The sequence below is a fragment of the Miniopterus natalensis genome, chromosome 1, assembly GCF_054644295.1.
Source record: "Miniopterus natalensis isolate mMinNat1 chromosome 1, mMinNat1.hap1, whole genome shotgun sequence".
Classification (NCBI taxonomy): Eukaryota; Metazoa; Chordata; class Mammalia; order Chiroptera; family Miniopteridae; genus Miniopterus; species Miniopterus natalensis.
Genome location: NC_142081.1, coordinates 177,354,721 through 177,931,436, shown reverse-complemented (window position 1 = coordinate 177,931,436; position 576,716 = coordinate 177,354,721). Strand labels below are relative to the sequence as shown.

Sequence of the window (576,716 nt, the reverse complement as noted above, 5' to 3'; positions counted from 1 at the left end):
GCCTGACCAGGTGTGAGGATGGCTGAGAAGGATGGTTCCGATTTAGTTCAAGGTTACTTTTATTCTGATTTATAACTAAAGCTATTAAAAAGTAGTCTCTAAGATTAATTCTTCGTCAGGGTATGAGTAGGAGAAATGGCTTCTTGTTTTTCTCATAGAGACCCACTTCAGTTGGTGACCTGTGTGGAGGAAGGTGACCCCAGGTCACTCAGATGACAAAGAACTGTGGGCCTGTTGTCTTTTATGTTTAGAAAGAACTTATGCTACTTACTAAGGCTGTAATTTTGCCCCTCAGCAAGCCTTGTCTCCCAGAACTGATGTCTGGGTTCTGGGGCCTCTGCCACCAGGACTGGGAATTTTCCATTTACGTCCACTACCTGCGGGCAGGCCTGACTGTGGCTCACTCCAGCGCACCTCACGGTGTCTGTGTCACAGAGTGGTTTCCAGAGTGATGCCTAGGAAATCAAAGAGCCTCCTTTGAATGATGAGCTGCTTCTTGGAGTCTTATTGTTTATTGTGAAGAGGTTTATAGTTCAAACAATTTTGTTTCTAGAAACTTAAAATTCTCTAATTTCCATTTGGTTTAGAAAAATGGGAATTGCCTCAACATTGTTTTATCAGTAGAGGAAGGAGTAGGTGGAGCAGGTGGCTATTAGGGATCATTTGTTCAATAACCTGTATAATAATAGTGATAACTAACATTTGCCGAGTACTATAATGAAGCATTGCTCTAAATGTGTGCTTTCATTGCCTCACTTAATCCTCCTAACAGCGGGGTGATGGTCCATTTTGCAGACAAGGGTGCTGAGGCTTAGACTTCCTCAGGGCTGCACAAGTGGAGAGTTAGGGTTGGAGTTGAACCCAGGTCAGTTGAAGTGTGACTCACCACAGTGCACTCTTCCCTTTGTGCTGACCTAATCATTGTAGCAGGTAAAGCCAACTCCTTTTGACCTCTCCTCATGGTTTACTAAACAGTCTCTAGTTTAGAGAACTAAACTAGAATATTTTGTTTATCTGTTCTCTTAATTTTAAAACTTTAATCTGATGTGTAACCTTCAGGTAATGTGACCAACACAGATGTCACATTTACAGCTCGTCCAAAAGGACTTTGGCTTAAAACTGTGATAACGTTTCCCTTTATTTTTCAGTATTTGGTTTAGAGAAAATTCATAACAAGAAAAAAGATATCGGTTACATCTAACACCAATGAACTTATTTGATGCCATATGTTTCTCTTAAGTTAATATATAGAAGCAACATAGATGTTAATTCGCTTCCTTCTTTGGGTGATATATTGTCTTTTAAACCAGCGTATAGTTCAGTATCTTCTCTTATTAGCATCTTAGATTCTTGTCAACCAACTTTACTTTGTTGCTTCAGTGCACAGACTCTATTTTGGGGTTTTATAGCTAGAAAGCACTGAGCACTTTTGTAGCTTTACTATGCATTCTTTTCAAGGCAAAACTGTTATGTTTACTGATATGCACTGAGTATGGGACATGCCATTAAAAATCAACTTGTCTTTAATGCTCTCAAGTCTGAGAATAGCGTTGTTAATTTAAAGTTCTGGTGGATCATGAAATCGCCATTAGTGATTTTGAATGTGGGTTATGGATGCCTTTAGTTGTGTGAGGTTATAGTGGCTGAAATTTGATAGTGTAAAAGTCATTGGTTTACTGAAAAATTGGCCTTTACCAGGATTCCCTCAGTTTCCCTTGGGCCAGTTCCACTAGAAAGTATTAGCAAGTTTGCATCAATAATTGCTAACTGCTAGCAGGTAAATTGGACATCTTAACCCAGTTTGGGTTTTTTTAAACTGAAACTAAAATATATTTCTACATTCCTTTTTTCCCATCCTCAATGCCTGCCCCATTTGTCTCCACCAGACAGACAGCAAGAAGACTAACAAAGGCAGAGGAGGAGGAAAGGAGCTGGAGTGGTCTTGAAAACCTTACCCAACTACAAAGAAGCCGCAGTTTATAATGCAGAGAATAGAGTGGGCAAAGCTCTTTGACTTAACTATTGTTACTGAAATCTGTGGAGCATCAAATAATTAGAGCAGGAAGTGATCTTAGAACCCTGGGAAGATTCAAGGTGATTCGACAGTTGGAGGGTGTGTCCAGAACTGGACCACTCACTTCAGATCAGGTTTGGGGAGAGACTTAAGTACTGGTCGAGCTGTAACAGTTTCCTGTAGGCTCCTTGGAGATAGGGACCAGGTCCTAGTCCTTTCTGCACCTATGGTGAATTGTGTACTACAGTGGGTGCTTCATACATATCTGTCGGATGACTGAACTGTTGGCTCCTAGTGTCACAGAAGGCTGAGCCTGTCGGTTCCCACGCAGCTGTGGTGACCGTGGATTCAGTTGTTTGGTCCCTCTAGGTTCTTACTAAACCTGGCTTATTGGATGTTCTCTACTATGCATTTGGAACTCTCCCATAAGAACTTCTTGGGCAGATTCCGTAACTTCTCAGCCACTCTTACTTACTAGAATAGTTCCTGTTCTATCAGCCAAGACTCAGCCTCTTCATTTAAAAAATTCAGTTTTTTATGTGATTCAGATCTTGTCCTCTCCCCCCACTCCGGCACAGGGTAGAGCTGTGACTAGTGACATGGAGTATAAGTGTGTACGTGGCTGTGCATAAGTATCTGTGTGTGTAAGTGTGTATATGTGAGCATTTGAGTGTGTGAATGTGTGTGATAAGTGTGCGACTGGGTGGAAAGGGGGGTGCATTTATGGAGGGGAGTTGGTCTTGCTCTCACACATCTCCTCCTCCTAAGAACTCACTGGGGGAAAGCAGGGGAAAAGGCAAATGTCCCCACCCTATGGGCGAGTTTGCATCACCCTTTCCATGGTTGCTGTGAGCACCCTTCTTGCTCAGTGTTCATGTAGAAGTATAGAAGTGATATGGAAGGTGCTCACTGTCATTGTCCACTGACCGGGCTCTCATTCCCTAGCAGTTTCCTAAGCATTAGCAGATCCTTTCTGGGGACAGCTGCACCTTACAGCAGCCCCCTGCTGGTGGCATCCCACTGCGTTTCTCTGACACATGCACCCTGTGGTCCTTCATGCTGCAGTGGTCCCCAGTCTCTGCTACCATTGGGAGCTAACTTCAGCAGTTCAGTCTTGCATGTGATTCTGATCTTGTACCCTCTCCTCCCTCCCTTCCTTCCCCAAGCTCAAGGGGATGGCTCTGGCTCCCTCTCCTCTGACCGTCTCATGCCTGCCTCTCCTGCCCTGCCATGTCACATTTCCATAATTCCCTTTCACCTGGTCACAAGCACTAGGGACAGACACCAAGTCTCCTAGCTAAGCAGCCATCTAATAGGGGAATGAAAGACTGGTCTCCTCTTCCTTTTCAGTCCCCCTGTCTTGCCCAGTGAGAATCCTGAGACCCTGTTAGGATGAGCAGAGGAAACAGTCTCGAGCACTTTACTCCCCCTAATGCCACCTCCTCACACCCAATCCCCCCTTTATGTTGACTGGGGTGATGTGAAGGGAGGTAGTTGCTGGTAGGACTGTCTAAAGACACTTCTTGGCAGTTCTTACATGCCCTAGAGGAAGGAGACATCCCTAAATAATGGCATACTTACAGTGTGGAGTATTGGGCCTTAACTGCAATTCTAGAACAACAAGAAAAGTTCTAGTATGTTTTTGCATAGACTTCAGATGAGCATTCTAACTCTATTTACAGCCAAACTACCCTTAGCTTTCAACTAATCAAAGGCGACATGACAAGAACTAAAATGAGGAAAAAGGTAAATAAAGAACAAAATCAAACAAATACAGGAGTGGGGGACTGGGTGAAGAAGGTGAAGGGATTGAGAAGTACAGATTGGCAGTTACAAAGTAGTCATGGGGATGTAAAGTACAGTATAGGTAATATACTCAATATTGTAATTACTGCGTATGGTGCCAGGTGGGTACGGAAATACCCAGGGGAACACTTTATAAAGTATATGATGGTTTGACCACTATGCTGTGCACCTGAAACTGATACAAAATAATACTGAATGTAAACTGTAATTGAAAAAAAAATCTAGGGCTGATTAAAAAAACAAGTACAAAGCAAAATATTTAGTACAAATATCATAAACTGCCTTTAACAACAACAACAATAATAGCTTACTATGTGGCAAGCATTGTTCTAGATTGACATGTATCATCTTATTTAATCCTTGCAACAATGCTGTGAAATGAGTTCTTTTATTATTAGTATTTTGTGAATGAGGAAATGGAGGCCCAGAGATCATCTGTACTTGGGCACAAAAGAGTGCATCAGCAGAAAATATATTGAGCTAATTTTTATAATTATCATTCTTTGTGTTCCAATTGCAAAACAGTTTTTAGGTCACCGTAGCAAAATCCAGAAATTTTAGGTGTTTAGCATCATATCCTTCCAAGAGGCAGTGCAAGTGTAATGGTAGATTCTAGAACCAGATTGCATGAGTTCAAATCTTAGCTCTCCTTTTTTAAGCTGGGTGGCCATTTACAACTGAGGCTACTGTGCCTCAGTTTCCAGTACGTGGTATTTAGCCTAAAGGGTTGTTGGCAGATTTAAGATATTTGGTAATATCTAAAGATGCACTGTCAAATGGTAGTGGCATGTGCATCATATATGTAATTTTATTTTATTTATTTTCATCTTTTATTTATTTTTTATATCACTGATATATTTTGTCCATCACCTCTGGATTAAAATGTCACCTATTATAAGAATTCCTTGCAAAGCATAAAGAAAAACATGAGTACATAAACCATCACCAACTGAAAATTTAGAATAAAAATTAAGGTTGACAGAATGTCATTATCACACAAATTAGACTGAACATGGAAATTAATCTTTGGAATTTACAAAAAGATAAAATTATCATTTCTTTGTATTTTCATCCATTTCTTTTTTATTGAATTTATTGGGGTGACATTGGTTAATAAAATTATATAGGATTCAGATGTACAATTCTATAATACACCATCTGTATACTGTAGCATGTGTTCGCCACCCCAAGTCAAGTCTCCTTCCATCACCATTTAAAGCCCCTGTACCCTCTGCTACGTCCTGACACACCCCTTCCCCTCTGGTAAGCACCACACTGTTGTCTGTGTCCATGAATTTTTTGTTTGTTTAGTCCTTTTACCTTTTTTACCTGGCCCCCAAACGCCCCTCCCCTCTCACAACTGTAGTCTGTTCTCTATATCTAGGAGTCTGTTTCTATTTTATTTGTAAGTTTAATTTGTTCATTAGATTCTACCTATGAGTGAGATCATATGGTACTTGTCCTTCTCTGACTGGCTTATTTCACTCAGCATAACACTCTCCAGGGTCATCCATGCTGTCGCAAAAGGTAAGATTGCCTTTTTTATGGCGGAGTAATATTCCATTGTGTAAATGGACCACAGCTTTCTGAGTCACTCATCTGCTGATGGGCACTTGCGCTGCTTCCATGCCTTGGCTGTTGTAAATAACACTGCAGTGAACACAGGGGTGCATGGATTCTTTTGACTTAGTGTTTAGGGCTCCTTTGGATATATTCCCAGAAGTGGAATCATTGGGTCATAAGGCAGTTTCACTTTTAATTTTTTGAGGAAACTCCACACTGCTTTCCACAGTGGCTGCACCAGTCTGCATTCCCACCAAGAGTGCATGAGGGGTCCCTTTTCTCCACACCCTCGCCAGGACTTGTTTGTTGATTTATTGAAAATAGTCATTCTGACAGGTGTGAGGTGATGCTATATATAATTTTAAATTTTCTAGTAGGCATTTAAGAGAAAGAAAGAGGTGAAGTTAATTGTAATAATATATTTTACTTAACCCAATGTATCCAAAATATTGTCATATACATGTAATAAATATAAAATTATTAATGAGATATTATCCTTTCTTTATTTTAGTTCTGAGTCTTTGGAATCTGGTTTGAATTTTGCACTCACAGCACATCTCAGTCTGGACTAGTATCATTTGTGTGCGTGATCACCCTGTGTGGCTGGTGGCCACCATTTTGCACAATGCAACTGTAGGGTGCTTAGAATAGGACCAGGTACATGGCACGGTTTATACAAGGGTTATTGATTATTTTACTTTCCAGATATTTTTCAAATTGATGCCTTTTTTTCCTCCACAGACATGCTTTAAAACAATTTATCATCTTTGCCAGGAAAGATGCATGAGCCTGCTAACTTGGCCTCCCCAAATTCACTACCACAGCCCTTTGGGACCTCTTCCTACTCAGGTCCAAGAAATTCTTTCACAGTATGTGTCTGATCATATCCTTTCTGTATTACCCCCGAGCCTTCTCTGAACCACATTTCTGCGTCTCTGGGCTTCAACCACTAACCTTTGTTCAGTTCTTTGGACTGTCCAGTTACCTGCTGAGTCCTTGGACATACTGTCCTTTCCTCTGGTACCTCTTTTTATACATCCTTTGTACTTTAATCTTCCAAGGGAAACCTTCTCTGGTGGTTTCCCGACTCTGTCAGATGACTTTGTTAAAATGCTGTCATAGAATCATGTTCTTTTTCCAAAGCTCTCATCTCTGTGTGTAATTTTGCTTTCCTTAGTGTGATAAATTAATTAACCTGTCCACTGCCCAACTAGACTATAAATTCTTACAGGGCAGGCACTGCATTTGTTTCATTCACCATTTCCCCTCCTACACCTACCGCAATGACTGGCACCTTATTGGCCCCCATGACATATTTTTAAATAAATAATTGTAATAAGTAATTATGCAACTATTATTCTCTAAGACCCTACAAAACCAGAATGAAGAGAATTTAAAACAAGGGAAAAATGCCACAAGGTCAGTTTTTAGTTGAATTTGAATTCTTAAAAGATAGGAACAGAGGGATTCTAGAATAAAATGTCAAGAATAAAATTCAGAAAACTTCACAAACATGGAAATAGTTAACATTTAGACTGACGTAAGACAAAGACATGAGCAGACTGTGTGCTTAACCAGCCCAAGCATATAAAACCATCCTATAAAAAAGAGAAAAAAGGAGATGGAGTAGAAGAAGGAATATTGTGAGCCATGTTCTACTGCTCTTGGACCTGAAAAATTAAGTATGAGTTGGGCATGGAGACATATTGGTGGTAAAGCAAGCATGGGGCCTATATGACTCAGATTTTATATGCTAATCCTATATTATTTTCTTGGTAAACTGTTGAATGATCATGGAAATGCCAGTATCTCAGCAAATAGCAATTAAATGAAGTTGGTCAATGAATCAACAAATATTTATGTCTCCAATATGCTGCATGCTGGGGATACAGTGGAAAACAAGACAGTTGTGTCTCTGTCTCTTTTGGTTTTGGGATCCATCAATCTCTTCCCTCTCAGTTTTGTGAGTCAGCTGAGCTCAGAACTAGATGATTTAAGTAATGTCAGGACATGTAAAATAAGTGACAGTAAAGGTGAGTCAGTGAATCCTACTAATAAGGAAAGTAACTCATTCTGCCCATCCTCCCACTAGGGGATGGTGGAGAAACTGAGTCGAAGAGTTCTCCAGTATTTCTCCCTTCCGCAGTGTAGAGTGGATGACTGCTTCTCTCTAAGAAAACATGAGAAAGAGAAGAGTATATCTGCTCACTGCTGACACTGAGTTTCTAGCCTCATCAGTTGAGTGGAGAGTGCACTAGAAGGGGGGACAAGCTGGAAATGGGAGGAGGCAGAGAGGTCAGATGACTTCCATTTGGATGAGCTAAATTATGCTTTTATAATAAATCACAAAATCTCAGGGACTTAACCCAACAAAGGTTTAATTCTTGATCATTCAATGTCTGTTGTGTGTTTGGCAGCTCTCCAGGGCAGCTCCATTCCAAGCAGTGGAAGAAATCGAGTCCCTTTCACCTTGTGGCTCTGTTGTCTCACCATGACTTCCCGATTCCCAGGGGCCGGAAGAAAGATCCACATCCACTGCCTCCGCCTGGAAGTGACATCACTTCTGTTCACAGTCCATTGTGTGGAACTAGCCACGTGGCTGTGCTTCCAGGTGGACAGGGAGTAGGACGACAGCCGAACGTTAGTCGGCGTTGAGAGTGCCCATCCCACAGATGACACATTTAAGGTACCTGTAAAATACCCAGGTAGAAATATCCTATGCAGGTAGTTGGACACATGGGTCTGCAGCTATGAGTCTCTAATTTGTGCATAAGAATCTGAGGGAGATTGTTAAAAATTCCGATTCCACACTCAGAGGTTCTATTTCAGTAGATCTGGAGTAAGCCTCTGGAATCTGAACTTTTAGTCTCTGCAGAGACCATAATTTGATAAACACTAATCTAGAACTTTAAAAATTCAGCAGTATAGGGGTAGTACTTGCTGCCACTGGGGGAGATGAGATCACCTATGGAAAGAATAGGGGAGGGGAGGGTGAGAAAAAAAGCTCCAGCCTAAAACCCCAGGAAATTCCCAGGGGAGAGACTGTTCCCAGGAGGTGGGGAGTGGAGGGACCCGTGATGGCCAGTGCTGCTGAGAGACTGTGTGGGATGAGGAACGAAAGCTTGATTGCTTAGTGACAGGTTGTTACTGATAATCGCAGCAAGCGCTGGAGGCCGACACCCGACCTGTGTTCACTGAAGAGGGAGCGGGAGCAGAGAAACAGGGTAGGCCACTTGTTGAGGAAGTTTGGCCGCAAAGTGGAGGAGACAGGGTGGCAGCTGAAGGGGATTGTGTGGGATCCTGGGGATTTACAAAATATGAGACGTGAACATGACTAAATGCTCATAGGAAGGAGCCAATATGAGGGTTAAGGTGATGGAAGAAGAGATGAGAGATCATCACTGGATTTCCTGAGAAGGTGGGACGGACGGAATATGGAAGAACGGTGAGGAAAGATTTGCCTCAGCTTGGCAGAGGGAACACCCCTTTCCTGTCACAGGAGAAAGAGGAAAAGGTGAGTATAGACTGGTTGCCACGTTTGGGTGTTTAGTGGAATCACCTAGGAAGCTTGAAATTGTGTACCATTGCCCTGCCCCAGCTTTGAGATTCTGCTTTCATTGGTCTGCTGTACAGCCTGGGCGTCAGGATTTTAAACCAGCTCTCCAAGACGATTCTAAGGCACAGCCAGGGCTGCCAAGGTTTTCACGGGGTTGGAAACAGGTGTGCTCAGGTTATGGTTCGTGCAGATTCTTTGGCCACAGCCTAGATAGCACTTCCTTAGCCAAGACTTCCAGACACCCATTAAATTAGGACCCTAATGGATGTTTCTATAGCACCGCACTTATTTACTCAACTTCTCTCAGTTTGAATTCCCTACTTAAACCAAGTTTTCCTCTCTTGATCATACACATGTATCAGTGGCCACATTGGTCCTCGTCACTACTCAATTTCCAGCTGGCAGAGTTGACATTCCATAATGTTTTCTGAACAGATGCATTGATCAGTCCTTGATGTGGCGGGAGAGGGCACAGGCTGAAGGACACTGTGGTGACTCAGGACACTGTGCCCACGCTGGCTGCAGTGGTGTCCGGCTAGCTGCACAGGAGCTGCGTGCGTGCCCTGTGTCTCTAGATGTAGAACTCACCCAAACAGCATTAATGTAAAAGCCCATGTAATTGGAGCTGCCAAGGAAAGCTGATTGCAATATAAGGTGATAACAACATTGAGCATTTCTTGTATAATCAAGTATAGTTTATTTTGTCTGTAGTTTAAAGATGTTTGAAGTTTAAAATTACTTAATTATAAAATTCTGGTTTGTTTCCAAATGAGTTCAGGGACTAGAAAAGAAAGGGGCTTTTTCATGAGATAATTCAAAAGAATATATCTCTCTAAGGAAGCATCATAATCCATGTGTAAGTTTTTGTGCCTAAATGGGTAAGATAAACTATTACAGCAAGACCTATCTGCTGTTTCTTCAGCCTTCAGCTGTGTACAACCACAGATTGATCCTTGTCATAGTTGCAGTGTGGTTGGTGTGTGTAATGTAGCTGGGCTGTAATTATAGAACCCAGGAGTTTGCCAACTTCTTCTGTAAATATTTTATGTTTTGTGAGCTTGTGCAGTCTAGTAGGTTTCACTTGCTCACCTCCACTGTTGTAGACCTCAAACAGCATGGACAATACTTAAACAAATGAGCATATCTATTGTATTGCTTTTATTGCTGTGTGATAAGTTACCACAAACTTATTGTCTTAAAGCAACATACATTTATGGTTTCCATGGGTTAGGAATCAGCTCAACTGGGTCCTCTTCTCAAGGTCTCACAAGGTCACAATCAAGGTGCCAGTGATCATGGGCTACAGTCTCATCAGAGGCTTGGGATACTATTCCAAGTTCAAGTGTTTGTTGGCAGAATGAATTTCCTGCAGCTATCTAATGCATGGAAACTTGCTTCTTCAAGGCCTTTAAGGGCCTACCTGATTAGGGCAAGCCCACCCAAGGTACTTTTCCTTTGGTTACCTCAAACACAACTGATGAAAGACCTTAATCGCTTTTGCAAAAATCCCTTCACCTGCTTTCTAAGGTAACATACTCATGGGAGTGATACCTCATCATATTCTAGGTCCCACCCACACTGAGGGGAGGAGGAATTGTACAAGGTATGTTTACCTGGGGCGGGGATACTGGGGGCCGTCTTAGAAGTCTGCCTGCCACATCTGTGTTCAAATAAAACAACAAATGGACACTGAAATATGAATAGCAGATAATTTTTCACCTGCCAGAAAAAAATAATATTTTTTTTGTTTTCCTAACCCTTTAAAAGTGTAAAAACCCATTCTTCTGGGCTACAAAAAACAAAAACCAGACAGTTGGCTGGATTTGGCCTGTGGGCTTTAGTTTTCCATCCCCTGATATAATTTGAGAAATGAGATAAGATAACCCTGTTAGCTTAGTAAGAAAATGGTTCCCAGAATTAGATGCTAGGTCTAGGTGATACGACTTTGCGACATCTGTGGGAACAATGCTGAAGTTTAAGGGTGATCTGTTGGGGTGTAAGACACTAGAGTCCTACTTCCAGAGGTTGCTTCCTGTGGCCTGGCAGGATCCAACCATGGACAGACTGAAGACCAGAGCCTCTGCCCTGGGTGCACCTTCCAATCTGAGGACACGGGGAAATCTCAGAAGCTGTGCTCACTGAACACTCCCCAGCCGATATCTCTCAGTTGCTTTGTGGAGTTTTCTTTTTTTGTGCTTATTGATGCAAACTGTAGCTTCTTTGCTTTTATTTGTTCAGGTGCTTATTTTCTTCAAGCCTCCAATCGAATCCTCGATGGGGCTACTGCGACTCAAAGATCAGCATGCTCTTTAGTTTCACTGAAAAGATAATTCTGCTGAAATGGAATTTATGGCAAAGCAAACAATCACTCCTTTTCATATCACAAGGCACAATCATGGTTTCAGATACTTGGATTGCACATCTAGGCTGATTTTCATATTGTTTAAAAACAAATTTCATCTGCACAAACAAAAAGATTAACGACTGAGAAAAACATCCTTGTTCCAGAAACTTACAAAAACAGTAATAGTTTGTGTGAATCATTAGATCCTAGAATCAAGATCTAGTCTTCTCACCACAAGTGTGCTTAAATGTTTTCATGGTGCTTACTATGTGCCATTCTAAACACTCTACAAATATTAATTTATTTCATTCTCACAGTACTTTTTGAAGACAGTATTCTTACTATCATCATGGACAAGGAAACTGAGGCACAGAGCACAGTTAAGTGACTTGACTAATTTCAATTGACTAACAAGTGGCTGAACTGGATTTGAACCGAGAATTTCCTTCCAGAGTTTGGTCCCTCAACCACTATCCATGCTACTTCTCCAACATATAATAATAATTTTTAAATGTTTCCTGAATATGCTGGTGCTATTCATAGGGTATAAATAATAAGACATTTTAATGAAAACACTGAAATTAGTGGGAAAGTTCTTGAAGGTGATATCCTGCCAAGTGACCAAAGTGGCCAAATTAAATCACCATCTTTGCTCCAGCCTGAGCCTCAGCAGGCTTCTTGATTAGTTTGTCAGTGTGTCATCCAATATTCCTAATGCCAGCTTTGAGATTTTTTTCCAGAATGGCGATATCAGAATCTTGAGTAAGGATCAGTTGCATGGCACACATTCGCAAGAATCGTATTAATAATTCATCAGAGTTTTCAATTGACATAGAAGTTGTTATTGTAAAGTTATTCAGAATTTGTTACATTTCTATAATACGAGTGAAGACACTGAAATAATCATGTGATTTTATCAGGCAGATTTGGTCCTATTCAAACAAGATTTCTGGTACAGATGCCTGTTCTCGGAAGAATACTAATAATGTTTCGGTCTTCACATGCTTAGTTTTTATCAGCTGAAAAAGTCCCAGTGTCAAGACATTTTCCAAAGACCCTAAATCAAAACAATGCCATTGCCATTTTCCATGACATTTTGTTTTTCCAAAATGAAGGGGCAGAATGGTTCTCCATGTGAATCTTTGCACTTTAATCAGAATTGAAGAGAAGGATAAAAATATGAATAGTTTCATTTTAGAAATAAAATAATTTAAGAGCAAAATTGCTGATAATGTTAAATAGTCATTATGATGTGGATTTAGTGAAGCACGGGAATGGGAATCGAATTACCTACTTTAGAAGGCAAATATGGAAAAGCCCTTAACAGAAAACAACAAGAACTTGTTAAAAAGCCCAGAAAAGAATGATCTGAAGAAAGCATGGCATAATGTCTAGAATATTTTATTTTGTTACTATGAAGACTATTCAAAATGAGATCATTATCTTAAATTACAACTTGAATACTTGTTTGTTGAGTAGAAACAGAAGAAAACAAAATTCTCCAGAAAGATTTCCGTGGAAAAACATATTACTATTCCGAGGTTTCATACCACCTGGTATGACTCCAGTTCATTAGATCATTTTTACTAACAACTTTTGGAAATTACTCAAGTAATTGATACAAAATCTCTCTTGAGAATCCAACTGAATTACTCAGACTTCCTAAGAGATATTTGAAAAAAAATTGTAGAACGAATTTTAATTTCACAAGTCGAATCCTACAAATAAGCACAAAAGTGAAAAACCTGCCATCAGCTTCAACAGAGACGGCTGAAAATGACAAAACTGTTTTAACCCATCTGTAACTTTTTCCAGAATTTTGTATTCATTCTCATGTACATTTACTCTTGTCAATAAAACGTGATTGATTCAATGTATAACTCATAAAATATAATTTTTCTAATTTTTTTAGGGTTTCTAAAAATCAGTTCACAAATAAAAAGCATCACTTGTCAAAACATGGATTCAGATTTGGGGTTGTAAATATGGTCACTATATGAGTGTTCTGGACCAGAAAGAATGTTCTGAGCCAGAAAGAATGAAGCAAAGGAGTCACAGCAGATGAAAATGAAAGAAATATGAAGTGTGGTGACTTGAGGACTAATGGGGCCTTTTTCTGTCCAGAAGAAAAACACTGCAGACATAAGATGATTCTTGATAAGGTAATAATCGCTTACTATAATCAAACTCTAAGTACTTCAGCCAGAAACTACTGAGCACCAGGCAAGAGCTATTAGGCATTGTTAAAGCAATTGATCACTTCCAGCGTCGTTTGTATGGCTGGAATTTCACAGTCAGAACTTATACCGCATTATGAAGCCTGCTGAACGTCACAGATTTGGAGGGACAAATTGGCTGGATGATTACAGAACTGTGAGGCCATCACTTCTGAATTGAACATCGACAGAGAGTAAAAAAACACATTGTAATGCACCTCCATTATCTAGGCACCCATGTTGGGATAATGCTTGTAAATCTGACATTAGGCATGAAGAAAAGAAACAAATAGTCTAAAATATCTGATAGGTAGTGTTTTGGAACAACCAGAGGTTTCTGCCTGGGAGAGTGGAAAACACTCTTATTTCCTAATAGAAAGTTAAGAAATGGTTCATTCATTATTCCAACAAATACTTATTGAGTGTGTACTGTGTGCCAGGCACCGTTCCAGGCGTGAGGGATACACTAATGAACAGGAGGACTCCCAGGGCCGAGGGTCCAGCAAAGCCACAGAGAAAGATATTAGTGTGTGAAAGCTGGATGGACTCTAGTGAAAAAGGAACATCAGTTTTATGAAGAACTGGTTTCTAACTGTATTGCTACCATACAACACTACTGGATGTCATGTAAATACAGTAAACTTCTAGTTAAAATTTCTTTTTCATGGGAGTTATATTTGACTAATATAGGTTATGCCAGGGAATTGCATGTATTTCTTTTTTTTAAATGTAATATTTAACTTTTGCCCAATCCCAGAATTCTGTTCACCTAGCTTTTCAAGAAAATGTAGGCCTTTATACATGATTATCCAAATTAAAACTAATTTTTAAAAAAAAATATATCTTTATTGATTTCAGAGAGAGGAAAGGAGAGGGAGGGAGAGAGCTAGAAACATCAATGATGAGAGAGTCATTGATCGAGCCCGCAACCCGGGCATGTGCCCTGACCGGGAATCGAACGCTGATCGCCTGGATCCTAGGTCGACGCTCAACTGCTGAGCCACGCCCGGCCGGGCAAAACTAATTTTCAAAAAAGTGAGTTTAGCTAGCATATATAACCTAGAAAAATTCCAACTTTGAAGAAAATACAAACTGCACTTTATACCTTCTTATAGTTAAAAGTGTTCCCAAGGAATCCACAAATGGTAAAAATGTTTGCAAAGTACTGAATTCTGGATGTTTGCATTATTTCTTGGGTGAACCAGGAAAATATTCTGATAGTTGTCTATAAAAGACTAGCCCTGAAAAGCAAATAAAAATTTACAAGCACTTTACACAGTGCTTGGCACATACTTATGAAATAGTTACAGATAAGAGCAAGTAAATTGGATATGATAAGTTCACATCATAATAATTAGGTAGTAGGGGAAGACCCACTTTTATGGAACCTAAAATTTATGCTATTTTGGAGTCCCTCTCTAAAAAAGAATACAAAATTAAATATATAAAATTAGGCATAAGAGTGAAATTCTTTTTAGAATGAGAAAATAAATCACTGCAAATTGTAACATTTACAAGGATAGAAGGGGTGGGAGGATGTAGAAGAGGGAAAGGGGGGCTAAATGGTGAGGGGAGACTTGGCTTGGGGTGAACACACAGTACAATACACAGATGTGTTGTAAAATTATACACCTGAAACCTATATAATTTTATTAACCAATGACACCCCAGTAAATTCAATTAAAAAAGAATGGACAACTATGAACTTTGTTTTCATATTAGGTTTTTTCCCTTTTTGTTGAATTTACTGGGGTGACACTGGTTAACAAAATTGTACAGGTTTCAGGTGCACAATTCCACAACAGTCATCTGTACACTGCATTGTGTGTTCACCACCCCAAGTCAAGTCTCTGTTCTCACTGTTTATACCCCTATGCCCGCCTCCTTCCCCCCTCCTCTGGGCAGTCACCACACTGCTCTCTGTGTCCGTGACTTAGTTTCTCCCTCTCTCTCCCACCCCCCACCCCCTTGCTCAATCTGTTTTCATATTATGTTTTTGGCTTTGACCAGACTGTTTCATTTAGTAATATTAATCAATAGTCTGCAAAGATATACAAAATGAATCTGAAATTAAGGCATATGAAAGAGGAATACAAATGTGTTTTTAGAAGGCTGCTATGTTGAATTGAGCTACATAATTGTGTAATCAAATTACTCATATTACATGCAGTGACTTACAAGTTTTGTCATTGGAATACTTGTTTTTCAGGTTCTTTTGCTGTGTTGGTGGCAAATTTGCATGTCATTTCATCTGGCACTGCCAGACTTCATTGGGAAAAAATATATCAGATAAGGTAAGTGTGACCCAGTGTACACGGGGATGCATAAGGCGTGTGACTTCACACATAGATATGCGCACTGTGACCACTGTAGGTGTACCTACCACTATAGGTTTGTCTCCTACAAACTCAGGAATTCTATAAATCCTATTTCATGAGATTCCCATAAACAATAGTGCAGCATATACAATTATAAATATAGATACGTTACCTATATTTATAATTGTATATGCTGCATTATTGAGCATATGTGTAATGGAATGGAACTCCTGTTTTGACTAGGTGCTGTTGAAAACTGAACCCTCCACTTAAATTGTGCATGTTTGATAATTGGAAGAATTTGGTTTTCTCACACTAGCCACAATCTATCAGTGCTGGGTGCCACAGGACGTGTTCACATTGCAGCTCTACCCCTGGCGCTGGACTTTCACATCCTGACACTAGGTGAGGCAGCACAGTGTGGGGGGCAGGGTGGAAAGGGGTTGCAGGGCCTTCTAATTTTACGCAGACCACTTTATTCAGTATGTTTCCAGACTTAGGGCCAAGCACAATAAGTCCTTACTTAAGGTCGTTGATAGGTTCTGTGACTTTAAGCGAAACAACATATAATGAAACCAGTTTTACTGAAGGCGAATTGATATAAACAAGTTAGGTTTCTTCAGCATCTCATCAATGTTATAATGAAATGACATTATTTGAGGACCTGCTGTACTAATGTTTGGGGTCCGTAGCATAGGGATAGCTGCCTGTGAATAGTCCCATCTGCTGTGAGGCCAGCTTCCTTCCTCAGACCTGCTCTCTGGCCAAAAGAACTTGACCAATGGGTTGGTACCTAATGTGGACACTGGTTTGCACAAATGGTGCAATAAAAGGTGTCCTTCAAGTCCTTATTTTTTTAAATATATCTATATATTTTTATTGTCACCCGAGGATATGTTTTTATTGACTTTAGAGAGAGAGGAAGGGAGAGAGAGAGAGAAACATCAATCTGTTGCCTCCCATATGCACCCCAACTGGGGATCAAACCAGCAACCGTTTGGTGTATGGGATGACACTCCAACCAACTGAGCCACCTGGCCAGGGCAAGTCCTTTTTATTTGTCACTTATCAATAAAGGGAAATCAGAGCTTACATGGCAAATTGGAGAGGAGGCAGTGGGTCCAGGGATGATGTTTATGACCTTGAGGCAAACTCATCCAAGAGAAGGAAGCTGTCAGGAGAGCTCTCCTGAAATATCACCTCTTGGGCACTACTGTGTGCCCTGTACCCTTTGGCTCAGATCTGCTGATTCTTTTCCTGGCAGGGCTGGGCCCTACTACCTGCTCCTTTAGTCCCTGACGGGCCCTGTTCCATCCTGAACACACATCTGGACTCAAGAAAGCTGCCACCTCCTGTCCAGGGACTTGGCCAGCTCACCTGACCTCTAGGTCCATCCAGCACAGAGGGATCCTGAGTTCTCTGTTCTTGTGGACACTGAGATCAAACAATGTCTTTTTCTTTCCTCATAGAAAGCAAACTTGGGCACTGCCCCTCTTTTCCTCGCTGGGCACTATGAGGCTTTGGGATCCCTGGTGGTCAAGACTGGGTGGGTTGTCGTGGGCTTCCTGATCAACCCCGTAACTTCTCTCCTCCCACCTATCCCTGAGGCGGTGACACCAGACCGCCTGGACCCAGGCTTTACCTTGCTGAGGGCTCTATGGACAAGTATGGCACATGCGTGGGCTTGGGAGGGCCCAGACCAGGAGGAACTGCCTCCCAGGGCACTGAGGGTAGGCCCAGGGCTCTGGGTGACGCCACCTGGGAACTAGTGACCTTGTGATGGCAGTGGTGGCACTTAGCCAGGTCCCCATGCTGGTTCTGTTGGGAGCGGCAGAGGCAGAAAACTCTGGGACACCCAACACTCCTGTGTGTGTGGCTTCTGTGATTACACACGGTCTGTGCACCTGTCTTACAATTTAAAATGCATATTATAGATACACACTGTTAAAAAAAGTGCCAGGAATACAGTTTGAGTCCCTCAGATCCTGACTTCTACTCCTGATAATAAGCAGTATATGCCGCTTGCTTGGCACTCTCCCCACTGCTCCCCTGGATTGCAGGGGGAAGCTCTTCACCACACTGCGAACCTGTCTGCTCTCATGCGCCCTCCTCCGGCCATGGTACACGCTCTCCCCTTCATCTGGCTAATACGTCATCCTTCAAAACTCTCCTCATCCATCATGTCTTCAAGGAAGCCTTTCCTGACACCCTGAATCTGGCTGAGTCCCCCCAACGCGTGCTTCTGTGACAGCTATGCTGGCCCCCACCCTGACCTTGAACCCCTGCATTGAAACGCTGCGCACTCATCTGAGCTCCCAGTGACCCTGCCATGTCTCGAAGAGAGAAACTATGTCTTTTATCTTTATATTCTTATGTCTAGTGCCCAGTAAATATGCAGTAGATGTTTGTTGAGTGAATGAATGAGATTTATTGACCTCTTTGGCATCAAACTATTTCAGACCCGACTGATCTCAAATCCATCATCATATTCTGCACAAACTGATTGAATATTGATCGCTTGCCATTGCTTCAAGTTTTTTGTTTTTTCTTAAAAAAAGACCTTTTGAAAATATGATGTGCAGCTGTAAAACAACAAACCCGATTCTACCAGCCACACATAAATATCAGTTTCATTATTTTATAATCATCCTCCACAAGTGACTAAGAACATTGCGAATGATTGAGTTGCAGTCAGACTCGAGCACATGCTTTGAGAATCGTAACTTTGTTTGCTAGGATAAAACTAATAGCTCCAATCAAGAGTGCTGGAAAGGAACAGCCAGCCTGGAGAAGATCTGCAAATAGTATTTGATTTCATTTCCATGGAAACTTTACCTGGTTTGTTCCTATGTCCTGATCGTCAAATTCTATTTCTCAGTGAAATCATACCTGTGTCCTTGGAGACTCTCATTGCTGACATATACCTGCTGCCCTCAGAGGACTCCCTGCAATTCACTCAGCTCCACAGAAGCTTATTGAATGCCCACTACTCGCATAGTGCCGTCATTGAGGGAAGGGCCTGGAGTCAGCGCATTTGTTTACAGTGTCCTTCATTTCTTCAACAATGTTGAAAAGCTTTCACCTGAGTTTGTAAGACACTGTCTAAGTGCCATGGGGGGACAGAAGACCAATATGTTCCCAATTTCAGAGAACTTGTCGTTGGGTTAGTGAGATCAGACACACAGGCGTAACCTGTCCAACATCAGCACTGAAGTTTGAAAGCAGCATGAGCTGATAATATAAGAGTCATCCTGTGATGAGGCCCCACCCTCTCCAGCCTCCCTGCCTCGGTTCACCCTCACTGCAGGCCTGGCTCTCCCCCACTGCAGGCCTGGCTCGCCCCACTGCAGGCCAGGCTCTCCCCCACTGCAGGCCTGGCTCCCCCTCACTGCGGGCCTGGCTCGCCCCCACTGCAGGCCGGGCTCCCCCTCACTGCGGGCCTGGCTCTCCCCCACTGCAGGCCTGGCTCGCCCCACTGCAGGCCGGGCTCTCCCCCACTGCAGGCCTGGCTCGCCCCCACTGCAGGCCGGGCTCCCCCTCACTGCAGGCCTGGCTCGCCCCACTGCAGGCCGGGCTCCCCCTCACTGCGGGCCTGGCTCACCCCACTGCAGGCCGGGCTCGCCCCACTGCAGGCCGGGCTCTCCCCCACTGCAGGCCTGGCTCCCCCTCACTGCGGGCCTGGCTCGCCCCCACTGCGGGCCTGGCTCGCCCTCACTGCAGGCCTGGCTCGCCCCACTGCAGGCCTGGCTCGCCCTCACTGCAGGCCGGGCTCTCCCCCACTGCAGGCCGGGCTCTCCCCCACTGCAGGCCTGGCTCCCCCTCACTGCAGGCCTGGCTCGCCCCCACTGCAGGCCTGGCTCTCCCCCACTGCAGGCCTGGCTCGCCTCACTGCAGGCCGGGCTCCCCCTCACTGCAGGCCTGGCTCTCCCCCACTGCAGGCCGGGCTCTCCCCCACTGCAGGCCGGGCTCTCCCCCACTGCAGGCCTGGCTCCCCCTCACTGCAGGCCTGGCTCACCCCCACTGCAGGCCGGGCTCTCCCCCACTGCAGGCCGGGCTCTCCCCCACTGCAGGCCTGGCTCCCCCTCACTGCAGGCCGGGCTCTCCCTCACTGCAGGCCTGGCTCTCCCTCACTGCAGGCCTGGCTCACCCCACTGCAGGCCTGGCTCCCCCTCACTGCAGGCCGGGCTCGCCCCCACTGCAGGCCGGGCTCGCCCCCACTGCAGGCCGGGCTCTCCCCCGCTGCAGGCCTGGCTCTCCCCCGCTGCAGGCCGGGCTCTCCCTCGCTGCAGGCCGGGCTCTCCCCCACTGCAGGCCTGGCTCGCCCCTACTGCAGGCCTGGCTCGCCCCCACTGCAGGCCGGGCTTGCCCCCATTGCAGGCCAGGCTGTGCTCGAAAGGTCTCAGACAGGGGCTGCTGTTTGAAAGCCGGCAAGTTACTATCTTCCGTTGCCTCATCTGCATCTGCTGGCACAGAATTGCCGGGAAGAGAAGTGGGAAAGCGCGGGAAAGTGCTACAAAGCTCTCGATTCCCTTTCTCCCTCTCCACCTCTAGCCTTGTAGAGGAAGAACATTCTGTGTGCTTCCCTCTCTCCCCCTCCGTCTGGGGAGGACTTGCCCACAGTGGACTTAGGGGAACAGTGTCGCAGGCAAGCAGGAGAACCACAGCGCGTCCCTTACAAAGCAGGCGGAGAGGCAGCCCCGCTGCTGGGCTCTCTGGGGAGGTCCCGAGGGGGTTTCCCTTCTGTTCTGCACTTGGGACCGAGAGCTGAAAATGAGGAACCGAGCAGCGCGTGCTAAAGAAAGTCCACAGTAACCCAGCTGCCAGCCACCCCTCAGGCTTCTGAGGCAGCCACAGCAACGACTGCAACACAGCCACCAGCCGCCCTCCAGGGGAGGGCACAGCGGGTGAGAGGACCGCCAGCGCCTTCAGCCTGTAGTGTGGCTGGTGACAGAGGGTTCCCACTCTTCCCTGAGGGAGAGGGAAAGGCGGGACAGTCACCCAGCCCCAAGCCTAACTGGGAGGGAGACTTTGGGTGGGGGATGTCTGTCACGAGAGGAGGAAGGCATCTTGCCGCCCAGCCCGGCTGTCATGGTCCACCCCGGAGCTGCTACTGAAGCAGGTGGGGTGTGGGAAGGAATATTGGGGGGATCCCAAGATGACGGCTGTGCTCAGCCATGGGAATGGGTGTCACTGCTCTTCGAGAGGGAGGGAGCGTAGTGAGTACACCCGGGAAGGAAAGGTCGAAGGCAGACCCACTCGCGTTCCCACAGGCCCCCGGAGCGGAGCGGGGGAGCAGCAGCAGGCTCCCCGCGGTCCCAGGAAGGGGCAGGGAGTTAGGGGAGGGGTCGGAGGCACAGAGTGGCCCCGCAAAGCCTTACTCAGAGAAGGCGCTGAAGGCGTGGATTCCGGGGGGCCAGGAGTCCTGGAGACGGGAGCTGGGGTGAAAGAACAGCACCCCAAAGAAACCACTTCCATTGTCTATCCAGGAAACTACAGTGTAAAACCAGAGCAGATCGGAGTGAAGTCAGACCCCCCCTACCAGGGCCCTCTCCCATGGGAGAAGCCGTCCTCGACGGGGAGGGACATCAGACCAGCACCCCGATGCTCTTCCAGGCCTGCACTGGAAGAAAGGGCAAGAAATGAGATTTAAAGTGCCTTTGAGCTAAGCCTGAAATTGGACTGGACCTTTAATTATCAAAGTGATTGCAAGTTATAAAATACGTCCAAGATGTCACTGAGGAAGAGGGAAGGGAATTGGATGCAGCGCAGTGGGAAGCAGTGATGGAGAAATAGGAAATGCTTCATATTCATACCACTGCTGACCCAGCCCCAGCCACGGACACCCAGGAACCGAGCTGCTTGTCCTCAGGGAGTGAGCAGACACGGACAGGGAGCTCATCTGCTGGCACAGTGCTGGCCGATGACTAGGGTGCCCTCCCAGCCCACCCCCATGCCACGGTCCTCTGAGTATGACTCCTACAACCCAAGCAGGAGTAAGAACCTCCAGTTTAGGAGGATGGCGGCTTAGATCAAGTGAAATTAAGTTGCATTTAAGAAGGCTGCCTGCTTAGTGTAGGGGCCCAGAATCCTGTGTTCTTTTGGTTAATTTTCTCAGCCTCAGTTTTTCCACCTATAAAACGGGGATGATGGGGAAAAAAGCTGCCTTTGAAGGTTCTTTGGGGTTGTTTTGAGAAGAAAATGAGCTTATGTTTATAAAGCACTTACAGTAGCGCCTTGCATATGTATATAAATATATATATTTACATACATATATATTTAAATAAATATAAAGTAATAGGATATGTCTTGCCTGTCTTAATTTATAAAATAAAAGTTATACCTGCAACTTTCAGTTTCCAGTTTCACATGTAAAGAAACTTAGAAATCACCACTCCACCCTAACAATAAGTAAAAAGCTAAACAAACTGGAAATTAACTCTTAGACTTGGCAGAGAAGTGAGGTCACAGGGCAAATGGCTGTCCTCTAGTTAGACAGACAGATGCAGAGAATCACAACTTACCAGAACAAAAGCCCACAAGCAGCGCCTTCTGCAGGAAGTCAGCTAACATGCATTGAGTAATTAGCAGAGGTTCATTTTGAACCCAGACTCTCTCCACATAGCATGCTTTATTCATGCCATGGACACTTATGTACATAGATACCAAGATCTCTGATACAAAATAGGTTAAGACGGTTGTGCTTTTACCTTACCTGTGTGGTCAGTGACCTTGATGTCTCTCTGGGGAGAGGCTGTGTATAGGAAGATCATTCCCTGGATAAACAAGAAAAGCAAGTGAAGTTCCCACAACTCTTACTGGTGAGGTCGGCCTGGTTCCGAGGGTTGCAGATCCACAAGCTGATGTCCTTGCAGGAGAGTCTTCCTTCCCCTTCTCTCACCTAACTTAATGGGCATGGCTGAAATGGGGAAGATGAGCGTCTGCTTTGAAGGAGCCAAGATAACCTTGAGAGAACAAGTGAATGTGCATATTGATGGAGCAATTTGAGTATATATTGATTTCTGGTAGCTGGTGCCCAGATTCTTAGCTCACACAATAGGTGGTAAGGGTTACTTATAAATAAAGCTACAGAATCCCTTTTTTTTTTTACTCAATAAACCCTTGGGGGATTTTGTTGTTTCTGTATATAAATACTCAACTGATGGAGAATGCAGTGTGGCCCAACTTAGTGGCTATTGACTTACAGGCATGATTAACAGAGCTTAAAATCTATAGGTGGCTACGGAGACCATCCTGAGCAGAGAGCAAACATGCTTCCCTGTTGGGAAATTGATAATGAAAAGAGGAAATCTCCAAATGAGGGTGCCTGTTGGAAGGAACTGTGTTGATTTTTCTCCTGGGAGGAGGATGCCTTTCTGGACATTTTTCCCTCATTCTAAACTGGATCAAATGCAAAACTGAAGGGCAAGATTGAATATGATGGGCTCTGCAATTCTGCTTCTATTTCTAGTCAATCATCCACAATGGTTAAGTCACTTGCATTTATTTAATGTCTGGCACTCTCAAAATAGCCTTCCAAGATCTTCCTTCTTTTTTCCCATCACTGTCATATCATGAGGGAGACAGAAAAGTCATATTCTTGGTTGCGCATGAGAACTGAATGAGGCTGAGAGTACACTGGTGGGTTCCAGGGGAAAGGAGACCTGGTAATATTGCAGTTGGAACAGCCATTCATCCATCCATCCATCCATCCATCCATCCATCCATCCATCCATCCATCCATCCATCCGTCTCTTCATCCAGCATACATTTGCTGAATGCGGAGCATTGTGTTTATGTCTGGAGATACATAGATAAACAGAACACAAGTCCCTGGCTCAGGAGCTCACAGTTTTGTCGGAAAGACAGTTATGGAAGGAAATGTAAACATCCTCATTATCCAAATGTAACCTTTAAAAAAAAGGTGTGATTGCATATTTTCAATAAAGGAATTTATACTCTGTTGTTTTAATGTAGAAAATTAACAGTGTCCCCATTTAATCAAAAAACCCCAACATGTTTCTCCAAGAATCTCTCAGAACACTTGTAAACACCTATCAGTCTATACCTATCTATTAAAGTCCTCTGACTTAATATAAATCATCTTAAACTCCAGTGATTTAACTTTTTAGGACTTAATGAACTCCTTATGGTTTTGTGCAAGGTATAATACTGAAGAGCACTGCATATGAATCATGTCTTACTTCAATATGTAGAACATACTCTCAGTGCATCCCATTCTGGTTGTGGCTGTTGGTCTACTGAACATAGTATTTCTCTAGATTTAAAAAATACCATGCTAGTCCAGTGTAGCTTTCCCAAACCAGCAACACTTGCAAGTTTTTTTCTGCATTTTCTCATGCATAGAAAAATAGTATGCACAGTAGATGGGAATGTGTGCATGGCCCACCTTGGGTCCTTTGTGTGTTTACCTTTCTCGATACACTTTGTCACTTCTAATGTGTGGACTTTCTCCAATACGTCTCTGATGACATTTTCACGTAACTTTGTGGGATATGTGAGAGCAATTAAGTCCTTTGGGGAGAACAGCCGACACATGACTGCAGGGCACTCTGTTCCCTCTTGCCTGCATTTGCACGCAACCTAAACATGCAGGTTTATTATGATGGCTTTCTGATTTGGATAGACTACTGGGTGAAAATTTTGGCAAGACATTACAGCCTGTGTTTACATGATGATTCCTCAAGATAACAAGGGAAGCAGTGATTTCAAGAGCGAGGGGTGAAAGGTCATGGTCATACCAAGGAAAGTGATGAACTCTGCCTGGGAAGGGCAGGGAAGCCTGTGCAGAAGTAAAGAAGGACCAGGGAGGGAGAGATGCAGGATGACAGTTCAGCAGACAGGCCAGGTGGAGAGGTTGCATGGCGGGCATTTTAGGCAGAGAAAAAACATGCAAAGTCAGAGAGGCAAACAACAAACAAACAAAAAACCCCATCATGTTGTATTCCGGGAACAAAGTATTTCCATATTGCTCAAGTGAAAGGTGCAAGGAGGCCTGGAAAAAGGCCTCAGCCTGAGTGGGAAGCCTTGTTTGGAGTTTATCCTGAAAGGCCTGGCCCATACCTGAAGGCCTTTAAGCAAGAGAGTGTTTGCATCACATCTGAACTTTAGAAAAGTCCTCTAGAAACAAAACAGAGGCAGGATCTGAGGACAGAGACCTGTAGCCAGAGATGATGGGGAACAGAGCGAGGGCAAATGCCGTGATGTAAATACAGAGGATGGACGGACTGCAGAGGGGCTGGAGAGGCAGGATTGAGAGTCAGCAATCTCTGCGCAAGACAGGGCAGCCCTTTTGATTGCAATGACACAGATTAGGAAATTAAGGTCAGCGGTTGTGTCTTTTTCATTTAATGTCTCCCAAATCCCACACAGTTCCTGGCACACCCCCAGTGCCTGGTAAATGGATGAATTCCATTGTTCAGCCAACACATCTGCAGCTGAGCGAATGGGTCAATGAAGGAATCAGTGAACAAGTTAATACATTAGATGACTCCTTCCTTGGGAGGGCTGATGCTCCCCCATAGCATTCTGACTTCTCTTTTTAATTCCTACCACTGTCCCCATCCCATGAGGAGCAGAAATCTTACTTGGAACATTGCAAAATCCTTGTAACTGATCCGGCAGCCTCTGATCTCTTGCCTGCATCCCCGAAGGCTGACCTGAAGCAGGTTCCCCTGACTTCCAGCCAGGATTTTCCTGACCTCAGCTGAGCCTCAGCCACTCAACTCTCCCCATCATTTCTCTCCCCACTGGAAACGATGATCGTTATTCATCCACCTCACACAGACGTTGGACAGATTGATTAGTTAATGTGCAAAAATTGCTTCGAGGATGAAAAGTGCCGATTATTACTATTATTATTATGCTGTCTGAGAAATTCTCCGCCGTTTAAAGGGAGCCACAGAGTGGTCACTGGCATTTCACTGGAAGGCTCTGCATCTCACAGGTGGAAGATCTATGTGCCGACAAAGAAAAATATCTCCATAGAGAAAAGCTCCTTGAAGCTTGTTTATCTCGTTTAATTTAAAAGATGTGACCAAATTACCACCGTGGAATGTAACTGGGCAGCGGGGTTAAGGTCAGCGTCCAGGCCCATGTCAGCAAAGGGTTTGCCATCTTACCCAGAGTACTGATGATAAAGCAAGGCTTTGCCTTTTGCCAGCCACATGTCACCTCAAATGCTACTGACATCACCCTAAATCATATACAGGGTATGAGAGATGTCTGTATAAATCTGTCTCTGCCCTGGCTGGCACGATCAGTGGTTAGAGATCAGCCTAGGCACCGGAGGGTCTCTGGTTCGATTCTTGGTCAAAGGCAAGCACGTAGTTTGCAGGTCCCATCCCCGCCCCTGGCCGGGGAACATTCGGGAGGCAACCAGTCGATGTGTCTCTGTCGCATCGATGTTTCTCTTTCTCTCTCTCCCCCTCCTGCCTCCCTTTCACTCTCAAATCCAATGGAAAAAATATCCTCACTCCTCTGGTGAGGATTTTTAAAAAAAGCAAATTTGTTTCCTTCCAGAATACTTTGAACTTAAAAAACTTCACCTTGGCCAGGAGTGAATAACAGCTTCTCAGAGGCATTTTCCCCCATTTGTTTATTTCTATACAGAGGTGATTTTTTTATTGATACACCTCAGAAATTTCAGTATTAAATAACAACAAAAACAAAAGGAAACAAATAAGTAAGCATTTTGATTTTTTTGGAAATTTGGGGCTTGATGTAAAGCCAGGGAAAGTTGTAAGAAAAGTTTGCATGGCATTTAAATAACGGGGGGACGCTCTTGATTTGAAACGTGTGACTGTGGAATTGATGCTGGTGGCTGACGATCCTGGTTTGATTTGCTGCTAGATTTCCTTCCGCCACTTGGGCTTTTAACGTGATGTGTGCCCAGACTTTTAGAGTGAAATTTATAAACTGCATTAAGTGCTAAGAAAGAAACGTAAAAATCAGTAAGTTGAGAGTCTGGAGCAGTAGAGTGCTGTGTACACAGAGGCTCAATGGAAATAATAGGCTAATGGAAGCGTCAGAGGAAAGAAAATGGCTTTCCGACGTCGAGGCAGCAAAACTTCGGGAAATCTTAATTATCATCTAATTGGCTCGGTGAGATAGAGTTGCTAAAGCTGTATGAAATGAAAGAAGTATCATTTTAAAATAAGTTTGGGTAGGGAAACGGAGAAATGTGTGGCAGTGTCATGAAGGTGGTCGATTGGACCAGGGAAGCCGCATCCGAGGACGTTGCCCAGCAGGTGGCAGAAGTGAGACGTCAGGACGAGGCGTTCGGGGCGGTGGAGCCGTCAGTTTTCCATACCTGCCCCTGTGGCTTCATGTGCATTATTACAATGGATGGGCCCGGCTCAACAGGCCGCTGAAGCCATTTCCTGAGATGATGAATGTCATGTGTGGCTGCTTATTCTGCACCTTTGCTCTGACCTTTTCCCAAGCGTGTGCCAGGGTCTTGACCACTCTGACTTCCACTCTCATTGCTGTCCAGATGTGCTAACAGACCGAGCAGAGGGTGGGTGAGTTGATGTGCAGGGCACTGAGCTAGGATTTAACGTGTATCCTTCTTAAGACCCTATGTGATAGGTATAGATACCATTTTCCCTTTTGATCGATGAAGAAACTGAGGCTCAGAGAGAGTAAGGAGCTTGCCTAGGGTCCACGGTAAGTCTTGGAGCACGTACTTCCCCCCCGCCAAAGTATTTTTTGTTACTCCTGATCCTGCCACCAATTCCTGCAGCATTTAGATTTCCTGGCATCGTGGGCATCCATAACCTCAGGAAAGGTTGTTACAGGAACTGCCCAGGGGTCTCAGAGCATAGAAAAACCAGGGAGCCAACGGTAAGTCCCAGTCTGAGTCTGAAGGCCCAGGAAGCAGGAGCTCTGATGTCCAAGGGCAGGAGCAGATATGGATGTCTCAGCTCAAGCACAAAAAGCAAAATTGCCTTCCCCCCACCTTTTTCTTCTCGGGTTCTCAGTGGTAAGGGCGATCATCCTACCCGGTCTCCTGATTCCTTCAAGTGCTCATCTCCAAAGACACTCTCACAGGCGCACCCAGCTGCAGTGTGTCCAGGTACCTGGGCATCCCTTGGCGTAGTGACGTGGACACTAAGTTAACCATCTCGGCTGTGATGGGGAGACTCGGAAAAGGAGTGAAAGTGAGGAGATGCTGTAGTTGCCTGAGAAAGGAAGAACCTTATGCCTCATCCTCCCTGCAGGCTGGGGGTGAGCACCCGGGGAAAACAAGAGCCCAGCTAGTTTGGGGGCACTGGGTCCAAGCGCAAAGCTCTCTGACCCCCTTTCCAGGTGGGGGTGAGACCCTGAGGAGGGTGGCTGTGCTGTGCCTGGGCAGCTGGGCCTGGGCAGCCTCAGCCGGTTCCCCAGCAGCAGAGTGGCCTCCCCTGCTCAGGAGGGCACAGGCCCCGCAGGCAGCACCAGGCCAGAAGGCGCCTTGGGGAGTTTGGAGGAGCATCTGTGGTGGTTCTGTTGAGTGAGTGACAACTGAAACCAGGATGGGAAGGGGAGGGCTCAGTGGATGTGACAGAGGGTGGCGATAATTGTCAACACCAACCGCCAGCCTGCCATACTGTGACTTCACACAGTCCGCTCTTTCTGCAGATGAGGCTGAGAAACAGGAGGAACTGTAATTGATTCAGATCCCGGTTTTGCGCCCTGGTGGGCCGGGGGCTCATTGCAGAAATCGAGCTAAGTTAGACTCACAAGTCCCTGTTGCATGTTTGAGGGTCCTCTGCACCCTCAAACAGCGTCGTGCCCGTGGTTTTTCAGGCAATAGTTGTTCTTGCCAGCACGGAAGCCAGGATGGTGCACCTGGTGGTTTTGCGGGGACTCGTCCTGGTTGAATTCGTCTGGGGGAGCTGAGCTGTCCTCTCCTCTGGGGGTCGCCCCTGCAGAGAGAGAACCTCCCTAAACTTCAGCCTGCCCGGCTCTTACTCTGATCACAGCCCTGGCTTTGGCTCTGAGTTACAAACCACATGCATAAAAAGAGAATCCAAACACGGACGACATTTTGCATAACATATCCTGGGAAATAAATGCCCTCCAGAATTCAGCCCGAAAAAGAAGAGCAGCTCTGCTGTGCCGGGCTCCTCGGCCGAGCTGCAATAGAGACAAAATTCCTCTAGAGGGCACTCACGCAGCTTGCAGAGGGGCGCAGACTCTGCAAAGTGGCCTTTGGATTAATAGATGGCTGTGTATGTGCAGGTTTTTTTCATTAGCAAATAATACCTCTTTGTCTTTTCGGATCGGCATCGGTGGAAATCATGCACATGTGGAAAAGTAAAATACGGAGGATTTCTTTTTGTTTCCTTTGCGGATGAGTACTGAACCCTCACCTCTGGGGGAGTGTGCTGTAGTTCACTGCTATGTCATATTTATAATTATCAGGAGAGGGAGAGAAATTAAAAGATTTAACTGCTTAACTCTTCAGCAGTTGAGCTGTGGCCCTGGGGACACACCGGGAACTTCATGTTCTGGCCGAGCTCTGTGGAAAAATCCTCAGGAATGGCCATTTGACCCCTTCCTCAGCCACCTGAGGAAATCAGCTTTGGACAGATTACATGGACCGTAATTGGCTTTTGAGTTGTAGAAGCACATTCTGGGTGCACATTTCTCCGTGTTTTGAAAGGCGTGTGTTTACCTTGGATCAGATCAGTGCAGAGGGAAGTTAATCACCGCTTGGGTGGGTGGATGGACCCGCACGTTGTTTCCCAAGCTCTGCCTCTCAGCATCCCCAGGGACAGGGTCCTGCCCAGCCCCCCTTACACTGCCTCCCCTTCAGGCCCAGGGTTAGGGAGAGGGTGGGGTCATTGCTGGTCTATGTTAGAATTCGCACAAGAAGTACTGGTCTGGATGATTTGAAGGGTCCTTTTCAACCCTCGGGGTCTATGGGTCCATGAATTTGTGGATTCTGAAGTGCGGAGAACATACACGTATGTGAGTGTGACTTCAGCATTGTAAGGGGTGGAACTGTTTTCCCTGCCCCTCTAGTCATGTCCCTCCCAAAACCAATCACCAAGAACCAGAATGAGCCTTTAAAAATGCGTGTGGGATCAGTTTCCTTTTCGGCTTAAAATTCTTCAGCGCTCCACACTGCCTTCATGAACAAGCCCGAGCTGGCTCACACAATGGACGAGGCTCTTTACGATCTGTCCCACGACCCAGCCCTTCCTTCCGAGTGACAGGCAGTTCTCGCTCCCACCCGCGGGCCAGGCGGCCCTGCCGCCCGGAGCGTGCGGCCAATGCCCACGTGCAGGCTCTGCTGCCCTGCTGGCGGCTGTCAGGCTTCGGGCCTCCGCTTGGGCGCTTCGTCATCCGAGAGGCCTCTTCCGACGGCAGCGACCGGGCGAGGTGCCCGTTCGTAAGCTGTCTTAGCCTCCTGTTCCAGCCGTCACCTTCCACGTGGGGTTAAGGAGGCTGAAGGAGTTTCCTTAAGAAGGCCCAGGGTTTCCCCAGGGCCCCTGGAAGTGTGTCTAAATGCCCGAGTTTCCTGTCCCGGCAAATGGATTGACTGTTCATCACTGAACTCCCCGGACAGCGCTCTTCCCAACTCTTCAGTGGGAAGCACCGACAGGCTGGGCGCCGAGTCTTTGAATTCCTTGCCTCTGAATTCTCACCTGGCCATTTCCACCAGTCCTGGACTGTTGCATCACGACCCTTTCCCAATCCTAGCAGGCTCCCCGCTTGGGCCTCCCCGCCTCAAATCAACCTCCAGCTCTCAATAAATTCTCACCGTAGCGTATCCCTCGGAAGCACCGGCCAGCCTTGCAGGGTGGTGTTCTCCCTCCATGTGTGGGTGGTCGGCGTTGTCGTATCAACAGGTGGTGTTAGTACCGTCCGGGGAGCTGGTTTTTGGTATCAGGAGGGTGGGTGCTTACCTCTTAAGAAAGCAGAAGGAGCTTCACTGAGCTTCCGAAAGGCAGGTGCCTGGATTTGGGTGTTTAAGTTCTCAGCCTAGGGCTCCCTGGGGGTGACTCGGGAAATAAGAATTTGGTAAAGCAAAGGGTTCCATGGTCTCTGTCACCTTCAGAAGCTTGTCTTCCACTCGTTCACTCATTCACTCACTTCCTCTCTCACTCGCCAGACTCCTGTCTCTGTCACTGACGCCATCACCACGCCCCTCGGGGCCAGTGTGACATTCTTCCTCCGCCTTTTCTAGTTCTGGTGCAACAGCTGCCTGCAGCTTTGTCTCGCCCTGATGCTGACTTTGACCCTGACTCTGCCTGACTTCGGGGACCAATGTCTACTGTCGTCTGGCTCCCACTTCCACGTCTTTGGTTCGTGCCCGTGAGAACCTCTGGTTAGTCACTGACCGGCCAGCAGAAGCTGCCTTAAGAGGAACTTGGTCCAATCATGTCTGAACAGTGGTTTGGGGTCACCTGACCTGTTACCCTCTCAGCAAGGGTTTCAGGAGCAGATTGTGAAGGTTTTATGGTTTGCAGTCAGATTTGCTGATGTGACTGGGACTCTGCTTGTTGGAATATCTGAATGTATGTGTCCCCTCCTCATCGCCTTGAACCAGGCCTTCCCCACATTCAGCCGAAAGCATCCCAGCAAGAATCCAAAAATAAAGCATCCGTGTTCAGCTTTGACTTTCAAACGGGGTCTAGAGTTCTATAATAAAACAACAGACTTGATAGGCTTTGTTGAGAGAAAAAAAAGGGATTTGTCAACTACAAAAGCTTCTTTACATATCAAGAGTAGAAGAGGAATGCATTGGAATTGCTGATCTGAACAGAGTTTTATTTTAAGCCAAAGACAGAGACAAACTCAGGATATTCTGTAAGGAAAATCTCTACTGGCCTTCCAGGGACAGGGGGCAAACAAGGGGTGTGAGAGAGAGAAAGAGTCCTGGCTACCCTCCCTGGGGCTGGGGGGTAGCGGGGAGGGGCAAGGGGTCACGAAACACAGGCCGGGGAGGTGTGCCGGCTCCTAGTGTAGCTGGGCCTTTCCTTGTTCTCAGGGATAACATGGAAAATCATCGGTCCCTTAGGGAGGCCCTATGTTTAGCTTTGGAGTTGGAGCCCCATGGAACCCCGCAGGGTGCAATTTGGGAACGCCTGAGTGAGGCGTGGAGGTGACGGCCCTGAGAAGCTGGGGAACATGTGCAGGTTGCCTGTAAGTCCTTGGAAGCCGGGTGAGGGATGAAAGAGATAGAACCTGGGGTCTGAATGAGTCTGCAGCAGTTGGGGATCACACCACAACTCAGTGTCAACTCAAGATAACCAGGTGGGACGTGCTGTGCCTCAGTGAGGACCCATAGGGACCGAGTAGGTCGGCCACACCACAGCTGCAGCCAGGAGGGACTGTGGGGACAGCCCTTGGCCATCGTGAGGGTACGGAAGCTTCCCCTGGCACTGCAGAGGGCATGGAGAGGGAAAATAGTCCTGGAGGAATAACTGAATCGAGTATTTACTCAGAGGAGACTGGGTTACATTAAAAGGGTCTGCTTTAAATTAGAAGAGACTGGGCTATCTTTAATCTGCAAGTTTAAGTTTCTTTTCTACAATCCACAGGAACAGGGCTCAAGATCATGATGTGAACATTAATGACAAATTAGCTTTTTTTTGCATATCCAAGTCATTGTGTAAACGTTTCTTTTATCAGTGTTGGGTCTATGAAACCCAGATCCTCCACCCCTCCTGATTTAAATATATGTAATGAGATAGGCCAGGAGTGTGTACCTAACTTATTTGTTCAATCAATATTTGTTGAACAAATACTATGTGCTGGCTCTAGGGGTGTAGCATGGAGTGAGGCGGGCATGGTCCCTGCCCTGAGCAGCTGGTTAACCTTTGGACTAGCAGGAAGGGCTGGTCATTTTTCTGTGCAGGTAAAGATTTGTCACTGTGTTCATTGCACTCGGTGGCCACTTGGAGGTACTTTCTGCCCACTCTATGAGGAGTCAGCACAATGTATGTACCGGGCAATGTGGGAAGGTGCAGAGTTAAAGCTCCAATTTCAAATTTGTTTCCTTTGCCCAAAGTTTCCCAACACCTACTGCTTCTGAATAATTCCAACTTGTATTTGTTGGGTATTATTTGCCCAGCAAATATTTATTCTGCACTTTATAGGCGCTCTCCTAGTTGCCAGAAATACAGAGGTGGATGAGGCCCTTTCCCCTTCAGTTAACCATCTGATGGGGGGCATGCATAAATCAATCAACACGGGGATGGGCTCGCAGCTAACTCTGCCTGAGCTGTGTGGTGGGGAGAAGGGGGTCTGCGTCCTGGTGCGCACTGCACAGGGGTGCCAGGCCAGGGGCGGACGTCCCGCCCTCAGGCCCTGCTGCAGGGCTTCAGACACCTGGGGAAGGGCTGCATTTTCATCCCTACCAGGTGCCATTTGCCCACCCAGAGGCATCAACTCCTTCCTTGCACAAGGGCGCCGAGAAACCTGCTAGGCGGTCATGAAAGAAGAGCTGATGACGTGTGAACTGAGTTTAAAAGACTGGATAGGAATGGGGCTGAGGCACAAGTGGAGAGTTTCCTAAGCAGAGGGACAGTGGGTGCGGCTGCCCTGGGGGGAGAGATGGCGAGTTCAGGAGCAGCGAGCAGCCGCACGAGAGACTGCGGAGGGGACCCTGGGCAGTCACGCCACGAGGATGGACAGAGGCCCGCGGGAGGGCGGCTGTGCTGAGAGGCCCGCGGGCCCTGGAGCTCTGGGGACCTTGCAGGGTTTTAAATATCGCCTCCAAATCCACATACTCCGCATGCACTCGTCCTTCCTCGCCAGCCTTCTCCCCACCGGCTTCTCTGTTTCTCTGACTCTCATTTTCTTGCCGGCCCTGGCCGCACGCTTTGGGATTTAATTATAGTCTGCCTTGGTCACCATCCATCCATTTCCTGTGAAATCTCTCCCTTTATCTCTCACCAGATGTAGAGCTTTGTGACAACAAGGACTGTGCTTCATACTCATGAAAAAAATCTCTTTTAGCAGCATTGCCCAACGTATGGTCCATGTGCAGTGGTAAATGAGGTGATTTTTAATAGCATGCTAACAAATACTTGTCTTATAATACTCTAAAAATAAATATATTAAGTTTTAGAAATTAATAATTTTAATGTGTAATTAAGAAAAAAGTGCCCCCTGCACACCATACCTGTGATTTCACTGTGTCTGGGTAGGATGAAGCTAAAACAAGGCTTAAGTTAAATAATTAGTTGATGTAAAGAAAAGAAAAATCCTGGTGGCTCACAGGTATGGGAAAAGTTGCAAAGGTGGTGTGTAAATACTGGTATCGGAGATCTAGCCCAGCCTTGTCTTTGCCAGGAAGGGCTCCACAAAGCTCTGCTGGAAAATGGACTTGATTTGAATTAGCTTCGTAGCACGTATTCGGGGTAGTTTCCCTAAAAGCGTCGGTCAGGGTAAGAACTCCCAAGGCAGGAAGGGAGGGGAAGGGAGAGAGAAGGGCTGGGAGGGCACAAGCGCCTGAAGACCTTTCAGGGGTCCCTCCTGCTCGGTTGGGGGACAGTGAGGTGGGCTCAGAGTCTGGTGTTTTAAGGGGTGGCCACAGGTGGCCCTGAAGAGGTTGGTGTTTCCTTCCTAACAGATGGGAAGTGTACCCTGCATACGAGGCAGAATTGTCTCCTCATCTGCTTGTCCTCCCCGCCTGTAACTCGCTGTGATACCTGTTTTCATCCTCAGTGGTGACTCTGCCCCACTCTCCCCCTCCCAACACACACGCACACACGCACACACACACACACACGCACACCCACGCACACACATGTGCACACACACGCACACACATGCACACACGCACACGCAATACTAGGCTGTGATGTCAAATGCATTTCTTCCTGAGGGGTCTGCTCCAAAACGTCTGAAGCCTCCGCACTGCATCGTCACACCACTCTTTCTCCTTTGTGATAAGTTCGTTCTTTCATTCATCCGTTCATTCACTCCCACTAATTAAACACCTTTCATGCGCCAGATTCTGAAGTCAGTGTCCTCGGATCTGAACTCAACACCCCAGGTTCCGAACTCAACATCGCCACCTGGCGTGCACCCCTTCCAGCGCCAGTACCGCCCTCCCCGAATAAGCAGCTGTCTTTCATCCCGGGGGCCTTGGCAGAGCCCCACTCCTCTCTCTGTCCGCTCTCTTTGAACTACTCGCCCCTCAGCTGAAGAGTCCTCCCCTCTCCTCAAAGACTGGCTTTGGTTCTTGAAGGGGTTTTACAACAAGGCTGCATTAAGGCTTTCTGTTGTTGGTGTTGTTTCGGGAGGGGGCTCAGGGAGGAGGGAGGGGTAGCTCCAGTAGGTGCCGGCGAGTGGGAGAAGGGAGGAAGAATGAAGGGGATGGCGTGGTGTGACCGCAGCCTCCCATTCAGGCCACAGGCTCAGGTTTCCACTGCAGAGGGCCAGGCTGGGGGCCAGGGGGGTGAACATGCAGGCCTGGCCACAGGGCTGAGACGGCTTCAGGGGAGGGGCGGGTGTCTTGTCTAATTCATGCAGAGGGACCCTGGGAGCTACTCAGAGGAGCCATATAGAGAGGGCATTGCGCCCGCCGCTTTGAGACACAGTAGAGAGAGGGAGGGAGGGAGAGAGAGAGCAGGTGAACTGCCTGTGTGTGTGTGTATGTGTGTGTAAGACTTTGTGCAACTCTAGGCACAAGAAGGCTGTTTTAGGGCCCAGGAAGATACTCCCACCCCACCGACCCACCATGCTGAGCATTGCGCCCCGGATCCCAGGGTGCCAGGTGCCCCCTGGAAGAGGGCTGTGTCTGGCATATGAGCATCCTCACGAAGTCAGCGACATTGGTGTGTATGTGTTGGAGGGAGGGGACATGGAGCCAGTGTGTGCCCAGTGGGGGGCGGGGGGCGCCCTTTCCTTGCGGTGATGGCGAGAATCACAGGCTCCAGGTACTTGCCAACACTACACACGCGATCACTTTTACTGGTCACAGCAACCCTGGGCCAACAGCCACTAGTACTTTTATCATCCCCACTTCACAGAGGGGAAACAGAGGCCAAGAGGCAACTTCCCCCAGCGTTACAAAGTAACTGGCAGAGCCAGGATTTGAATCAGGCTGTCGGGTCGCAGCGCCCCTGCTCTTAGCCTTCACCCCACGTTGCTCCTCATCGGGGAAGTGGGCGGGTTCCTGAGCACAGAGCATCCTCCCACCCCTACCCAAGGGAGCCCTGGAGTGGGGAGCAGCTGAACTCCTGGAGGAGCCTGTGACCTGAAAGCTCGCCGCAGCTGACATCTGTGTCAACGCGACTTCATCTCTTCCCTCAGTTTGGGGATGCTGTGTTTTCGGATTTACAGTTGCTCAGGACGTGGCCCGAGCTTAGAGCTCCGCCCAGGGGCCCTATTCTGTGTCGTGGGTGAGTGGCCCGCAGTGCTTTTCTTCCGTCTTGTTTTGAGAGCTGAGAACATGGAAACCCTCTGAGCCAAACTAGTGCCCCCTGTGGCCTCCTGGGGAGCCTGTCCTCTTCTGTGACCAGGCCTCAGGTCCACAGGGTACCGGAAGGAGACCTAGGAATGGGTAATGGTCCCCTGGCAATGGGCCATCAGTTGGGGTCACTGACCACTTTCCAGAAGATCCCAAGGCCCTGGGAAAGTACAAAGCAGTGACCAGCCCCAGCCTGTGGGCACGGAGCAGCAGAGTGGCCACCTGATGCTTACAGGACACTTTTACAGAATCGCATATGAAGAGCCACAAATCAGCGGCACCGTCTCTTCCATCACAGAAAACCAGTTTGCCCATGGCCTTGACCCTGAAACGTCACCTTTCTTCTCTGTCTTTCTGTTTTACCCTTTCTGAAAATATATAGCATTATTTTCATGTTTGGGATTTTCAAAATTAAAATGCTACCTCTCTCCTTTACATATGATGTTAAAAACCTTTTGTCATGCATGGATTTGAAAAAAAGAACCTTGGCGGAAATGTACTAAAATGCTAACAAGTCTGTGGGTGATGCAATTATGGGTTATTTTAATTTTCTTCTTGGTAAGCATGTTCTGCTTTTATAACATGAGAGGAAGTGGATTTTGTTTGTATGTGTGGGTTTTTTAAAGTTTGATATTGGTCATCTCTTTCCTTGCAGTTACATCCTATCTAGTGCAGACAACTTTTATTTCGAGTTGTCACGATATTTTTTTGTTTGTACTTCATTTCACTCCCTGAAATTCCACCAGGACGGCTCTGTCCAGCTGAGAGGGAGGTAGATCAATGGCCAAAAGCAGAGCCCCAGCCGACTTCTCATCTGAGAGTTGAATGGAGAGACTTTGTACGGGGAGGCTGAGGGTGAGTTCTGGTTCTGCCACCGGAACGGGGGGCACCTCAGCCTCCTGGTGCAGCAGTCCAGCACCCCTTCCAGGACCAAGCTGCAGGGGCTCGCTGGGGCCTTGTGGAAGTCAGTGGGGAAATGGGCCACGATGAGCCTATTGCTGACTTTGTTGGACGATACTGATTTACTTACCTGAAGACCCTGGTAGTTCAAAGGAAGTCTGAGAATAGCAGAGTGAAGGCAGAAAACTCCAGTAGTGGCGCTCTGGCCAGGTGCCCTGGCATTGGTATTTGGAGCGATGTTTTTAAGGTAATGAAGGGCAAAGATGGAATATGGAGGAAGGAGGACCGTCTGCAGGTTACGGGCAAAGGTATAGGAGCAGACACAAGCCCGCCACGGGTGGATGATGTGTGAGACAAAAAGAAAGATCACGAATGAAGCCTGCAACGTCCCCAGCTGTGGAAAGCACACAGTCGTGGGTGTCTGTCTTCTCATTCGTGGTGCCCGGCGGTAGCCACCCAATAGCCGTCTTTCTATATTCTGTGACAGTTCACTAATAAATTCTGTTTTTCTTTCATTTAGCTGTAAGTTTAAAGTAAATATTGATATTTTCCGAGATATAAAACCAGTCACTCATCACAAGGCATTTCAACAAAACCAAACAGTTTGGTGCCCTAGACTTACAGAGGTTTCTCCTAATTGGATAAAAAGATGAGGTCTGTGCTTTTTCATTTGCCTGATTAATTACTGCTCTGAAACCCTTGAAAACAGACACGGTCTGTAAGTGGTATCTGTTGTTTAATCGAGCACAGATGTTTTCAGAAACCTTTTAAATAGGCCTGGAGAGTGACTCTGAAGTAGAGTGAATCATGGAACTGTATGTTTTAAAAATGACTGCAGCAGCAGAAAAGCAATTTTTACTGATGTTCAAGCATGGTCACTATAATTGTAGTTTGTCCTAAGTCTACCAGCATCAAGCAGCAGCACCCAGACGATGGCAGCGAATGGCGTAACCATCTACCCAGGACTCTAGGCTAAATAGCCAGGCACCCACACCTTTTCCTGGACCTGTGCTTCCCTCCCTGGTCCATGCCGGGTCCAAGTTGTGTCCTCAAGTTCATCTCTTAAATATCTCTCCACTTGTTTCCTTTGCCTATTTCTACCACCACTACCTTGGTGAAGGCAACTGTATCGCTTGGGCTTGGTATGTGTGTACATGCCATTGAGTGGCTCTGCCTCCCGGTGACCCTATAAATGAGCGATGTCCACAATGCCCTGTCCTCAGCAGCCCTGTAGACTCAGCTCCTGTAGACTCAGGCCCATGGCTTCTTTCATGGAGTCAATCCATCTCCTGGTTGGTCTTCCTCTTTTCCTGCTGCCTTTTATTTTTCCAGCATTATTGCTTTTTCCAAAGATCCCTGCCTTCTTATGATGTGTCCGAAGTAGGCCAGCTTCAGCTTTGTCATTTTTACCTCCAGTGATGTTTCAGGCTTTGTTTGCTCTAGAACCCACTTGTTCATCTTTCTGGTGGCCCAGGGCATCCGTAGAGCTCTCCTCCAACACCACGCTTCAGATGAATTGATGTTTTTCCTATCAGCCTTCTTCAACGCTCCAACTTTTGCATCTGTACCATACTAAATTCACCGCAGATGGTTTGAAAAGAGACCTTAAGATAGACTATTTGGGGGGTGTAGTCAGGACTAAGGAAACAAATGAGGAGAGAGAGGCTCCCAGAGAGCAGGAACACTGGCCCGCCATTCCCACTCGTCAGCTGAGTGGGACACTGTGTTCCCAGAGCCCGGCGAGAGGGAGGGAGAGGCCTGCTGGGCCCAGGAAGGGGGATGGAAGGGACCTGCAGCCGGCTAGCTTCCCGGCCTCCAGAACTGTGAGGAATGCTTTTCTCTTGTCTCTAAGTCACCCAGAACCTTCAACCTCACCTTTGTGTCATGAGTTCCATGGCTTTGACAGCTGTATGTCATGTATCCACCATCGCAGTATCATGCAGAATAGTTTCACTGCTCCAGCCATCCCCCAAGCTCCACCTTCCATCCCCCCGCCTCTGCCCCTGAACCCCTGGTCACCACTGATCCTTTTACTGTCTCCATCATTCTGCCTTTTCCAGAATGTCATAGAGTTGGAATTATTCAGTATGTAGCCTTTCCAGATTGGCTTCTTTCACTTAGTCATTGCATTTTAAGGTTCTTCTGTGTCTTTTCATGGCCTAATAGCTCATTTCTTGTTATTGTTGATAATATACCATTGTATAGATGTAGCACACTTTGTTTATCTATTCACATATGTTGAAGGACATCTTGGCTGCTTCCCAGCTTGGGAAATTATGGGGGGGAAATCTTCTGTAAAAATAAACTTAATAAAATAATTTATAACAAATATTATCTTGGCAGTAGTGTATTGAAATTTATATTTTAATTTCCCCAAATCTTTCCAGATTAAATCTTGTCAGATTAAACAAGGTGTCCTTCAGTGAAAGCATTTGTATAATTAGTATAATTTGTGCAGTTAGTGGTTGACATATAAGTCTTAAGAAAGTCTTTTTAGAAGATGTCACAACCACTGAGAAAGTGAATGACTAATATCTGGGCACAATCTTTATGCAAGTCTGATGGTTTCTAATTCGTTGCATTTAAGAAAATTGCAACAGGATTTAATTGGGTTTTCAATTGACAGAACTTTTAAATTTAGCTTTGATAAATGCTTACTCTGTGATTTTAGCATTTACCTCAGAAGAAGTTCAAAGAATTGAATGACATGGCTCTAATCAAATTCTTTCCATCCCATTAACTTACATTTAAGGGCACAGTTTCTCAGCACATATCTGTTATAAACAAGCAAGAAAATAAAAGGGGAAAAAATTGGGGGGAGAAACCTTTTGAGTTTTTTTAAAAAGTGTATTTTATTCTAGTCCACCCATGTGCCACACTAATTTGGGACATGCCTCTCTATCTCTCTGTCTCTCTGTATCTCCTGATATGCTTGCTGTCAATTTGAGCATATCAGGTGACTAAGCGACCATGCCCTTAAGTTTTCTAGGAACCTGGTTGTCTGCCCAAAAAGATCTCCTCCTAGACCAGGGCTACTCAGAGACGTAGCATCACCATCACCCAGGAGCCTGTTCAAAATACAGGCTCTTGGCCCCTCCCCAGATCTTGACTCAGAATCTGGAGGGGGTGCCAGGCATCCGTGTTGGCAAACCCTCCAGGTGATTCGGAAGCATGCTAGAGTTGGAGAACACTGTGCTAGATGCCACCTGTTTCTTTAGAGTTTGGCCATTACCCCAAGGACTTGGCTTAACTGGCAGTGCCAGGGGTTGGTCTTTGTTTTCAAGCCTATTTTGATGGCTATACCCTTGACTTGATCTTGTCTCGGGTCAGTATTGTATTTGAGACCCTTTCACTGGCTGGGGAGTCCGGGAACAAGTCTTACCTTCCAGCCCAGCTAGTTCTGGGCTCTCTGTTGTCCTCTAAATCCTGCCTGCAATCTGACCAGAGCTTCTCTGAGCGGAATTATAGTGTATGCAGCTGAGAGCAACCAGCTCCCAGCTATGAGCTTCTGCCTCCCAATCTTCTTGCCCAAGTCTCAGGTTCATTAGGTACATTTGCTATCTTCCAAGTTAACTCAGGTGACAGTTGCACCAGATGTTTTATCATTGTATGACAGAGGTCACAATTTTCCAGCCTCTTTAACAGTCTCCTTGCTATTAAAAATTTTTTTTTCCTATTGGTTTTTAGAGAGGAAGGGAGAGGGAGAGAGAGAAACACTGATGAGAGCAAAACATCAACTGGCTACCTCCCACACGCCCCCTGCTGGGGGTCGAGCCTGAAACCCAGGCAAGTGCCCCAACCGGGAATCGAACTGGCAATTTCTCCATGCACCAGACAACACCCGAACAACTGAGCCATGCCGGCCAGGGTTCCTTGCTATTTTTTCAGCCTCCACCTGCCATCTAGGCCCAATATCTTTTATTTTGGGGTTTTATTGCAGTACCAATCTCTGCAAAAGTCTGACGCTGGTGTATAATAAACTGCTCCAAAATTTAGGGATACTTATTACTGCTCACGTGTCCACAGGTTGACTAGGGTTTGGCTGATAGCCTGGGTTGGTGGCTCTGCTTGTCGCTGCAGGCCAGTGTGTCTGCTAGGCTGGTTCTGCTCCACACGACTCACAGCTAGCACCCTTGGGCTAGTGGAAGAGCCAGGGCATGTTTTTCTCATAGAGATGGGAGAGGTGCAAGATGACAAATGGAAATATGTGACACTTCTTAAGTCCTAAGCTCAGAACTGGCATGCTCTCACCCTGCTCACATGCCACTGGCCAAAGTTAGTCACACAGGTAAGCCCAAAGCCAAAGGACACTCATGATGAAGCCATGACAAGGGTAGGGATTCAGGGGGCAGTAAAAAATGACAGTAATTCAACCTGACGTCCAGAATAAAAATAGGAATTTCTCCTATGTGTCGATATACCTTTAAAATTTTATCGTCCCAGAGCATTTGTGTCATTGGTTTTTGTTTCTTTCTATCACCAATTAGATTAAGTTCCAGAAGAGCAGGGGTCATATCACCATTTCGTCTCCAGAGCCCAGACAGTGCCCGGCACAAAGTAGATGCTTAATAAATACTCGCAGAACAAACAAATGACTAGGTGAATGAGTGAGTATTTTTCCAACAGGCAGTTTGTCCATTTATATCTGTAGAGACCAGGAATGAAGTGCTGATTTGGAACCTCGCCTGGACATTGCATTTGAACCTTCAAGATTTTCATCAGTATGTCTTCTTAGGAAGATAAATGCTCGCCTTTGCATTTGAAGTTCGTAGGAGCAAACTGACGCTCAGTATGTGGAAGATACCATACACCGAAAAAGAGTAATAAAAGAAAAAATGGAACCGAAGGGAGGTTGTTGAGAGGGAAGAGCTGATGAAATACCTGTGTGGGTTTTCATGCTACTTTTTCTCAAATTCTTTCCGCAAAAAAGGATGAGTGAGGGAGTTCAAGTAGCTGTCTCAGGGGCGCCCAGCCTATTACTGCCTGTTTTGTAATCAGAGCCAAGAGTCAACCGGGGAAGGGGGATAGCGGTGTAGTGAGACCTCCCCGTGAAATCTGGTTGGCAGGCTGTGTGACAGCCTCGGGGAGCCGCGGGGGACAGTCTGACAGCTGCCGAACCTGCTCACACCACCACCCTTCCATCTGCGCCGCAGAGAGCAGCGCTGGGATTTCTCCCCTTCGTAACCCGCTCTCCCCTGCTCTGCTCTTCAGGAATTTTATTGTTCAAACATGTTGCAGAGCGTGGGACTGAAAGGAGAGAGAAACGTTTAAATTCCACCTGACTTAAAATCGTTGAACATCAGAGGGCTCCCTCTATCGGGACGGCCTAAGCCTTCTGTACTTTTCAGTGCGAGCCCTTTACTTTGCTTGTCTCATGGTTTTGGCCATGCTGTGCCCTCACCAGCCTGCCCTTCCTTCCCACGGTCCGCAGGCCTCTCCCCGTCCAGCCTTCACATGGGAAAACCTCAGCAGGAACATGGGCCAGGGGTGGTCCTCACATGGGATCAGGTTCCAGTTCTGTACTTAGGAGCTGGGTCCCTTTGGGGGAGTTACTCCACCTCCATGAGCTCTGTTTTCCTCATTTGTAAGCTGGGAAGAGCAGAATCTTGCTGGGGAGTTAGTTCGACATAGCATATATAGTGCAGAAAGTGCTCAGGACACAACTTTTTAAAGAGGAGGCCCATTCGAAGGCTTTGCCTTTTTCTTCCTCTAACTTCTCAGGCAGAATTTGCCGTCTTGTGTGGTCTTGAGTTATGCGGATTTATTCTTGCCTATCCCACCAGATTACATTTCCTGCGAGTAGGAATCACTGATTGCACTTCTTTTGTGCCCCTTATAGTACCTGGAGTATGGCAGGTGTTGATTGATTATATTATGTGATGGGATTAAATCTCTGTTTTAAAAACCAACCTTTTAAAAATGTTGTGCGACACATTCTGTTCTGTGTGAAGCTCCCAGGTGTTTGAGGAGACAGGATAGAACCCCAGAGGTCTCTTTCAGGACGCTTTACATTGATGTGTGACATCAGGGTTAAGAAAAACATTTAAGGAGCCTGGGGTTCTGACACTTAGAATTTGTTTATTTGACACATTTTTAGTTTACTTAGTGCCTACTGTATGGTTTTGGGCTCTGGAAGATAGCATAACATTTCTTGGCCTTTTACTGAGGAAGAAGCACAGAGAGCTTGAGTGTCCTAAAGGAAAAGACCTCAAATCTAGATTTATTTCATCAAAAAGACTGTTTGCTCTTTGCACTGTATGGCGCTGTCCTTCCAAGGCAGTAACGGAGAAGTTGGTTTGGGGCAGGATGATAGTGGAGGGGGTGGCACAGGAGGCACCGCTTTAGGTTTCTCCGGGCAGAGAGGGTCCACAGGATTCATGAAGCTCCATGACCTGCCTTCCCCACAAAGATTCAGAAACCCTGCTCCAAGAGAAGATGGATGCACAAATGCTGCTCCCCTGGGGACCTAAACACAGGTTACTTCTGCGAATGGATGGGCGGCTCATTTCTTTGGAACTTTTCCCACTTCCCTGAACACAGAAGTTGTAGCAGTAAAAAAAGATCTAAATCTTTTGTGCAGTTTCTTTCCCCCAAGTATTTATTTTTGCTCTCAGGGGAGGAAGTCCTGTGTTTGGGGCCCAGTGGACCCCATCTCTGGACCTGCCCACAGAGCAGGTAAACTGCCTTTTCCAGAAGACCTTTGTCCTTAAAACCCTTGATGATGAATGTCGTCATTAAACATCCACAGCTGAGCAGAAACCCTCCTGGACTCTGAGTTATTGAGTCTCCGCCTCTGTGAGGTGGCTACTGGTCAGGTGGCTCTGGTGACCCTCTGAACTCCCCTTACTGCCGCAGACAGCCTTGCCCAACACGCACCAACTCCAGAGGCCAGAAAAGTAGTTGCACCATTGAAGGAGATTACTTCTTATTAATCTATAGGGTCCTAATTTGTGACTTTTAAGGTAATTTGGCCCCAAATAAGCACCATAGACTGATTGGCTCTCCTTGGAATTCGTTTCCCATAAATCCAGCTCAGCTCAGGTGAACCTCAACTTGGACTGCAAGGAGAATGTGTTTAGCTATGCTGGGCTGTAGGCACTAAATTGGGCCATAGTGTCACTTTCTTTGGTAATATAAACAAGCCCACAGACTGCTCAGCTCTTGTCAGTGACTGTAATCGGTCAAGTCCGCTTGCTGAGCTATAACTCAGAGGGAAAAAGTCCGATAACTTAGTCTGAGCTTCACCTTTCATGAGCAATCAGTTCATACATTACCCATGACATGAAAGGGGCCTCCTTCCCACAGAGTTAGCCCCAGAAGGTTTCTCCTGGTGTTAAGTTCTTAAAAATAGCATCTGTGCTGAGGACATTTGTCTCCAAAATTTCACCCAAGTGCCAATGATCCTACTAAATCAGCCTTGCAGGACAATTCCTCGGGGCTCCTTCTGTTTATTTAGGCCAGAGTGACTGTTGAGGAAGGTACTATTTTGCAGGTCAGTATTTTATCACTTGATCCAACCTACAGTGTGTCCTACACCTTGAACACTGGTCAACAGGGCCTCTGAGGGTATAGGTTCAGCTGCTTGTCGTTCAGAACATTAATCATTCAGCAGGTATTAGTTGAACATCTACTCTGTGCCAGGCACAGCGTTGTGCTGAGCTAAGGCAGAGAGGACCATGGCAAGGCTCTTGGTCTGATGCTCATATCATATGGAGAAGAAAGATCATGGAAACCAGTAAAATAATAAGAGACTGGGAAGCAGCGCTGTGCGGGAACCAGCGAGATGACCTAAAGAAGAGCAAGGAAGTGGGGGGTGGTCGTGGAACATGTCTCAACCGAGACATTGCAGCTGGGCAGAGGGGAGAGGGGGGCCTGCCAAGGCCGGCTCCCCATCTTTGTGTGGCTGGACAGCCGCTGCTGTGGCGTCTTTATCAACCGGATTATTCCAGGCCTGAACTTTTTTCTCAAACTATTGCTTGAAACGAGCTAGTTGCGATGTTCTTAGAGGCAAAGCATTATCCTGAGTAACTGAGCAGTTTTAGAAAAGAATCGCCTTCCACAGACCCCCCGCTGGAGCCTGGGTGGGGGTGGGGTGGGGGCTGTTCTGTCTGCAGGAAGAGTGAACCCCGATCACCCCCTGCCCCAGCCGCAGCAGCCCCGGGAGGACACCAAGAAGGAGCTTTGTTGATCCACAGGCTCCTAGTGGAGAAATGACTTCCTGGTTGTAAATTAGTCACCAGGGGGAGTTGGTTTTCCTTGCAGGGGTCAGGCATGCTGTTCGGCACCGCGGTTCCCAACGTGGGGAGGACTGGGCCGCCCTAATGTCATTTGTTAGAGTTCACCATGACCTCATCCTCTGAAAGTGCTAGGAGGCTTGTGCTTGTTTTAAACATTTAACTGGATATAAAATTCATTTCACTTTGAGGAATTTGGAGAAATTGATGAAATCCCAGGTGTTGCAAAACTGTTGCTAGGGATTGAATAATACAGTGATTTGTTCCGGACCCTGATGGCCAGAAAGAATAACTACTCTCCTAAGATGCGTATTAGCTCAGGAAGGGGGGCCTCTAATTGTCTGAAACAAGGCAAACCCTGAAGAAAAGAAGAGTGTGGGGCTTACATTGGGTATCTATTGGGATAAAACGGTGGGTGACCTGCCATGCCTTTGAGAAGTATAGACGGTTCTTGGGTTTAGCTTTGCTGCGCATGAGAACTCCCCAGACTGCTGCTCCCTTGTGACGGCGACGGTTACACTAGAGCCCCCATTCCTCCACCAATGAACCTAGAGATGCTGAGGCTTCCTCTCCCACTTCTTTGTGAAGCCTGCCACACTTCTGGGGAGATGCTCGGTGAAACATCCACTGTTACAGGTTGAATCGTGTTCCCTAAAAAAGATGTTGAAGTCCTAACTTCCAGTCCCCGTGAATGTGACCTCATTTGGAAATAGGGTCATTGCAAAGATCAAGTTAAGATAAAGTCATTAGCTTAGGCCTTAATTTAATATGGCTGTGTCCTTATAAAAAGGAGCGATTTGGACAGAGAGACAGGCATGTGTAGAGGGAAGACAATGTGAAGACACAGGGAGAATGCCATCTACAAGCCAAGAAATGCCTGAGGCCATCTGGTGCTGGGAGAAAGTCGTGGAGCAGATTCTCCTCACAGCCCTCAGAAGGAACCAGCCTTGCTGACACCTTCATTCTGGACTTGCGGTTTCTAGAACGCCAATAAATTGCTGTTGTTTTAAGCCCCCCAGTCCTGCGCTACAGGAGCCCTGGGAAACTAATACACTCACCATGCATTTTCTCAATCAATATAATATAATTACATACTTGATACAAGAAACTGCCTAGACCTGCCTTGACCTTGGCTTCAGAGGGGCCTAAAACTCAAAAGTCTTTGTCATCATTGCCATCATAGTCATTGCCACCATTTATTCTGTGCCAAGCCCTGTACTAGGTGCTTCACTTCCATTATTTCCTTTATTCCTTAAAAAGGGAAGTGTCAATATATCCATTTTACAGCAGCGTAAACTGTGATCACCCATCTAGTTAATGATGGGACTTGGGTTTTAACTATTATGGTAGGGGGTCCAGGAACCTGGCATACAGGCCTTTGAAGGACTGGGAACGATCAGTCAGACTACAACACACCTCCTTATGGGTAACACAGCCTTACAGGGTTGGCCTAGGTATCCATCTGCCAAAACCAAGTCATGTCTTCGGGAAAATATGTCCTGAGTTTCATATAACTGACTTGCTAATGAATCTTTGAAACATGTTCGTTAGTGAGTTTGTTTATAGGTTGCCTGAGTCATTAAGTTGAAATGTTGCATTACTTACAACAATCATTCAGGATTTTTATTAAAAAGTGCAGATGAGTGCCATATTTTTTGCTAAATAATGCCAAAATATTTAAAATATATCTTTCCCCCTGCTGGATGAGGTGATCTGTTAATGCAGTTGATTACAGGTTAGCACAATGGGAACTAAATTGGGGGGAGCGAGAAAAGCTTTATGTTTTGCTATAGGCACTGACTTTTACAGATTAAAAATTGGGGTGACAAGCGAGACAGGTCCCAAGAAATCAAATCACCATACTTCTTGGATTGATGAAGATGGTGCTCTTTACTCCCTTTCTCCCCATAAACATTTTATTCAGAATAAGGAAGATAATCATCATAAATAAATGTACAGAATAAGTTTTTTAAAAGAAACTTAAAAAGCCCAATAACTAGAATTACTTGAGAAAATTGTAATCATAAAGTTGGCATATACAGTGATTAGTTATGAAGTTAGTTAATAGATAATTGAGAGACTGATTTTCTCATTTCCTTGGTCAGCACATTTTCTGAGATACTGTATTAGTCAGATCTCAATGGCATCCAAGTTCAGAAGCTTAATCAAACTGGCTTAAAAAGTGGGGGTGCAAGGGAATGGGATTAATTAAGTCACCTGATTGAAAAGTCTAATGCAATATCTATTACTCAGTAAAGACAGATGTGTGAACCTAGACTATGACCAGTCTCACCTGTTGCTGATAAAAATATGGTGTGAATGCAAATCTAAATTTCATAGTTTTCTGTATGTTATCTTCGGTTTATAAGAGTTTGAAGTCACCGAATGGCATCTTGAAAATAGACTGTCAATTTTGTGTTGTTGGTTTTTTTATCAGAAATGTGTTGGTTGCTTTCGAATGTCTGAAGAGTAAATTTAAATTTAAAAAAAAATTTAATTTGCCTATAAAAGTTATTTTATCTTTACATGTTAGGAAGAATGGGAAATGGATACAAAGTTAACTGAATAACTCTAACACTTCCAAATAAAAAATCCATTATATCCCCAGAGAGTGATCATAAAATATAATCTCATAATGAGAGGCATATGCAAAGACCGAGAATGTGACTGCTCATTGAAAAGATCACACAAATCTCTCTTATTTTTTCTCTCCAGACCATTGAGTAAGACGGTGACCAGGGTTGTGCCTCACGTTTGGGTGTGTGTGTATTTTGTTGTTGTTCTTTTTCTATTTTTGCTTCGTGATCCTGTTACAATTCTAAAGGGCAGTCAGTAAACACAGTACCAGCAGGGCAGAAGGCTAGAGTTGGAAACACACTTACAGGAGAGTCCAGGAGTTTGAGCACCAACCACCACATATTAGCTGTGTGACTTTGAGCAAGTCTTTTACCACCTCTGCAAAATGAGGGTGATAGTATCAAACTCCGCGTTTGGTTGTTGTATCAAATGAGATTATGTCTGAGAAAGTGCTTTGTAAGGTGGGAAATACTGAACCAATACTACTTGCTACTACTGGCCAACTTGCGATGGAAAATGCTCCAGTGCTCTTCACTCCCACTGGGTTTCTTAGTGCCTCCTTTGGGATCACTAACTTCTGGTAGCTAGTGCAAGGTGTGCCCAAGCATGGAAATAATCTCATCCTCGCCTACCATAGAAGCTGCAGGAAAGCACTCAGGCATTCAGGCACGCATTTGTAGTAACATTTCTGGGCTTCGTATCAAGTTGAAAACTCATGTCAGAAGGCCTATGCTTGACTATATTGCTGTTTTTCTCTCACTCTTCCCAGTACCTAAAAAGGATCATGTAGTTCTAATGAGGCCTAGAGAGGCCAACAAAAGAAATGTGTTTCCAAGAGGTTTGGACTTATGAACTGCAAACTGCAGGCTACTGTGTATTTTAATATATTCAGAGAGACGATTAAGATTACTTTAGTTATGGTTTTGGAAAACAGTCTGGGCAGCACTGGACTGAGCATATAGCCTTTCTCTGTCAAAAACCAAACCGAAATGACATTTTTGGACTCACTCACTCTTTTAAAAGCAACCAACCATCTGAAAGCACTCAATGAATTGGAATAAAGTTGTACAAGTTTTGTGGCCCTCAGGAGAGGAACAAAAGTTTGGAAGAAAGTTTAGCTGCTAAGCTGCAAGAACAGACAATTCACAAAGACGGGAGTTGAATGGCCTACAGTGTGTGGAAAACTGTTCACTGTCACTAGACAAAGATCTGTCCATTCAAACAATAACAAAATGCCATTGACAGAGATAGAAATAAATCCCAACACTCAGTGTCGGCCACCGCATGTAAAATGGGCAGTTTGTACTCTGCAGGTGGGGATATAAATGGGTACAATTTTTTACATTGCAATTTGGCGAGGTCCAGAGTAAAATTTTAAATTTGGGACTGCTTCAAGAAATTTGTTCTAAGAAATTTATCGCCAATTTAGAAAAATTATGAATGAAGGTGTTCACTGCAATCTTATTCCTAATAAAGGAAATTAGAAAAACCTGAATGTTTGATAATAGGGGAGTGATCAAATACATTGGGGTATAGCCATCTGTTAGACACTGCATGTTGGTGTGCCCCCTGATTCATATGTTGGAATTCTAACCCCCAATAGAAGGGTGTCAGTAGGTGGAGCCTTTGGGAGGTAATTAGGCCATGAAGTGGAGCTCCATGATGGGATTATGCAATAATAATAATAACAACAACAGCAGTCTGTAAAACAGGAAGAAGGGCTTCACTGGAACCCTACCATGCTGGTATCCTGAGCTTGGAGCTTCAGTGTCCAGATTTGTGAGAGAGAAATATTTGTTGTTTAAGTCACCCTGTCCCGGGTGTTCTGTTGTAGCAGCCCGCACAGACTAAGACACCATTCACACAGAAAATGTTACACAGTCTTTAAATCTGATTATTTTGAAATTTACTTAATAACATCAGGAATTTGGTTCTATAATGTTAATTATAATGGAGGAAGAAGCAAAACTGCACGCAGTCTGCAAACGCCTATCTGGGAAATCTGTGCATAGTAGGAGAGTGAAAAAATATATAACCTTTAATAATAGTTACCACTGTTATAGTTAAATGAGGAGTTTCTGTTTTTGCTTTATGCGTGTTTGTACTTTTAAAATTATACTTAATTAAAATATAAAACTATATATAATTAATATGTATGCATTATTATTTTAATGATCAATAAAATACATTAAAAAGAGTAAATACTTGTTGTCTTTTCAAGAATTTCAACTGAGCCAGCTTGAACTGAAATCGAGGCCCCACCTGCCCAGCAAGGAGGGTCGGCGTGACCTCTGCTCGCTTCTCTGTAAAGGACCCCAGCTCCAGCGGGAGCTGTGTCATCACAGTGAACACACGGGACTTTTAGTTCTGTCAGCTGTCAACATCTTATTGAGTAAGTATGGCAAGAATTAAAAAGGCAGAGGGTGAAAAAAATAGACCCTTATAATATTTCTGTTCTTTTTCAGGTTTTTGTTCCTTCCCCTTCAGTGTGAATCTGTGAAGTTTTATCTTTACATTCTGTACAGTTGATAATATGAAAATGAAGATTAAGAGAGTGAGACCTTTAGAACTTTCCCAACAAAATTCATTAAAATGGCCTAGGAGAGGGATGGCTGAGATTTCCTTTTATTTAGGTTTGAGACGAAGCCGTGTATTTCCAGGGTTTAGTTGGACACTTATGAGTCTAGCTCTTTCTAGTTTTGCTGATAAAAAAAACACCAAAAAAAGACAAAACACAAAAAATTTACTCCTTTAGACCAAGTTGAAAAAGACTCAAACTGCCCAGGACCTCTAAAAATAGGCTAGAAATCATAATGCAGAGCCAAGAAGGAAAGAGCTGGTTGACAGTGTTGCAGGGTGTTCCCGTTGGTCCTCCAGATATGCTCTGCTCCCCTGGCTCCCGGCTGCTGGGCCGGGGCCTGGGGGGCTCCCGGCTGCTGGGCCGGGGCCTGGGGGGCTCCCGGCTGCTGGGCCGGGGCCTGGGGGCCCCTGACAGGGAGCCTGTCCCGACAGCTGCAGCTCCCTCGGGGCTCCGGCGGCTGGCTCCTTGCTCCCCGGGGAAGCGGGAGTGGGTGGGAGCTTCCTGCGGCTGCCAGCCCCTGGCTACTTGTAACCTGCCCAAGCCTTTGTAACCGGCACCTTCGCCAAACTCGCTTTAACCTCTCCTTTTCAATTTGCCACCTCTTTCTCGGCAGGACCCGGAGCTTGGAGACATCTTTCAGGACAGGGCACCTGCATTCGGTGTCGTGACTATCCCTGACAATATTCAGGGAGTGCACTTAACACTTTTCATAATTATTACGGTTAGAAGAAGAGTTTGTGAACATCTCATGGGGTGGGACGACAGGCAGCTATAAGCCCTCGGGATCTATAATAACGGATTTAGCAACTGGGTTTCACAAAGCACTGGTGTGTCAAAATGGAGGTGTGCCAGAGTAATTTATTAGTAATAATGAAGAACTGAGTTTTGTGCATTAAAAATAAAGTCCTGGCTGGGTAGCTCAGTTGGAGTGTTGTCCGGATATGCTGGGCCGTGGGTTTGATCCCCGTCAGGGTGCATGCAGGAATCCACCCATGAATGCATCGATGGGGGGAGCAGCCAATCGATTGTTTTCTCTCTCTCTCCCTCTCTCTCTCTCCCTCTCCCCCTCTCTCTTTTTCCTTAAATCAATCAATCCATTTTCTTTAAATTAATAAGAGTAGACGTGTTGTTTTTATAACTATGCTATTTTTACTCACAGACATTCCAGCATGCTTTCTTGAGTCACAGGGAAAGGACATAGAGAGCTCCAGCTAATGCACCTGAAATTGCCGGTAACCTGCCTGTACCCTTGTCTATGTGCCAGTCCAGAGTCAGGACCCTGGGAACGTGCCCCACGCCTATCTTATCCGTAGTGGTAGAGAAAAGCAGGGAACTATTGTTGGGTCACATAGCAATTCATTAAGAAAATTCTACTATTTGTCATTCAGTTTTTCTCATCAGTCTGTGTAGTATAAAATTACTAGTATTTTAACTACTTTTTCACTAACAAGTGCCCTAGATGCATTATCTTATTTAATCCTCACATTTTTATCAATTAAGAGTTTATCAGTGGGCTGAAGGGCCACAGGCCTTGGAGCACACTGCCTATTGTCACCAAGGAGGTCTGTCTTGGGTCTCTTGGTGTAAATGTGATCAGGGTAATAATACTCATAGCACTGCTTTCTGCCCAGGCTATGACTCATAGATCTAAAACAGTGAACAGAAAAAAAAGTTCAAATCTCTTCCTCTGGTCAATTTCCGTTCACGAAACTCCTAGATCTTGAGGATACTGAGGCCAATGAAACACATTTCTGCCCTCCAGGAATCTGAAGTCTTGTTGGTAAAGAGAGATATAAACAAATAATGAAAGAATTGTAATAAAATGTGATTAAGGTGATAATAGAAGCATGCATACAATTTAATGAGGAAACAGATGAGGGAGCAATTAGATCATTGAGAGGTAAGAGGGATGTCATGAAAAATTATGTACCAAAGGTGGCAGTTGAGCCTGACCTTGAAGGGTGTGTAGGAGTTCGCCAGTGAAACTGGTGGAGAAAGTAGTGTTCTAGGCAAAGGGCCCAGCAGGGGTCTTGCTTGTCATTCTTGCCCAAGGCTGAGAGCCTCCATCCTCTTTTTCAACACTGTGTTTTCTGCGACCCGTCTAGCTTTCTCACTCAGTCCCCTTCGGGTCTAAGGGATTAAAATACCATTGGAACAGAGGCACTGGGAGAGAAGAGAACTGGCTGGCCTAGAGTAAAAGCAACTTCTGACCTTGGTCTCAGCAGAACCATGTGCCAACTACCCTAGGAAACCAGGTAGGGACCCCTGAGCCTGAGACGGGACAGAAATGTCCAGTCCGAGATGCATCCTGCACTGCAATTCTCAGGGCCTGCCTCCAGCCTGGTTTTACAGATAGCCTTGGAGGCAACTGTCTATCAGAGATCCCGGTGGAACTGGATCATGAAAGCATGAGGGAGATATTAAGAAAGGAGAATTTATAGAAGGAATTTATCGGCCCAGTGCTATTGCTCATAAGTATACTGCATTTTGTCAGACTGTGAAGGGGAAAGAGAGTTTAGAAGATTGTCCGAGATGTCACAACGATTGATAGAGTTTACTTGACTGAGAAAAGCAGGCCGGTTAAATCCAATGTCAGATTTTTAAATATGTGAGAGTCCAGCAACTTCTTATCTTTGCCCCCAGGCAGACGTGAATTCTTTCTTGCTAGGACCTGAAGACCACTGTCTTATGTCATTTTATCTTAAATCTTAGACCTACTGCGGTTTCTTGTTCTCCCAACATGGTCAATAGAGATACCCTCAGATCTTGCCAAAGAAATTAATTTTTTTCCTTGCAAAGGGAAATCTAAATAGGGGTGGAAAAGAATGTCACTTTGAATTTAGAACCCAAGATAAAGTGCCTAGATCAGCTTGGGTTCAAAAAGTAACAAGATGTAGCAACAAAGATACTACACTTAGGAGTAAACTTAAATGTGCAGATTTTATATGGGAAAAGAACCTTTAAAACACTCTCAAAAGACATAAAAGTCGACTTGACCAAATGGAAAGAAATCCCTGTTCTCCGACATGATGACCCAGTATCTTAAATATCATGGAGATATCAGTTCTTTCCAAGTTAACGTGATCCTAACACAAATACTAATAAGTCTTTTTCTGGAGCAAGGCAAGTTGATAGTAAAGTTCATACAGAAAAACAAAACATGCAAGAACAGTCAGGAAAATACTGGGGAAAAGAGCTACCTACAGGATATTATAATGCACTGTAATGCCTTGATAATTAAAACTGTGAGACTGGCACACAGACAGATCAGTGGAACAGGATGGAACATTGAGGAACAGACCCAAATATATGTGGAAATTTAGTGCATGATAAAGGCATCTCCAATTATTGGGGCAAAAATGGACTTTTTAATAAATGTGGTGAGGCATAGCCATATACAAGAATAAACTCCAGATGGAGCAAGAATGAAACCCACCAAAGTTAGGAGAAAGTGTGGGTGACTTTCTCCAACATAGGTGTGAGGACGTGCTTTCTAAATACAACTCAAAATGCAGATGCAACAAAAGACTGATCATTCGAACTACCTAAAAATAAAATGTTTGCATAGGAAATTAAAAAAATCATGAGAAAGTCATAATGCAACTGGTGGGGGTGGTATTTGAAATATACAGTACTGTGAAAGGGCCGGTCCTTCTAATATATGAAAAGTAACCAGATGTGGGAGGTGAGCGTGCTTCGCCAGCTTTCTCCTAGGTTATCATTCAGTCTTCACCTTGGGTTTTCTATGGAGGCCACACTAATTAGCTTGCTGTTGGGTTGGTCAGATTAAACATTTCATGGCCACTTTGTTGTTATTTTTTGCTAACTTGTACTTTCACTCCCTGGGACCTGCTTGATTTATAAGTGTTTTGCCAGATCACATTCTGTGCTGGGCTCTGCACCTGGTGTTTTCCCTGGGCCGGCGGAGAGGACTGGTTTGCTGGGCTCTCATTTTGCTGAGGGTTCCTAGTGAGATCTGCTCCTGTGTGGGCGGTAGGAGGCTCAGGGAAGGGGGATTGGATTGAAGGGCTCCTTTAACAGAATAATACACTCCAAAATGTACTTAGTTACAGTCTTAGGGATTTCCAGGTGCTATTAGACACAGAGGGCCCTTTATGGTGTCCCAACAGGAGTGGATAAGTTTTCAAAGGAGGGGATAAAATAAATAAGTTTTAGGTCATAGACATCTAAACCAAATCTTCATTTTCATCTTTGTTACTTGAGGAATCATAGTTGAATGCACACAGGCTAAATTTCATTGTCCTCAAATTCATTAAAATGTCATGAATGGACAGCCAGAAGATAATGATGTACTGGAATGAGAGAATGTTCTGGAAGATTAAAGGAGTAGTGCCAACACTGCCCACCCATGCCCCCTTCTGATAATTGGGTCCAGCTTTAGCCAGTGACTCATGTTCACATCTGGACAGATGAATGCATTTCCTCCAAGTGCATTCTTGTGGATCTTTGGTCTGGATCCTGAGCTAGACTGACCCACCATTGACCCGCTAATACTACTACAACAGCACTTAGCATTAGGAGAGGGCTTTTTGCTCTTTGAAAGAATTTCCATGTCATTGGTCTCATTTGATATTCACATGGCCCCATGGAACAGGCAGGGGTGGATATTATAGTCCCCCTCTGCAGGTGAGCTTACTGGGTCTGAGAGAGGCTAAGAGACAAGGAGAGACAGCCGGATGAAGGATTCTGGACTGGGAATCAGGGCACCTGGGAAAGAGCCCAACCTGGCCACTGTGTCTTGAGTAAGTTAGTCCATAAAGGTTCCTGAGTTTTCACTCCAGCCTCAGTGAAATCACAAGATAGTGCTTGGGGGCCCTCCCAGGGTTACTGTTCCAGGATTTTATCACTTGTCAGACTTCAACAGGAATCAGTCAGTGGATGAGAAACAGTATACGAGGCCCTTGAGCTGCAAAATTCTTCCCCTTCCTCCACCCCTAACAGTGCTGAGCTAAGGACTCACTTGGGGTGGGGGCAGATGTGTCCCTCCTACAGAAGGAAAGAATAAGCTTTCCTGGCTGATTACAGGAAAGTTCTTAAGTTTATTCCATTTTCTTGTATTTTTAAAAAATCCTTCCTATGTATTTCTTAATTTTCCAGCTTTATTAAAGTATAATTTACAGACCGTAAAATTCACCCATTGTAAGTGTATAATTCAATGATTTTTAAAGATTATCTATAAAGTTGTCAACCATCAGCACATTCCAGGGTTAGAACTTATTCACCTTAAAAAGTTCTTTGTGCCCACCTATATCAGTCTCCACTCCCTTCTCCAGCCCTAGCCAACCACTGATATGCTTTCTGTCTCTATAAATTTGCCTTTTCTGGACATTTCATATAAATAAAATCATACAATATGCAGTCTTTTCCATCTGGCTTATTTAACTTAGCATAATGTTTTCAACATTTATCCATGTACTATGTATCAGGACTTCGTTCCTTTTAATTGCCAAATAATATTCCATTGTATGGATATACCACATTTTGTTTATATAGTCATCTGTTGATGGATATTTGGGTCATTTCTACATTTTAACTATTATGAGTAATGCTACTATGAACACAATGCAAGTCTTTGTGTAGACATGTTTTTAATTTCTTTTGGGTAAATTCCTAAGAGTCAAAATGCAGAGTTATTTTCTTAAGTTTTTCTGCAGTATTTGAATCTACTTTTAGCCTTTATACTTGAATAAAAGATTCATAGAAAATATATGAGAGAGTAAATGTGTAACCTGTTTTAATAGCTTTTTATTAAAGGCCTGGAAGCTTTTATAAAAGTATAATCTGTCTTGAAGTAATATATTCATACAGAGTAGTGGTTATTATGGACTGAAGGGTGTCCTCCCAAAATATGTACATTGAAATCCTAATCCCCCACTACTTCAGAAACTGGCTGTATTTGGTGATAGGGCCTTTAAAGAGGTAGTTAGGTTAAATGAGGTCATAGGGTGGGGCCCTAGTCCAGTAGGACTGGTGTCTTCATAAGAAGAGGAAGAGACACAAGGGTGCATGCACACAGGGGAGAGACCATCTGAGGACCCGGCGAGAAGGTGGCCATCTGCAAGCCAAGAAGAGAGGCCTCAGGAGAAACCAGACCTGCCCACACCCTGATCTCAGAATTCTAGCCTCCAGAACTGTGAGAAAACTCATTTCTGTTATTTAAGCCCCCTTGTCTGTGGTGTTTTGTTATGGCAGCCTTAGCAAAGTAATACATGCTCCCACATTTTAAGAAAATTACTTTTCAGGGCCATTGAAAGGGTGTTTCTAGCGTACTAATCCCCTTCGCACATCGTATTCTCTGGTGAAACTGAACAGGCTGTTGTCCCTCATGTCCCCGTTCACAGCTGGCCTTTCCCTCTTCCTTTCACGTGGGCGGCTCCTCCCTGCATCTCTCTAGTTCACGGTCGCATCTCCAGTTGCTCCTCACGGTGGCCCCAAAGCCGCTTCCATGAACACCTTCTCCCATTTGGAAGCGATTCTCCTCGAAACTCGCCTGTCCACTTCCCTGCATTTTTATGGCTCTGCCTACCCTGTATGGCAGCCCCTGGGTGCGTCTTATCCCTCGAGCTGGACGGGGCTCCTGTGGACAGGGAAAGGTGGTGTTGGTGCCTATTGTCCTTCTTACCTAACCTCTGGCCCCGTGTCTGACACAAAGTCAGAGTCGTTTGAATTAATTAAAACCGACAACTCCAGCTACCAAAATATTGATGAAGTTTCCGAACTTTGTGAAGACATAAAATACTGTTTAGTGAAGTATGAGAAGAAAGAGTACAGATGTGAGACCAGTGGAGTGCATAGATTGGGAAGCCACTACTAGTGACTTTCCGCCAAGTCGCCTCCCTGCTCCAAGCCTCAGCTTCCTAATCCTCGAGGTGCAGGACAGGTCTGTTCTATGGTGAACATTTTGCACCCCTGTAGCTCTCAGGGAGTTCTGCAGGATTCCTTTCTCTGAAGTGCCTCCCCAGTTGTGTGGCTGGCTGATGAAGTTCAAGGTCTAAATTATGCTACGACTCAGTGAAAATGAGCTTAAGATGAATTTCAAGTTTCTGTTTTCCATGTAGAACTTTTCCAAATACATAGAAGTTAGAAGGGATGGTCATTGCTTTCTGGGGGCCCAAACCTTAAAGAGGGAAAGAAAGTATAAGGACCTACATCACCCTCCTTTTGATGAAGAGCAATTTTAAAGAAATGTAAACACACACACACACACACACAACCATCTCGGAACAATAGAGCATCATTTTCAAATCAGGAGAATGGTTTGTGTGGGAATTGCACTATAAAATAAAATAGAAAAATTCCCCAAATGACAAGAAAAAAAGAGCCTGTGTGATAAACAGCCCAGAAGGGGCAAGTACTTCTGTACAACTGGCCTCTGGCTTCCTTGGCCTGAATCTTCACTTCTCCCCTGGGCTTCTTTAGCTGTTTCCTTTATTCTCGCTACCATGGTCTCTAAGAATTTGTTGAGCTTTTTTTTTTTTTTAGGCTGAGGCACAGACAAAAATTTTGTTTCCCTCTGTTCACTCAAGAAATTTTTTAAAACAACAACTGAGAGAAAATGAAGGGTGGAGGAAAGAACTGAGCTTAGAATTCAGTGTATGGGTCTCTGATCCCAAGGTGATTAAATCCCTCACCAGAGTCCTGAGGAGGTGATGTATGGGGCAATTGGGCGTATGTTTAGAGAGGAGTTTTCAAATTAATTACAATGGTATAGAATAAAAGAGAAGCCATTAGGAAAAGGGAATCCCTACACTCTGATCAGAACAAGAAGTCAATCAGGGGATTTGTTGAATCTGTAAACAAACTGCGCAGGTCTTCATCGCAGATGGTAATGGGCTGTGCTCAGATTGCCAGAGCCAGATGAGAGGCCCAAGTAGGGGAGGGGAGAATTCTACCAGTGGTCAGGAGGAAAAGGAGAGTCTAACCTTCTCCAGCTGCTCACCAACCAGATGCATGTATAAGAGGGAACTGCATCCTGACTCTCTTCCACAGCCAGTCTCCACTGTGGTTGCAGGCATTAGGTAGTTGGGCTCAGGAAGGAGCAGCGTGAGCCAGGTGAGAATCAGGGCTTCCCCAAGTCCTGTCTTTATGTTCCTCCTCACCAGCAGCAAGCTGGAGTCTGGCTGGCCATCAGAGTTCAGTCACCTAATATATTTCAACACCACCTTGGTGTAATTTCCAAATGCCTTTGAATCAAGCCATTCTCAAAAAGCTGGCAACTTAGACTGTCTTGTCTTCTACTGTTTTAATTAAATTTAATTAAACTCTTCTAATTAAATTTCTCACCACCTTAGAGCATGTGGTCTGGGACTCAGATTTAATTTGATTTATTAAAGTAATGTGCTGCTGAGTGAAATTTATATCTGTTCCATTAGGTTTGCTGGCCTGTAGATGGTCCACTCTGAAGCCTCATCAGGCCTTTTCCCCTTCATTCTTTCTTCATAGCACCAACTATGTAGCTCCCTGTTCCAGCTCCTCCCTATGTAGCTCCAGGTCCAGCTCCAGCTCTCTCAGGGGACACTCAAATGGAAGCCAAAGTAAGAAGAGAAGAAGAGCAGCAGCAAGGCCAGGGATGGAGGAAGGGAGCCAAAAATACGAAAGGGACTATGGAGGGAGGAAGAGCGGGAGGGAAACCAGAGAGGAAAGACAAGGTCAAACTCAAGAGGAAGAGCTGAGAATTCTTCCACCATCTTCTGGATTTATTGTTTAGCCTGAGTATCTCATAGCAAGATCTGTCTGCTAATGGACTAGGCCTTCCCCAGCCTTATAGCTATTAGGGTGACACAGAGTTACATGCCAACCCCTACAGCCAGGAGGGTGGGGTCTATTGTCAGGCCAACCCATTACTTCCTCTATGTGTTGGTCTTCTTCTTTCCACCTTCATTTGGCTGTTTTACCTCAGCACCTCCTTGGGAGGAAACTTCACTCTTTCAATATCCATTTTACTACCTCTGGTAAGCAATTTGATTGATGTTCCTTGAGTAACCGAGAAACAACAATCCCCACAGTCTGCTGACCACAATAAAGACAATGGTATGGTTAGTATGGGAGATTGTGGAGAACAAAGTGGGCAGAATAGCTTAATACCACATGATAAATGGAGGCTGAGTGTTAGCTCTTTATAGTGCACAACAGGGAATCATGGTCAATTCTAATCAGAGGGAGGCTGTGATAAAGTGATGCTACGGGATGTATTTAGGTTTCATTAGAGGGAGAAATAATTGTAGGTGCATATGTAAAAAATGAACCTTGACTCAAACTTCTCACTTTATACAAAAATTAAAATGCATCATAGACCTAAATGTAAAATTTAAAATTATAAAATTTCTAGAAGAAAACATACAGAATAACCTTTGTGACCTGTGTTATACAAAAATTTCTTAGCTATGACCCTGAAAACAAGATCCATAAAAGAAAAAATTGACAAAGGGGACTTTATGAAAATAAAAAAATTCTGCTCTGCAAAACACACTGCTTAGAGAATAAAAAGACAAGCCAGACTATGAGAAAATATTTGCAAAACACGTATCTGATAAAAGACATGTATCCATAGTATATACAAAACTTTCAAAACTCAATAATAAGAAACAAGAGATTCCAAGATGGCAGCAGATTGAATGGAAGCTACACTGATACTCTCCCCGGACCAAACTGGAATTACAACTAAGACACAGAAAAACCACCTTGAATAACCAACTGAAGACTACCTGGAGAGCACCGTCATAACCAAGAATGTAAAGCGGAGACCACATAGAGACTGGTAGGAAGTGAGGAGACACGAGAGGGCTGGCCGGGCTCCCACAAGCAACAGCTGAAGGCCTGGAAGGAGACCTCAGCTATAGAGATTTCCCGCTGAGAACTCTCAGAGCACCAGGACTGAGAAAGATACCCACATAACATCTGGCTGTGAAAAGCATCAGGGTTTCTGTCTGCCAGGGAGAGACAGCTGGAAATGCACGCACCCTCTTAAAGGACCAACTCACAAAGTTTCAGGTACAGCCACTTACCTTGGGCTCCGGCAGAGGGAGGGCAGAGTGGACTAGAGCTGTGTGAAGAGAATCCAGGGGTGCTGGCATGGGAGACAGAGCTCACAGGGCTGCTATCTGGATTCCTTTGCTGAGTCATTCCCCCATACCGCAGAGGACATCTTTCTCAAGCAGACATTAACCATCCAAGCAGCTTTTGCCTGAGGTGGAAGCAATTGCCCCACCCATTGAAAACTTGTGGAGTTTCTACAGCCTGGGGCTCATTAAGAGACTGAATAACAATCAGCTGGCCCACCCTGTGGAGTTTCTACAGCTTGAGGCTCATTAAGAGACTGAATAACAACCTCTGGGTGCTTTGAGCCATTGCCTGATTTGCTCCTGGACCCAGGGCTTGGAAAAGCAGACGCTGGTGCACATCTTGGTCCTGTTCAAACACACCCAGCCCCAGCAGAGGAAACCACAAACTGTGGAGTGCGAAAAACCTCAAACAGGTACTCAAGGCCAGTCACAAACAGTGTCTGACTTTGGCCTGCACCAGAGACCATCCAAAAGACTGGGAGTCCTAGCAGATCTACTTAATACATAGAAACAAATCCAAAGAGGCAGCCAAAATGGGGAGACAAAGAAATAAGCCCCAAGTAAAAGAACAAAAGAGTTCTCCAGAAGAAGAGCTAAATGAAATGGAGATAAGCAATCTATCAGAAATAGAGTTCAGAATACTGATCATAAGGATGCTCAGCAGCATGAGAAAAGATATGGAAACTATGAAGGAATTTAAGAATGACATAGTAGAAATAATAAATACATTGGAAGAAATAAACAGCAGGTTAGGGGAAGCTAAGGATCAGATAAGTGAATTAGAAGACAAGGTAGAAAAAAATCACTCAATTAGACAACCAAAAAGAAAAGACAATTAAAAAACAGGAGGGCAGTTTAAGGGAGCTGTGGGACAACATGAAACATAACAACATTTGCATCATAGAAGTTCCAGAAGAGGTCAAAAGTAAGCAAGGGTTAGAGAACCTGCTTGAAGAAATAATGGGAGAAAACTTCCCTAACCTGGTGAAGGGAAAAGTCATACAAGTTCAGAAGGCACAGAGAGTCTCAAGCAAGAACAACCCAAAGAGGCCCACACCCAGACACATCATAATTAAAATGCCAAAAATTCAAGACAAAGAGAGAATCTTAAAGGCAGCAAGAGAAAAGCAACCTGTTACTTACAAAGGAGCTCCCATAAGGCTGTCAGCTGATTTCTCATCAGAAGCTCTACAGGCCAGAAGGGAATGGCATGAAGTATTCAAGGTAATGAAAAGCAAGGATCTGAAACCAAGATTACTCTATCCAGCAAGCTGTCATTCAAAATAGATGGTGAAATAAAGAGCTTCCCAGACAAAACAAGGCTAAAGGAGTTTATCACCACCAAACCAGCATTGCAAGAAATGTTAAAGGGACTGCTGTAATAAGAAGTTGAAATAAAGAGAATGACAAACATAAGCGTAAAAAAATAAAATGGCAATAGATAAGTACTTATAAATAATAACAAATATAAATGGATTAAATGCTCCAATCAAAACACAGGTTAGTTGAATGGATAAGAAAACATGAACCAAGTATATACTGTCCACAAGAGACACACCTCAGAACAAAAGACTCACACAGGCTGAAAAAACAAAACCAAAAAGTTTCTAGAGGACTTTAAAGGAGAGATCAACAGCAATACAGTCATACTAGGGTATTTTAACACTCCACTGACTTTACTGGGTAGATCTTCCAGACAAAAAATCAACAAGGAAACAGTGACTCTATGTGACACGCTAGATCAGGTGGATTTAATTGACATTTACAGAACATTTCTCCTCAAAGCTGCAGAATATACATTCTTCTCAAGTGCACATTGGACATTCTCAGAGACAGACCACATGTTAGGACACAAAACAAGCCTCTACAAGTTCAAGAAGGTTGAAATCATATCAAGCATATTCTCGGACATTTACACCATGGAATACTATGCAGCTGTAAAAAGGAAGGATCCCTTATCCTTTGAGACAGCGTGGTGGGACCTGGAGAGTGTTATGCTAAGTGTAATAAGCTAGTCAGAGAAAGACAAGTATCACAGGATCTTACTCACATATGGAGTCTAATGAACAAAATAAACTGATGAACAAAATAGATCCAGAGACATAGAAACATGAAACAGACTGATGAATCTCAGCGGGAAGGCAGGGGTGGGTGGGGAGAGAATAACTTAGGAAATTATATGCATGTATGCATGATCCATGGACACAGACAATAAAGTGGTGAAGGCCTGGTGGGGGTTCAGGGTGGAGGGGATCAATGGGGGAAAAAAGGAGACATTTGTAATACTTTCAACAATAAAGATAAATTAATTTAAAATATAAACAAAACAAAACAAAAAAACAAGCAACTCAATTAAAAAATTGGGTAAAAGATTTGAGTAGACACTTCACCAAAGGAGCTATAAATGGGCAATACATAAGCATACGTGAAAGGATGGTCACTATCATTAGCCACTAGGGAAATGCAAATTAAAACCAAAGTGGGAAACTACTACATATCTATTAGAATAGCTAAAATATAAAAATGAAATATAAGTGGTAGTGAAGATATGGAACAACTGGAGCTCTTACACAGTTCTGGTGGGAATGGAAAATGGTCCAGTCACTTGGGAGAACAGTCTGGCAGTTTCTGTTTTATAAGGAGAAAGATGTGAAACATTGAGGTCCATTCTACAACCTCAGGGATAATGCCTGAGAAGCGATAAACATAGGTGATACACTGAAGCAAACTTAATGAGACTTGTTGGCTAGTTGATTGTTATTGATGGTAAAAGAAAGGAATATTGGTTAGTTAAATGATTTCTCAGCAAATATTCACTCCCTTCTCCTCTACTTTACTGGTGGAAAGAGGGACTGGACTCTCTTGTCTTGTTGACACTGGGCTTGGACTCATGACTGGTTCCAAACAGAGGCTTTAATTGGTTTGGCAAATCTATAGAGTCAATGCCATGCCTATCAAAATTCCAACGGAGATTTTTCATGAAAATAGAAAAACAGTGCTAAAATTTTTATGGAACCATAAAAGACTCCAAATAGCCAAAGATAATAAATATTTTTTGAGTATTTATTCTATTTTACCAATATTGGTAAAAATGATTATGTGAAATGTGGGATATCTAAGAGAGAATTCTCTAAACAGAGAAGCGAATCAGAATTCAGGTGACCTTAGTGATAACAGAACCAATTCTTACGGAGGTTAAAGCTGTCAGAGGCTGTGCATTAAGCAGAAGGTGTCTAAAGAGGGAGAAGTGTAGAAACAGTAGCAAAAGGGTAAGGACAGGCCCTTGGGGTGTCCAGTGCTGGAGGGTGGGAGGACTGAGGGGGAGTCTGGGGAGGACTCCGGGCAAGAATGATTGAGGAGGGAGGAGAGCTGGGCCTTGCGGGGTCACCCAGTCCGGGGGGGCGGGGTTCAAGGAGTTGAGGGCTCAACGGCGTCAACTGCAGGACAGAGGTCAAAAAAGAATTTCTCTCAAAACGAAGTCATTAGTGAACTTAGAGACCCTTTCTATCATGTGTAAAATTTTGATTAACATCAAACAGAAAATATCCAGAGATAACTGAAACAATATAGAAATTGGCACCAAACATAACTGAGAGCAAACTTCGGCTTCTGGGGTCACTGTCAAGAAAATGTCATATGAAGCTGGATGCACAATAATCATTTTAGGAACAGGAACAAATAAAAACCATTACCTCCCTCAAATACTTTTTTTTTTTTTTTTCTTTCATTCTTTCCCCTTTGGAAACAAGGAAAGCAGCTACAGAGAATTCTAGCAGAGAAAACATATTTCCATCTAATCCAAGTATTTAGAAAGCAGAGGCCATCGAGACGAGGTTAACAGTGTACTAATTCACAGCAGCAGAAGCCTTCAAAATAACGGCTGGGCGTCAAGAAGAGCCTTTGACGTGAATGGAACTCAGGTGACACGTTGATGGTGCAGAATAAAACTTGTTAGTAAAATTGAACTTGGGGTCCCACTTTACTGGGCCAAATGTGATAATTAACCAAAGAGTGATTACGGAGTCTGAGGGATTCATTTATCTGAGAGAGTAAGAAGCCAAGGTTCACTGAGCTTTGTGACAGACGCTGAAGAAGTGACAAGAACACCCTGTGTTTGCAAGCAAACTGTCTTAGTGAGCGGCTCACTCCAGATATACAACCAGAAAACCCTGAGAAAGAACTTGGTTAAAACAACAGTAACAAATTCTACAGCCTAATAAATACTGTAGGGAGAAAGGAGTTAGAAATAGGGATAGTTTAAAGTTCAATTATAATGAAATTATTAGTAACTTAATAGGAATAGAGAAGGAAACAAAACAGTAACTCCTTAAAAAGGATTGACCAAAATATCCCAGAAGAGCGATATAACATGCCCATTTGTTTTTTTTCCCCTTTGGTTTCTTATCGTTGTAAGTGATGGACTATCAAAGCAACAGCAAACCCATTAATCAAGACTGTAAACAATTAAAATCTTTTTCCAGATCCGGGAAAGCATCAGAATCATCAAGACGGTGCCAAAAAAGTGGAACATAAATTTCAGCCAGCTCTTTGGATCTGGGAAGTGTTTAGGCTCCCCAGCCAAAAAGTCAGGGAGCAACATGTCTAAACTAAGCTGATAACAACTGATCATTAATTAGAACTGAAGCTAACTATCAGTCTAGAGAAATGCCTTGGCTACTCAGCTAAGAGCCAGAAAGCCAAAGGTCCAAGTTGGGTTCATGATAATTAATCACAGGCAAAGCCACTGCCCAGGAAAAACCCCTGTTAATGAAGGGGTGCCTTTGAGAAGAAGCAGCCCCAAGAGAAGCTGGCAGGGACATTCCTGGGGAAAGAGGAGAGAAGATAGGGGACTCCGGCCACTCTGCCTAGAGGCTCAAACTAAGCTGGAAGCCATGGAATTAATAATCACGTGTAACAAATTCTAGCATTAAGAGACAAACTTAGCATCTAATACCTGGTCTTTCCTGCAAGGAATTTTTTACAGTGAGATTCTGGTTTTTAAGTACCATTGAAAGAAGAGGAAGGTACAAGTAGGAGAGCAAGGGAGCAGTAATGGAGATGAGTTAAAGAAAAGCTGTCCAAAGGAAAATGAAACATTAATAGCACCGAAAATCAGTCACCAAATCAAATATGTAAAAGTGACAGTATGCAACTGTGGGAAGGGATTATGTAGAGAGAGTTTAAGGGAGATTTAAGAATTGGATGTCATTTATAAATTAATGCATACTGATATTTAAATTCATCTCTGCATCTAGAAGAAGGCATTTTCCCTATCTAATCAGAAAAGGCACAAGTGCTTTTTCATGCACACATCCATTTTCCTTATAATAACATTGTATTTCAGGGATTCTAGGCTGCACATTATTTCACGTTTTAATATCTCTGAAGTCAGAATGTATCTTACAATCCCATGTCACAATCGAATTGAAAGGGCTTTTACTTTCTTATTGGCGCCAAACAATGACATTTCTTATAATTGATGCCATTTAGATGATAATAGCCACTTGCAATGCTTGATCTGCATGCAGCAGAAGGGTGATGTGGCCGCACAAACCCGACTTTCTCTACAGAGGGGACCTCACCCCTTGCCCTGTGGGGTCTGAAACATGGAAAGCTTGGGTGTGCCTGGGGGCCAGCAATGCATGCAGAGCTAAGCAGTTCCAAGAAAGGTCTGCACGTGTCTAATACATAGGGAACAGGGCCATTCTGGCTGTGCTCTGAGATCTTTGCATGCAGGACCATCTGGGACCTTGCCAGCTAATCCTGTAGGGAGCACAGGTTCTTCTTGGGGACAGAGGGGAGGCGTCAGGCTGCACTTGGATCCTTTCCTTACACTCTGTATTGTGCAAAGGACTCATTAAGGCTCATGACAACACAGTGAAGTTGGCACGAGACTATCCTCTCCATTTCACAGATGAGGAATTGAGACTCCAAAGGGGTGAGTAACCTGTCAAAGGCCACCCTGCTAATAAGTGTGAAGGCCAGTACCTGAATGCGGGCCCATGACATCACCCTGACTCTCCTAAGTCTTTGATCAAGAACTAGTTGGTGACTTACAAGGACTGGGGAGGAGAGGAGGAGATGGAAGAGAATGGAGCAGCTTGATCTTAAGCAAGAGGAATCAGTACAGGTAAGGAAGACGCTCAGCCGTGAGCTTTGAAACCATATAACTGAGGGCTTTCATTCCATGGGTGCGAACGGTGGGACCCGTGGCTCTGAGCACCCCGCTTCTATGGGCTTGTACACAGGCCTGGGGAACCTGGATGAGCAAGCTGTGTAATCCCTGCGATTCAGATGGCATGAAATAAAACCTGCACCACTTTTCCATCACTAAAAGATGCAAGTTTCATTCCGGGAAAAGTTGATTAAAATTCTCAGTGTTTTAATTATCTAAAGAAGGAATCATGTGAGTGTTACATTCAAATCAGAAATCTGTATGTGTGTGTACGTGGTGTGTGTTCAGAGACGCAAACCATTTTAAAAGCTGTAAAACATAATTACTTGGGTGAGCTTTGAACATGTGTGATATTTCACAAATACTACTCTGATATGTTTAGGACATGTTTACAGATTTTAAGATGCATTAGGGTAATTTCCATTGGGGGAAAATGTGTATTTCCCCCCAAATTCTATGTAAATGGTAATTTGGAGTGCATAAGTACATTTTTGGTTGAGGAGAACATCATTGTCACTTAATATATTATTGGAGATATACACAGATGTTGTTTATGTTTGTGTTTTATGTAAATTGCCTTTCAATGTAGAAGAAATATATACATAAGATTTAAACTTGCTATATTTTACATATTTAGTTTGTGTAGCTTGTTTATATCTCACAGAAAGCAAATACAGGAAAGCATATTGCATCACATTTTCTGATAGCTTTAAATAAAATGCCCTGAATTTGTTAATCTTTATAAACGCTGAAGGATTTAAGAGATAATTCAGAAAGAGTGTATCTTCTGCGGCACTCCATGTACACCAGGTTCTGCAGTTAGCTGGCCTTTCACTGCCCCCCGGTGATGTCATTCCCACCATCACTTCTTTGCTTTTTTAAAAATGTGGCTGTGAGAAGACTAAAAACTACATATGTGGCTTGTCTTACATTTCTACTGGATAACACTTAGCTAGGCTAAAGGGACAGTGTAGTAAAAAAGAAATGTCTGGGATTGAACCCTTGAGCTACTCTAAGATTTAGAGGTTTGGGAGGTAAGGCTGATCCTATGAAGAGGCTCAAAAGAAGCAGCCTCAGAGGGAGACCGACCAGAAGAGTGTTCTAGAAAGCACGTGAAAACACAGTGTGAGGAAAGAGGGAGCACGTGGCTGTGTTAGAGGCTGCTGAGAGGGTAGGTATAAGGTTGCCTGAGAATTGGATGTTACAATTAGCAACATGGAGATTGTTAGTGAACTTGATGGTTTCAGTGTGTGTGTGTGTGTGTGTGTGTGTGTGTGTGTGTGTACATGGAGAAGGCACAAAAGGCTGATTGGAGTAGATTATAAAAAAATCAAGCAACTTACTTCAAGAAACCTCACCCTGCAGAAGAGCAGAATAAGGGGCTGTCGGGGAAGGAGAGTTCCAGGGAAGGATTTTTTTAAATTCAATGGGAAATACATTTTTATAGTAGCTACTAGCTTTTTATTCTCTATTAAGCTTTTGATGTAAATCAATCATTTTGCCAATATCTGTTGGCTAGCAGAATGATTTTAATTTTATTTAATCAGAGTTGAGGAATGCCAAGAATTGCAAATGAGTACCTATGTTTTGTTTGGCCCATGAAACCGCTGTGAACAAGGAGGTCTAGGATGACCAAATCTGTTTTTAGGATGACTAAGGTGACTAACGCGATGGGTTGTATACGGTTCCCTACAATATAGAACTGTGCCACCTTCTGTGTTGCAGTACAAGTGGGTGGAATTCCAGACTTAGGTACATAATACAAGGGCCAAGATTATAAGTACTTATAGTAAAACTGAATGAGTGACTGAAATAACCTCACCATCCTGCAACTAAGGGACCGGCAATAACCAGGAATTCACCAACAGATGGCACCATGCTGTTTCCTACCTGGGTTTATAGAGAAGCAATGTTAAAATGACACTCAATCCTTAAATCCAAGTGCCGGTGAAGGGGGAAAATGGAATCCCTGAGAATATATTTTGTTACTTCAAATATTGTAATTGAATAGTTAAAGCGTGTTTGTATGTATTTATTTATTATAAGTGTCTGTGTTCCTACTCTAAATGAGACCCTTGCCTTAGGTCAGATCTTCAAAGAAAGGGGAATGAGGCTGATTTTAGACAAGGGAAAGAGAAAATATCCACAGGTTATTATCATTAAAATGTTTGTGAACACACTAAGAAGTCAAGTTGCTAATCCATTCCCCTTAAGAGATTAACATCATTCAGTGGCTGTAACGCCAGGGAAGCCTTGCAAACATTTGGAGCAGGATCATGATGCTTTAGAGCAGTGATTTCCAACCCTTTTCAGCCCGTGGCACGCAGAAACTAATTACTAAAGTTCTGCAGCACACCAAAAAATACATTTTTTGCCGATCTGACAAAAAAAGGTATAATTGTGATTCATTCACACCAGACGGCTATTGTTGTGCTGGCTATTGACTTTTTTTATTTCACAAGATAAGGGAAAAGAGGTCAGTGCTCCTGACTAAAAGCCGGGTATTGCATGCTTTACAAATTCTTGCAGCACACGGGGTGAAAATCGCTGCTTCAGAGAGCAGATGTTCCCTTCTGCAGTTCCAGTGTGCTCAGACCGAAAGTGACAAGGAACACAGTGTCCTTTTTAGGAAACAAAACAAACCCCTAACCCCAAGGGGTCTGCATATCCAAAGTGTGAAAGATTCTTCTGAGCGCCGTATGTAAACAGTGCGCCCCCCAACCTCCAATTACTTCTCTTTTCTGTAGCATTGGTTGCAATCGCCATAATTTCCTATGCCCATTATTTCACCTGCGGGCGTGAGACGTGAATGGCTGTGTTCCGAGACAGTGCTGTGACAGGCCAAGCCTGACAGCTCCTGTGAGCACGGAGTCCTGGTCACACATGGGACAGACGGGACAACGGCAGCAATGCAGCCACACAGCAACGCAAACGACCCCGCAGTGTGATGTACCTAAAATCTGAGAAGGGGGCTGCTGCCACAATCATTTTGTTGGTGTCACAAAGAAGTCTCTGTCTTGGATGTGGACAGATCCTTGCAGAGAAATGCAACTGGTCTAAGGTAAGTAAGTGGGTGCTTTCAAACGGACTGGGCCCTGCTCTCGTGGAGCAAGACGGCAGATGCCCAGAGTGCCCGGTACCCCGTCCCCCTCTGTCCCTGTGGGCCTGGGGGCTCCAGTTTCGGGAGGAGCCCAGCAGGGCTAGCCCGGGCCTCCTGGAAGATCAGTAAGATCCCCCAGGGCCTGGTATATCTGATATGGCCAACACCTCGCCGGGAGAGTTATCACTGAGCTTCCTGAGAATAACAGCACTCTGAACTTAAAAATGCATTGTACATTCCTTGCTAAATATTTAAATGACACGGCAATGGTTCTCTGCGTGGCCTCTCCCACCGGAGCACACTCTTCAGTTGCCTTTGTGGGTTTCTTCCACCCTCCATTAACTGACACCGCAGGGCTTGGTAATCACCCAGCCAGGCAGTCCTGAGTTCCCGACTCCTCCCTCTCCCTCTGCCTTCTGAGCCTCTCTTCTAGAATGTTCCATCAGTATCGTAAATGCACTACGTGAGGGAAGAAAGCACCTCCTCACTCTTCCCAAACCTGCTGCCCTTTGCATTCACCGTGTGTGTGTGTGTGTAAGTTTTTCAGCGTATTCGATACTTTAAAAAAACAACATGACTTACATAAGTTATGAAGCATAATTGTAAAAGAGGTTTTCATGCAGCCTTCACTTAACTTAGGGATTAGCCCATTAACCAGTATTATTGCATCTGTGCAGAACCTCACTGCTCCAACCTCCTGGCTCCTTCTCACAGCGTATTCATTTCCTATCGCTGCTGTAACAATGACACGAATTGAGCAGCTAAAACAACATACACTTATTATCTTACCACTGCGGAGATCAGAAGTTCGGCTGGGTGAGCGGGGCTGCATTCCTTCTGGGGCTCCAGGGGAACGCTGTCCCCTTGCATTTGAGCTCTTAGAGGCTGCCTGCATTCCCTGCTCACTGCCCCTTCCTCCGCCGTTTCTCACTGCGACTCACCAACGCAGGACCTGAGTGCGCATTTTGCATGTGGTGACTGCTAAAGTTTTCTTTTCTTCCCCTTGAAAAATTTCCCATAATGCATGGAAAACGGTTTCATGGGTGACCTACCTGTTTTCTGTTGGAGGGCCCTGAAGAGTATTTGACACACCATATAGGACATGGACTTGTATCTGGATGTGGCTTTTTCCATGGCCTGGCTGCTGCCCTAGATATACTTTCAAATATCTCCCTTGGCTGCACCTAAGTAATTTCTCTTACTCAGAACTTCCCATCCGTTTCTCCGACTCCATACCTCCTAATGTTTCCTCTACTGTATCACTAGGCTTAGTGACTATAGTGACCTTTGAAAAATATAAATCTCATCGTGTCGTTTCCCTGATAAACATCATTTAATAGCTTCCCATCACATTCTGAATAAAATTCCTTAGCATGGTACACAGGTCTCCATCTCTCTCTCTAGCTTCTCAGGTGCCCCACGCACCCACCCCCTTGCTCGAGTATTTACAACCTCATGGCCTTTTCACAGAATGTTCTCTGCCCTCTTTTGGGACAGAACGATTTCTGACCAGAGATGTGATCAGATCGCTTTGTTTAAAAGTGTATTAGTTCTTCCTCCTGAGTGATGACTCTGCTCCAGAGACAATTTTTAAACCCATAATATTTAGTGAGAACTGAATGTTACACAAGTGTGAATGAAAGAAGCCTACAAAGTCAGTTTTAACATACTATGCAACCAGTTTATTACTAAAAAATTTTTAATTGCAGGAAGAAATATCCATGGATGAAAGCTTAATTCATTTGTGATCTTTGAAACCTGAGCTTTTTCATTAAAAAAAAAAAAAAAAAAAAGAAAGAAAGAAACTATAGAAGGACACTCCCTCCAGCACTAACACATTTAGACTGTCCGCCAGGCTACAGTGTGTGTCATGTGCACTGTGAAGGGGCCGTTTGAGATGCCCAATTCTTTAGCTTACTGCAGATCTGCCAGGTGGCTCAAGAGCTGTGTGAGGGCCTGGGCTCCCCACGTAGAAGCTAATCAATATATTAAATCTCAAACTGTATTGGGTGAATTGAATAAAAACAAAAAAGATTATTTATTGAGAAAGAAATCAACTTGGCTTTTTGTATCATATAACAAAACCAACTGATTAATCGAACCTTACGCTATTACTCTCACTGTGCAGCCGTCTCATAATGAATGAGTGGACCACCCAGGGATGGATTTACACTCTGGCGTCAGTGAGAACGTGAGTGCAGAGTTGGTAGTTTTGGCTGCATGGTCTTGGGCATGTTGCTTATACTCCAAGTCTTCTCATAGGATCAGTGTGGCCATTAAACAAGGTAACGCGTGGCAAACACCTACCATAGTACCTAAAAATGATTCAAAAAGACCTTTCACACCCGCGAGTGTAATAGAAAAATAACTGTCATTCTGTGATCTTTATATTCAGGGGATTTTTTTTCCCAACCTATAAGAATAACTTAACTCAATGAAAACAAGTCAATGTTTCATTTATGAAAACGTGATCACAAAGTTACCTTTAATGAATCAAAAATCCCAATTTCACCAATTATCACCATTTTATATGAAGTTCTCTTACACAGCGTTTCCTGTGTGAATAACTTATTTTTCCTTCTTATAATGAAACCTCTGAGGTCCAGCTATACCGTCAAGATGTTAGACTATTTTCATTCAGTTAACTTAAATTATGTAATGTGAAAATGAATGCCAGCCAGGAGGCTGATGGCCAGTGCAGTTCTGGTGGGAAATTATATTTCACACGTTGGTTTGTTTAGTTAGAATTTTCTTGGGGTAATAAAAATAGTGTTATAGAGAAATTAGTTGTATCTAACCTCACGCAAACGGCCATAAATGAGTCTTGCGAATCCTACACTGGCTGGCAGTGCAGAGCTCCCAGAAGGCACTTGACTGCGAAGTAGGGCTATCCCAGCCCTGCTCCGAATGAGTGCGGAGAGCTGAAATGTTCCAGATAACTGATTTAAAATAACAGCACAGTGAGCGTTCCGACTATTTGGGTTGGAACATTTTCTGATTGTATAGCGCACTTATTTTTTCCTTAAACAGATTTTATGAGGCTTAGGGTGCAAACTTTTCTTAATGACTCATGATAAAGAATCGGATCCTGCTCTTCGTATTTGAATTCTCCCCTCCGGGTCACTCCTGGCTTCACCTTCCTCCTTATAAACTTGCCAACAGCACGAGACATAATGCTTCCAAAGGCCTACCACAGGACATTGTTTTAGCAGGAATACCGTCCAGGTCAGCGAAGATGGAGGCATCAGCAGAGACCTCAGCACCACCTTCTCCTCTTGCCACTCATGCAGAGTCCGCCCCGGTCTGGCCTCTGTCATCCCATGTGCAAGCAGGAAAGGAACTCAGAGGACTGGTGAGGGGACATCAAGAATCATGGCCCTCGTCTTCAACAGTTTTCGTGGGTCAGTTGACTCCATTTTGAAGATCTGGAAGGATGTCGCTCAAAATGCCCAGGTCACAGACTGATTGTTCAGTGCAGGTGTGCAACGGCTTCTCTCCTCTAAGTGTCAACAAGTAGGGAGGGGCAGTGATAAAGTCAGTAACTGAAAACTGGCCTTGCTTGCTGCCATTGCTACATTAACTTGCATCACAAATGGGAGGAGAGAGGAAATTAAAATATCTAAATTTAAAACAGGGGTCTAGGGCAAGGATTGGCAAACTATGGCTTGTGAGCCAAATCTAGCCCACTCTCTGTTTTACATAGCCCATAATTATAAATGGTGGTCGTGTTTTTAAATAATTAAAAACATCATAAGAATATTTTGTGACCAGCAAAAATTGCATGAAATTCAAATTCCAGTGTCCATAAATAAAGTTTTATTGGAACACAGCCATGTCCATTCATTTGTGTTCATCTATGGCTGCTTTTGTGCAATATCAGTTGAGTAGTTAGGATAGAGACCATATGGCCCACAGAGCCTAAAGAATTTACTATCTGGTTTTCTTACAGGAAAAGTTTGCTGACCACTGGTCTAGAAGAATAAATTTTCTGTGTCTTCTGCCTTGAAATTACTTTTTTGGACTGAGCATGAGAAAGTAAGGCTATTTATATGCTTATAAAAGCCCACCCACTCTTATAAATAATGATGAGGAATTATTCCCAAATCTCATGATGGAAATACCGTCAATGTGTGTGTATGTGTGTTTATGTCCACAGACACCAAGTATTTAAAATACTTAAGTGTGTTTCAAGCTGACCACCACATGTGATGATAATTATGAACATAAACTATTCTTGTAAAAGGATAATATTTATTAAATTATGTCAATAACTTAAACAACGTATCTCAATTTTTGTAACCTTTCCCTTAGCCAACCAACGGCGTCCATTTACATCAGGGTGTTGAGAATTTGCTAAAATGGAAAGAAAGAGAAAGAGAAGGTCAATGTCAGGTATAGATTACCAATATGGAAAATTTTTAACTCCAAAGGGACACAGTGGTCTTGAGAATCTGAGGATTCTCTAAATTCCTTAAGTTCTTCTTTACTTAAGAGCTTATGATAAGCCATTGGTAGAAAGAACCAGTAAATGATGTTAGGAAAGTCCCTGTCCCTGGGGGAAAAGGGAAAGTATTCCCCCTTTGGCCCCTGTGGAGTATGGGAACAGAGGGGTACACATCTAAGAAGCAATTAGTGAGACAAGTGTGTTCTGGTTACTCCTTACCAAGCACATGTCCCAGAGGGAGCAGGGAGATGGGAGTGTCAGAAAATTCAGGATAAACACAAAAGCAGAGTGGGCCCTGGCCAGTGTGGCTCGGTTGGTTAGAGCATCCTCCCATACACCGGAGGGTCCTGGGTTCAATTCCTGGCAGGGCACACACCTAGGTTGCTGGTTTGATCCCCTGTTGGGCGTGTGCGTGGGAGGCAACCAACTGATGTTTTATCCTCACATCGATGTTTCTCTCTCCCTCCCTCTCCCCTCCTCTTTCTCTAATATCAATAAAAAAGCATGTCCTTGGGTGAGATTTTAAAAAGTAAAGCAGGTGATGAGGAGGAAACAAGATGGCGGGTAGGTAGAGCTGCACCCGCCGCCTCCCGCAACCACATCAAAATTACAACTAAAATACAGAACCACCGTCACTCAGAGCCTCCTGAGACCTGGCTGCACAGAAGCCCCACAACCAGGGAACTGAGGAAGCACCGAGACCGGGAGGAGGGGCGGAGACGCGGGGGAATCAGGGCTGAATCCCGGAGACACAGTTTAAACCCGGGAGGGAATCTCGGCGGTGGGGGTTTCCCAGAGGAGTGAGGGGTCCCAGCCCCACAGCAGGCCCCCAGCCCAGGGCTCCAGGGCCGGGAAGAGACGTCCCCACAGCTTCGGGCTGTGAAATCAGCAGTGACTGTGGCTGAGGGTGGCGGAGGCTGCGGGAGCCCCAGCAGCTCCTCTAAAGGGCCCGGCACGGACTCACTCGGACGCTCCCTCTGAGCCCAGCGCCGGGCAGCAGCTGGAAAGGAAACTGGGACACTTGGGGGGGAACTAACCTGCCTGAGATCCGGGCGAGAGCTGGAGGGGCGGCTTCCTCCCAGGCAGAAGGGCTGGCGGAGGCCATGGCTCCTTTGGCGAGTCCTCCCCGCACAGCCGGCAGGCAGGCGCCATGTTTGAATCGCCAGCACCTGACTCCCACCTTTGGCCCCGCCCCGTGATTCCCGGAGGCCCCGCCTCCCCACCTGCAGCTCATCCAGGCCATTTCCAGGGGCTTTTCTGTGCAAGTGGCCCCTTGAGACTTACGCTTAGGACTTTCCTAAAATCTCTCAAGCAGCAGTGGGCCCCATACGGCTTGATAAGCGGCCCCAGGCCTGGCACTAGCGGCAGCTGCACTGGCTCATAGCTTGGCCTCTCCTGGACACCGCCAAGCCCAGCACAAGGAGCAGCCAACTACGGTTTGCGTGTAGCTCATGCTGGGGGGCCCTGGGCAAGGCAAAGGCAGAGACCAACTTTGCACCTCCCGGGAGGCCCCAGAGACAGTGCACCTGGTGGTCAGACTCGACCACGCTGGATTACAACCCTACCACATCCACCAGTGACACACTCGAGGGGTGGATTTGGTAAACACCAAAGCTCCACTGAAGTAAATCCTGCTCCCTAGGGGTGTCTCCAGCACAGCAGCTCTTTGGCTGTAGTTGCAGTGGGTCCTCACAGCCGATTGGCCTGGGGGTCAGTTCCTCCCAGGGATGCCAACAGCAACCAAGGCTCAACTACAACAGGACAGTGCACACAGCCCACACAGGGGAGCACCTAGAAGGCCCAGCTCAGGGGACTGGGGAGGCTGAGCCACTGGGCCCTACAGGACACCTGCTACACAAAGCCACTCTACAAATTCCAGGAGACAGAGCAGCTCTACGTAATACATAGAAACAAACACCTGGAAGCAGCCAAAATGTGGAGGCAAAGAAACATGTCACAAAGGAAAGAACAGAAGAAATCTCTAGAAAAGGAACTAAATGAAATAGAACCAAGGAAGATACTAGATACAGAGTTCAGAATTTTGGTTATAAAGATGCTGAAGGATATAAGCAAGAATATTATGAAAACAACTGAGACCACTGATGACATAAGAAAGTACCAATTTGAAATGAAAGCTACAGGAACTGAAATGAAGAATAATTTACAGGGAATCAACAGTAGAGTAGAGGATGCTGAGAATCAAATCAGCAATTTGGAACATGAGGAAACAAAAAACACCCAACCAGAAGAGCAAAAAGAAAAAAGAATCCAGAAATATGAAGATAGTATAAGGAGCCTCTGGGACAACTTCAAGAGACCCAACATTTGTATTATTGGGGTGCCAGAAGGGGAAGAAAGAGAGCAGGAAATTGAAAACCTATTTGAAAAAATAATGACAGAAAATTTCCCTACCTGGGGAAAGAAATAGACTTACAAGTCCAGGAAGCACAGAAAGTCCCAAACAAGAGGAACCCAAAGAGGCCCACAGCAAGACACATCATCATTAAAATGCCAAAGGTTAAAGACAAAGAGAGAATCTTAAAAGCAGCAAGAGAAAAGCAGTTAGTTACCTACAAGGGAGCCCCCATACGACTGTCAGCTGATTTCTCAACAGAAACTTTGCAGGCTAGAAGGGAGTGGCAAGAAATATTCAAAGTGATGACAAGCAAGAACCTACAACCAAGATTGCTCTACCCAGCAAAGCTATCATTTAGAATTGAAGGTCAGATAAAGAGCTTCACTGATAAGAAAAAGCTAAAGGAGTCCATCACCACCAGACCAGCACTACAGGAAATGTTGAAGGGTCTTCTTTAAGAATAAACTAATGAACAAAAGAATCGGATGAACTAAATAGATCCAGAGATGTTGAAGCATACAACAGACGGTCCTATCTCAGAGGGAAGAGGGAAGGGGAGTGGAGGGTGGGAAGAGATTAACCAAAGAACTTATATGCATATACGAATAACCCATGGACACAGTCAATAATGGGGTGAAGGCCTGGGGAGGGGGTGAATTGAGGAGGAAAATGGGATACCTGTAATACTTTCAACAATAAAGGTAAGTTAAAAAAAAAAAAAAAGTAAAGCAGAGTGGGGTTTGCTCCTTTCTTTACTTGGGACTCTTGGTGGGAGACAGCCATGGCGTGTAACCTTGTTCCAATGAGAGGAAGCCGGTTAAAATGACAGTGAGGGTGGATGGATGAGGGAGAGATTAGGTGAGCACTCTGGAACTTCTCTTGGCTTCTGTGTATTGTGGAGGAATCTAAAAGGTTCCTCATGCTATACGGGCATCAAGGACAATAGCTGATGGTGCTGGCTGGTGGGGTTGCCATATTGAGGACAATTTACCTTGTAGCCAAGGACTTTGGATAGACTGCTCATGACAAGCTAGATCTGAGGAGGGGAGGGGACGGGCAGAGAGATCCACAGCACCCAGGAGAGTCAAGGTGGAGCTGGGAAAGGGAGGGTCACAGGCCTTTTCCAAGCTTGGAGAATAAACCATGTGCTTGCCAGCCACAGACTTCTGCTCAGGCCAAGAGAAAAATCAAGACGGACAGAGAGAATAGATTGATATAGAAAAACAGGTCCTGTGTGAGGTGTAAATCACTCCCTTATCAAAAAAGTAAACTAAATCTGGTGCCAGACTTTGTGACTTTTTATGCTTTCTTAAGAAGCCAGGGTGGGCAGTTGAAGATTTCCTGGATTTTCCCCAGTCTTCATGAGAGCCGAGGTTGCAAAGTAAGTTCTAGATGGAAGAGGCAGAATGGCATGTAAACCGGAGGATTACTGCATCCTGGTTTTGAGTGTACTAAGTTGGAATAGCCCTGAAGACAGCTACAAATGTGATCTCTATGTCAAGCCCAATTCAAGTGGAGAAGCCAAAAAAAAAAGAAAAAAAAAGATTTTAAGGATGAGTTTTCTTGTCCTTGATTACAAAAACTACGCAAAATTGGCGTGACTGTATAGAATGAATGGTTGGATGAAATCAGATGACAGAGGGGATAAAGCAGAAGGAATTCCACCGCACAGTTCTGAGGAAAAGACAAGTGGCACATGAGTGCTAGACACAAAGTGCTGATATTTAGGAAGGTGGCACTGTTGACCCATTTGCTGTAGGCGTGGATAACTCTGAGTTCATTTTCTGTGCTGCAGATTTGATTGTGTCTCTTACACCAAGTTCTCTGGGTCTGGCCCTCACATAACTCACAGCAGGTGTTTGCAAGCCAAGGTCAAGTGCTCTTTCTGCATTCCTGAGACAGAGGAAACGTTGTTGACACACAGGTGGTGGCAGTTAGGATCTATGCCTCAGTGGCCCCTAATGCTACCAGCATATAACCAAATACAAGCCATCTGAACAGGAGAAAATTTAAAATAAAAGATACCTCTGACAGCAATTATATAGGAGCTTCCAAAAGAGTTCCTTATGATTTACAAACGTTAAGGCTGATTTAAAACTTTTCAAAAAACCCTGTGGCTGGTAAAGTTGAGGAGGGGAGTGGGAAGACAGATACAAGACAGGAACCCTCTTGTGTTTTCTTTCCTCTCCAAAAACCTTTCCCCCACTGAAAGAGCACACGGCCTCCGAGCGGCAACTCGCCACGTTTCCAGGGTCAGTTCACTTTCTGTGCTGCTCTAAACCTGCCGAAAGCCAGCTCCTGGGGGGGAAGCCCAGGAACTGGGGCTGGCCTCTCTTCATTCTGCAAGCACTCAGAAGGAAATGCCCCTTGCTGAGTAAGGGGCGGTGTTGGGGGAGAATCCATCTACTGTCAAGGAAGTTTCAATTAAATATGGATGCCAATTAATGTAATTTATATTTCTGCATGAAAAATGTCATTCTATTATACATGCACTGGAAAAATGCCAGGAGCTCAGGTTAATAAATTACATCTCTACTGACATAATATGGAATCACAGACTAACTGGATGCTTATTAAATGCCCACCTGTTCTTGGGGGCTAACCTTGTAGAAGCCCAGCTGAAATAAGGTCTGTCCAGCAGGGTCTGTCCTTACTCTGATCATCTGACACTATTCTTACCCCTCCTCTGTGCCTAGCTCCGGGGCATATCTCAGGACAACAATTCTAAAATCTAATAATCAGTGCTCAATCGCCGGTGGTTATGAATGGGCACATTGACTGAGTAAGGGAATGAATGATGGGGAACTGTAAATAATCCACTCAAATTAATCAGGGCATGGGCCTGTTCTGGTCAGCAGGAAACTCGCCATGATTATTTCACTGTAGATTCAAACCAGCTGGTGGTGGGTAATACCTACTGGTTCTGAAGCCCCTACTCTGAGTCAGACTTGCTACACATTGTTTTGAATCCTACACCATCCTTCAGGGAAGGGGCCATTCCCTCGATCGTGTGATCAGAAAGAGGCACACTCCAACCCAGACTTGTCTGTACTCAAAAGCGGACTATTCTCTGTCACGGCCCCCAGAGACTCACTTGCTGCAGCTCTAGACAGTAGTGAGACGGATGTCATTTGTCATGTGAACTCAACCCATCATCTCTTGTTTCTAGTCAGTTATTTATTCAACATTTACTGAGCACTCACTATGTACCAGGTGCTCTGCTAGGTTCCAGGATATAATAAGAAAGGAGGTCAAATTAACGTGGAAGACAGAAGATGACCCATCACAAAATTACAATGTGTGGCAAATGCTTTGCTTACTAAGGGAGAGTATGGATTTTGTGATTTATTCAGTCATTCACTGCTTCCCTCTATGACTATTTACTGAGTCCTTATGATGTGCTAGACAACAGGCCCACCTTACCACGTGCAAGCCAGGACAGGAACAGATGAGAGGCCACCAACCTGTGTCTGCCCTGCCCCCCCATTCCCATCCTGGACTCCATCTCGCACTGTAGTGGGCCTCTAAGACCAGGAAGAGACTTCTTCAAACCCTAGAAGCAAGCTTGGGTCTGTTCGAGCGGGAGTGCTGGGATCCCAAGGGCCAGAGACTCTTATGGAAAGGGAGGAAGTGAGCTTTGGGTGGGCATGTCCCTTTGGCTCAATTCCTTCCTTCCCCTGTGGTTGGAGGCAAGGGCAGAGGGAACCCACAGGGGCTCAGAGGATGGTCCTCAGACCAGCAGCCTCCCCATCACCTGGGAGCTTGCTCGGAATACCCCTCAGGCCCCTCCACAGACCCTGGGGATCAAATTCTGCATTTTAACAAGGTCTCCAGGTGATTCATATGCACATTTGGTTTGAAAAACAGCGCTTTAGGAGCCCTGTGTCTAATCCTCTCTTTATAGACCAAGAGTCTGAGGCTGGCTCAAGCACAGGCGGGGAGGGGTCCAGCTTGGGGCTGGGAATACACTTCCGGGCACCTTGCTATTTCTCTAGTGCTGAATACGGTCCAAAGCGAATTCGAGAAAAAACACCTTTCCAATAACTCAGAGTGACTTGTCCCTGGAATAAGAGATTTACAGTGAGTGATCCAAGGAAGAGAAGTCCATTAAGTCATGGGCTAAGTACTCGAAGGAAGGTTGGTGATAACTCCTCTCTACAGGAAGGAAGTTGAGGGACGGCTGAAAACCTTCTTGTTTTCTACTTTGTTTCTGGGCCCAGTGCAAATCAGCTAGAGGAGAGTTAATTTGGCCAATCCATGGCCAGAGTTAATTGTCATTTAATTTATTTTTCCACTTCTGTGTTCCTCTGGCCTTTTCTCCCCCTTCCTGAGTATGTTTTAGTTCCCACCCCTTCTGATGTACCCCTTTTGCCCTATTTTTCTTCACGTCTCTGCTTTTGCTTTTCTCAGGCTTTCACTTTGCTCCAAAGAAAATCAAACAAAGAGAAGTGACCAGGGCAAAGTTTAAAACCACCGGCCAGTGCTAGTTTCATGCTGCTGCGAATTCCTGTCGATTAACAACAAGAAACATTTTTAACATGTAACTTTCATTCATAAGTAAAAGGTAGAATTGCACTTTGATTTTTATAAGTACCTTACGCCCAGCTACAATTATTACCTTATTGCCAATTCTGTTTGTTTCATCTATTCCATCTTCACATCCCCTCCCTCCCTCCCTCCTTCCTTCCTTCCTTCCTTCCTTCCTTCCTTCCTTCCTTCCTTCCTTCCTTCCTTCCTTCCTTCCTCCCTTCCTCCCTTCCTCCCTTCCTCCCTTCCTCCCTTCCTCCCTCCCTTCCTTCTTCCCTTCCCTTTCCCTCCCCTCCTCCTCCTCTTCTTTTCTCTTTTTCTCCCCACTGCCCCCTCTCTCGTGTTTATTAAGACAAATCCCAGACATCCTATCATCGAACTCATTTCCTACACAATTTCCTGGAGGCAGGGCCACAGGAGAATGCAGGCTGAGGAAACGACCTCTTACGATTGTGTTCATCAAAATATGGAATTTGTGTTACCGAGATAAGGAGAACTTCTAAAACGGCTCCATACTGCCCCAGAGGCTGTAGGTTTTCTCCGCCATCTCCGTGCTCCGCGTCCTCCCTCTGGAGTCCTCGAGGGGTCTGCGAGAGCTTGCTCCTATTCCTTTACTGTGGAAGTAGTGACAGAGTAACAGGAACTTTGGGTGCTTATGAACCTAAGAGGATGTGTGTGCCCTCTCACCGTGCCCCAAGAGCATTCTGAGAACACCCCTTTTGCAGTTAAAAGTTGTCAGTGTAACATTTGAGGAGATGCTCTGGGTCAAGGAGCCAAACACATTTCCGTGCGTAGCCCCAAGAACGGATTGTTACAATGGTTTAAAGGCACCTTGGGTCAGGATCGAGGTCCCCGAGCATGGTGCACGTCACATCCATGGATGTGCAAGTAATTTTAAGGTTTGGTTATTTTCCGTTAGTAAATATCCAGCTAAACTTGAGTTAAATACCCTCTAAATAAGTCAAATAGACAGAGGCTTTGAATGGGGGAATTAATTACAGCTGGTGTCCTAAGGAAACGAATCCCACTGTGGCACGGAGAATGTAATTAATGGGAGGTGAGTGCCAACAAATCACTCCTTAAAATATTAATGCTATCAAAGAACAGCTGGGTAATGAGAGAAACTTGACCCTTGGGGGACTAGCCAGGGTTGTTGTAGCTGCTACAGAGCTTTATGCAGTTGTGATGTAATGGAATTCCTCTCAATTTAACAAAAATAATATTAAGAGGTGTGGTTCTGGGAAAGTTATTAGCCGTAAACATGTCTTTGTAGTTTTATCATCTTATTATAATCGCTATGTCTCACTTTTGCTGTGGTTCTAAATGACTTGCCCTCTTAATTGCTCAGGATATATATAATCCAAACAACACTCCTAAAAGGCAACTTTAAAAAAGCCCTTTGAGTCTGGCAAGAACTTTTTTTTTTTTTGTAAATAAAAACACAGTATCTAAGTAATTTCTGCAAAACAATTTCCATATGCTTAATTTTAATTTTTAAGTCAAGAAAAGCTGTCCCATTGTTTGTGGATAAAAGCCTGAACTTAATTTGGTTTTACTTTACAGCTTATTATTGTCCCCAGAAATATCTAAGTGAGCAACGGAGTTGAAATCTGTATTTACACAGTCTACTGAACATCTGAAACGTTGGGCATTATTTTTACATTTGCATAACTAAATGCTCATCCTGACGCCCCAAATCAGAAGCCAGAAGTAATTCTCTGCTTGGGGTACACTTTAACCTAGATTTTAAAAGAGAAACCGTTTCCTTCAGATACATTCAGCTTCTCTGAACCGACTGGGACCATCGGGAAGCCGCAGGCTGGCGAAAGCTTTTGACCGCACAGTTTTATTTCTGGTCACAGCAAACTTTGTGTCTTTTGTTTCACTTAACTTGCCAACATCGAAATCAGGGACGCGGGCACTCAGCGCGTTTGGCGATCAGGCTGAGATGCGGGACACGTTCACGGAGGCGAGGCTGGGGAGGCGCGGGGCGCGGGCGCGGGCGCGGGGCGCGGGGCAGGGAGGGCCCGGCTCAGCCCCGCTGCGCGCAACGCGCTTCACAGGCGCTCGCGCCGCGCAAGGAGCGGTGCCCCTGAAACGGCACCCAGGGGACACATCATTTAAATAAATGTGTTTCTTTGCCCCAACAGAAGTTCAGATCTGCTCAATTATCATTAATTTTGTTCTTTGATTTCCTCCGCGGGCGTGAACGGAGAAGTCGTGCTCTTTGAGGTTTTGCGAGCTGCCCTCGGCGGGGGAGGTGACCCGCGGTTCTTCCCCCAGCGGGCGCTGGGTGAGGGCGGGGGGGGGGGGGCGCAAGTGTGTGTGTGTGTGTGTGTGTGTGTGTGTGTGTTGGTGAAAACGTGGTCAGGGGGCTGGGGGGAAGAGCGCAAGTGTGTGTGTGTGTGGGTGGAAACGTGGCGGCTCGCCTAAGGGGAAAAAAGTAGAAACTTAGGTGGAAAGCTCAGTGCACGTGCTGGCGGCCCCTAAAAGTCATGTTCTCCGCCCAGAATCCTTGGAACAGGTGCCCTAGGACCGAGTCCCGAGGCGCGCACCAGGCGGCGGAGCTCCGACGGACCTCGGCCGCGCGGCCGCTGCTGCTATAGCCATAAAAAGCGAAACCCCGCGTCTCCGCCCGCGCGCCCACGCGCGTGCATGGGCGCGGAAACGCGGCAGCCCCCGTCTTCATTCTGCGCAATTTTCTGAGCTGAGGGAGAGTTGGGGTGCGTGGGGGCGAGGGTCTGGTTTAGAGTCGAGTCGTGGGGAGCGCAGTGGGTGGGGGTCGCCCCGGGAAGGCGGGGGATGGAGCGCGAACCATAAAGCGCGAAGGACGGGGCCCACGCAGCGCCCGCGGTGATTAGCTCCCGCTGCGCAGTCCGGGGGGGGGGGGGGGGGGCGGACTCTTTCCTCACGCTCCCCTCCCCTCCCCTCCCCTCCCCTCCCCTCCCCTCCCCTCCCCTCCCCTCCCCTCCCCTCCCCTCCCCTCCCCTCCCCCTTCCCTTTTAAAGGACGCCTCGCGGGCAGAGCTGTCAGCAGCCCGGAGGCCGTTTGTTCTTGGCCGCGGCCAGGCTGCCTCCGGCTCCCGTGACAGGCAGGGGTCCCGCACGTGGGCACCTCAAATTCTCTTTCCTTTGGGCTCCGTTCTGGCCCCTGCGAAGACCACAAGTGCGGGCGCCGTGCGGCCCCGGCGTCGCCAGCCCCGGGCGCGATGGCCCCGGTGAGGAGCGGAGAGGGAGGTGGCCCAGGGGTCGTCGCGCTCCTCGCGGCGGGAGCACTATGAGCCGGGCAAAGGGCGGCAGCAGCCCCAGCAGCACCTTCTGCCGGCGCCTCCCGCGGGCCGCAGCCCCCTTGCCCCCGCGCACCATGCGGAGCCCGGGCCCGCGGAAGCCGCAGCGCAGCCCCCGCCGCCCCCGCGGCCCCCGCTAACCCGCGCGGGAGGGGCCTCGGCCACCGAGGTAGCCGCCCGCGCCGCGCCCCGGGGAGGCGGCCGCGCGGTGCGCCCCGAGCCCCGGCTCAGCCCTTCGCTCTCCAGCCGCGTCCCCCTCCGGCCGCCCAGGGCGCGCGCGGCGATGGGGGCGCTGCTGGCGCTGTGCCTCCTGCTGGGCTGGCCGCGCTGGGGCCCGGCGGGCGCCCAGCAGCCCGGGGAGTATTGCCACGGTTGGGTGGACGTGCAGGGCAACTACCACGAGGGCTTCCAGTGCCCGGAGGACTTCGACACGCTGGACGCCACCATCTGCTGCGGCTCCTGCGCGCTGCGCTACTGCTGCGCCGCGGCCGACGCCAGGCTGGAGCAGGGCGGCTGCACCAACGACCGCGGCGAGCTGGAGCTCCCGGGCATCACGGCGCGTGAGTGCGGGCCCTGGGCGCCCGCCGCGGGGCTGTGCGCGCGGGCGGGTGTGCGCGCGGGAAGGCGCCCCGGGCTTCCCGGGTCTGCGCAAAGTGGACGCAGCGCGGTGGCGGCATCGGGAGGGGGTGGGTGCTCGCGCTTCAGGCGTGGGGCCCGATTCCTTTGCAGCCCCGATTCCCGCTACTCGGGGTCTTCGCGGGTCGGGCCAAGGGAGAGCTTGCAGGGGGCCGGGAGGACCGCGCGGCTGGCACCGCGGGACTGGAGAAGACAGCTGGCACCCCCCCGGCGCTCGGGAGGTCGCAGAGACGCGCTGTGGGGGCAGCCACTAGGTTGGACTGGGGTTTCGGGGTGATGAGGGCCCCTCATTGCGCGCCCTTATCACCCCGGGAGCTCCTGGAGGTGCCGAAGGCGCAGGGAATGCAGCTCTCGGGGCGCGCTCGGCCGCAGCACCGCAGGGCTGGGGAACTTAAGCCACTTTTTTTCTTTTGTGGTCTTTCGGTAGCGTTTCTAAACCGCTGTTCCATTCTTCCGACTTCCTTTCATTTCTCTGCATCGAATTACCCTCTGCAGCCCACCCCCTATTGTCACGCCTTTCAGAAATGCCCGAGTCCTCGAGGTGGAGATTTAGAAACCAGGGTCGCAGGGGCTGCCCGCCCCCTATTCTCACGTCGGAAAACACGGGTCAAATTTCCGCTCACTTCAGAGCCGAATAAATCACGACCCAGCGGAGGAACTTTACGCGTTAGGAAAAAAAAAAAAGAAAGAGCTTTTCACCTGAGTCAGAACATCAGGGAAACCCTTTAGAGCTCTAGGCAACGGTTTTACAGCCGGGAAACCGGAGGAGCGGGCGGAGCCGAGAGCCCGACACCCCAGAACCCCAGAGCCCCAGCGCGCAGGGCGGAAGCCCGGAGAGGTCACGGGCGTGGCGGGAGAGGCGGGAGAGAGAATTCATGGTGCTGGAGCCCCCCCCCCATCCCGCCAACGGACGGGTGGGTAACCCAGAGGAAAGGGGAGCCTGCCCTTCCTCAGAATTTTATGAGACTTTCAACAAGTTTAACTTTGGAGGTCAGAATAGCCAACCTAGAGGATTTGGGAAGCGGCTACTGGAGAAAAGATGAACAGCGGAAAGTGGGAAACTCTAGGCAGTCGTGGCCCGTTAGAGAAATAAAGACTCCTCTCACCTTGGAGGACCCCGTTGCTCTCCAAAGAGTGAGTGTAAGTGACCCGCCTACAGTGGGGTCTCCTCCCCAGCCCGCTGGGGGGGCACAGACAGGGCGCAGTGTCCGCACTCCCTGAGGCTGGGACCTGGCAAATCTCCCCGCCCAGCTGTGTGACCTTGGGCCAGTTACTTAACTGCTCTGGCCTCTCCTCAGCTCTGCACGGGCATGTGACTCAGTTAGGCTGTGGACTACAGGGGCGTGTGTGAGGCTTGGCACAGTGCTCAGGGCCTGGTGTCAGTCATTCCCCGGCCTCCCGCAGGGTGTCGCTCAGCTTGGGGAATGGGTGGTCCACTGAAGAGCCTGCAGGTAGGAGCCCACAGAACTCTGGGGTTGATGTTCCCTGTCTCTCGCCGTCTTTGAGAAAGTAAAAGCCTCTCTGATACGTTTCTATATCTGGAAAATAGACCTTATCATGCCCACCTCACGGGGTCTCCAGATGACGGATGAAAAAGGTAGGGCCTTTGACAACGCAGGTTTTCTTTCTTCTAAGTCGGAGGTTGCGCACAGTGTGCGGCTCCGTCAGTCAGGGGAGACAGGGAGAGCTGCCCAGGGGGTGCCTCTGGGTGGGAAATTTCAAGTCTGCCTTATGGACAGACAAGGAAACTGGGGTGTGCTCTGTCCAAGGGATGTTGTCACACAAATAATTGCATCAGGATCTAAGGTCCAGCCTAACCTCTGCAGAGTTGGAGTGGGAATCGAGAGACAGGCGTGTGGCAGCTGGAGTAGGCATCCCAAATTGTTTCTGGAAGCATCTAGAGATGACCATTTGTGATGCATTAGGAGACAGTTAATTGGGGCCCGCTATGGATTTCTTCATACTGTTCTTTCCATGGTCTGGTAAATTCCTGAGAGTCTCATTTAACAGGCCTACTTCTCTTTGCTTAGACTGGAGATTCTGGGGTGGGAGATGGATTTTCAGCCTCAGATATGGGTCAAAGCCCTAATGCCCCACCGTGATAAAACTCCTAAAACCCGGATTTAAACCCAGAGTTACAGTAACCAAGAAAAACTCACCATTTCCTTTCCTCGGTGTGTGAACAGGATAGAGTGTGTTCCTTCTGACTTCCAGATGTGCAACATGCTGGCTAATTGTTAACAGAGGCTACAGTATCAGTTTCCTTCCTCCCCACGAGGAGCAAGAATATTCCCTTATCACGGTTTGCACAGTAGAAGTTACCAGTAACAAGCTCTGAGAAGTTGGGCTGACCAGTGGTAGGACTGAGCCCCAGAACCCCCACCCCTGAGCTGCCCAGAGTTTGGGAGACCCCTATCCCAGCATCTGTCTAATATCTTTTTTTGCCTTTTAGAGCCTGTCTACGTTCCCTTCCTGATTGTCGGCTCCATCTTCATCGCCTTCATCATCCTGGGCTCTTTAGTGGCTATTTATTGCTGCACCTGCTTGAGACCCAAGGAGCCCTCCCAGCAGCCAATCCGCTTCTCACTCCGCAGCTATCAGACAGAGACCCTGCCCATGATCTTGACCTCCACGAACCTCAGAGCACCTTCTAGGCAGTCCAGCACAGCCACCAGCTCCAGCTCCACAGGGGGCTCCATCCGAAGGTTCTCCTTCGCCAGGGCAGAGCCAGGCTGCCTGGTGCCCTCGCCGCCCCCGCCTTATACCACAGGCCACCCAATCCACCTGACCCAGCCGTCCGGTTTCCTGGTGTCACCCCAATACTTTGCTTACCCACTCCAGCAGGAGCCCCCACTGCCTGGTAAGACCTGTCCAGACTTCAGTTCCAGTTGACAGGCCCCAGCCGCAGACCTGCCACGTAGCACCAGGGCAGACAGGTGCGGCACTGCCACCATTGCCACAAATATTTCCAAGGAAACTTCCCTGGAGCCCAGCAATGTCGTGATGAGAGTGCTGGGAAAACACGACACTTTCTAGTCTTAAGGTTCCTGGCTCCAATCACAGAATGACTGTGTTAGATAGTTGCTTTCTGGCTTTGAAAACATGGTGACCGTTACATTTCAATTTATGCTTTTATTCAAAATATACAGCAGTTCAACTTTAAAGTTGCAAATGGGTTGGAGATATTTTATTGGACAACTTGGCTGTACTGTTCAGGAAAGGTCTACATGTTCTTTTTTCATTATAAGTTGTTTAGTGAGTTATAATACAAATATATTCATAAATAAGCAAAGGGAAATACCTGGTTGTACTTACTGAAGGTTCACTTAAAAGAATTAACTAATAAGTAAACGGAAGGGACGGTGAACAACCTATTTATGATTTTGGGAGCAACCTAACCATGAATAATATTAGCATAGTCAGAAACAGTTACTTTTTAAATTAATAACTAAATTGTGTTTAAGATATAAGAGCTTTTTCAGACTACAAGATTTCAATAACCACAGAAGGTGTTTAGAGTTTTAAATATTTACTCAGATATCATTGTAACACAGATCGTATGTTAAAGCATTCCCCTCACCCACCCGAGGGAATATTTATTGCAGACTTTTTGTTCAGCAATATTTTGTGTTTAAATGAAAGTTGGACAGTTGGGTCTTAAAACATTTATATGTAAAATGAGTTATGTACAAATGTAAAGATTTCTAATTTAATGGATTTACCACATTGACGGTACTAATTATTTAGTAGTCACACTGTAATTTTTTATGTTAATGTTAACTGTGGAGCTTCAAGTCCAGCTACTGGTTATAATCATCTAATATTACATATCGTAAATGTCACTGAATTCCGTGTCTGATGACTACATATTTGGGCATATATCCTGCTGGGTTAGAATAAATAAAATACTTGTTTTTGGGAAATCTAGTTGAAATTTTAGATCAAAGCACTTCATTTTATCTCTTTGCTATTCAATAAAAGGAAATATCTTTACTTTGAAATGCAAAGGAAAAAAAAAACATTAGCTCTGGCCAGTTTGCTCAGTGGTTAGAGCATCAGCCCGTGGACTAAAGGATCCTGGGTGTGATTCCGGCCAAGGGCACCTACCTCGGTTGCAGGCTCGATCCCCAGCCCTGGTTGGGGTACGTGTGGGAGGCAACCAATTGATGTGTCTCTCACATCGATCTCTCTCTCTCCCTCCCCCTTCCACTGTCTCTGAAAAGCAATGGAAAAAATATCCTCTGGTGAGGATTTAAAAAAAAAAACTTACATGGATTTTGTATTACATTAAAAAGCTATTTCCTGCATTGGGCCCTGGAAAGCAGTGAAGGAAATGCATTTTTCTAGAGTGCCAGCCTTTGGGCTCCATGCACCCTCAGATGTGTTGGGCTATTTCTGGATTTCTGGCTTCTCGTGACCCCCAGGAGACGTGGCACAGAGGGCCCTGTGCTGCCCGGGGTCGGGCCGGCCCTTTTCCGCCTTGGTGTTTGCTTGCCAGCCTCCTGCCTGGCCCGTCTCCCTCAGCTGTTACCTGCCTGGCCCCTGGGGGTACTGATGGGGAACCCAGGTTTATATGAGCTCATACTATCATAGGTCACCCTTAGCGACTCTTTTTAGATACCGCTAGTTAGAGGCAAACCCTGACCTAAGAGTGTGGTTTGGGCCCCTCTGAACGAAGTTTAGATCTTGGGCCTCTGCCCAGTCTAATGGCCAAGGGGCTCTGGTTTCCAGTCTCCTGCTTTCTCCTGCATCTCAAAGGGGCCTGCCTTCCAACAGCCCAAATTAGCCACATAATGGGGAACAAAAGAAAGGAAGAAGGAAAAGCAGGAAGGGAGAGGGGCGGAGGGAAGGAGGGACAGCGGAGAGGCGGGACAGAAAAGGGGGGACATTGAGAAGAGGCTCTGGGACATGCCTGTGCCCTCAGACCGGCTTTGTCTATGTTTGTTAGGTGTCGCTCCTTCCGGATTTTTAAGTTAATCTACCCGGGCTCTTGTGAGCCACACGCTACTGTAAATATTCGCCGGCACTAACACATTTTATCCTATTTAACAGATTCGGAAACAGGCACAGAGAAGCGAAGTAACTTGCCCAGGGCCCCACAGGGAGTCAGCACAGGGGTTTGTGCAAAACCGGATTCAAACATCCAGGGAAGCCCTGCCCCGAGGTTTGGATGCCTGTGTGCACAGAAGCCTCGGAGAGAGAGCACCAGGCCCAGCCCCGCTCTCCAGGGCAGTGAGCGTCCACTCTGCTGGACCCAGTGAGCTCTCTCAGAACAATTACCCTGTGACAACCGGTGAACTGTCCTAATGTGAAATTCGTAGATACTATTACTCATCCTACGTACATAATTAAAAAAATCAGTGCAATGCCCCTAATGGCAAATAGAAAGGAGAAGTAATTGACTTCAAAATGTAATGGCTTGAGCAGACCAAGCAAAGGACTCAGGTGCAAACCCCTCACACAGCCGCAGACGTGCCAGTTCCAGATCCACACCGATGCAGGTTTGCCAGACGGGCACCTCAACACCACAGCTGCGCTGCCGCCTTGAATGCGGTTTTTCCAAACAAAAAAGTTTGATCCTCGTGGATGTGCACAGTCGCTAGCTAGCTGGAAAACGAAGTGTTTATCAAGGCCGTGCAAATATTACCTTATAGGGAAAGGGAATGAGGTGGTTCCACCGAAAGGAAGAGTGGGACACTCCAAAGTCAAGTAGAGGGACATCGGGTCTTTGATGGGTGGACTGTCCTTTGTATTGAAGCATCTCTCCAATGAACGCCCACAGCACACCTGCCCCAGCCCCAAACGCTGAGGCCAAAGATGCACCCACGTAACTTCGCGATGTCCTCTAGAGGGCAGAACTGCCCCCACTGAGAACCACCTAGTTTGGCAGGTTTCTCTAGCAGCTGCACCTTTATTTCCCATCCCTCTTGGGGCGCAGTTCGTATCTGTTGGGCAGAATGCCGCTGGAGAGTTCCGAACGCGCCCAGCTGCGGCCTCCCCGCCTCAGCAGCGTGCTCCCGTCACCCAGCTCACTGGCCAGGCACTGTTTAGAAAGAGGCAGGCGCTGTGGACCTCCCTGAGGTGGCATTCAGTGACACTGAGTCAAATCATATCCTCGTGCACTTGTTCACATATAGTACATATCTTTGAACTTCTCTCTGGACGCCAGGTAGCTGATAATATTATTCACAATCCCAGGGTAAACAGGCCATCCTGTGGCAGATTTGCAGGTATTGTCCCATTCAACAAGCATGTGTGGGACACCACTGATGGGCCAGGCACCGTGCCAGGGGTGGGAGTAACAAGATGAATGTCATGCAGTTCTCATTCAAGGAGCCACTTTTCCCACGGACTCAGGCATGTCGGCAAATACCTGTCAAGCACCTTATCTTGCCCACTTTCCGGGAGCTCGCAGGCATGTGGGGGGGGGGTGAGCCCAGAAACCAACACTTGGAATTGCAGTGAGAGGGCGAGTACATACAGAGTGTGCTGGCGGCCCAGGCCAAGGACACCTCCCTCATCCTGGAGGCGATGAGGCTGGACCTGAGCCACGAGGATGAGTGGGTCTGAGTGACGGAGCCCGGCTGGTGGGAGGAGAGCAGGTGCTGGAAATGAGGGGCACCCTGCATGTTACGCAAAACACGGAATTCACGAGGCAGAGAAAGCACCCACAAGGGTGAAATGACAAGGGACGTTGTGGAAACTACACCAAGAATTCAAAGGAGAGAGAATGGAGAGAGAAGCAGGATCAGATCAGAGATCTTGACCACCACGGTGGTCGGATATATCCCAAATGCAAGGAGGGGCCGTGACAGGTTTTATGAGGGAGAGTGACTCGATGACATCTTCATTTTAGAAAGATGAGACAGCCGAGGTCACATCAAGTCACTTCAGATTTCCCGAGAGATGCTCACCACAACCAGCCACGCTACCAGAACATAGAAGAAACTTGTCTGATCGATGCTTTGTTACTTTCACAAAGAATTTGAGTGAAAATTCTTTGAGTGAAAATCATCCAAAACCATGATTATTTTGAAAAACATTTCTGTATTTTGAAAGGAAGTCACTCAAATCATTGGCAACCCTTATGAAACACCATGTGTGTCTAAAGTGCTTTATGAATTGTATCATTTAATCTTCACAACCCTGAGATAGGGACTGTCTCACGCCTGTTTCACCGATGAAGAAATCAGAGCAGAAAACACTGCGCCCAAGGCCAGACAATAATAGCAGAGCCAAGATCTGAACCCAGGAGGTCTGCTTTGAAACTCTTTATGACACCTACTTAGAAGGCCTAATTTTCTCAGGAAAAAATACTTAACCTACTTTTCAGAAAATTGATTGGGGGAAAGTGATTAATTGTGTAGTATTATACATGTCCTATAGATAGAAGGCATTGTAATGGACAGTAGAGTTTGTGCTACTTTATAAGAACCTAGAATAATATAAAGCACAGATAGAAATACTAGATGACAAACCTCTCTCTCTTTACACATGAGATCAGAAGGCGATTTAGCACGGATTTTAGAGCCACAGTGTCTGGGTTCGTTTTCTGGCTGTCACTTAACAAGCTGATTGACTTTGGGCCACTTACTGAGCTTCACTGTGTCTGTTTTTTCATTTGTAAGATGGAAATATTCATAGTACCTTATCGTTTAGGACTGTCATGAGAAATAGGAAGTTAGAGTCACTGTCTCAGATCACTTGCATTCTAGAAGGGAGGGAGCTGTGTCGTAAGTTAATAATAAATGATAGAAAGCAGATGAAATACTTTAAAATAAAAATGAACGGTTAAGTGCTGTGGGAGGGCAGATCCAACTGTTGATGGGAGTGCAGGGAACAGAGAAAATGGTCCAAAGGTTCAGTAGAGTTAGCCCGTGATAATCCATGGCCTCGTCTGATACATGGCTAATTCACCATTATTGCCTGGGACAGAGCACCTTCCCACCCTGTTGGGTATTCATGGCCTGTGAATTTATTGCATCATCTGAATAGAAAAAAACCACATTGGGTCAGTTTACGTTCACATAACCTAAAAAGTTTACTGAGTATGTGTTCAGGAAAAATTAGAATTTACGGGCATATTAAACTATCAGGAAACAAACTGTTAACATAGTTTTATATGTATATGGCTATTTTAGAATTGCAATTAAATACCAGTTATTAAATTATTCTGACAGAGACTTCTTATTTGAATTGCTAGTTACATAGTTTAAACTTGAAATAAAAACTGAATGCACCACAGTCAACATCATACTCAATGGGCAAAACTAATTTTCCCTTAATATCAGGAACAAGACAGGGGTGTCCGCTTTCAACATAGTGCTGGAAGTTCTAGCCACAGCAATCAGACAAGAACAAGAAATAAAAGGCATCCAAATTGGAAAGGAAGAAGTAAAATTGTCATTATTTGCAGATGACACGATGCTGTATATAGAAAGCTCTAATGACTCCACCAAAAACCTACTAGAACTGATAAATGAATTCAGTAACGTAGCAGGATACAAAATTAATATTTAGAAATGGGTGGTATTTTTATACACCAATAATGAACTATCAGAAAGAGAAACTAAGAAAACAATCCCATTTATTATTGCAACAAAAAGATAAGGTGCCTAAGAATAAGTTTAACCAAGGTGGTAAAAGACCTATACTTAGAAAATTATAGGATACTGAAGACAGAATTGAGGAAGATACAAATAAGTGGAAGCATACACTGTGTTCATGGATAGGAAGAATGAACATCATTAAAATGACCATACTACCCAAAGCAATCCACAGATTCAACACAATTCCTATTGAGATACCCGTAAAATAGCTCACTGAACCAGAACAAATATTCCAAAAATTTATATGGAGCCACAAGACCCCAAATAGCTTCAGCAATTTTAAAAAAGAACAAAGTTGGAGGAATCATGTTAGCAAACTAAACTACAAAGCCATAATAATCAAAATAGCATGGTACTGGCATAAACACAGGCATACAGATCAATGGGACAGAATAGAGAGCCCAGAAATAAACCCACACCTTTATGGTCAATTAATATTTGACAGAGGAGGCAAGACCACACAATGGACTAAAGACAGTCTATTCAATAAATGGTGCTGGGAAAATTGGACAGATACATGCAAAAAACTGAAATCAGACCACCTCTTTAACTCATACAGAAAAATAAACTCAAAATGGATTAAGACTTAAAGGTAAGTTGCAAAACCATAAAAATCCTAGAAGAAAACATTGGCAGTAAAATCTCAGGCATTTCTCTTAGCAATACGTTTTCTGATAAATAACCTTGGGCAACAGAAACAAAAGAAAAAAAAATAAATGGGACTACATCAAACTAAAAAGTTTTTGCACAGCAAAGCAAACCATCCACCAAATGAAAAGACAACCCACTGAATGGGAACATAGTCACCAACGATATATCTGATAAGGAGTTAATATGCAGAATTTATAAAGAACTTAAAAACTCAACACCATGAAAACAATCCAATTAAAAAATGGGCAATGGACCTGAATAGAGACTTCTCTAAATAGGACATACAGATGGCCAATAGACGTATGAAAAGATGCTCAACATCACTAATCATCATAGAAGTGCAAATGAAAATCCTAAGGAGCTATCACCTCACTCCTGTCATAATGGTTATCATCAGCAAATCTACAAACAAGTGCTGGTGAGGGTGTGGGGAAGAGGGAACCTTATGCATGGCTGGTGGGAATGCAGGCTGGCAGAACCACTGTGGAAAAAAGTTTGGAGTTTCCTCAAACAAATTAAAAATGGAGCTGCCTTATGACCCAGCGATTCCACTTCTGGGAAGATACCCCAAGAAACCTAAAAGATGAATTTGAAAGAATATACACACCCCTATGTTCACTGTAGTGTTATTTACAACAGCCACGATCTGGAAGCAGCCCAGGTGCCCCTCAGTGATGAGTGGGTAAGAAAGCTGGGGGACATTCACATCATGGAAAACTACTTGGCTGTAAAGAAGGAAATCTTACCTTTTGCGACAGCAGGGATGGACCTGGAGAGTGTTATGCTAAGTGAAATAAGCCAGTCAGAGAGACACAAACACCATAAGATCTCACTTACACGTGGAATAATGAACAAAAGAAACTAACAGACAAAATAGAATCTTAGACGCATAGAGCAGACTGACAGGTGTCAGGGGGCTGGGGGGTTAAGGCGCTGGATGAGAAGGTGAAGAGATTAAGGAAACCCCCCAAAGCCTCATAGATACAGATGACAGTTTGCTGACTTCCAGAGGGACAGGGGCGGGGGAGGGGGAAGGAGGCAAGGGGGCGACGTGGGGCAGAGAGACTCGACTTCGGGTGGTGAGCCACGTGCAGCGTGCAGGCCATGTTACAGAGCTGTGCACTTGAAACCAGTATGGTTTTATTAACTACTGTCACCCTGCTACTGTGCAAAACGGTATGGAGGCTCCTCAAAAAATGGAGCTGCCATTTGACCCAGTGACCCCACTCCTAGGAATGTATCTTCAGAATCCTGCAGCACTAATCAGAAAGACCTTATGCAGCCCGATGTTCATAGCAGCGCAGTTTACAATAGCTAAGATCTGGAAACAGCCCAGGTGCCCGTCAGTAGATGAGGGGATAAAAAAGCTGTGGCACATTTACACCATGGAATACTATGCAGCCATGAAGAAGGATCTCATACCCTTTGGGACAGCATGGAGGGAACTGGAGAGTATTATGCTAAGTGAAATATCACATGATCTCACTTATATGTGGAATCTAAGGAACAAAATAAATTGATGAACAAGATAGGAACACAGACATGGAAGCATGAAACAGACTGAGAGATCTCAGAGGGAAGGCAGGAAGGGGGGGGGGGGAAGAGATTGACCAAAGAACTTATAAGCACATATGCACAGCCATGGACACAGGCAATAGGCAGGGGAAGGCCTGGGGTGGAGCAGGAAGTGGGGGGAAAATGGGGGACATCTGTAATGCTCTCAACAATAAAATTATAAAACAAAACCAAACCTGAATTGTCAAATGTTTCATATTTTCCAACAATTTTTATTAGCCCACTAGTGAAATGATCCAGGTTAGGAAGATCTTTCTTTCACTAAAATGAGTGGCTCTGCGCCACTGAAATGGAAGCTTTTTCAGGTGAGTGATGCAGCAAGCAAACGAAAACTTCTAAATGGGGACGGCGTGCTGACTTCACGGGAATGTGTTTCAAGCTGCCGTTTCCGTACGGTTTTAGACGGCACCTTCCACTCCAGGGTCAGCATGAACAGTGCTTGCTTTAAGGGGAGTAAAGTTGAATGTGAAAATCATCTGGTACAGTTCGCAGGTAACTGTTCTGTGTGGACATTGCTTCGCTGTGGTTTTGCCTGGGGCACCCAACCCAATCGTCCTGGGAAGACTGTGGGAAAGGACTCGGGGCCTCGCTCGAATAAAACCAGGGCCTCTGGGAACTCATCTCATCCTGGCAGGTCACCCGCGTGCAGCTCTGGTTACCTTTTACCCAACGATGCTTATTTTTGATCAAGCTTTGTCCCCATTTCTGACGTTTCCCCCTACTTTTGTATCACGTGACAATTTTATTATTTCCTGGTTACTTCCTTCAAATGTTAATGGTAACTGCGACCACTTTCTCATGAACTGAAAAAGCAGCTGTGGACTTGCAGGCTCATTTACATATGTAAGGGGGGCAATCCTGGAAGGCTTTCCTGGCTGTAGCATCAAAATACCGTGATTTCCTTTAAAATATTTTTTTGATACTTAATTATCAAAACCATCCTTCTTACTAGAGTTAGTGTACTCATGTTTCATTTAGCCAGGTAAAAATGAAGGGATGTTTTATATACCACTGGGGTTATAAACAAAACATGTTAATAATGCTATTAAGTGGATGCACCTCAGACTATATAGTTATGCGAATTTAGAGGTTTTGTAAAGCAACATAGTTTCTAAAACTAGCAATTAAAACTTTGACAATATTCTTAATGTAGTGGTAAAGTTTATTTCGTTTTTAATAATTAGTGGACAAAAATGTTTAAAATTTGCAGTTTAAAACATGCACATTCACAAAAGGCCAATGACACATAACACTGCATAGAACTGGATATTACTCAACTTTAATAGCTATTTATAAAACACAGTGCATTGAACATTGACATAAACAAACCTGAGAAAACTACTATAATCACAGATTCAACACTCTCCACTCATGCAGCATCACAATTTCTACAGCAGTTTCAGCAGGAATGGTTTTTCATGGAGCTGAAAATACTATTTTATCTCTAATGCAAACCGCAATTTTCCATAGTAGCTGCCTTGCAAGGCTGCCTTTTTTTTTTTTAAACCTAATAAACCTGAAAATGTGAAAAATGAAGCTTCAAGTAGTAAAACAAAGAACAAACAGTATTTACTGCATTTATGGCTTCTAGTCTAGAACCATGAAACATAAAAATATTTATTATTTTTTTTAATATTCTGCTCACATCTTTGCAAGAGCAGATTTACCCATGGAAAGTTGCTGTTAATTCAAAGGAAGCAAGTATGAAATCTAGCTTTTTTCCTACTTAAGGGAGATTTATTTGCTGAGTTTTGTGAGCTTTATTAAGAAAAATTCTCAGAGGCCAGCTAAACAAAAGTTTCAATTAAATTTGTTCAAATTTGTTTGTAAAATAATTTACTTATTAAAAAAAAGTTGTGCAGTGAACCAATTAATTTGCCCACTGAATATTAAATTCCAGGTAGGCCATGATAGAATTTTTAAAAAGGCAAAAATAAACATCAAGATTTACAGCAATAGCCATGCATTGGCCTAGACCACTTTAATATTAATTCATGCAAACCATAAACCTATCAAAAACACAGCTGCTCTCATACAGAAAATAAATCAAGATGGAAAATGGAAAACATTTATTTCCTTTCCTTTAACATTTAACTTACATTCCATTTTAATAGCTGTTGAAGGTTAATTAAAATGCAGCAAAGTAGAACTAAGTTTCACAAGTGACTTCAGTTATTTTAATGTGAGAAAAATCAGACTATGGTCTCTTTAAGAGGTTATAGAAAAATGTTCACCATTAAAAAGCATTACTTAGGTAACAAACCGCATGGTGTTACATTAAGGAATTGACAAAAAGAATTCATAGGCCTGGCCCATATGATTGAATGGGGTGGGCGTTTTCTTGATACATTTTGTAGATGATTATGAGATTATAGACTTATTTGATGATATAAGTTTTAAAACCAGGAACTGTCCAAGGGCCACTGCACAGAAATAAACATGGATGATTACTTAGCTTTGTAATAAATGATGACGCTGTTATAAATATTTTAAAAACTACAAATATACAATCGATTGCTTTCAGACTAGCATGTTTCCTGAAAGAACATTTTAAATGACAGATTATCGGTGATATACAGTGCACGCAATGCTCAACAAATTATCATGTGGCTTTCCTATCGGATATTTAAAATGCTGAGTTGCGAAGTTAAAACATAAAATGTAACGGTCAGAATAAATGCTGATTTCTTGAACTCATTTCCTCCCGACCCCCGGAAATTAAGAGGAATCACTGATTCCCTTGAATGACCATACAGTTCATGTAAATGGCTAATATGACTGAGCTGACTACACATTCACCTGACGTGATCAGAAGCAGCTCTCCATGAACTTCCTGACACTGCGGAAGGCTTGCATCAGCCAGGTTGGGGCGTGGGAGGGTGGGTGGCATTTTAAATTTACTACATTCCTGAGAAACACCATTTTCCTGCTAATAATTCCTACCATATAGCATCTTTCTGGGTGTGAGACACCAATATATTTTTATATGCTATATAAAACATTCAGAAAGTTCATGTGCGGTGTCCCTGTTCACGATTCAACATCAGAGCAGCAACTCCCAGCTTTTCAATGTGAAATGAATGAGGGTTTTCTGCTGTAAGGAGTATTTTCTGAATTGTAAACACTGTCAAGCAATGGTGTTAGCATTTTCTAGAGTCCCAATAGGGGACTTTTTAATGGAAGAGTACATGTCCTTTATTTTAGAAAACACACATTAAAAGTCACTTCAACTGTTTATCGTAATCCTGGTAAAACTGTTACGTTTCTCTTCCGTGGGAAGGTTGAAAATCAGGGTTTTCTCTAATTTAACACTTTGAAGTCACTGTCATTGCAACATTATATTTTAAATTTCACCAAGCAGATCACTCCCTGCTACCTCCTGCCCCCACTCCCACCCAAGAAGCAAAGAAACCGACTTAATATTAATGATTCAAATAAAGGGCCATGGGACAAAGAAAAGCATAAATTAGTTATATTCTGATCATGATTAACCATGAGTATTCTACTCACGTTGAAGAGCTCCACAGAAACAATCCATGTTTTGAGGTAAAATAAAACTTCTAGTTTTCTTAAGTCATAGAATTCAGTTTTATTATAGTCGTCATATTAATTTTTGGGGAATGCCACTGGTGAGGGGAGGGGAGGGCAAGTGGAAGCAACTGGTGTCTGTAGCTGCTATTAGGTTTTCTCTGGAGGGATGTCTGTCATTCTCATTTTTAAATTTTTGTGGTTTGACTTCAACTATCGGGAGGCCAGGAAAAGGCTCTAAAGATCCGCTCGGTAGACAGTTCAAGTCTGTGACTTCGGGATTCTGAAGACGCCTTCACCTGTGGCCTTGCTAGATGCTCTGATTCACGATTCTCTTCATCTGAACCCCAAGTGGGAAGGGTCTGGGAAGTGAAGTTTGTCAGCTCCTGGCCCCTTTCGATTAGAATTATGCATGTGTTACAACCTCTCTTATTTGTAGAAAATGTGGGAGGCATGCTTGTAACCAAACAGCTAAAAATACCGAGAAGGAAGTGATGTACAGCCTAATTTTAAATCTAGATTGAGAAAAAGGGTGACAAGAATATGAAATTACTAAACTCAAGGAGTGATCTGGAAAAATCACCTCTCTTCTCAATTCCAGTCGATTTTTTTTTTTTTTTTTCCAAGAGGAAGTTCTACCTATTTTGCTGGTAAGTCCACTTAAAGGCAAACAGGCTTTTGAATAAAGGCAGAAAGTTTGCTTCAATCTCTGAAGTGTATCTGAAAACTAGAATTCCTTTCTTATTTTTTCCTAAACGAAAGCATTATTTTAAAAATAGTGTAGAAAACTGGTTGTGGTTTTAAAACAGCCCCTTCACCATTTATTGTTGGTAGCAAAACAGGCATTTTCAGATGTCTTGAAAACGCTGAAAATAATGAACTGGAACATACAATTTAAAGCATATTAACAAAAAAAAACCCCAACTCATGATGAAAAGTGTTCTTTGACTGTAAAGCTACAGGCTTGAGTAAAAGAAGTATTTTTTGAGCGGGGAAAATGTACTACTTATTTGTCCTGATTAGCAGCATGTGCCTAGTTTTGGGAGCTGCTTGACAAGCGGCCTGTGAAGCACTTGTCAGGCCGCAGTGCTGGGCGTCCGCACAGCGCCGGGGTGTGCTGCGTGACCACAGGCGTCTCCGGCGGGCACGGCCGGGGAACCAGATCACAGCACAGACGCCGCGCATTTGTCTGACACGGTATTTCAAACATCTCCACAGAAGCATTAGAAATCCCACTTGAGTACAGAAGCATATTTTTCTTAACAGAGACAACTTTAAGACAAAAGGACATCACTCAATCTACAGCAGAAGCCAGACTTTTAGAAAAATCTAAATGATGATGCAACCTCGTTAGAAATGACTGAGACATAAACAGTTTTAAAAATCAGTAATGACAGAGTCACATGGCCACGCGTGCCCTCTAACCTGAACAAATAAACAAGACAGACAAGAAAGAAGCGTCTGTAAGGCCGAAGGTGCAACATCACAGATTTTAGTAGCAAATGCCTCGAAATACTCAGTTTTGCAAATCACTCTTAGATTTGAAAAGTCAAGCATGCAGATCTGACAGCAGGACTGGAGGTAAGCTCGCTCTCAAATTTCTGGGCAAATGACTACTGAATGAAAAATAATTTATTGAACTTCTTTGGCAAACACTTATCAAGACAATTTTTGACACAAACACTTATTAATGTCTTGTCTAGAAATTTTGCTCAGTAAGATGAGTCAGTTCCTTAAGAATGCTGGTTTTTTTTCGTTTTTTTTTTTTTTTCTCAGCATATCCTGAAATCTAAGTCTGGATAGTAAGAGCCCCTTTCGCTTGTTACCATTTTGGAGTTTTTAATGGTTGGTCGCCTTGTGGTATATCCAATAAACTGACAGTTACAGCCCCACAGTTACGGATTCAGAATCCTGGCCTATTCTCAGCGTAAGAAAGCAGTCCGGCAAGATACGAGTCAGTTTCAAGTTCTGTTTACAAAGACTCAGCACATACTTAAAAAAATCTGAAAGAGATGGTGTTACAGTAGATCGCACAGTGCTTATGTCTATAATATACATGAATCTGAATGTCAATCAATGACATGAGCTCAGATCCACCTTTCACCTCCTTGGACCAGGCTGGAATTGGTCTGCAGCTTTCGGTGAAGACCGGGAGCCCTCCTCAGAGACGCAGCAGAGCCTGCCTGGTGGCCCTCCCCATCACCATTCATCAGGTCTCTGCTTTGTGGTATCATAGGCCCTAATCACTTCTGACTGTGAGACGATGCCGTTTTCATCTTGAGAGAAAGCATACCCGTCTGGAAGTTAAAGATAAAATAGAAATGATCATCATGAAGTCACTGGAAATCTCTGTTATTCTGAGTGTTCATTTTCTAACTTGGCGAACTAATGCATCCCTCCCACCCTCAAAAGCATGAAGACACTAATTTTTAATGTCTGGAAAAGACAGAGACTCAAGTGCAAAATGAGGAGCGGGACGGATGACTGGCTTAGACCCTGAACGTCCTCTCCCTCGATGAACGTGCAGGCACTCTCAAGCCCTCCATTCTCACTCAGCGTCTCAGTCCAGCCCATCTCATGCCTGCCTCCCGACTGCCAGAGGGGAAGGAGAGTCCAGCCAAGCGGGCACATGTATGTGCACATGTACCAGGCGAGTGAGAGGGAAGGAAGCATAAAAGTGCAGGGGAGACAAGCACACGTAACTGCGAGTGGTGGAAAATAGCCTCTCCCAGACAATACTCTGCTTGGCTTTGGGCAACTGCAAATAAACTCACAGAAGCCCCAGCATGGCCGGAGGGGGCATACGGATAAGAAATAGCCCCCGAGGGGATCACATCTTTAAAAGGCCTCTTGAAGTATAAAGAGCAAAAGCATTAAACATGAGTATATATAAATAAAAATAAATCATATGTGGAAACAACATGAAACAAAAGATATATTACTAACACAACTACATTTACTACAGGGCTTTATATATTATATTCCTTTTTAGATCCTTGAAATGTTAAGCGGGCATGATACCTAGTCATTTCTTACAGCCCTAAATGTTCATAAATATTTTTGAAGGGGGAAATATATGTTTCATTGTTCTGCATGAAAGCTGAAAAGGCTATTGCAAAGTTATTCAAGTAGAAAAGATAACAATACAGAGGGAGCTTTTAAGAGTTAAGATTTATTTTACTGGTTCTTTTTAAGATTTAAGGAAGCAAGGGGCATGTGGAAATATTATTTTTCTTTAAATGAAAGCAGCAAGGTTTTAAAGTGCTCTGTCTCTTCTGCTAAGAGTGAGATGGTCGAGGTCAAAGGATTCTCTAAACATTTGTTATTTATATAACATGTTGCAAAATATGCAAAAGTTGTTTTAGGGGCTGGTTTTAAATAGTTAATTATCCCCAAAGTCAAAATACTGTTCTCATGAATGCTATGAAGTAACGGCAGAATTTTTTAAAAAAAAATTAGAGCTCAAATACTTACGGAGCAGGTTTTGTTGCAATGATTCCGAGCGGTACAAGTTTACGTGGTTCTTCTTAAAGACGTTCTTGAGCAGTTGTGCCCTCTCTGTGAGGCTGCAGAGCAGGTGCAAACGTGTGAAATGAATTATCAGCTCAGCCGAGACCCCGGCGCCCACAGGACCGCCGGAGAGACTTAAACAAAAGATCGCTTGAGAAATCCGTAGGCCAGTGATTTCTTTTTTACCCTCATTTTCTCAGCTAATGAGATTTCAAGAGTTTAGATAGAAGACTATTTTGTCCCCTATAATCCAGTCAAAAGATTTCCCCACCCCCTTGGTTATAGTTATGTTAAATGGAGATATACAACCTGTAGAATACAATTAGTAAAAAAATCTTCTAGTAGTTTATTAGCTTCTAAATTCTTGGTTGACTTACTATGTGTATTTTAAGCATGGCAGTTTTAGAATTAAAATAATTAATTATCATTATACCTTTTTTCCTACTTTGAATATATTTTGGTATGCAATGTTTTTTTTAGTTATGTAAAGAAATCCTAGAAATTACACAAAGAAGAAATTTCTTAGACTTTTTAATTAGAAAAATTCCATTACCACTGATATGGTGTACAATGTGTCCCTTAGTTTCATTTTTAAGTAAAAGAATTATTTTCAGAAAATAATTATAGTAGGTAAAATGACAGGAAAAATATTTATTTTTCAATAAATGTTTAGAATAATATTTTCCACAGGAACAAATTCATGTGATTGATTATGTAATTTCTAAATGCATACAGCAAGAAATAATGCATCTGATTTTCTCCCACTGCATGCAGTAGGGAACTCAAATATCGGTTGAATACATGAATTTGAGTGATAATTCTGAAATGCCCTTCGAAACATCATCAATCCTCCCACTCAGGCCATTTCTCCCTGGGTTGATTTATAAAACCTTGCCTTGATAGCAAAGAACATAAGAAGCATGGAGAGCTAATAAGTAATCTATATGCGCTGCAGCAAATGTTTATACAATTTTGTTTTAATCACTGGAACTGACTCAGTTGAAAATTTTCCGTCTTGTATTTTCCCCACTATGAAAACTTCAGTAAAATTGCTGTAAGTTATGTTAGTTCAGTATTTTGCCAATTATTCTGAGACCCTGAAATGGAACAATTTTTATCATATGTAAAAGAAAAAAAGGATCTTCTACAAAATGAACTTGTAATTACACAAATATTTAGGCTTTTGCAGAAGCAAAATATTTAGAAATGTTGACATTTGTAATAATCTTCCACACATATTTTTTAAAGTCTAGGGATGTGAACTGGTACTTATTAGACATACTTTATTGTCACTGGGAATTAGCTACATTAAGGAAAGAGAGCTAATTCATCTAAAACTCCAGTGGTTTTGCAAATATTTGTAAAACTTGCTTCTGCCAGCGAAATAAACAGATAAGGGGAAGGAAAAGGGGCCATTTGTACAGTCACTTTTCTTACTCTTAAAATGATCTAACATTACAGACCCAGGGACCCCCGAGGGACATTAAAATATGTAACTGCTTTGGGGAAGTGGGCAGCTTTAGCAGCAGGTGGTCTGATTTTGTTAGCAGAGCCTCGCAGGACGGGGTGCTGGGAAGTCAAATGGAAATGACTACAGAAGACTAGGGGATGGTAATGTATCATTATATAGCTGCTTTTCCCCAAATACATTTTCCAGGTTTCAGACTGGCCTTCCTAAATGCATAATACTTTAATATTACAACATCAAAGTGTTAAGAAGGCAGACATGAGAATTTTGTCTTTCATATTATGGTAACTTGCATATATAAGATAATGTAATTTTGTTTACTAACATTTCATAGAAAGCTACACTCAATTTCACTCAGCTGTTATATAAAGCTAATGTCTAGTGTCCCCCCCAACCCCCCCAAAGGAGCACTAAGAAAGTCTTTCCTGGGAAAGGAGCACATCACTGTGGAAAGGCAGTCCTACTTTGGTTTAACTCTGAGTCTGTTATGATTAGCTGGGCACCTTAGGCAAACGTATGTAGAAGCGGACAAGCCCTAGCCCTCAGGCCGGCTGTGAGGGTTCAGGGAATGGTATAGCTTCTAGCACAGTGCCTGGAAAACACTCAACAAGTGCCACTTCCCTCACCACTCGCCAGGTCCCCAAAAATTGATTATAGAAAATCAACTGGAACAGAGACCATCACAAAAAACAAACAAAAGATGCTCTGTGGGGATCATTTCTGATGCCCTGGTTTCTGTTCAACGCTAGCTCAACACCAGATGTCTGCTGCTACACTCGGTTAATTTATAATGCCCCACTCCACTCCTTAGGAGCAAAGTATGAGTTTTGTTTTTTCTTTGTTTTTTGCCTTAGCTGCCTACTATTACTTCTTATAGAGCAGATTCCATCCTAGAGAGTAGAAATGCCATTCACCGGGGGTGGGGGTGGTGGTGGGGGTGGTGCTTAATAGGTAGTAAGTGATGATAAATTGTATTTCTCTGGCCTTCTCCTACCTTAATTAGGGAACTACTCATCAGGTGAAGAAAATTATGCAATTCTGTGCCACTGATGTTTATGGGCCCTGATATTACTATAAAGTCATATTATAAAAATACACTGGTAACATGTTAATCATTAATAAATGTGTTAAAAGTTCAGTTTTTGTTGAATAGCTGAACATAATGTGAGAAAGAAAAAAGTCTCTAGTTCCTTCTCATTAAAAACCTTAGTCAGTAGTTTTACTGTCTTGTATGGTCTTTCATTTACATACCAAGCTATGCAAGCTCTGAATTTGTATAATGTGGTTACATACACAACAACTACACTGAAATAGTTACCTTATTTTCAAGCCCACCAAAATTTTGCAACTTAGATATATGGTGGAGGTGAGGTGGAATGAGACCAAATTTTAAAATAGTACTTCATCTAGAAACATTAAAAAAGTATAGGTAAAAATCCATGTACTGTCCCAGAACAGGCTGTCATAAAGTATTTTCAGTAATCTTTTGAGAGAGGTAAATTTGCATTTGTCTTTATGTTGGGTGGCCACGCTGTTTTGGTTGGCTCATTAAAATGGATCTCCTCCGGAAAGTAAAAACCCTCCATCCACTGAGTGTCTCGGTGTGCGGCACGGGACAGCTGTCCTGTACGAGGCGGTGGTGCCGGCGGGGAGGTGAACAGTGACTCTAACAGGCCTAGCCTCGGCTCCGGAGGAGAGAATATTTCCTTGTCTGCCACTTTTCTTTACCAGTGCTGGGTCGTCACAGTGATGAGTGGGCTGGGGGAAACCATCTGATATGTCTGCCTATCCTAAATCCCGATATAAAATCTAGTGTGACAACTGAGAAATAGTTTGTTTTCTATTAGATCTCGAGTAGTGTTATCATTGCTTTTTGTCAAGATAAATAACCCAGGGAAAGGCCGGGAGAGATCCCCGTTACCCTCCGTATGACCAAACGATCTGACACCCAGACTTCCTTACTCTCTTCTTTAAAGCTAAGGCCCTCTGCCCACTTTTTGATTGGGTTGTTTGTTTGGTGTTGAGTTTTATGAATTCTTTATATATTTTTAAAATTAAACCTCTGTCAGAGCTACTGTTTGCAAATATCTGCCATGTGGTTGGCTGCCTCTGTTTTGTGGTCAGTTTCTTTTGCTGTGCAGAAGCTTTTTAGTTTGATATAGTTCCATTCATTTGTTTTTGCCTTTACTTCCCTTGCCTTTGGGGTGAAGTTCATGAAATGTTCTCTAAGACCAAGGTCCATAAGTTTGGTACTGATGTTTTCTTCTATGTAAGTTATTGTTTTGGGTCTCACATTTAGGTCTTTGATCCATTTTGAGTTAATTTTTGTACACGGAGACAAACTGTAACCTAGTTTCATTCTTTTGCATGTGGCTTTCCAGTTTTCCCAGCACCATTTACTGAAGAGACTATCTTTACTCCATTGTATATTTCTGGCTCCTCTGTCAAAAATTATCTGCCCATATACATGTGGTTTTATATCTGGGCTCTCTATTCTGTTCCACTGATCTGTGTGTCTGTTTCTGTGCCAATACCATGCTGTTTTGATGATCACAGCTCTGTAGTATAATTTGAAGTCAGGTAGTGTGATACCTCCGTATACCACCTCACACCTGGTGTGTTATCAACAAGACGAGCAATAACAAGTGTTGGAGAGGCTGTGGAGAAAAGGGAACCCTCATTCACTGCTGGTGGGAATGTAGACTGGCACAACCACTATGGAAAGCAGTCTGGCGATTCCTCAAAACATTAAGAATGGAGCTACCATATGACCCAGCAACCCCTCTCCTGAGTATACACCCAAAAAACTCAAAAACATGTATTTGCAAAGATATATGTACCCCTATGTTCACTGCAGCACTATTCATGGTGGCCAAGGCATAGAAACAACCTGTGCCCCGCGATAGAGGACTGGATAAAGAAGGTGTGGTGCATGCATACAATGGAACACTACTCAGCCATGAGAAAGGATGACACTGCCATTTGTGACATGGATGGACCTTGAGAATACTATGCTAAGTGAAACAAGTCAGCCAGAAAAAGCTAAGAACCATATGATTTCACTCATATGTGGGATATAAAACAAACTCATGGACACAACAGGAGTGTGGTGACTGCCAGAGGGAAGGGGGTGGGGGTGAAAGGGGTCTTAATATATGGGAGAAGATATGACTTTGGGTGGTGGACACACAGAGCAATATACAGATCTTGTAACAAAAAAACCCATACCTGAAACCTCTATGTTCATATTAACCATTGTAACCCCAATAAATTTAAAAAATAAAGCTAAGGCTATGGATTAAACAAAGGTAATGGGCAAATTAATGAGAACTGACCTGAGGATCCTGGGCTAAATGCTGAGGATGGCATGCTGATTAATGTTTACAGTTAGATATAAAAAATTATGAGCCTTATTATCACATTTGCCTGTCTATAGGATGCACTGCTTCGCATGCACATAAAAGATATCCCAAAATAACTGTCTTGTCTCCAATGAGTCCAGCGGACTCAATTCCTTATTTTAATCCTTTGGGTTTTGAATTTACATTTTTTTTCTTTAAAGAAAGTAAGATGTTACAACTTGTAGATATAATACCCTCGAGTGGGATCTGAGAGGCCCCCAAAATTAATATTTCTGCTTAAAATGTATAAACATTTACATTACAGAAAAAAATAAACACTATTAATGTCCTTATATTTATAGAACAAATGGTTTAGGTTTTTCCAAGAAATATTTGCTATAAACTATGGAAAAAAATGGATTTTTGAAGTGGTTTCTTTTTATTTTATTTTGGAACTGTAGATGCTTCTGCTCTGTCGTGTTGGAGCGTGTCCGCATAAAAGTGACAGCAAAGAACAGGGTCTCACAGCATTTAAGTCATTTCCTTAACCAAAAACAACTAGCCACGGCTACACAGTGATCGCGAGTGCGGTTTGCATTGATTCTCCCAACACTTTAGGCTTAAGTCAATTTCTACCATGCCCCATGGCTTAAAAGCAACATACTTCAGATGATGAAATATACCCCCCAATTTTTATGTAAAATCGGAATATACCTAATTCGCTGGATAATATGGTAAGTGGCATAATATTTCCTCAAAAAAGACTCATTATTTTAATTAAGATATTTTAATTTTTGAAAATGAGTGAAGATGAGAAATAAATTATTGCAAATACTGATCTGGATACAGTGCTTACAAGTTATAGCTTTTCTAGCAGAGTTTCATTTTATGCATAGCTTGACTTCATAGCATCCCTTAGTGAAGATTAAAATAAATTAGGGATGATCAACTGGCAAGATCTTCCTTAAGAACTGAATCATTCTATGATGAAAAAGTAAACCATCATTACTTCGGATATTACTACTTTGGGAAGTGTAATCCATGTAATTCTATGTTCTTATGTAGCCTATTTTTAATTAACTACCCACAGGTCAACCATCTGTTTACTACCCACCACTCTATCCTTTTACCCCTCCCTCCCTCCCTCCTTCCCTCCCAGGAGTTCAATCTAGTAGGTAAAACAAACATAGGTAAACAAATACATTATAATACAGGCAATAAATAAATGTCAAAACAGAAGAGTAAACAAAGTGCAGAGATAGGAGAGTAGGAATTAATTGTATTTGTGAAAAGTTGAGGTAACTGCATCTGAACTGGGTTTCGGAAGCCAGGAATTGGACTGCCCAGTTGGTAAGAGGCTATGTATCAGCCAATAGACAAGGGAACAGCACTGTGTGAAGACTGGGAGGCATAAAATAACACGGTGTTTGGAACTAAAGGAAGTCTGGTATTGCTAAAATACATGGAAATCACAATTTCTCCCTTTCTGAAAATATAGATAAAATTAGCAGACTTTTAAAAATTTGACTTTGATGTCATTGTCCAAGATTCCTAAAATAATCCTGGCAGTAAAATCAATCTGACAGCTCCTTACTGCCTTAGAATGCAATTCGTTCAGCATGAAGGATTTTCCAACTAGTTAAGATTTTTCTCCTTTCACCGACTGTTTTCTTCCCCCTCCTCCAGCTATCGCCTAGTGAGACACTATGGTCATGCTGCTCACTCACTGATGGGCGGCAGCAACATGGGGTATGTGTTGTACCAGGGGTTGTGTCTGATATTCAGGTAACAGCTAACTCATTTCTGAGTTCTTGAGAAAAGCTGAAGAGTTATTTCAGGCAAATGAGCTGGGCAGCAGCAGGAAACTTATCTGATGCACTTTCTCTGGAGAGGCTGGTGGTCACGTACAGTGGGATTCGCTTCTTTCCTTTGAGGCGCTCTTACTGTATTTTGTTTAGTTTAATGCAAGGGGCTACCTACATCACAGGCCCATCAAATCTGTAGGATCCAGAGGTCATCACATCAAACCCTCAGCCTGCTCTACGCATTGTCACTGATATACTACAACCCACGAACACTAAATATCACGTGGAGGGGCTTAATGTAGGTTTTATCAGCATACAAATATGAGAAATTTACTTCTGAGGGTACTGACAAGTATCATCAGTGGCCTTTCCCTAATAATTGTTCCTAAATGGTTTTATTCACAATTTTGTGAACTAGCACTCTTACCACATCCTTTTTATAGCTAGAACGAGAGAGAGAGAAGACAGTTATTGAGGGACTGTTTATGCGAGGCGATGGGACGGATGTCATTTTAGGTGAAGGGACCGGGATGGAGGGGAAGGTGGAGGGAGGAGAAGACTATCTCTACCCTTGAAAACAGGTATTATCACCCCCATCCCATGCCCAGGGGCACTGATGTAGGGAGGGCAAGGACTTTGCCAGGCCAGTGGTAGGCTGCTTTTGCTGCTCTGTCACGTTCTTGAGAAGGCTGCACCAGGAGGCAGAACAGTGCGTGGCTAGGAGCAGCGCTTGAGAATCAGTCGGTAAGGCCCAAGGCCCAGCTCTGCCACTTCTGACCTTGAGAACTTAGTCTCTCTCAGCCCCCGTTTCCCCATCTGGGAAAATGAGGAGGCTGGATTTGTATGTGGCGGTTATAGGGATTCAATGAGATAGAAAACACGAAGAGGTAAGCGCAGCACCTTGCATGCAGTAAGTGCTCAACAAAAGCCAGTGCTAGTAATTTGAGAGAGGCACAGACCGGTGTGTGACGTGCCCCTTGGGCCTCATGAAGGCAAGTGAGGGCTGGAAGCCAAGGTCTCAGCTTATGTTCCCAGCCTGACACATACTCCACTGTGTCAAACAGAATAAGAGCAGTGAATCATGACGAAGGTGACATATACCAGGGCAAAAGATTTCTTATGGTTTGGACAAAACTTTAGCTTATTTTAGTGTGATGAAAGAGAGAAAAAGAAATACCTGGCATTATCTTCATAATTGTTGTTTATTACAGACTGCTTTTAAGTAATTTTAATTTCCTTTTTATAATGCTTTGTGAATTTAGTAAATTTGATTAGCTTTCTAACTTTGCTTTTTGTGAGGTGGTGGTGCTGAGGAGATGACTTGGGAGACATAACGCCCTTCATTTATGATAAATACCTGTCAGTTCCTAATCATATGCTGAGCCACATATGCAACTGCAGGGCACTTTGTCCTAAGTCAGGCTTTGATTTTCAGGACATAATAATTTATTATGGATACTGTTTGAAGCTAAAAGTCCCCCCCCCCTTTCAGTTCAATAACACAATACTGTATGTAACTACCATTTATTTAATACTCATTAAGCACTGGACATTGAGCTATCTGCTTTATTGGTAGTATTTTATTCAATTCTTACAACTAGCCATGAGGTAGGTATTATCACTCCTATTTTAAAGATGAGGAAACTGAGGCTCAGAATCATTACGCAGCTTAGCTAAGGTGACACACAGCTTAGCGAAATGACAGATTTGATCTGAACCCACATCTCTGATTCCAAAATCTGGCAACGACACTGCTAGCTCCTTGTTAACTGATAAAATATGCTTTACCACTTATTTCCAATCACTAGTAGAAGAAAAATTTAAAAGCTCACTTGGAAAAGAACATATTCAGTGCATTTTACCTTTTTCCAAGCACGACTGCTCCTGGATCTTGAGATTTTGCCTCCAGCTCCTGAACTTCATCTACTAATGTTTTAAAAGCAGTCCTCTTGATACTGCAAAAAAAAGTTTGCATGGGAATATCTGTGTGAAGACTAAAGATTTCACAAACTGGTTTAGATCATGTTTCTAAGTACACTAGTGATCAGACTATAAGCAACAGTTTTTCAATAGAATATAAAAACATTACTATAATTTTGAGCATTAAATAATTAGAGAAACAACAATCTTAAACGGCTTAGGTTTATAACATTAAAACTCATGGTTATTAAGGAAGCAGCATGTAACTAACTTCCACAGTACCGTTTTTTGTGGGGAGAGATGACATTTTAAAACTTATAATCCATGAGATAAATTAGTAAAGTTCTAGTTTCTTTCATTCTATAGTTTATATATGAGAGCAGGCAAGCAAAAAACTTAATTTCACAACTACTGTTCACTAATAAAATATATGTGTGTTTGGAGATAATATAATTTTTTCTTCTACCTTCACTAGGTTTTTAGATTGATTTCTAAAAACATCCTCTCTAATATAACTGCAACTATCTGGTTTACTTCTTATTGTCTTTTAAACTAGTTTTCCAGTTTCTAAATCACTCTTTATTTATTTATGTACAATAAGTAAATAGTACTAATTCCTATTCTGCAAATGCCACATTCTTGAGTTGATGTCAGAAGTAGAGAAATGTGTGGATTGACACGCATCTGTATTTTTATGTCCGTGACTGGGCACTGCACTTACACCTTGCAGGCCACATCCAGAAGCAGCGAGGCCACGGGGATGAAGAACAGGCCCGTCCAAAAGACTCCGGAGCTGAAGAGCATGGCTGCCTGCGGAACCACCAGAAACAGAGCTACTTTCACAACCAAGACACACGCCGTTCACGTTCAGGTTTGACAGGATTTTAAGTAGAATAATTTTAAGAATCTCATTCTGTAAGAGGGTATACTATAACTCTAAATTTAAACTTGTGAAATATTTGAAATTAAAAGCCGAATGTGTTAAAACATGTACTTACTACATCTACTTTTTCCCCCTTGAGTGTCTAATATAGCAAAGTCTTATCACCTGCCAAGTCTTTTCATATTTCTATGTGAGATTTTTATTATTGTGGTCAATACATGGAGTAATAAATGTTGACCTTCTTTTATAACTTAGAATAGCTCTGACCTTCATTTATATCTTTATAATATAAAAATCAATCTTTTTGAGCAAATTCAAATATGTTCTGGATTAAATTCTCTTATAATACAACATGTAAAATAAATCCTAGTTAGAAACTAAATTTACTATTTTGCAAATAAAAATTCATGATTTTTATAAAATATGACATGATAGTAAAAAATCATCCAGATAAATCATGAATACAGTATAATCAAATGAAGATATCTATAAAAATAATTTTACTTATTTTAGCTGATATTATGCAAAATAATCTTAATTTTTGTTCAAAGATTTACATAACTTGTATTGGTACATTCTGTTATTGCTAAAGTCACACCAAATACCTAGTATGTAAAACTCAAACAAAGGTATATTAGAAATAATTTTAATCATTCTTTTGTGTCAAATCCCAAATTGCTATATCAGAGCCATTTGGGTTGCAAAACAACGATTCTATAAGTATAAAATTAATAAATTCTATTGGTTATTTGCAATTATAATAAAAATTTCTTTGCAATATAATTAGATTACACAGAGCTTGAAAGAGATATGATACAATAAAACCAAAAGAAATATTTTGCTTGACTTCAAGTCTATTTGTTCATCAAGAGTAAATCTGCAGTAAACATACTGTTATAACCCCATTAAAATATGCACGCACATTTACACTCTATAAAAATCACAGAGAATTTTTTAATTTTTAACCAGGTGTGGTTCTGGAATAAAAAATGATCTAGCATTTAATTCTTATAGGCAGTTTTACAATTACACACAAACAATCCCAATCAACCAATCCGTATCAAATAGCAAGATTACTAATTTCAAATTATGTTTTAAATTACCTATTCATTTTGACTCTCAACTGAAGACCAGGAACTGCTGTTTAAATTTTTTCTACATGAACACCGGCTTATCAATACAGACTGTGGGGTCAAGAATGCTAAGATTTCTCCCTTTATAGGATCAAATAGCTCTGAATACAGTTAAAATAAAAACGTGCTATTACCAAAAATTTCAGAAAATAAACGTTGCCACGTGGAGTCACTGAAATAGGCCCCATATTCTAGACACCAACGACATGAAAAATATTCACATAAAAGTCACTTTATTTTATAAGCAAAACATGATCTTCGACGTGTTTGCTGACATCCTCAATGGTGAAAACCAACATCACTGTGTAACAGGACATGTCCACCCAGCCGGCGGGCTTTGTCCTGGGCGAGGGCAGCTTTTCAGCAAGGTAACGACTGTAGAAAAACCACATTTCTTTTCCCTTTTGGGGGGGAAAAGGTAAGATTCAAGATTCTAAGGCACGTCGCTGAAAATACCTTGTTCACTTGGCTTAATTTTAATCTATTTAAGTGGAGGGGGCAAGAGGAGAAAGATTTATTCTTGCCTTTGCCACCTGGGATAAAACGGCGGCTGATGCAAAAGGCGAAGTGCCGGGAGCCCGCGGCTCTGCCCATTGTGATGTTAACCGGCGCCCGCCATTCAGCCCGCCTTTGGCTCCACAAACCAACCACGTGAATTGAGGGGAGAAAAGTTTTTTTCTGCGTCATATCTGAAAGCCTGTCAGATTTTTTTTCTTTTGCAGAGTTAATCCAAACCTAAAAGATTTAAAGCCGGCCTCCGCTTTAAAGACAGAGAGGCTCTGTATTTTTTGGATGAAGGGGGGGACCCCACAGAGGTATTTCCTTCCTTTCTGCAAAGACGCGCCCCGCCCCCTGCAGAACCGTTTCTGTCTCGCACTTTTCACTTGTCCCCCCGCAGGCGGCGGGGAAGGCGCACAATGGGCGGGGGCGCCCTCCGGGCAGCCTGCAAACCGCCCTAACGTGGGAGACGCGGCCCTGGGAAAGGCCCGGCGGGGGCGCGGAGCCGCACCCCGAGCCCCGGCCCCGCGGGGCACCAGCCGCCGCGAGTCTCCGCAGCGATGCGGGACCCCCGGGGGCCACGCGCGCCCCGAGAGGGAGACGCAGCGCGGGCGCCGCTGGAACCGCCCGCGTCCCGCACAGGAGGCGGCTCTGCAAACACGCGCGCTCGGGCGCAGCTGGCCAGGCCCCGGCCTCGCCCCCGAGCCCCGCCGCTCCCACCCCCGAGCAGCACCTACACTTCCCCCAGGTCCCCAAGAACTTCAGCGGCCCCCTGCCCGCCAACCTTCGGCCCAGGGGTTAACGCCGCCCGCCTCTTACGCTGCAGGGGTCAGGGCGCCGCGCCGGGCGCATGGCTGGGCCGGGGGCGCACAGCAGGCCCCCGGGAGGCCGGGGCTGTGTCCCGCACCCCGCCAGCAGGGCCGTGCCGGGCCCCCCAAGCCGCCTGCCCGCCGGCCGGCTCCCAGTCTCTGCTTTTTCTCAGCGGCCCAGCGGTTGGGGAGAATTAAAGCTGAAAGTGCCTGTCAAGTGGCTGCTTCTATTAGTCACCGATTAATACCAAACTTTTCCTTTCTTCATTGTCATTTTCAAGTTTCTTTAGACACGCTGGTCTTCTCGTCTTCCTAGTGGCCTCTCCCATGAGTTCAAGGGAGGACATTTTTATCACAGCAGCAAATTAAGTGTAAGTCAGTTTATAAGTGTCACGGTTTTATCACATTAATATCACAAAATAAGCTTAAGGCGGACACTGGCCGAAGTGACTGACCACTAACAAATTCTCACTCAGCTCAATTTGCTAATTTAGGAAGTGGAGATAAATTATTATTTCATAAAAATTACTGAAGACTGCACAGGCATAATATATTAATTTTGAAAGGGAAAATTATTCAGAAAACAGTGCTGTAAAACTTAAGTGGTTTTTTTTTTGGGGGGGTGTTGGTGTGGAGGGCAGCGAGATAAATATAAATTCCAGAGGGGTTAAGAGTTAATGTGAGTAACAATAAAAAAACCAACAAGTTATTATTAAGTGGTTCAAATTTTATCTATGGACTTTCTTAGCTTAAAAACAGTGAAAAAACTACAAAAAGAAACGCTTTAGAGAACTGATTCATAAAAATGTAGAAGTTTCACACTTTCAAAAAGAACATCACCAAAAAGCAAATGAAAACCAAGAATGGCTGCCATAAATATATGAAATTCTGCAATAGTATCCGATTATGAACATAGACCACTTATCTTCATAAGAATAGCCGCAAATCCCAACAGATAGAAAAAGACCTGAGAAGGTGCTCACAAAAGCAGCAGCAAGTAATCAATAACTTGGACAGAGCTGAGTCTCTCTCCATAGTCATAGAAACACAACCACATCAGATCAGATTTAAATTCACTACCACCGTTGAGGGGTGTATGGTGGAACAGGTCTCTAACAATTTATATTCCCATCAGCAATGTACTTGCCTTTGGGAAACGTATTTGGTAACGTGCAGCAAGGACACAACATAATTCCTGATAAAACGATAATGCGATTTCTGGAACTACGTGTTGCACTCTGGGACAGCTTTTACGTTTAGGTTAGTATCGCATGAAAATGTTCTGGGGTCACTAGTCCTCAAAGCAGTATCCCTAAAAAGCTAGACATGGCCCAAGGTTTAGTAAAGGTATAAACAAACCACAGGAACACCCTCTTGGAGAGTCCCAGGACAGAATAGCAAATTTAAGGCTTTGACAAATCACAGTAAAGAACCCTACTGAATATTTTCTAAACCTAAGATTTCCAAATGTATCTATCAACCTTGGAACACTTTCTCCTCACATTGCCTACTAACATCCCACAGAACTAATTTGCGGGAATGGAAATATTCTTTGTGAGTTTTGTCAACAGTCAAACATTGGTGAAAACTAACAGGACACTATGTGGCTGGTAATAGAAATGTTCGTGCATTAAGAGAATATTATCCAAGCTGTTAATGACCTGTTCACAGAATGTAATTAGAAAACTGATTGTTTGGAAGAGTCCTGAATCGAGGGAAAGATAAAATATCCTGCTGTTCTCTCAGGAGCCTTCTGTTATTACATAACACTCCCTAGGAAGGTTGGTGGTTTCTATTATCTATCCAGGGATCAGTCACAACCTTTCCCTGTAGCTTAAATCTCTTCCCTGTAGCTTAACTACCCAGCTGTGAACTTGACCATCACACAGGTCCTTCCAAACTGAACGAGCACAGACTGTCTTCCCCCCGGACGGGCTTTTCCTTGGTCCAGGGAATGGCTTCAGCGCCCACTCAGCGACTAAGACAGAAACTGGGTTCTGTTCTTGAATTGTCCCCTCACACCGCACCCAGTACATCGCCAGGTCCTGCTGCGCGTTAGCATCTTTGAAATCTACTTGCCAACCCGCTCCATTGCCCCCGTGCAAACGCTTGTCCTCCAAACAGCCTCCTTGCTGCACCTAATCACTTTGCACTGCAGCCAGCGCACAGGGCACTCCCGCGTGTAAATGAGGTGTGAGCAGTTCCTCCAATAAACCCTTTCAATGGCTTCCTGCCGCCCTAGGATAGAGTGCAAAGGCCTTGCCTTAACATGACCTCAGGACCTTTCCTACCTGACCTCTGCCTACTTCCCCCACGTCACCTCTCAAGACAGTCCCATCCCTAACTACACAGGGCCCTTCAGTTCCTGGAACTCGCCCCTGCTTCCTCTCAACCCTGGGCCGTCACATCTGGGACTCTTGTTTGCTCCTCAAGTTTTACATCGGATGTCACTTCCTTCCTTAGACTTGGGTTAGCTGACTCCCCCTACTTCGGGCTTTCATTTTGAGGGCACCTATCACCCATTTGCTAGTTGCTCCTTTGTCTTCCTGTAATACTATAATCTCTGTTAAGAGGAAGAAATAAATCTTAATAACTTCTTACAACCCAAGTGCTCAACCGCCGAGCAGGTGTTCAATAAATAATGATTGAATAAATAAGTTCTTACAACCCAGTGTTTGGAGAGATTAAAAGTCAAAATACCACAGCCTTGGGACTGTGTTCCTGAGATGTGGTGGTTACAGTTTGATGGGTTTTCCTGTGGTCAGGCATGGAGTCACCCTGGGAGCAGTTACAACTAGATACGTATGTGATTTGGGGAGAGGGGAGAAGAGGTGGATTCGGCTCCCTAACCATCCTTTTCTAATGTAGGTTGTTTTTTAAAAAAGCTGAGGGACACATATTAAAAGCTTAAGTATGTTAAACTACCCTCCATTCCATATGAATCAAAAGAAATATTTCGGGGAACCACGTAAAGTATGATAACTGGAAGTAACATAATTTTTGTGTGGGGGGTGGGTGGGGAGAGGAGACGTAGAATGGCCAGGAAGAAAAAAGGGTCTTGTTCTAGTTTATCACTAGCGTTTATTTCTCACGTCCTCTGATCCAAATCTTTATTCTACGGCTTCAGGTATTTTCTGGAATGCTGTGTATTCCATAATGAAAAGCCATCTGCTGTGGCTTCAAGGAGTTATGTTAATGACATCTGGGTAACTTTCTGTGACCTGGTCTTTGTGTAACTTTTCAGTTCTAGGTCCAAACATGCCCTACCTTGGAAATCCCAAATTTCCTCTGCCGGGGCTGTTCTCTTCTGGGAAAGCTGTCCTCACAGTTCTTCCCTGGGCAGCCCAGGGAACAGCAGTATCAAGAAACCTTTCCAAGCCATCCAAACCAAAGCCTGGGGATCGAGAGCCCTCTCCTCCCCTTCCCCTGTGCATCCTGATTAGCATCTTACATTATTACCTGTTAATCTGCTGGTCAACTCCGTGAGACTCAAGCTCCTCAGGACTCTAGGTCCTGACACACAGGCACTCCATAAATCTCAGGTGAACTGCACTGAACTGGGCTCTTATAAAGGATGAATTATTACATTCTCCATAAAAACAGACAGGGCAGAACACCCAGAAAATAACTAAGAAGAAGGGTGTTTCAGATAAACCCCAATATGTTTGCAATTATACCCAGAAGCTCTTGATTACTTAGAGACAAAGAAAACCCTTGGCTTGAATTATCCCAAACAAACAAACAAAAATCTTAGAAAATATGCAAATTGTTTCAAACAAAGACAATCTGAGAAAATATGCAAATTAGATGCCAGGTCACAGCATTTATGTGCTTTCTCCCCTTAGATATTTCTACTGTTGAGGGACTGACGGAGGGGCGGTCACCCTTGGGACTCCGAACCAGTATTCAATCTGGCTGTATGATGCAAGAAATAATCTTTGAACCTCCACCCTCTGGCAGGGAGTAATGGGAAAACAAATGATTAAAAGAGATGTCAGAGAAAGAGGAGGAAGGGCTTGTTGGGATCTGGATCAATCAGAAGTTAACTTTTTCACAAAAAAGTAAAAATTGACTATATATCAATATATACTGAGAACTGAATATGCAAAAGAAACAGGCTAAAAAGGAGTCAAGAGCACCAGGAAGAGCGTGGCTCTGAAACTTTATTTTCTGGGGATAAAGTTTCCAGAAGAGTAAAAATAATTAAGAACAGAATTTGTTTTTTGTTTGTTTTATTTTAATCTTCTTTACTGTGCTATTTAAAAAACTTAAAAGTACCAGAAAAATATGTAGAGAATTATAAAATATTATGATGATACTGGATAAGTTGTATAACATAGGGTAAGTTGCCTCAATGCTCAATATGTTTACTTGTTTTATCATTCTTGCAAGTTTTTCTAATTTTGTGATGGCTCTGTATTCTAGCTTTTTTTTTTTCAGTGGGGGGAGAAAGGAGGGGGGGGAGAGAGAGAAACATCGATATGCGAGCGATATTGATCAGTTGCTTCCTGTATGCACCCTGACTGAGGATTGAACCCGTGACCTAGGTATGTGCCCTGGCTGGGAATCGAACCCATGACTTTCTGGGAAGATGCTCCAGCCAACTGAGCCACACTGGCCATGACTCTATTCTATCTTCTTAAAAACCATCTCATAAAGCATCAATTGTTTGATTACTAATGAGTCAATGTGTAAAACATGATTCATATTTCAGACTATAGGAAATTTTCTTTTAAAAATTATTTACTGCCCAGCTGGGTGTGGCTCAGTGGTTAAGCGTCGACCTAGGATCCAGGCGACCAGGGTTCGATTCCCGGTCAGGGCACATGCCCGGGTTGTGGGCTCGATCAATGACTCTCTCATCATTGATGTTTCTGTCTCTCTCTCTCCCTCTCCTTTCCTCTCTGAAATCAATAAAGATATATTTAAAAAATAAAATAAAATAAAAATTATTTACTTATTTTCTAGCTTTATTGAGATATCACTGACATGTAACATGATGTAGGGTTAAGGTGTACAATGTGTTGATTTGATACATTTATATACTGCAAAATGATTACTGCTGTAGCATTAGCTAACACCTCCATCCCGTCACATAATTACCATCTCTTTTAGTAAATTCTTTCTTAAAAACTCAAAACTTCAAAAAGCACTTAGCTGTAGAAAAACATATAAAAGCTGATACAGCTTATGCAAAAAAATCACTGACTTTTATGACGGAGACTTCTAGTTGCAGTGAGATAGAAGAAGCCTGGTCCTTGATGATTATTTAGATGCCACACCAGTCCTGGACTGCCCGCCTCCGCCAGACTTCTTTTACATGAGAGAGAAATAAATTCCTATCTTGTTTAATGTAGTTACTTTTTTTTTTTTTTTTAACATTAAAAGACATGCCATAAACTTGCTTTGGATGATACAAGCTAGGGAGGGTAAGTGATGACTTGAAACAGAGCAGCTTTTGACTATTCCTTGCAAACATTGTGTCCAATTATGAGCTTTATGGAAGCAGATGGTGGTGACATTCATGGTTTCTTTCATGAGCATTTCTCACAGAATCCCTGGCATACAACTCAAAAAACAAGCTGTACTGGTCTTAGGAGCTAGAATGCTGAACTTGGGAGAGTGATGTGTCCTCTGCCCATCTCACAGAGCTTTCCCACTCTGCTCCAGCCAACTGGCCTTTTATTCTTTGAACTTGACCCATTTCAGGCTCATTTCTGCCTCAGAGCAGGGGTCCCTGATGTTCCTTCAACCCGAAATGCTCCTTTACACAACAGGTACCCATCCCCACACTGTTTTGAGTTTCAGCTTACTTGTCCCTCCTTCAAAAAGACCTTTCTGGAGCCCCATTATAGGCCCTGTAATTATCATATCATCCTGTGCTTTTTTTTTGCCCTTTGTGAAATTATCTTTAGTAATTCATCTTTTAGTCATTTAACTGATTTAGTGGCCATTTCTCCTTCCCAACCCCTGGTTCCCTCCACCTGAATGCTAATGGGATCCTGCCCAATTAACCCATTACCTTGACACAGAGCCTAGCACCCATTAAGCACTCAACACACATTTATGGAATGAATTAGTACAAGAACGAATTGATTCTACAGAACAGCCAGAATTCTGCTATACTATGAGCAGGCTTTGCTCAGCTTTCCATGCCCTGGCACTATGGGTACCCCACAACATCCCTCACATGACGACACCAACATCCCATCATTAGCAATGAGATCCTTACGGGCAAGGACCAAGTCTGTCACCGTTGCATCCCCTGGTGCCTAATGCAGAGCCCGGCGTACATTAGGCACTCCACGACCATTGCTCTGCACTGTCGGAAAAGATGCTGTGCCTACAAATGCAATGCCAGCTCTCAGACTGACTCTAAAGAGAGCTCTAGTTTTAAAATGTGTGCAAGTGTCCCGATCCGCCATTCCATTTGTCCTATCCATGCCTTTCTTTCCTCCGCCTCGTTTCCACGCAGACTTCGCTTTACAAAATGGGCTTGGGAGTGGCTGCCCAGCCGGCTGCCCTAAGAACCGTGATGGCATGCCTGTCTTCCTTACTGTCAGGGGCATGAGGACCCTCACCATGCTTTACTGGATGGGCTCACAACTGTTAGTTCATTGAAGAACACTGGAGAGTTTAGGGTAGTTGCTCCCTCCAGGCAGCTGGGCTACACACAGTAATCTTGGCTGAAAATCCATCATATCAGAACAGTGCCCCACCCATCTGCAAGGGCTGGCCTTGGGACCAATAAATTATCACATGCTATCTAGGTAATTAAAGGCTGAGAGATGAATAAGGTCTATTTAAACCAGGAAATTCCTCATATGTAAAATAATTTATTGTGTTGGTAAAATGGGCAACAGCGCCATTTAGGAAAATCATATCACTAATGTGGTTTATTAATACCTTTCCTACAGGGGTGACACCAAAGGGTTCAACAAAGATTTTTATTGTTTTTCAGAAAGACTTTTACAAACCTCAATCAGGAGATCTGAAATTCTGTAAAACACATGCTCGTTCCTTAACTTCAATTTCCTTCAGTAGTTTTATAGATCCCCTAGGCCAGGGAGAGCAGAACCAGATGGCGCTCTGGGGAGGACCCTGTGCTGCGTGTCTGCAATGCCGCGATCAATTTAAAAGTTCTGCCAATACCCAGCTTCTGGTACTAATCGTGATACGAAATGATCCTTGATGGAGCTGGCTTTTATTTTTTAATCTGGCATAGTCATCACAGTAGATAAGATGTTTTCTTCTGGATATTCAAAAAAATACCCAGTAACATTATCTAGACAAGGCGGGAAAGCAGGCCAGCATATGTTTATATAACACAGCCCTTCTCCCCAGGGCCTACCTTGCCCCATAAATTGTTGTACTGGTGTGAAAAAATATAAGTCGGGTCTGAAAAAAAGTCCCCATCTTAAATCACAACCATATTTGTGAGAGGAACGGAAGACAGCGACATATTTAAAGTCACAGCCAAGCTTGTTACACTCTTTTTATTTTTCCACCTTAATTTCTTATCATTGTCATTCCTCCCTCTGTATAACCTACTCCCCGCCCCACCCCCATGTCAGAATTCCTTTTTTATAGATAAATATTTCAATAATCTGGGGTGCTAGGATACTTGTTAATCATTACCATTCGCATCATTATTATGGGATGCAGAATTACTGTAATGGAAACAAAGTGCAAAACTATAGGAAGGAATGTTTCCCAAACGGGAACACCCTGCCCACCAACTGAGACCAGCCGCTCGGCGGCGGCCGCAGAAGCTGAAGTCTGCACTGCACTCAGATATTTGGGGATGCATTTCCGGTAACTGCAGGCACGCAGAATGTGCTGGAGTCCGGGGGAAAGAAACTATGTGACTGTGAAAAAGCCCCGCTCGGTGATAATAGCAGCTGAACACATCTGAAGACGGCAATATTACACGCAGAGAGCGACTGCTTAGCTCCCCGGTAAAAACCCTCTACGCCTGCACAGGTGAGAAGGCCGGGAGAAAAGCCTTCGTGCGGAAGAATGAAGAGGTGAGAGAAGAAATATAAAAGGAACAGACAACTGCCTTGGCCAGTGTGGCTCACTGGCTGGAGCGCTGGCCCTCAGACCGAAGGGCTGTGGGTTCAATTCCTGGCCCAGGGCATGTACTGGGTTGTAGTACCTGGGTTCCAGGTTCAATCCCTAGTCCCTGTTGGAAACCATGTAGGAGGCAACCGATCAATGTGTCTCTCTCACATTGATGTTTCTTTCTCTCTCCCCCCCCTCCTTTGTTCTCTCTCTCTCTAAAAATCAATGGAAAAAATATCCTCAGGTGGGGATTAACAACACCAAAACAAACAAAGAAACAAACAAAGAAACAAACAAACGGGAACAGCCAACAGGGTGTATGGTGGTTGGGCTCCAATTGCAGCTCAGATACTTACAAGCTGTGTAACCTTGAGAAAATCAGTTAACCATTCTGTGTCTGTGACCTTACTGTGTTGCTATTAAATGCTCAGTGTTAAATGAGTGGCAACATGAAAGGTGCTATAACAGTGACTGACCCTCAGGAATGAGGCCCTGTTATTACCTGAGTGGCAACTGTATATTCTCTGAGGATGTGGGATGACTGGGTTTTCAATGCCATGTGTATATTTTTAACGAGATGGGTAATATTTATGCCAATATTGCTGTTAAGAAGCAGCAAGAGGGCAAGGTATGCAATAAGCTGGAACTTCTGTAAGTGCACTGAGGGCATTAGGTGGGTGTTAAAAAGGGAGAATTAAAAATTGGGGCACTTTTAAAAAAAGATGGGAACACTTTGATACCTGGCTAACTTAGAGCAGTGATCAGGGCCCTGGGTATCCTGGGACGTAGCAGATAAATCCGGGAAATCAATGCAAGGAAGATCAAGGAAGATGGCTGCAAGAAGAAAGAAAGAGTTCCCACCTGGGAGTAAGGAATAGCAATGTTCCCCCACCCCAAAGTATTTATAGTTCCTCAGGATGTTAGAGAAAACCAACGGGATTTAGGAAAAAACACACAAAAAACCTGGGAGGAATTCTCTGGTTTTGTAACCTAGACTGAAATAAAACAAGGATCAGACGCAGGGCCTGGGGAACACGGTGGGTGCACAATGAATGCCGATTCTCTTCCCCCCTCCCGGCCGGCTAGGATTTTCTTTCAATACACGGAGAGAAAGCATCTGTCTGCAGATGGGGCTGCAAAGATGAACCAAGAATGTAAACTGGAAACGACTACAAAACCCAGGTCTACGCGTGAATGTGCATCCAGCTGAATATAGAAGCATGAGACCTGTACCTGTAAGATGCCTAATTTGTGTATAATTCGCACCGTGAGATCTTGTTAACTAGAGTGTGATAGTCGGTGCCCTTTCATTATTTAAGAAGTGCCTCTGGGGAGAACACAGCGAAGAGAAGCACACAGAGAATCTGAATCTCAGGAGTTGGCAGGCAACCTTGGGGTGCAGGCCAGCGATTTTCAACTGGTGTGCTGCAAGAATCTTTAAAACATGCAATGCCTGACTATTCAGTCGGGGGCACTGACCTCTTTTCCCTTAGATTGTCAAAAAAATGACAACAGCCAACACAACAATAGCCATTCAGTGAATGCCCGGTCTTGAACCATAAATACATAGGCTATATAATAGGGTTGCATCTTATTGGTCAAGTTGCATAACAAGGTTGCGTCTGACTGGCTAATTCTTGGTACCAGACATCCTTATATACACGTACAGGCACCTGACACACTTTATCATTGCACGCTGTGTCCTTGGGTGATGTGCGTGATTTTCATCATAATCAATCAGCACTACTTCTATTTTTTTTTTTTGGTCAGGTCGGCAAAAATACGTATTTTTGTGTGCCGCAGAATTTTAGTAATTAGTTTCTGTATGCCATGAGATGAAAGAGGTTGAAAATTGCCGGTGTAGATGTATAAGGCTCTTTCTAAGAATCACTGGTAGCCAACCAGCACAGAAAGGGTTGGTTAAATGAGGCCAGCATCCTGCTCTGCTGCTGGAAACTGCTACATGTGGATTGCTGTATGTTAGAAAGATGTTCAATTAGAGCTGAAATGTGGCTCTCTGTCACCTCCACCCTGCTGTTTCTCATTTGTTCAAAACAAGCAAGCAAAAAAAATTTATTTAGTGATCATTTACTTAATACTTATTTATGGGGCACTAGGAGCCCAACACTGTCAGGTTGGAGTGAGTGAGGGACGAATGAAAGGGCAGTGGACACTGGGGAGGAGTGTACGATTCTGGAATGGTCACTGCGGCCCGGATGTGGAGGGTGGACTAAACAAGAGCAAGACCACCGAAATGTCTAGAGAGAGAAGCAATGTGGAGGAGGTAGTGCCATCAGGAAGACAGAAAAGAGAGATTTCCCCTTCTACACAAGTCCTTGAAATACCTGCAGGGAGTGGCAGGCCGTCAGACTTCTAATCTGCAGGTTACATGACTCCGAGTGACCATGACCAGAGAGCGGCATGGCACAGTGTTTGAGGAGCAGGCCCTGGCACCAGAGAGCTATGTCAAAATCTCACCTGTCACTTTGTATTAGTGGGATGTCATTGAGGTATTTAACGCCTCTGTTTAGGTTCTCTCATCTGTAAAATGGTTATAATAACAAGTTTGCTGGGAGGATCCACTGAGTTGAGAACAAGCAAATCCTACTGATGTTCCTGGCTAACACGATGGAGTTGCCTTGACTTCTCTCACTCCTCACAGCCAGTCTGGCAACAAGTCCTATTGGCTTTACTACCTTCAAAATACGTTCAGAATATGACCACTTCCACCACTGCCACCCTCCTGTCCCAAGCCACCATTATTTGTCACCAAGGTTATTGCAATAACCTCCTAAGTGCAATAACACAGCATAGTCCTGCTATGAAAACAAGTCAGACCGTGACACCTCTCTCTCAGACTCCTCCAATGGCTCTTGATCTGACCATGAAAAAAAGCCACAAGGCTCTATGGGGAACGTGCCAAGTCAAGGAATGCTAATATTTATACTTATCCTGGTAAGATTGACAACAATACAGGGGTGGGCAAAAGTAGGCCTACTGTTCATAGAAAAAGACATGCAGGTTATGATTATTACAATAGCTTTATTAATTCAAAAGAATGCCACAATGCAACTGTAAGCCTACTTTTTCCCCACCCCTGTATATACTATATTCCATATAGTATATATAACTATACTATTGTATATGCAATACATTACATATGCAATATTACAATAGTAATATATATAATATGTAATATATAACAGTATTTTGCTATGAAATTTAACAGATGAATTAGTAAATTTTATTCAAGATAGTTGGTCAAATATATACACACACACACACATATATGTATATACACACACATACACAAACATAAATATTGGCACATAAATTTTTCAAATATATGCATATATATGTATGTGACTATACTTTTGGTTTAAATATAGTTTTAAGATTAGAAAAATGTAAACCTACGGGTAGTTACTTCTTTATGGAATTAACCAGTTTGTAAAAGAACTAATGATTCTGTACATACAAATAAAAATGTTCAAAAAAAGAACATTTTTTAGTTGACCAAAAGCTAAAACGTTTTTTGGGATCTCTACCCTGTGCCCAGGAAGCAGTAAATGTAGACTATCTATCCTTGAGAATCTCAGTGGCATCCCTGTCATCCTCTTTTTCTGGAGTTGCTGTGAGGCTCATTCACATATATACACATATATATCAAAATGCTTTTTATAAAAAAATGTTTCTTTATTGATTTCAGAGAGAGGAAGGGAGCATGAGAGAGAGAGAAATAGAAACATCAATGATGAGAGAGAGTCACCGATCGGCCGCCTCCTGTACACCCCTTACTAGGGATCGAGCCCACAACCCGGGCACGTGCCAACTGGGAATCGAACGGCGATCTCTTGGATCACAGGTCAATGCTCAACCACTGAGCACGCCGGCCGGCTCAAAATGCTTTTAAGCACTAAAGTACTATATAAATTTCAAGTATTCTTTTCTTTGAATAAGTTAAACAGACTTACATTTTCGACAAGCTAGTCAAGCCTAATGAGGAATTAATACGTTTTCATAGTTTCAATGGAGCGCAAGTTATTTAAACATATTCAAAGTATCAGTAGTAATAAAACAACAAGAAAAAGAGCCCCCGTTAGCACTGCCCACTGTCTGTGAAGTGAACAGAAACATGATTGAGGACTGACTTCACTCTGAATTAAACACAGCATCACCGCAAGCCTCGAGAGATGGTATTAGGTTTTGTGCTTGGTTAATACTGGAAATTCTACAGGCAAGGGTAACATTATGTTTGGTTGGCAAAACGCCAATCAAAGTTCACACTTGTCATAAAAGTAGGTGGTCAAAAACCCTATTCTTGTCATTGAAGTTGTTGGCTACAGTTGCTTAAACTATCTAAATCTCAAAATCTTTTGTGCTAACTCATTTTGAAGATAAAACATTAAGAAATGAGATAAAATGATACTGTTTAATAAAAAAGATACTGTATTAAGTTGGAAATGATCTTGGGGAAAAAGCAGGTCCAGTGAGACTGAGTACACTGAATAAAAACAAAAACTAGAATTGGATTTTTCAAGTGGCATCATCAGATATTTACAGTCTTTGAATTTATTTCTTCACGAGAAATGGACTCAGAAACCAAGGTAAGAGGGAGGTGCACTCACAGCCTTTTCTCTGTTCTCAAAATACATGCTGCAAATTTTCTAGAGTTCATAATACATGTCTCAAAAGAAGCCTTCACTTTTGTTGGGAGTACGTGCTCTTTGATATGTCTGGTTTTGCTGTAATAGTATATAATGCCTCTCTAATAAATTTAACCACTAAAATTTTTTTTAATGTGTCTGCATTCTGCTAATTTATAAAAAAACAGGATGCTGTCAGATAAAATTTCATGAAAATGATCTATAAACCAGACTGTCAAAAGTGAAAGGTGCTCAGGCAGTACTTAGGGGCAGCGAGTACATGGAAACCGCTGGACAGGTTTCCTGTGACCATGGGAAAACAATGTACTGGAACGGAGCTCACGTTACTTTCATTTGCAAGTTACTGTGAGGTCACAGGAAATCCTGAAATGTTTTCCACATTTTCTTTTATACATTTTATGTCAAATTTCCTGCAATTGAAATCATAAACCCTCCTACTGCTGGAATCTCCTCTGAAGGAAAGGAGATCTTGTGACATTCCCCCATGAACACCTAATAACTCAATTCCTACTAGGGTAACAAGAAACTGAAAGACAGAATTGGAAATGGACTATGATAAGGCTGAAATGTCAGATGTCCTAACTCTTTCGAAACGAAAACCAATCTGATGTCGTTAAGACAACCCTAAAAGTGCATTTAATCTAGTGACAGTGGGCTTTTCTCTAGAATAAGAGATAACAGAAGAAATGATAGACTGTCTCCAAGATATCAGCCCACCATTTCCCCAAATCTCTCATCCAAAATGTATTTGTGGATTTATGTTCTAATTTTAAAGTGGTATTTTCTATATGGATATTCTTAACATGATTCACGCTCCTGACAACCATATTTTACCGTCCCCGCTATGTTTATGAAAGGATAAGTCAGATTTAAGTTAAACGTCTGAGTTTAAAATAGTCTCTCAAGATTTATTACAACTGTGGAATTTAAAAATAGCTTTTAAATGGTGAAATGCTCTATTTGAATATAAATCCAAGCCAAACAACTCAGGTTCATTAATGAAGAGAATACCAACTTTTAGGGTTTGTTGGACCATGAGTTACGAGGACACATTACCTCTCCTGACATGTCCGGGGCCATCGGAACAGCAGGCCACAGAGATGAGTAGATCCCGAAGAACACCACCCAGAGCGCAATGCTGCCCCAGATCGCGATGTGGCTGAACTGCAAAGGACGGGGACCGGAGTCAGAAGACTTTTGGGTAGATGGGGAACACAGACACTAATAAAGCTCTCACAAATTCCCTTATTAATGTTTTATGACAGCCATAAAATATTATCTATGGACATTTCTAAATAACTGTCTGTGGGTTTTAACTGGATCTTTCATTAAGCGCTAATCTCTTTCCACAACAGTTATGATGTTTGTGGCACTGGCATTTGGAACTGTTCTTGCTCTACCTCCTTTAGTGAGTCTCACCTCTCTTATTTTTTTTTTTAGTTTACTTTTTATTTTTAGAGAGAGAGGGAGAGGGAGAGAGAGAGAAATATCGATGTGAGAGCGAAACATGGATGGGCTGCCTCCTGCACGCCCCCTACCAGGATCGAGCCCGCAACTCAGCCGTGTGCCCTGACTGGGAATCGAACCGGCAACCTTTTGGTGCACGGGACAACACTCAACCAAGTGAGCCACACCGGCCAAGGCACTCTTGTTTTTTTAAAAATCTCCTGCCATATTTAAGCCTCCTTGATTTTTTTCTCTGCATGCTCTCGCTGAAAGGTGTTAGACACTTATGCGAATACTATTTGTATGCCCATGACAGTCAAATCCGAATTTCTTGTGTCGCTCTTTCCCCTGAGCATCAAACTTGCATTTTCTTTTTCTTTTTTTGTTTACTAGGTCTGTCTACCTGGATGCGAATATACTTCAAAACTAAGGCATCTAAAATGGAACGTGTTTTATCCATAATGGATATTTATAAATGTCTGAGGGCAAATCTTCCACTAATATTAGTCTTCAGAATCATTTTCCAGTGGCTTTTCTGCAGAACGCTAGTCTTGTAACACACTCCACTAAGAAAAGATTCCTTGTTATTAAGGTTAAAAGCTTCCCCGGTTTCTGGGATATTTACAATATACAATAATATATTGAAGGCTCTGAGAAGTCTTGTAAATAAACTTGTTTTACTCAGTGTTTCCAAACAAGAGTCCCTAGTTCTCCCTCTTCCATCCCTGACCCCTCAAAATTAACAACCTGTAGCAGGAACTAGGGTTAAAGGATACATAAAGTTAGAATGACAAACTATAAAAAAAATGACAATAACACATAAGTAAATGTGACATTTCTAGGTTGAGATTAGAGATACTCTTACCCATGTCCAATACGATGTCTCTAATCCAGCTTTCAAACACACAGTTATCACCACAAACTAAAAAAGAAGGGAAATGTTACTTTTAAAATAAATATGACTGTTCATAGAATGACTAAAAGTGAGATTTAGAAAGAACGGGTATCTCTGAATTAGACGATCAAACTAGATTATTCACAGTTGGCCTTGTACGTCTAACAAGCAAAGAATCAAGTAAATTAGCTGGGTGGCTGAGCATTACCACCGTGACCAGCCAGGACTGTCTGCCAGTAGCTTCGCTCTCCTGCCTCCCCCACGGCCTTACAGTCCATCCAGGAGGCCCGAGCGTGCGTCTGCCTGCTTCTTGCACAATTCATGAGTAGTTATGGAGGCTACGCCTGCAGTACTTGGGTTTTAAAGCTTGCTTTATTTTATTTTATTTTATTTTATTTTATTTTATTTTATTTTATTTATTTTATTTTATTTATTTTATTTTATTATTTTATATCATCTTTAATATATAGGTTCCCTACTTTCTGAATTTTAAAGATAAATTCTAAAATTAATATAACTGGGTATTTAGAAATCTAAGCACTTCGTAACCCTTCTTACTGTAAACTCTGCAGAGCAGGACAGAAGAGCTTGTTATATGATGCGAACACCATCCATCGTCGTCGGTGACTATGCTACTAATTCTGAAGTAAGGGAGCCAGGTTTAATGAACTGCCCTGGATTTTCCATAGGATCACATAATGGTTAAGTGGACTTGCCCTGGAGTCGGACCATGTGTGCTCAAGACTCCATCGTTTATTATTTACTGTTTTGGTTAAGGAACGAGGCAAATTTCTTGACATCTCTGTGTGTCAGCTCCTTCATCTGTGAACTGGGGCTGATAAAACTCATCTACCTTATCACGTCTGAGCATAAAACACCAAGAACAGTGCTTAGCACTGTACTTCATCTATTATTATTAATTTGTAATTAATAAAATTTTAAACATTGTCAGTAGTCAAGAGAACTCTGGACACGTTCAGTAGTTTGCAGTGAGGGAAGTCATGTTGCTGAAATGTCCCCAAGGAGTGGAGATTTCTCTCCCATCATGGTTATCATAAGACTCTAGAATAATCACTGGTTAAACACCCAAGAATAGTAAAAGCAAAAAAAGTATTAACAAGGACAGTAAAATAAAACAGGAAAAAGGGAACAGGAAGAGAACAAGGGGAAATAGGGGGCAATCAGAGTGAAGAGGGAACACAAACATAAGAGCAACCGAAGTCCTATGAAGTCAGTGAACCTAATGATATTTTAATAACCTAATACATAACACTATCTTACTAATCCAAACATCTCATTTCATTCTTAAAGGGAAGTGCAACCAACCCTTAAATCCAGAAATGCACACATTTAAATTAGAAAATGAAATGAGCACCTATGAAAGGATACCCTTTTACGTGCAAACCAGGCAAATGTCGGGCACTCACTGTGTAAACAAAGTTTCCCAACAGCAGATAATCGGAGGTTTTCCCGTTTCCAAACACAGTACCTGCATGAAAAGAAGAGAGGATTGTTAGAAAATAAAATAAATGAGGTCCCTTCAGAATCCTTTCAGAGGTAAGTCAACTCAGGAGTGGTGAGCAAAAGAACTGGAACTACGTGCCACACAACGGAGCTAGAAATAAGGCTAAAAAATGTACTGCAGGGAGTCTCACAAAGTTGCTATAAATATGAGTCACAGGTTGAAAACAAAGAAGGAAACCTGACTTGTTAACCAATTCTCAGGGTCCATGAAATTAAAAAAAACCCCACAGAAAACTAATTGCTCAAGCAAAGCTCAATGCTGTGAGCACTGAGACAGGAGGACCTCTGAACCTTAATAGAGAAATTTGATAACAATACAGATGAGGGGTCAGGGAGCCTTCTCACTGTCTCTCAGTGAAGTTGTTGGCAATGGACCAAAGAGATTCATAAGAGGAACTCAGGTGGATGAGGGGCACCAAGGGATTCAGGCATATGGTTCTTTGCAAATTTGGCTGAATTTAGGGGTATAGCTTAAGGTATTTTGTTATTCCAGTAATAACTAATGAACATGGCTTCAGATGAAGGGAGTGGTAGCTAACATATTAAAAGCACTATTATTGACTTTAAAAAATCAAGTGAAAATTTAAGAAATAATTGAAAAATTCATTGGTGTCATGGAAAATTTAAAACCCATGGTATGTGTAACACAATATTTTATTTATATCTACATTCAACAATAATATTCAAAGCTGGATATGTAAGAACAAATGTTAGAATAAAGCATGGGAAGAGTCCGAGAGAGTGGTGCTGGTATTGAAGAGAAAAGGGAGTCGGCTGAGCTTCGGAGACATAGACAAGGTTTCTGCTACTACTTGTGTCTTCTTGGGTAATTTATATTCAATCTCTATGGAACTGTTTCTTCACTTAAAAGATGGGGTGAAACTCCTACCCTGTAGGGGCTTTTCAGTTAAAATGAGGTGACACACATAAAGTACCAAGCAGGGTGCCTGGCACACAGCAGATGTTCCAGAAAGCGACTCTTCCCGCTCTAAAGCCTCACAGCCGCCTAGGAGACCCCTGCCTCGGGGCCTGCCGTGGTATGGGCCTCGCACCTGATGGGCTATGTCTTGTGGGTAGCAGGCTTGCAAACTTCTAAATGTTTGCAATTAATCTGCAAATTTCCATACAACAAAATTAACAAATTCAGAAATGTATAAAATCACTGAAAATATCTCAATTACATCTTTAAGTATGTGCTTCTGCTATGTGCCATACTGATTAGTTCCCATGGCCAATGTAAGCAAGTTATCAAAAATAATCACAGTTGCCCGGCCGGGCGTGGCTCAGCAGTGGAGCATCGACCTAGCATCCAGGCGATCGGGGTTCGATTCCCGGTCAGGGCACATGCCTGGGCTGTGGGCTCGATCAGTGACTCTCTCATCATTGATATTTCTATCTCTCTCCCTCTCCTTTCCTCTCTCTGAAATCAATAAAGATACATTTAAAAAAACAACAACACAGCTGTTCCAACTAAGCCATCTAATCACCGTTGGTTTGTCAGAAAGAAGACAGAACTTCATTTCAAGATCCCATCGAGTATAAAAAACACAAGCCAGTTAGGTTTGCCAGGTTTAGCACTTGGATGATTCCAATGAATCATTTGTTCTTGTACTTTCTGGTCTCTGGACCCTTAACAGTCTTAAAACTTATTGAGGATCCCCAAAAGCTTTATTTATGTGATTTCTAGTTATATTTACCAAATTAGAAATTAAGACAGCAAATTTAAAAAGAGGTACTGATTTATTTAAAAATAATAACAAACCCAATAAATGGTAATACAACCAATTTTATAACAAATAACTATTTTCCAAAACAAAAACAAAAAAGAGAGAGAAAATAGGCACTGTTTTACATTTAAAAAAATCTCTTTAATATCTGGTTTAACAGAACGCAGCCAGATTCCCTCTCCCACCCTACCTCCCCTTTGTCTTTGGTGAAATATATGAGGGAAACCTGACTTTACAGTGGGATGGAGTTACAAAGGGGAGGAGTCTTGTAACAATCTTTTCCAATAACTCAACAAGTAGTTTCTTAGAGAGGGAGAGTTTCTGAAGGCGAGGTGCAGAGTGGAGCTGTGGCAGTCTGTTACGCTAACACGCGTGGTCCGCCCGGCACTCGGGCGGGATCTGCTACCCACGCGTGACGCTGCAGACTGCTTTCCTGCTACCCATTTCGTCACACAGAGTATTAGTGGATCTGTACCAGGTGTAGAGACTTAATAAAGGTATCAGTTTAACAGTCTCTTCAAGGGTATTCTTAAAGTGAAACGGGCTCTTCCGGCTGCTTTTTAAATGTGGGAGCATGGCAATGAGGAATATTACTAGCACCTCCGTTGTGCCAAGTACCAGCAGCCTACCCATCACTGCCCTTGCACAGCAGTGGAGAAGGCAGTGTCTTGATAATATTATAAAAAACGTGAAACTATGGAGTTCTGACCTCACGGCCCTAACGGACCACCAGAAGGTCTTAGGTATCCCCAGGTGTCTACAGACCACACTTTGAGAACTGCTGAAGTAAGTGGATAAGTAAGTTTATTTGAAAAAATAAACTTTAACTGGAGAACTTGTCTAAGGTCAAGGAATCCTAAACTGCGCTCTGGATTCCAATACCCCACGGCCCCAGAAAGTGGAAGTAATCCAAATGTCCATCAGCTGATCCGTGGATGCCAAACGAGGTACAGCCATACAATGGCATCGTTTTCAGCCAAAAAGAGGAATGGGATACTGAGTCATGCTGCGGCATGGAGAGGCCAAGGTTCCACTTCTGTGAGAGGTGCAGAGCAGGCGAATCCACAGGGACAAAAACCAGTGGTTCCCAGGGGCTTGGCGGAAGGTGGGGAGAAGTGGGAAGAGGCTGCGAATGGGTATGGGGCGTCCTTCATGGAGTGAGGAGATGCTCTGGCATTAGATAGTGGTGACATTTGCATTATTTTGTGAATATACTAAAAACCACTGAATCATGTAATTTAAAAAGGTGAATTTTATGATATGTGAATTATATGTCTAAAAAAAAAAATTTCCCATTGTGGTTCTCCTAGCTTATGAGCTCAATATTCTATACTTTAATTAGATCTCTTACCACACTCACTTCCGTGGCCTAAAAAAATGAGAGGTATTTACTGCTCCACTGGCAAAGCAATTCGTAAAGACGCGAGATAAAAACCTCCGCCTAGGACATGAAACCGCCGCCTTCTCATAACCCCCCATTCATGCCGCGCGCCCGTGTTAACTCAACAATTTACCGAGTGCCTACGGTGAGCCGGGCTCCCTTCCAACACTGTGCATACACCAGTGAACTAATCGCACAATTCCCCGGCCGTCCGGAACTTTGATTCCAACAGAGGAGAGGCAATACAAAACAAGTGGAGATATCACACCCTGATGGACAAGACGAGAGGGTAAGGGGAGAGAGCGACGGGGGCGGCGGGAACGGCCTCTCTGAGCGGCAGGAACGCCTGGGTGAGGAAAGGGGCAGTGCCCGGCCAGCAGGGGGCATGGGGAGGGGGAAGTGGGCACAACTCAGACGAAGGCTGGGGCTGTGGGTTCAGTTCTCAATGGGACAGGAGCCCGTGACTTTCTGAGGAGAGAGGCGCCTGGTCCGACGCACGTGTTGCAGGGGCCGCTCTGGCTGCCGGGGATGGGCCTGGCCTGCGGGGCCGGAAGCCGGACAGCTCTCTCCTGCTGGCAGCTACCAGCTCTGCTTCCCAGGGGCTGACAGCCCTCGGGGGAGTTTTAATTACTATAGTTTGGGGGCAGAGGCACTGAGTGGTCGGCCGTCTTCCTCAGGATCGCAAGGCAGCACCCGCTTCAGCATCGCAGTGAGATTTTTTCCCCTAAAGTGGCTACTTCATCATTTTTATGCGTATAGGAAATTCACCATGATCCTATCTCTCAAAACTGACAAGAGTAACATCACTTCCTCAAAACAAGCGGAGAAAAAGCTTACGCTCCAAGATGAACATAAAAACAGATTAAAACTCTCATTCAAGACATCGGCTCAAGGACGCTTGAAAATACCAGCATGTCTGATCAGGCTCAGGATAAAGAGCTTGATACAAGCCCCATAGGTATAATAAATGGACTACATAAAATATCAGCACTATTGTCTTCAAACAATACATCAGCAGAGGACAAAAAGAGCCCTAAAATTTAATTCTCTGCAAGTTGGGAAAACATGAGAAGTAGAGAAGAAAGGCTTTGCATATATTAAATCACTTTCTCCCCAAGGAATAATAAAAACCTTTAAAGTGCGCACGACTTTTGGATGCATGCATTTTAGGTTAAGGAACACCACATAATGAAACACTGCTATACTTTTTAACATATATTGACAATGAATTATTTTTCTAAAAAAGTAAGAAGTCATTTCTTAGCATTCATATCCTTTCTACTTACCATACTGAAGGGCTTTTAGTGGAAACCAAAACAGAATAACTGAGTGGAACAGGCCATTTAAACAATGAACCCAGAAAACCTGAGGGAAAACAAAAATCCATGAGAACCATTTGCGATAAACTAGCCCTGTGAACTCTGACCCTTCTTTTTATCTGTGAGCTAGATTCACAAAATGTGCCTCTGTCGGGCCACCACTGTGAATTAATAGAACTGACAGACACTTTCTGCCTCTTAGACCTTCATGGGTCATTTATTTATTTTTATGTTTCTCAAAATGTTTTTTCAGCTTCACTAAAATTTTTTTCTACCTTTTAAAACCGAGTATTAAAAGCTTAAATTTCTGCCTGAGAAAAGAAAATTAAAAATAATGCAGATCCTGAAATTCTTTTAAGGGGGACTATATCCTTAATTCCAGAAGAAGAGAGTTTTGAAAAGACCGTAATTTGGTGCAATCCTTACTTTCTCTTTCCCACGTGCAATTAAAGTGTGAACTTCTCAATGGGAGAAATATAATGCATTCACATTCTCTCCCTCCCCATATATAGGTATTTACATACACATACACATATATTATATACTAAAACCTGCAGGTATTACATTTACATTGTATAATTCCTTAGAGTAAAGCATTGTTAATATAACTGAGTTTATAAAAGGCTTTCACAATTTTTAATGCCTGTCAGCATGAAACTTTATACAGTTATAGTATCACTGCATAGTTATTACTTTGTACATCAATTGCATTTTAAGAACAGAGCAAGTATCACTAGTACGTGCTTTGTTACATGGATATGAAAGATTAAGTTATAGAAAAACTGTTTAGAATTCTTACAACCCTTGGAACAATTGCAGTTTGTCACTTAAAAGTGATTCTTGCAAACAAAACTTATGCTAAATAAAATTGTCATGTATTAATAGTTTTAAGCTGTTCAAACAACAGAAATTAAGTTGCCTGCCTCCCAAAATTTTCCACTGTGCTTTCAGTCTCCTTTGTTAGTTCACGCAGCCACACTGGATTGTATGATCCAATTTACGCTCCAATACATTACACATTTGAACTTGTGTTACTCATTAACCTTTGTCTCTTCTCCTCACTATGTCATTACCACAAGTTTTTATTTGACAGAAAGCACAGGTGGGTGCAAGAAAAATTAGTTCTACTTTTCCATTTTCCTGACCGCTACTTATTGTCACATGCTAATCCTTTAACCCCTGTCATGACCTCAGAACCTCTGAGACCCTTTTTACCATAACAAACACAATCGTCGTCATTCAGGGCAACAATGCTGCTCCACTGGGGACCCAAGCGACTGCTGTGTACGCAACTATGCATTTTGTAGCCACTTGTCTCTGAATTTTAAAACACTCATATGGGATTTAATCAAAGACTTTTCACTGAAATCGTAAGAAAAAAATCCATAAATCCTACAAAAAATGGTGGGTAACGCAAGGTATGTATAAATACTCAAATGGATACAGAAGTACAGGGGTGGGCAAAAGTAGGTGTATAATTGTTCATATGGAAGACGACAAATAAAAAAGTAATACAAGAATAAACTGTGTTTTGTGTTCTCCCAACTGTAAACCTACTTTTGCCCACCCCTGTATAATCTGTTTGGGTTGATCTGATGACTTTATTTTTGATCGGATGACTTTTTAAAATGCATGGTTTCTGCAGATAACAAAATACTTTGTAAACAACCCAAAACAGTAAAGTTTGCAAGGAAGGATGCGTCCACATTAACACTATACTACCTGCTACACCTTTTCCCTGGCCACAAGGCCGTGTCCAAGCTGCATCGCGCAGAGGACACGCGAGGACGCGGCTCTCCAGGAATGGCTCTGGGTAGCCCTGTGGGAGTCTGTGTCTATGGGCGAGAGCTCCACGGCCGAGTGTGTAGAGAGCACCGGGTGCCTGAGCCACGGTCGTTCGGGGACCTGTGGCTGAGGTGATAGCATGGTCTAGGCTGCTGAGAATCACTGTTAGCATCCCAGGACGTCTGCACATTCCTAGCTCTCAGATCACTTTTCCAGGGAAATAAGAGCTCCCAGACCACGGGGGCTTCCCATTTGAAAATACCCACCACAGGTAATGAAAAAAATTACAGCAAGGTGGTGGAAATGAACGCAAGCTGGGGATCATAAATAAGTTTTTAAAAATCCAAAAATAAAACCTTCAAAAATGAAAGCATACACATTTCATATCACAAATAGTAACAGTTTTAAGAGACAACTAAAAATACTTTTCAGAACCAATGGTGTAAGTCTAAGAACACTTCAGTTTTCTTTTTTAATTAACCAAATTCAGTTATCTAAAATAATGTCATCAAGGTGCATGTATGTGCACACCTGGACGTGCGTGCACACCTGGATGTGCGTGCACAGGGCATTTATGAAGACCTAGTTTCAGAAGGTGAACACCATCCTGGACTAAACGCAACACTGACGTTTATGGGGTAAGGTTAGAGGCACTGAAACACCTATTCCATTTTATTCTCTTGGAATGCTATTTGAGAGCTTTAAAAATTAATAAATATTTAAAATACCCTACACTAACTGTCCTGAATTCAAAATACTGAACCCAGGTAACATCTAATTACAAGTAACATGCTAATAAACATGTGCTGTATTAAATGGGAAACATTCTGTTACTTTCATTATAGTTTCAAAATGCCATCTATCTTGACTGTTAGGAAATTAAAAAAAATTTTTTTTCCTCTCTCACACTAAACAAAAACTAGAATTATTAGAAAATACCACTGGAAACACTTTAGAACATGTATTTGCAGGGGAGTAAACTATGCAGAAAATGAGCCATTTTTGCTGTTGGGATGAATAATACCATGGATCACCAGAGACGACAACAGTCATGCCATGTCACGCAGGATATAAACCCCGAGTATGATTGTAGATAAAATGTTGGATATTTCATCTTGCATTTTAAATGTCATGGCTTGGAAATACTGAGGATTATAACTGAGTTATTTTCTAGAGATTATACTTTTTAATGCTCGATACAAACAATCTAATATTCTAATGGAGACAAAGCTCACAAAACAAAAAATCAGTAGAGAAATTTCCATTACCCCTCACCACCCCACACATGTAAAGTCCTTGTCAGTCTTTGATGACCGGTGACCACCACTTCCCTGCAGAGACGGAAAGTCAAGGGGTGAAAGGACACTCGGGTCTGTCTGCCAGACCCAGTTTCCTGCTGCCTGGCAAGTCCTGGTGAATCGTGGTTACATTTTAATTTTATAATAAAACAAACACCTTCTCAGTCGGTAGCAGCGCCTTAGGCAAGCCTGACTCACCATGGTCCACAGCCTGGAGCTGTTTCCCTGGCTCTGGAAGGCCAGGCGCCCCAAGTAGTTACAGCAGCAAAGCAAGGCCCCGGGACATCACGTCCTACCTTGGTGTTGAAGTCCAGGGCGTTCTGAGACGTTTTGTATAATTCAGGATACTTCAACATATTCTCTTTTCTGCATGATCTCTCAAAGATTCCGAGAGTTAAGGGAGGCATTGCTGTAAACATCTGAAATGCACAAACCGATCATTACACCAACCAGCCAAAGGCAGGGTGAACCTTTATCTCAAAGTATGCAAGGAAACGGGCAAAACCGAGTGTCCCAAACTTACCACATTATAAAGACCTATACACCATCTCTCAAAGAGGATCTGTCCAGAAAAGCCATTAACAAAGGCAAACCAGATCTAGAAAGAAAACAAATCCCCCAAAATTAGGACACGCAAAATAAGTGCATTGTGCAGAATCTGTTGTATACTCAACCACTGCATAACAGCATAATATTTCCACGACTCTCTTGAAAATGGTGTCTCTTTGCTTTAGTTTATAATTTGAAGGGATGCTTTCACAAGGGATTTGTTATTCAAGTCAAAATTGGTTCCACTTGGATAAAAAACAACTGTATCAATAGGCAATCACAGATTTAAAAAAAAAATTAAAAATAATCTTGTTTTCTAAAAGCCACTTCAAGGAATATATTTTATGACATTAAATTTTTAGAACTTCATTTCCCTTTTAAAATAGCTCCTGATAGCCTGGCTGACGTGGCTCAGTGGTTGAGCATCGACCTATGAACCAGGTCACGGTTTGATTCTGGGTCAAGGCACATGACCGAGTTTCGAGCATGACCCCCAGTAGGGAAGCGTGCAGGAGCCAGCTGATCAATGACTCTCATCATTGATGTTCCTCTCTCTCTCCCTCTCCCTCTCTTTCTCTGAAATCATTAAAAACATATTTTAAAAAATATATTTCCTGATAGTTATTTAAATATTGTTGCTTTTATTATAAAAGAACATGTTTATTTACATGAAATAATTTCCTGTAATAATACCACCACCATTTATTTTCTTCTGTGTTAACTGCATTCATATAGTTCATTTATATACATTCATAAATTTACCTTACAGAAAACCTACTGATGGAGTGCTCCTCTCCCTCTAAACATCATGTAATATACATTTTCTTAAGTTGTTACATATCCTTTAAAATGATGTTAATGGATGTATAACCTTTATAGGGTGGCTATAACTATTTCTGGATATTTAGCTTGCTTCCAGTTTTTGCTATTATATATAATTCTGAACTGAATATTCTTACACGGAAGTCCCACACGTTTCTATTTCTTTAGAATGAATTCTTTTTCTTTGTAAAAGGAAGCTTCATTGAAATATAATTGATATACAATAAACTGCAGACATCTAATGTATACAATTGGGTGAGTGTGAACAAATGTGTATACCTGTGAAGCCATCACCATAATCAAGACAACAGACATAACACCACCTCCAAAAATTTCCTGTGCCCCTTTGTTTTTGTTTCCTTTATTTTTTTTAGGATGAATTCTTAGAAGCTGAATTAGTGGGTCAAAGTATATGAACTTTAAAAAAAGTTCTTGATAATTACTGCCATCAGAATATAAAATCTGAATTTATATATTAAAATATTTTATAACTGAAATTTATGCTTTGATAAAAATAAATCTTTACCTTTCAGAGCATAATGTTTTTATATAGTTGCAATTTTCTAGAAATCTTAATGTTGGATACAAAATTAAGGGACAATATAGAGAAACGTTATCCAACCTGTTTAAGACAAATGGTAACTCAGAGTGATACTACTAAATCAATAATTCCTACATTATTTGAAATGTAATTAAAATCATGTTGACCTGGAAGAGTAAAAAGTCTGGGCCGGCAATGAGGTTACATAAACACAAACACAAAACCAAAACACAACACCAACAAAAAACCTGTTTGAGGAACTCAGGCGTGACAAGCCGCGCAAGGGAATGTTTGAATCGGAGTTGCAGGGACTTTGCTACACTTCACGTTTCATTGAACCTCATTAGGGAAGCATGAATTGCTACAAATTCACCATTTATCAATATGTACCCAGGCCGGCCCCCCTAGGAACAGTTTCTGTACCCACACTGGTCTTTTTCCTTTTTACAGTGGAAAGGAACTGTTGAGTGCAGATAAAAAAACAAACGTTTGCTTCAGGAGATGAAAAAGAAAACAAAGTAGCGATAGCAGGTGAAAAACAAGTCCAGATTGTGTTAGGGTTGTAACACACATTAACAACAACAACAGAAGCATCGGCAAAGGAGTCAAATCTGAAATTGTTGCTTGCTTTGCAGAAAAAATGTATTTTTCTTTTTTGACAAGACAGACTTCAACACTTGTTACTGTGTTTTCACACTTGGCCTTTGTGAGATGTGGATTATGTAGATACGTATTTGTGATGCTTTGGGTGATGGAAATGTCCTCTCTGAAGGTGACTGTGATCTATTATATTACATACAAAGAAGCTCTTTCCCATTTCCTAGGGTATGATGGAAATATAGGGAATTATTAAACCCAAACTTTCAATTATGGTCTCACTCGTCTAGGAAGATGCAGCCTAATCTTTGTTGGTCTGAAGAGAGGCAAAGCTACTTGCATACCAAATTCATCTAATGGATATGAATCAGCTCAAAGGTTATAGTTATAAATGCACCTGCAATCATCATTACTGAAAATACGAGAAATTTATGTTAATAAATATATTGTGAGTAAACATTTGTAAATGTGAAGTTTCCTAGCTTCTTCGTACACAACATGAGGTGCTGATTCAAACGTTCTGCTATGAGCTTGAAATTTAAGACCCTCCCTTAATCTATGAATATGTACAAAGTTTCAAACTCCAAATAATTTGCAAATAAGCCAACATGTCTGCATTCAAAGTTTATTTTAAAAATGCATGCATCTACTGCTTTCTGACAGAAATGCAGAAATTTTTAAGTGGATAGCTATAAATACATTTTTACTTTTATTTTTCCTACTGAAAGATGTGCAGAAGTTTTTAGATACTCTCTTCCTTTTGAAAAAGTTAGGAATTCCTCTTTAAAAAAGGAGAAATGACTAGATGAGAGCAGAACCTTCCAATATGGTGCCCTATGCCTTCACACAAATATTCTGGCATTCGCCGAGAAAGAGAAGTAGTCCACCAGAAGGCTGATTTCAAGTTAGTGTGAGATCTGTACTTAAAAGATACATTAGAAACATATCTCACACTAAAACACCACCTACATCACTACAGATACATTAAAGTCTCTCCTTTGACTCAACCAAAACCACAGATGCAGAAAGAAACCCTCAGTTCTTCTGCAGAGGTTTAGAAATTATTTAAATTCACAGGAAAGCCACATCCCAGCACAATGTGCTGGGAAAAGATCACCTCATTGACTAATCAATGATTCTGGAAACTAGAAACACTACATTGTTTGGGGATCTTACCAGAAAACTTGGATGCAACCAATCGTTAGAAAAGAAAAGGTCTTATTTTGGTAGGAAGGAGTCAGATGTCTCAAAGAAATTTTACAAAAATCTCTTGAGAAAGAGCCAGTAATTTCAATGCACATCTAGAGCAGCTGCTGGCGGCCACCTGCTGAATCTGCAGGATTTGTTGGGCTGCAGTGTGTGGCAATGGAGTAGCCAGAGAGCGACATTCCCGGCACCAGTTTCTGCAGCTAATCCGAGACCACAGCGTTCCCGCCTCTCCTGCAGGCTGCCCCTCCCGCATTCTTCCAGGCCCGTCCCGCAGAGGCCTGGCAGTTACGCCGCAGGCCTTTCCCCGGGAGCCTCTGTGCGTGTCCAGCCGCGCACACAGCCAGGCCACCCTCCGCTCCCACGCCCGGTCGCACAAACGCCGACAGGAGACTCAGGACCGGCAGGTGTCCTCACCAGAGACATTCAATGGTGTGTTTTCTGTCTGTCCACTCACAGTACTGACATGAGCCGTTAACATCTGCAGGACTTGTTTTAGCTGGCAAAAGTTGGGTATCTGGGGCTTGATTGAAAAGGTCAATTTGTTTCCGAGATAGTTGAATTCTATTCAAAATACATCTCCATAAAGTGCCAAAAGAGAAATAATGTAAAATGAGATTTCCAGTAAAGTTTAGGACTTACTTCCTTTCCTTTCTATTTTTGTGAAATTGAATTTATTGGGGTGATATTGGTTCATAAAGTCATATAGATTTTAGGTGTATAATTCTATAATACATCATCTGCATGCTCTATTGTGCTCTCACCGCCCCAAGTCAGGACGTCCTTCCTTTTCAACACTTAAAGAATTTGGTCAATGTTAAATATCTCATGAAAGGGCTTTAAATTCAAAGCCAAGTGAAATTTAGGGTTAATCAAACACAAATCATATAACTCTGGATGAAACAAATTACAAATTTAGTTTTCCATTTGAGTTTAATTATTTTATTTCCCCCATTAGTACGTAAGTTTTACCCAGTTCACTGCTGGTTGTCAAATGATCTAGGTTTAAAAGAAATAAAACCAGTGAGTTGAGTACTCATTTCATTTTATAAAATTAAATTTTTGTAAGCAGATTTATTGCTACCAATGGCTTTAAGCTCCTAGATCTTCAAAAATATATGTAAATGAACTATATAAACTGCCATTATTTTGAGTGAGAAAAAAAATTAGAAAAGCTAATATAGAAAAGCTAATATAATTAGAAAAGCTAGTAACTATAGAGGAGACTGGTAATCAAAAATAGTTATTGTAGAAAAAAGTCACAAATTTATATATACAATAAAGAACACATAGTTTTTGGATCTCATAAGCTATTTTGGAGGTGTGCTTCGCTTCAAAACACAGACCATTATAGACCAAATCAGCAGTAATAAACAATAAGGAAGTTCACCGATTATCCTAGTTATGTTTCCAAGTATTTGATTATATTACCCAGTGGGTTTTAACCTAATTATAGATTTTTAGTGGACAATAAATAAAATTGCCTGCACCCATGAACACTAAGTTTCCATTTTACCAGCTGACTCCTAATAAGAACTATGCTCCGTCAACATTTTAATGAGATGACGCTCCCAGGGAGGCATAAAGAGCTGAACCAATCACACGGCAGTTCCCACGAACCTGTCAATAAGGTAAGTGAGAAATCTAGATTTTTTTTGTTTACGTTGTTACTTCTCTGGTGTAAAGTGCGTGATCTTATTTTCACACAGCAATGGTTAGGTGCAGGGACAGTCCGCAGGTGAGGGGCAAGGTGGAGTACACCAGCACCGTAAGGGAGCCCTGGGCACATTGATGAGGGGCCTCTGACAGGAGAGGCAGGCGGAGGGTTTTCTTAACGAGCTAAGGAGAGCTCACCTTCATGCCGAAGAGCTGCAAGAGGAGCAAGAAACTGCTAACATCTAGAGTTTAAGCAGTACAGGCAGAGCTTCCAAAGAGAATGGCCATGTGTGAAAAAAAGGTAAGTGGCTTCTGCCTCACTTCCTGACGGACCGTTCAGGCCGCTTACTTACGTGCTAGTGCTTCGCTGTGCACTACGGCAGCCACCAATAGCACCTGATTTTGAACACTTAGTACAAAGAAAAGAATGTAAAATATCACATTACAATTTTTTTATGGTGATTATATGTTGAAATGGTACTACTGAATATATTGAGTTCAATAAAGTATCATTTAAAAATTAATTTGGGCTTTAATTTTGACTTGTTGCTCATGTGGCTTCTAGGAAATTTAAAATCACACACGCGGCCTGCATTGCATTTCTACGGGCAAGCTCCCGGAGGGCAGGAAGCATGCTTGATTTACTCTGTAGCTGCTGAGCAAAGCCTGGGGCCTGGCACCCAGTAGATGCCGTAAAATTGTTTGTAGGACAGAATATATCCCTTCAGAAGTGATATTCCTGACCCAGGTTAAGTTTTCATTTAAAAAATGATGTTATGTTTGATACATAAAAAGGAATTTGGAATTTCTTGCTATCAAGACACAGGAATTAAATATTCTGATAATTTTAAGGCTAATTCCTCATTACCTAAGCTCTTGCTACCAACCAAACTCAGAAACCAAAACGGATCTGGATAGCAAGGGATAATTGTGTACGTGTGTATAAGTATCTAAGTTTGAAACATAGTAAGAACTACAAGATGACCAATACTAGCAAAACTACCTACGTCTCCTTCCTGATTCTGCGTCTTTAACCACTGCCCCAAGTAGAATGGCCTTCTTCAGTTTTATGTCCATCATTCCCTTCATCTTCTTTTAAAGGACTTTTCCATGTGTGTATCCCTAAACAGCGTATTGTTTTCTCTTGTATGCTTTTGAGCTTCATAAAAAATTCTATATAGTTTGTAGTCTTTTAAAAACTGAAAACATTTCATTAGTAATTTTAATTCAATATTTCTTACCAAAGCCATGCAACTTTTTTAGCTAGACTTTAACCATGAATTATTCTCCATGGCGACAAACTTTTTGTTTTAACATGGTTAGAAGTTATAAAACCTAGGCAAATGGATTCATTGCAAATGAGAATCTATCTTCCTAAAGAAAATTTCTTTACATATCCCTGCGAGCGACAAGGATTTGAAGCGGAACCTGGGATTACCTCGATAATATAGAGGACAATGTTCTTGTAGAAGCAGTACAAAATGCACTTGGAGACCCTGTTATAGTTCCAGGCACCGTGAACCATCAACAAGTTCTTCAAATACTTGAACTGAAACAAGAGTGAGAAAAATTAGTATTTTCCTTTTCCCAGTGTCAGTGGACCGAGATGAGTGGTGTGTTTTGCAGAACTGATGCTTTACCTGAGCTATGGAGTAATCAGAAGAATTAGCTGCCTGGAGGCCTTCATTACCGCTTATTCCAACGCCGACATGTGCCGTCTGAATCATGCTGACATCGTTGGCCCCATCGCCGATGGCGAGCGTTATGGCTTTGACTTGTTTCTTAACCATGTCAACGACTTCGGATTTTTGAAGAGGAGAGACCCTTAAATTAGAACAAATGATCAATTAGCTCTGTTTTCTGAAAAAAAAGAAAAGAAATTTTGAAATGTCAATTGTCTTGAAGGACAGGAAGGATTAAAGCAGCAGAGGTCCAAGTGAATATGTAAGTTCTATGAAGGACCATTACAGAAAAGTCTTAGGCTTGCAAATGTTTGGTTTTCTGTTAACCTGGCTGCCACTTCAAGGGGAAAAAGAAAAATTTAAAGTCTTGAAAACAAACCTCTGGGAGTCAAACAGAAGCTCTAACACCTTGTCAAGCACCAGTTCACCAGTTCACCAGTACTAGTTTATTTCTTTAACAAGTTTGCATACACTTGTTAAAGAGTAACATCTGAGTTCACAAATTCCATTACTTCCTAAGAAATAACATCAGCATTTCCAATTTTCACTTTTGAGTGAAAAAGGCCAGAAAGGCTGTTGAAGTGTCGTCCAAATACTTACCGGAGTCTATACCCATTTCTAGAGAACAAAAGTTTTGAGCCACCGAAAGCCGATCTTGGACAATGTAATATACATTTAAAACAACTTAAAACTCTTACTTAAGTGAACAGTAGGGAACCGGCTAACCTCTCGACCTGTTCTTGGATACGATGGTCAATCCACCGAAGTGAACGCCAAGTGCTTGGCTACATAGCTCACGTGCCTCTATTTTCTTCCAAAGCCACTATGGCCGCGTAGAACCAAGCAACCTTCCCTATAAACGCTGGATCAGGGACAGAGAACAGCAGCACCCAAACTAAAACCATTTTTGGTATTAACTTTGGATCAACGTATCACAGGCTTTTAAAAGTCACTTAAGAAATAAACCCCACAACAGTGCCAGCAGGGTTCAAAGACAGAATGTGTCATCGTAGGTTACTTAATGTGCGATGCACACTGTCTTGGCGATTGAGAAGAAAGGAAAACTACACAGTGAACTGGTTCAATAAATGGTGAAGACGGTGATTAAATACTGAGAAGCAATGGTCACACAATTTAGTGAGCAAGGAAAGCAACTCAGCTCAATTCTTTACCAAGATTAGGTGGAGTAGGTGTCTCATAATATCTGCCGGGGCATCTGGTAAACCATTTATTAGTCTATTTAAAAATGAAGATCATTATTCTGAAAGATTCAACATCTTGCACGCCTTCCCGGTTATTTCTTTAGGAAACATTCCTAGCAGTGGACACTAGGCGCAAATATGTACTTTCAGGAGGCCCTGCTGCCCTTCAGAAAGGCGTCATCTGGCCAGAGCTGCTCTGGGTTTTATTTCAAGAGTGAGAATCACTGCACTAGGCTCTGAGTTGCCTGCAGGGTGAACCGGTCTCCTTGTTCTGTTCCTGGTGCTGATCCAAAACAGGCACTCGGTGAAACGCTGTACCTGGAAGACTTATTTTTAACCCTTTCTGTGAGTTTCCTTTCCGAGGCCAGCAACCGTACAAACCGACAGCTGTGAGTACAAGGGGATGGGATGAGTCTCTGGCTGTTAAGGGGCCTTTTCGCTATCAGCCCCCACTGCTCTTTGAAGCAATTTTCACGTCATTTCCGAATTTTATTTAATTTCTCTTAACAGGCGAATCGGAACTGGTATGCCCACTAGCTAAGGCCCGTGTTTTAGACATGGACGACAGCTGACATTTAGTCAATGTCAAAAACAACGCTTACCAAGAAATGGACTATAAAAAAAGCAAAGGGGAAATGGGCACGAAAAGAGAGAAACATTTGAAAACATTTACCAAATTCTCTTCACAGTCTGACGGCCTTACAATGTGAACGCAGGTGAAGTCACATCATGGCGTATCAACACAGCCAGAAAACAGGGGTATTTTTTTCCTAAGTGGGTGTATCATAAAGGATACATCTCTGCACCATAGCTAATATTAGTGATGCAAAGAAGGATCAGAAAAGAGCTGGATTAAATGTTTCCTTTTTTTTTTTTAATTCTCACTTGAGGATATTTTCCCCATTGCTTTTCAGAGAGAGAAGGTGGGGAGACACATCGATTGGTTGCCTCTCACACAACCACGACCAGGGCTGGGGATCGAGCCTGCAACCGAGGTACGTGCCCTTGGCCAGAACCGAACCCAGGACCCTTCACCCACAGGCTGGTGCTCTAACCACTGAACCAAATCAGCTAGGACTGATTTATTTTTTTAACCCTCACTGGAGGACATGCTGAGAGAGAGGAAGAGAGGGAGAAGGGGGAGAGAGGGGGGGAGAGAGAGAGAGAGGAACATTGACTGGTTGCCTTCCCTACAGGCCCTGTCCAGAGATCCAACCAGCAACCGAGGTATATGCCCCGACGGGGAATGGAACCAGCAACCTTTCGTGCACAGGACCACGCTCAAACCACTGAGTCTCTCTGGCTGGCCTGAACTCTGTTTTCTTTCTGCACGGCTGCTACAACCAGCCACCGCTTTCTCTGCTTGACACTGCAGTTTTCAAAACCCCAAAGGAGAACTGGCTGCGAATTTTCACCAAATCTGTGGGTGTGGTTAACTCAGGTGTTAAAAACAGAATACGAATCCCCTTGGCAAGAACAATATCTACTTTTTTTTAAAGTTGTGGTCTCTCTCTTTTTTTTTAAATATGTCTTTATTGATTTCAGAGAGAGGAAAGGAGAGGGGGAGAGAGAGAGAAACATCAATGATGAGAGAGTCATTGATCAAGCCCACAACCGGGGCATGTGCCCTGACCGGGAATTGAACCCTGATCGCCTGGATCCCAGGTCAACGCTCAACCGCTGAGCCACGCCGGGCCAGGTAACAATACCTACTTTTAAAAAACCTGATGATGTAGCCACAGACATTCCCAAAATCACACTGTTACTGCCACTAGCTAAGGCAGCTGCTTCTATTATCCAGCTAAATGTAGATACCTGGCTTGGGGGAAGCCCTTGTATCTGAAGGGTCTGAAACAACAGTTGGTTGGTAAAGAAAGATGTCAGGGTTAAGTGGGGGTTCATCCACACCGGGTGGCTACTGTTGTGTTGGCTGCTGTCATTTTTTTATTTGACAACCTAGGGGAAAAGAGGTCAGTGCCCCTGATTAAAGTCAGGTACTGCGTGGTTCAAAAATTCTTGTGGCTCACAGGTTGAAAATCACTGGTTTATAACAACATTACTACACAATTTAACTCTTCCAAATGTCTATCAAAAACCGCACATCCACGGTTGAGAGTATCTAAAACCTTACTTTTACAAATACCAATCGTGACCCACGGTATAATCCAGAAACATCACGAAAGCACTGTGTTCTACCCTAGATAGGTTTTGCCACCCATGGGCCTGCATCAGGATTTAAATTATTCAGTTCTCTTCTCTTCTCCTGTTGCTCTTTATCTTTCAGGAGAAATAAGAGCCTCTACAGAAAAAGACCACGGATCCGGCATGTGCAGTAAGGGTCCGATTTTCCTCCCTGTGGCTCCACAAACAGAGGGTGGTCCTTGGCGATCCAGCCTAGCAGAGCACTGAGCGCAATATGCTTTTCAGATATTATTTTGGCTGTAGTTTCTGCAGATGTTACTCATTACTTTCCTTATTTGCTACGTAGTAACTCTCACGGCCCTGCGAACATTAGGTCGTAGGACTGGAAATTTTTTTACCATTTAAGCTAGAAAGTATACAGAGTGGCCCAAATTACATGAGCCTCGTTTTGCACTCTTTTCACGGGATTAGCTAAATGAGCCACCGTTTTGAATGAAATATGCATAAAGGTTCTATGTGCAGGTATATACACAGACACATAATGAAGAATATTTTAAGGGACTTTCTACAGGTAGACAAAAGGGGTACAACAATGTGTCTTACGGTATTGTGCTTTAGGTTAATAAACTTAAAATATCTTATGTAGTAAAAATTATACTGGTAACACGATATTATCTCAAAAACTTATACTGTAAACTTAAAAGTTACTATGAAGTTGCCTTTAGAAGGTGAGTCTAGAAAAAAAAAATCACGAACGTGGAGGAAGATAGTAATTGTGTATTATCCTGAAGTGTTCTGTATAGTAACCGGTATTGACAGAGCCCTTACTTACTAAGCCTGAGGCTGCTCCTGGGGACTATTTAAAGATCAGCATCATTAGTGTGGGAGCTGCTGTACGTTCCTCTGCAACAAACTTCCTAAGATTTCTCCTTGGGAATATCAATCTATCCCCCGCTGAGTCATGTTCTGCTGACTCATAAAGAAATTATAAGAAGAGAGAAAAGCCTAAGAGAAAAACATCTGAGATCTTACTTGATTCTTTTTTGAACTAAAATTAGTTAGGCTCTTAAAAAGTTTCAAACTGAGGAGGAATTAAAATCTGGCACAAAAAATAAATAGCTGTGTTACATGTACCAAAATTACACAAGTGTCATAACACTTCTAGAAACTCGCCACCGATTTGTTAGTGGAAGTAAAACAGCCACTGATCTAGCGAATCCTAAAAACGAGACTCAGCATACGGCACATAATGAAACATTCAACCACTTCTGGGCAAGAGAACTGCGTTACTCAAAGGACTGAAGAGTGGGCGCTTTCCTTGCCTCCAAAAGCAGTGTCTGCTGATATATCGAGGGGACCTTATCATATGGAGATCGAGTCTACAGAAATAAAATACAGATAGTCTTCCCACAGGGCAAAAAGGGAAGTAACTTTGAAAAAGACTTCCCTTTTCCATGCATTTTAGATGCAAAACTTCTCTCTTATGAAATATAGGTTGTTATAGGAAAACAACTACTCTTTTCAGTTCCAGTGGTTCAGAGAATATTTTAAATAGTGACTGATCATATTGGCAGTGTATGTTTGAATGTGTGTGTGGGGGCAAGCGCGTGCGTGCACAGGTACTCCAATTACTAATTGGCAAATATACCTTATAAAATGTACTAAAAAGAAAACTCCTCCTAGTAGAAAAAATTTTTAAAATTTATCTTTATTGTTGAAAGTATTACAGATGTCCCCTTTTTTCCCCCATTGATCCCCTCCACCCCACATCCACCCCAGCCCCAGGCCTTCTCCAAACCAATGTCTGTGTCCATGGGTTATGCTTATAAGCATATAAGTTCTCTGGTTACTCTCTCCCCGCCCTCTCCCCTACCCCCACCTTCCCTCTGAGATTCCTCAGTCTGTTTCATACTTCTATGTTTCTGGATCTATTTTGTTCATCAATTTATTTTGTTCACTATATCCCACATATGAGTGAGATCACGTGGTACTTGTCTTTCTCTGACTGGCTTATTTCACTTAACATAATACTTTCTAGTTCCCTCCATGCTGTCCCAAAGGATCAAAGATACTTCTTTTTTATAGCTGCATAGTATTCCATGGTGTAAATGTCCCACAGCTTTTTATCCACTCATCTACTGATGGGCACTCAGGCTGTTTCCAGATCTTAGCTATTGTAAATTGTGCTGCTATGAATGCAAAATGAATTCATCAAGGTAGCAGGATACAAAATTAACACCCAGAAATCGATGACATTTTTATACACCAATAATGTATTCTCAAAAAGAGAAACTAAAAAAACAATCCCATTTACCACTGCAACAAAAAAATTAAGATACTTAGGAATAAACTCAACTAAGGAGGTAAAAGACTCAGAAAACTAGAGGATGTTGCAAAAAGAGATAGAAGAAGATATAAACAAGTGGAAGAATATACCGTGTTCATGGACTGGAAGAATCAAAATCATTAAAATGTCCATACTACCCAAAGCAACCTATAAATTCAAGAAATTTTTATTATAGTATTCATACCATAGAACAGTTTGTCCATAGTGCTATTTATTTTTTTAAAAATTGTCAATCATCTAGTTATCTGGAACCTAGCGTTGTATGCAGCACACAGCAGATGTAAAAATGGGAATGGAACGGAATGAAGTGAAATTTTGCAAGAAATAGAAATTCATCTCATTATCCCATGATACTAACTTTACGACTCATTCACCCGCCCCCCCCCCCTCATTCATTTTTGACTGTTTGCCATTAGGAGGCAGTCTATTTAATCTGTATTTAGAGTACAGAGGAAATTTATTTTGGGACTTGGATTCTCTAGGCTTTCTCATGTAAATGGGAAAGATAGGTGAAAAGCTATCAGGTGCATAAACACATGCTACTACTTCAGATGAAAGTGGGTCTGTGAAGAATGGACAGAGCCAGGTGACGGGGCCGCTGCAGGTCACAGTAAGAAAGCGTGAATGTCACAGCTAGCTCTAAGCAACAGATGTCAGAGGAAACAGGAAGTGGAGGATACCTGTCAGAAAGTAAATGCATAGAGGGAAAGTGGAATTCCAGGGGCCATAGATAAACACACAGGTGGGGAAAGCTTTTCCGCTGTATTGTCCACTCCCCATGTGCCCTGTGCAAGCCCAGACTAACCAGTGTGAGTGGGGTGAGACTGGGCTGGATGCAGCTAAAGGGCTCCTCTGTCATTACAACTGTAAACTTTGGCTTAGACTTGGAGCTGTGGGTATGCAAAATCCCCAAAATAACATGCTTGAAAAAAAAATCCCAATTCCAGGAGTATCCCAGTATCCCCAATGCCCTAAAGCTAAGACCCCAGGAAAATCCCCGCCATATGCCTTGGAACAGAAAAGTCAGAGATTTCTGGTCAACCTCAGGACTTGGAACCAGGCAGGGATAGATGCCAATGACATGCGTGTGCTGACAGACACTGGAATGTTACCTCAGGTATATCAGAACGTGGCTACCTTTAATAAGAGCTGTGGCTGGGTAAAGAAACTAGGGGAAAACAGGGATTCACTAAGACCAGATTCAGCCCTGTCTTCCACTTCACCTCAACTTCACCTCGCTTCTACCTTTCTCCCAAGGGAACATTACTGCCATTTGGGCAAACGGGGAAACGTGATCTCACAGGGAAAACTTCCGAGTCAGGAGAGGATCATAAGCACAAAAGCAATAAACAACACACAAGATAGTAGAACTAGTAAAAACATATATAACAAGAATTTAAAAGAGTATGATAAAAAAAACCTTGGAAAGATGTGGGAAGTTAGAACCAACTGGAAAATAAGTCATACAAAAATGTAACTGCTGAAAGAAAGAAGCCAATAGTGAACTGAGTAGTAAATATGACAAAGCTTGAAAGTGCAAATGAACAAACTGTCCTAAAAGATAGCAGGAAATTAAAGACTGTAAGAAAATTGAAAAGAAATGGAGGAATAGAGGTGACTACATATATATAATGAAACTCCAAGAAAAGAATAAGAAGGCACAGAATGAAAAAGAATGATTAATAATTTTCCAAAAGTAAAGAAAGACATGTGTCCTTAGACTGAAAGGACTCGCAGAGTGCCAAAAAGAAATATAAGGAAAAGGTACCTAACCCTAGACACATTATGGTTAAATTAAGAAAATTTTCTAAAAGGTTCTAGAGAGGAAAGCAGATTATTACTTACAAAGAAACAAGATCTGACACTGGATGCACACACAAAATTACTTCAATATCGTGGGGGTGGGCAGGGAAAGGAAGACATATCAACATAGATAATAAGCACAAATATGGTTATCAAAACTTTAGAAATAACCAGACAAAGATTAGATACAGGTTGTAAAGCTTTCAAACCAGCAGCAGAAAATCTGATTCAGACAGTGGAAAGGAGGCGAGGAAAACAACAAAAAGCATAATAAATGGGAAACACAAAATAAGATAGGAGAAATAAGGCCAAATAGAGCAATAATTACAATAAATATACATGGGTTAAATTCATTGATTGAAAGACAGATTCTTAGGTTGAATTAAAACAAAAAGATCCAGCAAAATGGTGTCTACAAGAGACACACTTTATAATAGCAGCGAGTATAACACTTATTTGATCACTGTGTTCTAAGCTCTTTACTTGTTTTAACTCATTCAATTCTCAGAAGAACTCTATGTGAGATAGGTTACTATTATTGCCACTTTATAAATGAGGGCGCTGAGGAACAGAAAGATTATATCGCTTCATGTAAAACAGCAGGTAAGTGGTAAAGTCAGGATTCAACCCTAAACAGCATGGTTTTAGAGACAGCACTCTCAGTTCCTATATAGTATACAGAAGGATTGAATGTAGGGATTTAGGGGAAAAAAGACAAGGCATATATGAAACAAAGGAATGCCAAGTTAGTCATTTTAATACCAGACAAACTAGAATTTAGGACACAGAAAGGCCATAATGCTCAGAGAAAAATCTTTATGTATGACAGCATTCCTCTTACCAGAACTATTCAAGCAGGCCACCTGAAAGAAAATGTGACAGCATTTCTAAGAGTAACATAATTTTTAATAATAGCTGCCAATGTGCCGAATACATATACTGACTCATTTATTCCTCACAACCCCATGATAACAATTATTTTTATTTCTATTTCAAAGATGAAGTTAAGTAACATGTCACTCAGCTAATAGGAGGTGAAGCCTGCACTTAGATTCTGGAAGGTCGGGTCTCAGTGCTGAGAGCTAGAGCACAAGCAGGGGAATGGGGGGGTTGCTCAGTAAGAGGCACTGGGAGAGCTTGCTCATTACGTAGAAATGAAAAACACTGGATCTCTTCTTTATAAAATACACAAAAATAAACTTCGTATGAATTGGAGACCTATACGCAAAACAGAAAGCTGTGACGTTAATGGAAGAAAGTCAGATAATAACTGTGAGTGGGCCCGCAGCATCTAAAACACACAAACCATACAGGAAAAAAATTAAAGAAATTTGACTATCTTTAGGTGGATGACTTTTGTTCAAGGAAGACCACCACAGGCACAATTAAGAAGGGAGCCAGACCAGAAGATTTTTGCCATGTCTATAATCAACAAAGAATCAATATCTAGAACAAAGAAGGAATTCTTGAACATAAGCAGAAAAATAAGACAGGAAACTCAACATAAAGCTCAATATACTTCTCTCTCTTCAGTGGCAACTGTTACCACTGACTTCATGTAAGTCTCTCTGATACATAATAAATCAATTGTTAACACACAGCAATGACTGCCTTTTGAATGTGTATGGATTTATTTTGTTGAACAGTAGTCACAAGGTGAAGGCAGAAACTATTTCTTTCCTGTTGTTCATTGCCTGGCACATAGTGGGTGCTTGAAAAACGTGTTGACTGACTGACTGAACTTTCAAAGTAGAAATCTAGAGAGGTGAACAGTTCTATGAGGAGGTGCTCAATCTCCACAGTCATCAGAGAAATGAAAATAAAACAGCAAGGCGCCACTTTTCAACCATCAATCTGGCAAAATTATAAGCTCAGGAATGCTGTTTGAGGGTAAGGCAGGGAGAAGCCATCATCCGACATGGATCTGGAACACGAGTGCAGCTGTTTGGAAACAATGCAGCAATTCTGATTGAAATGAAATATGCATACAGCTCACAGCCAAGCACGCCCGCTCCTAAGTGTACATGCTAGAGAAACACTTGCACCGGTGCAGGGAGAGGACACTCATTTCAGCACTTTCTGTGGTGGAAAAGATTTAGAGCAACCTACGTGGCCATCACTACGGTAATAGATAAATAAAATGCTGTATATGCATTGTTATAATAGTAAGTAGCAGTGAAAGTAAATAAATTTATTCTATATCTAGTAACATGGATAGCTCTTAAAATTATAGGAAAATAAAAAAGGTAAAACATCTATGTTAAAATATTATAAACATGTGTCTCTCCCTTAATTCAACACACACATAACAATATTATATGTTTTTCATAACTACACATATCTACAAATAAAGTATGGTAGATGGCAGGGAACATATTAAATACCCGAGACAGTTTTCCTAAGGTGGAGTGAAGAGAAAGTGACTGGGAATGAAGGGCAAAAATTAAGTGATATAGAAAATGCCAAGAAGAACTTGTTTTGGCTGAGGACTCCAGGATGCCTGCAGCTTCAGGAGAAGGCTGGTATGAGCGTCTTCTCACCCATTACCTCTCGCACCTTCTGGCCCTTCCAGAACACGGGGGAGACATCCTGGTGACAAAGCAAGATCTGATGCCTGTGGTCCTGGGTTCTTTACATTTCTCTTGTTCAGATATATACATATTTATTGACCCCCTCATTTAAAAACAAGCTGACTTCTGGAAATACCCACATTTCAAGGGGTAATCTTGAATCTAGGGCACAGAGAAATTGGATGGCACCTCCGGATGGCACCACTGTCACCGCAGAGAGGGCCAGTCATTTCCGAGGAATCCCGGAGAAAGGGAAACGTGCCGGCTGAGATGGGAAAATGTCTCCATTTTCGAGAAAAGAAAAAGAGTCTGGAAACGACAGACTAGGGAGCCTGGAGGGAACTCCATCAATATTCTAGGAAAGTCCTGTCAGAACCAACTCCCTCTACTGTTCATTCATTAGCCACAGACGCTCCGTAGCAGGCGCTGGCCGGCGGACGATGGCCCCAGGGCCAGACCCAGGCAGTGGCCTGTTTTTCACATCAGCTCTCGCTACAAGGGCAGAGCTGAGAAGCTGTAATACTGCATTGCCTAGAAAGCCTAAACTATTTATTACCTACCCTTTACAGAAAAAGCCTGCCCACCTTCGCTCTATAAAATACTGCCTTGCTCTTAGAGAGGCCCCCGGAACCACCCCCTTTCACGCCTGAACTTGAAGCTTGTCATCTTACGTCCACTTCTTGTCTCTCTGTCTGATCCCTTGGTGATATACCTTCTACTTTCCAAGGCCATCGTCCCCCAGGAAGCTGCCTCTCCCTTCCTTCCCTCCACCCTACAGCCGTTCGTCGTGGCCTTCATTCTCCCGGGCCAGGCTCCTGGAGCTCCAGCCTGGCCCGACCTGCCCTAAATGGGGAGAGCTCAGACGGGTTTATGACAGAGATGGTAATCCCTAGAAGCCATCGTGGGTTTAAGGAGAACCAGAAACGCCAAACTAGCTCTGCTTCCCTTTCCCTCACAATTGGGTCCACAGACTGGCCGATCAGAGAAATGGGCACGTTCCACAGATCACGTCCTTAGGAAACCGCGGGACTGAGGGAGAGCTATAAGCGCCCTCGCGGTGGCTCTGCATCTGACTGAAGCCCATCTTAGTGCTGATCTACTGATTTATGGGAAGCTTCGGGGGGCCTTTCCTGGAAGGCTGCAGAGATCTGTGTTTAAAATGGTTGAAGAGAAATGAATCATCAAGAATCTGAGCGCAGTGACAGAAGATACGTACACTTATTCCAAGGTAGCAAGACCCAGCATAGAAAAAGACTAGAATGAGTAACACATCGTTTAAGAGGGATGGTGATGTAAATAAAGACAGCAGTTATCCTCGGGAGAATCACAGAACTGAAGGGAGCATAAGGGGGTTCCTGAGGTGGTGTCCTGTTTGGATGCTTGATACAAGAGTGTGTTCACTTTGTGAACATTCGCTGAGCTGTACACTATATTTTATATACTGTCCAGTACAGGTTAGCTCTTTGTTATCAGAATATTTATATAACCTGCAGTTCTTATTTGTGTGTGTGTGTGTGTAGGCCATGGTAGTTTATCTTAATTGAGTCACATCAAAGACCACATAATATCGAATTACAGTGAGATTCAACAGCATTTAGATTTCTCATCTAGTTTAGAGATTTTACTGTCACACACGAACTTCCCTGGTGGGGTACATCGTGACTGGCCACCAGGCTGCAATATGGACGTGCAGTTCCTTTAACATTACTCAGTAGAGGCAGAACAGCAAATGAGACAGGGCTGGGCAACGTATCGTTATATTATGTTAAAGCAAAATATGGGCATTTAATGAAATTATAATATTTATTCACTATGGTCCTCTTTTAGCCATACATGTACAAAAGAAATGTTCTCTCAACATTTCCAACATTTATTCATATTATCTTGGAAGCAATAGAGGGTTGACATTCATTAACAGTCTCTAAGCTTCCTCAAAGCCAAACATCTGCTCTGGCGTCCAACGATGCTCACAAACTTTTTTCTTTAAAGGAATGTCTGCTGAGCCCTTATTAGCTTCATTTGTGCTTTATGACTACCCTTTAAGTAGAACACTTATTTAGAGAAATCCTTAAAGTTTAAGACAATCCTAAAAGATTCGAGAAGTAGACTCAGAAAGTAAATAAATCCTTTATTTAATGTACTCAAGTTATGACAGAAAGTATGTGAAGTGTCCCTCTAGACCTCTCCTTGGAGGGTCCCCTGATGGACTAAGGTGAAAGGTCCCGCCTGGATGCCACTCCCGAGTGACGACACTCACTGGGGTCAAGTGTTTTTTTTTTATACGCGGCAGGGAAATTGCCTAAAAGGGGGTTAAAACTTTGATTAGAGATGTTGCAAGGAGGGAAACATGCTGACTTCAGTTTAACTTCTGCTTTTCTGAAGACATGAGCACATAAATTATGTAGAAGACGGTGATTACTAGACAGTCTAAAAGCTGGAGGCTCTAGGCCAATTTTCAACCAACTGTCACAGAATGTAAGTTTCAATATATGTTTAAACTAAACTGACAACTACAGAAAAAATGTAAAATTCTTTGAAAGGCTGGGTTATGGGAACTGACGAGGAACTCAGAAACCACATGCTATTTAACACACGGCAATACTTCACTGCATGCTCCAACCACTCTCTTCTGCAGGGAATATTAACAGAGGTGGAACAGATGCTTCCCCAAATTAAGTTAATCCAAGCACTAGACAGAGTCTTCCCAGAACACTGTGGCCAACACAAATACAGTTCATCCAAAAAAAAAAAAAAAAGAGGCTCAGAGCAATCTTCTGGCCCAGAAGCTCTCCGGCTGGAAGGAGGTGACCCCGGAAGCGTGTGTGTGCGTACAGGTTTCCCACCTTTCCAAGCCAGAGGAGCTCCGCTCTTAGCGGCTCTAGACATCAGGCTCCCTGGAGCACTGGAATGACCGCTGCATGCCAAGCTCCACATTTTACAGGTCACAAAACCATGGCCAGAGAGGCAGCGTTAGGTATCCACAGGGCCAGAGAGGTAGCATGATTGTGTGAATTCCCAGCTCACATGCCATTATACTGTGATAATACAGCTGTAAGATCTTAGGGCATGAAATACTGGTAACTAAGATGAGGAATTATTCTCTGATAGTTACTTTGCAGAATAGCTCCTGATGTTACCTGTATACACGACTCTTGGAATGAGCCCTTTCACTTCTCTACCTGTCCAAGGAGTTTCAGGGAGTCTGTGCAACCCCTAAAAGAGTGCATTGAATTTTACACGTTTGTGTGTATGTGTATATTTTAGAGGAGACGGTCTATAGCTTTCATTTGTTCTGCAAAAGTATCTGTGATCGCGCCTAATGATAAGAACCGAGGTACCTGGGCCAGGGAACAGAAGGGAAGCCGGCCACAAAGGCACAGTTTATGTTTAGGGCCAGGAAAACTGATCGGAAACCGCCCTAACACGAGAGGCATGTTTCCCATTAAACTACTCGGGTTACACAGGTAAACGCGCAGAGGTGAAAACAAAGCTGCACGGCATTCATGAGAATACAGTGCTTCATAGACTGATAAAAACAGATTTCATTTTACTCCTTGGATTTTACACACTCAAAAAAATACCGGAATGACATGCAACCTTCCCTTTGTAAGCCAAAACCAGGACTCCAAAGCCCTGAATAATTTGGGGGCGAGGGGATTATTTCTGTCTCTGAATATCCCCCTCAGAAAACGGCGGCGAGGAAGAGGCCCGATGACCGCCGACAGGGAACAGCTGCTCCTTTCGGTCCCACTGCGGGCCCTCGGGGAGGGCGCTCATCTTCCATAACGGCCACCAGGCGAACCCTGACGCCCGCCTCCTGCCCTTGTGCGGTAACGGCAGGGAAGCGGGAGGCTGGTGCGGCCTGAAGATGCGGCTCATTACGTTCCTGGCCGGAGGCCTTCCCTCCCATCCCCGGTCCCGGTCTGGGCCCCCGGTCCCCGCCGGGACTCGAGCTGAAAGCCGCTGTAGGGGACGGGGGCAGGCTGAACTCTCCTGCGCGGGCAGGAAACAGATGGGAAAGCAGCTGAGGGAAACCCAAGAGCGAGCGGGAACCGGAACCTGGGAAACAGTCCTGGACTGCATTTTGAAATAATGGTCGGTATTTATCGGGAGCATCTCCTATAATGAAGTAAAACAGAATTTCCCGAGGCCGGGAGAGTGTAATGGTCTAAAACCCAGGAGTGACACTTGCATTCCAGGGTAAAGACGGAGCCACCGAGCTTCTCACCTAAGCCTCCCCGTGAGGGGCATTGGCATGGACACTGTCCTCCGGGGCCAGTAAACTAAATGACATGAAGATGGTCTGCGCCGAGAGGCACCCGGCCCAGAGGGTGCAGAGCCATAGATGGGCAGTGGCACTGATGTAATTACGGGCTTAGATGGATCTCCAAGCCAGACCGGAAGTCGAACCACAGTCCTTATGGGAAAAGAGAGACTATGAAGATAATTAGAAAAAAAAAGCCGAGGAAAGATACTCTACTTAAAAAAACCCCAACAAAAATCAAACCTAAGACTCTGAATAAAACCCTGTGTCTGCACAGGGACCTTCGTGGTCCTCCGACACGCATAAAGCAGGACGGGGCCACACACGTCTTTATGAGCTCGGCTGCAGAGCTGCGTGCACGTGCAGGGCAGGGTGTGACTCCCTCCCCGGGCCTGCCGGGGCCCCGAGGTCCATGTGACTCCGTGAGCGTCCAGAACAAGGGTCTCGGGAGGGAATTTCACAAGCACGGAACATATTTTTCCTCCCTTGACGCTGCTTTCTAGTTTTTCTCTCCCTCTGCTATTGTTTAATTTGTGGTTCAGCTTTTTGAAGAATGGTGGGAGGGACTGCGTTAAGCAATGCTGTAAGAATGGGGCTCAGCTGCTGGGCCTGCAGTTTGAAAACTGGCCTCCCACATCTTTCAAACCAACTGTGATTCCACTTAAAACAAAGAGAGGGAGAGACGCAGGAAGGAGGGCAGGCGGCAAGTCTTTTTCGTCCTGTGCGCACCATCGACGGCCAGCACACAGTAGGCGCGGGGCAGATGCTGCCGGCTCGAGGGAACTGGCCGTTTTATCTAAATAGCTCCGGTTCTGCTTTCTTTCCACATCGAGCCAACAGTCATATCACTTAATGTGTTTTTGAACAAACTTGTCTCGATCCCATTAGTGAAAATGATTAAATGACCAAATTTGGCACAATATTATCCCGACGAAGGGTGTCGGGAACCAAGAAAAGTTACCGGAAATGCGTATTTTAGAAAGCATGAGGATACCAAAGCACAAATGACACAGGCAAGATAACAGAAAAGCCAATTCTTTCTTCACGATGAAGCAAAGAGCCTGGTTATTACTAACATTAATTACCTGAGCAATATTTTATCCAAGAGCTTTATAGTAATAATATTTATTAATTCACGCCCCTGAGAATAAGAAGCAACTCAATTCTTTGACTATGACAATTTTATAGGCTGAAATGATGCTCATAAAGGGTACCTATTAAGTATGATTTCAATTATATTTCACAAAGTATATTTCAACTGAAACTTAGGAAATCTCTACATGGCTAATAAGCTTGGAGACAGTATCATATACAGGATATTTAAGTGACTAAGTCTGGACAAAAAAAGAGAGGTTTAAAAAGCATAACATTCTTTTAAAAATAAGTACATTTTAAAGAAAATAATAAAAGCAAACAGTACAGTTTTAAAGATAAGAGCACAGATTCTAAGAAATTCTCCAGAAGCCCTGCTAAGGCCTCATCTCCCAGGTGTGAGAGCAGTTAGAGAAACTTCTGCCCTGGCCTCCTCTGACCGGCTGGTAAGATCCGACCGGCGCAGAGCGAAGAGGGAAATCCTTGGGTCTCATGGTGACCAGAAGGGAAGAGACACTTTAAATTTTAGGAAGACAGAGTTTAAACAGTTTAGACAAAGAGATGGGGCACAGTCTTTGACAAGAAGTTCAGGAAGGACCGGGTGGTTTACAAAGACACAATTCTGTGGATGGGGACCTGATAGCTGAAAACAGATTTTACTTCAGGATCCAGGCAATATGACACATTAGAGGGTGAAGGGCTGTACAGTCAATAATTATTTTCCAAATAGCTGGCTCTTCGGGAAAATGTTTAGCTCTCTTGAAAATGATTTAATTACTGTCTCCCATCACGCTTTTCCCCAAATAAATCCTAGCAGCAGGACCAGAGATTTAAGGGTGAAAACAGAACCTTTACAGAAATAATGCTAGTTGGAAATGCAGGTAGACGACTGACTTTAAACACAGAAAATGGCAAGAAGTCTGTCAATTCTAATTGTGGACAATAACTATTAGGGATTTCTAGGACTCACTTTCAAACACTCTGCTAATACGTTCTATCCCAGTTTGTGAACCTTGAGTCTGAGGGATCAAATTAATAAATAATCTGACACTTACCAATTCTAGATAGAATAACTTTAAGGAGCTTTAAAAATCAGAAGACCTAGGATGCAGTCGACATCACCGAAATCTGACAATATTAAGGAGAACTTACCTGCAGCAAATAACAGCTTTGCAGGACAAAGCTAGGTCCAGGAAGTAATGCCGCACTCCGAAAGTCAAGGCGTACTTGAGGGTCTTCCCATCGATTATAAGAGCAAAATCGTTCTCCTTCCGAAGGGCATCGCCCAGGGTGGTGCAGTGACGACTGAGAGTTTCCCTCGTTCCCTGTAAAATTAAATTTAAAAAAGCCCATTTGTTCTACCTTAAGGATGTTCAGCAACCACATTTAGTTATTTTTAGTGCTTTTGATGTTTCAAAAGGTTTTCATGTACCTCCATGCATTTGATTCTCACAAAAGCCCCTCAAAGGAGATGGGACAAACGTTATCAGGAGAAATAAGTTGCTTGCTCAAAGTCACAAACGTGTTCCTACAGGGCTGGGACTAGATTTACAAATCACCCATTCCTCCCGGATCACTGCTCATCACCCCAACCACAATCCCGATCCCACAAAACCATGTTCAGCAAATTATCTCATTAACAAACAACATTGCCCTAAACTTATGAACTAGTCAAAACTGCTTAGCCAACAATCAAGGAGAAAAGTTGGAGAATGTAATTTAAATAACTTATGAGTATTCTCGCAGAAGTATTCAATGCCACTGAAACTTAGTGCCTGGTGACCAACCGGAGAAAATGCAGTATCTATAATCTCTTGCCAACTCATGAACCGGCCTCTATCACTTTAATTATTATTCCGTGATGCAGTATTTTAGTTGGGGATGGTGCCCTATGGCTTGGTAATCTTGACGGATCAAATAAAAGCTCCCGTTCCATCACAGAAGAGTTCATGTTCAGGCACAATGAAAACCTTGAGTGCCGAGGAAAGCTTCGTTCATCTCGACCGTACAGAGAGGCTGTATTAGTCTCTCTGTCAAGAACTGCTTTCCCAGCTCTTCAAAGGCAAACAGTTTCAGGATATTCAGTTTTTCTCCCCAAATCCTGTAGATTCTCTTTATAAGCTAATGTGACCAGTTTCCTGTTGCACAAGAGCCCCGATGCTGCGAAGAAACAGAACACTGGCCCTGCACAAGGTAAAAATAAGGAATGATTCCTCTCCTATTAGAGCTTTGTTCTGAGTGCTAATATCTGGGCCTGCAGTTATTTATATAATAAATGCAAATATACATTTATACAGTAAAACATACCTACAATGAAAATACTCATAATAATTTTTTACTATATTCATGGGAGAGAGAAGTACTGTTCCAATTGAAGAATGTGGTCCAGTCATTTCAAAGTTATTTTCACAAAGGCAGAGGCGGTTAACATTTTATATTGGGGGTTTGGGGAGGTGTTTTTGAATCATATTAAAATGTGGGTCACACTGTGTTCTGGAATTTCAGAATCTGTTGATCAAAATAATGGAACCAGACTGTACTGTAAAGTAAGACCGCCCAATTTTCCCAGCCCTGGAACTCGACTTAACGCTCCCCCTGCTCCCTGTTACATGCTGACACCAAGGACCACCAAATAGCAACATTCTTCCAACATTTTCTGTTCACACTTTACATTGAGGGGAAGTAGCTGTTGAAATTTATAAGTGTCACCCTCTTACGTCCTGATGGAAATATTTGGTCCAAGAGGCATTAAGAAAAGCATGTAAAAAAAAATTGTCAGTAAATTTCTGCAAGCAAGATTTACCAATGACAATCTACAGTCGGTTAGCCTGGATTGTTTTAAAACTGTCTGTCTTCACCTAGAGTAAATGAACAAACAAACGAATCAATGAACTGACAAACAACAGAAATGAAATGAGTCAGTATTTAGCATGAACCACACACTAGGCGTGGTTCTAAGGACTACACATACAGATACAACATTTCAGTGAAACTCATGACAACCCTACACAGAAGGCCCTCCTGTCATTCCCATGCTGCAGATGAGAAACCTGAGACAGAGTTCAAATTCCCTGCCCACAAACACATGGCTACTAAATAGTGAAATGAAACTGAGAATGAAATTTCTGTGCAAGCTTGTCTTCCTCCGCAAAACCCAGCAAAACAAACCCGACTTCAGACAGTACCAGGCCTAGCAAATTATACATGGAATGCCCACCCATCCCCTCTGCTGTTTCCCTAGAGCCCCCATCATCTGCCTCTCACCTCTTTACTGCCCACAGAGATTTCTCTTTATGAAACAAATTTAAAACACAGATCATGCCTCTGCTTGTTCTAACTTTTTTCCTATGGCTTCCTACTGTCTTGTCTAAACAATATATTCCAAATTCCTTAAAATGGCATTTAAGGCTTTCTCCAATCAAAGCCCAACTAACATTCATCCTACTTCCCTTCACCATCTCAACTCCTTTATTTCCTCTCTCTGGAATGCCTCTCCCTCCAGAGGCTGGTCTACCACCCTCTAAACCAAGCTTACCCCCCCAATCCCTCCCAGGCTCACTCCCTGCTGACAGGTGTAACTCACTCTATGCTAGCAAGGCCCTTGGCTCCCGGAGAGGAGAGACCACATGTAACCTGCTTCCCAGCAACAAACACAGTTGGCCTGCAATTACAGATATTTGGGAAATACAAATTTATTGAATGAGAGCACTGATAGATTCTGATTTCATCTACTGGCAGCATCCCATTTCCCTATTATAACTTGTGATTTTCAGAGAGAGAGAAGAGAGGAGAGAAGAAGGGAGAGGAGAGAGGTGTTCCCTAATTTTCTAGAGGAATAACCGATTACTTCAACAGTTTTCCAAATCAAAGCATTGCTCACTGAAATGCCACTCTATTTTTTAAAGTTTCTGCCTAAGTGTCTCCAGAGCTGAAAACCTAAATGAAACCCGAGACAGACCTCAGGAAGACTTCAAATTTCTTTAAAGATCAGCTGCAGAGCGCGACTGAAAGTGGAGTCAACCCCTGAGCTGTGCAAGCTCCCTCATAAAGCCACCCCTCTCTCCCTCCTTTGGAAGGCGTTCTCTAACCCCTTACCATTTGCAGCGAATTCGCTTATTTGTGGCATCAGGGCCCTGGGTTTCCTTGATGATCACAGATCTTTAGCAAATCAAAAGCTGTCAGGAGACGTAACTGAGATAAGATTTTAGAAGGCGAGTCAAAAAACATCCCACAGCGAATTCTCTAGCCAGCCCGCCTAGGGTGCAAGGTAACAACAGGAAAGCTGCAAACATTTTCTCGTTTTAGTTCACGGTTTTCTTTCGCAAGTGGCTCTGGTGTTGGCTGTGTGCTGCCAGTTACAAGTTATATTTTACTCTTATTTAGACTGCCAGGAGTATTTTAAAATTCTTTTATTTATAAAAGTTTATTGCTTCTCCCCTAAGCCCGGGAGCCATACTTTATGGCCATACTGCACTGAAGCTTATCTCCTGTAGCTAGAAATAAATTTATTACTATATTAGCTGTTGCTTTGTTTTCATTTTGGCTACTGAAGGGGGGAAATGTTTAAATATTTAAACTTAGTGACATGTGAAAGTGAAAATATATAAATGAGAAGCTAAATCAGAAACGGAATAAAAGACCACAGAGCTCAACAAAATAAAGGCCCTGTATCTCCTCACGCCACACGGTCTTCTCTGTGGGCCAAAAGAAAGGGAGCAACTGTTGCTGTAATCAGGGAGAGTCAGGGGTGAGGGCAACCTGGGGGGTCAGACAGGCAAGGGGCGGGAGCCACAGGGAAAGGGGGGCTTGTGTGCACCTCCCATAACCTGCACCCCGTGTGGACACTTCGGTCAGTCGCTCGGCCCTGTCCTCTCTGCCCACAGCCAAGCGGTCATCAGAAGCCCTGGGCCCTGGCCTTCCCACCACGCTCTCCTGCGGCCAATTCACACGTCAGGCCGCAGCCAACGTTCTCCTGGGCTCTCAGTGTTGACAGCAAAGGAGGGAACCACCCCCCTCCCCACAAGGACGGGCTCTGCGCCGCTTTCCCACCCACGGGCGCCCATCGCTGCTGAGCCGGCCCGTTCCCGCGGCTCACGGACTCCGCTCTTCCCAGAGGCCACTCCAGACCCTTCCTTCTCCAGATCCCAAATTTGGACCCTGTCACTTCAGCAAACATCTACCTGCTTTACGGAGAACATTTATACCAGAAAGAATTCCAACTATCCTCGTTAACCTAAACACTTCCCTTTACCTAACCCTCCCTAATTCTTGGGGGGGGGAGGGGGGGAAGAACTCTCTTCTCCCCTCCCCGCTGTTGTCCCAGTTCTCTCCAGCATCTTCATCTTCCCAACGCCATTTTTTTTTCTCCCTTCAAGACTACATACTAAAATCAATGAACAAATAAATAAGCCAAGAATGGTCCCTTGATCCGACTTTTCCTGAGTCGTCCAGGTGACAAGAACGCTTCCACCTTTTAGATTCTTCAAATACTGTCTGTCCTTACGCAACGTAACAGGATGTTTAGTAGCTTATCTGTTTATATCTCTATTTCCCTTCGGGACTGGGGCCCTTGATGAAGAGATGAAATGAAATGAATAAAGGCTTGGTAATAGAAGAGTAACTAAATTATTAATGAATGCAGAATACCCTGTGGGAAGTTACAATGATTTTCTTGGCTGACCATTTTGAGGATTGTTTCCTGCTGCCTAAAAAAACTCATGTATAATTTTGGATACTCTTAATTAAAACAATAAATAAAATGGTAATGTGCTTATCCTGTAGAAAAAACGGAGAACAAAGTGGATGTTATGATCCAACGACTACTTCCCCCTGAAATAATATAAACTGTCTAATGAATATCACAGAATGAACACCTTGACTAGCTACTTAGCGATCCATCCAGGTTGCGCAGCAGTGGGCCAATGAAAAGTAAACCATGTAAATTTGGTTTAGAAGACACCGTGCTTGGAAAAGAAAAAGACACTTGGCAGACAATCCGGCCAAGTAGAATTCCTCACAAAGATAACGCCGACCAGAAGGCCTCAAAACAGTTCCACTGGAATCTTTAGGGTACAGCCTGGAAAAATAGATAACATGCTCATAAAACAACTATCTTAATGAAATCAGAGACTGGCAGCTTTATGGTAATCTTTTTCATCACTTTTATATGACCCCTACCAAGGAAACCCTTGCTAAAAATCACGGAGGGCCCAAGACAATGACATCGGACACAGTTTTATGGCGAAATGGCGCGAAAGCCCCGACTTGTCTGGGGAGTCTGGCAGCGTGCAGGACGTCACTTTCATTCTGGCACAAACCTGCTTGGAACACTCTAAGGAACCCAGAGGCCAGACGTGCAAGGAACATGCTAGGCCACCTACGAACTGCTTTTGGTGGCCCACAGAGTAACGCTGCACAGAGCACCTGCATGAAAATGGCCCTTTTCAGCGCCTAGCCTATTGGTTTTTTCTTCCTGATTCTTTTCAGAAGTTTACAGGATGGATAGTCTTGCTTAGGAAGATATCCAAGGAACACCCTAGTAGAGAATGTGGAAATATCCCTAAGGAAAAAAAAGAAAAGCCTCTAACCCTCTGTCTAGAAGACTGGCAGCCAAGTCTGAGCCGCCAGGACAAGGGGAAGGTTACAGAGAAACAGCCCGACGTGCAACAACGCCCCACGGTCGTGCTTCCACACCCTGCCGGGGGCCACGGTTACCTACAGTGACAGTAAGGAAGGCACAGCCACCGCTCTAAGCCCCAGAGGGTGTCATCAGCAAGGCTAAGCCCCAACAACAGAAGTTAAAAGACAAAAATATACTTATACATAGTTATCCATTACATGCGTGTAGGTCCAAAGATAAACTTAAAAGGGGGATTCGATTCCCAGGAAGAAAAAAACAACGTATCACGAGTCTAAACCGCACTTTGATTTTCAGACACAATATTTAACCAAGTACTTATTGTTCTTGGATATTTTCTTTTCCTTCACCAGTTCACTGCCAATTAAGTGAAATAAGCCTACAACTGGGGCTAAAGGTGAATCATTTTTGGAAGACACACAATTGTCACCCTTGTCAGAAGGGACTTACATGTATGAAGCCTGTATCAGCATCAGTGCGACAGGTTCCTGTTTTCACTGACTCTCCAGAAAAAGAGCAAAATGTAACACAGTGTCACCGAAACCACCGGCAGGAACCTTCCTGAGCAAGGACAGCGACTGCTGCTCAGACGGGAAGCCGGCTGGAGGCCGAGCCTGTGACGTCACTCTTCAGGACCTGTCAGCTGATGACACGTCCCCTCAGCGCAGAGAGGACCACTGTCCATAGGCAACGTTCAGGTGTGCAGACGTAGCAAAGTGGGGTGCCGGAAAGCCAGGGCCGGCCGCGGGGGCTCACAAAATGCTGAAGCCGCACCGTCAAGAACCGAAGTTCCAGGAGCCAAAACCCGCCCTATGGCTGAGCACTCAAGGTTTCCCTCAACTTCAGGTGGATGCAGAGTGTGAGGTAGAAATAAGTTAAGTGAACATTTCCTACCTTCCTTGCAAAGGAAATATTAATGTTTTATTTTGGAAAAAGTCCTCGGGGATGGAAAGGAAAAAGAAGCTAAGTGAGAAATAAGCAATAGTTTCAACCACTGACTTAAGGAAAGACACCAAGAGCTTCAAAGCACTTTTGGATCAGGTGATGTCATAGGGTCAGTGTTCTGGAAAGGACTATGGTACACATTATATGAAAAAGTGTCACAGTTACGTCCATTTCATGGTCCATCAATAAACTTTTCACCAGGTGTATGTATGTATTACAGTCTACCCTCTCATTTTATCTTTTTTATTTGACTATCTCTATTTGACCATCAGAAGGACTTGGTCTGAATCACTGCTCCACCACTTACAGCTCCCTCTCTTCAGGCAGGTTACTTAACGTCTCTAAATCAATTTTTTTCTCATTTATAACACTGGGTTGACATCTCTTTTGCACGGTTACTGTGGTGACAAAATGTGCTAATTCCTTCACCTGTGAGTCAAGTGCCTGACGCAGTGCTTGGCTCAGAGGTGACATCCAAGGAAGACTAGTTCTCTCCGTTCCTCGGACTTCGGGCTGATGGCGGTGCAAACTGTCAGGCAATGCACAGCCTCAGTGCAATCCCAGGGGCATGCTACTCAGATAATCTTAAGTTTACTTCTGAAATCTCCCAACAGCAGTTTTACTTTAGTCCACCTTTTGACTTCTAACACTCAGCTCTACCAGCTACTTCTTCCACTACATAAAAACTATCTGGGACCTGCCATTCCCTCACCTTCTCTTCTCAGACGGCACACAGCTTTCAGAACGTGACAGGAGGCCAATACTTATATACTAACCTACACTGTTTTTCTTTTTCTTTAAATATATCTTTATTGATTTCAGAGAGAGGAAGGGGGGGAGAGAGAGAGAGAGAGGGAGAGAGAGAGAGAAAAACATCAATGATGAGAGAGTCATTGATCGGCTGCCTCCTGCACGCCCTTGACTGGGGATCGAGCCCACAACCGGGCATGTGCCCTGACCGGGAATCGAACCCCGATCACCTGGATCCAGGCTGATGCTCAACTGCTGAGCCATGCCCGACCGGTAGGCTGATTTTCTTTATCTCTTAATTTCTGTCTCCAACCTGATATAACTCTTAAGCTAAAAATAACTAAAAACTTACAAACTGATTTGGTGTTTCCTTTTTTTATTATCTTTATGTTTTTGGCATTGATGACCAGATCAAGTGCCCATAAAGAATATAAGATTATATATGTAAAACTACATAAATAGCATTACATACAAATGAATGCTTCATAAACACTAGGATTAAAACAATTAATGCTAAAGAAAACACAGAGGACTTGTCTGCTGGAATGTTTTCCAGATATAACACCATCAACTTATCTTCTTAGGTACTGATTGTTTTGAAAAGCAGAGAAACAAATATTTACTGGGGGTGTGAAAAAAAATTTAGTTTGCTAAGGATCTACCTTTAAAAACTTACTATCAGTTCATTTCAAATGTAGAATAAGAGGATATATAGGGTATCCCCCAAAATGTATACACATACTTTGAATAATTATAAAGGCAGAGTTTATTAAAATATATTTCATTTTCAAAATTGAGCTATCAGCTGTTAAAGTGTGTATACATTTTTTTGGGACACCCTCTATGTAAGAATCTTAAACTAACACGTATTTTGTTAACTGTTTTGGTGGTTTGTGGCCCCTTCTCATCATCATTTAAGACATGAGGCACTTACAAATTTCTGACCAAAGAGTATTTCATTCTTTCTCTTTTACACTCTCTGAATGTTCACACTCTAAAATTACAAATTAACAGAACATTCCAAGGACATTCTTCATAACACATTATGACCGTATCAAGTATGGACAACATTAGCACGTTCTTAACAAGTGACTTATGACTCCCATAACAGCAACATGAATGAACCACTGGGTATTACCTATTTTTCGACAATGTGTTATTGATTCAGTGGACCACAGGATATTCCGTATACCCCTAGGTAACACATATGTCTACTCCCCCTGTAGCTACTGTAGACTGTAATAAGTTGTACAGAGTTGCCTGAGAGTAGAGAGAAACTACATTTATATACAACTGGTCTATCTAGTACTCACCCCAGTCAGGATTACTAGCTCTCTCGGACATAGTTTTTGATCAAAAAGCTTTGCTGTTTTTGAACTTCCAGACTATACTACCTTTAAAAATGTCTTCTCATAGAACCAAACCAACATAGAGTAATCTTTCCAAAACGGGTAAGGGAAGACAGAGGTGAAATCATTAAAAACATATGGTCAAAGAAGTCCTCAGAAGCGCTTAGTGGAAGGCAGCCAAGCAAATGCATTTAATCAATACATATTCCTAAATATAATGGAGAGGGAAAGAGACCAAAAAAAAGAAATTCCATGCTTTGCAGATACACAGACACGGGATTTCTGGGAGGGGAGTAGATATGAAGCACTGTAATTGAGGAAACGGTCCAATATCCCGCAGGGTCATGCCATCTGAGCAAGGTCAAGGGTCACAACAGGGAAGAAGGTAAGAGAGGAAGCTACAGTGCTGAGTAAATTGCTCTTGGCCCCTGGGCAGAGGCTTGGGTTTGGGGGTTATGATAGGTTCCATCAGGCAAATACCTCCTGAGAGGCATCCAGTCTGAGAGAGAGAGAGGCAGAGAGTGTCGAATCTGGGTCCAAGTTTATGTTTCAGGGTTGGGTGGGGGCACTCAGCAAACAGAGACAAATCCAGGGAAAAGAGGGGTGAGGTAGGGGATATAATTATATAATTTAAATAGTTTTAGGGATAAAGGCTTTTACCAAAGCCCTCCCGGTAATTATTTTAAACCACCACTGAAAGGCCCCTAAACACTTATTTCGGGCTGGTATTAAATATTCTCCGGCGGCGGCAGTGACTCAGGCGGAAGGAAGCCTCCTGCAGGACCCGGCGGCAGACATCCAGTCTCTCCCGCTGCCTCCAATTCAGCCGGGAAGAGACGGCTCAGAATATACAACCGATTTTTTTGAAAATAAGCAAATTACCCCATCGACGGTTTGGAGACAGTAACAACCGGGGCCTGTGAGAAACTTACCCAGAATCACGAAGGAAGCTAATCTCGCGCTCATTTTCTTAATGGTCTGAATTAATTAATGTAGGAAAACAGGAGAATCTATTGTATTATCTCAGTGCAAATCCCAAATGTACATCATTTCTATTATTTCATATGTTCATTCAATAAAATCTTAGGTTCAACTGTTGCATTAGTAAAACAAAATAGACAGTCTTTCCTGAATTCCACAAATACAAGATGCCCCAGACCCACCATTCTCCAGAAGGACATCCCTCTTTCAGCTGCTCTGCAGTCTGGTGATGAGTGGGAAAGGAGGGAGGGACAAGTTAGAAGATGTGAGGGATGTCTCCCAGAATGCTTCCTTCTGTGGCTGAGTCCCTGCTGCCACTGGAGAAATACGGTTATTTAAAAACGAAAAGGACCAACAGTTTGGACTTACTGCAATCTAGGTTGAAATTCAGGATCCTCCACTGGCTGGCTGTGTGAACTCACAGGTTCTATCTGTAACTGAGCAAACACCACCAGCCCCGTGGGGACAGAGACTAATGTCTGCAGGTACACCTGGCCCATGGTGGGTTTCCTACAAACTCATCAAAAGATACCGGTGGCAGAGATGCAAAACAGTCACAAGGCATGGCCTGCTCCCCTCAGGAATGTCAGCAAGCGGTGGGGCAGCAGTGAGGGTCAGGCTGGTTAGAAAGTCTTTATCTGTCCTTCTAGGTCACAGGGAGCTCTTGGAAGCGGTCAGATGTTGAGCCAAAAAGAGATAAAGAATATTCAGGCTTAGGGGAGGAAGAATTTCTCAGAACAGAAACACTATGAATTTGTGAACAACTTCACTTAAGGTTTTGTGCACAAGCCAAGATGACTGGGTTTTGTTTAAGAAAAGGGGACACGTTCAGGTCTTAGGAGTCCAAACAATGGGTTTGATGGAACTTTTACAACCGTATACTTGGGTTTGTGGCAGACACCATCTTCAATCAGAGGAAAAGAGAGCAGATTATTTGTTCATGTTATTTTCATTTTCGGTGATGTTTACATTTTTTGCTAACCCATTTCTCTCGAATGTAACAGCGTTGGCTTTCTTCATGAGAGCTACTTGGAGTAGCAGTGTGCAGACAGTGCTTGGACAGTCATCTTACAACAGGACATGGCTTTTCTTCTGACAGGGATACATTAACAACTTAAAAGTTAAACTAAATTCTTAACATTTTCAGGCCCAAAAGCCGAAACAGCTTTACTAGTAAGAGTAAAAGAAAATTCTTAGTACTAAAGTCCCGATGCTGGCAGTGGAGAAAAACTCAGAGTGGTTGAAAACCTGCCTAAACTATTTTTCAAAGCAATACAAAGTGGACTGTATTGCACTCATGGGACGTATCGAGACAAAACCTGAAGTAGCCCCAGTTCTCTTTTTCCCTCCTTTTCTGGAGTCAAGTCAATAACGTGCTTATTCTGGATTCCTTTCAGAGGCCGTTCAACAGTGGCGAGTCCCCAAACAGTGAGGTTTGTCTGCGTAATACATATATGTCGAACTTAAAAGGGTGCAGATGACAACTTCACCATTTATGCCATGAATGTGCTGTAAGTTATATTTGAAGCTTACACGGTGTTAGAAAATCAAATTGAGCTAGAAAAAAGTGAACAATCCCTAAAGGCTTTCTTTTACCATGGCGTTGAAAAATATATATTCTTAGGCTTGTTAATATCAGATTGGCTAACAATTCATTTTCTATAAAATATATCAGTGTGGGGGAGGGGAAACACTGGTATCATAAGCCAACCTAGGCGGCTTGGGGTTATAGTCTCAAATCAAGGAGAAATTTAAGTAGTGAAAAGGGTGCTGTTTAAAATCACCTCTTTCAGCTGATGGCATCAAGGAACTCTCACCCTTTCTCTCTTGAAATAATAATGCTAAAAGAAATGATAAAAATGATGATCATGATAATGATCCATATTTCTTAAGTGCTTACTGAATGCTGGCAGTGTTTCTAAGTATTCAGAATGTATTGCTTTGTTTAATTTTCACAATACCCTAAAGATGAATGTTATTATTACTCTTATTTTATAAGAGCAGCTGGTGGCTGAGGCCCAGATATATCTATTTGCTTAGTCTCTGGCGTATGATGACTTAGATACATCCTCAGTGACACTGAGCACCAGAGGCCAGGTTAACCCTTCTAGATTGGTCATAAGAGTATCTGCTTACTAACGTTTTCAGGTGTAAATGTGATTGTCCCTGTCAAGTCCTTAGTTCAGTCCCTAGTACAAAAATTAAGCACTTCATAAATGTAAGCTAGTGGTTTGTTTTAATGATTATAACAGCAATGCACAGAACCCCGCAGGAGTGGAGTTCCCTTTTCACAGGAAGTCAGAAACCTGCATTTTCCTTTGGGATCCATACACTGCTTCCCATCTGTGATGTGCTTGACCCTAATCAGGCTGAGTGTGAATGTCAACAGCAGCAGAGACTGTCTACAAAACTGTGCCCCGGTGATCAGAAGGAGAGGTGGGCGAGGCCTTCTCAGGAATGAAACTTGAGAACACTGGAAGCCTTTTGACGTCAGTGGGAGGAAATTTATTTCTCTAAGCTCTCTACATATATATTTAATCATTATTCCTGTGAATTCAATAAATGTATAGTAAATAATTGTTCTCTCTATCTTTCTTTTTGGTTCCCAGGGAAGCCAGACAGTAGACAGGAGGAGGGAAAACAGTAAAAACGAATTTAAGATCCAGCCTTACTGCCCAGGACAGATCCCACAACACTCCAGATAAAAGGGTTGCTAGAAAGAGTAGAGACCAAGCATATAAGACTCAAGAAAGATCATTTTGGTACCTACAGAGTTAGTAGCTTAAGAAAGTATGGTTCTTCCCACCCACCCTAGGCTCGGTAGATGGGGGCAGTAAAATCAATGAAACAGGTCTTCAAAAGGTAAGATTCTGAGGCCCCTTGAAAGTATTTCCAGAGATTTACAGAGTTGGTTTGCTATTGCGATTTGACTAATAGAACCACCACAGTCCTCAATGCAACATAAACCCAATCCTGACAGAGTTGTTTTGGAACCTTTTGAAAGACCATAAGTAGACAGTGGGACATAACGATGGGTCACATACGAGATGCCCTAGTTCCTAGCTCACATTTCTAGATGTTTCCAGTTTTAATAGACTTTAAACAAATTTGCTGGAACAAATTACTTTATAACAAACTAAAGCTATAAAATAGATGCTAGAACAATCTCTTGGATCCAGGTCATTAAGTGGAAGGGTTTCTGAGAGGTCCTAGATGGAGTTAAGAAAGAAGCACAGTGTACCCATTCAAGCCACTAAATTCATGTTCCTGCCATGTTAGACCCCCAAGGAAATCTTCTTATACCAAGAACATAATCAGAAACCCCCACTAAAGTGGTTCAAAGTAGCGTGACAAAAAATTATACAAATCATCTAAGTTACCTATTCATTGTAAGTACCTAACAGATTTTGATCAACTTTTAGATGATTCTTAATGATGCTTCCCCATGAAATTCTTACTTTCTAAATTAAAAAAGAGAGAGACACTTTTGCTGACTGCAGCAGCTGACTCTAGCCTGGTAGGCAGGGGGGTGCGGGCACCCAGCTTTGCCCTTGGGCATCATGCTGCTCTTGTTATGCTAAGGAGCTGGATGGGCAGAGGAAAAAGACCAGCCAGGTTTCCGTATTAGATCTTTAGACCAAGACTTCCATTCTGTTTGTATTTTTAACTGTAGTTTGGTGTTTTTTGTTTATTTAAAGGTTTTTTAAAATGCTGAATGGCCATTAATTTTTCAAGAAGAATAATCGTATTGAAACTCAAAATAAAATTAGAAAGCCAAGTGGCATTTTTTTGCCTGAGATGAACTGGATTATGAGAAGACAGATTTTTTTTTTTACTACCATCACCAGGAGAAAGGTTTTTCTATTTGGAAATCTAGGAGACTTAAATATGATACTTTATTTGTACAATTTCAGCATAATAAAAGAAATTCAGCTTTAAAATTTTCATAGTATTAGAGATAATATTTTGGTAGAAAATTCGAACAGTTCATAGCAATATGCATCACCATGCAAAAGGATCTACATTTATAACTTGCTATCTTAAGAAAAAATTCAAAGGTGGGAAAATAATATATTTTTCGTAATAAAAAGATCATTATGCAAAACATCTTGCAAGCAATTGAAATATTGTTTTTCTACAAAGTTTCATAACATCTCATTTTTATATGCGCCATGTCCCATACTAATTGTATGCCAAGGGTAACATTATCCTCACTTTACAGGCAGCGAAACTGCTTCAGAGAAGTTATCTAATTTCAACTTGCTCAGGGTCCCCTTCCGGTTAGGGCAGAACAGTGCTCTTAAATATTGTGCTATTTCGTGGAATCATTTGAGAATATTCACTAAAACTGTCATTTGACAAAACACACACTCACAGTTTATTTCCCATTATATTATTTCCTAAGACATTACATTCCTAAGTTTATTACCTAAATGTTAATTATTCTTTTTGCTCATGGAATGGCAGTCCCAAAAGTTATTATTATCAGTACAATTTGAACACATAGGATGCTCTTCTTTTCCATGGCAATGAAAAAATCAATAATGATTTACCTATAGGCATCCTAGCACATCTAAATCTCAGCCGTGGGTTTTATGACACAAGATCTGAGGGAGCTATGCAAAGTAATGTTTCCTTTCCTGCTGAGAAGCAAATGAGTGCACCACAGCAGGTCTGACCCTAGACAGCTGGCTTTGTAAAGTCCCCACTTAACTCCCCGGGAGAAACCTCTCCCCTCCCCTCGACAGCAGTGAGAGAATGCTTGATAGTCCGGGAGCTGGACAAATTAGTGCTAATCTACTCAGCCACAGGGTGTGCCTGTGATTGTACACACCAAACTGTCACTTGAATTACAAAGGACAATGCTAACCACTTTAAATTTTAAATATCAGATATGGTTGATTACTATGAAATTTAAAACTGATATGCAACTTGTTTTTTTACAGGAAGCCCCTAATTAAAATTACTCAGTGCCTGACTTCTCCAATATTTATGGAGCACTTTCTATGTGCTAGGCAATTTGCTCAGCATTCAGAGAAAATGGTAAACCGAAACAGACAGACAAGGTCCCTGCTTTCACTGAAACTGAGTATTCCCTTTAGACTCCTGTGTCCTCCAGGAGAAACAGGCAGTTGCAGATACCTCTGAGGTGTTTATGACTTTTGAGTTACCCTCTTGGAGGCTTCAAAATAAAAATAAATGCCACTGTCTTAACAATACACGATGTAGTACACTGAATATTTTTGGCATTTCACTTTTTTCCCCTTGAGATTATTATTTACATGATACTTAAAACTCTTAAAGAACATGTCTATCCAAGAGTTGCAGAAAAATGATGAAACAGATGAAAACAAGGGAAACAATGGGGCCACATTCTGCATAAGGTGAGAGCCTAACTCCCGACAACAGGACTCACATGTCAAGTCAAGCATGGCTCATCATGCCTTTGTGTCAACACCACAGGTCCTGTTCTGATTTCCTTCAAGCGTCAGAAAAGCCACATCCCGTGAATGAGGCATATTGCTGACAAGGCCTGACCATCTATCTCCAGGGGCTGTGGGAATGGCTTCCACTGAGGTTTGCACAAAGCTGTGAACAGCTGTAGCCCAGTTCTGGAACCATGTGGAGTCTCCTTCTCCAGGGACCATGTGGGACAGGTCTCCAGAATTCCTCTCACATCACATCTTGGCATGGCGCCCTCGTTCTTCTTACCGAACTCATCCCGGTCCTCTGCCTGCACCCCAGGCCCGCCCCTCCAAACTCACCTATGTACAACTGCTCATACATATCTTGCCTCTTTTCAGAGGCTGATGAAATTGCCCCTTTTACCTACGGAGGCGAAGTCTCAAGCCTGGCCCAGCTTTCCACCCCGACCTCAGACCGCCTTTCCAGTTTTGACTTCCCATGTCATTTCTTTCCAGGTAGCCTATAAATACTGTGCCACCATTAAAACAGAATCAGGTAGCTTCATACATACTATATCTTAGTTGCTAAGATATAGTAAGTGAGGAAAGCGAAGTATGAAGCAGTGTGAACAGTACGCCGCAGTGTGTGTTTGACAACAGGGAGTGTGCAGACACACACATCCCTTAGATACGGCAGAGTATGTCTGCCCGGGCACGCAGGAAACTGGGGCCAGGGGTCGCCCCGGGGAGGGAAACTGGGTACAAGGCTGGGAGGTAAACTTTTTCCCATCCGTACTTTTCCCTTTTTAAACTTGAATTTTATAGTATGTGCCTATATTTTATTCAAACAAAAAATACTTTAAAAATTACAACCCTGTGTTCAAGTTCAATGTTCCTCCTTCATGCCCCAAATAGACCTTCAGCTTACTTGCAATAACTTTCTGCTTCAAGTACTCTCCCCTTACTCAGTTACTCACCTGGATCTAACTAAATACCACTTACTTCATAAATACTTCCCTAAACTTCACCGTGTTTTCATAGCAAACAACCTACCTTATTACATACCTGTTTTGTATTGTTACTTATATGCGCTTTATTTCTCTTATTATTTATAAGTTTCTGGAAGCCTGGGCTGTCTTAGTCATAATTTTTTCCAACATAGTAACTTGGATAAATAAACCAATATTAATACGTATGCAGGGTGGAGAAGGGATTCAACTATACCCTCTAAGGGGACGAGTCCACGGTAACCTGTTTAATGCTGTGTTCCCAGTGCCTAGCAGGGGGCCTAGTGAATGAATAAATATAAAGGAAAGTCTTCAAATAGCAGGCTGGCTTATTTTGGTTTGTGTTTTTAGGATTAAAGTGTGGTTGACAAAAAGTACTTCTCCAATAGTTAAAGGCATAAGCAACTTTCAAGTGGAAACTTCAAGTAGTATTCCTCAGGCAACAAGTTTGCTCAAAGATTTCACAAGAAAGGGCAGGACATCACAAGGACCGTTTTGAGGACAAATAGTGAAGAGATCATTATTCCAATGTAAAAATCGGAAGTCAACTCCTTATACAGAATTTCTGTTCTTTTTTTGTTTTCTTTAAAAAATATGTTTTTATTGATTTCAGAGAGAGGAAGGGAGAGAGGGAGAGGGGAAGAGAGAGAGAGAGAGAAACACCAATGATGAGAGTCACTGATCGGCTGCCTCCTGCATGCCCCCTGTTGGGTATCGAGCCCGCAACCCAGGCCTGTGCCCTGACCGGGAATCGAACCATGATTGCCTGGGTCCTAGGTTGATGCTCAACCTCTGAGCCACGCCGGCCAGGCCAGAATTTCTGTTTTATACTCAACTTTTAAACATTTGCCTCTTCACCATCCCTTCCTTCTTCATCTTTCAACACCTACATTTGGGGTGTTGGCCTCACATCTTCACCAACACCCCGAATTATCAGGTTGTCTCTGCTCTGCTCTGTGTCACAATGACTATTTCAAGCACTTGTATAGCCACCTCTCCTGTTCTGTCTCCCACCTTAAGTTACAAATTGTCACCTTTACTTTAAAATATTTACAGGTCATTTAATCTACATATTTCTTTGTTAATGTCTATTTTATACTGTGCACGTAATAAATCTTTCCCCCTTCCCTAAATACAAATTCAGGCTATCACAGCCATGAAAAAAGATGGCCTAGGAATTTATATTTCAGCCCAGAAGTTAGAACATTAAAAAAAACACCTTTCCTAGTAGCAATGGTTATTTTTGTTGTTCAGTCATGTTCACGACTTTTTTTAAAAGAAGCAAAATATATATAATCACTGGATGCTAAAGTGGAATATTAAACTCATAATATACAAGATACCCAGATAGATATAAAAAAACCGCAGTCACTCAGTAACCTCCTCCCATGAAGCTTTTGTAAAGCAGTTTTCTGGTCTCAATAGTAAGCGATTTCCTTCAGGTGTCAGACACGGGGCTGCAACCTATTGACATCTATGTGGTTCAAAGAGTGTACACTGTATTACGGCAGGACAGTAGTAAGGAGGTATCATTTAACCGCAGGAAGACAAAAGATTTTCACAGCTATCTGCATATAAAATAAAATTCTACGAGATGATTAAGTTAAAGAATTTTTTTTTTAAAAAAGATGACTTTACTTACATCCAGAGAGCCTTCATTTATGACGATCATTCCCATGTTCTTCCTCAGAAGTTTGCAGGAGTGTCCTATGTCCAAACATAAAGTGAATTAATTGATATAATTAATTTCTCTAGAGAGAAGCGATGTTAAACTAATACCATAAAATATCGAAATTTAATTTTTAAGTCTATTTCTTAGATAAAATTAAGACTGTATCTCTTTCATTAGGCGGGTACCAGCCAGGTCTTTTCCAGGACTGCAGGAAGGCGGGAAGAAGTGGCCTTGCTGCAGGAGGGACAGTGCCTGCCCGCTACAGCTGTCCTGATAAGCAAGCGTGGAGAGAGACCGTGGTGATGACTCAGTGCCCTGGAGACTGACCCACGCACAGGGAAGATCCTTCACGATGAGCAGGAAGAGCAGAAGGCGGCCGGTGGCTGTGGGGAGACCGGGGAGGGCTGCCTGGCTATCTCCTGGGCCACTATTCCCCCGGCACCCCCGCCCCTTTCCTGCGCTCTCTGGCTTTGCTGTGCTTGCTGCGGGGCAAAACCACCGGCTGGTTACACCAACCCGCTTGCTCTGAACCTGTTTGCCTACAGTTGAATGTGGTTGGAGAAAAACAGGCACCCCCTCTGACCGGTCTCACACTGCAAACGTTACCATTACATGCATTTGAAACCATACCATCCGCGCTCACTCCATGATCTAATCCTTCCCATGCTTTTAAATACCATCTAACTGCTGACCATTCTGGAACTCGTATCTCCTGCTAAGACCTCTTTCCCGAACTCGAGACTCTCACATCCCAGTGCCTACTTAACAGCAGACACCTAGGTATAAAACAGGCATCTCGAACTTCACACGTCCAAAAGACAGCCTCCGGAGCCCCCCCGAAACCCTGCTCCCCCTTCAGTCTTCCTCATTTTAGTTAATGGCAACTCCGTCCTTCAGTTGTGACGGCTAAAAATCCTTGGAGTTACCCCGATACTTTTCTGTGTCTCACACTCTGCAGCTAACCTATCAGTCAATCCTGTGGGCTCTGCTTTTAAAATATATCCAGAATCCGGCATTTCTCACCCCCCCGCTGTCACCACCTGGGTCCAACCCACCATTATGTCTCACCTGGGTTAAAGAGCCTCTTCACGGGGCTCCCTACTTCCACATCTGCTTTCCCCTTGAGTCCATTCTCAGTCTAGCAGCCAAACTGACTGTTTTCACAGGAAAGCCAGATCCTGTCGCTCCTCTGCTCAGAACTGTCCGATGGCTGCCCATTCACTCAGAGCAAACGCAAAGTCCGGACAACAGCCTCGGAGGCCCCATTCGACCTGTACTCTGTTCCGCCCCTTCTCCTCCTCTCCCCTTTCCCACTTCTGCTCTTTTGGTCTAGAACAAAAGACAGCTTCCCCTAATCATCCAAGTGACAAGCTCCCTCTCTTCTCTTAGGTCATTCCTCAAGTGTCACCTTCTCAAGGAGGTCCTCCCGACCTACAGATTTTAAAACTCAATTTCTCTGTGCAACACCCTATCTCCTTTTCCTGCTTTATTTTTCTTTACAGCAATTTTTGCATCTAATATACTACGTGTCTTTCTCATTTACTTTACTGTCTGTTTTCCTGAGCTCCAGGAGTGCAGAGATTTTGGGTCGTTTTGTTCCTTGCCCAAAAGGAAGAAAACAATCCAAGAAAGTTAGTATTTGGTTAGAGGCCTTTTGTACCAATAACATGCAAGAGAATGTCACTCCTTTTTTGCTAAATGCATGAATCTTACCTATCTTTTTCTAGGAACAAGGGAACCACAACCATACTCTTCTTTTCACAGGGCCTTTCATTTGGCTGCATATCCTGAGCTACTTTTTCAGGATTTCTTTTCCTCCCATACCACTCTTTACCACCATATACTCTCCCCTCTATCTGTAGCTATGTTTGATCACGTTTGTGTTTTGCACTTAAATTTGATGCAGTCTGTATCCTTGTACATCTTCTTTTCATCTTGTCTCTAACACCAGTGACAGTCTTTATAATAAAAATTAACAACCTGTGTGGCTTATAGATTTAAACTTCTAGCTAGTGTATTTTAAAATTTAATTTTCCTCTATTAACATCAATTTACTATAACTTTGTGGTACTTCTATGTGTACTGAATACTATGATTACTACACTTGTAAAAGGAATATTAGCTAAATGTTTTTAGACAGATGATACTTAATCATGACTTTCTGAAAATGTGGTTTCTTGCTGTGAACACCTCTGAAATGGTTTCTTTAACTTTGGGTGAGTTTTGTGTGTAATTCATACCATTAATATCCAGAGGCTGAATCTATGTCAGGGTTTATAGTGCTCAGGCAACCTACCATTACTGAATTTGGAAAAAAGAAGTGACGTTTCTATGCATATTATTGGTACTACAGGCCTCTAACACCAAATACTAACTTTCTTCTCAGTAAGCTCTCTTGTTACAGACGGAATTGTGTTCCTCCCAAATTCACACATTTACCCACAATGTGACTGCATGTGGAGGTAGGGACTTTAAAAAGTCAATTCAAGTTAAATGAGATAATAAGAATGGGGTTCTGAATGAACAGGACTGGTGTCCTTATAGTAAGAGGAAGAGACAGCAAGAATCCTTGTGCACAGAGGAAAGGCCATAAGACACAGTGAGAAGGTGGCTGTCTGCAAGCCAGAAAAAGAGGCCTCAGGAGAAGCCAGACCTGCCAACACTTTGATCTTGGACTCCCAGCCTCCAGAACTGTAAGAAAATTTATTTCTGTTGTTTAAGCCACCCAACCTGTGGCATAATGTTATTGCAGCCTGACCTAATAACCTGTTTACAAAAAATGGAATTAACTGTAGAATGAATGGAAACTGGTAACCTTCTTACTTCCTATCTCAGAAACAACCTTTGGTCAAATAAACAAGCATCAATACACAATGTGCCATAATCCCAATTTCTAGACTTTCACAGGTAACTGCAGAAATGTTATCTACACATGCCAACTGTGGATGGAAGGTGGGGGTAGGAAGCGATACGAAGGGGAGAAAAGGTATTATGTGGCCACAAGAGCTACAGTTAGGCTGGATATAAAACCACTGTAATTTTAAAGAGGCACTGAGGCCATAAGTAGATAGATAAGCCCAATAATATAAATACAGAAATCTTAAAGTACCAAATCTTTCAAATCTTGAAATACCTCCAATTTACCTTCTATAATGTATCAAACTGTTTAAACGCATCAAATTTGAAGTATGAATTAGGTGAATTACCAATGTTAATGGCAGTTTCTTGCTTGTCTCCTGTAAGGATCCAGATTTTAATGTCTGCTTTCATGAGCATTTCTATGGTTTCAGGCACTTGATCTTGTAATTTATCCTCAATGGCTGTAGCTCCAAGTAGCTGAAGATTCTGGGAAAATAAGTGGTAAACATTTTAAGAAGAAGACCAGTTTAGATCCTCTAAAAACAAAATACTGAAGTGTGTATATGCTTTTAAATCGAAGACTAATGGTAATTGATGGACTCTGATGTAAATTCCAACTAGCCCATTGAGTTCTCTCTCTTAGGGATCCCTGACTTTCATCCAGTGCTTTTGGCATGAGACTGAGGCTACCTGGCCTACTGTACTTCTAAGGTAAGAAACTGATTCTAACTACAACAGCAACAACAAAAACACTATCGAGGGGCAAATCAAAGTCAGTTAAAAAAAGGCAGGCAGCTACTAAAAACACGCCCTCCCCCCCCCAAACCAAAAACTACTGAGGATCGCCACAGTGAAGAAGCCACCTTGCAGACCTGTTTGAAAGAGAACCGGAAATATGCCGACACTATTAAATTATAGTTCGATGCAGTGTCAGGGAATATATACACGATATGATTAGACATGATGAAGAGAACACTGAACAAAGTGACATTAGTCTCTGTAAAAAAAAAAAAGAGCAGGTGGAGTGTTCTTAAAAATGTTTCACATTTGCACAGTAGAAGGTCAGAGTCCATTAAAGACCCCTTGCTCATCAGATGGTACCTTTCACACCAGGCCGAACGCAACAGTATGCTCTGTGGAAAGTTGTTCTAAGCCCTCACAGAGAAGAATGGTTTCTGCTCTCATCTTCCTAAAGGGGGGGAAAGAATAATCTCTTGGCTGTTAGGGAAACCTGGCTGCCAGATGGACACAGGCAGTGGTGTTCTTGCCCCTACATACATAGCAATGCACAGCGACGGTCTAAGATTTAAAATTTTCTTTCCATCATGTGACCAGGCACTGCCACTAGCTAGCTGGGAATCCTTCCTTCCTTTGGGTTCCCAGCTAGCTAGTGGCAATGCCTCAGTTTTACCCTATTTTTCCCGTAACCTAACCTCCAGCATGACCCCCTTCAACGTTTATCTTTCTTCTCAATCTTTTTCTCCCAATCTTGCCTTCATTTTTTTATTTAAAATATAAAACAAGGACAGAATGGAATCAAGGGAAATTAAGTGCTAAGGACAGTGTCCAGGTTGGTAATAACAAAGAAAGCACCCCATTTCCTAAGTTCCTCTTTAAGTTCTATTTTCTTATCACCAAAATGGAAGTCTAAAATTAGTCCCAAGTCTTGGTAAACACGGAAAGTAAAGTTGAATATATATACAAACAAGTAAGAGTGTGTGTAGTTTATGAGCTTATTAATTAGGAGTGCCTTTGGCTATAAATAGAAAAATGTAACTAACTTAGTAAAGATTTAGTTTTCCTTATATAAGTAGTAATGAAGTAGGTAGTTATGGGTATTAGTTTGGTGGCTCAGCCATATCTCAATTCATTCTTCAGATCTCTCTCAATGTCTCAAGGTGGCTGTCACAGCTAGTATTATAATAGCCACAGAGAAGACAAGAAGGGGGTGATACCAACTGTATCTGTTTCTTATTTGAAAGGCAAAAATATTTCTAAAAGTCTTCAGCATATTTCTAAATATGGCCAACCCTAGTTACTAGCATTTAGCTTTTCTAGCCCCTGTAGTGGAGGTGACAGGCAGAAGAGGGATGGGGATGGTGTTAAATTAGCCAGCCAACAGCCTTTGCCACGTGCTGAAATATAGATGTGCATGCATATGCATTAGTGTTTGTATGTCCGTGCGTGTATGTGTGTATATGCGCGCACGCGCGCGCACACACACACACACACACACACACCCCCCCCCATTATCTTGTCTGGAGACACCTGGCTCATCCAGTAAGGCCAAACTCCTACTTCTTTTAAGTTACTGCTTTTTTGAGTTTCCTTTTATGTCTTAAAACAAGTTTTCCCCTTTGCTATGCTCTGACTGAACTCTGCTCTTCTTTACACTTCTTAATTTATCATGTGAAGATTAGCTGTTTAAATGTACGACTCTGGCAATTTTGTTCAAGATTAGGGATCATGTCCTGTTCATCTTTGTATCAGTATGTTTACTAAGTGAATGACCAAAAGAAAAAAAATCCAAAATCTAAATGTTATTAAGTATTGCTGCCCTCTAGACCATTTTCTTTTCAATATATTCCAAACAACTTATACAGCTATTAGGAGCACATGATGCACGACTTCTTAGTATATAAAATATAAGACAGGAAGTCAGATTTCCTTCTTGAAGGAGACAGTATTATTTTGTTATCTTTAATGGAAAGCAGATTTGAAATCTATCATAACCTGATGAATAATTATCATCAAGAAGTTCAAGAATGAAAAGGAAGGACAGTTCAGCATCGACTATGCCAACATCACAATGGCTGTATTTCAATGTTTAGACAATGGTTCCATCAATTCTTTCATCTACTTTTAGGGCATATGAGCCTAAATCATTCTGGCCCACATCCCAGGGAAGATCAGGATATGGCCGTGTTCAGATGCTATATATTCTACCGAGACATGAGATTTGAAGATGATCATGGGGACAGTTCAGTAACACAAGCTCTCAAAATTTTCTAAACCAAAAAATTAGTTTTGTAATCTGTTTCACAAGTAGATAATGTGAGAGCCAAGATGTGAATATAATCATTAGAGATACATAAACAAGTATATTTTCTAGCTCTACTCTAAGGGGATAAATGAGCTCAGGAAGTACACAGGTATACATCTAATAAAAATAAAATGCACTGAGGAGATAACATTGAAAACATATTTGAAAGAAGGAAAGCACCTGGTTTTGCACATGTAAAAAGAAAACATTTTTCAAACCAGGCAAAAATAGTACAAAGGACCAAGGAGGTTGGCCCAGCAATATATATGCTGACAGCAGTTACAAGGAAGGTTAACTTGAAGTGTGTTGGTTGCTGTAACAGGAATTTCTAAAGGGTAATGAAATATTTCTGAAAATTCAGCAAAACCGCGATGGGTTCACTTTGATGCCTTAGAAGGAAATTCTGTGTTCCAATGCCTGTTAATTTTCCCCTTTACCCCAAGCTCTCCGAGTGCAGCACTTACTAATTTTAGTGGAAGTCTCTCAAGCCTCCTTTCCTTTGGCCCTGGAGTCCCTTTATTGTGAGATTAGGATCTTGAGTGATAGGCTGTTCTGCCTCTGGAAATTAATATCTTTAGCTCCATAATGATTATTAGAAAAAAAGATGTGAACTTTGTGTGCTTTTCCTGATCATAACACAAGAGTGTTTAGGCCATAATCAATTTCATCCCAAACATGTATTACCTTACACAGATGGCCACTAATGGGCACTATGGGAATTACATATTCAGCAAGTGTTGAAACATGATAAAATTCCCATGGCATTTATGGAATTAAAAAAAACCCCAAACACTAATTTTACTTTCAAAATGTCACTCCGCCAAAAGTTATTAAAGTTTCAGGTTGATGACTCCTTGACATAATATAGATTTAGTTATCACTGAAAAATCATGAAATAATATTTATTCACCTAGTAAAGCCCTCAATAATCTTATTTTCTCTTTCACATGTTCATAATATATGCAGTTCTAAAAAAAGGCATGTAAATGTAAAATTGCTACCCTAGTGAGTATAAAAAGCCTCACACAGAGTACTTAAAAACTGTACAGTAAGATGTATTATGATAGATTTAGATAGTATGTTTTCCCCCAACATGTATATTTTGCTAAATAACAGAACCTCAAAATGACCTATTTCAATATTAGCAAAAATTTTGTTAGTACATTTTGTTTTTTAAAAAGTCTGTCATATATCCTAAATGAGGAAAAGTGTAGTAATTAAACTCTTATCAACTTAGGCTTCAGATTGCAACATGGACTATTTGACAGAAGTCTCTTTAAAGACAAATGACGAAATAATACCGATAAGCAAAGTTTTACCACTGGAACAAATATGGATGAAATACTAGTAATATTTGGTAACCTTTTTCCCACCGTGAAATGAGGTTGTAACTAGGAATATGAGAAAATACTTCCTCAACAGAGGAAATGTACCAGACACTAAGTGCTTCACATTTATTAATTCAGTTAATAGCTTCGGGAAATATGAGTAAATTATCTAAGGTCAAATAGAGGTACAGGCGAGCTATGACGGTAAAAACAAAATCCCTAGAACCAATATAAGGCAGGGAAGGAGAAGTGAAAGTGAAATTAAGTGAAAGTCAGAACTTTATTCAAATCATCAGGTTTTAAGATATGCCTCTGCTCTTCAGTCTTTAGTAACACTTTCTTGCTATGAATGGGTGTCAGCTACAGTCCTGAGCCACACCTGCCAGGTGTCCCTATTTCCCTGATTTCACCTGCAGGCCCAGAGTCACATTTGGGGACTGGCTCCATTCCAAACAAGCACACGTGACTGCATGCATTCACTCAAAAATACACACGCAGGTAGTGCTGGGTGAGATGGTGGGATACAAGAGTGAGTTCCTTCCTTCACGGCATTTGTATTTCAGACGCATCACTGGAGATTCTTTGGAGGCCCCCATCCCCCGGTTTTCTGATTGTATTCCCTCACTCCTTTGCCTTTTACGGGTATCTTTTCTCCTAGACCCTGCCTGTCTCCCTGTCATCAAGCCCACATCATTAGCCACGGGGCTAGGAATCTAGACTGGCAGTTTTCTGAATCACCTGATGGGCTTATTCCACACAGATCCCTGGGCTCTATACCCAGAATTTCTCCGTGAGTGGGTCTCAAGGCAGGCCTGGAGGTGTGCTATGGTGGCAATGCTGCTGGATTGAGGGCTGAACTACGAGAACTGCTCTCGAGAGCAAAATTGACAATTTTTTTTTCTGTAAAGGGACAAATGGTAAACATTTTAGGGTTTGAAGGCCGGACTTTCTCTTCTGCAACTGCTCAATTCTGTCATTTAGCATGAAAATAGCCAAAGACAATTTGTAAACCAATGGGCAGAGCTGTGTTCCAGTAAACTTTTTTAGCAAAGATAGGGAGTGGGTGGATTTGGCCCTTGAGGAGTCTGCAGACCCCTGAGGCAGAATGCCCCAGAGGCAGGGGAGCCCATCTCTGCACCAGCTCCATCCAGACTGGGGCTGCTATGGATATTTCCTCATCCAGGCCCTCGCCTTCCATCCTGGCCTCAGAGCTTCTGGTCCCAGTTCTCTTTCCTCTCCTGGCAATCCTAAACCTCAAAGCCTTCTAACTGTAATACATGATTACAACCAGAGAGAAGCAGCGCTCCTCCCTAAATGCTCACATTACTGTATGGTACATACTATCTGCAAAGTAAACACAATTTTCTGTGCGTACAAAGAATAAACACAGGAAAGAGGTATGTTCTTAGTCTGGGTGGCTCAAAAACTCATCCAACATGAGCTAACACTTGACCTTCAGTCCTAAATGAAGAGTGAAGAGTCAGCCAAGCAATCAGGAGAGGGGAGGGAGGGAGAGGGAAGGAATCCCAAAGAGAAGAAATCACACGTGCAAAGACAGAGGTGTGCAAAAGCATGTTGTGTTTGAGAAGTTGCCATTCAGTCAATATGGAAACAATAAATGAAAGTGAGGTGTGGCGAGGATTTAAATAACACTGCTTTCACAGGGCTGTTCTGAGGATGGAACTGGATCAGCCCTTTCAAACTTTTTTGAGGAGTATGTCAGGAAAAGATGAGGCTGGAGAAGCTGGCAGGGAGGGGAGCCCGCGCGTTATGTTGATCCCAAGGCAAAGGGCATCCAGGGAAGAATTTTAGAAGCGGAGGGACAGAGTCAGACGTAGGTTTCACAGAGTTCGCTGGTGGCCAGCAGGGGATGGATTAGGAAGAAGGGTGGCCACAAGACCAGGCCGGCGGCTGCTGAGACCATAACCATTACGCTCTTCAGCCTTAAGACGCGGTAAGCCCGGTACAGGGATGTGCTGGCGGCCGTGGGATTCTCCGTGGTTTTACAATACTCCCCTCTGCTCTGCATCCACTGGGCATCATTCGCTCTGATGCTTTTTCCTCTCCACATCTTTTAGCACAACAATGGGTTTTAATTTAAAAGGGGAGACCCTCATACCTCTTGCCTTCCAGGTTAATCTGGACGACAGCACAGGAAGACTAAGTGCGTTAAAGCGTTGGAGTGGCTCATGGGCCTGTCTCGGGAGAATGCAATGGATTAATTGTTTCAAGGCCAAGAAGTAGGTTTTCACTTGGTGCTTTGTGAACCACAGAAATCAGATCTGAACTCTCACACAGCCAAGGGTTTTCCAAATAAGGCCAGAATTCACACACCCAGCTGAAAAGAATCAGGACTTGAGAGGCGACTGGGTGTAGCCTGCGAAAACAACACATCCATCTTATCTGAGCTGAGAAGACAGCAATACCCAGTGTGGAAAGTCTACCGCGAAGCTTTCCTAGTAGGAAATCTATCAGGCCAGAAGGGAGAAGCATGTGATGAGGGTTCTAACGAAATCTTAAGTACTTTTAACAAAAGATTCTAGAGGCCAGTTGAGAGAAAATGATGAAAAACGTATTTCCACCTTCATTTGAAAGGACAAAAGTACATTACATCACACCGAGTACACAGAGGCTGCCTCGTTTACTAAGTGGATGTGTCCTGAATACGCCAGTGCATCCCCACCCAAGGGCCCACCTAGTGGTTACGCAACTACACATTTGGCCACGTTCTGTTTTCCATGTCTACTGTGCTTTACATACATACCTGCTTTCTTCTAAAGCCAGTGGACAGAATAACACAAAATTGAGACAGAATTGGAATTTGAATCCCTACTCTACCAACCACTGGTATGTGTCCTTCAGCAAGGAACTTACCTAATAATTTCTCCATCAGCAAGTTAAGGCCAATAGCATAGATTTAAGGGGGTTGTTCTGAGAATGAAATTAGGTCAGTCATCTCAAAGCGTTTTTTTGGTGTGTGTGTACACTATGTTAGGAAAAAATGTTGAGCACTTATTTATGACATCGCTCTATTTTCTGTATAACATTTGTTCTGTTAATATTAATAAATATACTTTGCAAAATGCAAAAACAGAAATTATATAAAAGATGACATCAAACATAAGCAGAAACAGAAGTTTTAACATTTCCTTGCTCACCCCAATGGATCATCTTGTGTACTCGATTTTAGAGGCCCCTGAACTAAACAATCGGGGTAAAGAGCAAAGGACTTGGAGCTTAGTAAATGCTCAGAAAGTTGCAGGTCATATTAGTAGATGAGCTGACAGACTGCAAATGTTCTTAAGCAAACAGTAAAGTAGGAAACTACTGGAATTTGAAACCACCAAATCACCAGTACATCGTGCAAATTTTCATCTAGTATATTGCACTTTTTAGTACAAATGAAAGTGGTATTTGCAGCTACTAAGAATAGAAGTGGTACTTTTATCTGAAATAAACATTCCATTCTAATACAGAAGTTACTGTGGACTTGGCAGTCACAAACGCTCAACAAAAGTCCTGTTTTCCATTAAGTTTTATATTTCTTTAGGAATCCTCTAAACCACTGGTTGCCACGTGTTGCAAAGGGCGCTAAACTGTTGTATTTAGTCATACACAGTGTAATGGTTGATCTATATTATGTCACATCAAGGCAGTCTTTAAAAAAAAAAAAAAAAAAATCCCAGAAATGCCAACCATATTTTGGGGAGGAGTAAAGGAAATAATGTAAAAAAGATCACTACCTCATTGCCCAGCCACTGCGTTATCTCAGTGCCCGGGGCACTAAGCCCTGTCTGAATTACATTTCAGTGTGTAAGTATATTGCCTCTCTCCCACCACTACAATAAAGACAGGGATCTTTTCTATCCTTTCCCCTGCTGTGCTCCGGAGCCCAGAACAGAGCCTGCCACGTGCTGGGGCATGAATCTTTCTAACCATATGCTTCTCACGTTCATATATGGCATACCTTGAAAGACAGGGTTTTTAAGTGATTGAGTCTAAATTTCTATAGAATGCATTCTTCTAAATTATTAGCTCCTTTTCTAACATACCCCTAAATTAATCCTTAGTGACAACACATTGATACCAACATCATCAATGTGCAGAAAGAATGAACTGTATTAGTGACAGGGATCGGGCCTTCATGAAGCAGGCACCTCCTAAATGAACGTAGCTTCTGAATAAATCATTTACTTGAATCATTTATTTATTTGTCAAATATTTATTCAGTGATTAACAGAGGCCGGAGAGGCAGGCACTAGAGATGCAGAAGTGAGTACCATAAAGACAGTCCCTGTCCTCATGAGCCTCAGCCTAGTGGAGGACATGCATTAACCACAAATGACAAAACGTGTGTAAAACACAATATCGCTATCTGGTTCAAAGGACTGCTAGATGATGCCAAAAACACAGCTTTCTGGTCACAGGCATGCTGCGGACATATTGCAGGTTAGGGTACAGACCACAACAATAAAGCGAATGTTCCAATACAACGAGTCACACGAATTTTTTGGTTCCCCAGTGCATATAAAAGTGATGTTTACACTATACTGTAGTCTATCAAGTGTGCAACAGCATTATGTCCAAAAAGACAACATATATGCCTTAATGAAAAAATACTTTATTGTTAAAATATGCTAAACGTCATCTGAGCCTTTAGTGAGTAGTAATCTTTTTGCCAGTAGGGCTGTGCCTCGCTGTCGGGGCTGCTGACATCAGGGTGGTGGTCACTGAAGGTTGGGGCGGCTGTGGCAAGTTCTTAAAATAAGACAACGAAGAAAGGCTGATGAATCGGCTGACCTTTCCTCTCACTTGAACACTTAAGAGCCACTGTAGGGTTATTAATTGGCTTAATTTCAATATTGTGTCTCGGGGAACAGGGAGGCCAGAGGAGAGCGAGAGAGATGGGGAACAGCTGGCCGGCAGAACAGCCAGGACACACACATTTATCAATTAAGTTCAGTTTTACATGAGCATGGTTCAAGGTGCCCCGAACAATTATAACAGTAACATCAAGGATAACATCACAGACCACCAGAACAAATACAGCAATAATGAAAAAGCCTGAAATACTGTGAGAATTACCAAAATGTGACACTGAGACACTAAGGGAACAAATGCTGCCGGAAAAGTGGCACCAACAGACTTACTTGACACAGGGTTGCCAAAAACCTTCAATTTGTAAAAAACAGCAATATCTGTGAAGCACAATAAAGGGAAGTGCGATAAAATGAAGTAAGCCTGTACTCAAGCTCAGAAATGATCCTCTCTGGCCCTGGCTGGTGTGGCTCAGTTTGTTGGGCATTGCCCCATGAACCAAAAAGTTGCTGATTTGATTCCCAGTCAGGGCACGTGCTAGGGGGCTTGATCCCTGGTAGGGGGTGTGCAGGAGGCAGCGATCAATGTTTTTCTCTCTCCCCCTTCCTCTCTCAAAATCAATAAAAATATTTTTTTAAAAAAGAAATGATCCTCTTTGACAGATAATCTATTAAAATAACTTTAACAGAGAAAAATATTGGGTAAGTTTTCATTTTTAAAAAAATGTATTTTGCAATCCATGCCTCATAACAAAAGAAGGAAAGAACGATTTTATCACTAGGAAATACTGCTCCAAATGTTGCCCAATCTACAGATATAATATCTCACTCTGTGTTCTGTAATGCTCAAGACAAATAATTTGCTTTCATAAACATGAGAAGTGATTAATTCGTAATCTATGCAATGCTAAAGATGTAATTGAATTTGTCTATCGAAGCAAATAAATATAACAAGAGTTTCAAAAACTGTATTTACCATGAAGGCATACCTTCATATTTCAACCAACGGTTTAGTTATAATATCTTCCCTGATAAGATCACAGCCCTCTGTAACGTTAATTTTCAAAGGAACCCAGCAGCACAAGTATGAGGATGAGACCAAAAAAAAAACACAAACAACTACATGTCTTAGAAATATGTTGGAATAAATGTAAAATGGCAGATCAAAGAAGGTGAGAAATTGCAGAGAAACCACCGGTATTGAAGCATAAAGCTTCATAATTATTCTGTTACTTATTTGATATTTTCCTAACCAAATACAAAGGAATGCCTATTTAATTGGAAAAAATCTGAGTTTAAAAAATATAGACCAACATGATAATAGCTTCATAATCTCAAATTACAAGTCCAGATACATTAATTATCTTTCAAAAGAAGGAGGCTGAAGAAGGAAAACAGGTCATGTGTGCTGCTTGAAAGCATGAGGCAACTGCAAATCCTCTCGAGCCGTGACTGAGCGAGACAAGGAGGTGTCCTGTCCACACACCCACAGAGGGGCGACAATTCTCCTCGAATTGGGTCAGGACACCTCAAGTATCTGTCAGGACTCTAATAACCTGTTTTGAATGTTAAAGATCTTCTTGCTCCTGAATAATTTTGTCTTCCTAGTAATAAATGTCACCTCTTGGCCTATATTTAGTAACAGAGAAAAGATGTTTCAGTAACATCTTGAAATAATCCATAGCATCATTATTTTTTAAATTCTGAAAAGTTTTCCACTGGAATGAGCCCAAACTGTACAACCTTGTAGCAGAGATATTTTATAGACGAATGTAAAAATCCTAAATCTTCTCATCTACCAGTGAGCGTCAACAGGGAGCAGTATCTGGAGGACTCCACCCCCTCCTTCGGCGTGCTCGAGGGTGAAGGGTGTGCATTCTAGTGCTTGGAAGTGACAAAGCACTGAACCAAGGACAAATGCCATTACCTTCTTGGATGTTCTTGGCCTATTAGTACATTTTTTTCAGCTACGCTAAAAGTTATAGCCCCCAAAGAATTAAGACTTTAGCTACATTTCAAAAACAGAATTACCTGTTTGAATGTACACTGAAGGGATAGCACAGGGAGCAGGGTTTAAAAGTACAATCTTAATCGTATTACAACATTCTCACTTATTTTGTTACATAAGAAAAGTATTCCTGTTTTCAGGAAAAGCTCTACAAATCTTTCAAGTTTTGAATGCCTTTATTATGACGCTACTGTTAACAGGTCAATGGTGCTCTGCATTATTAATTCAAGTAGGTTCAGAAGCATCCCATATAGGACCGCAAGGAGCTTCTGATCTTTTCCTGAAAAGGGAGGGAAGATGTCCCTCGTGATGCTGAGAAGCACATTTTCTAAAAACTTCACACGTATATGGAATATTGTTTGGTTTTTAAACTGTGCTCAGTGGAGCCTGAGGGTTGTGCTCATGAACTATGATGAAGGCAAGGTGGAGATGGAACGGAGGCAAGTTGGGCTTCTCTGCACCCCCTCTGGTCTTTAACCAGAGGAGCCTCACTTTCACCTGTTTTATACATGTTATGATTCAGGTAGATTTTGTTTGGAAAACGGGTTGAGATAGAGAGAGAAGAGAGAAGAGAGAAGAGAGAGGGGAGAGGAGAGAGGGGAGAGGGGAGAGAGAGCTTTGAAATTCACTCTCACAATTTAAAATTCACTATCTCACCCGGCCGGGCATGGCTCAGCGGTTGCGCATTGACCTGGGATCCAGGCGATCGGGGTTCAATTCCCGGTCAGGGCACATGCCCGGGTTGCGGGCTCGATCAATGACTCTCTCATCATTGATGTTTCTATCTCTCTCTCTCCCTCTCCTTTCCTCTCTCTGAAATCAATAAAGATATATTTAAAAAAAAAAAAAATTCACTATCTCATTCTACATAAAAAGTAGATTCCAATCACATTTAAAAAGGATAATAATCAATGTATTGCAATGAAAAGAGCCAAGGAAGAAGCCACAGTGGGTGAACTGTAAGACTGACAGTTAAATTTAAAGCCAGGGTGATGCAGCAGGTCTGTGGTCTGACAGGCTGAAACCTGCCTCATTAGGGTGGCCTTCGCAGCAGTCACCGTAATCCTGCTGAACGCTAAGCCCAGGTTTTAACAAAGCTCAGAAACTCAGACAAATGAGGACATGATATCCCCCTGCTCTAGAGATACTAACATGATCAGGGTTGGAAAAAGCATTTTTCAGAAAGACAGCTCTCAGTTGCCTATTCTTTCTCATTTCAAAGGTGCCACCTTTCTGAAAGTTTCCTTTGGATTAAGTTTGTGAGTCACTCCTCTGGGTTCCTTGGATACCCTTAAGGAATCTGCTGAGACCATGACATTCAGAGGACCACACCAAGTGTTCCTTATTTGCTTGTGCATCCCTGATAACACCTATTAACCACCTAATCTGAACAAATGAATGAAACTATGGTTTCAGAGGTAGGGATGGATTCGCAAACCAGTCCTAATTTGAAACAAGCTGGTTGAACAAGGGAACTTTAACCTTTCTGGGTCTTAAGATTTTTTCAATAAAACTTAAAGACCATGGCTTATCATGAACTAAAGAGGAATTAGTTATAAGTTACCTTTTCCATTTATTTTAGGTAAGAGGCAGTTGTAAGGGAGGCTTCTGTATTTGTAAACTAAAAATACACGCAAGTTATGGATTCCCCCAGGCAACTGAAATTTCAATGTGACTCACCATCGCCATCTGCTGGTAAAAGGTTAAACATCTATTTCATTTAAAGATGGAAATCACAAGGCTTTTAACAGATCACACACACACACACACACACACACACACACAAAATCACCACCAGCATTGCTTAACCTATTAAATCTAATCTATAAGTTCTAGGACATTCAGATTAAAAATGTGAGGAATATTAAACATTCAACTCCAGAATTTTCTATAGTATGCTTCACCTAGAAACAAAATTTAATATCTAAAATCCATTTTCAAATATTTTATTATCATTTACTATATATTCATTCTCTCTCGTTAGCATGGAGGAAAAGGCTGACTATATTATGTTCAGGTTGTGTAGATAGGAGACAGGAGCATTTCCAAGCAGGCTAAGTTTTTATATTTTTACTTCTCGAAGAGTAAGAAAAGAAAAAGATTAAAAATCAATACCATTAGTGCTTTAAGACATGTGACTTTGGTTGAAGAGACTGAAAGAGATTATGGTCATGGCCTCACAAATAAAATATTATTTTATTTCACCACATAATACCCCAAGACTTATCATATATATGTTAGGAAAAAAGAGAAATTCAATAAGTTGATTGATAACAAGCCTCCTGCTATGTGTGCACATCTAAAATTGGACGTGGGGGGTGTCAGGTTGGAAGGTACCATATATACTATCACACGTCTCTGAGAAATAAGCAGGATACAAAAATCAGGTCAAATATAAGGGAGGTCTGAGAAACAAACCAGCTCCTAAGGTGGTCATTATCTATCGAGGAGACGGGAGGACAATATCTAGGGTCACAGACGGCAACTGTTTACAACAGAGAAAACCGCCTGCAGCTGGAGCATGACATTTCCTGGAGGGGGCGGCACATGGGGACTGGAAGGGGGAAAAATGTTGGCTCTTAGGCACCTGAAAGCAAGTTCAAATAAACAGCAGCTAACAGGGAGCTCGATTCTCTGCAGCACAGGCCTGAGGGCAGCTGAAGGAATTTAGTCGGTAGGAAGTTATTTATGGAACTTTAAAGGTTAGAACGAAGATACCTGAGTGGCTAAGAGCAGGGACTCTGGAAGCCTAGTCAAATTACTGAACCTCTCTGTTGCCTTGACTTCTTTGGCTGTAAAACTGGGATAATTAATGGGACCTACCTCAAAGGGGTGTTGTGAAGATTAAATAAGTGCCTGGCCGGGCGTGGCTCAGCAGTTGAGAATCGACTTAGGATCCAGGTGATCAGGGTTTGATTCCCGGTCAGGGCAAATGCCCGGGTTGCGGGCTAGCCGATCAATGACTGTCTCATCATTGATGTTTCTATCTCTCTCTCTCCCTCTCCTTTCCTCTCTCTGAGATCAATAAAGATATATTTAAAAAAAAAATTAAATAAGTAAATAGATTCAAGAGCACCTGGTACAAAGTAAGTACTATGTAAAAATGTTTGTTCTCAAAGAAGCAGGATTTCTTGCTGTTTATACAGCATCAATCAGAGCGTATCCATCGCTCTTGGGATGAATAGCCTTGCTTTCCTGGAGAGTAAAATGAGGATTTGGGTTTTTTTTAGTTATGACAGAAATGATAGATGCAGAAAGGTGAACAATGACTGAAACATTCTTTACTATTAGCTACAAAATATTTATTCTATTATTTTGAATTACATATTATACGCCTTTATTAACTAGATGTACACATGCACTGTGACTTGTGTGCACAACCGTGTGTGTGGACTTGTGATGCAGAAGCAATGGAATAAATACACGGCCAAGGAGATTGCTAGAGTAAACCATCTTTTAGTTTTAGCTCTGAAACTGTGACATAAGTAAAGATCTAAACCAAGTCATTCCAGAGACTTTTCAACAAAAACTTTAACTGGTATTAAGACTTGTCAATGCTTAGACCAAAGGAGATTCAACAGTAAGTGGTCAAGATATTTTGGTTTTCATTTTATTGGCCCCTCGAGTAAAGACTGGAAACCACACTACTTTCTATATGAGCAGAACAGTCTCCCACGTACCTTTTCGATTAACTCATAGCTCTCTTCGAGCTTGAGTGGCCGGTTCTGCACAGATGTGGACGCGCGCTGATAGACTGCTCGCCACTCCTGGAAGTCGCTCTCTGAAATCTCAGCCACAGCGAAGCACAAAGTTCTTAACCCTGAAAAAAGGTGGCATACACCCCCAACGCCAAATAAAATTTTAGTCAGAAGTCTGACACTTCTATTTTTATTTGACAAAGTCTCATTTAGGAAACACTGATTTAATTGCAACAATATGTTGAAGTCCGATTCAAGTATGACAAAAACCTTAGTGTAAAATGTATAATGTTTCCCTAGCCTTTAAAATCGGCTCCCTGCTTCCAATTCCCAGCTACTTCAATCCATCCTCCATGACCACAGTGACTTATTTGAAAACCTAGTTTTACCAGGTTAGGCCTCTGCTTGAAATCTTTCATTCGTTCCCTAGGATGAAGTCCAAACCCTAGAGTCCGGCTCATTCACCATGTATCCACTGCCTTCAACCTCATGCTCTGCCGTTCACTTGCTACACACCAGGGTCTTTGCACATGCTGGTCACTTTTTCTCCATCCCACCCTCTCCAAATCCCCTTCGCTGTCTGTTGTCCATCTACTTTAAGACTCAGTTCATAAAATCACCTCTTTAAAGTACCCTCCTCTCACCCAGACACGCCCCTCCCGGGGGGGGGGGAGGGCAGAAAAACACAGCTATGGTGCGAATGACAATGTCTCACTGTTTTCATGTGGATCTCCTATATTAGTTCAGAGCTCCTGGAAGGCAGGGACCCTCCGCATCTGTAAGCCCAGGACTGAGCACAGTGGCTGGCTCATCACATTGGCTATGATCACAGATGCTTATAGAGGGAGGAAGAGAGAGAGACCCCAATGAGGTCTACGGGGAGAGCTGCCTTCCTGGGTGGCTCACCTTACTGGGATATAGGGTTGTATTTATTATTGCTCTTTATTACTGTAATTTGTAGCTAAAACGTCCTTAAAAAACTGGAGGGGAAGGGTACTGACTCTCCTGCCAAAAAACACATGCACACCAAAAACGTCAGTAACACCCTAGGGAAAACAATCGAAGCTGCTGTTTGAGGGGGCCTGTTCCCAGTGCTCGGCGCCCTTCAATGTCATAACTTGCTTGGAGGGTACCTTCAGCCAGAAAAGTCAGTGGGTTGGAACAATGAAGAGGCAAAAAGCCCGTGAGCCATGACAGATGCAGCTGACCAGGCTCCTGCAAGGACAAGGCCTCGCTCCGGTCCACCTGCCTCTCAGGATAACCCGGTGCTAGTGATCTCAGGCCAGGAAGCACAGAGACAGGACATCAAGTGCCGGAGGACGCTGCCTTGCAGGAGAGCAGTGGCTTGCCCACTGCCAGATCACTGGGACAACTTAAACCTCTGGGGCCATATGAGGACACGCTTTTCTCTTTTGGAAACTTGGCTGGGGACTTACTCTGGGGCAGCCGTGAAGTGCTGTTCAGCCCCAGGCCAGGATGAATGGGGTGGAGGGGGAGGCCGTGCCCCTCTGAACTGTCTAGGAGCTGGCACGTCTTCAGCATCACAACCAGGGAGGAGGGAGAGGCTCCCTGGTCAGGAGCCTGCGCCGTACGCGGCGTGAGTTGCACCTGCCGAGCCCTCTGGGGCTGCACCTTAAGGACTCTGAACTCTGTGGACACGAGTCTCTCCATGCTCTCGCATTTTTGGACAACTGGGAGGAGGTTATTTATGTTCTTGCTTTTCAAAGCCTAGTGCTTTGAAACATTCCTATCTTTTCACAGTTTGGATTAAGAGGAAGAAGGATTTGCTCTGACGTCAGGCTTGGTGCCACCGGCCCCAGTTCCAGCCCAAGAAACAAGGGTGAGAAGTGAGGTGGGGGTTGAGATACAGCTCTGGCCACTTCCGTTCGTTTAGAGTTAAGATTCTACAAATTCTTGCATAACTGACTCTGATGTTTAATGACTCTCCCTTCCTTTCATCTACCCGAGATCGCCTCCCTGGACCATGCACTGTTTTGTAGTATGGATCGTGTACTTCAGTAGGACAGAGAAGCTGGGCTGGGTATGTTGACCACGGACTCTTAGGCCTCACACAGAGGCAGGCATGTGGCAGGGGCCTAAGAAAAAGTCTCTTGATTGAAACGAAATTGAACAACTATTTTAATAGTTAGATAAGTTTATTTATTTCTTCTGTTTTTTATTCGGATTAGAATACCCTATTCCTTCCTTCTTGTTTCTTTTCCTTCTGCATTGCTTGAGATACAAAGTCAAGTATTTGAACTGTAAATAGTATCCATTCTAAAAAGTAGACAGATTTATAGGCCCTGTACCCCCTAAAACGAGGGGGTAAAGTCTCCTAAAATTTTAATAAATACAGGAAAGCAAAATAAAAATAATGGGTGGGAACAGCTTATAGTATAAGGTAAATAATCAACCTTAATCGCTATCTTGCTTTAGGAATCTCTAAGTAAAATAATAACAATGATCCTGCAGGATATCCATAGCCTATGCTTTTAAAAAAAAATTTAACCATGCTTTATTACAATATTACACTCACCTTCTGTTGCAAACTGCTCTAAATGTTTTAGGGTAATTTCTTTGTATTTTGAAGTCTCCGCCAGTCGATCATAAATTACAGTGTCCTGGAAAACAAACAGAAGGTATTAAGTATTCTGAGTTTAATAAAGTTGATTTTGGCAATGTTATTAGCAGCAAATCAGTATAAAAACAACCAATCACTGTTAGCGTTGGTTTAAAGCATAAAATATTTCCCCCAAATAACACTGTTTCCCTAATGACACCAACAAATAAGGTTTTAGTCCAAATAAATAAATCTATTTATTTATTCCTCTGAATAAATCCGTAGTTACGCCAGTGTTTAAAATCTCATTCTATCAACATTTCACCTCCCACATGCTGCAGGATCTGCCCCCAGCTCTGAAGGTTGTACAGACCAGTGCAGTGCTCACCGGCCCTACAAAGAAGAATGGCCTAGCCCTCAAAAAGTCTGGGAAATGCACAGAGCTGGAGAGCTTACTCTGCTGCAGTACTTCTCAGAGTCTTTATGAAATACTACTGTGGCCCTGACCAGTGTAACTCAGTTGGTTGAGCACTGTCACATGCACTGAGAGGTCACCAGTTCAATTCCTGGTTGGGGCACATGCTCAGGTTGCAGGTTCGATTCCCAGAAGGGAATGTGCAGGAGGCAGCCAACTGATGTTTCTTTCTCTCTCCCTCTCCCTTCCTCTCTCTCTAAAGAAGTCAATAAAAACATATTTAAAAAAAAAGCTACTGTGCACAGTGCATCTCTAAGGGGAGTATAGAGATGTGCTTAAACTCACATACTACTGAACCTTTTAGGGGTGAGGGCGTCTTGATGGGACTGTACTGACAGAAGAACAAACTCTGAGAGACACAGGTCCAAATCCACTGAGAGGGCTGGTGGGTAGAGAAGGGAGACTCTTGGGCAAACACAGCATTGGCAGAGCTGAGTATTTCTGATAGTTTCACTTCAGCTTTCAGACTCGATTTACTTAGCCTGTGAAATCCAATCACTGGATTCTCTTTAAAGTGCCTTTCCGCTTTAACTCTACGCACCACATAGGTTTCTCTGATTTTTGCTCCTTTACAAACTGCCTATTGTTCCTTCACTTATTCTTTGGCTTGAGTTGAACATTTTAAGAATTTTAGTATTTGGCCTTCATGGTTTTATTAGACCAGGAAAAAATAAATCATTTACCTGCAATTACTTTCTCAGTGGTAGTCCCCATTTTGGGGTCTCCAGTCTCAGGGCTGAGTTGGAAGCAGACTAATGGACGATGATTTAGGACCCCTGAGAGCAGCAGAACCCAGTGACCTCAGAACAGATGGGTATTCCCGGCCTCAATTACGCATTTCTTTTCATTTTTCAGTGGCAGAATGGGAAGGGGGCAAAGCAAAGGAAATGATAATTTCCCCTCATGGCTCCTTTCTGAGAATGAAAGGTATAACTTATGAACTCTATTTTTTTCCCCTAGAGGCTAATGAAATTTTCAATGAAGTTAAAATAGGCCATTTTAAAACTAAGAAAAATCTTTAAAAAAATTAAAATCAAGCAAATAAAAGTGATACTAAGGCCAGAGAGATGAAATTCTGCAATGCAGCCAAGCATTCAGATGGAAGAAACTGATGCTCAGAATAGGAGAATTTTCCACCTTCTTTACAGTGTTGAGGAAAGCAGGGGACAGAATGTGACTTTCTGCATGATTCGTACGGCATGTTTTTAAATGACAAATCACAACTAGCCATCCTTACAGAAACATATTACTATTTCTGCCAATCTAACCTGCCAATATTCTAAAGCCAACCAAGAGTTAAAAATTCTGTTATAACTTAAAACAATGTAAGGCAAATAGTGATCACCACATAAAGAAATTATAGCAGTAATTGTGATCCACCCCCCCGGCAATGGTCTTTAAAAAATTAAATTCAAACTGGTGTGGATCACTACATATCTAATAAAATTTAAAAAATATTTTCTGTACTTAGGTGTCTTCTATCTTATTTATATAATATAAACCTCAAATATTATATATCAAAAATTAAGTTATATAAATAACCTAGGCCAAACTTTTTTAAAGCACCAAATTTACCCAGAAGGAATTCCACATTGCACCAGAAGAGGCCAAACACTATTACTATAAAACACCAACCAAAGTGGATGTCAGCAACCTCATGCTAAACATCTGTGTTACATTTCCATAGCAGAACGCTTAACATATACATTAGAAACCACCATAAATCAAAACTGCAAAGACAAGAATAAAAACTTACGGCTCCTTTGCAGTAGAGTCGTAACTTCCCGGACGGGGTGCGAACAATCACTGACATTCTTTTCCTAGAGCTGAAAGAAAAGGTTTTCCATAATGTGTCACCGCACTGAGAATGTGCATCTATACATTTGTCATGCCTCACATATTTTAATACTCGCACTGAAAAAATAAATTTGCCCAAATTATGAGCCTTATCCTTCCATATATACAAACTATCCCCTGGGTGTACAGTCGGGTACCTTTGAAAGTTATTTTATGTTTTTCAAGGCACTAGGGTACCATCTGCTGCCCTAGAGGAACAATTTCCAAAACAGCTCCCTAGAGACCTGCAGGAGTTAGTACCCACTAGGGCAGAGGAGAGTTCTGGTTCAACGTGTTCAGATTTTTAAAAAAACATTCAAGCTGGTATGTTTTAGGATGAATTGTATGTTACAACTGTTCATAAAAACAGAAATGATGGTCACTTTTAAGAACATACCCAATCATATATAAAGGCAAACACTAGCACTTTAAAACTAACGTAAGCATTCGTAACTATTGATATTCGATAATTGCTAGCAAGCCACTGGCATCATGTAAAAAAAAACACCTAATAATATTACAAAGCTAAGCTAATGAGCACAAACATTTTAACATTTTATTGTTGATATAGTTTAATAAAAACTCTCAGTCAAACATACAACATCTTTCAGAGCATTAGCAAAGAGACAGCAAATAACAGCGGATAGAACACACTGGTACAGCGCTGCACGGGGTAGGTGGGCCTCATTTGGAACCAAGCGTGTAAAAGCATTCTCTCCAAAAACGAGGCGATAAAAGGACATCTCAAGTGTCTGTATCTGTCATAGCTTATAAAGTTCTGCTGCTAAAACACTGAGACGAGTCCCATATAAAGTAGCAGTCAGATGCAGTGTCATGGCCTACAGCCAGGAGTTTCTTCCAGAAGTATCTAGGAATACCTAGTTTTCCCTTCTCATCTATATCTCCATTATAGTCATGTACCACATAATGATGTTTATGCCAACAATGGACCACATATATGACAGTGGTCCCCTAAGATGATAATGGAGCTGAAATATCCTATTGCCTGTTGAAGCCATTGTAATGTCATAGCTCAACACATCACTTAAGTGTCTGTGGCGATTCAGGTGCACTGCCAGGCGTGTTAAAGTACACAGCACATACAATTATGTGCGGTACATGATGCTTGATAATGATATCAGAAGGCTATGTTACTGGTTTGTGCATTTGCCATACTATAATTTTATAGTTAGTTTTAGAGTGTACTCTTTCTACTTAGTAAAAAAAAAGTTAGCTGTAAAACACAGGCTGTGTTACACCAGCAGCCTCATGCATCTCGTATTTATTGCAACTCTCGATCACTCAGTTTCTCTTGTGCTTGACTTAATCTCGTGTTGTTTGGCTCGTCATGGCCCCTAAGCATTTCCACGAAGATGAAATCTCCCACTGAGGCATTTTTAGAACATATCCCAACTGTTAAGTGACGAATGACTGTATTAGTACCGCTGATCTCCAACCGTTTCTTAGGAACACGTTTGACTGGGCCCCTTGCTTTGTTATGACGTCTGTATATTCTCTCTCAGCCCTTACGGTTTTCTATTTATTGAATTTATTGGGGTGACATTGGTTAATAAAATTATGTGGGTTTCAGGGGTACAGTTCTACAACACATCTGTATACTGTACTGTGTGTTCACCACCCCAGACCAAGTCTCCTTCCCTCATGACTTATCCCCCTCCCCTCTCCTACCTTTCCCCGCCCCCCCTCCCCTCTCCTACCTTTCCCCGCCCCCTTCCCCTCTCCTACCTTTCCCCGCCCCCTTCCCTCTCCTACCTTTCCCCGCCCCCCTTCCCCTCTCCTACCTTTCCCCGCCCCCCTTCCCCTCTCCTACCTTTCCCCGCCCCCCTTCCCCTCTCCTACCTTTCCCCGCCCCCCTCCCCTCTCCTACCTTTCCCCGCCCCCTTCCCCTCTCCTACCTTTCCCCGCCCCCTTTCCCTCTGGTAATCACTATACTATTGTCTCTCTATGAGGACTGTTTTTTCCTTTCCCGTTATTTTTTTTTTTTTCCTTAATCCCTTCACCTTTCCCCCAGCTCCCCTACCTCCTCCCCTCTGTCAGTCTGTTCTCTGTGTCTATGAGGCTGGTTCTATTTTGTCACTTTATTTTGTTCATTAGATTCCACACGTAAGGGGAATCCTGCGACACTTGTCTTTCTCTGACTGGCTTATTTCACTTAGCGTGCTGCTCCCAGGGCCACCCATGCTGTCCCCAAAGGGAAGGCTTCCTTCTGTCTCAGCCCTTCTTGGTTCACGCCTTTCTTAACCCAGCTTTGAGGACACGGCCCCAAACCCATCTTCTTGGCATCTTCTGAGCAAGAAGATGGGCTTGGGGCCATGGGAAGCCCCTGTGGCACATCAGAGAGCGCGGACGTTGCTGGGGAAAAGCACCCGGCCACCGCGCTTAGTAAACACGCGATGCCAGCGTCGGCCGCCCGCTGGCACTGCCCGCTGGCCGGCTCCGCACCGCGGCACCGCCTCCGCTCGTCTCCAGCGCCCGTCTCTCCAGGCCTTCGGATTTGGCAGCTCACCTGATGGACGCCTCAGGCAAAGAAATCCCCACTCTCTCTGCCATCGAAAGCTACACACTCACCTACTGTGCAGCCTCCTCGCCGTCTCCTTTCTTGACACAAAGGAGACACTATTTCTTCTCCCTTCGCTTGCGCTGTGAGCCCTCCCTCACCCCGCTCCCTGGTAGAGGTTACGGTGCTCTGCCCCCGGGGCGCAGCCTTCTCACCATAGCTATACACAGTCTAGTGTCCCCCCTGCAAAACTCCCCCATACAGCCCGCCCCGCTGAGCCACAGCCCCTTCCAGCAGCTGAGCTGTTAAAAACAACTGCCCCCCACCGACCCACCCAGCGCCTGCACTCCCCCCTGCTGCCGACAGGCCCAGTCCAACACGCCCCTCAACCTTCCCCCACCGACTCTGCCGCCGCCTCTCGCAGGGTCACCACCATCTCCCCGAAATCACCCTCTTCTCCTGGCCCTGTGCCAGGACCCTCTGCTTCTCTAACCGCAGAGCAGCCTCTCTGCCAAGTCTTCTTTCCAATCAACCCTTAAAAGTTGGAGTTACTCATGGCTCAGTCCCCAGCCTTTCTTGTCTCCCTCACTGTGTCTGATATCCAGGAGACCCAATTCATCTTCATGGCTTTTGGTACCATTTACAGGCCCACAACTACAGAATTTATACATACATATATATATTGATTTCAGAGAGGAAGGGAGAGGGAGAGAGAGAAACATCAATGACGAGCGTCATTGATCGGCTGCCTCCTGCACGCCCCCTACTGGGGGGTGAGTCCATAACCCAGGCATGTGCCCTGACCGGGAATCGAACTTCGATCTCCTGGATCCTAGGTCAATGCTCAACACTGAGCCACGCCGGCCGAGCCAGAATTTCTATTTCATTCATAGGCTTCTCTTTTATGCTCCAGGCTATCATACCTAACTGCCTACCTCTGACACCTCCATTTGTATATCTCACAGGCATCTAGAACTCAACTCAAACATCTCGCCCTCCACATCTATCCTGCTCATGTACCTGCCATCTGTGTAAACAGTATCTCTATCTACTCAGCTATTCATGCCAGAGACTCTAACCCCTCCCTCCTTTCCCCTTCCACATCCAATCCATCCCAAAGGCCCCCTGACATCCCTCAAGGTACCTGGATTCTATCAACTTCACTTTATTTTCACTACCATCATCTGCGTCTAAACCACTAATATCTTTCACAGAGTCTGTCCACCCCCATCACAGCATCCAGAAAAAGCTTCAACTCCCAACCTTGCTTTAGGTTTCTTCCTGGCTCTTATCATTTAGCACAGGGCTTATAAGTGTATGTCAATAAACAGACATATCCACATGCTAATTGATATGCTATTTGTAATATTTTATAGATATAATACAAGGAGGCTTAGGAAAAACAGTCACTCTGACATGAAAAAAAAGACATGGGGACACGCTTTGGGAATACTCTGTCACAGTTAGTTAATCATCTAAGTTCTTAGCATTTTCCCTTGAGCGTTTCAGCACATACAAGTAAAGACAGCACTGTTTACATAATAAATTAGACAGACTCCATACTTTCGATATTAACCACTGGCGTGTGGTCATTCCCAACCAACACAGCACCCAAAGCTGGCAGAGAACACGAAATGCCCTTTCCAGGCAGTGCCCACACTTGCCCGATGTAGGAGGGAGTTCAAGGAAGAAGGTGGGTGCCTATTTCCTCTGAACAGCAGCACTGCTTCCTGCCTGTGGCCTTAAAGAAACTCTTAAGTGTCCTGTGAATGGCGATGCAACATTTAAAGACCCTCCTTTCTGTAGCTGAAGACTATCTGCCCCAAGAATGCAGGTCAGCTGGGAAACTGCATAGTCACGTGGGAATAAAAAGCCGACAACTCAGAGACATCACCGATTATACCAGAAGGCGTTTATTATTTGACTCTAAGAAATGAAGTAAACAGAACAATCTCTTGCTTTCTGCTCTTTCCCACTAGATGGTAACTGATTTTATACCTAACAGAGTGATGGATATGTTTCCTGGAATCCCGAAGACAATTAGATATAATGAGCACATAATTAGAATAGTGGGTTAACTCTGATCCATCTTCACTCCACATAAATCTTGGTCCGTCCAAGTTTAACAATGTTCGCACATCATTAGCCACAAGACTCCTGGTCCTATACCCCACGACTGTGATGCAGACAGTCATGTTGAAAAATAGTTTTACACTATCTCCAGGAGTCCTATCTTGCAACATTCTGAAGGAAGCTGTTTCTGATTTATATACAGCTATGAAAATGTAAAACTGTATTGAAGATTTTAATTTAACATTTTGTCTAAATAAATTTAGCTAAATAAAATAAAGCATACTTTCTTACTTATTTAAAAGGGAAAAATAACAATAGATAGAAATTTATCTCATGCACACAGAACACAGAGCACATGTTTTACCTGGTGAACTCCAGGACATTGAGTAATTCATATCTCTCTTCTTGCCCCAGCTATGAAAAAAAGGAAGGCATGATTACATAAAGTTGGAAGTATCTTTGGCTGCTTGGGAATAAACCTTAGTCATAAAATTTTAATGTAAAAAAAAATGTCAACACCAACAAATCGCCCCTTTTGAAATATGTCATCTCTTACTGAACTTACTTTCAGGTTAAGATGGAAGACTGAACATTCACATTATTGACTGACTGATTGACTTTTCGAGAGAGAGAGGAAGGAAGAGACAGAAAGAGAACATCAGTTTGTTGTTCCACTTATTTACGCATTCACCGGCTGCTTCTCGTATGTGCCCTGACTGGGGACTGAACCAGTAACACTGGGGTATTGGGACAACGCCTGAACCAGCTGAGGTACCTGGCCAGAACCTGAACATTCACATTTAACTGCCATCCTTCCCAAAGCCCCCACTAAAGAAACTTCTAATGGTAGGAAAATAAGAAAAAAGACAACAGCATCAAAAACTTGAAAAGAGATCAATGAGTAGTATCTTACTTAGTAGACACAGGAAGGTCAAATACCACAGCAGCCATGGAAAAGCTGGGACCAACCTGATTTGTAAACTAATCCCACTCCACTACCCCACCGTGAAGCTCGTCTGACACCCCCACATGCTCAGAGGTGCCACATCAGCACTCCCGTTCCTCACTCGGAACCACGAGAATCCAAAGATTAATAACATCTAAGGAAAGCCCCTAACATGGAGCACGGATGCCCGGAACAAACAGGGAACGGCAGTCTGCAGGAAAGAGAATTCAAACACAACCCTGGGTGCTGGCCCATGGAGTTCTGGGGCCCCTGGGGGGCATGGGGGGAGGCTGTGAGCAGGTCCTGGATGCTTCTCCACTTGGTTTCAACACCAGGCTCAAGTGCTTGTCATATGCTTCACAGGTGGCATTTCTGTTCTGTCATTGAAACTGCACTGCTGTGGCTTCCTGATGGCATAAAACTTGTTGCAGTGTTTTACCCCCTTGAAAATATTGCTGCGTTAGCCAGTTTATGCTTTTTAATGGGACTCACAAAGAAAGTGCTAGAAGTGATAAGCTGGCTTGTGGGGAGACTGGCCTTACTATTCCACATATTGCATCTCTGGTCAAAGACCTGGTACAGCCTATCATGTACCATAGACAAGGGACGCAGTAAGCAAACGCTGTTCATTTCTTCTAAGTAGAAAGTGAGAGACTTTGGAAAAGAACATTGGAAAGTCAATGTTTAATTTCTGGTGAAGCATGCCAACTGCAGTGAGAGTTTCACCATTTTATACTGTGGTAAAAACTACTGTTTAATTAAATTGTTATGACTGTAAATTTCTTTATTTTTATTTTTTGGGTAAATTTCTTTTTAAATAAAAACTTCAAAAAACTATCATTATTCCTCAGAGAAGTAACATAAGTAAGTATGACACAAAAATAGGATACTGTTAAAAAAGAAATAGTGACAGGACAAAAAACTGGAACTCAAAAACATGATAGTAAAAATGAAAAAAAAAATCAGTAGAAGGGGAAGAAGACAAAGGTGAGGAAAACTTCCAAAAAGTAGAACAAAAAGGCAAAGACCTAAAAAGACGGAGAGAAAAGTTAAAAGGTCAGTCCAAGAATTCTAGAGAGAGCGCAGAGCAAAAAGAGGGAAGGAAAATGGAATCATTCCGGAACATTTTCCAGAACTGAAGGACAGCATATAAAATATTGAAAAATGGTCCGCCCAGTGACCGGGATAACGGGTTAAAGTACTTCACTAAAGCACACGATCATAACATTTCAAAACTCTTAGGACAGAGAAGATCCTACAGCCTTCAGAGGGGGTGTGGGGCAAGTCACAGAAGACGGGGCGCCCAGCGGACTCTGACTTCTCAGGTGCCCTGGGAGCCAGAAGACAGCGGGGCGGTCGAAATTCCTCAGGGAAACGACTTCCACCCTGGAATTCTATTTTCAGCCAGACTATCAGTTACTAAGCATAACAGGGGGATAAGTAATGTTTAGACTTCAAAGGACTAAGAAAGTCAATCAATCAATCAATCATTCCGCATCTATCTTTTCTCGAGAAGCCATTAAAGAAAGCGTTCCCCCAAAACAAGAGAGTAAACCAAGAACAAGGAAGACATGGGATATGGGAAACAGAAGACCTAATGTAGGGTAAAGGTAAAGAAAGTCCCCAGGAAGACAGGGCAATGATTCCAGGGTGACAACTGTGAGTAAGACTGTGAACTGTCAACCAGGACACCTGAGAGCCCTGAGAGTCAGGAGCTGGGCTTGCTGAGGGCTGTCCTTTGCTTCTGTGGCAACTTTTTAACGTGATGAAACTCATAGGATATATGTTCCATCGAAATAAGGGAGTTCACTAGAAAAGATTTGAGATATAGGAAATAGTCCTAAACAGGAGGAAATCTAAAGAAATTTCAAATGCCCTAGAAGCAGGATTAGAACAAAACTGGCCCAGACCAAGGAGAAGGGAGGACTTTGAGAAGGATGTCTGAAGAAAAGAATTGCTAACTGACAGATTATCTGATAAAAGTATACTAAGAAGGCATGGAGACAATTAGTAATAGGTAGAAGGAAAATTAAGCATTGAAAAATACAGAAATTTATCTTTAGGAAATAAAAGATATTTTCAGAAAATAATTTTATGTCAGGAAACATAAAATTAAAACAAGAAAATAATTACTGAATACAACATTTACCTATGAATATTGCCACAGGCATAATAATATAAACACTAAATAATGATTTTTTAATGAGATATAATTCATATACAATAAAGTACATATTCATTAAATGCATACACAGTTCACTGAAACTTGTATAGTTTGACAAAGGCATACTTGATGCAACACCCCCCCCATCAAGATACAGACTATTCTTATCACTCCATAAATTCCTTTGTGCCTTTTTCCAATCAATCTCCTCCCTGACCCTGAGGCAACCACTGTTCTGAATTCTATCACCACAGATCACTAAGCCTGATTTTGAGCTGCATATAAATGACACTAAAGAGTACCACTCCTTTGTGCCTGTTTTCTTCCTCAACAGAATGATTCTGAGATTTATCCATGCTATTGATGAATCAATAATTCATTCCTCTTTACTGTTTAGATATTCTATTGTATGAGTATATCACAATCTGTTTATCCTTTGTCCTACTGATGGACATTTGGTTTGTTTCCGGTTTTTGGCGACCAGGAATAAAGCTGCTAACATTCCATGAGACATCGTTTTGTGGGGATAAGCTCTCATTTTTCCTGCGTTACTGTGAGTACAATTCCTGGGTCAGGTGCAAGTTTACCTGCATGAGAACACTCTAAAAGGCTTTCCAAAGGGATTGCATCATCTTACACACCTACTAGAAATATCTGGATGCTCCGCTTGCTCTATGTTCTCATTAACATTTGGTGCCGTGTTTTTAATTTTACCCCTTTTGGTGGTATGTAGCGGTACATTATTGTGATTTTAATTCGCATTTCCTTGATGACTAACAATATTTTTTCATGTGTTCATGGCCCATTCATATGTCTTCTTTTGAGAAATGTTTAAGTCTTCTGCCCATTTAAAAAACTGGGCCTGAATACTTGTTTAACCAAAAATTGTAATATAATTATAATAATATTGAGAAGGGATGGTGGTCAGGAGAGATAAGTCCTCATTTAACATAGTAAAGTAGAAAGTCAGCAAACATGTCTAAAATGGAAGAATCAAAACATATATCATTAATCTCATATATTTTCTGAAAATATAAGATGTATAAATGCCCAAAGAAAGAGATAAAAGAACAGAAAGTGATTTCTTCTGGAAAGGAGAATGGGAGTAGGGAACTTCTATTTTATAACAAGACTGGTATTACTTAATCTTTGAAACTACACATATGTTTACTTTGATGAAAAAAAAAAAAGACTTAAAAATAAATAACTTACCGAATCTATAATCACTGAGTCAGGTGTTCTTCCAGTGAAAACAAAATTCAATTGCTTGGCTGCTCTGACCAAGGCTCCCTCATCTGTTTTGGGAAAACAGGTGAAAGCAAACACATGGTGAAATAAAAATCATCCCCAATACAAGAGAAATACATTACTGTAACACATGTGCTGTTGAACCTTTAAAGAATTAAAATTCTTTTTATTCTGACTCCTGTTATTGAAATCCATGTCTTTTAAAATTCTGTGACAATACCCAAGGACTGAGCAGTATAATCAAGAGTCCGAGATAGGAACAGACCCTCGAGCGCGGTTTCTGAAGATCACGTCTCAGTTTTATTCAGATGCCAGGAGGAAAATGTGCATGTAGCCTTTGGCCCAGCGGATTTTCTAGAAAACCTTTCTCAAAATGAGTGACACAAAGCTGCCTTCTTACATTCTATGTTTTTCCTCCCCAAACGTCAACTGTAGAAAAACTAATACTACTAATTGAGAATTCAATTTAAATGGATATAAATGAACTGATGCTTTATTTTATCATGTATTAGTCACTGCCATCACCATGTCATCTCAAACCTTCTCGTTGCTGAGGGAAGGGTGTGGGATAAGAGAACGTTCTCTCCCCACAATGTGAGCTGTAACATATCTTATACTTAGAAGGAATTTGGTACGTTCTACAAGGTCACAGGTAATGGTTTAGAATATAGTTTAAAATGCTTATAACAAAGTTCTCCAAAGTCTGTTCCTTCTTTCCTAAAATCTTACAATAATTGAATTGACTACTTACTCCATTTTACATTGAAAATAGGTTAAACAAGCCCAAGTATTAAACTGTGCTAACTGTGCTAAGATATAATTTCATGGAATCCCTTCAAATGTGTAAACTGTCCTAATCCAAATAAATACACAAGCTCCTTGATTATGATTCCCAAGAGAGGAAGGCAAAACTGGTGTCCTAAAATGCATACTAGTTAGGCACACAGATCTTCCTTTTCCTGTCTGCTTATGTGCAAAACCAGTTTTTGACTAAGTTATTTTGTAAAGAAGAAGGAACTTCCCATGTGCATAAAAAAACTACTTTTCACTTGTGTGAATTTTGTTATTCAAATTTCCATATAAGTTATATCATCTACCAAAATTATATATACAAAGTTTTATATTTTAATATATAGATATATCTAATTCTGAAAGCCAAGGTTTTTCTAATTAGTAAATACATTTTTTTTTACCTAAAAAACAGAAGTTGGTCATTTTGCTTTTTCAAATTAAATTGATTTTTTTCTTGATAATCTCAAATTTCAGACCAATTTTCCTCTGAATACAATGCATCACAAGGGTGTCATTTGTACCTGGGGATGCTGCCTGATAAATAATCTTGTCGCCTTCTCGCTCTGGTACTGCCGTGTGACAGACTGCCATCATGGTGAGAAATTCGCATATTACAGGCGCGGTTGGCTGTAAGAAATAAACCTACGTTAGACCTTTCCACTTACACATCTTGACACTAATAGCCATAGTCCTTCATGCCTACAGGAGCGTCGCTGTCAAACAGGGAGGGCGTGAGGTTACAGCTAAGGAGACAACATCATTATGAAGAGAAAATATTTTTAACTAAATCATTCCTTCTTGCACTCTCTCATTTATTTCTAAACATTTATACAAGACAACTCTGTGTTGTCAAGTACAGTACAGTAAAAAAGGCGGAGATAGTCGACTACTGTGCTTAGAACACAGAAGGGAAATCCTCAAACCTTCGTTTACCTGTTCTAATTCCTGATCAGATTTCAATTTTAGTGACTGACTATTTTGGGTCGGGGTGATGGTGGCAGGGGACTCCGGGGTATCGCCTGGTTGCCCCTCTCTCCAAGTGCAGCAAACTTAACCTGACGCGTTTTACCGAAAAAAGAAAGGATTGAGCAACCCCTATGTCCAAGGGACTCCCAGGGCCTGGGGAGGGCACCCTAGTGAACCCTTTCCGCACAGAGCTTAGAGTTCGTAGGAGAGACGCCCCAGGCCTCATAAACGTCGGCCTATCTGGCTCCTGATGACGACAAATGCCATTCAAATTAATAGAGGAAAAACGCTTCTCTACGCTGCGGGGCGAAAAAACAAAACGAGAAAGAAGAGCAGTGACTGAAAGACGAAATCAAACGTTATTTGAAAGAACGTGCTCAGGCTACAAGAGTAGCCGCGGAGACCGGGCCCTGCCGTGGGCAGCTGGGACCTGCGGAGCACGGGAACAGGCCAGAGGAGCGTGCAGGCAGGAGGGCTGCGGGGCGAGCGCGGGCGAGGCCGGGCTGCTCTGGGGCCGCTGACGGTGAGGCTGCTGAGCTTGTCTCATGAGACACCGAGCAGACTGAAGGGCCCCTAACCAGACTGAAAGGCCCAACGGAGGAAAGAGCGGAGCGTGCTGGGGAGCGTGAAGGGGAGCTGCTGTGGCCCGAGAGAGGGGGAGAGTGGCTCTGAGAGGCTGGTGACAGGCGGGGCCCAGATGGTGCAGCTGCGAGCTAAGAGGGAAGCCAGAGAGCGCGTCTAAACAGGGAAGCGGTGGACGTGACCCCCACTCGCATCCCAGCGACCCGTCGGGTGCAGCAAGAGCTGCAGGGGGCGAGGCGGGAGACAGAGTGCCAGGGGGCAGCCAGGGAGCAATCGGGGCCTCGCACCCCAGCCGCTGAAGGCGCCGGGTAGGGGCGAGAGCAGCAGTGAGCTCGGCTCCAGGGAGCACCCTGGCCGGCAGCACCCACGAGGGCTGGGGGCTGCTGATCTGGAGGGGGCAGGGGGGCGGTGAAAGCAACCCTTAGGCTCCCAGAAGGAGTACTGAGACGGGCGACGGTGTAACCTACTGAACCTGGGGACTCGAGAGGAAGAGGTCGAGGTCTAGGTCCCAGAGACCCGAAGCTAACGCTCTGTCCAAGGCTCTCCTGAGAAAAAAGGGCACAAAATACCCCCAGGGACACGCTGCTAGAGCCCGCCCGGCACAGGGCAAGGTCCAGCTGCACCTCAGAGGACACGCTGAGGGTGACGGGCATGAGCCCAGGTGCCCACGGACTGAGCTGGAGGCAACCAAGAGGAAAAGTGCTCAGGTTTAAACTCCAGGAAACCCTATTACTTGATCTGGTGAAATGGTATTAAGTGTCAATATCTTGATAAAGATGCCCATGGCTCTTACTGTATAGACCTGGCTCTGGCCCTATCATTTTGAACAGGTAATTCATTTCTATATATATTTTCAAGTTGCTAACAGCGAGTTGTTTCAAACAAACAGGATTCTAATGTTATTTAACATAAAACATTTTGAAAAGATAGAATACTGATAATGATAATATTAAAACTAAATATCTAATAACCATGAATTCATGGGGACCAAGAAAAAAATCAGCAATAGATTTTGAAAATTATTAAAAGTAATCCTAAAACTAAAGAAAATATATAAACATGGAAGATAAGTCAGAGAAATGCTTATTGGTTTGCACTCATTTATTAAAATATAATGGTTTTATGTCACTTACATGATTATTTTGGAGATTTTCCAGCAATGATGAATCACTAAATGTTTTTTCATCTCCAAACTGTGAGCTCTGCCTAAAGGGAGAAAAAATGGAGTAAACCTGGTTCATTTATAGCAACTCACTGATCTACTTGTAACATACATTTATTTATTTATTTATTTATTTATTTACTTATTTATTTATAAAAAATGTATCTTTATTGATTTCAGAGAGAGGAAGGGAAAGGGAGAGAAGAGAGATAGAAACATCAATGATAAGAGAGTCGTCACTGATCGGCTGCCTCCTGCACGCTCCCGACTGGGGATCAAGCCCGCAACCCGGGCATGTGCCCTGACTTGGAGTTGAACCGTGATCTCCTGGATCCTAGGTTGATGGTCAACCACTGAGTCACGCATGACCAGATCTGCTTGTAACTTTTAAAATAAGTCATTATGCTTGTAAACCCATAATAAATATGATTTAGAGTTCATTACTGAATAAGATATCACAGATTTCACTATCTTCTGGCTTCCAGTACACCTATTATTAAGATGTATTCATTAATTGTTCTTAGTTATACTTTCCTACTTATTTGTTAAATTGAAATGTCAAGGAATATTCTCAGTAACATCTTGCATATGGAGGTGTATTCTTTTTAAAAGAATTCCAGACTGAAAACCTTTATAAATCTGAAGATATGCCTTATGAATCTCACAGTAATTCTTTCATTTTATAAATCACAGCTACCATAACTGATATAAATTTCAAATGTATTTACAACAAAGAACACTAGCTATGCAACTGAAGTATTTACATGGACACTGCATCCATTCACCAACGACGGCTTCCACCATGGATAACGCTACATGAGAACTCTTCTTTCAGAAAGTGGCTTCCTTTCCAAGATCATAAATGCCATCTGCTAATCACACGGGCTGTGTTGGGTAATTCAGGCATGGGGTTCCCACCACCCCTCTCCAAAATCTTACAAAACATTCACTTTTAGTAAATGTAAACAGATGAAACAAAGAGGTGCATGTCATTTCAAAATAGAACCAACTGCATTAAAAGTAAAAGTCATACTTTAAACAGTGCGTTGACAAAACGACATGAATTTGCAAACTGTTCACAAATAAAAATGCAAACCAACACTGATGTTTTGTTAAATTTTACCATAGAAATTTTCAAGTGGCACTTTGCTCACCAGGAGACAAAAAAATTATGGTGCTTTGCAAGAAGCAATAAGGTGGGGAGTGGAACAATAAGGTAAGGACAACAAGCAGGCAGCCCGACATCAGATAATTTGCAGCTTCTTGCAGCTTGATTTAAAGGCTATGGTACATTGTAAGTAATTATTTCCTGATCATACAAAACTGAAGTCCTCATAGCAATAAAAGTTAACAGAAAATTCAGAATGTATATGGCTTAATTGGTATTAGCTATTTTTGCAATGATGATATGGATTATGACATTTTTTAAAATGCAAAATTCATGTCAACAGGAATGTAATCGGAAAAAAGGGGAAAAAAAGCTGGACCCATCCTTTTCACCTTAAACTAAAATAAACTTTGGATGGAGAAACACTCTAATAAAAGTACTAAAGATGTGGGAAAATTTAACAAATAAATTAGGAGTAGAAAATGCCTAAGTAACAGACATAATTCAGAAAATTAAATAACAGGTGAATCTGCATAGAGCCAAAACATTTCCGCAGAGCAAAAACTACTGCAAAGTCAAAAATCAAAAATGGCAAACTGGGAAAAATTATTTCCAACTCCTATATGGAAGGCTAATTTTCATAAGATAAAAAGAACTCAGAAATCAGTAAGAAAAAGATCAGCAGTGCAATGGAACAACGAGCAAAGGATCTGAACAGACAGTTCATACAGAAGGAAATACGATTGGCTTTAAATGGACGTTCATCCCATAATGAAAGAAATGAAATTTAAATTGGACAGAAATAAAAGTTTGACAACTCTGTGCCCTTGGGATTATAGAAAAAATTAAATCATACCTCATCGGTGAGAATGAAAACTGGTTCAGCTTCTTCAAAGGGCAATTGGGCAATTTCTAGCAACATTTAAAATGCACGTATCCTTTGATGCAGTAATTCGAGTTCTAGGAATTCATACTAATTATCCACCTGGAGCAAAATGCTGTACGTATTCATTTTTTTTTGCAGCAAAGGATTAGAAATAACCCAAGTTCCCTCAGGGATGCTGCTTTAAAAAAGGTGGTGCCTCCACATATTAGAATACTGTGCCAAAAATGAGTAGCTATTCACGGGATATGGGCAAATCTCAAGGATGCATGGTCAAAAGAAAAGCTGGTACGAGACTGCGCAGTATGTTCACTCTATCTAAAGATGAGAGAAAAAGTACACGCGTGCATCGAGCTGGGAGAGTGCAGCTGAAGTCGGCTACACTGGCTGCCTTCAGGAGGGAAGTGGAGGGGCCTGCGACAGGGAAGGGAGGAAAACCCCTCGCTCTTCACACCCTCTGAATTTGTAACATGTTCACGCATTATGAACTTGAAAAATAATCCAATTTAAATTAAAAAACAAGAACAAAATCCATGCCGGCCACCTGAAATAAACACACAGCCCATATATAAATTAAGTGTATACATTTTACACCGACACATACTACACACATGCACACACAGGAAGACAAGAGGCAGTGTGATCGATCGTAAAGCAGTTTTTTTAAAAAGGATCTGCCCCTCCTGCTTTTGAATGGTGCTGTTGGTTTCCAATCAAAATTCCGTAAAGGGAGACTTAATTTTTAGAAATAAATTTGTTATTCAGAGGCAGGTCCAGTAGAGTTCAAGAACATGAACAAGTGATTGAATCCAGTAATATTTTCTTGGATGGTGGTTTTAACCAAAGTAATGAGAATTGCTTTTCCCTGGGGCTCGTAGTATTTCCCCAGGCAATTACAAAGGGGAGCTCCAAACCTTCTCTGAACCGGCTGCCTCACTGGCATAAATAAATTACCTGTCAAACTGAAGACTAACACTAATTCGGAGGCAATCTATCTCCCTGCTGTGCAGCCCCACCCGGGAGGATGCTGCCGGGAGCCCAGCTGTGGCAGAGTGAACAGGCCCCACCCGTTCCACACAGAATTACACACCTGAGTGAGATGAGAAGGTAAAGGAGACCAGAAAACAGAACTACCTGATGACATTATAACACCAAAGCTCACAGTGAAATGGCTGAGCACAGGGCACTTTAAGGTAGCTTTTCTGGAGAATTACCCTCACTAGCATTAACTTAGGAAAAAATGATCAGAAAGGATTACATGGAACTGCATTAAGTAGTTAAGGAAAACAAGTATGTTATCTGGAATTTACTTCAAAATAACAGAGAGGGAAAGATAGAGATGAATTGAAATTGGCATTGAGAGCATATTACTGAAGTGAGTAGATGAATGCATTTGTCTACTTTTGTTTATATTTGAATTTTTCCACAATAAACATTAGGGAAAAAATGGGTATGAAAATATATAGTTTTGGAAAATAACCGTATCTTAGGCTACGTGGTTGCTGAGATAAACAGATTATTTTTACCTCCAATGGTAGAGTTTTAATAGAATTAATCTGTAAGGTTAACGGTACTAGCTTATGGTACTTGGCAATAACAAAAAAACCATATTAATTTTGGAGTAAGTGGCTACTGGCTAGGAAATGATTTTACCTCTGTAAACTATTTGTATTAATATATTTAAGCAAGTAGATCTACAGCCATCATCCAATTATCTTTAATGAAACAGTTATTACATTATAGGTTTGCCTTCAAATTCAACTAAATGGAAAATAACCCACATATACTTAAGTGTTAAATATTATGTGTTTCTTTAACTTGAAATATTTGTGGTAAATACGGTAGGGCAGTAAAATGCATACAGGCCACAGGTTTTATACATGAAATTCAATGAACTTCACATTGGAAAGTGAAGCTGCTGACAGACAGGACTGAACTTTCGGATTCTGGATTCATACAGTCATCACACTCTAGTTTATCCCCGAAGTCCAGCAGCTTGGCGCACAAGATTCAACCAGGATCATACTTTTAATATATCGGTGTCACTGGCAACAGGAAGCCAACTGGATGAGCTTGGGGGGATGCCAGCTTCATGAATGTGCAAAACGGTTCCCCCCATGCTAACTTTCCTCAAGTCAGTTTAATTGCACCTGTTCTTCCTACCTTAACAAAACAAGAAAGAAACGAAGAAAAAATCAGAAGACAAATAGCAAAGATATCTTGTGCTCTAAAAGCACTTCTTTTCTGAAGTTGTTACAGTCTATAGGAGGTAATGTGAGCAGCACCTAATTTATAACCAGGCTGAGTGAGGCTTTACCTCCAGCTCCCATGTTTACTGGTTGTATACTTTGGGGCAAGTTACTTATTAGCTGTTTTGCCTAAATTCCACCAACTTTGGAACAGTAATGTCAATCACAGCTTCTCAAATCTGTCAGGAAGATTAAATGAGAGACACCAGAGCTAACATTCTCTGTGAGCCTACTGTGTCCAAACACTACTCTAAACCCTTTAAAAACAGAACTCACTTAATCTTCACAACCTTCCTATGATGTCCACATTCTAGCAAATGAGGACAGGCAGGGAGAGACACTGTGCAACTTGTTCAAGGGCACCAGTAGGATCAGGATGTGAACTTGGGTGGTCAGAATTCAGTCTACATCCTTAACTCTGCATAGGACCTGAGACACAGCAGGAGTTCAAAAAGTATCTCTTCCTGTATCTTTGGCAGGCCTAAAGGTAACTATTTGATGGATGGGGAATCCAAATGTATATTTAAAATAAAGTGTATTTTATTACAAAAGTGACAAAAGCCATCCTTAAGTGTTTATTTTAAAAAATATCATTAATATATAAATTTATATGTAACTGCAAGTAGAATTGTACAATTTATGAAAAAGCTGGCATTTTTATTTGGAGTTACCTAGTTTAGAATACCAAATTTTCCAAAAGGATGTTCTACAAAAGGAATTTATTAAACTAGATAAAATAACATCCTCTCTTTCCAACAGTGGTAAAAGTTATGAAACAACCTCTTTCCAAAGTAGGATATTTTAAATGACATGAGTAAACAAACAACAATCTTTAACATTTCCATTCAATCTTAATAAAAATATGGTAAAGGTAAGTTCCTTCTCTTAATAATGAGTTATCTTAGAAAAATGTGCACTAATTCTATATTAATGAACAAAGTTTAAAATTAATAGAAAGATCTTTTTAAAAATTTTTATTTATTGATTTGAGAGAGAGAAGGGAGGGGGGAGGAGAGAAAGAAACAAAGATTTGTTATCCACTTATTTATGTATTTATTGGTTGCTTCTCCTTTTTTTTTTTTTGTGGTAATCCTCACCAGAGGACATTTTTTCCATTGATTTTTTTTAGAGAGTGGAAGAGAGAAAGGGAGGGGGAGAGAGAGAGAAACATTCATGTGAGAGACACACACTGATCAGTTGCCTCTAGCATGTGCCTCAACTGGGGCCAGGGATCCAACCTGTAACCCAGGTACATGCCCTTGACCAGAAATCGAACCCGGGACCCTCTGGTGCTCGGGCCGACGCTCCAATCATGATCCACACCGACCAGGGCTACGGGCTGCTTCTTGTATGTGCCCTTATGGGAGATTAAACCCGCAGCCTTAACCTGTTGGGATGATGCTCTAACCAACTGAGCTCCTGGCTAGGGCCTAATAAAACTATTTTGATGTTACAGAAAAGCAACAAATAAAAAAATATAGTCAGGATTTTAACTATATTATTGAAGGATTAAATAAAAGGGAATATCTACATGACATTCTAAGCAATGAGCAGAAATGAGATGACTCATCAGTTAGCACATGAACCAACACCTAGGTATCACGAGGCTTACTGCGAATTGTTACCAAATCTCTACTTCATTGAAATAAAATCCAGTTGAAAAATATTCTGTGATGTTATTGGGCTTCCATACTCATCAGAAATGTGGCTTATTCCTAAAAAGATGTATAAACTGAAAATAAAAACGTAACCACTTATAAAGCCACAATATTTTCTACAGTTACCAGCATTAAAAGAACCTGTTTCTTGACATTTCATTTTCAACCAAATCATGATGAATTATAAAAATAGCAACATAAACTTACCCCACTCTAAATGAAATGTAAATCCATGAAAAAAGAACTTTATTTTTACTTTTCCTTTTTTGGAGGAGGGATTTTAAAGTAAAGTAAAAAAACCCTCCAAAATATTGAAATTAAACCTGTGAAATGCCATCTTTAATAATTCTAAAATGAATTACATTCCAGTTAACCCTAGTCCCCGGTAGTATAGTCTTTCATCATTTGTTCTACACATCTGATTTTTTTAAAAGTTCATTTTCTAGCCCTCAAACAGATTTAGTAAGCAACTGAAAAGAAATGTGAAGGAAGTTTCACTGCTTGGGTATGTTTCAGTAGCATCTTTTTGTAGCTTCGCAGAGTTCGTACATAGTGGCAGAAGGTGGCAATGCTGAGCTAAAAAAATCACATTTCTGGGGCTGTATCTGAAATCTTAGGGGACCTAAGTTGATTATTACAGACTTTATTCTAGATACACAATGTAAAAACTCTGCCAAGCGTAGCCTTTAAGCTAAATGCTTATGAAATGATTAAAGGTTATTCTATAGGAAGTCAAGGATATTTAATGAATTTCAACGACTACCTACTTTATAGCATGTCACCACACCTGATCAGTAACGCTGTTTTCAGAAGCAGCGAAATGTGTCTGACAAGACAATAAAACGCAAGCCTTTTAAAGGAAAATCTGACAGAAAGGCCCATGCAGCTTACCATTCATCAGGAGAGCAGCCATAATCCTCGGGCTCAGGGACATGGCTTCAGAGAGCAAGAGGGACAGAAAGAGAGGAAACATAATCACAGGAAGGCTGGAAACATGAAAGTGCAAATAAGGGAACGATGGAAAAATGGATCTTCAAAAAGTTAAGAAAATGAATTTTTAGCTGATTCTGATAGAAGGACAGTTAGTATAGTAACTACAATGGTAATTTATGGTAAATAAGCAGGTTTACAAAGTTATTCTGTAACTGAATAGCCTGCCTCTTCAACATAAAATAAATTTACTGATTTTATGCACAGAATTCAGTATTCAGTACGAAATAGTGAAACTTAGCAGTTTAACTACAAAGCCAATGGAAAATCAATCACATGCTGTATAATCAAAACCAAGTGTTTTAACATGTTAATACCTAATCACACTGGTAAAATTTATCGCATGTATTTTAGAAGTAAATCTGATTATCATGAGGTGATAGTTCTTTAAGCAGGCATAGTAAAGTAAAATTAATTACATTTATATAAATTAAATGGAACTACATTTTAAGATTAACTGATTTTCAAAAAATTTCACTTGAACTGTAATTCTGTTATTAAACTATTTATTATCCCAAACAGAAAGCACGTTCATCAATACTTAATCTTATCCATTAGCTCATGTGAGCACTGGGGACGTTTGATGGATGTACAGCTTTTATTCTAACCAGCCAGTCGTACACTCAGTCAAAAGTGGCCCATAACACACAACAGAGTAGATTTTCATTTATGTATGTATTTATTAAATTACTTTTTTATTGTTCATTTTTTCCCAGCTTTACTGAGATGTAATATAACAGTGTAAATTTAACGTATACAATGTGTTGATTTGATACATTTATATACTGCAAAATGATTACCGCCATAGCATTAGCTAACACCTCCATCACCTCGCACAATTATCAGTTTTTTGTGGTAAAAACATTTAAGATTTCCTCTCATAGCAATTAAAGCAGATTTTCTTATCTCCCATTTCTTTTGTTATATATGTCCATTCAATATTTTCCCTTTAAGTTAAATATATTAGATACAGATAGATTTTTGAAAATGCAGAGTTCTGTACAAACGTAAAATCATTGTTACTTTTGACAAATACACAATTAACTTCACTGGGATCCTCTCTCTCTGAGTGACCACTCCATTCTCTTTCCCCTTCCACCAAACTGGCCATGGCGTGGCCTCGTTAATCCAGGGTACCTCTTCTGCCTCCGAAGCACTGACGGGCTCCAGGGCAGTGCCCCGGGTCCGCTCCAACCACACGGAGGCGGCCCCTTCTACGCTCACTATTCTCTCTCCTACCAAAGGACTTTCGCAGATGCTTGAGAGGAAGGGCTAACCAAGCGCCTTGTGGCCGGACGCCCAGAAAAGGCAACGGCCTCCCGCAGGGCTCAAGGCAAGCAATTCTGACCAACCTCAAGGCTTGGGGTCCAGACTGGACCAGGCAGAGGCAGGGGCAGGCCGTGTGCTGCCCCCCAAGCAAAAGCACGGTGCCAAGGTTCCGCCGAGTCGCACCGGTGCCGCACAGCAGCCCCTGATCTCACACACCTGGCTTGCTTCTCAAGCCGGGCAGCTTAAAAGCGGCGGCACTCAAGACTCAGGGTCCCCCCCACCCGTCTGGTCCAGCCCTGGCAGGTGCTGAGCGCTGTGCCACCCACACACCCGCTACTGAGCCTGCCTGCATGAGATTCCCAGTGGCCACTGCTCCAGCAGTGCGGGCGTGTCTGTCCTGTGATTATCTGCCTTTGTTTGCATGTCAGGGCTGCGATATCTGCCAGGTAAGTTCTTCACTGAATCAGACTCAGTCTTAGATCTCCGCTAAGTATCACTTTCTCAGGGAGCAGTCCCTGACCTCCTGGTTGGATGAACCCCCAATCACAGACTCACACAGACCTCTGTACTGTGTTAGGATTTTATATTGGCCTGTGTGATTACTTAGTTAACATGCATTAACTCCCAATTAGACTATGAACTCTAGGGGCGGGAGTCCTGTGAACTTCTGCTGATCCTTACAGCCCCATCATCTAACCAAGTGACAAATACATAGCAGGAAATAACATTCATTGTTGAGGTATGTGAATAAAGAAATTCGTGGTGTTTACCCAGCTTTCACCACCAGTCATAGTAAGCAGGAAGATACATGTGTTGGTTTTAATCTAGATTGGGGGGTAAGTATTATGGTAATTGTGAAATTTCTCACAATGAATCTTTTCTTGGTGTTAAAGAAGTTGTTGATCCTTTCAGCAAACATATGACTAAATAAAATATTGTCAAATAAATCTAGTCACATACTGTATTCATATATAAAGATTGCTCTTAAGAACATTCATTTTCACTTAAAGAGAAAATGCCCATGGCATAGTTTTAGTGCTGATTAAATGGCTTGCTGGCACAAAAATCCCTGTTTAAGTTCACTTAATAGAATTTTTTTTTAACTTTAGAGATTATTCCTTGTTAAGCCTAGTCTAGCTCATCAGAACAGTAAGGTCTAAATTATCAACAAAGATGGTGCTAAGGACTGTAGCCTAGAACATTCACTATATTGAGAATCCTAGCCTTGAATACAAATACCTCTTACTATTCCTGGAATTCAAGTAACTGTGATAAAACTCACTTATTCTCTACAGGAAGCAATTTGCTAAAATGATACAATGATACTTTAATAGATTAACAGTAGCATATCTAGTTTGTAAAGGGTTAAATTTACAAATGACATAATTCATTTATATTTAACTAAAAAGTCCTAACTGATTTAAGCATATTGGTGTCTCTGATACAAACTTGATCTCTAGAAAATCATTATCATAAGTGTGTACAAATCTTTTTATTTTATTGGGGGCAAAGTTTACATAAAATGAGAACAAAATTCATCAAGAGTAAATTTCGAAGCATTGTTTTGTGTTAAATATTATCTTCTAACAAACCTATGGAATACACAGACTAGGCAAAGATTAAATACTATCAAGAGACCTCATCTTGTCCTTCAAACTGATAAAAGGGAGAGGACTGACCTTTGATTCTACCCGGGGTAAACTGAGGCTTCATCTCACTTCTTAAAAATGTCCACAAAGCACCAGCTCTGAAACTATGGCCCCAAAGGCAGTTGTTAGTATGTGCAAGCTTGCTATTCTCCTTTGGCCACATCCTGGGGGATCAACACCACTGCTTCCTTCTGCTGGAGCTGCAACTGCACCGAGCTAATAGCTCCCCACAAGCAGCAAGTGTTAAAACGGGGGAGTAAAAGCATGTTATGTCCCTGTCTGGACTCCTATAACCCAAGGGTGCCCCGACGACATTCCCACAGAGAGGTGGTTGACAGTAATTACTTTTTCCTGTGGAGATGGGTGGACTTAAGTAACGGTTTCTCCAAAGTCTTCATGTATTAGCAGCTCTACAATCTTGACATTCCTATTGTCCATCAGGATGTTTGGAGGGCATGTTAATATAAACTCAGGGTTAAGGATTCTCAAAGCGCACACACAACCAATATGTGAAAGCAGTTTTAGAAGCAGTTTAACAACTGGCCTCACTCAACAAGGCTTCTGGTATTCTTGAAGGAATGACACAACACCCAAAGAAGAAACATATTTAACATATAGTTAAAATTTGCAAACAAACGAACACCTGTTTGTTTGTTTTTTAAATTTCTAAACATGTTAGAATTTTATATCTGGGGGGAAAAAACCTTAAAGATCATCTACTTTCGTAATAACTCCAGAACCAAGCCCAGATCAGTGGGGGTCAACCAGGAAGAGAGAGATTTAGAAATTTTGCACTTTCCCTGGGACCCTCGGCTGTCTACAGTCCCCACCCACCTCTTTACCTCACCCATTTCCTTTCCCTTGATATATAAAACACCTGAATTTTGAGCTCTCTTAGGCTGGATTTGAGAATTAGTTCTTTCATCTTCTCTAGGTAGGCCTTCTCGATCAATAACCTTTTCCTTGCTCCCAACTCTGAAAAAAAAAAAATCACCTCCTTTCACCATTCTCATTTTAAAGGATTTGGAATATTTGAAAGGAATTGTCCAGGGTCACAGTGAATTAGTGACGAAGCTGCAACCGGAACTCAAGTTTATGACCACAATTCAATACTAAGAGGGGTCATTTTCCCGAGAGGAAGTTTGTTTCACTGAAAACTTAAGCTAAATGAGGACAATTCTGAACTCTAATATTACTTTAATTCTGCCAGTCTCAAACGCTCTCTGCTGTAATACAGTTAATGACAATACTGCCAATAGATAAGAACACTGCTTTTTAGAACTACCGCCTGTAAGTGTTGAAGGACTTGTTCCAGGAATTAAAAACGAAACAAAACAACAACAATGAAACAAACCTGATAAAATGCAGAAGAAAAGAGCACCTAGATGCCATTCTAGCTTTCTGTTCTGAGAAGTTCACCATCAATAATTCCTAATTTGAAAAACATGCTTCTTCAACTGGGAATTGGACAAAGTAAAACGGGATGCCAATTATCAGACAGATCAAGTCTAAGAGTCACATTTATGAACGACTGCAGACTTTGTGTAAAAATAAACATCACCCTAAATTTACCAGCAAGTATCCTACAACAAACTCCAGAATCTCAACAGGTTTTTCTTCTCTTGTCTGGGATTACTGTGGTCTCCCGTACACAATGTCAAAAAGGTGGCTGCCCCTCTCCTGCTCCAGCGGCTGACCCAACGGCGAGGCTGGGGGCACGTTCAGGGTGGTGGCAGGAGAGGCTCTTTTGTCTAAGAGAATGGGCAGATCTTCAGAGAAAGAGGAAAGATGCCCAATGGCACTCAACCCTGTGAACAGTAAGCATGCTTCTCAAATTAACAGCCTGTCTTTACGATGTGGAAAAGCCATTCAATCAAATGTCTTTTCTGCTTAACAGTTTGAAGGCATTTTCAGTCACATGTCCTGCTGACCGAAACAACAAGGACACATGCCCCCATCGAGCTCTCTTTTTGGACCCCGTGTATGGGAGTAACCATATGCCTTTAGAATTTTTACCAAATGGTTATTTACTTATAATTTTAACGAAGGCATTTTCAAAATTCAATACACTATTTTGATAGTAGCTTAGTGCCTGGAGAGAGTGTGAATGGGGAAGGGTGGGCACATGCCAGACAAGCCCAGAGCAAGCGCCCTCGCTTGTGTGGGTGAGGGGTTGGTATTTACCAGTCTTACTTGCGCGGATAAAGAGGGCTGGGAAATTTGGTAATAGGCCAATTCAATCAACCAGGAGGGTGTTTCACTTTTTGATCATGTCTTTTTAGGAAATGTAGAAACTGATTTTCTCACTTTACCCTATAAAGTATTTTCAAAAGAAGGCTTTGAACGGTTCAGGTAGGCATGCCTGGGTATGAGCAATAAATGAGTGCTCAACAGCACGTCCTAAGGGCATTAATCGCCTGATACAAGTTTCTGATGACACTCATTATTCCCTGGATTTAAGAGTTTCATGTCCCTAATTCCCTCCGGTCACCAGAAATTTAAATTGTTCTGTGACTGCAAAGAGGAGAGACAATGAAAGAAAAAACAAATCAAAGGGATAAGTATCAGAGAAACAGCAACAATGCTTTAACCTGAAAAGTGCCCAAGGACAGACTGCTGTTCCTACCGCGTGTACGCGAGCACACGCATACACGCATACACGCCCACACGCCAGCTGTATTCCAACTTAACGGCAATGCAGAGGGAGGGGTATTTGGACCAGGTAGAGGCCCTCGGCAGTTCCTAACACTGAAATATTATTGAGCAGCCCCGTCCTAGGTAGTTCCAAGTGAAAAACAATGCCTACATGTAAAACACAACACATACAAGGATGGTGAAATGAAAACAGCTGCTTTCCAGATTAAAAAAAGAAACTCCACTAAAAGAACTCTCAAAACGTACCACATTGTTAGCACTAAGTAAATTTGTATTTCATATTCTTTTTCAAGAGAAAAACTTACCCATAAGCGACTCCAGCTATGCTGCACTTCTTGAACTGCATCACATTGCATGTCAGAGTTCCAGTTTTATCCGAAAATATGTATTTTACCTAAAAAAACAGTTCAAAATGTCTCACTAAAATCTCAGGGGTCTTTTATGTCAGTCTCTTTCAGAGGGGAAGAAGCCTTAAGTTATTCTTTTTATCAGTGTTGTTACATTGTTGTGGCACAATGGAATGCTATTAACTGACTTCTTTCTGCATATAAAAGAATATGTTCAACTATATATTTTTAGTATTTTGGCAGTGAATCATTTCATGTATGAACACTGAGGACTATCAAGATATTAGAAAAACTATAGTCATTTAGAAATCTGCCTCAATATAGTATCAACTTCCACCAGAAAGTGCCTTTACTGCTACTCAACATTTGTGAAGCACTAAAACATCTACCAGCATCTCTCCTCATAACAACTGTAGAACTGGAAATAGCTTCTGCAATGAACGTTATACAACATCTGTACTGGTAAGAAAAAGATTAATTCTGGTCTAAATGCTATCTGAAAAATAAGAGTTAGCATATGGCAATGATACAAAAAGAGAAGAATGTTTTCTTAGCTAGTACAGGGTGGGGCAAAAGTAGGTTTACAGTTGTTGGTATTGAAAATAATACATTAATAGATAATATAAGAATAAACTGTTTCACGTACTCACGACTATAAACTTACTTTTGTCCCATCCTGTATGTATAAATGGATTACAAATATACACATATGTATGAATTACAAATCTAAAATTCCTGTGTGATTACTATTACTTCAACTTACATAACTTCACTGATCAATTTAACTTTTTGTTCCTTTCTAGTCAAAAGCTATGAATAATTTTTAAACAGAGCTTATAACTCAAAAACCACCAATACTTTGCTACTAGTCAGATTATATAATAAAGGACATCTCTCAGTGCAATACCTTATTTGAGAGCAAAATATGCTATATGTGTTTTTACAACTTCATTTACTAAAAATGAAAATTAATAGTTTTCAAGTAATGGAAAATTAGGAGCTGTCAATCCCTATGAAGTTACCACCTACAGCAGAAATTACAACGAATCTGACTTCCGTGTCAACACCTCAACAAGAAATGTCATTTACCTGGCCAAGTTCCTCATTCAGATTAGACGTTCGAGCCATAGCAGCAGTGTCTGTGGGTTCATAGTGCATGTCGAGATCCTTTTTAAAAATAAAAATAAATCATTGACTACAACTGGTAATAAGGATTTGAGTGAAATTTTATTTTAACTGGTAAGCTATGTACATAATCACTCTCAACTTTTGTCTTCTCTATATCATTTCAGTTGATTTCCCTAAACAGTACTCAATATAGAATATTACATTCCACAGTAAAGGCAGAATAGTGTGGTAGGTAGAGTATGTCTCTGGATATCAGACCAATTGTAAAGATTAAATAAGATAATGCATGTAAAGTGCTTCCTATGGCGTCTGACACAATGTAAGTGCTTAAATGTGAGCTAAAATAATAGCAACTAAATATTGATAAAATAATTACAACTTTACACCCCTGGAGAAATTACCTAATGGATTCTATCTGGTTGTATTTTCTCAGCCAAGTGTCTTACACTGTATACACTTGAAAGCAAAATGAGTGCATTCTCAAAACCCAAAGAAAAATGTATAGTTTTTGTACCTATTTGTACTTGCTTTGCACGCAGAGTTATGAGGTTTGACTCTTAATCCTATAAAAATTAATATTTTCTATAGTAGAACACTATATTGACCAGTCAAGAGTTGACAGATTTTTACATGTCAAATGAAAAGGCTAAATCTGACCTCTTCCATGTCTGTATTTCAGACTGCTCAATATCTTTTCTGGAATAGGCTGTTGAGTTATAGGTGCCATGTTTTAAGAGGGAAATTAAACAACTGGGCAACGTTCAGAGAGGAGTGTCTGGAATGGGGATTAGGTTGGAAATCATGTGAAGTGAAGAACCGAAGGAGACGGAGGGTAGGTCGCTGGGAGGGGCATATGACAGCAGAATCGGCATGACAGTCAAGTTCAAACGTTTACACAGCTAGTACTCAGAAACAAGACTAGACAATTTCCATACAAGATCTACTAGGCAGAACACGAATCAAAAGGAGGCAGTTACTAATCTTATTTCCTCACAATGAATAAGCTACTTGGTAAGGGGAGATCTCTTCAGTCAGGAATGTTAAAAAATCTCTGTATTAGAAAGGTGGTTGAAAGGCCTGCTGGGCTCACCCACCACTAAAATTACGTAATTACTTCAAGCAAATATTATTTTTGAAAATCCAAATACAATAATAAAGGGATTGACTAGTTATTTGATTTTCACAATGAGTCACTTTATTATTTCTTATTATAAGTGGGAAACCTTCAATAAGTTTTAAATATATTTATACAAATTTTATTACACAATTTTTCAGTTAAGTATCTCCTGCATGAAATGAGCTACGCTTGCAGCTCAATTTAGATTTCTAAGTTATACTGATCTTTACCAATGAATTAAGAGAGACTGACAGCTGAGGCAGATCATTTACCATGGGAACATAATGAGCAGTTACAAAAGTAGCTGCAGTTATATTATTAAAAATCCTAATATTGTTCAGATGAAAAAACTTTTAAGTGATTTAAAAGGAGACATTAAAAGATAATACTAAAATTTCTCAAAAAAATAAAAATTAAACTTTCAGGCGGACCAGGCCTAGAGATTAATTTACATAAATTCATTAATTGTAACTTTGGTACTAATAAAACTGAGGAAGAACAACATATTTTATAAACAAAACACTTAGGAAACAGATATCTAGTACAGTTTCCCAAGATTTAAAAAATATTTAAGAAAGAAAAAAAAAGAAAAATTCAAGTACAGCTGAAATTGTTTATAGGGTGGTAAAATAAACTCCACAGATGTATAAAACATGACGGACACCCTGGCTGCTACAAGTAGTGAACACAGTACTATTTTATAGTGTTCCCTTGTTTACGAAGCTGTCTGCTACGCTCTGAAATTCCTCTGATCTACAGAACCACTGGGAGATGCAGGTAAACCGTGTTTATCATTCCCATGTGAGTGCCCAAGAAAATATGTCTCAAAGAAGTCAAGCGGCCTGCCAAAGTTCACAAAGCTAGTAAGTTACAGAACTAGAACTATAGTCCAGGTATTTTCACTCCAAACCCCATGGTCCTCCTTTTCCCCAAGACCACTGTGTAATACAAAATAGTTTCCTGAACTAGAGACCTCTTCTCTCCAGATGTCTAGTCTATAAACTTGGGTGAGGTTGTGATGAGAGACTTTGCTACCGATTTTCACACGTCCACGGAATTTATTACAATTATATTAGGCTCAAAAATACTTTGAAATATTATCTTGTAGTCAATAAAAGGTAAGGTATAATTAATTTTTTTTCTTCTTCGAGGAGATCCAAAGACCCTATCTGGACAAAAAAAGAAAAAATATGTTTAGAGTGATTAAAAAACACGATTAATTCATACTTACCCAATTTATGAAGTAGGCCTGGGTAAATTTCACCACTTCTAATGTAACCAACAAGCTGATAGGAATGAGATTGTTGAAAAGGATGATGAAGGTCAAGAAATTCAGCCCGAAATTATTAGCGCCACCATCTGTTGGGGGAGGCGGGAGGAAAAACATTGATAGTTTTATATATTTTATTTTCCACTGACCAGCACTTCATGCATAATAAAAAAATTTCATTTTCTATATCATATCTAGATTGGGGAGGAATACTGTGTTGGTAACAAAAACACATCCTCTTGCTCAAACACATTCTTCAAGATGGAATAGCAGTATTTGTGTCCAATGTGTTTTTAATCCTATTAAGATCTGTATAGTGGTACCAAAAGGTGAAAGCACTGTTAAGTATTTCAAATTCTGTTCCAAACACAAAGTTTAGAGAGATTAGGGACAGGACTAAGGGTTTATAAATGAAAAATCTTGACTGGGTAGAACCACTTTTATATAAATCCTTGAAAAGCACTTACAATTTAAAACAAGCCTTAAAAGCAAACAAACAAAACAGCACCAGCAAAACTGACCCAAACAACAAAAACAGTGTAGGGCTGGACTGTAGGTGAATTCAGCTCTAGGTAAATTAAATTATCCCCCTTCAATAATGAAAATAAAACAGCTATCCCACATACACTGTAAAGTATACGAAGAAACAAACTGATGGCAGTTGTAACAGCTCTAAAGTTGACATTATAAATTAATGACGGTAAAAAAAACTTTGGGGATAGCTGCAAGGCTAAATCAATATAGTAAAAACACACACAACTGAACATAAATCAATTTTGCCATAAAATTTTACTAGACTTTGTCTTCCCACTTTTGAAAATTAAATATTTAATTGACTAATCAAAAGGCAATGCAAACTTATTTCTCAGAAATCTTTAGGGGTGATGCATTAATTTCACAATAGTAAGAGGATAAGTGCTACAAAAGGAAACTATTTAATAGCACCTGCCCTAAGATAAGGAGACCACTAACACAGAATTCACTGCATTCATGAGTTCAAATGAAAGTACATTCAATTTAAACATTTTAAAAACACGTAAACTACTTTTGATGCTTTAAATATAGTCTGCTTTCTTTACCAGACAGCTAACTACCTGTACTAAAATATATTGAAACAAATTAATAACATTAATAAAATAACATTTTTATATTACTAAAAAGTGCTTGTTATATTTTTAAGGATTCTGAAATTTTAGAGATTCTAACATTTTACTTTTACTGAAAATTGCATTGAAAAATAAAGGCTAAATGCCCAGTTATCTTGGCAACAATGTTTTCCTTTCAGAAATAACAGGAAATTCCAAGAGCACCTGTGAAACAAGTACATGTTTTAATGAAAGAAAAAGTGTCGATAGGCACTTTAATGCTTACAATTTAGGTTGAGGTACCAGTCCTTCCCAGAGTGCCTTCGATTCCAAATGGCTGAGCCCACAGAGCAGATAAGGGACATGGCGATTAAGATACAAAATAAAATCAAAATTTGTACATTTGTAATTCGTTCCACATTTGAGAGTTTAAGCGGTGGACTTGTTGAATTCTGTAAAAAGAAACGAGATGGGAAATAAGAAATGTGCACAGTGATTTAGTAACAGGTACTTGGTATTTTGATCAGGATGACAGAGTCCTCAGCAAACTGAAAATGCAGACATGAGCAGACACCTGAAAGCTGCACAGATAACAATCACAGAGGTAATAAGCTGCAAAGGTTAATTGCCTCTTTTTCTAAGGGCCGCTATGTCACCCAAGCCCTTTTCTAAGATGGAAAACAATATTAAGAGAAAAAAATGGCATTCCTTTTGTGAACGCAGCTTTAGCACTGTGGCAGGTAAGATGAACAATGTATTACCTGATTACTGAAGCAAAAAGAGTGGACTAGAAGCATCTAGTTTAGCATCCTCTCTGCTTAGGAAGAGAGGCAGAGAAGGGGGCCTATGACCCCACAGCCAGAGACCTGGAAATTTCAAAGTACGAAAGGCAACGTTTAAAGGACCACTGTTTTCCAGATTTTTGGTGGCACTGAGTGATTGTTTTTACTGAGCACAGCAGCTATCTAAACAGTCCTAGGTATAAAGAATATACCTAGGTATAAACAGAGACAGGTTTCTTCCGATATAGTTAATGATAAAAAATGATTATGCCAGATTTGAGCTAACGAAGGAATCCACAGGACAGAAAATTAAATTTGTCATAATCAATATAAAATGGCTTACAGAATTTATAGAATGATTAGGGGTGGAATCATTAATAGCAGTCCTGCTTGCCTGGTTGTTAGGTCTTCATGCCTTCACAATGTACAAAGTTATCAATCAGCTCTTAGAGAAGATTTTCACGCAGTGTCTTAAAACTGAGTTTCTCATACCCATCTAACCACTGAACACTGATGATATTATAATGCAGGGAAGGAGCATCCACAGGCATACGTAAACATTAGAAGTTGCTGGGATTAAGGTTGATTAAAAATGGCCTAACATAAAAATTCTATGAAACAATGGTCGACATTTGATTTGCAAGTTTTTATAAAAAAATGAAAATAGCCCAGCCTGTGTGGCTCAGTGGTTGAGCATCGACCTATGATCCAGGAGATCACAGTTCAATTCCTGGTCAGGGCACATGCCCGGGTTGTGGTCTTGACCCCTAGTAGCGGGCGTGCAGGAGGCAGCCGATCAATGACTCTCTCTTCATGGATGTTTCCATCTCTCTCTCTCCCCTCCCTTCCTCTCTCTGAAATCAATAAAGTCATATTTTTTTTTTTTAAAAGAAAATAAGTTCTAAAATTTGATCACTGTATTCAAATAAAATTATAAGACAAATACTTTAATGCAGAGCACTCATCGTTACGCAGACAACTTATATGTATCGCTGTAATAGTAAATGCTGCCAGTGGGCCAATACACAAGATCACTGAGAGTCTGTGCATTGCGTGGTCTCTGGGGAAACTCTCCAGGGTTCTCTGTGCCATGAACCACTGCACAGCCCACTCACCAAAGAAAGAGATTGTGGATGTAGAGAGTGGGGCTCAGGCATCTGTGACAGATGGTCTGCTGTGTGTGGGACTACTGCACCAAAAGCTACAAATAGCACATTTTCAAAAGATTTAGGTCCAAGAGGTTTGCACAGATAAAAATCCCACCTGCATCAGCTTGGTGTCATGTCCAGTGTAGACGACGATTCCGTGAACCCACTGTGTGTTTCTCAACTGGGCACCTCGAAGAAGAATCTGATCTGCTCCCAGGGGCACGGTGCTGTGACAGATTACACTGGCATTAGAAATGACATTTTCTAAAATGCTTAAGAATTCTACAGCCACTATAGTTCCCAAAAAGGCTCCATTATTTAAACAACCCTTCTCATATTTACTGTATTTTTAGAAAAGAAGTCATTTTTCTACCAATAAGAATAATTTTCTTACACAAGAACAGCTGGAGAGAAGCATTTCGCTGGCTTCTCCTTAAACATCAATCCAGCCATTTCCTACAATTTCACAATCCAAAATAGTAGGCAATGTTTCGGAATTCAGAGGCTAATTTTCAAACCTATTTAAGACTCTTCCTGACTTAGTTAAGTCCATTTAGGATTCCGAGATGTTTGGAAGTGTTTAGGTAAGGAGATCCGTTCCCCCTCCCCCACCTTCTTTTAAATTAAAAATAGCTGTGTGCGTAATGAAGGTTTAAAAAACACACTAGGTAAGATAAACACACAATCTCATCTTTTTCACAAAAGGCCCCTGGGTTCAAGTAATATGGAAGTGCTCAAGGAAAGGGTTTTGAGTGCTCAGACTTAGAGCACAAGAAAACACACACTCAGGTTAGCGAGACACCGAGACCCAGTGAATTCTGTGTTTCTGTGAAGACCGGTTTTACATACCCGTGTCCGTCAAGCCTTATGTTTCCAACAAAATCGTAGAGATGTCTGTTTGGACTTTCACACTCGACTCTGCCAGAAATTCTCATCAAACTGTCAATGTCTCTTATATCTGATGTTACTGGTAAGCCCTGTTTAGAAAGTTTTAAATAAGAGTATATAAAATACTTTGTATGTGGGAGGAAGGGGTAATTCTGAATCCAACCAGGCCTATGATCTAAGAGATGCCACTATTTTATAAGCAATTCTCTCCCTTATACAACATATACTTTTTGTCAATCATCATCAAGAGATACCTTCCTCTCCATCTGAACACAGGTTTTCGGCACAAGAATAGGGCAGCTACTGGTAAGTTCTAAAATATATTCGAGGGACTATAAACCAGTCTGAAAAGATATTTTTAAATAAGTTCTTAAAAATCTGTCTGCTTCCAAAAATAAATACAGTGTGAATCTGTCTGCTGAACCTCAGAAAGTGGCTAAAAAACCAAATAAAATCTATGTCCAAAGGGAATAGTTTGTTCTTTTAGTTCATTGAGAAGGAAAACTCCAGAACAGTTCCTCCCCCTGGCCAACTAGAACTGTCTGGAAGGGAACAGGCCCAGCTCCCTGGGACACTCTGAGTTCGGATGCTCTGTGATGACCCATTTCCCTTCCGCTACACCCCAACCTCCCACACGCCATTCTCACCATTCACCTAGAACCCTAGGGAGTACAGTCATGTGCCTCTTAATGTTTTGATCAACGACAGACGGCATATGTGACAATGGTCCCGTGAGATTATCATGGAGCTGAAACGTTCCTATCGCCTACTGACACCATCGCTGTCTTAATGTCACCGTGCAATGCATCGCTCACGTTTGAGGTGATGCCGGCGGAAACAAATCTGTGCAGTACCAATACTTGGTAATGATTATGTTACTGGTTTATATATTTACTATACTAGAGTACACTTTTTCTCATTATTTAGAGTGTACTCTTTCTATTTACAAAAAAAAAAGTTCGCTGTAAACCTGTATGCCGTGTTACGCTGGCAGCAGCCGCCTACGCTCAGTGCTCACCGCTCTTGATTGTGTCATTTCTCTGTGCTTGGTTTAACCTTGTGTTGCTTTGCACGGGAACACGCTGTCCGGGTTTGTGGCCTCGGAGCAAGAGGCTCTGCCGGGCAGCCCAGGTGCGTGGCAGGCTGAGCCACCTGGGTTGGGTAGGGCCCTCCGTGACGTTCGCACGACCGGCTCGCCTGAGGGTGCTCTTCTCAGAACCACCCCCGTTTTCAAGCAGTGCATGGCTGTACATTTTAAAAAGTCCCTTTTACTTTAAAAATAAAAACCTTACAGCTGCTTTCTATTAGGGATGATATGAGAAATTAGAAATCTAAACTATTCCCCGAGATTAGTGAGACATTTAGAACAGCAACGGAAACTATGTCTTTCAACACGGCAAAGCCAAATAATTTGGGCCAGGTGAATAGGAAAAATGAGTAAGCTAACGCACATCAAAGCACTCAGAATTACTACTATCGTTATCATCATTGGTGTTGGCCATTATATAAAATATTACAAATAGTATCAATACAAATAGGACCACACAATCAGGCAAGTAAATCTGAGTGTTCTAAAATACATAATGCCACCAACTTATAAATTCTTTTCATGGGGGCTCAACGAGAAAACATCTGCAGTTGGACAGAATTACTTCAACTCCAGACAGTAAGAAATAAAGCTACTGACTGCATGTAATAAAACAGCAACAATTATATAAACCTGTATCAGATCTTACCTGTCTAATTTTCAGGTTTGTTTCACCATCTAAGTTGGAAGTTTCAATGTAGCACATGGCCTGGGGCTCGCTGTTGTTTAAAATTGAAAAGCAAAAAGATTTAATGAGGGAAGGAAAGCATAACAATAACTTATCTAATGCTCAGACTCGCTGAAGCCTTTCCTTCTAAACAAAGCTTTAGGTGCCTACTTTCTTGCTGGTTTTCATTCTAAGTGCAAAATGCTGTGAGGCAGAGCCCATGCATGACAACTCATGGATCAGCTGTTCAGCCAGAAGGACCCCAAAGCAATTTCCTGGCAACAATCAGTATAGATCTTCAAGATAAAGTAAATAATTTAATTTGTCACATTATACTTTGTTTATCCATATAGACACAACACAGACTGTAACTGAAATGTGAAGTCGTTTGTGTCCAGATTTATCTTTAGCTCAAAAATATCAAGTGAGATTCATGCTCAGAGTCACATGTAAACTGATTAAGGAAAGTGGCTGATTAGAAAATTCCAGATTGCTGCTTCTAAAAACTTGCACTTACTACCCGTTTAGAAAAGATGAATAGGATCCCAGGAACCATATTCAAATATTTAAAATTTAGGGCTACTTTTAAAAATCTTATGAACAGGTTTTGCAGTGAAAGTAGATATACACTTTCTCCCCCTGGCTTTTCTGCTCCTATTCTATTTCTTAGGATTGTTTTATAGATTTTTGTGACAGCAAAAGCTAAATAAAACTAAAACCAGCCAACTTGGCCATATTGCTTTTTGATGTGAACCTAAAAGACCCACTTTATGTGTGTTTTAGTAAAGTTTGGTGTGCGGTGGCTGGTAGAAGGGAGCGTTTTTCAGCTTCTTCCACAGGCACCATGCCCTGGACCATCTATATCCTGCCCCTTCATATGCTAACTTTACTTGTGCAACAATTATTGACAGGTGAGTTTGTAGTCCCACTGTACAAGCTGATCCTTAAATATAAGGAAAAGCATTCTGAAGTTAATCAGCCTTGTTAGCACTCGGTTATATAAGCCTACTTAGCTAACATCGTATAGGTAACTATGAAAATAATCTCTGACAAGCATGTGCATTCAAAGTTGGAAATAAAAATATTTGTAAGTTACAAATACCTGGAATTTTCTAAAGAACTTCCAATTTGTATATGTGCAAAACAGACTATTCTCAGTTTCAGAAATGGGCATGTAGCTTAGTTTTGTGCCCTGAAGATTTATGAAAGTTACTAAGCCATATGGTTATAAAATATTTTACAGATTCACTTTAAAGTAACTTTGCATGTTCTTCAATGCACTGTATGGGCTTTTTTTTTTTTAATCCCATAAAAGCTGATACTTTTTTTCCCATCTGGAGAAGTTTTTCATTACTTATATTTTCACTCTGTCAATTATTCAAGGCTTTATTTTTTATTACTGTGGCAATAGTAATGTGTCTCTGGCAATTGCTCTCAACTTGTGATGTGCTTATATATATATATTTGAAACAGAAAGGGTTTAAGAACTTATAAAGCACATCTTCTGAAAAATAGAGCAGCATGAAGACAAACACGCTAAATGAACAATGCTGACTCCAGATTTTGGCAGTAAGCTGCATTCAAGTTTTACTTTACGTGTCCAAGGCCATTCTCATATTAAAATGAGAATAACATTCTAGTTCTATTTATTTATTTTTTCCAAAAAGCAACTTTTCTAGGACTTTAATGGCTAGGAAATTAGGAAGTTAAATGGCTGATTTCTACTTGAAATGGGGCAAATAAAATATGCATCCAAACTCAGAACATACATAATCCCTTAAGACAGCTGTGACTGAAGCGGATCTTAACAGCGCTATGAAGAGAGAAGCAAGATGTCTGAGAGGAGTCATGCCCGAGAATAAATATTTCTGCAGAGGATGAGGACATCCAAAACACAAACTACAGTCAGAGAAGCAAAGCGAACTTTTTGATTAGTAAGTGGAAAAATGAAACAAGATGCGCTTCACGGTCCAGAGACTAGCAGACAGCTGACATTTACCACAGTAACATGCACTGTCACTAGTTACGAGGGGATAAAAACTGATCCCGAGAGGCATGCGGTACAGGATGTGCCACATCGAGCTTTGTGCAGGGGTCCTCCACAACCCTACACAAGCCCAAATCACAATCATGATTGCTGAAGGAGTCCTGAGAACTTCACAAAGTTTCAGATACAGGAATAAGACAAATGTTTAAAATCTTAAATATTTCTCAATAACTTTGTTTTATGTAAAGCTTAACATTGTTTAAAATAATATCCTGGAGGGGTATTTAATTAAGCCAGGGTCTTTAGGCAGGTTGTTAAAAATGAATACATATTAATGATGCACAGGAAATTAAAAATCTATGTTTATTGGCATGCCTCATGGGCTCCTATTGATAACAAGAGGAGCTGAATCTGCCCAGCTGAGGGACGAACATCATCCAACATCGCCTTCATAAAAGGCCTTTAAAACATCTCCATCACCAAGAAGTATAAAAAGTCTGTGTCCTACAGGAAGAGACTTCGAACTCAACCATGTCTTGGTGTAAGTGTTCTCTGGTGTAGGGTGAGGTCCACATACACACATCCTGCACGGCTCGGTGCTCTAACCTTGAGGACAGGCTGATGAGATCTGCTGGGAGGTGTTCCCCATTGGTCACTTTCACTATTTCCCCCACAGCCACCTACAGGTCCCAGTTTAAAGTAATTAAAATGGAAAAAAATAAATAACAGACAAAACAAACAAATGGACAAAGGAGACAGAAAGTTTGAAATTATTACAGAAAAGAATACATGTTAATAGAAAATGTCTAATGCCAATTTTTTCAAAACTTATTTTGATCAGGTCTAAAGGTACAAGAAAACATGGAATATTTAGATTACTTATTTGCTTTTAAGTTCAATTTTTGATGTGAAAATTTTTGATTTTTTAAAGTTTAATCACAAGCACATCTTACACTATATAAAAAGATATTTTTAGATAGAGCTACTTTATCTGAAAGATTCCCTTTCTCCAATTCCTCACTCTCATGCCATCTACTCTATGTCCACTCCTAGCCTAAAAGAAAGAAAATAATTGTGGAAACTCCTTTTGAGGAAACTACTTCTGAAAAACAAAGTATATTACACATATACTAAAAAATAACTGTATTTAAAATTTTTTGATTCCAAAACATTTTCAAACTTCACTGCATAAATATTGTATCAACTTTAATGCAGAGCTGCAAAGACATGGAATTTAGGAAGTTAGAAGGCATAATTGCAGCCTTGTGAGTTATTTAATAATAAAGTCTAGGTAATGCATTTTGGGAGGGTAATCCTTTGAATCTGGGAGAAATTTTTCAAAGGTATGAAGCAGACATGCCAAGAACCTGTTTGGATTGGAATTAAGAGTTTGAGTTATTTTACTCTTTTATACTTTCTAAACTCATGTATCTGTTTGTTATAAGGTAAAATGTCAGTTTCTTTACTTCAAAATGAAAATCATTGAAACACAGTAACCTTCAACCATGGTCATGCTTTAATTTCAAACTACCTCAACGAAGATAAACTATTATTAATTAATAATTAAAAATATTTAGAGATTAAAATATTATAAGCTGTGGTTTGTTGCTATGCTAAATGATGGTCACCTGCAGGTGAAAATCACCATGCACTTGTTTTGATCACAGAGGCTATGATATAATGAAGATATTAGACTAGGAATTAAGTATTCCAACCCTAGTCATTAGCTAAAGTTAAGTGGCTAAAAATAAGACTTAAGGTCAAAATTCCTCTTTCTGTTAAATAATGACAAAACTTCATCTACTTCTTCAGTCTAATGTAGGTTCAAAAGAGCCAAGTACTGCAAAAACCCTTTTGAGAAAACAACAACTGAAAGGTGGTATTTTGCCACTTGGACAGAAATATCAGGTAATCTTTTTAAAAGTAATAATCTTTGGAGGAAGTTCGTTACTGTGTATGCTATATTAAGATATAGACACTACTTGATTTACCAATACTGATAGCCACCAGTGAATGTTTTTAATGTTTAGAAAATAAATCCTGTAAAAATGCTCTAAAGTTTAAGAAATACCAGCGCAGAGTTTTATGGGAGTTTCTGGGATTGGACAGAGGCAGATGAAAAATATTTTGACAACTTTTAATTTAGACCTAAGTATAAAGTCAGGGTAGTACAGTCAGTTATCTTAATATTTTGAGTATACAAAATTTAAATATTGTAATTACTGGTTCAGCATATATGATTCTCTCTATGGTAATGTCTCTATGATAAGTTTAATCAGAAAAACATCAATACGGTTCTTAAATTGCTGAAATGTTCATTATATATACATGACGACATTCAGATGGTCATTCATTCATTCCATTTCTCAAAGTGTTACTTGGCCCATCGGACTGTTGGTTAGGCATGCTGAAAAATTAATGAAATACTACCAATTCAAACAAAAAGGAGACTCAAGGAATATGAGAGCATGCTGAAGTAATCCATCTTCCTCATTTTAAAAGATATGAAATCAAGGCCTGAGAGATTATTTTGTTCAAAATCGCCAGGCCAAGATAAGAAACCTGGTCTCCTGCCTCCTAGGAAGAGCTCTAACACCTGATGCTACGAGCACCTGAGACAGACAATGGATTCCCTGTTAAACTCATGTTCACACTGCCATGTGTGGACAATTCCTTTACTTCAGTTTTAGAAACCTACCCTGATAAAACTATAAGCAAAGGAAACCATAGACAGAAAGGTTGATTCAAAAACATCATAATTTCAATTTTTCTGAAAACAAAACCTATAAAGAAAAGGTACAAAGAGCTCGGAACTAAAAAAATATGGAAATATAACTACCTATAGTTACTTCAACTACTTATAGACTTACTCCTATAAGTATCTGGGTAACTTTTACTTGCTTATTTAAATTTCACTAATTGGTCATATTTCCAATCACTTTCAATAATGACCTGATTAAACAGATTTTGAAAAAAGGACACTGTCCATATTTATACGTAGATTTTGCAAATAAAACTGTCCAAGGAAATGATGATAAACAACCTCTAAAATATTAAAAACATTTTCCTTACTTTATATTAGGACTAGTTTTATAGTTTTTAAACCTAAATCCATTTGAAAGTCACATTCTTTAAAGGGTAATAGTGCCGTAGGTTCTGAATACTAATTCATGACTAGCTTCAATATGAGTGAAACAAAAATTATCTAAATTCAGTAATGGAAAGAACTTTTAAAAAAAGAGCAAAAAACTTTTTTTGTTGGAAGAGTATGGAATTTCAAAAGATATGATGACAAAAAAAAAAAGGAATCATCCATTTTCTTGTACCAATGCACCGTAAAGATGAAGAAACTTTGGAGAGAGATACAAATACGTCATAAAGAAATTCGTCATGACAAGGACTGCAAGATGAAATCAGTAGAACCTAATTCATGTATCATATAAAATAAATGACAGGAAGTCACACACGAGTGAGTGGTCCATATGAGAGGATCGGGACATATCCAGAGGAAGGGTAGACTCTAAATTGTAATTATAAGTTTTGAATGATAAAGTATAATGCCCATCATTTATTTTATATGGCAAACATGAAAGAGTCCTTTAAGTCCAATCAATTTTTTTAACGCTTAATTCAAAATCATTCGAGAGGTTTTAAAATTCTTCGTTTATTCCTTATTTCCTTGGAGGAATCACAGGGTCAATGCAGGGCAGAGAAACCATCCTCTACACTGTTTGAGCATCAGTAGGCATCTCTACCTTGATGAGAGAAGTACAGTGTCAGCAGGGATATACTCTTTGCCTTTTATTATAACTATATCTCCAACATTTACCTGAAAGAAAACTGGGAATTGGTTAATTATCTGCATTGAAAGGTAGATACAAATATACAACCCATTGTATTTAAACATAGAATACAGTAAAAATGGTTATTGGCAAATAAGAACCACTTATCTTCAAAATGGCATAAAATTACCTAGCAGTGAGGCCAAGGATGGGGAATTCCTTTAAAAAAGGGATGCTGTATCTTTGTTTTTATCAGCCATACTACATCTGAATAAAATAAATCTATCCATTTTATCCATTTAATTGACATCTCAACTTCTCATATTCTCTCGCTCTGACATAAAAATAAAAAGGAGGAATTTACCAAATGAAATCTTTACTCTTTTTAAGGACATCTCAATACAACTGGAAAAGCTGTTACATATTTTACATATATCTTATAAGTATATATTATATTGTGTATATATATATATATATATATATATATATATATAATCATTACGCTTGGGATGACCTCAAGAAAAGGTGTTGATTATAATTCCTGATTTAGAGAGGAGGAAAATGGGTGTTCGGCTCTAAGTTCTTTGCCCAAGGTCACAGGGAGATGAAGAGCTTAGTCTCAAGCCCACACCTGCCAGCCAGCAAAGCCTGATTTTGCATACGTAACTATAGTGAAACTCTCACTGTATTTAAAATTTTAAAGACTAGCTTAGTGTCTTTCTCATTTTACTACCTATTAGCATTTCTGTGAGCATGGACTGGAGACAAATTAAAGATATACCATGTCAGAAACTGTTAGAAGCAATTTAAGTGATAGGTTTGTCATTGAGCTTTTGGCAAACAATACAACTCCAACTCCATTACACTATGACTACTCCCCTTATATCATGAAAGTGCCCTCTCTTAGTAGCCAAATGAACCTAAAGATAAGTTTCAATTCTTAATCAAGAAAAGCCTTTTTTATTATAGGCCCCTGTGAAGCCTTTTTGTTCTTTCCTCTCCCTAGTTTTCCTTGAACTCAAGAATAACACTTTACGAGGGGGAAGGAGATAATGGTATTCTCCGTGGGAAACACAGTAAGAAATTATTGCAGGGACAGCCCACTACGGCTACGGTATATACCGGGGGAGGAGCAGGTCAGGAAGGTTGGAGGGGGCCTTGAGACCTACAGTAAATATGCTGGTTTCCAGGTAGGGAGCTTTGGATGCCTCGATTCAAGAGATTTATTAAAGCTGAAATGCGGATGATCTGAAACTGACAAATTGCCAGGGACCTTGGAATCCAAAACCACCTCCCTCAAAAAAGGGCAAACTGAGAAAATAAAAAATAGCAAGTATAGGTATAAAACGGTCCCTAAAGAAATGTGTGGTGATAACATGCTGATGGCACCCACTGAAAGCAAGGTAAAGAAATGTAAGTTCTCCGTGCCACGGCACTTAGAGAGAATGCCACCCAGGTACCATTTAATTGCTCTTTAATCGCTATCTGTGTGGTTCATGTTTCCTCTCCAACTGGGCTACATGCTTCAAAAATCAGGATCTTATTTATCTACATTATAGGGTTAGAGTCTAGGAGACTTAGGAAAATTTATAATTGACTGCACTGTTTTCCAACACTTTTATTCACTGTAAAACAAAAAAAGGCTTGTGGTTATTAAACTGAAGACCAAAAGAAAATCTTAGCACCTTGTGCGGTATAAGGCAGTCACCTCCGTGGCCTGGGAAAACCACAGGCTAAGTGCCAAGGTGGTTCTCCCAGGAAAAGCAGGGAGCTGACTTTCTCCTAACGATGCCTATGTTTTAGACCATTTTCTTAAACACATGAAACACCTCTTTTTCTTTTCTTCCTTTTTCTAAATCCTCACTTGAGGATATTTTTTCCATTGCTTTTCAGAGAGACTGGTGATGGAGGCGGGGGGGGGGGGGAGAGATCGCGATGTGAGAGAGACACACTGGTTGCCTCCAGCAAGGACCCCGACAGGGACCGGGGATCGAGACTGCAACCCAGGTAGGTGTCCTTGGCTGCAACCGAACCCAGGACCCTTCAGTCTACTGGATGATGCTCTAACCACTGAGCCAAACCAGCTAGGGCGAAACACCTCTTCTTTCGGGTTCTGAGCTCCTAATGTGGCATTCCCCCTTACAGCCTGCTGTGTGCATAAGAGGAACAGAGAGACAAGAAAGTCAAGATGCCAAAAACTCTTTGACCACATGTTCTCTTTGGAGGAATATCATGACAAAGCAGTTTTAGTCCCCAAAATACTGTGGTTATGGAAATACTTAGGGCTTTAGGCCAGACCTTGAGCCTTTTCAAGTCACTGACATTAGTATTACAATTGAGGATTATGTAAAAGGGTAACCTTATCAAACTATAATAGACTGACTTAAAATCTGTTTTTGTCCAACTGTAGGCTGCAGCATATTTGTTTTTACTAGGGAATTTTTGGAGATATAAATTCTTAACCCAAAGAAATACATTTCATGGTGGAAACTTCATGCATTAAAGCAGCTTTACAGAGTGACTTTTACACTTGCCTCTAGCTGCTACAAAGCCGGAAGAACGTGTTGACTCTAAGATTCCACCTGCAGCTCTCTCAAAAACCGGTGAACAGTCTCAGCTGCAGACTGGTCTTTGAAGAACTGGTCTCTGTGGTAAGGTCAATGGAGATGCAGTGCCTTGCACAGGGCTTGTAATTGCAATACTTCTTTAAAAATCCAGATACAAGCAACTTAACCTTGAGAAAAGGCTTCAGGGCAGTAAATGGAGAGATGATGGTTCATGTTTGAGGGCTGAAGTCTGCCCATCTGTGAATGACTGGATGTGCGCCCGACAAATTTGTAGGTCCTTTGAGAGCCATTAAAAGGCAATCACAGTAGCTACACATTTAGAAAGGCAGAGGAAGAAAGAACCCTGACCTAAAGCCCATTTGGCATGTGAATTTGACTCTCGGTTTTGGCTTATTGATTTTATTTTTAATTGCACAAAATATTACATAAGCTAAAGAAAAGACTTGTCTTGCTCCACAATCTGGCAACCCAGGCAAGCAAGTCTGCTTTCATGCCTGTCCACTTAAGGTTTAATAAACCATTTTTACATAGTAAGCATCTTAGTACACAAAACTCTGTTCTTTTCACCTATGGTTATATTTTATGGCACAGGAACTCTCGTATGTCTTGCTTGCTGCTGTGAGCTCACTGCTTGGCACATACACTCAATAAATATTTGTTGAATAAATAGTATAAAATATTTCTGTGTTGGCACAGTATTTGAAATTACAGCTTTTACTCATCATAAAATATATCAGAGTATAGAATGTCATAATTTGTTTATAAAACTCCCTATTGTTGGGCATCTACTTATTCTAATTTTTCATTATTATAAATAACGCTACAATAAACATTTTTGCACATATATAGCTTTTCCCCTACTTTGTGATTATTTTCTTGGGATAAACTTTTAGAATCCTCTTTTTATGATTCTCAATATGAAGAGCCAAAGTGCTAATCCACAATAATATGTGAATGAAAAACTTCATAAAATTAAAAATTATGAAGTACAAGGGAGTTTGTTTTATTTATTGAATAGATAGCAAATGAGACTTCAATATTGTTTAAATTTGCAACCTTTATTGTTAGGTCATATATTATACTGAGTTGGGTTGTTTATCATAGTACTTCTTGCCAACTTTTATTTCCTATTTATATAATAATTTGGTGCAAGTATTTCCCATATTTCACTTTATTTGTGGTAGGTTTTATTGTATGTTAGTTTTAAATTTTGTATAATCAAATTCCATAGATCTTGAGATCATGCTCTTCTCCAAATATTTAGTAAACTTTTTATTCTATTTGTATGTTTTTTAAAAACAATGTTTTAACATTTAACTCTTTTAGCCAGTTGGAATTTATTTTAGCATAGGCTGTGATTTAGATATAAACTGTGTTATTTCTTGAAACTGCTAATCTGTGATCCTAAACAGCTTATTACATAATTAATCCTTTGATCAATGATTTTTGCCTCCTATATCAAATACTAAGTGGGCTTTCTTTCAGGGACTTCTATTCTCTTCTATTACACTCTGTTCTACTCTATTCATGAATGTCTATTTTTGCAACAGATCTACATTATTTTAATAACTTTTATTTTCCATTTTAAAGTTAGTTCTTCCACACTCTTTATTTTTCCAAAATATTTTTCTATTTTCTCAACTGTTTATTTTGAAATTAAGATGAAAAATTTAGTCAGCTCTTGAGGAAAAAAATTTTTTTTCTGCGATTACATTACATCAATACTTTGAAACAACTGTTTTTAGGTTTTCTAGGAAGATGACATATTTGTACACTTATGTGAATCTTTAATACCTAAAATCTTGATGTATCCTTCACTGAGGTCAAATGCTTATTTTAAGTTTATCCGTAAGCATCGCACATACTACTGGGAATGAGATCTTTCATTCACTGTATTTTTCAAACTTGATATTGTCAACAAAAGAATGCTGCTAGTTTTTGAATACTTATCTTGAATTCATCATTGAACCAACTTTTATTAACTCTAATTAAGCATCTAGTTCTAATTGCTAAGTAACATCAGCTCATGTTTGGCTGGATGGCTTTTGCTGGAAAGAACTCCAGGTTCTCTGCCTGCTCTGTATCTCAAAGAGGGATGCCAGGTAAGGTGTGGTACAGATCTCCAAGAGGACTGAAAATGCTATGGTGATTTTGGCTGGTAACTTAATTGTTTTGATGTAAAATATTGAAGAAAGGAAGAGCTACAATAATCCAGGGAGATTAGCACAATCTTCAACTAACAACTGCCCTATATGGAAAATAAGGCATTCTAAGAGGTTAATGTTAAGGCTGAAGTTGTAGTTATTCCCTACTTTACAGCCATTTCTTTTCTGAATTAGCACCTTAGGTGAGAAGGTAAGACACTGATCTATCACTCTGTGAGGACGTGCATGACGTTAACTACACTAACAACCCCGGGAAGGAAACATTTGTAATAAAATTCAATTCATCATGCTTGATTATATCCTACCTGTTTTCTATCTAAAGTGTTTATATCCACAAATGCCAGTCAAAAGCATAAAAGAAACTTCTTTTGAAACATTATTTTGAGCTTTTTTCTTTTAATATTGTTTTTCTGAAAAAGAGGTGACTATCACAGAAATAAAAAAAGCAAAATCGAGGTATTTTCCTCTTTGTTACTTTTATGTTAGACCAAAGCGAGAGAGTGATGAGTTTTCAAATATCTAGAAAGGGAGATGTCAATCTCTATTCTAGCCATGGGTTTAAAACAACAAATGCAATTAATTCAGAGGGAATCCTGTTCTGAGCAGTGATAGAAGGTAACTATGAACATCACAAAGTAGAATCAAGGGCATGGCCTTTAACCTACTGGGAGACTCTTAAGTACCAATAAACCGGCTGTGGGTTACATCTCTACTGTCTAGCAATCTAAGGAAACAAACTCCCCTGGGGAGAGTGGCCTCACTTTCAAAAGCCTTTCACCAAGTTACAAAGGTTATTCATATGTGGATGACTAGAGGTTAAATGTTCTTCCAGGACTAAGGGAGAACTGCAAACAACTGCTTACCTTTAAAAATTGAGATCAGAATAGTGTATGAACACTTGGACAACACTTGTTAAGTTATGACTTACTCACTAACGACCATGCTAGCAGGTTTGTGAGCAAATTAACTTGTTGATATTATGGAATTGATTTCCAAGTCATTAAAAGATTATATTTAGTAAGTCCATTTTTCCCCCTTAAGGAATTAGCAGTACACAAATGGGATTAGTCACAATACATGAATTTGAAGTAAAATATACAAATGTGAAATATAAGAATTCTAGTTTTTATTTTTACTTGGACAGTATATGATTGAAGCAAAAATTATAACACAAAACAGTTCATGGTTAAATAAAATCTGTGAAAATAGTATGTAAAATATACCATAAAACAAAAAGTTCTAAATATTACTTTTCAAGGAAATAGTCTTTCTAGCATATGGCAGAAATATTAAATGGAAGTAACTGACTGAAGAGTCCATGTATGTTTACAACACTAATCATTAAATAGCTTTCATGTCAGTGGAATTCCTGATATTTGTTTGTATGATACATACAAATTACATCTACTAGAGTAAACCTCTACGCATGTCTTCTGGAACAAAACAAAAATAAATGCATACCTTTTCCCAGTGTACAATTTCCCAAGCACCATTTCTCAGCACTGGAAAGAAAAAAAGTCACAATTTAAAGAACATTTTTACTGCTTGTCAAAAAACCTATTTCTGATGAAATGATCATTTTAAATAAATAGCTGAAAATAAATTAACCAGTAGCAATTTTGATAGGTTTAAGATTATGACAGCAAGGAAGTGTAAAGTTACATAAAGAATTAGAAACAACCAAAGTACATTTTACATCCCACAACAATACATTACTGACGGGGGAATCGTACTGGTATGGCTGATTTTACTTTCTTCAGCATCTAGAGGAATCACAGTGCTTGGCTGGAGGAGAAAGCCACAAGACTGACGTGGAAAGGGGTGTGACAAGCTTAAGAGCATGCCAGGAGTGACAACATTATATATAAATCGTAAGCACAGAAGGAATAAAGTTCTGATTGGTTAGTAAACATTTAACACCTAAACAACACATAATCTGCACCTTTAGGTTTATAATAATGCAAAAGAGCAAAAGTTTCCACATTTGGTTTACTGAGAAAAAATGAAAGTAGAGACTACTATTAAATTATGACAGAAGGGGTGCTATTTCTTAGTTTCTTTCAATTTACTCCAGGCACTTGCTACTCAACATCTGGTCCAGGGACCTGTAGCATCAGCATCACCAGCAGGCTTGTTATACCTGAGGGTATGTTTCTTCCCATCCCACCAACCATTTCTTTTGTTCTTGAAATATCAAACGGGAACCCAGAAATAAAGAGAAGTGCGCAGCTTGTTCCAACTTGAGGCTAACACCATCTTAGGATGCAGAGAACAATACAGGTCTGTGGAAGTTAAAAAACCAGCTCACGACATATAACAGCTTTCTGTGCAAATCAAGGCTTGACTACTGGCCAAAGAGACAAGTCAATTACATAATTCACGGTTGTCTTTACTTCGGAACTGGTTCCTAAACATCCAACCATAGAACAATTAAAATAAACAGTATCATGTGTATTATGCCGGTGACCTGGAATAGCAGCCTGGTTATTTTTAATCACTGACCTCCTCTGACCCAGCTCAACCTGATTAAGAGGAAGTGTGTTACAGGACAGCGAGAAGCTAGGAAAATTTCAGGGCAGGAGACATAGGGAAACTGAGACAAGCCAATTAAACAGGGCCAAGCAGTTTGGACAGCTTGCAGCCAGTTTGTAAATAACAAGCCATTATCTTCCCCAAACCAAGGACACTTGAGAGCAAGTGGTTAATGTCCCTCCAAAGACAGCGGGGGGGGGGGGGGGGGGGGGAGTGCACCCTTCTCTCACCCCATTCCCTAAACAGAAAAGCCGGCAGTCTTAGGGCTTGGCCAGATAAAACTGCCAGGTGCTTCTCACAAATTCTGGGAAAGCCACAACAAAGTAAAAGGGGGACCATGAAAATTAATCTGTACCAAGATATTCAGTAGAGGAATTTTAAAATCTATAGAAAGAAATGTATATAAGGCAGAGAAACCCCCTACCGCACTAGCTCCTCGGATTAGCTGAGAGTGCATCTGTGCATTATGCTGGATGATATATTTGCTTGCCTTGCTTCTTCAATAAATTTTCATGTTTTACTTTCTTAATAAATTACTTTCTTAATAAATTGGCTTTATCGCAATGCAATAATCTGGAGTGGCTTGTTTGAATGCATTCATACGAGCATGATGAGACTCGAGGTGGGGACAGCCCTCCACCTGACTCAGGGGCTGTCCAGTAACACCTCTCTGGTGTCTGTGAGAGGTGCCTGTAACAGAAGCAATTAATGGTGCCAGGTCCTCTGCAGAGCTTTTGGCTTTCTTGGACTAAAAGTATACTGACTTTACATCTCCAGAGTGTAAGAGTTCAAGAAGATGAGCCCTGGAGGAAATGATTAGCGATACCTGGTGAAGGAGAGTGACAGTGAGCTGTGCAAGAATGATCAGAATGGCCTGTCTTATGGTGTTTTGACAGCACACTCCTTTAAATGCAAAACTCCCCCACCTTTCCACAGTCCCAGCTAAACACACCTGCTATAGTTTCCACATGTCTAATTAGTCTGACAGTATGCAAGGGAGAGCTCAGACTCTAAACAAATACTTCAAATATAACCTGTTTTTACTTTAGCAGGATACTACTTAACAGCTTTGTCATAATGGGTTTCTTTTTTGAAATGAAAACATTCTGTTAGAGTTGGTTGGGAATTCCCCAATCAAAGGCTCTGTGGAAATTGGCCGTCTCTCGGGACTCAATCAAATGTACACAGGTAGAGGTGCTCACTTAGAGTCTAACACGGGCTTCACTGCAATCAAAACAGTCTATCACCGGGGCCTTTACTGAAGGTCATCGGTGTGCTGCTCCCAGGCAATCAAGCCACATCTTGAAGTGGGTTACAGAAGGCAAGATACCCTAAAGGACAAGGCACTGCCGATGTTACAGAGGACAGAGAAATGCAGAGGAGGGAGAATTCCTAAATGGGAGTACTGTAAGCCCTGAAGGGGAACTTGAGTGCATTAAGAAAAGTGCAGCTGAGACCATGGTTTTGGGCAAAGAAGGAAACCAGCATGCCCACATTAAAGTGTCAGTTCACTCACCATGTAGATCCTTGCTTTGGGAGTAAGGCAAAAACCTCACTGGGGCCCAAACTGACACTGTGCTAAAGTCTCCTGCATAAACTTGCCTGTAAACGTCAAACTGAACAAGGATCTGCTTGCAGTCTACAGACACAGAAGACAAAGGGAACTTCCTGAATTTCCTTCCTTTAAAAAAAAATCTGTATCTTTTATTGATTTCAGAGAGAGGGAGAGGGAGAGAGAGGTAGAAACATCAATGATGAGAGAGTCATCACTGATCGGCTGCCTCCTGAACACCCCCTACTGGGGATCGAGCCCGCAACCCGGGCATGTGCCCTGACTGGGAATCGAACCCCGATCGCCTGGATCCGAGGTCGACGCTCAACCGCTGAGCCATGCCTGGGTGGGCCTGAATTCCCTTCTTGTCCACATTCTACATACAGGTATCCAGTTAGTTGATACTACTTCTATCAATTCACTTATAAACCTTTTGACAATGATCTTCACACTGTGCGAGGCCTACACCAACTCCAGGAACGAGTCCCAGAAAGTTGTCTGAGAAGCGGTGAGCTGATGTGATCAGAGCACATCACAGGGTAAGCAATCCCTTTTTCTTAAAAATGTTCTCTCCCAAGCCTGCTCACAGAGTCATGGACCATTCATCTTTTCCTTTATTTCATTGAGAAATTTCTTGAAAGAAAAACCTCCCTCTACTGCCTCACCAATCAACCATTCCCCAATTCCTTCCATCGGGCTGTTTTCACAGCTCCACAACCGCTCTCCAGCTAAGTACTGGAGCTCCAGCAACGAAATGTTACTGCTGAAATGCTGCATTTAGTGAGAGCTGCAGTCCTGGCGCTCTTTTAATTCAGCAGCACTTGGTCTCCCCTCCTTTGCCACATCCAGTTGGATCTATCCTTTGTATATTTCCCTTCGGCTTCTTGTCACCACCGCCCTAGTCCCGCCTCTCTAATTACAAAGCTTTCACATCCTTCTTTCAAAAGTACAACTGGGAACCTAGCCATATCCTTCAGTAATTCTCTCCAAATTCTTCACCCTAGTTTCCAAAAAGCCTACAAAATACGACTGTAACTTGCCATCCCTGCCCATTACTCTTTGACATATATCCTAGACTCTGGCCAAAACAGAATATTTGCTCTCCCCAGAATATCTCTCATGCCTTCCCACTTCCTCCTGGGATCACCCCTCTGCCCCGCCCACCCCCGAGCTTTGTTTACTGAAATCCCACTTGTCCTTCAAGAACCTCACACATTTCTGAATCCCCACTTCTCTCACTTGGCCCTTATTAGTTTCCCTATCTTGCATTAAATATGAGTGAGCACCTTATCTTCCCTCCCAGATTACAATTTCCTGTAGGGCAAGAATGAGGGCTGGTTTCTTTCTGCATTTTCTGCATTGGGTCTTACACAAGGTAGGTGTTCCACAAAGACGTACTGAAGTGAAATAACAAATGTTCTAACTTTGAATCACACCCGTTTTGCTTCTTACTTTAACTATGTCCTTAAATTTCCTCAGTGCGTTTTGCTAATCTGTGTGCAACTTTTATTTATAGGGCAAAAGAAAAAGAATCTGGGGTTATATTTTCCCATAAATAAATACCTCCTCTCCATCCACATCTATTGTTGAAAATACCTAACTAGTTCAATAGAAATAATCCTAAGATCTTCATAATAATCAGAAAATATTAACCTTATAGGTGTCTGAAATTATTTAGGTCATATATGTGCTCATATATGAGCCTAATTTTTAAGATTATGGAAACAAATACTTTTTAAGAACTAGTCACAAATAAGTTGATGTACATGCGACAGAGCATATGTTCAGGACCACCGGAAGGATCAGACGCAGAGATCTCTCCAGGGAGGCAAAAAAGGAAGGATACTGGCTTTTTCAACAAGCCAGGAAAGTGCTGCTATTTTAAGGCCCTTCGCATAATACCCTGGCTCTTTGTACAGCACTGGACTGAACAGGAACCAGACGGATTCAGCCCTGTTAGTAGGTCACTTCAGGCTTACAACCTAAAACATATTCAACCCACACCAACTCAACACTTTTTCACTAAGGACATTAACGGTGAAATGGTTTTCAGTGGGAGATAAGCAACCAAGTGCCCTGCGGGGAAGCAGCCTTGCTCGTGGTTATCAGCTACCACCAACTTAATTCCACTTTTGAGAAGGCTGGAAAGGGCGGAAATGAGACCTATTATTTTTAGCTGTGTGCAACGTTGAAAAGAATTTCATGTTGTCTTTTCCTCAATTAAATTAAAAGAGAGAAAAGTTGCTATATTAAATAAAGACTTACTCTATTCTAATGCCTACTGTCAAACTATAGCAATCTAATTGTAGGAAGGATGGCCCTCATTTAACTACAGCATCGAAGCAGGAGCTCAGCGTGCTGTAAGCCACAGCATAGCTCTCAGACCTTCTCACCCGCAGAACGCATACATGCCACCCTCTGGGAGACATACCCACGCCTGGGATTTTAGGGAAGCAAATCTATTTCATTAGGAGGCATTTTCAGTTCTCCCAAACATCTTTCTCCGCCTGTACTTTTCTAGGCCTCCATGTTGTGACTGTATGTGGAACTGGCATTCCCCTTGTAACACTGGCATGCTAGCCAGAGTGGCATTTCATAAAAAACAGAAGCACATCCTTACAATTTAAAAAAAGAAGTAGCCCAGCTGGGCTTGGCTCAGCGGTGGAGCATCGACCTAGGATCTGGGAGATTGAGGTTCGATTCCCGGTCAGGGCACATGCCCGGGTTGCGGGCTCGATTCCCAGCAGGGCACGTGCAGGAGGCAGCCGATCAATGACGACTCTGACCATTGATGTTTCTCTAGCTCTCTCTCCCTCTCCCTCTCCCTTCCCCTTCCTCTCTCTGAAATCAATAAAGATATGTTAAATAAATAAATAAAGAAGTAGCTCAACCACAATAAATTTGGATGGGGAACTGGCTTCGCTTTACGTATTACACTAATCATTTGGAATGTATAATTTATAAATTCCTGCAGAGTGAAATATGGCAGAACAACCCAGTTTAGGGAAAACGACGAGGGACTGACCCCAGTGTGTGTTAGAGACACGGAGGAGGCTGTGTCACATACTGTGCGTTCAGATATTGAGGGAAGAAGTCAGAGAAAACGAAGGTAAGTTTGGATGCAAGGAAGCCTGGGGCATTCTGAATGTGGCAGTGCTCCAGGCTCTGGATAACAGAATGGGTAAGTGGACGCATTCGGTGTTCAAAGGAGGCCAGGCAGGATGCAATGATGATGCAATGACCTCGGCAGAGAGGGTAAGGAGGTGCTAGAACTTCTGCCACAGGAATATATTATCAGTGCCTGAAAAACAGTTTGGGACACGGTGCTATGAAAATATTGCCTTTCATCTTGCTCACATTCCAGATAATGAATTTTCAAGAAGGCTCCTTTCATGCCTACTTTCTTCCTTCGTTATCTGTACTCAAGCCTCTGTAGGGACAGTGGCCCACTCACAGGTTCATTTGTCACGCTCACATAGAACACCTGCTGGGGACAGGCCCTGGGCTGGGGGGAACGCAAAGAGGAGCCCGAGGGTCGACCTGCCCTCTGGAGTGTTGCTGCCCAGTAGACACCAGCACACGACAAAGGGACAGGAGCACAGGAAGGTGGTCGCAAGTCTGGAAGGAGTGGACCACATACTCACCAAGACTTACTCATATTCCCCCAACTGCTGAGCATCAATTTTCTCTTCCCTCCCTCAACAGCTACGTCTTCAGAGAACAACATAAAAGTTTGAATTTGCCAGCTTACTAACCACCTACCTAACCAACTTATACACCTCCAGAAGAAATGGCTTGTTTTCAAACGCATTGATAATATGCTCAAAATGTAAAGTTTATAAAGTCCTGAGTTGGGTACAAAATATGATCCCTGACTGAGTGCATTAATTGGTGAAAATGAGGCATCAGACAGGTACCAGGCTACAGTTAAATGATTAGAAGTGCTGGAAATGAAATTATGAATTTATATTTCTGAAGTCGTTAGGGAATGACAGAGAAAAGTCACTCTAGCGCTTCAATGCAAAATAAGGAGAGAAAATATACATTTCTCTAAGAATACAGAAGGATTACTATTTGCATCTGAGGGGAAAGTATCCTCTTACACATTACACAGTCTTGGTAAACATTTAGAAATTGAAATTTTAAGCTTAATACTTCAAATATTTGTTAAAAATTAATTATCTGTCAAAAATACTCCCTTCCCACTCTTACACCCACTCCTGCCTCAATTCAGCAAAGCAAATTCAATTTCATTCTGGTCTGATGACAACAGATGGCTTTCACATTAAGCAATCTGAGTTATGTGACAGCAAACAGAATCCTTCACCAATATTTATCTGCTATCAACTGCAAAGTCAAAAAGATGACCGATACTCAAACTAGACAAAACGAAAAACAAAAAAAAGGGAAAGATCTCTTAAAACCCAATTTCAAGTATCAAACTGAAAGCCAGTTTCTTACATGTAATTACCAAGTATTCTGTGAAAATGGTTTTTTTATAGCTGTTAAGCCCCAGTATTTTATTTTTGACATGAGTTTTATATACACTTATTACAAAAGGCTTCCCTCTCACTTGTTTATCCTTTTTTTTAAATTTTCACCCAAGGATATATTTTTAAAATTGATTTTAGAGAGAGAGAGGAATGGGGGGGGGAGAGAAACATTGATATAAGAGAGAAACATCAACCGGTTACCTTCCGTGCCCCGGCCGGGAATCGAACCCATAACCTTTTGGTGTTTGGGACAATGCTCCAACCAACCAAGCCACCCGACCAAGGCTCATGTGAACTATTCTTCATTTTTAGCTATAGAGCTAATCTTGTTAACTGAAAGTGAACTGATGAAACAAGAAAGAATACTTTCTCTGAATAGTAGACAAAAGGGAATATTTTTGGAAGTAGGTACCTAGAAAATTATAGATCCTATCAGTTCAAGGTGTAGTACCTAAAATAATCATACCTATGACAGCTGCTCTTTCAATGACTTCTTAGGCCAAGGCTTGGAAATAAATAACTGCCCATCCCTGAAGATCAGAGCTCTCTGCTGCAAGATCCATTATGTATTAAAAAAATAATTACATATTATTGGTTCAAAAGCTGTTACTGAATATTCTGAGCAACATAGCAACACATGCAAAAACTGCATACTGCCAAAAATACCAGTGTCTGGAACATCTGTGTTTCTCCCTTTCGATTCCTGTGGCTTTCCCTTCCCACTTTCCTGGAGTAACTTTGTTCTAAGACTTCTAATCGCTTCCTATTCCAATTTGTTCTCTTCCCAACTTTAATCTGCATGTTTATCCTGTCTATTTTTGGCTGTAAACCTTCAACAGCTAGTCAGTATACACAAGAAAATTTGGGATCCCTTGGCTTTGCACTCAAGGCCCTATAAAATTTGACCAGGTCAACATTTTCCATCGTGTGTTAGTTTCCCTTTGATATGCATCTCCTTCGTCTGATACTCTAATGAAGGCTCCACAAAGCAATCCAACAGCCTTCTTCATCTCTGTTCAGGACAACCTCTCCTCTCACTTTCTCACTCAACCCACATGTAATGTTTTCCCCATGTGCCCCTGCTCATCCAATGTTTTCCCTAAGTTCAGGATGTAGATCAAATTACCCCACAATTTTCTCTCCTTCTTTAATCGTATAGCATTTGACACAGGAACCATTATTTGCCAAAAATCTAGAGACACACTGAGATCACATAATCCAAGTCCTTCATTTTCCACACAAAATCGTCTTTTACTTTGTGCTTTCATACAGTTCCCATTGTATTTTTTTCTTATGTTCCATAGGAAATAATATAATGTAAATATGTTGTTAACTGAATAGGTGACACTTTAATAAATGTGGCTTCCTCAAATGTATCAAAAACCAGCAGATAATCCCTTTGGTGGGAGCTGGTGAGAAGGCAAAGCCGGGCATTTTGACAGGGTCCCATGAAAATCATGGCAGTGTACAAATACTGTTTTTAATTACCAGCTAATTTTACCAGACATGTCTGGTCCTCCACACATCAGGGAACTTCACGGGGAGATGAGACTCTCAGATGGGGCAAGCCCAGGGATGGAACTCGATCCATCCACGTTCCTGGGTATTTCTTAAAAACCTGAGAGCTGCCCTGACTGGTTTGGCTCCGTAGTGAGAGTGTCTGTTCGAGCATGGAGCTGGGGTGCAGGTTCTCCCCACCCCAGTCGGGTGCATTCCGAAGGCAACCAATTGATGTCTCTCTCACATTGATGTTTCTCTCTCTTTCTTACTTCCCTCTCCCTCCCTCCCTTCCACTCTATGTCTGAAAAGCAATGGAAAAAATATCCTCGGGTGGCGATTAACAACAACAACAAAATCTGAGAACATAATGGTCTATTTGCTTGTGTTGAAGGTCATTTTGTTTTGGGCTGCATTGAAATGAGACCCACACACCAAAAGAGCCATGTCAAAATGCCATGCACTTCCCAGAAGCTGGTCTGGTTTTAATAATTTTATTGATTTATGGAGCATATATCTTCTGCATGTACAGTCTGATAAAATGCCCCCAATATGCCTTTTCCCCAAGCAATATCACATCTGATTATTTTCTATAAATCTTTTCTAGAGTAATTATAGATCACAAACAAAATAGAGACATTTTGCAGCATTTAATATTGTCAAAACCACTGCAGATTTTATGGACAGTACTTCAGAGCACATTGCTATGAGATACTTAAATATACTCAAGTTGTTACTTTTCAAAAGTATTATCGCTGTAAATCACTCTAATTCGAATTTAAGTGTCATGCTAAAAAATGCTCAAAGCAAGAGACTACTGTGGAACAAAACCTAAGAGATACACAGTATTTTCAATTGAACTATATTTAATGGAAGTGATTATTTATATTATTATGAGTGAATTTGACAGATACGAGAAATAAATTGTAAATTCCTACCTTGTGTCTGTTTCTTGTTCACTGCATTATCAGCTTTATGGCGTTTCTAAAATTTAAAAGCAAAAACAAAAGCTGTGAAAAAGTGAGTAAGATGCATAAAACAAAATAGCAACTACAACAAAAGAGGTACCTTTAACTTATTTTCACACCCACATCAACTTTAAAAGTCGGCTGGGGCATGGTGATGGGAGGGCCCAGAGGGTATGGGGGGATTTGAAAACTGAAAGCAATCCACAGCATCTTTACACCGGAGTACAGGTGTGTGGCCCTCGGAGGAGCTGAGAGCATCATGCGGGTAAGATTACAGTTGATGTACCAGACGAGTTTGAGTGGAAAGTCTGACTTGGTCTTTTGCTTAAATAAACTCACTTAAAAAAGACTGCCCAAGAGAATGATCTATAATAACTACCGCTTAATAATGGTATTGAAATATTTTCAACTTATGAAATTCATTATCTAATTAAGCTAACACACCCTCTATAGTTTAATGATGTGCTGTCAGTGACTAGAAACAAATACATCCACTACTTGTATAAAGCCTCTGCCATCTACTGCTCCCAACAGCCACCCTCCCCCCAAATCACAAGCCACTGAATCACATGATCCTATTTTCCTCTCCCCCAGAAGCAATGGGAAAATAAAAAGTGAACAGGTGAGTTAGTCTATGTCTAGGTGGGTGCGTTTGAAGAGTTACATAAGCCACGGTTTTACAGCAGTAAGAAAAAGGAACGGAAGGTCAGAGGAAAGGTGAGAATCTGACTGATCAGGGGACACGAGAGGTTTTCTATGGCTTCCGCCTAAGCTTACAGCATTGAGTGTGACACGTCGGCCTCCGCTGACGCTGGAGAAGTGTTGAGTTAACTGACGCTGTGCTCAAAGATGCTACATATAAAGCCACACACCTGACTATCAGGTAGAATTGAATGAATGCAAAACAAAAGAGTTCCTAAGCTTCCAGCTGAGAAGAAACATGGTTTTTAGGACTCAGGGCACATAGGAAAACACTTTCCAAGAGAAAGGTCCGGAGCTGTGGGCCAGCCCTCCTCCCGGACCCTGCGCCGCCCAGGAGGAGCGCAGAGGGCTGGAGTGAGCACTTGCTTCCCCCGCAGTCAGCACAATGCGAGCGCGCGTTCAGAACGCTGCTGGCGAAGCTCGTGGGAGGTAATCCTGCCACATCCATGTGCAGGAACACACTACAGCTCTTCTCAGAATAAAACTCTCACAAATAAAGGTGTAATAATGTAGACTTTTAATAGGCAAGTAATTGCTTCCAAAAGCAAGCACATGCTTTGCCAGCAAATATTTTTTTTAAGTTTTGTTTTTAGTTTTTTTTTTTAGTATGTTTTTATTGATTTCAGAGAAAGGAAGGGAGAGGGAGAGAGAGAGAGAAACATCAGTGATTAGAGTCACTGATCGGCTGCCTCCTGCATGCCCCTACTAGGGATCAAGCCCGCAACCCGGGCACGTGCTCTGACCAGGAATAGAACTGCGATCGCCTGGATCTTAGGTCGATGCTTGACTGCTGAGCCACGCCGGCTGGGCAGCCAGCAAATATCCTTAACTGAATTTTTAAAGTTCTGTTAAATTTGTAGCTTCGATAGAGCAGATTTTATAATTGATAAAACTAAAATGAAAAGTAACCCAAAATAAATTTTAGACTGAAATAATGATTCAAGGTAAAATTAGATATTCAGAGGAGGTGCAAATATTTCCAAAATAATGTGTACCTCTAATGTAGAATAGACTTCCAACTGAAGGAGACAAATAAAAGCTAATTAATCAAACATTCCACTTCTACAGGAAATTTAATCTTAGTGAAACCTAAGGAGTTCCTGAACATTACTTTCCATCCACAGAGAATTCCTGCACAGGAGCATCTCCTTCCTCAACCTTTCCACCACAGGATAAATGAGGTTACTTGTCAGGACACAACTGTGCCGAATATACACACGATGACCCACCCCGCCCAGCAGATCCTAATCACATGACTACAAAAAGAAAGCATCTTTATATCCTAAAGAGATCATTATTCCTTCTAAAAGTAAGAGCTCAGAAAAATTAATATAGCTATTCTGAGTTAAAATACCTCTCCTGTCCTATAATCAGAATTCACTAATACCACTGAAAGCTAGTGAATTTAATATTCTCATTATTTCGTTGACAGTACACCAAGGCACTGTACTGTATAAACAGTTCCATGAACTTCAGGATGCTTAAGTTTGCAACACTGGCCAATGCTCCTCCTGGGACCTCTTTCACCCTACGCATTTCTTACTGCATCATCGTCCAGGTGTTCCACCTGCACCGGCCCCTTCTTTGTCTCCTTGCTTTTAATTCAGTGATGGAATTCCTTCAGGCTGACTCTCTTGCCCCTCACTCTCTCCTGTCTTAGTTCATTCATAGCTGCAATTCCAATGATAACCAAAACACAAATACAGACCAGCCGAGACTACCATCGGAGCTCCAGTTATGCCTAGTTGCCTCCTACACACCTCCTTCTGGCAGTCACAAAGACATCTCAAACTGTGTCCAAAAGACAATCTCTGACTTTAACCCCCAAGGCTTGTTCTTGTCTCAGACAACGACCCATGTAAGGTGCGCTCACACAAACTATGACCTTGAGGGTCATCCTTGTACCTCCTTCTGCCTCTCACTCCCATCCAAGTCATTTCTTCATTCAGTGCACGTGTACTAAACACTGAATAAGGGGCAGGCCCCATTACTACGCTGAGGATACGGCAATAAACCAGAGACCCAATTCTTGTTCTCATGGAGTTTACATGCCACTGGTTACAGACAGACTGGGAACAAAATTAGGAGGGTGTCTAGCAGGTCGAATGATGATGTCTTGTCAATTTTACTCCTAAATATATAGTGAATTCATTTTTCCATATTTCTTCATCTCTACCTTACCACTTAATCTACAATATCTTCATGTTTTCATACTTGCTACCAGAATACTCTTCTAGTAAGTCTACCTAAATTCTCTGTTTTTCTCCAATCCATTTTCTGCGTTTTAGCCAAAAGGATCTTTGGATGATGACAATACAGTTAACATTTATCCAGCACTTACTATACACTTGGCACTGTTCTAAGGACCTCACGTGTATCATTTAATTCTCATAATAGCTGACGCAGTTACTTGATTAATGTCTCTCTCCTCCAATGGACTGTAAAAAGCTCCATCAGGGTTACTTTCACTCACTAGCATATACTCAGTATTTGAACTCTGAACTTTGTAGACTTTAAATAAGTATTTGTTTTAGAATGAATAAAGCTTATCAGTGTTTAACAAGTTTATAGCAAAGAAGGCATGTTTTTAGGGGTATTACTAATTTAATAAATGACTTTGACCCTTTCCACAAGAATTGGCATTTGACAGGATAACTGTTTCTTATTTCAAGTAAGTTATATATCTCATTTGTTACTTAACAAAAAAGCAGGAAATCATATTATGTTAAGTTTTCTAAAGCATCAAGAGTTAAAAGGCACTGCGGTGAATAAATCTTAGGCATCCATTCTATTTAGCTAGAGAGCTTCTAGTTTTGCTAAGGAAAACAAAAACAAAGATAACAACAGAAGAGGCAGTTTAGAGAAATGATTATAAGGCAGGGTCTGGAGCCTTGAATTCTGACAGCCCCACTTAAATAGCTGTGTGACCTTGGGCAAGTTACCTTACTACTCTGTGCCTTCTCACCCTCATCTGTAAAATGGGATAATATAATTTATTCTTTAAAGGGCTGTTAAAAGATTTAATAAATGTAAAGGACATAAAGCAAGTACATGGAACTCAGAAGTTCACTAACTGTTATTAATATTATTGTTGGTGACTCGCTGACAAATCTAAAGGGAAAGAGCACTGAATGGGATAGAAATTCCATCAACTTCTTGGGCAAGATATATGGCCTCTCCATGCCTCAGTTTCCTTACCTTTAAAAGGGGGTTAATATCCAACTTTCTTAGTTATTGATGGAATTAAATGAAAAAAAAATTGCAAAAAAAATAGCACAACGCCTTAGTAACAGATGCTCAAGGAAACCTACATTAAAGAAAGAAAGAAAAGGGAATACAAAAAGCAAAGAAAGAAACAAAAGTGTAATAAAGACCAACCCTTACGGAGTGCCAAGTCCAACCGTAATTTAAAGATGGTAAGTCTGCGTGGAGCAATACGAGTAAGAAGAGAGGCCCTGAAATTGTCAGCTAGTGGACTATAATGTTTTACACACGCGCACACACACAACCTCTGTTGGACTCTTGGATGTTTTTGAGACTGATGATCTCAATGGTCAGCTGACCCGTCTAATGCTCTAGTGATGCTATGGTTCCTGTGTTCTTAGTGAGATCCTAATTTGATGCCCTAAGCCATAATATTAATGTCTGTGCAACGTTAAATGGGAGCTTCCTAAGAATGTCTCAGTCTTCCCTCGCCTCACCATCTGACTTGCCTAAGGCTTGACAGAAGGTCACTTCAGACAGGCAAATTATTTAAAGGGCACAGAAAAAAATATTGGCTTCCTCAACAAAGGTAGTTAAAATAGAAGAAAAAGAAAAGCCTGACTTTATTTTGGGGAATGTATTTCATAAAGGGGAAACTAACTTCCCCTTTTCTCTGCTACTACGGAAAAATAAAAATAGCACATTTGCTATTACTTTCTTTTAAGAAAAGGAAACTTAGAACTACTAAAATAAGATGAAAAAGAATCATAGGGCTTAACGAGGGGAAAACTAGGGTATATAAATTTAAAAATAAAAAATACAAAAAACCCTTCACATTTAGATAGTTGGGAGGTTCTGTTTAACTTGAAACAATGTTGAAACTGAAAACTGAGCATAATTAAAAATAATGTTCAAATATAGTTTCCTCTCTAAGCCAATTACTACATTCAAATTAATTTCTTTTATTAATAAACTATAAACATAAGGGAACACGGTAGCAAGCATTTTGAAATATTAACCATAAAAAAATCAACAGAAATTAACTGCAGAGGTGGGAGCATATTCTATACACTTCTAAGTTGAATGGGCATTTTAAGCAGCCTGTGCCAAGAACAAAATAACTTAAAGAAGAAACTAATATTTTAAAATATTTATATAAAAATAACAAAACAAAACAATCACATTTATTTATGAAAAAAAATAAGTACTTACAATATCTTCTATTATCTCTTTGATAGCTGCCACAGCTAAAATAAATAAGAGAGGAACCAGTGTTGTATAGCGACCTGTTGGTGATACGTCAGGTATTTGCTATTTGAAAGGGAAAAAAAAGAGAGAAATTTAGTGAGGATTAGCAAAAGTTGATAATACATTTAAAAACAACAACATCTTAGTGCCTCTTAAAATATGCTTCCTTGATTTTACTACGTTGGCAGACTAACACTGGGCAAGGTAATTTGCTCAAATCTAATAAGCAGCTAGAAGAGCGTGTTCATTAGCTTCCTGGCAAGCAGCTGTGTGCAGGATTAACACCTACAAAGAGGAGTTGGTTAGATAAGTTATAGTATATCCATACACTAAAATATCACATGACCATTAAAAATGAAATTTTAGATACACAATGAATCTCATGGGAAAATATCTATATGTTATTATGTGGATAAAGCAGATTATGAAACATATGTACTTTATGATCCCCTTTTTGTAAACTAAGTTAATATACAATGCTTAAAAAAAAACAAAAACCCAGAAGGATATACACCCAGATTTTAAGACAGTAGCTGCCTCTCGGTGGTAGAATGAGTTGTAAATTTTGTTCTTTAGGCTTTGTTGTGTCTTCTAATTCTTTTTACAAAATGTATGTTATTTTTTTCTTCAAGGTCTCAGCATAATTCTAGAGCTAGTGTTATTACACGTCAACCATAAATTCAGGTGATACAAGCCAACACATCACTGACCTAGTGCATGCTCTTTTTTAATAAAACTTTTTTTTCTGTTTACAACTAACACAACTACAAAGAGAAATAAGATTTAAAGTGGTCATTCTTGTATTCTAAGGTTCAGAACTGACAGTTTTACTGTTACTAAAATAAATTAATATTTTAAGAAAAAGTCCCATCCCCCTTTAGCACCCAAACAAATAGTCCTTGCCACATCCAATTTACGGAATGTTTAAAATTAGCTGATAAAAACGGCTCGACCAGGCTTAAAGAGGTAATGGAATTCTAGCACTGCTTGTGGCAGGAGCCAGAAATGTCCACCCAAACCAGCTGATTTCTCTGTGTTCAGATAAGCTTCGGCAGATTGGTCACAGGCATTTATTAATACGGGAACACTCGATGTTGAACTAAGGTTTTACGCCACAACTTTACCTGAAGCAGTGCAATAAAGAGGAAAAATGAATTGGCGGCTCTTCTGAACTGAGAGTAGAGAAACCGTGGAAGGAACGTGATGATGTTGTACTTTGCAGTGCTAGAAAACAAAACGAAGAACAGCGTAAAACGCAATTACCCCGCAGTTAGCACCAACGTTGACAAAATCCTATCTATTATCACCATGTGAAAAATTAGCTGAGGAGCATCTGCCCTCTGTTTCAGATTAGGAGAATCCTGCAGATGGCCATTAACCTAAATGAAAAGGAGTGAAAGGAACTGCATAAATAAATAGTAAGGCCTCAATTTTCTGCCTAATACCTTTTGTTCTCGTTGGTCGACCATCCTGTTTAACATTACTAGGAGTAGCTTGCAAAGAGGAACAACTTTAGCTAAAATAATGTATAATATGCTAATTGAAAATAAAATCTTGCCCCCAAAAATCAGCAACCTAAGCAGGACCAGACTAGATGCCTTCCCTGGATAACTTCAGAGAAATGAGAAGTTTTCTAGGTTTGTATTTTCTTCCTGGTCCCCCCTACAAACTTGGCTAGGACTCCACACTTAACACCTTAGATACAGCCAACATCAGTCAGGTATTGTCATTTAGGTCTTGGAAACATCCTATCTTCCTCTTGTTAATTAAATAGAGAGGAGATGAAAGGGACACATGCCACACTCCCCAAGCTGTGAAATGTTACTCTTGAATTTGAAGTTGTAATTATTCATTTTAAATGGACATGTCTCAAACCCAGGGATTTTGCCAATGGAGAAACACTGGGCTAGCACTAGGGGTGCTCCCTGGTTCCAGAGGCCACTTAGTGAACACGGCTTATAACAGAGATACTTTTCTATTATTGTTGGAATGAAAATATAACAATGAAGTAGTTCTCACAGCCCTCCATTCCTCATCACCATACTAAATTTCGCAACTATCAAAAGCCAATATTTAAAGACTATTTAACCAAAAGGAGTTCTCAGTAAAGAACTGCAAAGACCTTTCCTAAAATGTAAAAACTGGTTAACGCCAAACAATAATTTGTTGTACAACAGGTTTAAGACAAAGGATTTACCCATGAGCAGCTGCTTACCCTTTCTGCTCCTTCCTGTTTGCAGATTCTTATTAATATCTTATTGGCTAGAAGACAGAGAAATAGCCAAGTCACACGGCCCACGGTAAGCTCTCAAATATTAACTGATTTCACTGAAAGCTCTCTGCGAGCATTTTCATTCCGGCTGGGAGATGGCCAGCTGGGCTGTGGCAGGTCCCACAGCATCCTCCAGCAGTTCCTACCTGACGTGGTTATTGCAGAACTTCGTCAGCTGCGGCTGGTTGATGAATATGGTCCGTATTTCTTCCTGGTCCGCCAGGGAAGTCTTCTCTGAAACATCATCGGTCTTCTCATAGCCTTAAAGAGAGAGAGTCTTCTTACTTGAAAAGAAATGCTTCATTGTATTATCCAGACACATTTCATATTATTCCAGAGTCTAAAATCGGTTATTAGCTATATGTATCTCTGTATTGGTATTCCTGTTTCTTTCACAATAAAAAGAAAAATCCCCACATGTAACATTTCTACTAAATTTAAAAGGCAGCATTTAATGTCATGTAAAAACAGACCCATTTCAAAAAACAGTGACATCAATTTTCAATTTTTGTTCATTTTTCCTCCATATATGTTCAATTTATTTTATTTCTTCCCATTACATAAGAATATGTCCAAAAGTAACAAAAAATATTAAACTGGCATTACATTACATTTTAGATAAGACTAACAAGACAAAGGAAACTTAAAATATATTTTAAAAATTTAAGCACACACATTTACTGCTTTTTTTCCTTTCCTTTTTGGATGTAGACAGGAAAAAGAAGAACAATGAGGTTTAAAAAGGAAACCACCACAACAATTATTTAACTCACTGTGATCAGTGTACTCTTTTCACTAATTAGAATTGATGTTTACAAACAAATTTAAAATGTTTTAAGGTCATTTCAAATCATCTCACAATCACTGTAACAATACAATAGATTCAGGCAATTTCAATTAGGTAACACCTTATTGCAAAGTTGACAATAATGAAAACACACACACATAAGTTCTAGAAGAATAAAAAATGTTAAACTGCTTATTTTATCCTAGCGAGAATTCGATGAGACTGGATTAAATCATTCCCCAACCCCTTCCTAGAAAGGCTCGCCAGCTGTACTCCATCTCAAATACCCATTTCTCCCCTTTTCTGCCAAGCCAATGCCAACTCCTCCCATGGGACCTGCAACGTGGGGTCTCTTCGGAAGTGTTCGAGGATGCTGAAGTCGGCGAACCTTCTCTGCGTTCCCACTGCCCTCTGTACTCCCCCCAACCCCAACCCGCACCCCCTCCCCAGCAAACACTTACCAGAACATTTGGTTACTGCCTGCCTACAAGTCAGTCTCCCAATCCCCGAAAGGGAACTCCCTGGGGCCACCGGTGTGGTGTCACTCATCCTCCCAGCACCAGTGCAAGCAGCCGGGGCTCAGTAAATGTTTGCCCAATAATGAACAAACAGGGATGACAAAGGAGTGGCAGTTTGGCTTGGGGGGGGGTAGTTTTTTTTTTTTTTTTTTTGGAGGGCAAGCAAATGGTTCTCCACCCACTGATAAGGACACTAAAGCAGCCAAGAGCTGGTAACAAACTGTAGAAGAAAAGCTTGCCTGTGGGGTTTATGAAACGGGAAAATCATTTAGGCTCTCTACAAAGGCGAGCAAAGGGAGCTCAGAGACCAGGGGCGTAGGGAAGAGCGGGTGTGTGCAGGGAAGTGTGAACAGGGCAATAAAGCTGAAGCACGGACAAAGGGCCAGGTAAAGACGGGTGAGATGTGCTAAAAAGCACACAAGCTGGATCTGAGAGGACCTCTTGCGCTTGTAAAGAAGCCTGGATTGCATCCGGTTAGCAGCGAGCCCCTGAAAACTTTCCAAGTAGACAGGTACCGAGTAAGAGTCACATTTTATACCCATCACTCCGGAGGTCACACGGCTCCGTGTTAAGTACTGTGACCATCATTTTATAGTTAGACATATCAGCAGCTTTGCCCATGGTCACATGGCTAATAATTATCTTTCACTACATCACATTTTAGATATAACACAAGCTTTTCCCCCTAGTTTTATTTTTTTAAATTTTTTTTATTTTTTAAAATATATCTTTATTGATTTCAGAGAGAGGAAAGGAGAGGGAGAGAGAGAGACAGAAACATCAATGATGAGAGAGTCATTGATCGAGCCCAAGACCTGGGCATGTGCCCTGACTGGGAATCGAACCCCGATCGCCTGGATCCTAGGTCGACGCTCATCCGCTTCCCCCTAGTTTTAAATAATCAAAATTTCATAGACCAAATGTTTGTGTCCCCTCCAAAATTCGTATGTTGAAATCCTATCCCTCAAAGTAGTGGTATGTGGGGATGGGGCCTTTGGAAGGTGATTAGGAATGAGGGTTGAGCCCTCATGAATGGGATTAGTGCCCTTGTAGAAGAAACTCCAGAGAGATCCCTCATCCCTGCCATCATGTGAGGACACAGCGAGAAGACAGCCATCTCTGAACCAGGAACTGGGTCCTCACTAGACACTGAATCAGCTGGTGCTTTGATCCTGTACTTCCCAGCCACAAAAACTGTGAAAAATAAACTGTTCATAAGCCACTCAAGTCTATGGAATTTTGTTATAGCAGCCTAAACATACTAAGACATGGATTATCAAACAGAGGCATGCTGATCTTAAAAATTCTTTAAAATGTTCTATTAGATTTTCCCTAATGACAGCACAGAGATCACAGTGTACTGTTTCTGGCATCTCGACTGGACAGAGAACCTCAGGAATACCAGCTGTCCGCTGTGCTCTCAACTGATATCCGCAGGTTGCACTTTATGTAACTGGACTGCTGAGGGCCTGGGCCCTTGGATGCTTAGCTGAGGAGGTAAGTGTCACTCCTCCCCTGACATGTCTATTTATATTGGGGTCTCAAATGCTGCTCGGGGGAGTTGGACACCACACCTTCCCCTTACATATTAATTTGTATTCAAGAATTTCTGTGGAGCAAAGAACTATCCTAGGACAAAGGAATTAGAATCAACTCCTTCCCCAACATGAGAATCAGAGCAATTAAAACAATCCTAATGGACTAGTAGGGCCTCAACCAAGGTTTGATAATAAGGGACCACTAAGGAAGGAACTCACCAAAGTGAGGGGGAAAGTCTAGACTGGTGACCTGTTCTCAATGAAGCAAAAACATACAATTTCTGTTCGATAAATGGTGCTGGGAAAATTGGACAGACATGCAAAAAAAAAAAAAAGAAACTGGACCACCATCTTACTCCATATACAAGAATATACTCAAAATGGATTAAAGACTTAAATGTAAGACTCCAAACCATAAAATTCCTTAGAAGAAAACATAGGCAGTAAAATATCTTAGCAATATTTCTTCTGATATAGCTCCTTGGGCAAGGGGAACAAAAGAGAAAAATAAATGAGATTACATCAAATCAAAAAGGTTTTGCACATCAAAGGAAACCATTAACAAAATGAAAAGACAACCTACTGAATAGGAGAAGATATCTGCCAATGATACATCTAATAAGGGGTTAATATTGAAAATGTATAAAGAACTCATATAACTCAACACCAAAAAAACAATCCAATTAAAAAATGGACACGGGACCTGAATAGACACTTCTCCAAAGATGACATACAGATAGTCAACAGACGTATGAAAAGATTCTCAACATCACTAATCATCAGAGAGATGCAAATTAAAACCACAATGAGATATCACCTCACACCTGCCAGAATGGCTCCATCAACAAATCAACAAACAACAAGTGTTGGGGAAGATGCGGAGAAAAGGGAACCCTTGTGCACTGTTGGTGGGAATGCAGACTGGTGCAGCCACTGTGGAAAACAGTTTAGAGTTTCCTCAAAAAATTAAAAATGGAACTGCCTTATGACGCAGCGATTCTACTTTTGGGTACATATCTAAAGAAACCCAAAACACTAACTTGAAAGAATATATGCACCCCTATGTTCACTGGAGTGCTATTTACAACAGCCTAGATATAGAAACAATCCAAGTGCCTATCAATAGATGAGTGGATAAAAAAGCTGTGGTACATTTAGACAATGGGATATTACTCAGCCATAAAAAAACTCCAAAATCTTACCATTTGCAACAGCATGGATGGACCTAGAGGGTATTACGGTAAGTGAAATAAGTCAGACAGAGAAAGACAAATACCGCATGATTTCACTTATATATGAAATCTAAAGGGCAAAATAAACAACCAGACAAAATAGAAACAGACTCATTACCAAAGGGAAAAGGGGATGGGAGAAGGCAGAAAAGAATAAGGGGGGATAAATGGTAATGAAAGGAGATTTGCCTTGGGGTGGTGAACACACAGGACAATATACCGATGATGTATTATAGAACCGTACCCCTGAAACCTCTCTCGTTTTATTAACCAATGTCTCCCTCTGTGCAGAAGAGAAAAAAGCTCTCCTATTGGAATGCATGAGCCAATACCTGGAGGGAGGGAGGGAGGGAGCAATTTTGATCTCGGATCCCTTCTGGGTTAGAGGTGAAAAAGACAGCCACGCAACAGCCACCAGACAACTGTATTTTTAGGCTTCTTTTTTCTTTTTAAATTTCCTCTTCAAATCACCACCTTCAATAGCTATGATGACCACATCAAGAGCTCTGTGTTCATTCCTGAGCGATGCCTTCACCGAGGTACTGATACACAGTGGTGGCGAAGGTAACTGGGGAAGAGCCCCCACCACTCTGCCCCAGGGAAGGTGAAAGATGGTGCAGCTGGGTTCCTTCCTGTACACAGCCTGTCCTTTGTTTTAACGAGGGAAGCTATGCCTCTTGGGATTTGTTTAATTATTTAGAGGGCTTGTTCACATAAATCATTAAAGTTCACTAGTAGCTCTTAATCCACCAGTCTGGCCTCCTGGAGACTTATATGAATGAAGCCTTTTGTGTCTTCCCCTCACGGAAGGCAAGCAGAGGACAGTGAGGCCAGGGATCTATGAGCAGTTCTCATGGAGTCTCCATGGAAGGCGGGGCCCCTTGGAGCATTCTTTGCCCTTAAGTCACACAACAGGTTTTAGCTACTGAATGTGCTACAAGAAGATATTACTTTGTATCAGTAAATAAGTATATACAAGCAACATCCTCCTGCTGACCGTTTCAGCTTCCAGGAATAATGCTCTTTATCGAGAAAACATAGGAGGAGGGTGGGTCAGCACCCTAACCACAGCCTACAGTGAACACAGGTTCACCTTCTGCTAAGAGTTTCAGGTCATTAAACCCTCTTAGTGATTGTACAGCAAGCTCTGGCTCTTCCACCAGTTACTTATGTGACCCCAAGCAAACCACTTACTCCCTGGGGGATTCCTCTCTTCCCTTGTAAAGTGAGGAAGGTAGGCCAATAATCTTAAATTCTTTTTTAGCTCCAAAGTCCTGTGAAATTAGTATCTGCTGGGCACCAGGAAGAAAAAAGTCAACACCTCATTTGTTTATAAGAACAGGAAAATTTAAAAACAAAATAAAAAATTTCCCTATTTGAGCAGATGTTTGATAGCAACGGCTGCCTGACATAATCTGCAGCCAGAACTCAGTCCCACGGTCAATTGGTGCTTTGTGGTCATGGTGAAATCTCCTTATTTGTAAAGATAAGTAGTGACTACAATCTGTTGCCAGCAACTACTGTACCTGGCACTCACCTATTGACCAGTGACTGCTGGGTTACTGAGTATGTTGACACACAGTCTTCCTTTCTTCCTCTGCCTGGATTCATGGTCACGTGCTCATAGGCACACAGAATAATGAAACAGGGAAGGAAAATGCTCAACAGTTATTTAGTGAAAGGCTTTTAGTTCTTTCGTACAATCACAACAGAAATGATCATCTCTGAAATTTCCCATTTCTCATCACACATATCATGAGCAAATCAGTAAGTCCCTTGTTCATCAGTTCATTCATTCGACACGTGCTCAACGTTAAGTGGAACACCGTGCCTACTATGTGGGAGCTATTTTTTAAAAAGCTGCAGAAACAGCAGCAAATAAGATAAAGTCCCTTCTTCTTGGGGACTTATTTTCTGGAGAACGAGATAATAATAGAACGTGGTAAGTATGAAGATAGCAAGTGAGAGAATGACTTCTAGAACTCCTTGCATTTCCATTTCATCATCTATAGATGGAGATGATAATATATGCCTCAAAGGGGGTTGGGAGGCCCTGGTGAGTCAACACATGTACAGGACAATGCCTAGCACACAGCAGAGCTCCATAAATGTTAGCTGTTCTCATTGTGTAGCTATTATCACTACTGTTGCTGCTGCTTTATAATGAATGGTAAGGGAGGCCTCCAAGGAGACTGAGTCAGGCCTCAGTGAGGACTTGGATGCGGAGAGGTAGGGGACGGAGTAAACTAACCGAAGAGCAGGAGCAAAGCCCTGGGGGCAAGCATGAGCTTGGCATTTCCAGGAACACGAGGAGCAGTAACAGTGAACAGGAGCATCAAACAAGGAGAGGCAGGGCCAGATTGGGAGAAACAATGAGACTTGAATTTATATTCGTTATGTGATAGGAATCCGCTGAGAAGTTTTAGGCTGGAAGATCATTTTAAGGCTACTGCGATAATCCAAGTAAGAGGTGAGGGCGCCTGGGTGAGACTGTGGTGACAGAGATGTAAAGAAGTGAATGTGGACACGACAGTTATTTGGAGGTGGAGCTGGTCTGACCATTACAGCCTCTCCAGGTCTCTCATCCATTCCACCATTGTATGACGCCACATACACCCACTGTCTGGTGTTACTCTCAGCAAAAGCCCAAGACTTAAAAGAAACTTAGGATTTTAAATACAACAAATGAAATTATGGAATTGTCTTTATAGCCAAACAACCCCATCCTGAGATATCATGCATCTTTTTGTCATTAGAACACGGTAATCAATACTGTTGAGAACACAGGGTATAATCAATGAAGGCATTACAGAATCCAGATTGGGAGCACAGGCCATGGAGTGAGAGAGATATTTAGACCCAGCAGTCATGAGCTATGGTAACCTTAGACAAATTGCTTATCTCTAGCCACCCACCTTCTTTCACAGGCTTCTGAGGAGATTATAGGAGACAACGCACATGTAAAGCACTTGGGACAGTGCCTAACTCGTCCTGCACATACAAACATTGTAGCTATTATTTTTATTTTTGAAATTGAAAAGGCAGCCTATGGGGAAAAGGAATAGGCTTTGTCGTTCAAATGTGAATTACGGTACTTCTACATAACTCTGGGCAAATTATTTCATGTTCTGAGCCTCAGTTTCCTTGTGCATAAAACAGGGTTAATATAAGGATTAAATGACATTATGTTAGCAATGTAGCACAATACGTGTCACTCAAACAGCTCCCGTCACCCTATTCTCCTAAGAGATTATAAAGGTAATCTCCCCTTCAAAATCCTTGAGATAGGAAAGACAAGTCTTAGAAACACTACTGTAATTATCAACATTTAAAAAATATATATGTATCTTTATTGATTTCAGAGAGAGAGGAAGGGAGAGGGAGAGATGGAAACATCAATGATGAAAGAGTCACTGATCGGCTGCCTCCTGCACTGCACTCCCCCCTTACTGGGGATCGAGCCCGCAACCCGGGCATGTGCCCTGGCTGGGAATCGAACTGCGATTTCCTGAATCCTAGGTCAATGCTCAACCGCTGAGCCACGCCGGCCAGGCAACATTTTTTAAACTGGATACTATTTAATTAAAGCTGTGACCAGTGAATGAATCTAGAGAGTAAAATAATGGATTTTACTCTACAATTACATGAATTAATATTAAATAAATACATGTTGCCTGGCTGGCATGGCTCAGAGGCTGAGCACTGACCTATGATCCAGGAGATCGAGGTTCGATTCCCGGTCAGCAGGCTCGATTCCCAGTGGGGGGCGTGCAGGAGGCAGCCAATCAATGACTCATCATTGATGTTTCTCTCTCTCCCCCCCTCGCCCTTCCTCTCTCTGAAATCAATAAAAATATATATTTTTAAAAATAGATGTTTTCCCCCAAATGGTCATCTGTATAGAGGTCATACAACAGAAAAGCAGGGGTGGGTAGACACAAGGCAGGACAGAATGAGACACAAAATCATTATGTTGCCTGGTAATATGGTTATAGACCCATTATATATTTGCAGACTCAACTTTATTGCAATTATAAGTAAAGCTTTATTTGGAATCAGAATACCGATTATATTAACTCCCAAACATATTCAGGAGAATTCAATTATATACCTTTTTTACTCAATGGCTTCCAATGTTGCACATTAAAGAGACCATCTTAACTGCTCACGTTTCCTGACCTAGAATAAGATCATCAGACAAACAGCCCTGCTTGCAATAGTCATAGAAGCAAACGAAGAATATTAACTGGAAAACTAACCGGAGGCTTAAGAGGCACAAATGCCGACCTTAGGTGTGATTAAAGGTAGGTGTTACTTAGGACATCATGAGCTTCACCCATGGTCATTCTAAAGGTTTAAATGTGCCTTTATTTTGTTCTCTGGGAAAAACAATAATAAGCCAAATGTCCTCATGTAAAAATTATTATTTTGGGCTCAAGTTTCTGGAACAAAACAATCTTCAGCTGAGGAATTTAGATGTCTGCATTTTATTTATTTTGCTTTTAATGATATCTTTATATATACCTTTATTTAATTAGAAATACAGAAGCAGGTACAGAAGAGATTTGAAATCCCACGTTCTGCACTGTTGAAGCAGAACGGTCATTTCAAATGTTCCATTGTGAGCCCAACAGCAGCTGTGCAGACAGAGAGGGTACAGAAAGGAACCATTACTGTCCAAACAATGATCCGGGTCCTTTAAAGGTGAAGCCTTACATACTACATTTTCAAATACAGCAGCGATTTTCAATAGGTGGGCTGCGGCGGGCACACTGATGTGCCTCGAGAATTTCTAAAGCAGGCAATACCTGACTACTTAGTCACGGGTGCTGACTTCTTTTCCCTCAGATTGTCAAATAAAAAAATGACAACAGCCAATGTAACAACAGCTGTCCAGTTGGAATGAATCAAAATTATACCTATTTTTTCTGTCAGATTGGCAAAAATTATATTTTTTGGGGTGCTGCAGAATTTTAGTAATTAGTTTATGTGTGCCGTGAGATGAAAAAGCTTGAAAACTGATGAAATATGGCATTGAAGAAATTAAACACTTAAATAAAAACTATTCAGCGACATGTTTCAAACTTCTAGACCATGACTGCAATAGCCAGAGGGGAAATGAAATGTTCGATTGCATCAACATACCTTCCCCGGACAGAATATACTGATTCAGGCTCTATGCAGGGGGCATCTGCTGCTCATTCCAAATCAGTCTGCTTTTCCTGAAAATAGTCCTTTGATTTTCTTGGAAAACTCCCCTTTCCCCAACTGTAGGCAGTCTTGAGGGACTGGTCCATCAAGATACCATTCCCCTTTCTGACGTAAAGGTGGGTGCACGGCCATGCTAGGCCAATCACAGTCCATTTGCATTCTGGACAGATGAAAAGGCTGAGCACAGATTAAGACCGATTCTGTGGCATCCTGAAGTAACTGTCCATTAGTCAAGCTGCCTTGGGTCATCCTTGACCTTCCTGTAAAGCTTTTCCTTTGATTCTGGGAATCATTCCAACTACTTAAAGACTGCATGGCTTCTAAATTATGGAATTTTAGTGGAGGCACTTCAGTCCTTGGCTGGAAGCCAAGTCCTGTCTCAATACCCGTCTAATGCACCTGGGCACTGACACTGTACCTGGACCTGGCCAGTGTTTTTCAAGAAGCTCAAATTTGTTCCCTGTACCACAATCACTAGCTGGCTTTTCCACTCTGCACAGAATGATGACCTAGAACCACAATGCAACCACCCTGTCCCCCAACATCACCCAGCTACCTGGAACTTTCCCTAACAGGACCTACCTGCTATATCAGATCTCCTTGGATGTGAACAGCTGCCCTAACCCAGCCCTGAGTGCGGCATGTTCTGGGATAACTATGGGTTGCACAACAGCCAAAAAGCTTTCCACATCTCTAGTTTCCTCTCCTTTACCTTCTTGCTGATGCAACTGTGATGCCTTCTAGTTATAACACTTAAGTTATAATGTTGTAACAAAAATATGATATAAAATATGATATAAAATGTGACATAAAATATGGTTATCTACCTTAAAAACTGGTTATTTTTCATTTTATAAAAGGGTTCACTTTTTTAGAAATAAAGAATTATTCTCAAAATGATGAAGATGAGGAAACTTTGCTTCTGTGTGGAGAGCTGGCCATGGTCAGAGAGCCAGTGAGTACCAGAGTCAGGACTATTTGGAAATCAATAAAGTCCATCCCAGCCAGGCGTTGCTCAGCAGTTGAGCGTAGACCTAGGATCCAGGTGATCAGGGTTCGATTCCTGGCCAGGGCACGTGCCCAGGTTGCGGGCTTGATCTCTAGTTGGGGATGTGCAGGAGGCATCCAACCGATAACTCTCTCATCATTGATGTTTCTATTTCTCTCTCTCCCTCTTCTTTCCTCTCTCTGAAATCAATAAAGATATATTTAAAAAATAATAAAAAAATAAAGTCCAGCCCAGCTCTAACAGTGATACATAGATGCATTCATTCATTCAGCAGTTAAGCTTGACCTGATCTCTCCCTCTAACTATTTCCCCTCCATTGGCCCTATTCCACTTCAATACAGTTTTCCAACCACAACCCTTTCCTATCCTCATGGCCTTGTTAGATGCTACTCAGATGTCCAAGCACCGCCCCCCCCCCCCCCCCCGTCTTAGTGTCACTACAAAAGTTTTGAATATATATGGTGGCCTTTTACCACTCCAACATTAACCTTTTGATCTACTTAGGTATACAGTAACTGAGAATTATAATAATGGATGTTACAAGATGTACCAATTTATATACCGAAGAAAGGCAGACATAAGGGTACATGTAAGTATCTATCATGTATGTTACTCTAATATGGGCAAGAAATTTAACACTTCAGAGAAGTCCCTTGCATGCAATAAATGTTTACTAAACTTTCTATTTTAATATCAGATATCTGAATATTCCCAGAACTTTAATAGTCTTATCCACATCCTGATACCCACTAATATGTTTTCCCACCAGGACCTGTCATTACCATATGTGATAAATAACATTTTTCTTTAAGTGTCTTTGTGGGAACTGATATAAACATAAACAAGTGTGAAAACACACCAACAGCATTTCTTGCCTAACACAGGAAAAGTTAATGGGTCAACACTTCCTGAACTCATGCTGAACTGCATGCAGCAAGCTCCAAAAGCAGTGCTATGAATTCTAAGTGGTAGACACTGAAAAAGTACCCCTGACACTCACAGGAAAGGTCACCTTGAGCCGTATTATGTGGAAGTCTATGGCATGCCCAGTGTTGCACCTCACACAGTAAGCACTCAAATTTCCTTGGCTGCCAGCCTTGGATATTAACCCAGAAAAATAATCATCTTGGGCATGCTGAGTTGCCGAAAATAGTAATGAATACATTTATTAATGCTAAATCATGCTTAACAGGAAAAAGGAAGACGAACAATGCAAGATGAAGGGAAATTAATGATATCACCTTGGGAATACCCCATAGATCATTTGGGCAGACAGAGGAAATAAATGGTTTATTCCCCATATAGAATTAAACATTGGCACAGAAATGGGCTGCACTAGCAATAAGGGGTTTCAACTACCAGGCATCTACCGGGCATCTCCGAGAAGTCTCAATTAGCTAAAAGCATCATTAACTGGCCTTGGCATCCATACGCATTCAGGAAACGAGAGGAGGAACTGCTACTGCGCGCTGGATTCTAATCAATGCAAAAGCGGGAACGTAGTAACCATGCCCGTAGAAGACAAAACTGTACCAAAGAGCTTTAGACAGTGAAAGCGAGGAGCACCAGGCTAGGCCACGCGTGCAGTCTAGACGTGAGGAGGAAACACTGCAAGTCCCCAAGACCCGGGAAGGGCAGAAGTCTGGAAGAACGTGTAGAACACCACGCTGGTTCGTTGTGAAAGGTCCTGACACAGGGGGAAGGGGGGCTATTCAGAGAGACCACAGCTGCGGCACAGGAAGCCGCTGAGCAAGTAAAAGACGACAAAAAAAGATCACGGGAAAGGTTGGAAACTGGCTCACGAGTTCAGTAGCAAATAATTACAAACACACAGATGTCTGAGGAAAGATGTTTTAAAAAATTTTCAAGACTACCAAAATGTTTCCTCCCTTCCACTTGGGATACAAGGGGACTGATGGCATCGGTCTGCTGCCTGCAATCGGTGATGTAATGTTAACAGATAACAAAATAAAAGGCAGAACTTCTCAACTCCCACTTCTACTTCATTTCAGCTGGAATGGTTAGAACAAACATTAGTTGGAGGAACTAAAGCAAAAGAGAAGGTAGGGGATTATTTAAAAAAGAACACAGAAAAGGCAGTACCTAGCTGCTCTAAATGAATTCCCATTTAGAGCATATATATATATATATAAAAATATATAATGTTTTTAAACGTACAGAACTGTGAGAACTTGCAGAAGAGTTAAGTGAACTGCCCCTAACGGAGGAACCACGGTGAATGAGGGTGGTTCCAGAGGCTGAATAAGAAACCGAGGGCCCAGGGCTCTCACAAGGAAAGACGGTGGATCCTGCACATTGTACACAACTGTTCATAAAAATGCTGGTCTACAGATGTGCTTTCAGAGCTCACAGATTTATACAATGGGATCTACAGCTTCTAAAGGACTTATGTGAAAAATCTGAAAATAATTCAGGGGTTAAAAGGAACACTTCCCTTTTGTATTGAGAATTCAGTGAACACTGAATAGGACACTTCAATGTCCTGAAAGTGGTGTTTTTCACACACAGGATGTAGTCAGAGAGAAAAAGGAAACTTTCCCCTTTAAAAAAGGTTCTTTACATCACCTAAGTTGAAACAATAATGTTATTGGCCACACCCTTAGCATTCTGGGTTTCAGCAAGGCTTTTGGCTAGGCCCTATTCGTATAAAACCGAGACAGGAGTCCATGACTATGTAGCTCTGTGGATTTACAATACATGACAAACATCCACAGAGGGGGCTCAAAGTGAGGCTGTCCTTTTGGTCTCCCCCTGCCTGCGAGCCCTTCTAAAGGAGCCTACCCTGGGACACCCTGGCTCTCGTCCCTCCTCCCCTCTCCTGGCCTAGTTCCCTGGCCCTGGGTGTCAGGGTCAACAGGAGGCACCTGACCAGCAAGGCTAATCAGATTTCCTTCTGGGAATGTGAACTTGAGATCCAGGCAGACTTGGCACTGAGCAGGGACTGTCGCGGAGAGCTAGGCTGGAGGGGGTCAGGTCACGGCACCCTGAAGCCATGTGCGTGCCTAAGGTATGGAGAATGGAGGGGGTGCACAGAGGAGAAAACAGGCCGTGCTGGGCAGAGAGAGGCCCCAGAGTCCCACCAGGCTCTGCTGTGATCCAAGAGGACCCCCTGGATGGTTAAATGCGTAACTATGCTAGGGCTCTAGGGCCAGACAGCCTGGGTTCCAATGACAGGACAGGGACATACATGGCATGATTAATAAATGCACAGGTGACGTGAAAAACAATCAGAATTCAGGAAGGTCTTAAAAGTTTGACTACACTGAAGGTCTACTACTAAGGCCTCAAAAAAACCAACTGTGCAAATACAATATGGGGGACATTTGGCCCAGCAAGAAGTGTAGAAAATAAATGGTTTTTATTGCTTCCATTGCTTTCTTAGCAAGAAAGAACTTGCTAAGAATTAGAATTGTCTGAGAACGAAATGGGCAGTTTTACAAGGGGTGTAATTCTCAGTTCTGAGAGGTACTCAAGCAGGAGCTGGATAAACACCTGCTTGCAGGCTGCTTTGGGGACTGTGCTGCACTCTGATTGCTAAGTTCCCTCCAACTCAAGAATTCCATGATGCTATCTTTTTAAAAATAGATTAAAAAAAGACAATTATGAGGTCATCAGAGAACCATTAATACAGTCCCAATGCACAAGCAAGTTTAAATCACTTTGTAGATGGAAAAACAAATTATTGAATTAGTTGATAAAAATGCTTTCAGGATAGTTAACCCCGCTGACTTCAGCGGCAACGCATTCGCAGGAAGACATAACTGAATTATAGTTCTGATGAGTGAGCCCCTAAAACATACTGGAAAAAATACTGATACAGCCATGAAGGTTACCTGAATGATCACAACTTTCATTTTTAGAGCTACTTACGAATTTTACAACATAAAAACAGGTAGATGCACGACTGGCTCCAACAGCCTCGCCTTCGTTTCATTTAAAGCAGAAACACTCACATGCCGTCCCTTGGCTGCTGTGCTGTTCTCAGAGTGAGTCAGCGCAGTTTGATGGGCGCCTGCTTTTTATTGCCATTGTGACTTTGGCAGGAGAGAAAAAAATGATCACCTTTACTTTTTTTTAAATGTTTTTATTGATTTCAGAGAAGAAGGGAGAAGGAAAGAGAGACAGAAACATCAATGATGAGAGAGAGGCATCCATCGGCTGCCCCTGGCAGGCCCCCTACGGGGGACCGAGCCCGAAACCCAGGCACACGCCCCGACTGGGAATCGAACCGCGACCTCCTGGTTCACAGGTCCACGCTCAACCACCGAGCAATGCCGGCCGGGCCACCTTTATTTTTTTAAACAAAGTCTCAACCATCAAAAACACCCAGTGAAGAAAGCAAGCCTACCTGCTAATTATGGCTTTGATGGAGGAGTCAGAGCAGCACACACAATATAAATCACCCACAAACAAGAACAGCTCCTTACAGAACCAGGCACTACCCTGGATAAGAAAAGGGTGACTCTCACCAGCCTGCTAATGACAGGTAGTGTCACCATCTGGCATGTAAAATACCCAACAGGCCGACCGAACAAGTCGAGAAAAACAGGAAGCCCGTGGAGGTGCACTGGACAGCTCCGCCGCCGGCGAGCCCCGAGAACGGGCGTGGGTGGGCGGCTGGCCTGCCGTGGGGCTCCGGGCAGCGTGAAGGAACCACCAAGACTGGTTGGACCAGGCGCGCTCCAAGTCGGAGAGGCTGCCTGCACGAGAGCAAGGCGTGGCTGGCACCCTTCAGTTCGTCAGGATGCGGCTAAAAAAGAAGACAAACCTCCACTCAACGCATCAAGCTGGGCTGTGTGACTGACAGCTGGTGGGCTGCGGAAACTTAAAAGACCCAGCACGGAGCTCGGAGGCATTAGAGCAACGACACCTACACGTGTGTGAGACTGCCATCGGTTCTCCCCAGTTCGCAGGCAGAACAAGAACCCCAGAGGACAGGCTGGGCAGATAGTTCAAGAACCTTCAGCCCTGGCCAGTTTGGCTCGGTGGTCAGAGCGTCAGCCCACAGGCTGAAAGGTCCCGGGTTCGATTCCAGCCAAGGGCACGTTGTGCCTCGGTTGCAGGCTCGATCCCGCATGGTCTGGGCGAGTGAGGGATGGATGTTTCTCTCTCTGTCTCCCCCCCCCCCAAAATATCCTTGCCTGAGAATTAAAAAAAACAACAACCTTCTAACATAATAAATAAAAATCAGCTGGGGGTGGTGGGTTTGGGTGGGGAGAGATTAATCCAAGAATTTATATGCATATATGCCTAACCCATGGACACAAACAATAGTGTGAAGGCCTGGGGGTGGGGTAGAGGGCGTCAATGGGGGAAAAGGGGGCTTATGTAACACTTTCAACAATAAAGATGGATTTTAAAAAAAGAAGTATAGAATTAAAAAAAAAAAAATCACCCAGTGCAGAAAGAACCTCTTAAGGCAACACTTTTGCCTCCAGGTGCTGCCACCAATTAGAACATGTGCTGGGTGCGGGGACGCTGCCGAGCGAGCGCATCGGGCTTCTACATGGTAAGAGGAAAACGCCGCGAGACTTCAAAAGCCCTCCAGCAAGCGAGCAGCTGGGCTTCCACAGCCTGAACCGCCTGATCGCATCCCGACCCCCACCAGACGCACACTCAAGCAGCATTTGCTGAGCACCGACTCGATAGCTTCCCTTCATCTCTCACTCCGCAGAGCACCCAGCGTGGAGCACCCAGCGTGGAGCACCTCAAGGGCCAGAAGAACCGGCGACGACACGGAAGACTGTGCTCACCTCTGTCTACGGGGGGACAAGTCCTGTTTTTAGAATTCTTTACACAGTTCCTAGGAGACTAAAATCCACAGCAACGGGGAACGGGCGAGGCGCTCAATGCTTACTGAAGCTCTAAAGACTGTCTGGAGAAAACAGAGGGCGGGAATCCTGATTTTAGGGTAAACGCAAGTCTTTCTAAAAAACCACGCACAAAAGAAATGTACACAACGAATGTATTTTGGCACCTGGGAAGAACTTCACGCTCTTTTCTACAATGCGAGGAGGTTTCAGTCCTTCGGCGTTTTCTCTCTTAGTAAATGGTGCCACCATTTTGGGGTCAGGGCCCAAAACTTCAGTCAATTTCAACTCTTTCCCTTTCATGCCCCAGATCCTCATCGACACATCTGTTAGAAACGTATTCGCACTATGTCCTGAGTCTGACCACTTCTCAGCACCGACGCTGAGCTGTCCGGCCGTTACCACCTCTCCCTGTTTCAAGCCCTATCCCGGAGATGAAATCAGAACCTCTGGGGGTGGGACCCCAGGATCGGTGTGTTTAAAGCTCCCCGGGGCCTCCAGTGCGCAGCCAGGCCTCGTCTACTCTCTACCCAACAGGCATGTGATTTACTGGTAGGTATCAGTACCACTTTGCCACAGGAAAACAGGAGTCTCAGAGAGGTTATGTGACTTGCTCAACGCCACAGAGCTTGGAAGAGCCAGGAGTCAGGCCTCACTCCAGGCCCCCTGGGAGCCCCGAGTGCCTAGCTGGAGATGCTGAGGAGTGGGGACGGCACTAAGTGAGCCACAGCCTCACCTTCTGTCTTCCTGCGGGGCCACCACGTCAAACAGACTGGAACCTAACAGACTGAAAACACCCAGTATGAACAATAAAGACGGTGACTCTAGTTTGCATCGTAGGAGTTTAAGAGAAAAAAGGATCATTCCGGCTGAACAAATGGGAAAATGTTTGACATAAAGAAACTATCAATTTAGACTGAAGACCTTCGTGTTCAGACTTCCTTAAAACGAAAACAAAATGAAAACCACAAGGAAAAATTCCGCAGGGAATGTCACTTAAGATCAAGGGACCTTCAACTTGGCACCTGGGGAAATTAAGAGCTTTTTTTCTCCTTTGCTAAGTGTAATCACCTGGAAGCCAACAAAAGGCCAACTTGTGTTAAGGATGCTACCACTGAACTTAAAACAAAAAGACAGGACTAAGTAGCCATGGGGGAGGGGGGGAGTGTGTAAATTAAGCTGAGTCAGAACTTTCCCTCTATAAATCTTTTAAAACACATTTCTATCTATAGAGTACAAGTCACGTTATCACCTAAGAGAGCAAAGTCTAAATGCAGAAGCAATAATGATAAAAGAGAACTGTACAGTGAGGGAGTCGTGCAGCAGGTGAACACAGTGCACTCCACCTAGGGCACCGCGGAGCTTCCCTCTCAGCCCCATCTCCCCCGAAGCCGGACACCCAGCTGGCCGGCCCCCGCCCTGGCGCCGGCCCCCATCCATGCGGCCACGGAGAACCACCCTGGTTAAGAGTCCCCCAAACGACTTCACCTCAGCAGCGAGGGAAGGCGGGTAAACTGGGACTTGAGGTAAATTTTCAGTTTCAGTTTCTACACATTAACCTGTAAAAGGCTGCTGAGCACCATGGTGGGATAAATCAATAATTGTAAACTAAAGAAAAGAAACCTCTTGAAAATAAAGTTGCTACAGCTGTTTCAGAGACTTTTACCAAGTTGCTAAAGGTCTTTCTCCCAGGTGCAAATGACTACCCAGCTAGACTACAAATACAGGACGAATAAGGGGATTGATTACTACAATAGACTGAAAATAAGTAGGTCAGCAAAATCTAGTAATGACACTGAGAAAGGCCCGCAGGGGAGATATCATCCCAGCTAAAAATAAACTAAATGTGTGTACCCTTCTTTTGATTGTACTGAATTGAATGTTTAATTCAGAATTTTCAAGAAAGTCTTCAAAACCTAATAACTGAGTATCGTCATATGAATTTTACAACTTCTGAGAAGGGAAAGTAAATAAGTGGGTAATATGCAGAAAATTTTACCAAAAATATCTATATGCTCTTGGGTTTTTTGGCTGGAACCTACAAGGCTTTATATACAACCCATTCCTCCTCTCTGCAAGCAAGTAAATGCAAGGATCTATGCCAGGTTTTGTTGGTTTTTTTAAAAATATGCTTTTTTAATTTATTTTTTTTAGAGAGAGAGGAAGGGAGAGGGAGAGACAGGAACACCCATAAAAGAGAAACATCATTGATCCACTGCCTCCTGCACACCCCCTCCTGGGGATGGAGCCCACAACCTGGGCATTTACCTTTTTTTTTTTTTTTTCAATATATCTCTATTGATTTCAGAGAGAGGAAAGGTGAGGGAGAGAGAGATAGAAACATCAATGATGAGAGAGTCATTGACCGGCTGCCTCCTGCACGACCCCAACCGGGGATCGGGCCGGCAACCCCGGCATGTGCCCTGACCGGGAACCGAACCTCGATCTCCTGGATCCTAGGTTGGTGCTCAACCGCTGAGCCACACCCGGCTGGGCCTGGGAATGTACCTTGACTGGGAATGGAATTGGTGTCCTCCTGGTGCATGGGTGGGTGCTCAACCGACTGGGCCGCACCAGCAGGCTGCCCCAGGGCTTTTTTGTTTTTTTAACATGCTGTACATTAGATTACCTGGGAGGTAAGACATCAATGCTTGGTCCATATGCCCAGTGACAGGCCTGATGATTCCACTGGTCTGGGCGTCAGTACTGTCTGAAGCTCCCTATCTGACCCACTGTTCGGCCCGGGTTAAGGCCACTGAGGCACAAACATGGCTATAAAACAATCCACAAGCCTCCCACTGCCCCGTCCACATCAGACACACTTTGTGTTAAAGATGGTGGACAGGGTCATTTTTCCTCATGTCATTTCTCTCACCGCGACTTACAACTGTGAAAATAAAGTTACAAAAGTTGAGTAAGTCCACCTGAGGGCATTTATCGCAACTATTCTGACACTGATGGTGGATTCAACCCAACTTAAGCTTAAGGTTATAGAGCAGCACATCAAATCTGGGTAAAACACATACACAGAGATCAGTTTCAGTTCTTTGGTCAGAGACAGAACATGAGTTAAAAAAAAAAAAAAGTACAGTGAGACTGGAAGGAGACTGGAAAGGGTCAACTCGTCACGGCCACTAGGATGACAACACAGTGGCAGAGCAAGAGAGCCAGAAAAAATGGTCACGGACAACAGGTGCACTCAGAGCCAAAGATCTCCAACATGGGGCAACAAGTTTGTCCAGATGAGCTGGCCAAGACCCACAGTGGGGAAAGCACATGGAATGATATTCAGAAGTCCTGGCAGGCCTGGCTTGGCATCAGAACCACTCACCAGTGCAGAGCACTCTCGTCTAAGCGAGGGTCAGGGACCAGAGTCTCCTCTCCCAGAGCAAGGCAGGGCCCCCAGGCCTGGAGCTCTATGCGCTGCTGTGACAGGCACTCGGGGTCAAATGATGACAGGGTGGTTCATTACACATCCTTAGAGTGCTAAGTCAGAGCTCCGTACATGTCTCCTACCTCTAAGGTTTTCAGGATTGGGGCAGGGCTAAATCTCCATGGGGTGAGGAAAAGATGGGCTGCAGACTCCAGAAGGAGATTTCTCTCACATCAAGTTGGCTTCACTTTAGGACTAGAGTTAGCCACAGGGACCTAAGCCAGTTACAGAAGCCCGACTATTCTTCACTGGTGTCAGAACAATCCATCTCTCTGATTCGGCCTGGCATAGCACTGCCTGTTTACTTCACCATGAAAGCAAATCTTGTATGCTAAACAAGTCTGGCCCACTGAAATGGTTTCTTGGTTCGAAGCCTAGGTTGGCTTCTGTCTTCTTAGTGACAACGGTCTATGCTTAAACTGTCACCTGACTAACTCGATCCCGTTAAGTGCAGCCCCAGATGGCTCAAGATCAGTCATCTTCAAACTTGGCTCACACAAAATAATGAACAGAGGCTCGGTTTAAAACAGACGCTTCCCTTTGCCCAATTAGCTGTGTAAATGACCCCTGAAGCCAAGTTCTAGAGCCCCCTTAGATCAACAAAGTGATGGCAACATTGTATACAAAAGCATACTACTCAAAGCTACTATGTACACACATTTCATGTTAACATAATGAAAACTATTTAATAGAAGGTAGGGCAGATGGTTTTTGCTTATCAAATCTATTTAAAAAGGGAATTGTTTTGGTTAAACGGGAACAAAACAACAGGCTTCAAGAGATGCCATGATACACTTACATAAAACCTCTAAATTGCCGCCAGGCCCATGTCGAAGTAGTTTTCTCTAAGCACTGTAATAATGTGTGAGGTTTTACGAGGACATTTGTGACTGCCTTCTGGTGTAAGGAAAGGGAGTTGAAGGCTTAAATTTCTATTTAAGAGAGCATACCCATAGATGTATTTTTAATAAGAAATGATTTCCATTATAAAATTTTAGGTTCTGAAAAACCCTAGTAAATCCTAACACATATGGCAGCCACATGTGGCAACTGAGCACATGAAATGGGACTAGTCCATACTGAGATGTACTGTAAATGTAAAATGCACAGCATATTTAGAAAAATTAGCACAGGAAATGAATGCAAACTATGTCATTATTAATTTTTATAGAAATAACAGGATGAAATAGTTTTTTGGATGTATTAAGTTAATATTATTAAAATTAACTTCAGCTGCCTGTTTTTATTTTTTAAATGTGGCTATTAGAATATTTAAACTATATATGTGTCTAGTATTTGTAGCTCACATTTTCTCTTAGTGCTGATCAAAGATATGTATGTCAGTTTGATCTAATTAGATTCCATGAAACCATTAGTTAATTCCCAGCTGGTCTAAATTCTGACTTCTACCCCTAGAAAAAGCATTAAGAAGAGTAGTATTGTGTATATTATGTAAGGGCTACTATGTGATACCTTAAAAGTAGTAAGCTAGAACCAGAGTCCACACTATTTCAGCAGATAAAAATGAACTAATCTTACAAAAACAACAACAGTACAACCAAAATATACCTGGTCAAGTCTGACTAACTGGAACGTTGTTTACAAATACTTTGCCTTATGATGTATGATATAATTTTTAAACATACAGTGATAAAAATTAACTGAAAAACTATTTAAAATGAAAGAATTCGGACTGATGGTCAGTTTCAAAATCAATAGCTTCCACCTTACATGTACAAATAGTCACAAACAAGAAGACATAATTTTCGAAAGGATCACATTCACAGTATGTTCATAAAATGTAAATCATCTAGGAACAAATCATAAAGTGGGCAGGCTTTAGTTGTAAGAAACCTCTCCCCAGCACATGAAATAGGAATAAACAGAGAGAGAAATTAAGCTTAAATGACACAACATATGAGAAGTGCCAATTCTCTTAGTATAAATGTATATATTGAATGCAATCCTAGTAAACAGCCAACACATTTTTTAACATGACTCACCGGTTCAAGTGAAAAGATAAACAAAAATAGCTAGGAAAAAAATTGGAGAAAAGAGCAATTAGAGTAGGACCACTATGTAGATATTTTTAATTAACTGCAATAAAGGAATTTGATATGAGAGGCAAAAAGAGACAGACAAAAACTGGGGGATTTCTCTAGAGGGAGAGGGAGAGAAGAAGAGGGAAAACAAGAGGCTAATTCTAGAAATGATGAATTATGTATGTAAATTTAGTATATAAAAGAAGTGCCCAAATCAACAGTGGAAGAATGGATTATTAAATATATGGTTATCATGTCAAGTGGATAATAATTTGAGAAAAAGTAAAATTAGATCCCTACCTCACATCTCAACAACAAAATAAATCCCACAGAAATTACACATTAACTGTTTAAAATGAAACCTGAAAGTACTAGGAGAAAAAATAAGTAAAAAATTATCATTATCTTGAAATGAGAAATATAACATTAAAGCAAAAATTTTAAGGAAAAAAAATAACAGATAATACTTCATAAAAATTAATTCCCATACATGAGAAAACACTATAAAAAGTTAAAAGATAAACTATAAACAGTGAAAAAAATATCTTTAACATGTGAGCTCTTAAAATTCAACACAAGAAAACTTCATAAGGGAACTTGAATAAACAATTCCGAAAAGAAATCACTAACGTTACCAAAGTGTATCCAACTTAATAACCGAAGCAATGTAAATGTGAACATTCCATTTTTGAACGGTACACTGTATATTCATACAGCAGTGAACAGGTCACAGAAAAATCACTCCCTGCAGTGCTCAGCTTCCAGCAGGCGAATATCAAGTAGGTCTGATTACAAGGGGTCTAGGGGTCATTTCTTCTCTAGGCCATAAGGTTCATTCACTCAGTCAACAGCTGAGCTCCTACTACGTGCCAGATAATGTCCTCCATGAGACCAACAACACATCCCTAAAGAAAACATTAGGGAGCTTACTATCGAGAGGACAAGAGCACTGAGAGGTGTGGGCTCCAGTGAGGAGTGTAGAATGAAACTGTTGCCTGAAAAATAATAATGAAACATGCAAATAGAAACTCAAGCAGCAAACTTTTCACTAACTTCAAAAGTAATTTGATTTATGCAAACTTTCCTATGGCTATAAGGTAGGCACAGGATCCAGTTCTCTGTTTTTGAAAGGAAATATGAAAAAAAATGATGTACTACAGATCAGAAAGCCTACAAGAATTGAGTTCTCTCACATTTAATATCTTGAAAATTACACTAAGCAAAATGACATGTATTGGGGATTCTCAAATATTGATTACATAAGGTATCACTACACTCACACACCCTCTCTCTCTCACAGGGCCATGCCAGTCATAAATCTTTAACTCATTTCCAAGTTTCCTTTGCGATCTCCCTTCATTCACCACACCTTTCTGTCCTACCACCCAATTAGCTGGCACACAGCAGGAACATAATACATGACTGTCAAAGAAACAGAGAGTCTTGGTGATTTTTTTACCTAATAAAACGGCCTCCTAAATTTTTTCCTTTAACAATCCTTTTTTTTAAAAAAAAAATATGTCTTTATTGATTTCAGAGAGGAAGGGAGAGGGAGAGAGAGAGATAGGGAGAGAGAAATAGAGACATCAATGATGAGAGAGTCATTGATCGGCTGCCTCCTGCACGCCCCCTGCTGGGGATCGAGCCCGAAACCCTGGCTTGTGCCCTGACTGGGAATCGAACCCTGATCTCCTGGATCATAGGTTGACGCTCAACCACTGAACCACACTGGTTGGACTCCTTTAACAATTCTTACAGAAATTACTTTAATGCACCTTTTAAAAAAAAAAATCTCTTAAGTAAATGAAAAATAGTCTTCTACATAATTACAAACATTTTAAAGTTGCTATTTATATAGACCAGTTTAGGAAAGCAATTCCTAAAACAACCCCTAAATTTATCACTTAGCAAATGAATGTTTTATATTTTCGTATTATAACATACATTGGAAGAAAATGCAAATCATTGGACAGGTCCATGTTTCTGGTGCATTTCCTTAGTTTTGAACAATTTAATGCTTACTATTCTGTAAATTAGAAGCTCTTAAACACTTCTTTGATCCCATCCAAAGCCTTTAACAGTCTGAGTACCTGACAGCGACTGTGCCTGTTAGTTTCCTAACCCATTAACCAGTCTCCCCTTTTTCTCTAGAAATAAAACACTGAGTTATGTGCCCAGCTAGAAAACCATTTTCCGGCTTCCTTTGCATATGGGAGCCAATGCAAAATAAGCACTTAGTCTTTGTGTGGTACTTCCTCGGTGAAACCCTTTGGTCTCTCCCCCTTCCAATTTTTTTCATACCTGGAACTCCCACACAGCGATCATGTTATGAGGTCAGGAAGTTACACACTCTGGAGGGTAAAGCAGAAAGCCATGTGAGACGACGTCTCTTATGACTATGTAGTGGGCACACCTGACCCGGACTGCTTACTCCACGTTACTTTCACAGGAGTGAAAAACACTATTTTGTGTAAGCCACTATTATTTCAGTTCCTGTTTCAAGCATTCCTAATGCTGTATGCAGAGACCCATTTGATTTAGTTGGGGTACAAATGAAGATCTAAAATTCTTAGCCTTCTGCTTTATCTAGTTTTGCTTTCTGGCCAACTTATCTACTATAAGGGTTTCAACTGTTATCTCTGAACTCAAGATTCCCTTTGGTTTTTCCCTACATATGACCTCCAAATTTCTAAGTATCTTCAAAATATGTCCATTTGGATGTCTCACAATTACTTTAAAATTTGAATTTATCTCTCTTATTTATTGACGCTCCTCCTTAATTCCTTATCTTTAAACAGGCTTTCTAGATTTTCTCAATCAGTTTTAAGACTGTAAAGCAGACTTCCTTAAAAAAAAAAAAAAATACTGCATAGAATATTCACGAGCCAGCCCAGGAAACTGAAGTTTTATTGAGACACTCAGGAGCTTGCTTGAGAATCTCCTATTACTTTAATCCATTTGTCTCCTGTCCTACAGTCACTACATCTCTCCGTCCTATGAAGTGACCTTTGGTAGCTCATTTCCTACTTTGCTCCCCCTTACAGTTCCTTTAACATACCTGACTCTGTTGCACCGAGGCCTTTCCTCTGGCTGTTCCTTCTGCCTGAAACACCCTTCCCCCCCCCATCCCCTCCAGGTTAACTCCTCCCCCTCCTCCGACCTTTCAATGAAGGCTAGCCTAACCAACCTGCTTAAAACTGCATCGGTCCACCAACCTGAAGCATCTTACCTGCTCTTTATTTTTTCCATAGCACTTCCCACACAACAAGTTCTATAATTTGCTAATTTACTGTGTCTCCTTTGTCTCTCACCTCACTAGAATGTAAGCGCCTCCAGGGCTGGGCTTTTTGTACTCTGCTCACCGGAACAGTACTGGTTAAGAGTTCAATAGATACCTGTTGAATGGGTTAATTATTTATTTCTCCCTTCCCATCCTCACTCTTCCACCCAATACTAATCCTGGACTTCATCATTTTTAGACTTTTTTTTTTTAAACAATAGAGTCTGTCTATATTATCATTTCCTCCAAACCATCTAACATACATCCAGACTTAATCTTTCTAAAAACACTTCTTTGGGGATGCCACTCCCCTATAATGATTTGGCTCCTAACTTGCCCTGTTAGAGATACACATTGGTGTCATGTTTGAATGAGAAATTGGATTAGACAAGCTTTAAGATCCTCTTCAAATGGTCGATTCTATATCCAAATGACTTATCTTGGCATCGAAAATGCTCTGTAATCGAGCAGGGCCTCACCTATTCCAATTTTCATCCTACTCCTTCCAAGTTTCCCTCTGTTCCTGGCCAACTTCCTTGAGAATCCTCAAATAAGCCATGTTCACTTGCACCATTTTTCCAGTGGGTTACTCTCTACTTTCCATACCTCCTGACTATTAAAAATGATGGCAATATCCTTTCGAACCTTGCTACTCAAATTGTGACCTGTAGGCCGGCATCAGCATTACCCATGAGCTTGTCAGAAATGCAGCAACTCCAGCCCCACCGCAGACCCTCGATTTAGAAGCTTCATTTAACCAAATCTCAGGTGATTCGTGTGCACCTTCAAGTCTGAGAAGCACTGGGTGAGAGCTCATCTCAAGTCACTCCTCAATGAAGTGCTTTCTCAGGAAGCCTCATGCTCTTATGTCCACCTTCCCCAGGACCTACATCACCCATAGCAAGCACAATGTTCAATTAATAACATCCCCTCATGGACTATTCTTTCCTTATTTCATCTAAGTCTTTCCCCAATTTGGCTGTAAATAAGTTGCACACAGGAGAGTCATGCGTCTGGCCAATCTGGAAGCAGGGAACAGAAACCCATTCAGGTTACTTCAAGGAAAAAAGAACTTATCTATCCTAGTGCTGCTTGGGAACTGAGGGTAGAAAACTCAGGGAGGGAGGGAGGGAGGGAGGTGCTCCAGGATCCCCCACTGCCCTCTCAGCATCCCTGTCTCTGTCCCATTCTCTCCAGCCAGTGCATTCTCTCTCCTACCTTTCTGTTCACACACAGTTTCTATTTCTTCATATCAGCAGCATTCACATGATCTACCACAGCCATCCTCTGTCTCCTCTCCCAGCCTGCTCACCTCTGTCCCTTTCTGTTTCAGTTTTCACTCTGAGTCTCTAAGCGTAGCTCATCCCATGGGAGATAATCGTCACAGAGAATCTTTTTGAGCTAAACCACAAGGTTACAAGTGTCTGAGCCACCTATGGATTGTCTGCCCTTGGGTCAGGAGCCTACCCTGGCCCAATCGGCTGAGGCCAAGGGGGCTGCAGTAGAGAACAAGATCCTTTAGGCAGTGGGAGCCTCAAAGGAGAATATTCTTGAGGAAAGAAAAGTGTGGGCAGAGCAGGCAATGAGCCACATCGCCAGCCCACAGAGTCATTATTTATGTCGTCCTCACCACAGTCCAGGGAAAAACACTGTGCACATAATAAATGGAAACCAACCAATATGGGAAACCAACCAATAAGGGTCATTCACCAAGTGCCACTATGCCCCTGACTGGATGCACAGGGAATATAAAGATTGACTACGAAGCAGTCAGTCCTTGTTTGCCCAGAGCTCTTAATCCAAATGTGTTGCTGCACTAGCTACCTGACCTTATGCAAGTACCTGAACCGCCTGGGCCACAGTCTCCTCAACTATCAGAATCACCTTCACCAACCACCGGGAGTGTTGTAAGGTCCTATAAGGTAATCTTTGTGAAAATGCTTTGCAAAACACATATGTGAAAAAAACCAACACTGTAACCTTTCAACAGCAATAAAATCCACAGGCTCTGCATTGTTTTCTGGTCTTCTCTCTCCTCATTTCCCACAATATATGATGCATCAATTATTATTTGAAACAACAATCCCAACTGTTACCAGTATATTTTCATTACCTGTATGGCTCACTCAAATTGGTGATTAGGAAAATTTATTCACTTCACTCAGAAGTATATAAAAAAAAGAATGGCTACATTTTTACTATGCACATTTTTATAACACTATCCTCTGTTCCACTGTGCATCTAACACTGTAACATCCTATATGTTTTTTCATTATATTACAAACAACAGTAAGTATGTACTCAATTCCTATGTAGGACACAGGTCAGCTCTGACTCTTGTGTGGCTTTCTCCATAGAGCAGTTTCATTTCACATTTCCCAAGCAGTATAACCAGAAAATCATAGATATTAGAGTCCAGGGTCCCCGTTTTTAACATGGGGACTCTGAGGAGGAAAAATAATACAATGGCCTGTCTCAAACGCCTGAATCTTAACTTATTTTTTTCTAAAACCACTTTACCACCTGCCTCACACTAAAGGGTGGGGTGTCGGTAAGGGTAGGAATCAGTGATGATGGCAAGACAGACTAGTTCTAAAAAACATGCTATTTCACCCTGTGCAATCTTGTCTTTGCCATGGGCAAATCCAAGGGATATTTACGGAGTGGCTGCCACATGCTAGGCACGATGCTGCAGGCTCCTTAGGCAAGATGGAGAGTGTCCTGGCCCTCCAAAAGCTCACTTGCCCTTGGGCATCTGTTGCTCATTGCTCACAAGTGTATCCATTCAACAGCTGGCCCTGGGTGGAGCAAAGAAAACACCATCCACCTTGCTAAAGAGTCAGTTCAGCTAGCCAAAGTGCGGCTTCGGGCAAAAGGAAAAACAAAAAAATGAAACCTCAGACGGGAGCCGGGTGAGACGCTGCTGCAGGAGGCAGAATTGCAGAGACCTTACCAACAGAGCCCGCTGGGCACCCAACCCCAATGAAGGCTCCTCGGGCTCCGAGAGGCGAGGGGCCGTACAGCAAAGGATCCCGCAGCCTGGGAAAGGCAAACCTGCTTCTCCGGGAGCCTTGATGGGTGGGGTGCAAAAAGGTGGGCGGCGGGCTGGGAATCTGTTCACTGGGGTGGGGAAGCCGAGGGAAGACGCGGAGGTTTGTGAGCTACTGGGGAGGGAGGTGTGTTGGGCAAGAGCGCTCGGTGACAGCCACCAAACGCTTCTCGCGGTGTAAGGCAAGCCTTTGGACTCCGGAGCTGGGAAGGGGTCTGCAAGCGCATCGCAGGCTCGGCGGGAAGAAGGGTCCACCAGGGGCGACAGCCTGGGGAAGAGGTGGGACAGGCATCTCTCCCCCCACGCGCGCGCACGCGCACACACACGCGCGCGCGCACGACCCCAGGCTGGCCCACAGCCGCCCCCCGCTCCGCGCGCTCCGCGCCCGGTCCCACGCTGCGGCGGCTACTCACCCTCCGCGCGGGAGCGGATCTCCGACACGGTCCTCCGCATGGTGGGCATCGCGGCGACCCCGGCAGGTGGGTCCTCAGCCCAGTCTCTGCACCTGTCACAGCGCCGCCCAGCCTGCGGACCTGGCCGTGCCGCGCCGAGGGCTCAGCAGCCGCGCGGGGCTCCGCCGCCCACCCCGGGGCAGCGTAGCCGCGGGACGCGGCCCCCGCGAGCCGGCAGCAGGAGGAAGAGGCGACGCGGGCGGCGGCGTCCGCAGCGCGGGGCGAGCTCTGCCTGCAGACGCGGAGGGGCGGCCGGGCGAGGGGCGGAGCCGGGGCGCCCGCGCCGGGGAGGGGTCGCCGGGGCGCGCGCTCATTCGCTCGGGCCGCGGCGCGGCGGGCGAGGCGAGCGCGCAGCCGAGAGACCCTGGAGCGCCTCCTCCGCCCGCCCCTTTCGGACCGTACCATCCGCGCGGGGGGAGCCTCGTCAGCCACCCACCTCCTGCTGCCCAGGTTGTCGCTCCGCCCCCGGCTCCGGCTCGCCCTGTCCTTCCGCAACGCGCGTCTCACTCTCTCCGGTCTCGGCCCGCGGAGAGGGGGTGCTCTGGCGCCCACATCCTTGAATAGCCCCCCCTGGGCCCTCTGGCTTTTAAAAGCAATGGAGTGGCCCGTGGTCTGGAAAGTGGGCTTGGGTCTGAGTGGGCTGGCGAGGGCCGCGAGGGCTGGGACGCCGAGGGCTGGGCGCCAGCGCCTGCAGTGGAGAGGGACCGGGGGGGTCCCCGCCGGGGGTTCCAGCCTCCCCGCGCCCGCAGGCGCCCTCTCGGCCTGAGCCGCACCTGCTGCCTCGCCTGGCCCGCAAGCAACAGGCTCCGGGGCCGGGACCGCGCGCCGCTCTCGTGCCCGTGGCGCGTGTGCGCGTCTGGGGCTGGCCGCCTGGTGCGCGCTCCGCAGCCGGACCAAGCTCTGGAGCGCAATAAAGTCAACTGCTGGGCCAGGTGGTTAAAAAGGACTTGTTTGTTGGGCGTTTTGGCCTTTAGTGAAACCTGCAGGAAGTTAGGTGTAGTAGTTTGAACTGATAAGAGGAGAGGGGTCCTGGTATAAAATCCATAAACACAGTAAATTTTAATGTGTCCCGTATCCTAGAGACAGACCATCGTAACCTCGTTACTTTTTATTTTGTATACAAGATATCAAAAGAAGTACGGTATTTTTATTTTATTGCTGGTTTCATCTGTAAGTTAGAATGTATGGAGTTCTATAGATTCTGGTGAACTGCTGAAATGGCAAGAAATGAATACACTGAATTAGAAGCAGCCCCCCTCACCTTGTTACGCTCCCTCCAGCGCTGGATGGAAGAGGGCCGCATAGGGAGGCCTTTTATATGAACTGCTTTCAGGTCCTGAAGGGAGAAATCCCGAGAGGTTTGACCAGAGAGATAAGTGATTATTCTCAAGCCTCAATTAAAAAAAAAAAAAAAAAAAAAAGGATAAAACCTCTTAATACCAGCTTATCTCCATTCGTGGTATTTCCTCTGCCTCCTGCAGGTAGCATTTGCTCATCGGAGCCCTGCCCTCCATTAATACTGAGTCAGGCAGTCGATGCATATTTGTGAAAAATCCATTCTACTTGGCTTTGATACGGAGGCTGGGATTAGAATAAAGACAACGACGACAGCAAAAATGCATTTCTGGTGTTGAGGAAACATCACAGGGTAGAGCAGGACTCGAGATAAATGTGTTTGGGTCGGTGGTGGTCATGATTTACAAGTATGTTCTAAAAGTAAGAAATGAGCACACAGCTCTTCTAGGACTGTCATCACGGGCCGTCTTTATTCCTTCCAGACCCAGGACCTCCCTGTAAAAAGCAGGCTTCCTTTGGCTGGATGAACACGAGTCTGAAACAAAATTTAAAGGGTAAGTACAACAAGAAATAGTAAAAAATCAGCTTTAAAAGTCACTGCATAGAAACCAGAGAAAATGCAGTACTTTTATGATGAATATTTTGCATGTAATTTACTGAAAGCCACAGCCAGTTTTTATTCAAAATCAGTGCACAGTGGCATGACATTTGATTTATGAGCAATCGCCCTTGTAATTCCTGTTGAGCCTTCAAATGCAGTTCAGTTCCGCCTGTTTGCAAATAATAATTGTTTGAAGGGAGTTCCAGAGATTATTCCTGTTTTCTATGGAGGAATCCTTTTTATATATGCCTTGTATGTGTGTGTGTGTGTGTGTGTGTGTGTGACATGGACAACCCGTCAGCAAAGGTGACAATATGCGCCATTCATACAGAGAAAAACATTGCACGATGCAGTCTACAACTTACTGTGTATCTTTTCCCAGATTCTTCTATCACCTTATCGGTCATGTAACAGTGTCCCAACTAACTCATTTCTGAAAAACCACTCGTTCCTGATTGCTAGAAATCACATGCATTTTTTACTGGTTCAGAAACCTCATTGAAGTTGAGTGTGGCACTGATGTGTTTCTGTTTGACTTCAAAGTCCTCTCAGATCTCCTCTTCCATTGTTATAAGAAGCACAGTGTGCCAGCCCCTGGCAGGGAACTCCAGTTCCAGCAACATGACCTTGTCATAGAATCTGTAGAGCAATTCAGATGCCAGCAAGATCATTAAAAAGGTTTGGGTCCTGTGACTCCACTGCTGAGGGACTTAGAAGGAAGAGCGTTATTCAACAACAGCTCCAAGGACCAGGTTTTATCACCCTCTACAAAATATACGCGGAATGCATAACGTGCCAGGCGCTGAGCCAGAGTGCCCGGTGACAGAGACACTTAATGCACATGTGAAAGCGAACCAGCCATGTAACTAGGTGGCTGATGCTTAACGCCAAACGGACGAGCAGCAGCAGTTACAGGTATTGAGAGAAGGGGAGAGCCCAAGAACTGGGTGACCAACCTGGTTAAGGGGTTAAAATTGTAACAATGAACCATCAGTGGTTCCGGATAGGAATACTTGGCACATACTTAGTATTCAATAATTGTTTAACAAATATTTAAGGTAAATGGAATAATAAAAAAAAAAAAAAGCATATATATTTGTGGGGGACAGAGACAAATTTGACTGCAACAAAGGTTCTCATTGGCCATCTGTACACTTTACATGGATGAATTATATGTTATGTGAATTGTATCTTAAAAAAAATTGTCTCCAGAGGTGTCAGGCACAAAATCATCAAGTCCAGAAAGTGAAAAGGAGATGTCAGGGGACATTCCTGTCTTGCTGGATTTTCACTTACTGATTATTAGATGCTGCCTGAGTTGGTGGTTGTTTGGGGCCACCAAGGATTAAGAATTGATCCCTTTTAGTAGGAACTCATAGTCAAGTAGGTGAGAGAGGCATGCTGGCTAATTTACTAACTTATAATACAGACAGAAGTCCTTTGGGAACTTGTGGCCTGAAGGTGTAGAGATGCGTCTGAGAACCCTGCTTCTGACTGAGACCGAGGCATGGAAAGCTGATACCACATTACTATAAAATACAGATGCCGAACACTGCTGGCCACTATACCTTACATTCTTTTTCAGAAACACAAAATAATTAGCTAAATTAATCTTAAATTTTAGATCATTACATCTTTTAGTTTAAAATTGAGGTGAAGCTGTAACATAAAATTCCATCAAATCACAAAGCTACCTGGCGACAGTGAGAAAAGATACTTATTACCTTTGGTGCATAGTTGGTGTTATATTAATTCGATGGATTAGTATATGGATAAGGTGTATTATTGGACTTGTAAAGCCCTTTTCTCAGGATTTCCCTCCCTGATTGCTCCCTTTCTGTCACTATTCCTTGCATGTGTTCCCCTCTAAGACACCAGCAAGTTCTTTAGATTCTGTTTCCAAAACATACCTTAAATCTCTTCATCTCCACCTCTACCCCTCTTATACAAGCCACCTTCACTCTCCACCTGCAATAGCCTCCTAACTGATCTCCATGCTTTTATTTTTGTCACCCATTCATCTTACAGTAGCCATAGTTATTATTTTAAAGCACAGATCAGTTTATGTCATTTCTTAGGACTCTTCAGTGGCTTCCCATAGGACTTAGAATGAAACTCAAACTCTTCATGGTCTTGTCCCTGACTTCCTCTCAGACTCATCTCTTTTAGCCCCTCATTTGGTCGTGGGCTCAGATTATTCCAGCCCACCTGAGCTAATATTGCCCCACTTCCCCAATGCCAGCCACCACCAGATTGCTTTATTCTGTTTTTCTCACACTACTTATCTCTGTCTGAAGTTTTCTTGTTTGTTTACCTGTTTATGATTAATAGGTTGTGCTATATTTGTCTTATTACAATTTGTCTATCTTTAAGAACAGTGTCTGTTACATAGCACAAGATCAATAAATATTTGTTGAATGAATGAACTGAAAATGTATATACTGTAATTGATCTGGTTCCCTAAGGTTGGACACTGGAAATAAGTAGAAAATAGGTAGCGTTCTATTTGAAGAGATAATAAGTTTGCACCCTTCATAAGCATATATACAGGAATGTGTTACTTTGCCAGAATTACTTATGTAAAATAATTTAGAGCTTATATGCTATAAAGTACTTGAGGTCAGAAAAATCTTGTGACTACCATATTCGCTTTTGTCAAAATTAAGTGATCAAATTTTAAAAACAAACTGATTTCAACCCAGACCTCTAAACCCATTGTTATTAAATAATCCAAGCACTTATTCTTACTCATAATGATAAAATCGGTGTTTTTTCCTCATGCCTGTGATTCATTTCCCGTCAGTATATTATTGTTTTCTTTTTAAATGCCTTACCAAGGTTTTAATTCAAAGTTATAATGTCTTTAAACATTATTATCTTCATATACTGGAAATTTCCAACAACAAAAAAGTGCAATGAATTTTTCTTCACTATAATTGAAAATTCTTGGCTACTGTTTAAATAAAACTGGTTTTGAAATGTGGAATTGTATTATTTGAAAGAACTCTTAATGGAAAAAACTTTTAAATACCCTCCAGCATATTTTAAATCTCATTCAATTCATACACAATCTTTTAGGAAACATTTACTGAATATTTTATTCAAAAAGTAAATGAACATTCAAGGGAAAACAACCCTAGTGTTGGGATATCAAATTCAAATTTATTACTTAAAACTGATGATAAGGTATGATTTTTACTTCAAAGTTCTTCTTCCTACCAGAGCCAAGAAGTGAAAACTAACAGTAAGAGGTGCTGTTTCTTTTGCAAAAGAGAACAAACAGCATTCCAGTAATGCTGATCCTCTATAAAATATCGCAAAATTCTTAGTGAACTTCATGGATACATTTTAGTGTTGCATTGTTACGAATTTTGACATTTTAAAAAACAGGTTTATTGAAGTATATGATATACAATAAACTTCAGATATTTAAAGTGTAGAATTTGGTAAGTTTGGACATATGTATACCCCTATGAAGCAATCCCTGCATTCAAGATAAGTATATCCATCGCTTCCAAATGTTTCTTCTTTCCCTTGGAGTGGTTGTTATGTGTAACTGTGGTTGGTTTTCTGACATGCACTCAATACAATTCATTGAGTGCCCACTATATTCTAGATATTGAGCTGGGTATTGGAGATTGAGTGGTCAGCTAAAACAGCTTCCCATATAATGCTTATGACCTTAATCAGATAATTATGTAAGTAAATACATATAAAATCATAACTGTATATTATACTCTAAAGGAAAGATAGTGAACATCTGTGTATATTGATGGTACTTCAAAGTATTTCCGGGCTTTCACATTTATATCTGGAACTCTTCAAAGTAGCTTATGTGTGTCTTTGTAATATATCTGAAAATGTACATTAACATTTTGTTTCTAGTTGGTGTTATGGCTTTTATCTTGGAAAGAGAGTAATGTTTGTTGTATGGAAAGGATAAGCAGTGAAGACAAGACATTTTATCATAAATTATTTCCTTGGGGTTGACCAGAAAGCCAGTACTATAAATGAAAAGAAATTTCCAAGTAAATCTCACTTTTTTTCTTGCTATATCATATTAAGTGCTTTTTCAGGGAGGAAAGGTGACAATAATGAGGTTAAAAGTATTGAAAGTTTAAAAAAACCTGAATTTTTATTAAAAATTGAGGATAGTAAATGAGATAAATAAATATTATTATGAAATACAATTTTGTAATCCCCTGACTTTGAATTTATATAGGAGGCCAGACTTAAGCAAGATGGTTTCCTGATTAGTAGAAATAAGCTTACAGCTTTCAAATATGAAATACTTGCCTGTTGTGTTCGGTCCTCTTGGATGATATATCTTCTGCTCAGGTTCATAATTCACTGCAGCATTCAGCAGATTTATTGGAAATTATTTTTCCTCCGACTCCCAGAATACTCAGAAACAACATATTCTACAAAGAGGGATCATTTATCACTGCAGATTCTTTCCAACTTTGAACTCGGAAGAAATCTATGAAATGGAGAAAGAGAATCAATACTTAATCCAGGGTTACATTTTAGTATTTGCCCCAAAGAAAAGAAGCCAGGGAGAAAGCACTGTAAAGAAAACATGTAAAGGAAGGAAACTGACTACAGATTCAAGGTTTGTGGAGCTGGAGACATTGAAGGTAAGAACACAGTGACCGGAGGCCAAGTATGAGAGTAGAGGCTTGGACCCTTTGTATAGATCGGCTTGCTTATACCAGACTTCAAGTGTCAGCTTCTCTTCCCTGCCCGCATTGTTTTTTGGTCTATTTTCTATATGGTGTGAATTCTTAAAAACTGACCTCAGCCTACTGAACAGGGGACCTCCCTTCTCCTGTTCTGGATCCATGCTTTTCTGACTCCAGCTTGCCTCCTCTGCTTTCAGAAGCCATGTACCCTCTAACTGAAGCAGCTATAATCTATTGGCTGCATAGACCCTCACAGTTTCCAATGCCCATTGGTTTAACCTCATGCCTAGTTCTGGCCCCTGTTGGCTTCTGACTTGTTACTGATCTTAAATGACAGTATAGGGGCAAAGGGATATATGTAGGTTGGGAAATACTGAGAAATACATTTGAATAAGTTACATAGGAACCGAATTAAGGAGGACCGTGCCAATCAGCAGAGGTGATGGAGTGAATGCACAAAGTGAGAGGGAGTCACAGAATAAATTGTGTTTTAAGAAGATTCTGTGGTGGTAACAGGATGAGGAACATGGATTGGAAATAAAGAGACCAAGTTGGAGATGATAAAGATCTGTTCAATTAACAGAGGAGATGGTGATTAAGAAAAAATTAAGCTTGAATGTAATATGAGATAAGTTTTAGTAATATTTATGGGACTCTGGAGTAAACAGAGCAATAGTCTATCTGGGGGAAAAACCCAATAATCTCTGTGTAATTATAGATATAGATATAGATATGGTTATATTTAAACTTTTTAGATGTTGGGTCCATTTCTTATTGAACTGGAAATTCTGACATTCAGAGAGGGGAGATTTACCTTTGTTACTTCCTTTGGAAAATGCTAAATTTATGCTATATTTGAGCATATACTTAATTATTGAAAGTTTTATTTATCTTTTCATGATGTTAGGGCTTTTAGTAGTCCGAAAATATGCATGATTAATTTAAAAACCTCATTGGTATGAAGAACTGGAGACAGAAGACCTGGTTTACGTCTCAATCCTGGCCCTTTCTGGTGCCTTGATCTTGAGAATGTCTTTGAAACCTTTGTGAAACTCGTATTAGCTTAGTGGGTTAACATGTAGGCTCTGAAATCAAACAGCTAGAGTTAGGTCCAAGTTTTGCCACTTACCAGTGGTATCACTTTGGCCAAGTGACCTTACTTCTCTGTTCCTCAGTTTCCTCATCTGTAAAATGGGGATTAATTATAATGCCTATTTTATAGGAATGTTGTGAGAAGTACATGAGAATTTACCACAGTGGACTATATAAATTTTAGCTATTATTATTTATTGCAGTCAGCCTGTGTTTATACTCTGTGAGTAACATAAATTTAAATGATTTTAGGTACTAGAGGCACTTTCCTCAATAATTCTTTTCTTTATATACAGTTGAGTAACACCAATTTACTTTATCATTTATATGACACATGGCATAAATGTTGGCTATGCGCTTTTAATGCAGGATTTTATTTATTGGTTTTAAGAGACTTGTTGCAAGAATGCTCATTAGTAACATTTATTAAAATGTTTAAACAAATATGCCTCTTTGAATCATTTAGAATAAGGTTCATTTGCATATAGTGGATAACCCCAAAGTAACAGTGCTTTAAGCAAGGTGGAAGTTTGTTTCTCTGTCACATAAAAGGCTGAAGATAGGTTCGAGCTATCATGAAAGATCCAGGGCCTACCCTTCTGCTCTGCCACGCTAACATGTGGCTTTCCCCCTCCTCCAAGTCACCTCATGGTCCCAGCTGGCTTCTGGTGTTCGGCCACAGGGTCCACACTGGAAGATGGGGAAAGGAATAAGCATCTAAAGGGACCCCAGCACGCTGAGTCAGATCTCTTTACGCGTGTATTCCTGGAGTCTCACTAAAGGTTGTGCTCATATCTTACTGGCTGGAAGGGAGGCTGATAAATTTAGTTTTTTATTCAGCTGGCAATGCACCTACATAAAATTTGGGATTCTGATACCCGCGAGGAAGGAGAGAATGGATTGAGGGTAGGCAGGCAGCCAGCATTCTCTGCCACACTTTCCCACACATCTCAGAACTCATCCCAAGGTTGCATTATTAAAATCCTGGTGTTCTTCTTGGACATAGTCAATGAAAGTGTGTTTTGTTCAGGTTGTGTTTTTAAATATTTATAAGAAAAAAGAAAAAGACTTTGCTTCATCTTAGACACAGGCTTGATGAAACAGGTTTTAAACTACTGGGGCATAGCAGTGAACTTATTAAATGCTTATTGAATATGATATTGAATTGAGCACAGTAGAAAGTAGAGGAGGAAATTAATTGAGTGAGGCAGTAACCTATTATTAAGGTGACTTCCTGGTTTAAAGCAAATAGAATCTTAGGGATGAGTAAGACTCACAAAGCAATGGATGAACCAAAAACATAGAAAGATCTCCTATTTCAATATTTCTCTGCTCACATAAGAAAAGGGGGGGGGGGAGAATTAGAGATTTCTGAATAATAGCATTTTGGGGACATGAGCCTCGCAGCTGTGCACAGACTGCACTGTGAAGGGAAAGGCTCGTACCACGGAGGAAGCTACTGTGGCTGTCCCAGCGAAGGGAGTTTTCTGTGTTCTTGAGGATGGCTTTTGGATCCCCAAGAGATTATCCAAAGCAAACTTTATTTTAAAAATTTAATATTCAGTTTATTAAATTTGTATGTTAAAAACATAGTCCTTCCTTAAACTTTGAAATTCAACTTAGTCACTTTATTCTACTTAAAAATCTAGCAAATTTTAAGAATTCCACCCATAAACTAAAATACCCTTAAACATTTTAAACAACATTTATGAAGTTGATAGAGTTTTTTAAAGTCCTTTAGTCATTGGATAGAGCCTTCTGAGTACTTTAACCATTATAGCAGGATAAATTTAACTTATAAAAATAAGTCTTAAATTTTCTAATACTGATAGATTTCAACATAAAAATCTTTGATATAAATCAATTTTTCCAGTCATGTCAATTTAATTTGGAATCACAAGGATGAACTATTTTTGTAATAGATCAAAGTCTCTTAAATACATTATCTCTAAAACTTACTAAAATACTAGTACTATAAGTTTTATGTATACATATTTACTTAAACATGTATATACATACTTAATTCTCCAGGTTTAAAACTACTAATTCTCTTGGAAATAATGATGTCAGCAGACAATTTTAGGGTTACACTCTCAATTGGCTGAGGTTGACATCTGTGACATCTGAGCTCTAGAACTACAGAAACCTTGAAATTTTTCTTACATCATCTTTAGCTGTCAGTGGGCCTCCATTCTCTAGATTCGAGTCACCCATTATCTGAAACTTCCCTTACTATAGAAGTCCACATTAGGTCCCTTTGATTAATTTCAACTGACCTATTACTGTGTTATTTTACTTTAAATTCTTTTCATATTTTTTCTTACCTGTTAGCACTAATGTCTATAGTTCTTTGAAGGACACTGGATTGGATTTTGTTTATATTCCAAGGCTTTTTCTAATTGGTTTATTTTAATTTTAAGGTCTAAGCTTGTGATCAAGGGACCGTGAATGAGATTGGTGGCAATTGGAAAGGAGACAAAGAGAATGGAGAGGTGTCATGAAGGGGGAATAGAGAGGAGACCTTAATGTTGATGGATTCTAGGAAGAAGAAACATTGAGCGAAGACCCCAGTGGTACGGTGGAGCTTGGCAGTGCCAAATCCTCACTCCATGGCCCCTTCCTCTACAACTCCCCAGCCAATCTTACGGAGAGATGATGTTACTTTCTCCTACTGACCCCTGTGGGAACACACAACTTAAAGTAGTTATATAGACTAAGGTATGGAAAAGCTGTAATTTCAGAGTTTCCCTTGGGTCTTTTGGTGCCCAGAATTTGGCACTCAAGGACAGATAGGTCTGTTGTTTGAAAAGGTGGATTTTTCTTACTCACCAAGAGGCCCCTCGTGTTTTGAAACTGGAGGATGGATATGAAAGTAGTAGTTGGAATGCACATTAGTAACGAAATGTGCCGTCTTGTTGCTGAAAGTGGGACCATGTGAAGGTCATTCATTAGTATGAGTCTATTGAGTATGGTCTTTGTGTGTGTGTGAGTGTTAGAAAAAGAGAAGTGTGCAAGTTTGATACAATCGTTATTTTTAATTGAGCAGGAAGAACGAAATTTGTATTTTTAATTTGAGCAATTGTATTTTTAATTGAGCAGGTAGAATCTAAGAATAAAAATTGCTGTTTTTAATTGTTGCCTCCCACCAATGGAGGGATGTCCTACCTGGCGGGTCCTTGAAGTTCTGCTCTTTACCCATTCCACAACCATCCTTGTGTTTTTTTTTTCACTTGACAAAGTTATTCAATCTTTGGGAAATAGGCCACTGAGTCCCATACATTGCACTGGTTTCAAGAGGGTGAGTGTTTCCTCGAGTAGAAATGGAAGTTGGCGTGAAGGTTTAAGCATTTGGTGGGGGTGGGGAACAAGAATGGACAGCAGGATGGAAGCGAGTCTAGAAAGTGGAGTATGCCCTCCAGGGGACTCCCTGTGAAGGATTAAGCTGTTTTCCCCCCTTTCCTCTTGGACTATGGGAACATTTTATTTACCTTCAAGTTTTACATTAAATTAAAAAAAATTTAAAACATTTCAGACTTACAGGAAAGTTAGAACATTTTACTTTATTTGCTTTATCTGTCTCTCTTTTTCCCTTTAATGTTTTTTTTTTAAAACCATTTGCTGCCATAATACCCCTTGCTCCTAAATACTTCCATGTGTATTTTATTAAGCACAACACAGTGATTAAAATTAAGAATTTAATATTAAAATGGTAATAATGTCTACTCTGCAGACCATACTCAGGCTTTATCATTTATCCCAATAGCGTTCTCCAGGTCGTGTGTTACAGCCGGCTGTCACATCCCTTTCGTCTCCTTTATTCTGGGCCAGTTCTTTAGTCTTTCTTTGTATTTCATGACATTGACGTTTCTGGAGTACAGGCCGGTTGCTTTGTAGAACATCCCTGACTCCAGCTTCGACTGGTGTCCCCTCGTGGTTTGGGCAGGATACCGCAGAGCAGTGCCCTGCCCTCCTCAGTGCGTCCACCTCGGAGGCACAAGATGTGGGGACCCCGCTACTGTCGATGTGAACTTTGATCACTTGGTTAGGGTTCCCTTTTGTAACTAGTATTATCTGGTGGGAGGCTAGTTTTACATTTTTAATTGTCATGCTGTGTGCTTCTATTCTGTATATTTGGAAAAGAAGTTTTGTTGTTTCTGTTTCTGTCTCCCCCCACCCAACTCCCTCCTCTTCCACTTGCCTACTCTCAGCTGTGCCACTGGCACCCACCCTTCACCTCTCTGGTCCAGGCCTGTCCACTCTGACCTTAGCAGGGGGGAGTACCCACAGTTCCCATTATTTCCCCATCTCTTCAACTCCCGGAGCACAGCTGTGTGGGCTCCCCGAAATGTACTTCATTGAGTGTTGGAGGGTTATCAAAAGGGATTGTATAAAATGGAGAATAAGAGGATGTTTCTTTTTAAATTTATGACACTTAAGAAAAGCTTTTTCTGCGGAATTATTTACCTAGTATCTTTGTTAGAAAAGACATTGAGGCCAATTTGTACTGTAGACCTTACTTCTTATGTGGGAAGCTTAGTTTATACGTGAAATCAGTTGCGAAACTTAACAAAAACACTATTGTTACACCTAAAATTAATATTTCTTTAATAGTATTATACATCTAAAAGCTCAAGGTGCTTTCACTTTTAGCAGTTCTTTGCGGATAAGCTGGTTGCAAAGCTAGGGAAATTTTCCTCATTGGAGAAAACTCCTTTATATTGGTATGAATGAAAAGTTACAGTGAAAGGAAACATATTGCTCTGATCTGTAAGAAATCTTGTTGCTCTTAGTTTTTCTCTTAGATTAGATATTAGAAAAATTTATAGAGTAAAATGTAGGTATGTCCTTTTCAGTGCCTGTTCCTGTAACGTATTAGAGAATGTTCAGGAATGTGTGTGTGAGAAATAAGATACCCTCTCACTGAGAGGTAATGAGAGGAGTGGCATGCTTAGTGAGGTTTCCATTCTGCCAAAAACCTGGCCCAATGACTATTTCATTCTATATAATAAGAGGAAAAGCTAATCTCACATTCTCTCAATTTCATTTTAGATTGTTTTCTGATGTTGGGAAATAAACAGGGAGATTCGTTTTTGTTTTTTCTCATCACAATATAGCATGTGGAAAAAATGACAATTGCAAGCGCTGAAACAGTGAGTGAATTATTTGGATTGCTCACCTTGAAGAAGCCTAAAAAACTTGGTAGCCGTTCAAACACAGAGATTGAACGAGTTAAGGGTAAAACTGATGTGCCTTGCAGCTTTCTGTCCAGAAGTCTGCCTCCTTTTGTAGCAGCTTTGGAGTCTGAACCCCCTTGTTTAGAGCACTGAGATGTTTTGAAAGCTCCGACAAATACCCAGTACAATGTATTAAGCAAGGTCAAGGGACCTGCTTCCCCCTGTTGGGACACAGGCATCCAGGCAGTTGCTCAAGGGTTTGGAGTGCAGTTCCGAGCAGTGCAGCCTGCCCCCCTTGAGGTCCACTCTCATTTTCTCATACCCCAGTCCAGGGCCTGAGCGTCTGACTCAGACAGCAGAGATGCCGTTGCTGCCGGAGGGTGATCGTCTGTTCTCTTAGCCTGGAATGCCCTCTTACTGAGGAAATGAGAAGCAGGGCACTCGATGAATTTTCCCGTGTGTGCATTTCTCACTAGCTCTTCTGGTGTATGTTTTTTCCTACCACTTTAAAAGGAACAGCAGTCCTACCTTTCAGGCTACCTACCAGCTTGTCAATGAAATCAGCTGGGTGTATTGAATGTATACAGAAGAGATCATTACAGAGCAGGGAGCAGAAATAAGGATGGGATGTTTCATTCTTCTGATCCCTTGGAGAAAGAGATATTTCACAGAAGTGTATTTTTCTAGACAGCTGGAGCTTCTGCCTGAAACATCAAAATTTGTTTTTAATTTTGAGAAGCGGTATAGCATAGCGGTTCAGAGCACAGACCCTGAGGCGCATTGTCTGTATTTTAATTCCGACTCTGCCACTTCCCAGCTTTGTAACTTCGGGCACTGTACTTAACCTCTCTTGCCTCAGTTTCCTCATTTGTAAAGTGGGGGTAATAACAGACTCTATAATAGAGTTTTTGTGAAGATTAAATGGGATTAAATGAGTTAGTATATGTAAAGCATTTAGAACAATGCCAAATACGTTGAGTCATAGGAGAGCTCTTCTTATTATTAATTCAACCATTCATGTACAAATCTTGCCATAAAATGTTACCCACCTTCTTGCTTTATTTTATGGACTGCATTGAACATTGATTATTCAGTGCTGTCATACAGAGAGAAGCAATATAGTAGCCGTGCCTTCAGACAGTGCTATGATATTGATGATGAAATGATAGCCAATATTGTATATATTGAGCAGGCTTCATGAATGTTGTTGATAATCTCTACAGTGAACTTCTAAGATTGGTATACTTGTAAATAGGTTTAGAGGGTTTAAGTACTTGCCCAACTTCATGCAGCTAGAAGGAGAAGATTTGAGATGCAAACTCAGGGCTGGGTGACTTCAGAGCTGGTGTTCTTATTATGAGGTAGCCAGAGGTAAACAAACCAACAGAAAGGAAATCTTAAAGTTCAACTCCTGCTCTGAAGTTTAGGGCCAACTGGATTATGTTCATTCCTTAAGAAACCACAAAAACTTCAATTTCCTCTTTGTATTTTCAGAAGCAGGGTAGAAATACATAAAGCCCTCACGTAAATTAATAAATATTGCCTGCTGAGATCTCATATTCCATTCGGCTGGCAAATCAAGATTAGTTCTGTAATTTATACATCAACTGAGGACAAATTAATGAGCTCTGTGTATGAAGTTGCTTTTATGTAAAGAAAATTGGATCCAAATCTGTCATGTTACAAATGTGCTTGCTGTTGGGTCTTCATAAAAATAAAAACCACAGTGCTCCTCAGAATATGAATGCCAGTATTGTTTCATGTAAAGGAGTATTACATAGGGCTATTCACATCATTTCTTTCATACTGGATGAGCTGTAGTTTGTGTTTTTTGAGGAATCGGTTCATTTCCTCTGCGTTGTCAAATTTCTGTATGTAGAATTATTTTGTAGTATTCCCTTGTTATCATTTTTGTGTCTGCAGTGATACCCTTTGTTTTCTTCCAGATATGGGTTATTTGTGTTCAATAAAGGAAATTAATGAAATAAAGAGCCAGATCTTTGAAAGGATCAATAAAATTGACAACGCTCTAGGAAGACTGTTAAAGGAAAAAATAGAGAGGACACAAATAACCAATATCTGGCAAAAGAGGATTACTCTGACATCTCAAAGGTATGTTACCCTAGGTGCAAAAAGACAGGCTCACTTAAAGTAAAGATTGACCTTGGCCAAGGAAGACACTGGCCTAGGACATGACTACCCTCCATGACTCCCTTATTTTTTAAAAATTTATTTTACTGTTGAGAGTATTACAGATGTCCCCCATTCCCTCCCTTTGCCCCCCTCCATCCATCTCTCACCCCTCCCCAGTTCTTTCCATCTATTGTCTGTGTCCATGGGCTGTGCATATGTGCTTATAAGTTCTTTGGTCAATCTCTTCCCCCTGTCCTTCCCGCCTTCCCTCTGAGATCTGTCAGCCTGTTTCATGCTTCCATGTCTGTGGTCCTATCTTGTTTGTCAATTTATTTTGTTCCTTAGATTCCACATATAAGTGAGATCATGTGATATTTGGCTTTCTCTGACTGGTTTATTTTGCTTAGTATAATAATCTCCAGGTCCAGTTTTTATTTCAGACCATTCTATGCAGTTTTTTTATGTCTCTGAGTCTGTAAGGCTGCCACCCAGGCCTTGCCCTGACCTTGTCAGGTTTAGTATATAGCCCCTTTTTCATCCACAATATCAATAATAAATTGGAAAAATTCGGTATATACTGATACCAAGCATTAGTGAGGATGTAAAAGAATATGAAACCACATATGTGTGGGTTGGAGTGTAAATTGGTTTGATGACTTTGGAGAGCAATTTGGAAATACATGAAGTTGAAGATGCACCGGCCTCACCATCCCACTATTCCGCTTCTCTGCCCCGGAAAAACCCAGGCACTTCACAAAGGGGGTTTTATGAGCAAGTTTGTAACAGGGGATATTATCCCATGTAACAATGAATAAATGTATAAACTATGTTTTATTCAAACAATTTCTGTGCAGGATTTATAATGAATGGTCCAGATCTAAGAGAGTAAATATGATTAATTTAAAAATATATAATACTGAGTAGAAAAAGGAAGTTTGCAAAGGATACTTAAAGTGTAATTCATTTGTAAAATTTAAAAATATTACTATTGATGGATGCCACATGCATAATAAAGTAGAAAAACACTATGAATATAATACACACCAGCATTAGGGTAATGGTTAGTCCTGAGAAGGAAGATGTGAGGTTGAGCCTATAGATGTATCTGTAACATTTCATTTTTTATAAAACAAAAGTGAGAACACTGAAGTCAAAAAAGCAAAATATTACCATATGCTGAATCTTTGTATTTTAGCATTGCTACATTTACTCATGTCTTTCAGATTGTCTTTTGTACTCTTATATGTTTAAATGGTTTCATAGTTAAAAAGAAAAATAATTCCCAATCATCCACTGTGAAGGGCTGAGTTCCCCATAGGGGTAAAACAAGTAGGGAATTGAAGAGGTTTCCTCCTAAGCTGGCCAAGGGAGAAACAAAAAGAATTAATTTGTCAAGGAATGATCTTTGAAAATAGACCCGGATAAATTGCTATTCTCATGGGTACATAATCTATGCTCATGTAGTCTTCTTTAAAGAGACCTTGAGAAGTTAACTTCTCCAATGTTTGTATTTTCTCAGTAATAAAATATAGTGATAATAATATTGCATAAAATTTAAAAGCAGATGTTATATTCAGATTCTGCTCAGTGATTTATGCATTTTCTCATCTAAATTCTCACAATGTCTGTATGAAGTAGGTATTATTATAAACCACATATAAAGGTGGGCTAAGTACTTTCGCTGTTAGTACATTGCTAGCAGGATTAACTATTAGCATCATTTACTCTCTGAGAACAGCAAATTAAAAAGTAAGTCAATGGAATATTGAAGACAGTGGGAAAGATCCTTTCAACATGCCTCCTCTCATTTTATAGTAGACTGCCCCACTGAATTGTTCCCAAAATAGTCTGATATTTAACTTAAGAATGATCAGTCTTATGTGCTAAAAGACACTATACCATCCCCTTTGAATATAACATTTAACAATGGGTTTTTTTGGCTTGTTTTAGTGTTAGGAACTTAACACATGAGTTTTCTGAATATGTAAATGTGAGGTTATATTAAAAGGCGCCTGTCTGAATAGAAAATACATTGCTACTTCTAAATTTTCTTCCAGCTCAAACATTTTTGTGTTTGTATAGTTAGATCGGTTAGATGATAACTCTACCGCAAGAAATAATAATCTTTGTATTAAGAAATAGAAATTGGCTCATTCGAGCGTTTCAAATATGTTCCAATTGAGAAATTGTGTAGGTAGAGTTTTGATATAATAAAATCAAAGCAGAAAAAGTGCCTAAAATATCCTTCAAGTACATTTGTTTTTCTCAGAATAGGAGAGGTCTGATAGGGATGGGGTGGGATTTTGTACTGGACTCACAAAGCTAAGTTTCTGAAATTATTTGGGAATAGGCTTAAATTTTATTTTAGAACTAATTACAGTTAAATTTGCTGAGCCATCAGATGCTCCAGTAAGCAATTATTATTTTTTATGCACTGAACTGTGTGTGCCTCTTACGAGTAAGGCCTCGTTTAGTCTTAAACATTTCAAAAGAAAATTATTAAAATATCTTCTAACCATCTTAATATTTCTATTGTTCATATTTACTCTCTGAAATCATTTTAGGGTATCCTGTAATAATCAGTGGCTTGTGGGGGGGAGGGGCGGGAGCCATAAAAGCTTAACCAAAAAAGGTGACAAGATCAAAAAGGAAGACCTTAAAAGTGGCATTTATTTAATTTTTTTCTCTCATTCAATTGCTGACTTATTAATGTGGCTAATTCTCACTATTACTTTTTCCCTTTTTTGCTGAGAGCTTTTGAAAGTGATTCCCTTTGGAAGGAAGCAAGACAAGGCAGCAGTTAACTAGTCTTACTTCTTTATCAAGCTTTACTATTTTAGCAATTAATTAAGCAATTTTAATGTAAATTTATATTTCCATTGTTCTGCTCAGTGTGATTGCCGACATGTTCAGCAGTCTCTAATATTGTACTGAAGTGAATTGACTTTCTGTATCTTAAGAAAAAATCTGGGAAATGATGGTGGTTCATTGAACATTCCTTTTTGCTTTTCTTTTTTTTTTTTTTTTTAGATATGCTTGTTGAACTTGTTTTTTTTTTGCTATGTGTACCCGAGTGCCGGTATTTCTAGGGCTGTAATTCACTCACAGCCCACTTCAGCCACCCGAGCCCTTCGTTCACAGGCTTGTTCGCGTCTGCTCCCAACACGCCGCCCTGGAGCTGGGCCTACATTCTACCGCTGTTTGTGGTTTTCAGCAGATCGGATCGTATACCTGAGGCAAGCGTTACAGCAGCTAATAGTAACCTTCTTGAAAATCGCTTTTTATCAGGCCGTTTCTCTCTAGAGCTCAAGCGTAGAGAGGCTGGGAGATGTATACAATAGCTCCTCTCCTCACACCGTCCAGCCGGGCGTGCTTCTCAGGGCAAGTGAAACCTTCAGTACACTTGAGTCCAGGCCAGTTGCCAGATTGGTTACCGCACGGCAACACTTTACAATCGATTTTTGAAAGTGGTGTATTTAAAATTTTTCTCTTATAACATGGGAGGCTAACTTAATTCTCCAGAGTCCACTATAAAATACCGAAGCAGTGATTTCCCTGCTTTTTTTGACGAGTCAGCAGAGAGCCTATGACGGAAACTTCCCTGGACGACAGGGTTTACACTTTGAAGAACTAAAAGGAGAGGAAGAAACAACTAACTGATGCTCTGAGGTGCTGTGAATGTTGATCTGTGATAGTCTCATGATAGAATCCTCTAATTATGCACTTACTTTTCCATCACAGTAGGTTTTATACAGCCCACACTCCCTTCTGATACTTCGGGAATATAGAACAATACTGTGCTCCTGATCTTTGTAACATTTAGGGTTGACAGGCACCCCAAAGTCATTTCTTTCTTTCTCACAAGCAGGCGGTTCCTAACTAGTCAGGAGACGCCTCGCGTCTGCTCTCGGGCAGCGTGCCGGAGGGGGTGCCCCCGCTTAAGGAAGGACACTCCCTGGAGTTTGCACAGACCTCTTCTGCTTATACGTTATTGTCCAGAATCTGGCCACGTGGCCACGACTAGCTGTAAGGGAGACCGTAAAATTTATTCTGAGAAACCCTATTGTCAGCTAAAAGTTGTTGATTCTGTTACCAAAGAAGTTGGTGGACGATGAGCACTGGGCATTGTTGGCAACTCTGCCATAACCTTTTAGTTCGCTCCGGGGGTATATGTATCCGTATTTTCCAGGGGGCAGTTGTCAGCCTGTGCACTCTTTTAACGGTTGTCAAATTGTCCTTAAGAACGTAATCTGTTTTCTGGAATAGTTCAATGCCTTTTGTTAAAGACACTTTTAAATTATAAGACGGGGAGACGGAGGGATCATTCTTAGGTGGTATAAGCAGAATGGGGCACAGGACTGTATGCTGTCCCTCTGTCATTTGCTCTGGCACAGAGATGTAGCCAAACTTTCACAGGGGTGCTGCCTAATTTTGATTAGTGAACAAAACATTATTTTTTTGTAGTTCGTTGTGCGTATAGTCCTGCAGTGTTGTCATTTAAAACAGTGAACTGAGTAGGTCCCTAGAGGCTGTATACACAGGTACACCCTGCAGGAGATGAAGTCGGGCTGTATGGGGCGGTGTCTGTGTTGGGGATCCAGTGTCTATCTTGTGGATTTGCTGTCACCGACAAGGGATTTCCATCTTCCACCCTCACTCCCCCCGGACAGCCAGCAAGAAGGGGAGGAGGGGCCGAGAGGAGCACAGTCCTTCCCGTTCCTGGCGGGACCTGGAGTTCGCACGCCTTGCACAGATGGATCATTGTTTTGGGTAGAATCACCTCTTACACGCCAAGTTTTATATTGATTACATCTCAGATGATTGCATCTAAATCAGTCTCTGACTTTACTGTTTACTGTTTTCATGATGATAAACATCAGCATATACATTTTTGAAATATATAAATATTCAAATGTATTTAAAGATAAATATTTAGGTGTTTAACAGTATAAACTATTGTCTGCATTTTCATTGGTTTCTTTAGATTGTGTTATCAAAATTGGGATAGAGATTTGATAAACACTGCCAATTCAGTTTTTCAAAAAGTCAAAACGTTACGCTCTTACCAGCTAATTGAGAGTGTCTGTTTATTGTAAATTTACTAGCAGTAGGTTTTCTCATTAAGTTTTACAAAATATATAAAATTTCTTCATTCTAAGTGAAGATAAATTTTTATTGTCTATCCATAGCTTTTATCCATTTTGTTTACCGATTTTCTTAAGAAATCATATTAGGCATTTACATATAAGTGATACTATTTTTCTGTCGTATTTGTTACTTATATATTTCAAAATGTTCTGTCCTTTAAATTCAGTTAGTGTTTCTTATGGAAGGAGAGAGATACAAAGTGCTTACATAATCAAATTTATTAATTACAAACATTATGATTTTTCCTTTGTTTTTAAGCACACAAGATATTTCTCACCCTGGGATCCAGAAATTGCATAAATATTCATCTTCATTTTCTTCTATCTTATTTTTTCTTTAATTTGGTGTATGGTCTGAGGCAAGGGTCTAAATCTGTATAATTTTTCCAAACAGCCAACTGTGAATCCCTGCTATTTATTAAATAATCCTTTTCTTTTGCATTAATCTGTAGTGTCTCATTTATTATGTAAATGAGCAAACGAGCAGTAATATGTATTTTCAGCCCATCTATTCTGTTTGACTGGTGCCAGACATGTTTTTGCAGCCGAACATTTGTATGTGGTGAGAGATTTTGTTTTAGAAAGTGTTTGGATGCTCTCACAGCACAGTCATTACCATTTTGAGCCTGGAGACAAATAAAAGCATTGCCTTTTTTTTTTTTAATGTGAAGTTAGAAAATGCTTTTCTGCAAGAATGTCCTGCAGCCAGTTCACACTCAGTATGTGCCAAAGAAACCCGTTATTTGCAGCTTCATTACGACTCTCCTCATGCTTCCCAGCGTGGGTAATGGCACAGTCCCCCTAGCTGCAAACCTCAGTAGCATTTCTGACTTTTGCCTCCACATTTCACCCTACATACAGCTGTTTGCTAGTGTTTTCTAACTCCGTGCTGAACTGTCACTAAAATCAGCTCTCTCCTGCTAGCCGAGAAGACATGCCTGTTCTCTGAGCTGTGCCTTCTCTCACCTGGACATTGAGAACCGCTTAGGTTCTTGCCTTCATTTTCCCACCTGTCCACTCTCTGCTTAGCTGTCCGTTATTTCTCTAAATTACAGACCCAGACGCTTTACTCCTGCTTGCAAAGCTTGGGTAGCTACCCATTGTCTTCAGAGTACAGTTTGAGCTCATTAACATGATTCTCAAAGCTGAACAGAAGATGGGTCTCCAGGTAATTTTCTTTTTCCTACTCCCTTCATTCCTGGCCACCCATGAACCCTGTATTTCTGACACCCAGGTAGGTGGCTCACCTTTACTTTCAAATTTTTAAGTGCCCTCTCCCCTTGGGCTGTTTTGCCCATAAACACCTTTCTCTCTATTTTCGCAATCCGCACTTTAAGGCCCAGATCAAATACTGGCTCTGAAAAGCTCTTCTTATCTATTCAGTCAAACTTAATTTCCCTGTACTCTGTGCTTTTATTGACTGTGCACACATTCATCTCAGCTCAGATTATTTTCTAAATTACTTAGGAGGAGGCATATCTGGTAAGACTACATTTTAAGGGGACCAAAGTGGCCGCCTGTCTTTGTAGACACAGAATATGACCTCGTAGCAGATTTTCTTAGTTTTAGGAGAGTAACTTAAACATTCCCTCTTGGTTGTACAACTGAAATCTGAAGTTGGACCTACAATGTGGGCAGAATCTATGCCCCCTACTCCCCCCTCCCCCCACCTAGGACCCCTCAACATACAGAACTAATCCCTGGGGAAGATTTAGGTACGGTTGCAGAGAGACAGAAGAATATGAGAAGACATGTTGAGGTGCCATCGCTTTCCTCCTGAAGTTTAATGGTGTAACTTTTCTGATGGACCGAGAAGGCTCTGATGTGCCCCTCCCCCACCCCCACCCCAAGTCACTAAAGCTCATGAAGGACCCAAAGGGGAGCTCACCGTGAAGGCAGGTAATCTGACTAGTCCTCAGGTTTCACCTGGCACCCTGGCGCCCTGGCATGGTGGGCTGTGAGTGCAAGCTGCTGGCGATAAAGCTTTGGGAGTCCATGCGTGAGATATATGGTAGCCTCTCGAGGATCTGACCCGGCAAAGATGACTTAACGGTCAAAGGTGAGGACCCATTTCCAACCGTGACACCAGGTGGTAGCAACAGAAGTAATGACACTTACAAACTGAGGCTCACAGTGTCCTCATCAGACTTTTCAGCTTTATCTTGTCCACCACAAATTGTCCTTCTGGAACCTCGCCCTGTCAGATTTCTGCTGGAGAGTTTAGATAACGCAGGCACGGGCAATGGGATTATTAACGCGGGGCCGTATTTGCCCTCCAGGCTGTTAGGCAGGTTCTCCAGGTTATACTGTGACCATCTGCAAAGTGGGGCCCTTGTGGCATAATCTTTATATCTCCCTGGTGATGAGAACAGTGATTTGAATGTTGTAAATATTTGAATTGAATCGCGTCTACCCTGTGTTTCTGTTAATGTTTATAACTACAATTATAGAGCATGCAACATTTAAAAATTTTTGTATGAAGAGGTGTTTTGTGTTTGCAAATACTCCGGGGAAACACGAAGCGGCGTTGCTGCTGCTCTTTGGGAACTCAAGCTGCAGAAGCTACTGTATATCGTGATCAGCATGATAAGAAACCCAGAGATACGCAGTGTTACTGCGTTTTAAAAAACTAATTCGTCTACTTAGGTTGGCACTGGAGAAGACTGCCCCACAAAATCGGCCTCCACTTTTCTAGTTGCAAAGTTTTGCAAATGTCCTTGGTCTTGCTCTCTTATGTAGAAATTGGCCACCCGCCACTGCAATTTAAAATACCATTGTTCTTGTTTAGAGAGGAGGTTTCTGAGTGCACCCTACCATTGGAGAGTGTTTATGCTGACCACCTATAATTTGGAATATATAAATGTGCTGCCTGAGAGTTGGGCTGGCTCAGCATTCCCCTCAACTCTTCAGAGAGACTTTTGTGCCAGTTCTACGTGGTTTGTGTCGTTAGTTCCTTCCCTGTTGTCGTCTGTTTGTGTGAAAGGACGTTCGGTGGATTGCCTGAGTTTTAATTCTCATGCCCTGTCTGAAACCATGTGCTTTGTACTCCAATGGGGAATACATATAATGTGCGGTAGTTTAGCTGAAATTTATAAGAATTGTTGTTTAAAAAGTACAGAGGTATTTCTGTAAGGAAGAGGGTTGCTATCTACATATCTATCTATGTACCTGGGTATGTGTAGATGTGTGCATCTATCTGCTTATCTCTCTGTCATCTACTAACTATCTAGTGGTGTGCTAGTAAATGTTTAACAATACGCTCTTGGGGGGGGGGAGAAACCCTCTCGTTTCTAACTCTTGCCAGTTTCCATGGTATAAATACCCCCTCCATGGCTCATTTTAAGCTGCTAATATGTCGCTTTTATGTAGTATTTTTACCATGTAGAAATAAGAGATTTCATAACTTTGAGAGCATAAATAAAAGTTAAATATAGCAAAATAACTAGGAAGTGATGAGTTTTGAGTATTATCTTTGTTTTAATGCAACTTAATTTAATTGTGAGTGTATGTAATTTAGTTTTTAATAATGGCCATGTGTAAGAACTGCTTGCAGATTCCTGAAAATTTAGCAATTGGCTCTTGCAAGCTGGTGTAAACTGGCTCTAGCACAATGCTGTGTTAATGTACTTACTCCCATCGGCTTCCTTCCCTTTTCTAAATAGAATGGGCCCCTGTGGCCGGGCGATCTGTGTTTATTGGCCCTTGTGGTGGGGTTTTAGGTGAGCAGGTCTGGAGGAAGAAGCCGAAGTAAATTGCAGGAGAGGACGGAAGCTTTGGTGTGGGGGGTGGGGGTGCTGGGATTCCAGGGGCCGGCCGGCAGGCAGCTGGCCCTGCGGTGGGAGAACGGAGAGCACTTACCCACCCTCAGTGAGAACGCCCTGTGGAAGGGATATGCATTTTATACAAATTTGAACGACTTAAATTTGAAAGTGTTACACAGAAGTATTAATAACCCTTTCTGTACTAACATATTTTAACTATTATAATCTGACTTTATGTCTTTTCCTGTGGGTAACTATCTTGCGAGCTTCCAGAGAGGAGTGGTCGAGTCTTCAGGAACGCGTGCATTGCATGAGCACTGCCACTCGCCATGGGGTATTTGATGTAAATCCATTTCTCCATTTCTTTTATAAAAATTTCAGTAAAATCTACATCGCTTACCAGTGTCTTTAGTGGGAATGAATTCTTTTGGGTGAGGGAGGTAATAGGGATTTCGGTATCAAAGTTGAGGCAGGGCAAAGACGGACACCGTGTGCTGGGTTACACAAGGTGTTTGAAAATAATGTACCTGAGACTGAAAATGAAACCACATTAGATGAAGTCCAGAGTCATTTCGTGAAGTCTGAATGGAGGCAGCATAGTGGGGTGCTTCAGAGAATAGATTCTATAGCCCAACTTTTGGAATTTGATGATAGCTTCTAGCACTTATCATCTGTGTGCCTTTGGGCAAGTTATATAACATCTCTGTTTGAGTTTTCTTGGCTGTCAATCTTAATAATACATATCACATTGCCTTGAGGATTAAATGAATTACATGTAAAGCACTTAGAATAATTCCTGGCGCACTGCAAGCTGTAGGGTTAGCTGTTATTTTCAAGTGATCTAGTACTTAGAAATATGATTAATTCAAATGTACACTCTACCTGTATGCTGCGTTTCTGAGGGGTCTCCATAAGGGCCCTTTTCCCTATGCTCTGAACCAGTTGAGAAACAAGAGTGAGAGAAACAAGGGAGTCAAAATATTACCTTTATTACTGATAACGCTGATATAGCACGATGTGCTTGCACCTGTAGGCAAGAGGGCTTCCTAACCCATAAAACTAGGCAGGTTTACCCAGCTATAGGCAGCCCCCGAAGCCTGCAAACGTCCTCTGCAGGGCCAGACCGTTCCCCATATGGCTGAGAGCAGAGCAGACCCCAGGGTGCTGACCGAGGGTGGCTGACCCCAGAGCAGAGGGGAAGGGAAGAAGCTGGGCCCTGCCTGCCTGGCTCCTCCTTCCACACTCACCACTCGGGCTGAGTGAGTGAGATACTCCAAGGTATCTCCTTCCTCCAGCCCTCCCATCTCTTCCTAGTGCCTTCCCGTGGCTGATCTCAGCAGGCAGCCACTTGCTAGGCGAGCCTGGGAAATACAGCCGGCAGGGATCAGCCCTGCTGCTAAGAGGGGGAATGGATGTAGAGCAGACAGGGAAGGGGGGGATAGATCTGTGGGCAAACAAGCCTGTGTGCACCCGCACGCACAACATGCACACACACACGTCTCTTCTACTGCACACCACTCTGCTTTTGAACTCTTTGGACTATGTAGATAAAAATGTTCTTTCAGATGGTGTGATTTTAATGTTGCGTAGAGACCCTGTGTATGGAAGTAAATTAGAGAAAGTTAAAAATCAATATACTATTTGGCCCACCCTGAAAATTCTGGCGAACGTCCTGTGCAATATTCCAAGATAATAGATTTCCAGACTACTTCCTAACAGTGTTAGCTGATTGTCCATAGGCTCTCTTTTTTGTTGTCCTTTAAAAGACAGATAAAATTCTGTATCTGGAGTCCAACTTGAACTCCTCCTGTTCAACTCTGCACCGTTACTGGGGAGCTTCCAGCCTTCGTTTCTCCGTGAAGTCTGTGTGCACTGCAGTGCAGGTCTCCATCGTTGAATGTATGGCACTTATTTTCTGTTACTGCTTGTGTGATTGTTTTATTTGTCTAATTCTGTATGTCAGTCTCCTTAAGTATGGTCATTGTATCATAAAAGTCTGTTGCAAACTCCCTAAGAAGCTAGCTGGTTAAAGCCCAATTATGTAGATCTAGTTTAAAAGTCCACTCTTACGCTGTTGCTAAACATAGTTTTCTTGAAAACATTTCATTTTCACACATATTTAGTGCCCACAGGCGATTTATGAATATTTTAAACCAAAATAATTACAGAAATGCAACACTTGGATTGCATTTGCTCTCAAGAGAGTTTTGAGGACACTGGATCAGAGCTACTTACCGTCAAGATCAGCTGGCAGAGAGGTTAAGAGCCAGATGGCCTGGGGTTAGATCCCGATGTGAAGAAATTGAGCAGATTTTATGTAACCTCTCCATGCCTCAGTTTCCTTACATGAAAATCAGGGATAGAAACTGCGTTATATGCTTGCATCAGTGCCTAGCACTCAGTGTTAGTTATCATGATTCATTATTCCTGTTTTTTAGAAGTTCATTTTTGGAAAAAATCTTCATAAATATAAAAATTTAAGTCCCTGCTATCTGTAGAACAATATATCTCGCATGTCTATTTGCAGAGCTGTATCCGGGGAGTGGAGAAGCTGAGGAGCTGCCTAGGGTGCCAAACTCTATGGGATGGGAAAACATCTCTGGAATTTTCTTAAATTTTTTAAATCAAAAGTAAATTTTTTTTACATTCACTATTATTTTGTATTAGTTTCAGGTGTACATCCCTGGAATTTAATGCCATGGATTAGTAAAATTGGGGAACTTGTAAATTGTATCAGTCAGGGACCACATGATTTGAACAGAGAAATTCAATATACAAAAAAATTCTTAACTAGGTATAGAGTTGCTAACAAGGTAACTGAAAGGGCCCAAAGAGAGTTCTCAGGTATCCTGAAGGTAGCAATTGCAGGCAGCAGTTAGGGGTGAGGGACGAGGGAATGAGGCTGGAATTATTAAGATGTAGAGTCCTAGACGACACCCTGTAGAGCTGAAACTCTGACTCTGAGGAGGGGCTGCTGCTGTGCTGGTGCTGGTGTCCCTGAGCCCCAAGGAGGGGCCTGAAAAAGGGGGCTGGCCTGGCTGGAACTGGAGGCTCAGGATGGCATGGGACTCGAAGCTGGGTCTTTGTGCTGGAAAAACTGCCACCTGGGTTCAGCTGCTGCTTCAAGAAAGAACTGCTGTCCTGGGGTGAAGAAATGTTGCTCGGTGACACACAGGAATAGGAAGCAGATAGGAAAGAGCAAGTCTCTTCCACCTCCAGCCTTGCGGCCCTTCTCTAGTGTTGGTGTTGGCAGAGGCCAACGGGGGCAAGCTAAGGATCCCAGGTGGCAAAGCAGAATGTGTGGGACAGTGGGTTACTTAATAAGACAGAGTTACTTAATAACTTGCCCATAGATATTGTGAAACACAGGACAAGCTACTTAGTAGATATTGGTGACTGGGTCTTGGGCACATACTTTACAGAGAATTAAGTGTAGAGTTGAATTCAACTTGTCTGTGCTCTCAAGGAGGCTGATTTATAGGATAAATTACAGTATCATGTTACGTGCTGGTGATATTTTACGAAGGTATTCCAATATTTACTTTATTCGTCTACGAATACTTGCTTTGTACTTCACTCAGTTCTGGGAAAATGTAAATTGAGTAAGACATGAAGCAGTAGACACGTGGTTGCTGACATCTCAGCCATTCCTGCACTCTTTCCTTGCCAACAGAACCAGGTTTTTGTCCAGGTTTGGGGGAGCAGTCAGTCCCACCCAGGAGCTAATCTCATTTTGGTTTAAGTTAAATTACCGTAATGCTGTTCCCTATTGCTAGTGTTGTAGGGTGGGGTTTGTGACCAATTCTGACCAATTCAGTGCACGGTGAATTCTGCTGTGGCTTCTGGGAAATGTTCTTCTCTGATAACACGTCCTATTGGGCACTGTTGTTTGAGGACATGATATTTGGAGTTATGGCAGCTACCTAAAAACCTAAGACAACAGCTTCAAAAATCATAGAAATGCTAACTGGAGTCTAGTCATTGTTGACCCACTGAAATGATCACTCTGGACCAGCTCAATTTTATCATCATCATCATATTATTATTATTTTTGGATAGTAATATGCTTATTATTTAATCCATTTTTTAGTGGGGTTCTGTTTTAAATGAAACCACAGTAATCCAAAATAATATACATTATTATTTGTAGGGTTTCTATCTTCCACAAATATTTACTTTTTAAAAAGTATTCTAAAAAAGTAGTAGTATTTTGCTGCACATATATCACTGAGCAGGCAAGTAGAATCTCAGGAAGTAGATATGTAGAACTACCAGCAGGGTATCTTGCTTAATAGGGAGCCTCTGTCTTTTTTTATGATACACATATATATTTTTTTCTTTTAATACTCAAACAGATGAGATTTTTGACCTGGAAAAGCCACCTAGAGTTTTCAACACTCCTTCCCTCCCTACCAAAGCTGTAATCCCATGTTGAATTTTATTTATAGGAAACCATCCATTTTCCTTTATTTATTTAACTACTTCTAAGCAAAAAAAAACAAAACAAAAAAATGAAAAAAACAAAAAACAAAACCCAAACCCAGTGTGCTTGTTAACATTGTTCCTAAGTCAATCCTAGCTATTAACAGGGTGAAAAGTCAATTCTACAAAGTATTCAATGGAAATGATACAGAGCCACTCTAAAAGTGTCATGGGTACAAATCCATTGTGATTTGCATTATTGACAGCAGATAAGTGGTAAACTCAATGATCAGCTTTTCCTCCCACAATGGCAGCTCTTAGGGACCCTTTTTCTCTTTTAAAGAGAATCATCTCCATAGATACCCAACAGATTGGGGGGCCCTCTCCTTTTTGTAGGGTGCTTTTGGTTCTGCTCTGCCTACCTTCATTTTCATCTATTAGTGATGGCCTAGGAAAGTATGTCCGAATTTCCTCAGAGTGACCAACTTGCTCCCGAAAGTAAGAATTTTTAGGAAAGTGCTGGCAAGTGACTTATTTCTTGCCATTTGCTGGGCATTTTTTATGAGTGCAGACACTCGGGGCTGAGATGGTTCTGGATGGGCGGTTCCGGAGGCAGAGCGCAGGGGCTTGGTGGCACTTATGTGGTTGCCCTTCTTTGCTCGTCGTAGAAGATGCTCTTTGGGTTAACTGATCTGATAATATAATAAAGTATTTGCTTTTGTTATTTGCTCATTTATCTCCATTCTGCTGCTGTGAACTCTACTAAGAAAACCCTAAAAAACAATTGACAAATTGTGTGACTAGAAAATTTATAAAAGCGAACATATAACTAGAAAGTAAACAAAATGTTTAACCGAACTGAAAAGAAATTAAAATAAATATAAGGAAATATTATTTTCTGTTTAACAAATTCACAAAAATGTAAAAGTAATAATTTTCAGTGCTTGAGAGAGTTGGTAAGATAGGCTGTCTCAAGTATTGCTTTAGGAAGAATTTTAGCAATATGTATTAAATTCTAAAAAATATTCTTACATTTTAGCTGAGCCATTCCACTTCTAAGCTATTCTATTCCACTTCTATTGTTCCTTAATTAGAAAAATATTTATGTATAATGCTGTTGTTGCAGTATTACTTATAAGTAGTGAACAGTTAGAAGCAACCTAATTATTCCCTAACTAGGGAAAGCATAAATATATTTTAGTACATGCACACAGTGGATGCAAATATGAAAATTATGCAATATAAAATTGTTATATAATTTCACATTCTAAATTAAAGGCTATTATTTTAATGTTAACAGAAAGAGTTAATATGAAAATTGTATATATTACATATTATCTTTACTGTGGGGAAAAACCTATAAAATGAGAGAAAATGTAGCAAAGATTTTAGCAATGGTTTCCTCTGAATGTGAATGATTAATGTTTTCTTCTGTGTACTTTTGTGTATTCTGTAAATTTTCTATGATGAGTATGTATTACTTTCATAATCAGGAAGGAAATCTACAATTTAAGTAAAAAGTTAGACATTTTTTTAATAAGAACTATTTAGCTTTTATTTTTTAAAGATTCTCCAACTTCTTTTATTTCCCATCTTTAGAAAACATCAAGCCACTACAATGTAAAGCTTTTTTAGGCCTGTAGGTTTCAAAGGTATAATGAAATATAAAGGAATTTGGTGCAATTTCAGCTCCTTTTCTAGTTGTCATCATGACAACGCATTTTTAACAGACAATTTTCTGTTTTCTGGGAAACTAGGCACATCCCATTACAAGGAGAGTCTCAGAACATTTCCTGCTGTTCAGACAATGAGGCTGTATCTGTACACATCTTTTTTATATGTCTTGCCTTTTTACAGTTTGATTTCCTTATTTCTTGTAAAATCAGCGTTTCTGCTAACGGCTAGGTATAGCAGTCCCCCCTTATCTGCAGTTTTGCTTTCCACAGTTTCAGTTACCTGTGGTCAACTGTGGTTCAAAATATTAATTGGAAAATTCCAGAAATAAGCAATTCCTAAGTTTTAAAGGTGTGCCATTCTGAGTAGTGTGATGAATCTTGCTCTGCCAGCCCTGTCATGCCCAGGACCCAAATCATCCCTTTGTCCAGCGTCTCTACACAGTATACGCCACCCACCCCTTAGTCACTTAGTGGTCTTCTTGATGATCAGATTATTTATTAGAGAGAGAGAGAGAGAACATTCACATAACTTTTATTACAGTATATTCTTATAATTGTTCTATCATAATTAGTTATTACTGTTAATCTCTTACTGTGCCCAATTAAACTTTATCATAGGTATGGATGTATAGGAAAAACATAGTACATATAGGGTTTAGTACTATCTGCAGTTTCAGGCATCCACCAGGGGTCTTGGGACATATCCCCATGGATATGCTCCTGACTACACAGGAGGCCTGCTGCCTGTGGAGCAGTAGATGAAGGACTCGGGAACGAGTAGGATGAAAAGTGTCAGTACCAGAAGTATGGGAGCCCACACGTGGCCTCCTTGCACCTTTTGAGGATGGCTCAGGTGCCTTGGGGCCATGTCTTAAAATAATTACAAGCCAGTTGTGTGTATTGTTTTATATGTACATTAAGTAAATATAATTTAGTACTCTGGTTACATTTCCAGTTGTGTGTGTATAAAATTTATATATATAAAATTTTTAAATCTTATTTTTTGATTGTTAAAATAATGCATTCTCATTATTTAAAACATAGGAAATGTATTAGTTTCTTATACCAAATTACTGTAAACTTAGTGACTTGACACAAGCTTATCTTACATTCTGGAAATCAGAGGTCTAAATGGGGCTCACTGGGCTACACTCAAGGAGTTGGCAGAGCTGCATTCTCTTCTGAGTTCTAGGGTAGACTCAATGCTCTTGCCTTGTTCACTTCTGTAGGCTGTCTGAATTCTTCAGCCCATTTCCCTTCCACCTTCCCCAGCCAGCAATGGCCAGCTGAATCTTTCATGGCATCACTCTGACTCTTCTGCTTCCCTTTTTCACATTTAAGGACTTTTGGGATTATATTGGGTCCACCTGATAGTTCAGGAGAATCTCCCTATTAAAGTCGACTATTAGCCAACTTAATTCCATCTGCAACGTTAATTACTCTTTGCCACGTAACTAACATATTCATGAATTCCAGAGATTAGGACACAGACATCTTTGGGATAACACTATGCTGCCTACCACAGAAGAGTTCAAAAAAGTAAAAATATGTAAATAAACATCCTTAACCCAATTACCCAAAGATAACTACTGTGAACATTTTGGAATATGTTTTGCCTTATAATTTTGTGAAATCATAAACCTAGTTGACTTAAATACACGATAGGGACTTTAAGTGTTTTTTGACTAAATAATATATATTCATATAATTCAAAAATATAAAAGGTATTCACTAAAATCTCTGTCTCCCTACAGTAGGTAATTACTTGAGTAAAAACTTGCAGTTTCATATGTGTTCTTTGTTTTTGTTTTTAATGTAAAATACATGTGCAGTAACATCATTGTTCTTTGTCTCATCTCTGATCCTTACCTTGTTTCATAGTGAGAGCGGGCACAGGGATAGTAATAATATTTATTAAATATTTACCATGTGCCAGACTTTGTGATAAGTGCAATATATTTAACATTTGCCACCCTATGAGTAGGTACTATTGTTATCTTTATTTTTAATATGCAGAACCTGAGACATAGAGAACTTAAATAATTTACCCATGGTCACTCACCTGCTAGATTATAAACAGATTTGAATACAGACTGCCTGTCTTTAATGCCTTTATTCTTAATTAGCATTCTCTATCCTATATGATGAACACATTACTTGCTGATTTAAAGAGTTGGTTAAAATTTCTTAGTCATCTCTAAAACTCCCTTACATAAAAGTGACCACATCAATACTTCTGCCTCAAAAAGTCCCGTGTTTCTTAGGAGGCGTGCCTGACACTCTTGCCTGGGTGCCCAGGAACTACACCCAACAGCCACTCCCGCTTCCTATCTTCCCACTGCCCACAACAGAGCTGACACTGCACGAACATGATTTCGTAGCCCCTGTGGAGCTAGGAGTAGCTACATGGCTCAGTTCTGGCCAAAGAGACGGTGGGAAAATTTTCTGAGAGATTTCTGGGGAAATATTTTCTTCCTGATGACATGAGAAAGGCAAGGTAGGAAACTCCTCTCTCATTCCTCTGTCTACTCCCTTGTCCTAGTTGGGACATGGCCACATAAAAATACGATATTCAGGACTAGGACACACCTCTTGCAACCATGTAGGGGAGGCTAAGAGAATTTCAGAGATTTTGACACCACATCTGACGTTGTGGAGTTGCGAGACTTTGGACCAGCTATCTCCAGACCTTTTGTTAAGCAAAACAATGAATTCTCCTATATTTTAAGCCCTTGTTAGTCAGGTTTTCTATTACTTGCAGCCAGACACAGCCTAACTAGCACAGGACTCAGTAGCACTACTCAAGAGAAAACACCTGGCGTGTGTAATAAACTCCCTGCCTGGCTTTTCAGAGGGGCAAGGCCAAGTTGTAATACAGTGAGACAGCGGCCTGCATGTAAGGAGTTTTGCAATCTTGTTGCAGGAACCAGGAGGAACTGCTTTGGAAAGATGATGAAGGGGAGTTGCTATAACAGGTCTCATGCACTTGAAGAGCTCTGTGGTAAATTCACTCGCTGCCACAAGGTCTCCCGGGCGCTGTGTGCACATCGCCTGGCACGTGGTCCTTCCCTTCCTCCTATCTAGTGGTGACTTTTCCCTCCATCCCTTGAATCTCTGCTTGACCATCTGTAATAGTTCCCTAGGGCTGCTTGTAACAAATGACCACAAACTGGGTGGCTGAAAACAACAGAGATTTATTCGGTCGTAGTTCTAGACGCCAGAAATCTGAAATCGAAACGTTGGCAGGGCCTATTCTTTCTGAAGTCTCCGGGGGAGAATCTGTTCCGTGCCTTTTTCTTCGCTTCTGATGTTCTGGGAGCCTTGGTCAGTGATCACACGGCATTCTCCTTTGTGTTTTTGTGTCTCTTTTCTTTAGCTTAATTTTTATTACTGACACCATTACAGATGTCCCCATTTCGCCCCCCTTTTTCCCACCTGCACCCAGCCCCCACCATGCACCCTCTTCCCTCTGGCCATCACCACACTGCTGACTGTATCTGTGGGCTCTGCATCCATGTTCTTTGGCTAATCCCTTCACCTGTTTTCATCCAGTAGCCACCCCCCACTCCTCTTACAGTTGTCAGTCTGTTCTATGTATCCATGCCTCTGTTTCTGTTTTGTTCATCAGCTTATTTTGGATTCAAGGCCACCTTACTCCATTACGGCCTCACTTTAATTGAAATCATTACATCTGCAATAACCCTATTTCCAAATTAGGTCGCATTTTGAGGTTCCGAGAAGGACTTGAACTTCGGGGGACACTGTGTAACCCAGGACAGCCATGTGATTTGCTTTGGCCAAAAGGATATTAGAAAACATCAGAGGATGGAAAAGTACTGCTCTTTGGCGCCCTGAGACCACCACTGAAGAAGCCCAGGCTGGCTTACTAGAGGATGGAAGACCATGTGGACCGAAGACACACTGTCCCGGCTGAGACCCCCCGAAGCCCCTAGCCTGACAACTGCCGACCTGTGGGCTAGGCCAGCCATCCTGGAAGAATTACCCAGCTGATACACAACATGATTAGCAAGAATAAGTGTTTGCTGTTCAGGATGATTTATTCTCCAGTAAAAGCCAACTAATAAATGCTGTGGTTTTAGGATCGATTTTCTGAGCAGCACCTGAAATTTGCAGCCAGATTTCAGTTAAATATAAGTAAGAACTTTCAAATAACTGGATTTGTCAAACAGTGTATCTCTTTGCCACCCAAGGGGAGTGTTATAAATGTTGATGTTGTTTGGGAGATTGAATTAGAACCTCTGGTATCCATTTAAGTCTAAGACTTCAAGGAAAAGAGTTTTGAATGTTAGAGTTTTAGAAATAGGAAAAATCCTTGATGATTTAATATGCTTTTAATGCATTGTTCATGCCAGAAATTGTGGGAAGGCCAAAAATTACTCAGCATACTCTGTAAAATTCCCAGCGTCTACTGGCACCATCGCACATATTCTTCCTAAATTGAGTCTTCGGCCAAGAGTTGGAAGTGAGCCTTTGACTTTGGGTTCCTACACTGCCATCGCAATTTCATTTTATCTTTTGGAGTTCCCAGGGCTAGAAACACTTTGGTTTCTTGCCAACTGATGAATCAGTGTGGAACTAACCTGGAATTGGGCCAGGACTGAAGATGGAAGAAAAAGCCAGTGATAGAGCCACCAGGCTACCCTCTAGAATGATGCCATTTATCTCTTGACATAACACCAAAAGGAGGGTAATGAAAGAAGCCTGGGACATATGGACAAATGTCTGACATATTAGACACTTGAAGTGGCTTCTGAGAAACACAGGTATCTGGGATGGAACTTTCTGGGATGTGGTACATTAAGTATAGTTATGCTAACTAAAACATGAAGATGATTTAATTCATAAATGTGCTAATTCTGTTTTATTCGCCATTATTAGACCCTTGTCAGGCCTTAGCTTTAATAAGATTTTTCTATGCTATCTCAGGCAAGTCAAAAACTCTTTCAAGCTTCAGTTTCTTGGAGAAACTAGTCTCAAATTATCTCTAATCTTTTATCTAAGGGTAAAATTCTATTATTGCCCAGAGGCAACACTCTCAGATATTAAAGTGAGTGTTTAAAAATTCTTAAATTGATTTATATTTCATTTAGAATGTTGAATAATAATTGATTGACTCTTTTGTGAATGCCTGGCCCTGAAAAAGAACTTTACATCCATTATCATATATATTTATTGCAATGACCATATTATACAAGTGAAAAACCCGAGGCTTAGAATGGTCACAACACTAGTAAATAGATTTCTGTGCTTTAGTTTTCTTATCGTTAAAATAAATATTTATTCTACCTAAAACTTAGCAATTTTGTATATATTAACAATTATTGGAAAAAATTACACAGAAAACACACTTTAATATTTTGTAGTCTGCAATTTACTTTTAAATTATTTCAGTATAAATAGCGTTATCTGCATATATATACAAGTAAACTCTGATTTATGCCTTAGGGATGGCATCTTAAAGACCCTAAGAAGGATCAACAACCATCCAGAGGTAGTTACTTGGTGTCTTAGTTAGTTTGGGCTGTTATTACAAAATCCATAGACTAGGTGGCTTAAACCACAAACTTATTTCTCACAACACTGGAGGCTGGGAAGTTCAAAATCATCATGGCAGCCAATTGTCTGTTGAGAGCCCTCTTTCTGGTTTGCAGAGGCCCATCTTCTTGCTGTGTCCTCAGGGCAGAGAGAGGGCTCTGGTATCTTCCTTTTTTTAAATAGGACACTAATCCCATCATGGGCTCTGCCCTTATGACCTCGTCTAAATTTAATTGCCTCCCGAAGGCCCTACCTCCAGATACCATTACATTAGGGATTATGGCTTCCATATGTAATTTTGGGGGACGGAGGGGGACACACACAGCATTTATTCCATAGCAATTAGCATTTTTAATATCATTCCTAAATTTCGTACCAGAATCTTACAGCCATTAGAGAAAAAAATATAGAGATTCCTCCAACAATTAAAAATAAAGCTGCCATACCCGGTTGGGCGTGGCTCAGCAGTTGAGCATCGACCTAGGATCTGGGTTTTGGGCTCGATCCCCAGTTGGGGGCATGTAGGAGGCAGCTGATCAATGACACATCACTGATGTTTCTCTCTCTCTCTCCCTTTCCCTTCCTCTCTCTGAAATCAATAAAGATATATTAAAAAAAAAAAAAAAGCTGCCATATGATCTAGCAATCCCACTTCTGAGTAAATATCCAAAGGAAACAAAACCTGCACTCTCATGTTCATTGCAGCATTATTGACAATTACCATACTATAAAAACAACCTAAATGTCCATCGATAGACAGATGGATGAGAAAATGTTGTGTTTACATACTGTGGAATGTTATTAAGCTGTACTAAAAGAAGGAAATCCTGCCATTTGTAAGACGTAGATAAACTTGGAGGATATTATACTAAGTGAAATAAACCAGAGAAACACAAATACCACACGGTGGTATACTTATATGTGGAATCTAAAGGAAAAGAGAAGAAGAGAAGAGAAAGAATAAAAAAGAGAAAAGAAAAGAGAAAAGAAAAGAAAACTGTTATAGAAACAGAGAGTAGAATGGTGGTTGCCAGGGTCTGGGGAAGTAGGAGAAATAGGGAAATGTAGGTCAAAGTGTACAAACTTTCTGTTAGTAAGTTCTGGGGATCTATGAACAGCATGGTGACTGTAGTTAACAAAACTGTATCACATACTTGAAATTTGCTGAGAATAGATCCTAAGTGTTCTCATCACACACACACACACACACACGAGTTAACTACGTAAAGTTGTAGATGAATTAAGTAACTTGATTGTGGTAATCATTTCACCATGTATATCAAATCATCATGATATATAATTTAAATATATACAATTTCATTTGTCAATTATTCTTCACTAAACCTGGGAAAATATTTATACCAGAGAGTTTGTCAATTGGCACGAGGATGGTAGGACTAATTTTCCCTTGAGTGAGTGGCATTCAGCATCTTTGGCTTGTTCCATGTTTGCACGGGCCCCGTTACTCCTGTGCTAACTCTGCTGCCTGGTAGCATCTTCAGCAGTGGAGGGCTAGGTTCTGGGCCCTCGCTCACCTTGCATTCCTCTGATTCGTGGTCAGTTCTGTCTCCTCACCCAACTTCAAGGCTGATAAGTTCTGCTTTCAGAATATGTTTGGAGCAGAGGCAGTCTTCAGAGTTCTTCATGGTCACTGCTGAGCTGCTCTTTATCTCTTTGAGGGGCAGGAGATTCATTACTCACAGCCACAAAGTCTCTTGCTCTATTCCAGTCTTAGCCAGTGTCCTTTTGCTCAGTGTCTGAGGTATCTCTGCAGGGGACTCTCGGAGGTCCTGCCACACCCTGGGAAACGGGGGAAGTGGGCCACAGCCTCTGCTGTTCACAGAGTGAAACCCCCTCCCAACCCCTTCACTCTCTGGGGAATCAACCCTCTCTAGAATGGACCCTCTCTCTCTACAGAACTATCAGAGCCCTTTCTTCTCAGATAATCAGATAGGCCATTGTACCTATGTTTTCAAAGCAAAGTCTTGTTAATTTTTCTCTGGTGCAAGAGATGGTTAGTCCTATCAGATTTCTGAGTTACGTGGGTCTTGCAGGAAAGGGAAGTGAATGAGTGAGAGGAAGGGAAACTTTTTTTCTTTTAATTTTAAAAATTATTGATAGCAGACATCATGACAGTTCTCTCTTAGGAAAGAATCTAGCCACACGTGCCGTCAAAGGTAAATTTACATGACTTTTGGTTTGGTATTGATGTTTGGTATTATCCATGTTCCATTAAAACAGGCAAGTCTGCCTCAAACCAAACCAAACCAAACCCTTCACATTCTGCTTTGCCTTAGAAGGTATCAGCAACTCTCTTGATTATAGGAAAGTTACAAATTCCTGAGCTTGGCTTTTAAACCCATCCAGTAATTCGATCAGACTCTTATCTTTGACTTCTCCGTTACTCTCTTTATCTCTTAATTTGTAGAGACAAGTCTCCTGACTTGGCTTTTCTCAATTGTATTCTCTCTGACTGCGTATTAGTTTTAAGCTAAATGACACCCATTCTTCAAGCTCTAGCCTGTATTCCTCCTCCCGTGACAGTCCACTTTTGTCCATGCCCAGAAGGACATCCCGCTGTAGTACGATGGCTTCTAGCACCCAATGTGACATTTACTTGTTTCCCAGCCTGCACAGTGACTCACTTATTCTTTCATAGATGTGTGTCGTGTCTTCTCAATTCGATTTTAATCTTCCGAACAAGGGGCATAGAATTAGGCAGCACATATTGCCTTTATATTATCTCTTCAGCAGTATTTATCCCATTGCTGCACACATAAATAAATGCGTGGGTAATTGGGAATTAACTGTACTCGTCCCTAGCCACATGCACACCACAGTGGGAACAGGCCCCAACTCCACACTCAGGTATTTGCTGCTCCTACGAGGCAGGGGCAACCGTTTCCTTCTTGGGAGCTGTGTGACTGATGCCTCTGGGCGCCACAGGGCGTGTCAACTGACAGAGAAACACAGGAGCGTAATTACAGTAGGTATGCGGGATCGCAACCCAAGTGAGTGGCAAATTAAAGTCATGCAGCGTGAAGCTGTGAAAGACAGGCCACTATACATTTGAATCTTTTCAGGATGGAAATTTTCCCCGTTTAATCCCAGCCCTGCAGTCTGTAACTCATGGTCACGCCCAGGAGATCAAGAGCACGTGTCTGCGTTCTTTCCATAGCCCCCTTCCCTTACACTAGCAATCCTGTGGGAGATGAGCGTGCAGGCGCGAGTGAGATGAGGGTGCGGGCGCGAGTGAGATGAGGGTGCAGGTGCGAGTGAGATGAGGGTGCGGGCGTGAGAGAGCAAGCGGGTGACTTTGCTTTCAAGCCATCAGTGCCACTCTCTTCCTATTATGCCTGATTCTGTCATAGTCACCGCTACTGTGAGCCACTTTTAATGTGAGAAATGGGCCTATCCCTACCTCTCTTAGGGCAGATGAAAAGTTGCAAATCTTTGTCACACATTCTTCAAGATTCGCTGTAAATGCTTCGTCTGCAGACTCTTCCTAGACTTTCGCTCTTCCCCCCCTTTCTTCATCCAGCGCAAGGTTCCCTGGAGTCGGCAGCCACGGTCGGCTGAAACCCGAATGGCATGGTGCTGCTGGATGAGAGGGAGTGGTTTATTTTCTTATCTAAATTTGGAACTTTTAAGTGTGCGCCCCAAGACTTCATCTAGTTTGAAAACTGCAAAAGAAAACTGAAAAGGGATTAAGAAATACAGAGAAGTAGGAACTGTTTTGCCAATGTGATAGCCAGGAAAAAAAAAAAACACCTTTCAAATATTTGTTGAACAATTAGTTTTAACTGTCGTCTTATAACCAACCTTAATCCTTAATGAGTAGGAATTATTAACATTATTAAATTGTGAATGACAGAAAACTGTGAATAGGAAGCATTTCCCAAATAAAAGTAAGCTTTAATTACAGGTTTAATGTATGATTTTGAAATAAAGTATATAATTCTATTTATAGGATATTGGTTTCTTTCCACTGCCATTAAATAAATGTTGAACAAGCATTTAAAAAATTTTTAGTCTGTGCAGGGCACAAACACCCGTGTCAGGTGTTTGTAATGGCCCGTGAGCACCTTTGTCCCGACTGTACCTGTACATAGTTGGTATTTATTCAATGAATTTTCTTGAATGTGTGAATACGTGAATTATTGAAATGAAATAGATCTATACGACTTTGATAGGTAGCGTTCCTCTCTCTAATTTGATAGTTTTTTTGCTGCCTGTGTTTGTCCTGGATGAGTGCGTATGTATATTACCTGAGCAAATGATCTTAATTCCTGTTATACATTGTTATTTATCCCCAAGATGCATCTATCGAAGTCCTAACCTTTTGTACCACAAAATGTGACCTTATTTAGAAATAGGGCTGTTGTAGATGTAATTAGTTAAGATGAGGGGCTGTTGGAATATGGAGGGCCCTAATCCAGAATGCCTGGTGTCCTTATAAAAAGGGGAAATCTGGATAAGCCATGTACACAGGGAGAGCACCATGAGAGGACAAGCCAGAGGTCAGGGCGATGCTTCTACAAGCCAGTAAATGCCACAGATTGTTAGCAGACCATCAGAAGCTCGGGAGAGGCATGGAACAGATTGTTTTTCACAGCCAACAGAAGGAACCCACCCTGCTAACACCTTGACATTGAGCTTCTGGCCTCCAGAACTGTGGGGCTGTTGTTTAGACCACTGAGTTTGTGGTACTAGCTTTCGGCAGCCCTAGTACTTCATATGATTCCCATCACTCAAGGAAAGTAGGATAGACTCGTGGTTGAGATGGAATGACTCAGATTTTTTCTTCATTTTGTCTGGGACATTGTCTGATTACAGCACTACTTTTAAACTGCTGTGGGTTTTAAGAATTGAAGCCAAAGGTGGTGTATGTACTTAGGTGGACTGGGTGCTCTTGAGGTTTTGAGGTCGTGTGTTTAACAGCACAGTTTTATTTTCTATGTACAGTTGTTTCAAAATGTTCTAGTATTATATATTTTTAGGAAGTGCGTATGAAGCCTAGATACTTTGAAGTCTTTGGTAATTTTAGTTATGATTAATCTGATAAAAGTAGGAATGTTGGCTGGTAATTTTCCTGTCTTCCTGGAAATATACCATTTCATATTTTTTATCAGCATGAATAATTTTATGGACTGTGGTGTTTAACAGTGCAGATAATATGCACCTGAAATGTATTTTTAGCACGCGTGGTCGAAGGTCTGGGGAGCCCGAAGAACAACTAGTACCGTACATCACAAACCAGTTTTAAAAGTACCCTGAGAACACTTGGTTTTTTGAGGGTTATGATTAGTGAGCATAGATCTCACAGAGGCTTCTAAGACTTCTTCCAACATTGAAAAAAATAAAGCCCACCCTTCCCATTATACTTTGAAAATAATAGAAGAAGGTGTGCATTGAAAGGCTTTGGTATCCCAGAAAATGTCTAGCCTGCAATGGGAATAAACAGGCGCCCCTCTTATTGGTGCATGTTTAAGACCTCAACACTTAGTATTAAAAAATAGTAAGTTCCATTCCTGGCTGGGTGGCTTGGCTGGTTGGAGCATTGTCTGTACACCAAAAGGTGGTGGGTTTGATCCCCGGTGGGGTCGTGTATGGGAGGCTTCTCTTGGACATCAATGTTTCTCTCTCTGTCTCTCCCTCTCCCTCTTTCTCTAAAAATCAATGAATGTATATCCTTGGGTTAGGATTAAAAAAAAAATTCCCATATGTTGTGATTTTTTATTCTGGAGCTCTTGTTAGAACTTGTGATAGTGTAAATTATACTCGGTGACTATTAATTCACTCCACAAGGACCATGGCATGTTCCAGATTTTCTAAATGACACATTTCACTGTATACTTTAGGTAACATGCTTATAATTATTTTGTTGTTATTTATTGTCTAGGTCTTTTTACCAGGTCGTTAGGTATGTCTTCTATGCTGTGTGAAATAATAACCAGAAATATAAAAAGATTATTAAATAAGATCATCTGATCCAACAGCTTGTCTTCTTGAGGAAAGGTCCTCAAATTTTAATCATCACTCACTGTTTTAAAAGACTTCAAGACTGTTTTAAAAGACTTCAAGAATGCTTATCCATCACCAGGCCCTGCGCCTCAGTCCCGCGTCCACAGGGCCGTGTTGGGGAGAAGAAACTTGCTCACCCGCTCAGGGCAGCTGAGCTTGACGAAAGGCTTGTGTTGCCTCCGTCTGATGAGGGACTTAACTTTTCTCACAGTCTTTCACATCAGATCTGTTCTCGATGGTATGAAGATGCTTTTGCTCTCTTTAAGTTAGGCTGTGTAGGTCTGCAGTCAATAAACACCCAAGCGGGTATCTGAGACATTTTATTCCGGTCCATTACGAAGAGTCTGGAGGAGGCAGTGTTTCTGGCTCATCGGTTCAGTGATATCATCAAGGAACAAGTTTCTTTGTTTTTTTCTGTTCCTCGGCACATTAATTTTTACCCCCCCTCTATTGCTTCATGGTGGCAAGGAGGCTGCTGAAGTTTTAAGAATTACTATAACACACCATCAACCCAAATAGCAAGAAATTAAAAAGAGACATTAAAGCCATGATTGGGAAGACTTACCATGGTTCAGTCCTTGGGGATGGGTACACGGTCAACTCAGACCCAGCTGGGCTTCTGTGAGCAAGAAAGAACGGAGACAATGCCTGTTGGGGAGGCAGCTAACCTTGTCTGCTACGTGTAATCCTTCCCTCTTAACTGTGGGATATAGCGGGGCTGCATAAACGCTCCACCTTGGGGTTTTACTTCTGCTATGACTGTACCCAGAGTCATCTTTTTTCTTCTTCCTTCTTTGCACTTGACTTTCCATAATTTAACCTTCCCTTCTCATTGGCTCCTCCCCAACACCAACCAGTGGGTTTAAGCAAATCTTCTCATTGGCCCTCCCCAACACCAACCAATGGGTTTAAGCAAATCTTACTATATATTTTCTATTATATGTTTGGTTGAATGATGTAAAAATACTAATATTAACATATTTTTCCTACAATAATTTCATGATTTAATGATTCAAACAAATAATTTGGGATTCATGGAAAATGAATAATGATTATGGATAGTAAGTGAATAAAAGCTGCCTAAAGCTACCTGAGAATGTTTTTAACAATGGAAAAAAACTATCTAATTTACGACTTAAACCAATGAAAGATTCACATCAGACATTTACACTTAGGGTAAAGTAAAGAAAAAGCCATCTGCTAATAACATTTAATCACATTCCTAAAGACTGAGGAGACAAGGTGGACAAGATGTCCATTTTTATTTCTTAAAGTTGAGTAAAATAATCTAGTCACGTCCTGCAGAGAGAGAAAATATATTACCCTGTGACTTTCTTTAATAGTGTGAACTTCTGTTTACCTTATGCTTTCTCTCTGGCCTAGTTGGGAATATCACAGCTGCACATATATTGAAAAAGATATGGAACTCATAGAAGAAGAATTAATCTTCCTACATTTAAAATTAAAAAGAGATGAATGGAAAAAGCCAGCACAGAGGGGAAGGACAAGATGAGGATCTCCAATGCCCGAACATGGAGAAGATCCAGCACTTTGCAGGGAGCCACAGCCAGGCTTTGTAACAGGAGAGGAAGTCATCTGGAAAATGGCATTTCTCACACACCGGCTGTAAGTCAATCTCCTGGGTAAGCGTATCAAGTTAAACAACACTTGCAGGTCTCTCATTTCTATGAATGTAATAAGATTCCAGCAATAGAATCATTCTTTTGTTCAGTAGTTTCCCACCTGCTGCTCGAATCCTACTAAAGTCGCCTCTCCAAAGTCTTGCCCACCAAGTTTCATCTGCTTAGTCCCATATGTCCCTTTGGTGGGCAAAATGCTGTAGATCAGTAGGAACAGAAGTCACCCTGAGGTGCAGCCAAGCAAGAAATAAAGCTGAGCTGTGAGCACTGAAATGTAGGTCAGTTAACAGCTGGGCAAGGAGAGTGTGAGAACTTTGGAAGAAGTTAAGAAATGGGAGGAAAGAAAGAGAACCGAATACGGATACATAAATGATAACAAAAAGAAATGAAGGTTTTCACAAAATAAGGAAGTAAAAAACCAACACACAAGAAAACAGCGAAGTAGGAGCAACACATTACGCGAGCTGGGAAAAGGAAGATTACAGTCCTGGCTTCACCAACTCTTCTTGTAATTTTGAACAAGCCACTTAATCTTTACCTTTTAAAAATAACATTTTTGAAATATCATTTACATCCCATACCATTCACCCATCTAAACTGTACAACTCAATGCTTTGCAGTGTGTTCACAGAAGTCTACAATGACCACAATCTAATTTTATAGCATTTCATAACCTCAAAAAGAAACCACATATCCATTAGCAGTCACTCTTATTTCCTTCCCCAACCCTCACAACCATTAAGCTACTTTCTGTTCTTATTGATTTGCCTGTGCTGGATATTTTATATAAATTTAACTTAGTGTAATGTTTTCAAGGTTCATCCATATTGTAGCATGTATCAACAATGTTCTTTTTTATTGCTGAACAATATCCCATTATAGAGATATACCACATTTTATTTTTCCATGTATCAGTTGGTAGATGTTTGAGTTTTTCCCTCTTTTTATAGATAATGCTGCTATAAGCATTCCTGTAAAAGCTTTTGTAAGCTACTGAATTTTGCCATGACCTAATCTGTAAAACAAGACTAAGAGTTTATACTCTGTGTTTCTACTTTTGAGGAAATCTTCATTTTAGATTTCTAATTGATTTATGACCTGGGTATTGTAGACTACAACATAGATATGGTTTTGGCTGATATTCCTAGTAAAACAATTAGCAATAGAATATTTTACTTCCCACTTTTAGTTAGCAAATAGATGAGAGTTCTTTAAATATTTGTTAAGTAATAGGCCATTTATTTTGCTTTGACATTCATTTATTCATCCATCCATCTATCCACCCATTCATCAAATATTTACCAAATGCTTACGAGTGTCAATAATATGCAATTTCCATAAGACACATAATGGTGAATAAGAAAGAATGTCTCCACTTTGCTCTCCCACAGTAATGGATGTAGGACCTAACAGCAACAGTGTGGGACAAATTATTTATCATTTCAGTTTCAGCCAAAATCACTTTTGATTTTTAAACTGTAAAACACTGAATGATTTGGTGAAGAATTTGGATTCTAATTGCAACTTGGTTTTGGCAAACCAAGCTATATCTTAAGCTATTGTCCTTAAATAAGTTCCAACCATAAAAAAAAACACATTTTCCAATTACTTTAGAAAAGTCATCTGTTAAGTGGCCAAAAATTTCAAGATCATTCCAATAAATCACATAATAGAGGCAGTCTTAAATTGTAGAGAATTGTCTTGCATAATTAATTTGGTTCAAAGGCAAATAATCTATATCATTTTCTGTAACAATCAGGCATCTTTAATTGAGTACTGGTACTCTGTTCTTAGGGGACCTTTTTCCAATTTGAGCAGTCACAAAATTCAAAATGTCAGTTTCAATCAGTCTTCTGTGGGGGCTTAAATATTGAACTTCCATTATGAATTTGTCTTTCTGTACAATTGGAACCAGTGTCTCTATAAGTAAAAACTGAGAAGTGTTTTCCAATTTTAATTTGCCTTATTATTTATAGATACAATGCTTTACTTCTGAGTCCAAAAAATAAACTACCAAAGATTTTTATTTTTGTGTATGCAGCAATACATTTGTCAAGTAGTTGACCTTAAAATTTTTCTGTCGTAGTTAAATAAAAATAATTATAAAACTTACTGAAGATAATGGTAGTGCTTAGAAATAGAACTGGCTTCTGTTGTAACTGCTGATGTGTTTTCAATTATAATTTAAACATACTCTTTCATCCATGGAGGCTTTAAGTTCTCTCTATTTTTGCTATTTATATGAAAACAGTGACTTTGTGTTTTTTTGTTTACTTGTGTATCTTCAGAGTCCAGAGTAGTGTCTGATAGTACTTGTTCAATTGATAATTTTAAAATTAATACCTTAAAAGTTTTCTGTAGTTTTAGCCTGACCTTTGTCATATAGTTCTTGTATAAGTAAAATGAGACAAAGCTCCTAAAGGAACTTAGTATAGTACTTAGCACATAATAACTACTCAATAAATGATAGCTTCTATTTTTATGAGTGAAAGGGATTATTAATCTCTGTAATAAGAGGAGGAGCTCTCTGTAAATCTATGTATTACAGATTCCTAGAGAGTTATCAAAACAAATAAAAAACAATACACATGTCATATTTCCAACTTTAAATAAAACATTAATTTCATTTCTTATTTTTTTTGCCTTTGGCAACCTCAAAGAGATTTCTGAGGAGATCCTATGGTAATATTTTAATGCTAATTTTTTAGGGTATATATTCAAAACTTCTACTTGGACAGAATTAATTATATTAGATCAAGTAATTTATAATATTTACGTGATTCCACACAGTCACACGTTCAATCAAAGTAGTCACCAAATAAATTGACTGAGTTTATCTGGCTAGCATACACCACCCTATATTTTCCCTATTGGAGAATCTATAAATAAATAATTTGTAAAACTAATCTTTTTAAATGTTTTTGCCAGCAAACTTTAAAGCATCTTTATTTGAAATGTTTCTGCCAGTAAAATTTAAAACATCTTTCTAGAGCTTTAAATACTGGGCATGTTATGATCAGTTATAATTAAATTTATTTTTAGTTTGGGAAAAAAGTGTTAGAACTTAAAATTATAAAGCCTGCTTTCTGATAACATCTTATATATGGTGAAACTCAGTGTTCTGTGCGTTCCACTTGGGCATATGCCCTCAACAGGAATGGGTTACCAGCAGGAAGGACCAGCTTGGAACTTCACAGTCAGTGAGCATTGATTCGAGCTCCGTGTGTGCTTAACATGGCCCCCGAGTGTGGTCAAAAACACCCGCTGAATGAAAGAATCTTCCAGCCCTGGAGTGGGGAGAATGATCTTTAGCAAATGTGAGTGGTTTTTGCATGTGGCAGGGAACTTTGAAAATATCATTTAGTCCTAAATACACAATGCAATGTGATGCATTTGTTTAGCATTTTGTCTCTTTCATGAAAAACTGGCCATACCTTGTGGTGAGTGGTAACAGCTCCAAACAAAAGCATCAACCTGTTGCTATGGTTCCCTCCCATGTGCAACATGTGCCTATTCTTGCAGCCCATCTTCAGAAAGCTGTAAATCTAAGTGCCCAGATCAGTATATTGCTTCTCTTTTTCATCTAGCACAAATAAAAAAGTGTCATGAGAGCAGAGAAATTCCCCTTTCCAAACAGTTCAGTGAATATATTTTCTTTGGAAAAAAGGAAATTAAACTGTGGCCAAACCTTTTTCCTTTTTTTTAAAAAAAATATATTTTATTGATTACAGAGAGAGAAGAAGGGAGAGGGAGACAGAGAGAGAAATATCAATGATGAGAGTCACTGATCGGCTGCCTCCTGCACGCCCCTGCTGGGGATGGAACCCGCAACCCGGGCATGTGCCCTGACTGGGAATCAAACTGCGAGCTCCGGGATCATAGGTTGATGCTCAACCGCTGAGCCATACCAGCCGGCCCTTTTTCCTTTTTTGTTTCTTGAAAGCATCCTGTTGTTTGATGTGCATGATGATCACTGAGACTACTTCGGGGGCCAACGGAATAATGGGCTCACTTAGCAGAGCCTGGATATTTATTTGATTTGACAAAGCAAAAAATATCAATTTTGTCTCCGTAGCCTTTGGTTACAGTTTGTTTGGGAGAGACTTATCTATGATGTATTATGTCTAGACAGTGTGGTGGTTGCTTTCTATACCAAATGAAAGAAGAATGGTTAAGTCTGCCAGATGCCATTTTCATTCAATTATTATGGTACCTCTCTTAATACAAAGTTAGGTGACAATTATCTCATGGGTTCCTATCAGCTCTACAATTTAATTTCCAAATGACTCAATGATTTCACCTTAAATCTATAGCACTTAAAAGAATTTCTAAATTAACACTTGAGAAATAACTTCCACATTTATTTGTATAAGGTAGAGATCACCATATGAACTAATAGATGGATCATAGATTCATATAGGTTGGAGAAGAGAAAAATTATACATTTTAATGCCTTTTAAGAGACTGTAATTTATTGGTTTAGTGCATGGGCTTTGGATTTTTGGGCTGCCCTGGGTTGAGATCCCGGCTTGGTATATCAGTTAACTTTCTTTGATTGCAACAAAATAAATTTTGGCCAACTTAAGCAAAAAGGAAATTTATTGGCAAACTGTCAAGAAATAACAAATTTGAAGATTGGAGAACCACATCCTTAAAAAGGCAGAATCCAATAGTTTTAGGTGGGGCAAATAAGCAAGAAACTAAAGGAAATTTCTCAAGATAGAAACAGTCATATCAGTGTGCAGCTTCTGAATGAACGAGGCCTCACCATTTTTTAAAGCCTTACACCACTTCTCAAGGGTCAGTGTCCCAGAGGAGTGGCTGAATTATGTCCCCCTCTCAGTACCAATCTGGTGGGAAGAAGGATCTGGGCTTTCAATTTTTATAATGCAAGTCAACTATTTTGCTACCTATTAAGACTATTCTTAATGAATGAGATATGATTCCCCAAAAGGAAATTGGAGTGCTGTGGGAAAGGGACAGCGGATGCTGGGGGCCAAAAATCTCAAGTGCACATTCTGCTTGGCTACTTACTAGATATGATACTTAATATTTCTAGCCTCAGTTTTCTTATCTAAAAAATGTTGATAATAACAACTCCTCCATTATTGAATTACTGTGATTATTAAATGAGGTAATATTTGGAAAATTCCAGGTACATTGTATTCACTCAATAAATACTGGCTAGCACAATTATTATACAGTTTTTACAGTTCGTCCACATACATACATGTGGATGAACTTCTTTAAATCCTCACACTATCCTTGTAGGTAACTGTAATAGGTTTTAGTATCCTTATTTTATGGATGAGAAACCTACACTTGAAAGGCATTGCCCAAAGCCTAAAGCCTGGTGTTCTCCCAAATCCCCCGTGTTTCCTTCTGTGGAATTGTTAAAGAGAAAACCACAGGCCCCAAATGGCATTACTTGAGCTAAAGCCCATGATACCAAACCTAGATTTAATACCTGACCTAATTGCTGTTTCAACCTCTCCCAGAAACATGATCTTAATCAACTGGTCTGGAATTTTCTATTCACGCACCACTAAGGTAATCTGTCACACATCACAAGTGTCCTCTCCAGACTGCCCCCCAGCCACACACACACACACACACACACACACACACACATCATAGAGAGAGAGGCAATCTACCTGATAAAAACCCTTGCCATTCCCTTCCCCACAAAAGAAATCTGGTCCTCAAGTAATCCTTTCTTTTCTTTTTTCTTTTTTCTTTTAAAATATGTCTTTATTGATTTCAGAGAGAGGAAAGGAGAGGGAGAGAGAGAGAGATAGAAACATCAATGATGAGGGAGTCATTGATCGAACCGGCAACCCGGGCATGTGCCCTGACCAGGAATCGAACCCCGATCGCCTGGATCCCAGGTCGACGCTCAACCGCTGAGCCACGCCCGGCTGGGCCTTTCTTTTCTTTTGTTAGTAGCTTCCTTGCCCCAGCCTTATTTCTATAAAAACCTTCCATGTTGTACAACCTTTCAGAGAACCCTTCCAGCTGCTGGATGGGATGCTGCCAGAATCATGACTTGCTTAATAAAGCCAATCAGATCTTCAAATTTACTTCTTTCAATTTTTTTTCTTAACAAAGTGAAGCCTGTCACTGCAGTCTCATCAGTTTGGGGGGGGGGGACAAAAACTCACAAAGGAGCAACATTGAGACAGAATTTTCTTTCAGAGAAATAGATCTGTGTGCAGCTCGGGACGAAGTCCTTCAGCGAGAGGCCGCAGGTGAGCCTGGCTGCTGGGCTGCTTCCTGGAGCAGGTGTCCCGGGAGCCAAGTCCTGGTGCAAACTCACAGGACGGCAGCAACACTGCCGTTCAAGCCTGTGAGCTTGTGGCTTCGCTGCAAAGAGGCCCAGGTTTGTAAAATTGTGTTTGGAAAGTATAGCTCTGATACTGTTAACCGCTAACAAAATGTGAGAGCACAGAAAAGAACCCGTCACACACCGGGGAATTTTCCAAAGCGGTTCACAGCTGAGTGAGGGGGTGGGTCTGCCTTTTCTTCCCTTTCAGCTTGACACCTGGACACCTACCCTGAGCGTGGCCCGGGATGTTTGCTAACAAGCACAGGGCTTGCCTGATAGTTTTACCATCTCAAGCACAGCGCTTGGCCCGACAGCTTTACCAGCTCTGCGGGTGGATCTTTACCCAGTCTAGGAGTCTGTTTTCAGAAACCAGAAGGAAGCGCGCATTCTCCAGCTCCTGGGCTCTGGGGTCCAGCTTCCTTACTGACCTCTCTGCCGCGGGAAAGCTGAGGGCCAGTGGTCTTCAGCAAAGCCCGCCTTCTCCCACTGTGCTAAGGAAATGAGCAGGAAAGGGGCCGAAAACCTGGTAGAGTGAATTTAATTTCCTTCGGGACCCACTGACTGATTTTTTTGCAGGTTCTCTCGATTTCTTTTTGTTACTTTCTTAAAGCACTTGAAGTGAGATTTTTGAGAACTGCCCATGTTGCATATTTCCTGATAAGAGCTCAGGGCTGCCTGACCTGCAGCATTCTTTTCAGCACTGACCCTTTTATGAGCTATTAAGGTTTAGGTCTGTGCCTCCTGGAGACTGTGAGAATGAGAGACTATATTTCATCCTTACTTTGCATCCTTTAGTGATTCTCAAAGTATACTATGTGGACCAGTGGCATCACCGGGGAGCTTGTTAGACATGTAGAATATCCCATCTTGCTCCTAACTTACTGAGTCAGGACCTGCATTTTAACAAGATCCCAAGTGCTTCCAGGCACAGTAAAAGTGGATCAACACATCGTCAGCACTTTCCCGACAGTTAAATAATAATAAAGATAATAAAGCATGTTAGGCAGGTATTATCATTATAGAACACCCTCCACTGCCATTTCTCTTTCCAGCTGTTCAACATTCTCTAGGAACCTCAGAATCCTAAAAGCAGTGGAAACTTGATACTTCTGAATACAGATGAAGTTGGAAGTTTTAGAATCTACGTGCCCAACTCAAAAAAGCAATAACAAAACAAACAAACAAAACAAAAACAAAGAAAGAAAGGAAGGAAGGAAGAAAACTGAAATAAGTGATCATGACAGAGGAAGAGGGAAGAGAGTACCTGAACGTGATGTGCAGGTTCTCTGTGCTCCAAGGACAGTGCCTGCCGCCTGCGGACGGTTGTCACAGTGAGCTTCGGGAGCAGCGGGGTTGGTTCTGAGGCACACTATCTGTTTCCCTTACCACTCCCTCCAGCCTCAGCTAGATCACTCACCTTTATCTGTTTCATGTATCGGATTTTCTGCTCATGCTTTATTTACGGAAAAAAAAATCACTCCTCAAAATATGTGCCAAAAGACCCCATACAATGATTCCCATCCTAAACCCAGAAAACAAAGGTTAAAAACCACTACGCCATGCATTATAATATTTTCAAGGAATGGGTTAATAATTATTAATGTGCTCCATGCACGCTATACTAATTGGCATTTAAATTTTTTTAATTAAAGAAAGATGAGGGATTTTAATGGAAGTTTGCCAATGGTTCTTTTTACTGCATTTCAAATTTTCTGTATCAGAAGCTGGTGATTTTGTTCACCTGCAGGATTCACTCTGGGGGTTGTTATGCTTGTATTAGCTCAGAATGCTGTTCCAAAAAGTTACTTGAGTTGAATTGAGTTCTGTTCAGTGATTATTGATTGCATGCTCTGTGTCAAGGACTATGGTAGGAGCTGGGTATATAAAGATGAATATGACACAGTGTTGTATGCTCTCGAGGAACTTTCAGGCTGATGAGCTGGAGAGGCAAATAAATAGATCATTTCAAAAGACTAATTGAAGTGTTTTGATGCAGGAATACTCAGGGTTCTGTGGGTCCCAGGAGAGGGGCATTGTGTGATCAGAGAAGAGTCACTTCTCTGATCCTTGAAGTATGTTTCGAATGAGGAGTGGGACACACGTGGAGGTAGGAATGCTGGAAACACATTCCAGGTAGAAGTTCCAATGAAAATAAAAACGCTGATGTATGAAACAGCATGGTCTGCTTTGGGAACTTTGCAAGATGCAAATTATAATATGGGAGAGGCAGGTGATGAGTTTGAAGAGATGAGCTCGGAAGCAAATATGGAAGTCTCTGGAAAGTATCGACCAAACCTGCCTGCTGAAACTTACCTGTAGATAAGTGACATCATGACTTCTACGTTAGGAAAACAACAACTGAAAACAAACATTGGCTCAAAAGAAAAATACACTCATTTTCAACCTTATTATGAAAGTCTGTGTTCTTTTTCCTTAGGGTGTGTTTCATTAGGGTGATCTTCCTCGGTAGGGGGATGGCTTAGGAATTGATGTCTCTTTGCAGTGTAGTGAGGGAAAGACCAATAGAATGCAAGGAAGTGACACAAGGGATACAACTTCTGACATGGGTCATAAAAGGCAATGCAACCTCCTCCTCACCCACTCCAGTACTTGCTCTTAGAGCTTTCAGTCACCATGTGAACAGCTTGACTGCCCCGAGACCACCAACTGTGAGGAAGCCCAAACCATCCCATGCGTAGAGACCACATGGAAGGGCTCTGAGACTACTGGAAGGGAGAGATGTCTGGCCAGCCCCTAGATGCTCCATCCTCTTACTGTTCCAGCTCCAGCCATCATTTGACTGAAATCACTCGAGATATCTTGAACCAGAATTGCCCAATTGAGCCTTTCTCTAATTCCTGACCCCAAGAAACTTTGAGATGTTAGAGAATGATTGATTAAGCCACTAAGTTTTGGCTTGAATTGTTACGGCATAATAGATAACAAAAGCAGATTTTGGTATTTGAACATGGGGTGATACCATGAAAAAACAGTGAAACGTGGACTGGATGGCAGGTGGACTACAGGAGATGTTAATGAAGCATTAAGGGACTGTGAGGATCATGCTAAGAGTTGCTAAAAGGGCCTCAAGTAGCCCAGTGGTGAAGGGTTAAAGAAGAGTGAGGAGTGTTATTGGAAGATGGAAGAAAAGAGGCCCTTGTTATATAATAGAAGAAAGTTGATCAGCACCGTCCCTGCAGCAATATGGAAAATAGAAAATGTATCTGATGAACCCAATGATCCAGCTAAGATTTTCAGTCAGAAATTGACAATGCTACTTTTCTTCATCTCACTGCCTATTATAAAACGCAAAGAGAGATGAGCTAAAAAGGGAGCAGTTCCGTTTTCCAGCATAATTTAAAGGACACCTAAAGGATTAAGGATTTTCTGGGTTTGAAAGAAAATTTTTTTCATTCCTGGCCTCTCCACATGGTGGAAGATTCTCAAAGTAAGAAAAATCATTAGGCCAGAGATTAAATCCAGACTATGAGAATTTTCTGACATGGTCTATAGATTATGCCAATTGTGTGTGTTTTAAGATCTTAAGGTAAATAAGATGTGTTTCTTATCTTCCAAAAGCTTAGATTCTATTTCGATTCTGGTGGAGGAGACAGACAAGTAAGCAAATGCATCCAGTTCAGACCTTGATACAAGAAGAATGGGGTGCTATGAGAGCCTCCAATAGGGACCTCTACTCTGATTTGGGAAGGGTGAAGCTATCAGGACAAGGCTTCCTAAGAAGGGGCATGACTAAACTAAGCCTTGAAGTATAAATAGGAATTAGGAAAGGTGGGGTGTGGGAGAGGAGATGATTGCAAGTAGAGAAAACAGAGCGATGCTATCGGAAACCCACAGAATAATCTCCCAAAGGAGGCCTGAAACCCTTGGCATTCCTTGTAGTGATTTCCTCTTTTATAGTAGCAAATGGGATCAACAGGCTATAAATATTCTTTCTTTTGAAGAAATATTTTATTTTGATTTTAAAAACGTATACAAAAGAAGAGAGAATTATACAACCAAGTCTCATGTACTAATCACTCATGGCCAACCTTGATGTTGGCTTCCTGCTCCATTCCAATATTTTAAAGTAAATCCCAGGCATATGTAATTTTATCTGTAAACACTTTAGTGGTATCTTTAATGCATAAAGATTCTTTTTGATGAATAAACATAATACTGTTATCACGCACACATATACACACAAATTAACATTGGTTCCTTAATATTAATGCTTCCTTTTGAACAAGCTATGCCAATGTTGCTGGGCTCTTTCTGGGAAACATATCACTTAAATCACTCTAATGCAGAAATAGGATTATTCAGTATCTGAAGTCCTTGGTTAAAAATTCCTTTTTGTGGGGGTGGGATGGGGGAAATGATGCTAGCTTCCTCTTTTCTGGGTACTTATTAATAGGTTAGGGAAAAGTCTCTCCTTAATACCTCAATAAGTTGCAAAAATGTGATAAATGAACCCAATGATCTAGCTAAGATTTTCAGACAGAAATTAAGAAACTATAGGTTCTTAATTTTGTTCCTGAATAAAGAAATAAAAAGTATTGTCCAGGTATTTCTAGAGAGTCCTAGGTGCTGGTTTCGGGCATCCTTCTATGGTCTGCCCTTAGTACTAAGTGTCTCATCCCACTCTGGTTTGGGTTCTAGGTTGGTCGGGATGGATGAAGCTCTCTTCTTACCTTTACCCAGAGGGACAATATTCAGTGCTGTCAATAGCTAGCCCTGTAAATAACAGGAAATTAGGAGAATAGGTAAACAGAACCAGACCTGTTACTGTGGTATCTTGGAACTTTTTAAAAGTATGAATTTATAATCAAATGTCATCAGCCTTGGAGTAGTAGCTACAGGGATGAAAGCCCCAGTTAGTCTGAATCCAGATTATATGTGTATAGACTGGAAAGCATGATATATTCTGAGGTCTGCAAGGATTGTAGTCAACTATAGGGTTGGTAAGGCAGATGCTGGAAAAGTTCATAAGTACAAAATGTAGCAAAGATATAAGGAATTTTAATAGATTGTTATGATCAGATTTGTGTTGGAATGGGGCATGTTAGGAGGGCACAAAAACCAATAGACTATTTTATCAGTCAAATGAGAGATGATTAGTGCATGAACAAAAGTAGTGTCAGTGAAGACCCTGATTGTAGACAGTGTGGAAAGATGTTTGCAGATGGAATCCATAGTGCAGGGAGGCCGGTTAGGTGGGAGGTAGAGAGGAAATAGTTAGGGATGGCTCCTAGGTTTGTGTCTTGACTGTCTCGGAGAATGGTGGTGTAGAGATTTCCACTTGTTTTCTTGACTAATGTGCCATCGACTGGCGATTACTAGTCGTCGATCACTGCTACTCTAAAACCCAGACAGTATTTCAACAGTAGCATTTTTTAAAAATTGATTTTTTAGAAAGAGAGAGAACATTGATGTGAGAGAGAAACATCCAGCTGCTGCTTCCCATAGGTGCCCCGGCTGGGGTCGGACCCACACCCTGGGTATGTCCCCTGATTGGGAATCGAACCTGCCACCTTTCAGTGTATGGGATGACCAACCGAACCCCACTGGCCAGGACAACAGTAGCATTTCTGAAGTCAGGGCTACATATAACCAGAGAGTTAATTGAGGGGGTTAGTCAGGCAGTTTGCATTAGAGCAAAAATACTTGTTCATTCAATGTGTCCTCTACTACACACACAAAAAAATTTCTAAGTTCTCATGCTCAACTCAATTTCTTCATATTTCCTAAGGCTTGATTTTTAGTTATTCTAAAAATTAGGCTCTATTTGGCCTTTCCAGATTATGGAGTCTACTTGGCCATCTGTGATCTTACAGATTATAAGAAAAAAAAAGAACATACTTTGATTACTTTGATTTAAAGGGTATTGCATCTTTTTTTTTTTTAATACAAAAATTTTATATGGTTGAAGTTACTCTGCCTTTTGCTTTTCTTTTTTATTTTTTTAAATTTATTGTTGCAATCTTAAACTTCAAATTAATACTGTCACAAGTTAGATAGGGTTTCATTTACTAGGTTTCCCCTGTATCTTAATATTGATCGTTTGTTAGAATCTTTGATCTTTATCTTTCCATTGGAAAATAAACATAGCTCTTGGGCTGTTTTCCTTCTGACTAAACCAGAAGAAGCTGCAGAATATTTAATAATAGATTGTTCTGAGGCCCAGGATCTCAACAGGCTTTAGAAGCTGGCTCCGTACTTTCCCCGTGAAGACTGGCATTCATTTTACATAGTGTCAAACAGATGTGAGGACAGGATCTTTTGTTCTTTCAAAGAGTCATTTACATCAGCATTAATGGGCTGGAGGAATTGCTTTTATCCACCTGCTTTCTCCATGAGTTGTTTCTTCCTTGTGTAATCCATATTCCTACATCTAATTTCAAAGGTTAGTCACCCGGCATAGCCAGAGAAGAGCAAGATAATGGCAACATTTGTCATCTAGAAGAGAGGTCCACTGTCCGCTCATCTCTCTAATGTTGAGCCCTTTTCTTTATTTTTCAAGTTAGGCAGCAGCAGTGAAGTGGATCATATACCTGAAGCAAATCTGTCAAAAATGCAAAATCTAAGAAATAATTTTTGGTGATTTTTCTATTAATGAAACCAATATTTAATAACATTTGATTTATTACCTTGTACCCAGAAGTTAGTTTTCCTGGTGATTGACTACAGTCCATAACTTACTAGCTATGGCACTGATAGGTGATTTACTGTTCTATCAGTTAGTTAATTAGAATGAATTATTCATCATTTTCCCTGATGAATGACCTAATTATTATGCTAATCATAATAATCTAAGTCTTCAGTGTTTTCTAAAGCATCCTGACTAATGGAGTTATTAAATATATGTATAATTATAGTCTTATAAAAATTCAGAAACATGCTTTGACAGATATTTTAATTTATATTTAGACTTTCAAAAACAAATGTAAGAGAGCTTTCACCCTGAACTCAGTTAATTTCTTAAATGTCATTTTCCTTTCCCAATATAAACCTGTGAATGAGCGTGATCAATAAAATGACAACCACTTTATTAGTAATACTAAGAAGTGGAACAGAATTTATAACTAGCCCTGCTTTTGAGGACATGGGCTTTAACAAGAAAAAGTTCCCTCATGTGTCAGATCTATACTGAAGGTGAAAGAGTGAACTGACCTGAAATTTACTGTTACATTGTCCAATCTTAATTGTTCACAGGAGAAGCAACTGTACCATGGGTTAATCAACTATTCACTGTTCATCTCAAGGACATCTTCGCCTTACTTCTCTATCGACTGCTTAATGCGTCAGACCCAAATCATGACATTGTCATGTTCTTGTCATACTTTGGGGCAAAACAACATTTGAAGATAGGGTATTCTGTTGCTTTCAGTAGTAAACTGCATTAGTAACCAGCTCCCAAGAACGTCTTAAGCTGGAACATTTGACACACAGTTAAGGTAATAGGAAGTGGTATTTTAATATCAGGTCTCAAACCAAGCGGTTTGACAGCCCATGGCTGAGCCTGTGTAACCAAGAACAAGTTAGGGTTCAAACAAACATTATGTTCAATTTTTTCACAGCCTAGTTGTTAAAAGGATTTTTAAAAAAACACTTAAAACAATAACTTATGGCTTTGGTGAAATATTAAAGCTATTCTGAAGAAATAAGACTGACATCTTTTTGGTCACAACTCATTTTGTCTTTGAGCACATAGAGGTGATGAAAATGAACATTTTAAAATTTTATTTTATTTTTTATTGTCTTTAGAGAGAGGGAGAGGAAGAGAAAGATAGAATTATCAATGATGAGAGAGTCATTGATTGGCTGCCTCCTGCACGGCCCCCACTGGGGACAGAGCCTGAAACCCAGGCATGGGCCCTGACCAGGAATTGCACCTGTGACCTCCTGGTTCATAGGTCGATGCTCAACCACTGAGCCACAATGGCTGGGCTAAACATTTTTTATTATTTAATTACTTGTTCTCTTTGTGAAGATTTTTTTCTTGTTTTTTTAACTCCCTTATTTTTCTCTCTCATTTTTGAACCACTGATTTCTAACTCAAGCTCTGTGGATCAATAATTGTATCTTTTGGACTTGGCAAGTGGAAGACATCTGAGGACCTTATATAGTCAGATTTGTAATTTCCCTCTTCATCCTAGCCCTTTAGTCCTTTTAGTGATCAGCTATGACATGAATTAAAATTGTGTGCAGTGTTCTGATGAAATATCTTCATTTCCGTCTTTGGAGCTGCCATGATCGGATAGGTACCCACTACACAGTGATGCCGATCCTCAGGTTGCAGGGTGGAGCATGTCATTTGAAATGTTGGTCACAAGGAAAAACAACGTTAAATAGTTTCTGTTTGGCTAGACTATCTATTTCTAGCATCTGGTGAACCAACTTCAGCTTACCTTTTGGCTCTTTCTTTTTTCTTTGGAGTCCACCTTAGTCTCTTTGGGCTGCTGTAACAGAATGCCACAGACTGGGTAACCTATAAACTACAGAAATTTATTTCTCACAGTTTCAGAGGCTGGGAGTGTGAAATCAGTGTGCAAGCATGGTTAGCTAGGGCCAGCCTTATTGTATCCTCACATGGGAGAAGGGGCAGGCAAGCTCCCTGGGCTTCTTTTATAAAGGTACTAATTGTATTCATGAGGCTCTGGCCTGGTGACCTAATCACCTTCCAAAGAACTCAGCCCCTAATACCATTACTGTGGGGTTACGACTTTAGCATATTAATTTGGGGGAGGCACAATGTTGAGAGCATAGGAGAGTCTATAGAGAAAGGTCACTGTAGAGCTGAAAAGCACTAAAGACTCACTTTCAATTGCCCCATTTTTCCCCCTCCCTAGAGAGGATTTGATCTGGGCTCTGATTGCTTGGAGGGTGGTGGGTATGACTTGGCTCTGAGTTATCTCATCTCTTATTCTCTTCAAAGTTTAATTTTTCTGCTTTATTGGGGTAAAAGGAGAGAGAGGGAAAGAGATAATTATGTCTCACCTTAACTGGTCAGATGCCCTTCTTTTGTTGCTTATCTGATTAACAGTAACTTACAGTCAACACCCTCTCTATGGGGGATGACCAAACACTGACTCTTCATGGGGCACAAGTATGAGTTTTGGGAGGGCTTTGGGTGATGACATTGTAATTTTCACTGTTATGTGAGGTCCATCTCTGGCTCTTTTCCTTTTATACCCTTTGTGCTCTGGCCCAAACAAGCCATCTTTTAGCCTGTTGTGACTGGGATTCTGTCCTGGGTGAACTGAGCTCTTGGGTGAGGTCCCACCAAGGTTGCCCAAGCCCAGCTATCTTCTCCACTGACCACAAGACTATAGGAAACTAGCATCGTTTCTAGGGCCGTGACAAACAACTCTGGACAGGTCTTCAGGGACATTGTGAGAGTTTCTTTAGAGCTACAGTCAGGTGCAGAATTTCTGGGTCATGTGGTATGTATATTTGTTTTGACTAGTGCCAAATTGCTCTCCAGAAAGGCTGCACCAAGTCTGTATTTTCACTAGCAATGGACAAAGGTTTATATCTACCAATTTTTCTGCCAACGGTTTGAATTCCTTAGCTTTCTAATCTTTGCAATCTATAGTAACTTTTTTAATTTGCATTTCTGAAATTAGAAGTTGTTTTGACTTCTCATCTGTTAGCATCTTGGATTTCTTCTTTGGAGAGTCATATTTTTTGTTCATTTTTCTATTTAGCTTGTCTTTCATTATAGCTTTGTAAGAGTTTCTTATGGATTCTAAACATTAACCCTCTGTTGTTTTTGTACTTTGCAAATATCTTCTTCCATTCTGTCAGCTATATATTAACTTTATTTATATATTAACTTTATTTACAAAAAATAGTATCTTTTATTGTCCAGAAATTCTTCATTTTGATATAAACAACTTAATTATTTTTTCTCCTTGTTTGTGCTTTTTAAACTTCCTTTAAACAGTCCTTCTTCCACCCAGGTCTGTAACTGCTGCCCATTTTATTCTACCAGCCTTCTAGTTTTATGCTTCACCTTTGGTACTTACTCCTTCTGTCGTCTACTGTGGTATGTAAGGTTAAGTAGGGATTCACTTTTCCCAAACCATTGTTCTAAAGAACTCATTGTTTCCCCATGGATTTGTGATGCTACCTTTATCTTATATGAAAGTGCCCGGTACCCCTGGTGTGTCCTTGAACTCTCCGTTGGTCAGTGTGACTGTACTTGTGACAAGTATGTATTAACTGGCATCTTGCCCCTATTCTTTTTCATCTTTTTCAAGATTGGTTTCTTTCTGTTAATTAATAGAATAAACTTATATAATTCTTAAAAAAATCCAATTGGAAATGTGTTTGGTACTACAATGAATTTATAGAATAATTAGGAAGAAAGACCATCTTTGTAAAGTTGTCATCTTATCCAAGAGGGTAGAATATCTATTTAATTTTATAGATCTTCCAGTATGGCCTTAATTAGCATTTTTATGTTTTCTCCATATTGTTACTGTATGTTCTTGGTTAAGTTCATTTTAGATATTTTATGGTTTTTTTTAATTATTATTAATTTTCTGGTTGGTTATTTATGGGGTAAATCAGTTCTATTGATTTTTTTTTTAATGTTTCGATTTTTTTGTTTAATTTATCTTTATTGTTGAGTATTACAGGTATCCCATTTTTTCCCCCAACCTCACCCCCCTCCACCTCGCTCCCACACCCTCCCCAGGCCTTCACCCCATTATTTTCTGTGTCCATGGGTTATGCATATATGCATATAACTTCTTTGGTTAATCTCTTCCCACCCTCCACCCCCCTTTCCTCTGAAATATGATCGTCTGTTGCATGTGTCAGTGTCTCTGGATCTATTTAGTTTGTCAGATTCTTTTGTTCATTAGCTTCTTCTTAATGAAGACCCTTCAACAGTTCATGTAGTACTGGTTTGGTGGTGATGAACTCCTTTAGCTTTTTCTTATCTGTGACCCTCTTTATCTGACCTTCAGTTCTAAATGATAGCTTCGCTGGGTAGAGTAATCTTGGTTGTAGGTTCTTGTTTGTCATTGCTTTGAATATTTCTTGCCACTCCCTTCTGCCCTGTAAGGTTTCTGTTGAGAAATCAGCTGACAGTCATATGGGGGCTCCCTTATAGGTAACTAACTGCATTTCTCTTGCTGCTTTTAATATTCTCTCTTTGTCTTTAACCTTTGGCATTTTAATTATGATGTGTCTTGCTATGGGCCTCTTTGGGTTCCTCTTGTTTGGGACTTTCTGTGCTTCTTGGACTTGTAAGTTTGTTTCTTTCTCCAGGTAGAGGAAATTTTCTGTCATTTTTTTAAATAGGTTTTCAATTTCTTGCTCTCTTTCTTCCCCTCTGGCACCCCAATAATACGAATGTTGGGCCTCTTGAAGTTGTCATAGAGACTCCTTACAATATCTTCATATTTCTGGACTCTTTTTTCTTTTTTCTCTTCTGGTTGGGTGTTTTTTGTTTCCTCATGTTCCAAATTGCTGATTTGATCCTCTACTATTGATTCCCTGTAAATTATTCTTCATTTCAGTTTATGTAGCCTTCATTTTTGGTTGGTACTTTATTATGTCATTGATGGTCTCACTTGTTTTCTTAATAGTCTTACTTACTAATATGCTTGAGCATTCTTATAACCATTATTCTGAACTCTGTATCTAGTAGCTTGCTTGGTTCTATTTCATTTAGTTCCTTTTCTAGAGATTTCTTCTGTTCTTTCCTTTGTGACATGTTTCTTTCCCTCCACATTTTGGCTGCTTCCAAGTGTTTGTTTTTATGTATTAGGTAGAGCTGCTATGTCTCCTGGAATTTGTAGCGTAGCTTTGTGTAGTAGGTGTCCTGTAGGGTCCAGTGGCTCAGCCTCCCAAGTCACCTGAGCTGGGCCTTCTAGGTGCTCCCCTGTGTGGGCTGTGTGCACTGTCCTGTTGCAGTTGAGCCTTGGTTGCTGTTGGCATCCCTGGGAGGAACTGACCCCCAGGCCAATCGGCTGTGAGGACCAGCAGCAACCACAGCCAAAGAGCTGTTGTGCTGGAGACGCCCCTATGAAGCAGGATTTACTTCAGTGGAGCTTTGGTGTTCACCAACTATGCCCCTTGAGTGTGTCACTCGTGGACATGGTAGGGTTGTAATCCAGCGTGGTCGAGTCTGACTACCAAGAGCACTGTTTCTGGGGCCTCAGGGAGGTGCAAAGTCAGCCTGTGCCAGTGCTTTGCCCAGGGCCCCCCAGCATGAGCTACACAGCAAACCGTAGTTGGCTGCTACTTGTGCTGGGCTTGGAGGAGCCCAGGAGAGGCCAAGCTATGAGCCAATGCAGCGCCGCTAGTGCCAGGCCTGGGGCCACTTATCAAGCCCTATGGGGCCGCTGCTGCTTGTTTGAGAGATTTTAGGGAAGTCCTAAGCATGGGGCTTGAGAGGCCACTTGCACCGAAAAGCCCCTGGCAATGGCCTGGATGAGCTGCAGGTGGGGAGGGGCGGGGCCTCCGGGAATCACGGGGCGGGGCCAAAGGTGTGAGTCAGGTGCTGGCGACTCAAACATGGCGCCTGCCTGCCGGCTGTGCGGGGAGGACTCGCCTAAGGAGCCATGGCCTCCGCCAGCCCTTCTGCCTGGGAGGAAGCCGCCCTCCACCTCTCGCCCCAACTTCAGGCAGGTTAGTTCCTCCTGAGTGTCCCGGGTCCTTTCCGGCTGCTGCCCGGCGCTGGGCTCAGAGGGAGCGTCCGAGTGAGTCCGTGCCGGGCCCTTTAGAGGAGCTGCTGGGGCTCCCGCAGCCTCTGTGACCCTCAGGGACAGTCCCCGCTGGTTTCACAGCCCGGAGTTGTGGGGACGTCTCTTTCTGGCCCTGGAGCCCTGGGCTGGGGTCTGCTGTGGGGCTGGGACCCCTCGCTGCTCGGGAACCCCCCACCGCCGAGATTCCCTCCCGGTTTACCCCGCAGCACCCTGTGTGGGCCCGGGGCCGAGTCTCCGGGATTCAGCCCCGATCCGCCCGAGTCTCCGCCCCTCCTCCCGGCCTCGGTGCTTCTTCAGCTCCCTGGTTGTGGGGCTTCTGTGCGGCCAGATCTCAGGAGGCTCTGAGCGACGGTGGTTCTGTATTTTAGTTGTAATTTTAATGTGGTGGGAGGCGGTACAGAGGTTACTACGCAGCCCTCTTGTTCCTCTATTGATTTTTTAAGTTATGGTCAGTTAAATTGCTGAACTGTCTTATTTCTAATTGCCTCGGTAGGTAATAATTCAATGGTTTTATTAGGAGATGATCATTTTATGTGCAAATAATGATCATTTTTTCTTCGCCTTATATTTTTTATTTCCTTTTAGTATTGGTAAGACTTCTAGTACCATGTGAATCAGTCATAATGATATTGAATAATGTTTTATATTTTAAAGGATATACATCTGTTTTACCCTTAAGCATAGTGTTTGCTACAGGGTTTTGATATATAATGTTTTCTAATACAAGGAAGCTCCCTTTTATGTTAGTTTGCTAACATTTTTGAAAAAAATATAAAGGTCCTGACCTTTATTAAAGTCTCTTTGAATCATTTAAATAATACAGTGGTTTTTCTCCTTCACTGTACTAATGAGATAAGTGACATTGATGAGTTTGATGGAACATGACTTTTGCATTCGTGGGATTAACCTCATCTGAGCATGACGTGAACTTTTTTTAAAATGAACTTTTGGATCCAGTTAGCTAGCTGTAGGAACTTGGGTAAGCCATGTCACCCTTCTATGCCTGAACTCCTTATCAGTAAAATGAAGGTAATAGTCAAAGAATTGTCTGAATTATACTCATTCAAAGCTTAGTTGGGTGTTGAAGCATAATTAAACCTAAGTCAATACTTATTAGTATAATATAAAATTGTTTGCAATCAATTAAGTGAGCATCTAATGTTCTTTTCTTATGCACTATCTAATTTTGGTAGCAAGTTATACAAACTTCCAAAGTGAGCTGGGAACCTTTGGGCTTTTTCAAAGCAAACACATTTAAGTAAACAGAATGTGTACCATCTTGGAACTAGAGGGGCTTTTTTATTTTTCCCCAAGACAATAATAAATATTATTGTATTAGTATCCCAGAGTTGTTGCAGCAAGCTACCACAGTCTGGGTGTCTTAATACAATATAAATATATTCTTTCACAGTTGAAGAGGCTAGAAGTCTGGAATCAAGATGTCAGCAGGGCCCTGCTCTCCTGTAGTAAAGAATCACCCCTGCCTCTCCCCTAGACCCTGGTGGTTGATGGCAGTCTTTGGCATTCTTTGGATTTTAGCTCTAATGTTGGATTTAAGGCTCATTCTGCTCCACTGTGATCTCATTTTAACTATTTACACCTGCAGGGATCTTATTTCCAAATAAGGTCAGATTGTGAGTTTCTGGGTGGACACGAATTTTGGGGAGAGACTATTCAATCTAGTACAATTACCAGAAGATTTCTATAACCCTTTTCTGTATTTCTAGAAGCAGCCTATCCTGGGATTCTCCCCCAAGTATATTTTCTTCAAGAGTGTTTTACTATAGGTCTTAGTGTAGTAAAACATCTGCAGCCTTCAGTACCCAAGAATATTTTTATTATGCTCTCATGTTTGATTTATAATTTGGTCGAATAGAAAATTCCAAGTGGGAAATCATTTTCCTACATTAACCTCAATATATATGATTGCGCTGACTTTTGCATTGTGTTGTGGTTGAGAAATCGGATGCCAGTCTGATTCATTTTCTTTTGTAAGGGATCCGTTTTTCTTGTTATATTATTTTATCTCACTATGACTTTGATATACTACATTTTAATAATAATGTACTTAGGTGTGGATTTTTTCTTATCTTTTCTGTTTAGTAACCTATGACTTCAGTTCAAGTTGCCCTGATGAAGGCATTGTAAAATATCTGCAAGGGTGAAGTGTAGATGAAAATACATGAGCTGCCCTGGCCGGTGTGGTTCAGTGGTTAGAGCACCAGCCTGCATACCAAAAGGTTGTAGCTTTGATTCTCAGTCAAGGGTCAAGGGCACGTACCTGGGTTGCAGTTTCCATCCCTGGCCCTGGTGGGGGCGTGTGTGCGTGAGAGAACCAATCGACGTGTCTCTCTTACACCCATGTTTCTCTTTCTCTCTCTCCCCCTCCCTCCCTTCCACTGTCTCTAAATTTCAGTGGAAAAAATACCCTTAGGTGACGATTAACAGTAACAACTATGTATATACATATTGTAATATGCATCAAATAACCATGTTGTACTCATGTCGCCCATTTCTGTAGTGAAAGGCCATTTCTGTTGTGTACGGGGAGAGGCAAGATCGGCCTAGAAGGCATTCACGGCTCTTTATTGATGGTGTAGGCTCTTGTCCCCAGGCTGAAGTCGTCTATCTTCTATACCTACTCCAGTTAGAAGTTTGGCCTCCCAGGGTTTTCATAAGCATATGTGTTTGGGGTGTGTATTATTCCTGTAACCCATATTCCCCTCTTGCTTCTGTGCTCCTCTAGGGGTGGGTTGAGGAACCCAGTAGCCTCTATTATTTCACCATGGGCTCTGGAACTAGGAGACCACGATTGTACTTTCCTTTGGTAATGTGCTGTTTTGAATTAGCAGTACCGACCTGCCCCGTGAGCATTCAGTCTCAGAGAGGAACTTTCCACATTCAGCACATTCTCAATGCTGTGACAAAGGGCGCAGTCACCGCTGATTGCTTTGCTGGGCTTTCACCGGGGGCCTTGTTGTTCACTAGCTTCAGATGAAATTGTAAAAGAAAAGGGTATTTTCCGCATTGGCATTTGAGAAGTCGTGCTGCAAGAAGCAGTATGTACTTGTCCTTTCCCTTGACAGAGAACGCGAAGCACTTCGGGTTGTTCACGGTTCCCTCAACACAGTCAGCGAAAGAAAAGCTGACATTTTGAATGCATCACTAATCCCAGAGAAAGGTTACTAAATTCTTCACGCAACTCAAATGTGTCCACTAAGCTACCATTAATTTTAATATTACTTCTAAGGAGACTGTAAGGTAATCAGTCTCTAAATTAAATTAAAACATCCTTTGGACTTTCATTCTGTATACTAGGTTTAGACCTGATGGGTATGTATAAAATATACATAGTTATTGGCAGTTATCAAATGAAGCCAATACATTATTTCACAAACGGTATTAGACCTTGAGTTGGGATGTGTATGGAAGTGTGAAGCAACAGGCGTAATGTGGTTGCGTTTGCCTTGGCCTAATCTCTCCCAAGTATAGATATTAATAGTTTTTTTCTTTCATATTATCACCATTGTTTTTGATGTCAAGGATTCCATTTCCTATTTTGGGTGCTTTATGATTCTCTTGGGTCATTGCAAAGGGGAATGTGTTCACTTGAGGGAGTTGAGATTAAGTTTAGCAAAGTCTCAGCTACAGATGGACATTTCTGTCAGATATTCCATGAGTGATACGCCTGCAATTGTTAAATGACTATCCTCACTAGTGACCACCCTTACCAGGTGACAAGAAGAATAGTCTCTTAAACTTCTAATTTAATAGTGCAACACATGTTTATTGAGCATCTGCTATGTGCCAGGCACTTTTTGAGACATAAGGGAGGTACTACAGTGAACAAGATCAATCAGGTTCTATCTTCATTATTAACAAGGAGACCAAATGAGCAAAGTATGAAGTTGTAGTGAGTTCTATAAACATACTAACAGGGTGAGATAATAGAGAATAACTAGGGAGCTACTTTAGCTTGGGTAGTTAAGGAAAGCCTTGTTGTGAAATGACATCTGGGCTGACACCAGAATGATATGCAAAGCTTTAGAGACAGAGCATCCCAGGTGGAAGGAAGAACAAGTAGAGAGGCTCAGAGGCATGTGTTTGCATGAAGGGAACCTGGATCAGTGGGGGTTGAACTAGGCGATGGAGGGAGGGAGCAGTAGGAAATCAGGTTGAAGAGTTAGGTAGGAGCCGGTCACTCAGGGCATGTGGACCCTGACATAGAGCTTGGATGTTATTCTAAGGGCGGTGGGAAGCACATCGAATCAAATAGCCGTCCTGTCATCTATGCCTTTAAGCTATATTCAAAACATGATCATTTCTCAAAATCACTCCAGTACTTTCACTTTTAATTAGTGGAATGGAAGGATCAAAACAAAGCAAAACAAAAGCAAACCCCCAACTCCGCTGTGTGCAGAATGGTGCAGGGCGGATTGTGGAGAGTTAGGTGCAGACTTAAGGACATCTGTTGGGTTATTTTATGGTCCAGGTGGGAGGTAACATTGGCTTGGACTAAGGTGGCAGTGATGGAGGTGGTGAAAAATGGACACATTTTGAAGGACTAGTTGAAGGACTACTGTTGAATTGGATATGGGAAATGAGTGAAAGAAAGGAATAAGAGATGGCTTCTAGGTTTTGGAATGAGGAGCTGAATGGTTAGGTGAATGGTGGAAAAATTTATTAAGGTGAGAAATACTGGGGGATGAACAGGTCTGAGATAGAGAAATCAGGAGTTTTGTTCTGAGATGTGTATTAAATATTCTAATGGTATTATCAAGAAAGCAGTTGGATAAATAAGCCTGGACTCCACCGAGTTGAGAGCATATGTAAGGTATTTAAAGTCATTAGAATGAACCCAGGGAGAGACTGTAGATAGATTGGAGAAGACGATTTGGAGACCAAACCCTGGGGAACTCCAACGTTTAGAACCTGAGTATTGGAGGAGGATCTTGCAGAAGAAACTGAGAAGGGAGATCCCGTGAGATAAGAGAAAACCAGAAGAATGTGGTGATCCAGACCTTAAAGGAGGAAAGTGCTTTAAGAATAAGAGACTCAACCATGCCAAGTACTCCTGAGAATTCAAACAACTGAAGACGAAGAGGTGGCCATTGGATTTGGTAAGATGGAGAACGTTATGGACTTTGATAAGAGTGGGTGCAAGAGAGAATGGAAGGTGAGAAAGAGGTGATAACAAGAAAATTCACAGGGAGTTTGCTATAAAGGAAATAAAAGTTTAGGTGGGGTGTTTTTGTTTTTTTTTTTCCTTAAAAGGAATGGGGATACCTTCTCAAGGTTGTAAACATTCCTTTCACTATCTCCATAAAGATTCACATACAATGTGCTTTCTGAAAATAAAAGTATAAAAATTAATATTTCATGATAAATTATTACAAAGGGAAAGCAATAGAAGTTTTTGTGTGCTTGGACAAGCCATGTTACTATTCCTCCAAAGATGCCCATCACTGTGGAAGGAGAGTGAAGCCAAGGCTCCTTAAAATAGAGATGGAAAGATGTGGGTGAGATCAGATATACCCCTTGAATCTCCACTGTCAGAAGTCACTGGAATATTTACCACTCGCACAGGAACTCACTGAAAACAGCATGGACCCTAAACAGAAGTGTGAAGGAATTCATGCAGATTGCTTTAATCCCTCCATTCTCTGGTTGAACTACGCAGACCACGTCCTTGCTTCCCAGAATTTTTACACTTCTTCCAATTCTGTGACCTCAAAGCACTTAAAGTCTATTTGGGGAGAAAGACTTAACAATAAAGACACAAAAATATAATTGCAAATTGTCTCAAGTGTGACGAATGGAAAGAAAGAATGCTATCAGGAAGAATCATGGAGCTTTTAATGTGAGGTGATATTCACATGAGCAAGTGGAAGTTGAGTTGGGCTTGGAGAGGTAAAGAGCAGGCAGGAGGAAGAAAATTCTCGGCAAAGGCCCCGAGGGGGCAGAGGACCTGGTTTGTTAAGGAAGAAAAGGAAGCATAGTGTGCTTCAGACAGACTCAAGAGGGGACAGTGATGTGAGAGATGAAGTTGGAAAGGTGGGCAAGGCCCAGGACTTGATTAGAAGTTAGGCTGTTATTCTAGGTGCAGTGGGGAAACCATTGAAAGCTAGTTGTGCTGACAACTATTTCAAGACTTTTTTCAAGCAAGGAGGGAAAAAGTACTTTACTAAAGATGTGAAATGAGGGGGGCCTTTGTAAAAGAGGGCATGTAGTAAAACTTGACTGAATGCTTCTGGAAAAGCTAGGAAACAAGGAGAGAGGTTGAAGATAAAGGAGAGAAATGTACTACCATTCACTGAAGTCCTCTTGTGTGGGGCACACTATTGGCCTTGACTAGGGAGTGCTACTTTCTTCGTTGTTACAGAATGATGATATTATTAATGATGATAGTAATGATCATAGCAGATGACATTTACTGAGGGCTTCTTGTGTGCCAGGCCTCTGACGTGGTTTATCTTATTTATTCCTCCCAGGAAACCTGCAAAATAAACCCTGTTTCTATTTCCACCTGACATGAGAACATTGTTGGACAGGCTAAGTCACATTTTAAGTGGCAGAGCTTAGGGTGTAATGGAACTCATTCAATTATTCTAACAGTTCCTGTTAAACCATCTTACACTTAACAGAAACAGAAAAAAGAATTGTACACATTAACCTCCAAAGAGTTATTAAAAACTATGAGCCCTTGGCTATTACTGTAAAGTGTTAGGACCAGCTTGACTTGAATGAAGGTTACCTCTCACAATGAGGTTCTCCATGGTTCCCTAGAGTTGGCACTATCCTGAAGTGGTGACTGGTTGTCATTCATTCATTCATTCATTTACTATTTATTTATTTACTTATTTATTTATTTATATTTTAAGGAAATTTTGTAGACTAACAGGGAAGCTTGTCTGGGCTCAGACAGGAGAGGCTGATCTTGAAGAGAAAAGAGCTACCAGATTCTTAAACTGGCTTCTCTCCTCAAGTATCCTTTTCTGGACCAGGAGAAAATATGTTTCCTGATTGGGGCTAGGCCCTGCTTTCCAGACCAGCTATGAATCTTCGTACAGCCTTCCAGAGGCTGTTTCCAGTACCTTTGAAATTGATTGGTGATTGTCCTATAAGAAAATGCCATTGGCTTGCCTGTCCCTGGGCCTTTTTATTTATAACACTAGCCTCATTCCTAAATTCTAGTGCTGATTCTATTCTTATAAGCACATGATCCCTGATATAGGACCATTGTATCAACCAGGGCCTGAGCTATATTGACCTTTTTGGTTTTCTTCTTAAGCTTTTCATGAATGAACTCTGTGTGTGTGTGTGTGTGTGTGTGTGTGTGTGTGTGTGTGTGTGTGTGTGTGTGTGTAAAGTTATGTGGTTGTGTCCATGGTTTAAGGGTACCTTTATGACATCCAGGACCTGTGTGACAATGTATGCCTTTGGCTATTTTCTGAAGGCAAGTGAAAAAAAGCAGTTCAAAATTTTATCTGGATGGGTAAATTTAGAGCTGTGCCTTTTTATTGTACAATGTTCCTTGGATAGTTTGGTTCCTTTTAAAATTTTCAGAGTGATGACAAAAATAAATTAGCATTTCCACTTTAACTGCCTCTAATGACAAGAATGAAGGTTCTCAGGTCAAGGTAAGTTAAGAGGGACGCAGGGACCCAGAGAGAGTGGAAGTGGGAGCTGTACTATGCAGTTTATCCAGATGTGCTTGACACTCCCCTTAAATATTAACAAGAAAAAAAAATTTGCTTCAAAGTGAATTTGAAGAGACAACCGTGTGGCTCAAATAATTAGTATGAAGGAATGCTTGAGTTGCTAATATCTTTTCCAACCCAGTCTCCTGAAAGATCCCAGCTTCTGAATATCCTTGACAACATAAATGTGTAAAATGTAGCCATGGGCTTCCAGAGGTGAGGCCCCTCCTCTGTTTTAAGTTCCTTGGAGTCAACCCTAGTTTCTGGATTAGAAGAAAAGACAAGCAAAATGAGAGAAGCATTTGCAATCTATGGGGTAGGAGGAACATGGAGGAGTTTCTCATGTCTTGCTGGCTGAAAGGCTCCTACCTATAAATATACATATATATGTACATATACACAAGCCCTTAAACTTTGAAGTTACATTTCTAGATTTGTTTTTTCATGATGAAGGGAAATGATCTGATCAGAGGCCTTTGCTTTCAAAAGCAGTCACAGGACCCAGGTGCGGCAGCTCGCTCCCCTAGTGGCCTTCTATGAGAACTGCAGCTAATATCCTGCAAACTGTACATAGGAGAAGGGCATGTGGCTTCTTGTCCCAGGAGAAAGCATTTTTCTTTAGTTTAAAACCCAATGACTCACAAAAGGAGATGAAGACATTTAGAAAACTCAGATCTGCCACGTCAAATGTTTGGAGATACCCTGGGGGCAATGAGGAAAGCATCCCAGCAAATAAAATGGTGACCTTCCTTTCCTTTTGAACTAGACCTTCGCACCATCCTAAGCCTTTTGCTATCCATGAACCCGCAATTGAATCAATAACTGGGAGCAGAGCCAGTTCGATGATGTGGCTTTCTAAGGCCCAGCTGAGTGACTGACAGTAATATTTAAAAAAATGATTTAAGGAAACCCAGAGGACTGTCGAGTAGCAGGACATCCTGACATCATTAGCTTCCTTCTGACATGTCAGGACAGCTAGTGAATTCTCATTTTCCCAAATGCTCTTTCGATCTTGGAGGCAGCACTGGATGAACTCCTAGACTCAGATTTGCACTGAGTTCAACTGGAGTTTCTTTTTAAGACTTCAAAGAATCATAAATTATAACAGGCTTTATGGTCCCAGAATAGTCGCAGACCTCAGCTGAAGTAAATGGACTCATTGAATATGTGTTTTGATGGAGAAGACTTTTGTAACTAGCCTTCCAGGAATGAAAGAAGCCTTATAGACATAAGGAGATAAAGAGTATGCTTTATAAAATCAACATGATTTTTAAAAAAGAAGAATATTTCATTAATTTGGGTTCAAGCTGGAACTTCCGGTTTCGCATATCTTACCTGATTCACAACATATAATGCTATTCAATTTAATCTCTGTTTACTCAGTGATAATGTTTGATTGAAGTCACAAGTCCTGGAATTCTTATCTCAGCAGGTTCATTAACCTTAATATTCCAGTGCCTAACGCTACTCTGATTGTATAATTATCTTGCTACCAATTTAACAATATTCAAACTTTGATCACATTAAAAAATGATATAGTAGTTAGAAAAGAATGTTAGTATTGGTTCTAAACAAGTTATTTAAATTCTCAGTGGTGCAGAACATTGGCAAAGCTTGACACTCATAGTGTTAAAATGTGGATTTGCGTGCAATAAGCTGAGTGACTTGGGCAAAATTTTAAAAATCCCTTTGATTCTCAATTTCACTATCTATGTTGGGGATAAAAATATTTACCTTTTAGACTATCAGTTGTTTTTTTTTTTATTCCAGAAATATTTGAGTAGCTACTATGTGCTAGGCACTATTCTAAATGTTGGGATACAATGTGGAATGAGGTGCACCAAGTCTCTGTCTTCATGAAGCTTGCCCTCTAGCTGGAGAAGACAGACAATAAATAATTAAACAAACACTTCTGATCATCTTAGATGTTACTTAGGATATACAACAGGATAATGTGGTAAGAATGTGGTAGGGGTAGCCCTCCATTGGACAGGGTGACCAGGAAAGTCTCCTCCGAGGATCTGACATTGAGGTGACTGGATGATAAAATGGTGCTAGCCTTGGGAGGGGTCACGGCAAGAGCGGTTAATTGTATTTGTTGCTACTGAGCCATAAATATGAGGGTAGAGAAGAGACTCAAAATAAGAGCGCTTCCGTGGGACAGAAGCTAGCCTAGAGCGGATTGTTATGAGAATTATAATCCACACAAAGCGAGTGCTAGGTATACAGCGTGGGCTTAACGTGTGGTAGGAATTACTGAGAAATCATTTGGAGTCAGATTTTGTGGGTTGCCTGTAGTAGCCACTCTCCTTGCCTCCATATCCTACCCCCTACTTCTTTCCTTTGGAAGACACCCCCACCCCAAATTGTTCAAGTTTTCCATTCTCCCATATGCCTAAGGATGAGCCATTAAGAGTCTAGGTCACTCTGGGGGGGTGTCATTCCCCCCTTGCCAATGCCTAGTTTAGGCACAGGCATGTGAACTGATCCTGGCCAATGGGAAGTGAGGGGCAGTTGGTGAGGGCTTCTGGCAAAGGTTTTTTTGTGGGAGTTTTTTTCTAATAAAAAGATACTCATGGGAAGAAATGCCTCTCTCCTTGATCAAATATTATTACACCTATTTGGGACATCTGGGATTGCTGCAGTCATTTGCATAGCGACCGAGAGAGGAACTATCAAGGACAGGCTGTAGGTGGCAGAATGGAATTTTGGAAAGCCGTGTTTGGGGACCTGGACCTCAGTCTCATGGGGTACTAAGACAGTCTTTAAATCAATGCTTCTCTGAACATCAATCCTACAGAGCTATATATGGTTCTGATATTACTTACAGGTTACCTAGTGCCAGACATAGCTTTAAGCTTTACTTATTATTTTACAGATTAGTAACTGAGGCCAGATGAAGTTAAGTGGTTGGCCTAGGGACACAGAGCTAGTAGGATGTGGACAGTATACAAACCCAGGTGCTCTGGTCACCTGTAAAGGCTGCATCTCTAGAGGTCACACTAAATAGGGCATCTGCAAATCAAGATGCATTTGTTAGGCACCTGCATGTAAAATGATGTGTCGTTTGTAAATTAGTTTCCAGTATAGCAACTGATTTTTCCCCATTTGTCAACTAATGGGCCTGGAAATGCTGAGGAAGCATGGCCTGCAGTCCTTGGTCAGGATGTACACTGGAAGTACCAGAATCCAGGTTTCCCAAGATTAACGTGGTACAAATTAACACTCAAGTTGTATACAACTAATTTGAAAACACATAGGAAATGAAAATAAGTTATTAATTTAGAGTTGCCCCAAATCTCCACTGACTATTGAGCTCTGAGAAGATACTATTTTCTGCAATGTATGATTGAGAAAAGTAAAGGGAAAGGTAAACTACAGAGAGTTTAAGTATTTTGCTCCAAACTACTGGATTTTAAGCCAGGTTTGTCTCATTCCAGAGGCCATGCCCTTAACTAACATATGACTACATTAAAGTCATTAAAATTGTGGTATAGCCTGGAGGCTGCCTAGCACATTGAGGTAGCACATTGTTTGTAAAGGGTTTGTACACAGATAAAGCCTGGAGAGAGTACATAAGACCAAGAATAGTTTTTCTCTGTGTTGGGAATTACAGTTAATTTTTATTCCCTTTAACATCTCACTGTTGTTAAAAGGAAAACTTATAAGCGATGTTTTTTAAAAATCACATTTTTTAGTCTTCAGATCTGGTGAGCAGATGCTGGGCAGAGATATCAAGGTCATGTAGGATCACTTTGCCACCAACTACCTGGCCGCTTGGGCCATTTGTCACTTCCCTTTTGTCTTCATTCTCGCTTCAGTTGTAGGTCTAGGTGAGGAGACATCGCTTACCCTTCTGTTTTTGTTTGCTAGACCCATGCAGGGCTTCGTTTTCTAAATCAGGATGTCTTCTTTCCATCTCTGTGGCCAAGACTGAGTCATCAGTTTTCATGTCTTTGCTTCTCTGCTCCTAAAACGTTGTAAAGACAAACAGAAACCAATTGCCCAACTATTTATTTTGGGTTGGATGGATTGGTACGTTAAATAAGTGAATGCTGTATTTGTCTGTAGATAAAAGAGGCACATGTGTTGAGTTGTTAGTGTTCCTTTCCTAGTAAGCCAGGCTAATGGCACACACTCAACCACAAAGCATCGGATGATTGCTGAGTAAATAACCCCAGTCACCTCTTCAGTTTCTACTTCATTTGTATTTGCACAGCAAACAAAACCTTGATAAGATCCAGGTTGATTGCAAAATGGATTTCCTGTATAAGTTGCCAACATTTTTCCCCCTGACAGCCTAGTTACATGTGGCAGGCTTATATGCCTTTTAAAATTTGCATTCTGCCACTTTCATATAAAACTTTGAAAGATATTTGCAGAATGTTGTCAGTAATACTGTAAAATACAGGTGGCTGGGTTGGAACTGAAATATCTCTGCAAAAGATTAAAGAGAAAATTTTATTGTAACTTAATAAGTATTTCAGCCAGGAAATGTGATAAGTGCTGAAATACGGTCCAATTCAAGTGACTGTGTCATCAGAAGACATTAAAATTCCATGATTGACTTGAAATCTGGGTTATAAGGTGGATGTTTATGAATGACACTGTCCTTCACGGCCATCTCTCTTTCAGATTTCCTTTGTTTTATTAAATCCTCAAGCACAGGCATTTTTAAAACATTAAATCAAGCCTCACTAACACATTGCCTGTCTTTCCTTATCAATGTAGTGCCCTTCTGCTCACTCTACTGCTCTTTCCCCTCCTTTCCTTGGTAGTGCAAACCAGAATTGCTTCCCAAACCAGGTGAGGAAGGGTGCTCTCCTTTCTCTTTCTCTCCCAGGTTTTAGGCCTAAATTGTTCTCAGGGTGAAGTGGTTGACAGAGGGGTTTAACCGTGGGCTCTGTCTAAAACGCCTGATTGGCCAGCCTTCCTCAAAGGCTGTGACCTGATGCTCCGTCCCTTCAGCGAGGAAGGGGGTGCCTGCCCATCACCCTGCAAAGATGGTATAAGACCATGTGTGGGGTGAGAGTCTCAGAGAGTTTAGCTCACAGGTGCTGTAAATCCATTTTCTAACTTGTAGGTAGAGCAATGAGCTCTTCATGTATGCACTTGTTTTGCAGTATCAAGAACATTGGTAGACCCGTGGAAGAAACAGGAACCAGGCATTTATCTATGTTATACCACAAAAAATTTTCCGTATTTAGACGCTTTGGTGCCTTTTTTTTCTTTTTTTTTGGTGTATATAAACACAAAAACATATCTATGTATATAATTGAAAATTTACCATGTAAAACTTTTTTTTTTGATATAACACTATTTTATAAGCATTTTCTTATTTTATCAGAAAATAGTTGGAAATATTTTTAAAATGGCTACATAATACTCCATTGTATAGAATATAACATTTAAAAACGAGCTGGTGTATTTAACTATTTATAAATTTTCGGGCATTTAGTTGCTCACCTGATTTTTCTCTGTTATAAATAATTCTGCAGTGTATACCTTGGTTCATAATAGCTAGCATTTATAGAGCAATGACCATGTGCCAGGTACTTTTCTAACCACTTTACATGTATTAGGGAGATGAAACTTTCCAGCAGGCCTTAGAGTTGGGTACTCTTCTGATGTTCATTTTATAGTTGGCGAAATTGTGGCACAGAGAAGCTAGCTGACTCTCTGGGACCACACACCTGCCAGTGGGCAGAACTGGAATTCAGTCTAAGCAATCTAACTCTAAGCCCCCCAGAATCACCATAAAATTCTCAACTCATCTTTTAAAATTTTATTAAGGATGGATTTCTAGAAGCATAATGTATGGATTAAAGGGTATGAATTTATTGAGGCTCTTCATTAGTTTATAGAACTGATGTGCCAATCTGCATTTTTGCATCACTTATGGGAAGCTTATTTTACATTTTTTTACCAACCTTGAGTAATGTCATTAGCAGAAATGTTTGGTTAATCCGATAGGTGAAATTTAGTATTTCACGTTGCTTTATTTGCATTTCTTCCTAGTGTAATGTTTTTAGACTACAGCATGACCCCTAGTTTACCTGTGCTTGCATCCCAGTGATATCCCTTCATAGGATGATTCTGAGAATTAAGTGTATTAATATATGCAAGTCTTCTAGAATGGAACTTGTATACAGCAAGCGCTTGCTAGATGGTGGTTATATTATTATTATTTATTTGATAGTGACTAGGTTCAGAACACTACCCTAAAACTGTAGCATACTGAATATTAAAGCTGAAGGAATTTGAGAAAACGGCAGGTTCTAGAAGGACTGTCTGATTCCCCCTTCTCCCTTGAGCTGGCTGTGAGACCTTCTTGAGAGGTGCCCTCCCCACCAGAGAAAATGAATATCCTTATTTCCAAAGACCAGGGCCTCTGATAGGAATCTGAAGCTCAACCTTCTGAGTTTCCCCGTTTATTACCTTAATTCATACCCCTTTGTCCTGTCACATTTTCCCACAACTTCCGTCATCAAACTTAGTATAAAAACATCAGGCTAACCATTTATTTGGGTCTTCATTTCCTTATATTAAATAAATGTGTATGCTCTCCTATTATCTTTGTCAGTCCAATTGTAAACCCCTAGCTGGAGAACCTAGGAGGGTAGTAGGAAAAGGAATCTTTCCTCCCCTACAGAAGTAAAGGTGAACATCATTTCTTGTGTTTTTTTTCTTGCATTTTTCTTTTGAAAATTTCCTTTTCATGTACTTACTTTCAGAAAATTCTTAGACAAAAATTTTTCTACACTATTCCTTTAAGATCATATTATAGTATTTTTTCTTTATTACAGAAGGAAAAGAGACTGGGTATTGATTGAACCAGACCTAACATTTGAATGAAACTCTAAAATCTATAGAGTGCATTTAAGAAACACAATACTTTGAGAGAACACCTCCCTCTGCTCCAGCAATCAATGTGTAGACCAGAGCATGCATTGCTTTTGTAGTTTAAAAGAAAAGATAATGGGCCCTGGCTGGTGTGGCTCAGTTGGTTGCATGTTGTCCTGTGCACCAAAAGGTCACTGCTTTGATTCCTGGTCAGGGCACATGCCCAGGTTGGGGATTCAGAGGCAACCAATCAATGTTTCTTTCTTACACTCTCTCTTTCCCTCTCCCATCCTCTCTCTAAAATCAATAAAACATATTTAAAAAATAAAATGAAATAATTAAAAATGGAAAGATAATGGAAAAGTCAAGTTTAGTGTAATAAGAAACAGAACACACATTTCATTACATTGTTCAACCATTTCTTTGAATCGCAGAGTCATTTGTGACTTTAGCATTTTGTGATGAAAAACCAAAATGCTGCAGCTGGTTACTCATTTGGAGGGGAAATGTACTTAGTGTTTAATTAATAGAGACACACCATTACAGAGAACAAAAAATAAAATTAAATCAAATAAGCCTACATGTCAACTACTGGAGGAGGTGGAGAAGCATGAATCATTCTATTTGGATTAAAATAGCACGCTCTGATAATTGTAGTGTGAGGTTTTGTATCCATTTTACTGTGGCGCTAAGCATCCTCCCTAAGTTAAAGGAACATTAGCTGTGACATTAAAGCAATCACGAGAATTAGCATGAGCCTAGAGCCACAACATTTAAAGCAGTGGGGAATAAAAAGCCAGATTTGTAGATCTGCAGCTAACAGGCTCCCAAACTTCTTATTCTAATTGGGTGTATGCACAAATGCACTGAACTCCAAGTTAGTGAGACACAAAGAATGGGAAAGGGTCCACCTAGATTATTAACAAAACTAACAAGTCAGTGCTGGAGTATGTATTCTGTGCATGCACTGAGCAGGGCACTGGTACTTCATTTAATCGCCACCACCACAACAACCTGTTAGGGGTATTACACACCCAGCAGCCCACAGCTCTGGAGAGAGGCAGCTGACACTCAAAGGCATGTCTCTTTCCAAGCCCATGCTCTTATTGGAAATGCTGCCACAACCTCCTCTAGCACCTTATTTTTGCTATTGTCCACATCTGTCCCAATTATTCACTCATGCATGCATGCATTATATACCAAAATAATATGGAATTCTTAATATGTGCTCTGCCTTATGCTAGATTCTCTTAATATAACAGGGAATTTGATACATGTATTTCTGTCATTCATGGAACTTAGAGTTGATCAGAAGAGGCTGAGAATTACAATCTCCTAATAATCACCATCATCAAACAGCATTTATTAAGCATCTAGAAAGCACCAGGCCCATTTCTAGGCACTTTCTGTGCAGTCTATAATTTTTACAGCAATGCTTTACTATGGTGTTATAGCTTCCCCTTTGCATATAAGGAAACTGGGGCTCAGATACACTTGGCATTTGATTCAAATTTCAATCAGCAGGAAAGTGTCTGTTCTGGGATTCCAGCCTCGGCCTACAGGGTGTTCTGCCGCCTCATTACCACATCTCATGGCCTCATTGCTGTGCCCCTCAATTTTTCAATCGATTTCTCATCATGTGTAGAGGTCCCAATGCCACCATCTTCTGCATTTTTTTTGGCCACTGTTATGTTGCTTCTCTCCATCTAAATACTTCCGTTGCCAGAATTCCCCACAGGTAAGATCATTTTTGCAACAAGTAATGTGTGCAATGTAATGTACTAATACTGCCTCTAACAGACCCTACCTTCACCTCTCACCAGAAACACACACACACACGCAAGCACACACACTTTGGCCATAGGGCCGTGCATTAAATGAACTAATATTCAGGATGTTAATGAAGCACTTTCTGGAAAAGTTAGACTGTAGTTGCCTTTTGCTTTCCAAGGCACGTATATGCAAATTCAGAGCAGTTTTCAACTGCCACTGCATTAGCCGTACGGCCTTTAAATCAGTCTTTGTTCGGATGCCTCATAATCTTTCGTGATGTGACACAGCTTAGATACATCTCTCCAGATCATTGCAACTACTCCTATAAATGTGTCATAACCGTATGCTAGCTCTGGCAAAGTGATAAATCTCCCCTCTTGCAAACTATCTGCTCAGACTTGCGGGACTATCTGTCTCAGGAATACATGGGCTACAGGAAGTGGCTCTTTCTTTATACACTGTGAGTTCTTTGAAGAGCATTAAAAAATTTCAACATCGATTATCTTAATTAAATAATGCAGACACCTTAGGGTCCCTAACTTGAAATGGAATTAGTGGACAACCTCTCCAGGTGTCAATGCAGTTGCCCTGATGAATGACATAGGGGAAGTTACTCAATCCCTCTCTAAGTCCAAGTTGACTTCTTTTTAGAGTGAGGTAATATATGTGGTGGCTTTAAAACCTGGCCGCAATTTCTGACATACCTCCCATCCACATGTAGAGTATGTTCCTTCTCCTTGAAATGGGCTTGTGACTGCTTGACCAACAGACTACAATGAGGTGACAGTCACTGTGACTTCCAAGGCTAGGTCAATAAAGGCCATGTAGCTGGCATCTTGCTCATAGGAACACTTGCTCTAGGAGCCCTGGGTCTCCATGTAAAAAGCCTTATTACCATGAATGCACCAAGCACTGTGGCTGACAGTCTCAGATGAGCCCAGCCTTCACTCCATCTTCACCAAGGTACTAGATATAAAAGTGAGGCCATCTTAGGCCCTCCAGACCAGTTTATCTGCCAGCCAAACACCACTGAGTGACCTTCAACTACGTCATTGAGAAATTTCACCCAGCCAGGTCCTGCCTGAATTTTTGACCCACAAAATCATGAAACATAATAAATATTGTTGCTGCTTTCAGCCACCATGTTTGGATAAGACACTGTCTTATACATTGTGATGGCTATTGTAAGACTCAGCTCAGGACTGACTCAGTAAATGTTAGCTATTATTTTTATTTATAAGGAGTCTACTTTGGTCACAAAACTGCATATAGTGTTTTGAGGCATAGAAAAGAAGTGTAAGATAAACTCTTTGCTCTTAACTCAGCAGTGCCACTAAAGAGGAATACATAGGAAAAAAAAATGTATGTATTGTTAGGGTTATAACTGCTGTAAGTGTTCAAAGGAAGGAGAAGTAAGTCATCGTGAAGAAGGTTCCTGAGCTGCATCTGAGGCTGCGTCTTCAGGGAGATGAAGGGAGCATTTGTGGACCAGAGACTGTGCAAGATAGCTTATCTGTATTGTAATTCCCATTTTACAGATTAAGAGATAAGAGAGGTGATGCATATATTTTGACCAGCTCCTGTTGACCCTGTTGATGAGAGAGAAATTCCTGCCCTAGGGTTATGGGGCTGGCTGAACACAGGACATCTTACAACGAACAGATGAGATCAACAGCAGTTCATTTGTCACATATATTCACAGTCACGGAAGGAGGACACTGCACGCTCTGCAGGGCTACACAGGTTTGCACTTAGGAGCAGAATGAACAGTCAGGGGCTATGGGGAGGCAGCCTTTATACTATAAGGAGGGTGGGGTGACCCCTCCTTCACATGGAAAGATGTGATTTGGCTGGTTTGAATAATTAAACAGCTTGCAGGGAATTTAAACTAGCATTCAGGGATAAACAGGAACTGTGTCTGGTCCCTTTGACAAAGAGGGTTGTTTGGCCAGGCGACCTTGTGCACAGGAACAGAATGGAGAAGGGAACTTCCTGTCCGGCCATTTGAAAACCTGCCTATTTTATTTTTTCAGATACATAAATAACAAAAGCAGCACATGATTTTGAGCCCTAATTTTCAGCCTTATATCACAGCATAACCTGCTCAAGATGTCAAAGCCAATGAGAAATGGAGCTTAGATTTGAACCAAAGTTGCCCCTTGGGCTTAAAAATCTATGCACTGGAGGCAAATGAAGGAGAGGGCAAGTTTAAAAATACCGCTGAGTGTGTGCTATTGCTTTCCGTGTTATTCTCCTCTGGCTCATTGAAATTAATCTAATCCCAAGGCACTCAATACCCTAAGAATGCTCATGGGTATAATACTATAGTTAGAAAAGATGTCACCATTGCTGGAAGTTGGGTGACATAGGACTATTTTTGCAACTTCCTGTGAGTTGATAATTATTTTAAAATAAAATTTTTTTAAATGCTCATGGGGCCTACGGTTCTAAAGTATATTTCTGCATTTGGAGATAGTCCCTGTGCTCACTGTAGGGCAGCAGAGCCATCTACACCAACACTTCTTACCGTGTCCCATCCACCTTGTGTCGGCATATCCCTCCATTTCAGGCCTAATTCTATGGTAATTACGAAAATCACTTTCTTGTACACACTCCCAGTTCCTTTTCTCTTTCCAGTTTTATTTTTATTTTTTTAATTAGTTGGCCAAACCACAGCCCCGATTAAACCCAACTCTGGGTCTTTGCTAGAGAAAAGCACACAGCCAGGCTGACGTCATTTAAAACTCAAGATCCTGACCCTCTAGTGGTCCCTTGGTGTTAGTTGGTGCTATATAATGAAACGTCTGTGTGCCCCCCCAATTCATATATTGATACCTAACACCTACTGTGGTGGTATTAGGAAGTAGGGTCTCTGGGTGGTGATTAGGTAGAGGGTAGAATTCTCATGAGTGAGATTAGGGTCCCTGTAGGAGACCCCAGAGAGCTCTCTTGCTCCTTCGACCAAGTGAAAAGGCAGCTGTCTGTGAACCAGGAAGGCGGCCCTCATCAGACACAGAATCCACCAGCGCCTGGACCTTGGATTTTTCAGTCTCCAGGACTGCAGAAATAAATGGCTGTTGTGTATAAGCCACACCCACTCTATGGTATTTTGTTAGAACAACTCGAATCAACTAAGACACCTGGCAGTTCTTACTTCCCCAGTTTCCTTGATTTCAGATATATACCTTCTCCTCTTACGTCAGAACTCCAGCATCTCCTTTTCCACATTTCCTGTTTCTCCATAGCACTCATCTCTATTTAATATTTAATTATTTTGGTATGTATATATGTATGTATTTAACCTTTCCCTACAAGGACACAAGCTCTAGGACTTTTTATTCATTTGCTTCACTCCTGCCAAAAATAGTGCCTGGCATATAGTGAGCATTTAATTTATATTTATTGAATGAATGAATGAATGAATGAATGAATGAATGAATGAATGAAGAACTGTCTCTGGAGCTTTGGGCATCTAGGCATAAAGATGGTCACATCAAGGAGAGTAGACCTCGCCTCTGCTTCTTTATCCTGTATTCTGTCTATAGTGTCTCCCAAACGCGAAGTCTGAGTAGAGCCAACGCACAATAGGAAGCTCTGTAGAAGGCTCTGATATTTATTAGCTACGAGTGAAATCTTTTTATATGCCACCTTGAGAGGTAGAACAAAATAAAAGGGGGAGGCTATTTGACTTGAGGATACCTTCCACGTAGGTAGGGAATCTAATTGTGTAATGAAATGACAGAAGGCAATGAAAATTCTGTCTTGATTACTTTCTTGAAACTAAAACCCAGTAGTAGAAATACTTAAGCATTGCAGTTTCTGCGAAAATTTGATGCCTGGGAGATGTAACAAGCAATTAACAGTTATTTCCATGCCGTTATGAGTTGTTTCTAATAATACTTCTACCCTGTTTTTGCCACATGAGTTTTATTTTAATAAATTTAACAAATCTATATCTCCTAAGAGATTGCCTTTTCTTCGAGGGGAGCGAATGCTGCCTATTGCTTTGTACTTTCCTAGTGCTTAGCACCGTGCTTGGCACATAACAACTCCCTGAATGTTTGGTAAAAAAGGACAAGATGTGAACGAATCTGCACGCATTCACGAGTTATATTCCACAATCTCTTAGCAACCTTCCTACATAGGCACATAGCACAACTTGAGATGGGAGGAGGTGACACCTCTCTTTTGCACAGTGGTAGAAAGGTGGCTGTGAGCTAGGCAGTGGGAGGAGGGCCGGCGTGATGGCCGGACCACAGTCCTGTTCTCAGCACAGTGTTTGTAGAGGACTTCGGGAAGCACGAGGAAGTTTAGAATCTGGAAATTAACATTCTTTTATTATTATTACTTTTAATTTTATTGTAATGAGAACACTTGACATCTGTTCTCCTAACAAATTTCAAGGGTACATTGTTGTTGACTGTGGGTATAATGTATAGCAGCTTATTCATCTCGCTTAACTGAAACTTTATGTCTGCTGGCTAATAACTCCCATTTCCCCCTCCCCCCAGCCCCTGGTAGCCACCATTCCAGTCTTTGATTTTGAATTTGATTATTTTGGATACTTTGTGTAAGTGGAATCATGTAATACTTGAATTCCTGTGACTGGCTTATTTCACTTAGCATCATGTCCTCCAGGTCCACTCATGTTGTTGCATAGCGAATTCCCTTGTCTTTTAAAGGCTGACTAGTATTCCTCTGTATGTATGTGGCACATTTAGAAATTGATACTGTTATGGCCACTCATGTCCATGTACTCATTGAAAAATTATCCTGCACTCTCGGGGCCGTGACACACCAGCTGACGATCAATCTCTAGAGGGCAAGGTCTCTGGAGGCTATCACAGCCACCACTGTATCTCCTGAACTTAGCATGATGCCGGAATCATAATATATACTCAGAAACCATTCTTTGAGTGGATGAATGAGATGGGCTCAATTGATGCTGTTCTTTCTTCCACTCTCTGTCCTCCATCAAATCCAACACCTGATTGAAAGCCACCTTCATGAACTGGTCTTAATCCTATATGTGATTTTTTTTGGTCAAACCCTGTCATACAGGGCACAATAGGGAATGCTTTCTGCCTTATATTTTATTGAGTTTCCCCATATTTAAACAAAAATGATAGACTACCTTTGGTCTTAATGGTTTAGACGAACTTATGGAATGTTCATATAAGCAGACCAGCGCTGAAACTGCTGGGACTTGGTTCCAGTGTTCTATATTTATTTGAATGACATGCTAGGAATTATTTTTCAGTATGTGCCAATTTTCTTTGCTGCCTGCATATAAATTCTTAGTGTTTCACTATCTTCCATGGCTAATTCAAATAACTATTAAAAAAGAAAGTTCTCACCACTCATTTTTCCTCGAAAGCTCACTCCTTATTAGTTACTATTGTATTTTAGACACTACTGTTGCAAACAAAGCTAAGATTCTTATGGTGTAATTTTCAAAAGCTAGAGCAACCTTGAATCTCAATTAAATTGTCACCAAATCATTTGTATTTGTGATTCAATTTGAAAATTAGAGCCAATAATTTGGGCCTGAATCATTTGGGATGTATTCATTTACACCTTCATAATATCTAGGGTATGTTGTTCAACTCCTTACTTAGAATCTCTCTCAAAAGCATTTACCATTGATTGGGAACCTATGAATTCAGCTTGGTTCACCAATCCAGGCCTAGTTTGCAACATTCAAAGTAACTTTATTTTTTTATAGGTTACATGTAGTGAGTAAAAAGCAAACGTGATTTAATGCTTTTGGTTTGGGGTAGAGAATATTTCAAAACACAAATAGGTTTTTTAAAATGTCTGATTATAATGATATCATAAGATATAAAGGTATCGGTTCTAACAAATGCTAGTTTTTTTGGAGGAGGTAGCAGGTAAAAGCAGTATCATAATATTATGGAATATATATATATATATTCCATAATTCTAAAGATTATATTAATGTCAGAATTTCTACATAAGAATAGTAATAGTATTATTTTGGATTCTGGTCTTACCCACTAAGTAGCAGGAAGCTCTTGCTCACATCTTTTCAATCCAGACTGGAGGTTATGTGAGTTTTTCCCATGTGCTCTAAAAACTCTCTTTTTAGGCAAAACAGTATAGGAGTATTCCTTTGAGGGGAAGGGGAAAGGGAGGAATGTGTTCCTAGAAATGGGAACATTTAGTGATCACAGCTGATGTTATATTCACTAGTAAACATGCAGTGTCTTAGTACTACTGTTGCTATTGCTATTGCTATTGCTATTACCATTACCATTACTAGCACATATTTTACTTCTCTGCCTTCCAGAGACCCAAGGTTCACTTTTCATTTATATTTTAAAAGGCTATTATCTTACCCTACCTCTGGGGTCCGCAGCAGCGGGGGCAGCTAATGAAAGGCCGAATTGGGCAGGAACTGGGAACCGGCAGCAGGGGGAGCCGGTTGCAAGCAGCCAGGAATAAACTGGCGGAGAGCAGCCAAGGTTCAGTGAGGGCCCCTAAAGGCCCAAACCAGCAGCAGGTTGTCCTGAGTACACAGGGCCTGTGCCTGTGCAAGGTGACACTGGGGAGGCAGGCAGAGGGTGTGGCGTCCGTATTCTTCTGACCCCCGTCTCCTGCCCTCTGGTGCCATCCTCCTGCAGCTTTTCTCTCTTCTGTTGGGCGTCTGTATCCTTCCTAGATCTTCAGAGTTCGCATTACTGTGTGAAGCTTCGATTGGTCTGGTCCCATCTTCCCTTACAGGACATCCCTGCTAAGAGTCCTAAACCTTGACAGATCTGTTCTAGGTGCTCTAGTGACCAGTATATGCCCAGGGTTAAGTAGGTGCTATCATGTAATGTCACTCTTTTCCAGTTAAGTCCATGAAACTTACCTTGACTCATCTAGAAGAAATGGGAACTTCAAGCAGATCATACAAGAGACGATTTGGTCCTTGATGCGTGCAGAATCCCAACTCATAAAAAGTCTTTCTCAAGTGTTCTGCATTCAGAGCAAGGTTTATCTTAGAATCATAAGATTTTATAGCTAAGGAGAGATTATCTCTGTCATTATTTCCTAATCTCCTGATGGTCCCCAGTACCTGGTGTCCACAAAGGGTGCTCACATAGTGCTTGTTAATAAACAACATTAACAGAGAAATAAAATTTTTGTCCTGTAATGACATCTGCTGTCACTGTTTGTGACATGCACAAAATTCAGTTGATGAAATCTGTAGTTGAAATTCGAAAGCAACTTTTTATAGGTGTTGTGGGACCAAATTGTTATCACATGTTGGCAGTTTGGTTGGTTTGTTTAATTCTGTTTTGATTGCTATAGGTGAAGCATTTTTAGAGCAGGCTCTGTCTATGAATGGGAGACCGACATCAACTACTGAAGGGATTCTAAGGCTGCGGGAAAAACTCTCTGCCATCTGGTCCCTAAAATTACTCCCTTGCTTTCTGTGGCCTGAAATTCCACAAATGCAGCTTCAGATTTTTCTTTTTGTTTCCTTTTCCCGTGAAAATAACAAAATAGATTCACCTGGGGAGATATTAGAAAAATCCCCATGTTTGGGTCCAACTCCCAGAACATCTGCTTCTATTAGCCTGGAGTATGGCCCAGGCATTAGTATTTTTAAAAAATTCCTTGGGTAATTTGAATGTGCAGCCAGTGTTGATAAATGCTGTGTTAATAGGACACTAAGATGCATTCACTTGCACCAGAGTTATCTGAATGTGGGCATTTTGCTTTTGTTTTCTTTTAAATCAGATATCTTCTTGAAAAAGAGGTTATTGGAAGGGAGAAGGGCAATAAAGAAAGAGAACTCTGGACTCTGAAGAGAACTGAGCGGTAAAACCAGAGGCGGGGAGTGGAAGACATGGAGGTTCCAAAACCAAGTCTTATCTGTTTCTCCATGCTCCAAGGCTAGGCTTGCTAGTATTAATGACAAACAGTGAGGGAATGGCAAGCAGTAACATGACTTGCCTCCCTTCCCTTCCCTTGGGCATTTAAGGAGCCTTCCACATTAGGTCAGGGAAATGGTGCACACACTGTTCTGTAGGCAGCACAAGTTGTTTTAAGATACCTCCAGCTGCTCTGTAAACCCATTAGGGAGATGATTCGTCCCTCCTTTGATTGGAAGTTCCAGATTAATGGGCCTGAAAATTGAATGAGCTCAGTGACTGCTTAAAGATCCATGGTGAAATGAAAACAAGTCAGAATAGAAACAAACCTACAGCGAGTTGCTACAGAAGCTTTTCAGCTTGTATTGTTTTCAGGCCTCAAGTGAATCTGAAATGGTCATACCACATAGGAAAATCAAAGTTGGGGGTATTGCCAAAATGTTAAAAAATATTCTTAAGTGTCAAAATGTTATAGAGCAAACAACCAATACATAGATATTTTTTCATCCAAGTCATAAATCCTTTGCTTTTCTTTGCCTAGATGCTCCTCATTTTTCAAAACAACAAGACTGGCCAAAGAAAATAATAATTAAAAGTAGGGAAAAGGTAGTCTTTGTAAGAATTAACTTATCCTTTTAAAGTGCTTGAGAATTTCAGAAATATTTTTCATCCTTATAAACAAAAATTGAGTCATCCTATTAAATTGGCTCCCTTCATTGCTTTGAGATGAATCTCTCCAGAGTTGGATTTCTTGTGAAGCTAATGAAGCTGACACTTCAGATCTCTCACTTGCACTAGCCCCACCTTAGGGCCCAGGAGGAGGGGCTCTCACAATGAGTTCAAAAGAGCATATGTTTCATAAAATTAGAAAAAAATAAGATATTTTAACAGCAATCAGTGAAGAACACTTTCTCCATCCAGATTTTCCTTTGATGTACTTCCTCTTATGGTGTGTGGCAGTGGAGGGACTGCATGTGTTTTTGGGATCTGGTTAACGGATTTATGAGATAACTTGTGTAGTTTGCAGTCTCTTCAGTATATACCTAAGCCATTGCTAGTTATTCTAATGTATATGTAGCTTATAGCAAACTTCTCTGCTCACTCTGTGCTCATCCAGAATCTTCACCTAAAGGTGCAGCATCAAGATCTTGTAGAGAAGCAAATTTGCTACCCCAAGACATGTTACTTTGGCATATTGATTATTTTGAATTAATGTTACTTGAGAAATAGTCTGTACCAGAAGGACACTGTGGCCTTCCTCTTTCTCTCATTCAAAGCAAGAAATAAATCTCTTATGTGAAAGGTATCCTCTGTGCACCAGGAGATAGAGAGACATCCTTATCACCAGAAATAGAAAATTCAGGGCCCAGAAGGCTGGGTAAACAAACTGTTTAGTTTCTTCACTAATTTTCTGCAGCTGGTTTATATTGTTGGGGAGAAAAACATTTTTCCCCTGATCTTCTGGGTTCTTTTGGCTGGTCTAATAATTCAATTGACATAAGACACATTAAAAGGAGAAAAAAAACAAATTTAATTTGTACATACAGAGGTCTCATAGATATGGAGTCTTTTATACTTTTTAGATAAACAAACAATAAATTTGTGAAGAACTGACAAGACCAAGAAACTTAGCCTTGGGTCTAATTAGTGAAGAAACTAAGCACAGGTGGAATGTAAGGCGTGAGAAACGAGTCTGTGGAGAATTCTCCCAACTGTCAGACATGTAAAATTGCAGTGGAAGGTTCCTATTGATACCTGTTTAAAGCATAGATTCTTACCAGTTAGCATCACTGCATTTCATTTTTTTGCAGAGAATTACATGAATAGAGTTTATCAGAATTCCTGTGTTAATAGGACACAAATCTATAGCAATAGGATAAGCTGGTGAAGTTGCCTGTTTTATGCATTCTGGTACAGCAGGTGGCATGTTAGAGTGTCTGGTATACCCTGCCTTACTGAAGTGTGGCAGTTCCAAACCGATCGGCAGGTAAAATTGCCTTCAGTACAGAGAAACAATCGAGTATGCTAAAGAAAAGACTGATGTATTCTGCTAGTGTCTGTATTTTGAAAAAATTTCAAAATTATATTAATAGTTGATCAGAAATGTAGGAAAAAGTATTATAAAGATGTTTCAGATAGATGATTAAGAAACGTTATGTTATTTTTCTGGATTTTGTAATGTTTTCATTTTAACTCAGCTTTTTAAAAATTTATAACTTGTGATGTCTTCTCCCATTCTAAATAAATAGCATTTTTATACCTAATCTTATAATTTCAGTTTGGTTTTATTTTCTTAAAGAGGGAACTTTCAAATTGTACAAGTGTCAGGTTGCCCCAAACCTGGATCTGCAATATATCTCTGTGGGAGAAATTTTTGCATTATGGCCAAGCCAGAAAGTATATGGATGGAGTGGGAATTGTGGTCCCTGAGCAGATACTTTTCTATTTTCTTAATAAGTTAGGAAATTGGGTTCTCTTCTGAATTCTGCCATTTATTGGCTGAGTGGTCAGACCCAGATCTCTCAGAGAAGAAAAAGGGAGACACATGATATTTATTGGGGATCCAGTAGTAAAATGCTAGGATCATACTAGCATTTTTTATATATTATCTCATTTAATCCTCATAACTGATTAATGAGATTGGGGGAAGCCAAGACAAATAGATGAGGAACCTGCATCAAGGGACTTTGTGGACTATGACTTCATCTATGACTTACAGGTTTATGATTCTAAGATTCCTCCGCTGTAAAAGGATAATTATGTCTTATTTATCGGCTTCGCGGGATTTTGTCAGCCAGCAAATGAGGGAGCCTGTGAGAAAGGACTTTAAATATTATTCTATATATAGGAAATAACATTTATGGTCTGCAGCTCTGTACACAGCCATCTGATTTTGGGGAATTAAATTGTTTAACCTTAACAGCTCTGAGATCTTGCAGCAAATGGCGCTACTTAAATATATTTCATAGATAGTGGCATTGAAGGTTTTTTGTGCTCACTGGGGTGAGTTGTTTCCTGCTTGGACCCCAATAAAGATGTATCTCTTCTCACCATAGTTCTTCACTCCATCCAGAGCAGAGAAAAAGGGAAGAAGGATAATCACAATGACAAAAGGAGACAAAGAGCTTAGAGCTGAGTTTGGAGAAAGAAATGACCTTCTATATACAATATATTGGAGGAAATCATCATCCACCAAAAGAAATTAATAAAGATTTGCTCATTTCCATGAACCTTGTGCTTTTGCAGAGTCTCAGAATATGTATCAGGATCACAGGCTCAAATCACAAGGTTCCTGGCAAAACTTGGAAGAAGAGAAATCAAAACTGGACCAAAACAGAGTCTGTTCTCTTTGCCAGGCCGTGTAAGGAAGATTAATTTTTTTGTTGACAAGAAACTTTTGGTTGATACCAGGATGACATTGGAGAATTATTTAGAGAGAGTTGTTTATGTTAATGTTCAAGTTAACTGTCTATGGATATGTAATAGGTTTCTCATCTCAACTATGAGATTAATAATTCTCAAATCATTTTTTTCTTTAAATTTGATGAATTTAAAAATGATTCTAGATATTTTCATAGATAGGTACTTGAACTAGGTGGATCATATGTAATTATTGTAGTCCTGATTCTGTTTTTGGGGGAAGGTAAAAGCGGGTTATAAAACTGCTTTAACAAAGCTTATTACTGAATGTGCTACATGAAAAGTCAGACTGAGATATAGAACTTCATAGGCAGGTTAAATAACTGGATGCTTTTTTAGATGAACATTTAAAAATATATTTTAAAACTTTTATATAGTGGAGGTAGGGAGATATATTTTTCTAAGAAGTTACAGCAGATAGAATCACATTCATTCATTAATACTATCCAAAATATTTGTCAAACGATATTCTATTTTGTCTAGACCTCATCTTTCTGCGTTTCTTTATAATTTTTTATTGTTGATAGTATTAACTTATAGACATTACAGAATTATAGAGCTATAAGACAACTTCTTTGAAGACATGGTACCAGGTTTAAAATTTAGTTACCTATAGTATTCATGCTCCATTATGGAGACCTATGTCTGACTTAAATTTGGTTTTAGAAACTCAGCTCACTTTACTGACATCTAACTCACTAAATTTATATATGAACAGGGGAAAAATACTCAGAATATAAAGTAGTACAGTAAGGGCTTTTTGAATTTTGACTGTTTTATCTACGTTACTGAGAAGGGGAGCAAGTTACATTGTGTGACTACATCCCAGTGATGCTTTACTACTCACTAGAAATCAGTGTCCCAGGCAACTGCCCATTAATCCAGCTCTAGATAAAGGTTACTTTTTTTTTCTTGTCAGGATCTCTTCTAAATTATGTTTTGTTTGGTTCTTGTTTTTAATCTCTGTTTACATTTTGCTGTTTTATTGCATGCGCTCTGCTGCTAAGTCATCTGAAATCTTTTGTAGAAGGTGATAGGCATCAAACAAGTAATATGGGCTGTTTCCGTGTGTCTTGCCTGTTTTCCTTTTGGCTTCATCTTTGCCATCTGCCTCAGCGTTAGCAGAATTCCGATGAGCTGGTGGTCTGACATATCCCCACTGCCCTGACATCCACTCCCAACTCTAATCCAACTAGCAGCTGTTTTTCCATAGACACACTCAGGCTCGAGGGTGCCTGTCAGGACTCCGACCCTGCCAGGGCTAGACCTTTAGGATGATTCTCAATCTTGGGCTGGCGGTTGATCTGGGCTGAGCATCTGAAGAGACATTGTACCTCTGGGGTCTGCGCATCCCCAAGAGGAAAAGCCTTGCCATTCTGTGCAGGTTGTTCCAAGAGGACCTGCTAACTGTGAAGGCTTCAGAGGGTCACTGTGCTCCTCCTTCCATCTAGGAGAGCACCCATCAAGATTTTTCCTGATGTTTCCAGGAGGGACTGAAGTGTTTCCAGTTTTCACATCCCTGTCTGTGAACAGCAGTACTTCCTCCCACATGTAGGCTTCTATCACCCCCAGGTACCCTATTAGCTTGGTATGAGAATAAACTCATGAGTATACAAAAGGAATAATTACAGTCTAAGGGAACCCAGTAGTCACCTTGAGATAAAACAAGAAGAGAGTGAGAGAGGGAGGGAAGTAGAGAGAAGGAAAGGGTGAAGGACAGGGAGTGATGGAGGGACACGGGGGGGGGGGGAGGGGAATAGAAAGCAGCTGGTGCAGAAATAAAACTGTTATGGAGACAGATGATTATTAAAATAATCACAACAAAATGTTTTTAAAGAAGAATAAAGGAAATTCTATTACAGATTTACAAAGACTTCCTGAAACTTAAAAATCTTATACTTTATAAATTTAAAAACTGAGCAAATGAATTAAGGAGACATTAGTCACTGCAGAGACCAGCGTCAGCAGCCTGGAGGGTCAGGTGGAAGGCACATTTTAAAATACAGAGAAGTGAAGTCATGAAGAAGAGTTATGGAGGGTAGGAGCAGGTGTCCACAGATGCGGAGAACAGGAATAGTCCAATGAGGAGAAACAGGAACAGATGGGAGGAAACATAATAATCACAGTAACAACAGGGCGAAGTAACATGGGATTGAAATTAAGACTCGTATATTCTGATCAAAAGTACCCAGGCTGGACTGACTGCATATTTGAAGGTTGGAGGTGAGAGGGAAAGCAGGCTGGTGGCCACTGGCTTTTTCATTCTGCTCCCAGTCTTGCCCCTTTGGGGAGCACATAGTGCTTTTGAGAGTGAGGAACCTTGTTATTTCCTGATAACACCATTACGGCCACACCTTAAACTCCTCATGTGACATGTCAGCGCTTGTTTTACCGGCTTTCCCATCAACTGTCATTATTAATGGATGAAACAAGTTACATAAGAGAGTGGTTCCTGTTAATGTGAATTATTTTGAGCTGCTTTGTACCCTGGTGGGTTCGGGTATACAAAATTGGCCTGAGAACTAAGTTTCAGGTTAGGAATAGAGGAAAGTATATTTCTGTGCAATTTATGGAGAATTTGGCAAGTCAGAAACAATTTGGAAAGTAGGGGTGAGATTGCATGTAGCTGGGATTTGATGTGGTGTAAAGTACCCAAAGATAATAATAAAGATGTCTAAGGCCCAATGCTCAGTTTGAAATTGTGTTTCTGTGCCATAAACTCTTCCTGGTTCTGTCCCTCCCTCCCATTATGTTAAATCTGAGATAATTATGGATACCACTGTATGTATTTGAGGTAGAAAGAGGTTTACTACATGAAAATAGGTGCTTAGAAAATAAAAGGAAGAGGTCTAGGTTGGGTTTCCTGAAACATTTTTAGGAAGAATGTGTCACTGTCCCACTCGGGGAGCCATTGTCTGTGAGGCCTTCACTGCAGCTTCCCTTGGAAGCAAGAAGCATCCACTTTCATTAAACCCAAGGAACTGAAGAGTAAACCCTGAAACGCCGATGGAAGAAGATCTTATATTTCCATGACCTTTCTTCTTCACAGCAGCCATGGCCAAGAGTGGCAGGAACATAGAACTCACTGTATTTTGCCTTGGAATCTTATGAAAGATACCTGATTAGCAGAACCTAATTTGCTTCCAGACGATAGCACCTAGAAGATCCTTGGTGTAAAAGTCAAGAGAGGCAATTCAGCGTAGGGCTGACTTTTCACAGGGCCAATGAAGTAGGGGCAGAGAGATAACTAGTATTCGTGGTACATTATAAAGTGTAGGGGCAGGAAGATAATTCATAAAGAATTGGGGAAAGCAGGATCTGGGGGAGTATGATCATGATGCCTCAATTTAGGTTACAGTTGTCCTGGGTGACGTGGATTGTCTTAAGGTGGCTTGGGATGACTTCAGGCTAGGATGGTGAGTCTTGGAATGACTAAACCACCTCCTTTGTCCCAACTAATTGCAGACATTAAGAATGTACATTGACCTGCTATTCCCTGGGCCTTAGAATCTTCAATGAGCTCTTTAGGAATTCAGTTTACCAATTGACTGGAGGTGACACTAAGGGAGAAATGAAACCTATTTGCTACCCTGCTTGTCAATCCTTTTGAAAAAACTTGCCACAGTACCACAGGGCTATTATTGTTTAAAACTTGACCCAAATCCTGTGAGCAGCACACAGAGCTGCAGGCCATACATGTTATTTTATTTATAGAATTGATGAAGAGGCAGTGGCTATCTATGTATTGCCGTAGGTAGAAAACAGCAAGTGAACAACAGCATATGTAGGAAGGGAGGCTGGGTGTAAACTGCCTGTTTCATAGTGGTTAGGCAGTCTAGTCCAGTGGGCAGTGGTCCATAAAAATGAACAGAATCATTGGCCCAGTTGAAGTAACTTAACCTTAGCAATTCTGTCAATTATTATATTGTTCCATTTTGTTGGTGGTCTTAAGAAACTTGTTTTCATCTTATGATGAAAGGCATAAAGAAAGTTAATATAAGTCTGTATTAACTTTATAGCTGATGATGTGCTAAACATTTCCTATGTAGTATTATGTATGTGTATATGTATGGTACGGGTTGAATTGTTTTCCCCCAAAATTCATATAACTGACCCCCAGTAACTGAGAATGTGACCGTATTTGGAAATAGGGTCATTGCAGATGTAACTACTCAAGATGAAGTCATCAGGGTAGGTGCTAATCTAATATGACTGATGTCCCTATAAAAAGGGGAAGCGTGGACAGATGTGCACACAGGGAAGAGCATCATGTGATGATGAAGGCAGAGAGTGGGGTGGTTCTTAAACAAGTCCAGGACGCTCAAGGATTGCCACCAAATCACCAGAAGCTGGAGGAGAGGCATGGAACAGATTCTCCTTCTCAGCCCCCAGAAAGAACCACTCTGCTGACTTCTTGATTTTGGATTTCTAGCTTCCAGAACTGTGTGACAATACATTTCTGCTGTTTATGCCACACAGTTTGTGGTACTTTATTATGGCAGCTTTACCAAATAAATACAAAATATAAGAATTTTTAAAAAGCATATAAAGTATACTGAATCGATATTAAAAATTAGGAAGAATGAACTTAATGACATTATATATGCTATGCATTTGCTAAGGGGCCAATCAGGCATCACCTTTGCAGATGGTGAAAACTTTGGCTATTGGCTACAGATTTCAATATGACTGAACCAGCTGTAAGGATAGTCTATTATGCATCCAGGAAGAATTAAAAAATATATACTTGTCCTCTTAGGAGTTATCTGAAAATTTTTGATTACAAATGGAACATTTGGCAGAAATCTTTACCAAAAGAATTTGAGGCAGTAAAGGAACATGAGTCAGAAGCAGGCGGTTAGTGTCATTTCAAAAATTACACGTGGACATATTGCTTCATTTCTGACCTAAAATGTCCCTTGTGGTGTTATCAAAAAAAGATAATCATCTAGAATGAACATTTCTTGGACTTTTGACATTTAGGTTTTCATGGGAAATTGGGCCTGCTTCCAAGTAGATCTCAAAAGTAGGCTGGTAAAGGGATCAACTGGTGGATGTTGTCCCTTGGGGCCTGCCAGAGAAGATATAAAGAGGCCACACCCCTAATTCCTCCTCCAGGGAACATGGGCAGCCTTGTCTCTTTCCATCCATAACCAAATCTTCTAGGCAACACCCATAGTAGGTTGTAGAAAACCTGGGGTGTTTGATCCTAAATATAGGGGAAAGCATTTTTATTAATCTGGAAACCTCTAACAGTTTTACTGAAAAGTTGAAAATTTTTTTCCTTCAGGAGTCCCACATTTCTGAATACTTTCTGTATATTTTTTCTACCAGTGTTTGTACTTTTTAAGAAACAGCCCATTTCAGAAATGAGAAGATATTTCAACTTTTTTATTGCACAGGAAAAATCATGATTATATTTTTACCCCCTTGGGAGACTTTACATGCTGCCAACAATTACCATTTCAATACAGTCAATAAAGGCTTCTATCTCCATAGGATATTATTCTATACAGGGCAATCTTGAGGGTTATTTTTCTGTAAGTCCAAGAAAGAAACCAAAACAACTTCTTGTTAATTTGAACAAGGAAGTAAAAAAAAAGCTTTTGTAAAGTTATTTGTTTGTATAAAAAAAGCTAGTAATAGCTTTTTGGAATGTTAATGGGATGTTTACCATGGGCCAACCACTGTATTAAAACCTTATACACTTATCATACCTACAAGATTTTTTCAAGGGCCAACGTGATGTTTGTGAAAAACTTTGGACACTTGAAAGTTGCCTGGCTTGATGGAGCTCAAATCCAGGGTTACAGACCCTTGTCCACTAAAACACATACCTAAAGGCTGTGTTCACATATTTGAATGTCCCTACTCACTAATAAATATTGTTAAGAAACCCCAAAAGGCTTTATCTGTTAAAATTAATGAATGGTAGCAAACGATGACAATTGGAATAATCTGCTTTGGGATGTCAAAGAGTTTAATGTAGTTATTACTGATATTGGGGCAGGTGGGGTGCTAAGCCCAATGATTCCATAATTATGGCTTAATCACCCCGCAGGCATATTTATTTAGATGTGTTAGTTCAAAACCTCAGGAGCTCCCTGGGTGAAATCTGAGGGCAAGAAGAGACCAAAGAAAGAGGCAGACAGCTCCAGATTGGTAGTGGCAGCTTAATAAGCAAGGGAGCTTATATAGAGCTTGTCTTGGGTAGCTGCAGACAGTAGATCTTTGCACTCCCCCTCCAGAGTCTTAAGAGTTTAGAGACCTTAATGAGGTTCAGTCATGTTTACCATCCAGATGGTCTCAACAGCATAACTCAGCATAATTATTTTGAGATTCATCCAAGTTGTTGGCTGTATCAGTCGTTCATTCCTTTGCTATTGCTGAGTAGTATTTCATTGTATGGGTGAACCACAAACTCTATCCATGGACCTGTTGATGGGGATTAGGCCTTTTCCAGTTTTGGGCTATTACAAATAATGCTGCTGTAAACATCCACATACAAGTATTTTTATGTACATATGCCTTTATTTCTTTTGGGTAAATACCTAGGATTGGAATGACTGGGTTATATAGTAGGTGTATGTTTAATTTAAGAAACTGTCAGTTTTTCAAAGCATTGTACTCATTTACATCCCCATTAGCAGTGTGTGAGAGTTCCAGTTGCTCCATGTCCCCCCCTAACTTGGTATGGCCAGTATTTTGGGGGGGAGGGGTTGGTTGGTTAAGCCTCACCCGAGGATATTTTTTCCATTGATTTTTTTTTTTTAGAGAGAGTGGAAGGGAGGGGGAGAGACAGAGAGAGAAAAACATCAATGTGAGAGAGACACAGCGATTGGTTGCCTCCCACTCATGCTCTGATCAGGGCTGGGGGTCAAGCCTGCAACCCAGGTACATGCCCTTGACCAGAAATCAAATCCGAGACCCTTCAGTCCATGGGCCAATGCTCTAACTACTGAGTCGAACCAGCTAGCACAACCAGGCTTTTTAATTTGAGACATTCTGATAGGTGTGTAGTATCACATTATGGTTTTAATTTATATTTCCTTAGTGATGGATGATGCAGAGCATCATTCATGTGCTTTTCTGCCATCAGTGAATCTTCTTTGGCAAAGTGTTTAAATCATTTACCATTTTTATTTTATTTTTTAAATCATGTTCTAATAGTTCTTTATGTATTGGGATAAAAGTCCTTTATAAGACATGAGGTTTTCAAATATTTTCTCCCAGCCTGTGGTTTGGTATTTATTACCCCTTTAACAGAATTGTTCTGGGGAGCAGAAGTTCTTCATTTTGCTCTAGTTCAGTTATTTTTATTTATGGATTGTGCATTTGATATTTATCTAAGAAATCTTGGCCTAACTCAAGGCACAGATTTTCTCTTGTTTTGGAAATTTTATAGTTTTAGATTTTACATTTATATCTATGATACACTTCTGAGTTAATATTTGTATTTAATACAAGGTATAGATTGAAGTTCAGTATACACACACACACACACACACACACACACATATATGAATATCTATTTGTTAAAAAGACTATCCACTAAATTGTATTTAAAGCTTTGTGGGCAGTCAATTGACTATATGTGTATTTTCTATTTCTATTCTATTCTATTCTATTCTATTCTATTCTATTCTATTCTATTCTATTCTCATGGATCAATTTTTTAAAATCTTGGGCTGATACTGTGTCTTGATTACTGTTGTTTATGATACATTTTGAAGTAAGGTGGAAGAATTTGTTCTTCTTTTGTAATGTTATTTTGGCTATCTTAGCTCCTTTGCATTTCTAAATGAATTTTAGAATCACTTGACAACTTCTACAAAAATGCTGCTGGGATTTTGACTGCAATTGTTTTGAATCTATGCATCCATTTTGGAAAAATTCCACCTTAACTAAATTGTTTTCTAATCCATGAACGTGACATATATCTTCATTTAGTTAGACCTTCTTTAATTTCGCTTTTCAATATTTTATAATTCTCAGTGTTAGGTCTTGCACATATTTTAACAGATTTATCCGTAAGTAGCTCATATTTTTATGCTATTTTAAATTTTATATATATATATATATATATACACACACATATATATATATTTTAATATATCTTTATTGATTTCAGAGAGAGGAAAGGAGAGGGAGAGAGAGAGACAGGAACATCAACGACGAGAGAGTCATTGATCAGCTGCAGCCCGCAACCCAGGCATGTGTCCTGACCAGGAATTGAACCCTGATCGCCTGGATCCTAGGTCGACACTCAACCGCTGAGCCACGCCCAGCCGGGCTAAATTATATTTTTAATTGCAGTTTCCAACGGTTGCTAGTATATAGACATATTGTTGATTTTGGGACATTGGTCTTTTATCCTGAAACTTTGAAAACCCACTTATTAGTTTTAGTAGCTACATAGATTTTTCTGCATAAATAGGTTATCAGGACATCTGGGAATGACTAGATATGAGTATGGGTGGTCGGATAATGAGGGGACTTTGGGGATGATCATCATGTGTCAATAAAGGTAAAAAATATAATATGTTTTGCAAGAATAAATACGATAAATTTAATGCTGGATATGTTGAATTCTAGGTTCCCATGAAAATTCAAATGGAAATGTTTAGCAGGCAATCATATTCATGCTTTGGGGAGCTATTAGGAATGCAACGATCAGGAATGAAATGCACTTGGGAGTCATCATTATAGATGGTGGTCTGCTTTGCAGGAATATATAATGTGAAAGAAAAAGAAGAATGTCAATGAGAGAACTATGGGGAGCATCATGTTAATTTAGGATAGAGAGGCTTGGAGATTTTCCTGGGCTGAGATGAGAGAGAAGTTGTTAGAGAAAGACTCTTCAATTTCCTTTTCTTTGGTGCTTTTTTCAGAATCACAGATATCTGTTTGGATCCAAGAGAAAGTGTGTTGATTCCCACAGGGGTCATACCTCTGTCTCTGGCTTCTGTCTGGATTCAGGTTTCATGAAAATGAATTTGTTTCTCAGACTGACATTGCATTTCTGAAATTGAAATCTGACTGGCAGATTCTATATGATTGTGAATCCACTTATATGCCATATATTTTTTTAAAGTTTTTATTAAAGTTACTTTTTTTATAGTTACAGAAATAGTACACATGCACTGTAGAAAATTGGAACACACAACAAAACAAAATTAAAAATAAAACACATCACATTACCGGTCTCTCAGGGATTACCACCATTAATTAATACCTAAGTACATAGTAATATTATACATCCTATTTTGTAAGCTTCTTTTCTTAATCAATGATCCTCATCTTTCCTGTTCAGTAAATTTTTATCTCACCTAATACCCGGGTCATATTGCAAATTTCCACAATTGGCTAAAAAATGTCCTTTACAGTTCGTTTATCTAAGACCACACATTGCATTTGGTTATTATGTCTTGTAGGTTATTTTTAATTGGCACAATTGCTGTTTTAATAATCTGACTTATAAAAGAGACTGTTTTATATATAAATCTTAAAGACTTAGTTTCTAAAAAGCAGCCACTATTGTTCATTGAAAAATACTATTGTAACAAAGATCAGTAATTAATCTACTTGTCTGTTTACTAGTGTTAATAGTTGATGTGCTGTCAAATCAGGCATATTTATATAAGATGCAGACAAGAGCAATATGTGTGATGGAATAGTTAGTACTACTTCTTGTGCGATCACTGGGCTTGGGTTGGCAAGACCTAGATTCTCATATCATCTCTCTGAGTGATTCCAGCACTGTCTCCTCTATTCCTCCAGCACTGGCCCCTGGGGTTCCAACTCCACAGTTCTTGGTTTTTGTAACGTCACCTGTTTCTGTCATCCCAGACGTAAGGATGGTAGCTGCTTCCTCTGTCTGGCAGTTTTTGAACATGTCTACAAATTCTCTGACATGCCTACCACTAAGAGATGGGGCCTGTGCCCCCTTCCCTTGTATCTAGACCAAACTTCCTGATTAATCAACCAACAGAAAGAATATGGCAGAAGTGACACTGAGTGGCGCTGGGTAGGTCATAAAGGGAGGTGGATCTTCTAACTTTTTCTCTTGGATTTCTTGCATTTGAAACCTGACCCATCAGGGAAGAAGCCTGAGACTGTTGTGTTTTGAGGAAGGGCAGGCCACATGGAGAAGTTCTGTGTGGGTGTTCTGACCCCTACTAAGGTCCCAGCCAACAGCCGGCCTCAACTATCACTTATGTCAGCAAGTAAGCTTTCAAGATGACTCCAACCTGCACCATGGATATAACTGCATGAGGGAACCCAAGTGAGAGCCACCTAACAGAACCTGCCCAAGTCTCAGAACTGTGAAAGATAACAATAAAAAAAGATTGTTGTTTTGAGGCACAAAAGTTTGAGGTACTTTGTTATGCAAAAATAGGGAAATAGAACACTCAGTTATTCATTCCTGAGTGACCTCATCACCCCTGGTTTTCTCTCCTAGCTGATTTAACACCCATTGTAACCAATTCCCTCAAATAGCTTCCTCTCTGAGGAACCTAGCATTGCTTGGTTTCCTGATGGGAACCTCACGGATAACCCTCCCTGGAAGGGCGTACACAAAACACCCAGGGAAGACTGAAAAAAAATCCAGATCACAGGTTGATCTTCTTAGTTACACCGTTTATGATGTGTATTATCAGCTGGTTTTGTAAAACCAGCTTTATAGAATGCTTCTGTACACTCAGAAGTTATGAAGGTCACCTTTCCAGGGTGTGTGGAAAACGGCGCTACATTTAAATACGTACAAGATGCAAGAATCTCAGCATTTTTCATTTTAAGTTCTTATAACATAAATGTGATTCCTTAATGATAATCCTTTTTCTTCACTACAGCAAACTGCCTTTTTGCTTTTGTGCCTCCCCGCTTAAAGGGGGACAGGTTTAAGAATAGATGCCCCTGGCCGGGTAGCTCAGTTGGTTAGGTCACCATCCCATTACACCAAGGTCGCGGGTTTGATCCCTGTCAGGGCACATACAGGAATCAACCAATGGATGCAGAAATAAGGGGAACAACAAATCGATGAGTTTCTCTCTGTCTCCCTTTCTCTCAAATCAATCAATTAATTTTTTTTTTTTTAAAGTTGGTAAAAACACACCCCTAATTTTATTTTTCTAATGCCTTTTCCTTAGGAAAGTTATAATCTGTGCAATATGAGGAAATACAGTGAAGATGATCCTGGCACAAAGTGGTTCTTGCTACTTGAAAGTTGGCTTTGCTTGTGATCTGCAGCATATGTGGTAAGATGCCTGCTGCTCCCGAAGCAGGGTAATTAAGAAGTACAGATTGGCGGTTACAGAATAGTCACAGGGATGTAAAGTACAGCACAGGGAATATATCAGTAAGACTGTGATAACTTTATGGTGCCAGGTGGGTACTGGAAATAGCAGGGGGAACACTTTGTAAAGGATATGATTGTCTAATAGCTATGCTGTACACTTGAAACCAACACAGAATAATACTGCAAGTAAAGTGCAATTGAAAAATTAACAAAAACGACTAGGGGCTTAGATGTATGTAGATGAAGGCAGGAATTCTAAAGTGAACAGCATGGGAATATTTTTCTAAGGGTGTTAGGCTCTGCTGGGCACTCTAGCGGGTGGCGTTTTACGCCTTGGAGGGCCTGGGTCCTGAGCTGGTCAGATACCAGGAAGCTAGATTTTGGTTCCTGTTCCATGGAGAAAGGAAACTCCTCAGAGCAGGCTTTGCCTCAGTTCAAAGCCCTTCTTTTTTTATGGCCAGCAAGTCTGCTTCCATCATTAGTATTGTGATATTAGTTCAGCTCTCCTGTTTCCCTTTCTCATCAATTTCTTTGTCTCCCCTGATTTCATCTGGAGGCTACACATAACCTGGGTCAGTCTTGGCTTCTCTAGCTCAGCTTTGGGCACTGAGGTCCCACTTACTTCCTGACACAATAGAGACCAAAGTAGGAGACTCTAGTCTGTCAGGCAGTAGTAGACAAGTTTTGCTGCCAGAAGCCATAAAACTAGTGCTGGCCCACACCAGGCACTGAACTGCAGCCTTACCTTAATTTCTGCATTGCCAGCCTCCTCTGTGCAGCTGGGTTTCTACCTGTCTCTGGTTCACTGCATCAGGTCCTGTTGGTACCGGAGCTTAATCCTGAACCCTTAAATGCTCTGATGGGTCTCTGACAAGCGGCCTAGTTCTGGCCTCTTTTGCTAGCTCCCTCTTTACCATCCATGGCTGAAAACCATCTCCCATTTACTTGGGCACGTGATGGATTCTGTTCCCAGAAAATGCTGACTCAGGATCCTGACCCTGACCCCTCCCCACCCCACCTTAGCCTTGCACTGAAAATGACCCCTACCGGGAATCTGCTGCTGCTGTGGCCCCCTCCCCCACTCCTTATTTAATACAGGCTCAACTCAATGGAAGATGAGCTTGAGCTTGTCACACTCCTCTGGATACTAATTACTCCTCTTGGTCTGTTTTCTCCAATCCTAACGCTGGCCATTCCGGGTTTCTTTTCTTTTCACTCCCCTCTCCCTCCTCAACTGGTCTTGCCTGTTGTTTGAGCCTACCTGAATTATGACACTCTTCTTTGCCCTTTACCTTTTTTCAGGCCTCTTTTAGGCTTCACTTTCATTCTTGTTGTTCCAAATAAAAAGCACGTAAAAAGCTTTGCATTGACATTTGAGAGGGGAGGAAGATAAATGCCAGGTAAATTTGTGAGGCAGATGCTGCAGCACAACAGGTGCTGAACAGAAGGGAAAATAATGGAGAAGCAGGTGACCAGCATTTATCAGGAGAAACTAGCAGGAAAGCGGATCCATAACAATACTTATAGCTGCAGGTGGCTGTATAGTCAACAATGCACAGAGCTTGCAATGAACAATTGAACTTAAAGCTCTACCTAAGAGGGTGAATGTGATCCCTTAGGCATTATGGAGACTTGGTAGCATGGGACAGAGTAATGGAACAATGTCCCCACTGGAAGCCGGTCTTTGGGTGATGCCCCTGACTATCCGTGCCACCCATCAAACTGAATTTTATCTCTGTTTCTTTTTAGTTCTGACATCCATGAGCAGCGCCCATGGGTCATCCTCACAATTGGGCCTGCACATTAAGGGCTTATTCAATTGTTGTTTGCAGGTCTTCAGAATTACACATGTCCCAGAAATGGAAGAAAAATTATAGTTGTTAGGAGATGATGATGTACGAAACCAGCTATATCAATTGTAAAACATTTGTTATTGTGCAGTATTTTATTTTTGGTTTCATAAAAATCACAACATTTTGACATCTAGCTAATGAATCATCTCCCAGTATCAACTGGGTTTTCCAGCTCCCCTTTAGGGACTTTATTTTTTTTCCAAATGATGATTCCAAAAGGTGTTTAAGAGCTGGTTGAGTGAAACCTTTCTACTGCACAGAGGCTGTGGGGAGAACAGGTCATAGAATAAGCACGTATTAAGGATAAGGAGCCTTTTGCATTTTCTGGAGATGGCAGAAATGTGAGAGACAGGAACGTCAGTGTGTTGGCCTTTCAGTTCTGATACCATGATGTCTATAATCTAGAACACAAGATTCAGCCAGATTTGCATTTGAATCCCAGCTCTGCCTTAATGATTTTGAGTAAGGCATTTAGTGTCCCTGAACCTCACTTTTCTCATATGTAAAATGGGGACAATACTACACATTTCATAGACTTATTTTAAGGACCAAAAGAAGTAACATGGGGAGCATTTTTGGGAAATAATAAATGTAACTTTTATCATTATTATAGGAGATACTGTAGGTTCAGTTCCAGACCCACCACGATAAAGTGAGTATCGTGATAAAGTGAGTCATAATCTTCTCAGAGGGTCTTACCTTCAATTTGTAAAACTGCAACACCTGTGAAGTGCAATAAAGTGAAGTGTAATAAAATAAGACAGGCCTGTATTTACTGTTTATGAAGCATCCAAAATGGAGACTCTTCAGTAGGAAGTTTACCAATACAGGCTAAAGTGAATTTCTCCCTTCCAATTTTACTATCTAAGTATCTAAGTTCTTATTTTCTGTTAGACTGCATAATTTAAAATGAAAAATTTGGATTTCTGAAAAATTAAGGAAAATGAAATTTAGAAAATAAAATGAAAATGCAAGAATATCTGGGCATTCAAAGCAGCAGTCTAAACTATCAAAATAGGCCATGAAATTGGAATATGCTTTTATATCTTCCCAGTACAAGAGGCAACTTCTCAGTTTCATCTTGCTGTTATGATAATAGCTATAAAATAGCAAAAATATTTTTTGCAGGAACATTTTTATTTAAAGAACTAATCCTGTTTATTGGACAGTAAGTCACCACTGCTGGCTTTTTTATTTGCCCTCCACATTGTTTTATTTGTTAACTAAGTAGACAGTCAATAGAAGTGGTAAAAATATGTCTTTGGACAAATAGTACTTTCAGATACACATGCTCTGAACCGTAGCTCTAAAAATATTTACCCTTTTTATAAAGAAAACGAGGGGAAACCATGTAGCATATTAAGAATATTAAGAATTCTTGAGAAGGAATACTTGGGTAGATTTTCTAATCTGTAGCCTAGCTTGGGAAAAAATAATGACTGTAGTGACTTAGAATTATAAGATATTTCATAGGTACTCACAGGTGTTCAATAAATCTGTATTTATAGGTGTTCTAAAACATGTTTTTGAATGAACGGACTACTGTCCAGTTTTCCTTTCACTGAGGATGAAACTCAGAAAAGAACTTGTTTTTCTTTAAATGTGCAAACAATATTTTGATTTCTATTTGTCTTGACTGGATAAAGTCTTTTCTTCAGCATTCTTGGGAATTATAATAGTAGCAACTATTATTAGTTTTTTCCCCGGAAATTCTCTCTAACCTTCTGTGTCTGAGCTAAGCGTCACTTCTACCTCCCTCCATATTTCTCCATACTTCATTCATCTCTGTTATACAGCTTGTCCAACTATACTGTGAGGATGTGAGGGCAGGAGCTTAATGAGTTTTGAATCCCTGCTGTTTAACACGACATGTGCTTGATCAAATAGGCTGAATGAACATTTGAAAAATGAATGAAATAAGTGTCTTGTGGAAGGAATAAAGGTGATATGCATGCCCACAGATGGATGTGGGTAACAGTCATAAGATCTGGACTCCTGTTTAGTTGACAGTTACTGGGAATGGAGGTATCTAAGAATTCTAGGGTGGCCTTAGGATTCAGGCCCTATTGGATCTATTTGCCAAATCCTCCCAAGGCTAGTGTGGTCTGGGAGGAAAATGAAGAGAAATTAGTTCAGTGGTTCTTACAAAGGGACATATACCCCTAAGAGGCACTCTGGAAATTGTGGGAGAGTTTTTTTTGGTTGTTAAATATTTGGGTAGTGGTCTCCGTGATCATTTAATGAAGGTGGATCCAGGGATTCTAGATGCCTTGCCATGTGTAGGAGAGTCCTCCACAACAAATGTATATGTAGCCCGTGCAAATTACATATTATCTTAGCCTCGACATCAACTCCATTTGACATGAATACAAGGTGCTTTTTATACAGTTTTATTTTTATTTTGTGTTTTTTTAATTGAATTTATAGGGTTGACATTGGTTCGCAAAACCATACAGGTTTCAAGTGTGCATCTGATAAGGGGTTAATTTCCAAAATATATAAAGAACTTATAGAGCTCAACACCAGGAAGACAAACAACCCAATTAAAAAATGCGCGAAGGACCTGAATAGACACTTCTCCAAAGAGGATGTATCGGTGGCCAATAGACATATGAAAAAATGCTCAGTGTCACTAATCATCAGTGAGATGCAAATTAAAACCACAATGAGATATATAGTTTTAATAGAGTTTATATTTTCCAGAAAGCGCAACTGATGTGTAAATTGAGAGGAGTCTAGTATTTTTTGTTTGTTTGTTTAGGAATCTGTCAAAAGCTATTTATCATTTCAGAAAATGATGTCACCATGTTGGTCACAGTTGACATGAGGCAGCCTTGTCAGTTTGCAGGTGTGCCTGTGGTACCCGTTGATGGATGGTTCTGTATCTTGCTTCAGGCATCAAGCCACTGCAGTACATCTTCTATATCAGGTTCAAGGGCTTACATAATGAAGTGTATGGTTTCTTATAAATTAGTATTATTTTTTTCTTCATGCTAGGGTTAGGCTGTTACATTGAGTTTTTTGTGTGAAGGTAGATTACATGGTTCCAAAAGCCCTTTTCTGAATCTCTTAGCTCCAAGTGTTTTCAGGTTTTAGAAAGCCAATGCAGTATATATATCTCTGATAAAGTGTAACAGTCTCAGTGGGATGCGGAAGCACCCCAGTAGCCAAACACATTGCTTTTGCTGCAGCAAATAGTCATAGTAGATGTGATAAAACAGCATAAATCACTTTCATCAGCTCAGATCAAGGGATGTAGCCATGTGAGCTTTGGTCAAACTTTGATAAAAGTTGTCAGATTTCAGTTAATTAGGCTTTAGAATAGTGGAGAAGGAAGGAGAATGAATGTATTATTTCTGTGTAGATGAACTATAGTATCCGTGCATTTCATTTCAAGATAGTAAGCCAGGGTATTAGAATATTTGGTCTAAAAGGAAATTTGGGGCGTGTTATAGTTAGAGACCGTTGATGTAGTTGAAGAAACTCAGGCTTTTAAGTTACTATATGCAGTGAAATCATTGACCGAGTTATGACCCAGACTTGAAGTCTGAAATAGTTCCCTGAGGCTAGAGTCCATTCATAAAATACGGAGATGAACAAGCCAGGTGTTTACCTCCATCTGCTGCACAAGGATTGCACTCCGGGCCACCGGTACTTTGTTCATATGAGAATGTTATATAGTCCTCTGCAGAAATGAAACATAAAAGCAACAGTCATAAAAGCCAGATGAACTGTCTTTTTGTTAAAAAGAGGCTTTGTCTCTTTCCATTTCCCCTAAAAGCCCAGCTGTACCATGTTCTAATGTTGGAGCTTATTCATGCACTCGCCAGGTACCAGGGCATAAAAGTGAAACGTGGTGGAAGCTGAAACAAGATCTTTCAAAAACAGGAAATGGCAATAGGGATAGAGGCAGAGAATGGAAAGGAAAAATAGCCATATGGAAACACTTTAGGGGGGTAAAGTGCACACAGAATTTTATTAAACAGAGTGAATTTATTGGATAAGAAGTGATCATTCATCCATCCATCTAATTGTTTCAGTTGGGTTCGCGGCTCATGGTTCATCCATTCAGATTCTCTGAGCTATATTTTTACATTTAAAAGCAGGGGGGGATAAATGGTGATGGGGAAATAAAGAAAATAAAATTTAAAAACAACAACATAGGACCCAAAGCCAGTTCTTCGGGAATTTGGAATAAACCCAGACTACTAATTCTGAGTGCAGTTTTCTTTTCACACAGAGGGTTGGGGTTAAGTGGAGACTCCGAGAATGAGAAAGGACATGCCTGAGATATGTTTAGAAGGGGGTATAATTAGTACTTGTGGACTTGGTAACCATGTAGAGGGAGAGACAAAGGAAGGGGAAGGGTTGGGGAGCCGAAATTTCACATCTGTTCAAAGGAAGAGTGCTACCGGCAGAAGTGGGGATGAGGAAGAGGCTCTACTTTAGGTACATGCTTGGGTAACAGTCACACCTTGTTGGCAAAGTCGGGTGGGCATGGGAATACAAATCAAAGTCACGGAGTAGATCTGAACCATCAATATATTTTGATTCAAATGCTCTGTTTTCCTAAAGCCAGTCTGTGTACCTATCAGCTCCAGAAAGTTCAAGATTTCCCCACGTGGAATGTTGGGTGCCAGAGAAGTGAGCACCAGCTAGTTTATGCCTGGATGATGTTTTGTAGTAATAAGCAGGGGCGACTCCTTGGTGAATTTTCCCCATTAACTCAGGCAGGGTTTATTCGCTGTAAGCAACATAAAGCTGTTCAAAGCAGGTTTAGTAACCAGGCGGGTTCACTAGCGGTGTGCATGGCAGGGCATTGTGCCAGGCCTCACGAAGAGCCAAGAGCCGGAAACCCCCAGGCAGCAGGACAGCTACTTTCTCCGCCTTGTTCTGGACTGAATTTGTGGCTGTGTTTTGAGAAGCCCTTTCTGCCTGGAGACTTGGCTCACCCGAAGCCCGATGGCTGCTGTAGAATAATACTGTGCTGCCCCTCTTCAATGGGCACCCCCGTTCCTCACACACGAGGCTCCACTTCCAGGTGTCCCCTAAGAGCTCGGGCTCTCACTGCTGCTGTCGGCTGCCTCCGTCTACTGAGCGACCTGCAGCTGCTTTCCTGGTGCCACCTGTTTTCCATGTGTCTTGCTCAGTAAGACCAAGTTCTGTCAGGAAACTGCACTCCGGGATGCAGGATGCGGGATTCGGGATTCGGGATGCAGGATGCGGGATGCAGGATGCGGGATGAGGGATGTGGAAGCTAGGAGCCCAGCAGCCTGGGGAGGCTGGAGCACTTAGGCCGCCTTAGCTCCTCCTGCTCATCAAGGACAAAGGGCTGAAGATACTGTGCTGGGCGCTGAGAGCAACACCATGAGGTTTATGGCTCTTAATCACTGGGGGGCACTTTTGCCAGACACTTAAAAACATTAAGTGTTAAATCCTTATTCACGTCTACTTCTAAGTTCACTCCTATGAAGTTACTGATGCTTTATCATTTTAAACATACAGCAATGACATTTTTATATGGTTAGACCTCATCTTTTACAGGCAGAGAAAGCATAGTTCAGGAAATTAAAAAACAAAACAAAAAAATAAGTCACACATATTGACTCAGAGCTGGTATTTAAATACTTGAGAGTTGGCTCCTGGGTTCGCTGTCCTTCAGCTGCTGTGCCTCACTGCCTGCTGGACCCTGTCTCCAGTAGATTAATTGGTTCTTTCTTTGGAGAGCTTGCAGGTGAGAACACACAGGTGCAGAGGGATTTGTAAGCCTATGAAATATCCTGATCCTGTAGAGCACTGACGCAGGGCTGGGACATTTGGAGCAGAGGGCGAGACCCTAGTACCAAAGCTTGTGGACACTAAGAAGGCCCTGTGGGGTTGAAAATCAAGAAGGGAAATGGGCAAAATAATCACACAGGGAGTCCAGATAAGATGACCTGTGAGGACATTGCCGTGGTCCAGATGTGAAACAGGCCTGCCGGACGCAGGACACTGGCACAGTTTCCCAATAGGGTTCCTTAAATCCCAAGCTCCTCAACAGATGTGTGGAGCCAAGTAGGCTGGGAAACTGCATTCTCCTGAATCGAGACTGGAACTGTTATAGGAATGAGACCAGGAACCAAGAAATGTCTCCCCATCTCCCTGTCCTGCTGCTGCCCCACCCACCCCAAGCTCTGCTTCTGTTTTTTTCAGGATATCCGTATCTTCTCTTTCCCTGTCTTTACAGTTTCTTAGTTTCTCCCTGAATGGGGTGAAAAATTATCAGTGAGAATGCTCCTGTATTCCAGTGCCCACAAAGACTGATGAGAATCACTACATCCAGTTAGAAGTTGCCCAGAGACAAGCTGATTGATCAAGCTGGAGCCAGGGGTGGGTTCTGCACACACTCTTTAAGGAGGGGACAGGGGACAGTAGGCACATTGGTACAGGCACTAGAGTTGGCTGTAAATAAATTGAGACGCTAGAGAAGTTTATTTTCATGCTCCCTCCCCCCTCTCCTGGCATCTTTGTGCTCACTCAGGATCCTCATAGCCTGTCCCAATAGTGGAGTCTGCCTTTCCTCTTCCCAAGCTGTCCTGAGCTGTCCCGAGCTGTCCCCATGCCACTAGAGGTTGGTGATGCCCTGTTTCCATGCTTCCCTGGGCTCCAGTAGGAAATAAATCCAATAAATGGTGGTATTGGTTCTAAAGTAAAACTTGTTTTGATCTTTGGTAATGTGAGGATTGGTTATAACCTGTAAAACAATAAAAAAGATTATGGGCACATATAAGAAAAGGAATCATCCCTTATGATTTGTAAGAAAGTAAATGTTTGGAGAGATCCCAAAGACAGCCATCCCTTTCTGTCCAGAACTGTCCTCGTTTTGGTACTGAAAGCCCCTCGTGCCGGGAACCTGGCCCACCTCTGGTAAACCGGGACTACTAGTCACCCTAAAAGCCCAATGAATGCCTTGTTTATCTCTCTCGAGTAGTTACGAAGAGTTTTTTCCTTCTCATTGGGTTAATCCACATAGTTTATCCCTGCAAATCTACATTAGCTTTAAAAATGGGTATTTTTTGAGCTGAGGTTCAATAAACATCTAGTTTAGCAGGCATGAATTTATTCCATAATGTATAGCTCTAAGGAATATTCCATATAAATGTTTTAAAAATTCTGTTTTACTTGTAAACTAGCACTTCTCAAACCTTGATGTTCACAGGAATCCCCCAGAGATCTTGTTAACAATCAGATTCTGATTCATTAACTCTGGTTGGGGTCTGGAGGTCTGCATTCCTGACATGCTCTCAGGTCATGTTATACTAATGGTCTGAGGACCACATGTTGTCTAGAAAGGTTCTAAATCAATTGAAATATTATTTTGGGGTATGCTTCTCTATGATAATATAAGAATTATGAGGGCTTATTTGGTGATTGGAAAACGGAGGGGAGGGCTTTGCTCAGTTTCCCAAAGCAGTGAGAACCCGTGAGAGGTTGACATCTTTATACATTTTCCTGCAATACAAGTAGATCTTTGGGCATCAAACTTTAAACTTGTGCACTTGTTTAATTTTTGAAGTTCGAATGTGCTTTGCTGTATAGTACATATCCAGAACTAGCTATGCTTCAGATAATAAATGTCTGAGTTTACAAATAATTACTGATGGAATATGTGACCTGTTTGGCTGCCAGTATCATCATCTGATGGAAAATTCAAATTTTCTCTCACTGAGAAGTTACTTGGAGGATCATTTTGCAAAATCAGCTTCTTCAGATCCCATTTTTATGACTTGATGTGAGAACCATTGGAAAGCACTGAGAAAAGTGCTGAATCTTACTCTCATAATTTTATGGGTTGAGTGCCACCTGGACAGCTTAGTAGGAAATGCTCCTCAGGAGTCTAGTCTCAGTTGCCCTTGGTCATCCTCTAGATGACAAAACATCACTTAATGATCTTTACATATTTCTGTTTAGAATAAGAACCTGATGAAGAGATACAATGAAAAGTGCTAGGCCATTTTCTGTGCCTCCTAATCGATACTCCTTTGGCGTGTGTGTACTGTGCTGGCCGAGCCTGCGCAGACTTTGATCTTTTGAACAAATGCCCGTTAGCTGGGCTTTAGGGATGGCTAATGTCTCCATGGGCTGCAGAATGTTATTAAGGCTTGATTGCAATCTCCTGACATGATAAAACTGAATGAAAGAACAGGAACTGCCTGCTTGGCAGCACTGAGGGCAGTTGGAAAGCTCAGAGAAGGCACAAGCATTAGGAGGACAGAATGTTGACAGGAGCTGGGCAGGCAGACAGGGCTATTTAATTCAGGGGGGAGGGTGTGTTAATTAATTTATTTGGGGTGAGGGAGATCTGATTTCTAAGCTAGACTACAAGCTGTTGCCAGTCTAGTTAGGGACAATGCCCTAACAGCTGTAGGAATATCATCCGTTGTCTGGGCGGCTGACCTCATATCATATCCATCTTCCTGGGCCCAGACTCGCCGTGTTGTGTCATTTGGACACCAGCAGCTCGTTTTTCTTATGCTCCAACATTTCTTTTGTCGTACGTGACTGTCTAGTTGGTCGTCTCTGCTCCTAATTTCTCCTCAAACTCCCCTGGAGCATGGAAACAATCCATGGCAGGTGGAAAGGAGGAAACCGGGAGAGAGTTGGAAATTACTGTTTCTTCCAGAATGGCGTAATTTTAAATGTATGAAGTCTTGGCTTCCTATACTTTTAAGATGGGGCAAATGATAGCTGTAAAAAAGTCTAGTCATTAAAATTTACTAAAGCAATCGTCAGGATCATGGTGTCCTGATTTCCTATCTGGTCTCTGCTTTTTTGACTGCCCCAAATTATTTTCACTCAGTTCTATTGTTTCACATAACAAAGGACATGCCTAATGATGTCCTCCCACATGGAGTTCTGTGGAGGCTTTTATTATCGTAATTAATGTTTCAAGGCAAAAAATGGTATAATGTATTATGAAATACAAGCAGAAATGAATGAAAGTTATGGGGTAATTTTAAAAGTGTTTTGATGTAGTGGGAAGATTGGATCTAGAACGGAAGATCTGGTTTAAGCAAGTCACTTAAAAGTCTAAGGAGTCCAGTACATATTTATCAAACCTCATCAATCTATAGCATTAAAAGGGTGACTTTTTTTGTATTTAAATTAAACCCGTATAAATGTAACTACAAAAATGTGTTATACTATGCTTTATTTATTAAATATGAAGATAACACATACTCATCTGAAAATACATAAAAACATAAAATAATAATAAAAAACTAGCCATAGCACTCAGCCACCAGCTAATCACACATCTATTGCCTGGTTACAGTGGGGCAGATAATCATGTCCTGCTAATCATGCTGCTCTGTCATCGCTGGTCCCTGCAAACTGCCTCTTTCCCCGTCACCCCCACTCCCACCCCCATTGCCCTCCTCTGTGTTATGTCTGAGATTTATTTAGCTTTTATGTAGAGGGTGAAGGAAACTTCTGAAAAAGGTGAAATAACCGTCAGTGAAAGCACTCTTTTTTGGTATTATTGGCTCTGGACTGTTCTTTGAATCAGGACAGTAAGATTGGAGTTATTTATGAAGGGCGACTATTTTCCTTGCTGAGGGAGTTCAAGGCAGGCTACACACTAGGAAATGTCTCATATTTTTCTGTGTACTTCCTTGGAACAGAGAGAGTTATTCTCTGTGAATAACACTATTTTTAGAGTATTGCCATTTTAAACGTGATGGCTGGGAAACTTTGGGAGGCAAAAATACCCACGTTCAAGTTGTCCTGTGTTGGTGCTGGAACCCGATGAGGGCTTGAAGAGAAAGCGGAGCAGGCGCGTCCCCTGCGCCTGAGGATTAGCTTTGCCATAGGGTGTGGGCAGGGCCACGGGCCATGCTGGGGACACGGGAAATACTAGGAAGCACCTGCTGAATAAATGACTGGCTTGGGAAATTATGCAGTTGGGTTTCTAAGGAAAAAAGTGGAAGCGTAAAGATGAGTATTAATCTCCTGACTTTCTGAAAGGTTACTGGCGTTCACCTTCCACTCAAATGGTTCGTGTATGTAGGGCGCTGAATGGGGAAAACAATGAAGTAGGAATAATTTTATCTCCTTGTGCCTTAGTTTCTGAAGTCTGCAGATTGCACATATTAATATTTACCTCCTTTTTTATTTTTCCCATGCCTCCTTTGTTCTAATTGTTTTAAAGTCCTGTTGCCATATGGTGTGCATTTTTGTAACGTTTTACTTCCTATAAGAGTTGGGTAGAGTAACTATAAATTGAAATACTGATAGCCATTTTATTTTAAATCAAGTTAGACCCTCTGTAACTGAGCCTTCAATAATTCTTCATAAATAAACATTTGTAAGCGTATATGAGTAATCATTATTATCACACCCTTTGCTTATTACTGATGTAATTAAATAAATTATTATTTCCCCCGTGTAAGTCACAGCTAATATGCTGCCCTACCTGCTCATTCTATTGGTCCGTGTTAATCCATGACTCACTATGTAGTCTCAGTTTTCCTCTCTGTAAGATGGGTGTTTCATAATCATTTCTCAGGATCGCTATAAGATTACATAAGGTAACAGGCAGCATCCTCTGTTTGTGTCACCCGGTTCATTCCTTCCCACCCTCACCCTGCTGGAGGGGACTCCCCCCGCCCCCACCAGCATTAGCTCATTGTGTTTATGCCGTGAGATGTGATCAGAATTGGTGAGAACATCTTCATGGATTCAGAGGCGCTCTGTTCTGAAAGACCCGAGCCTATCCCCGGAGAGGGGTGAGAAGAGCCTGATTCAGTGGCTGTTCCCACACAGAGTGACAAATAAATGGAGTGCTGGGGCCCTGGGGGGAGGGCAGAGGGGAAGAAAGGGAAGAGGGGAGCGGGAATGGTGAAAGTGGGGTGGAGGAAATCTTGGGAGACCCTCTGAGGCTGACTTCACTCGATAGAAAGGTGACCCTATGGAGAGAGTAGATAGATGAATGGCCTGTCCTCTGGATCCCAGTGTTTTCCTGACAGACTGCTAGTAAAAATGCATCTTTTCTGGTAAGGAAGGTCTTTCTTGCCTGTCCCTCAGGATGTTGTGCAGCTTTAAATAGAGGTTAAAGATTCCATGTATATGAATATTGTGGCATAGGCCCATATTTTATTGAATCTAAGATGCTATCAGCTGGAAGATGCATCCTATTTTATGAACCATTGAGAACAAAAAAAGAAGTCCTGCTAATTTAACCATGGCACAATATTTTAATGTCACTTGAGCTCTTTATCTTACACATATGGGAAAAGCTACTTTAGATGTATTTACACATAGCTTGCTCTTACACATCGCTCCTGAGTATACATATAAAGGCAAATAAATGTAAAAGCTATTGATTAGGATATTCCTAAATGTGTTCCCACACAGAGTTTATTCCTGTGAATTGTTTTCCACTCAGTGTCATTGATCTGTGTGCTTTTTCACACAATTCAGTTGGTCCTTCCTCCAGTCAAGAGCCTTGATGGTGTTGCGTTATTTAAATGTGCGCTTTGCTATTGTCCCTGGTTTTCTTCCAAACCAGTGACACTGTCTGCAGGTGTTGATGTGCAGGTGCTGACAGCTATGTCATGACTGTCACCCAGTGATCTGCACACCAACTTCAGAGATGTTAACATGTGAAAAAACAAATGTCTTAGAATTTATGAAATAGGGTAGTAGATACTCAAAAGTGCTCTTTTAACTACCCGAACAGCATTCAGTCGAGTCTTTCACGTTTACTCACTGGTGAATGTATGTTGTCGGCTTCCATAGCCTGATAGAACAAATGATTCCGAAATCACTGGTTCTGAGCCTTCAACTGATGGATGGATGGACGGACCTCAGGGTCCCCAACTCTAAAGCCTCCAAAATTATTACTTCTGAAAAAGGGGGTTCAGTGAGTCTCATGTGGAAAACGACACAGCCTCATGTGGTGAGCTTTCCCCCTTCTGCACCTGTTTCTCAATACCTGCCGTCCCTGAGGTTGCCTTACAAATGCCAACTGATGCCCTGCCCCTGGAGAGGCCACAGTGTCCACGCCAAGGTTGTGATCTTCTAATGCTCCCGGTGACTATTGATCTCCAGGGTGTCCAGGGTGTAGGAGCTTTCATGCAGAAGTGGGGACAATGGTATTCCCCTCAGTTCCTCATCTCATTCTATTCCCCAGGTCCCAGAGCAGAAAGCTTCACTCCCGGAGTCAATTGCATCTTCCAAGAGACTCCCAGCTCCTAGATACAGAGAACATTTCTTCCCCTCATTGAATACATTTTTAAATGTTTATTTATTGATTTTAGAGAAAGAGAGAGAGAAACATAACATCAATTTCTTGTTCCACTTATACATGCACACAGAGATACAGAGAACATTTTGATGGGGAGTTGGTGGATGGGTGAAAACGGCAAAGGGATTAAAGTTACAGAACAGTCATAGAGATGTCAGGTACAGCATAGGAAATACAGTCAATAATATTCTAACTAACTATGATTCATAATCTGTCGAGATTTATTGGGATGGTCACTTAGTAAGTCATATGATGTCTAATCAATGGGGTGTGCACCTGAAACTAATACAATACTGTTTTTCAACTGTAATGAATTTAATTTTAATTGTAGCTTGTTTCCGTCCAGAAGACAATGAACTCCTTGAGAGCACGGATTATCTCACATATCCTTTGTGTACATCTTCTAATGGTGGACATTCAGTATAAGTGATTAAGGAAGTTTTATTTAGCTTCTAATAGGACTTATATGTTGCAAACAGAGCCGATCCAAGCCAAATCGCTCAGATTACCATAGAGTTCCCAAAGCTTTGGAAACTGCATTAACTCATTTTGCAAAAGATGACACAAAAAATATACATCTGCCAAAGCCCTCTCTGCAATATGTAACTGGGCTTTGGGAGAGGCGACTGAGCCTCTGGGGTGATGTACTTGCTCAGCCACAGAGCTCATAATTCATATTCCATCATCCCTTCTGTTTAGAGGAACTTTGGCCTCTTCTGGGCACCCCTCAAGTGCTCTTGAAAACTTTCTAGTTTATCTGTAGACTCAGAACTACAATCCCACCAGAAAAACAAAAACATCTCTAGATTTCTAAATGAACCCAGTTGTTGTTGTTTTCTTTCCTGTCTTGCTGGCTCCCCATTTTCCCTCTCCTTGCCAGCTTTAACTTGCATCTCAGACAGTAGAACCAACAGTCCTCTGTTACCTTGGCAACAATGATAGGATAATAGAATTAGAATTTCCCAGGGGTCCATTCTGTCATCATGCTCTTGGAAGAAAAATTACAATGCAATTTTGAATTATAGTTTGTGATACTTTAAAGTGGGAGTGTCCAATCTTTTTAAACTTACGGCATTTATTGATGAAAAAAATAATGTATGTTAAATTTTCAGTGATTTTAAAAAGTTCAACCACAAAAATAAGGCAGGAAGCTTGTCTCATTTCTTTGTTTTCCATTTCTTTAATGTATATATTTTCAGTCAGTCTTGTATGTTTCCCTTGACATTCTGCTTTTTCATTAATTTAAAGTGAATGAGAAAAATGTATCAGCAGGGTAGTCGCTGAGAGCATTGCCATTTTATCTCCATGGATTTGCAATTCTGAAGGATCTTTTTACACTCTCCACAAGAACATTCTCACTATGGAAAGATAAATTGCCACTCTAGGGATTTACTCTCTCAGGCTGCCACATGAAGCACTGACGTTCTTTTCTGCTGCTGATTTGGAGAAATGCAATTAGTTTCCTAAGCTGGTGTTTCTAAGAGTGTGACTTTACTTCCCTGTCCTCTTATTTCTAGAGTGATTCTGGAAAAATCTCAAGGATAAACACTGGTCTTTTTGATATTTAGTAGGCTATCTTGAGTATCTCTGGGTCTGATTCAGTATTTTTGCTGGTTTATCCATCACTCTTTTTTTTTATAAATATGTCTTTCTTGATTTCAGAGAGAAGGGAGAGGGAGAGAGAGAGAAACATCAGTGATGAGAGAGAATCATTGATCGGCTGCCTCCTGCATGCCCCCCACTGGGGGTTGAGCCCACAACCCGGGCATGTGCCCTGACCGGGAATCAAACCAGGATCCCTGGTTCATGGGCCAGTCCTCAACCACTGAGCCACGCTGGCTAGGCTTTTTATTTTATTTTAGATAGTTTTCTTTTAGCAAGTCCTTTTTTAAAAAAAACTTTTATTTATTGATTTTAGAGAGAAAAGGAGAGCGAGGGAGGGAAGGAGAGAGGAACATTGATTTGTTGTTCCACTTCTTTATGCATTTATTGGTTGTTTCCCATATGTGTCCTGCCCAGGGATTGAACCCACAACCTTGGTGTTATCAGGATGATGCTCTAACCAACTGAGCTACCTTTTCTCCACCCCACAGCAATTGGATTTGCTTTGGGTATGGTTCCAAGAAGAATTGTAAGAAAGAAACTTCCTATGTATAGGAGAAGAGTAGGCATCATTCCATTCATTGATTATCTCTTTTTTTGAGATTAAAAAAACATCAAATCTATACACCAATATCTTGGAGTAATAACGCAGTTAGTTTACACATCTTTTTACCATAAGACATCTACGCCTAGTGACGCTCTGATTGAAGATGGACATATAAAAGTGATCTTTTTCTTTCTTGCCCTTTGAAGAATGTTAGCCACACAATACACAAGAAACTCATTATTGCCCGGCCGGGCGTGGCTCAGCAGTTGAGTATCGACCTAGGATCCAGGCGATCGGGGTTCGATTCCCAGTCAGGGCACATGCCCGGGTTGCGGGCTCAATCAATGACTCTCTCATCATTGATGTTTCTGTCTCTCTCTCTTCCTCTCCTTTTCTCTCTCTGAAATCAATAAAGATATTTAAAAAAAAAAAGCAAGAAACTCACTATTCAAGAGGAAATAGCAGCCCTGGCCAGTTTTGCTCAGTGGTTGGAGCATCAGCCCCAGACTGAAGGGTCCCGGATTCGATTCTCGCCAAGGGCATGAACCTGGGTTGCAGGCGTGATCCCCAGCCCCTGTCAGGGCACGTGTGGGAGGCAACCAATCAACGTGTGTGTGTCTCTCTCCCCCCTCCACTCGCTCTGAAAAGTAATGGAAAATATATCCTAGGGTGAGGATTGCAAAAAAGGGGGAAAGGGAAATAGCAAAATCCTTGCTTCATGCTTGTTCATGCTTAAGAATGACACTTAACACTTACAGTGGTTAGTGCTAAGTGGTCTGGATGTTTGAGTACTTGGCTTTCATAAGCTGAAGGCAGCCAAGCCAAGTTTTTAACACCATTTAATAGGTAAACTTCTTTCATGATTCTTTTATTTCTTCTGGCGCTTGGATTCTATAGGCAGAGTATATTATTTGCTGTCCAACATTCAATAATTTCTTATGGAGTGTAGACGGTCCTTAGACACCAGTAGCATTGATTTAAATATTTTGCCCAAAAAAGATAATAAACATTATTTCTTACCTTGCATATGGACTGGAAGCAGGACCAAAAGAGATGAAAGTAATCTTATTAGTTGTTATTTACTTCTCTCCTAAATGCGAGGTTAGTTTGTTCTGACATGAAAATCTAACTTCGCTAATTTTAATTCAGCAAACATTTTTCTAACCTTTGTTTATATGCAAAACACTTTATAAGATCTGGGGGCAGGGGAGAGGAATCAAAGATGAAAATTTATTTTGGGAAGCTGTTGCTCCATGGGTTCTTTATTCAGCCCCACTGTGTTAATTTTAGAGAGTTTAGGCATACTTGTAAAGCAGAAATGCTCGGCGTGTGCCGATTCCACAGGCCAGCAGCCCCAGGATCTGAGGCGGCCGGGCCCATGCAGGATCCACAGGGACAGCCGAGCTCCAGGGCGGGCCCCCCAGCGTGGGGCACAGGAAGCTCAGCGGGAGATGCCCAGCGTGGGCAGGGCTGCTGGAAACCGAGCCTCTCCAGGACCAGGTGACGGCAGGCTGGCTCAGCCCTGGAGTCGCAGACTTGGGCCAGCAACGGAACGGCCGCCTTCACTCCCTGCCGGTTAATTATGCCTTTCCCCTTCCAGCCTTCTCGCCGCCCTCCAGACGGCATGCGCCCAGCTAGTTTAAGCAACCAGTGAGAATCCGCAGCTATCGTTCCTCGAGCAGCCTGCTAGCCATTCCATAGACATCATTCTATAACCTTTGAGAAACCTCTGTGAAATAGGAACTACTGTTTGACAGATGAGGAAACTGAGGCTCAGAGTCAGTCAGAGGATGGCCGATCCAAGATTCAAACCCATCATTTTGTGGACCCACCACCCCCATTCTTAGCCTCTGACCTATGCACTAAGAAAGCGCCCATCTTTCCTGCTACATAACCAGACGCTAGTCCGGTTCTTGAAGAATACTTCCCTTAATGTACCCACTTTCTTTTCTTGTTAGAAGTTCTCTGCATTTCAAGTTAATTATTGAGCGGTGTGAATTTTGATGATTTGTGTATTAATGTTGGTTAAGAAAGATTCAATATTCTACAAGCTGGAAAGTGTCGGTGATGGCTTGTTTTCCCTGTTTCACCGATGATTACTAAGTCTTTTCCCCTCTAATAATAAATGTAGTTAAAAGGTAAAAATTGATAAGTTGTCTCCACCCAAACAGAAGTTCTGAGAACAGCATTAGGGAGTAAGTCATGGTTTATTGCTTTTCCAGTGACAAGTGTTGCAGGAGAGAAGACAATGATTTTGCCAGTGACTGGCAGAGTTTCCGCTTCACTTTCAATAATCAGTTTTTAGTGTTTTCAAGACCAGAAAACAAAATAGTGGATGTGATAACTTTAAAATAACAACAAATTGAGGCATTTTTCGTGTACTGACTGTGATTCAAGTGATTTTAAAAATTATGCTGCAAAGCCAGGCATATTGTTAGAATTACATCTTACCAGGCAATGATAACCACACAGAGAACAGCATGAGCGGCTATAGGATAAGGGAAATAATTATATTTCACTGTCATTATTTTCCTAGAAATAAGAAAATAATTAAATATTCCTGATTAAAAAACTAACAGCAACAAGAACTATCCAGGCCTAGGTCTGGCTACTAGGTTACCATTTCTACTGAGAATTGAACAAGGGGTATTTTTTCCTCTAAATTCAGCATTAATAGGATTTTCCAAAATAGTTCTAGTTTGGTTTCTCCACCATTGTACCCCCTGTATAGTTTTGGAAATTTATTAACTTACTATTTTCAATAAATAGATGCCCAGTGACTATTTGAAATATTTCTATATCGGTAACATAGAAATGGTTTACAGATGTTGGGTTTCATGTGTTGAGGAAGTTGCCTAAATCATGGATTATCCTTACCTGAGAAGAGCTTTGTGGAATGGGAGTCAGACTTGTCTTCAACCACTCTACCTATTTTTAGTTCTTTGAACAAACCTACTGGTTTTCTGCCGTAGGACCTTTACACATGCCACTGCAGCTGAGGAGCTATCTCTACTACCCTGCCCACCTCAGATCTTTACATGTTCAATCTATTCTAATTTCGATAGACTTTAATTTAATGTCTCATTTTCAGAGAGGCTTACTCTATTTTGTTTAAAGTAGGCCCCCTTCTTCATCATTTCCATTCTATACACTTCTTTTTCTTGTTATAATGCTTGTTATAATTTTTACTATATCGTAATTTGTTGATTGTATGTTATCTATTGCTAAAGGCAGGGTGCATGCATGTTATTTTCACCTGTATAGATCCAGCAGCTCTCTAACATTGAGAGGGTGCTCAGTAAATATTATTAAATGAATGATTATAAGAATACATCTGAAGGAAGAGAAGGAAATTCTTGCTAAAGGGGGATGCTAACCTGGCAAAGAGATGAACGTGTAGGAAATAATAAACTGAGACCGGGAAAAGGTGGCACATGGAGTAGTTGGAAGTTGCTATATTGACATCAAGCAGTTGGGAACAAATTATAAACAGAATGAGGGTAGAGAGTGTTGAGAATAGGTTGGTGTCTTGTGTTGGAGATGACCAGTACTTTGGTTATTTCAAGGAACAGGGATTTTACATGAGCTTAAAGCACACTGTGTTGATCTCTAGCTGTTTTGTTTAAACATATGTTACCAATGGCAGACATGGGCATAATTTTCATATCTTTATATTTAACATAGTATCTTGCAATGTCTTACCTTTGTGGGGGGCACTCAGCAGATACTTGTAGAATACTCATTGCCTGAATGAAAGAAGCATTGCAAAGATTTATCCACTTTAAGAGCAGCTTATTTTTTATTTTTGCTTAAGATAAGTGTGTGAGTTACAATTATCAGGGCATATTATATGTCAGGGCACCTATCTTCTCAAACTAGCAGATACTTCCTTATACTTACAGCAGGCTGGTTTCCACTCTACTGGACTTTTAGTTCATCCTTGAAAGAGAGATGAGTCTTGCCCGGCTGGGTGTGGCTCAGCGGTTGAGCGTCGACCCAGGATCCAGGCGAATGCGGTTTGATTCCCGGTCAGGGCACATGCCCGGGTTGCGGGCTCGATCCTCAATCGGGGGCGTGCAGGAGGCAGCCAGTCAATGACACTCTCTCATCACTGATGTTTCTCTCCCTCTCTCCCTCTCCCTTCCTCTCTCTGAAACCAATAAAGATATATATATATATTTTTTTTTTTTTTAAAAAAGAGAGATGAGTCTTAACTAGTCTCATTATTCAAAAATATTATATAAAATATTTTATATGCATGTGTACACGTACATATATACACACTGTATATTTTTAAGGTATCAATGTAAAATATCACAAACTTTCCAGTCATTCTAATGACTTCTCTCCTTCAAATATATTTACTGACTGAGCGTGTAGAGCCGTTGTCTTACCTTGTCAGACTAGAGTGAGTTCTTGTCATCTGAAGAACACAGAGGATCTGTGCACATCCCCACAGCCTCACTGAGTGATACCTTCCACATACTTTGCAAGCACAACTCCCTGGGGTGGATACTGGCTTTGTTCTACTGATGGGGAAATGGAAACTTTAGGTGGTGAAAAGCAAGTCTCACTAAGATATGCTGGAATTTGAACCTAGGTCCCCTTGCCTCCAAAATCTTGCTCATGCTGTTTCCAACTCAAAAACGTAGAAAGGTAAAGCTGAATCTAAGTGGGGAGCTCAGGACAAAAAATTATAATTGGGACAAACACATAATTTTTACTTATTTTTTCTTGATGAAGCTAATATTCATGCCCTCCCCACTCAGTACTAAGTATTCTGGAAGATCTGGACATTTGGACATAAACTTGCATTAATATTTTTCTTCTGCTCCAGTAAGTATTTCCTCACTTCAGTTCTCACGTTACACACTTTGCTATAAACTCTCTTACTCTTCCCAGTTAAAGCCACTTTATACTGTCACTTAGATATAGCTGATACAGAGCTCGCTCTCTCCCCCTCCCTCCCTCTTTCTCTCTCTTGCCCTCCCCCTATTCCATCCCCCCCCCCCTTTTTGCATTATATAGAATTATCTAATGTTTGATTCCCAATTTGATTATCCATGAGGTAGAGATTCCCATTTTTTTCTATTTTCCCTTCAGGGACAGTTCTATATGAAGAAAATACTCAGAATGAAAGTCTTCAGTAGTGTTTAAAGTTGGGAAACTATAACATCAATGATATCCTGCTTTTCACCTTGGCAAAATAAACGTGATTGACAATTGGTAATATTCAATGCTGGCATTGGCACGAGTGCAGTAAAATAGGAACTCATATACTACTAGTAGAAGTGCAAATTATATAGCTTTTCTTATAAGTGATTAACAGTTTGAATCAAAAGATTTACATTGAAAAAATTCTTACCACGTCAATTTTACCCAAAGGAAGTTATGCTAAAGAACTACTTAGATATATGTGCACTAATTTTTGAGCAAGAATATTCAGTACAGTATTATTTTACTAAATATTTTAAGTAATTAAAACACCCAGCTCTCCAGACAGAATAAAATACGGTGCAGCTATTAAAAGGACTTTTCATACACACCTTGTATTCATGTTTTTCAAAAATAAAAATATAGGAAATGACTCACTATAAAGCGCTGAATGACAACAGCGGGATACGAAATAAATGCAATCTCCTTTTGTATATGAGAACATTAGATTCAATAATGATAGCTTCTCTAACAACCCTTTAATTTCCATTTTCATTGCTTAACACAGTAAAGTCTTATTATTTCTCATAACATAGTCCAATGCAGGGTGGTGGCAGTTGTGAATTTCTCTGTAACTCCGGCAAGCTCAGTATATGGCTTCAAGATTGCTGGGGTCATCCAGCCAGCAGATGGGGAAGGAAGAGAAATAGCATGAACAGACTTTAATTTCCTTGGTCCACAAAGGATGTATCACTTTTGCTCATATTCCAACAATAAAAGCTAGTGCCTGGGCTGTGTAGTTTTACAAGTCTTGGAGCATCTCATCTTCAAACACACTGGAAGCAACTCACAAATTGTGAACATCTATTGGGAAATTATTTGTAACTTTAATTTTCAACTTTGTGCTATTATTTTCTGGATTTTCTAAAATAAGAATAAATTAAATTCATAATCATATAAAACTATAATCATTAAAAAACTTGAGGTGTAGTGTGAGGCCAGCTGCTGGTTTTCTCCCTGGAGATGCAGACAGGCTGGGGCACTCACCACAGTGTAGGTTTCAGTGTGGCTCTCGACCTGAACAGGTTCTTCAGGCGCCTGCCAACGTGACAGAAAATACACTGAGCACAGCATAAGGAGGACTATTCTCTATGCATGGGTGGTTTGGATATAATATTTATCAATGCCGATCACCTGGATTGCTTTGGCTGATCTGGCTGGCTTGGGGGATTTTCCATTCTTCATTGTTCCATATGTTTCCTTTCCAAAAGCATTCCCTCTGTCCAGGAGAACAACTGTTTCTAATAGCAGAAGTGGGAAAGTAACAAAGCAAAAGTTTTCTCTTTTCACAGTCTGCTAGAAAGTTATTCTTTAGAAAAACCACTTGTGCAGGACGGTGTAGGTTGCAAATTCATCTTATACAATGTAAATGAAGTCTAACTGATGATTTAAGAACCAGCAATGATAGCTCTCTGCAGAAATGTAGCAGGTTCACTGTCCCTTTTAAAGACTGTTGGCTGAGAGTGAAATGCAGAAGAAATAAGCGCTGTGAGAAGACTCTGACGTCTCTGACACTATACATTTGATTCCATATTTTGTCTCAGGCCCCCCACTCTGCATAGTGGACTGTAGAGATATGTCTGTGACTAAGATCCTTTGCAACACTCACTGTTGGCTTCCAAGTTCAAGTCTTTCCTTTCCTTGCCCGTAGTTATTTTCTGTCTCATTGCATGCCACTTTCTTGCACTTGTCCTGTTAAACAGCCCACCGTGGCTGTTTAATATTTAAAAGCTGGGATCATTTTGCAGGTTTTAGTTTAAAGGTAACCATAGCACACGCACACATCCATTATTAACAGCAGAGATGCACTGTGCGTTCCTGGGAATCTTCTTTCCTTCGACGCTGGCTTCCCGGGAGGGCTGCTGTGGCTGGAATCGGCCCCATAGCGCTGTGCGGCGGGGTCGCGCTATGTGAGCCCGTGGCCGGGGCGGAGGTGACCGCGCCCCAGCGAGCGGGAGATGAAGCCGGAGGGCGAGCGGCCGCGCAAAGTGCGGTTCCGGGTGGCGTCGTCGCACAGCGGGCGCGTGCTGCGGGAGGTGTACGAGGACGGGCCGCCCGGCTGCCCCGACGCCGGCGGGCTGAGCGAGCCCCGCGGGCGGCCCAGCGGCCCCGCGGGGTCCGGAGGCGACGAGCAGGGGCGCGACCAGGAGAACTTGCTGGTGTTAGCGAGGGCCGCCAGCGAGAAGGGCTTTGGCACAAGGAGGGTCAACATCTTAAGCAAAAATGGCACAGTCAGAGGCGTCAAGTACAAAGTGAGCGCCGGCCAGGCTCTGTTCAACAACCTGACCCAGGTGTTGCAGGTAAGTCGCGCGCCGTCTGGGCACCGCGCTGCTCTGCAGGAGGAGCCGGCCTCCGACCCCCGACTCCCGCACGCTTCACGGGGCCCTGCCCGCCTCAGACACTGTCTCACGGCCGCCGACGAAAACCAGGGCCGCTACGCCTAGCAAACTAGACTGACGTCTCAAAGCCCAATTCCTGCCATTCAGGGGGGCTTTTCTTCCAGCGTGTAACGACTAAAACGACACGTCTGTTTCTTAGCCAGGAAAGAATGACACTATCATGTTCAAGGCATCTGAGCAAACTTAGTTATTTCTGGTTTATCACCCTTAAGACACCAGGTTAGTGTCGATCATTACTTGTATAGATATTTAAACCAGAAATGGAGTGAGTGCCGTGCTCAGTGAGGCTGGATTCATTTGGAATGTTGTAAAGCTATAAAGACGGACTTTGACTCTCTTCTATTGCTGAGGAGGTTTCAGGTTCGTCTGAGTTGCATTTCTCCATTAATTTGCTCTTAAGAACTCTGAGAGTAGCACTTGAAAAAAGTATTCTTCAATAAAAAAAAAGACTGAGATCCAGATTTTACAGTAAAAAATTCCCTTTATAGTGTGGTAGATTCTGCACAGTAAGGTAGGAATGTATAATTCAGGTCCTGGGCCTTTGGCAAGGATCTAATGTTAAGACAGTTTTGGAATCACCTAGAAGCATTAGTAAATGATTTTCTGTTAAAAACAGGGATCATATTTCAGGAATGATATTTATAATCACTATCATTAAGGTAGCAAACCAATGTTTTTCATTGTAATATCATTTTATATTATCCTCAATATTTAAATAAAATGATATCTTGTGACAAATTATTCAATACCTTGACAATATATAAAGCTGCTGGAATGGTAGGGAGGAAAGGTTTTAAAAAAGGTACTTGACTATTTTCTCATCTTGAAGGAAGTATTTGGAAAGACCGCACCATGGGGACTTTAAAAAAGAAATTAAAGGGTAAAAGCAGTTAAGATCACAGGTTATTTTCATATATAAACCTCATGAAGGACTTCACAGATTAAGGGCAGGGGTGGGGAACCAAAAATCACAAACGGATGACTATGTTTTACTAGGTTGTAAACAATCTTGTATAGATTTCTAGATATGTGACTATTAGGTAGAAATTGTCTCAGTGGCCTCTGTGTTTCACCCAGTGCAGAAACTATTTTTGCCAAGGGTAGACCAAGACTGTATAACAATTACATTTTAAAATGATTGCAGTCATTGTAATTAATTTAGATTGTCATGGTTTGAAAGGCTTTACGGTTGGGAGCATTATTTATAAAACTGCTGTACCAATTTTAGTACTTTGATTTGAATTTGTTCAAATCTCCCCAAAAAACTATCTTTTTTGAGTAAATATCTTAAATCTTCAAAGCCTACAAGAGAAAAACATTTTCTCCTTATGGCTTTGTTCTGATGGTGCTATAAATTTGCAAGTAGGAAACAGGAAAAATTCCAAGCAAAAATTTAGTTCTAGATTAGCTTACAGTATTTACTTGTATATTTTTCTATGCATAATTCCATTGCCCTTTTGGGGGGGATAAAAATTTCAATGAAACTGTCATTTTCTAATACTTCAATGCCATTCCATATATACTCTGCTGTAAGAGGAAAATAGTGGTTACTCGCAGAGGACTCTCAAAGTCCTTGATATTTAACCAGTTTCCCCCCCCCCCATCTGGTTCTTCTTTCTTCTAACGTGGGTAATCAGCATATTGTAGGTATTCACAAGTTTTGGTCATCTTCAGTTTCATCATCATCATCATTCAATATTCTCTGATCTCTTCAGGACCAAACATAAGTTAAAGGAGCACCTACCTTGGATCAGCACTGCCAGTTGCACTATTTCAGGGGGCTCCATTCACATCATTGTGTGAGCAGCACCCCCCACAGTTGTGCGACACAACCTACACAGCATTAGGGAGAGCGGACTCGGACACCTGCTGCTTGCTCAGGGATGTGTCATAGGCGGTGATGAGTGTCTTTCGCATATGCCTTAGAATGAATGAGTGGGTTTCCACATTCGTTCCACGGTACAGTAGCAGAGAAGTCCGAGGGGCTAAAAGCAGAAGTTACGTTTCAATTCCTTCCATGCGTGGGTAGGGGACCAGGTGGGACTCTTCCCTGGATCTCTTCATAGTTTCCATATCCCTTGGAAAGTAATCATCCAGCTTAACTAGATGTAACTGTAACAAAGCAATTTCTCTCAGAGAAGACAAGTGAGGAGTTGCATCTTGGATATTTGATTAAGGTTCCAATGCACAGGCAATTTTATTGAAGGAAGGAACTGTGATTGAAGGAACAGTCAGGTCTGTCTTCTGTTTTCAGTTATAAAATCTTGAAACACTCAACTTGAAACTTGAGAGGAAACTCTAAATATAACTGAAGTCTTTCAAAGGCCCTGTCAGTCACTTTGCTTTCTTCCTGTCTACTAGTTTTCCACTCTGTTATTCCTGTCTCATTAAATATTGGCGTGGGCCGTGTAAAACTTTCAACTGTGCAGAGAATAGTCGCTGAAGTTATTTGCTTAAAACATTTTTACTTTGTAGCAGCACTTATTTAGAAAACTGTCTGTAAAAGAGATATTAGAACAAATTTCCATTTGATTTGTTAATTAATTTTCCATATAGAATTCTGAGCAATTGAGGATGTGCAATATTAAACAAGGTTGCTAAGGGCAGTAATGGACCAGGAGGCACAGAGAGAAAGGTCACCTGGATTCTCAGGGGGGCCTTGTAGTGGGTGGGTTTTGGGTCCCTCGGTGAATCAGTCAGGGACCTCCAGCTTGTCTAGGTTATAGCTCTTCAGATCCAGATGTTTGACTTTCCCAGCTCTCATGGAGATGACAAAAATTTAATGCTCAAGAGAGGCCAATGCAGAAATCTGAAAACCTATAATCTAATAGTGGCCTTGAAATACACATTTATTAGAAGCTCTTCAGGTCATTCTTACATTTATTAAAGCTTGAGAATGATTGACTAGAATATAGAAAGGAAACTCATACAGTTTCCTAAAGTTAAACATATTCCTTCATGTTTTCTATGTCTTCAATATTCAGTGAGGAGAACAAAGAAGATATGTATTGATCTATGATTTGATAGATCACAAGGAGGGTCTTTCCTGAGCCAAAGGTAAATAAAGATATCCTGACAGACATGTTTCCTATGGGCATTGTAATTTATCAATTAGTTGGTTTAGGAACAGGCCCAGAAATCTTACCAGTATACTCTGAGGTAGGTGTAATGTTTTAGATAGTTTTAAGAAATTCTGCTGTAAGGATATTTCTATCTAGATAAATGATTTTATTCCTCATTAATGTAATATTTTAGGAAGAAGTTATTATTTTTTATATTTTAAAAGCAGTCACTGTTACCCTATGCAAGACAAATTACAAAACCATTGTATAGCTCACAGCTCTCATCACCCAGTTTGCATGATTAGATTTGAGATATACCTTACTCTTAGCAGCAATGTATTTCCAAATCTCTTAGGGTGGGTCAGTGATGCAGATAATTAAGGTCATTAATTTTTTCTAATTTATTCTTACAGGATTAAATTTCAGACAGTAATTAAATTTCAGATAGTAAGCTTTCTTGACCTTCTCAAATGTGTATACTTTGTTGTACACTCTGTTAGAATCTTCATTGTAATTTTCATAATTTCAATTCCCTTTTTTTCTACAAATTTAAAATTATTGTATAGAGAAAAATAGATACAAAGAAGGAAAACAATTATTCCACATACTATAACTTGGTGGCGCCTTTCTAGGAACTGAAATTAAACCTATTTCCTTCATCTCTGTATGTACATGCATATCTGTGGTTAGTGTGCTATATTTATGAGTATTCTAATATTTCAAGACAAGTAAAATAAAAACATTATTGAATTTGCAGAGTGAGTTGCACTTTGCAGAAGGTTTTCACATACATAATTTTGCTTTAGTGTACCCAACATTTTGTGAAATAAGCAAGAAAATTATTACTATAATGCCTGTTTTTAGATAACTGAGTGTCAGAGAAATCAAGCATCTGGTCCAAAGCTAATAACATAGGAACTCTGCCTTCCTCTGTTTTAGCTATGTAAGTTTTTAAAAACATAATGCTATATACAAAAACTCTCAACTTTACCTTTTTGAAGTGCTGTGATTACAAATATGGAGATTTATAAGGCTAACTATATCATGTTATGGTATAATCTGATCTTTTGAAAGGTCAACATTTGGTTAGCAGATTTTAAAATGTATTATTATTATTATTTTAAATCTTTAATGTTGAAAGTATTACAGATGAAATGAATATTCAGCCTTCACCTAGGGAAAGCTTTTTCTGTAGAGTTAAATAGCTTCTATTCATTTTTAAATTCTATTTCTAAAACTTACCAAAACTTATCACATCTTAACATCATTTGATTAAATTATCATGAAGTTATAAGAGTCCCCATGGGAAGATGATGCCTTGATTATCCCAAGGAAGCCTGCTGCTCGGTGTTGTTCACTAACTTTAGGATGGATACTATTAACAGAAGCCTCTGGCCATACTTACGATCTGTCTCTGGTTCACTGACTCTAGCTTTGTTAGTAGAATAGTATTCCAGTGAAAACAAGGTGATATGCTTTATGAATCCTTGGCCCCAGGGTTTATTTGAACCACTCTGGAAAAAACAACAAGAACAACAATAATAGTAAACATTGGTTACATATTTACCAAATGTCAGGCACTGTTCTTGTTACGCATGAGCATTGACATCTTTATTTTTCACAGCAACGTTATGACTTAGTATCATTATTAATCAACTGATAATAACTTGAGCTTCTTCTCTGTGTATGAAACATTAAATTGTAGAATTAAAATATTACTTATCCAGATAAATTTTTATGTAATATTCTATCAAAATAAGCACCCACTAATGGAAATAATTGCCTTTTTAACTATCAGGAAGTAGGAAAGAAACTGTAGAATTTTTGATACAATTCCAAACAATACAAAAAACTACATTAAGAAATTAGGTGACTTATAATTCAAGAAACAGAAAGGAAAAAAAAAGCACCAACAATGAATTGGTACTATTGATATATTTTTATGTACAATTAAAGACTTGCAAACCAACAGACCTTAGAATCCTGTGACCACCTTCCTCATACATCTCTTTGCTTCTCTTAGTCACAGAATTTGACACTGAGACTGATTAGGACTTCAATAAATTCTTTCTTTGAATTAATGAATGAAGTGAGGTTCTCTGAGACAGTGGTTGTTTTCGTCTTTTCCGTCTCTTTTGGGTTTGGAGATTTGCCATATTGGATAGGAATAGAGTTTGCGAGGTGAAGCATTAGTAGCTTTCTCCATTCAGTCCTTTCTGTTGTGGGTTATCTCCTACATTCTTTCAGTCATTCATTAGCTAACCACTTACTGCCTGCCTGTTATGGAGCAGACACTATGCTAGATGACTTGAGAAATAAAACCCAATTCTTGCCTTCATGGAATATTCACTAGTGTATTGTAAATGGCTGTGTAAAGGGATCATGGAAGAATTCAGATATAAAACGTGATTTTGTTTCTTATTGCTGTAGGATCCTCTGTCTTCTTGTTGGCTTAACATAGCCGCTGCATTTCTCCAATTCTTATCTTTTTCTCTTCTTAGTCTTTCTCTGATTAGGCTATAATTTTATTACATGCCTTTCTCCAGCTTTTCTTGCTTTCTAATTTAGTTCTGTCTCCAGGCCCAATAAGTGAAGGGTCATCTGTATAATGAATGACTCTTATTTTGATCCTACATGTCTCCAGAAGTCTGTCTTGGTGACCAGACCATGAGCACTGACTTATCCAAGTTCACCAAATCTTACGGAAACCTTCTCTCTTTAGTTCAGTGAATATCTAGTTGGATTATCTCTCCTTCTCCTCTTCATTAGAACCCTTACGTCATCATGACATTTTAATTTGTGGGAGCGTGGTTTTAACTGCTTGAAGCTTAATCCTACAAATCTATCTGAATTCTGTCTTTAGAATAACACACTGAGCAAAACCATAGATTCCACAAGATGACTTGGAGCTGCTTAATGAAATCTTACCAGCAGCCTGTGAGAACCACATAATTAGGGAATTAGCACCTGATGTTTCCAAACTTTATAAAGGCAGTGTGACTGCAGGACTATACAAACACTCTTTGGGTGGCCTGGTCATGCTTGCAGAGTTGCTGATATTTTCTCTAAAATTCAGTATTTTTGAATTGTTGTGTAAGAACAATATAAACATTTAATAGTCTATAAATTGACGTGCTATATAACTATATCAATCCATCCATCATTACTTTCTGGAAGGAATTTTAAAATTATAAACAGGGTAAAATGTCATAAATAAAGTTTTGGTAGGGGAATTTTATTTATGATCTCTTTGCTCAATTTTGTTTTCCTAATAATTCATTATCTCACCTAATTGATGACAGGGAACTTCATTTTGCTTGGTGTTTCCACATAAGATTAAAAGTGACCCATGGCTCCTATTTATAAGGGTGGACAGGAAGTTCCATATTAGTCATCATTGGGGCTCCTTTCCTCACTCACTGTGATCTGCCGGATATAGAGGCTTACACGGGACCAGAAAACCTAGGAATGGTCCTGGTCTTGGGATCCTGGTGGATCCATCATCGTTGCTGCCGCTTTAGCCCTGCGATGCTGTAGGCAGCCCGCGAGGCCCTTCGCATAAGTCCTTTCCCAGCTCTCACTTCTTCTGACTCTTGGAATTACCCAGCTTCATTGCTTTATGCCCAGCTCTTGAAATCATAGCTCTATCAGTTATTCTCAGGGCAAAAGAAGACCCATGTTTCTAGAAACCACAGCCCACTTTTTTTTTAAATGTTTTTATTGATTTTAGAGAGAGGAAGGGAGAGGAATAGAGAGAGAGAACACTTGGCCATGTGTTTGGGAGAGGAATCAATGAGAGAGAAACATTGATCAAAACCCACCTTTCTATGTGAGAGAAAGAAGAGACAAGTGCCGTAATTCTCTATTGTGCTTATTTTCTCTTCACTAATGGGCCAGAGTACTGTGCTCTGGAGGCAGATGACCTGGTTTCAGATGCACAGTCCGCCGCGTCCTAGTTGGGTTTCCTGGGGAAATTTACTTCTATAAATGGCAGTTTCTTCATTGATTAATTGGGGATAATGATAGGGACAATTTCCTATGGAAAATGACCTATTGAATATAAAACATTTTTCACAATGCCTGGAACTTTTAAGGGCTCAGTAAATACTGTTACTATTTTTATTACCCGTCCCTCAGACAAATTGTGAATTAATTATTGCTAAGAACTCTGCTAGGCAAATAGGAATAAAGCATCATTTCTGTCCTCAGAGGAACTAAATTCCTTCTTATAGAGACAAACTCATAGTTTCTGTAAAATATAAGTATCCAAAAGCTTCCTGGGGGATGGAAGCAGGACACCTGACCCAATTCTGTAAATCTTACAGAGACTCTGTTCCCCCTCATGTAACATCTTTTAAAACTAGGGCTGCGTGGGAAGTCCTGGGCCAGTCCTCACAGCATCACGGTGCTTCATGCTTTCTTGGCGCAGCTCACTTCCCTTTGGGAAATCTCAGCTGCTACCTCTAAACTTGGCTTAGCCCCTGCCACACAAGCCTGTTTTCCCAAGGCCAGTTCCTCCGTTCAAGATCCTGTCTTGGCTTCAGCGCCTACCTGGGCCTTTGTCTTCGATTTGTAGTTCTAACCTCCCCTGGCTACTTGGCCATGTGTTTGTCAGCCTGGCTCCGCTGCACTTGGCTCCATCCCTGTGAGCTCTGCCAGCCAGCCAGCCACCGTGCGCCTGGTGTCTGAGGATTCCTCTACAGCGCCTGTCGTCCTGGACGCCGGGCCTGCTCCTGGAGGAACGTAGGCTCTAGCTCTTCTTTAGCAATAGCCTGGGTTGATTTATAATGCCTGTCAACGCTAATCCCGGTAGTGGTAGTTGTTTGTATCGATATGGGATGTGCTATGCTGTAAGCTGTGTTGTTTAAGAAGCTCAGAAGACGTCTCTCAGGTTGTTTACTGGTTTCATAATGTGATAAACAAGCCAGTTCCTACTCTGCTCTTTCTTCTTGAGTTTATTTGTGATGTTTCCTCATGGATTCCAGATGGCTGACATAGCTTAAAGCCAGGCCAGAATCAAAAACAGAAAGGGAGGAGTGGCCAAAGAGAACAATCTTTGCAGGTGTGCCTCTTCTCTCAGAAAGGAAAATTCCAGAAACTTCTTTGACGCTTTCTTGTAGAATTCACTGGCCAGAATAGAGTCTTATGGCCACCCCTTGTTATACTAGGAGGCTGGGGATGTGAGCTTATGGCATTGCCTAAATGGTAGGAGAGAGCATGGGGCATGGGGTTGGAAACAGCTCATGGGTAAGTAAGCAACGGCGCCTACCATGCCCTCATCCAAGAATGTTGATGAGACAGTTTTTATTTTGTGCAATTCGAACCACATTGGATTATGCTACTTGAATTACAAAACCATTTTAATAGTAATTCTATTTCACAAGCTGTGTACATTTATTTTGCCTGTCCTTGCTTTTTGCTTTTTCTCTCTTTCCAGGTTTGTTTTTCCTTAATTTTTTCCAGTATTCATTCCTTTCGATTTCTGACTGCTATCCATATCTTTCTCAAGCCTCAGGCCTTTTACCTGGTGGCTCTAATTATTCTACCGCTAAAACTTCAGAAACCTTAAGTGACATAGGGGATGCTAAACCATTTATTTTTAACTAACAGCAGTTAAAGGTATAAGTGTATTAGTTATCTCTTACATCTGTCTTAGGGTGCTAATCGTGCAATTTTTAAGAGGTGCATGCCACATTTGACCCAAGCTGAGCAATCCACAACAGAAAGGAACTTCTCCCAAACAGTGAAGAGTGCATGTTGCTTTATTTCCCCCCTCCTGCCTGCTTACATTAAATCAAAACCAAAACAAAATACAAAACACAATGACTGAAGAGTCACAGCCATCACCCCCGCAGCGCCTTCATTCACTCCCCACCTCAGAAGCCAGTCACCTCAGGGCCTGCCGAGTTAGTGGGCTGGAACTCATTTCACATTTGAGAACAATGGTAGCTAAACTCTCTGTATGCAGAGCAGGGCAGACCCTACTCTACAAGCCTTTTAGCAGTGCTGCGCCTGCTTTCCTAATTCTGCTAGTCATAAACAAGCTTAAAAATTATTGAAAAGAATACTGTTAGAATTAGTAATAAGAGCAATCCTTTATTGAATGCCTACATGCAACAAATTATTTTAGGTTCCTTTCTTATAATATTGTTTCTTTAATCCTCAAAGAAATGTACAAGGTTGATTTAACTTGTTTTACTTAATAAGAGCTGACAACACCCCAGTATGATTTAAAGGACCATGAAAAAATGGTCCCCAGATATTTTGGCCTTCATGTTGATCTGCTACCTGAAATTTTTTCTATTGTTTTTCCTACTTCCCTACTCTAGAGATCTCTTTTGTCTTTTTTAAAATTGAATTTATTGGAGTGACATTGGTTCACAAAACCATACAGGTTTCAAGCTCACAACTCAACACAACATCATCTGCACGCTGCATTGCGTGCTTGAGTTCCCTAGGAACAGAACCTGAGATTGGTTCCTGTGTAAAGTGATTTACTAAGAGAGTACTTTCAGAAGAAAAGGGGCGAAGGAAGCAGGTTGGGACAGGGGAAGAACCCTAAGCGAGGGAGTGATCTTGGCTATAAACCAGCTTCAGCCTGGACACTCACCATAGGAATTGCACCATGAATTTGGTACCCCCCCTTACAGCAAAGAGCTGGCATTTTGTAAGCCTGTGTCAGTCTGTCACTGCCCATTGGCTTTGCCCGTGTGTGTTTGTGTGTGTATGTGTCAGGGCATCATTTATTCTGCTGAGACATTTTGAAATATTTATCCAGAGAAGTGGGAAGTGTGACCTTTTAGCAGCCAATGTTTTAGAACCAGCATTGTGAAAGAAATCTGGAAGCATCCACTACAGTCTGCTTTTTGCACTAATTAGAATGAGTTGCTTCTTCCATTAAGTTTATTGCATCCACATGCAGCCTTGCCACCAAGCACTGTGCCTCTTTGTTAGATGTAAAATATGCAAAATACAACAATTTTCCCTTTCCTTTTGAGGGGACTTTCCAGCATGGCCTAGATCACAGACTCCTAAATAATTCACCAGCACCAGAAATTCCAAGTTGTCAGATCTTTGTGGGGTTTATCTCCCACACTCTGGAGCAGTTGTGTCTTACATCCAGATACTTAGTATTTCTTGCTCGTTAGGTCTTAGTATTTCTTGCTCGTTAGGTTACTAATACCCGTTGACCAGTGTGAGGTTCTGTCTAATGTCAATAATTGAGCACCCTCCAATCTCCTGGATGAAGCAGCTCCCACTCATCTGAGGGAACAATTAGCAGACACTATCACAGCAGCCGGAGATAGAGTACCGGCCTAGTGAAAGGAAGGGAGGGGCAGGGACACACACACAGGACCCACTAAACGTTGTCAACAAGATATGATGCTATCTGGAAACAAGGGAGGAGTGGCGGTGAGTGGGGAGGGGATCAAAACTCAGGATCCAGTACTAGGATTGCACATGAAAGTACTGCATTGGAAAGCAGTGAAAGAGGGAGGGAGAAGAGAAGCGAGCACTGGCTGCCAGAGCTCTGAGGAACCCGCCTTTCCTGTGGGAAGTGGCAGAGGTGTGGTAGAGAGAGGTTATTGAATACTCAGGGAATTTGTGAGCCGTTATTAAACCCTTTGCAGTTTGAAAGTGATTTGCCAGCATACCACTGCTACTACAGAGGGGCTAAAAAGTACATCAAAGTAGGGACGGTGATGATTTTCTCCTGGACCCAGAGCTAGTCCCTGCACACGTTCCCTTTCCTAAAATGCGCTCAGAGTGTGCCATCTGGTTAGCTGTTTCTTAAGACGATTATTATTCCCTCATTGAAAACTCTGTTTACCTTCTGGGTTTGGTCAGTAACTTTATGCTGCCTTAAGAGAAGAAATTCTTCCTTTTTTGTTTTCCAGCCTCCAGGCTCACCTCTGGCCAAAGTTTCCTTCGACAACTGAAAAGCTATTCATATTGCTCCCCTGCTAAAAACAAACCCGGGGTCCTCTGTAGCATTTACATATAAAATCAGACTTGTTAGTCTGCTGTATGGGCCTGAGTTCCTCCCAAAAGCCAAGTGTGAAATAGGCCGTGGGTACAAGTCATTTACTGGGGAGGTCACCTCAGGGCAGGAGGGATATGGAGGAGCGTGGGGGGTGGGAGTAAACCTACACAGAGGTGCACCGTCACTGCCATGGGCAATGGGGTTCCTCCCATCCCGGATCCTGAGGGGCCTTCTGGGAGGGTAGAGCATGCCTTTCAGAATCCACACCACCTGAGAACAACAGCGAGAAGCATTTATGGCCTCTCCCCCCTTGGAGAGGGTCGTCCCAAGAGATCTATAGCCCCCACCCCACACAGATGCTCCTGAACTCCATATACTTAAGAGCTGAGGAGCTGGAGAAAACCCAGGGCAGAAAGAAAGGTGGCACAGGCTCACGGTGGGTTTCCGTCACTGCAAGATCACTTGAAGCTCAGGCATATGGAGCTCTCCGTGGTTTTCCCTTTTCTCCTCCAGCCTCGCCCTGGGCTTGCTCTCCCTGACAGCCTGCACATCCTGACACAGGTATCCTAAGCATGCTGCGCTATTTTATATATCCCATTTGGGGGAAGAGGGTACATGCTGATCTGCTAATCTCTCTTCTTGAAATGCAGCCACTTGTTTGTCTTTAGGCAACTCAGTTTTTTAAAAGTAACCTCAGATGTGACTCTCTCCAGGAACCGTCCGTGCTTCCCCCAGTTAACGTTCAGTGCGCCTATAGCTCTTGCAACATCCTTGTTGTAGCTCTGCCACAGCCCCCTGACAACACGCTGTAGCTCTAACACGGAAATCTCTGCAGGGCTCAGTCTTCCGCACGGGGCTGAGGAAGCGTATCTTAAATGTCCATGTTTTGAGGGCCTTGCATCGTACAGGACTGCATAGCTACATAATAAATGATCTAGAAATACTTGTGGACTGAATGAATGAGCATATTTTGATTTTGCAGTGGATTTCTTTTATAAAAAAATCGAATCGAATCTAAGACCATAGCAGGGCAATTGAAGCACGGGTCTATTTTCGACGAAATCTACTAGGTATCCACATATGTCATTCGTTATATGTATAGGTAAATAAATAACACTATATATCTATATGTGCAACTAACAAAGCAATAATAATGACACTGTAAGGAACGTCAAGCACTAAATCAGTAGTAACGAGTGTATGTCTCCTGTCTTCAGCAATTAGGTGAGACACAAACCTAACAAGATAGAGGAGGGGAGAGCACGCAGCTGTGAAATGGTGGAGGCAGTGCGGCTGAGTAGGGAGGTGAGCGGGAAGTCCATCTGCTCTGGCGTCAGAGGACTCTGCAGCGTCGTGGGGACAGAGGGACGGGGTTGCCAGGCAGCGGTCAGGCCTGAAGGGGGCAGCGTGGGCACAGCGGCTGCAGCTGCGACTGGAGAGCTCTGCGGTTCACGCTCCTGGGTCAAGATTTGTATCATCTTGGGCAAATTTCAGCTGCCTCATCTATAAATGGGAGTTTATCATTATACTTAATTCATGTTTTTATTGTAAGGATTAAAATCATATATTTATCGAGATCAAAACAATGCCTGGCATATGACACACCTATTAAATATGACGTCGTTACCTGTAAACATGGGGAGGTTAGTGTCTCAGCAGAGACGCGGGGGATGTCTGGGAGCCCGTAAAGGGACTCGTTTCCTTGTAGCGGAGAGTTCACGCGGGGAAATGGCAGGATTAAGACTGGAAAGCTGTTCTGATTCTTAGCAAGGATCCTGAAAGTCAGCTAGAGCCAGGCAGGGCAGCAGATAACTGTGGTTTCCCCTGGACAACTGTGGTTTAGTTATTGTCTTGATGTAATTATCAGGGTAACTTTCACTTCCCAAAGTGTCTTATTTGGATAAAAGGTACCTCAAAGAGTGACATTTAAACAGAGGTCATAGGGATTTGTGGAGATTATCTGGCATAAATGGAAGGTGCTCTGGAGCAGAGCAGTGTATGGGTTGGTAGCAAACTGTTGCATGTTTATTTAAAAATCACATTTCTTTCCTTAGAATCAGAAAAGCTCGGGACCTGGGGGGTAATCTGGTAGAATTCATTCTTCATTTTTTATATCATCTATCCTGATTTAATGTTTCCTCATGATTACATTCAGGTTATGCACTTTTGGCAGGAATAATCTATAACTGATATATCTTCTCTTTCTGGGGGTATCGTATCTGAAGTCATATGATGTCCATTTGCCCCCATTAGTGATATTAATCTGATCACTTTATCATGGTATTGTCTAATTTTTCCACTGTATAGACATTTTTCCCATGGTGATTAATAAACAATGTGATGGGAGATACTTTGAGGCTGTGTGATTGTCCTGTTGGTCATCAGGCTTCTACACCCAAGACTGAGCACCCATTGGTGTTTGCCTGGGTCAATTTTTAGTGTTATGTTTGCAAAATGATGATTGTTTTCTATAGTTATTAGCCAACATTTTTCTGTAAGGATGATTCTTTGTTTCTCCTCAGTTTACAGATTTACTTACACATCTATTTATTATCAGTATGCAGACGCACAGATTCCTACTCACTGGGTGCTAATCCATCACTGTCCTTATGCTAATGCTCCAAATGTTCCAGCCTTGGCCAGTGGAAGCCCCTTAAAACTGGCCCTGGTGTCTTTTTGACGCACTTTCGTCAATTCCTCGAGCACTTTCTTTCGGCGTAAGGTGTTCCAGGCTCACCTTAAACCTTTCCAGCCCATACCAGGAATCAGTCGCTTCCTCAGGGAGCCTTGGCACCCTCTGGTGCGGAATGATGCTCAGAAACAAAACTCCGGGTGATAAGCTTGCTCCCTCCTCCTGCCTTGCCCTTACTGTGCGTCGGTCTTTCCGTGGACAGTGGACAAAGCTGCTGCTGATGGGGAGGGAGCTCTGTTATAATTCGGCATTAATTTCCTCTAAATTGAAGCTTGTGCTATTCTTTCCCTCCTAGTAATTCTGAACGCATGGGACACGTGTGGTTTTATTTCTGCTCCTGGCTGGTCCTATTTTTGGGGGGAGGGATGTGTGTGGAGTGATTCCGGTCAGGACGCCAGCATTACCTGAGGGCTGACCAGAACCTCCGAGATTCAGTCTTCTGATGATTTCCTTATCTATGACACTCTTAGTCCCCAGAATAATTAACATTTAAATGAAGATTTTTCAGTGAACTAATGTATGTGTCGATGAAATATTTGAGAATAGAAATGTATGCTCTGTCTCCCCACAGTCTTTCATTTTAACAGTGTGTGGTTGCTCTAGGGTCAAAGCCTGAGAGGAAACGAAGCCAAGAATTACCCCCTTAAAATGAACACTAATAGGAGAATGGCGTAGGCAATTTGTTTGTATACAGTTGTCTTCAGAGGCTGCTGTTGTTTACCCAATATATTGGGCATTTTTTCTTTATATAGACGTCCGTGTAACCAGACGTGCAATCCTTGGCATTATGAAAGCCTAATCGGATTTTATTGCTGACAACAGGTTTATAGAGGAGGCAGAAAGTGTCCCATTTCCTCCAGTATTGATAGTATAAATGAGAGCTTAGTGTTTCTTTCCAGTGAGATTGTGGCTTTCATTAATCTCACACTCAGCTGATGAATGAAAATTGCTCTGTGGCGCTGGGCAGACTGCTCCTGCGGAGTGATTACTCCCGGCGAAGGCTGGCACAGCTGCCAGGGAACACGCCGTCTGTTTGCAGCCCCGCTGAGACCGCCCCGAGGGCTTTGCTGGCAGCGACTCAGGACTTACATTCCTCTCTGACACGGGGAGAGGGCCACATGGAGCTGCTGCCCCTGAAGCAGGTGGCCAGTCCGGGTGAAGGAGGGCTTCTTGGATAAGAGCTTATGAGGGGGAATGAGTTTCACCGGAAAAGATGCCCTGGGCAGAAAGGCTGCCTTAGGGCTTCTGCATGGAACTGGAACAGTTGGGATTATGAAGCACAAACCATAGTCCTTGAACAGAAAAACAAGATAGGAATGAGACTCAGGGATAGGAGGAAGGCAAGTCCATGAAATAGTCACCGTATTATGCAGGTTTTCAGTATTAGGAGATCGGATATGGGGCCTAACTGGGCAGTGTGCATTTTAAGATTCCAGCACAGCCGGCGCTTACTTATACCTGAGTATGGAGCAGTTTGAAATCAGTTGTGTTTTTGTTTTAATCTTTAGCCAAGGATATGTATTTATTGATTTTAGAGAGAGAGGAAGGGGGAGAGAGAGAGAGAGAGAGACATCGATGAGAGAGAAACATCGATCAGCTGTCTCTCAAACGCCCCAACTGGGAATGGAACCCGCGACCTGGGTATGTGCCCTGACCAGGAATCGAACACACTGCTCCTTGGTGCACAGGACGATGCTCCAGCCGACCAAGCCACACCAGCCAGGGCTACACTGTCACTTTCTTATACTGGCCTGAGTAGCCTTGTGTTTCTGTTTCCTGCTTATATCTGTGGGCATTTGAATTTGAGGTCATGGGCCAGCTTCGTAGTCTACCTTCTTGGACATGTTATTTTTATAAACATGCACTATAAAATTTTATTTCTTTCTGGGATAAACCTAGAATACTGTGATTCCAAACATATACAGACAGGGTCAGACCTTTCAGATCAGTGCCTTCAGATGGAGAGCTCGATGGAATATGAAAGGGCTACATTTGGATAATGTTGAGACCATTGTAACCCAGGAAGCATGTTTTCCTGGTTGTTCTCACTTGACCCCTTTGAATATCCTGAACCAGTGGTGGGCACAAGGCTGTTTCCAAGAACATGTCACGTACCGGGGGACAAATAAATCCCCAGAGCTTATCCTTTATTTTATGTCTAGGGCTTAAATTTTAATTGCTAGAGATATAAATTTCTCTGATAATTCTCACTTATATTAGTGATTTGAAAATCTCTTAGTGGACTCCTACGTCTCTCAAGGCGCCTGGCGCATCCATCCTGCCATGTGGTCTGCTTTGGGAGACGCGGAATGTGGAGAATTCCCGTGTCTGTCCCAGCACGCCTGCGGAGTGTGTGCTTGGTGCAGAGCAGTAGGACCCTTGTGGCCGTGTCTGAGGGGCAGGCGGGGACTTTGGCGTTGCTGCCCATCCGCCAGCAGAGCTTTTCCACAGTGTGCCGCTTCTGCATCCCTGGCAGAGGGTTTGTTGCAGGGCAGCGGACACACTGATGAACCACGTCCGGAACTGGCTGCCTTACTTGGAGTCAGCAATTGCAAAGGAAAAGGGGGAAGGGAAAGTGGATGAGCACTGAGCACAGATAGTGAGTATCTTCCTTGACGATTTTCTCAACTACAGAGAACTTTTTAATATTCCTGATCATGTGATTGCCCATTCAGCCAAGAAGGCTTTATTTCACAGCTCATGATGAACTAGCTAATTTGCTTCCCCTGCCATGAGCACCTAATGCACACATCAGAGAGAATGGTGCTCAAAGCTGGTTATGAAATTATGATATATATCTTGAGACAAATGTTACACAGAAATAGCAAATAGTAGTGTAGTGTGGTAATCATACCTAGAGGAGCTGGAAGCTTAGAGAATATGTTGACGTGGTATGTGCAGAGCACACACTAAAATCGCACAGAGTTCTGCTTCAGATCCCAGGCCTGTGCAGCACACTAGAGAGCCCTTCTCCATGTCAAACTGGGTGAATCCAGGAGGATCTAAGTGCCACTCTCTCCCTCCCCCTCCTCATCTCTTCCTCCTTCTCTCCCTTTCTTCCTTTTGTTATTTCTTATAAAATTTCTTGAATATAATTTTCTGCAAATGAAATGTTCCATTCTTGTCTCATTTTCCACACCGAGCCATTACACTAATCCTGATCAAATCCTTATTATATTCCCCTTAAGAGATCTAATCCCCAGCTTTTCTGTTTCAATCTTCTTTAGTCAGCAGAAGCCAATAAATTATTTCCAGCAGCATTATTAAGGCCTGCAGTCATTTCCTTTAAAATCTCAGAAAGTAAATGCCAATGAGTTTTCCACATAGGAAAATTTGTACTCATACCCCCACTTTTACTCATTTTTAGATTTCCCTTTTTTCCCCTAAGGATCTCCTAAATTTGGGAATTCAGAACAGGATCATGCTTCTGGTCTGAAGACCCATGCAGGAAATACTGTGATGGAGGACAGTGGGTCATTTTGTAGTTTGATTTCAGGGGTGGGCATCTTGTACATAGGAGATGCTATAATTTTACACACATAGACATGCTCAGGCCATCTCTACATAGTTTATTGAATAGTGTGAATTTTGTAAGATTCAAACAATAATGGTTTTATATTTTTCAAAACACTGTCTTTAAATGTGTATGTATTTTTTTAATTTTATCATCTTAGACAAATCCCATAATGATCCCAAACTTTTCTTCTCCTAAAACATCCATTTTCTCATTCAAGGATATTCTTTCCCCCATTATTGACTTGACTTAGGGCTGGAAAGACTTGGAGAAATGAAGGGTTCTGATCTGTTCCTAGAACAAACCATTTGCCTTCCTTTCCTTCACACTCCCTCCTCTTCTAGGTCCCCAGGCCTGTGTTGCAGGAAGGGGAAAAGTGGTTGACAGTGACAAATGTTTCTCATTTATCTTTTGGCTAACACGGATGGGCTGCCCCAGATGCATCTCTCTTCTGTCTCTAACATCTGTGGCGCCTTGGGCATGAGTACAATGAACTAGTACTGTCACTATGGAAAGCATTATGGAGGTTCCTCAAGAAATTAAAAATGGAACTACCATATCATCCAGCAAACCCACCTTTGGGTATTTATCCAGGAAATCAAATCACTCTCTCAAAGAGATATCTGTACTTCCATGTTCGTAGCACTATTCACAGTAGCCAAAGTATGGAGACAACGCGTGTCCTTTGACAGATGAATGAATAAAGAAAATGTGGTGTATATATACAATGGAATATTATTTAGTCTTTTTTTTTTTTTATCCTCATGTGAGGATATGTTTCCATTGATTTTAGATAGAGAGGAAGGGAGAGAGAAACATTGAGGTGAGAGAGAAACATTGATTGGTTGCCTCCCATAGGTGCCCCGACCAGGGATCAAACCTGCAACCCAGGTATGTGCCCTGACCAGGAATCACACTGCAACCTTTTGGTGCATGGATGATGCTCCAACCAGCTAAGCCACCTGGCCTGGGTCTTATAGTCTTAAAAAAGGAGATCCTGTTATTTGTGACAACATGGATGAACCTGAAAAGCATTATGCTAAGTAAATAAATCAGACAGAGAAAGACAAATTCATAGTATCGCTTTTAAGTGGCTGCCTGGGGCTGGGGTGGGAGAAATAGGGAGAGGTAGGTAAGAGAGTACAAACTTTCAGTTATAGGATGAATAAGTTCTGAGGATCTAATGTATAGCATGGTGATATAGTTACCACTGTGCAGCATAATTAAAATTTGCTAAGAGAGCAGAATTTAAATGTTCTCACCAAAAAGAAAAAAAATCTCAATATGTGAGGTGACTGTGTTAAGTAATTTGATGAGAGGAATCCTTTCACATGTATACTTATATCAAATTATCTCATTGTACACTTAAAATATCTTACAATTTTATTTGTCAATTATACCTCAGTGAATCTGGAAACAACAACAGAAGCAGCAACAGCAAAAGAAGTAATGAAATTGTGTTGCAGTTCAGGACCTTCTGACTCCTCAAACCAATTTTCTGTACTACTGTTCCCTTCTCACCCTTTTTTTAATTTTTCCCTTTACTTAACAGAAATCTATAGAAGATATGTTTGTTTGTTTTAATTAATTAAAAAAATTTTAAATTAAAGTTGACATTCAATATTATATTAGTTTCAGGTGTACAGAATAGTGGTTATGCATTTATATAACTTGAGAAGTGATCTCCTCAATAAGTCTAGTGCCCACCTGGCACCATACATAGTTATTACAGTATCATTGACTATATTCCCTGTACTTTACATCCACAAGACTATTTGTAACTGCCAATTTGTACTTCTTAATTTCTTTCCCTTTTTCATCCAGCCCCCAATCCCTCTCTCATCTGGCAACACTCAGTTTGTTCTCTGTATCTATGTTTTTGTTTCTGTTTTGATTGTTTTTAAAATTTCACATATAAGTGAAATTATCTGACATTTGTCTTTCTCTGTCTGACTTATTTCACTTAGCGCAATACCCTCTAGGTCCATCAATGTTGTTGCAAATGGTAGGATTTCATTCTTTTATTGCCAAGTAACATTCCATTGTATACATGCACCGAATCTTCTTTAGCCAGCTATCAATGGACACTTTGGGTGCTTCCACATCTTGGCTATTCCATATGAAATGCCATTCTGTGTGTCTTGTTATCGCCTTTGTTTTAAAGCCTATTTTGTCTGATGCAATATTGCTACCCCAGTTTTTTTTTTCCATTTCCACTTGCATGAAATCTGTTTTTCCATCCCTTTACTTTCAGTCGGTGTGTGTCTTTCGATCTGAAGTGAGTCTCTTATAGGCAGCATAGGTAATGGTCTTATTTTCTTCTCCAGTTAGCCACCCTGTGTCTTTTGATTGGAGCATTTAATTTATTAATTTAGTTTATTTAAAGTAATTAATGATAGGTATGAAGTTATTGCCATTTTATTATTTATTTTTTTGATATTTTTATTCTTCTTCAAGAAGTCCCTTTAACATTTCTATACAATACTGGTTTGGCGGTGATGAGCTCTGTTAGCTTTTTCTTGTCTGGGATGCAGTACTTGTTCTGTGCCAGGTGTATTTCTAGGTGCTGTGTACACAGCAGAAACACTTCAAAATGCCTGCCTTTCTGGAGCTTATAATCTACTTGGAAAGGCAGATAATAATTAAGTGAATAAATAATGGAACAAATAATCTACCTTCAGTTGGTGGTAAATGCTATGAAAGAAACCCCCAAAGGTAAGGAGATTCAGAGTGAGGGGTGGAGTAACAGGTGGGGCAGGAGTAGGATGGCCTTTCATAGACAGGACTCAGAGAAGTTTAAAAACTGATGTGCTTCACAAGCCACCGGCCACTTTACTGAAGTAGCCAAGTTCCACCATGGCCCTGTGAACAACATGAATTTGTTAGTGGAAACCCTTACTTGCTTTCTGCAATTTGTGTTAGCTCATGGGTTGTTATGTAGCAATGAATACTTTTGCTCTGAGTATCCCCCATGAAAAGAAAAGTTTGTGAGATGTTTCTAAATCAGGGGGTGGGGAACCTGTTATCTGCCAAGGGCCATTTGGATATTTATAATATCATTTGTGGGACATACAAAATTATCAACTTAAAATTTAGCTGTGAAAAAAGCTCCTGGATTTATTGAATTTTGAGTCCCGCCTGCAGTTACCTTGACAGGGCCAGACCACAGGATTTCACAGGCCACTTAGGGCCTGCGGGCTGGACATTCCCCATCCCTGGAAGATATCTAAGTATATTTAAGAACATTTTAAGTTCTTACATGGCGAGCTAGTACAAATCCTGTGTTTAGGTTGGATGCCCCTTTAACTAGGACCAGTATTACATGTTTGGCAGGAGTAAGAAAATTAGATGGCAGTGAGAGGTCAGTGAGGAATTTGGGAGGGCATGGGCCAAGGCAGCTTCTTAATGAAAACTATAGATCCCCAAATGGAAGCTTCCAGTTTGTTTTACTCAGGAATGGATAAACCTAGGAATAATTCGATTCTAGAAGCAAATAAAAAGTGAGTCATTTTACAGAGTGGATCAGACCCCTAATTAGAGGTTCATTGTCAAAATAAATCGCAGCAGACCAATTAACTGAATTTTTCTAATTTCAATTGCCAATGATTTTTTCCAGCAATTTGATTACCATTGTAATGTATTTAAGCAATTTCCTTAATAACCGTCTCAGAATGACATTTTCAGTTATGACTGTCTTCAAAAATATGCTGGATCTATGCATCTGAAATCTTTGGTCTCTCTCCTTTTCTACAGTTATAACTGAAATGGAATCATTTGGACTTATGCCCTTCCACCGTCTTTGCAGGGGATTTAATGAGGTGGAGCGAGAATGCAGGATGGGGACACGTACTCACTTTGATAGAGACGAAAAGTGCATGAGGAGGGATTGGAATGAAACATAGATGATTCAGTTAATCCCGCCAACCCATCTTCACCACCTCCAGAGATAAGACCCTGAAGCTGAGTCGGGCACTTCTGGGAATAAATGAGCAAGAACTTCAGTGTAGAACACCTTTGGGTGGGAGAAGTTCAGGTGGCTCTGACTCATTAATTACTCCTTTAAATGCTGCCGTGGGAGAAACTGCTTGGACTGTACATTTCAGATCTTCACTAGAGAAAAGGTTTCTTTCCAGCCTTCTAACTCTTTTTACCCAAAGATGCTCAACTGATAATTTTTAGTTCTTCCAGCTAATGTTGCTGTTTGTGAATGGGGAGTGATTCAGCATGTCAGTGCTCTGTTCTAGGTTTTACTAAACTGAAAAGAAAAATGGAAGTAAGACTGTGTGGGTACCTGGACCTGACTCACTGTCACATCAGTGGGAGGTTTTAATTAGAAACCTCTCAGCAAGAAGGAGAAAATGAGAAAAAAGGTGATAGATAGTCTCACCCTTTGACAGTCCTAGGAATTAGGCAAACTCCCTAAAACATGTTTACTGTCTGTGGGGTACAAATGGAATATGCTGTTTAAAATTCTGTTTTTTGGGAAGAACATCAAGAGACTTCAGGTTCCAGTGATGTGCAATCTGCAGTGTGCATCAGAGTCACCGGGGGTGGTTGTTGCAGAGCAGAGCTACCGCACTGGAATCAGTGGGTTGGGGCCTGGGGCCTGCATCCCAGGAGACTCGATGCAGGAGATCTCTGGACCACGCTTTGAGGGGGCGATGATAATGCGTGTTGTCTCCTATAAGAATTCTAGAACATCGTCTTCTTTTCTTCCTTCCCTTCCTCCCTCCCTCCCTATGTTCAACTTTATTTTAGGAGTAGACAATAATTAAAAAGATGAATGACTTGAAGATCTGAAGCTTACCTTCTCACAATCTCCTTGTCAGACATAATGTCATTGATAAATGACATAAGAAAGCATAGGTTGAAGGATAAGGGGCGATAGGAAGATGATTGAGAGCAAAAGGAAGCCACATAGCTCTTGGTGGAAGGACTGGGATATGATAAGTTAGTGGAAAGCATAGCATTACTGGTTCAGGGGTAGACCTACAAGGGCTCAATTCCATTTTTCCACATCATAACAAGTAGTTTTATATCTCTGAGTCTCAGCTTCCACATCTTTCTAAAAAAATAAAATGAAAGCATTTACATTGCAGAGTTGCAATGCATAAATATAAATGTATGTTTATATTTTTATCAGCAAGTTACTGGGAGGAAGGCTTAAAGAAGAGTATTCTGACATTGGTAGTGGGGAGAAAATAGAACCAGATTAGACAGGTGACTTAGCGTATAGCAATCCAGGAAAAGGTGATGATAGTTCAGCACTGCATGGGGGCAGTGAGAAGAGAGCAACACAGGTGTGAGAGAAAATAAGGACACCATCCCGAAACTGGTTTATGATTGGGTTTGATCAATAGAGACGAATGGATGGCAGGTGACTCCAGTAGATGATGGACAGACCAAAGCCAGAGAGGGAAGATGAGAGATGCTGCATAGATAGCTGGACATCCGAGCTGGATTATTGGAGTTGAGTCTCAGCTGAAGATGTATACTTGGAGTTCATCAATCTTTAATTAGCTACTGAAATTTTGGATGAGGTCATCCAGAGAGGAGGAGGTGGCCAGTGGACCAAGCTGAGAATCCATGGGAACCAGAATAGTTAGGAAAGAGCGACCCTAGCTGAACATGGAAAAGGACTGGCCAGACATGTAAGGGAAAATATAGGAAAGGAAGATGTTATATACACCAATAGGAAAAGGTTTTTAGTATTTTATGACCTTGAGCAAGTTTGCAATCTCCCTTTGGCTCATTTACTTTGACAGTGAAAGTGGAATAATAGTATCTATTGCATTATATGTTGTCAGGATTATGGTGACAGTAAATGCATTCATGTGACATAATGCCTGTGGTGTAAAATTCATAAATAAATAATTTTCTGTTTGCAATGTTAATAGCATTACTAATAAAATCTTTCATGATAAAATGTTCCACTTAATGGGACTTATTGTTTAGTTTAATAATTTAGGATCTCTTTCCTAAAGTCTGAATCTCCAAAATTTAATAATCAGCTCTAGTAAGGAGCTCTGTTATCAAAACAAGCAGTGTCTGATAAAGAACATTTCTAGAATTCATTTTCTTTTCTTCCTTGTGATAATACTGTGATCAATCTTGTTTAAAAAGAAACCACCGGCATCTGTTTCTTATTTGAATATGAATCAGTATCAGGTGTTAAACTTCCTTTCCCAAATGACATCAGTCATCTCAAACAACACAGTAGACACTTGAAAAGCGTAATTCCTAGGGTCTTGAGCATTCCCCTCATCTGCTTTTGTAGGCTTCATTTCTCACAATTTGCTTGCTTTTATTAAAGCAACCTGATTTGGGGGAATTTCAGAGAAGAAAGGAAGGCAGCATTTTCATGTTTTTGACTTAACAGTTGTTTGTTCTCTTTGAAACTGAACTGAAAAATTAGCTAGATTCCTTTGTGGAGCACACAGACAAATGGAACCTCTGGCTTTACGCAGGCACTTCAAACATTTTCATTTGTACTTTCCTTTTCACGTAACACAAAGCACCTCTCTCTTTTGGTTGTGCTTAATGCTTGATTTTCAGAGCATTTTTCTAAGGCTTGTTTGACAATGGGGAGGCAAAGCATATTGCAAGGTAAGAGTAGGAAAGAGTGGAAAAGACTGAGGGGACACAGTAATTGAAAAAGGGCAGGCAAATCTTTCTTTAATGTACTTATTTATATATTTTATTTCTTCAGTAGCCACTTAGAGAATAGTCCTGCTCACAAGTAATTGTGTCAAAGGTCTTGGAAGAACAATGTGTTTTGTACTTGCTTTACTAGAATGTACCCTCATTTTTTGATTATAAAACAAGTGGATAAACGCAATGAGGAAGATCTAGTCTGGTAATCGGAGGTTTGAATGTATTCTTCACATTTCATGCATTTGTTCAGGCTGGACTAGATGATCTCCAAGTTTCCTTGCTATTTTAAGATTGTGTACCTTTTGTTCCTGTACCTAGGATCCAGTACCTTAAAAATCTAAAAAATCTATCATCTATCTCTATCATCTATCATCTATCTATCTATCTATCTATCTATCTATCTATCTATCTATCTATCATCTATCTATCTATCTATCTATCTATCTATCTATCTATCTATCTATCTATCTATCATCATCTATCTGTCATCTATCTATCTATCTATCTATCTATCTATCTATCTATCTATCTATCTATCATCTATCTATCATCTATCTATCTATCTATCTATCTATCTATCTATCATCTATCTATCTATCATCTATCATCTATCTATATCTATCTATCATCTATCTAATCTATCATCTATCTATTATCATCTATCATCTATCTATCATCTATCTATATCTATCAATCAATCAATCATGTATCTATCTATCATCTATGGTAGGCTGAATAATGGAGTCATCTCCCCCACACTCCCACTACCAAATGTGTCCATGTTCTAATTCCTGGAACCTGTGGATGACTATGTTACCTACAGCAAAAGGGACTGTGCAGATATAATTATATAGAGATGGAAAAATTATCCTGGATTACTTGATGGGCCCAATATAATCATAAGGGTTCTTATAATAAGAAGACATGAAGGTCAGAGTCAGAGAGGAGATATGGTAATGGAAGCAGAGGTTGTTACAGTACATTTTGAAAATGGAAAAAGGGACCACCATCCAAGGAATATCGGCAATTTATAGAAGCTGGGAAAGGCATGGTACTGGAGTCTCTTCTTTATCTGTTGAAGGGAGCATGGTGCTGCCAACACCTTATTTTCTGCCCATTGAAACCCATTTGGAACTTCTGACCTCCAGAATTACAAGATAATAAAATGCTGTTTTAAACCATTTGTTATAATAGCTCTAGGAAACTAATACACTATCTATCTAAAATCCCTATATATTTATGAAACTTGAGGATTCATAAATTTGCTATCTATCCCTCTAACTTCGTGTTCTCGATCAGATGAGATGGGGTGTAGATGGGCTCAAAGAGAGTCAGTGCATGACCAATAGGGTCATATAAAGAGTTAGTTCTATGATTTACTTGAAACAAATACTAGCTCCGTTGTACTTCTCTGTGCTTCAGTTTCCTCAGTGAAAAGTTAAGATAAGCCTGGCCTGGCGTGGCTCAGCGGTTGAGCATAGACCTATGATCCAGGAGATCTTGGTTCAATTCCTGGTCAGGGCACATGCCCAGGTTGTGGGCTCGATCCTCAGTAGGGGGCATGCAGGAGGCAGCCGATCAACGATTCTCTCATCATTGATGTTCCTATCTCTCTCCCTTCCTCTTTCTGAAATCAGTAAAGATATATTTAAAAAGTAAAAAGATAGTGCCTACTTTCCTTAGAGAATTAAAGGATACCATGCTCCTAAAATAATTTTTCTTGCCCTAAATACAGTGTTTAGAATCTGGAGAAGAACATATTTAGGTGAGGTTGTGCTGGTACCGTGACAATCAGTATAGTCAGAGGGACATTATATTTAAAGCTGTCAGCCTGAGGAGGAGGCAGGAATGAGGGACTGGCCTGCAGCTGGGTCCAGTCTTCTCAGCTTCTAAGCTTTCACTGGCTCTTTTGCTCTCAGTCTTCAATCTATTCTGGGAAGTCCACAGAGACTGAGATCATGCCTTTTCATCATACTGGCCTTTATAAAAGCATCCAGTTCAGGTGAGATGTAGGCATTTCTACCTGTAAAGTAGGTTCTTATCATATTCAAACTCACTAAAAGAGATTGACTATATTTAGCTGATAATTCCGGCATTTTCTTTGATGTAGAAAATCAAGGACACTTTAATCTTTCATTATTTGATTTTTATTCATGATATGTATATATTTGGGAGAGCTGAAGAAATAGAACACCTTTCCCTTTTAGAAAGAGTACCAGGAGCCCTGGCTGGGTAGCTCAGTTGGTTAGAGCATCGTCCTGATATACCAAGGTTTTGGGTTCGATCCCCGGTCAGATCGATGTCTCCCTCCCTCCCTCCCTCCCTCCCTCCCTCCCTCCCTCCCTCCCTCCCTCCCTCCCTCCCTCCCTCCCTCCCTCCCTCCCTCCTTTTCTCATCAATAAAAACAAAAAAGAAAGAGCACCAGGATTTTTGTAAAACAAAAAGATATAGGACATTATGAAAATGGTCAAGGAAGGACTATCCAAGCACTTATTACTCTGATGCTGTTGTTTAATGTTTTAATTCCTTTCCTTCTGGTTTTGCAACTTGACTCTTTCATAGGACGAGAGGGAAAAATAATTTTTCATTGTTTTCATTTGCAGAATGTTCCTGATTCATTTGCTGCCTGGCTTTTTTTTTTTTTTTTTTTTTTAATTTATCTTTATTGTTGAAAATACTACCGATGTTCCCTTTTTTCCCCATTGACCCCTTCCACCCCGTACCCACTCCCCGCCCCAGGCCTTCACCACGCTATTGTCTGTGTGCTGCCTGGGGTTTTACTGTGGTAGGAAGCACATCACTCTGGGATTGGATGCTCCTAAATATGGTGATTTTGGCATTTTTTTTGATATCACTTTTATCTGCCAAGATGAACAGACTATCAAATGCCAATAAATAATGTTTGTGACAATTTCTATAGAAACCAAAGTATTTATATTGGAAGAGAGATACTTTTGTTTGGTAGGAAAGTTGTTTTCATTAGATCCTAGTTCCTCTTATCCCAGCTGTGTGACTTTGGGCGATGATCATAGCTGGTGTGTTTGTAAAGTTTTATAATTTACAGTTTATCTTCGGGTGCATTTTACATACGATCCTACAATTCCCTTAGGGGCTACATTATAGCTACTCCCATATTAGAGAAGAGAAAACATAGCCCCAGAAAAGAAAACTGGTTTCTCCTGTTTATGCAGCTAAGTGCCAGGGCAATGGCTCAGGATAGATTTTCTTCTACTGCAACATGCTGCTTACCCCATAAAAAAGTTTGACTCAAACGATTAAACTGTAAGTCTCAGTTTCTTCCTATTTAAAGTGTGTGTGTAGATATATTAGACCAGATGTGATGTCATAAATTCAGCTCTAAAGGAGTAATAATACAGGCAATGTTAATGCAAGGAATTGTCTGTCCAGACATAAGGGAATGGTATTAAATATGGCATCAGGAGACATGTGCCACTGAGTGGGGTAACTGCCGCCAAGCTCCAGTTATTGTTTTTCTGCAGGAATGCAATAATACTAGTGCTGTCAGATTTTTCTGCTTTTTCAGGAGGAGAAAAGGTCTAGCTTTTCAAGTGAAACCTCTGTGTGTTTGATCAATACTAAATTGGCAGAACTTTAGTATTAATGTTCTTTTCAGCGTCTCTGTGGTGGGAGACAGGGGCACCGCCATTCCTTTTATCTCTGATGTAAGTGAGCGTTTTTCTTTTGCATGGAGGACTTATTAGGTTCTCTGACTTTTCAATTAAAGTCCAGGCCAATTCAGTGATTGTTTTGGGCACACAGATAAGTCCTAAGGAAATAACTGAAATTCACTTATTTATACGGTTTTGGAGCATTGTGAAAACAGAAAACGTTTGCATATTTTCAAGGGTCACTCATGCATTCCTTAGTGCCACCAACAAATGAACTTTTCTGAACTTAGAAAAAGAGGTGTTTTATGACGTCTGATGTGTATACACCACTCTGCTGCTTCCACCCAGAAGTGATGGCTCATCACATGTAAGTGGTGATTTTAATTCATTAAAGAGATTTTTTATCATCGTGTAATTATGAAATTAACTTTTGCCATTCAGACTTACGAGGTCAATGACCTATGAATTTGGACTTGGTTGTAATGATAGTTAGTGGTGACAGTGCTGGTGTTGGTGTGTGTCAGTAACATTTTATTATAATAATGATATTAATAATAAAAGATACCATTTTACTGAGTGTTTATTATATATCAGTCTTCATGCCAAGGGTTTTTCTATTCATGAAATCATTTAATCCTCACAAATAGCCATGAAGTGAGCATTAGTGTCCCTGTTTCTCAGATAAGAAAACTGAAATATAAAGAGATTAAGTAAATGGTCTGAGATGATCCAGCTCCTAAGAGGCAGATTCAAACCGCTGTGTGGTAACGAGGCCAGAAGATACTTACTGAGCATGTACCAAGTACTGGGTTACTTCCTGGGCTCTCAGTCCTAGTGAACAAAACTTAGTTCCTCCTTCACTGGAGTTATATTTTACTTGTGGAGATTGACAGTAATCCAACCAACACATACAATATAAAGTCCAGCAGTACTAAGGGACAGAGTTGGGCTAAAGGGTAGAGGGCCTGTTTCCCACAGTATGATGGGGGAAGGCCTGGCTGAGGGGTGACATCTAGCAGAGATACTAGGATGAAGAGGAGAGGTGCGCACTGTGAATTTCGAGGTCCGTCCCTGTGACGGTCCCTTGAACAATCCATGACTCGTTTCTAGAGTGGTAGGACCCATTGCTCACTTGTGTTTAAGGGGGATATGTGGTATATTCTCCTACAGCAAGAGCAAGGCCTTAGGAGGAGACCCAGGTCACATTCTGGTTCTGCCGCTGCTGCTTCTGAGCTGTTCGGGCACCTTAAATTTATTTTCAACTTTTAGTTCCCTCACCTGTAAAATTTGTATAATAAGCCTTATCTCTTATGATCAATGGAAACTGCACATGTAAAGGCACCTTTGAAGTCCCTAGAATTGCATATAAATATGCAGGAGTCATGCAATAAGTAATAGTTACTATTGTTATTTTTACCATCTGTGCCTGGCAGAGGGATGCGGAGAGGTTCCCAGGGCCTGCTTTATCTGTGGTGGGAGTGCGGGGCGGGGATACCGCACGTCACCATTCACTTCAGAGCCCAGTAGGGAATAGCGATGGGATGGAAGCAGACCCCAGGAAACAGGCAGAAGAGGAACCTGGCGCGGGTGAAGTCGGGTTGAAATCACATCAGTTAAGAGCAAGCATGAGATTTCAAGAGGTGATTTGAGAGTAAGGTGTACAGGGAGTTACTTATTTTAATTTAATATTAAGAATCATTCCACAATATACATATAGCTCCAGAGGCTTACAGAGTCACCTGGAGAGGGAGAGAGACAGGGAGGGAGGGAGAAAGGGAGGAGGGGAGAGCGAGGGAGAAAAAGAAAGAGAGAGAGAGGGATTTGTAAAATTCCCTGCCCTTTACAGGCGTAACAGTTTCTGGAGCCAGGTTGGTCCATTTTCTGATAATTAAGAAATCTGAGTCTAGTCCCAGTTTGTCTCCCGGCGAGCTGACCTTGAGCTAATCTCTTGGCCTCTTTGCCTTCAGGTAGAGGAGGCAAGATCCCTGCACTTTCCCATCTCAAAGGGATTTGTTTAGACTGAAAATAATTAGTTTAAAATGTTCCTCCAATGATGTTGTTTACTGTTAAATGTGGGAGTGTAATTTAGTAAACCCGCAAACCTCTTCAAGTCACAGGGGTTGCATCCCAGGCAGTGAGTTAGACCCAGAGCCGCCTCTGGTTTGACAGCAGGTTTATCCTGAGGAGGGGCAGTGTAACAGCAGCATGGCTCACTGGTTCCGTGTGGTGCCGGGAAAGCACACAGACTTGGAAGCCTGTGCATCTGGGTCCAGTTTTCTAACCTGGATGAATTTAACTCTTGTCATCTTGTCCAGGACACTGATCTCTGAGCCTAGGTTTCTAGATCTATAAACAAAGAGTAACACCATGGAAGTTATTGTGAGGATTAAGTGAACGCATAGCATTATATCTGCCACTGACATTTTTAAATGTTACTTTTAATTTTTTTATTTTGTTTATGATCTGAATTCCTGAAGTTGTCTGGAGGCCCCTAGTTTCTTGGTGACTTGGGGACACACTGGGATAAGACCAGGAGGCCTATTTCAGGAGGCCTTGTCAAACACGGCCAGGCTGGACAGGCAAAGGGTCAGGTGGAAATGACCCCCTGGGTCTGCTCCTGCCTGAGGAGCTGGGTCTGCTCCAAGTTGACCGTCTAACAGGGAGGGATGGGGTCCAATTCTTGTCCTGAGTTCCAGTGGCAGCCGCAATGGGTGTGGGGGCTCCAGGATTGTCCCAAGATGACTAGGGGGCTGAAGTACTTACTGTTCCACAGTGACTAGTGCAGGACATATGTGCAGGCTGAGGACATATGTTGGCTATTTAGTAACCTCTTAGTCTCATTCACAGCAGTTTCCATACTTTGTCTACATGTCTAAATTCGCTGTGGGTTGTTGTGAGGCTTCGGGGCACCACTAATATTAATAATTTTTTAAATAAATTTTTAATTTAAAAACACTTAAAGTTACAGTTTATATTCAGTAGTACTTGGTATTAGTTTCAGGTGTACAGCATAGTGGTGAGCCAGTCATGTACTTTACAAGGCGATCCCCTTGATAGTCCCAGGACCCGACGGACACTAAGATGCGTCGTTTTAATCATCGGGAAGGAAGAAATGGCCTGCCTTTATTAACATCTGGGCCAGCTCTCAGACCAAGCAGGCTGCGAATCCCAGTGGCTCCTGGGCGCTGTCTGGACGCTTCTGTCCTTCATTACGCATTCCCATGGTAACCCTCAGCCAGGGAGGAGAGGGACCGCTAACCACTGAGAGGCTATTTTTAGATTTCAGGCAGATGCTTGGCCAAATCTGTTGAAGGAAAGAACATGAAACAAATGTAGAAGAGGATTTCTTTATGACCAAAGACAGTATCATTGAAAATTCATATTATAAAACTGGGAAAGACTCGAGAAATCATTCAACCTACCCCTCCCTACTTTTAAGAAGATCTATTTCCAAGTCATACCAAACATTGTGCAGTAAGACTTTTTTAGCACATTTTACCTATTAGCCTATTCTAATGGGTGCCCATATTTCCTACCCTGAACTTACCCTGTGTTCAGTCTCAGTTCCGGGAGCAAGGGAATTGGGAATGAGACTGAGATTGCTCAAGCTGTGAGGCATAATTCATTTAGACTCTGCTGCTAATGACACTCCCTGGGTTTGTGCAGTGCACGTCCTGTGCAACTATCCGCACTGGCCCTGCTTGACTTACTTTTTTAAAATGTAAGTCCCTCCCACCCTCCTTAAAAACCTTCAAGGATTTCTCGTTGCTCTTAGGTTAGAGGCCCTAGGTCTTTAAAGTGGCTATAAAGCACAACATGATATTGAGCCTGCACACCTGTCCAGAATCAGTTAGTACTATTATAATTCTCTCTCTGTGTGTTTCAGTAAAAGACCTTCTTTCAGAGCCTCAACATGCCACTTCCTCCCATCTCAGGATCCCTGCACTTACATATAATACTTTCCCCCTTGTGCTCTACCTAGGTAATTTCTCTGCTAATTCTTTCTTATACTTCCAATCAGAAGTAAAAAATCAGGAGACACTTTCTCGACCTCTAGGACAAGGGAAGGCACTCCTGCAATAGCCTCTCCTACCATTTTGTGCATTTACTCAACAACACTTTACAGTTTGTAATTCTATATTTATTTATGTACCTTTTGGGTTTGTTTTTTTTCATTGCTCCAATGAGCTCTGTGTTATTAGAGAATTATATTGTTTGGTCACCATTATGTATCTAGTGTCCAGCACCATGTTTGGCAAAAAATTATTCTGATAACTGAATGAATGACTAGTGGTTATTTTAAAGGGACATAACCCCAGATTCTCTGTCAAGTCAAACTGCCTCAGTGATTGCACTGGGGCTCCTCAAAAATGTAATGTGCATCCAGCTTTTCCAGAAGACTTGTTAAAATGCAGGTTCTGATTCAGTAGATCTGGGTGAGACCGATGATTCTGCATTTCCAACTAGTATCTAACTAGCTCTAGAACTTGTTTTCCCATTGGAATTACCATAGGAGCTTTAAAATAATCTCAGTTCTGAGGTCCCACCCCTGGTGATTCTGATTTAATTGGTATGTGCTTGGTCTGGGCTTTGGGGATTTGTAAAAGCTCCCAGTTTGTTCTACTATCTCACACCCTTGGAGATCCACTCCTTCCAGGCAGAGCTCTTCTGCAGCAGTAGATAGAGGGATATTTTGTTATCCTTCGCATTAGACAGCATCCCAGTGACCATCTGATAGGGGTGTGTCTTAGGACTGGTGTTTAAATGCACGGCTCTCAGAGACGCGCAGCAGAGTGGTACCTGGCATTTGCTGTGTGAATAGAGAGAATCCTCTGTGAGCTGGTGGATGTGGGGCAGCGAGGGCCAATCTTAAACTTTCCCACTTCTACACATGGGGCAAATGCATTTCTTATCAAATATTTTTAAAACTACCTGTACCTGTTGACAAAAATGTAACACTTTGGTAGGACCAAAAGCTGTTATAATGTCTTTGCAGCCAGGAGAACAAGGCATAAATTCTCAGATGGTGACAGGGAACTGAGAACTCCGGTGCTCTCCTAAAAGCTGCTGTGCTTGCGGCAAGTTCCCTGACTCCAGGCTTGCCTGTAATTGTGAACATGAAAAGGAGCTATGGGCTCTTGGGCATTGGGTTGCTTTCTTTGAAGATCAGTGCTTCTTAATCTAAAGCATAGTGATAATTACCTTTTCTTCTCATCTATTACCCTTTTTTCCACTGACTTATTTTTGTCTGTGTTTTTAATCTTAGAGATTCCACAGTGTAGAATGTAATATTTTTGCACCAGCACAGTACTGTATTTCAGGCCCCATACTAATTGTTTTCATATTCTTGCTTTATCTTCTCAGTAAACCTTTTAGGTAGCTGTTGCTATTATCACATTGTGCAGATTTTAAAAAACCATAAAAACGAAGGCTTATTAGTTCATTAGCTTCTAAAAGACACACAGATGGCTGGTGGCAGAGCCCAAGTATATCAGGTGCTGTTTCTACCCCAGTGGTAATATATTAGCAGTCTCTAGGCCAAACTCAGCCTTTAGATATATGGGTCTGCATGGCCTCAAATTTTAATGAGGTGCCAAAGTTTAGAAAGCAGAACATTTCCTATAAAAATCCATATTTCAAGCTTATATTTAAAACAATCACGCCTGACAACACTGAGTAACATGCCTGCAAAGCCTGAAGCTTACCTGAACCTGAGAAACATTTTTCTGGGTTTTCGACTTAGTCACTAAGCTCTATTGAGAGAAGAAATGATTCTTTATCTTTAATAAACTTTATCATCAGGAAAGAAAGATGTCCTTTCTTTCGGAGGTAGAGAATGTTACTTTGCCATCTTTGTGACCTTGGACATTTTTAGGACTATCTGCACACATGCAGCTGGCAGACTGTTCTGATTTCGTTGAACTCAGAGTGGTGGAGCTTGTATCCTACCTTCTGATTCTGGTATCTAGCTGGCTGGAGCAGTGTCCACTCAGTTTTGACTTCATGTAGGTTTACAAATTGTGTGGTTGTGTTTGAACAGCTGGAGCCCTGTGAAGACTCACGTGTCCCTTGTGTCATGGTATAGCAGCATTCTGTTCAGTCTCCTGCAAGTAGGACTGTGCTAAGGAGGAAGAGCCTCTTTGCCGATGTCAGGACCAACCTGGTATGGTCTGAGCAGTGCTGGGCAGGGCTTCCCAGGAATGCAGTCACCGATTTCTGATGTAACAGAAGTGCAGAATAAACGATTCTCACACAGGGAGTCTTCTCCTTTGTGTTGAGAGTTGCTTGTACCTATTTTTTTGTTTCCTTGTCATGCCTGCCTTTGACCCACTGCCCGTTTTGCTGCTGGGTCCTACGCAACCCCTCCGAGTCACTCCACTCTTCATGCCTTGTGGCAGAGCCCTGTCACTGTACACCGGAGCCCTGTCCTCAACAGAGCCATGCACATGTGTTGTGCTACTTAAACCTCAGAACAATCCCATGATATAGGTCTTGTTATTTCCAAGAAATTGTGGCTCAAGAGACTATGAAATTTGGTAAATTGATAAGTGAAAAAATTTTCAAATGGTTAAATGCTAACCTTGACTAATTTGTTCCATATTTTACTTTGGGAATTTGTTCCATATTTTACTTTGGGTTTAAGGAGTGTTTACAGTTGAACAATGTCTACAAAACATGAGAAAAAGAATTCAACCATTCCTTATTTCACCACATGGCATGCCAAGTGAGACATCACCAGTTTTAAAATGTGCCATTATTTGATGTGCCACTGAGACCAGAAAAAATGTCAATTAAATTATGTCTAACATTTAAATTAGGTTGATTGCTATCCCTATGTCAATTATAGACACTCTAACTTAAAAAGTCCTGTCTGAGAATTGACAGATAGAGCGCTCATTCATCTTGTATTGCATGCCCTTAATATATGACACTTATTAAACTTGTTAATTAAAATAAGATGTAAGAAAATAAATGCAAACATATTCACACTACAATCTTTTCCCTTTAGCAACCGTCAGCCGAGCTAGAATTTGACCGTGTGGTGATTTACACCACTTGCCTTCGTGTGGTGCGGACAACCTTTGAAAGATGTGAACTGGTTAGAAAGATCTTCCAAAACCATCGAGTGAAATTTGAAGAGAAAAACATAGCTCTGAATGGTGACTATGGAAAAGAGTTAGATGAACGATGCCGACGGGTTTCCGAAGCTCCTTCCCTCCCTGTCGTGTTTATCGATGGCCATTATCTTGGGGTAAGGAAAATCTTATTTTTATTAAACTCAACCTGTATTGATAGAAATCTGTAAGCCTATGACAAGGTCATTTGCCAACATAACCACCGGGACATGTGCTGTTTTCCGAATTCAAACCAAAGAGATTGAAGCACTTATTCCAAACAATGTGTTGCAAGTGTGTTCATCCCTGCAGAAGCACAGTGAGATAAAATCAGCATGAAATTGCCTTTTTTAATAGGATACATTTTTTAAACGTTCAGTTGACTTGAATTTTGCGTTAGGAAGCTCGACATGTGGGATAAAAACTATTTTCTTGGTACAGGCAAGAAAAATGGATTATTTGTAAGATATATATTTGTGAATTCTCTTGTACCCCATTCATTACCCAGCACTCAATTTCCTACCTAACGAACCTAAGATGATAGTCCTGAAATGAAATCAATAAGAAATGGGGCCTGGAGCCGGAATTTTATCTGCGCGTTTAGAATTGTTCTTGATTTTGGTAATGCAGCAGCTTGAGACACAAATTGAGGCTTATAATAAGCAGAGAGAACTCCCAAAGCAGCAAGAAAGCATGTCTGCTTCATTTCTCTTTGAGTAATACTATTAGCATAATAACTCCCATTGATCTGTGGACATGCTCAGTAGGTAAGAAGCCCAGGAGAGGGCTCTAGAGAGTACACTTTGTTCTTAATTTTATTTTTTTTAATTGATTCTAGAGAGAGGGAGGAAGGGAGAGAGGAAGAGAGAGACAGAGAGACAGAGACATCGATTTGTTGTTCCACTTATTTATGCATTTATTGGTTGCTTCTTGTATGTGCCCTGACCAGAGATCAAACCTGCAACCTTGGTGTATTGGGACAATGCTCTGACCAACTGAGCTACCCGGCCAGGGCTGATAGAGAGTACACTTTGGAGAGACTGGGAGCAAAGAGCCAAGAGACACCAGCAGTGGATCCATTACAGGAAAACTCAGGGAACAAAGAGGGACTGTCAAACCACACATGGATACTTGGATCTAGCTTTTGTTTTGCATCTGGTCTTAACCTTCAGCTTTCAGGGGAGGTTAGAAAAACCCAGAGCAGAAAATATTCATGTTTTGTTACAGGGAATTGCATGTTCTTGTCATATTCTTGTAGGGAACCGGTGTTCTGATTTCCTGTCTGGAGTCCTAGTTATTAGAGGCAGGCTGGCATCTTGTGCAAAGATAAACACAGGAAGCCATGATTCAATAGCTATGACGTTATGCAATCTGACTTGCAAACAGAGCTGGTCTAGCCTGCATTCCCAAGCAGAAGAATTTTGCTTTGAATTATTGAGCCTCATATGTTATATTTCAGCATAGACCCTGAGGTCCCAGAAAGCTCTAACAATGACAGTGATAATTCTGATACATCGTGATGATAATACTAAGAATAATACTAAACTGCGCTGTCAGTGTAACACTTGCCATCTCATCCCGCTCTCAGCTCCGCCTTGGAAATCAGCTCTCTGGCATACTGGTTACGAGGCAAGACCGCCTTGGGATCAGACAGCCTTGTTTCAGATTCCCGCTCCCAGGCTTTCATGTCATCCTGGGCAATTTGTAAACCACTCTGTGCCTCGATTTCCTCATTCATAAAATGAGAATGATGATGGAACTATTCTCATAGTCTTATTGTGAACATTTTATGATATACAGGGTTGGGCAAAAGTAGGTTTACAGTTGTTCATGTGGAAAATAATACAATTAATAAATAATAACACAAGAATAAACTCTGTGTTTCGAGTACTCACAACTATAAACCTACTTGTGCCCCACCCTATATGTGCTTAGTTCCTGTGTATGGAACAAAGTTATGTTTTCAATAAATATTAATAGTATTATTCCTGTTTTGCACAAGAGAACCTTAAGTCCTTTGTGCCAAGTCACATATATAGCTGGTAAGGGGCAGGGGCAGACTCAGTTAGGTATGTCCACCTCTCCAGACCCTTGCTCTTTGGTACAACCTCAAGAAGGGATCTTTGATTACTCATGCATTCTTGGCACCTACAACAGGGCTTGGCACAAAGTCTCAAAAACATAAGTTGAATGGATGTATGAAGGATGCTCTTGTCCCCTTAAAATCTTTCCTTCTCTCCTGGAGATATTTTCCTATAAGGAAATGATCTGATAAACTCATCCACACTGGGGAGAAACTCACTGATGAGGGTTGTGGGCATTTGCCTTTTGACCCAGGAAAAATCCTTCTGACAGTGTAAGACATTTCTTATGGTGGAACTTAAGTCTCTGTGAAACTGCACAAGGAAACTTAGTGGGCCACGCGCAGGGTTGGCCACGCCTATTACACTGCTCCCAGCCCTGCTTATCGTCCTCTTGCTTCTGAGACGATCTAAGAGGCCGGGGCGCCTTTTCAGCTTTTGTCTCTTAGTTTGAGGAAAGGGAAGAGAGAGTAGCAAAGGCGGTAGGGCGCAGATTTCTTTCTTAATTGCCTTTGCTCTGCGGTTACTTTATTTTCCCACGTAGAAGCCTAGAGGAGGGAGGATCGCCCAGGTGCTCCCTTGTTGCTTCTGAAATTTGAAGCTAATGTTTCAAACGTGGAGAGAGGCCAGAGACAGAGGTTTTTCACCCTCGTTTTTTTTCGGTCTTGTTTTGTTTGTTTCCTTATGAAAGGAGAATTACTTTGAAATCTATCATTCAAAATGGAGGTGAACACTCCAGAATAACTTATATAACGGATTCCCCTCCTATCACAAGAGCCTCTTCATTTAAACTCCAGCACACAGTTGTAAAGGGAAAGCCTTTTGGCTGTACTCTTCATGCATCTGAGGTGGAAGGGTGCCCTCTGCTGGGTTTCGGCATGTGGAGAAACATAATTTTTAGGGAGAAAAAGAAGCCGATGTTGGTAATTTCCTTATGTCTGTGATATAGTCACATGAAACCATTTGATTTAGTTAAATTTAGATGTGTGAGAAAACTCGGGATGTGTGAATCATCTGCATAATACAACTTCCCGTAAGGAGGGAGAGAGAGAAATAGAGGGACAGAGAGCCAGAGAAAGTTAGACAGAGACTGAGGCGTTGGAGGCAGGCTGCAGGAGACAGGGAGACGGGATGTGCAGAGAAAGAGAAGACCTTGCAGCTCCCTTATTTCACTGCCATCATTGCCACTCAACCCCGATGGGTGGCACCCAAGGAATTCAGTTACTTTCACTGAAGAGATGGTAATAGAGTTCAGTGGACAAGAACAGAAGAATAGACAAGGGTGCTATCATCTTTTTTCCTGAGGACTCTCCCAGCCAAACTAAAAACTGAAGTTGAAGGCAATGCAATCATAAAGGGAGGGAAATTACTTTAGAAAACAAATGTGTTCCACCCTGGGATGATTCACTCCCTGGGGGTAGGAGGCGGGAGGTGGGGTGGGGAGCAAGTTCAGCCTGGAATTTACTTAGGGCAGTTGTCCTGCTGTTTTGGCACCAAAAAAAATCTTCTTTACACAAAAAGATTGTGTTCCAATAGTTTAGACATAAATTATCTTAGAAATTGCAGTAAAAAATAGGTTAGAAATAGTGTTTTGATTCTGGAGCAACCATAAAACTCTACAGTGGAAATCCATAAAACTCACACTGGAACTGAACTATGAGACACACAGAACGAACCTAAGGGGAGAATTTGGTAGCAGAGAGAATAGAAGAGATGTTGATTTAATTAGGTCTCTTAGACTAGCTGATTTGGAGATGTGACTGCTTGATAATTCTATATATAGAATTAAAGTATTGCTTTATCCCATTTAAGAATGAAGAAATTCTTATTAAGCATAGCTAGTTTACAGACTAGAAATGCGACTCGCAAACCTCAGCACAAATAATCACCAAGGAAGCCTCTGCCACAATCAGGAAGTGGCCAGCTCTAGAAACTTGATGTTTTTGCCATGGTTCACTAGCAAAATGAATGATTTGAGAGACTGGTGGGAAAACCCTGGAGATGAGGTTGCAGAAGACTTCCTTTATTAGGTTTTGTAAGGGTGGAGGGGGGGAGAGTAACCAAAGAATTTATATGCATATATACACAACCCAAGGACATGGACAATGGTGGGGAGAGGGACTGGCGAGGGGGAAGAAACGGGGTGGAACGGGTCATTGGGGAGAAAAAGGGACATCTGTAATATTTTAAACAAAAAAAAAAAGACAAATGCAGATAGATGCACATAGAAGTTTCACACAGAAACATAGAATATTGGATTTGAAAGGAACCTTAGGTGTCATCTTGTCTAATGTTCCTCTCAGTGCAAGAATCTTCTACCATATCCCTGTGCAAAGATTAACAATCTTTGAACACATCCAGTGACAGTATCCTCACTATTGTTCAAGTCAACCTATTTTATTGTTTTTACGCCTTTAAATATTAGAAAGTTTATTTTCATGTTGACAACAGACCTGCCTCTGACTTTCTTCACCCGTTAGTCTTAGCCTTCTGCCTAGAGCAGTGCAAATTAAAATTTTCTCACCCTTGTAACTAAACTTTCGTATATAAAAATGATGGCATACCTTCTCCACGGTTCCCTTGGTTCTTACTCTTATCTCAAGGTTTTCTGAATTTTCACATCCAAATTTCTCTCTTTAGGACACATTCCAGTTTTTAAGTGCAGCAACCAAAGCTAGAGGCAACCTTCTGGATGATTATCTCCCTGAACAGGGTCTCTATCCCTCTAATAATGGAACCTAGATTTACTTTAAGCATCATTACCATACGGTTGGTCATACTGAGTCTGAGGTCATGCAGACTGTGGTCTCTTGGGGCTTGGCTAGAGCTGGGTGGTCCAGGATGGCCTGTTACACAGCTGGAAATTGGCTCAGATTTCCTCCTTATGGCTTCTCTGGGAGATTAGCTGGGATATGATAAATAGTGGCAAAGGAGTTCCTAGCAATGAAAGAGGACAAGCCCAGCGCTGAAGCACATTTCAAGTTCTGCTTGCCTCATGTTTGTTTTTGTCCCATTGACAGAGCAGGTCATGTGGTCAGATCCAGTTTCAAGGCGTGGAGAATAGGCTCCAGCTCTTGATGGGAGGACCACCAACGTCATGTGGTAGAGAGTGTCCATACAGTGAGGCATGGACAAGTTAGGACAATTACCACACAGTCTACCAAGAGGCAGACCTTGGGCGTCACCTAATCCTGGCTTTTTGCTTGAGACAGGTGCGCTCACTGACGTTTACATGTTGGAGGACTGCATACTTTTACCAAAGCCAGTTAATTATGTTTTCACCTTCCATGTGCCCAGGAAATTTGTTTGTGGGGCAGTTTGGCATTCAATGAACAGCTGTATGAAACTAAATCAAAGTACCAAATCCTCCTCAAATTTCCAGAGTCGCACACCATCACTTTAGTAATGTTCCTTTAGTAATCCTGTAGCATCACCGTAACACCTTGGGATATCCTTGGTCCATTGGCCAAATGGTCACCTTCACCTTTACAGGTATGTTTCACTACCACCTTGTTCTCAGAAGAAATGCAGCAGCAGGAGTTTCTTTGTCTTGCATTTTTGGGTGCTGGAGTTAATTCAATGACATGACAAGTCCTAGAGTATTAAGTACTTTGAAACCTGTTTATGCACAATTCAGCTTTCACTACAAAAACTCAGAGCCTGTTAAAGAGAGAGAACTTTTGAGGCATGTAGACATTAAGTACTTCTAAATGGTAGGCCCAAGGAACAACTTCACCCATGTAGGCTTTTCCTAATATATCTCCTGGCTTCAGCATTTCACCAGTGTCAATCTGTTGTCCCATTTGCCCAACACTTTGGCACATCTGGTTTTGCCTGGTGTAGTATGCCAAATGGCAGGATACTTTAAAATGTCTGGTAGATCCATTTTCTATTTATTTGCGTAATATGTCACAACCTGAGTCTTAAATTTGGTGCTTTGGGTGTGGGCGGTGTAAAGTATAAATCAGTTGTGTTTGTGACTTGGCCACAGTTAAAGAGGCTATAGAATATGCCACTTAATAAAGGGCTCCAGGAGCCAATTTGCCTATATTTCAATTTAAATGTAAATTGCCAACTATTCTCAATCTGATTGAAAGTAAAATGTATTTGCCCGTAATCAGTGCTTTCTTTTTAGGATTTAAAGATATAATGTAAGCATTTAAGATCTTTCTTTTTAATCCATAATGCATAAAAATAAATTGATATAGCATTATATGAATAGGTGAAATTTAATAGAAATTTTAATAAGCACCCCCCATTTCTAATAGAACTGGAAATCCGTTTCTCAGTAAAGAAAAGCTTTGGTTTGTAATGAGCTCTATTTCTATTCTGATGAGCGTAGAGGTTTAGTGTCTTTTTCACCACCAGAGGGCTCTCACAATATAAGAAAATATATTAAATAGGAGAATAAAGGAAAATAGGAGAAATCATTTGTGATATACTTTTCTTTAGAGCTCAATTTAAGTTAAATGTCTTAAATAAATGGATTATAAATAAAGTTTCCAATATATATATATTTCCTTTTCGGAAAAGAAAAAAAAGATAGGGGAACAATTTTGAATTGACTATTCAAGAATTTAAAACAAAAGTAATAAATATTTTACTCTTTGGAGGCCTAATCCTGAATCAAATGTTTATACCATTTATATTTTGACTGGAAAATAAATAAAAAGAAAGTGCATGTATTTTCTATGAGCGTTTCTGGCCCTTAGAGCCTATTTTTCTATAAATACTTAGTTTGTTACCATGGTATTATATATAATTACAACTGAGCAGACACTTCACATGGGGATTTGACAAAGTAAACAGCTCCTGAGCCAAGTGGCAGGCTGCCTTCTGTGGGGGTAGAACTATGATACATTGTGTTGTGGTTTTGTTTTGTTTTTAATCACTCCTTGGGCTCCCAGTTTGCTTGAGCTCATCCCAAGACGCCTGTTTCTCCAAAAACAAAAATTAAGCTAAAGACCTGACCATATGTTTTGGTCCTGATGGTGTTTATTTTCTGGACTGGATTCGAAGAATGAATAGAATGAATGGAATGAAGCAAACGACCTGTCCATCGACAAGCCCTGAAGCGCTGGCTCCAGGGTGCGTCCACTTTGCATGTAACCTGGGCCCGCCCTGCAGGAAACAACATTCAGGCTCCGGGGCCTGGGCCCGTCCTTTCCTGTGAATGTCAGCCCTCTCTCTGACTCATGCTGCTCATTTGAGGGTCTAAGGAGGCTGAGTCAGAATTAGTGGTTTTCAGACAGTTCTCTGTAGTCCCCTAGAGGTTCTTTTGACCTTTCCTTAGGGGGCACCTGGTAGGTAGTACCAGCAGGAGGGATGTCAGTTAATCTCTTCTCCAAATGCCAAACGACACCTGCTGATCCTTACACACGTTCTTGTATTCCACATATGGTTTCCCATTGAAAGATTTGAAATAAAAAAGTTCAGTTGAAAGACCTGGGAAAACACAGAAAGAAATGTTTCAAGTTCTTTTCAGCTATTTTATATTATTTGTATTTCTCTGGAACTTGGGCCATATTGCTAAAATACAGGGTGGGTGGTGATGTACAGTCAGATAGGACAGGCGTGGATATGTCTCTTTGTACAGCTTCCAGACTGTCATAAAAATAGTCACCCTGAGCCTGGCCAGCGTGACTGTGCTTGAGTGTTGACCCATGAACCAGGAGGTCATGGTTCAATTCCTGGTCAGGGTACATGCCTGGGTTGTAGGCTTGATTCCCAGCAGGGGGTGTGCAGGAGGCAGCCGATCAATGACTTTCTCATTATTGATGTTTCTATCTCTCTCCCTTCCTCTCTCTGAAATCAATTAAAACATATGTTAAAAAGAAAAAAAAATAGTCACCCTGAAAAACCTAGGGGAAATAAAGGGAACAGTCCTTGAGCAAACATTAGCACCCTCTGTGTTCAAGGCATTGTGCAGTGTTCTAGAAATTCAAAGATTTTAAATCTCTAGAATCTAGACTCAAAATGTAAAGAGTGTGTGAGGTGGGGAGTAGGGATAGGTACTATGTCACTCTACGCTGGGTGCACTACGTGCTAAGTTAATGTCGAACCAAATTTTATTTAGAAAGAAGAAAAGAGTGATTTCAATCAGGGCAAGGACAGAAGGTTCTAAGAAGGGGGCAGCATTTGTCTGTGTTCTGTGAAATGAGTTAGACGTCATCAACAAGTGGAGGGAATGAGCCCTTAATTCCATGCCGCATGTGTTCCCAGCAACAGAGATTTCTGGAGAGAAGTCTAGTGCTGTGTTAACATGTAGACATCTTTGATTCTTCCTAATGAGGTGGGATTCAGTTCAATTCTGGGAAAGAGCTAGATAATGAAATGCAGGGTAAAAGAACTCTAGGGAATAACTGAGTTTTTCTGAAAGAACAACAGGTCAACTTAGATCTTTGTAAAACGTGAGTACCTAAGGAAAGAGTTGTGAGCCTTCTCTGACATTCAGCTTAGCTCCATGCTGACTGTTTCCAGGTCCCTGCAATCTGCCTTTCATCGTGGCTGCCAAGTCAAAAGCCCCAAAGCCACAGAGTCCACAGAGGGTCCAAGGGCTCAAGTGTCCCTCCCTGTCCTTCTCAATGGGGTCCTCGGATATGACATATTTTTTGAAGTGTGCTGTGCTTTGGAGCTTGAAATGACTTGAGCCTGAGCTTCAGTCTTTTGTTTTTCCCTTGAGTGAGTCAGGAGAGTTTAAACATGTAGCATAGGGTATGAGAGGTGATTGGAAGGACCTGGGCATTGGAAAGTGGTATCTTTGTTGTGGAAATACTTGCTGAGAATCCTGGCTCTACTCTGTCTACTGTGTTTTGTCCCTGGGCTAAAAAGGGCAAGATCTACATTTTCAAATATTTATGTCAAAATGAGAAATTAATGAATTTCATGCTGCTACTGACTGAGAGCGCTGGTACAGAATGACACCAGATCTCAGTTCTTTCTCAGGCAGAGGAAACAATAAAAATAACAGTGTGATTTTTCCTGAAGACTGCTAACTTCAGTCCACTCATTGGCGTTGGCAGTGCAGAACTCAGGTTAAAGGGAGATTATTCACAATAAATAGTCTTTCAAGGTCACTTTTCCTAGGTTCAAAATCATATATTTAAAAATGTATCACAATTCAAAGTATAATTAATTATTAGAAAATTGGAATTGAAAATATAATTGAATATTCAGTTACATTTTCACTTTTTAGAAAAAGACTCGGTACATTTTCCTGAACATCTCCTCATCATTCAACTAGTTTAACATTTTGAAATGACCAGTTAATAAATGAATGGGAACCTATTATGTGCTGTGCCCGGCCTTTTGGATGATTAAGTAGCAATATAAGCTGTGAGGTCTGCATGCCAGAAACTTGCAGTAAGACAGAAAAGACAGGGGTATATACAGAGTATTGTGAGCCATGTAGTTTTTTTTCAAATTATAGTTGCTGTAGGATATCAGTGGAGAAAAAGACCACTGAAAAGGGGAGTTATCCTAAAACTGTTCTCAAGCTCGAAGCATTTCACTCCTTCATAATCCATCTCCCCGTACATCTAACTTAACTTTCTGATTGAGTGACCTTGAGCACATTACACACTTTATGTCCGTTTTCACATTTATAATAGAGGAATAATCATATCTGCTTCTTTGGATCATTTTAGGTATTGTTTTAAACAATGGACATACAAAAACTGGTAACATTACAGTCTCTGCCCACAAGAAACTCACAGTCAATGTGAAGGTAGACATGGGAAAAAGTGTCTGAAGGTAATATAAATATGCACTATGTCGATATATTGACATCCAGAAGACATCAGGGGTAACTCTGACATGCTTACTGAGGATGAAATGCTAGGTGGGTCTTACCAATTGACTTGAAGTTCACAAAGTGGGCAGAGGAGTAGTAGAATGTGCAGACTCGCAGAGATAGCCGTCTAGTATGACTGGGGTATCAAATAGGCTTCAGTTATCACATTCTTTGTAACAAGTCACCCCAAAACTTAGTGAGTTAAAACAATTTATTATTTCTCACTGTTTCATGGGTTGACTACGCTCAGCTGGAGGATTCTTCTGTTCCATGTTGCATCTGCTGGGACCACTCAGAAGTTCTAGAATATAGTTCGTTACACTGCCTGTTGGTTGAGAGAGGTCACAAGCACAGATTCAAAGTGAGGGGATAGACCCCACCTCTTGATGGGTGCAGTGACTTATGTGTGCAGGGAGGGGAGAAAGTGATGGTGACCATTACTGGAGATTATATATAAAATGTATGTAAGGAACTGGGGGAAATGAAATTGGAAAGGTTGCTAGAGCCAGTTAATGGAATAATCTGTAGCTTGTGCTCTGTTATATGGAGCTGGTTGGTTTTACTTACACACTTCTAGAGCCAGACTAAATGGATTTTAGTGTCCATAATAATGAAATAATTTTTAATGGTTTTATAAATTTTTTTTGGCATGTACCACATTTTTTTCTTCTTTTCCCTGTTGTTGAGAATTTAGGCTCACCATTAGAGAAAGTACTACAATAAACATCTTTGTGAGTGTAATTTTTATATTGTTAGACTATCTTAGAGAAGTTTCCAAAAATGAGACAGTTGGGGCCAAGGGCACAAACATTTTCAGCCCTTTGGCGACGCTTTTGTCCTCACGGAGATCATGTACTCCACAGAGAGGTCCCCTGACTTCCACTTGCCTCTGAATGAGCAAGTGTGGGTCATGTGTTTGGAAGTATTTCCCACATTTGCTCAAGCATGCAACTCCCTTTATGGTGGAGCTCATGGGCCATTCAGTCCTGTCTGCCCTTCCTTTTGCATCGTATGCGTTAAGCACCTGACTTGTGGGTGTTATCCTGTCCTCATTTTTATCACTAAGTGAAATTTCCCCCAGCTCTTACATTTCTTTTTCTTTTCAGGGGAAATCTGGTTGTGAAGGATAGAAGAGGTAGACTCAAGGGCTTATGTCACCGTCTTACTCGGAAAACCGTATGGCTGTTTCCTAAGAAAATGCTAGAATGTAACCATAGGCATGATGTTAAAAGAAAGCTGAGCAAATGCCCTTCTTCAGAGAGCTCAATAATTTAATACAGTTGATTTAATACAATTTAATACAATTGATTTAATACAGTAATTTAATACAATTAATAGTCAGGAAAAAGAAGAGTACTACAAGCCAAGCCTGGAATAACCATTTCATTGGAATGTCAATTTCTCCGCACACCATAGTCATTCTTCAAATCACTTAGAACACAGATGGCTAACTTATTGTGATTTTGTACTTTATATTTTATAATGTAAGATGTATTATGCTGCCTGCTATTTTTTCTACCTTTGAAGATTGCAAATGTTTTATTATTCAGATACATAATTCTCATTCTTTTCTCTTGTCATAATTTCCCTGTTTAGATCTCTAATATTAGTGTGGAAAAGGGTTGAAAGTCAGACTTGTTTACATTACATTCAGTACATTCACAGTGGATCATGCTGTTCCCTCAGTAATCTCAAAACCCTTGCTTTTGTTTTCATATTGGGACCCAGAAGCCCATAGTGTTGAGTAGCTTGATTCAGGCAAATAACATGCTGAGAAAATGACTTGCCATTGTTCATGTTAGTGCTCCCAGAATATTAAAGCGAGGTGATCGTGGGTGAAGCAAAGTTCACCCACAGGCCTCTACTTGTTTTAGTAAAATTACTTAAATAGAAAATATAATTAAAATGGGTTTCTTAAAAAGGATTTAAAAATATTTTTATAAAGATGTTAAATTTTTTTGTAGGGTTTTTTTGTGTGTATCTAATTCTTAAATCTATTATGTCCAATTTGGGGAGAAAATAATAAAAGTGTAGTTTTTTTTTTTAAAAAATCTTTTTCCCCCCTACTTTCCCCAGCTTAGCAAACATCACACATACTACATTTCAGTTTAGAAAATGTAAATGCAGTTCTAACCAATGGTGGGATTTCCTCTCTTCTCCCTCCCTCCCTCGTCCTTCCTTTCTTTCTTCCAACTAGAGTGTATTTTATCTTTCACAGGCAAAATATATGGGAAATTAAAAGAACAGCTGAAAATGTGCTCCCAGCCAGATTGGAGCAATTCACTTTGGTAACATCTCAGAAACACTCCCTTTATCTTCTTTGGTATGTTTCCTTCTTGCTTTTCCTGGACTCTGGGTTATTTATTCTTAACCCAGAATCTCTGGGTTATTATTCCTTGTTGAATCTCTGAGCTAAAAAGCCTAATGTATCAACTTCTCAACAATAAGCTCTGGTTTTCAATTACTTACTTTCAACTGAGAAACATCGTTAGGTTTCAAGTAGGTATCAGCAAATTTGCTGGATGCTGTGCATATCCTGAAGAGTGGAGCAGACAAATTGTCTTTTCTCTATTTCTTTCATAAATAATCAAGTGTGGAAGAAATCAACCAGAGCTCTGTGAGCATAAGCCTCTATTTGCTAATGCTGACCATGAGAAGGCCTGGAAGGAGCTTTCTTATTTGGGAAACTAGGGTGAAATGTTTTATAGGGCTGTAGCAAGAGTAGGTCAGTGGAAGTTCGCCGCGCCCAGAGGAATAATTGGCCAAAGATGGTTCTTGAAATAGGCAGTATTATTCTTGTAGATTAGCAACAACTGTTGATCAGTTTGGATTATGTCAAGAAGGGTCAGAGGGCTAGTTAAGGGCTGAAGTCATGCACAAGAAACTATGAGAAGAATCAGTTTAGGGCACAAAGACAAAGGGTTCCAAAGTTAAAATCCTTCGTTCGTCAATGTCTTTTCTGAAGATAATAAGGGTAGTTGATAAACAGGAGCAATGAAGAGACAGATTCCTATTAACTCTACCAAGGGTACTAGAGAATTCTAATATCAAAGTTCTTACGTGGCTCAGTGAAAATGGCCAAAATCAATGGACCATCCCCACTCCTTGTTCTGCTCCAGCTCCTATGGTAATGGGGACAAGTGGTACAAGTTAAATATCTCATTGAGTATGTGCTGTTATTCAGTTTATTCCACCAAATTTTTTGAGTGTTTTCTGTGTGCACAGTCTTTCTCTCATAAACTAGTGGAAGAGACAAACTTTAATAATCACCCTAATGAGTGTATAATCCCACTCTGAAGGGAAGGAATAGGGTCTTTGGAACACATGGTAGGGTAGTTTTACCCACAGTGGAGGGTGAGAAAAGACTTTCCTGAGGAAGTGAGAGGCGAGTAGAAGTTGAAGACAAAGAGCTGATTAGATCTGAATTTTGAAAACTCTTTTGTTAGCTTATCCTTACATATTATTCTGAAATAATTTGCAATCTAGGTATTTTTTATTCTTTAACTTTTTTTTGGAAAGATGAAGGATTTTTAAATGTTAATATACAACACAAAGAATAATTCTACGGATACTACTATGTATGAGACCATAATGATTAATACATGTCATTATACATTTGTCCAAATTCATAGAATATACAGACACCTCGAGTGAATCCTCATGTAAACTATGGACTTTGGGTGATAATGAAGTATCAGTGTAGATGCAACAATTACAACAAACATTGTCACTCTCGTGAGGAATGTTGGTAATGGGAAGAATGAACGTGTAGGGTAAGGGTGTATGGGAAATCTCTGTGCTTTTCTCTCAATTTTGCTGTGAACCTAAAACTGCTCTAGAAAAACAGTCTTTAATAAAAAAGTATATTGTGCCAGTACAATCATGTTCATTTTCCACGCACACACACATACACACACACACACACACACATGATTTTATGGTGACTTTCACAATATATGGACCATTTTTATTCTGTTTGTTAAGCCTAATATTTTATTAAAAACATTTAAAATTTTTTCCATATACTTACAATTATCCTTGAGAATGATTTTATTATATACCATCATGAGGACACATTTGAATTGTTAAAACCTTTCTTGTTGGAAATTAATGTTTCTAGTTTTGGAGTATGCTTTCTGAATATTGGATAGAGATTTTTGTCCCTTTTGAATTATGTTTTAGGACAAAATCCCAGAGATGGAAGTATGGAGCTATAGTAGTATTTTAGCAATCCACATCAACACAATTTAGTTTTCTTGCTTTGGATACTTTACAATGTGCTTTTTATTATAAAGAGTTATAAAAATGTTTACTTATACAGTGTATTTTGTTTGCATGTGTAGAAATGATCCATTTAAAATATTCCTGGTAGCAGTAATTCTTTTGGAAGGGAATGAAGCAGTATATATTATTTTTTCAACTATTTTTTACTCTCCTGGAAATAGTTGCACAATTATGTAGCAACCACCAGGAGTCACTAGTTCACCACATCCTTGCTATAAAGAGCTCATACTTGGCAATCCTATGCATACAGCTGAACTGGGTGGTGTTGAGATGCAAATCTTACTAAAATGCCAATACATTTGCTGCCTTAAAAAATAAACAAACACAAAGTACATTTATGCCACACTTTAGCTCAATACAATGAATTGGTAAATTAGAGAATGATATTTAAATTTTTCCATGGTTTTTCCCTTCTAAGGTAATGTGCAGAGTGAGCAATTTTATCTTTACAGAATTGGAAGGTCCACTCGGCCAGCTCAGGACAAAGTCTCATTGAGTCTGAGGGCTTAGAAGTTGTTTGAAGTAAAGCCGTGGCACACTTGCTCAGGACTGATGTCAGGCAAAACCAGGCTTTGCCTGCCACTGTTGATTCTTGCTGGAGAGTACCTCAATACAAACAGCCTGACGCTCTCTGATTCCTCATTACGTTACTGTAGCCATAAACAGCATTTCATCAATACAGGGTGGATATTTTTTCAGACTATTGTCGTTTCTTTAGAAACATGGAGAAAAATCTATATATTTTTTCCAAGTATGTTTTTAAAGATGAAATTTAGTATCAAAATGAATTCATTAGAGGTAAAATTAATATGGAAGTGAAGTGGAAATTTAATTTGATTTATAAATCCTGCTTTATATGCAATGTCACAGAAACTGATCTCTAACATAAATAGAGTTATGTCTTCTATCCTCGTGACTTGTGGTTTGCACTGCTGTGGCTAATACTGTCTGATTAAAAATACGCATTGTGGCAGAGTAGAAATAGCTTTGGTTACAAAATGACAGGGAACAAAGCAAAGACATAAATTTACTGTATCCAGTGCTATTTTATGACCCTAATAACTCATCTTTAACTTTGAGGTTATGTGGAGAATAAATCATCTTAGTTTTTCTAACTTGTGCTTACTGATATGTGGGCCCTTTGGTTCCCACAGTGAAGAAATCTTGACTAATAGCCTATGTATTTGGAAACTGTATTTGTAATTCTAGTAAAATAAAAGATTTGCCTGTGACTAATTTTTATTTTTACTTTAAAAACTGTCAAATATTTACTTTTGTTGCGAATTTATAGAGCACAAACATAAATCCTACAAGTTTGGATTTATTGTGGAGAGCTGTCATCTTTAATTATAGTGTTTTGAAGATAATTCTGTAATTCCTCTCCCCCCAAATTGCAATTATAAAAGATGGTAAAATAACATACTGACTTATTAAAATATAAACTCTAGTAACTACTATACACTTTATAAGTTAATATTTTATATTAATAAAACAGACATAATAAAATATGAACATCTTGTAATATGCGTATATGTTCCTCTCTTTATCTCTTTCCTCACAACAGTCACCCTTGGTTACAGTCCCTTGGCCAGCAGGTATTCTGGATTCTGCTTCCTGAATATTGTTTACTTCTGTTCTTTTCCCTTAATTTTCACTACATTAGTTCCGTCTCTTGTCATATTTAGTCTTTAGCCATTCTGACAATTTGTTGAGCAATTGAATGACATATAAACTTCTTTGTATTTTATTTATGGATATTTTAATTGATAAATGTATACAAATATTTTATATTAATAGGAGATTATTACTCATAGATATGGTACATTTGGATAGACAATGTCTTAAAATAGGTCACTGAAAGTTGGAATTTGGATTTCCTACATGCTATTTTTTTTAACTTATTTATTTTTGTTTAAAATATTACAGATGTCCCTTTTTCTCCCCAATGACCCATTCCACCCCATCCCTCCCCCTTCCCCAGTCCCTCTCCCCCGCATTGTGCATGTCCTTGGGTTGTGCATATATGCATATAAATTCTTTGGTTACTCTCTCCCCCTCCCCCCACCCGCCCTCCTCCATCCCTCTGACATTCGTCAGTCTCATCTATGCTTCCATGTCATTGAATCTATTCTGTTCATCAGTTTATTAAGTTCTTTAGATTCCACAGATAAGCGAGATCATGTGATGTTTGTCTTTCTCTGCCTGCTTATTTCACTTAGCACAATTTTCTGCTATATGCTATTTTTTCCTTGCCATCTGTGGGAAACTTCAACTATTTGGTGGTTATGCCTTAAAATTTTTAAAAAAATTATATTTGACACATAACGTTGTGTAAATTTAAAGTGTACAATATGTTGTCTTGATACACTTACGGTGAAAGTTATTATTGACCACAGAGTAGTTGGCAAATTGCAAGTTTTGTGAGCAGAAATGTTTTATGTCTGTTTGCATAACAGGCAGTGTCCTGGAGAATGTGCAAACTCCAGCTAGAATTTATGGCAGAAGAGAAACATAAAAATCTGTAGTTGAAGATGCATTAAAAGTGTCTCTTACTTTCTGTATTTTCAGATGCTTTGACATCTGGGGCCTTGCTGACACTGGAGGGTCTCCCCCCCCAGGGTTGGCTGATTCCTGGAGACAGCTTGCTGTGAGGTGTGCCCTTGACACAGACCAGCCAATCCAGAGCCCACATCCTCAACCTTGCTCTCTACCACACTCGGGGCCACTCTCCCTTTACTCCAGGGCCCCGTACCAGGCCACTAGTGACAATCCCTATCCCCTAGGGCCCACTGAAATTATTCAAACCGGCCAGTTATAACCTGTTTAACCTCCCTCCCCTTGTCCTTCCTGTGGAAACCACAATAAAGATTCTTGCCCATGTTGCCTCCCCTCACCCCTGTCTCCTGACCAAAACTCGCACTTCTGTGTGTGGTCCCTGCATGGCCGGGCATGCCCCCCTCTTGGGGACTGGGTATAACAGCCCTCTTTTCAATGGCAATTGTCTCCTGATCTGTTGGCCTCAGCCTATCTGAACAATAATAAAACCTACATTTTAAGATAGGCGAGAATGTAATACTTTTTTAAAAGCTTACATTTGTTGAGTAGTCTGTGACCAGCACAGTGGTAAATGTTTTACAGGCAGGATCTCACCAAATCCTCCCAGCTTTAGGAGGAAGATGCTGTTACCCTACCATTTTACAAACGAAAGGACTGAGGCTGTGAGAGATTTAGAATTCTGATTGGAGAGATTTTGCACATTCAAGCATGTGCTGATGTGCTAAGGCTGGAAGAACTGGAATGTTCTAGGAGCTAAAAGAAAATGAGAGATGGATGGATTCAAAATAAACATTGCAGGTGAATCAATAGGATTTACAGATGGATTTGGATGTGAGGTGATGAAAAGTGAGTCAAGTTCAGCTGCTAGAATGTTGATTTGAGTAACTGCCATTAATAGTTTAAGAACTTGGGTAGTTTTATAGGAGGGTTTATGCTTCATTTATGCATGCTAATAAAATTCTTTGGCTTTTATTCTTATACCTCATAATAGTTTAACTGCTTAATTTTACATTTTCAATTTTTTAAAATTTTGTTTTATTTTTTAAATGTTTCTAGGGCTCTCTGTATCTTAATTTTCTTAGTTTGCTGTGGCTTTGGTTATACTATTTTATTTCACTGGTATCTTTTCCCTAGTTTTTATTTGCTTAATCTAGTTTTCACTGATTATAATAAATTTCTTCTTATTCTCAGAATCTACTTTTTTAGTTTACTTTGTACTGCTTCTAGCATGCTTTCCTTTCTCATAGTTTATTTCATCTTTTTAGTGTTTGGTATGTTATCTTTTATCTGTGACCATACTTTGCCCTATTAAATGGTTGGTAAGATGAATGGTCATTTCATGGATAACTTTTGTATTAGCCCATCCTCTAAACAAAGAGACTATATATTTAGTCTTTGGATGCCCTAAAACAGACATGCCTATGTCCCTTAAGAAATGACCTATATTTCCATCCATTTCCTCCTGTGCTTCAGAGGAAGGAAAATAAGAGGTACACAGGTCAGCACTTCACAGCGTAAGTTTGCCTGTCCTGATGGCAAAAATGAAATGCTGAAACGGACAGTGAGCTGTAAGAAATGACAGGATGTAAAAGCTATGTTCTTTATCATCTACCATCACTGGACATTAGAATTCACAAGATATCACTCTCATGGTGTTTGAGTATAATAATAAAAGTAATTTTAGTACTATGTTTATTACTTTGTTACTATGTTATGTATTAAACTGTGGCTTAACATGTGTTTGTATCATGCTTCATTCTCCTAGTATCTCTTAGAGGTAAATATGATTTCAAGTTATCTATTTATTTATTTATAAATGAGAAAAGTGAAGTTCAGTGAAGAAAAGCATAGACTTTGGAGCCAGGTAGGCCTCGATTTGAATCTTGACCCTGCCCAATGTAAGCTGTGTGATGATCTTGAACAAGCAACTCTTGTAACACGTGTACTTTCATAATCTGAGACTGAGTTTCCCTATTTTTAAAACTGAGGGTTTTAAAGACAGCTTGCAGGGGTGCCATGAACATTAAATGAGTGATGCTCATAGAGCACATGGTTAATGGTAGGTGTTCATCAGACTTCTCCTACAGTTTGCTACTTTCTCTTTGCACAAACCCTCTCCTCCCTCACCCCTTAAGAACCGTCCTCTTTCCATCAGAAATTGTACAGCACTCCATTTTCAACTTGAACTTGTATATTTATTCCTTCCCCTCTCCCAGAAGTATCTCCTAATTTTATATAAGCTTGCATCTGAAAATCTTTAGTTGGTTGCTCTAACATACTTTCCTGTGACAATAAAAAATGTGTATATATAATTTTAAAAATAGGACAGTCCTCTGGCATTGTCCTATTCACTGAAACAGCCAGTGGCCTCTGGAGATGAATCACAGAAGCCTTGTAACTTTGAGGCAATCCCAAGCTTGCTTTCTTTGGAGGCTGAAGAGGCCAGGACGAAGGGAGATGACACAGGAATTCCAGGCTTTGTTCCCGTTCCATTTTTAGAGACCCGAGTGTAGTCATCCTCCCTGAACTTGACTACACAGGTAGTTCCTCGACTTACTTCTTCAAATAAGAGACAGTTCTAATCAGGGGGTCTCTGGAGGAATGGAGAAAAAGAGTCTTAAAATTTCTACAAGAGCCACTCTAGACAAGGTTATTATTGCCACCTTGTTTTACTTTTTTTCCTAAATGTTGTAGCTAAACAAAACAAAAACAAAAACAAAAACAAAACTCTTCAATTCGGGCAGTACCCGAGATTTTGTGCTGACCTCCAACTCATTCTAGCTAATGTCATCCTCATACTATCACTATCTCTCTCTCTATCTCTCTATCTATCTCTATCTCTATCATCTCTATCTCTATCTCTATCTCTATTTTCATCTCTATCTCTATCTCTAACTCTCTCATCTCTATGGCTCTCACTGTCTCTATCCATCTGCATCTCCCTCTCCCTCTCTCTCTCTATCTCCATCTCTACATAAATTTATGCACCGATTCATCCATCCATCCATCCATATACATATATCATGTTTCTATATCTGTCTCTGTATTATCTATGTCTTTATGAACCATAGGCTACTAATCCAGACAAGGCTGGTATTTGTCTCTCAGATAAGTCTGAGTGGTACAGAGGTGTGGAGGCCTCTGTTCCATGAGTGATTCTTTCCTCTTGTTGCTCCTCCCTTTCACAGAGTCCTCGCCTCATGGTTAAAAATGGCTCAGCTCCATCATATTTTTTCCAGCTTGTTAAAAGGTAAAAAGAGTAAGTATGAAGTGATCAGTTTGCGTTTAAGAGGATGGCCTGGAAGTTGCATGCATTACTGCTATTCACGCTTCACTCATGGACTTAGTCACGTGGCTGGATCTAACCACACGGAGGCTGGAAACAGTCTTTCACTACATGCTCTGCCCAAACAAATTCCAGAGGATTTTCTACCTAAAAGGGAGAATGGGGAATGAACAGTGACAGTGGGCAGGGGTAATTAGGATTCTCTACACACTATTAATAGAAGTAGGACAGTCCTAATAAGAGAAGGTCACTGTAGTTAATTTTCAAAAGCAATTGACAATGAATCCTTCAAAAAGGGTCTTTGGAATTAGGCTCAATGGAAGATCTATTACTTCTATTAGTCTGCTGAAAATAACAAGAATAAACAAATATTATTCTTGTTGCTAAAGCTCTGTGTGTGCCTGGCACTATGCTAAACACATAATATGCATTATCTCATTTATTTCTTACAACTCTACATGCTAGAGGTATTTTTATTTTCATTTTATAGCTGAGAAAACAGGCCTTGAGGTGTTTAGTAACTCGCTCAAGCTCAGACACTAAATAAGGAGCAGAGGCAGGATTTAATGTATGGCCGAGCCCACAATTTTAACCCCAGTGCTACAGCCTTCCCAGCGGATCTTGTTGCCCACATGATTCCCTCTCCATCACCCTAAGACTATGGGAAGATTCTCACCCTTATTCCATTGTTCTGAAGACAGATATTAAATGGACTCAAACAAGGATCAGCCCCGAGAGAATGGAAGAAATCATCTGATTCACTGCTGGCTGGGCAGGCTACTTTCTGTTTTCCCTTCCAGATCCATTCTCTCCCCTGCTCTGGCCTGCTCTGAGTCTCAGGAAGGAAAACTTTACATCTGAATCACATGGATGCCTCTGCCCTGTGATTTCTAGTTCTTTCCCCTGACTTCAGTCAGAGGGAGGCTGGAGTGGGAAATCAGAGGAAGGCAGGATGGAGAAATTGAGGTATTTATTTTCTCTGATCCCATCATGCTGATGCAGTTTTGCCAGACCCTGTGTTCCTCTCAGCTCTATTTCCATGGCTATGTTTTTGTTAAGATCTGGAGTAATACCTTCCCTATGAACATGAGACCAAGGGCTAGTAACAGCTGCTTGTTTCTTCCAGCCCCTGGGAGCTTCAGCAAAAGCCTGTTGGTTCACTTCATGTTATCCACACTTCTTTCGATGGGCCCTCCATCAGGCCCATCTAATAAATAATAGTAAATAAATAACAGTAAATGCCATCTGTTTCCTGCTGGGATCCTGAAAGATGCATTGGGTTATTGTCATGAGTTTAAAACAAACCACTGTTAGTCATGACTCTTTAGCGTTGTAATACCTTATAAAAATGTGGTATCTGCTTCATTTCATGGTCATGAACTTCAGCACACTGCAGAGAAGTCTTTACAGGTGGCAACTGGGGTGGCATCTTCAATCTTTCGATAATTTTACTAAGATAGTAACATGAAAGGAAAAGTAATTGTTATTGAATGTGTAAGCTGCAGCGATGAGTCTTTAGGAACCTATCCAGACCTAAACATCCTTGGACACCATCTGGGATTAAGGCCCATTCAAGTTGTAGCTCCCTCCTGGTAATGAAATTTTAATTGACATTTTGATCAACTGATTCCATTTCTCAATTTACTCTCATTATTTGATTCTTACTCAAGTATTCGTCCTGCTCAATGATTAAATATTCATATTGTCCCAGAAAAACAAGCAACTCAGTTTTCTTCAGCAATATTGGTCACTAACTGTCCTCACTTTTTCACTCTTTAGAGAGCCCTAGCTGAAAGGTAGGTAAACCCCCCACAGTAAAGAACACTTTAGCCATTTTCCAACTTAGCTGAGAAGTTTTATGGTCTAAAAAGTCCTCAAAGTTTATACCAACTTTTCTTTTTAAAAAGTCACAAAATTGAGTCTTGCATTCCAATATTTTACACGAGGCCCCTCTTTTTTATCACACACTTTTTTATTTATGGCGACATCATCCAACAACAATGCAGACTCTTGTAGAGGGAAAATGTTTCTGGGCAAAATTTTGTGTGCTCAGCATTGATTCTAAGTTACAAATGCTCTCAGTGAGTTTGATAGAATAATAATAATACAACTACTATTTATTGAATTCCTATTAAGTGTCATGCCATATTCCAGACTCATATATTATCTCATGTAATATTTGCAACACTGTAAACATTATTATACCCAATTTACAAATGAGGAAACTGAGTCTTAAAAGAGTCTGGAGTCTTACACAGAAAGCCTTTGCTAAGCGTAGTCACTGAATTCCAAAAATCAGTTAATTCAAAGAGAATTTTCTGACACAGTAGAGAGCAATCTTAAATATATTGAATAGAATAGTCTTCTGGCTTCTAGCTCAACCTCCAATACTATATATATACATATATATATATATATATATATATACACACACACACACACACACACTTGATTAATATATTAATTTATTATATTAATATATATGTTAACTTGATGACTTGCTATCACTTTTATATGATTTGATATTAATTTTAAAGAAACAAAAGAGATGGTCTTCTGCATAAAGAAGATAATAATACATCCCCATGATCACCAATTTTGATGATATTTCTTTTTTATTTATTATTAAAAAATCTAGATTGGCCTTTACAGCTACACTGAAAAAAAGTGGCTCAGCATTAATTACATACAACTAAAATCATTTTCTCTGGCAGGCACCCTTTTTGTAATACTCCCAAAGATCTGTATTATATAATCGCACAAAACAAGTTTACTAGTTTAGGTAATTTTGCCGTTAATTCTTTCTGCCAGGGACACAGGAATGAGATTGTCCAAGGAGCTTTATAAGACACTGGTGGGATCCTGCTATACCTGCTTTGAGTGTTTTCCAGACCTGCGTTTGTTGTAGAACTTCAGGGCCTTCATGCATTTTGCTCACGACCTGGAAAAGATCCAGAACTGATTCTGGAAGCAAATACTGACTTTGTCAGCAGGGCTCAGGTGGCTGGTCTTGAGGGTTGATGTGACCTCCCATGCTGGTGGGCATCGCAGCCCCAGCAGCACACATTTATTGAGCACATCCTTTGGCAGGCGCTGGTTGAGCTCCTTGAATGCCAGCCCTGCCATCTGCTCTCCTGATCACACAGCAGAAGGCTTCCCTAGCAGCCAGCACTAGACAGCCCTCGCCTCCTGGCTGGCACCAGGCAGTACAACCTCCAGTGGTTTGCTCTTCACTTCCCACCAAGTGCCCAGCTGAGGGAAGTCATGGCTGGAGGAGGTCATTTACAGTGTTCATCCCTTTCACTCCTCTGGCATCTGCTATTCTATCATCAAATCACCTCAGCTTGGTCCCTGTGCAGATTTACCTCCACCAAGGTGCATTCGACACACGCCCTGGCTTGTTTTTCCTTTTAAAATCAGCAGTCCTTATAATAAACAGCCACTTGGAATATAATGCTGCATTTATTCCAAAAAGGCTGAAGTTATAAATAGAGCTAATATGTATTGAGTGTCTGTGGTGTGCCACACAAAGTGCTGGATCCTCGAAAGAGGTGTAGCCCCTGCTATCCCCACTGTGCTCACTGTGCAGTGGGGCAAAGAGTGATCTGAGGGAACAACTGATTTTTGGCCTGGAAAATCAAAAAAGCTCCACTGAGAAGGTAACGTTTCCATTGGGTTTGGAAGCATGTATAGGCATTTTCCAGGAGAAGGGGGTGGGGTGGATGGAAGAAACCATGGGCAAAGGTCAGAGCATGTATGCATAAAGACATAATATCTCATATTACCGGTAGAAGGGGAGGAATTCAGAGGGACAGGAGCATATGGTATTAAAGGACAGGGCGGGAGAGATTGATGCAGCCAGGTAGTGAAAGCCTTTGTAGACCATGCTAAGGACTTTGGGTCTCATCCCAGTCACTAGAAGACGTTCCAATGAGCAGTGTAGGGTATACAATAAAATAGAAATAAATTGTAGGGAGGCAATTAAGTGAGAGAGAAAAGGAGGTGTTTGATTCAAGAGTCAGTTCTGTGATGGCATTTATCTGGAGACTATGTTTTTATAGTTAATTTGAAAGCAAGACCATTATTTATTTTATCAGCCAGTTTGTCTAAAGTCTTATGTAAGGCATTGCTTTGTTGGACTACCGTGCTAAGAAAAACTTTGTTTTAACTGAGGAGCTGACTTAGGATTAAAGTCAAGGCTCAATCATAGCTATCATTTTGAGATTTATTTAGGACATTCCCTATGTCCTGAATTCCTATTCAAATTTTATTTTATTTTATCATTGTATCGGTGTTTTGTTGCAAGCTGCTTTCTTAGTAACATGAAGTGTTATGAATAACACGTGGTTGGTGTATGAATAAATGCAGGTAAAAATAAAATAAGATATATAATATATATGCACATAAAGTTTGCATTTGGTTTTGGTTAGTGAGAACATTTTCCTAGTTCCTTTGGACCTCTTAGAAATGTCAGGTGAATAGTTTTCAAATATTGTGTTCCATGTGGAAGCCGGAGCCTGGAAATAAACATGGAGATGTATCAGCCTGGAGATGGCTAAAATCTGTATTTGTGATTTCAAGCAGTGTTTGAAAAAAATACTTAAGTGTTTGTGTTGTTTATTTTGTTTTTTGATAATTGTGTTTGGAAACTCTTGACCTAGCAACTCTTCCCAGAAATCTAGAAGAGTGTACTCAATACAAGCTGGTTTATACCAATCTATTCTTTTCTTCAGCTTATTGTTAAAGTCAGTTGCTTACACTGGTATCTTACTTCTGTTTTCTACAGGGCACTGATCCAAAATGCTATGCAGAATATTACAGGACGTTTCATGAAACATAGATTTTCTCATTTTGAATGAAAGGATATGGTGAATGCAAAGGGTGATGTACATATAATACTTGATAACCTTATTGCCCTAATTAATTTCCTTCCTTATTTTATGTGCTCAGTGAACTACTATTCTTCCTAATGATTATTTAATCATTATGTTGTGGGGAGAACTTTTTCTAATCTTCTTGATTAGGTTAAGTTCACCTCATTATATGTGTTTATAGCATCTTGTACCAGTGCCTCTTTCATAGCATTGATGACAATGGCAAATTTACATTTATTTATGTGACCTTTTGTTTAACATATCTTTCTTCCAAATGACTATATTCCCTCAGGAACAGGGAGCCATTTTATTTCTTATTGTTTTATCTTTCACATGTAGTACAGTGTCTAACCCATGATAGGGGCTCAAAATAGTGCTGACCATGGGAATGAGTGATTGGGTATCCGTATAACTGAGTATGGTGCACGCTTTGCACATTCAAGCGTCGGAAGTGATGGGCATGTGCTCTGGCAGCCCAGGGGGCTGATCTCTCTTCTCACCTTTTCCTTACTCCTTGAAGGTATGGGTTTCTTCTTGAGGATCCAAATATGAGGAAAGATTATGTAGACTGTCTTATCTTTGTCCAAAACATTTGTTACATGTAAAATAAAGTGGCTTGTTCACATGTCACAGCTCACTACTCAGAATTTTAAAGTGGGAACTATTTGAGAATCAAGCTAATTCTATGTATGGAAGGATAATGAAATAGGTCCTTTCCTGGCATATGCAGTGTATTAGAAATAACCGAAAAAGACATTGTAGTGAGATATAAAAGGACAAGAGCTAAGATGTCCTGTGTTCCTCTGGCACTTTGGTTCTGTTTGGAGTCATTGTGGTGAGAGTTTTCACTTAATTCGCCTTCTTGGGCTTCTGCTCAACAGTGATTCTCACTACAGACTGAAGTGTCTCCTGTTATCTGTACCATTTTTTTTCATTAATACAATTATGTTGTATTAGTGAGTAGTTAGCATTCATGGCACAATGGAAAGAGTATAGATTATGGAGTCAGCAAGACCTGAATTGGTGATCTGGCCAGGCCTTGTCTTGATTAAGCAAAGGCCCTGGGCATGTCCTCTATTCGCTTCAAATTTCAGTTTTTTCATTTTAAAAATGGAAATAATATTGCTTACTTTGCATTGATGATTAAAAGAGCCAATATCTGTAATACGCTGAATACATTGCTTTTATCATTATTTTCAGGATTGCATTAATTTTCAGGAAAAAATGATTCTGAATCAATTGAAAAATGTACTAGAAATATTTCCATAGGTATCCTGGAAGTCTCGGTAAATGATGCCAGCTAGTAGAATGATTAATTGAATGTGGGGTTCTATTTAAAAGCTAACAAACTCACAAGTGATATTCTTAGCCAAATGACATCCAGGAAAAGATTATTTCCCATAAATATCAATATGTAAGGAAATGCACTCTTTTATGGACACAGGGTCTCTTTTTCGGCCAAGTAATAATCGAGATACTTTTGATGGAAAACTGTAGAGGATGAGACCTTGGGAATATGTAAATGCAGTGCAGAGCAGGAGAGATTGAGAGCTACCCAGTAAAAATCCCAAGTCTTAGAATGGGAGGAATCTAAATTTTGCCTGAAACTTTCCGATGATCCTGAGGTCTCCATTTGCTGCTGCTCAGGAGCAGAGAAACACCATCTGATCGCCTTGTCTGCCTGTAGGATCTTGTGCTTCGGTTCAGCAAGGACAGGGTCAGGCAGAGGGTGAGAACATAGTACTATGGGGATACAAGGAGGTCTTTGGCTACTCTTTCTGCTCAGCATGTACACAAAGACCAGAGGCTCCTCCCAAGGGAAAAATTTGAGGGCTGGCCAGATGGAGTTGTGGGTGGAGGTTATGTTGTGTAGCAATATTTGAGAGAGAGACCTCCAGGTCTCTGTTACAGAGCCAAGTTTTTTCCACCTTAAGCACTTGGCACAGCATCTGTGCACTAGACACGTGGGTATCTTGAAGAGCAATGATCACCATGCCTCTCGGTACACTGCTTGAAGTGGGCAAAGTCCGCATTTCACCTGAAACATGGGGCCTACTTCCATAAGAGTGATGGTGCTGGAGTTATTTGACTGAGGCCGAGCACATTCCATGCATTTGGGGTAATGAGAGTCCTTTTCTGGCCTATGCATTGTATTCTGAACAGCTGACCGAAGCTCTGGCCGCTGGGAGAAGAGCTGGGAAGCAGACATGTGAGAGCTTCTGTGGCCCATTCAGTTTGCTTGGAGTTATTGTGGCGCATTTTTTTCATTGAAGAAAAATGACTCGTGTTGTTTCCTTACTGCTTTGGTTCTTATACCAAATTCTCCAGAGGCTTTTCCCATTTTAGCTCAGCTAACTCTTAAAAGAAATGGAATGTAGCCACAGTAAAATATTACTAGATATTACTACATTTTATACTTTAATGTTTTATTTTGGTGATTTCGTTACCTCTGTTCTCACTTTAGGGGTGTCACATCTATATTCCTGGAGAAACTACCCACAAATAAAACATATAACCTGCCTTGTAGGGCTACATATGTTCTCCATAGCTGTGTGTATTTTTTCATAGTGCTTTTCAATATATCAGTTTGACATTTCTGATGGTGATTAAGATGTCATGAATTAGGTAAGATAAAGGGAAGTGAAAGCCAGAATGAAAGGCTTCTGTACTCACTACAGGAATTGCCGAGCCTGCCTTAGAAACCTCACCAAGTCTTCATGGTCCGGATCAAATGCCGCCCACCTCAGAAATCCTTCACTAGCCTCAAGAAGCAGATCTTTTGTTCCCCCTGATGTGATTTCCTAGCTCGCCCCTTTTCTGCATCATTCATTCGGCACTTATTTTCTATTCCACCCTGTGCGTTGCCTTTTTGTATGTTTAAATGAAAGTGTATCATAACCTCCTTAAGAGCTAGGACCTTTTTGTTTTCTACCCCGCCTTGCAAATAGGAATCCAAAAACTATGTATTGTGTGCTGATATTTTGCTGTCTTGTTGATTAATCAACAGTGGATTTAGCAGTTGGTGCTGGAAATATGGGGTGAGCAAGGCAGATGGGGTCTCTGCCTTTGGTTAGAAACAATTACCCCAAGTTTTCCTTCTCTCCCTCCACTACTCTATGTTGGGAAGCAGACTGGAAGAATGTAAGAAGACACGGGGAAGGAAAGGAAATGGGTAGTCAGAGGAAGCACAATGAGTTTGTTGGAAAGTACATTCGTTGCCTCTATTCTCACTTTCACAGTGAAGTTTTAGAAGTTAGAAACATTGGTTCTGGAGTCAGCCCCCTGCCTGTGTTCAAATTCCCACTCAGCTTCCTTTCTGGGTGATCTTGAATTTATTTCCTCTCACTGAGGTTCAACTTCTGCTATTAATAGTCAACCACATCACATTAGACGATGTTGGGTGCCTACCTCACAGTATGTGCTTAGTGTCGGAGGTTATTAATTGTATTATTATTTTAGCTACTGTTATCTTTACATGCATGATTCTAAGGAAGGCCATGTCCAAGACTGCTTGGAATGGGGCAGAGACAGCCCAGGCCTGGAATTTGCTCAGAGGCAAATTCAGCTTTCCCAGATGGCGGAGCTGGCTCCAGGCTCCCTGGACAACCCTGAAGGGAGTGCTGCAGGCTTTCGCATCTGGACTTATTCTGACAGCTGTGGGCTTCCCGGGGCTCACCTCCTGCTGGCCATTTTCCTCTTGCCCCCAGTAAGCCTTACTAGTTGGGAACATGTGGAAGGAAAGATAAGTTTCTTCTCCTCTTTGGCCTCCTGGTTGTAAATTTACTTAGATCTGATGGGAAGAATCATGTTTAGTATTTTGTAGGTTAAACTTTCCTGGCTAGAACTTTGTTTTCTCCAATACTAACAAAATGGATTTTCTTTCCCCCCTACCCTCTCTTGTTAATAGGGTGCTGAGAAAATTTTGTCAATGAATGAATCAGGAGAACTGCAAGACCTCTTAACCAAAATTGAGGTAATTGTGCTTTTAGCAACTTATTTTTAGTAATCAAAATGTTAAACACATTCTGATTGTAATTGAGTTTTCCTAATTGAATTTTCCCAAGTTCTTAACAAATATGTAAGAGTATACATGTGGCAGTTTTCATTTGATGTCACCTGCCATTAAGTTTGCTCCTGCTAGAGTGGCTTTAGTGTTAGCTTCTAACAGCCTCATAGTATTAGGTGAAAACTCCAGTCCACTTTGTTAGAGCCTAATTCTCTGTAATAGAGATGATGATGATATGTTTCAAAGCAGACACTTGCCTTGAAGCACATTTAAAATTTTTTGCTTAAATTATTTTATTTTTCTCATAGACCAGGTCATCATTTCTAAAGATTACAGAAAATTGATTTCTACAAAAGTGCACATTTAAATTTTGTTCCTGTACTGATAATTACAGCATCAGAGAAATATTTATTCAAAGGTTCAATGTATCAAATCAGTATGCAACCAGAAAGCCTCAATAGCTCTCTGCTAAGCTTATTTTTCTTTATATGTAGGCAGACCATGTATTTTATCATATAAACTGGGGTACTTTGAGAGTGCATGGGTGCATTTAGAATTATTCTGGGACAGCAAACATGAACCAGGACTTTCCCAGGGGGACTAGGCAGTCTGCTTACCTGGAATCTAGTGGATAGTTCATCATGGTCTAGTCCCCTTTGCTGACCTTGTTTTTGATTGTCCACAATTCCTTCCAGCTCAGTGGAAAGAAAGAGCTCTTCATGGTTTATTACTTCCATTCCTTCGTGCAGCTGTTCTGTCTGCCTAGAACACGGTTGTTCCAATCCCTCATTTCCCTCCCCCATTGCAGCATCACTCCTTCCCCAAACCATTTCTGATCTCTCCCACCTTCGAATTCCTGTGCTTATCAAAGTCTTTTGATTTTTACATTACTCTTCCTTGGGTATTTGACTCATGTCCCAAATGAACTATATGCTCCTTGGTTGTAGGCATCATGTTTTATTCATATTGTGACCTTGCCCAGAAGGACAAACACAATGCAGGTGTGTACTTGATAATCTAAAACTCCTTACAGCTCGAAAATCTGCATAGATGGAATTAATTTCTTTCCTTTTGTACCTATGTTTCCACCCCCATGAAAACATTAATTTGTGTTAATATATACCCATTTATTTAAGTGAGTTAAGTTGGTTAATGTGTGTTATTATTTTCTGTGCACACTTTTAATTTATATAAATGGTGTTATGGGATATATCTAATTTTGTTTCATATTATTTTCTCTAGGCACTATGTTTTTAGGTAACATCTATATTGCTGTGAACATTTAATCTATTTCTTCTCACTGCTGCAAAGTTCTTCATAACAACACTGTTCCACAGAACTTTCTTCAGGGATGGAAATGTTTATATTTCTACTCTCCAAAATAGTAGCCACTGGCTGCATGTGGCTATTGGGTACTGAGTGTGACTGAGGACCTAATATTTTAATTTATTTGATTTTTCTTGATTTAAATTCAAATAGTCACATATGGCTGGTAGCTCCTGCTTTGGACTGTGTAACTCCATGAAGCCCACCTACTATTTTTTTCTCTACCCTCTTTTCCACTAGCGGGTGCCCAGATGTCCTCCAGCTCCTTCCATCAAACAAACAGTGCTGCAAGGAACAACCCTGAGCATGTTCACTATGGGTTTCTTGGGGAGTAGAAGTTGTTGCATCAGAGCTTAGGCATATACAGTACTTAGTTTTCCAGAAAGTTTCAGATGTCTTTCCGGAATGGTTGCACCGCCCAACACCCCCTCCTGTAGAGAAAGAGGTTTTGTGTGTCTCCCCACATTCCTGACAGTTACTTTACGGGGTTCTCTAATTTACAGTTGTCTGATTTTTGCAAAAGGAGTAGGTATAGAGGTATATTGCTTTATTGTTTTAATTTACATTTTTCTGATTACCACTGAGTTTCGACATTTCATTGTATGTTTGTTAGATTTTTACCATTTCTTCTGTAAATTGTGTATTCTTATACCTCGTCCACTAAATGTATTGGACTTGCCTTTATTTGGGTTGATTTTCAGAAGGTCCTTCTATTCTAGGTCTTAATTTTTGTTAGTTTTAGTTATTGGATGTTTTCTTTCCTTTTTTTAGATCCTTTCATGGTGTTTTCATGCAATAGAAATTCTCTAATATAATCAAAACCATCACTTTTCCTTATGTTTTGTGCTTTTGAATTTTTACTTATGAAATACCCTTCCATCTTAAGGTCAGAAAGATATTGTCCATATTTGCTTATATTAACTTTATCATTTTTCACATCTAGGTCTTTAATTCATATAAAATCCAATTCCATTTTTTTCACATATGGTGAGCCAGGTTCCCAACATCATCTAATAAATTATTGCTTTGCTGTGTCAATTTTATATTATAGTAAATCCCATATATACTTGGATCTTTGTCTGAGCTCTCTAGTAGTTTCCACTCATCTATTTGTTTCTTGTTGTACCAGTATCATACTGTTTGTATTTTTTGTGGTTTAATAATAACTTTTAGATTCTTACAGGGAGAATCTCCCTCATTACTCTTTTTAAAGATGGATGATTGACTTAGCTATTTGTGGGCTTTTAGTTTTTTGAGACTGTAATTCTTTAATTCTGCAACTTTATTAACACCACCGAGCTATATTCATGTAACTCATCTCTCTCAGCTCAAAGAATTTTGTAAAGAAGATTTTTTTTGTTTCATTAAGTCTGTCTCCATTGTACTGATGACATAAATAAGGCACAAACATTTAAGACCATTCTTAATGCTGAAAAGAATGGTATGGTACTGGCTTCTAATATTACAGGAGTTGTAGGGGCTATAACTCTGTTAAGCTGCTTTGCCCATATGACCAAACAGGTAGAGAATTTGAAGTCATCTATGAAAGCCCTGAACTCTGCCTGTGAAAGGGGCTGGGATTTAAAATAAACTAACCTAAATAAAGAGAAATAAACTAACCTAAATAAAGAGACTGGCTCTGGAGAATCAATTGGAAGAGCCAAACAAGGTGGCTAGGCAGATGCAAGATTCAGATCCAAACCCATTACATTCTTCCGGTTGTCTTTTGGCAATGGAGTTAAACATTCATGAGGTAGGAAACACTGGTGTCTTTACTATGTAGCAAGTAATATTCTTGGCATTTTATATATTGTCTGAAAACTCACAACACCTCTGCAAGGTGAGTTCTCTTATTGTCCCCATTTTGCAGACAAAGTAACAGAGGCACAGAGGATTAAATCATGTGCACAAGACCTGACCGAGAGTGTTCGATTCATGATTCTAATCAGCCTGACTTCAAAGCCATGATCTTAACCTTGACTCTAAGCTGTCCTCACTCTGGAATTAAATGTCATGTAGGTTTCTGGGAAATCTGACCAGATGTGGCAGGACCGAGGCCCAGGTGAGAAGTTTACTGGGAGGTAGACAGAGTATTAGGTCCAGGGAACAGACTGGGTTTTAACACTGGGCTCTGATACTTGTGGGGCATCATGGAAGGTGTGCAACTTGGTGATAACTTTAGAGGGAAATCAGACAGATCCCACCACGTTTTAATTTGCTGTTACTTGGGTGCCACATAGTAGACTTGACTGCCCTGGTCCTCATAATTCAGGCCCCCGTTTTCAGTAGTAATCCCAGATGGTGGTGAGGAAAGAAGCTAACAGTTGCAGTTGGGCCATGAGAAATGGTGTCAGCAAATAATTTCAAGTTTCTGGTCCAAAAATCTTAGAATACATTTCTCCCAAGTGAAAATTGCTCTGGGAAGCTGAGTGGGTCTGATTCGTTGATGAGGACTGTCAATGGCTTCTAACATGAGAAGCTGGCCAAAGGCAACAGAAGCAAGTGAAATATGGTGATAGCTGGTATGAGACATGGGTTCATTAGGCCAGCTGTACCAATAGAGGCTCTGCTCCTGAGACAGTCACAGGGGATCCTCCCACCAGAATATGAGCCCCATCCAGGTTAACACAGACTCTTATCTATTTTGTCCTGTTCTTCACTTTTAGGACCTAGAACAGGGTTTAGCAAATCATAGACACCGGTTAATATTTTTGAGTTGAATGCTTTTTCATCCAAGGTGTTTTTGAGAAGGGAAAGCAGTTAATTGATGAAAAAGAGGAGAAAAATTGTTGCTTTCTGTAGGAGAATACTTGGCAAAAAGAAGGAATAAAAACCACACCATTTTTTGGTAAAATTTATTTATTGTTATGTTTGTGTATTTTTATTAAGAAGCAGACTAAATATTAGAAGCAAAGAGGTGAGTAAGAATCCCCCAGAAGCAGTAACTGGGATGGATAGCTGGTCCTGCTGGTGTCCGCACAGCGGAAGCCAGGAAGCCTGCAGTGTATTAGCAAACACCTTGTTTAGGCAGATACTGGGTTCAAGTTCTCAGCTGGTAGAGAAGAGCTAAGTAAACTTTTGCCTTGCTATTTTTTTTTAAAGATGTGAGCAAACATTTTGTTGTCATTTCTAGTGAGATTACCAACATAATGTCCATTTTCTGCACTTTTTTTTTTTTCTTGGAAAGCCTGATTCTTCCCTAAGGGCTGGGGACTATTTGTTCATGTAGAACAGAGGCAAGATGCCCAGCAAAACACTGAGGATGCTGGAAATGGCACAGGCTGTCTGTACAAGGCATTGAAGCTGTCAAAGCCCGTCCTTGCCCTCCCCGGAGAAGCACCATCTGGATGATGGCCCCTCCCAGTGGGGAGGTGGCCACAGCATGTTCAGAGCTAGAGCACCACCTACTCATTGGGGAAATCAGGCCATGTGCTCAGTCTGCCACTCTCTGAAATTTGAGCATCTTTTTAAGTAGGTTTATGGCAGTATATCCCATTGGGTTCGAGAATCAGGCTCATACATTCAGGCTTATCCGTTTAGTGTCATAAGCTACAGATTTCCTCTGTGTCTGCATTTTGTTCAGTGGCTTCTTTCCCAACTCAGCAAATTGAGGATGCTACAATCTCTAACTGTTCATTAGCAGCTTGGTCAGACAGAGGAGTGTTTATTAGGCACTTAACAAGCATTTGCTGAATTAAAATGTTGACTATAGTTTAAAGAAAAATACGTAAACAAAGCTGAATCATCCGGAGATGATTACATGTCAAGTGTGCACTCTGACAATGTGTTGCACGGATTATGTCTCCTTCATAGACAATCTGGATGAGCTTTATGGTCACAGAGACTCAGATAAATTGCCTCCTCTTTGGTAGAATACTTAAGGGACTTTCAAGCTCTTCTGAAACAGGGTTAGATGTTCTGAGGTTAAGAATAAGAAGTGCGTTTATTTCCTGATCTTGAAGGATACATTGAAGATTATGGATCTTACCATCTTATTTCTATATTAGATAGCAGCAAAAACTTTATATTTCTGAAATTTGAGTTGCTACAAAAAAAAAATCTATTTGACTATCATTTATGAACTCCGCCCTTGTATCTTTGTCTGTTGGGCGTTTGTTAGAGCTTTGGGAGTTCTTGTTGCTTCAGTTCAGATGATTGCAGTATGGAGTGGACGTTTTCAAAGATCTAAGGTTGGGGCTAAGAGGACAGGGAAGTATCTGTTTCCCTGATGCCTTGCACAGTGACTGGCAAATGGACACCTAAAAATATTTGTGGGATGAGTGAGTAAGTCTGGCCCATTGAGTATCTATTTTTTTTAAAAGTCCTTCATCAAGAATATGTGAAAAGAAAGAAATAAAAAGGAGGATAATTTTTCACTCATTTTTCTTGGATTGTACTCCAAAGGGGGCATACTTCTGCCCAAACCACTTTTCTGAGGAGTGACATGCTGTAAATTCCATGTTCTGGGTGCTATTCTCAACTAACTCTGCACACATTCTCACTTTGCTGGACACCAGGACACTGACGAGCTACCCTAGATTCCTTAGTGATCGAATGTCAAAGTCCCATAGTGGGACCCTTCATTGAAAGTGGAAATCTGTTTTGTTGCTGATAGTAATGACTATTGTTAACTTTAGTTATTCCTCCTTCCTCCAACTGGAACTTTGGTTAAGTTTGGGCGAATTCCTTAGCTCATTTTACATTTTTCCTTGAGGGCAAATCTGTCTATGGAGGTGCTGGACTTAGGACACAGGAGCATCTAATATAAGCGAACTTTTTTCTTTATAAGGAACTCTTTAAGATGGAACCATAGTTCTAGTGTAACAAAAGGACTCTGAAGGCGATGGCTAGGAATGACTCAACTGTTTATTTTTATTAGAAGATCAAATGGAGTAGATTGTACTGGATGATGTAACAGGAATGGGATTCCTGAAGGCTGATGGATTACTAGGGGAGCTTAGGGAGTGGCCTCAAGACCCACTTCCTCCCGCCTCCCCCCCCCCATTTCTGCTTTAGTCATAGCATTTATCCTCTTAACTGTTTTACATTTGGGAATCCTACATAATATATTATTTTGGGGGGAAAATGGATGTAGCCTGGCTGTTGTGGCTCAGCAGTTGAGCATCAACCTAGGATCTAGAAGACTGGGGTTTGATACCCAGTCAGGGCATATGCCCGGGTTGCAGGCTCCATCCTCAGCAGGGAGCGTGCGGGAGGCAGCCGATCAATGACTCTCATCATTGATGTTTCTCTCTCTCTCCCTTCCTCTCTCTGAAATCAACAAAGCCATTAAAAAAATGGATGTATGTAAAGATTGAAACTACTGTTAAAGAGAGAAGACAATGGCTTTTACTCTTGAAGAAAGTTCTTCAATTTCTTCTAATTCCCTGTAACCTGAACATTTTTTTACTCATTCAGAGGCTTTGTTTCCTCATTTGTAAAATGAGGTTAGTGTGAGAATTGGGTATAGACTCTACAGGCTATGTAAGCCATCCTCTCCAAGACCAAAGCTAATTTTTCTTAGGAATAGAAGTGGCCTCATAATCTTTCCAACACTGCTCCGACATGAGAGTTCACACATGAATTGAAACACATTTACAGTCCCGTAAGACTTTAAACCAAAAGACTAAGTATAGAAGTGTGTGAATAAAACTTTAAGAATGTTAGAAAATGGTCGTATCATGTGACCAGGCAATTTAGCTTGAGGCAGCAGTTAATAAAAATCCCTTCAAATAAGGATTTCTTAATGAAATAATAGCTAACAATGACTAACTTGACTGAGTGGTTACTATGTGCCAAGCAATATTCTATTCATTTTTCATGAATTAACTCATTGAATCCTTTCAACAACTCTGAGTAAAAGACAGATCTCGTAGTAGCATTGCATAGATTCTGATGCCATTATTTCAGGATGGCCTTGGTCCATTTGTGATTCCCTTTAAAGTGCCAGTTTAGCTTTTAGTATTTATATATTAATTTTATTTTAGGGAATTTACTTGACCTGACTTGTGGAAGAGATTTGAATCTCTACAAATCTGACAAAGTTCCTTATTTGTGTCATTCAGATTGGCAGCCATTACTTTCCATCAAAGTAGTTCTGTGCCACTAAAACGAGCTATTATATGGAGTTTGCTATCTTGGTACAGTAGCTAAGTCAAATGATAATTGCACATGAATCCTGCAAAAAATGCAAGATTCTGAAAAGTGGTCTGGGAATATATAAATTTTAAGGCAGCCATGTCTTTAATGTTTGTTTCCCAAAGTACATCCCACAAGGTAGTAAACATAAGAATTACAGTTGTTTCTTGGGGAAAGAGTTTATAAGTTGTATGTGCTGGGGAAATGGTGAGTTAAACACAGTTAATCAGGGTTTGTTTTTTTCAGTCGGATTTTTGGAGACTTTTACATGTGCAACTGTGAATCTCCAGAGAAGTTGTATGTATGTTTGTCTGAGTATGTGTGTGTGCATGTGTGTGTATGAACCCACATTTCCCAGCTTTATTTTAGCCATTTTTCTTCAAAGCTGTGCTTTCAGACCGTGCTGCAAATTCCCATTTTGCAACTCGGAAGCTTGGTATCCACTCACTTTTTCTCTGTACTCATTTTATAAGGCTCCTAATCTGTCCCCTGCTTATGGATGTCACCAGTGAACTCCAGCAAAGGTTACATGCGCAAAAACCAAATAGAAATGTGTATGGATGATTTCCAAAATAGTATCCTCAGCACACTGCCTAGCTACCATCATCCTGCCATCCAGGTTCTTCATCTTTACTTGAAGTAGGAAGGCTGAGAGCCACTGTGCCAAGTTTTACAGACTTAGGTAAACGTCTTAAGATTTTTATGCCTGTTTCTTCAAATATAAAATGAAGAAAAAGTTGCTTGAGTTATCTGCTTTACAAAGGTGTTTGTATGTGTGAAGGAAGGGGTGAGGGAAGTTTCTATATAATAATGTATTTGAAGTGCTTTTAAAAAACAGAACACATTCATATGTGCATCATAACATTGGATCTCCTTTTGGTAGGGCTCCTCCCCAATTCAGCCTTCAGTTTTCTGACTGTCCAGACTCACTATTATTGATACTATTTTGTAAACAAAGACATAAAACTGTTAAAAGAGACTAGAGAGGAAGTTAACTGTATTTTCCTTTAATGCAAATCACCATCTCCTGAATTGTTTGGTTCATAAATATGTGTTTTTATATGATGGATTTCTCTACGTGTGTGCCCTTTGACCTAAAATGCACCAAGCTTTATAAATTAAGCTCCTGCTATTAATGGCCATCAATGAGGCAACGAAGGTAACCAGCTAGCTTTCCCCAAGTCTAGTAACATATATGTAGATCAGTGACTCCGATTCATAGCCATATTATGCCAGTATTATTTGTATGACCATCAACAGTACAGAAAGACAGGAAGGCTGATTGAGTTGTGCATGCTAACACCTTTTCTGTTCTCTCTTGTCCCCCTGCTACCCTACAGAGAGTGCAGCATCCACACGAGTGCCCTTCCTGCGGAGGCTTCGGCTTTCATCCGTGCTCCGTGTGCCATGGGAGCAAGATGTCAGTGTTTCGAAACTGCTTCACAGACTCTTTCAAAGCCCTGAAGTGCACGGCTTGCAACGAGAACGGTCTTCAGCGCTGTAAGAGCTGTGCTGGTTAGGCCGAGCTTCCGCCAGGGAAAGCCTCATTAGCCGAGGCAATGATTTGCTTTATACTTTTTTAAAAAATGGTCACGTTTATGGATTAATCAATAAACTTTGTTTATTATAATTGACTTTGTTTTGAATTTTTACTGTGACCATTTTATTTGATTTATTAAATAAGTGTTTATTTAACAACTATGATGTGCCAAGCCTTGTGCTAGATCCTGATTTCTAATTGGAGTTACCCAGTACCGTTCCAAGATATCCAAAGTTTGACTTTCTAAATGGGTTTTATTTTCTAAAGAAAAGACAAAATATGTCTATCTAATCGTGCCTACTGCAATGTCACCCTATTGATGAGTTGTATAACACTTTGAAAAGTGTGTCCCAGCATCAGGGAAGAAGAGAGCTCTGGATGGTGGGAAAGAATATGATCATATTTATTCTCAGACTGTAGAATTTGTATTAAGTCTTGGATCAGATGATATTAATGATAAATAATTAATGTTACCAGATGGATTTCTTGGTGATGATAAAAAAAGCTGCCAGAAGACTTCTCTGGACTTATTTTCTTTTCAAGCATCTGCTTTGTGCTATTGTCACAGAAAGTCCTCCAAGAGGCTGCTATTATAGCCCTCCTGAGCTGGACACAGAGAACTACCAATTGAATGCATCGCAGGCAATGACAGCAAAGCGGACAGAGGAAGGTTTGCTGTAATTATTGGCTATACCGAAATGCACACACATCTGTACTCTGATGAATCCCTTAGCAGTGATTTTAATAAATCACCCTCACAATATTTGTAATAAGGTCATCAAAATATTTTATATCTTGGTTTTAGAAAAAGCTATAAATATTTACCAAATACTTTCTAATCAGCTAGGCACAGTATATAGTATAATTTCTGCTTTCATGGTGTTTACCCTCTAAGAAGAGAGGAAGTACTAAATATCTATAAGCAGAATGAGTCTTAAATGAAACTGTGCTATGGGAATGTACAGCAGGAGGAGCAACCTAGATGAATTAGAAAATAGTAAGAAGACACTGTTAAGCAACTGATACTTAAACAGACATGAAGGGTAATTGGAAACTAGTTAGTCAAAGAGCAGGAGAGATTGTGCTTCAGGTAAAGGGTAGTGTATGTGGAGATTCTGAGGTCAGAGGAAAGTTGTATGTCTGAGAATCTGTAAGGAATCTAATATGGGGAATTTCAGTCTGGTAATAGTGGACCAGTTTATAGCAGACTAAGCCTACAGCTAATAATGCATTTAGCATGAACAAAATAGTAAAAAAATAAACAACTGTTCAAGGCAGTGGGAAGCAACTGAAAATGGAAACAAAAGGGAAGGGATTCAATTACTAGACAAAGGGAAACAAAATGAGCCCCACATTTATCCAGCATATCCTCTGAGAGCACATCCCAGTTTTCACTGATTATAACTCATAAAGAAAGTGCATTGAAACTATAGACATCTTTAAAATGCTGTCACCCAATCCATAAACCTGGTAGATCTGTCCATGTATTTGAATCTTCTATAATTTCTCCGTGATATCTGCACTATAGTGTTGCATTATTTTAGTTTTATATTTTAAATGTCTATTGCTTGTGTATCATAGTTCTAATTTTTGTATGAGGAGCTTGAAGTTAACAACTTTGTTAACTTCACTTTGAGGTTCAGCAGTTTGTAGATTCCTTTGGATTTTCTACATTTCAATTGAGTTATTTACAAATAATGAGCTTTATTTTTTCCAATTCTTATGACTTTTTCTTGCCTTATTTAGGACTTTCATCACAACGTTGAATAGAAGTGATGAAAGTAAACATTCACACACTCTTCCTGAAAAAATAAATATTGGAATTTGGGGATGCAGCATGCCTGGAATTGAATGGAAAATTCTAAGAAATGAGAGGACCAAAGACGAGTCCCCAAATCTGCTCATTAATTCCACTCAAACCCTTGGATGATTCCTAACCTAAGTATAGAGAGTGATATCCTGGGACCAAGCAATTCTCTGACACCACCTGGGTATCCTACAATTCAACTCAGTTCTGACACTATTTTTCTGAAGATAGTGTCAGATTCCACAGATTAAGGACTCATTCCTATAAGACTGCCCTCCCTCCCCACATACTACCTGTGTTTCCAACCGACTGACTATAGATCATGATTCCCTCCTTGGGTCTAATTAATTTGCTAGAGCAGCTCACAGAACTCAGAGAAACATTTTACTTACTAGATTTATTATAAAAGGATATAACTCAGGAAGAGCCAGATGGAAAAGATGTATAGGGCAGGGCATGGGGAAGGGGTGCAGAGCTTCCATGTCCTCTCCAGGTGCATTACTCCCCAAATTTCCAACTGGGAAGTATCTAGACCCTGTCCCTTTGGAGTTTTGTGGAGGCTTCCTTACATAGATGTGATTGATTGAATCATTGTTCATTGGCAGTTGATTCAACCTCCAGTCCCTCTCTCATCCCCAGAGACCAGAATGGGACTGAAAGTTCTAACCCTCTAATCACATGGTTGCTTCCCCTGGCACGGGAGGCCGTCTTAGGTGAGTTCTAAAAGCCACCTCATTGACATAACAAAAGACAATTTTGTGCTTTTATAATTTAGAAAATTATAAGCATTTCTAGGGGTTCTGTGCTAGAAAAGGGTAAGAAGACCAAATATGTATTTCTTTTTATAAGTCACAATTTCACAAAGGAAAGAAGTAGCTAAGAGGCCAGAGTTGAGCAGAGAGTTCAGTAGCTGCCAATGTTGCAAGTCAGTTTGGACTTCACAAGGAAACACATGAATGTCTCCTTGAAATCTCAGAGGGGTCCCATCTTTAGAGTAAGGCTAGAAATTTAGGGCTGTGTTGTAGAGCTAAAAAACAAACAAACAGAAAAAAACACTAAACAGACTTGCCCTTAGAAGACAAAACCTAACTTCCATGGTATCATGGTTATCTTTTAGTATGTGACTACTTGTTATAAAACTCAAATGAGAAATATAAAGGAACTCATTGAATAGGAAAATCTACAACTAACATAATGCTTAATGGTATATACAATATTAAATATTTTCCCCTTAAGATCAGGAAGAGTGCATAAATGTTCACTTTCATCACTTCTATTCAACATTGTGATGGAGGTCCTAGCTAGTGAAATAGGAAAGAAAAAAAATCATAAAGATTGGAAAAAAATAAAGCTTATTATTTTAAATAACACAATTAGGATGAGAAAATCCAAAGGAATCTATAAATTGTTGAACCTCAAAGTGAAGTTCACAAAATTATTGAATTCAAGTTCATTAGACAAAAATTAGAAATACAGTACACAAGTAACATACACTTAGAAAGTAAAACTAAAATAATACAATTTATAATAGTGTCAGAAAACATCAAGTACATGGAATTCATTTTACAAAAGATGTGTAGGACTTCTACATTTAAAACGAGAGTGCAGATTTTGACGAAAAATTATAGAAGTTCCAAATACATGGACAAATCTACCATGTTTATGGATTGGGTGACAACATTATAAAAATGTCTATAGTTTCGGCGCAATCTCAATTAAAATCCCATCGGATGTTTCGTAGAATTGACCAAAAATTCTAAATTTAAATGAAAATGCAAACAATGTAGAGTATCCAATGCAGAGTACTCCACTTTGAACAAGTAGAGTAAAATTAGTATAGACAAATAGATCTGAGGAATCTAATGGAACATACAGAAGTAGATGAACACAATAAGGTCAATTGTGTTTTCAGGAAGGATGGCAATTCAAAGCAATGGGCAATGGAAAGTCTTTGTGACAAATAGTGCTGGAAACTACCATAGTCCCACATGGAGGAAAATGACTTTGAAACAGCTGCTACTACCACGGCTACCACGACTGCTACTGGCATCTAATGGCTAGAGGCCAGGGATACTGCTAAACACCCAAAACACAGGGTGACTCCTCCCTTCCACAAAGGATTATCCAGTCTAAAATGTCAGTTGTGTGAGATTGAGAAACTCTGATCTAAATGTTAAAGCTGAACCAGGAGAGTAACTTCACCATACTGAGGTAGGCAAAGATGTTTTAACAAGTCACAAGATGCCTAACTATGGACAATAATAAACTGGACTTAGTTAAAGTTAAAATCTCCTCATTAAAAGACATTATTTAAAAAATGAAGAGAGAAGCCACAACTGGTAGGATATATTCACAGCACAAATCTGCCAAAGGACTCACATCTGGGTAATTTAAAGAACTCTGAAAAATCAATAATTAAGACAATTTAATAAAAATGTAGGCAACAGCCACGTCACAAAAGTAGACATGGGTGGCTAAAAATGTAGGAAAATGTACATCACTAGTCATCAGGGAATGCAAATTAAAATCACAATGCGGTATTACTACATCATGTTTAGAATGGCTAAATTTTGAAAAGTGTGAAAATGCGAAGTGTTGGTGTGGACATGGAGCAACTGGAACTCTCATACGTTGCTAATGAGAATATTAAGTGATTAAAAACATATGTCCACGTGGTAGAAGAGTTTTATGGAATCTCTATCATTAATAGCTGAAAAAGTGGAAAGATCGCTAATGCCCACTGACAGGAGAATTGATAAGCAAATTGTGATGTATTATCACAAGGGCATACCACCGAGCTCAAAGAGGAACAAGCTATTAACTCGAGCAATAACATGGGTGAATCTCAAACACGTTATGTGAATACACTGAGCCAGACACAAAGGCTTTGGACTATGTGATTCCATTTATACAGGGTGGAGCAAAAGTAGGTTTAAAGTTGCTCATATGGAAAATAGTACAATAATTAATAAGTAATAATACAGGAATAAACTCTGTGTTTTGTGTACTCACAACTGTAAACCTGTTTTTGCGCCATCCTGTATGAAAGCTAGAGACTAGGCCGAAATTAATCTATAGAATAGTTGCCTCAAAGGCAGGAGGGAGCAGGAGGAGGAAATTAAATATGAAGACAAATTACGGCTACTCCAGAGAAGATCGCTCCTCTGTCAGAGTGGGGGGAGAGTTTCCTGCATCGAAGAAGAGTTTCTCATCACAGCTCCAACGTGGTTCTGAGAGTCTATGAATTATCTATGAAATGTCCTGACTACGCAAACCCTGGCTATGTTTCTGCAAACCTAGCCATAGTCCCAATGCCCTTGTCTGGGGCAGAATCAGGGTGGAGAATTGGAACAATACCAGGGATTCTAATTTTCAGGCCCCATCTTGGACGATGGGCTCAGAGAACAAAAGCTCTCTGACTTGCAGTTGTGTTCACAAGGAATTTGTTTTTGTTTGTATCTTTTATTCTTTCTTTAGTGCATTGGCATGGAATTAAAGTGTTATGTTTTCTGCTGATTATTTGTGAGCCTTTAAAGAAGAACATCATGGAAGAGTAATGAAATTTTTAAAAAATCTCAGATACCTCATAGAATTGCAGAAGTTAATGAGAGCAACAGGCTCAGGAAATAAGCTTATAATAGGCTTATTTAAGCATAAATTTATGTTAACTTTCTAAGGGAGCTTGGTTTAGACCTCTGTTTCAGTTCTATAAAATATAAATGAGAGATAATTATACCTACTATATTTGTCCCCTACTGTTGTTGTATGGGATTAATTAGAACCCATAGGAAAGTACTTTTAAAATACAAAGCAGTATGCAGAGGCAGAGGGTAATTTCATAATTACAATGAAAATCACACATCGGCAATATATATTTTTATTGACCGGTTAAGGAAATGAACTAACATTTATTGGACACTTTCTGCATGCCTGTTTTTTTTTAGAGGGTATCTCATTTATCCTTCATAATACAGTGAAGAAACTGTAATGCCAGTTGTTCAGTAATTTTTCTCATCTTGAAATTTATGTTAGTTTGTTGTATCTTAAGTGTCCACGTGAGCTGCCTTTATTTCTGGTATAAAGTGCGAAATCAGTCAAGCGCACAACGCACTTGCTCAAAGATGAACACCTGCATAAGCCAGGGAGCTGCAATGAAAAGAAAAGCCTGCGCTGTGCTTTTACAACTTCATACACTCCTCTCCGCAACTCTTCAATTACTTCAAAAGCCAGGCAATGCTTGTTGCTGGCCAAGGATACATAGTAATATAATCAGGGCTAGTCGTGGTCCATAAATAAATTTTTAAAAAAGATTAAATTGGGGGGAGATCTTAAAAAACTGACACATACCTATAAATATAAATGCATATTTATTTTTAAATCTTTTTTTTTGGTGTCATTTCAAGGTCTTTTCTAAAAAGATAAATTATTACTATGCTGATTAGAGTTTTGTCTGGTCTTTCAGGTACAAACCTCAGAGGAGCCATTCTGGAATTCTTTGAAGTGGCGTGAAAATTTAAAGACTTTTTTTGGCAAGAAATCTGAATGTCATAACCCTTTTAATTTGGGGGATTGTTTCTCCTGATCTTTTGTAGTTTCCTCACCCACAAAGACTTGACAGTAATTTTCTTAGTACTGACTTTCTGAAGTTATTTCTAAAGCATTAAACTTGCTTTCCATAGAATAACCATCTTCCTCTTTGTGCTCATATTTAACAAGCCTACGTAATATTTAGTTATAATGAGTTATTTCACTTAATTAAAATTAATATGCTATTTAGGTATACAATTATACACAAACTATAAACACCATGGTTAGGTTCACTGATGTGGGAGCAGACCAAGCTGACTCTGGGAGCTGTGCGCGTCCAGAGGCCCCCTCCCCGCTGCAAGCACTGGGCTGGGGGCACCGGGAGGCCGCGTCCAGAGGGAGTGGAGACTCGCCAGACGCGGGTGCTGAGAGGTGGAAGTGGCCTGGGAAGGCTTTCCCTGGCTGAGGGGACCACGCAGGAGCCAGAGGCATTGGGACGTGCCACCTTCCTCACACCCGGCAGGGTCACGGGCAGCTGGCGGAGCTTAGCTGGTGCATTTCCAGCGCAGGCCGCCTGACCTGCAGGGAGGCTGAGGGCCAGGGCCAGACGCTTCCACACCACCTCTTGCAGAGGGACAGACTCTTCTTTGCGTGGCTCACTCACTTTGCATAATGTCCCCTGCGTGATCTCTCCTGTCTGTGGAATCTACGAGAATCGAATACCTTGAAGCAGAGAGGAGAACGGGGGCTCCTGGGGCCGGGGAGGTAGGGGCACGGGGAGATGGTGGTCAGAGGTGCAAACTGCGGTTACGCGGCAGGAAGGACGTCTTAGCAAACGTGCCGCGTGAGGACTCCGGTCAGGGACAGCGCGAGTGCACACTGCAAATCTGCTAGGACCAGATGCCAAGGGCTCTTACCACATACGCAAAAAGTGTGACTGTGAGGAGGTGATGTGTTAACTCGCTTGACTGAGTAACCATTTCGCTGTGTATATGTATATAAAATCACCAGGTTGTACACTTTAAGTACATACAATTTATATTAGAAATAAAATGAAATACATTTTAAAAAGAATGAGAGAGTCTCATTGAGCAAGCAGCCCAGCAGACTTGCTGGCCTGGCTGTGGTCGCGATCCCAGTGGATTCCTATCAGGAAGCACTCTCCCCAGAGAACCGCCCTCCTTGGAAATTCTTTGATGAGGGACAAGTTTCTTTTCCACTCTGGAGAAGTACCCATGCCTCAAACAATTCCTCTAGGTAGAGAAAGTGCACCCATTCTGATGAAAATATTTTTGTTCTGGCTCTTCTCTGAACTTTTGGAACTCCCATTAAACCTAGCAGAGGTCACATTGGAAAACTCCAAATGCACGATTTGGTGGCAAGGTGGCTGAATAGTAATACAGCTTTTATGGAAGAACATAAGGTCCCTTAAAAGAATTGCTTATATGTAGCACAACTGAAGCTACTCTTAATATTAATCAATACCTAGAAAACCCAGCTGATTCTCTGCACTGCACCTGCCTCAGTTAGCACTCTGTGATCATAACCCTTTACTCCCTGCCACCTTGTTAGAGGAATATCTGTAAAAGTCTCATCTGAGTGCCCCAAAATTGAAGTACACGGATCAGTTAAAAAGCAAAGTGTTTGCACAATCTGGAAAATGGTGTTGGGTGTAGGCTTATTTATAACAATGAAAGAAAATGATTAAGACTGATGGAGGATAGGAATCTTTTCAACGCTTTCCTTATAAATTGCCAGTTGTTTTGCATATTGTATTGTTCTGCGTTTGACGGATGAAGACGTTGTGAAGCTGAAAGGGCCCCAGGAGAAGCAGTGGCACAAATCGAAGCTGCTGTTTCCTGGAAGACCAGATGCCACTTCATTGCCCTGGAGTTTACATATTTGCCCTGACCTTTAGAGGCCTGCTTCGAGTGCTTTCCTGTCTGCTGTAGATTTTACCTGGAGACAAAACTGTCAATATACTTTCTGTCACATTTTTGTTTTCTGCCTGGGAAATATTATCGCATGCTTTATTCTTAGGAAAGAGAAATACACCTGCTTTCAGAACATTGCTCCCTAAGGTAAGCGTGTCTGCACTCTTCATTCTTTTTCAGTAGCTGCTATGAGTCCTTTGCTGTTAAAAATGGGTGAACAGCTGCCAGTAGCTGTTACCTCTTCCTACCATGTTTTCTCCCAAATGTCTTCTACTTAAGTGTTTGCAGAGATAGGGACAGGGGAAGATTTTTGAGCCTATTTATGATGTAGGAACACTTCAGTCTCTGAATAAAATATTTAAGTTCATTAGTAATGTTCTTGTGATAAGTAATTATAGAAAACTCCTTGAGTTTCTGGAATCAGGACTAACCATATCAAGAAATGCACCAGGCATGGGGAGGGACGCAAGGATGAATGTGAGGTGGCTTGGTCTCTACCAGGACTGGGAGATAAGACATGTTCTACATAAACAGAGCACAGACTGTCAGGCAGGTTATTGTCTACCGGATGGCAACGGCACTACGTGTTAGCGTGCTCAGAAGAGCAGCATAGAGGAAGCAGGAGCCTCCTGGGGAGACTTAGCTTGAAGCGGTGCCTGTGATACCAGCTAGGACTTCTAAAGGCAAAAGTCACGGCCCTGCTGCGGAATCAGGCAGCTGGAAAGCGAAGTGGTTAGTGCCACGGCAGGCATTCATCGCACGCTCCGGACGACCCCAGCGATGACAATACGCTGCGGGCTGCTGCGGCCTGGAGCACAGGCTGTGGGCTCTGACTACACGGTGCTGAATCCCAGCTCTGCCATTTACCAGCTGTGCGACTTCAGGCAAGTTTCTTACATTTTTCTGTGGCTCAATTTCATTGTTTGTAAAATGGAAGGAATGCTAATACTTAAATTATAGGGTTGTTGCGAGGATTAAATTAATACCCATAAAGTATTTATTTTAGTACCAGCCACATAAGATTACAGCTAGTGTGGGAATAGATTGAGAAAAGCTTTGAAAGCACAGGACTTTCGTATTCATTCTGCGAATGAATGCTTTTCCAGCCAAGTTATTTATTCCGTGGAACAGTGGTTTGGAGAAAGAAAGTAATTATATATTAAAAGAAGTGAGGAAGTTTGCAAGTAATAACTTAAGAGTTTAGGGTGCAGTATATACTCTTTAACCAAGACAGTAAGTGCTGATTTTTTTTTTTTTTTTTGCATTATCAGAATATTTTGGCTCAAAACCTTTTTTGTGTTCTTCCTGTCCCCGTGGTGTTGGGTTATTGACCTATTCGTATCCAAAGCGGGAGTGCTTTCATCAGAAGCCAAACAGCGGCCTGTGGAACTGAAGGTTGAGATTTCCATATTTTTCTCACTGGTTGGAAGTATACACTTTGCTGCTTGTCTTATACCAATAATCATTTAACCTGAAATGTAGGGAAATACTGTGAAAGATAGTCATCATTACTTAAATAAAATAGGCAACTCTTAAAAATAAAGAACTGGAATGCCGTTACACTGTGCTTCTTCTAATATCTAGATGTGCTTATAAAGAAAAGTGACATAAGGTTTAGCTATTACTTGGTAGATTGTACTAGCTATGACATCCCATCTGACAGCTTTAAAAGAGGTTTTAAAGTGAACTGTTCAGGATTTTCATCAGCTAAAATAACGATCCAATGAACAACTATGAACAAAAACTTACAACATGTCTAAATATGATTCCCCCATATAATTTTCGTGACTGCATTTGTATGATATTTTTTCCAAAGAATTCTATCAATTCTTCCTCGCATAGGAAGTCTTAGCACAATGGCTACAAGTATTTCTAGGTGTTTGTGTGTTTGTGTGTTCGGGGTGGGGGGTTAGCAGTATAGATTATGAGGATTTGACATTCTGAGATCTGAACAAAACTCACATGATTAGATGATTTGACAAGGAAATTGATGGCAAGTTTTTAGTAAAATGCCTTCTTCTGAGATCTAATGTACACATAGGTTTTCTTTTAAAATTCTTTTTGCCTCTTATGTTTAGAGTTTGTACACAGCTTGAGGCAGATCACACTCTACCTCTGCTCTAAAGGACTTTCAGTTTTATTGAACTTTTCTGAGCAGGTGACAGTCTCCTGCAGTCACACTCCATTACTCTGTTTTTGCTCTTTCCTCTCCTATGAAGACTATTTTAGTACATGGGAAGTAGAGATCTTTTATTTTCTTTCATGCTTTCTTCCTCCTCAAATTGTTGTCTTAAGAGACAAGAGATGAACTAAAGTGTTTACTAAAAAGTGGCTGCTTAATGGTATTTAGAAAATACACCACAAATACGTATAATATCTGCCAAAGTTAAAGGGAAAAAATGATTAAGAATGCAAACATGTAATTAGGTTAACATCTTTTTTTTTTCTTTTTTCAAAATAGTGAACAGGGAAGTTTACCAGTGCGTTGAAGATTAAGTGTAGCTGCAATAAAATGGTAACTTTTTGTTTTCAGTCTTACAGACATTTTTCAAACACTGGCCAACATAGCAGATCTGGGTTAATGTAGAGACATTTTTCATGGTCTGAAAGAGGGTTGTGGATGCTGGTGAAATGCGTTATTACTTCTCGGTGGTCAACATACCACATCGTGGATATCTGTTTTGTTTTAATATAGACATTGTTCTATTGTAATAAAGAAAACAAGTTCAGGAAATTACTGCCGTTTGAAAAACAAATTTTCACTTGAAACTACAGTGGGGCAGTCACAACATAACACAACCAATTGCTGGGTGTCAAATTCCGCTGAAAGACTTTCACAGAGAAAGACTTTGATAATTATCACTCTATCCTCACCGGCATCTTCCAATGAACAATAAATTTTATCTCATCACGTTCATGAATTGTAGCCAAGAGAATAATAAACCGTCAGTGGACATGTTTATTTTAATTCTGAAACTGATGGTGGAATCCAGTGCCTTTGGTTTCAAAGTGAACAAGAGGGTTTCCACAGCTGGGATTCAACAACATGCAAGGAGGGGCCACTGAAGTGTGAATGAAAGACTTACTGCCTTCGGCCTGCTCATCTGAAGCTTTTTCCTAGCTGTGCACATGTTTTCCAAACCCATTCATCTCCTATTGAATTTCCTGCAAACATGCAGACACTTCTGCCCCATTGCACAACCCACCTAATGCTTTATTCATTTTATTTGATTTATTTATACTGTGCCTATTTCTCCCAGTGCTCCAATGTGAACTTAATACAAATTCAATATTTAAGGCAAAGCCAGCAGCCGACACTAGTTTTAATGAAAGCAAATACTAGGAAAGTACGGAAAGATGAGTCACATGTTACATGCTAAGGATTCTATCAGTCGGGGGCAACGAAGGTTCCAATGGAGTTCCAAATTAAGATATTTTTGCCTCTAAAAACTTTTAGAGGGCAAATCTGGGTTGGCAGTCAGACCCAAAGTAATACATAAGAGAGAAAGGTTGAAGTTTTGAAGGCAGCTGTTTGATGATGACTGGAGTGTCTTTATGACTAACTTATAACCGTTGCTGAGTTTCATTCCCATAGTCTTCTGGATATTTTAAGGGGAAATGATATATAAAAAAGGAATAATATTATATCTCTCTTAATAAAATACAAACACTATTTTGTGGGACTTCTGAGTCTGAAAATTTTAAAAACGTATGGTTACCCTGGGCAAAAGGGATCAGACTTCAGCTCATGCAAGCAGAAGTATTATTTAAGATGAAAATGCTGCAACTGAGTGCCTTGAACTTGATGTTAGAGTGACTAAGAGCATTGACTTTGGAGGATTGTACATTTTATAGCATATGAACAGCAGTTAAAGCTGATGGCACGTTTCAACAATCTTTTAAATCGGACATGGTATAATCAAGAACACAGAAAAGCCATCATGTATTCTAGGTATAAAAGATTTAATATATGGATTAAGGAGGTACACAATTGTTGGAAGAGCTGGAGTCAAGGAAGCCAACAGTGAAGATCTCAGCATGAAGCGACAAATGGATGGTTCTCAAGTCCTTACCTGGAAGCTGCTGCAATTCTTAAGCATTTTCAAGTGGCTCCCATGACACAGTTTTCAGCGGTGAGGCTGGTGGTTCCTGAACTCCCTACGAAGACTCTGAGTCTCATATTTGTCCACACATCAGACTGCAACTTCCCCTGGAAAATAATAGTTCCTTAAAATTCTCATGCAAATGCCTTTCATTGGCAAGATTTACCCCTGAACCATACAAAGAAGAGAATCGTGGGAAACAGAATGCAGTCCTTAACTTCACAGTCATTACCTGCTGGATTAAACCTCAGAGGGAGGTAGAAGTCATAGTAAGTTGACATTGAACTCTCCAGCCCAGTTTTCAAAGACAATTCAGGGAAGTACAGGAAACTGTGTTTCAGATGGAAAAACCTAAAAAATACTGACACTGGAGGGAGAAAATTAAACACTCAATTTATAAAGTATCTTACACTTATGTAGGCAAAATATAGAGTTCTGGGAGCCTAACTTCTTAGTGTCTGGAAAATTACTATAAGAATTACTTTAAAATTACTTTATTAAAGGACATGACATAAAATGACAGTTTGCTCTAAAATGTTTTAGCTACAGCTTTCTGTGGTGGACCTGTATTGACTCCTGGGCCAATAAATTCTTCCTTTGCTATGGAAACTTATGACAACCCTAGTCCCCAAAGCCACATAATGAAATCCTTGTTCAGAGTTGATTTGGCCATAAGAAGGCATTTGGCTCAAGGGAGACTGATAAGATTCTTCCTCCAGGGAATTGTAGGTGAGTCTGGGCTTCTTTTGACCATAGTGGATCTCACCTTGGGAACTCCGGGTTAGCCAAGTGCTGTGTGCCATGTGGACTGGGAAGCCAGTCTCCGGAGAGAGGGAGATAAAGAGGCGGGCCAGAGAGAAACAGGCCAAGGGTGTAATGAGAGCTCTACGACTTTCCGATTCCTCGTCGCACTCTTTTGGTGACCTGGACTTGTAGCCCTTAGGTTCTGTAAAATAGTCCTGGGTCCATATAATAAATCCTATGTCCTCAGCCTGTCTCAGCTATTTTTTAAAATTTTTCCTTAAGGTACCTTGAGTTGGCTTCTGTTGCTTACAACTATAAACCACTAACAAAGGATGTTCGTTACATTTAAAATACTATTCAATTCAGAGAATATCTCACTTTAAGAAAATACTTAATGAACAAAATAATGCCATTATTGCTTATTTCCTTTCTGATTAATTTAGTCACTTCCACTTTCTTATTTTTCTTACTGTTCTGTGACTTTGGGACTTTTAACTGCTCTCCCCCCTCCTATCTCCCACCTCCTACTAGTAAGATCAGAAGAGAAATGAAATCTGGGGGATCCGAGATGGCGGCAGACTGAGCGGAAGCCACGCTGACACTCTCCCGGGACCAATCTGGATTTACAACTAAAACATACAAAAACCATCCTGAAAACCAACTGAAGACGAACTGGGGAGCACCCCATAACCAAGGAGGAAAGAGGAGACCACACAGAGACTGGGAGGAAGTGCAGACCTGAGGGGCCTGGCTGGGCTCCCACAGGCAGCAGCTGAAGGTCCAGAGGGAGATCTCACCTGGGGGGGTCCCACTGAGGACTCTGGGCCTAAACCCCAGGCTGGGCCCCCACAGGCAGCAGCTGAAGGGCTGGAGGGAGATCTCAGCTGGGGGGGTCTATGGGGGCTCCCACTGAGGACTCTGGGCCTAAACCCCAGGCTGGGCTCCCCAGCCCAGAGCACCAGGACAGAAAGGTGCCCACACAACATGTGGCTGGGAAAGCACCGGGTTTCTGTCTGCCAGGGAGAGGCGGCTGGGAATGCAGGCCCCTCTTAAAGAGCCAACGCACAAGGTTTTCTGTGCAACCACTCACCTTGGGGCCCCGCAAGAGGGGGAGTGGAGTGGACTGGAGCTGGGTGGGGAGAGTCTGGGGTTGTGGGCTCTGCAGAGTGAGATCAGAGGATGCCCATCTGGGTTCCTGTGCCAAGTCATTCCCCGAGGCTGTGGAGGACAGCTTTCTGGGGCAGCAAATTTTCAGCTTTTGCCAGAGGGGGGGAAAAATTGCCCCACCCTGCTGGAAAGCCTCTCTCCCTGCCCAGAGGAGTTTCCACAGCCTGAGGCTAGTTAGGAGACTGATAACAGCCAGCAGCCCCACCCTGTGGAGCTTCTACACCCTGTGGCTCATTAAGAAAATCAGATTAATCAGTCTGCAGGAAGAGGAAGACCTCTCGGTGCTTTGTCTTTGCCTGATCCGCTTCGGGACCCGGGCCTTGGAAAAGCAGGACTTTGGTGAGCATCTTGGTCTTGTCCAAACCCAGCGAGCCCCAGCAGTGGAGACCTCAAGCCTAGGGTTGTTGATAGCTCTAAACAGGGTACTCAGGGCCAGGCACAAACTGTGTCTGACATTGGTCTGTACCAGAGACCCTCCAAAGAGACTGAGAGTCCTAGCAGATCTCCCTAACATTTAAAAACAAACCCAAAAAAGTAGCCAAGATGGGGAGACCAAAAAACAAGCCCCAAATGAAAGAACAAGAGAAGTCTCTAGAAAAAGAGCTAAATGGAATGAAGATAAGCAATCTCTCAGATATAGAGTTCAGAATACTGATTGTAAGGGTTCTCCACAGCATGAAAAAGATATGGAAACTATGAAGGAAATGAAGAATGAAGAGCAGAAATAAAGAATACATTGGGAGGAATAAACAGCAGATTAGAGGCAGCTGAGGATCAGATCAGTGAATTAGAAGAAAGAGAAATAAAATCTGAAACTCAGGCCATGTGGTTTTGGACTTGCTAAACATGGAGAGAAATGAGAGACAATTAAACTTAATGACAAAAATGAGGTTCTAGTAATGCTTCAGGGTCGTCTGTTCCTAAGCCTATGGGATATCTCTTATCAATATAATCAAAGCTATGCTACAGAGAGAACGCTCTGGATTCCACCTCAAATGAAAGATTGCCAACTTCTCTTCAACAAAATAATTGGCCACACTGGTAAGTATGCTATTGTTAATATAAACCACTGTAATAGGTAACCAGAAACCTGAACTAGCAATGACAGATTTAGAAGTGAGTTAAAAATTTGGCATAGGAATATTTATTGCATTTGACTTTCATATAAGGTGAGATGGGGGAGGGGCAATTTCTTGTTGGCACAAAACTTTATTAAAAAAAATAAGTAATGCATATTATTGCCACTATCTACTTCATCATTTTCATAAGAAAAAAGCAATTCCAATCACTTCATGTATTATTTCTAAACATTCCTTTTGTATTATTGCATTAAAGGTAATTTTATTCACTTAGGCGAAGACACAAATTGTGACCACAGAAGCATTCAACAGGAAACATTTATGCCCTAAATAATTCAGGCAGCAGTAGAATTTAGATTACTTAGTTTCCTCTAAATAATTTAGGGGTGGCACTTAAGGGCACCAAATAATCCACCCATGAACTGAGGAGCAAAATTACGGTGCATAATTTTTGATATTTAAATCTTAGAGGCCTTTCCTCTTTTTTTCCAGCATAGGGAATCTGAAAAGAATTCTTTTAAAATAAATGGGTTATGAGTAGACTCTTAAAATATCAGCTCTTGGCACCTTACCAGCGCTGCTTTGAATGAGTGCTCTGCAAGGAGCTAAACGATTGTAGCCCCACATAAGGCCTAGTGAGCACACACCTTGTTACACCTTTCCTGCAGGAGTCACTACACGTAAATCATTTCCCCTTTTTTGACACCATGTATTTCTTTTATTAAACACACACACACACAGACACTGTCCCCTAGAATGTTTGGTATATTGCTCATAAAAGAAATTAGTGCTGTTGCAATTAAAAATGCTTTCAGTTTTAGGAGAATAAAATAAGTTGTGTTCAGATAGACTAGAGTCATGATAAAGCTTTTGGTTCAAAACATTTTAAGTACATTTTAAGTACTTTATAGAAGATGTGGATAATGAGATCACAGAGTCCCTCCCCTTGACCAAGCCAGTTAAGGCATTTGCTTGACTCTATGCAAATTGAATTGTTTGGTGTTAGAACATCATTGTTTTAACAAAGCATAATCAAAATAAAGTTAAGCTACTAGGATAAGGAATACTTTAAATTAATAAATTTACATAATAAAGTGGTTTGGTTTAGAAATTTTGTTTTTTAATAGAACTTTATTAAATACATAATATTAAAATTAAAAGAGATAAGTAAATTAAATGCTTATAAACTTATTACATTTACTGGCTGAGTAAGTTTCAGTAAATAAACAGGTAATTTACCATTTCATAACTTAATTAAAAATACTTCCAAAGAGAATAGTTGCAACTGGCTTTTTAAATTTTATTATTTTTATTGATATTTTACTTGCTGTTTTATTTCCTGTTACTATTGTGTTATTACCAGCAATATTTTATTTTATTTTAAAATAAACTTTAATGAGGTATAATTGCATGCAATAAAGTTTAGATTTATGACTCTCAACAATAGTATACACCTGCCCAACTACCATCGCCACAAACAGAGCATATTTCCACCCTTTCAGAAAGTTCTCTTGTCCCCCTTTGCTACCAGAGCTCCCTGATTCCCCACCCTCCAGAGCCGGGCAACTACAGGTCTGATTTCTATTATTTTATATTAGTTTTGCTTAGTTTGATATTAGTTCTAGAATTTCTTATACGCAAATCACACAGCTTGTGTGTGTGTGTGTCTGTCTGCCTTATTTCATTTAGCGTAATACCTGTGAGATCCACCCATGTATCAATAGTTCATTCCATTAACTTCCCTAGTTGTATTATGTGGTATGAATACACTACAGTTTGTTTATCCAGTTGCTTTTTGATGAACGTTTTGGGTGTCTCCAGCTTTTGGCTTTTGTGATATTTAATTTAGTTTAACTGTTTATTAAAATAATTTTAATTCTGATATAATTTCAAACTTAGATAAAAATTACAAGAAAAGCACAAAGAATTTAGTTTCCCTAGTCATTTAAGATTTAGCTGATGCTCTGATGTTTCATTTTCGCAAATACCTTGGTGTATATTTCCTATAAACAAGGACATTCTCCTACATAATCACACTACAGCCAACAAAATGAACATTAATACATTCCCCATAGAATCTACAGATCCTCTTTAAGCTTCACCAGTTTTCCCAAGAGTTTAAACCAAGGTTGCATGTTGCAATCTGTTTCATGCCCTTCAATTATAAACAATTCCTCAGTCTTTCCTTGCCTTTCCTGATCTTACTTTTTTTTTCTGATCTTAATATTTTTTGAAGATTAGAGCCAGTTAGTTACTATAGAATTTCCTCATTTGGGATTGTGCCTGATATTTTCCTATGATTAGATGCAAGTTATGCATTTTTTTGGCAAGAGTGTCAGAGAAATAATATTGTGTTCTTTTCATTGTATTCTAATAAGTGGTAAACAGTTTTAATTTGTCCAGTGATTGGTGATGTTAACTTTGATGATTTGATTAAGGGGGCATCTGCTAAGTTTCTGCGTGTGAAATTACTCATGTGCCCTTTTGTGATTAATAAGTATTTTATAGAGAGGTATTTTGAAACTCTGTAAATTCCCATTGCTCATCAAACTTTAATCTATTCATTTTAGCATCCACTGATATGAGTGGATTAATGTCTTGAGTGAATTAATATTAATTACTAGGCCAGTGGAGCTAGATCTTAGTTTCCTTACTTTCTCAACTAGGAAGCCTCACTTTCATTGCTTTAGCCAAAGTTTTTCTCTGTACCATCCTATACGTTTTTTTCAAATGAGAGAGCTCTTATTCACCTTGAGGAATCAGAGATTTTTTAAAAATTAAAATCTTAATAAAATAAAGTTAGTTCTAGCTGCCTCATATAGAGGTAATTTTTCAAAAGTTTTTATATTTAAATATTCTTTTGTCAGCTCAACTTTAATTTCAGGGGTTTTAGAAAAAGTAATTATATGCTGATTCTGATCTCAAAATGTCACTGAGAATAATTAACCAGAAAAAAGGGGATATTGTATTTAAATATTTTGTACCAGAATAAAATTTTTTAAAATGGGTCTCATTCTTTTGGATTTTGAGCATTAGCTATGGATGCCTCTATTCATATGATTTAATGTTTCTAAATATTTAAGTAAAATCTAAGGAGATTGAGGTTATAACAGCTATATGTAAAATAAAATTCATAGTAATTTCATTGATGTGGGGTATTATTGAAATATTCTCTAATTCACAATGTACATATTTATAAAATAATGTTGGCATAACGCCAATAGTTTAATGTTACCCACAGATAAAAACTATGAGCTTAAATTATCCTTGTTTTTAATTTGTAATTTCTTGCTAACATTTTTGTCCAGTTAAACAATACATATAAAATACTTAGAAGAGTACAGAGCACATGGTATCATTAATATTTTTTGTTGCTGCTTTGCTACACATCTTCTCTGTTTCTCTTCAAATATTTCTCCTCAAATACTAACCCTGACCCTAACCCTAAGCCCCCTTTCCCCCACCCCATTTCACTCATCTGGCCAAAGCCCCCTGCCCTTAAAGTTCCTGAAGGAACCTTACTGACACCCTGTGGGATCTGGGCCCAAATGAAAACAGCTGTCTTTCAGATTTCCAGAGTTATGCCAGAGCAATGCTCCTTGTACCTAGAGATTTACAAAGCCTTTCCTAAAAACAGATATTTCAGCTTCTCTCTTCTCCCCCTTCTCTTTAACAAATTACTAACTTTTTACTGTCATTGCCACCCCTTTCCATTCTATTTTTTACAAGAATACTCAGTAATTGAAGCTGGTGCTTCACAAGTCTCAATTCGTGTATAACCAAAATGCACCTCTCCGTTTCAGTACCTCTGCTAAAACAGTACAGGCGCATCTCGGAGATAGTGCAGGTTCGGTTCCAGTATCACAGTGAAGCGAGTTGTAATCTTTTTGCTGAGAGTCTTGAGTTCAATTTGTAAACAACATATCTGTAAAGCACAATGAAGTGAAGTGAAATAAAACATGATATGCCTGTAACTGTGGTAGGCAGAATAATGGTCTCCAAAGACGCTTGTGTCCTAATCCCTGGAATCTGTAAGTATATTGCCTTACATGGCAAATGGGAATTAAAGTTGCAGATCAGCTGACCTTAAAATTGAGCTATTAGCCTGGATTATCCATTGGGCTTAATATAATCATAAAGACCCTCATAATTGGAAAAAGGATGCTGAAAAAGAGAGTCAGAGTGAGATGTGACTACCTAAGTGGTCAGAAACGTGATGAGTTTGAAGACGGAGGAAAGGAGCCACAACCATGGGATTGGGTGGCACCTAGAAGAAGGAAAAGTCAAGAAAACAGGCCCTTCCCCAGGGCTGCCTGAAAGGAATGCAGCCTTACCAGCACCTTGATTTTATCCCTGCGAGGCCCATGTTGGACTTCTAAACTATAGAGCTGAATGACAATAAATTTGTGTTGTCACTAAGTTTTTAACTTGTTCATGAGGAGAGAAAAAAGAAACAATGGAAAATTAATATGGTAATCAAACATATAAATGAAAACCAAGAAAGTGTGAAATTATATATTGTTGAAGTAAAAATTTTAAGTAATATTATCAATGTAAAACATATGTACAGACCTATTGAAGTTAATGTTTACATCACATTTTAATTTATGGCTTAATAATTGCATAATTGAAGAGCCAGCGTGCTTGGAGCAGCTTTCCTTGGGGGAAAAATTGACTGCATTAAAGAATTAAAATCTTTAACCTTGGGAACTAGAAAGCTGTAACTTCATGCTGTAGCTTTATTTCAGTCAATTTTTCAAATACCTCAGGGCCTACTTTTAGCTGGGGCACCAGAATAGAGAGAAAAACAGGATAAATATTGCAATAAAGTCCCATAGGGAGTGGGAAGCGATGAAATATTGTGGTAAACTTTACATAAGAGGACACTTTTAATAGGCAAAACTGGTAAAATAAAAACAATGTCAGAGGAGGAAGCTTATATGGAATGAATTTGATCTTTTCTGAGATGTAGGAGGTATATGTTAAAAGTGGTGATTGAATGGAAGGAGCAAAATCACTGAATTTTGTAAAGCAATAGATTTGTGTCTATGTTTAGGCTAACACCTACTTACCAGCAGTAGAGTGTCCCTGGACAAGACATATTCCCCCCCCCCCCCCCCTTTTCTTGGCATTACTCTCCTTTAATTGAGATTAATTGTTAGGCAGACATTTCCCATTTGATATGTGGTGATTTTTGGTAGAGCTGTGTTTCCAGCTAACCGACTTATATAGCCCCAGAAGAAAAAAGAGATCCCCCTTTGCTTAAAAAATCTAGCAGGAATTCAAAACACACCCTGAGTCTATGAGTGGAAAGAGCCACATTAAAATCACATGATCAAAGAGAGGGGGAGTGGTGGTTCCCCCAAACAAAATCAGGGCATTTTTTCCAGAACAAATAATAGATGTGGAGCAGACAAAAAATACAGCAGATGCTCACTCTAGACCCAGTCGTGAAATTAATTAGCTGTATGACCTTGGCCGAGTGACCCAAGCTTTCTGGATTTCGATTCTTCAGCTGTATAATGGGGGTTGATACCAACTCTGCCTCATTCACTGTGTCAATAGAGGGTTAAATGAAAGAATGTGAGGGCCCTTTGTAAACAGCCTCTGAGAGTGTCAGGAAGCAATATTATTTTCTGTTTGACTTCTCTTGGGCTTAAAACATCTGTTACCTCCACTATCTCCTGTTTATTTCAATTGATGTGCTTTAAAAGACCTTCTTAAATCCATTTGGGACAATATTAAGCCACATGAAAGGCAGCCTGGACTTCTATGGATCCCATTCATCACAGCACCCTAACGCGGCACGTCCTCGTTTGTCATCACTCGCTGCTGATTGCGTGTCAGCCAGCCTTCAATCCATTTCATGGGAGCCCGGCCAATACTAATTTATTCTAATTAGTGAGACTCTGCATCTCTGTGACGGCAATAGATATTTGCTCAAGAACATTTTTTACTTTCCCAGCAGAAAGCAACCGCATTCCTTCTTTTTGTCTGTCCTGCTGGTGGTACCTAGAACAGCCCTGGGTTTACGTGTCACTTGGTGCTTTACCCTTCACAGTACTGTCTCAGGGAAACGTTGCCCAATTTTCATTGCTTTGAAAGGTATTTAGTTACTTGGTTAAAACTGGAAGTGATACAAACACATGGAGACCTCAGGGCTGTCCTCTTTGACACCTCAAGGATGTGCTGCAGGACAAGCTCCAGCAGCCTCCTCGGACCAGTGGGTCTTACTGTTGCAACTAATTACAGGCGCAGGGTGCTTTCCTGAGAAGCTGACTCTACATACGTCGCTTCGCTGAGTCCTCGCCAACAACCCTCGGGGTGCTGTGCCCTCTTTCTGCAGATGAGGAAAGTGAGCTTCTTGGGACACGTGTTCATCACAGGGTTACACGCTTGGACGCCGTGGCAGCCGGACCCGACACAGCTGACGCGGAGGTGCAGGGCAGCGGCCTGCATCCCGGACGAGAGCGGCCGGTGCCAAGCCCTGCTGTGCCCAGAGCAGCTGCCCTCCCCCGCATTTCACTCACAGCGGGCCGTCTGGCTCAGTGCTTTTTGAGGTGTCAGTGGCAGGTGTAGGAAAGGGCATCCGCCAGGCTCTGGGAACTACGGATCAAGTCATGGTTAGCCCGGGTGGGTCACTCTGCACCTGATGGGCTGCTTCTGACCCCCAGCCACAGGTTGCTAAGTTTGGGACTGGGTGCTGGTGTTTAATCATTTCTGTAATGTACCCTAAGAATATTTTAGCAGCTTTATTGAGATACAATTGACATAATAAACTGCAATGTTTATATTGTACAGTTTGATATCTTGCCATATTTAAACATCCGTGAAACCATCACCAAAATCAAGATAATAAAAAAAATTGTGGTACATTCACACAATTGAATACCATGTAGCTGTAAAAAAGAAGGATCCCTCACCCTTTGAGACAGCATGGAGGGACCTGGAGCAGGCTATGCTAAGTGAAATAAGCCAGGCAGAGACAAATATCACATGATCTCACTTATATATGGAACCTAATGAACAAAGTAAAATAAATGATGAACAAAATAGGTCTGGAGACATGGAAATATGAAACAGACTGACAGATCTCAGAGAGAAGTGGGGGGGGAGTTCAGATTAATCAGAGAACTTAGATGCATAACCCATGAACATGGACAACAGGGTGGCAAAGGCCTGGGGTGGGGCAGGAACTGGGTGGTGGTGGGCAAGGGGAAAAAGGAGGGGAACATCTATAATACTCTCAACAATAAAGATTTTTTAAAAAATGAACTTTTTAGACATAACAGTACATTCTAGCCCCTAAACCTGGAAAAGTCTATTGGCTATCATCCACCGTCACTTCAGTATCACATGGCAAACCATAGTCTGCTTCTGTCCTTGGGAAAGGTAGAACCTCAAGGGAGGCATTCATACTGTCTCATTGAGCATTTAGCTTAAGCATGAGGAAATGGCAGAGACTTTTTCCTTTCATTCCCATATACCATATTTCATTTTGAAGTTTCCAGTTATAATCATCTCTCAAGACAAAAATTTTGAAATGTTTTCTCTTAAATTGAATTGCATCCTGCCTAAAGTGAAGCCGAGTTCATATTTTTTCTGTGGAATTTGGCAACTTGTATATGATAGAGTTCAAAGTAAGTAAAATTTGTCATCTTTTTGTTGTTGATGCTCCTTGAAAACTTAATTTGCAGGACTGTTCCAATAGTAGTATATATTTTTAAACATATGTGACATGTAAAGGATTTGAATAACTAATTCTTGCAGGGTTTTTTTGGAAAAGTCATGTTTAACAGAAACCAAAATGCTGAGTATAGTCTATTTCTAAAGATCACATAAAATAAAATTATATAGATTAGTGTCAAACCAAAGAAAAGAAACCACATCAAGAATTTATATCTACAGGAATTAAAGATAGGGGAATGGCTACAAAACAGGAGAAAGGATGGCGAAGCCTAATGGAGTTGTGAGACTGTCCAGAAAGTAGCCATGAAGGAGGCCAGGTCCCCTACAGTGGGAGGAGCGGGTGTTATTGGAACCCAAGTGTCTTGTCCCTCCAACCTCCCTACCAGCCACAGTAGACCATGGAGGTGGTGCAGGGAGGGGAGAATTTCCCTGGCTTCTCCCTGCCTCCCCATGGCCCAGAGGCCTCCCGTTGGCTCAACCCTTCTGGATGCTGGTGTAGGAGGAGCCCATGGAATACATCCTGCAGTGATCAGATCTCCTGTGATAGGAGCAAAGGAGCAAGGGGGAGGCACGGATGAGAGCAAACTGGTCCAGCATCAGCACAAGAGGATAAGAAAGCCACCTACTTATTGACATATTTTAATAAACGTAAAATATGAAAGATATTTTACTGAAAATGAACCAAGATGGAGACTATATTATTACTAATAAACATAAAACAATAAGTATTAATAAAGCAAAGATTTAAAAATTTTTAAAAATGATTTAGAAAAAAGGAAATAGATAATAAAATGGCTTGGATGGCTTTAAAAAAGGGCAAAAATAATTCCATGGTTTGAATTCTGGGATCAATGGAATGGGTTTGGATATATATATATACATATATATAAAATTTTGTGACATCTTTTCATTACGAAAGAAAAGGTAGAAGGTAGAAGAAGGCTGATGATTCAGAGAGAAGAAACCTGAGTAGGATTCCTCTAAACCAAGGGTCTGCAAACTTTTTCTGCAAAACATGAGGTACTAAATATTTCAGGTTTTGGGGGCCACACAGTCTCTGTTTCAACTACTCAAGCCTGCCACTGTAATGCAAAATCAACTATGGACAGGTATAAATAACGAATACAGCTGTGTTCCAATAAAACTTTATTTCAAAAACAGGTGGAGAATTGGAGAATTGTAACTGACTCATGGACTGTAGTTTGCCAACCCTACTCTAGAAAAATATCTATCAAAAACATTTTTTTCTAATTCTCCTTGGTTACTTTAGAGACAAATATTTCTTATTTTCAGGTTTTCATGGTGGGCTCTGGTTTCACACTGCTTTGGTTTGAATTCCAGCTCTGTCCTTTGCCAGCTGTGTGGACTTTGGCAAGTTCCTTAATCTCACTGAGAAATAAGGTTCAGGATGGCACTGACCTCACAGCGTTGTGGAAATCATAAAATGATACGAGTAATATACAAAGAAATCCAAAACACTAATTTGAAAGAGTATATGCACCCCTATGTTCATTGCAGTGTTATTTACAATAGCCAAGCTATGGAAGCTACCCATGTGTCGCTAGATGACTGGATAAAAAAGCTGAGGTGCATATATACAATGTAATATTACGTGGCCATAAAAGAGAGCAAAATTATACCATTGTGACAACATGAATAGACCTAGAGGGTATTCTGCTAAGTGAAATAAGTCAGTCAGAGAAAGATAAGTATCATGTGATTCCACTTATATGTGGAATCAAAAGAACAATATAAATAAACAAAACAGAAACAGACTCATAGATACACAGAACAGACTGACTGTTGCCAGAGGGGAAGGGAGTTGGGAGACTGGGTGAAAAAGGCGAAGGGACTGAGACGTACAGATGGGTAGTTACAAAATAGTCATGGGGATGTAAGGTACAGCATGGGGAATATCGTCAATAATGTAATAGCTAAGAATGGTGTCGGGTGGGTACTGGAAATGTCAGAGGGAACACTTTCTAAAGTATGTGATTGTCTAACCACTGTGCTGTACACTTGAAACTAATACAAAATAATATTGAGTGTAAACTGTCATTGAAAAAAATTAAAAATAAATAAAATTACACCTGTAAAGCACTTGAAATAATGCCTGGCACATAAAAACAGCTAAAGTTATATTTGCTGATCTTATCACTTCCAGCTTTCACTTATTTAGATATCTAGATTCAGTGGACCTAATATGTATATTAAACATATTCATCACCAAAAAATGAGGCAATAGTTAAATTTTATACTGGCACTTACTACTCATCAAAAATTGCAAGCTTTTATTTCAGTACTTGTTATCCACAAATTTATGAATAAAGAGGTATTCCAAGACACTAAACAATTTACCTAGGCCAGCCATTTTTCAACCGCTTTACCGCAAGAATGTTTAAAACTTGCCGTATCGACTGTTTAGTCAGGGGCACCGGTCTCTTTTCCCTGAGATTGTCAAATAAAAAAAGTGACAACAGCCAACACAGTAATAGCCATCCAGTGTAAATGAATCAGAATTATACTTATTTTTTTGTCACATTGGCAAAAAATATATTTTTTGGTGTACCACAGAATTTTAGTAATTAGTTTATGTGTGCCATGAGATGAAAAAGGTTGAAAATCGCTGCTCTAGGCTGTGAAAACTAGGGGCTTCACGGAAAAAAAATATGACAACAGTGTATTTTCTAAATGCCATGTAATTGGTGCATATACTAAGCATGACGGGTGCTCAGAAGAAAGAATAAGTCACAAATGGCCAAGAATGCCCACGTATTAACCATGCTAATAAGTTAAATTGATCCCAGTTGTGTTTTTTCCCCTCCCCCCATAATGTCTGCAACAGAATCAACTGTGCCATGATCAGCTCCAGGTGAAAAGTGAACCAAATAAATGAACAGCAGAACTGTACATGTAGCCATGTGTTCAGTTTAGTACATTTTTGAGCTTCAAACGAGATTAAAAATTAGAGAAAAGGGGTAATTGAAGGTTTAAATATATCAAGTTTAGCAACCTGACTTTAGAGGTAAAATAAGAACCAGCAAGTGAGAGAGCCAGGATTGGAACCCTAGTCCCCTAGCAGCCAGATCCTCTAACTCATGTTTCAACTTACTTTCCGTGTGGAGATTGAACCTCTCTACTCTCCCAAATGCTCAATTCTAATTTTCTAGGTAAATCAATTTTGTTTCTTTCCATATGTCAAATAAGGGTGTTGTGAATGCTGATTCAGCCTAACTGGCTCGACATCTTCCACCCAGGAGCCCGTGCTCGCTCCTCGATAGTTTATAGCTGTGGAAAGATGATGGTCTCTCTACAGCTGGCCTGTGTGTACATGACGCTGGGACCTAAGGCTTCACAATGGACTTGCAGCTCATGGCAGAATCATCAACCAGCTGACCTTTCACAAGGTATTTATAAGCCCAAATGAACACATCAACGCATTCTTAAGTGAAACTGTGCATGGTTAAACCCATCACACCTGAGCGTTTTGTGTATGCTCAATCAGTGGCATTACTTAAAGAGCATTTTCTCTTCTTTGTCTGATTGAATAAATCGGTCAGGGCCACGGAGATGTTCAGAACTACCTTCCTGGGAGGAATGGCATTGGAATAAGCTGTTATGCATTTCTTAATCAAACTAGAATAAAATAAATACCCACTGTATTTACTCTAGGACAATAACAGCTTTTATAGTCATCTTATAATTTTTTAAAAGATAATTTATTTCTAGGGCCAAGACAAAAAGAGCACCAGCTGCCTCTTTCAGCTTTTGAAAGGGTTAATTGTGAAATAAAACCTTCAATACAGCATATGGCCAAAACAAGGTATACAATAAATATTATTATTTGTTGGCTTTTATGTTTAATCTTTTGAAATCCTCATTCTTTTGAAGTCAACAGTATTACCTAGATTCAACAATAAGTGTCTTGGATATAAAGTAAAAATAACCTATTCCAATTATGACAACCAGTTGAGTCAAGTCAATATTATTAGGATCCCTAAACCTCTGTTTAGAGATTTAGCACAGTGGACTGTAAAGCTGTAAAAAACCAAAAAAAATCACACAGAGAACTTAGACCTGGGAGGAACCCACTGAACCATCAACCTATCACTCACTTAGGAAAGCATTTCTTCCTAAAATATTGCTTACAAGTGTGACCGTTTAGTTTTAAATGGAATTTCATTCCAATTTCTAGGCAAGCCTCCATGGCCCCCGTTTCTCTCTAGAGCTCCTGACTAGGAGCCATATTTCAACACATTAAATAGAGAATTGTCTAATGCAAACTGTGCTACTATAATTCCCATTGAAACTCCATTAAGCAAAGGAAAGCTGTCAAGTATAAAATCTGCTGATCCTTAGGGATGACTTGAAGGACATTTTTCCTTTAATGGCTTCATGCTTTGCCAAGCCATAACTCACTTATATTTCTGTCAACAGCTTCATCAATGTGTGTGTTTGACTTTCCTGAAAATGACATTATGGCACCTTTCCTTACTATGCAAAGTTATTGCCTTGAAGCCTCCATGTGGGAAAACAAAAGCTTTTAGTCAACTCTGCTGTGAACGAAGACATTAGAGAAGTTGGCTCCTGTGTCACAATAAACATTTTAGTTTCTGAAGAAACCTCAGGAATGAATCAGAAAGCACGAGCTGAAAGCTTTTAATCACCAGAAACTGTAGTAATTCCCTTCAAGTGCTTTTCTTGGATTGCTTTTGTAGCATTAAGGGATTGAATTTCATAATAAAAGTCTAGTAGATTTTCAGAGTTAACAAGTTACTGAAATTATTGATTTAAGAAGAGAAGGGACTAGTTTTGTTCTTATTTATTTTTCACCTTTTAAAATAACTGACATTGTGCTTTACATGTTTATCTACAAAACTAAAAGACATATATTTTCTTACTTCACCAGAGAGTGGATTGAAGTAAATTAACATTGGACTGAAACTTTGTATTTATATATAGAAAACTTTACAGAATGAACATACAATGTCACCTGCCTAAGGGGTGGCTGTGGGGTTCTACAAGTGTCTCCTCTAATGTACAGGGGAACATCTCTTGAGGCTTGAGTAGCATAGCTGGTGATAAAGATTCTGGCTCTTCCTGGATACAATGTGGAAGGAAATGACTGCCTCATCAGAAGTTTCTTATGTGGAGAGACATGTACTAATTTAAACAAAAATAAAACCTCTCCAAGTGTATTTATAAACAAAATCTGGCATTGTTAATGGGCAGGTAAAGTACATATTCATTGGAGAGTTCATGTGCATTCCTACCTGTGGTCAAGTCATAGGGAGGATTCTTTGCTTCCAGGACTTTAATCCTGGCCTGACTGGTGGGGCCCGTTCTCCACCAGCTGTTTCCTTTAATGGACTCCCTCCTGGATGTAGAATTCCCTCCTGGATGGCCCTGAATCACGTGCTCTCTTTTTGCCTTAGACCCTTGGGCTGCCACAACAGGATACCATAGGCTGGGTGGCTTGTGAACAACAAAAGCCTATTTCCCGCAGTTCTGGAGGCTGGAAAGTCAGATCATGGCACCGGCAAGTTCAGCCCACTGGTGAGAGCTCACTGGCTGGTTTACAGGTGGCCGTCTTCTTGCTTTGTCTCCACATAGGAGAGGGGAGAGGAAACTCAGGGTCTCCTTTCTAGGGGCACCAATCCCATTTATGAAGGCTCTCATCACCTCCCAAAATGCTTCACCTCCAAATACGTTGGGGATTGGATTTGGGGGTCGAGGGACACAAACATTTAGTCTATAGCAGTCAGTCTGTGAATCAGCTGGACTAATCCTCATGCCTGTTTCCTCCTTAATCCTTTCAGGTTTGAGTTTCTCAGGCAAATATTTAAATAAGGAAACAGTGGGCTTTAGGAGTGACTATTCTACTAATTAACCACTCTTAATGCATTTAGATATTTTTAAAGAATAATATGATCATTTGTAACTTTTGTTGAATTTTTCTCAAGTTTCAAACTGTGGACAGAAATATAGTAATGGGAGTTAATCAGCATGAGCTAAAATTTTAAACTTGGTCACCCATGCATTTTGTCACCATTGTGAGGAGCTGGGTAGGCAAGGATGTTCTCTTGACAGATTATATAATTATATTGAATGACAAAATTGTAGCCTTCCCTGGTCCCAGCTCTTTCTTTTAAAACCCTTACATCTTTGAATGATTTGGATATATTTCTTCAGATACAGAGAAAAATGCAGAAAAATAGTTGAAAAATGTTTTTACAAATTATGGGTAGAACTATTGATATCAAACTAGCATCAGAAAGAATGACATTATAAGTACCATAATATTAAGTTTATTATTTTGACATGTGTCCTGGTAGTTGCCTAAACAGATCAATGGGTTTTGTCAGAGGAACATTTTTCAATCCATTCCGTCTGGCAAGCAACATTGTTTAAAAGTGGAAATGCACTGAATTACATTTGAAATATGTGTTCTTAAGCTTTAATTGAGAATCTCTAAAAAATCCCATATTGCAGGGGATTGTTGATCATATTATCTATTACTTTTCAGGGTTATCTTCCTTTGTTGGGCATCATTCTGAAAAACATTTTTAGAAATGAGTTCTGGAAGGAGCTTTGTTTTCCCTAAGAAGCTAAGAGTATTTTCCTTATGGAAGAAATAAGAAAACCATGTGTCATATACCTAAACTTATTTCTGATTTCCCTTTAATGGTCACGAAGTCAAGAACCCAATTTCTATTCCTAATTTTTGCTGTGTAGGTCCTATGATATATTTATACATATCATATATAAAGTGATATATCTATATAACATACATATGATATATCTATACATCATTATATATATATTTAATAGTTTCCTTCTATCTTGCTTTTCTGTCTAATTCATAGTTTTCTTTATCTTGAAAAATATATATTTTATTTACATTTTACTATATGTAATTTTTGGAGACATTTAAAATATGTTAATTAAGGCAGGCTTAAGTAATAACAATATAGCCTGCTATTCATTTGGTGAGCATATATTGAAGCACTCTACATGCATAGCACAGTTATCACAGTTCTAGGTACAAAATACCTGCAATAGGTAAATTCCTGCTTCCGACACCTTACAATTTAGTAAGAGGAAATAGATATGAAAAAATAAGTAACTATACAATGTGAATCAATAGAAAAATTAATGTGCAGGTAGTAAGTTGTACAAGAGATCAGAAGAAGGGTAGATAAGTGACATCTTTAAGATTATCTTCAAAATATGAAATTGGGTTTAGATCTCCTTTCCTGTCAGTTGCAATAAGTAGTGAACACATTCTCTTAATTTTTACCCTTGTTTTTATAGTTTTTATCTTTATTGCATGTGGTTTTCATTAATGCTTCAAATAACTTTTTGATGTGGTTGAATAATAAAAATATTAGATTTTTAGAGTATATACTAAGAGTTGTTGTTTCACAACTCTTAGTCAGTCACAAATCAATGCCATGGTTTCCGTTGTGTGCATGTACCCCTATTATCATTTACTAAATATTTATTTTTAAAATGAATTTCTTTTTACTCAAATAAATTTGTTTTTCAAAAGAAACTTTATTATGCTATCATTGAGGGAAACAGTATAATTGTAAAGTGTAGAACTTTAATATAACTGTTAAAGTATAAAGTAAAAGAATTTTAAATTTAAAGTAACTATGAAATATAAGTAATATTAATTCTAATAAATTTTACAAAGATATCCCCTGAAAATACTGCTTAATGATGGTTATTTATGTTTAGTTTATAATGAAGGAATATTTAGGTTGATTAGTTTGAGATGAAGATAAGATTTTAAGGCAAAAAATGATTTGTGTGTTAGTTTTTATGAAATCCCAACCCAGTGGCACAGGTAATTGGCAAGTACTGAAGATATTTAACTACCTTGTCTGTTAAGATTTAAGATGAGAATTATGTCCAAAGAAAATGATGTGACTTTAAAAAATTATTTTTTGTTTGATGAAGTGATTTGCTGTAAATTTTTTATCTGTTTAATTTTCAAATAGGTCAGATTTTGGAAAACAAATGAGAGTAATGGCAAATATTTCCTTATTCATGAATTACTGTCATCTAGTTTGGAAAATATTAATATAGACTATATATAACATCTCTCAAATGGAATGCCTCTGCATTATCTTCATAATATATTTAGTGAACTTTTCAGATGAGATCATTAACAAGCCATCTAGACACCAAAGGTCCACCCCAGCTCAATAAAGTGGTGGGCTCCATAGCTCAGCTTCTCAATTATTCCACTCCCTTGTTCTTGCACACAGAAGGCTGATTAAGTCTCTCTTATGAGAACACCTGTAAGTTGTTCACATGGGCAAATTCATCTGCACTACATGGACATTAGCAAAACCAGTGCTGGTTTTTAAAAGCACCTGGCAGGTGGTAGTTTTCTCCAGAAAGACTTAATATTCTTCTTACAATTCAAACAGATAAATGAAACGCCTCTACATAAAAGCCAGTGAGCCCCAGTGTAAAATAGTAGTTGGTATTGATCATCCTTTTCTTCATAAAGCTGAGAAACAAGTTGGAAACTTAATGCTCCTTCCTTAACATAACTGATGATTTTAGTAGATTCATTCACTCTAGCCTCTGGGGCCTATACAAGTCTTAATGTTGGCTCTATTCTATCTTATTAGCAGGATAAACTTGAGCAAGTTTACAATTCTGTGCCTAGGTTATCTCATCTGTAAAATAGTGATAATAATAGTAGCTAGTCCAAGAAGTTGGTGGGATGATTAAATATATTGGTGAACATTAGCTCTTAGAATAGTATTTGGCAAATAATAAGTGTATATGGGTTTCTAGTTGATTTTTGAAATCTGTTCTTAAAATGCCATGAGTTATGAACCAAAATGTGTCCCCTCCTCCCCAAATCGAATGTTGAAGAGCTAACTTCCATTGTGACTGTATTTGGAGATAGGGTCTTTAAGATGGTTAAGGGTAAATGAGGTTATAAGGATGGGTCCCCAACCCTATAGACCTGGTGTTTTTATAAGAAGAGGAAGAGACACCAGATTTCTTTCTTTCTCTTTTTTTCTGTCTCCCTCCCTCTCTCCCCTTTTCAGCACAGAAAAATGGCCATGTGAAGACACAGTGAGAAAGTGACTATCTATAAGCCAGGGTGAGAGCTCTCACCAGAAAAAAAATTTGCCAGCATCTTGATCATGGACTTCCAGAACTGTGAGAAAATAAAATTATGTTGTGTTAGCCACCAAGTCTGTTGCTATTTTGTTATGGCAACCCTGTAAGACTAATACACTGTCCTTAAAAAAAAAAAGTGTGAGGGAGAGAACAGAGATTTTTCTTGGTGTAAATTAATCAACGCTCAGGAGAGAAATAAAATATGGGTTAAAGTAAATTTGCCTTTACAAGTACAAAGATATTCATGTATGGAAATTAATATATTTTAGACTGAATATAGAGGAAAGAGAATACCCATTTCATAGAAACATACATAAACAAGGAATAAGGGAGGAGGAAAGGAGGAATTTCCCACATCTAATGGGCCTCAAAAACCTGTTTATTGACCACAGGTATGAAGCTTTCTGCATTGCTCACTAGGCTGCACCTGGTACACTGATTTTACTTTTTATATCATAAATAGGAATGATATTATTATAATTAGTTATTAATAATAGGGAAGGAGCAAAAGTGAGGCTAGACATTACAAGCATGGACATTTGGGCAGCTTCACCAGGAAGCTGCAATTTCACACTCTCCAGGGAACCATCAGCCCATTCCCTGTAGGTCACTGGGGGAAGGGACTGGACAAAGGGGAAGATGAGCTCATACACAGGAAGTAGGGATGACATAGGGAAGGTACTTGCCTGTCAGTGAAGCCTGGGGAACCATGGATTGGCTAGAGTAGGCAGGACCATGGCAAGCCTATGAAAATTTGGGAATACATAATCCTCCAAACAAAGGAGTTTGCTTTCTTGGCTCTTGGCTCACTCTTGGCTCTCTGGTTCCTTTGGCTTTGCTCCGGCCCATGTTCCCTCCATAGCCATGTGGCCGGGCAGACTGCATACACAATGGACTAATGGACTGCAGCTGGGAACACAAATTAAGCTAGCCTTATGCTGGACTGGACACTGCTCCAACATGGAGCAAAAACTCTGGACACTGGCTTTGATTCTAGTTCTGATGAAGCCACAGCCACAGCTACAACTTCTTCCTTGGGGGTACGAAGGGAAATGGGACCTTGGAAACTCAGGGGTTTGATTACACAGAAATAAAGCTTTCTACAATATACCTCATCCTCCCATACAAGTCTCAAAAAATTCCTTTTCTCAGGATATCACAAGAAGCCCACTCCCACTAGCAACTAGCGGGGATGTGGAGATCTCACTGTTAATAGAAACACTTTCCTTGATAATTATAAATCTATGCAAGAGGACTGGTATATACTGAAGCTGGTCTTAAAAATCTTTTTGTATGATTTCAGTGAGCTAAGTTTATCTACTCTTTTAGGGCATCATAAACAGAGAAAAATGTTGACTGGCGTGGTCATATAATTGGAGAGAAATCAGGGATTGGGAAAAATGTGAATGCCAAACTGAAAAATTATAACGAAATTATGTTAGAAAACAAGTGCTAAACAATTTGCTAGCTTTTCTCTGGCAGTGTCAGCAGGTGGCGATAGTGTGTTTCTAATAGAGGATACCAGGGGCTGTAATGTTGTAGTCCCATGGTTTAAGCAGATGTGTGTCTCTCCTCTGCAGGGCTTCTAGGGATGAAAAAATGTGCAGTTCAATAAAAATCTGAAATATATATCACTTTTAGTATATATTTATTAAACGCATGCATATACAGATAACATGTTATATTTGTAATTACAAAAATAATCATGAATTATTTCTAAAGTGCCTAATAATAAAAAGATGTATTTAAAATTTCAAAGTAAGTTTTAAAAAATTTCCAGCCCTCAGTTTTCCTAAATATCTTTTAAGTTCTAGACTAATCCATCTGCCAACATCAGGACCTATTTCTCCCCACCTTAAATCCAGGCTTTTTCACTTGATGTCTTTTATAAATTAGGATTTTCAGATAGCCTACTAAGTTTTAAAATTCAGAAACTACAGGATATCCCAAAATATGTATACACACTTTAACAGCTGATAGCTCAATTTTGAAAATTAAATGTATTTTAATAAACACTGCTTTTATAATTAAATTGCCTATATACATTTTTTGGGACACCCTATATTTTTCTCTCAGGCACATGTGGCATTATAAACATGTGTATTAAAATAAGAAAAAAATAGTTTTTCAAAGGAAAAGGTATTAAGAATAAGTAAAATATTTAATAATGTTATACAAAAGAGAATTTTTATTGTATATATTTATACCTCTAGATGGATCTAGACATAGAGATAGAAAAATAAGATGTTAACCATATAAAACTGAAGCCTCTTACCCAGGGCCTATTCTGAAAGTTCTGCCTGGCATCAAGGATGATCTCAAGGTAGAAATCACTAGTTGTGCCCAAGACACCTAAGACATGATCTTCAGAAGAAAATAGCCTTACATATAATTGGAGTAACACAGGAGTTTTCAGAGACTATATCTTTTATTAACGTAAACCATAAGCTTATATTGGCTCCTACATGAGGCTGAGTAAAATCTTATCTCTAACATTATTGGTGTATAAGAATGCCATCGATTTCTGGATGTTAATTTTGTATCCTGCTACCTTGCTGAATTATTTATTAAATCTAGTAGTTTTTTGGTGGAGTCTTTAGGATTCTCTATGTACAATATTATGTCATCTGAAAATAGTGACAGTTGTTTCCTCCTTTCCAATTTGGAGGATAGGTGTTAATTCTTTGAATGTCTGGTAAAACTCCCCTGTGAAGCCATCCAGGCCAGGGCTTTTGTGTGCTGGGAGCCCTTTGATTATTGCTTCAACTTCATCAGCAGTTGCTGGCCTATTTAGGCTTTCTGACTCTTCCTGATTGAGTTTTGGAAGGTTGTATTTTTCTAGGAATTTACCTGTTTCATCCAGGTTGTCCAGCGTGGTGGCATATAGTTGTTCATAGTATTTTGTTATAATCCTTTGTATTTCTGTTGGGTCAGTTGTTATTTCACCTCTTTCATTTCTGATTTTGTTTATTTGGGTCCTCTCTTTCTGTTTCATGATGAGTCTGGCTAAAGGTTTATCAATCTTGTTTATTTATTCAAAGAACCAGCTCTTGGTTTCATTGATCTTTTGTATTTTATTTTAGTCTCTATGTCATTTATTTCTGCTCTGATCTTTACTATTTCTTTGCTTCTACTTACTCTGGCTTTTCTTGTTTTCTCTTTGTAATTTTTAAGTTGTAGGGTTAGAGAGTCTATTAGAAGTTTTTCTTGTTTTTTGAGGTAGGCTGGTAGTGCTATGAACTTCCCTCTCAGGACTGCTTTCATTGTGTCCCATAGATTTGGAGTTGTTGTGTGTTCATGTTCATTTGTTTCCAGGAAGTTTTTTATTTCTTTCTTGATCTCTTTGGTAACCCATTCATTGTTTAAAAACATGCTTTTCAGCATGTCTGGGTATGGGCCTCTGGATTCTTCTTGCTTGGGACTCTCTGTGCCTTCTGAACTTGTGTGACTTTTTCCTTGACCAGATTAGGGAAGTTTTCTGCCATTAATTTATTGAACAGTTTCTCTAATCCCTGCTTACTTTCGACCTGCTCTGGCACTCCTATAATATGAGTATTGTTATGTTTCATGATGTCCCACAGCTCCCTTAGACTGTCCTCCTGTTTTTTAATTGTTTTTTGTTTTTGGGTCTCTGATTGAGTGATTTTTTTCTACCCTGTCTTCTAATTGACTGATCTGATCCTCAGGTTTTTCTAATCTGCTGTTTATTCCTTCCAATGTACTCTTTATTTATGCTATGTCATTCTTCATTTCTGACTGGTCATTTTTCATAGTTTTCATATTTTTTTTTCATGCTGTTGAGCATCCTTACAATCAGTATTCTGAATCTATATCTGAGAGATTGCTTATTTCCATTTCACTTAGGTCCTTTTCTGGAGACGTCTCTTGTTCTTTCATTTGGGGCTTGGTTTTTGGTCTCCCTATCTTGGCTACTTTTTTGGGTTTGTTTTTAAGTGTTAGGGAGATCTGCTAGTACTCTCAGTCTTTTTGGAGTGTCTCTGGTACAGGCCAATGTCAGATGCAGTTTGTACCTAGCCCTGAGTACCCTGTTTGGAGCTATCAACAACCCTATGCTTGAGGTCTCCACTGATGGGACTGGGTGCGTTTGGACAGGACCAAGATGCACACCAAGGTCCTGCTTTTCCAAGGCCCAGGTCCTGAAGCAGATGAGGCAAAGACTCAAAGCACCCAGAGGTCTGCCTCTACCTGCAGACTGATTAATCTGATTCTCTTAATGAGCCTTAGGCTGTAGAAGCTCCACAGGGTGGGGCAGCTGGTTGTTATCAGTCTCTTAACAAGCCTCAGGCTGTAGAAACAACTCTACGCAGGGCAAGAGGCTTTTAGCAGGGTGGGCCAATTGCTTCCCTCCTCAGGCAAAAGCCAAAAAGTGGCTGTGGGAGAAAGATGTCCTCCACAGCCTGGGGGAATGACTGGGCACAGGAATCCAGATGGGCATCCCCTGATCTCACTCTGCAGAGCCCACAACCCCAGACTCTCCCCACACAATTCCAGTCTACTCCATGCCCCCTTGTCAGAGCCCAAGGTGAGTGGCTGCGCAGGAAATGTTGTGCATTGGCTCTTTAATAGGTGCCTCTCCCTGGCAGACAGAAACCCAGCTTCTATTCACAGCCAGATGTTGTGTGGGCACCTTTCTCAGTTCTGGTGCTCGGGGCTGGGAAGCCCAGCCTGGGGTTTAGGTCCCAGAGTCCTCAGTGGGAACCCCCCCAGCTGAGATCTCCCTCTGGACCTTCAGCTGCTGCTTGTGGGAGCCCAGCCAGACCTCTCATGCCTGCACTTCCTGCCAGTCTCTGTGCTGTCTCCACTTTTCCTCCTTGGTTATGAGGGTGCTCTCCAGCTTGTCTTCAGTTGGTTTTCAGAATGTTTTTCTGTTTTGTTTTGTAAATCCAGATTGGTCCTGGGAGAGTCAGTATAGCTTCCACTCAGTCTGCTGCCATCTTGATCTCCTTCCATCAGGTAAAGAAATCTTAACAGAAGGATACCTTGCAGAGATATGGGCATGGCCAATGGCATCAGCTCATTCTAGACTGACAATAGAAGCAGGTAACCAAGAGATGATAGCACCCAGATCAGAAGGAGAAAGGTCCAGCCCTGGCTCGTGTGGCTTAGTTTTTTTGAGTGTCCTCCAATACACTGAATGATCACGGTTTGATTCCCAGTCATGGTACATACCTGGGTTGCAGATTCATCCTCGGTTGGAGGGCATGTGAGAGGCAACTGATGCGTGTTTCTCTCTCACATCAATGTTTCTCTCTCTCTCTGACCCTTTCTCTCTCTAAAACCAATAAAAAATATCCTCAGGTGAGGATTTAAAAAAAGGGAAAAGTCCTGGCTAATACTTCTAATAAAAAAGCCCTAGAAGTAGAAATGGGAGAGAGTTTAATTTGTCATGGAGACAAGCCTTCTATATGTGTGTAGAGAAATGTATTCTGAAGGGAGAAGGTTCAAGAGGTACAAAACTGAAAACGTTCTTACTTTTGTGTATTTGATCACAGACTTATAAAAATTCTTATTTACATTAATTCCCACTCCCTGACCTTCACAAAATTATTTTGTGGTATCCAAGAATATTGACTTAAAAATGTGCTGTTATTGCACCTGGAGACCAGCCAAAGGCATTTAACAAAAGATTCTCTCTTGTGAGGGAACTGCTGAGTTCTCATTATTCCCACAATTAAATCTCTATAACAATAGTGAATATTCATCATTTTATACATTTATTCAACAAATATTTATTGAAGAACTACTAAATGCTAGGACAGCATTAGGTTTTAGAGATATAGAGATTTAGAGGAGTATAAAGTCTCTTTCCTCCAAGATCTCATAATCTAGTAGTGAAGATGGATTGGTACAATAGTAATGATAATTTACTGCCTGCATAATTCTGCACATGTGCACAATAGCTGAAGTTTATTGAGCATTTACTCTTTGTCAGGTATTCCTAACTCTATTACAACTTCTGTCCCTATTCTGTAGGTGGGGAATTTAAGGCAAAGAGAAGCTAAGTGACTTATTCAAGATTGTACAGTTACAAAGAGGCCAAAACCAGATTTGAATCTTGCTCTTTTATGTTGTTTGACCCTAACATATGGATTTTTCTGGGATGATGGAAATTAGACACTGTAGGAGGGAGAATTAATGATTTTGGATTTTAAAAATAGATAGATGATTTTCAGGTGAATAAGTGTAAGCACATCTAGGGCTTTCAACCCAAAGTGAAAATATACAAGGAAGAACAATAGGCTTATTTTTGGAGGGTGGAGGGTGAGGAGGTAAGAGGCTGAGAGAGGGAATGAGACTTTAGTTTGAATATGTCTTGGAGGTCTTGTTCAGATATATAGGTGTAATATGCAGTTACATATTTAAGCTAAAATTCAGTAGAGAGTTCTGTGATGGAGTCATATTTGCCAATTACCAAATAACTCAACACAAATAGTTGAAAATTCTCCGAGATGAAATAGCTATGATTTGTTGGGTTTGTCCTGTGTGCCAAGTATGGTATTAGACATTTTATGTGCCTGATCATGTTTAATCTTCATGGTATATACAGGTATTAGGAACTCTATGATTAAGGACACTTCTCTAGTGCAGTTAGGAATAAAAACTTAAATGTTTAAGTGTAGGTGTGGCAGAGAGAGAGAGAGCATGGTGAAAGGAAAACAAATAAAAAAGCTTGAGGAACTCTAAAGACCTGGGGTCAAGCAAAGGAGACTGAGGGAGTAATGAGGGAGAAGAAAAACCAGAGCAGGTGTTATGAAAGCAAAGGAGTAGAGAGCACAAGGAGTTGATAAGAACAGGTGTTATGGAAACAAAGGAGTAGAGAGCACAGGGAGTTGAAAATATCAAATACCGCAGAAAGGCTAAGTGGTACAAGCACTAACAAGGTTATTTGCATTCAACAGTTGACAGGTGAGCTGGGACTCTGGTAACAAGGTTGGGGCAGACAACAGACTATAGTAGATCAAGGAGTGAACAAAAGTAGAGACAACTTGTTTAAGAAATTTGGTTGAGAAAATGAGAAGAATGAAGGGAGTTATATGGTCAAGGGAGAGTTTTTTTAAAGTATGGGGAAGATTTGGCCTGTGTATAGTGTGTGAGAGACAGGAGCCAATGGTAAAAGAGAAAGTGATCATTGGTGAAGAACTATCAGAGGGGCGAAGAGAAGGTAGACAGCTGCAGGGATTCACTACGAGGAGGCCATGGAAAGGGCAGTGATCTAAAATTAAAACATGGGATATTTCCTAAAGGTGGAAATATAGTGGCTTTGAAGTGGAACTGAGAATCAAAACTCTCTGACAGTGCCTCCCAAGCCTGGGCCATGAAGAAATGAAAGAAAGAGGCCTTTTTTTTTTAAAAAAAATTTTTGGAGACAGTTCCAAGGAAGTGGGATCTTAGGGGAGGGGTATGTTTCTTTGGGGACAAGGAAGTGGTTGGAGTATCAGTGAAGTCGTATAGCTGTGGGGACCATGAGTTTCTAAAGGAGTTGGGATCCCAACTCCTTGGGATCCCAAGGGCCCCTTTCGAGGGAAAATGAGGCAAGATGAGGTGGTGACAGTGATTGCGCAATGCTGCACCATCCTGAGCTGGGGTAAATCACTGTGAAGAAGTAACTGCTTGAATCTCCCCTTTGAACACGTTTCCACAGTGTTGAGTGTTGATATGGACCAAGGGACCATCTGGCCTCAGGATCTCACAGTATAGATGAGGTAACTGCAGCCCTAGAAAGGGAGTTACAGCCAGGATTGGACTTGATTTTCAACTCCCACCTGCCCTTTTTCTCTATTTTCCTTCTCTCCCATGTTTTTCTTCTCATAGTCTCCTTCCTTCCTTCCTTCCTTCCTTCCTTCCTTCCTTCCTTCCTTCCTTCCTTCCTTCCTTCCTTCCTTCCTTCCTTCCTTCCTTCTTTCCTTCCTTCCTTCTTTCCTTCCCCCTCCCTCCCTTCCCCATTATTCCTTACTTCATTTCTTTGTAAATTAGTGCATTAATGGACATTTTGAGCCTCCTTAAAAACCTTCCTCTGTTGCTCTACTTGAACAATACATTGAGTAATACGTTTTCTACTGAGTTGGGCACGTTTCTGCAGGGAAAGGAGAACACGGCTTCGAACTGTGCTGTTTCGAGTCTTTAGTTAAGGATGCACCTGACCCAGGCCATGCCTCTGAGCAGAGGCTGAGAAAAAGAAACGGAGCGTATTTGAACCTGAACTCACCACATTTTACAGCCACTCTGACTTCTTTATTGCGCACTGTAGCAAACCTTACTCAGCAGAAGGAACACTGAGGCAAACATAGGCGACAGCAGTGTCCAGGGCATCTTGGAGACTCGGTCTCCGCTAGAGTGTGGGCCGTGATTGCACTGCACCTCCCTTCCGTCACAAATACTTTCTACGAAGATATTATCAATTCTTTTACATTTTCATTGTGATTCTTCCTCCCTAAGCCACCCCCATCCAGGACTCCACAAAGAGCTTTGTGATCTCTGGGTCACTACACTACTCAGTGAAATAATAGAATATGTGCAACCAATATATATATTTTTCCAGAATCAGCAGTATCTTGGTTAATATGACCCAGGTATCTATTCTCCATGGACTTTTCAAGCAGACACATCAATTTATTTCCTGATTGAACTCACTGACAATTTCTTCTTTTATTTTGCTCCTTGATTGATTAGTTTTATTGAATTGACTGGCTCATCCATCAGCTGAGATTCTGTTTATAAAACAATAACTGGCTATACACATATTGAACACATTTATTTAGGGTTCAAAGTAACTTCTTTGAGAAAGAGATATTCTTGTTAAGTAGCAGTTTCAAAAACCTCTACCAAAACAGAGAGACCTCCTTAGGGGGGGAAAAATCACTAGAATAAAAATTTTATCTCTCTGTATCGGGCTATAAAAATAAAAAAAGTTCGTGTTGTGTGTGTTGCATAACAAATGGGGCTTATGTAACCTCGATGTTCTCTGGCCTGACCATCTTACGACTTCCACACATCATCATCATAACTCTAAGCATCCAGATTACCAAGGCATTGTCCCCGTGTGCTTGAGTGACAGAAATTAGCATCTTTCAGCATGTTCTCTAGCTATTTTGAAGAGCTCCACGGAGAGCTGTCCCACGAGTGCTCAGAAATAAGTCTCCACCTTACTCTGCTTCAGCCCAGACCTGCAGCCTCCATGCTGGCGGGGCTGATGACGGCTGTGGCGGTGTCACCGCTCTCTGGGCACAGCTGCCCTTCACTGGTGACTGCCCTCATCACTGCCATTCTAACCTTAAGGAAGGGACCCAGCTCTCACCTCCTTTTTTTGGCTACATATAAAAAACCTAAGAGAGGTAGATTTGTAGTTCTATACAGAAACGCACAAAAGAAGACTGCTTTATTTTGGTCACTCCAGCAAAGGTCGGACTCATTTTATTTACATGTGAAATTTTTATTTCCATGTAAATACTGATGGCAGTTTTTCTGTGACATGCTTAGATATATTATTTTCTTATTCTTAAGCTCTTCATTTATGTACTTGTGCTCTAATTCATTATACTGTTTACATTCTATACCTAATTCGACCATCACCAAAGACAACTGTTGCCTGGAGCATTATATCTGGAAAGTAACTCACGTAGAGCTGAATATCATTGATAAATGAGAGTCACTTATCAGCATTTACCATATAGTGAAAGATGAAACTGACTGGTTTAATTTTTCAAAAGCAATTAGTTGTCTAAGTTGAAAGGAAAGGATTAAGTGTAAAATATTTCTAAAACCAAGGTAAATCAAAGAGTACACATTTAAAAGTTTAAACATGCCACTTTTAAGCTAACAATATTATGTAGCGTGGTGATGAATGTCATTGTGCTTGTACTGGGTAAACGGGGAGGTCAGTATTATAGTGACAGCTGCAGGTCTTAAATAATTCCCTCGAAACATTAGATAGGGTATGCCAGTTGTTCAACATCTCTTCGCAGCACAGAAAAGAACGTAGGGTAAACCATGCCATTCAAAGTGTATTTAAACTATACCAAAATAACTAGAAAATGACAAACAATCAAGAGAATATGAACTTTCTACTCTGAAATCACATATTTTTTTCAACTGAAATGAAATCATGTTTTTATCATGACAAACCAACTGAAGAGTTAAATATACTTACTATGAACTGATTACTTTGATTCATCCTATGTTTTAATTAACCTGAATTATAATTTTCATTGATTTGACTGACAACTAGATATTATAGCACCATAAAGAAACATCCTCTTCTGCCTCATATTTGCAAAAATTGATGAGATTTCAGTGCAGTTCAAAAAACATTTGTGGAACAAATGAGGGGAGCAGAGGTGGTACTTGGGCCAAATAAGGTGTGGAGATGTGCTTTGTTTACCCTAATCATACTTTTACAAATCATTAAATATGTAAAAATAAAAACATTTCATATTAAAAATGTGGGTTTTCATTTTATTTTGAAAAATCGGGGTACACTAGACAGATATTCCTTCCCACATATGTAATGGTGATAGTCTGACACCGGAGGGCTCTCAGATCCCCACACCTGTCACCAATAAGAGGAACGACACTCTCCAGCATGTATCACAGTCTTCATTCGCCCCAACTTTTTATATCAAGCCTGTTTTCTCCTTTACATTATCTGCCTGTCTCTGCATCTATTAGAGCTTTTGATCTCTGCCCTAAAGATTCAACCTTCTGTGGTCCCGTATCTGAGACTGTATCTCTTTAGAAATAGAAAGTGAAAAGCTACACATGGGCAAAGGACAGGAGAGAGAGGGTGCTCCTGATGGAATGATTACATGTAATTAAATGCAGGTATACTAAGTAATTTTGCAATATTTTGGTTATTATAATTTTATACAATCAGAATGCTACATTTCCCTACCATTTAAACTGAACTTTGTATGGTGACCATGCTATTTTTATATATAAAATAACTCGCCTGATTTTTATTTTTGTGGCGATTACCTGAGTAGCTGTTCTCTGGTTAAGGACTCTAACTAGAACCTTAGGCCTCAGTAATTTAAAAATTCTTGCAAGTCCCTTTGGCTCCTTCTCTACAGTCATTCCCTGTTGAGAATGTGGAAATACCTAATTGAATCTCTGAGCATACCCTTGTTTGTACTGATGCACAGTTCCCCAAGGTCTGTCTCTAACGTTGTCCTGCAAGCAACACATTTTCAGCAGAGGCATATCCCAGCTCCTTGTTGCAATCAATCCTCCAGAGAAGTTTAATTTTTCATAAGTGAAGTAGAGTGTTTGCCTTTTCTCTGGATCTGATTAATCAAAACTTTGTTATTTATGTTGCAAAAGGGGAATCAACTAATTAGACAAGGGGGAATTTACTTTCACCGTCTTGCACTGAGCACAGCAAAAGCAGATGCCCTGACACCAAGGCGCAGGGTGCTTGCAGCATTGCAGAGCAAGTGGTGTGAGGGGGCGGCTCCCGACAGCCAACATGCTAGCTGGTGGGCTCTGGGCTGTGTGCTCACTGATGTTCTCATCTCATAACTTTGTTTTGTTAATTCCCACTGCAGGATACTTTTCCCATTGATTTTTTAAAGAGAGAGTGGAAGGCAGGGAGAAACATCAATGTGAGAGATGCACTTAGATTGGTTGCCTCCCCACATGCCCCGGCCAGGCCCACGGATGGGGCCTGCAGCCGAATTGTGTGCCCTTAACCAGCAGCAAACCCTGACCCTTCGGTCTGCAGGCTGGCGCTCTAACCACGGAACCAAACGAGGGTAGAAGAGGAAATACTTTATTTGTTGATGGCATGAAATGTGTAGGGATAAAATAGTAGGTTGAAACTTAAAAATTGCAAAAAAAAATTGCAAATAATCCATTCTGTTTTTCCTTTCTTAGTTTTTCCATTTTTCTCCCTATATAACTTGAGTTTATTAAAAATAATATTAATAATTCACTTTGAATGCTAGTCAATGCTTCTATTTGAGGGATTTGAATGACATATGTAGTTTAATTGCCCGAGCATTTAAATTGATTTTATAATATAATTGCTGGACGGTCACAAACGAGGAAAATGATTTATGTTTCTCTATGCGATTTTGTTCTAGACCATGTCCATCATTTCAATGAGATGGAAACATCTGAATAGCTGGCATCTGTAGACAAAGCATTGAATAGATGTTGGCACTTTTCTATGGTACATGCCCCAAATGCCTTTGGTAGACATATTTTGTATTATACCTCTTTTTTCTAGTAAAGGGTGGAGAGCCAAATTTCCTGAGCACTCATAATATGGGGAAAATAGAGATAGTTATAAATGCATAATTATAAATCAAAATGACTAAAAATTTCCAGTCAGAACCTACCATAAACATGAAAATTTATATCCCTGTGTAATAAATATTCTCCTTATAAATATAAGTTGACATCTGATTCAGAAATCAGTATTTATTAATTTTGTTGGCTTGAGTCTGTTCCCTGGGTGAACTAACTAAATCAGATTTGCAGATCTGCAAAAATTGAGAATCAGTTTGGAATAGCTTCCCTTGGTGATATATCAAAGAAATGTGTGAATAATACCCATACCTTAAGAAAAATTAATACAAACATAAGGTATGTGAAAGCCAGGATATTCAGATAATGAAATAGAACTAGAAGACAAGGAAATGTAGATCCTCTTAAGTCAGAAGTTCCAGGTGCTTACTTCTCAACTGTTCCAGTGTATCCTTGAGGGATTCTCAAGAGGTTACTACTTGATGAAAACTGATTGTGTTGTGCTATTTATTGGCACAGAGCACCTTTGTGGTTTCAGAACATTAAGCTACAAAATAAAACTCATTGCTATTTTAATAGCTGCAGAAAAAACTGTATTTGTGGACACACATGATGAAATGCCTTCTGGGGGCTTCCAGAACTAAGTTGTGATGTAGACAGCTGAGAGTTAGGTTCCAGAAAAATGTAACGACCTATAGGAACAAAGTTATTATTAGCTAATCATTTTAGGCTACATGCATTCACAAATTGCACTATTTAGTCTCTGTGTGTCTTCTCTGAACATTTCTCCTCCTGTATCTTCCAGCAGAAGAAGGACCTTTGCCCCATCATATGATGTAATGTCTCATGTGACCATGCTGGCATCTGACATAGCTGAGTAAGTAGTAGCCTTTCCTCTTAATATTGCCCTTGCTTCTATTAGAAGAATCTGTACATAGTGAGGACTATGCTTTTGGGGTTGTGCCTCTCTCACACCTTTGGAAAGGAAACACTGTAAAATATATTAGAATCAATGACACAGTAAGGCCTATTAAGTGACAGTGTGCGATGCCTGACAATATATGACACTGTGTGTCACATCTGTACCTGGAACGCCTTTTTCGGCGTGTGCCCTGTCTTTTGGCAATTTCAGAAGGGGAGTTATGAAGGAATTCTGCCAGAGAGATGCCTTTTCTCTTGACTGCTCTTTTCACCCAGGAAAGTACATGAGTGAGAATCATCTCCTTTTCTCTGTGTAGTTATTTCCCTACCAGATGTAAGGAAATGGGGGAAAAAAAAGCCTCTATCCAGATTTGATGAAAATGTGATTCAGAGTAGCTTCCTGTATGACTAAGTATAATATACAGTAACCACATACAGAGTTATTTTTATATATTTTTTAAACTAGCAGAGATGTTTGTTGAAAAATGTTCATAATCTGGTGCTAGTGTGGAAAAGCAAAACGCACCAGAATCACTGACCAAGGACCTGGGTGGAATGCTGACCTCATGTAGTCTATGTCGCTATGTGGTATCGCTTTGTGATCTTAGCTTTGCGATATTTGGGAGATCAAAACACCTCAGTGAACCATTCTTCTTTTATCAGTAAAATGGAAATAACAACCACCTTACTTATGTGGTAAGTAAATGTGATATCTCATGTGACCATCTGCTCTATGATACTGTGTATAGTAGCTATTAGTTGTTGCAGTAAGTAATCTCTGACTATAAACTCAGAAAAGATGTAGCAGGTCATCAGTTATGAAAAAAAAAGCACAGATTTCTTCACAATGTAAAAGATTTGCATGCTTTTATACAATGTGTCATTTCAGAAAGAGAATAAAAGATTGGCAGTATTAACATATTTTATGTGAAATGGATCTATGGTATGACACCATAAAGCTTTTTCACACAATATATATTCATACCTTCAAAGCTTTAAGATGACACACTATTTGTCCTTAAATATTGCCCAAGTTGAGTTTCTAAAACAAGTGTTTAAAATTCAATTTTTAGTGATAGAAGAATGAATGCATGCAGAAACTCTGCAACAAATTTATCAGTTCCATAAGTAATTATTTGTAGATTTATATTGTAATTTAGGAAAATATGCATATGGTTATGGTTTACCTAGAAAGAGAATGCAGTGAAATATTTTATAGTTCTATTTTTCAATATATCATAAATTGTTGGAGAACATGATTATTAGTCATATACTAACAATTTTCAGAATATTAGCATCCAAATGAAAATGTTCAGTTCTTATTAAAATAGTCCAATCTTTAGAACTAAACCTTTATATGAAAATTCATCTTGTGTACCGTTCATTCAGTTCACATGAATATTTATTGGGTTCCTGAACTCTTTCCAATGGAGAGAAAATGAGTTTCCAAATTCACAGTTGTGATTTACATAGATTCCAAATCATCTCACCACTAAAAACAGTCAGAATAGAGGGTAGCTATGGAAGGACGATATTTAAAAGACAACATGTGTTGAGGTCCTTCATCATGTGCCCCTGTCCGTCTTTCCAGTCTCATCTTGGTTCACTCTGCCTGTGTTCTCTGTGATCCAGATACAGCATCTCTTCAACACAGAGCTATTGTGTCTCCATCTAGATCTGAGAATGGCCTTGTTATTCTATTTCAAAGTAAAGTTTTTGTCTTTTGTTTTAGTTCTTTACATGATAACTTGTGGAATTAACTTCCCCAAGACCTTTGTATACTCTTCTAATGCATCTCCCCTCTGATTGCTGCCCTTCTGCCTTTACGGGAACCCCCACATCCTGAGTTTCCCCTGCCCAACAGAAACGTCATCATGCAGAACCCCAGGCTCTCTTGCATCAGGAATCGGGTAGATGACCAGCACCCACTAATCAGACATGTGCTCAGTAAGCTCACAAAGGCTCTCAGCGGCACTTCCCCTTTGCTGCCACAGAAGGCGCTAGAGGTGTCCTCCACCGTGGAAGTGGTGGTAGTTTTCCCCAGTGGTTAAAAAATCAAGTTCTTCATACCAGAGACATTGGTGGGCAGAAGAAATGATTTACCTTGGCCGTGGTGGGTCAGCACAAACATCAGCAGCTGCTTCATCAGGACGGTTCTGTTATGTGGTTTTGGGTTGGGTCCTGGAATGTTCTACCTCAGAGCCTGGTTCTCCATTCCTCCCAACAGAGCTGTGAGATACCTGATACATTTTCAATATTTTCTGGTAATCAGCTAGAGTTAGCTTTTGTGGAATGCAATTAAGAATTCTGTTTCTTAAATATCCCCAAATGCAGACCTGAAAGAGTCACCTCTCGCTGTGTTATTTCTCAGAATGCTATTTTGTTTCCTTTTAAACACTTAACACACTTTCTAATTACTTTATTTACTTGATTTTTTTATGTCTTTCCAAAGGGACTGTACACTTCTTGAGGGCAAAGTTAATAGTGTCCTCTTATGCACCACTGTATCCACAGCAGCAAGAACAGTTTTTGACATTTCATAGTGTCCACTAACAGTCATTGGCGCCAGTTTGATGCCAGCAGGAATCTTTAACTCGGGGTACTGTGAAGAAGAAACTTTAGTCAGCGCAAAACAGTTCGATTGTGATTCAGCACAGCTATGAGGCAGCCCTGGGGCAGGCCCCTCTCCGAGCTCTACGGTTCTGCTCCTCGCCGGCCTGCCTTGTGCTGTGCGGGCCTGCGGCTCCTGCTTGGTTTTGCTCCCTCCTGTGAGGCATGCTCTGGCCTGCTCCGCTCTGGCTGGGGAAATGCAGCCTTCGGTCTTCGGCTGAAATGGAAGCGGTGCTCCCAGAGCCAGAGGAAGCTGGCTCACAGAGACCCCTGGTCCCTGACTGGGCTTTTCTCAGGCAAATGAGGACTCAAAATCCTCAGAGGGTGATTGGTCCAAGGACACTGTCCAGGTTGGTCAGAATAGAGCCCCTCTGGTTTATCTGAGCGGGGCAGCTCCGACTGGGGCAGTAAGGCCTCAGCCCTGCTGGAAGTGGGATTCCAGGCTGACTCAGATGGCAGAAGCACAGGGCAGGGCAGGCCGCTCAGGGCAGGCTCCTTCCCCAAGTGCAGGTTGTGTGGGAGGCCCCAGTGTAGAAATGGCTGCTGGGCTCTGTTTTGTAAAATTTGAGCCCAGTTAGCCACTAGGAGCCCTTCGTAGTAGTTGTCTTCTCTCTCAGTCACTCAATATATAGTCGCTCAATAAATGTTTTTGAAGCAATATATGAAGTGTATGAATGCTTTCATTTTCTCAGCTTCTATTGCTTGCTGGATGAATAAATTAAAGAACCTCATCCTTAGCCTGATTTCCCAGACTAAGCAGGGCCTAAAGCAAAGGCTTATGGTTTTTACTTGCTCAGGGAGTGTGATCTCAGGGAGCGGAAGTGAGGGGCAAGGAGAGTTAAGGCAGTTTGGAGAGTCAGTTGAGGATGTGAGGATGTGCTATGGAACTGAATGCCATTGTGTGAGTCTGGCTATTTGCTATTACCAAACCATGTAACGGGAAGCCACGAACTCGTGTCTCAGTACAGTTCACTGGGAGGGAGAAAGGGCAAGAATTTATTCCCTAACTCCTAACTTCCCCTAGGGTGTTAAACTCTCCTTCATTTTGGGTTCATCTGTAGGTATCCAGAAACATCCTAAGCCCTCAGCAGGGGAACGTCAGGGCAGGAACAAGGAGCACACAGCCCTAACAAGAAGAAAGGTGTGGTCAGGCGACGCCTGCGGGAGGGGACAGCAGCTCACGTAGAACTGGCTGCAGTCATAGCTCAAATGAGGGAAAGATAAAGCCTGAGAAGATCTCCTGAGAGGTGTCTAGCATACTTTTTACTTCCTAACCTGTACCTTGGGGAACTGGTGGGATCGAAACCTTGTTCTGAGCATTTGTGAAGGACATTCATTATGTTTTCTTCGATCTTTCTGTGAGAATTGACTCTGCATCCAAAAGGCCATGGGAATGGCTTCTGATAATTTATACAGCAGTCCTAGACCCCGGCTACATTTAGTTAGCTCAGGAGTAAGCACCTGAACTTTCAATATAGGGCATTTAGGATCTCATTTTGGTGATTTGGAATTCAGAGTGGAGGGGAGAGGGCTCAGCGTACCCCCAAGTGCTACCTCTGCAACATTTAAAGACAAAAGCTCGCAAATAAAGTATACTTATTAAATAGAACTCTAGGCAGGAACATTTTGTTCTGCACAGTTAAAGTAACAGTTTAGTGGAAGTACCTGCAATAATAATGGAAAGCAAATGCAATGACAGCAAGAATAAAAAATTAGCATTCCATTAAGTTAATATTTGTGCACCTTTCTTCTCTGGAGACTTAAAGGTTTCAGAGCTTAAGTGATTTTCATAACTTCTTCCTTTTCCCTGCCTTCTTCTGGTCTCCATTGTTTCTAATAAGAAGTTGATCATGATTTTTATTGTTTTAACCCCATATGCAGTGTATGTTTTCTCTCTGGCTGATTTTAAGAAAATTTTTTTCATCTTTAGTATTCAGCAGTTTTTTGTCATGTGCATAAGCTGTGATTTTCTTTTCAGTTATCTTCCTTGGGGTTTGCTGAAACTTGTAAATCCCCGGGTTACTGTTTTTGATCCAACTTGGGAGGGAAAAAATCAGCCAATATTTCATAAATATTTTTTTCTGCTCTGTTCTCTCTCTCCCCCTAAAATTCCAATTATATTTATGTTAGATCACTTGACACCTTCCCTCAGGTCATTGAGGCTTTGTTTATTTTTCTAATCTTTTTTCTCTATGCACCTCAGTTTGGATGATTTCTATCTTGACTTGACTCTAAGTTCATTGGTTCTTTATTCAGTTGCATCAATCTGCTATTATAGTTTTCATATCTAGGGTTTCCATCGGTTATTATTGCTTTTTACAAATAATTTCTTCTGAAATTTTCTCTCTCTTCAGCCATTACCTATTTTCATGTTTAAAGTCCTTTTCTGCCAGTTCCAATATTTGGGTCATCTTTGAGTCTGTTTTTATTGACTGTTTTTTCTCTTGACTATGAGTCACATTTTCCTGTTTCTTCATATGACTACATTTTGTTGTTGTAGCATACTGGAAATTGTGGGTGATATGTGTAGATATTTTAAATTCTGTATCTTCCTATACAGAGCTGAGAGTCATTTAAAAAACATTAATTTTAGAGTTGCTCTCCTTCTAAATGCTCCCATTTTCAGCATCATTTATACTCTCTACTTATATTTGTGTTGACCTGGGATAAGGCTGGCCCAATGCTTTGCCCTTCTGTGCTGATAAATATTATTCCTAGCATCTGCATACTTTGTGGACTAGGAAGCATGATGAGGTGTAAGGGAGGATTACAGAAGAAAGGTCTCACCTAGTTCTCAGGTTTTCCTATTGTCACAGAATTTACCTTAAACTGTGTTTGTTAAATACAGTTTGTGGGTAGAGATATTTTTGTCCTGCAATTCTAAAATCATAGGCAGCTTAGTGGGAGTGCTTGTGACTATGTGAATTCAAAAATAAAGTGTCAGTGCCTTAGCTGGTTTGGCTCAGTGGTTAGAGCATTGGCCAGCGGACTGTAGGGTTCCGGGTTTTATTCCGGCCAAGGGCACGTATCTCAGTTGCAGGCTTGATCCCTGGCCCTGTTGGGGACTGTGCAGGAGGCAACCAATTGAGATGTGTCTCTCTCACATTGATGTTTCTCTCTCTCTCTCTGTCTCTCTCTCTTTCCCTTCTACTCTCTCTCTCTGATAAGCAATGGAAAATGTCCTTGGGTGAAGATTGAAAAAAATAAAAAAAAATAAAGTGTAAGCAACAATTCCACACAAATATTCCATTAAGTTAGTATTCTTTCAATTTTTAAAAAGGATTTTGACTGCACTCCTGCTATTAACAGCTAAGTCCATAGAGCATGGAGACTCTTAGAGATGATAGTATTTTCCTGCAGCACTTTCTCACTTGTTCTAGGAATGTGATAAAATATCCACATTCGGGTCAGAAATGTAATCTTACTTCTTCCACTTTAACTTTTTCCATTACATTTTCAAAGTGTATTTATTAAGCTTGAGTTCAAATATTCAAATCTGTTTCAGAAGATAAAATTCAATACCCTTGACACTTTTCCAAAGAACTCTATAAGTCCTTGCTAAAGATATATTCTCAGGTGGGATAGAAAAATACATAATAATGATAGTAATAATGAACATAATGCTTCCTAAATATATTACCAATTATTGGGGCAATGCTAGCCTAAATGAGGATGTACATAGAATAAAACAGTGCTTTTTTTTTTTCCCAGGCAGGTATGACAATTTGACAATATGACTTGCAGATTAAAAGCATGGCTTTGGATTTAGACAAACCTAAATTTAGATCCTAGTTTTAACTTACATTGTGACCTTGAGTCTGTTTTCTCACATTTAAAATGGGCAGATGCCTACTCCTACATAGTAGTTGCACAGAGTAAATGAGATGATGGAAGACTTAACATATACTAAGTGCTAACATAAGGCTGCCGAGGAGAGAGAGGAGTTGTAGCTTAGTAATTAAGAGCAGAGGCTTTGGATTTCATTAGACCTATCACCTTCTACCCATATGACCTTGGGCAAGTCAACTGGTTCTCTGAAATTTGGTTCCTCAGTTGTGAAATGGTGGCTATGAGATATATTTTACATGTTTTTTTCTTGAGTATAACTTATATGATGTATCTAAATCACTTAGCACAGTGCCTGACGTGAGGCAAGTACTTCATAAATGCTACCTATAAGAGACTCAACTTCATCAGAAAAGATGACACTAGTTATATTGAAGTTTCTTGAAAAATTTATTAGGGTACTATTCAGATCTTATAATTCAATTTCATTATCCAAATGTAACTAAGAGGCATTTTCAATGTACATTGCTAGATATAATTGATAAAAGATACTTTTAAATATAGTACCCATATTTTAATAACAGATATAGTAGGTAATAATAGTATCTACAAGACTTTACATATTTTTCCATTGGACAGTTGACATGTAGACATTATAACTGCCTTTTGAGAAGTACTTTTTAAAGACAAAACAAAACCAAAACCAAAAATAACCATAGCATTTCTTTTATAAATTGTTTATTTCAAACCACATGCATAGTCATAATTAATAGTATTCTTCCATTTTAGATTTCTGTCTAATTTTTCACATATATGCTTGGTGTTTATAATTTCTACTGAATCTGTACCAATAGTCATTGTACTTCAAATAACAAAAAAGAAATTTTTCTAAGAACCAACATAAATCTAGAAGTGTTAATATATCTGGGAAGTGCAATATCTAGCATTTCTCTCTTTTAGAATTTAATGTACTTCAGTATCTTACCTGGATGATTTATTTTGGCAACTTTTTCTTTTCCTATGCAATGGAAGCTACTTTCTAGAAGAAAAACACTGATTGAGTGATTATAGTCCCTACTTGTAGACAAGTCTACTTTCTCACTACTTCTGGGACCTAGAGTAGTATATATTCGTTGTTAATCACAAAAGACCTATTTTTACACTAGGGCAGGAAATATGGAGTTTGTGAAAAATACCTCTACTCCTTGAGTGACTCCAAGAGCCCATGATATTACTTCTCTTTTGAATCTGCAATTTCAAATATTTAAACAGCAGTGTAAAACTGTGTAGAAATACTAAGACTATGAACACCTGTTCTTTAAAAAAATGACCACCTAGTATCAAAGACGTGTGCTTTTATCTTTGTAGTCCTAGAATCTAGCACATACTAGGAGTTTAGGAAATGGATAGAAGAGAGAATGTCTGTGGTTGTAAATTATGGGAAATGTGTGATATTAATGGATATTTGTCACTATTAATGGATACTTGTCCTATAGGATGAGCTCATTTTTTATTGTTTTTAAACATGTTCCTTAAAAGTTATAAAGTGCTCTATGAAGCAGTTTTACGGTTTTATGTGAGAAATGTGTGCGTGTGTGTGTGTTGTCTTGTGTGCATATTATTGATGGCTTATTGTGCCCCACAAGGTCTGATAAATTCTTTATTCACATTTTCTCTTCAAGCCTTCACAGTAACCCTATGAGATAAATGCTATTCTTCTATCCATTTTATAAATAAGGCAACTATAGCACAAAGAGATTAAGTAACTCAACCAAAGTTACACAGTTTGTAAGTGGAAGAGTTAACATTTTAATTCAATAGGCCAGATTTCAGAACTCCTGTTTGTAACACCACACCACAAAAATGACACTAACTGGCTAAGATGAGTAACTGCTCCTTTACCAATTATCGCAAGCCTGCAACTAGCCTTCTCTTTTTCTAGGTAAGATTTGTTAAGATTCCCAGTCACAGATTTACCCACACTTCCTGACAGCATTCAATTCAGAGCAACAGCCAGCTTCCTTAAGGCCTCTCCCACAAATCCTAAGTCCAATCCTCTAATGAGTGTGTTCTAACACTCTCTACTGCTCCACGGCTCCCTGGTGAGGGTTTCTCATGCTGCAGTGTGAAATTAAACCCAACTTGTTCAGCCACAGGTATGTTCCTGGCAGCCTTTGAATTGAAACCCTTGGCAATAGCTTGGTGTACAGATAAGTAGGCTGAAGTTAATTTTCTGCATATATTGTTTAAAACTTTGCCGTAACAAATAACATTATGTAACTTGAACTAGCTTGAGCAAAATAGATATTTTTTTAAAAATCAGAACACATGAGAGACTCAACATATGCAAAAACTAAAATGCAGACAGGCCTGAAGAAAGGCCTGAAAAGAGAACTTGGAAGTCACCTCTCCCCATCTATACTTTTCCCCTCTCTGCCCCCTAATTCTCTCTGATTATTTATTTTACCTCACCTCAATTTCCCTTTTTCCTGCAGAAAAGTTTTTTCTGGAATAATATGGCCTCCCTCAGCTCTAAAGTACATGTTTCGCTCCAGTCACACACACAGGCTGACTCCAGGGTTTACGTGGAACATAGTCACACTTGATACTTAATGGCTGTCTATCAACCTCCTGTCTCTGTTCCAAATGAGAAAGAGTAGGACTGGCTCAATTGGGCTCATGCATCTTACAGGTGAATCAACTTAAAAACATGACTAAACTCTGAGTCCTGCTTATGACCGCTCAAGGGATTGGAAAATACAGTAAAAAGTGTTCATTACATGTAATTTTTATTCCATATTATTGTTTTAGTCTCAATTCTTTTGTTGTCTTTTGATGCCTAAATAATAAACCAAATAAAAGTATACTTTTAGAGATTAATTTGATGATTGAGATAACAGTAAAAAAATAACCACAGCCAATGTTCTAGTGTGTGCAGTGAGCTGAACATTTTAAGGTATTCTAGGCGAATATAACTTTTCCTTAGTGTGTACTATACATGACATATGCATAGGTGCTCCCTTCAGTTTATAGTAAAACAATAGTAAGACAATGTTTGATCACAATTATAACTAAATCAGACAAATTTAGTATTTTTTCCAGTAAGTATTTGGACTAGTGATGATTAACTAGTGATGATTTAATCCTGAATCCTTGCCCAAGAATCTCATGCTTAGCATGTGACTGACATTAGGACATAACTCATTGGCAAAAAAAAATATTATGCCAACTCCACCAATGTAGATATTTATAAATAGATTATATTCTATATATGGATGTTAAAGAAAGGAATTTTTACTGCATGAAAATTAGATGCTTAATAATTAAGTGACTTCAGGTTGTTCAACAGCTTCCTCAGTCCCTAAATACTAGGTTCCATGAAGTTAAAAATGTCATGCACAAAATGAATAGGTTTATACTTGTGTTAAAATAGATTAACACCCATGAAGAGTGGTTTCCAAAATACTCCACTAAACACCATCCCATTGGTGTGCAGTATGCTCTGGGAGAAAAAGTTTCTGTGTGACAATCTGCTTAGGGAATTCTGTAGACTTTATCTCTCTGATATTCGCAATGCATTGACATGTACTAAAACCTGTGGCAAAGGGACTGGTTCAACTTTGTTTAACCTGGCATTTCAAAAACTACATCCATGGAACTCTTTATTCGTGAAATATTTTTTCTTAGGAAATATTTGAAAAATGTTATTGTAGGGAAAATCAATTTATTACTTGTTGATATTTCTTCTAATAATTGCAAAGTTCCTTGAATAGGGATAGGTAATGTCTACATTCAAATTTGAAGGAGGAAATTAAGGTAATTAATGAGATGATGCATGGAACAACATTTATGGACTTTGACTTCCATTTTAGGTAGACATAGCTAATTGGAATTTGTGGTTTCTGAAATAAGGTCCTGGAAGGTGTCCCTCTTTTAGTTCAGGAGAAAAAATTCAATTCAGTTGCATTTTTAAATTACGCACTTTGGGCAAGGCAGAATTCTAAGTACTGTTAGGGATGCGAAGATAATCAGACATTAATATTTATCAAATGGAATCTCACCATCCAGCAGAGAGTTTCTCTCTCTCTCTCTTTTTCTCTCTCCCTCTCTCTCTCTCACACACACTCACACACTCACACACCCATTGCTCTAAGATATATTGAGAAGATGCTAGAATGATGAATGGACAAAATGTTTAGGAGTTAGACAGCACAGGGAGCAGGAGATGCAGTCTTTCTGAAGGGGATACAAAATAGCTTAGGAGATTTGGGATTTGAACTGGATTTAGAATGGTGGGGATGTAACTGAAGAGACCATTTTATGTACAGACATTTCGAATAGAGGGAACTTGGATGTGGCCAGACAAGCAGGAAATATTACTTGTTTTTCAGAGACTTGTGGAGCCAGATTGCACAGTGTTTAAGGGTATGATATGATTTTCAATAAGACTGAAAAAATAGTTATTGAAATATTGAAGGGAATCTGTGGTTCTAGGCCAAAGAATTTGGACATGGTCTTTATAAGCAACTGGATATGGAATAAACAACAGAAATTTTAGATTAGAATATTATTTTTTGAGTGAAAAAATTACTTTTATAAAGATAATTCAGGTGGTAAGAGTTAGGGTAAGTTGAAGGAGACAGAACCTAGAGACAGAGAAACCCACTAGAGGCCATTTCAGTAGAAGGGGATTGATGGAGGCCTGACTTAGAGGACATGGAACTGGGGTGTATAAGAAACGAGTCAGAGACAGAACAACGTAAATGACTGGAGGACGGCGCAGGAGAGTGAAGGGCTTGGGGAAGCACCAAAGTGGATTGAAAGCCGGATCACTGGGGAGGAAGCCATGGACCTGGTGTTCTAGGCAGCCGAGACTTCCCCACTTTTGCACCTGTGCCTCTGACAATAAACTACCTTCAGATAAATAGGCATCATATTCACTCCACGGTCCCTAAGAATGTGCATTTATCTTTGGAAACTCTGAAGTTTTGAGTCCAGATGACTGGAGGAATGAAAATGCTGTCAACTAAAACAGGTAAGAGAACAAGAGCGAAGAGAGAAAGTTGCTATTTATTTTCGACTTAGTTCCTGCTGTGAGCAGGAAATTATATTAGAGTGAAGAAAACAAGAAGGTATGTGACATATTCCTTAACATTTAAAGTTCTACAGTCTAGGGAGATGGGAAATAATCTAAAGAATTAATAAAGGCATCATAGGTTCAGTTAAAAATGAGTGTCTCAGAAAACAAATTCTCCAAAAATTTAGAGGAAATATCAAAGAGAACTTGGTTGCTAAAAAATAACTTAATGAAGTGAAAGTTGGTTTTCTAAAAAAGGGCATAACTTAGATAAACAAAGACAAGTGGGGAGGACATTCTAGGTAAGGAAGACAGTGTGAGTAAAGACAAGGACCCCTTGTGTATATGTAAGTTCATTTATTTATCTACCCATCCATTTATTTAATGTGTTGAGTGCCTCCTAATGCCAGGAAAAATCTATAGAGAATGTTCAGAAATCATAAAATCAGACAACTTGATTGCAATGATGATTTATATCCAACTTACACCTGCTGGACACTGTGGGAGGTGCTTTCCCCAACTTCACTGATTTAATCTTTATACCAACCCTTTACAGATAAGGAACTTGTAGTTCAGGGAGATTGAGGAACTTGATCAAGATTACATACAGTGTCTTTTTAGGAAAGAAAGCAACATTAATCACATATTCTCGTTCTAAACAGTTCTCTTAAATGTCCTTCATGCAGTAACTTTTGATGTATGGACTCCATTATTTTTAAATTGGAGATTAAGAACAGAACTAGATTGTGAAGGATCTTGAAGTTAATTAAAGAACTTGTTTTAGTCTGAAAAAGAGGTGGCATTAGTTTTGTACCAGTTCCAAACAAGGCCACATATGACTTTCATGGGCTCTAGGTACTTTTGTTTTTGTGGGTCCCTTCTTTCATTAAAAATAAAAATGATAATAATAATAATATAGATGTATTTTATGACTGTATTGGTATAAAGATGAATATGTGTGATGCTAAGACATAAAAACTTCAATATTAAATGTTGCCTTAACATCTGGTGAAACCCAGAGGCCTCTTAAATGGCTTAACCTAAGTTCTCTCTCCTACTCTGGCCCATGGACAAGGTCTGCTAGCCAAACAATCCTTTATTTATCAAAGGGAGCCGGCGCAGGTCCTGCTTATCAGTGACCAGTGGATTTCAGTTCCTCGCCAGCCTGTGGATTATGCAAACCAGCCAGTCAGATCCTCCTGTGGGAGCCAGGCGGCACTTCATCCCCTCGTTAGTACAAAGCCAGCTGTCCACAGCTCCCAGCTGTCCACGGTGTTCCCAGGGCCACCGCTGCGTGGCCCTGCACGGTGCAGTGTGCTCCTCTCCCAGCCCTGGATTTATGTGACCAGTGCACTGCTGTCGATGTCAACTTTCCAGTGTCAGGTGTCAAGCTCTAGGCCATTACCATAATCCTAGGTCAGGAATCCCTCCCTTACCAATGGGATGAATGAGAGGCAAAGGCACATATTTATATTATATAGTAAAACACTTTCTTTGCCTGAGTTCATTTGCTAAATTCTGATTTTAAAAAGAATAAAACATTTTCATGGGCCCAGAAAAGAACTGTGGGCCCTGGACAACTGTGGCCACTAGGCCTAATGGAGAAGTCGGCCCTGGTCCAATATCAAACTCTAATGGAGTAGAATTTTCTACTGTATTTCATTCAACATAAGCACTTTCATTTCACATATTTTCTAAAAATGAGGGAACTAGAAATTCCTCCTATAATTTTTGTAAAGAAAAAAATCTATTTTAAATTAAACTATTTTTTTTCTCATTAAACTTAATATAACTAGACTTATGATCACCCTTAAAAAGTCATTAGTGGATGCTTTTAAATGATATGCTTAAGTAGAATCCGAATGCAGAGGCAGGAAGGACACAGACAGGGTGCTTCAAATCATTTTGTGAGCTGTGAAACACTACCAGAGTGCAGTATGTCATTCTTATCTGGGTCAGTGATTTCCAAACTACGCTCAGAAAGCCGCAGGGGTTCCTGCAGGCCGTCTTGGGGCTCGTTGGAAGGGCAGGTACGGGGGGTAAGCTCCACAGGATCTGTCCCACCCTCCGCCCCTTAGTCTCACCATAACCAGAGCAGCTCTGCTGATTCATATCGACCAACCACAAAAGATTTTCTAGAAGCAAGGGTTGTGCTGCACGAAATGTTTTAAAACCACTGACTTTATCTCCCACTTCCTACATCTAACAGGCATTGTCTACACTGATAAAATAAAAAATTAAGCCAGACTTGAATTCAATAAAACAGATTAACATGAAAAAAAAAAAAAGCAGTAAGAGCTTGGTAATACTGACATCCAATGAAGACAAAGGAGTGATAAGGGAGAAATACTATTTTTAAAAAAATTTGTTCGAAGATAAGCATAAGAATCTTGAGGAACTTCTGGACAACTTCTTGGATTTTAAATTTTGCAGCCTATTGTTTAACTGCACACAGGCGTACGTTCAACACTGTGGGCCAGCAGTGTGTCCCAGGGTTTCCGTCGCTTGTTCAACGCTTGCCAGCCGCTGGCCTGCCTCCCCGCGCTCTCCCGTCGCCCCCTCTCCTCTTCACTCGCTCCACCTGGACAGAGCCACCGGCTGGCTGTCGTTCTGCTCGTACTAGCCCTTCTTTTTCTGGACGATAACTCCCCGTAGAGCTGTCTTCTTTCCAAAACGAAACCCCAATTTTCTAAGCTTTTCCACATAGTTATTATTTTCTAATTCTTTAAGTATCCTTTTGATTCCCCTGAATCCTCTCCAGGGTCTCTCCAGGCTTTCTAAGAAGTGGGTCGCTATAGCCTCGACCAAAGACATTGGCATCTCTCTTTTTTTTTTTTTAATATATCTTTATTGACTTCAGAGAGAGGAAAGGAGAGGGAGAGAGAGAGATAGAAACATCAATGATGAGAGAGTCATTGATCGAGCCCGCAATCCGGGCATGTGCCCTGACCGGGAATCGAACCCTGATCTCCTGGATCCTAGGTCGATGCTCAACCGCTGAGCCACGGCCGGCCGGGCAAGACATTGGCATCTCTTAAGGGAGAGCTCAAGACAAGGCAGTTACCCTCGTTATATCCACAAAGAGGAGTTTGTTCTGCATTTTCTAAAGACTAGTATTAAGAACGTTCTACTTATGAAAACCTTTCTGAATGTTGGAATCATATCCCAAATAAAGACAGTCACCCAAGCTCCTCCCATGATTGTATGTTATAATATAAATCTAATAAAAGGCACAAGGACAAATTGCTCAGAGCCAACGTGGAACAGAGGAAGAGAGCAGAGCCAACAAAACTTAGCTGACCTGTTTCTGGATGCGCTGTGCATGGGATAATTGCTGTTCTCAGGGCTGAAAATATTCCAATGTGCTTTGTGGCTTAGACTGACCTCTGGCAATCTGTGTGACTCCCATGGCCTGCTATAGGTGCTTCAAAAAAGCTGTGGGCTAGTTGACTGTTCAAAAATTCAAAGTAAGTTCCCAATGCACTTGTAAGATTATGTTTTGCCAGTGATTCCTGACTCTGACCTTGCTGTGCCTTAAAATGTCTGTAAATTCCAGAAAGGCTCTTATAAATTCTAATGCAAACTGGGTTTCTTCAGGTCACACCAACTGAGGGTCAGACAACAGCTGCAGAAAAAAACAACTATTTTCTGTTTCCTCCCCTCAGGTTGCATAAACAGCACTGTATTCTTCTCTAAATCATTCTATTTTAAAAATTCTCATCTGAGGATATTTTTTCTATTGCTTTTCAGAGAGAGAGAGAGAGAGATCAATTGAATGCCTCTCTCATTTGTCCCAACCAGGGCCAGGGATCGAGCCTGCAACCAACGTATGTGCCCTTGACCAGGAATCAAACCTGAGACACTTGAGTCTGCTGACCGACACTCTAACTCCTGAGCAAAGCCAGCCAGGGCTCTAAATTGTTCTGTAATTTCATAAGGCTTGCCTTGAGTATGATCCATAGTAATACTATATTCTATCTAGTGATACTTGATGTTTTCTTTCTCCACTTTTCTCATTTCCAGAAGAGATTCTCGTGTAAGGTAGCTTATACTTCCAGTGACTGCAGCAAAGCAGCTATGGACATCCAGGTTATGTCTGCTGGTCCAGCTATAAAGACTGTAGGTTTGCCTCTGCTGATTCCTGTGAGTGCCAAAGGTGCCATTGTCTGAAGCAACTGGTTCCAATACAACCAAACTAGACATTTCTGGTTTGTTTTTTTCCTGAGTTCAGCGTCTGTTCGAGATTTTAGGGTATTAGTTCTTTTCAGTTTTATTCCTTTATTGTAGACTCCTTTTATTAGGGCTCAGGGTAGCACCTATGGAAGCTGGGCCAGCAGATAATCTGATTGACAGACACTTGACTGTATCAAAGACAAGCCATTATATATCTTGACACCTTTCTCCTGGGTGAGTTCTACCCCAGAAGCATAGAGAGCTGCTTTAAACAAATAGAGCCCAGGTGGCTCAGTTCCTCCAGTTCTCTAGACTTTCCAAGACATTTTTCAGTTTTAGGGTGATACAGCTTGAGCTCAAGTTGGAATTCCCACTACAGTCTTCCAATTCAATAACCATTGATGCTATTAGCTCCTGGAAATGTCTACTCTAATTCCAAAGACTCCTTTTTTAAATGGAATTCCACTGCTTTTAGGCATGGCTTCCAGGGGAAACAGTTGCCTAAAACACCTGGCAACAAAGGAACCCCATGAGCCAGGCTTAACATTCAGTCATAGAATTGCGCCTTGTTTGCTGGGAACTAATAGCACTCACCCCACCATTTCCTACAAAGACAGAGATCTCCCAACACTGCCTCTGTTCCCCCTGGCACTCTGGAGCAGATGCTGCTGGTTTCCCGTCTTATGGCCTGAGACCGCCTGAGTTAACCTGCAGCTATGGTTCACAATGCCGGGCCCAGGGGGAACTATCGCCTGAAACGCACTGGGAGAGCCTGCTCTGCACATGCACTTGCTGCCCCCTCAACTCGCAACCAGTAGGGCACTGAAGCTGGTAAATAAGTGTTCCAGCCTCCATGCCCTGTGGCGGGACAGTTCTGAGCCACATCTCACATGGCTTCTCAGAGAGATTCAGTAATTTTTTTTTTTTTTTTTAATATATCTTTATTGATTTCAGAGAGAGGAAAGGAGAGGGAGAGAGAGATAGAAACATCAATGATCGGCTGCCCCCTGCATGCCTCTGACTGGGGATCGGGCCTGCAACCCGGGCATGTGACCTGACTGGGAACTGAACCCCAATTGCCTGGACCCTAGGTCAATGCTCAACTGCTGAGCCACGCCCGGCCGGGTTCAACAAAATTTTATTTCCCTTTAATTTGAAGATTAAATCCATGTCTCTAAATGCCAATCATCTATTTTATATATCTTTCTCCTATCTACCTAATCCATTTACCATACTAATCTGGTTTTAGTATTTTCTTAACATCCACTCTATGCCAAGTATTAGTTTTGACATTGGGAGTACAGAAAGACCATAATGGTCCCTGCCCTCATAGATTTTATAGTGTAATGGGTGAAATGAGCATTTCACATATCCTTACACAAATACTTACTCATGATCTTAAGTATTACAAAGGAAGGGCACAGATTACTTTGAAAACACAAATATCAGGGAACCTAAACATGTCTTGGGTGGCAGTGGCTGGTGGTTAAGAAAGATCCCCCTCCCAGACATCATGCTTACGTTACATTCTGAAGCAGAAGGCAGTGTGGATCACAAACTCTCTCTTACTCTGTTAGGATCTTAGATCTGAGTTAGGTGAAATATAGTGATTATCTTTTCTGTTTTACTTAAAAATAATTTTAGATTTTTCTAGTGCAACATTTAAATGACCTATTGAACCATGGTGCAGACACAGTTTCAATTCCATTAATTTTAATTACTTACAGTACATTTCAGTTGCACAGTATGAAATTGAGTTGTTCCTCGCTCTAATGCTTTGTGCAGCAGCCCCACTTTGGGTTTCTATTTCTGTGGGTAAATGTCACATTCTTGCTTACTTCAAGTGTAATTCCATTTTCATCTTTCTAAGTCAAATAAATTGACTTAAAATTATTTTACCTTTCTTTAAATTTCATTTGCTCATCAAAGGGTCCAAAGGAAGGCTAGTTTCTAAGGAGAAACAAAGAATAAAAAAAGAACTGGAAAGTTGTAATACCTACTTATATGTTAAACATTTGAAGAACGTTTTTCTTTGCAAAGATATGTTAATAATTAGTGGAAGTTTACTAGTGACAAACTGTAAATAAAGATTATTTTAAGTCTGATTTTTCTTTTTTTTAATTTTTTCCCCTTCCATTTACCTTCAAGAAATTTACAGTTAACAGAAGAGAAAAAAAGTTTTCAAATAATATCTTTTGAGAGAGGACATGGCCATATCTTTGATAAAACAATTCTTGACTGTTGGTTGTAGTTGCAAGTCTTTCACTGGGCTCTTCATTAATAACCTACTTTCTGACCAAAGAACAGGCCACAGATTCCCTACATTACTTGTTTCTATCTGTTACATCTAAAAAAAGTTTCTTCTGTTTGTTTATCCCAAGCTGTTGACTTTTATTTACATCACACTTCAAAACCTTTGCCCATCTTCTTTGGACCTGAAAATTCATATTCTGTCTTTGTTTTCTCTTCTTTCCTTGAGAGTTTCACGCTGGGCCCTGCTTCCTCCCATCCATAGTGGGCACGCATTTCCTTTTCCAGAAATCTAGCTCAGGTCAAGTCCCCAGCTGCCTGCTGACTTAAAAGGACATTTTGGATAGTTATTGTCTTAGAAGAAAAATATAACCGGTATAACGGGTGAATCTTCATCTATGTTGTGAGAAAGGTGCAAAGTCTTATTATAAAAGTAATAAGAATGAAAAAGCACAAACGCTTTCATCGAGTGTACTTTTGTAATCCAGGTCGGTGGAAGGGTCTTCACACACCTCTTTATACTCACATAAAAGACAATGAAGCTTTAAATTTCCTAGTGACCCACGGAGTAAAATAAATACTTTAATACGGAATTTCCAAACAACCATTGAATCTTTCAGTTTAACAGTGTGTCAATAGGTTCTAATTCTTTTTAAACAGTCTTTAAGTGCTATTCACACATAGTTTTTGTTTTTGATAAAAGACCCAGTTCTTTTTATTGAAACAGCCCAACTTCCCTCTTCTTTCTCTTTTATTCTATTTGATTTCAATTATTTTCTCTCCAGCTAGCTACTGGCTTTGTGTGCAATGAAAATTACAAGTTAAAATTCAGGGCAAGAATAACTGCTAATTTTATAGTTTAGAGACTTTTAAGAGTAATTTTAATATTTGCTTAAAACATGTCTAAGGCTGAAAACCCAGATTAGCTATCATTGTTTTTAAAAATTATAATGGATTCTATAATAATCAACTAAACAGTAAGAATTATGTTAAATTATTGATAATATAAGGAAATATCACAGTCTTTTAAAAATATCAGGTGAAAGATAATAATATTAAATTTTGAAGTGAGGATTAAATAGCTGACCATATTGATCAACAGATAGAAACAGACTTTGGGTGGTGGGCACACCATGCAATATACAGATCATGTATCATAGAAATGTACAGTTGAAACCTATGTAATCTTATTAACCAATGCCACGCCCATAAATTTAATCAAAAGGAGCGAATATAGAGACACATGAGAAGGCAAGACACATACTGGGATGTTTTCAAAAGACATGCCTGATAAAGGACAGCTATTCAAAATAAACAAAGAAATCTTTAAACTCAGCAATAAGAAAACAAACAACCAAATTAAAAAATGGCAAAAGATCTGAACAGATACCTTATCAAAGAAGATATATAGATGGCAAATAAGCATATGGAAAGATGCTCAGTATCTTATGTGAATAGGGAATTTTGCCAAAGTCTAAAACACTGACAATACTAAATTCAAGATGTGTAGCAACAGGAACTCTTATTCTCTGCTGATGGGAATGCAAAATTGTACAGCCACTTTGGAAGATATTTTGGCAGTTTGTTATAAAACTAAAAATACTCCTATCATAGGATCCAGCAATCATCCTCTTTGGTACTTATCCAAATGAGTCAAAAATTTATATTTATGCTAAATCTTGCACCTGGATGTTTATAGTAGCTTTACTCATAATTGCTAAAACTTGGAAGCAGCCAAGATATCCTTAAGTAAATGAATGGAAAAATAAACTTTGGTACATCCAGACAATTGAATATTATTCAACACTAAAAATAAATAAGCTATTAAGACATGGAACAACCTTAAATGCATATTATTACTTGAAAAGCCAATCTGAAAAGGCTACATGCTCTATAATTATAACTATATGACATTCTGGAAAAGGCAAAACTATGGATACAGTATAAAGATCAGTGGTTGCCTTAGGCCAGGAGGAGTGGAGGGGTGAGTAGGCAGAGCGCAGAGGCTCTTCAGGGCAGGGAAAATATTCTTTCCATAGGTTACTACAATGGTGGATACATGTCATTAGGCATTTGTTCAGACCCATAGAATGACACCACCAAGAGTGAATCCTAATGTGAATTCTGGATTTTGCATGATAATGGTGTGTCAGTGTAGGTTCTTCAGTATGAACACATAGACCACGTTGGTGGTGGAAGCTGACAGTGGGGGGAGGCTGTGCATGTGTGGGGACAGGGTATACAGAAGCTCTGTGTATTTTGTGCTTAATTTTGCTGTGAACCTAAAACAGCTTTAAAAATAAAAATGATCAAGAAAAAAAATACTATAAAACGGTACAAATAAAAAATGTTACTCTTGCCCTGGCCAGTGTGGTTCAGTCGGTTGAGTGTCATCTCATGCAGCACATGCCCTGGTTTTGGAGTCAACACCCAGTAGGGGGCATGCAGGAGGCAGCCCATCCGTGTTTCTCTTTCACACTGATGTTATTTTTCTGTCTCTTTCCTCTCCTTACCTCTCTCTCTCAAATCAATAAAAACATATTTAAAAATGTACATATAACTTTCTATTTTTAAGCTCTCTAAAATATAATTCACTGTCTAGAGCAAACATAGTAGCATTGCCTTGTGAGGTTTACAATATACATAAAAATAAAATATATAGCTGATAACAGCACAAAAGATGGGTGGAGGGAATTGGAAATACAGACTCTCACAACTCCGCTTGCACAGTCAGGACAACCCACAGTCACTGGTCCACAGTCCACAGATGCCAGTAACAAACTGGTGCTGAAGCAGTGTTTAATTGATCTGTCTGGTGTTGGTTCATACAGTATTTTAAAAATTGAATCAGTTGCCAATATCAATTAGAAACTGACATCAAGATAAATATCTATTTTGCATAAATCCTCTCTTTTTTTTTTTTTTTTTTTTTAAGACCAGGCTCTACTGCTTGGCCTGCATCTCTGTGTGGCGACAATCAGCTTGAGCTGAATAACCACTGCCGCCTTGGGCTGGGTCAGGGGCTCCATTTCCTATTCTATTCCCTACACTGAAAGTCGGTTTTCATTTATCGCCCTGTTACAATACTGCTTTACTTGCTTCCTTGAGTTGTCTGATACCAGCAGTCGTTTGATTTGTGATCACTGGAATAAATGCTTAAGGAGAAAGACAAAGAATTTTATAACTATTCTATAAATGTATACCTCCCTTGAGTCAAATATCATGTAATAATTGTTCCTGTACTTAGACGAAGACCTAGCGAATTACCTTTGGTATTTTCTTCAGGGTTAAGATTTCTTATTCCTTTCGTTAGTCATGGCACCTTGATTTTCTTTTGGGAAACCCTGTCTATCCCTCCTGCTTTGCCCAATTGCTTGTTTTCTTAGTGCATCTATTAATCAAATTATCCACCCCTCTAAGCCAATAAAACAGGTGATTTGGAGCCTGAGAGCAGTGAAACAAGGATGGAGAGCCATTCATTCTAGTTACATGGCCCTAAAGGAACTAGCTGTGTGTATTCACGCTGCTGCCTTTCTTGATAGCAGACACTTTAGCTCTTATATATTTATCTGTAAGCTATACCATATTATTCAGATAAAATGTGATTTTCTTTAAATTACTGAGAGTCAGCAAATAGTGCTTGCAATCAAACAACTCTAAGGGCTTGATTAAATGTTAGATAAGGTTCCAACTTCTACTCAGACTCTGTCTGGGATATGTATATGGGGATAGAGGTAAATGGTTGGGTAGAATTCTCTGTTACAGTTTATATCTTCAAATAATTTATATCTCCCAGGATAAGAATTATTTTTCCCATTATACTGAGTATTTTCTAATTCCTCTTGTTTATACCCCTCCCCCTTTCCTTATGCCTGTTGTATTCACATTTTCCTTATTCTGACTTTTCCTTCTACTGGTTTGGCTGTGATACATTCTCCCACTGTTTAACCGATTTACCTAAAAATTTTAATTGGATGTATTTTGTTGGAACAATTTAAAGTTTAAGTAATTTGAAGATGATGACTGCCTTTACTCTTCTGTAGAACAATACAAAGACCTTAGTATGCATAAGACTGGCTACTGTCTTCCACCTCAGGTGCCATAATTGTTTAGTAATTTATTCTCCCAATTAAGCATTGCTATGTTTTATGTTATGTTTACATATTATTGTTTACATATTATCTTCCTAACAATGATTCCTACAATTAACTTTATTCTTCTAGGTTCATGTTTCTTCTTTCTAAAATGTATAGCCCTTATTTCTTCGTAAACAGGATGTAGAACAGGAAGCTGCTAGTGGTAATCACAGTGATTGATTACCTGAATTTATCTCACTCCTAAATTATATTTAAGCAGAGATAGAATAATAGGTTGCAGCTCTATTCTCTCAATTTTCTACAGATATTGTTTCTTTTCTTTTTGTGTGTGGATGTTTTATTTATTTTTAATTTATTTTTATTGTTGAGAGTATTATAGATGTTCTCCATTTCTCCCCCTTCGCCCCCCTTCCACCTGGCTCCTGCCCCCTCCCCACAGGCCTTCACCACACTATTGTCTGTGTCCATGGGTTATGCATATATGCATATAAGTTCTTTGGTTAACCTATCCCCCCCCACCCCACCCCCCCGAGATCCATCAGTCTGTTCCACATCTCTGGACCTATTTTGTTTGTCAGTTTATTTTGTTCTTTAGATTCCACATAAGTGAATCATGTGATACTTGTCTTTCTCTGCCTGTCTGATTTCAATGAAAAAGTCTAGTGTTTGATTGTCCTTTCGTAATAATCTCATTTTTTGCCTTTAAAATTTTCCCATAGTTTTAATATGTATAGTAACACTACAAGGTGTATGTGTAGGTTTGGATGTATTTTTATTTACTTCTTCTTTGAGAATCTAGAATAAGAAAAATACGTATTTCATCGATTCTAGAAATTCCTCGGGCATTATTTCTGAGAATTATTGTCTTTTCCCATTCTCTTTATTCTTGTCCTCTGTAATACCTATCAGATTTATCATGTTAGAATCGTAATTTTTCTTTTATACTTTCTCTCTCATTTTATTTTGGGGGGAAATATTATGAATCATCTTTTCCAGATCATTTATTTTCTCATTGGCTGTGGCGAATCTAATATTTAGTTCACCTAAGGAAGCTTCTCTCTTAATTTTCACTAATTATATTTTCCATTCTTAGGTGTTCTAGTTGGTTCAATTTTCTTATTCTTTTTGCATTGAAACTTAATTCTTTTAAAATTTATATTTCTCTTCATTTTAAACATACTTTATCATTAATATCTAATAATAGTATTCTCCGATGTTTCTGCTCTTGCCCGCTGAGTCTCATGTCATCAGAAGGCTTTATTTGTGGGAGTCTTGTGTAGCCTGTATTGAGAGATAATGTATTAAGACAGGATTTTAATTTGCTTTCGCCAGAAACTGTGGGGGTATCATTAGCTTGAGAACACTTTATTTTAATTTCTAATCTCTTAGAAAACATAGGTGGTTGAAATTAAACTTTGATAACATGTGACTTTTGGCCCATCATTATAAATTCTTACAAGAGACTAATTTTTACACCTAGAGCTCAGGTGTCTAGACAAGGACCTCTTAATTTACTTCTTGTGCTGGTGCATGTAGTTTTTAAGTCGATCCTTTCACTGAGGGATGTAGTATTTTGATTGATCTGTGATTGTGTGAGATATCAGTGCCAAGTTTTCATTTTGCACAGGTTGTCACAGATCCTCCCAGAGCATCAAAACCCAAGGCTCCAGGTTATTGATAGCAACAGTGTCCTCAAGGCTGCTGAGTGTCAGTTCTTATGCTTAACACTCTGGTATTCAATGACCTCCTTGCTTCAGGACTGTGGGGATTTTATTTAAATTTCCAGATTTGAATTTAAATGTACCTATGTTATATTTTACCCAGCATTTCTATTTGTTTTGTGGAAAAGGGTTTTCAGGGTATCTTATCCATAATGTTATAGGAAATGAAAGTTCCCATTCTCAAAAGAGGCTTGCTGTATTCATTCATTTATCTCCAAAGCTTTTACTGTCTACAAGTTGACAGGCAGTGTTACTTCACATTTTTTACACAGCAGAGTATAAGTCAATAGAAAAAGAATAAATGAATGAAGTGACAGTGCCAATCTCTATTGCTAAAGTGTCCTTGTTTTTTATTTTATTCCAAAGTATTTTATACTTCAAATAAACTCAGAAAATAGCACTTCTGGTATGTGCATTTTTCCCCCTATTTCATAGCCCAAACTACTTATTTCACTCTGACCACATTTCCTTTCACCTGGACTTTTACTTTCTGACCTTTCATTTAAATGTGAATAAATAAATGTTTATACAAACAGTACACGTTATGTGTGACACATCTCTTAATAGCCACTTCCAATTCAGTGTCAAAAATCATCAGGAATCACGCTGTTTTCTATCTGACCATGAGTAGAATTATACACTTGCCCTGGTGATCTTCCCTGTTCTTACCTGTCCTGAGGTGATTTCAAATAATTGGAGCCATGAACCTGATAAAGGAAATACAAAGGCAGGCCTCAGCCCTCCTAATCTCTATCAGTCTTCCCTGTTTCTCTATCCACATTTGATCGGAATAAAAATAAGACACTTGTTATAGAATCATAGACTAAAGATGAGTCCTATGGAGCAGTGCTTCTTAATATTTAATGAAAATGTGGATCTATTGGGAATCTTGTGAAACATGAGATTTTGCATTTCTACCAAACTGTCAGATGCTCCTAATTAGGAAGCCTTAGAGTTGCCAGACTCAGGTACTTTCCAATCAGGTTATCTGCTCATACAGACTCATAAAGAAGAAAATTTGAAGTTCCAAGAAAGACAGAAGCAGAACAGGAAGGAATCATACATTGTACATTTGGACACATCTAAATGACAGTAACAGAGAGGAGGATTATAAAGTGGTCAACTTTATAACAAAATAAATATTGCTATTTTCATAAGGAAATTGCCAATGTATAAAAAAGATTACTCTTGTTTTCATTACATTTTCTTTCTATAAAATTTGTGTTGATTGTGTTTAATTATAAATCTAATTCATAATGCAAAATTTAAACAATGTAAGTATCTGTAAACAATAGTAAACATATCTGTATAATAAAAAGTGAAAGTTTCTTACCCCCCTCAATTCTATTCCCAGAAGTAAGTAATGTTAAGTTTGTTGTGGACCCTCCAAAATATTTTCGTTCCCTTTATAAACACATGTGCACACACTCAAGATTTATTGCTTTGCAAATAAATAAATAAGAAGATTCTACTCTGTGTTCTTTTCTGTAACTTTTTTTTAACTTAACTTTTGTGATCTTCTTCCATTTCAGTACATCTAGACCTTCCGCACTTTTAGCAGTTGCATGGATATGCTGTTCCATAATATTTAACCATTTTTAAATTGACAAAAATTTAGGCTAATTCCAATATTTGCCTTTAATTTATTATTTTATAAACTAAGACAAAAATTATCTACCCAAACAATGAAAACCCAATTGAAATGACCTGGATGGGATGTGTATACCTCTTTCATTCATTACTTCACTTTCTATGTAGATCAAACCCAGCGGAGTTCTGAGCCCTGGTCCTTCAGCTGCAGCAACTGCTTCTAAGCTCCAGGATAACCTCCAGGCTCCCCACTTGGGTCTGGGGGGGACATAGTGTTTCTATAGATTTCAATTTTGATTGCTAATAAGAATGCTCCTCGAAAACAGGCTTGAAAAAGGCAAGTGAGCTGAAGGGGTTAGAATGAAGTATGGTATCAAAAGCATGTGTATAGCCCAGCCATGTACTTTAAAACCGCATGAAAATTAACGTGTTTAAACATCTTTGTTTGGTCTGGATAAATAGTCTATGGTTAGCAGAAGAGGTGATATGTTTACTCTGGTTTATAAAGAGTCATTTTAGAGATACAAATTGGATATGGGCCTTGAGAGTTATGAGACTTTCTAACTCATAAAATAAACATAGCAGTTTTCATATATTTAAAGGACTCAGTCTACAGTGCCTTAAGTCTAGACTCTAAAGGGAGAGAAATCATTTCCTCTAATGTATATTTAATAAATAAAGCTGTCTATACAGAATTACTAATAGAAATTGCTTGGCCTACCAAATATTCTCTGACCTAAAAGAAGATCATTAGAGAATGTTCTTGCATTATACTGAGAAAAAAAAATCATGTCTTTATTTTTTATTTATTGATAGACTACTGTTAGTGACAGGTATAATAAAAAATCTATTTCCTATTGTGTTTTCAATGGCCATTGCAAACTTTTTCTACTGACCTTGAAACAATAAGCCCACTTACAAAGCCACAGATAACTTTATTTACTATGTTAGTAAGAAGATAAGAATTCTGAAATACATTTTCTCCAGCCTCTTCTTTTACCCTTAAAATGTGTCTGTAGCACTTCCAATCATCTGTCTCTCAAATTTACAGAAGAATGTATCCTTGCCCTTTTCCAGAAATAAACTCTTCTGCCCTCAATTTTATGGTATTATTTTACCATTTCTTTACATATTTTCTCTCCATTGGCTTAAGCTCCTAGAAGACTAGAACATTTTTTTTTCCTTATATTTGCATTTCCTTAGTGTGTCTCTTTATCTTAGATATCGTTCTTGACTTCTAATTTGATGTACAACAATAATGATCTCATACTAGGATTTTTGCAATGTCTCTCCTAAATCTGTTTGGTTTCATAATGGACTTTAAATTTTTTTTATTTTGTTTAATAGCTCTTGAAATATTATTTTATTTTATTTTTTCAGTTTTTTCCATCACCATTTATACCCTCTTCCATCACCACCCCCAATTCTGTGATCACCACACTGTTGTCCATATCTTTAAATATTTTTGAAGGTGTGTTTGATGTAAATACTAATAAAAAAGTAATTAATAAATATTGAAGATAGCAGAAATCTTATTGGTTTACATTTTGTGAAATAAAAATAAAAAGAGAGAATAATGTTTCTTTTTTAGCATATCACACTTTTATTAGATTGAAGTTTAGACTCAAATTCAGTTCTACTTTTTCTTATTACCTTATATTGTCTTTAGTGTTTAAAAGTTACAAAATATGTGTATTTACATCATATTTGGTCTTTACAACAATTGTGTTGCTTATCCACGTTTCTAATATTGTACTTCTTTCAAAGAAGGAGCACTTTTACTGCATTGTCTTAGATTATTCTTAAGGAACTGAAAAACTAAGATGTCAAGAAGACTCTATGATATCCCCCCTTGCTCTCTCCACTCCTGCTACACAAATATCATCATAGAAAGATTTGTGGGTATAATCGAGATGGTCATCTCACCTGTAAAATTATAGTTGGGAAAGACACCTGGACTCAATGCCTGGGTCATGGTGATACCATTGTAATTAGCTAGTTATTAATAAGAAGAAAAGAGCAAAGGGAAGGGCAGGCATAGGCATGTCATTTGAGCAGCTTCATCAGAAAGCTGCACTTTCACTCCCCAGGGAACCACTGGCCCATTCCCTGCTCATTACTAGGGGAAGGGACTGGACAAAGGAGAGATGAATGCAGGCACAAGGAGTCTGGGTTACACAGGGAAAGTGGCTGTCAGCGAAGCCTGGGGAACCATGGATTGGCTAGAGTCGGCAGGGCCATTGCAAGCCTATGAAACTTTGGGGATACATAATCCCCTAAACAAAGGAGCTCTCTCTCAGTTCTCTTGTTCCTTTGGTTTTGCTCTCTTGGCTCTTTTGCACTCACCTCTGTGGCCCATGGCCATGAAGACCAAGCATGCAATGGACTGATGGACTACAATGGGGAACACAAACTAAGCTAGCCTGGTGCTGGATGGGACACTGCTTGAACATGGAGCAAAAATTCTGGTCACTGGCTTTGATTCTAGCCCTGTTGAAGCCACAACTACACTCCTTCCTTGATCCAACAAAGGGAAATGGGACCTTGGAAACTCAGGGGTTTGATTTCACAAAAATAAAGCTTTCTACAATACATCACCATCCCCTGGGAGCCTCAGGAAATTTCTCAGGATATTGAAAGAAGCCCACTCCCACGAGCAACAGGTGAGGACAAGGACCTCTCCCCATGGATAACAATGGCATCCTTTGGCATTACTGGTCCAGAACCTGAAGAACCTCTAGGTGGGCCGCTGGTGCCCAACCTGTAATGTGACAGAACGCTCAGATGGAATAAAGGTTCCCAACCCTAACATAGGTTTGGAGTTAGAGATAATAGTATTGGTCTCATTATGGTGAGATCTCACTAATGAAGAGAAAATATAATACTTAAATAGATTGGAAGTAAATGGATTACAATAATTACCTATGCATCTTATTTAAATAAATGTAAAAATTTGTTCAGTATCTACTTTAGATGAAGAAAATTGCCGGAGAGAATCTTCATAGAGAGAGCAGAACTTTCCATGAACATTTGGGAGGTTAAAGCTCCAGATATTTATGTTTTAATGACACACACAGTCATTGCCCTTTTCAAAAAAAAGACCACCTTTTCAATGAAATTCTTAGTGATAGTGTGATCCCAAATTCCTTGTCAGTTTTTGAAGCAGTTAGAAAATAGGACCTGAAATAATAGGTTTGATCCTTAATGGTTCATCAGTGAAAGCCTCAAGCTAAATTTTTTCAAAGAGAGGCAACACATCATGAAAAGGAGAGTAAGGATTCATTTAATATTGCACTTAAAAAGGTGGTGAGATGTCAAAGCAGGGAAAGTCGTGCCTGAGGAGCAGTAGAAAGGTAACGGGAATGTGGAGAGCAGCTGTTCCTGAGGGAGAGCAAAGTGCTAACAACTGAATCCAGTAGGAGAGAGCCCAAATGGAGACAGAGGAGGCACAGCTGAGAAAACTGCAGAAAGCCAGGAGAAGGGTGGGAAAGGAAGACTTGCTTTTGAGGATAAGAGAGTGGGTAGGAGGAGGTCACACCAGTTGGCATAGGATGTAGTGATATTACTGGTCATGGAGATGGGAGAATAGCTATCCTCTGATGATTATTTATACTATAAAATGTGTTTGCCTGTTAAAACATTATCTCAATATTATTCACAATATCATTTGGCACTTTTATATATTTTGACTCTCAGTCCACTGATCTTTTTTATTATACTATGTTAAGATACCTATTAAGAAAGAGGAGGGTATTAGACTTGGGGAGATGAATTGTTTCTGCTAAGAGGCATTGTTTTGAGATAAATGAAGGAGGATTGTGATTCGCATCCTTTCTGCATTTCTTAGTAATTTAGGAGAGGTCCACTCCAAGAGTTGAGAAATGGAAATGTGGGGATCATTATTCTAAGATTTTTTTTCCCTTTTTTCTTAAAGTGGGTAAAATTAGACTTGGAAAAAAAAATGGTGGACTTTTGTGAGAGGGGAGATTCATTAATGGGAATACATATTGAAGTATCACCCTCTACAGAATTCAAAAGCCTACCAGAACTATACGTAAATTTACACAAGGAATAGCTCTATACCTGCAATTCTCCCTAATTCATTTTTGTGTATCAGTGTCAATTCAGTCAGTATTGATTAAATAAATATTACAGCTGTGAAAGGTTGAGATCAGAGGTTCACAATGAGTTTTGATATTCAGTAGAATTTTGAGATAGTAATGCTGGAATAGCCTGAGTAACTGCCCACAACTTTGACTTTCTCTGTAAAACATTAAAAACAAAACAAACCCTGCCCCCCCTGCCCAAAGTACCTATTATCAATGGACCTCACCATTTCCAAAAGAAATATGTTAACATAGCCAAAAATAAATAAATAAATAAATAAATAAATAAATAAATAAATAAATAAATAAATAAAACAAATTTAAAAAGGAGAAAGAAATTGATTCAAAACCAAAAGAAAACAGAGTAAATTTAACTCTTTGAAAAATTCATTACTTTATCCTATGTTTCTCGTTTTTCCACAGTTTGGTAAAAGCCTTGTGACAGACTGGCCTGAGCCCATAGAAGGGCATTTGGGAACTACTCGTTTAGCTTACAGTGTGGTGGGCCTGGGAGGGTTGTGAGATCATCAGCCAGTCTCCTAATCTGATGAATGAATGAGCCTGTCAGCCACGTCTTCAGCACTCTGGGAAAGATGGCAAACTAAGGTGGCAATAAAGACCAACCTTGTGCTGGGCCTCTTACTTTCCACTTCCAATCCAGTGTTCTCTTTGGCACATTTTTCAGCACCCTCTCTGATGCACCAAGTTGACTAAGCCTTGTTTTTCCTCCTTGTGCATTAGAGGAGCTGTCACAGCTTTGGTTCCTGGAAGCCGATGTTGAGACAGTGCCTGGGATGCAAGTTAATGTGTAGGGATCTGTACCCCTGAAAATGGGTGAAGAAGTGTGATTGCGCAGAGGAAGAACTTGAACTGTGACACAGGTCTGAAGTCTCAGCTACCTCATTTCAGGGGCATTATGGAGTATTCATCAGAGTTGTTCTTTACTCTTTTCAAATGGCACAAGCTTTGAACCTCCCTTTTGTGAAGTCACTGATTGTGGGCTGTCCCAGCAGGGTGTGACTTGCACAGAGGTGGGTCTCTGCAGCTGAGGTAGACTTCGGTGGAGCTGAGAGCTGGAGGCTGTCTACGGAACACATTCCCCCCAGGTGGACACCAACTCCTTCAATGAAGGGGACACTGGGCAGTGTTTCTCTGTGACTCCCAAGGGAAACTGTGATTAGTACTTAAATGGTTGGATTAAAACTTGGATTAGCTATTGAACTATTTTAATCAATTTTTCTAGCCTACCTAAATAATTCACGTCTAACCCTTTCACTCCAAGATTTTTTATTTAGAAATTATTTAACTTCTTTTATTTATGGGTAATAATTTTGATTCTATATTTTATCTTTAGAGACACAAACATAAAGGACGCATATAAACCTAACAGCTAATTGACATATAGTAATTCATCAACAAACACTTGAATGAATAGATTAATGAAAGATTTGCTTTTATGTATGTGTCATTATGTCATAAACTGAAATATGGAATGCTATTAAAACTTTCCTGATTTGCAAAGGGATGTGGGGCCCATTGTATTTGGTGAAGATTTTGAGGAATTATCTTGTGGTTGACTAAAAAAATGGAGTTATTTTGTCAGAAAGTGTTATACTCAATCTGTAAATACTGCATTGGAAATGAATTATTATGAGGTAATTCTTTCTTATATTCAATACTTAGCAAATAAGCTGTAAAAACATATTTGAAATGTAAGCTTAATACCTATTTGGTTTATTGGGTGATGATAATTTTTAGAGTTATTTGATGATGTAAATCAAGGAGACAGATAAGATGATTCTATAAAGAAGAGAAAATATCAATAGATCATTAAAAATCTAAAATAATACCATAATAATAAACTTATTTTTCCAGAGCTCTTTGATGCCAAACACAACAGAAAGTGAGTTTCCATTTAATCCTTTATTTTTAATTCATTGACATTTTATGTCATAAATTTACATGATAAATTCTAGTACGCAAAAATATATGACCTGTTAAATATTAGACCACTTTGTAAAAAGAACTCTTGAATAAAATTTACAACTTATTGTGATTCAAGACACTCTCATTTTATGATGTGTAATTAAAGACTGAGATTTTGAAGTATCTTTTAAAACATTATGAAGTTGTAGATCAGGATCTGCATATCTCCCAAAATTAATCATGCTTATACTTTTAATTTTATCTACATAATATAGCTATATATGTGTTATTTTAGTCATAAGATAGAGTTATGCTAATTATGCATATTTTTGCATTCATGATTTTATTGAAATATTAATTTTGCCGAACAAAATCAACAGTGGGATGGCTTTTCAGGATACTTGTTAATATCTTAGTAGAACAAACAGACAAATAAAAACAAACACTAACTCCAGTGGGTCACTGCACTAGAAGAACTGTACCTAAAGGATATTTCAGGGTAAAGTATTTGAAAAGTATATTCCAAGCAACAACAGAAAACCTTCTTATATCAATAATGCCACTCCTCTTGGATGATTTTGCTGATTCAACTCCCATAGCTGGGGCAGAATTGATTGCCCTCTTTTTAGATGATAAAGTGCACATTGTGTAATGGAAGGTTTTAGAAATTGCTGACATTTGGATCTATTGTGTTGTTTTATGATGGTAGTCCAGGCCTTGAAACCAAAGTCACAGAATTGACAAGATTAACACTATATTATAACAACACATTTCATTATGGTTTTTTTTGTTTTGTTTGTTTTTTAAATGAGAAACTCATATTTGAGAATGAGGTGGCCTGGAAAAATATAAGGAACTGGTATCAGTTGTTTAAGTTAAGAGATCCTCACCTAAAATACTTAAACACTGTTGCGTAAAGATGTCTGGATTCATTTCTGGTCAAATACCATTTGGAAAGATTGGGTTAATTTGATTGCCTTAACTTGATTTTGAATTTTTAGAAGGAAGGTGGAATATTAAGGGCTTTTAATCTGAGGAAGGACAGATTTTAATTTTAGTACGTTCACCCTGGCAGTGGTTTAGAGGATCTGCAAAGTAAGACTGGATCCAGAGAAACCAGTTACAGACGCCTGCAGTATTCAGGTCAGTAAGCTAAAAACAAAACAAAATAAACAAACAAAAATGAAGCACATCGTTGGATACGGGTATGGAGAAAAAAATACTAATTTATGGAGCACTAAGGAGGGACGTCTACAGAATAACTAGCTGTTCAAAAGCCAAAGCTTTGAAATTCAGGGAAAAACTGAGGCCTGAAGGAGACTAAAGAGACGTGACAAATAAATGTAACAAGTTGCTTTTTCTATAAAAGATGTTATTGGGACCATTAGTGAAACTTGGAAGGGTCTGAGGACTAGAAGGTCGTGACATATCAATATCAATTCCTTATTTAGATGGTTGTATTATAGTTGTGTAAAAAATATCATTTTTTAGGAAATGCACACTGAAGTATATTAGAGGGGTTGAATGATTAGGTCAGCAACTTAATCTCAAATGATGCAGGAAAAATTGTACTGTACTTACACTTCTCTGTAAGTTTGAGATTTTTATTGTTTTGAGAAAGGGAGCTTTATTATTTTTTCAATTACAGTTTATATTCAATATTATTTTGTGTTTTAGGTGTACAGCATAGTAGTCAGGCAATCATATACTTTACAAATTGTTCTTCCTGCTATTTCCAGTACCCACCTGGCACCACACACAGTTATTACAATATTATTGACTATATTTCCTATGCTATACTCTACATCCCCATAACTATTTTGTAAGTACCAATATGTACTTCTTAATCCTTTCACCTTTTTCACCCAATCTCTCAATCCCCCTTTCCTCTGGCATCTGTTCTCTGTACCTATGAGTCTGTTTCTGTTTTATTTGTTTATATTGTTCTTCAAATTCCACATATAAGTAAAATTATATGTTGCAGCCGCTCACCCTGGCGGAGGCTCTGGCAGAGAGTGGCTCAGAGTGGACTAGAGTCATGAGAGGAGAGACTGGGGAGAGAGCTGAAGGTACACCCACCAGGGTCCCTGCCCTGAGTCCCTCTCCCACACCACTCTTTTGGGTCAAGCTCTCCCCTCCAAGCAGCATCAGCCAGGGGGAATGCACTAGTCCCACTCTCTGGACTCCTTGTAATCTTGCACTGCTGAGCTCAGGCCCTTCAGAGGAGTCAGCTGTCTGGGCCCATGGTGTAAAGGCCCAGGGAACTCAGGGGTTATAAGAGACTGAGTAGTGTGGTTCTGGGGTGAGGGCCATTCCCCCCTTCCCATGGGATTGATTAAAAATTATTAAAATTAGTTGCTTTTTCAATTACAGTGTAAATAGATAATAGATGATGGTAGATAGATGTTACAGATGATAGATGATAGATGCTATAGATAGATGATAGGTAGATGATAGATGATAGATGATGATAGATAGATAAATAGATAGATAGGTAGATAGATAGATAGATAGATAGATAGATAGATAGATAGATAGACAGATGATAGATAGATGATAGATAGATGATAGATATTGGTATGGTACAACATCACTGTAAAAACATTGTTCTTACTTAAGAAGCTCATGGAGCAGAAATGTACTTGGAACTAATTTTGGTACATACATAATTCATAATTATGCTTTTTAAAAAAAGTCTGTGATATTCAACCAATTGAAACTTAAGCTGGGGCTGTTATATGTTATTTTTATATTTACAGGATTAGAGTCCCTGATGGACCCTGTGGGATCAGATTGAGTGTTGGACTGCATCTGAATTTCACCTTTTCTTAGCTCCTTCCCCTTTTCTCTCCTGCTTCATGACTGGCCTCTCTAGAGTGCCCTTCCTAATGGAGCACTTGAGGAACTGAATCCTTGCAAACACACTCCTGGAGCAGACCACCACAAGCCATGATGTGCTATTAAAATTTCACTTTTCTCCTTCATGAAAGATATACTTTTTCAGACTGACTTAGACTCAAGTCCCATATCTGAGTCTCTAAAGTGGGCCACAGCATGGATGAGGCTTCTGGAAGGCATTTGCTAGGGCTCAGCTCCTCAAGTCCAGGTTCTCTGGATTTGATAACCAGGGAATCAAGGTGACAGTTATCTGCCTTACACTTACCCAGCACACAGTGATTAGAGAGGAACCAGATGAACACAATGAAGTCCAGCTTTCAGAGGAAGTGGGAGGGGCACAACACAGCAGTGCTGTGGCATGAGTAGCTGGGCGATGAGACTGTCTACCCTGTGGGCAATAAGGTAGTGCATTGTCTGTAAGAACTTAAGAACAATAATATAACTGCCTAAATCTCAGAATGCTCTTTGTCCCCAGACACAGGCAAATGAAATAGGTGTCAGTGACAAAAACTCCTGCCAATCCATGCAGATGGATCCACCCTTCCACCTTTGTACCCATGGCAGAGCAGCCATGCATCCAGAGCAATTCTGAAATCCTGCTCTCATGTGCCACCTTGATTGGGTACAGTCTGTCCTGGGTGTGGTTCTTTATGGATGCCAGGGTGTCTTTCTTTCCATTGCAGGCAGTACATCTCAATGGTTAAGATGAAAAGCCCCAAGATTTCTTAACTATGTTACCTTGAGCAGATGACCTTACCTCTTTGAACTTTCATGCATGTCTTCATCTGTTAAATGGGGATTTTCTTATGGTACTTAGTGTGAGACATAAGTGTTGTGAGGTTGTGGTGAGACTTAAGTGAGATATTATGTAAAATCAGCAATATTTTACACATGCAATATATATGAGATGTTGCATGTAAAAATAAGGTATTTAAATACGTTACATATAAAAAATCTTAAACTGGCTGGTGTGCAGTAATCCTCAATAGATGTGCATTATCATTGTTATTTTGCAGATGTCTCTGCTCCATAAAATGTAATATGAAGACTAGAATGATGTTGGGCCCAGAAAGACATAATAGGCTGCTGAGATAATATATGATAAATAAATCTATATATTCCTATATGCACATTTATAAGGAAACAGTTTGAAATCGTCAGTACCATGGTGCTGACAATTTGGGAAGAAATACTAAGGGGGAGGGGTATGAAATGATACTGAAGGTCAGACTCGAGTGTAAATCTTAAAATAAAATTGAAACATAGATTGCTTTGGATTATATAGGACACAAAATTAGTGTAAAGTGCTACAATTAAACTTTCCAACTGATTTACAACATGCTCAGGGCAGCATGAGGGATTTTGTAATGGTCTCTTGTCATGACAAGGGCACATGCCATGGTGCTCTCTCATTGCTGGGAGGATAGTATCTAATTCTCCTGATCCATTACTAGGGGGCTGAGGGAAAATGTCACGCAGGGGCTTCTTGCAAAGTCCAAAGTGACACCCTGTCAGAGTCGGATCCTACTGACCCTTCCAGCAAGCACTGAAATATTGAAAGAAAACAAGAACCGTATCTTTTTGGAAGACTTGATGAAAGCGATGACACATTGGAAAGGAAACTGGGTGCACTAGATGTTGGGACCACTTTTTGTGTTGCAGTGTCTTTGAAATCATGTCATCTGCCCCTGCCTCATTTTCTTAGAATCTGTCTTGTTATAACTTCTCTCGAACCCTTACTCAGATTTAGTCAGGTTCAGATCTTTACAAGTTTTTAAGCCAACTTGCAAAGGAGCAAGGTGGAAATCATTGTAAAACTAACCTTTTCTAAATAATGAATGAGGACTTGAAATTAAATCGTATGCTCAGGTCTAGATGCCTACGGCCCGCTGCTTGTTCTTGGGCTACTGGGTTTACACCCTGAATCTCCTCTGTGTGCCTAACCCAGGATTTCATCAAGTCGCCATCTAACCTCCACTTCCCACGCCCTTACTAAGCAGAATATGGCTTTTTCCTACATGCTTGCTGTTTTAGACTAGATGCTCCTCCTAATACAAATATATCACTTCTACTAAGTGATAGAATGCACCCAGTATTTTTTACAGAAACCCATGTACATCTGGCTAGCAGTTGCCGAGACACGAAACCCTTTGAAACATGAGGTCGAGGTCGGTCTTCAGGGTTTAGTCTTTTAGTGCCTACTGTGTTGCATTGTCTAGATTGATTGTCACAATTCTCTGTTTTGAATTCCCTGCTACCCTATTCCATCAGCTGACTACCTCTGTCAATTCCTAAAACAAATCTTCAGACTACTGACATCCCCTGGGTATTGCTTTTACACAAGCTAAATGCCCCTTTTTGGAATCAAGACCATTGCCCTTGGTAATCCTTTTTCTCACCCTGTGAAATTGTCTTCACTTTATATCCAGATCTGGTACAAAGACAAAGTAGACCTTATACTTCAGATACTCGATTTAAGACATGTGATTTCTGTTTTCATATTTAATGTGCTATTTAGCTCTGCTGAGTGAAAAGCCATAGTAATAAATCAACATTTTTTGTTTGTTTTTAAATTAAAATATCCTTGTAGATTCCAGCCAAAGGAAACACTGCATTTATTGACTAGTTTAACTGACCAGGGTATGTTTTGCATGAAATAATTAAATCTTTATAGGAAATTCTTTTTAAAAACGGGATTAGTTAATGATGCTAATCAGGGCAAAAGAAGACAAGTTAGGGCTATTGAAGCTCACCCAGAGGTAATTCACACCATCCACCTTTGGTAAATAGCACCTTTTTAAAATTTTATTTTTCTGAGCACTGACCATGCCAGAGTGACTAATGCATAATCCAGGGGGCTGATAGGATTTTTTCCATCTTGTCTTCCCTATTATTTGATAAAAGGAATAATAAATACAAAAATCACCAGCAGAATGCGGGGAGGAGAGAAAGAAATGTCTCCAGATAAGTATTGACCGTTTCTTGTTTCTACTATTATCACCCGGAGGTGGTTGATGAAGGACCCTCATTAACTAGACTCACTCACTAGAAGTGGCTGGGAACCTGCCCTATGGCTTGAAGCAGGGACAATCCTTTAGCCGATGCAACAGGAAATCCAGACATGATCCTCTAATCCAGTGGGTCCCCAGGTGAGTCTTGACTGTAGGTGCAGACTGATGTCTTCTTTGGACTGAAGATCTACGGACAGATCTCCGAACAGGGATGACAGGCTGTGTTTTTCAAAAAGGTCAAAGCAATATTTCCCGTCACAGATGCTCTTCCAGAACCGCCCCCTCCCCTATTTTCTGTCCCTTTGAACCTGGATAGGCTAGGACTGCTCTGACCAACAGAGTACAGCAGAAGGGATGCTGAGTGTCATACGATACAGCTTGTCCGCCTCTCTCTTTTTGTGTCACTTACCCGGGGACCCAGCCCTCGCATTGTGAGGAAGCCGGGGCAACATGAGGATAGCATGCAGAGGTGTTGAAGCCGCAGCCCCTGATGTCATAGAGCAGAGACAATCCATTCATTCCTGATGTGTCCTGTCCCAGTTCCTGAGCCACAGGATCCATGAGCATAATGAATGGTGGTTTCATGCACTGAGTTTTGGGATAATTTGTTTTGCAGCCTTAATAACTGGAACAACAGATATTAGCTGATTGCTTCCTAAAGTGGTCTTATTAGTCTCAGCATTGTTTCTGTATCACAGGTAATGTGAATGTAGAAATGAAAGGAACAAAAAGCAAACCATAATTTCTCTTCTCTAACTGGAGAGCCAGATACACTTTCAAAAGTTCAGTTAAGGCTCCTGTGTTCTGTGTCACAATTTGAAAGTTCTTACCCATTGTGAAATGGATCAATTTAGTTTTATAAAGCCCCCAGATTTCTGCAAGGCTAACTCAAAAGACAAATTATTAACTGAGAGTAAAAATTTATGCAAGTCGCTTCACATGAGGTTAATTTCCTTGATTTACAGTTCTCCTATAAACCGATAAACAACAATCCAATAGGAAACGTAGCAACAGATATGTCCAGAAAACTCATAGAAAAGGAAAATCAAACATGAATAGAGACCCAAGCTCACTTGTAATAAAATAAATGCAAATGAAACTGAGATTCTGGGATTTCCTCCCGCCACCCATCAGATTTGCCAAGATAGAAAATTTAGTAACATGCTGGTAAGGGTGTGAGGAAGGAGACATTTTTACACTTTGTAGGGCAGTTCTGATAAGAATAATAATTTCATACAGACATGCACATATACACATACATGGTGTGGAACTATTTTTTTTTTTTTTTTAGAGAGAGAGAGGAAGGGAAGGGTAAAGAAAGAGATAGATAGATGATAGATAGGTAGATAGATACGTAGATAGATAGGTAGATAGATGATAGGTAGATAGATACGTAGGTAGATAGATAGATAGATAGATAGATAGATAGATGATGATAGATAGATAGATAGATGATAGATAGATAGATAGATAGATGATGATAGATAGATAGATAGATAGATAGATAGATAGATAGATAGATAGATAGATAGATAATCAGTTGCATCCCACACACACACCAACAGGGGATCAAACTCATGGCCTAAGTATGTGTCCTGGCCTGGAATTGAACTTGAAACCTTTTGAGCCATGTGGCCAGGGCAAGAACAACCAAAATATTCTTCAATCCAGGTTCGGCTATATAAATTATGGTATTTCCCTGTGATGGAATGATATGTATCCAAATTTAAAACAAATGAGAAATTTCTTTGTGGACTGATCAAGTGATATATAAAGTATCAGAGTGAAGTGAAAAAGCATGCTGCAAAGCCTTCTTTTTGTTCTTACCATACCCGTGTAGTTTTTGGATACCCTCAGTAGAGGCAGGTAC

General features: G+C 40.9%; 3 protein-coding genes and 1 non-coding gene across 11 annotated transcripts; 2 read left to right on the top strand and 2 right to left on the bottom strand.

Moving 5' to 3' along the window:
• Positions 1 to 84,739: 84,739 nt before the first annotated feature.
• On the top strand, positions 84,740 to 89,076 carry SHISA3 (shisa family member 3). 2 transcript variants are annotated; one of them, XM_087816873.1, is made up of 2 exons: positions 84,740 to 85,073; positions 87,602 to 89,076. In XM_087816873.1, the coding sequence occupies exons 1-2, from the start codon at positions 84,797 to 84,799 to the stop codon at positions 88,039 to 88,041; spliced, it is 717 nt and encodes a 238-aa protein (XP_087672999.1). In that variant the 5' UTR covers positions 84,740 to 84,796; the 3' UTR covers positions 88,042 to 89,076. The 2 variants fall into 2 exon arrangements, 1 of the variants encoding a protein (XP_087672999.1); XR_001602847.2 differs by lacking the exon at positions 84,740 to 85,073 and adding an exon at positions 86,052 to 87,506 and having other exon boundaries at positions 87,602 to 87,688.
• Positions 89,077 to 99,434: 10,358 nt separating this feature from the next.
• Positions 99,435 to 294,709, bottom strand: ATP8A1 (ATPase phospholipid transporting 8A1). Of its 4 annotated transcripts, XM_087827644.1 has the most exons (37): positions 294,572 to 294,709; positions 266,375 to 266,489; positions 265,081 to 265,180; positions 263,921 to 264,019; positions 258,773 to 258,818; positions 249,222 to 249,262; positions 243,002 to 243,075; positions 237,242 to 237,311; positions 235,467 to 235,594; positions 234,733 to 234,844; positions 232,974 to 233,139; positions 231,564 to 231,691; positions 229,177 to 229,254; positions 228,046 to 228,134; positions 222,069 to 222,113; positions 215,251 to 215,323; positions 213,091 to 213,196; positions 211,742 to 211,824; positions 207,784 to 207,833; positions 202,749 to 202,818; positions 200,494 to 200,578; positions 197,940 to 198,079; positions 183,411 to 183,549; positions 180,175 to 180,239; positions 162,611 to 162,783; positions 145,997 to 146,180; positions 145,795 to 145,905; positions 139,509 to 139,583; positions 139,282 to 139,404; positions 135,870 to 135,948; positions 131,379 to 131,440; positions 129,922 to 129,978; positions 128,667 to 128,774; positions 112,278 to 112,366; positions 111,499 to 111,591; positions 102,987 to 103,078; positions 99,435 to 101,809 (listed from the first exon to the last, which is right to left on the bottom strand). In XM_087827644.1, exons 1-37 carry the CDS (start codon positions 294,618 to 294,620, stop codon positions 101,712 to 101,714), a joined length of 3,495 nt encoding a protein of 1,164 aa, XP_087683770.1. In that variant the 5' UTR covers positions 294,621 to 294,709; the 3' UTR covers positions 99,435 to 101,711. The 4 variants fall into 4 exon arrangements, with proteins under 4 accessions (XP_087683770.1, XP_087683767.1, XP_087683774.1 ...); XM_087827641.1 differs by lacking the exon at positions 222,069 to 222,113; XM_087827648.1 differs by lacking the exons at positions 243,002 to 243,075; positions 249,222 to 249,262; positions 258,773 to 258,818; ... (2 more) ...; positions 266,375 to 266,489; positions 294,572 to 294,709 and adding an exon at positions 239,853 to 239,887.
• On the bottom strand, positions 264,586 to 264,667 carry LOC148094506 (small nucleolar RNA SNORD45). Its single transcript, XR_015716500.1, has one exon. It is a non-coding gene; the product is annotated as a small nucleolar RNA SNORD45 (small nucleolar RNA).
• A 665-nt stretch (positions 294,710 to 295,374) lies between the features above and the next one.
• On the top strand, positions 295,375 to 492,437 carry GRXCR1 (glutaredoxin and cysteine rich domain containing 1). Of its 4 annotated transcripts, none has more exons than XR_015714419.1 (4): positions 295,375 to 295,542; positions 296,389 to 296,460; positions 395,631 to 395,738; positions 454,225 to 454,304. XR_015714419.1 is itself a non-coding variant. In XM_087816864.1 (4 exons), the coding sequence occupies exons 1-4, from the start codon at positions 419,240 to 419,242 to the stop codon at positions 492,191 to 492,193; spliced, it is 831 nt and encodes a 276-aa protein (XP_087672990.1). In that variant the 5' UTR covers positions 419,237 to 419,239; the 3' UTR covers positions 492,194 to 492,437. The 4 variants fall into 4 exon arrangements, 1 of the variants encoding a protein (XP_087672990.1); XM_087816864.1 differs by lacking the exons at positions 295,375 to 295,542; positions 296,389 to 296,460; positions 395,631 to 395,738 and adding exons at positions 419,237 to 419,581; positions 483,111 to 483,176; positions 492,014 to 492,437 and having other exon boundaries at positions 454,225 to 454,467; XR_015714418.1 differs by lacking the exon at positions 395,631 to 395,738 and having other exon boundaries at positions 454,225 to 454,307.
• The last annotated feature ends 84,279 nt before the right edge of the window (positions 492,438 to 576,716 follow it).

Coding starts and splice junctions, on each gene's coding strand:
- SHISA3 (XM_087816873.1), top strand. CDS start 84,797: ATGGGGGCGCTGCTGGCGCTGTGCCTCCTGCTGGGCTGGCCGCGCTGG. Junction 85,074..87,601: donor GCTCCCGGGCATCACGGCGC/GTGAGTGCGGGC, acceptor TTTGCCTTTTAG/AGCCTGTCTACGTTCCCTTC.
- ATP8A1 (XM_087827644.1), bottom strand. CDS start 294,620: ATGCCCACCATGCGGAGGACCGTGTCGGAGATCCGCTCCCGCGCGGAG. Junction 200,579..202,748: donor GACTCTACTGCAAAGGAGCC/GTAAGTTTTTAT, acceptor TTTGTTTTCCAG/GACACTGTAATTTATGATCG. Junction 139,584..145,794: donor TTGTCCTCTATATTATCGAG/GTAATCCCAGGT, acceptor TTTTCTTTCTAG/ATCTGGTTTGCCTTTGTTAA.
- GRXCR1 (XM_087816864.1), top strand. CDS start 419,240: ATGAAGCCGGAGGGCGAGCGGCCGCGCAAAGTGCGGTTCCGGGTGGCG. Junction 454,468..483,110: donor TCGATGGCCATTATCTTGGG/GTAAGGAAAATC, acceptor TCTTGTTAATAG/GGTGCTGAGAAAATTTTGTC. Junction 483,177..492,013: donor ACCTCTTAACCAAAATTGAG/GTAATTGTGCTT, acceptor GCTACCCTACAG/AGAGTGCAGCATCCACACGA.